General features: G+C 42.7%; 2 protein-coding genes across 4 annotated transcripts; one reads left to right on the top strand and one right to left on the bottom strand.

Moving 5' to 3' along the window:
- The first annotated feature begins 7,004 nt into the window (after positions 1 to 7,004).
- On the top strand, positions 7,005 to 348,738 carry Scfd2 (sec1 family domain containing 2). Of its 3 annotated transcripts, XM_005080782.4 has the most exons (9): positions 7,009 to 7,976; positions 22,033 to 22,201; positions 51,525 to 51,652; positions 84,855 to 85,030; positions 148,980 to 149,229; positions 315,331 to 315,476; positions 327,521 to 327,655; positions 340,012 to 340,131; positions 347,331 to 348,738. In XM_005080782.4, the coding sequence occupies exons 1-9, from the start codon at positions 7,139 to 7,141 to the stop codon at positions 347,421 to 347,423; spliced, it is 2,055 nt and encodes a 684-aa protein (XP_005080839.1). In that variant the 5' UTR covers positions 7,009 to 7,138; the 3' UTR covers positions 347,424 to 348,738. The 3 variants fall into 3 exon arrangements, with proteins under 3 accessions (XP_021089046.1, XP_040603139.1, XP_005080839.1); XM_040747205.1 differs by lacking the exon at positions 340,012 to 340,131 and having other exon boundaries at positions 7,007 to 7,976; XM_021233387.2 differs by lacking the exons at positions 315,331 to 315,476; positions 327,521 to 327,655; positions 340,012 to 340,131; positions 347,331 to 348,738 and adding an exon at positions 226,777 to 227,016 and having other exon boundaries at positions 7,005 to 7,976.
- Positions 348,739 to 354,967: 6,229 nt separating this feature from the next.
- Positions 354,968 to 359,307, bottom strand: Rasl11b (RAS like family 11 member B). The gene is made up of 4 exons (XM_005080784.4): positions 359,006 to 359,307; positions 358,427 to 358,483; positions 357,135 to 357,211; positions 354,968 to 356,355 (listed from the first exon to the last, which is right to left on the bottom strand). The coding sequence occupies exons 1-4, from the start codon at positions 359,142 to 359,144 to the stop codon at positions 355,885 to 355,887; spliced, it is 744 nt and encodes a 247-aa protein (XP_005080841.1). The 5' UTR covers positions 359,145 to 359,307; the 3' UTR covers positions 354,968 to 355,884.
- Positions 359,308 to 405,496: the final 46,189 nt, after the last annotated feature.

The raw sequence follows: 405,496 nt of genomic DNA, 5'->3' as shown, positions 1-405,496 counted from the left end.
CGGTTTCTCATTTAGTCATTCGTCGAAATTTTAACAAGCAACAAAAGAAAATTTAAAATATATAAAGAATGCGTTCTTTTTGTTTAAAAAAGTATTAGCACCGGGCATAGTGGTACACGCCTTTGATTCCAGAACTTGGTAGGCAGAGACAGGCAGATCTCTGAGTTCAAGGCCACCCTGACCTACATAGTGAGTTTCAGGATAGCCTGGGCTATATAGAGAGACCCTATAGCTGGATAGTTTAATGTCAACACAAGCAAGTCATCTGAGTGGAGGGAAACTCAGTTGAGAAAATGCCTCCATAAAATCGAGCTGTAGACAAACCTGTAAACATTTCTACTGCTCAGGTGACAGGCCTTTATTTTATCTTTCACTCTGATCTGTTACACAGTGCACAATATCTTTTTGGCCTTTGATAAAAGAAATGAAAGAAGGCTTGCTATCTGCTTGATAGTACCACAGGCAACCACTGTGATTGTATCTATTTTCATTGTTTTGTGCATCTAAAATAAAATTTGGTGGTTTCATGAGAGAGTCGCTTGTCTTTTTGCAGGGCAGACTGTTTTTCCTTCCAGCCTACAGGGAGTTTGCCTTTTAAAACATTGTTTAGACTAAACCAAAGAATTTATGAATGATGCTGGATGCATTAGAATTGCCTGTGTAGTGGAGGTAGTACTTAAGCTAAGATCTGAAATGACTTCTACAAGCAGAGAAGCCCATAAATCATTAATAACCATCCTTAACAGGCCTCTTCTCTTCCCCTCCCAAACAGAATTCCTTGTGTGGGTATGCTCAACAATTTGACTGTGGTTAAGGAGTCGTTATCTGTCCATTTGCCATGGGAAACTAAGTATATAAGTAGTAATTTGACTATTTTGTAGACTGCCTCTCACTTCCTATGCTATTACCTCAGCACACTACAATATTACACTTATCCTGAGTATATTTGTTTCCACTTCATTACTTATTGTGATTTATTCTTAGCAACAATAATAACAAGGATAATAGTAGTAAACCAAGCCTGGTAGTACACACTTGTCCTCCCGGGTATTCTGGAGACTGAGGCTGGAGGTTCACTCAGGCTCACAAGTTATCAGCATGGGCAGCATAGTAAGACTGCATCTCAAAATAATGCCAATAATAATGGTTTATTTTGATATGATATAGACTCCTGAGAAGTACTGAAATGGAGTATATAATTATAAAGAATAGACAATGAATTACCATTAAGATGATGCCAAGAGGCTAGGTATGGTGGCATATGCCTTTAAACCCAGCAATCAGGAGGCAAAACCAGGCAGATCTCTAAGTTTCAGGACAGCCAGGGCTATGTAGAGAAAGAACCCCATCTGAAAACAAACAAACAAGATGATGCCAAGAGTTAAAATCTAATTTAAAATATCAGGTCCAGTAACTAGTATGTGGAAATATCATGTTCATAAAGGTTTTTTAAATGGTTAGATTGTCTAGACTCTAGGTCGCTGTTCGTTGGTAATATATGAGATGTCACTTAATAAAATCTCAGTGTTCTTTAATTTACATATCAGTAAGTCCATACATTGATTGATGTTTCTTTACATCGACTGTTGAAAGAATAGCAGATAAAATGGAGGTGTCAAACTTGAAAACATTTGACTATGGGTTGGGGAGATGACTCAGCAGTTATAGTAATTGCCATGTGAGTGTGAAGACTAGAGTTCAGATGCCCAGAACCCACATAAATGCTGGATGAGCCTGTCAACCCACCTGTAATTCTATCCTCAGATGGGGTACCCCAAGAACAAGCTTGCTAGTAAGACTATCCATACTGTCAAGTTCAGGGTTTGATTGAGCAGCCCTAAATCAATGAATAATTAAGAACAAGTAAGAATAATGAAGAACAATTAAGGATGATTCCCAACATGGACCTCTGGCCTCCACATGAATACACACACACACACACACACACACACACACACACAGATATATATGTGCACCCACATACCTGTATATACACATGCATGATATACCTGCATGGAAAACAGATAAAGAAAACTTTTGACTAGATAGTGGCCAGCTGGTGTCCTGTATACTCAGCGTTTTCTCCTTTGACATGCCAGAGTATCTGTACCCATAGAGAAGTTTCCTTTTTAATACATTGGTCTGAAGAATTAAGCCCCAGCTGCTACACTAGTCTCTGTATCTTGGCATCTTTTGACAAGAAGTTTTACAGTGCTACTTGTCTCTGGAAAGTTGCATCATAGCCTATTCACTTCTCTGCTGCTGTGTGGAGTTCTTATACCTTTGAATGATAAGAACAAAACATTCTTATCTTTGATCTCTCCAGATCCTATCTCATAATGTCACTGTGTGGAAAACCCTCACTACATTTTCATATAAGCTCTGACCACACCTATAAAGAATGTAGACACGATTTTATAAGAAGGGAAACATAATGACTATTTCTATAGAGATATACACATTACAGCCTAATAAGGTAAACGTGATAGTCTTTTTTTCTATTTTGAATGTGATTTAGTGTTTTTTCCACAGGGAGTTTCAGGTACCCTGGAAACTAGAGTTAACAGACAGTTGAGAGCTGCCATATGGGTATTGAAAGTTGAACCAGGGTCCCCTGGAAGAGCAGTCAGTGCTCTTAATCACTAAGTCATCTTTCCAGCCCAATGATAGTTTTAAAGAGCTCATTTTTTAAAAATAAGAACTCCATTTCTACACCATAACATCTGAAAGAAAAGGTTTTTTACTCCAGCTTTTTTTGTTTACCTAGCAATTCCCTTGAGCAGCTAGTAGGTATTTCAATCCCATGGCCAAAGTAGAACTAATAAATTATCCTTTCAAACTTGTCAGTCCCTTCTCACACATCCCCAGGTTTGTATGCATCTCAGTTTTAGTAACCACATCCAAATAATAATATCAGCTCAAAACCTTCAAACCTCTGATTCTCCATTTCCTCTTAGCTATGCCTCTTATGAATCTACAAAATCCATTAACAACATCTGTTAGTACTTTCTACAAAATGTACCCCAAATCTGCCAACTTTTCTCTGTCCCCACTGTCACATAACAATTCAAGTCACACACAACATTTCAATGGCTCTTTCTTAATGTAAACAGAAATCTAAGCTTCTTTACTCATGTTACTCATGGTCTACCAGCAGCTACATGTACAGTGAGCATGGATCACTCGTGATTTATACTCATATATTTTAGAGTTTTAAAATACGTTGTTTCCACATATTACTGCTACAGAGTAGCTATGGCCCAAGCCCCCCACCCCCAACTTCTATGCTGAAATCTCACATTTACTATGTTATGGTATTTGAAAGAACTAGGTCCTTCTGAATGGAACAGAGATTACTGTCCTCATAAGAAGAGCTGTCTGTGGAGTCTGGAGATAATATTGTCAGTCTTTTGGCCCTCATAGACTACCATCAGAGCATTGTGGTTTCAGGTCCCTGTGAAAATTCTCCTCTTCTGAGTTCATACCACTCTCCTTAACCACTCTACCCTGCTTCTTCACTTCTCCATGTGCACAAAGGAGGTCAGGATTGAACATGGGATCAAGTAGTCTCCTCCCCACCACTCAGCATCACAATACATGGCTTGCATATCCTACTTGTTTTCTTTTATTTTTTACGTTCTGAAATCCACACAACCATCATCACCACTTACTTCACTCCAGCAGTCTACAGTCAAGACTATCCCATGGATTTTATCAAATTCTGAAAATTGTTCACCAAGAAAATTAGAGATCCAGTATTTTCTTTTCAAGGCTACTTATGGATTTTTATCAAATTCTGCAATTGTTCATCAGGAAAAGTAGAGGCCTACTACATTCTTTGACTTCAACCTTGCACTTGTTCAACTTTCTTCCTCATTCCTTTAACACCTTATTTCCTTCAACATCATAGAGATAGTTCCTAGGGTTCTTAGCCACCCCCATCTGCTATTCCATCTGTCTTGCTGTCCTGTATTCTTGCACAGGTTTAAATCCAATAGATTATTTGCACATTCCTCTTTACTGGCATTTCACTTCTCTGGCACTGGTCACCACTGGCCAATCTGTTCTTGAAGTGAACATCCCTTGTGATGTCAAACCCAGGCTTCTCATCTGAATCCTTCCTCCAAGGTTTCTCAGAACTTTCTTCATCATACCCTTATCTTCTAAATTCTCCATACTCTCTTAAATCAGCCTCAGTATGACTATGCTAATGATCGCCAAATTACCAGACTTGTCTCTTACAAGACAGAATCATATATCCAGCAACCTGGTAGTCATTTCTCCCATCCAAGTACTAACCAGGTCCAATCCTCCTTAGCTTCTGAGATCAGACCAGATGGGGTGCATTCAGAGTGGTATGGCCGTAGATCCTGGTAGTCATTTCTGACTGTATGTCTCCAAGTATTTTTACAACAATATACATATTTACAAGTTATATGGCTACTTTAAAGAGAATATATAAAATATTCAATAGGCTATAGAACTCTTGTGCATTGGCAGTGGGAATGTAAATGTTACACCTACTGTGAAGAACATAGGTTCCTCAGAAAATCTAAAAGTACTTACTATATGATTCAGCAATTTCAACCAAAGGAAGGAAAGCAAAATATGTAAGATATCTGTGCACCTATGTCTAGAGCAGTATTATTCATAAAGGCCCCAAAGTGGCAAAACTCAAATGTCTATTGATGGATAAATGAATAGACACAATGCACTCTATGCATACTACAGAATATTATTCAGCATAAAATGAAAACTACAAACAAAAACTGAGGCTGGAGAGATGTCTCAGTGATGTAGAGCTTTTGATGCTCTTGCAGTAGACCCGAGTTCAGGTCATAGCATTCGCATTTGGTGACTCATAATCCCTTATAATTACAACTCAAGGGGATTCACGAGGTGGCAGAGGCAGGCAGATCTTTATGAGTTTGCATTCAGCTTGGTCTCCAGAGTAAGTTCCAGGACAGTCAGAACTATATAGTGAGATCCTGTCTACACACACACACACACACACACACACACACACACACACACACACACGACTTAATTTTTTAAGACAGGGTTTCTCTGTGAAATAGTCCTGGCTGTCCTGGAACTCACTTTGTCGACCAGGTTGGCCTGGAACTCACAGAAATCTTCCTGCCTCTGTCTTCCAAGTGCTGGGATTAAAGGCGTGCACCACCACTGCCTGGCTAGTTAATTATCTTATGCATGCTTCCACAATTAAATAAAAATACAGGTCTCAGATGGAGATCAGTATACTTATTCCTCAACCTTATTCTCTTTCAGTTTGCTAAATCTCAGTAGTTGTAAAATGAACCAAAAAGTCTTTTGATTGTGTGTGGGTGTGCGTGTAAGATTTCAAATAAGTTTTCCACATGATAACCTGGAAAAAACCTACAGGCATACAAATTATTCTTATTCCTAAAACTGCAGTAAAAATTTCCAATACTTAGAAAAGAAAGTAAAGACTTGCCCTAGTCTTGTCTGTTTTTCTTTTCTAATTCTTGTTCATATTTCTTTGGAGAACTTTTATTTATACATCTCAGCTTTGAAAATTCAGGTTGGGTGATTCCAGTCCTCTGGTGTACACCCTAGTGATAAATATGTTAAGAAAAACAGCTATGTTAGAACTTCAGCACAGTAATGTGACAAGCATGTTTAGGAAACGGTTCGACTGAATGCTATATGTCTGTCAATTCTGACAAAAAGACTGGTAGAGGTGATGAGTTAGAAAATACCATAAACTGAAAGGTAGGATTGGAATTTGCTTTGAGAGAGTAAGATTTACTAGGTATAATTTTTTTTGTATGTAAGGAAGTGGTTTCAAGTGAACATTGGATCTTGAAGCTTAGCAAGCAGAAATGTTGGGTAAACGTTTGTTGTGCATATGAGTGAAGATGTTAGCTGGGGTGATAGCAAAGATGAAGAACTAGAAGATACAAATTTTGAAGCAGATCAAGATTTAGACGTAGGAGGAAAGATTGCGAAAAGAGAAAATTTTCCTTGTGTGTGTGTGTTGTGTTGGGGGGGGTTATGCGCTTGCCATAGTGAGCATGTGCAGATCGGAGGAATACAACTTTCCTGGAGTCAGCACAGAACACACCCAGACACCAAATTCTCAGTACATAGATTTTGTTACCCCCTCCTCCATGGGTGAGGCAAAACAGCAGCAGGTGTTTCTTCTGCAGGAATGGTTTTAAAATAAAAAAGGAGAAGTCTGTGTTAGGATGACACGTTAGTCAATGTAGTCAAATAATGAATTTTGATTGCTGGACCTTGGAATTTTAGTCAGGCATAAGGAAGTAGTCAAATAAGAGAATAGACCTTGTTGGCTAGCTTGAGGGTAAGCACTGTCAGCACCACGTTTTTCATTCTCTCTCTCTCTCTCCCTCTCTCCCTCTCTCTCCCCCTCTCCCTCTCCCTCTCCCTCTCCCTCTCCCTCTCCCTCTCCCTCTCCCTCTCCCTCTCCCTCTCCCTCTCCCTCTCCCTCTCCCTCTCCCTCTCCCTCTCCCTCTCCCTCTCCCTCTCTCTCTCATGAGTCCCATGAATCAAACTCAGGTCATCCGGCTTGTGTAGCAGGAGCTTTTACCCGCCAAGCCATCTTGCTGGTTCCAGTAGGTATTTCACGAGGGTTGTGTGCAATAATGCAGAAGATAGCTTATACACGACAAACTACGATGTTGCAGTAATTATCCCTGTTTTCTCTGGGTGCTCAAAGTTGAGCTGGGCAAGTGCCTGTGCTGAAAAGAGTAAACTTCGGGCTAGGTCTTATTATTCCTGAGAATCCTTAACTGGGGGGAAAAAGAGACGTGAGTTGACAGAGAGGGACAAACATAACCCACTTCAATTCCTTCTACGAAAGTATCCTACCCCAGCTTTGCTGAATGACTGAATCTCTAAGCACAGCGAGTACCCATTCCCAGCATAGAGGTTCCTCCCACCAGCCCGCGCGCCTGGCCAGCCAATCAGCGCCTTGGACGTCATCACCGCGCGCGCGCAGACTTGGAGCGTCAGCGACTGGCCCACGTGTACTGTGTTGACTGTCAAAGTCTCAAGGTACTCAGAGTATCCGGAAGCTCTGAGTTCTGGCTGAAGTTCTCTGCGTTGCCCCTGGCCCGCAGGCGAGCCCCCAACCATGAGCTCCGCGGGCGTCCTGTCTTTCGCCCAGCAAGGCTGGGAGCTGGTGCTGGCTAAAGTGAAGTGGTCCGTGGTCTATCTGGACGCCGCCTGCGCAGAAAGTCTGCACTGGAGCTGCGGGTCAAGCCGGCTGCTGGAGGCCGTGAAGGGCCCCGCCTGCAACCTGCGGGAATTTGAGCCCCAGGCAGTTGGCGGTGGAGCCCAGCAGCCCCGGGCGGTGTTCGTGTTGAGTTGCCTGCTGAAAGGCCGGACTGTAGACACTCTGCAAGACATCATTCGGCGCAGTCACTTTCAGTACTGTGTGGTGGTCACAGCCGTGAGCCACGCAGTCCACCTCACTGCCAACCACGTACCAGCGGCTGCAGCGGCCGAGCTAGAGGGGCAGCAGCCTGTGTTCGAGCAGTTGGAGGAGAAGCTATGTGAGTGGATGGGCAACATGAACTACACGGCCGAGGTGCTGCACGTCCCTTTGCTGCTCGCCCCTGCTGCCCCCCACCTTGCCTTTACTCCTGCCTTCGCTACCCTTTTCCCACTGCTACCTCGGGACGTACATCTCCTTAACAGTGCCAGGCCCGACAAGAGGAGACTGGGCAACGTGAGTGAAGTGGACGCCACTGCCCTGACCCCAGAGCTGCTGCTGCACATTAGATGCCTGGTGTCAGGCCTCAGTTCTCTGTGTGAGCATCTAGGGGTACGAGAGGAGTGTTTCGCTGTGGGTGCCCTCAGTCGGGTCATTGCTACAGATCTGGCAAATTATGCCCCTGCCAAGAACAGGAAGAAGACGGCTCCTGGCAGGGCTTCTGTGGTCTTTGTGGACCGAACTCTGGATCTCACAGGTAAGTGGGGGTTTCTAGGAGGCCTTCATCTGCACTCCCGGTTACAGGACCTTTTCATTGATTCAGCATTGTTGGTCTCGTATTGAGATTAATGATACAAGGATGAACTAAATGAATCAGCTCCTAATTTGACAGCATCCGGAGTTGTTTTTGTCTGGTGGGGGAGGGGTGGGGATAGACAAAGCACAGTATAACTTGCAAAGTGCTGTAACGGGCCAAATATGGCTTTAGTGTGTGTATTTTTTTAACAACTGCACTTACTTCAAGAGACTGGAAAAATGAGATGACATGGAGGGAATTGCCACCACCTGAGACTATTAGAACTGTCATAATACCAGTTGTCTTAGGGTTTCTAAGGTGCGATGAAGCACCTTGACCAGATACAACTTGGGGAGGAAAGGGTTCATTTAGCTTAAACTTCCACATCGTAGTTCATCAATGAAGGAGGTCAGGGCGGAATCTCAAAGAGGGCAGGAACCTGGAGGCAGGAGCTGATGCAGAGGCCATGGAGGGGTTGCTGCTTACTGGCTTGCCCCACATATCTTGCTTAACCTGCTTTCTATAGAACCACCAGTCCAGGGAATGACCTTAGTGTGTTCCCTGGGACCCACATGTTTGAGGGAGAGAACTGACTTCTTCCAGTTGTCTTTTGAACTTTACACGCACCCTGTGGCTTGCAGGGCCCCCCAGATGTAAACAAATGGATAAATGTAATTTTTTTGAAAGGGGAACTGGCTGAGTGATGGCGGCTCACACCTGTGATTCCAGCCTTTGGGCGGCAGAGGCAGGTGAATCTCTGTGAGTTTGAGGTCAGCGTGGTCTACATAGTCAGTTCCTGGACAGTCAAGGCTACATACATAGTGAAACCCTGTTTCAAACAAAACAAAACAGTGAAACTGACCTTCCACGTAAAAAGATGGAAAAAATGTAGAAAATATCTTCAAATGTGTATTGATTTATTCTTAGCTCTCATTCTGTGAAAGTTTGTATGACAGTCTCAAATTGTAGCAATGTATTATTTATATGTGCAAGAAATAACTCTTACCTTAAAATAGGTAAAAAATGCTTTCTGATACATGCTGTGAGCATTTATTTATTCATTTTGATGTGAGCACTTATTATCAGAGGTTATCTTTGCGTAGGATTAAGTAGATATCGTTCAATAGTAGTATGTGCTAGCCAATCCAGGTCAGTGAGAACAATCAGAAAACTGTTATTGTTAGGTATTCATTTACAGGTTAGAAAAAACCTGAGTGATGTTAGAAAAACCAATAAGAGGTATATTTGAAATTTTAACTTAATTAGATGGATTTTAAGATCATAAAATAGAGAGTAAACTAAATGGTAGTTCTGCAGGAATGCTAGTAGGATGAACCTATGGTAATCATAGATAATTTCAAGAGGGCAGTGGATGGCAGAATTCCACAAAACACTAGCCAGCAGAAGGCTTCCATACCTCCCTGTCATCAAATCTACTACACTCTCTGTACAGTTTTCTCTTTCCTTCTTATTAAAAAGGAACTTTCCTTCCCTCCTAACAATTTTACCCATGTGGACTAGCTCAGTGTTCTCTTTTATCACTTCTCATGGATTTACTTCTGCCGAGTACCACTAAGTTGATCTCCCGCCCCCCTCTCCCCTTTCCTAGTCTTTCATCTTTGGCATACAGGCAGAATGGAGCATATCCTTTCTTGACTCCTCATGATCATCCAACTCCAATTCTGTTTTATTGGGCTTCATTTTGTAGCAGGTTTGAGAGAGTTGTCTAGATTGTGGACACTTGCTGTTTCTATAGTCATCTATATCAGGTTTTACTCTTTACTTCTATTTCATTAAGTTTTTATTTTTCAAAGCTTCTCAGATAGTGGCTTTCCCAATGACTTCTGTGGTTCCATATCCATGGTTGAGTCATAGGACTCCCCCTCCCCATGAACCTCAGAATAGCATTTACTACAATAGAATAAAGCAAAGAGTAAAAGTGGGTGAAGTGCTTGCTACTTAAGCATGAGGACCTGACTTTGGATCCCAAGAACACATGTAAAAGCTGGATGCGATGACTTGGGTGTGAGAGCATGCATCTGTAACCTCGGTGCTGGTCAGCAGTGGTGGTGGTGGTGGTAACCTCAGTGCTAGGCAGCAGTGGTGATGTGGTTGTTTTTGTTGGTGATAACCTCAGTGCTGGTCTGTGGTGGTGGTGGTTGATATGGAGGGGCATATCTAACCAATTAGTGAGCTCTAGGATCAATCATAGAATGTCTCAAAAAAAAAAAAAGATGGAGAGCCATAGAAAAAGACATGTGTTTTCTAGCTCTGCCTTCTACAAGCACACACAAAGGTTAATATTTCAGCAAACATATGACCATACCCCAAGTTAAAAATAAAAGCTACAAAAGATAGAGAGATGAGCATTTGGTGATTTTACTATGTGATCTTATCAGCTATGAATCTGGCTTTCTGGTTTTTTTGCTATGTCCTCTCATCATAGTATTATGTATTCTAGTTTGCTTTTGGTGATAAACATCATGACCAAAAGCAACTTGGTGAGGAAAGGGTTCATTTGGCTTATATTTCCAGATAGTAGTTTATTGCTGAGGGAAGTCAGGGCAGGAACTCAGCAGAGCCCAGATCAGAGACCATCGAGTAATTCTGTTACTGAACTTGCTTTCTTATGCAACCCAGGACCACCTGCCCAGCGATGACACTGCCTACAGTGGACTGGGTCCTCCATACCAATCATCAATCAAGAAAATGCCCCACAGATGTGCCCAGAGGACAGTCTGATAGAGGCAATTCCTTAATTGTGGTTTCTTCTTCCCCATAACTATTGTTTGTGTCAAGCTGACATAGACTAACTAGCAGTGTTCAAGGTCACACATGGCTTCCCTGGCTTTCCTCTTCTCAAGCAGTACCACAAACAAGCTTGTCCCAGACATTGGAATGTTCACTCAGTTATCAATAGACTTTTCTCCTTCACTGCCCAGAGAGACCTTCTTTGACTACTTTCTTTAACCCTTATCCTGCCTTGTGCATCATAACTTTGACCACTACCAAGAACTAATAATTGGTTTCCTTTGGTCCTTTCTTTCCATGACAATAGAAGTGTGTGTGTGTGTGTGTGTGTGTGTATTCTACTTTATTATATATTTACTAGTGATTGGAAGAGTTACCTGAAAATAACCTGCAACCTGTAACCAATATTTATGTATATGTTAATTGATGGATTGTAGTGTTGGGTATTGAACTAAGGTCCTTTTGAATGCTAGGCAAATACTCTACTACTGAGCTGCATCTCCAGGCCTTTGTCTTTTGAGACAGGCTCTCACTAAGTGGCTTCCACTAAGTGGCTTTGAACTCACTATGTGGCCAAGGGTCATCTTGAATTCATTGCCTTTGCTTCTGGAGTGCTGGGATTATAGGCATGTGTCACTAGCCTGGACGTAAGCATTTATTGAATGACTGGGTTGGATCATTGGGTTAAAGGTTGCTGGGGACTAGACAGTCATTAAGTTTACCACACTTTTTCTAATTGTTTCTGAGGTTTAAGTTGCACTGTTGGTTATTGTAATACTCTAAGTATCGCATGCCTTAAAAATTGTGTAATTGGTACCACACAGAAAAAAATTATATCAATAAACCGTATTTATGCAAATATTTCATGAATAAAATCTACATTCACATTTATATTACCTTATTTAATCTTTTGATATGTTAGATGAGTCATTACTTTTAGAATAAAACTAAGGCTCACAATTTGTTCCTTACCAAAGCCCACACAAATGGTAAGTAGTTATACATATATGGTAGCATTGTATCAATATTTCCAACTTCCAGTATTTCATTAAGTTTCCAAGTGCATCTTCTGGTTTTTGAATTGTCCAGGAAAGCCTCATACTTGTGGTCTGCCTACCTTACTCTTGAGAGTGCTAGGATTAAAGGCCTACTTCTACCTAATACCTCTAAATATCTTAAGGACACTTCGATCATTTGACTTACTTCCATAGTGTCCTTTAAACACTATAAAACAGAGTATGGGGTGGGGACATTTAAGGACCTGAGAAAATGTTAAATGGGAACAAATATGTTTCTTGGTGTAAATTGATGGCAACAATGAAAAGAAAATTCCAGCCTTTTTTTCAAAGGCCTCTGAAAACTATGACAGTATGAATCCCAAGAGAATGATGAGACAGCAATGTGGTAATAAGTAACAACAGACTTCAAAAAGTTATTATTTCTCAAGTACACTCAGATTGTAAGGGCTCTGATCCTTTCTTTCTTACATGTTCAGTGGTAAGTATTTTGGAGGGGTGAGCAAGGCCAGTGTCCTAAAGTGGGGGAGGCATGGTCAGCATGCAGGCATGGGACTCTTAAGTGTAGATGTGTGGGTCATTGTAGAGTGTTTCCTTCCAAGTATAACACCCAATGTTTTCATCTGAGCAGCTGTGTTACTTGCCAGAGATCCCTAAGATGGTGGAGCTTGTTGACTGGTGATGTTCCTTCCTTGGAGGGGAAGGAGATTCTGGAATCTCCCGACCAGTTACATGTAAATCTGTCCTCACTGTAAGAGGTGCTAGGCTGTATAGAGTGTGGAAGGTTTACTGAAGGGGGTAAGCGCTACATCTATGTAGCTATGATAAAAATCATCTGTGCTGGAGTGAGAATTTTGGTGGTGGGTATTTTTGGTCGCTCAAGCTCCTGACATTAATCCCCGCTCACACTGTAACCCCAACAAACCCATTGGTTCCCCAGGTTGTACTTTGATGGATCATACTTTGGTTTGTCACTGATTCTCTTTAAGGAGGGAGTAGATGTTTACATCTCCTTAGGGAATGAGTCCCTGCACCTGTAGACGGTATCTCTCAAGTGGGATGGGGTTACATGTATGTGTTGGTAGGTGGCAATAGCAATAGCTTGGTGAGGTGATGAAGCCAGAGTAGGATAAATGATTGTTTTCTGGGACATCATGTGCTGGCCTATAGGGCCTCTGGTATGTGGCTCCAAGATTGATTTATATTCCTATCTGAAAATAATCACCTTTTGGCATAGTGTAAACCAAGAAATTTCTATACCCTGCAGAAGTAGATTCTCTACTTTAGCCACGAGAGTTCCAGGAAATGAAGTCAGATTGTTAGACTTGGTGGCAAGCACTGTTTTCCACTGAGCCATCTAGCTGTCCCATCTCTTTTCTATTTTAAAAGTTTGATATGCTCTCCTTTAGAAAAGATCAAATGGACTTTTCTAAAGGGTAAATTGTAATTTATATTGGTTTGTTTCTGAGCCCTAGTAACTTGTAAGTGTAAATGTTTTTATTGAGTGTCTTGTATATGAGCAACTTAAAGTTTAATTTGCTATGAAGATGTGTGAATATAGGGTTGTGATTCTATATCAGTAATATAGAGATCGTTTTCAGTACATAGAAGCTTGTATTGTAAGTTATATTGTTTAAATGTTAAAATGTTATGCACTACTGAATAGAAGGAAATTTCTACTTGATAAGGCTATAAGTTACTTAATATTGGGAAATGAGTGATAGCCCGTGGCTGTGTTAGTGTAGATGTAGTGGGTTCCACAAGTATTGAGAGTACTGAAATGAAGATGGTATGGTCTATTAATGTTATAGAAGTGCAGTGTTTGCCCACTGCTCCTGAGTGACCCTGAATTGATGAAGATGTGAGGAAGGTAGAATTGGAGGCATTATTAGCATGGGTCTGTTTGTATTTGGCCTAGGCTCTGGCATCCAGGGACATACTTAGTTACAGTGCTTAAACATTTTACTGATTTATCCTTCTGGATGCAAAAAACTTGGGGAACTGGGGAGGTCTTGTCTGTTGATGTAATGAAGTAATGGTTACCAGAATTTGTTGAGGTTTCCTAAATTAAATTGTGGGTTATAGACTGGGTTATAGCTACTGAGAGATTATGCTAAAAATTTCAAAAATTTGACCTGAGCAGAAACACTGGAGACCTGAGGACTGCACACAGTGGTCGGGATCCCAGCCCGATGGGATTCAGCCCACCCAGAGACTGCCAGCTTCCAAGTCCCAGTCTCCACCCACGGGACAGGCGAGGCGAGGGTCCAGCCTACCCAGAGTTTGCTAAGGTCCCGATACTGGGACAGCCTCCATTCATGCAAGAGGCAAACCACCAGGGTATTGGACCTGCTCCGACCCACTGGAAAGGAACCGTGGTCACCATACCCACCATACCTACCATACCCACCAGACTCCTTCTGCACCCACAGGAAGAAATGATGGGAAGGAGACAATATAAAAACATACCCACCAACAGAAAAACCAATATGACACCTCCAGAAACTAGAGAATCTATATCCGCAAGACCTGAACAGTCCATTGCAGAAGAAGCAGATGAGAAAGACCTTAAAAGCAGCTTCATGAAAATGATAGAGTCCCTCAAAGAAGATATGAGAAAATCCCTTAAAGACATGGAAGAAAAAAAACAAATAAAAAATGACAAGAAATGGAGGGAAAAAAACAATCCAAAAAAATGCAAGAATTGCAAGAAATGGAGGAAAAAACAATTCAAAAAATGCGAAAAAAATGCAAGAAATGGAAGAAAAGACAAACCAAAAACTTCAACAAATGCAAGAAAGAGAGGAAAAGACAAAGCAAAAATTACAAGAAACAATTCAAAAAGTACAAGGGTTGAAACCTGAAATAGAGACAATAAAAAAAAAAAAAACAGTCTGAAGGAATGCTGGAAATAGAAAAGCTGGGCAAACAGTCAGGTAATACAGATACAAGCATAACCAACAGAATACAAGAGATGGAAGACAGAATCTCAGGTGTTAAAGATACACTAGGGGAAAGAGATTCATCGACCAAAGACAATCTTAAGTCCAACAAATCCCTAACACAAAATATCCAGGAAATATGGGACACTGTGAAAAGACCAAACCTAAGAATAATAGGTATACAAGAAGGTGAAGAAATCCACTTCAAAGGGGCAAAAAACATATTCAACAAAATCACAGAAGAAAACTTTCCCAACTTAAAGAAAGACATGCTAATTAACATACAAGAAGCTTACAGAACACCAAATAGAGTGGACCACAAAAAAAAAAATTCCCCTCGCCACATAATAATCAAGACCCCAAATATACAGAATAAAGAACGAATATGAAGAGCAGCAAAGGAGAAAGGCCAAGTAACATACAAAGGCAAACATATCAGAATTACACCTGACTTCTCCATGGAAACTCTGAAAGTCAGAAGGTCCTGGATAGATATTCTACCAATACCAAGAGACCACGGATGTCAGCCCAAACTGCTATACCCAGCAAAGCTTTCAATCACTATAGATGGAGAAAACAAGATATTCTATGGCAAAACCAGATTTAAACTCTACATATCCACTAACCCAGCCCTACAGAAAGTTCTGGAAGGAAAACCCCAACCCAAGGGAGTTAACTATAACCAGAAAAACATAGGCAATAGATAATCCCACCTTACCCACTGTCAAATGAAAAGAGGTGGAAATCCACATATAATTACACCACCATCAACTATTCCAAAACAAACAAGAATGAGAAATCAATGGTCATTAATATCCCTCAATATTAATGGTCTTAACTTGCCCATAAGACAAGAGACACAGGCTAACAAAATGGATTTGAAGACAGAACCCATCCTTCTGCTGCATACAAGAAACACACCTCAGCCTCAAAGACAGACTTTACCTCAGAGTTAAGGGTTGGGAAAAGATTTTCCAATCAAATGGACCCAAGAAACAAGTGGGGGCAGCAATCCTAACATCTAACAAATTAGATTTTAAAATAAAATCAATCAAAAGAGATGAAGGAGGGCACTTCATACTCATCATAGGAGAAGTCCACCAAGATGAAGTTTTAATTTCGAACATCTATGCCCCAAATACAAAGGCACCCACGCTCATAAAAGAAACATTACTAAAACTCAAATCACATATAAAGCCCCACACACTTAGAGTGGGAGACTTCAACACCCCACTCTCACCTCTAGACAGGATTACCTGACACAAACTTAATAAAGAAGCAAAGGAACTAATAGAAGTTATGACCCAATTGGGATTAACAGACATCTATAGAACATTCCACCCAAATAAAAAACAATATCCCATCTTCTCAGCGCCACATGGAACCTTCTCAAAGATCGACCACATACTTGACAACTTATCAAATCTCAACAGGTACAAAAAATTGGAATAATTCCATGCACCTTATCAAACCACCATGCGTTAAAATTAGAATTCAACAACATAAATTGCAGAAACCCTACAAACTTATGGAAGTTGAATAATGCACAATTGTATCATTCCTGTGTCAAGGACAAAATAAAAAAAGAAATTAAAGACTTCCTAGAATTCAATGAGAATGAGGACACAACATACCCAAACTTATGGGACACGTTGAAAGCAGTGCTATGAGGGAACTTCATAGCACTAAGTGTTCACATGAGGAAACTGGAGAATAGTTACACTAGAACAGCACAACTGAAAGCTCTACCAGGCTTCAATAACCTTGATACCCAAGCCACACAAAGACACAACTAAGAAAGAGAACTTAAGACCAATATCCATCATGAACATTGATGCAAAAATACTCAATAAAATACCGGCAAATCTGATCCAAGAACACATTAGAAAACTCATCTACCATGATCAAGTAGGCTTCATCCAAGGCATGCAGGGTTGGTTCAACATTCAAAAATCCATCAATGTAATCCACCATATAGACAAGCTGAGAAACAAAAATCACATGATCATCTCACGGGATGCTGAAAAAGCCTTTGACAAAATCCAACACCCCTTCATTATAAAGGTCTTGGAGAGATCTGGGATAACAGGAACTTACCTCAACATAATAAAAGCCATATACAGCAAACCGACAGCCAACATCAAACTAAATGAACAGAAACTCAATGCAATTCCTCTAAGATCAGGAACAAGACAAGGCTGTACTTGAAGTTCTAGCTAGAGCAATACGACAGCAAAAGGAGATCAAAGGGATACAAATTGGAACGGAAGAGGTCAAACTTTCACTATTTGCAGATGATATGATAGTTTACACAAGTGACCTAAAACACTCTACCAGGGAACTCCTGCAGCTGATAAATACTTTTAGCAAAGTGGCAGGATACAAGATCAACTCAAGAAAATCATTAGCCCTACTATATACAGATGATAAAAGGGCTGAGAAAGAAATCAGAGAAACATTGCCCTTTACAATAGCCACAAACAACATAAAATACCTGGGGGTAATGCTAACCAAACAAGTGAAAGACCTGTATAGCAAGAACTTTGAGTCTTTAAACAAAGAAATCAAAGAAGACATCAGAAGGTGTCCATGCTCTTGGATAGGTAGGATCAACATAGTAAACATAGCAATCTTAACAAAAGCAATTTACAGGTTTAACGCAATCCCTATTAAAATCCCAGCACAATTCTTCACAGACCTTGAAAAAACAATAATCAACTTTATATAGAAAAACAAAAGACCCAGGATAGCCAAAACAACCTTATTCAACAAAGTAACATCTAGAGGCATCACCATCCCTGATTTCAAGCTCTATTATAGAGCTGTAGTCCTGAAAACAGCTTGGTATTGGCACAACAATGGACAGGTAGACCAATGGAATCTAATTGATCACCTTCATATTAACCCATACAAGCATGAACATCTGATTTTCGACAAAGAAGCTAAAAATATACAATGGAAAAAAGAAAGCATCTTTAACAAATGGTGCTGGCATAACTGGATTCTGGCATGTAGAAGAATGGGGATAGATCCATGTCTATTGCCATGCACAAAATTTAAGTCCAAATGGATCAAAGACCTCAACATAAATCCAGACACACTGAGCCTGTTAGAAGAGAAAGTGGGAGGTACACTTGAACGAATTGGTACAGGAGACCACTTCTGAACATAACACCAGTAGCACAGTAGATCGACAATTAATAAATGGGACCTCCTGAAACTGAGAAGCTTCTGTAAGGCAAAGGACACAGTCAGCAAGACAAAAAGGCAAAAGATATTCACTAACCCCACATCTGACTGAGGGCTGATCTCCAAAATTTACAAAGAACTCAAGAAGCAAGTCTCCAAAACACCAAAGGATCCAATTAAAAAGTGGGCTACAGAAATAAATAGAGAATTCTCAGTAGAGGAGACTAAAATGGATGAGAGATACTTGGGAAAGTGCTAAACATCCCTAGGCATCCGGGAAATGCAAATCAAAACAACTTTGAGATACCATCTCACTGATGTCAGAATGGCTAAAATCAAAAACTCCAAAGACAGTTTATGTTGGAGTGGATGTGGAGAAAGGGGAGCACTCCTCCACTGCTGGTGGGAGTGCCGACTTGTACAGCCACTTTGGAAATCAGTATGGAGATTCTTCAGGAAAATGGGAATCAGCTACCACAAGACCCAGCAATTCCACTCTTAGGCATATACCCAAAAGATGCACATTTATATAGCAAGGATGTCTGTTCCACTATGTTCATAGCAGCATTATTTGTAATAGCCAGAACCTGGAAGCAACCTAAATGCCCCTCAACTAAAGAGTGGATAGAGAAAATATGGTACATTTATACAATCAAATACTATTAAGCAGAAAAAAAAAACAATGCAATCTTGAAATTTGCAGGCAAATGGATGGCACCAGAAGAAACCATCCTGAGTGAGGTAACGCAGTCACAAAAAGAGAAACATGGTATGTACTCACTCATATATGGATTTTAGACATGAATCAAGGGAGTCCCAGCATACAATCCCACTGCCAAAGAGTCTAGGAAACAGAACCTTCATCCAGTGACAGACACCCACAGACAAACACTGAACTGAACTCCTGGAATCCAGTGTGAGAAATAGAGAACTGATGGACAAAGGAGTTAAGAGTGGGCTGGCTTAATCCACAGAAACACTTGACCTAAACAAGGGGGGAACTCTTGGATTCCAGATTGATGGCTATGAAAGCATGGGACTGATCCAGACCCCCTGAATGTGGGTGTCAGTGAGGAGGCCTAGGTAATCTATGGGGCCTTGGGTAGTATTTATCCCTGGCATACAAATAGACTTTGAGTGCCCATGCCACAATATGGGAGGCTCTTTCACCCAGAACTCTTAGGAGAGGGCCTAGGCCCTGTCCTGGATGAAATGACAGTTACTGGAGATCCGCCATGGAGGGCCTCACCCTACCTGGGGATTGGAGTAGAGATTGGGTGGGAGACTGGGGGACCTGCTGGGGAGGGTGGGGAGGAGGGTGGGGAGGAGTGTGGGGAGGAGGGGTGGGAGGAGGGGAGGGAGGATGGAAGGGAGAGGGAGCAGGAGGGGAGGGAGAGGGAGCTGGGATTGACATGTGAAACAAGATTGTTTCTAACCTAAATAAAATAATAATTAGATGATGATTCTAACAGTCATGCAGCAAAATTTTTTTTTCAAAAATTAAGAAGCAATTTGGAAATGATTAGAGTGACTTAAATGATTTGGATTTTAATTTTAATTTAAATTGCTCTAAAATGTATTAAATAGGTATCAAAAGTAAATTTAGTTGTTCATTTATATACAATTTATATGACACACTAGTAATTTTTTGGAGGTTATTCTTAATAATTTACCATTAGATGAATTATGTACTTATATGTGAAACAAGAAATTTCAAAATAGAATAGAAAAATTGTGTATTTTTTTTGAAATAGGGTCTCACATGGACTTTACTTGTTATGTAACTGAAGATGACTTTGAACACTGATCACCTGCTAATCTGAAAATCATGAGAAAAAGACCCATTCCACATTTTTTAAAGCAAATATGAAGCAAGCTTTAATTAAATACGGGTCAGGATGATGGAATCTGTCCAGGTCCATTTCTGGGTTCTGAGAAAATGGTCATGAGTCATATTATGCAGAGGCTTAAAAAGGCAAAACCATAGTACAGAGAAACCCTGTCTTGAAAAACCAAAAAAAAAAAAAAAAAAGGCAAAACCAAAAGGGCACCACATTTCCCATCAAGTCCAATCAGGGCAAGCATAAATCCTGACATATTTCCTGCCTATGTTCTTCCTGCCCACAACCAGTCAAATATTTCAGAGCAAACAAACTTGTTTAGGGGAGCAAAAATATGTTGCTTGTTAATTCCTGTGAACCTTAGCCCCCAACATTATAGGAAGTTATCTTTCCTTGAACAAATGGGGCTTTCAGGTTAACTATAGTTCTTATAGTTCCTGCCTCCATTTTCAGGGTCTGGGATTACTTATGTGTGTCACCATTCTTGGCCAAGTATTTGATAGTTAATATTTGTGTTTAAATATAGACAATTTTCTTATCATTTTGCCATCACCTTGTTGAAAACAGTATTACCTCAAATCTTTTCTAGTAAACCTTAATTGGATGTCCACTGTGTCAGCACTGTTCCTGGTGCTAGCAAGACAGTGATGACTAGATAGTTTCTTGCCCTTAAGAGGCAGTTAATAAGCTCCAAGGTTTAAAAAATATATAGAATTGTAGTTGTTTGAGAATTAATGTTCAAAAGACATCTTACTGGATCCTAAGCAGGTAATTTAAAATGGAATCTTTACTGTGTGAATAAGCATATTTGTTCGTACCTAAGGTTTGTTGTTATAATTAACTATAAATTATAAATTCACAGCATAGAATTTGGGATGTGATACATCACGAGCCCTGGGTAAGAAGGAGTTGCTGCAGTGAGTGAGGATGATTATAGTGATGGTTTCTCAGATTCTGGATTTGTCCTATTAATATGACATACCTAAACACAGAGAGACAGGGAAGCATTGGGAAGCAACATGTGAGCAGACTGGAATTGACTGAGACTTGTAGCTGTGCCAAGTCCCATCCATTGTTGGAGTGAGGCCTTCCAAGCAGTGATGGATTTTAGAGAGAATGTAATTTTATAGAAAGCATTGACTGTATCATTGTCTTCAGTTTTAGTATGTTTATCATTATAATTTTGATTATCACTATTCAGATAGGGTCTCGTGTAGTTTAGGCTGGTCTCAAAATCACTGTGTAGCTGAATCTGATTTTTTTGTTTTTGTTTTTTGAAGCAGGGTTTCTCTGTAGCTTTGGAGCCTGTCCTGGAACTCACTCTGTAGACCAGGCTGGCTTCAAACTCACAGAGATCTGTTTGTGTCTACCACCTGAGGAGTGCCGAGATTAAAAGCATGTACCACCACTGCCTGGCTGAATTTGATCTTGAATTTCTGAATGTTCTTCCTCCATTTCCTAAGTGCTAGAATTACAGGCATGGGCCATCACCACTCAATTTTATGTGGTACTGGAAACCTCCAGGCTTCATGCATGCTAGACAAACAATGTACCACTTAAGCTGCATCCTCAGCCCATTGTTCATCCATTATCTCTGGAGTTGATAGGTATAACAGCAGATCTTGGAGCAATGCTTGGTATACAGATACAAAAAGCATTCAATAAATGTTGGTGAAGGTTGTTTTGTTGGAGGCTGTTACTCTGTGTCCACTTACTCTTCTTCTTCAACAAATATTTAGTCAGAGCCTGCTGGTTGCCTTTCTGTGCTAGAGCTGGTGGATACCAGATAAAGTAGAGCAAGGGCATCTCTGTCATCACAGAGATAAGGTTGTAGTGGCAGGAAAATCTCTTTTTCCTACTTGATCCCCCAAGCTTTTCCTGGTCATTGTGTATTCATCATCAAAATAAAAATAGAATTCAGCTTCAGAATTTAAGGATAGCATCACTTATAACAATAGCTAACCAATTGACTACAAGTTGGTAATTTTCTTAGCAAATAGTTATGGATGCTGCTATGTTTGCTCACTATAGTAGGTGCTGGAGATAGAGCAGTAATCAAAGCAGATGAGAAGCCCATTTTCATGAACATTGCATTCAGTCCATGAGGCACACCTTGCCTAGGTCATTGAGAACATGACTTATATGACAAACAGCAAAATTCTAAGTTGGTGTTATTAATCATCAGTTGTTTTTTTGGGGAAGGGACGCTTTCAAGCATGCATCCAATCAATGTTTTTCTGTTTGCTTTGAGTTTACATATGCTTGTATGTTTAAACAGGAGCAGTTGGGCATCATGGAGACAACTTGGTAGAGAAGATCATTTCAGTGCTTCCACAGCTTCCAGGGCACACCAACGATGTGATGGTCAACATGGCAGAGCTCACTGCTGTCCAGACCGTGGAGGAAAACCAGAACGTGATTGCACCAGGTTGCCTTGCACAATCCAAGTAAGACATGTGACTTTGTTTTTCTCTCATTCTTCCTCCTCTCCTCCTTTTCTTATCTAATACTGAATATCTCTATAGAGAAGAAATGAACCTGTAATTCTAGCACTTGGAAGATGAAGGCAGCAGAGTCAGGAGTTCAAGATCACTTTTACCTAGTTAGCCAATTCCAGGTTATTCTGGACTACATTTGTTTTTAAAAGAAGAAAGCAAGAATGAGTGAATGAAACACTACTTGTAAAGGGGGACTTTCTCCATTTAGTCTGGGTCCTACTTGAGCTGGTTTCTCTCCATCCACTGGGTCCCTTCAGCCCTTATGAAATAACCCTCTGAGGCTCAGTGTTTATTTATAATTATTTGGCCATTGGCTTAGATTTTTTGCTGGCTAGCTCTCTCTTAATTATTAACCCATTTCTATTAATCTGTGTATCACTACGTAGCGTTGTCTTACTTAGGTGATGCCCTGGTATCCTGCCTCCCTGGTGGCTATATGGCATTTCTCTCCCTATGTTTTTTCTCCTGTCTCTTTGTTTGGAATTCCCATCTTGCTAAATTCTGTCTGTCCGTTGGCTGAAACAGCTTTATTCATCAACCAATAAGAAAAACACATAGTCACATCATACAGAGGACATCCCTCATTAACTAGTCAAGTAGGAAAATTCATAATGGGTAATATTTAGGACAAATACCACATTTAAATATATAAATAATCATACCCACTAAAGTAAGCCAAGAATATAGCATTTATGTAACTTAAGCTTTTTTTCAGCATTAGAGAATTGAGTCCACATATGGCTCTCCATTTGATAGATTTTTTTTTTAGTTTTTTTTTCAAGACAGGGTTTCTCTGTAGCTTTGGAGCCTGTCCTGGAAGTTGCTGTGTAGACCAGGCTGGCCTCGAACTCACAGAGATCCACCTATCTCTGCCTCCTGAGTGCTAGATAGATAGTTTTATAGGAATTAAGTCTGGGATTCCACAGTTTCTCTTCATACTTGACTTTCTCAGATGACTAAATGAAACCCACATTGTTGAGTCAGTGCCATATTTTGTATTTTAAATAATATGCTTTTGGGCACCACTGGATAATGTTTTCATTTGTAGGTATATTCTTTTCATACACTTTGAGAAATCAAACAAAGAACATGTACTTTAAGTCATGCAGTGTTTCAAAAACAAAAGAATTTTTCTGTAGACACGACAATAAAAGCATATGTAGTCACACATTTACACCATTTCAATTTTGTCCTTCATCTACAATTCTTAGAATTATTATTGGTTTTTTAGATTTATTTATGTGTTTAAGTGTTTTGCCTGAATGGATGCTTGTGCACCATGTCTGATACTCACGAGTCAGAGCTTCTGGAACTGGAGTTACAGATAGTTGTAAACTGCCAAGTGAGCCAGTTCTCCAGCCCCTACTATTGTTTTTTTTTTAATGTATTGGTAGTCAAATAAGAATATTTTTAAAATATAGTTTTTACGTTTAAAACAGGATGTTTTAGGTGACCTGAGCAACTGGGAGCTCATGGACTCCAGTCTGACAGCTGGGGAACCGGCATAGGACCAAACCTGGCCACCTGTACATGGATGTTAGTTAGGAGACCTGGGCAGTCTATGGGGCTTCTGGCAGTGGAACCAATATTTATCCCCAGTGTACAAATGGGCTTTGGGAGCCTGTTCCCTATGGAGGGATACTCTCTCAGCCTAGATACACAGGTCCTGTCCCAAATGATGTGACAGACTTTGATGATCCCCCATCAAAAGCCTCACCCTCCCTGGGAAGTGGATAGAGGGTTAGTGGAGGAATGGGAAGACAGGAGGGAGAGGGACCTGGGATTGGTATGTAATATAAATAAGATTGTTTTTAATTTAAATAAAAATTAATAAAAAACAGGATGTTTTGACATTATAGTTTCAAATCTAAACAGTAATAGATATATTTGGAATCTCTGGTCATTTTGGAATTAATTTGTAGCATCTGAAGTTTTCAGCTTTTCTTTTGGTGCCTAGCATTGGAAGAGAATGGAAAGTTTTGTTCTTTGTCTTCTCTCTGCTTATGAGGAGCTAGAGCAAGAGCTTGCTGCTCTTCCCAAGGTACATGTGACCCTGTTGGGGGGTGGGGATTCCTCAGAAGCTAACATTTAAGTACTTTTAAGTACTTTCCATGAGCTAAAATAAGCCAAAAGAAGATACAGCATCATTCCTGTCTTCATGGAACACTGTTTTTGTTGTGGTGGTGTCATGAGTTATGCTCAGGCACAGTAAGAAGAGCAGGGACATGACCTGATCTGAACTACCACTGGTGGCCATTCCTACAGGTAGCTGTCAGGTAAATTCAGTCAGGTTGACCTTATGGAAGAATGGGCCTTGAGTTGATTATGTCTGGCCCTCATGAAAAGGATGTAGAAAGATGTTCTGGGCCTGATGTGATGACCGTGAAGAAGAGAGACATCCTTTCAGGGCACCACTGTCATCAGCTCTGTTAACATTCTCCACAGTGTACTATTGTGTCAAGCTCATCCCAAGCATTTGTACTTGGGAAGTCACTTTAAGTTTTACAGTAAATAAATGAGATTTCCCCGTTTTTCAAGTAAGGAAATTGAGGTAACAAGACAGAAAATTACATAGATATGGAATTGGAAATGTGCTCAGAAAGTCTGATTTCAGCACCATTGTTCCTTCTGTGCCATCCATGTGGAGCCCAGAGGAGAGCCTAAAGTGATCAGACAAAGGGCAAGCAAGCTCCTAAGAAAGGGTAAAATGGGAGTGATTGAGTTGATTAGAGTACAAGAAAACATGGGAACTCTTACACATTGGACAGGACAGCTATAGGAATGAAAACAGTTTTGATTGTGGCTAGTGTATTTAGTTTCTCCAACATCATTCTACTTCAGGCTTACTTCAAGGCTTTACCTAGGCTCCTCCTAAAGTGTCATTTTCACTTGCCAGTGATTGTTTAAGAAATGGGCATGATATCTGAGACTATGTTGGAGTCTAAGGGCCTTGCTGCCACCAGGGTCATACTGATCTGGGTGACCTGTGCTGCCACTGGGGCCCTGGTGATATCTGGACCCCAAGCTGCTGCCTAGAGCCATGTTTGAGTCCATCTTCCTGCTGCAGCTGGGGTCTGTGATAATGTCTATGGCCTGTGGTAGCACAGAGGAGGGGGAGTCATAGGAGCCATGTGCATTGGAATCCAAGGGCCATGCTGAGCTGGTCCTGCCCCTCCCTGACCCCGGAATAGCTAACTGGTCCTGCACTGCCTCTCTGGACACTGCAGAGGAGAGCTACCCTGTAGGCAGACTTTTCTTTTTGGGTCACCAACTCACAAAAAGGACATGGAGGCTTATTATTAATTATGAAAGCTTGACCTTAGCTTAGGCTTGTTTCTAACTAGCTCTTATAATTTAAGTTAATCCATATTGTTTAATAATTTGTTTATTCTTTTAAATTTCGTTTTACATTCCGACCACAGTTCTCCCTCCCACCCTTGCCCCCAGCCCTCCTTTCCTCCCCCCAGAGCCCACTCCCATCCACTCCTCCTCACAGGTAAGGGCTCTCATAGGGAGTCAACAAAGTCTGACACAATAGGTTGGATCAGGGCCAAGCCCCTCTCCCATGCATTAAGCCTAGCATGGTATCCCACCACAGGGAATGAGCTCCAACAAGCTAGCTCATGTGCCAGGGGCCCCTCAGATAGTGCAAGCCTCACAACTGTCTCCCACGTAGAGCCTAATTCGGTCCCCTGGAGTCTCCACAGCTGTTGGTCTACATTTTTCCATGCTCTCCATACCTCATCTCCATTATGCCCATCCTGGTTATTTCACATCCGGCTGGCAACGCTGCCTTTCTTCTTCCCAGAGCTTTCCATGTTCAGAGGTCCTGCTTATACCTCCTGCCAGCTATTGGCCATTTAGCTTTTTATTAAACCAATCACAGTGACACATCTTCACACAGTGTAAAGGAATATTCCACATCATTGCCTTCTGACCCACCTGCACTTAGGATGTCCTACCCCTCATCACAGAAATGGGAGAGCTGGCTGTGATGTTACAAGCCAAGGAGAGATGGCTCTGCCCCTCACATGAGGAGGGTGGTCCCAGGGGTCTGGATCGACCAGCTCAGCTACCACCCAGGCCCACATCCTGGGCCTCTGGTTGATCCACCCTATCTATGACCTGCTGGAGCATGTGAAGACACTGGTCCTGCAGAATGATAGCTGCAGGATCTCCTTGACTATGAGCAACAGCAGGATATCTGAGAGGAGTTTCAGTGAGGGTCCAGTGATGATGGTGTGCCAGAGGCCATGAACCAGACTTTTGCAACTCTTTGCAATGAATATTTTGTAGGTGGGGTTGATTGGTCAAAAGGGTGTACTGCATGGCACACCGTAGCTCCCAGTGCCACTAGAATGAGTGAAGAGGTGTTGTAAGGATGGAGGAGGGAGGTGGTTTTTTTGTTTTTAATTAATCTTTTGGGGGACTCTCTTAGTGGGAGGTTGTGCTGTAGGGGTGAGTGATGGATATGAAGGGACTAGAAGGTGAGTGGGATTGGAGTGTATGATGTGAAATTCCCAAAGAATAAAGAATTATGTAGTTGGTTTTTTTCTACTCTTTTCTCTTTGGGGGCCCACCATGCAGCTCCTAAGTAAATACACTGAAACTTGTTCTTATTTATGCCCAGCCTTAGCTTGGCTTGATTCTAACCAACTTTTCTTAACTTAAATTATCTTGTCTACCTTTTGCCTCTGGGTCTTACCTTTCTCTATTCTATCTCTTTCTTCCCTTCTGACTCTTAGCTGGCTGTGCTGTGGGTGGCTGGCCCCTGGCGTCATCCTCTCCCTGTCCTCTCCTATTTATTCTCTCTGACTGCCTGGCAGCCCCACCTATCCCTCTCTCCCGCCTAGCTATTGGCCATTCAGTTCTTTGTTAGACCAGTCAGGTGTTTTTAGACAGCAAAGTAACACAGCTTCACAGAATTAAACAAATGCACCCAAAAAAATGTAACATTTAACAAATCTTCCACATTTCTTTGTGTCATTAAACAAATGTTCCACAGCATAAACAGATGTAACAAATCTTCAACTAATATTCCAAAACAGAATTATGTTTTTTTTTTTAAAAAGGAATGGGAATGAGGCAAGAGGGGATGTCTTCTTGCTCAGGTTTTTGTTTCATAAAAGTCACTCTAGTAAAACCCTTGCTCCTCTATTACTCTTCTCCCCTAACTCCTAGGGCTCCTCAAACTGTTGCAACAGAGAAGGTCAGTGACTAGGATTGTTGTAAAGAATCCAGTCCTTGGATCCCCATGCACTGTTTGAATCTCAAATTTTGTGGTAAAATATTTCATTGTTTTTTTTTTTTGGACAGGAAAATCAACTTTTATTGCTTCTATTGTTTTTTATACCATTTTATAACAGTTAATTTTTTATCATTTTTTATTTTAATTTTAAATAGCTTGTTTTACATGTCAATCCCAGGTCCCTCTCCCTCCCCTCCTCCTGCACTCCCCTTCCCCCCCACCCTCCCACCCTATTGCCAAATCCTTCCACATAGGGGATACCTAGAGTCTGTCATTTTACTCTGGGTAGGGTCCAGGCACTCCCCTAAGAGTCCAGGCTGAGAGAGCATCCCTCTTTGTGCTATAGGCACACGAAGACTGTTTGTATACCAGGGATAGACACTGATCCACAGCTCAGGGCCCCATAGGTTGCCCAGGCCTTCTCACTGACACTCACATTTGGGGGGTCCAGATCAGTCCCATGCTGGCCTCCCCACTGTCAGTCTGGGGTCCAAGAGCTCTCCCCTCTTCAGAACAGCTGTCTCTGCTGGTTTTGCCAGCCCATTCTTTGCCAATTTGCTCATCACTCCTCTCTCTTTGTCACTGGGTTCCTTGAGTTCAGTTCAGCGATTAATTGTGTGTTTGCCTCTGCTTCCATCAGTCACAGGATGAAGGCTCCCGGATGGTTATAGACATCAAGTTCATTATCAGGAATGGGCATTTGAGGTGGTCTCTCCACTATTGCTTAGCTTGCCAATTGGTGTTATCCCTTTAGATCACTCGAGGTCGCTCTGGTGCCTGATCTGTATTCGATCCTATGATTCCCTCTTCCCCCTATTCTACCCCCACCCCCTCAACTTCCCATTCCCCCATGACCAACTCTCTTCCTCTTCACCCCCTCTCTTCTTCCCAGTTCCCACTCCCCCCCACCCCTCGCCGTGTTCCCCATCCATTCAGGGGATCTTGTCTCCATCCTCTTCTCTTGGGTACTATGCATATATGCATATCTTTTAGGTTCTTTCCTGTTTCCCAGTCTCTCTATCAGTGGAAGTGCAGACTGGCACTATCCTGATCCATGTCTAAAATCCATATATGAGTGAGTACATACCATGTTTGTCTTTTTGCGACTGGGTTACCTCACTCAGGATGGTTTCTTCCAGTGCTATCCATTTCCCTGCGAATTTCAAGATTCCATTGTTTTTTTCTGCTGAGTAATACTCCATTGTGTAAATGTACCACATTTTCTCTATCCACTGTTCAGTTGAGGGGCATCTAGGTTGCTTCCAGGTTCTGGCTATTACAAATAATGCTGCTATGAACATAGTGGAGCAGATGCCCTTGTTGTATGAACTTGCCTCATTTGGATATATGCCTAAGAGTGGAATTGCTGGGTCTAGTGGTATATTAATTCCCATTTTCCTGAGGAATCTCCATACTGATTTCCAAAGAGGCTGTATGAGTCGGCATTCCCACCAGCAGTGGAGGAGTGTTCCTCTCTCTCCGCATCCTCTCCAACATAAATTGTCTTCGGTGTTTTTGATTTTAGCCATTCTGACAGGAGTAAGATGGTATCTCAGAGTTGTTTTGATTTGCATTTCCCTGATGGCTAAGGATGTTGAGCACTTTCTTAAGTGTCTCTTGGCCATTTTAGCCTCCTCTACTGAGAATTCTCTATTTAGCTCTGTACCCCACCTTTTAATTGGATCCTTTGGTGTTTTGGAGACTTGTTTCTTGAGTTCTTTGTCAATTTTGGAGATTAGCCCTCTGTCAGATGTAGGGTTAGTGAATATCTTTTCCCATTCTGTGGCCTGCCTTTTTGTCTTTTTGACTGTGTCCTTTGCCTTACAAAAGCTTTTTAGTTTCAGAAGGTCCCATTTGTTAATTGTCGATCTCAGTGCCTGTGCCACTGGTGTTATGTTTAGGAAGTGGTCTCCTGTACTAACTCATTGAAGAGTATCTCCCACTTTCTCTTCTAAAAGTTTCTGGTGGCTGGATTTATGTTGAGATCTTTGATCCATTTGGACTTAAGTTTTGTACAAGGCGATAAACATGGATCTATCTGCAGTCTTCTGCATACCAGTACCCAGTTATGTGAGCATCATTTGTTGAAGATGCTTTCTTTTTTCCATTGTACAATTTTAGCTTCTTTGTCAAAAATCAAGTGTTCATAGGTGTGTGGGTTAAAATTAGAGCGTTCGATTCGGTTCCATTGGTCTACCTGCCTATTTTTGTGCCAATACCAAGCTGTTTTCAAGACTATAGCTCTATAATAGAGCTTGAAGTCAGGTATGGTGATGCCTCCTGAAGTTCCTTTATTGTATAGGGATGTTTTAGCTATCCTGGGCCTTTTGTTTTTCCATATAAAGTTGATTAATGTTCTTTCCAGGTCCTTGAAGAATTGTGATGGAATTTTGATAGGGATTGCATTGAATCTGTAGACTGCTTTTGGCAAGATTGCCATTTTTATTATGTTGATCCTACCAATCCAAGAGCATGGGAGATCTTTCCATTTTCTGGTATCTTCTTTGATTTCTTTCTTTAAAGACACAAAGTTCTTGATATACAGGTCTTTAATTTCCTTGGTTAACATTATCCCCAGATATTTGATGCTGTTTATGGCTATTGTAAAGGGTGATGTTTCTCTGATTTCTTTCTCAGTCACTTCATCATCTGTATATAATAGGGCCACTGATTTTTTTGAGTTTACCTTGTAAACTGCCACATTGCTGAAGGTGTTTATCAGCTCTAGGAGTAACCTTGCAGAGTTTTTTGGGTCACTTATGTAAACTATCATATCATCTGCAAATAGTGACAGTTTGACTTCTTCTTTTCCTATTTGTATCCCCCTTTATCTCCTTTTGTTGTCTTATTGCTGTAGCTAGAACTTCAAGTACAATATTGAAGAGATATGGAGAGAGTGGACAGCCTTGTCTTGTTCCTGATTTTAGAGGAATTGCTTTGAGTTTCTCTCCATTTAGTTTGATGTTAGCTGTTGGTTTACTGTATATTGCTTTTATTATATTCAGGTACATTCCTGTTATCCCTGATCTCTCTAGGACCTTTATCATGAAGGGGTGCTGGATTTTGTCAAAGGCTTTTTCAGCATCTAGTGAGATGATCATGTGGTTTTTCTTTCGCAGTTTGTTTATATGGTGGATTACATTGATAGATTTTCTAATGTTGAACCATCCCTGCATTCCTGGGATGAAGCCTACTTGATCATGTTGGATGATTTTTCTGATGTGTTCTTGAATCCGGTTTTATTGAGTATTTTTGCATCAATGTTCATGAGGGAAATTGGTCTATAGTTCTCTTTCTTAGTTGTGTCTTTGTGTGGCTTGGGTATCAAGGTAATTGTAGCCTCGTAGAAAGAGTTTGGCAGTGAACCTCCTGCTTCTATTGTGTGGAATACTTTGAGGAGTATTGGAATTAGCTCTTCTTTGAATTTCTGGTAGAATTCTGCACTGAAGCCATCTGGGCCTGGGCTTTTTTTATTTGGGAGACTTTTGATGACTGCTTCTATTTCATTAGGGGTTATAGGTCTGTTTAGATTATTTATCTGTTCTTGATTTAGTTTTGGCAAGTGATATCTATCCAGGAAATTGTCCATTTCCTTTAAATTTTTAAATTTTGTGGAGTACAGATTTTCAAAGTATGCCCTGATGATTCTCTGGATTTCCTCAGAGTCTGTTGTTATGTCCCCTTTTTCATCCCTGATTTTGTTAATTAGCATGCTCTCCCTCTGTCTTTTGGTTAGTTTGGACAGAGGTTTATGTATTTTGTTGATTTTCTCAAAGAACCAACTCTTTGTTTCATTGATTCTTCTCAGTGTTTTTCTGGTTTCTACTTGATTGATTTCAGCCCTCAATTTGATTATTTCCTGGCATCTGCTCCTCCTGCGGGAGTTTGCTTCTTTTTGTTCTAGAACATTCAGCTGTGCTATTAATTCTCTAGTATGACTGTTCTCCAGTTTTTTCATGTGGGCGCTTAGTGCTATGAACTTTCCTCTCAGCACTGCTTTCAAAGTGTCCCATAAGTTTGTGTATGTTGTGTCTTCATTCTCATTGAAATCGAGGAAGTCTTTAATTTCTTTTTTTATTTGTTCCTTTACCCAGGGATGGTGCAATTGTGCATTGTTCAATCTCCATGAGTTTGTAGGGTTTTTGCGATTTGTGTTATTGTTGAATTCTAATGTTAATGCATGGTGGTCTGATAAGATGCAGGGGGTTATTCCAATTTTTTTGTATCTGTGGAGATTTGCTATGTTTCTTATTATGTGGTCAATTTTAGAGAAGGTTCCATGTGGTGCCGAGAAGAAGGTATATCCCTTTGTATTTGGGTGGAATGTTCTATAGATGTCTGTTAAACCCAGTTGGACCATAACTTCTATTAGTTCTTTTGTTTCTTTGTTAAGTTTCTGTCTGGAGGTCCTGTCTAGCGGTGAGAGCAGAGTGTTGAAGTCTCCTACTATAAGTGTGTGAGATTTTATGTGCATTTTGAGCTTTAGTAATGTTTCTTTCACGAATGTAGGTGCCTTTGTATTTGGGGCGTAGATGTTTAAAATTGAGGCTTCGTCTTGATGTATTTTTCCTTTGATGAATATTAAGTGTCCTTCTTCATCTCTTTTGATTGATTTTAATTTGAAGTCTAATTTGTTAGATATTAGGATTGCTACACCCGCTTGTTTCTTGGGACCGTTTGATTGGAAGATCTTTTCCCAACCCTTTACTTTGAGATAACGTCTGTCTTTGATGTTCAGATGTGTTTCTTGTATGCAGCAGAAGGAAGGGTTCTGTCTTCGTATCCATTCTGCTAATCTGTGTCTTTTTATAGGCAAGTTGAGGCCGTTGACATTGAGGGATATTAATGACCATTGATTTGTGATCCTTGTTTGTGCTTGAATTATTGGTAGTGAAGTTATTTTGTGTAGTTTCTCCTCCCTTTTTCTTTTGGTGTTTTGTAAAGTGTGATTATATATTGCCTGTGTCTTTGTGAATGTAGTTATCTTCCTTGGATCTAGGTTTTCCTTCTAGCATTTTCTGTAGAGCTGGATTCATGGATCCATATTGTTTAAATCTGGCTTTGTCATGGAATATTTTGTTTTCTCCATCTATGGTAATTGAGAGCTTTACTGGATATAGTAGTCTGGGCTGGCAACCTTTTTCCCTTAGTGTTTGTAGGACATCTGTCCAGGATCTTCTGGCTTTCATCGTTTCCACTGAGAAGTCAGGTGTAATTCGGATAGGTCTGCCTTTGTATGTTACTTGGCCTTTTTCTTTAGCTGCTCTTAATATTTTCTCTTTACTCTGTAGGGTTGATGTTTTGATTATTATATGGCGAGGTGACTTCTTTTTCTGGTCGAGCCTATTTGGTGTTCTGTAAGATTCTTGTACTTTCATAGGCATATCTTTCTTTAGGTTAGGGAAGTTTTCTTCTATGATTTTGTTGAATATGTTTTCTGTACCTTTAAGTTGAATTTCTTCACCTTCTTCTATACCTATTATTCTCAGGTTTGGCTTCTTCACGGTGTCCCATATTTCCTGGATATTTTGTGTTAAGGATTTGTTGGTTTTGAGATTTTCTTTGGTTGACGACTCTGTATCCTCTAATGAGTCTTCAACACCTGAGATTCTCTCTTCTATCTCTTGTATTCTATTGGTGATACTTGCATCTGTAGTTCCTGATCATTTACCCAGCTTTTCTATTTCCAGCATCCCTTCATTCTGTGTTTTCTTTATCGTTTCTATTTCAGCTTTCAATCCTTCAACTGTTTGAGTTGTTTCCTTCATTTTTTTGGTTGTTCTTTCTTGGTGCTCTTTACATTCTTTGAGAGATTTGTTTATTTCTTGAATTTTTCCCCCATTTCATGGATTTTTTTTGTTTGTTTTTTCTTCTATTTCTTTAAGGGATTTCCTCGTTTCTTCTTTGAGGGTCTCCATCATCTTCATGAAATAATTTTTAAGGTCTGTCTCCTCTTCTTCGTCTATGTGGTGCTTTTCAGGTCTTGCTGGTGTTGGATCCCTGGATTCTGGTGGGGTCGTGTTGGTGTTTCTATTGCTGAGTGATCTCTTATTCTGTCTTCTTCCCATCTCTTCTTCCAGTGGGTGCTGGTGGGGTCTTTCGGTCTCCACTGGTCTCCTTCCTTACTGCAGCTGAAGCTGGGGATGCTGACACGGAGTTTGGGTCCTGGTAGGGCTGATGTCTTTCCTGAAGCTGGTCTCACTGGGGTTGGGGTCTTGGAATTGTTGACTTCTTTGCTGTGTGGGTAGGTCTCCTGAAGCTGTACTCACTGGGGTTGGGGTCTTGGAAGGGCTGATGTCTTTCCTGAAGCTGTACTCGCTGGGGTTGGGGTCTTGGAAGGGCTGATGTATTTCCTGAAGCTGGACTCGCTGTGGTTGGGGTCTTGGAAGGGCTGATGTCTTTCCTGAAGCTGGACTCGCTGTGGTTGGGGTCTTGGAAGGGCTGATGTCTTTCCTGTGTGGGCGGGTCTTCTTGATGCCAGGAGAGGCCCAGAAGATCAAGGGGGATGGGGGATGGGTGGGCGGTCCCCGCCAGAGACCCAATCTCACCTGAAGCTGGACTTGCTCATATTTCATTGTTTAAGCTAAATTGAATCATTGGTTTCAGGCAATCACACCAAAACCATGTTGACACATTTTCTTTTTCTTCCTCCCTCTCTCCCCTCTTCCTACCTGTCCCTCCCTCCTTCCCTTCCTCCCCATCCCTACCTGTCCCTCTCTCCCTCCCTCCATCCCCCCCTTTTTGTTTCAAGACAGGATATCTCTGTAGCTTTGGAGCCTGTCTTGAAGCTCATTCTGTAGATCATGCTGGCCTCAAACTCACCTGTTTATGCCTCCCTACTACTGGGATTAAAGGCGTGTGCCACCACCGCTGCCGCCACCATCACTGCCCAGCTGGCCTATACCTTATTTCATCTATAAAGTGAGGGCATTTCTGTAGGTGATATCTAAGCCTCCTCTTGCATTTTAAACAAAAGTCATCCTACCCGAACTTTTGCTGTGACTGAGCTCCACCTCTGAGTGCATACTCAGGCTGTGTCCATTCATGTGGTCGTCGCCTTCATTGGCGCTCTTCTCGTTTGACCGTGCTCACATGTTACAGAAAATGAGTTTAAGTGCCATCCCAAATGTCAAAGATGAGTTGTGGAGGGGTCTGAGTAAAGCAGAAAGCTTTAGTGAGGGCAGTGCCAGAGAAATGATGCCAAGAAGTGCATTCTAAAAGACACAGATACATACTGAGAAAATTATAAGCAATAATTGGGAGAAAAAGGGTAGCTTTCTTTCAGTTGCTTGGACAAATGAAGGAGTTAGCATTGAATGATTTGTCCACAAAGAAGGAATTGAAGTAAATCCCAGTTTTCCTGGCTTACACCATATGTTCCTCACAATAGCAACAACCACTACTACCTCTGACAGTTCTTCAGAAGCTTCTCAATGAGAGGAGTGAGGATCAAATGCAGAACAGATGGGTACTTGGCAACAAATGTGCCTGCAATGGAATAGTATTTAAAAAGCAAGTTTCTAAGTATGATATAAGCTTTTATAATTAAAATTTATTGCTAATACAGTTTTCATAACAGGCTGTTTGCAATTACAGCCATTGAAGCTCCTGCCAATGCAAATGAGAAATTGAGAATATAAATATATTGCAGCATGGCGTGGCCATCCCTGTCCACCCTTCCCTGGATTAGGTGAAATATTTTTGGCATGAAGAAGGCAGAATCCTTTTTCTTATTGAATTGGGTTTCAGTTCTTGGCCCCAAGTCCCACTCTTTCTAATCTCTTAGACCTTAAACATCTCCAACCTATTCTCCAACTGCATGCACTCTGACTGGTTCTGGCCTACGGCTGCTGAATTTTTTGGTTACAGTGCCCATTTCTCTTGTTCTTTCTACATTCTTTCTTGTGAAAGTCAAGGACTTGCAGTGGATTCCAAGGCTGCGAGCCACCTGGCTTCTTAGGTCCTCCTTTTCTCACTTCCTCATCTGCCGCTTTCCAGTTATATTCCCTTGCTTTCTAGTCTTTGCATAGGCCCTGCCTGCAAAGTCATTCTCCCTCAAGTCATTGACTCCTAGTGGTCTCTGCTCCTGGATCCTCTCACAAACTTGTTCCAAGTTTTCCCTCCCTTTTCAGCAAGTCCTTTCCTGCCAGAGTGTAGATGAACCACGGGCTCCAAAATAAATGCACAGAGACTTAATATTAATTATAAATGCTTGGCAAATGGCTCAGGCTTGTTACTTTCTAACTCTTACATTTTAAATTAACTCATTTCTCTTTGCTGCCAGATGGCTCATCGCTTGCTTGCTACCTCATTTTGTATATGTCCTGCTTCCTCTGTGTCTCACTGGTAGAATCCTCTGACTCCTCCTCCTTCTTCCCAGCATTCTCTTTGCCCCACAAATCTTGCCTTGTTATCAGCCAATCAGCTTTTTATTAACAAGAGAGCAACACATTTTCACAATGTGCAGAAGGATTATTCCACAACACTGCAGTCCTGCCACAGCCTGGGTTCAGGTCCTGAGATGAGAAGAGGTATCGGAGTGAAAAAATGAATTGTCTGACCACCAGATGAGTTTCACACAAGTGGCTGGCCTGCATATCTTCACTTCTTTATCTACACATCTAAAACAATCATGTTTTTCCATACTAGCAGACTTATTTTTCCCATCCTCCAAAATTAAACTCTGGCAAAAACTAATATGTCAAATATGGTTTTTTTTTTCTAAACTGTTACATCAAAACATCTTTAAACCAAAAAGAACACTTATCATTTTGTTAGCTTGGCCAAATATCCAGCCAGGTACATCCTATATTTTCAAAACTAAAAGGTGATTGATTTAGACACACATTTTCAAGAACAGCAATGTCATTCAAAACTTAACAAAGCATATTTACCGAAATAGGGTGATCTGCCTTTGATCCTGTCAGCACTGAATCAGAAAAGCTCCCCAGGTCTGAAGGGACAGCTGGCATCCCCAGACAAGAAACCTGAGAAGCAAAAAATTTTAGAGGAAAGTATTCAAGAAAAAAAAATGGGGTTTCCAGAGATAATCACATATGTTCCATGCATGACTGGCAAAATGACACTAACACCTCCATGAGAGTCATTAATTTTCCACGAGAGAAGAGAGCATGCTGGCTGCTCCCCTATTCTCCCCTATCCCGAGGTCTACTGGTCCTTGCGGAGTGAGACTGTCCCCGTGGGCTTTGTTTCATCTAGAGACCGGTAGGACAAGCCCTCATACTGTTGTGAAACGAGGCTGCAGGCTCTCAACGCTTTCCTGTCCACCTTCGCACTTTGTATTTGCCATCTCACTTGCGTTTTCCCCCAGCACTGCTCTTTGTATTCCAGTTGTCTGTGCTCTATGTTGATCTCTTTCTCTACTAGAGACATGGAGAACACTCTCTGGTAGAGACGTGCATGATAGTAGAGATACTTGTCAGTTTTATCTGCCACTTTGTCACATACCTGGAATAGTACTTGAGACACTGAGTGAAAAACCAAATGAGTGAATGAGTGAATGGTGGTGGGTGCTCCTCTTATACCTCCAGAGCAGGATCTGGAGATGGGGTGGATTACGGACTTAGAGAAGGTTAAGGCAAACAACTGCTCAGACTTTCTAGATTATACTTGTTGAAGTTAAAAAAAAAAGAAGTCATTGTCTTAACAAAATATTGCAAAAAGGAGGGCCAGAGAGACAGAGAAAAAATAGGAAAGAGAGATGGGAAAGGTGCTCGCCACCGAGGCTGATCACTTGAGTTAGATCCCATATAGTGGAAGTAGAGAACAATTCCTGCAGGCTGAATGGTCTTTCGTGAGTGCCACAGTGCATGCGCATGTGTACACCAGATCGGTAGAATAAAAAATAAGGAATACAACCTAAAATAATAGAGTAAATTACAGTGTATACATTAAGCCATGACTGTAACCCTGAAGAATCAGGTATTATGTATAATTACATGCACTATATTTCCTGTAACTGTCAGTACAGTATGGGTGACTGAAACCTCACTGTGTGCTGTGTGATTGCCCTGTGTCTGTATCTGATTTGTTTCATAAAACCCCTGGATGAGACTGCTTGTTGTTTTGATGCTGAGGGTTGACCTGATTTGTGGTGTCTGCTAAGACTTGCCCATTGAGCTGTGTGTGTGTGTGTGTGTGTGTGTGTGTGTGTGTGTGTGTGTTGCTTTGTTGGGTTTTTGTTTGCTTGCTTCTATCAACTACTCTCCCTCCAAATGCGTTTCATTGACATGTTACTTTGAAAGGAAAAAAAGCATTTCATGTCAGAGTTTTGTTTTAAGATGTATTGTCACAATTTATCCAAAAGCAATTCTACAAGGCAGATATTTTTCTTGTGTTTATTTACTTAGAGAAGTTGAAAAATAAGACTCTGAGATCCTCTGGGCTTAGCTACAGTTTTAGAAAGCAGAATTTATGAATAATTTATGGATTCTTCTATGAAAAATAAAGAATAAAAGTGCCCACTATGAAGTATTGAAATAACTGAAAATAACAGAGCTATTATTGGCTGCTTTTTGTGATGGAGAATTGTGTTTAACATATATACTTTTCAGAATTCTGCTTGAATTGCATGTTAAGCAGAGGGACTTACAGGTAGATGCTCTTGTCTCTAATTGCTGACATACTGCCTCTTTGACATAAAGAATGCATATTCAACCAGTAAACCTCTTCCATATTGAAGAATGTAGAATGGCTTGTGCTCTGTGTTGTGAGGAAACTGAACTCTAAGTCATTGCAGCATTGGGATTCCTAATTTAAATAGAAACCATGGCTGCTTTAAACAAGGTAAAGGAATGCTCTGTAGTTAGGTACAGTGGAAAGATTGCAGTTGAACGACAAGTAAATGGTTGCTGTTCCTAATTGGACTGTGTTCACTGCCAAGAAAGAAATAGGTATCAACTCTGAAAATCTAACTTTTGGGGAGTTAACCTATTGCAGGCTGTATTGGGTTCCGTCTAAATTTCATGCTGTAGAGACGGGAGTTACTCAGCAGAAAGCCCAGATTGTCCTTCAGCTGCCTTTACAGTGCTTTCTCGTAGCACTTGCTGGCATTCTTGCTAGAAGTTCTTTTCCTGTATTTATAGTTATAGAGTTAATATAAAAATAGGTGTGTGGAGAGAGAGAGACATTTGTGGGTGGCTACAGCAGCCCACAGACTGTGTTCATCCTCTGGAGCTGGAAGTACTGGTGATTACTGGTGATTACTGGATGAGCAGCAAATGCTCTTAATTAGAGCGCCCCCTGGCTAGCCCTGAGGTTCTTTTGTTTTTGTTGGTTTTGAAAGTGCATATGAGAATGGACACAGATTCCTTAAACTAACTCTTTCAGATACTGAGCCTACATGAGAGGCTGTGCATGTTGCTATGAGTGGGGTTTTTGTTTGGTTTTGGTTGTGCTTTTTTCCACCTTCTGTTCTTGAGAAGCTTCTGTGGAGTTTTTGTCTTCTAAAGCAGAGTGTTTTATCAATCAAACCTTTATGACTTGACCAAGGGTTTGTTTTAGTGTTTTTTGAGACAAAGTTTGTCCTGGAACTCTCTACATAGACCAGGCTGGCCTTGAACTCAAAAGTCACAGAGATCCCTCAGCCTCTGTCTCCTGGGAGCTGGGATTAAAGGCATGTGCCACTACACCTGACTTGACCAAGATATTTTTGATCTATCATTAAAGAAGATATCAGAAAATGGAAAGATCTTCCATGCTCTTGGATAGGTAGGATCAACATAATAAAAATGACAATCCTACCAAAAGTAATCTACAGATTCAATGCAATCCCCATCAAAATCCCAGTACAGTTCTTCACAGACCTTGAAAGAACAATACTCATCTTCATATGGAAAAACAAGAAACCCAGGATAGCCAAAACAATCCTATGCAATAAAGGATCATCTGGAAGCATCATCATCTCTGACTTCAAGCTCTACTATAGAGCTATAGAAATGAAAACAGCTTGGTATTGGCATAAATACAGACAGGTGGACCAATGGAATTGAATTGAAGACCCTGATATCAGCCTACACACCTGTGAACACCTAACTTTTGACAAAGAAGCTAAAAATATAAAATGGAAAAAAGAAAACATATTCAACAAATGTTGCTGGTGTAAGTGTCTGTCAATATGTAGAAGAATGCAAACAGATCCGTAACTATCGCCATTCGCAAAACTCAAGTTCAAATTGATCTATCATAATGATGGTTTTCTTCTCTGTGAAGAAAGCAGAAGGAGATGACTTCTAGGATCCTAAGTCCCAAGAAGAGTGCCTGGTACATAATGGACTTTCAAAAATGTGTTGAATAAATAAAGCCCAAAATAAGAGCATTCAAAAGGAAGAAGGGAATACTCATTATTCTGTAATACTATTATACATGCTGACCAGTAAGCACATTTATCCTGTTGTGCCAAGTCTGAGTCCAGTGCCCTGGGAAGATCTCTCAGTGGCTCTCCTCTCCTTTGGGTAAACAGTTAATGTTGGAGTTTGAGCAAGACTGTGGATCTGCTCTGTCCTTACTGTTTGAGCTGTCTCTTCATCTTCCCCCTTCCTTTCCTCCCACAAGCTCATGCTGTTGACTGCAGCTGTGGTTAATGCCTTTCAGGTTCTCAGTGCGCAGGCCTTCCACCTGTGGCCTTCCTACATGTTGCTTTTTTCTTTGTGCCTCCTTTATATTTGCTTCTATGAAATAGTGCCTTTTGTTTTCCCTATTAGTTCAGACTGGATGACTTGTTTGTTTATTTATTTATTGAGACAGTCTCATTATGTAGATCAGACAGGCATGGAACTCACATTGACCAGCCTGCCTCCAGAGTGTTGGGGTTAAAGGCACATGCCCTCATTATTGGATGACTTCATAATCACTAGTTCATTGTCTTGTTTTCCTCTGACTGGACTTTAAATACTTGTGAGAGAAACACTGTGCCCAACGTTTTCATTCTTGTATGCCTTCAAACTGTAATGTAGACCCCATAAGGTGTTGGTGACTGATTATGACCACCCATGGAACCACGATGGTGACATTCAGTTAAAGCCAGTGTTCTCTATTCTTAATGCTTTATTGCTGTCTTTATTCCAAAACTTACTAAGATAACTTCCTGTTAGTGACAAGTATTATAAATATAAAATAGGAAGAGAATTTTGGAACAGGCTCACATTTGCTAGGGGTCCAGGAAGAAAACCATTTATCTGAACCTAGAACATTATATTGTAGGTTCTTTAGAAATATTCAAGTGAGGCCTAGTGATGGTATACTCTACTCCCAGATACTTATGAGGCTCAATTAAGAGGACTGTAAATTTTAAGACCTGCCTAAACTACCCAGTGAATTCAGGGCTAGCGCTTATGTAGCTTAGTGAGACCCTGTCTCAAAAAGTCAAAAGAGCCATAGGGATGTATCTCAGTGACATAGGGCAGCTTTCAACTTAGTCCTCAGGTCCATTTGGCACTGTAAATTCCACATGATCTTTCAACAATGCAATCAGTTGTTAAAGACCCTCTCTTGCCGTTAGAAGAAGCCAGCTGTCTCTGACTTGAGTCACCTGGAGTGGCAGGCGGGGGAGGGGGGCATACTGGACCAATTGGCTGCATCTACATTTCTTTCATCTCCTTGAAAGGATTGCTCAGGCTCATTGCCATAGCTACACTAACTCAATCTACTCTAATTCCATTTTGTCCCTCTACTTGCTCCCTGCATAGGTCCGTACCTGGACTACATCCTCAGCTTCCTTCTGACATTTACCCCTCACTTAGACCACTGTTTGTCCTCTGCAAGCTGTTGTTTGTGTCACCTGAAGGAACATGTGCTCTTTTGGTTTCTTTGGTAGATCTAACTCCAGAGGCTAGCATTGCTCTCTCCATGACCGGTCAGCTGCAGGAGGCACTGCATGATGAAGGAGAGACTGGTTTCCAGTTTCAAGGGTCTGCTTCCTGTCTCCTATATTGTAATTCTTTCATTTTTATTGAGATCAAGATTGAGGGGTATGTTTCTTAAAGCTGAAATGTTTAAAATAGCAGTCAAGAGGAAAGATGGCTGCTGAAGTCTGAGTTATTTATTTAGCTCATCAGGCTCACACAGATGGAAGCCATTACTCCTTCAAGTAACAAACTATGACTCAGCTTGCTCTATTTAAGACTAGTTAAAAATGATTGTTCAGTTTATCACTGCTGTTGTTATTGTGTTTCTGTTGGAACACTGAAACTGGTGACACAGATCCCGTGAGTAAGCTTAGTTTCCCTGCACACTACGAAGAAACCATCTCTCCAAGTTTAGTCATAAGATGACAGTGTGCATTCATAGTTCAGCTGCAGCCTCTTAATTACATGCCTTCTACTTGATTGAGTAGTACTGTGACTCAACATTCAAGCACCTTTTAAAAATTAATGCTGCCGTCTTTGGATTTTATTTGGTGGTGAATATTTCCTGTTTATTTCTAGTAGACTGAATCTGACATTTCATACTTGCCAAACTAAGTCAACTTCTGAAATTCCAATAAGAGCTGAGTAATTATGGTGAATAAAGAGCCTGAAATGAATGGAAAGAACCATATCTTCATGCAAGAAGTCTTTTGAAAGATTTTAAGATTGTATCTGTAGCAAGTTGTGATTGTTAGTGTGTAGTCTTCTAATGTGGTCATCTGTCAAAACAATGTTAGTTTTAGGGATACAAGATAGATTATAAAAACACACACATTTGTATGTAATTTGGCATTTTACACAGTTACTCATAATATATAAGCTAATTACAGTTCATAGCAACACAGTGGATCTTTTCATAAGACAAACATCTATTTTATCATATACTTCAAAGAATGAGTTGTAACAAATTTGTATTTTAGTAACCACAATGAATTAAAACTTATATCTGGAAAATATGACTTTAAAGGCAGAGGAGATGGTAGAAAAATGATTAATTCATATTCTACAAGTTTGTGGGATATCTTTTTGTTAATTCTTTTCTGTTACTGTCACTAGTTTTGTGAAAGGAAAAATACTTTTTTTTTTTTTTTGGTTTTTTTTTCGAGATAGGGTTTCTCTGTATTGTTTTGGAGGCTGGCCTCGAACTCACAGAGATCCGCCTGCCTCTGCCTCCCGAGTGCTGGGATTAAAGGCATGCGCCACCAATGCCCGGCCCGGAAAAATACTTTTAATAAAAGAAATAACAGCATGGACCAGTTACCTATCAGTTGGTGTACTTTGGAGAGTAAATCAAATTTGCATGTGACTCTGGAGGACCAAAATGTGGAGGAGATTTATCCTCAGATACTGGCATTCCAGCTGCTGTCGATGCTGCTTGCTGCTCCTGCTCCTCTTTTCTCCTCCTCCTCCTCCTCCTCCTCCTCCTCCTCCTCCTCCTCCTCCTCCTCCTCCTCCTCCTCCTCCTCCTCCTCCTCCTCCTCTTCCTTCTCCTTTTCCTCCTCCTCTTCCTCCTCCTCCTCCTCCTCCTCCTTTTCAGAGTTATATACAATCAAGTTTAATGTATGGACTTTAAAGGGATTCATGTTACAATGTATTGACTATATAACTTGGGCAAACTAACCCTTTTCCCCTGTGTTTTAAGCTTGAGGACAGTTTCAATAGACAAGCTGTCAGTCTCAGTAGCTGCTCAGAGGGGGAAGATGGCAGACGGGAAGGGGAAGGAAGCCATTGCATTTGAGCCTGGGGCATGGAAGTCAGCCTCATAACAGAAAAGCAGCCACATGGTGGGGAGGCCACAGTACCAGAAAAAGCATACCCAGGCTCTGGGCAGCATCCAAAAGGAAGAGAAAAGACAGAAAAAAAAAAAAGGAATAGTTATGCCTTTTGAGGCAGGGATCAGAGAGGCAGACAGTCCCAACAGAATCTTCTGGTGGCTTGGAGGGACTCCAATTAATCTTTCTAAAGAATCTGCTTCTTCAATTATGAAACGGGTTATGATACCCTGGAGAATTGTTATCAATGAGATAGTCATATTGCCTGTGACATAGTTCTCAATAAATGAAAATAGCATTATTCCTCTTAGAAATGTAACATCCCAGGGAGATAAAGTGAATTATTCAGAGACACAGATAGCTCATTGGTACTTGGAGTTTTAGAATTGTGTTCGAATGCTCCTTAAGCTATTTTTATTATACAAAGATATGATATATACAGGATATGGCTCAGTAGTAGAGTCCAGCTTTGCCTTCTAAGGTCAGAGGTTCCAATCCTCATCATTTAAAAATAATTACTAAAAACAGGATGTTAGATAAATGGTTTCACTTTGTCAGTTTTAGGAATCAGAAAATAACTAAAGGATACTTTTCCTGTATTTTTTAAGAATATAGCGAACATGTGATATTTTGTATTTTCATTTTAAAAATTATTATATATATGTAATTTGAAAATTCAGAAAGTTAAAAAATATTTCTCTGTATGTCATGTGTGAGAGTACAGTGCATATATCCATGGCATGCATGCAGAGATCAGAGGACAACACGAAGTGTCGGCCCTTACCTTCTACCTTGTGTTTGTCACTGTGTATACTAGGCTAGCTGGCCCACAGTCTTCTGTGGATTCTCTCGTCTCTACCTCCCACTGTGTGTGTGTGTGTGTGTGTGTGTGTGTGTGTGTGTGTGTGTGTGTGTGTGTGTGTATCTGGCTCCCATTCTTTTCATGGATTCACACTTTTGTGGCAGATGTTTACCTGGGATCAATCTCAATCTCCCCATCCTTAGAAAGTTGTTGGTTTTTTTTGGGGGGGTAGGGGGTGGGATGGGGGTATGTGTGCATTTACACAATAAAGTTGAAGTGGAAAATAATCAACAATGTGAAACAGCATGACTGTTAGTGACTAATGATGACTACAAGGGGAAATATGATATTATTTAAAACAAGCCAAAGAAAAATATAAAATCTTGAGACAGTTTTATTATCTTTATCTGTTTATGAAGCAATGGGAAGAAAAGAGTGTGAGAAGAGAGGAGTGGAATTCATTTGCCCTTCAAGCAAGGGATTTATTAGCCAGCAGACAGGCAGCACAGCACAGTGTAATGGGTCTGTGGCAGGGGAACTCCGGGGTCTCTGGGTAGGGGGCTGGTTTATGTGTGACACACATGTGACAGCAGTCAGACTGCCTCCTGCGTGGCGGTGGGGCATTTGGATATGTTCTTGTCTTACTCCCAGGCCTCTTTGCTCCGGGCCTGGTTACCTGGAGGGCCTGTGCTTTTTAAATGTCAGTCACTATGCATTCTTGTGTTCTGTCTTGTATGAAGCCCATGTGTCAATTTATTTTTATTTTTATTTTTATTTTTATTTTTTTTGGTTTGTCTCTCTTTGGAGGCTGTCCTGGAACTCACTTGGTAGTCCAGGCTGGTCTCGAACTCACAGAGATCCGCCTGCCTCTGCCTCCCGAGTGCTGGGATTAAAGGCGTGCGCCACCAACGCCCGGCCCATGTGTCAATTTAAAGGGGGACTAGTGGGTATTAAAGAAATTAAGGATTGGAATAAAACCCAACATAAACTATTGAGAATAACAAATGATCCTCTTTGATCAGTTGCTCACTGGTTTGTAAATTTGTTACCTGAACATGATCTCCACTTTTGCAGTTTCAGGCTGAGTGTACTTTAGTGACTTGGCTTCTCTGAGGCTCTTTAGATTGAGTTAGTGATCATGGCATTGAGCCTGAGGAAAGGCTCAAAGCAATATGTTTTATACATTCTTTATTTTTTTGTAGTTTAATGTATTTTAATATCAAACAGACAGGAACAGCACAGAAGACAGACAACATTAAAAACATGTACTTGCATGTAGGACAACTCAGTTAGAAAAGTATAGTGAATGGATGGAATCTACTGTATGATAAAAATGCTACAAACACCATTTAGTTGCCATCAACAAGAAATTTTTACTTATTTTTAAAAATTCTAAGTGGTGGTGTTGTCCAGAAAATTTTAACATGTTTATTTATAATTGTTATAAAGTTGAACTGTTGAAATGTGTTCACTGAAACATTTTGCTTGCATTAATGCTTTACATCTTGCATTTATATTACAAATTTACACACAAATGAAAATGGAAAAACTGCCAATACCTGATTTCTGTCCCCTATTTTTCCACTCGCAATCATATACTTAGGTACCTTCTGACCCCATGGAAAAAATATCTAACATTCAGAACTACTGGTAACAGGAAGAAGAGGAAAATTTTTTTTGAGAATGAAATGTTTCCCCTCATAGTTGGCTCTTAAGCACGTTCTCTGCGTATGCGGCGTGCTAGCTGGATATCTTTTGGCATAATTGTTACATGTTTGGCATGGATAGCACACAGGTTGGTATCTTCAAATAGGCCAACCAGATAGACCTCACTTGTCTCCTGCAAAGCACAACAACTGCACTCTGGAAGTGCAGATCTGTTTTGAAGTCCTGAGCAATTTCTCGCACCACATGCTAAAAGAAGAGCTTGCGAATCAGAAGTTCAGTGGATTTCTGATAGCGTCTGATTTCACAGAGTGCCACAGTACCAGGCCTGAAACGATGAGGTTTCTTCACCCCTCCAGTAGAGGGCGCACTCTTGCGAGCGGCTTTTGTAGCCAGTTGTTTCCCACCGGTGGATTTGCTGGCAGTTTACTTTGTATGAGTCATGGTATGGGCAACTCCTTACTTATCCCCCTTCTCCTTCTGCTCTAGCTCGGCAAGCAAGAGGCGGCGCTGGCGACGGCTGCGAACACAATTCTGTTTTATACATTCTAAAGTACTTTGAAAATAGACGGCTATGATAGTATCCGAAAATACCACTTTAAAGCTGTGTTTTATTTCTCTTTTAGAAATCCTTAAATTAAAGAGAGTTAAGTTTTAAAGTGTGTGTGTGTGTGTGTGTGTGTGTGTGTGTGTGTGTGTGTGTTAGGAGGTGCCCACAGAGGCTTTTGGGGCCTAGAGTTACAGACAGTTGTGAGCTGTCATTTAAGTGCTGGAACTAAACTTAGGGTCTTCTGTAAGAGCAACAAGTGCAATTAACTGATGAGCCATCTCTCCAGCTCCACAGAAATCTTACGTACTAATAGGGGTAAGAGCTGTTTCAGGATAGAGTTATTAAAAAGATGTTGATCAGCCATTCCTGTCCTTAAAAAAAAAAGACTGAGCAAGATCAAGTAGGTTTCAAAAGGACACAAAGGGCTTAGATTAGGTGTAAATAATGCCTACTAGCAATGTGCTTTATTTGAGATTGTAGTAGATCTCAAATGCTATGAGAATGTGCCTCAACTCTGTTGAGCACTACGCTAGAGATCATGTGTTACTTTCTGGCAATATTCTGTTTTCTTCCTGAAAAATCCGAGTGAGGTTGAGTTAAAAATTAATGAACACATGAGTTTTGGGGAGGATCTTTTAGGATAACCTAATGTCCAGGTCATATCATGGTTACTGTTGACTGTTCTTAGTTCTACAGCAAGAGACAACAACTGTGCAGCTTGTTGATGAAAGGAACTTGCATGAGTTTAAAGTTCTTAAGAAAGTGCAGAGAAAGCAGCTATAATTGTTAAAGACTCTTGCTAGTGGCCACTGTCTTATTTAGGGGTTCGATTCCTATGAAGAAACGCCATGACCATGACAGCTCTTATAAAGGAAAATGTTTAAATGGGGTGACTTACAGTTCAGAGGTTTAGTTGATTATCATAATGGTGGGACATGGTGGTGTGCAAGCAGACATGGTGTTAGAGGAGGAGCTGAGAGTTCTACACCTTGATACACAAGCAACAGGAAGTTAATTGGGCATAGCTAGAGCGTAGGAGACCTCAAAACCAACCCCCAGAGTGACACACTTCCTTCAAGAAAACCACACCTCCTAGGAATGCCACTCCCTATGAGCTTATGGGGACCAATAACATTCAAATTACTACATTCCACTCCCTGGCCCCCATAAGCTTGTAACAGTGTCATAATGAAAAATGCATTTAGTCCAACTTCAAAAGTCTCCATAGACTGTCCCAGTCTCAACAATGTTTAAAAGTTCAAAGTCTCTTGTGAGATTCAGGCAATCTCTTAACTGTAGTCCACTGTAAAATCAAAATAAAAAAGCAGATCACATACTTCCAACATATAATGACACAGGATATACACTACCTTTTCAAAACTTAGGGAAGGGAGTATAGTAAGGAAGGTCCAAAGCAAGACTGAAAACCGCTGGGCAAATACCAAACTCTGTATCTCCATATCTGATGAAAATGCTCTTCAGATTTCCAGTTACTTTCAGCTTTGTTAACTACAGCATACTTGTTTCTCTTGGTCTGGTTGCACTCCCTGTTAGGAGTTTTCCTCGGCAAGTATCCCACAATTCTGACAACTCCAGGATTTACCTTCACAGCTTCACTCAATGACCTCTCTAGACCTCCATTCAGGATACTTCTGACACATGCCTGGCTTTAGTCGTGGAGGGAGATTCATAACTTCTTTCTTCTATCCTTGACTCTAAAACCAGAGACCACGTAGCCCAAGTTGCCAAGTTCTACTACTTGCTGGGACTGGAACATGGCCCCCTTGTTCAATTACACTTTCTGTTTTTAATAGTTTTCTTCACTGCCTATGCTTGACTGTCCTGGAATTTACTCTGTAGACCAGACTGACCTCAAACTCAAGAGAACTGCCTGCCTCTGTTTCTGGAGTGCTGGGATTAAAGGCATGTACTACCACACCTGTCTCTTAAGTTTTTTTAAATTCCTTCTCACAAGTTGAAAACTTAACCTGGGTGGGATCTTGCCTGTGGTCACCACTCCCTTTATTACATTTCTTGATCTGTTTATCTTCTTGAACACAGGACTTTGCTTCATTCCACTTCCTGGTACTCCTTTTCTCCTCAAATTGTACATTTTGTATTTTTATTTGCTCAGCTTTATCCTCATTATATATATTCACTAGAGTGAACACTAATAACCATGTAATAGAGTCAGTACGAGGCTGTTTTAAGGTTTTCTCTGCCACTTGATGTCTATAACCATCCGGGAGCCTTCATCCAGTGACTGATGGAAGCAGAGGCAAACACCCACAGTTAAACACTGAACTGAACCCAAGGAACCCAGTGACACAGAGAGAGGAGCAATGAGCAAATTGGCAAAGAATGGGCTGGCAAAACCAGCAGAGACAGCTGATCTGAACAGGGGAGAGCTCTTGGACTCCAGACCAACAGCTGGGAGGCCAGCATGGGACTGATCGAGACCCCCTGAATGTGAGAGTCAGTGAGGAGGCCTGGGCAACCTATGGGGCCCTGGGCAGTGGATCAATGTTTATCCCTGGCATACAAACAGACATCGTGTGTCCATAACACAAACAGGGATACTCTCTCAGCCTGGACTCTTAGGGGAATGCCTGGACCCTGCCCTGAGTGAAATGACAGATTCTACATATCCTCTATGTGGAAGGAAATGGCGATAGGGTGGGAGGCTGGGGGGGGCATGGTGGAGGAGTGTGGGAGGAGGGGAGGGAGAGGGAACTGGGATTGACATGTAAAAGAAGATATTTAAAATTAAAATAATAATAATAATAATAATAATAAAAGATTTTTCTCTGCCAATGGAATTAATTCAGAACTCTTCACTTTATCCTCATGCAGACTTTTAGGATAACGGCAAAAAGGTGTCTCATTCTTCAAAATATCACATGACTGATCTCTGGGTCACATGCTAATACTCTTCTTCTCTGAAACCTCTTGAGCTCAAATCATATTCAGCACCACTGTCTTCCATGATCCTACTAGTATGACCCATTAAGCAGTACTTAAAGCATTCTACTGCTTTCCTATTCCAAAGTACCAAATTCCATATTACTCCAAACAAAAATGTGGTCTGGCCTAGCACAGCAATACCTAGTCTCTGGTACCAACTTCTGTCTATTGCTGTGAAGAGGCACTATAACTATGGCAACTATTAAAAAGGAAAACATTTTATTGGAGTACTACTCAGCAGGAAAAAAAACAATGGAATCTTGAAATTTGCAGATAAATGGATGGCACTAGAAGAAACCATCGCTAGTGAGGTAACCCAGTCACAAAAAGACAAACATGGTGTGTACTCACTCATATATGGATTTTAGACATGGATCAGGATAGTGCCAGTCTGCACTTCCATTGACAGAGAGTCTGGGAAACAGAAAAGAACCTAATAGAGATATGCATGGTACTCCAGAGAAGAGGAATGAGGCAAGATCTCCTGAACAGATTGGGAGCACAGCGAGAGGTGTGTGTGGGGGGAGTGGGAGCTGGGAAGAAGAGAGGGGGAGAAGAAGAAGATAGAGCAGATCATAGGGAAACAGGAAGGTTGAGTGGGGGTTAGAATAGGGGGAGAACAGGATGAGAAATACCATAATAGAGGGAATCATAGATTAGAAGAGAGATCTGGCACCACTGAGACCTCTAGTGATCTAAAGGGATGACACCAACTGGCAAGCTAAGCAATAGTAGAGAGACCACCTTAAATGCCCATTCCTGAACTGAACCCATGGAACCCAGTGACAGAGAGAGAGGAGCGACGAGCAAATTGGCAAAGAATGGGCTGGCAAAACCAGCAGAGACAGCTGATCTGAACAAGGGGGAGAGCTCTTGGACCCCAGACCGATATCTGGGAGGCCAGCATGGGACTGATCCAGACCCCCTGAGTGTGAGAGTCAGTGAGGAGGCCTAGATCAGTGTTTATCCCTGGCATACAAATAGACTTCATGTGTCCATAACACAAAGAGGGATACTCTCTCAGCCTGGACTCTTAAGGGAGTGCCTGGACCGTGCCCTGAGCGTAATGACAGACTCTGGATATCCCCTATGTGGAAGGAAGTGGGGATAGGGTGGGAAGCTGGGGGGGACAGTGGGGGGCGTGGGAGGAGGGGAGGGAGAGGGAACTGGGATTGACATGTGAAACAAGCTATTGAAAATTAAAGTAATAAAAAAAGTTAAAAAAAAAAGAGTCAAGTCCAGGCTCACAATGTCCCCTGTTCCTTCCATTTCTAGTTCCCAGAGCTCAAAATATTGGACATTATAGCCCACGTTGAGGTCAAGTCTTCCCTGCTCAGTTCACTGACCCTCTGGAAACATCCTCACAGATAATGAGAAATGTGCTTTCCTGCATTTCTATGTATCATTCAGTCCACCAAACTGTAGCCAAGATAACCATAAGAAGAATTATAGTTTTGAGTGTTTAAAGATGCTACTTCACTATGGAAAAGTTGTGATAATAAGAGTTCCTACTCTACTGAGAGGTTAGTGTCTGAGTTAGTGGGGCTTTAAGTGGAGAAAGGACAGAAGCCATCCTTGTTTCCTTTATATGGAGGCTTGAAGACGTTACTACAAATGTGTATACTTGGCTTTGTGGCAGTGGCCTTCCGGATAGAACACTGTGTTCATTTATAATGAGGACACAGCATGGCGGATGAGACAGAGAGCTACTGGGAAGTGAACCCAGATGATACCCTGCATAATGCAGGGCTTTGGGGCTGCTATCAACAGATAATTGTGAAGGCTTCCATAAGTACCATCCTTCCAACCAAAGGCCTGGAGTGGGATACTTCAGGGCCTGCTACTGAATGCAAGCCCTCATTCTTATTCAATAGGAACTCTGCCAATTAGGAAGTCTATTGAGAATCCAAAGAAGAAACCCCATTAAGGATTTCTCTGTGCTTCTCAGACAGTATGCTATCTCAAGTTGACACAGTGCTTGTAACTACTGATAAGTCATTTTTAGCTTTGCATTTAATTTTGGCTTATATGACATTCATGTTTGTTTAGCTAAAATTGCACTGTGAACCACTTTCAAGTGAAAAAAATCTTTAAAAAATATCTAGTATGTAATTTTCTCATATTTTCATGGAACAATGTAGCTTTTCTTCTCCCTAGGTCTTGGTTTTGTTGTCCCCTTAATTCCTCAATATTCTGCCTATTAAATGAATTACACGTCCTGTATTGAGTTAATACCAGTGGGAATGACTACATTAGTGCTTACAATGCGGGCGTTTTTCTTTTCCTCCAGTCCTTCCCATTTCCCAATAGGAATTTATTCTAAGCTGTTTTGTGCTTTCACTGTAGTGACACCTCAGCCAAGGCCCTCTGGGAAGCCTTACTGAACACCAAGCACAAAGAGGCGGTGATGGAAGTTCGGAGACATCTAGTGGAGGCAGCCAGCAGAGAAAACCTGCCCATCAGGATGAGCATGGGTAAGCCTCTCTGTCTACTCCTGGGGAGCCCAGGGCAGGAGACATCTAGTGGAAGCAGCCAGCCAGCAGAGAAACCCTGCCCATCAGGATGAGCATGGATAAGTCCCTCTGTCCACTCCTGGGGAGCCAGGGCAGGCTGAGGAAACTTCTCTAACCTTCTCCTGAAAGTTAGATAAAAGTATTGATTTTGCGCACTGTTGACAAAGAGAAGGAATTTGTGCACACTGTCCCCAGGCTCAGCGGTGACAGCTTCTCTAAATTTCAACTTGAAACTCCAGGAGAGTCTTTGAATACATGGACTGATTCTTTTCTTTCCTAGTTGACACAGAACTGTAAGAACTACTCTGAACCACTGTCAGCCTATTCTATTTTATACCTACTTTTCTTTTCCCTCTTATGATAGATGAACGTGCTCTCATCAATTTTGAATCAATGATTGAACTGTTAAACAAAATCAGCAATTGAATAGGCAGAGAGGCTATCCTGTCCCTCGTCCTGCTGATGGCTGAACCTTGTTCACCAAAGGAATACATTGCTCATTTTTTTTCTCATTTTGTCCCCCGTTCTGCTTTGATATTGGTCTTAGAAGAATATGGCTACCATCTTTTAATGATAGTTTCTCTCTTGTAGTGTGCTGCTCTCTGGCAGCTAGTAAGTATTAGTATGTTCTCAAGCATGAGAATGAGGGTTGGTCAGCTTGAGGGGATCCAGAGTCAACATGGAAACAGCCTCCAGCATGTCTATGAGGGAATCGCTAGGTTAAGGTCAATTTAATTGATGTGGGACAACCCATCCTAATGTTGGTGGTACCGTCCTGGGGCAGGAGGCCTAGAATGGATAGAAAGCAGCCTGAGGCTCAGCATTCACTGCTGTCTGTTTCCTGACTACAGAGTCACTGTGACCAGCCACTGTGGTGGATTGCACACTGAGACTGAGCCAAAATGATCCCTTCTTAAAATTATTTCTGTCAGGCATTTAGTGGTAGTGAATAAGGAACTAGCACAGTGCAAGAGTTGAAGTTTGTTCTTGATTAATTATTGTACAGACATTAAATTTCAAGATGAGATAGAACAAAAAAGTAGAAGAATAGAAGAATGTAAATGAAGCTAGGAAGAAACGAATTAGAGACCATGACATAAAAATACAATCATAACTTTTAGTGTGTTTGGTGACTGTAACTTCCAGAAATACAAGGATGACATGGAAAGTAAACGTAGTTGATGTTTACTGAGCACCTAAAAGATGTCTGGTCTTCTTAGCGTGTCATCCTATTGAATCATTACAGTACCTGTAGAAGTTAGCAAGCAATGGTTTTGTGTAACTATGGTTTTTCACACAAGGACCAAATATTCACCTTTAGTTTCTCCTTCTCTAAGAAGGAATAGGACTGGAATTCAGACTGGGATATCTGATGCAGAGAACATGCACTCTGTCCATAGGGTTCCCTAACTCCATGCAGACAATGCAGAACCTGTTTTGAGTAGAAGTTGCTGCTTTGAAACCATTCTAGTGTTCTTGCCTTCCTACCTTTCTGTCTTCCCTCTCCTCCCTGCTTCCTTTTATTCTCTCCCTTTTAACATATGTACTATGTGTGGTATGTATATGTGCATACATGGTTGGCTGTATATGAGTACATGTGTTTATAGATAGGTATGACCTGAAGTTGACATTGTTGGGTATCTTGCTCCATAAACTCCCACATTATTTACAAAGTCAGGTCATTCAGGAATCTCTTATCTCCACTTCTTGAGCATGGCAATTACCTGCCAGGTTTGATGTGGGTGCTAGGAATCCAAACTTGACTCTGTATGACTCCAATTCATCTAGTGGACACTCCCACCTGTCACCCCCAAATTGACTGGCCTTGAACAGAATCCATCTTCCTTAGCTTCCCCAGTGCTGGGATGCACCACCATACTGGACTCCTTGAATTGCTTTATATTTTTTATCAAGCCTGTTTGTGATACCAAGTGTGCTTTGTTTGGAATTCCTTACTCATAAGTATAGTGACACAAGAACTAATTCATATTGTGAACTAAGATGATCCAGAGTGCACAGACGATCTGATACTGTGTTTCAGTGATGAACCTGATGATATCAAAGAGCATAAATAAACTTTTAGAGTACAACACTGGACTCTTTAAAAATCAACAAACTTTACTGTTCTAAAGAGCTCTATGTTTGAAAAATAATCAAAGCCAGAAATTAAAAAAAAAACCCAAAACCCATGAGTAACTCCATGAAGAATTCAAATTTAAATGTTTGACTTTTTCCTATCAACTCCCCCCCACCCCTGAAAGATAAAATGCTTTTCTTTGTCCCAAAACTCCAGACAGTGGAGCAGGGGGTTGAGGGGAGAAAGAAACAGTCGATTGTTAGCAGGATCGGCTCATGCTTTATCCCCGTGCCAATTTCAGTCAGTTAAAGATAACACAGCATGGCTACCCACTTCTCCTGTGAGTCACTAGCCAGAATTTCTTGTGGGTCTCATTCCCATGTACAGATCCATAACCTCAAAAAGTAAGAAAAGAACTGGAAGTTTTAAATATTTGAAAACTGCCTGTCACCCAGCTTGTCACAAAACAGTCACATTCTGGTGTCTCAAATGGCTGGGATGTGGAAAGGAACAGTCAGGGCTTCAAAATGTACTCTAAACTCCTCAGGACCCCCCCGGCCCTCTGTTGTAAATTTAACTAAAGTCTGAATTTTCTGACTATAATCGAGGCTTCTGGTGCTTTCGAGACATTAAGCAGATTTTGATTCTAGACTGGAGATTCTCTTGTGTTTAAATTTATGAGGGTTTTCCTGCTGGAAACCTCAGATCTTCAATATGAAATCCCTCAGCACTCTGAGCGCCAATAGAAATAAACTTGGTTCTCTTAAATGATAAAAGTAATTGCTAAAACAAAGAAAAAACTCCATTTTACCATTGTATATCTAAACATCTGTCATCTTACTGAGAGTTCGTTATTAAATTGTCAGTTAAGTAGATACGTTCCAGAAAAGTAATTTTTAAAACACTGGAAAGGGAACTGTATTTTCCCACTGACTTTCATAAAAGGAAAAATGTATTCTGGAAGTAAAAAAAATAGCCCCCAAGAAATACATTATTTTCTACCCCAAAAGGCCAAGCAGAGGAGATAGGAATAGAAATCCCTAGCCCAGATTCTGCTCCATTCCCTGCGCACCTCTCTCTGGAGTTCCATTGAGCTGAGGGGCCTTCCCCGACTTGACCTTTTGCTCTCTGCAGAAGGGACATACTCTCTGGCGTTGGTCTGTGGCAGGAATACCCCATAAGAGCTGAAGTGAAACACTATTGGCCTTTCATTCAGCTAGGTATCTTGAAAGAGAGTTCTAGGCTTGAGACTTCTGTTTATTATTTCAGTGCTTTTTATTTTTAATAGAAGAAGGCACTTAGTTGGGAACTTGCTTGCAGTTTCAGAGGGTGAATCTATGATCATCATGGCTAGGCTCATGGAAGTAGACAGTCAGGCATATTTTAGTGTTTCTTCATCAAGTTCAGACTGGATCCTGATATCTTTGCACTGAAGTTTTCCTCAGACCACTAACTGTGAGGATGGTTTTCTCTGGCCTTATCCTTTGCAGCATCCCTTTCTGCTTTACGGACATCATGTTTTCTCTAACTTTAGTTTCTCCAGATTTTGAAGGTGAGTCACTCTTCTGTTGCCTTTAGCCCAATTTCAATTTACCCATAAAACTGGGGAAAAATGTCTGTTCTTGGAGTTTGAAAATGGAAGCTCTGAGCAGTGTGAGAGGACTCTGCTTCCTGGTTTTGGATTCCTTGGATTCACCATGGTTTGGCTGGGTACCAGCTGTGTTTTTGTTGCATTTATTACAAAGAATGTTGTAACTCTGTGTGTGTGTGTGTGTGTGTGTGTGTGAGAGAGAGAGAGAGAGAGAGATAGAGAAAGAGAAAGAGATAGAGAAATAGAGAGAGAGAGAGAGAGAGAGAGAAATAGAGAGAGAGAGAAAGAGAGAACGCTCAGGAGAATGGAAGAACAAAGGCCAAAAGGAAGAAAGAGAGGGTAGGCTAGTTTGTAAAAGGAGAAATTAAACACTAATTAAGACAAATACACTATGTAATATGACTAATTTACAAAAATATGAGAAAATCTAGGCATGCCCTAGGGCCACATATACTGATTAATTCTCACATTGTTTTTAGGTTTTACTTGTTCTAATTTTTGGAAAGAGCAGGAAAATTAACTTTTACTGAATAGCCATTGAATTTTTGCATAGTTTGGTTATGTAATGCTCTCAATAATCATGTGAATTTTCCATCCATTTTCACACCCATGTCACAGACCAGAAAAACTAAGACCTAGGAAGGTTGAGTTTCTTTTGCAGGATTCCTGTGCTGTTCTGTTATTGTCTCTCAGGTTAGGGCTGCTTTATGCTGCTGGTGCTGGGACTCTGCAGAGCACACTTCTCTTCTATCTGGCTCCCTGTCAGGCTATGTGAATAAGTGGTCCTGAGGGAGACTGTGGGACCAGCAGGCTTAGGAATGCTCCTTTCTCGGGGTGGGGGCAGGGTCTAAATTTCAACCCATGGGTCTCTTAAGCTTTGTTTTCTCCACCATGGTGTTGGCAACTGCATCTTCCTATTGCTACTCCCGTGATACCCTTAGGTTCCTCTTACTATTTTATTTAGCCAGTTAACAACTGTGTATGTTACATTTGTGTGTTTAAGTAGCTGATCTGCTTTCTGTCTACTGCAGCCTTCCTAATGCTATGACTTTTTAATATAGTCCCTCATTTGTGGTGATACCCAGCCATAAAATTATTTTCATTGCTACTTCATAACTGATTTTGCTACTGTTATGAATCATAATGTAAATATCTGAGATGCAACCCCTGTAAAAAGAGGGTCACGACCCATAGTTTGAGAACCATTGGTCTACTGGCTGGGCTGTGGCACTGTCACATAGAAAGCAAGTGAAGATACAAGCCTGGGCCTGCCTGACTTCCTGCTGAGTCTCTTTCTAGAGAGGAGTCCAGAGAGGGTATCATCCCTTCCACAGCAAAGCTCTCCAAGGATCCAGAGCCTTGAGAAGCTACCCAGACCTAAAGGTTACTATTCCTGAGCAGCTCTCTGCCTTCAGGTCCTGTGTGTACCCACATGCTTCCTGCTGTCTCCCTCTAGGCGCTGCCCTCAGTATGAGCGTTCTCTGAGGCCAGTTTCTGCTGTCTGCAGGTCATCTGACTGCGGCTCCTACTGCACCCATGTGCTCCCTGCTTTCTTCTGCTATCTGCCCTCCGGATGAGCCATCTGGGAGGCAGGTCTCTGCTGTCTGCTGTACTTTCTAGCCCTGCTTTCTCCCCTTGTCTGATTGCACCCTGGAGGCGGACCTCCATCCAGGGCTAGCTTCAGAGGCCCTCCTGCCTTTACCCTGTAGTCAGGTGCTACCTAGAGAGAGGTGTGTGCAGGTTAGAAAGTGAGGACACATAGAGTTAGGGTTGTTTGCCTGGCTTCTTTCTTGTCAGTGTGCAGTTCTTGTGTTCCTTCCCATTGTGGCTTTGACACCTCAGGGTTTTCTTTTCTTTCTTTTTTTTTGAGTTAACTATTTTTAAAAAAATTTAAATAGCTTGTTTTACATGCCAATCCCAGTTCCCTCTCCCTCCCCTCCTCCCGCACCCCCCCCACCTCCCCCCCATCCTCCCACCCTATTGCCAAATTCCTTCTGCATAGCAGATATCTAGAGTTTGTCATTTCTCTCAGGGTAGGGTCCAGGCACTTCCCTAAGAGTCCAGGCAGAGAGAGCAACCTTTTTGCGTTATGGACACACGATATCTGTTAGTATTCGAGGGATAAATACTGATCTATTGCTCAGGGCCCCATAGGTAGCCCAGGCCTCCTCATTGACTCTCACATTCAGGGGGTCTGGATCAGTCCCATGCTGGCCTCCCAGCTGTTGGTCTGGAGTCCAAGAGCTCTCCCCTGTTCAGATCAGCTGTCTCTGCTGGTTTTGCCAGCCCATTCTTTGCCAATTTGCTCTTCACTCCTCTCTCTCTGTTGCTGGGTTCCTTGGGTTCTGTTCAGTATTTAACTGTGGGTGTTTGCCTCTGCTTCCATCAGTCACTGGATGAAGGCTCCCAGATGGTTATAGACATCAAGTTCACTATCAGGAATGGGCATTCGAGGTGGTCTCTCCACTATTGCTTAGCTTTCCAATTGGTGTCATCCCTTTAGATCACTAGAGGTCACAATGGTGCCTGATCTGTCTTCTAACCTATGATTCCCTCTTCCCCCAATCTTACCCCCCCAGTCGACCTTCCTGTTCCTCCACGTCCTACTCTCTCATCTGCTTCTCCCCTTCTCTATTTCCCAGGTCCCCCCCCACCCCTTGCTGTGTTCCCCATCTGTTCAGAGGATCTTGCCTCATTTCTCTTCTCTTGGGTACCATGCATATCTTTTAGGTTCTTTCCTGTTTCCCAGTCTCTCTATCAGTGGAAGTGCAGACTGGCACTCTCCTGATCCATGTTTAAAATCCATATATGAGTGAGTACATACCATGTTTGTCTTTTTGTGACTGGGTTACCTCACTCAGGATGGTTTCTTCCAGTGCTATCCATTTACCTGCGAATTTCAAGATTCCATTGTTTGTTTCTGCTGAGTAATACTCCATTGTGTAAATGTACCACATTTTCTCTATCCACTGTTCAGTTGAGGGGCATCTAGGTTGCTTCCAGGTTCTGGCTATTACAAATAATGCTGCTATGAACATAGTGGAGCAGATGCCCTTGTTGTATGAATTTGCCTCCTTTGGATATATGCCTAAGAGTGGAATTGCTGGGTCTTGTGGTAGATTGATTCCCATTTTCCTGAGGAATCTCCATACTGCTTTCCAAAGTGGCTGTACGAGTTGGCACTCCCACCAGCAGTGGAGGAGTGTTCCCCTCTCTACATCCTCTCCAATATAAATTGTCTTCGGTGTTTTTGATTTTAGCCATTCTGACAGGAGTAAGATGGTATCTCAGAGTTGTTTTGATTTGCATTTCCCTGATGGCTAAAGATGTTGAGCACTTTCTTAAGTGTCTCTTGGCCATTTTAGCTTCCTCTATTGAGAATTCTCTGTTTAGTTCTGTACCCCACCTTTTGATTGGATCCTTTGGTGTTTTGGAGACTTGCTTCTTGAGTTCTTTGTAAATTTTGGAGATTAGCCCTCTGTCAGATGTGGGGTCAGTGAATATCTTTTCCCATTCTGTGGCCTGCCTTTCTGTCTTGTTGACTGTGTCCTTTGCCTTACAGAAGCTTTTTAGTTTCATGAGGTCCCATTTGTTAATTGTCGATCTCAGTGTCTGTGCCGCTGGTGTTATGTTCAAGAAGTGGTCTGTACCTACTCGTTGAAGAGTATCTCCCACTTTCTCTTCTAAAAATTCGAGTGTGGCTGTATTTATGTTGAGATCTTTGATCCATTTGGACTTAAGTTTTGTACAAGGTGATAAATATGGATCTATCTGCAGTCTTCTGCCTACCAGTACCCAGTTATGCCAGCACCATTTGTTGAAGATGTTTTCTTTTTGCCATTGTATAGTTTTAGCTACTTTGTCAAAAATCAGGTGTTCATAGGTGTGTGGGTTAAAATCAGGGTTTTCAAGTTCCTTTATTTTATAGGGTTGTTTTGGCTATCCTGGGCCTTTTGTTTTTCCATATAAAGTTGATTAATGTTCTTTCCAGGTCTGTGAAGAATTGTGCCAGAATTTTGATAGGGATTGCATTGAATCTGTAGACTGCTTTTGGCAAGATTTTTATTATGTTGATCCTACCAATCCAAGAACATGGGAGATCTTTCCATTTTCTGGTACCCTCTTTGATTTCTTTCTTTAAAGACTCAAAGTTCTTGATATACAGGTCTTTCACTTCCTTGGTTAACATTATCCCCAGATATTTGATGCTATTTATGGCTATTGTAAAGGGTGAGGTTTCTCTGATTTCTTACTCAGTCACTTCATCATCTGTATATAATAGGGCCACTGATTTTTTTTGAGTTTACCTTGTATCCTGCCACTTTGCTGAAGGTGTTTATCAGCTCTAGGGGGGTTCCCTTGCAGAGTTTTTTGGGTCACTTATGTAAACTATCATATCATCTGCAAATAGTGAAAGCTTGACTTCTTCTTTTCCTATTTGTGTCCCCTTTATCTCCTTTTGTTGTCTTATTGCTGTAGCTAGGACTTCAAGTACAATATTGAAGAGATATGGAGAGAGTGGACAGCCTTGTCTTGTTCCTGATTTTAGAGGAATTGCTTTGAGTTTCTCTCCATTTAGTTTGATGTTAACTGTTGGTTTACTGTATATTGCTTGTATTATATTCAGGTATGTTCCTGTTATCCCTGATCTCTCTAGGACCTTTATCATGAAGGGGTGCTGGATTTTGTCAAAGGCTTTTTCAGCATCTAGTGAGATGATCATGTGGTTTTTCTTTCTCAGTTTGTTTATATGGTGGATTACATTGATAGATTTTCTAATGTTGAACCATCCTTGCATTCCTGGGATGAAGCCTACTTGATCATGTTGGATGATTTTTCTGATGTGTTCTTGAATCCGGTTTGCTAGTATTTTATTGAGTATTTTTGCATCGATGTTCATGAGGGAAATTGGTCTGTAGTTTTCTTTCTTAGTTGTGTCTTTGTGTGGCTTGGGTATCAAGGTAATTGTAGCCTCGTAAAAAGAGTTTGGCAGTGAGCCTCCTGCTTCTATTGTGTGGAATACTTTGAGGAGTATTGGAGTTAACTCTTCTTTGAATTTCTGGTAGAATTCTACACTGAAGCCATCTGGGCCTGGGCTTTTTTTTGTTTGGGAGACTTTTGATGACTGCTTCTATTTCATTAAGGGTTATAGGTCTGTTTAGATTGTTTATCTGCTCTTGATATAGTTTTGGCAAGTGATATCTATCCAGGAAATTGTCCTTTTTCTTTAAATTTTCAAATTTTGTGGAGTACAGATTTTCTTTTTTTGTGTGTGTGTATTCATGTATTATTTTTTTTATTATTCTTTTTTTTAAAATTTAGATAAGAAACAAGGTTGCTTCACAAGTCAGTTCCAGGTCCCTCTCCCTTTCCCTCCCCTCCTCCCGTGCCCCCCCCGTTATCCCCCTCGTTCCCCCAGGGAGGGTGAGGCCCTCCATGGGGGTGTCCATAGTCTGTCATTTCATATAGGGGAGGGCCTAGACCCTTCCCCAAGAGTTCAGGGTGAGAGTGCACCTCACATTGTTCTATGGGAGTCCAAAGTCCGTGTGTATACTTGGGATGGGTACTGATCTGCTGCCCAAGGCTCAATAGATTACCTAGGCCTCCTCACTGACACCCAGATTCAGGGGGTCTTGATCAGTCCCATGCTGGATTCCCAGGCTGATGCCTGGGATTCAAGAATTAACCTTTGTCTGGTCAGCTGTTTCTGGGGGTTAAACCAGCCCAGTCTTAATCCCTTTGATCATCAGTCCTCCCTCTCTGATACTGGCATTCTTGAGTTCAGCTCAGTACTTAACCAGCCACTAAATGTAGTTTCTGTTTCCCAGACTGTCTGGCCATAGGATTGTAGGCTGGCACTCCCCAGATCTATGTCTAAAATCCATATATGAGAGAGTACATGCCATGTTTCTCTTTTTGTGACTGGGTTACCTCACTCAGGATGGTTTCTTCTAGTGTCATCCATTTGCCTGCGAATCTCATGATTCCATTATTTTTTTCTGCTGAATAGTACTCCATTGTGTAGATGTACCACATTTTCTCTATCCACTCTTCGGTTGAGGGACATCTAGGTTGCTTCCAAGTTCTGGATATTACAATACAGGTCTTTCACTTGTTTGGTTAGCGTTACCCCAAGGTATTTTATGTTGTTTGTGGCAATTGTAAAGGGTGATGTTTCTCTGATTTCTCTTTCAGCCCTTTTATCATCTGTATATAATAGGGCTACTGACTTTCTTGAGTTGATCTTGTAGCCTGCCACTTTGCTGAAGGTGTTAATCAGCTGTAAGAGTTCCCTGGTAGAGTTCTTTGGGTCATTGATGTAAACTATCATATCGTCTGCAAACAGTGAAAGTTTGACCTCTTCCTTCCCAATTTGTATCCCCTTGATCCCCCTTTGTTGTCGTATGGCAATAGCTAGAACTTCAAGTACCATGTTGAAAAGGTATGGAGAGAGTGGACAGCCTTGTTTTGTTCCTGATTTTAGAGGAATTGTGTTGAGTTTCTGTCCATTTAGTTTGATGTTGGCTGTTGGTTTACTGTATATGGCTTTTATTATGTTTAAGTATGTCCCTGTTATCCTAGATCTCTCCAAGACCTTTATCATGAAGGGGTGTTGGATTTTGTCAAAGGCTTTTTCAGCATCTAGTGAGATGATCATGTGATTTTTGTTTTTCAGCTTGTTTATATGGTGGATTACGTTGATGGATTTTCGTATGTTGAACCATCCCTGCATCCCTGGGATGAAACCTACTTGATCGTGGTGAATGATTGTTTTGATGTGTTCTTGGATCCGATTTGCCTGTATTTTATTGAGTATTTTTGCATCAATGTTCATGAGGGATATTGGTCTGAAGTTCTCTTTCTTGGTTGTATCTTTGTGTGGCTTCGGGATCAAGGTTATTGAAGCCTCATAGAAAGAGTTTGGCAAAGACCCTTCTGCTTCTATTGTGTGGAACACTTTGAGAAGAATTGGTATAAGCTGTTCTTTGAATTTGTGGTAGAATTCTGCACTGAGGCCATCTGGACCTGGACTTTTTTTGGTTGGGAGACTTTTGATGACAGCTTCTATTTCCATAGGGGTTATAGGTCTATTTAAATTGCTTATCTGTTCTTGATTTAGTTTTGGCAAATGATAGCTGTCCAGGAAGTCATCCATTTCCTTTAAATTTTCGAATTTTGTGGAGTACAGGTTTTCAAAGTATGACCTAATGATTCTCTGGATTTCCTCAGAGTCTGTTGTTATGTCCCCCTTTTCATTTCTGATTTTGTTAATTTGCATGTTCACTCTCTGCTGTTTGGTAAGTTTGGACAAAGGTTTGTCTATCTTGTTGATTTTCTCAAAGAACCAACTCTTCGTTGCATTGATTCTTTGTATTGTTTTCCTGGTTTCTACTTTGTTGATTTCAGCCCTCAATTTGATTATTTCCTGGCGTCTACTCCTCCTGGGGGAGTTTGCTTCTTTGTGTTCTAGAGCTTTTAGCTGTGATGTTAATTCTCTGGTATAACTGTTTTCCTGTTTCTTCATGTGAGCACTTAGTGCTATGAACTTCCCCCGTAGCACTGCTTTCAAAGTGTCCCATAGGTTAGGGTATGTTGTGTCTTCATTCTCATTGAATTCGAGGAAGTCTTTAATTTCTTTTTTTATTTCCTCTTTGACCCAGGGATGGTGCAGTTGAGCATTATTCAATTTCCATGAGTTTGTAGGTTTTCTGCAGTTTGTGTTGTTGTTGAATTCTAATTTTAAGGCATGGTGGTCTGATAAGATGCATGGAGTTATTCCAATTTTTTTGTAGCTGCTGAGGTTTGATATGTTGCCAAGTATGTGGTCGATTTTTGAGAAGGTTCCATGTGGTGGTGAGAAGAAGGTATATTCTTTTTTATGTGGGTGAAATGTTCTATAGATATCTGTTAATCCCAGTTGGGTCATTACTTCTATTAGACCCTTTGCTTCTTTGTTGAGTTTCTGTCTGGAGGTCCTGTCTAGCGGTGAGAGCGGAGTGTTGAAGTCTCCCACTATCAGTGTGTGCGATTTTATGTGCAATTTGAGCTTTAGTAATGTTTCTTTCACAAATGTAGGTGCCTTTGTATTTGGGGCGTAGATGTTTTAAATTGAGACTTCATCTTGGTGGGTTTCACCTGTGATGAGTATGTAATGACCTCCTTTATCTCTTTTGATTGATTTTATTTTAAAGTCTAGTTTGTTAGATATTAGGATTGCTACCCCTGCTTGTTTCTTGGGTCCATTTGATTGAAAAAATTTTTCCCAACCCTTTACCTCAGGTAATGTCTGTCTTTGATGTTGAGATGTGTTTCTTTTATGCAGCGGAAGGATGGGTTCTGTCTTCATATCCATTCTGCTAGTCTGTGTCTTTTTATAGGCAAGTTGAGGCCGTTGACATTGAGGGATATTAATGACCATTGATTGATGATTCTTGTTTGTGCTTAATTTATTGGTAGTGAAGTTATTTTGTGTAGTTTCTCCTACCTTTTTCTTTTGGTGTTATGTAAAGTGGGATTATATATTGCCTGTGTCTTTGTGAGTATAGTTATCTTCCTTGGATCTAAGTTTTCCTTCTAGCACTTTCTGTAGAGCTGGATTCATGGACACGTATTGTTTAAATCTGGCTTTGTCATGGAATATTTTGTTTTCTCCATCTATGGTAATTGAAAGCTTTGCTGGATATAGTAGTCTGGACTGTCTTCCTTGTTCCCTTAGCGTTTGTAGGACATCTGTCCAGGATCTTCTGGCTTTCATCGTTTCCATTGAGAAGTCAGGTGTAATTCGGATAGGTCTGCCTTTATATGTTACTTGGCCTTTTTCTTTAGCTGCTCTTAATATTTTCTCTTTATTCTGTAGATTTGATGATTATTATATGGCGAGGTGACTTCTTTTTCTGGTCGAGCCTATTTGGTGTTCTGTAAGATTCTTGTATTTTAATAGGCATATCCTTCTTTAGGTTAGGGAAGTTTTCTTCTATGATTTTGTTGAATATGTTTTCTGTACCTTTGAGCTGTATTTCTTCGCCCGGTTCTATACCTATTATTCTCAGGTTTGGCTTCTTCACGGTGTCCCATATTTCCTGGATATTTTGTGTTAGGGATTTATTGGTTTTGAGGTTTTCTTTGGTTGACGACTGTATATCCTCTAATGAGTCTTCAACACCTGAGATTCTCTCTTCTATCTCTTGTATTCTATTGGTGATACTTGCATCTGTAGTTCCTGATCGTTTACTCAGCTTTTCCATTTCCAGCATCCCCTCGTTCTGTGTTTTCTTTATTGTTTCTATTTCAGCTTTCAATCCTTCAACTGTTTGCGTTGTGTCCTTCATTTGTTTGTTTGTTTTTTCTTGGTACTCTTTACTTCCAGTACTCTTTGAGAGATTTATTTCTTGAAATTTTCCCCCATTTCATGTATTTTTTGTTTGTTTTTTCCTCTATTTCTTTAAGGGATTTCCTCGTTTCTTCTTTGAGGGTCTCTATCGAGGCTATATAAGGAAAACAAAATATTTATTTATCAGAGAGAGAGAGTCGCACATACCAGGAGTTAGAAGCTTGGCTAGCTTCCAGGAGAAAAGGGAGGTTCCTTCCTCTTTCACTTCCTTTTATATCTACCTGTGTCAGTGTAGATGTCTCCGCCCTCATGGGTGGATAGCTTTGTGGGGTTCACTCCTACAGGTCTCTATCATCTTCATAAAATGATTTTTAAGGTCTGTGTCCTCTGCTTCATCTATGTAGTGTTTTTCAGGTCTTGCTGGCATTGGTTCCCTAGATTCTGGTGGAGTCATGTTGGTCTTTTGACTGCTGAGTGAACTCTTATTTCTTCCCATTTCTTCTTCCAGTGGGTGCTGGTGGGTCTTTCTGTCTCCACTGGTCTCCTTCCTTCCTGAAGCTGACTGGGATCGCCGGAGTTTGGGGCCTGGAAAGGCTAGCTGGGATCGCAGGAGATTGGGGTCTGGAAGGGCTGATGTCTTTCCTGTGTGGGCGTGTCTTCTGGATGCCAGGAGCTGCCTGGAAGATCGAGGGGATGGGGGTCTGACGGAGGATGGGGAGAGTCCCCCCGGAGACCCAAGCTCACCTAGCTGGGATCGCCGGAGATTGGGGCCTGGAAGGGAAGGTTTTCTTAGCTTAGTAAAAAGTCCCTTTGTTAAGAGCCACACGTTTTCTCTGTTGTGTGTACCATCATCTTCCTGCCACAACCTTGACAATATACTCATTTTTCAACATACAGTTCCAAGCATGTGTGTACACAATCTCATATCTTTGTGTTTAATTGTAAAACCTGTGTTATTTTTAATTACCTAACATAGGTGTTGCTTTCTCTGCGGAGTTAATGAATAATTTACACCTTCCCCACCATTCACCCCTTCCTTGGTTGTAAGGAACCACCACTTGTTTCTTAGCATGTGCCAATGTGTAATATACAGTAATGTAGAACCTGTCCAGACAGTGTCTGTTTCTGTCTTCCTTGGCCATCTGAAGAACTTGTTCATGATATGTGGTGTAGTACTTAGCTTGGTGAGTGGGTTGCTTCTGACTGTGAGCGCGGTAGGAAGAAATGGCCAGCATTTCTCTTTTGTTTACAGACTTCCTTCCTTTCTGATGCTTTTGCTCCATGTAATGTCTCTGGGGCATCTGTCATGCCTTCTTCCTTGGAGTTTTCCCCTATTGTCCTCATATCATTCTGCTTTTCTGATACCCTTGTCTTTCTAATAGGTTCATACCTTCTGATCTTTACTTCCAGTTTACTACTGAATATATCTGTCATCTGTGGTTAAGCCTTGCAGTTGGAGTTAAGTTAACACGCTTTATGAACCTTAAAGTCTTAGCCTCTCATCCTATTTCCACTTCACTTTGCAAAACAAGGCCACATACTTCCTACACTTCAGTGCCCTGGGATTATTGAGGCTCTGTGCTGTGTTAGGTTTCTCTGGCATCTGGCGACTTGAGCTCAGGACTTCACTCTTTACTACAAGTGCTTTGCTCACTGAGCTGTCTCTCAGCTCTTCACTATGCTTTCTAGTTTCCCTCTTTGTCTTTTCTAGGTTCCTAACTCATCCTTACTTTTCCTGTTGCCCTGACTCTGGCAGAGTCACACGAAGGATGTTTCTGTTCTGCTACCTTACCACCTCTTCTCTGATTGGTCCTCAAGCTGCAATATGGTCAGTTGAGTAACATTTGCATCATGATCATTCTGGAATGAAGCTGACCACTTTATAATTTGGTGCCACTGTCTTTATTGGTGTTAAGGTTCCAACACTTTGACCACCATCATTTTTATGTCAAAAGTATAAATAGCACAGTAACAGAACTTCAATATTATCAACATAGTTTTGACTTTGCCTAAAAGTGTGTCAGGAACTTGGGTTTAAGGAACACCTTTGTTCAATCATTATTGAAAAGATTGCCATAGTCTATGGATTTGAAATTCGCACAATTCCTTAGATCAGTGAAGTCACTGTTAGATATCAAAAAGGAGACAGTCCTGTCTGGTCATCCAATCCCAAGTGGCCAGCCTCAAACACATGATCATATGAGCAACAGATGGACTCAGTAGTGTGTGTGTGTGTGTGTGTGTGTGTGTGTGTATGTGTGTGTGTGTGTACATGTAACCATGGTAACTAAAGATTAAAGAAGAGATCTTGAATTTGAAAGGGAGTGTGTGTCAGCAGAAGAGGTTGGGGTGGAAATAATAATAACATAGTGCTCATGCATGTAATTCTTGAAAAAGTAAAACACATTTAAAAAAAGAGTTAGAACTCATGGAAATTTTTCTAGAGACTATAAGCTGAGGCAGGAGGAGCAAGAGTTGGAGGATAGCCTAGGCTAAGTAGAGAGTTCCAAGCCAGGATGGGATACATAGCTTGACCTTGTTTCAGTTATTATGTGTATTTCTTATATATTAGGTTCTTGTAGGGTGTGGAGATCAGGCTGCAGACTATTCTAAATTATTCTATATCATATAAAATTTCTACTTTCAGGTTGCATTTTGAATGGCTGAATGTGTTTGTGTAAGCAAACAATCATTGTGTATCCAGCACAAACAATGAGCTATAGACTGATGAAAGAGTTATTTACACAAGTAAACCATTACCACCTGTGAACTCACCAAATTAAACCAATACCACACAGACACATGAGTTTCAAAATCATATATTAAAAAAAACAGGTTTGGGAACTTAATGAGCACAACATATCAATGAGTAATGCAGCCAATTCACCTGGGTCATATAAAAAGAGGGATACTGTTTTCAGACCATCTGGGGTAGGTAGACATCACAGGATAAAAGATGATGAACTCCTGACCCGGTGCTCTTTGGGTCTTGAGTTCAACACATGCCTCCTGCTTGACACAGCCTCTTTGCATTGATGTTCATACAGGCCCAGCTTTGTGTGGGTTCAAGCTTGCGCCTCCCCTTGAACAAGGTCTGTGTGCCTCAAAGAGTACCTGGGTTCTCTATCTCTCTTGCTCCGTGTTTGGTTCTATTTATAAGAAACCATCTTTGATTTTACTCTTTTCTGTGTGGGTTTTCTGGGTTTTTTTTGGTAGGGAGTCTTACTTTTGTTTTTATCTACATTGTTTTCTTCCTTATGCTAACTTAAGATTTATTCTTTTTTTCTAGTTCCTTGAGGTTCAACGTTAGACTAGGTGAGATCAATAAGTTTTTATTGGCATAAATGTTGCATCCCATAGATTTTTATTTTTGTCTTAAGAATTTTTTATTTTTATTGTATGTATATTACGGAGAGAGTGAGCGAGTGAGGGAGAGAGTCAGAGACACAGAGAGAGGTCGAGAGAGAGAGGGAGAGAAAGAGAGAGACAGAGAAGGATACACACTGGGAATGGTACCTGGGTTTGAAACCTCATCCCCATCCCCACCCCATGCTTTACTTCTCTAGCGAGGACACGCTTCCTAGACCTTCCCAGACAGCATTACCCCCTAAGTACCAAGTGTTAAATGTTAGAGCCTATAGGTGATATTTCTTATTCAAGCTGCTATAGTGTGTGTGTGTGTGTGTGTGTGTGTGTGTGTGTGTGTGTGTGTGTGTATGAGTGAGTGAGATAGAGGGTAAGAGGGAGGAGAGGGAGGGAGGATGAGAGAAGAAGAGACAGAGAGAGAGGAGAGACAGACATACAGAGAGAGAGAGAGAGAGAGAGCGAGCGAGCGAGAGAGAGAGCGAGCGAGCGAGCGAGAGAGAGAGAGAGAGAGAGAGAGAGAGGAGAGAGGAGAGAGGAGAGAGAGAGAGAGGAGAGAGAGAAACTATGACCATAAGTTCAGATGTTCATGGAGAGCAGAACAGATGTGTCACACCTCCCCAGAGCTAGAGTTACTGGAGGCTGTGAACTGAACTCAGGTCCTCTGCAAGATCAGTAAGTGCTCTTACTATCTCTCCAGCCATGTTTCCTTCTCTTTTTTTTTATTTTGTCTCAAAATCTCCTCGGGTTTATTTTATCTATTGGTTTCTCAGGAGAAGTGTGTTGCTTAATTCTGCATGTTAGTGAACTTTCTAAGATTCCTTCTGTTGTTGATTCTAACTTCGCACTGTTGTGATCGGAAAGCAGATACCAAACTATTTTAGTATTGAACTCATTAAGACTTGTTTTGTGATTTAATATTCCATCTCTCTTAGAGAGTGTTCCTTCCTACAGTGTTCCTTGTGTGTTAAAGAAGTACCCATACTTCACTACTACTGGGTGGATGGTTTCATACTTGTCTGTTAGGTCTGATTGGACTAAGTCGGGCACTGAAGTCTTCTGTTATTGAACTAGAGCTCAATTCTCTTTTTAGATGTATTAATATGTGTTTGGCCTATTTATTGCTTTGATATATATTCATATGTAAATTTTAAAGATTGATTTATTTTATGTGTATGAGTGTTTCGCCTACACGTATGCCTGGTACCCATAGAGTTCAGAAGATGGATCACCTTCAACTGGAGTTAGGATTGTTGTGAGCCCCGTGTGGGTGCTGGGAACCAAACCCAAATCCTCTCCAAGAACAGTAAGTGCCCTCAACCACTGAGCTATCCCTCATCTCCTTGACATATTTACAATATGTATATCCCTTTCTGGCACCAGTCTTGGCTTGAATACAGTTTTGTTTTGTAAAGTATAGACCATTGTTTGTTTTCTTTTGTCCAATGTGTGTATGAGCTATCTTTCTTCATCTTTTGCTTTCAGTCTATGTGTGTCTTTTAAGCTAAAAGGAGTCTCCTGTAGGTAGCATGCACTTAGATCTTGACTTTTCCACCCATTCTACCGTGTTGTGTCTTTTGGATGGCCACTTGAACTCTTTCTATTTCAGTTTTACTCGTCAGAACTCATTCCGCCCGTTTGGTTGCTTTCTGGTCGTTTATTTGTGACCCTTTGCTTGTTTATCTTTGTGCTGTGGTGTTTGTTCTGCAGTGTGAAGCTCTAATCCTGTCTGCTTCCTGTTTGTGCATCTGCTGTAGTTTCTGTTCTGTGCTCACCATGAAGACATATTGTTGCAATAGACTATTTTAAGCTCACAACAACTTTGATTACAAACAAATGCCTAGGCTTTTACCCTATTCCCCAAATGTATATTTTTGTGTTTACAATCAGCATATTGTTTGTATATTCCTTTAACTTACTATAGCTGCAGTTGTTTTTGAAAATTTTATCTTTTGGCTTTCATACTGGAGACTTAAAAGGTTTCCACACTGCCATTGCAGTAATGAAGTATTTTTAATTAGACTATGTATTCATCTCTACTAATGAGTTTTATAGTTTTTCAGACTTTCCTGATAGTAATTACCATCATTTCCTTTCAAAATGAAGACTTTTCTTGAGGAATTTCTAATGAGGGCTGGGGGCTGTAGCAGAGTTTGGTTCAGTCCCTAGCACTGCATAAAACTCTGCATGGTGTTTCACATTTGTAACCTCAGCCCTTAGTGTGCAGAGACCAGAAGTTCATATAGCCTGAACTATATAAGACCCTGACTCAAAAAAAAAAAAAAAGAATTTCTTATAAGACAGGCCAATTTGGAGATTGGATTGCCGTGATTTTGAGGCTAACCTGAGTTAGATAGTAAGCTTTAAACTAGTCTGGGCTATAGAGTCTTTCTGCATCTGGCTTATTTCACATAATGGCATGTTGTTTAGTTTTGTCCGTTTAACTGCCCATTGTTCGCCCCTTACCTGCCATGGCTTTAATTTTCTTTACAGATAAGTAAGACTCCATCGTGTGTTTGCACATTTTCTTTATCCATCTTCTATTGATAGATAGGTGGGCTTAGTTCCATTTCTCATACATTGCAAATATTGTAATAATAAGCATGGATGTGCTAGGATATCTGTGGTATGGTGATTTAGTGTTGTTTGGATACATCCAGGAATGGAATAGCTAGATCATATGGCAGTTCTATTTAATTTAAAATTTTTGTTATTTATTTATTGTGTATATGCCTGTGTATGTATGAATGTGTGTATAAGTGAGGGCTTGTGTGCAGGTCATGGGACAACTTCTTTTATTTTTTAAATTTTTTTCCCAAGACAGGGTTTTTCTGCTTAGCTCTGGCTATCCTGGAACTCTGTAGACCAAGCTGTCCTCATACTCCTAAGATTTGCCCGCCTCTACATGAGTGCTGGGATTAAGGTGTGTGCCACCACCACCCTGCTAACTTTTATGAGTCCATTTTTGCCTTCTGCATTATTTATGTAGTCTCTTGTTTCTTTCTTTTTTCTTTTTTTACGAGACAGGGTTTCTCTGTATTGTTTTGGAGGCTGTTGGACCAGCCCGGCCTCGAACTCACAGAGATCCGCCTGCCTCTGCCTCCAGAGTGCTGGAATTAGAGGCATGCACCACCACCATCCGGCGGTGGTCTCTTGTTTCTGCTGCTGCACCTTGTGTGTCAGGCTATCTGACCAGAGAACTTCTATGCTAATTACCCTGCCTCTGCCTCTCTTCTCTCAGTAACAGTGCTGAAATCATAGATATATGCCAATGCATCTCACCTTTTATATAGGTTCTGGTGATCAAATTGGTGTCATCATGCAAGAAGCACATTAACTCACTGATTCCTTTGAACCCCCTCACTTTGAGGACTTTTCACATTGATTTTCGTAGTGATTGTAGCAGTTTATATTCCTCCCAGAAGTTTATTAGGGTCCCCTTCTCCCCACAACCTTGTCAGCATTTATTTTCATGTTGGTAGCCATTCTGACCCAGGTGAGATCAGATCTCAGTGTAGTGTTAATTTGCAGTTCCTTGGTGGCTAAGGGTGCTGAACACTAATTCAAATATATCTTTTTCATTTGTAATTCTTTGATTAGCTTATTTGTTGATTGGAATTTCTTTGGTATTTATTATGAATTAACTTGTACAGGATAAGATAGAGATCTAGATTCTATATATCTGTGGATCTTAGTTTTCCCCAGTGCAAACCTCTTTTTTTCTAATATGTACTTTTGATGTTTTTGTTGAAAATTAAGTGAATTAAGGTTTATTTCTGGGTCTTCTACCCTATTCATTTGGTCTAGATGAATACTTTTTGTGCCAGTACAATGACTCTTATATTACTATGACTCTGTAGTTTATTTTGAAATCAGTTATTACAAAGCCTTGACAGAGTTGAATCTATTTATTCATATAGTTATTTTTCTTTTGCTAAGGTAAGTTCTTTTATATTTGAGGTTATTATTAAGTTAGTCACTGGCTTCTGTGATTTTACTGGTTGTTTTTATGCTTTGGTAAATTATCATTTGTTCTCCCCTTTATTAGGATTCAGGGTTTGGTGGCCTACTTTGTTGTGCATAATTGATTCCTCCAAGTTTCCCTTTTAAACATGTTCCCCCTGTGGAATTTATTCATTCCTGTTCTCTCATGTTCCAGACTGACTTTCTGCCTCCTTTTATACAGTGTTCCTGTAGGAGTCTTTTACAGTCTTGGTTGTTATGAAATGCCTTGTTTTGTGTTTGGCATGAAATGTTTTTCATTACTGTCAATTTTAAATGATAGCTTTCCTAAATATAATAGTCTTGGTCGATAGTTACTCAGTTTCATGACTTGAAATATACTGTTTCCTGCTCTCCTGGCATTTAGGATTGCTAATGAGATATCTCATGTTATTCTGATGTGTTTTTTTTGTAGGTAAGTTTATGCTTTTCTTTTACAGATTTTAATATTGTTTGTTTGCTTTATGTTGTGGTCATGGATACTTAAGTTTCTGAATGCCTCTTACTAGATTTGGGGAAATTTGTAATGTGATTTCACCTGCTATATTGCCTATACCTTTCATTTTTATTTAGTAAAGAGTAAAGTTTCTTTTACTTGAAAGTTAAGTATTTAGTACTCAAGAGTACGAGAGTATCCTGTGTACTCTTAAGGCTGGTTTCTAGATTGCTTCCAGAGTTGGTGGACATTGTGTTCATGCTTATCTTCTCTTTCTCCTTATTGTTTGAGTATTCCCTTGGCTTTTCCCTCCATTCCTGATTTTGTTTATTTATTTTATTTTTTGGTCGTACTTATTAGTTCTTCTTTCCACTGTATTTTCTGGTTGACTTAATAAGTCATTTGTCGCGTCTGCTGCACGGCCTGTGTCCGAGAATGTGCGGAGGGTGTCGGGGATTGACAACACAGAGACTTGTTCAACGATGTAAAGAAAACTTTAAACAGGCTCCAAAAAGGTTTAAGAAAACTTCCTAAGAAAGGCTCCCACCAGAGAAGCTTCTGCTCTCTCCTCTCCCCTGGCTGGTTCTGCTCTGACCCCAAAAACTGATCTGGGCATGGCAGAAGAGGTGGTTAGTCTTTGGACAAGGTCGAGTTAGGGTGGTTTCTGTGGGCAGGCCTTTTCCAGGAACTTATTGCCCCGGGCATTGTATTGTTTTTAGTAAACATGTTTTTAGTAAACATTGTCTTACAGCTGCCTACTCCCAGGCAGAAGGGGAAGTGGGTCTCTGCTCAAGGTCTGGTGTTCCCACAATTCACCCCTTTTTATTTTTAAATGAGGCACTCCTGGCTTAGGTCAAGTAGGGTCACCCTCCCTTTCCCGTCCTTGGGGGACCTTGAACCCCTGTCTTAGGCGGGAGGGGTCTTCCCCACAGGTTGCCCGTCAACAGAGCGCCCCAACTTTAAATCATCTGTAACCAACCTTCATGGCTATCAGGATTGCCATGGGCTAAGCTAAGCAATACTTGGTTATGGATCTCTTGCCTCTGGAACAAGGCACGTTTGAGCTCGGCATAAAGCCAGAATGCCTACCGCCACTGCCACCATTTCCAGGACCCCCATTGACATAGCGCCTCTCCATCACCGTACCCATCACCAGATCTGGGCCATAACATTCCACCAGCCTTCATCTGTTACAAGGGTAACATGCATGTGATTTACATTCTGTTACAAGGGTAACCCGCATGTGACTTAGATTTACAATTTGATAAAGTTACAATTGTTCCAAGATCTGCTCAGGAAAGCATTTAGAAAGTGCACTTGCACAGATATATTAGGTACAATCATTGATGTTACACATTATGAAAAATATGAACAATAGGCTTGTTGCACTATCCACAGAGCACCAATTTGTTCCTGTGGTGATGCAGTTTGTTGATTTAACGTCAGCTGATTATGCGACTTGAGTCAAAGTCTCCTTTTTGTCGCATTAGGACAAGTTGCATCTCTCTAGAAAAATACACTGGCCTAGTCGTGATTCCAGAAACAGGAACCATCAAGTCTGATATTTCAAGTGACCATGTCCTGTTCAATTACTGAAAAGAGGCTTTTGCCCCTCATCACAGTCCATACCAATGTCCAAATGTTTTAAATGGGTCCTTTTTTCTCTGTTGGCTTCACGATGAAAACGCATGGGTCCGGAAGGTTGATGCAGCAGGTCTGTTGAGAAACTGGAAATCTCGAACCGACTGTTTTCTTTCTTTCTTGGGCTGTAGATTCGATGACAGCAAGGGTCAGGAACACTGATTTAGGAGATCTCACTCAAACTGGCTTAGGTAGGCTCCCATGGTCTCAGGTCCAGTTTTTCTCTGCTCCATGCCGAAGCTTTTATTCTTTTCCTACAAGAAAACACAAACATGCCCTCGACCCCAAATTAGGGTCTTCTCCACTGTTTAGTGCATGGATGTCTCCATTTGACCTGAGCAATGGTTGCTCAAGTTCCATCATGCCAGAATCTGTCTGAAGCTCACTGGCATTCACATTATAAAATTTTTAAATGAGGAGTGTATTATTTGATGAGTTATGTGGGGACTGGGGACATTATTCCCCCTTTTTATTTTCTAAAAAAATTTTTTTTGAACTGTTGAAGCTGGACCATAACAGTAGAAGGATTTGTCTATCCTCCTTGGTTGACTATCTAGGTAAATTGGGATTACTACTTAGATTATTTGTAGATGCCCATTAAAAAGGACATATCCATTAAATATTTCCCAAAAACTTCTGAAAATCACTCAAAGATTGTAAACTATACTGTGTCCAAATAACTTTTGAAAATTATTTGAAGTCTGTGAGCAGTCTTTCCCAATCTAACCTGTAGAGCTCTCACTAGCTGACAAGGCCTCGTTTGCATCTTAAATTTTTCTGTTAAAACATTAACAGACTGGCTGGATGTTCCTTTTGTCTATATTTAAAGCAATCTAGGTAGCTTCTTAACTATTTTTGAAGGGATTTAAGTATCCTTTTAATCATATAAGCAGTTCATACTCACGCATTCACAATCACATTTCATACATACCGGTGTGGCCACACCATACTTTCAGAACATGCATCTTTCAATCATCCTTTTTCCCTAGGTCGTGATTAGTCTGTTGCAATGAAGCTTCCTTAATTGAAATCTATGTAAAAGAACAACTCCAGCCAATCCTTGAATTAAAAGGGTTAAAAAGTCCTGTATGTTCTTTATCATTCCTCCATTTGAGCTACAGTCATGGGGTACAGCCGTACCTACTCCTTGTAACTGTAGATGCAAGGTGGAGAGGCCAAGCTTTTTGGCCAAAAGTTTTTAGAGATGACTCACAAAATAGAACTTAAATGTAAACAAAATTTTCCATTGTATATACCTTTGTCTTTTTCTTTTTCTTTACTTAATACCAGTACCTCTTTACTGTTACAAAATTTTTTTTCACCCATTTTTTTTTCAACGATGTAAAGAAAACTTTAAACAGGCTCCAAAAAGGTTCAAGAAAACTTCCTAAGAAAGGCTCCCACCAGAGAAGCTTCTGCTCTCTCCTCTCCCCTGGCTGGTTCTGCTCTGACCCCAAAAACTGATCTGGGCGTGGCAGAAGAGGTGGTTAGTCTTTGGACAAGGTCGAGTCAGGGTGGTTTCTGTGGGCAGGCCTTTTCCAGGAACTTATTGCCCCGGGCATTGTATTGTTTTTAGTAAACATTGTCTTACAGCTGCCTACTCCCAGGCAGAAGGGAAAGTGGGTCTCTGCTCAAGGTCTGGTGTTCCCACAGTCATTTTCAAAATTTGTATTTTTTTTCCTCAAATCTCAATTTTATTACTGATTTTTCCCTCCACACTGGCAGTTTTTCACCCACTTTGCTAGCTCCTGCCACCCCGGGTTGTTGTGTTTTTCTTTTGTCTTCATGGTCAAGATCGGGTTCATTGGCTTGCTCGTGACCTCTTTGAGGAAGCTGATTATTTTTACTAGTAAACATCCAAATTCTCACACAGCATTTTGTCAGTACTTGGATAATTATGATATTTTAAAGAAATTCTGGGAGACACCATGTAGGCACCAGAGGAGTAAGAGGTCCGGACCCTTTTCTCTGGGTAAGAGAAATACTTAGACTAACAATTATGGGGTAAATACTTAAGTCAGAGATAGCTAGTAAGAAACCAAGCAAACGGCCAACAGCTTCATAATTAAAATAGCCTCCTGTGTGTTATTTGGGGGCTCAGATAGCGTGGCAGGATGCAGGCGACTGGCAAAGAAAAATATACTTTACATATGGTTGTCAGGAGTGGGATATGAATTTCCACGTAGAATGACAAAAGCTTAAAAGGAATTTTAGAAACAAAAGAACGGACAGAAGCACAGCTTCTTGGTAGCAGCATTTTTCTCAGGTGGGCTCTGTTTTGCTGGAAACAAGCAGAGACTCTCGCGGCTCTCTTAAGGGAGTCTTCCTGACTCAGCATAAGCAAAAACAAAACAAAACAAAACAAAACTGAAAGACCTGAAGTAATCAGGCTGAATACCCTGTGACCTCCAGAGCTCAATAACCAGACAGTTGGATGCAAACCGTAAGAGGTTTATTGTTTACACAGGTGTCTGTGAGTGATTCAGCAGCCTTAGCTAGCTGAGCGTGCTGGGCTTTAGAACAGTTTTCTTTTTATAGACATACTTTTGGCAAGCAAAGCAATAGGGGTATTGTAAGAACACGGGCATCCTTCCTGGAGAAACCACAAGGTCAAAATTAAACTTATCTCTACAGCCTGCCGGTTTTCACTGTCAGCACTCTGGACCAGATGTTCTTTTTAATCTGACCTTGTTCCCTGCCTAGGGGACCTTGGAGAATTTTCCACTGAGACGACCTTCTGAGTCTCAAAAAAAGGGGGGGAGGGTGTATTGAGGCTTTTCAAAAACAAAACAAAACAAAAACCCAGCAAGGTTCTTTAAGAGGCTCTGCTAACAATTGAATGGTGTGCACGAGCATCTGGCAGTGGCAGAGACCACATCTCCAAGCCAGCACCATGCTGCTGGATGTCAGCATAGACTGAGGTGGTGAGCTGGAGTCATTTATGCCAGCCATGTTGGAAAGCCAGCAACTGTTTCCATTTTAATTTTAGCAAAGTTCTTTAGCCTGTATTAAGACAGGTGACCAGAAAAACATAAAGTTTTACAGTAAAGTCAGATTCAGATGAAGAAAAATATAGGTAGACTTGGGAGAGTAAAAGAAACAAGATGTTAAAAAAATAAAAACAAAGTAGCTGGGTGTGGTGGCACACACCTTTAATCCCAGTACTCCAGAGGCAAAGGTGGGTAGATTTCCATAGAGATACCCTGTTTCAGAGAAAAATAAATAAATAAAAGTAAAAGAAATAGAGTAATATAAGCCACATAAAGATGGAAAATACACAGAGAGTCTGGATACTGTATGCTATTGTGTTTTTCAGTTTTTTTATTGCTAAAGAATAAACATTTGCTGAAGAACACTTGATAATAAATGCTGCTGAATTAATTCAACTTATATCTTTTGAAATTGCTTTGACTTCAAAATTTAAGTATAAGGATATGTTACTTTGGAAAAGATAGTTTATTTCTGTTTCCACAGAAAATGGAAAGCTGTGAATTCCTTCCAGGCTTCTGTAGTTTGATGAACCAAGACCCCTAGAAACAGTGTTCCAAGTGATTCAACATCTAAAACAGCTAAGATGATGCAACCTTATAAAAACAATGACTTAGCTAGGTTTCTGAGTTTTGTCATGATCCCCATGGTATGAACAGCGCCTTCTATCAGCAGGAAGCAATTCCCATATTGTTTATAAATCTTTGTTTTCATTTGGATGGGGTTGCTTATAATTGGTTAATGATCACAACCAATCTCTTTTTAAAGGTAAAAGGGGAATTATGGTATGGAAATGAATAGTTTGTATTGGTATGGTTTTTCATTTATTGATACAAATTCAAGGTAAGTTTTGTGATGTGTATATTCCTCCTCTTGATTAAGTTGTGTTTATACTGATCTTTTAAAACATAATGCATAATTAAGTATAGATTATAGATAGTTACTTATAATGGTCAGAACGTATAGTTAGGTTAGTTAAGTTTTCTAGATATACAGAGATATATTTAAGATAGTCTTCAAGCCTTTCAAAGACCTTCAGAAAATGACATTTAAAATGGTTTAGGGTTTTTCTTGACAATGAGAAATGTCTGCTCCTGGAACGCCAATTACTTCTGAGAGGAAGATGGGCATCGAAGAAACTTGTTATGGAGTTTGCTTTCAACATAGCAAGACTAGCCATTTGGGCAAGAAACTGCTCTTGCCTGGACTACTTGACTGTTGCTGTACAAACTGGATATGCAGGACCCATAGGAAAGTGACTGCTGAATTCAAACAGTCCTATAGGGTTCGTACTTCACAGAAGAGTCTGCCAGACTTTCTGCAGGACACTGAAAATGACTGACAGATTGCCAATGCAGTTGGACAGTTTGAAATTTCCTGCTTTGCTGAGAAGTTTTCCAGACACACTGTGGATGAAGTTGGATTCCCAAACGTTACAGAGGAACTTAGGATGACTGTCCAGGTAGCACGATGTCCTGGGAAAGTTTGAAAGTGAAATCAGAAGGGACAGGAGAGGTGTTCATCAATCAGAGCACTTACTGTTGATTCCCAGCACCCGCAGGTCTGTTTCTCCAGTTCCAGGGGGTCTGATGCCTCTACTCACCTCTGCAGGAATCAGCATACACATGGTACACATGCATGCATGCAGGCAAAATATATACATGAAATAAAATAAATCTAAAATATATTTTACCCCCCTCCAAATTAGATAAATGTGAGAAAGGGAATAAAAAAGATGCAAGTTTTATGTAAAAAAATAATAAAACAAGCCATAAGATAAAATCCAAATGCTATAGTAAATACAGAGTGGATACAAAAAGCTAGGAAGGGGATGGAAATACCAATAAAATGGGGGGGGGCAAAGGGGAGCAGAAAATAGTTGCGCAATGAAAAAAAAAACGATTAAACAAAATGGATGAATCTATCAAGAGGACCAGCTCGTGGCTGGGTCACATCTGCTTTGCTGGACTGGAACTGAGGGGGTTCCCAGGGCTCTCGGTTTGTATTTGTTTAGGTGCCAGGGGCAGGGTTTCACAGTTGGGCTTAGGCTCCAGGTAGCTGGGAGACAAAGAATGGGGGCTGTGGAGTACCTCTTAGGAGGTTTGTTGCCACAGGGTAATGAGCTGCAATAGCTTGTTGAGCCAGTGTAGTACAGAATGGCAGACCCTGGGAGATGAAGGGATGCTGTGGCTACTGATCTCTATCAGGTCCTTTAGTGGGGATGCACTCTGGAACTATTCCTTGTTTCAGCACAGCACACACAGTTGTAGGTAGCAACCTGCTGCACTGTGCAGTGGTGTGTGTCAGGACACACTGTGAGTTCTTTTTCTGGTGTCACAAGGTAAGTTCACTGTAGTCAGCTCAAGGGCTCTCCCTAGGCTGAGGTCAGGACCTGTGCCTGCCTGATTCTATAGAAGTGATTGATGCAGTGATGCTGGCCACTGCAGTCCTATATACTCCATTTCAGGGAGAAGTCCCTCCTGCGGATTTTGGTTTTAGGATTTATTTCATTTTTTATTATTTGTGTGTGTGTCCGTGTCTGTGTCCATGTCCTGGGAGAGGCCAGTATCTTCTGGACCTGTAGCTACAGGGAGTTGTGACCCACCTAATGTGGGCACTGGGAACTTAATGCAGGTTGTCTGTTAAATCATTAGGCACTTTAAACTGTTTCCTTCCTTCCTTCCTTCCTTCCTTCCTTCCTTCCTTCCTTCCTTCCTTCCTTCCTTCCTTCCTTCCTTCTGATTTTTGAGACAGGATTTTTCTGTGTAGCCCTGGCTGTTCTGGAACTCACTCTGTAGACCAGGCTGACCTCAAATTCACAAAGATCCTTTTGCCTCTGCCTCAGGATTGCTGGGATTAAAGGTGTGCCCAACCACCATCAAACACTCCTTTTTTTCCTTTTTTAATGGGACAGAAAGACTAGTAGTTTCCTTTGTTCTGCGTGGCCATCCTGAGTTTTTGATGTGGCACACTTCAGAGCTCTCCTTCCCTCACTTTCCCTCTTCTAAATGGAGTTGTCTATTGGAGAGCTCCTTTGTCTGGAGATGGAAGGTGGTGTGAGTGTTAGGCACCTGTAGTTAGCCATCTTGCTTATACAAAGGGATTCTGAATAGGAGAGTTTGGCCAGAGTTAGAAAACAAACAAACCTAAGAGCATGAAATGGCAACAAGGCTCCTGGCTCCTAGAGTAGGAGTGTCTTTATTCAGAGGTTGTTTTAAGAGCACAAGTTCTTTGCATCAGAGTGTACTCACCAAGGAACAGGTCCTCTGGCACCTGATATTATGTCCCTGGAGAACAGAGGAGTTTCCTTCTTGCTATCCACTGAGTTTGTAATTGCTGAGGCAGTGTTAGCCCTGGGAAGGCAGGGTTCATAGAAAGGCAAGCCATAACTGTTCCTGGTGGTTTTATATTTCATCCTTTTGTGTAACTTTAGTGAGAGCTGTTTGTTTTCTCTTTGAGACCTATGATTCTGTAATGGCTGTACTTTATTCCAGACCAGCCTCATAGAAGACCCTCTGGCAGTTTTCTTTGGACCCATTGAATTGATCTGCCTCATAGAATTAAATACTATTCTCACATTAGTTTCTTCTTCCACTCTGACTATATATACTATGACCACAGTGCCTAAATAATGTGTGTAACAAGAACACATACTATTAAGGCATTTTCCTCAAACCCTCTTGAGTATTTATGGTGTTATAAAGTGGACATCAGTCCACAGCTGTACTTTGTCCAAGCTTCACTGTACAGATGGCTGTTTATACTGCCCTTCACATCCCTGTGGAGGAAGATTTATGTGGTCTTCACTCTCTCTGTCTCTCCTTTTAATAATTTGTTTCTGTGGCTAATACTCATCATGACCAGGAAATGTTTTTCTCATGTGTGGCTTAAATCTTTCCACCTGCACCTTAACCATATTTCTTTATCCTTTGACCTCAGTTGAGGTGGGAAGCAGGCAGTTACTATTACTCCTCAATTTCTGTGGCTGTTGAAAGACAGAGCTTTACCCGTTGTACAAATCAGTGGTAGTAATAAAGTCAAATTTCCTGACGAAAAATAAACATCTGTCCGTTCTACATGAAACAGACATCACTTTGTTTCAGATTCAAGAGAACATTAAAAAAATAGATACTAGTACAAGCTTATGGGAAATTCAGATGCTCACATACATTAAGTAGAGCATTAGTGTATCATCTTCCATCCACCTACCTTTAATGTAACTTGTGACTAAGCTAATATAACTACAGTACATAACTGAGCTTGGGTATGAACAATTATATAGTTTATATTGTTGTAAACAGTGTTGACTTCTTTTGAGAATTTAGACATAACCTATTGAAAAAGCATGTAATACTAAAACTATGCATGTGAAATGAAATATAACTACCAATAAATTATGACCAGGCTAAAACAAAGGGACAGATGATTTGAAAGGCAGGGGACTGAGAAGTAAAAAGAAGAAAAAAGGACTTCATATATTTTTAAGACTTGAACAGTGTGATACCATTCATAGGTGACAACAGATTATACAGCTTAAGCATGTAATGCAAGTTATGATAAGCCACAGGTAGGGATAGTGAGTACTTTTTTCTTTTTGTAGACTATGTCACAATCTCTTTCTGTTGCTTTGCTTCATTCCTGGGATTCTCCTGAGAAACCCACATATTCAGGGAAGACATTCAGCCTTTTGTACATTATTTACAACATTGCTCAGCTATTCCTTTTTAAGATTGTATTAATCTTTCATATTTCCCCCATTATCCTCTCTTATCTCCCAGTTGAATCCCCTTTCCCAATAAGTCCCCTTTCTACATTATCTACTGCCAATATGTAACATTTTGGCTCTTCATGTTGGCTATTAAGTCAAGATTTTGTTTGTTCTAATAGTGCTGTCTGGTATGAATAACTAAATTTAGCAGAGTTGCCTCCATGGTCTATATGTTTTTTATCTGCATTATTGAAAACAAACCTTGTGTTTTGAAAAATCACTTTGGTATCAGGGCTCATTATGAAAGGAGAATTTACCTTCAGGAACAGCCTATTACACACACACACACACACACACACACACAAACACACACCCCTTGTAATCAGAGCATTAACAAAATAAAAATGTTAATAGAATACTGGTACAGTTAGAAAGACATTTAACTTCTTTCTTGTTTTTTTGGTTTTTCGAGACAGGGTTTCTCTGTATTGTTTTGGAGGCTGTCCTGGAACTTGGTCTGTAGACTAGGCTGGCCTCAAACTCACAGAGATTCACCTGCCTCTGCCTCCCAAGTGCTGGGATTAAAGGTGTGTGCCACCAATGCCTGACTAAGACATTTAATTTCTCCACATTAATATTACAGCAAATACAGGACTTGATATAAGCCCTTGATATAACGTGTTGTAGGTGACTCCTTGGGAAGTGGTAGAGAGGTGGAGGGGTTGTGTAGCTCTGGAGCAAGGCAAACACACTGAAGATGGTGATCATTGAAGAGGGTGCAAGCCAGGATAGGCATGGCCAGCAGAGCCGAGAGGCAGAGCTGATGATGGGCACAGTTGCATTAGCACTAAGCTCTGTCTGTAGCTTGTGCTATTCAGCACTGTCCATTTACTCTGTCCTCTCCCCCACTTGAGAGATAATTGTGTTTTAACAAGTTTGCCTTAATGTACTGAATTAGTAGTTTAAAGGCTTAAAAGTCACTTGTCCAGCATCAATGTGTCACTTGTCAAAAAGTTGCAGTATATTATTGTGGTCATGATATAAAGTAATCTTTTTTATGGTCCTTAAAATTGTCTTGCAAAGCCTCTGGGTTGACATTTTGAAATCACCATGTAAAATCTGCCTGACAGGTTATCCTTCTCTTTCATAAAGTGAAGTATGGCTGAATATTCTATTACCTCATCAATGCCTGGTTCTTATTCCTTGCTTATTCCCATGGTAGCATATTTTGGGGAGGGCGGGGTGGTGTTGGATGACTTTACTTGACATAATAACATTAGTATAAAACCACTTCTGAGCTGGTTGGTGGTGGTGCACGCCTTTAATACCAGCACTCGGGAGGCAGAGGCAGGTGAATCTCTGTGAGTTTGAGACCAGCCTAGTCTATAGAGCTAGTTCCAGGACAAACTCCAAAGATAAAGAGAAACCCTGTCTCGAAAAACTAAACCAAACCAAACAAAAACTACTTCTATCTAATTACTTGTAACTTTTATTACAAACACATGAAATACACAATATTTACAGCATTTTCATTTTGTAAATGCAATTCTTTAAAACACACAAAGCACTATAGTTAAAAACAGTTTACAGATACACTGTAGAGAAATGGGGGAAATCCTACCTATATCACAGCTCACTGATGGAGTCATCATGTGGGATCACCGAAGCATGATCATGGAAGCATTTTTTGTTAGTTAACTGGTTGATTTACTTTTTCTTTTTTTTATTAGGTTGTAGTTAAATTACAAATATGCCACAAGTTTATTTTAAAGCATCTATGTGGAACACTCTTCTCCAAATTTCTAGTTTGTATTTATTCCAGCTAGAAAAGTGGCCTGCTTTCATGGCATAGCCAATGGCACGTTGGCGGTGTGTATGGAAAAAGAAGATGGACTGTGGACCAGAGAAGTGATGCTTAGTGATTACTAGATCATGTTGTGGGGTTTGGCTGGCCTTTCTTGTTAAGACATATTTTGTTTCTTTAGGTCACATGCCTTATGTGGGAAGGAGGCATTACCTAGATATGGTAGCTAATTGGAAGTCTAAACAATGCTAACAGTAAAAACTGTCTTCTAACTGAAGGCACTCTATCTTTAAAATGCTCATATGCTGGAGGTATGATAGGCGTGAGTAATAGACCACTTGCCTAGAGTAGGTGAGGCAAAACTAGAACATAGAGTTATTACAGTCAAAATCTAAACAGATCATCTGGCAAATTCTTTGCTGATTCTCATTTCCTGCAGCCTCTCTAAAATAGAGTCACATAACACATAGAGCCTGTCACACCCACGTGCTGGTGTGGTGTACAGGAATGATCTATTGACTTACAGTTAGGTTTGTCTCAGTGCCTTCTTTTTGTCTGATGGGGAGAATTTGGTGTTTAGGAAGAAGCCTTGTGTAAAACATTGATGATATCAGCTATGGAATGTAACAAATTGGGGGGTAGGAGATGAATCCATCAGAGGACTCTGAAGTCGTGTATTGGTTCACTGTGTGCACGTGAGGACATTCACTAGCAATTTACCCTCATTGGCCATACACTTTTGTGCCATGAAACAGGCAGTCTTGAACCTCATGGAAACAGTTACGAAATCCCTGATACCACTGATAAAGGTTTTAGCCACGATTGTAACATGCTTTATATACACTCACACAATTAAAAAGATTCCCATTTGCCTTTTGGATACTTGTGTCATATATCATTCATAGATACTCTATGTTGAGATGAACAAACATTTGTGTCTTTATTTGAAAACTCTCCTCAGGATGTTAGGAAATTATAAATGAGTTCTGCTAGAAATATAGCTGTAGCCAGTTGACTTAATTCTTTCTTTCTTGCGAAAGCAGCAAGTAAGATCAGAGCTTTGCTGTTGTCCTTGTGTTGCTGGAAGTATAATAATAGTTTAGGAAAGATTTATCTGCTCTGGAGTTCTGTGCACATATAAAACAGTGTTTGTTTACAGCTTGCTTGTCATTATTTAGTAAAAATGAAGGGATTGCACTAATAAATTGTTATGTTTCTCTAGGGAGAGTCACACCAGGGCAGCTCATGTCCTATATTCAGCTGTTCAAGAACAACCTCAGAGCTCTTACAAATCACTGTGGGCTCCTACAGCTTGGGATGGCCACAGTTCAAACCCTGAAGCACCCACAGACTGCAAAGTGGGATAACTTCCTGGCTTTTGAAAGGCTCCTTCTACAGGTATGTTGCTAAACGAACTTGTTAATATTTTACTAATTGAAGTTTTGACTTCCAGGAAAACAGTTTGGTATCTACTATTATCTGAGCAATCATATTGTTGACCTGTGCAGCTGTGGTTTGAATGAGAATGTTCTACAGAGGGTCAGGTGTTGGCATACTTGGGCCCTGGTTGGTATGTCACAAGTTTATTTTAAAGCATCTATGTGGAACACTCTTCTCCAAATTTCTAGTTTGTATTTATTCCAGCTAGAAAAGTGGCCTGCTTTCATGGCATAGCCAATGGCACGTTGGCGGTGTGTATGGAAGAAGAAGATGGACTGTGGACCAGATGAGTGATGCTTAGTGATTACTAGATCATGTTGTTGGATAGGTTTAGGACATATGGCCTTGATAGAAGTGCTCTAATACTCTGTTCATGGATGTTGTGGCCCCCAATATCTGGCAAGATACCTTTTGATGCTTGTAACCCAAGTGGCTGCATCTGCCTCCCTTTCTTCCTCAGAACCTCCTTCTCAATACTAGATGTCCTCTTCACCACCATGTTTATGCACACCAACACCTTCCTCACCTTGCTCGGGGTCCAATACCCAGCACTGGGATGTTCCTGTTTCAGTCCTCCTTATAGATGTCCCTTCACCCAACTCCATGCTAGGCCTAACCCCTGTGCCCAGTTGATTTCTTACACACCAGTCACGTCTGCTAAGATTAGTCTCAGGCTTCAAAATGAATTGAAGTATCTCAAAATAAGATTTAGTAGAGGTTTTCTCCTCATGATAATAATCATCTGTCAACTCTCTACAGGCTCCCGAGGAAGCTTTAGAAAATATCTGTTTTACGTCATCCCATTCATAATGAACTATTTGAGTCCTTCATTGCGTATTAGGGTGTTAGATACTGAGGTGACATCAGTGTGCTTCTTCAATTGGAAAATGAACAAACAGACAGAGAAGAATAAAACGTTGAACTTATCAAAGCTCTACTTTGATTCTAGTTGTATATTGCTCTGGCTGGTGATACGTGCTCAGGGTTTTAGCCTGGGCAGATCTGTAAACTAGCCATTGTACTTGCTTTTTGTTTATGAACATTCGTATTTTATGTAGCATACACACACACATCCATTAGTGTAACAAGTCATAATATATGTTCAGTGTCTTTTTACAGACTTTGGTTAGAAAGTGGAGCATTTGAGTTTATCTTGAGCACAAGGGCAACATTTACTTTCCCCAAAGGTTTGAGAAGTCTCAGCTGGAGCTAAGAGTTGTTTACTTCTTTGAAGACATTTTTCCACCACTGCCTAGCAGGCCTCCGTCCCTGCAACCTCAGTGTTGACTTTATAGCCTAAGTCACAGAATAGAAAACCCCAAGGAGCAGAAAGACTCCCATCTTGGAAAAGGGGCACATGGCACTCACTCTCCCTACTTACTGAAATTGGAGTCTGCTGCGAAGATGTCATCTCAGGCTCTGGAATACAAATCTACTGAATCAGGCTTTTAATTAAGTAACAAACTCTCTGGGGGAAAAATCTCATATTTGCCAGCAGTAATTACATTTAAAAAAATTGGAATAAAGGTCTTCATAACTCTTTCTCTCCTTATCTACGGGGTCCACAGCAGGGTTTTATATATTGAGCTTATGTATGGTAATTGTCAAATAATTCTGTTTACAAACAGACAGCCGGACACACAGAGACTTGTGATGCTAATCATGGATGTGATCACAAAGCAGCTTCCTTTTCTTATCAAATTGTATTATTTTAATTTTTTTTTCAATTTACAACTGGGACATTGATTTTATAAAAATTACTTTATTATTATTATTATTATTATTATTATTATTATTTGTTTTTTCGAGACAGGGTTTCTCTGTATTGTTTTGGACCCTGTCCTGGACTCACTCAGTAAACCAGGCTGGTCTTGAACTCATAGAGATTCGCCTGCCTCTGCCTCCTGGGTGCTGGAATTAAAGGTGTGCACCACCAACGCCTGGCAAAATTACTTTATTATTTTATTTTCTATGTGTGGGTTTTTTTTTTCCCTTCATATATGTGCCCATGGAATCGAGAAGAGGGTGTCTGTCCCCTGGAGCTGATGTTATACATGGTTTGTTGGTGCTGCGAATCGAACCCTGGTCATGTGAAGGAGCAGCCAGTGCTCTTACCTGCTGAGCCACTTCTCCAGTACCCACACTGATTTTTTTTCATGTGTTAAATTTAGGTTTAACTGATGTATATTAGCCAAAAATTGTTCATATGCACAGAATAACATGATGTTTGACATGTGTACATTGTATAGTGTTCAGCTCAGATTAAATGTAGCTCTGACATTATTTTTCATGATAAAAACTTGGCAGGTCCTTTGACAGATTCTTTGACATGTGTGGTCCTCCTCTGCTGCTGCTGCTATTATTTAGAGCAACTATGCTGTGCAGCAGCAGCACACTAGGACTGTAGAGTTAGTCTCTTAAAGCAAAATCTAGATTTATTTAGCTTAGCATTAAGGATGTGGAATTTTCCATTTTTATAGTATAACCAGAAAGTTTAGATAAGAAAGTAACACTGAAATACAAATATAGTATCTTCTTCATGTTGTTTTAGGACTGAATGAGATTATTGGCACACATCACTAAGCTCAGTGCTGGGTATATAGCAAGTGCTCAACAAGTAGCAATCATTGTCATTTGTTATTTCAGATGAGCAAAACGTTCAAAATGTCAATTTAATTTTATGCAAGTAATGCCTTTAGCATATTCTCCCTTACACTTTGTTTTCTAAATTAAAATTTATTAAAGACAACTGAGTGCCACTTAGAAAAATTTGTATTTTAAAAGTTACTATTTGATAATACTCAGCAGTACTTTCTTTAAATCTGCAGTATATAGCTGATGTTTTTATGCTAATTGTCACCGGAAAAAGCTTTTATTGGGTGTAATATAATTTACGGTGGTTATAAAATGCTAGCAAGCTATGGAGTAGATGGAGCAGCTGTGTTTATGCTTCCTATAGCACACACTTTGTAGATAGAAATATGTACATGTATACGTATTATCCTTCTTTTGCTGTTGCTTTATATGAAACCATGTAACTTGGAAAATAGGTTTCAAATGAAGAACTAAATGAATTATAAATCAATTCAAGTTTATACAGGTATAATACTGCTGTAGTTTAAATTTTATCTGTCTTTGCAATCAAAGAAAAATAAGCATATGCGTTTTAAAGTTGCTAAAGTAGTTTTTAACATTAAGATTTGTTTTTTTAATCTATTAAATTTTAGATTACCTTTTTCAAAAAAATTACATTTAGTAAGCTAAATAGTAGTATGTCTGCTAGGCCTATAACATTGGTGGCTTTACCATCTGAATTTCCTGATGCTTGTATTTGCTTTCAAACCACAAGTCTTGTCTGGGAAATATAATGGTCATCATCGCACTGTTCCTGATTGGCTATCACCTTGGGAGGTCCTGTTTTATTATCCTTGTTTTCAGCCATTTATAATAATTAAGATTGAGTTTTTCTGGGAAGACAGTCCATCCGTCTGTTTCTCTTTGGCCAGTGGCCATGACAGTGGAGTGATTAGTACCATAGCACTGTTGCCATTTGCAAACTGAGATGATAATATTTGAATAAAGACTGAGCAAAGTAGAAAACAATGATCCCTTAACTCAGGCCTGGTGCTGTTGCAGAGAGGGTGGGATTCCTATAGGATTTTTTTTCTCAGGACAGTTAAGAGTATGCTTTTTACAAAAAGACACTGAAAAATAATCTCGTGGCTGGAGAGATGGCTCAGCAGGTAAGAACATGTAGCTACCCTTTCAGGGGACCCAGGTTCTAGCCCAGTGCCCACATGGCGGCTCACAACTGTCTGTATCTCCAGTCTTAGGGGATTTGATGCTCTCTTCTGACCCACACAGGCTTTGCATGCATGTGGTGTGCAGACATACATGCAGACAGAACACCCATACACGTAAAAATAGTACATAAGTAAAATGCTTTTAAAAAAGAAAGAAAATAATCCCAGAGATAAACAGTGAACATGCACCCCCCCATCCCCACGTGATCTCCTAGAGACAGTGATATTTCACCTCAGTGATAAATTTGGGTGACCCACTGGATTTAGCCCCACCTTTTCCTCTGGGAACAGCAGTGCTTCGTGATCCTCTCCAAGATGAGGATGGCTGGCTGCTTCTTCTCCTCTCTTCCATGGGGCCAGCTGTCTGTATTCAGCTGCTGTCTTGCCCTGTGCCTGTATTGGTTGCCTAAGTTCCTACTACCATAGTACCAACTGCACGGGGCTTCTAGCTTTAGCCTTCTGCCACCAAGTCTGGTCCTTAACTGTGTATTCATACAGTGTATACATGGGCCTTCATGCTACATGAAATTTACTTATTCAGACTGATGGTATTTAAGAAGTTTTCAAGGTCCTGATGAATACTGTTAGGAATTAGAGAGATCTAGGTAGCTTAACATATGGGATCCTCAGGTGCTCATATAATGATGCTCTGGATGATTATCATAACCTTTGACCTTTTATGTTTCCTTCCAGTTTAGAACACTTGGTTTGATGGGAGGCACTGTCTTGCTTATAAGTAGGAGAATTAATAAACTTTAAAGTCGACTAATTAAAAAATGTTAAGTACTGAGCTGAACCCAAGAAAGCCAGTATCAGAGAGGGAGGACTGATGATCAAAGGGATTAAGACTGGGCTGGTTTAACCCCCAGAAACAGCTGACCAGACAAAGGTTAACTCTTGAATCCCAGGCATCAGCCTGGGAATCCAGCATGGGACTGATCAAGACCCCCTGAATCTGGGTGTCAGTGAGGAGGCCTAGGTAATCTATTGAGCCTTGGGCAGCAGATCAGTACCCATCCCAAGTATACACACGGACTTTGGACTCCCATAGAACAATGTGAGGTGCACTCTCACCCTGAACTCTTGGGGAAGGGTCTAGGCCCTGCCCTATATGAAATGACAGACTATGGACACCCCCATGGAGGGCCTCACCCTCCCTGGGGGAACGAGGGGATAACGGGGGTGGGGGTGGGGGGAGGGCACGGGAGGAGGGGAGGGAAAGGGAGAGGGACCTGGAACTGACTTGTGAAGCAACCTTGTTTCTTATCTAAATAAAAAAAAAAAGAATAAAAAAATACTTTGGGCTTTAAATCTTCCAATAGAGAAATAGTGAAATTTAATTAACTTTAATAGAATTATTTGAAAATTACTCATATTGTAACATATCACTGTAGATTTTACTTTTCAACTTGGAACTCCAGAGAAATGTTTGAGATATTATTTTTCTGAAAAAAAAATGTCTTTTTTCCATCACTTTCTCATTTCTCCAGAGAAGCCCTTGACTTGTAGCTCTTTGCCAAGAGATGTGACGCTTCCAAATCATAGAAGGAAAAACCAACCTAAAAAGCTGCTCCCAAAAGAATTGTTTCATTCCATGTAATAACCATCTGTTGAGTAAATGCAGTTTGCAGACAGGAAATCTGTGAAACAGGAAGCCCATGTGACTTCTTTACTTTATACTCCTCACTCTGTAGCAGGCATTATACGTCAGTGTTAGCAGCACTGTGGTAGTATCTGTAGGGACACAGGCCTGAACAGGATTTCACAGGCTAGCTCTGTGTCTAGGCTAATAGTCCTCAGTAATAAAAACAAGTCCTAGTTTCCAGTCAACTCATTTTTAAATGAATTTAATGAACTGACATGAACTAATTGTGTGCTGAAGAGTGAATTACGTTATGACTGACCATGATCTCACTGCCAGTGCATATGGGAGCTAGGTTGCAAGCCAGTCTGTCTGATGGTAAAACCCTTCTTAACTATGTATTCCTGGAGCATTTGTACTGGGTAAGTATCAGAATGACTGTTGCTCCCTTTTCCTTGCCTCCTTCTATGCTCCTTCTCAGGTATGAGGAGAGGAAGTTGTCAGAATATGATGGTCTATGTAACCTGTTACTAAAATGATTATTTTATACAAGTTAGTAATTTTCTCTGTTAATATTAGGATCAGTAACCTCCAACATTTCTGACTAAGTTTCCTTTGATACTTGATGTATGGTGTGTGTGTGTGTGTGTGTGATGTGAAGGCCAGGCATCAACTTTGAGTGTTTTCCTCTATAAACCTCCACCTTACTTTTGGGAACTCTGTCACACTGAACCTGGAACTCACCATTTTGGCTAGGCTGGCTGTTTAGAGAGCCTGTTGGATCTACCTACCTCCGTCTTTCAGGCCCAGGTTACAGAACTGTGCCACCACTTCTGGCTTTACACAGGCTCTGGGATCTGAATCAAGTCCTTGTGATTGTATAGCAAGCACCTTACCCATGGAGACATCTCTTAACCTCCCTCACTTACACTTTTACTTTAGGTTTTATTCCTTAGCAAGCCTTTGATTGGACCTCATGAGACGTCGTAACACATTTGACCATCAGGATATTAACTATCTGAAATTCACCTGTTTTTACAGAATATTTTATTTCAATGCTCTTCTTTGCCAGCATATCAACTCATTAAGGCATTATAATTTTGAATAATGAGGGAAGAGGGAGGGGAGAGAGAAAAAATCTAAATAAGAAACAATGTCCATAAACCTCTTGTTCTTTGGTTGAGCTTGAAGGTATTGCCTGGTTAGGAGTGGGTGAATCTGTGCCAAGCTCATGATTAAAAAGGGACTCAGAATGTAGGTCATGTAAACTATTGCTCTTAAACTGGGCTTGTCTCTAAAGTGATGATATCATGTGTTATTTCAGCTGGAAGCCAGAGTTAGTAATCAGGCAAAGTTAATATAAGACTGACAATTTTGTTTCTTAGTGTGTTATGGGTCTACCAAAAATGTTGGAAATATAGTCTTTATGCCAGTAGTTGTAGGTGGGTCTTCATTTAGTGAAAAAGAAGAGCCGTATAGCCATCTTAGTTTGCTTGACCAGAAGAGGAAATAATTATGTGTGTCTCACTACACTGACCCTTTTGTCCTTAGTCTTTGCTCCTAGTGCCATGCTGGCTACACCAGAGATAGATAAGATTATTTTCTTTTTCATTGTTATACATCTATAAGGTTTTAGGAGTGTTATGAATCCAATTCATACTAGACAAGGACTTTACCACTGGGCCGCACTCTTAGCCCTAACATCTGAATGTCTAAGAATGAAAGTAAATAACACTGTGTGATGGAGCTTCTTTTGCCATTGTCTTCCCTTGGAGAAAATGTCTTGCTTATATCCATTTATAGAACATTTTAGATATAATTTACAGGCATGGTTTCATCCTTTAAATGTTATTTATCCTTTGAAAGTTCTATGTATTTATGCACTATATTGATCACATCATCCATGTTATCATTCTCTAATTGCTGTGAGTTGCCCTTACCCCATCTTTCTTTGAGAGTCATGTATTTTTTTTCTAGACAGGGTTATCTCTGTAGCTTTGGAACCTGTTCCTGAGGGAATAGAGTTGTTACCTGGCTGCACCAGTGCACCAACTGCTACTGGTTGCAGTTGAGGATTAGGACAGCAGTTGCTTAAGGGGCAGCAACTAAATTTAATGAAAAACAGCAGTTTAGAGTACCAGACAAATTGATTCTGTGGAACAGCTTCATATCTAATCAGAAAGCAGTTGGTTACTCCACAACTGCTGTGCCACTATTGTGACAATGGGCACATAAGGCCATACATCTTTTCTCTTCCAGCAGTCTGCATGACACATACTAGTATTATGTAAACTATCCAGTAAGGAGAAAGGCTGCTGGTCAGTTTGAAATTGACTTCTGGGATCTGCATCCAAAGTAAGTTGTGTCTTTAGCTATAGCGTCTTATCATCCAATTATGGTGGACAACCAAGAGCAATGACAATAGCTTTGTTGTTTTGACAGTCTCTGGGGCCTTGTAGGGAGATATCCTGTACTTAGTACTGAGATTTTCATTTAATAATTTATTCCTTCTGAGAGCAGCATTGTTTGCCCATTCAAGGAACTTCTGCACAACTCCCCTTTTTCAAAAAGTAGATATAGAACTACTCTATAACTCATAGTACACACACACAGACACAGACACATGCACACACACACACACACACACACACACACACACACACACACACACCCCTATACCTTAACAACTAGCTTTGGCTAACTCACCTTCCCAATTGCCGTGTCCTCACTTCAACTTTTAACGTCATGTATAACCCTGTGTCCTTTCATATCACCTGTGTGCTACTTTTCCCTCTTATAGTTTTCTTGGTTTGGAGGATCATAGACTTGCATGTAGCCTTTTCATGCAGAATTTATATTGGGCACACTTTGACCAGTACCTCGTTTCCCCTTTCTGCACCTCATCTGTGCTTGAACTTTCTATCCCCTTTCTTCCCTCTCTCTAGTTTGACTCACCTGCATTTTGTTATTCCTATCCCCTTACAGTCTCTACCCCTAGTGGCTCATTTCAGGTTCTATCTGTAGTTCAGGTTAAATGTACCCATGTATGAAAGAACATGTGTCATTTGTTTTTCTGGGCCTGGGTGACTTCACTCAGCATAATTTTGTTCAGTTCCATTCATTCACCTGAAAATTTCATTTTTCATTCCATTGTGTATATGTATTTGTACCACATATTTATCAGTTAATGAATATCTTGGTTGTTTTCCTAGCTATTATGACCTGAGCCACAGTGAACATGGATGTGCATGTATCTCTGTAGTAAGATATAAAGTGTGTGGTGGCTTGAAAGAAAATTGCCACCAAAGGGAATGTCAGTATTAGAAGGTATGGCCTTGTTGGAAGAAGTGTGTCACTGTGGAGGTGGGCTTTGACATGCCCAGGGAAACAGACCACTTCCTGTTGCCTGAACAAGATGCAGAACTCCCAGCTATGTCTCCAGTACCATGTCTACCTGCACACCACCATGTGCTACCAAGGTGATAATGAACTGAACCTCTGAACTATAAGTCACCCAATTAAATGTTTTCTTTATAAGAGTTGCCACGGTCATGGGGGTCTCTTCACATCAATAGAAAACTGACTAAGACAGTGTGTTTGGGTGTATGCCCAGGAGTGAAATAGCTGGATCATATAGTCGTTCTGCTTCTACTTTTTAAGAACCTCTAGATTGATTTCCAAAGTGGCTGAGGTAGTTTACACTCTCAGAAACTATGTATAAGGGTTCACCTTTCCCCACATCCTTCCCACCATTTGTCATCGTTTGTATTCCTGATCTTGGCCATTCTGACTGCAGTAGATGCAGTCTAAAGTAGTTTTAATCTGCATTTTCCTAATATCTAAGTAACCTGAACATGTCTAAAGTATTTTCTGGCTATTTTCACTTTTTGTCTTGAAAACTTTTCTTTTGGTCTCATAGCCCATTTTTAATTGGTTTGTTTGTTTTCTTGATGTATAGGTTTATATGTTCTTTGTGTATTCTAGATCCTAATCTCCTATCTAATGGACAGCTGGTAAAGATTCTGTCCTGTTTTATGGGCTAGCTCTTCATCCTATTGACTGTTTCCTTTGCTGTGCAAATACTTTGAATTTCATTGAATTGTTGGTTTTACTTCTTGTGTTGTGGGAATCATATTCAAAAGCCCATACTTGTGCTTTTAAGTTGAGGCATACTCCTACTTTTTCCTCTAGTTCTTTGATCCATTTGCAGTTGAGTTGTGTACATGAAAAGTGGTAAGAGTCTACTTTCATTTTTCTGCATGTTAGAATCAAGGTTTTCTAGCACCTTTTTTTGAAGGTGCTGTCTTTTCTTTAGTGTATATTTGTGGTATCTTTGTCAAACAATAGGAGGCTGTATTTTTTGGACGATCATCTGGGTCCTCTATTATGTCTAACTGTGTGTTTGTATTTGTGCCAGTACCATGCTGTTTATAAAACTATGGCTCTGTGGTACATTTTGAGATAAGGTAGGGTGATTCCTCATGTCTTCTGTTGTTGTCCTTCTTTTCTTCTTTGCTGCATGCACCACTATGCCATCATGCTTTTTATAAAAGTTTAATTGGATCTCATGTGTGTGGGTGAGTATTTTGCCTGTATGCAATGTTCCCATAGAGGCTAGAAGAGGCTGTCAGATCTCCTGGATTAGAGTTACAGATGATTGTGAGCCACTATGTGGTTGCTGGGTATCAAACCCTGGTTCCCGGCAGCCCACAGCATTCTTTATACTGAAAATTGTATTAGCTATCCTTGGTTGTTGCCTTTTTTTTTTTTTAGATTTAAGCATTTATTTTAGGTTTTTGAAGAGTTATTTTCATTAATTATCTATAAAAAGTACTGAGCATACCTTAAGAGGAAAATGAACAATGAAAACCCCAAATAGGAAAAATGTTAACTTCCTGAACTGGAATAAATGTAGAAGAAATAGAAACAATGTTGCTTTTTTTTAATCACCACATAAAATTTGAGGCTTTTTTTCTCTGTCTGTGAAAAATGGACCTGGAATTTTTATTTGGACTGCAGTGCACCATACGTACATTGTTTTTGGTAGGATGACCATTGTCACATTACTCATTCCTTCAACCAATTAGCACAGAAAGTCTATCTTCTAGTGTCTCCCTCATTTTCTTTCTTTGATGTCTTAAAACTTTTTGTTGTGGAGGTCTTTTGTTTCCTTTCACATGGTGTGTGTGTGTGTGTGTGTGTGTGTGTGTGTACATACATGTATTCGTTCCTGCATGTCTACTGTGATGAGGTTGTTCCCCTGATATCTTTTTCAGTGTATCTGCTATTGATATAGGAAAGGTATTGATGTTTACATGTTATTTGTATCCTGAAGGCATGTTTTCTGATGGGAGCTTATATTTCAACAGGCCGAATATCTAGAACATTCTGCCTTACCGATTCTGACAGTGTTGGAGGTTAGCTTAACATTGGATCTGAGACCAGCCTGTCAGATTGGACATCCATGTAGATTTCTCCTGTTTTCTATTTTTCCTATCCTCAAAAGATTGGAATTACAGGTGAGCTGCTCCACTTGCGCAGTATTCCCATGAGTTCTAGAGATCCAAACTCCTGCTTGCATCCTGAGCACTTTAACTGCTGAGCCCTGTACCAGGTCTTTTCTTTTAAGCCACCAACCAGCTCCCAAAATCATGATATGGAGACTTATTAGATATGAATGCTCGGTCTAGCTTAGGCTCATTTCTGGCTAACTTTTTTTTCTTTAAATTAATGTGTTTCTCTTTCTCTTCATCTATGTTTTCCCTTGGGGCTTTTTACATTTTCTCTCTCTATGTTCTACTTTTCTGTCTCCATGTCTGGCTGGTAGCTGCCTGGCTTCTGGCCCTGAGCATCTCCCTCATTCTCCTCTGTCCTCTTTTTCTCTTTTCTCTCTCATTCCTAGATTTCTCCTACTTATTCTCTCTGCTCACCAGCCCTGCCTTTTCTTTGTCTGCCTAGCTATTGGTTGTTCAACTCTTTATTAGACCAATCAGGTGCCTTAGGCAGGCAGGGTGAAACAAATGCAACACATCTTTACATAATTAAACACACATCCTTACATTGTTAACCAAATGTCAGCATAAACAAATGTAACACCTTTACACACTTAAAATAATAATCCACATCATTAACAAATATAACGTATCTTTGTCCACAACAAAGCTCTCTCCCCAAGTCTATTTTTTTTCAGTTAAGTGTAGTTATATTTTAGGTGCATAATCATAAATGAAATTTGCTTAAGGAGTAATGTGGTATTCATCATAGAGTCCCAGATATGTGAGCTGTCAGCAGAATTATATTAGAATATGAATATGTTGGTGAATTCAGGGCTAGTGAAGCAGCTTAAGGGTAGGGCACTTAACTAGCATATGCAAAACCCTGGGTTTGATCTATAGAATTAAGAAATGTATTGGTGGTTTTATTTGCAACAGTTCATTTTAAAATACATAATTTGGGGACTGAAGAGATATCTTAGCTGGTGAAGTGCTTGCTGTGAGCAAGAGGATCTGAGTTTGATCCTCAGAACCCACATAAAAATGCCAGACATGGAGGGGGTAGTCTTGTGATCCCAGTGCTGGGCACTAGAGACAGTATCTATGGGGCTTACTGGCCACCCTCCTGCCCCTAAATACACAGGCATGAGCATACACATACACTTACCCAAAGACAAATATTTATTTTTATGTCTGTGTCTGTGTGCATGTATGCTACATGTGTGCATGTACCTATGGAGGCCAGAAGAGGGTGTTATATTCCCTGGATCTGGAGTTACAGATACTCTACAGCTGGAGGTAAAGGCAGCTATGAGTCACCTGATATGGATGCTAGGAACTGAATTTAGATGCTCTGGAAGAGCATCAAGCACTCTCTCTCTCTCTTTTTTTTTTCCGAGACAGGATTTCTCTGTGGCTTTGGAGGCTGTCCTGGAACTAGCTCTTGTAGACCAGGCTGGTCTCGAACTCACAAAGATCTGCCTGTCTCTGCCTCCCAAGTGCTGGGGTTAAAGGCGTGTGCCACCAATTCCCGGTTACATCAAGCACTCTTAACCACTGGGCCATCTAGCCCATAAAGACATAATTTTGACTAGGTTATCCAAATGGCTTTCCATGGGCAACTGACATTTACATGATGTTTTGAGCGAAGAATAAGGGATTGGTGAGGATGGGAACTACATATCCAATAATGTAGGGCATATCATGGGGATCTTTTATTGGGATATTGGGTACACATTTGTGGAGAAAGGGGTGACACTTGGGGAGGAAGGATGACATTCAAGAGACGACCCAGACACAGAGTGCACAGACAGGCTTTGGTGACTAATTTGCTGTAACAGAGTTAAGAGCTAAGGTGAGCTGCTTTATTGTCCCAGCTAAAGCAGTCTCTTCTTGTTCCTAAGTCAGTTTCCTTTCTTTCAGTGTTGACATGAACTTTGTTTTAATTCAGACCAAGTAATGAACTACATATGGGTAAATTTCTTTTCAAAGTAAAATTTTCAAAATGAAAGATTTGTAGAAAGCAACTGACCAAGTCATATTTCTAGTTTTAAATAGTGATTTATGTATTTCTTCCCAAGAAAGTCAGCAGCACCAAGCATTTGTTAGTCATCTCAGCGTTACTCCTGCCTGCTGCTCTTATTAGCTCCATTCTTTTTGTCCCAGAGCAATCGTGTGCTTGTGCCACATGGGCTTCACATCTGGTGACCAGTCCGTGTTCTTTTGGGGGGTGGGACCCAAAACTCCCTTTGAGGAACAGCATAGATACATTCTACAAAATTCAGTACTGCCCTTGCCTGCAACTATTGGGCCCCAAACTAAATGCATATCACTGAAGCTGTATTCCTCTTCCGAGCTCACGGTAACTATACAAGACACAGTACAAATTAGGGCTTTAAACTATTGAGCCCAGTTTTCTCCCAGTACATTACTTTCGATGACATCTCTTTGATGTCTTGACATATCTCTGAAATCATGATTAAATATGGTAACCAGAACTAGTTCTTACTTGCGCTGGGAAAGTCATTTGGAATCAATACTAAAAGGGAAATGCTGCTTGGAATAGCTCTTTTAGCTTTAATGAATTTAAGTGGTGTTGAAGTTTCAAGTCTTTTTTTTTCTCACTGCCCCTAGAAGTGCCATTAGAAAAGTTATCATGATCTGTTATTAAGCTAAATATACACTTCAAATAAAACAGTAAATCCAAGATATTATTAGCAAATGTTTGTCACTCAATGTTTCTCAGATTTATCATAGACATCTACGGTCCCATTTGTAAAAATGACAAACTTTTTGGCAAGCACTCTTAATAGTCTGTTTTCAGTCATTTAAAAAGAATTTCTTCAAGTAAAGCCTCGAAGAACATCAGAGCACATACATGTTTCTTGGCAGGTGCTGAATATTGTCTTGGTGATTTAAATACAATTTGTTGTCCCAACACTGAGATTTTTATTCTTAACCTCAGTCATTGTTGCTTCTCTCGATGTTTTAGAATACAATTACAAATTGTGTCAGCAGTTTCTGTGTGAAAGACACAGAAAGAGTAAAGAGAATGACACAATCCAGATGATATGGCTGTGTTGGAACATACTTTTCAAATGTTACGTTTGTGAAAAGCTGCTTTAGCAATGAGCCTGATAGGAGAACAACATGGCCAGGGAACTCACTGCTATTAGAATTGACTCTTTCAAAGCAATGTCGGGCACATTGGGAACAAAAGGATGCAGTGCACGCAATCACTTCCACCTGTTGCTGAGCAGTTTTCCTTGTTATTCCTCTGATGCCTCTTCTGGGAGCCTCCCCAGTGTGTGATAGTATTTATGGTAGTATCTAAGGCCTGGAAATATCGCCAGCCTTCCTGCTCCTCATCTCATCCCCATCTACCAGCAAAATCAGTCTGTTCTTACTTTCAGCCTCTTTGCCTCCTGAAATGCATTGCAATCTTACCCTGATTGTTCTCTCCTAGTATAGAATGTCTTGATTTGAAATGTTTATCGGTAGTTGGGTGGGGACAGCAATCACTGCAATAGCAACAGAAACTTAACCTTAAGTCTGGAGAATAGTCATTGGATGGGATTCCAGTCGTGACCCACCTTTGGAGGAGTTAGAGGTGAGGAGACATTGCCGCCTAGATTGCAGTACCATTGCTGTGACCAGATTATTAGCAATTTTTCTAATTGATAACAATTGTGTTGAGAGTCTGGGGATATGAGTACATTGGTCCAGTTTCTGCCTTGCAAGCATGAAGTCCTGAGTTGGTAACCAGCACCCACTAAAAGCTCTGTATCTTCAGCACAGGTTGGGTAGAGAAGGCAGGTTGCTGGAGCTTTCTTAGCCAGCCTAGTCAGCTGCTGAGCTCCGGGTTCAATAGACAGGGACTTCGACAATCAACAGCTGGTGTGTGTGTGTGTGTGTGTGTGTGTGTGTGTGTGTGTGTGTGTGTGTGTGTGTGTCTGTGTCTGTGTGTCTGTCTGTCTGTCTGTCTGTCTGTCTGTCTGTCTGTCTGTCTGTCTGTGTCCACCTTCATTTTTGAGAGGGTGCCTTACTGAAACTGGAGCTATTATATTTACCTAGGCTAGCTGGTCAGTAAGCCCAGGAATCCATCTGTTTCTGTGTAATGTCGTACTTAGCTTTTTTGTTTTACATGTGTGCTAGAGATTTGAACTCTGCAAGTGCTTTACCAACTGAGACATCCCCAGCCTCTAGAAGTATATTTTCTTCAATTGTTAAATACTTTTATCTATAGTTTTTTCTTTAATGAAGTAAGATGTTGTTTTCTTTCCTTGTTCTCTTGAGGACAGTCTGAATGGTCCTGATTATCTCATTCATGCAACCCAGAGGAGAGCTGCTTGATCTTGAAAAACCATTCCCACTTGTGGAATCAAGGTTGCTTTGTGTGCTTTTAGGTGAGGTACCACATGCTGCTGCTTTTAGGTGCTTAAAGTAGAGATTTGATCATTGCAGTAACTTCTGTCTGTGTCGTTTCTCAGCTGCCTCCCACCTTCTTATTAGCCAGCATGTTAATAACACTAGACTTCTCTGTCATTGAAATGAGCACCTTGATACCATTGTAATGAGTTCCTACCAATCCCTTTACAGGAAACTGGTTTTTTTTTCTTTACTGGAAGGACAGATAAGGCATTTCATATACTCTGGCATGTAATTTAAACCAGGAATTTTCTCAGAGTGATTCCTATTCGTATTCCTTGGTAACAGAGTCAATCAGAACTGGCATCTTTGGGGTCCTCATCATGCATTTGAAGGCTTCCTTTTGGGCTCCAAACTGTTAATATATTAAATTATTGTCAGTGAGGTATTATTAATGTACAAAGTCTATAAGACCACATTTACATATGAATTTATATGATCCAAATAACACAAAACCTGTCCACATTCCATATAAGACTATTCCTTGAGTTTTTGATGAGTTATTAGAAAATTTTAACGCACGGACAGCCAGAAAAGCTCATGTCAATGATATTGAGCACGCACTGTGTGGCTGGTAATCATTGTCCCATGTGGTTGGGATATAGTAGTGTCACAGAGCTCCTGCCTTTTAGACATATGAATTGTGTCATAGGCATAAGGTCATATGGTAATTAGCTTAGAGGCTTCGTTGTTTGGTGCCTTGCTGTATTGGTCCCTATAGCACTTGATGCCATTGGTGAGGATTGTAATGATGGAAGGCAAATCTGGAAATAACAAGGAACAAGGGTTGGAAAAGCATCATATATATGACATTAGTCAAACATTTGACATGTTGACAAAATACTTGAGAAAGCAACTTTCAGGGAGGGAAGACTTGTTCTCAATTTCAGAGTCCGAAGTCCAGAGTCATTTGGCTCTCTCCACTTAGCGTAGGAACATGTGACAGAGAAGGCTCTTCATCTTGTGATGCGGAGGAAGGACAGGTGGGGGTGGGGGAGAGGGGAGGAGAGGGAGAGAGAGCCATAACCCAGATAAAGTCCCCAAGGATACTCAATAATGTACTTTCTCCAGCTAATGCCTAATCTCTAAAGTTCCCACAAATTCCCAAAATAATGTCACTATCTGGGGAAAAGCCTTTAATACATAATCTTTTTGAGGGACACTTTATATTCAGACTGTAATTTATGGTAGAATTTGGATGACATATTTCTGAATAAATGACCTTTGAGTGGAGATCTGAATTCAGTAAGGGAGGGGACATAAGAGCTCTAAGTAGAGGTATCAGAAGGGCAAGGGGTTGTAGTCAATAGGAGGCCCTCACTCTTATAGAGTACAGGACTGGAGGAGATGTGCCCAGCTGTGTGGTGGGGGGGTAGTTTGACAAATATGAGGACTTGTGGGTAGTGCTGGTTGTGGTTGCAGTGGTAAAAATCATTATTACTGTCACTTATGTTTTGTTCTTAGTGTATATAAAATAACAGTAAGCAGTGGAGATTATATGCATTCTTTAATGAGTAGGGAAGTCTGAAGAACTCTGGTCTAAAATCTCACCAAGACTCTTTATGATGTTTTCTGACTATACATCCTGATACTTTAGCCTGAATTAGTATGAAACTTTCCTGTATGGACTCAAGTTTTTCTATTTTTATTTTTCTGTTAGCAGGGGCCTGACTGAAAGCAGGTAGGGCTTTGGAGTCTGGTTTTAATTTCAAATCCCTCATTGTCAAATGCCACATTTCTGAAGGAGAATGAATTAGCTCTGAGGCATATTTTTTTCTCTATCCCAAAGAAGACTTTGGAGTTTTTATTTTGGCACTTTACTTCTCCAAGGGAATTTTTTTCTTATACACCTGCAGCAATAAAACATAAAAGCTAGTGATCGTGAGTTCTATCTTCACTAATCTCTTTCTGCTTATGCTTGAGACTGCCACATCCAGAGCTTTATGTGAAGTTGGGCTGTCTTTAGATGTCAACTCCGTAAAAGAAAAAGAGTGCGTCTTGCACAAAGCCTACTAAATAATTTTTGTGTAATCGCCATAGCTGGAAAGTTTTTATTGGGACCATATGTGTTTACACACACCTCATTTATCATTATTACTGTAGTGTTTCCATATTTTAATAACTAGAGAAGTCATGATGATATACAGAGACTGAGCACATGCCTCAGTCGCCTGTCGACCTGCACCACGTTAACTATTTAGTTTTCTCTGTGTGTAGAATTGTTTTGTTTTTTAATTTTTAGTCAGTTCTTCCTTCCTTCCTTCCTTCCTTCCTTCCTTCCTTCCTTCCTTCCTTCCTTCCTTCCTTCCTTCCTTCCTTCCTTCCTGCCTTCCTGCCTTCCTGCCTTCCTGCCTTCCTGCCTGCCTGCCTTCCTTCCTTCCTTCCTTCCTTCCTTCCTTCCTTCCTTCCTTCCTTCCTTCCTTCCTTCCTTCCTTCCTGCCTGCCTTCCTTTCTTCCTCCCCCCTCCTTCTATTTTTTTATGTGTACAGATGTTTTGCCTATGTGTGTATATGCGCACCATGTGTGTGCTTAGGCTCACAGAGGCCAGAAAAGGGTGTCAGATCCTTTAGAACTGGAGTTGTAGACAGTTACAAGATGCCATCTTAGTGCTGGGAATTGGGCCCAAAACCTCTGGAAAAGTAGCCAATGCTCCCAATTGCTGAGCCATCTCTCCAGCCCCTATTTTTGTTTGTTTTATTTTTGAGACGAGTGTCTCACCATATATCCCTGGATGGAGGGATAAAAGTTACTATGTAAAGGAGGCTCCCTCAAACTCACAGAAGTCCACCTGCCTTTGTGTTGAGAGTGATGAAAGTAAAGATATTCGTCACACCTGACTTCAATCTATTTTCTAACAAGACAGAACAAGTAAATATGCCTCCTGAAGATTACTGATATGTTTTTGTGAAGAGTTACGTTCACCTTGGAAGCAGAAGCTGATCCATTTGCCTTTTGTTTTAAAACTATAATCATGTCAACATAAAAGATGATTCCAGGTGATTGTTGAAAATAACTACCTTAAAACTCCGTTTATAATAAGAACAGTTCTTTCTACATTTTAATGTTAGTCATTGGTCTGTAATTCTAATCGATCTTTGCCTTCCTACTCCCTCCCCCAGCACTTTATTGTACCTTTTTCTCTTCGGGGGTCTTCTCTACTTACTGAACACTCTCCCTGTCCTGGACTGTGTTCTTCGTTTGGGATGTGAGATGTGCAAGTAATTACTATCAGTTAACTATTTTCATTGTGATTATAAGAGCCTGGGTGTGCTAGAGGTGACACCGAGGAATGGACCTCTGTCCTGTGCTGTTTGATCACACGTCTTTTCTGTGCCTTGATGGCTTGCCTCCTTCCTCAGTTAGCCCAACTTAAAATTGTGTCCTCTTACAGTCATTGCCATAACGCTTCTGGGAATTCCTTTATGAGGGATTTTCCTCTTGCATCTCTGCCCTTCACACCTTCATCTCTTTACCTGTTATATACTAGGTAAGTTCATTTCTAATCTGCATGCATTCGCTTTACAGTACGTTTGCCTTCGGTTGCACTCTCATGTTGCCACTTTCGATTTGATGCAGTCTTGCCTCTGTTGGCCTGTTTCCATTACCAGTTAGCCCTTTATTTTATTTCATTTAATTAATTAATCTTATTATTTATTGGGGCTACTGTTAATTATTAGTGTTAATTATGAACAGGCAATCTATTCAAATCTGAGTCTCCCAGAGTGCTTTTAGTCTTTAGAAGAGACAATTTCTAGGAAGTTGAAAGGCACTAACAGCAGTGGGGTGGGAGAAAAGCACATAAAGGGATCGGGGAACATAGTCAAATGCATTAGCTACTTTGTAAGGATACATGCTTGACTCTTGCAGGGTCATGATACATGGTTAACTTCACTGGCTTGGGGGAGGGAAAGGAACATTTGTTTTCAAGGGACAGAGGTTTCCTGACAGTGAATTCTGTTCAGTTTCGAACTAAAGTGCCTTGCTGACATCCTTTAAAGCCTAACTGCAGGAACTGCTGCTGGGAGGGCACAAGTACTATAAGACTACCGAAGAGGGCCAAGAAAGCAAACAGGGTGCCGCAAAAACAAAGCAAAGCAAAACAAAAACAAACAAACAAACAAAACACAGGGAGGGGGGAGGCATTGCCTTGTTCACCCTGACTTTCAGACTCCCTGACCATGCCTTTGGTCTTAACATGTATGGTCTAATCCTAGGAGTTACAATCATTTTCATCAAATTACTCTCTTGGATTCTTGAACATTTTCACTGATGTCAAGGAGGTTTTTGCTTTCATAGATTAGTAATGTAGTGATACTAGCCACCTTAGAAATTAAAACGGGTTGGAGAGATGGCTCAGCCGTTAAAGGCTAGGATCACAACCAAAATTATAGGAAATTAAAATAGAACATTTAAAAGTATTTACAAAGTATTAGCCGGGCGGTGGTGGCACATGCCTTTAATCCCAGCACTTGGGAGGCAGAGGCAGGCGATCTCTGTGAGTTCAAGGCCGGGGTGGACCGACAGCCTCCCAAACAATACAGAGAAACCCTGTCTCGTAAACACACACACACACACACAAAAACAAAACAAAACAAAACAAAAAACAAAAAGAAGAAGAAGAAGAAGACAGCTGCATTCCCCTGTACACTCCTGCATCCAGGCTGTTGTCAGGTCACACATCTCATGGCTTCTGGAAAACTTCATGGGGAGCTCCTGAGAGAACGAAAGTAGGAAAGGCAGATAATGTATTTATTTAATTATGAAGATACTTTTGACCTGATGGGCCCTCTGAAAAAGTCCTGGGAGAGTTCTCTGAGTGCAGAATGTTCTCTGAGTGTAGAGATGTTGGCCTAAACAAATCTCCAGAGTCACCCATTTTCATGCGCTTCCACACCATCTCCCCAGGTCAGCACCAGCTCCTCTCTCTCATTTGCTTTCCCAGACGCCCTGTCCTCTAGGGGATGGCATTTAAACATACGTCAAGTATGGTCCACGGGACAGGTGTCCATTTCGAGGTTCTTTCACTCTTGCCTGTAAGCAAGGATGAATTCAGAACAAGCAGGCTCACCTGCCATGCCGGAGCCTCATTAGGTTGCTCTAGTGCCAACAGGTCTGTTTCTCAGCTTTTCCATCAGCTGGGATTGCTGTTCTCTTTCTTCTGACAGCATTAATATGGATTCATGTGGTTTTAGTTTCATTTTTTTCTGTTGCATCCCTCTCCACTTCATATTCATAGAATAGCTTACTAAAAAATAAAGACTAAAACCTTGGTTTTGTTTTTGCTCTTCTTAGTATAGTTTGTGAGACATTATACTTAAATGCATATTCAATTTGCCACCACAAACCTGAATCCCTTTGATCTTTTAAAAATTGCCATAGTTATTTCATTGTCATCAAATACCACTTAACAGGCTATTTGACCACACTGACTCTAAGCTACTGGTAGTTGTAAATGATAGTAAAAGCTTTATTTGCTAGCAAATACTCAAAACCTTACTGGATTTTTAAAGTTCTGACATAGAGGGTGAATTGACAGGGTTTTGGTGAGTTATCAGTGGAAAAACTAAATATACTAAGGGCTGAGGGAGGTGAGCTCACTGAGCATCCGGGCATGTGGATGTGGCTTCCTTTGTTGTTTGGGGACTGTGTGACTGAATCTATTAGAAGCTATACAAGGCATAATTTAAATTAAATTCTTATTGTTAAGACAGAATGCACTTTTCATCTCCATTTTTCTTTCAATAATAAACATATAGTCAGGATTTGAAGACACTTAGCCTAAAGCAGACACTGCAAATGATGGAGGCAAACTCCTTAGGGCAGAGTGCTTGCCCTATCTTCTGCTTTTCCAAACAGGAAGCTGCAGACTTTTTTCCAGGAACAGATTATTGCTTTCTCTGTGAGTAGAGGAGCTCTGCTCTTAGTCATGGAGACAGTGTGTATGCTTTCATTCCAACACTGATTAAATCAGGGTGCCACAGTACATTTTCGTTTTCATTTGCAATCCACTTTAATAGCAATTTTCAGTTTCCTCCTTTAGCACTTCCTGTACTTGTTGGGTTTTTGTTAAGGGTGAGTTTAGAGGTTGCAAGACCAGAAGAGGACAGATATTGCTAAACAGAGAGTAAAGCCTGCACATATCACAAGGACCCTGGTTCACTGGCTTTCTAACAGTCCAGCATGAAACATTCAGGAACAGAATATCATCCATCCCCAGGAGGGAAGGTTAGCCCTCACTATGAGCAGAAGTTTTGATTTTGTTCAGTGATTACTATGCTGTGGTCTGACCTGTGTCCCACCCACCAAATCTAATGTGGTGAAGTTCTTGTGATAACATGAGGCCTTTGAGAGGTCATTAGTTTAGGTGAGATCATGACATGATTGGGTCCCTTATTGTGACAAGGTTAGTATTCCTATAAAGAGGTAGCACTTCTCCCTCTCTTCTCCATGTGGGAACATAAAAAAACTCAGTCACCTTGGGCACAGAACTCTCTCTCACCTGACTTTGCTAAAAAAATCTAGTTTTCCTGTCTCTAGAACTGTGTGAAAATATAGTTTGTGTTTTTCAAAGCCACCTGATCTACAGTATTTTTGGTGTGATAGCCAAAGGTGATTAATCTATTCAGATATTCTGTCATTGATAATTGGGAGGCAGTCTGGCTTCCAGCTATCCATTCTTTGGAAATGTATGTTAGGAATATTTTTTCACACTAGCCTAGGTTCTAGTTTTCTGGATACCAACTGCTGTTTCTAACTGGCCTTAGTGTCAGAGCTAACAATGTACAAGGGCTCGGTCCACAGAACTGTCCCCTTTTCAGATATCTGTTACAAGCCCTGTGCATTTTTTCTTTTTATTAGCTGGGCATAAAGCAATGGTCTCCAGATCACTGTCTTCATGTTCAGTAATTTGTTGTTATGACTCTTAGAAGATAAGAAAATATGTATGTTTATTAATTGTCGTAAAGAATGTACATCATACCCAGCCAAGAGAAGACAAAGCAAAGGGCAGAACATTTCCATGCCCTCTCCCAGTAGGTCACCTGTCCCAGAAAGTCTGTGTTCAATACTTAAAGGTTACAAAATCTTGCTCAAGAGCTCTACAGCCTAGTCTCCAGCTGCACATATTCTCATTAATTCGTGGATGGAAATGAGAGTTCTAGGACTTTAATAACTTGGTCTTTCTGGTGACTGACCTCATCATGATATCATCTAAGGATCCTACAGTAATTCCTGTATTAGTTTAAGCTTATGTGCATTCAAAGGGGGCTTGAAGGAGTGACTGAAGACACTTTAAAATCATTTGATTGATTGATTTTGTGTATGAATGTTTTCCTTGCATGTATGTATATATATCATGTATGTGCCTGGTGTCCATGAAGGTCATAAGAAGGCCTCACATCTCCTGGAGCTAGAGTTACAGATGGTTGTTGACTACTATGAATGCTTGCCACTGAACCTAGATCCTCTGCAAGGGCAACAAGTTCTCTTAACCACTAAGCCCTCTTGCCCCTGGGGATGCTTTTATTTCAGAAATCCTAAGGGCTTTTAGGAGCTCTTTGTTAGGAATCAGGTACAAAACCAAAATATATTTCGTACTATATCTTCTTGTTTCTAGTCATCTCCTCATTCGTCATGTGATGTGTAAAAAGGAAGAGAGATGAGAAAGTAAGCATCTGTGTAGTCTGCAAAGATTCCTTTTGATGGGGAAATAATAAGTAAAACATGCTCTTAGGAGAAACCACTCCCTTTTTTACATCTCAGAGCCATTATCAGGAGATGAAATAAGTACATGCTTTTAGAGGGGTAGAGTGCTTGCATCAGCTTGACTACAGAAGAACCTTGACCCCCCTCACCTGTCTCAAAACAGCCTTGGCAGTGATACTGTGTTTGGTGAGAAACTAATTAGAAGATGGGACTTTTTAGGTACTCTTCAAATGGCCCAGGGTTTCAAACAGATGTTTTAGGAAAATGCATACCTGGGGAAATGCTCTTCCCATTAGCCAATTACTTTGTTGCAACTGTCACAGACCTTTTTTTGCAATAATTATGAAGAATTATGTCCCATCTGGCAGCTCAAATGTTGAACTCAATTTGAAGGAAATTTAGTGGTAATTATAGGGCCAGTGTTTCTGTTAAGTCTTGAAAAAGAGCCTACCCAACTGCAAAAACTTTGGTGAAAAAGTATAGCACATATGGAGGGAGAGGTCTCATAGAAACGGTTAGCAAATGAGGTGCATTGCACACATACCCCTGGAAAATATAAACCAAAGGGTCCTCAAGATGTAAGAAGCCACAACATATAACAACTAAAACTTAACATCTATAGCATTTAAATACGATTCTATGGATTCTTGCTGGCTTAAGATGTTTCAACAATATCTTTGTATTATTAGAGTCTCTTTATACATTTTAAAACATTAGCTTAAATATCTCCATAGCTTTATTGTTTTTTCCCAAGTGGAATTATGAAATTATAAACTAATTTTTATCTAAATTCAACCTCATTTCTTAATGCAAGTGAAAAACAAACCATAAAATTGAAATTGAAAGCAAAGATAAGTAAAGGTTTGATTCTATTTTAATTATTTTTTTAAAAATTAAATTCTATGTCACACAGTGGAGGAGGAGTAGCTGGGATGGGGAAGAAGGAAAGAGGAATGAACTGGGAAGAGAAGAAGGAGGGAAAATTTTGACTTGTATGTAAAAATAAATAACTAAATAAATACATCTCTCTCTCTCTCTCTCTCTGTGAGTGTGTGTGTGTGTGTGTGTGTGTGTGTTAGTGTGTGTGTGTGAGTGTGTGTGTGTGCGTGTGTGTGTGAGTGTGTGTGTCTGTGTGTGTGTGTGTGTGTGTGAGTGTGTGTGTGTGTGTGTGTGTGTGTGTGTGTGGTCTACATGAGTTTATGTGTATCGCATGCTTGCAGTTACCTGAAAAGTCCAGAAGAGGGTATAATAACTGTCCCTGAAACTAGAATTACAGGTGGTTGTGGGATATCTGATGTGAATGCAGAGAAGTAAACTTGGGTCCTCTGAAAGAGCCGTAAGTACTCTTAACTACTGAGCCATCGTTACAGCCCCTTGACTTTCAAAAAAAAAGCCAAATAATGAATTGTTTTGTTTATTAACCTTTAGGTTTTCAAATATGAACTAAAAGTTTATGTAAGTTTGTAGTATTATATTGAGATATACTTGGAGTACCACTATGTAAGGTAAATAAAATTATTGTAATGTATGTACAAGTTTTATTCTTGGGACCTGGGAAAGGCTTTGCCACCTCTTCCTCCCACTCAAAACTCCAAAGCAGTGTAAGTATTGGAAAGCAAACATGCAGTACAAAGTGTCATCTCTATACTTCCTAGCAGGCCAGCCAAGAGCCATACCAGGCAGATGGGAAGAAAACGTTTATTTCTGGAAGATATGAAGACATTTTTGTACTTGTAAATATTTTCTTACCCCATATTTTAAAAGATTAACATCTAATTAGCATGGGTCACATTGATTTGTATTTTATAAACCTACCCTGCATTTCATTTTAGACGAAGAAATATTCATTCATTTTTTAAAAACCATCTCCCAGTGTGATATTACATTTACAGTAAAGAACATCTAGATATTTGCAATTGGAGAAGTCTTCTTGCTTTTGAAACACGACATTCAACAAATAGTTCTCCTTCAACTGTTGAACAGCAATCAGCCATGTCTCGGGTATTTGGGTAGATTTGGTTTTGTTATTAAAGCATTTGTTTTTGTATCACTTAAAACATCTTAATATGGTATGTAGGTGGTGAAAAGGAAGGTTGGACTACAAGGGAAAACTCTGAAATTTTGTAATAAATTAAGGCAATTATGCTAGGGTGGTTAAGCTTTAATGAAGAGTAATGGCCTTTTTTTTTTTTTTAGCTCCTTTGGTCTGACTTTGATTCTTTTCAAGAGAGAGCAAGATGGTGCAACACTGCCCCCTACAGTGAGATTTGGCCCTTCCCTTTGAAAAGAACCCCAAGAAGGGGAAAAAAGAAACCAACAGCTTAGGCACACGTCTATCTTATTGCATTTGATATTTTAAAAGCACATTCTGGAGAGTAGCCTAGGTTCCCTCAGTACAGAAACCCAGAACAATAGTATAATCCAGGCCTTTGTGTTCCAGTTTGCTTTCTTAAGTCAGGCCTGTTGCTAAGTTAAACAGATAAAACATTCTTTTCCCGAAGGATGGTACTGGAGGTTTTGTGAATGTGTTTTTGTTTCAATTAGTGGTTGTTTCAAGGAATGTTGCATCTTTGAAAAAAAGCACACAGGACATCTTTGAGGCTGGAAAGAACAGGGCTTTTGTCCATTTTCATGGTGGCTTTAGTGTTTTTGATAATAGGAGTAAACCTTGTCGTAAAGTGTGTCAGTTAACCAATCATGTCTTGGAGCTCATCCAGGCTTAACTGTCTATAAACAACTTTGTCTTATTTTGTGTAGCAGAGCCCTTAAATTCATGTGCATGAGTCTTCAGCTGGCATGAGTAGCATTTAGACTTGTATTTTGATGAAAAGTTGAATTCTTTTCCTTTTTTTTAAAATGGGTTTTACTTTAACAAAATTATTTTGATGACATGTCCTTTGTAAATGCTTGTTTTCTGACATTAAAAAACGAATCGAAAGCCACTTATCATATGAATCATTGTTAACATCAGCTGTAATCCACTGTGTAAAATCTCCCTATAAAGGCACACAGGCCAGGGGCTTAAACCTGGAGCACATTAAATTAGTTCCAGTCTCTGGTGAACGGGTTCTGCCTGCCCTGCTTAGGCAGGCAAAACGGAAACAGGCAGTTTATAACAAGAAGTCGGCTTTAGAAACCTTGGGGTCTATTGGAGGAAGATTTATAACCCCCACTTATATAAACATTACAAATGTAGACTCCAAGTGGGAGGGGAACTGCTATCGAAATCTACCGAAGAGCGTTTTCATTGTGAGTAAAGTGGACAGTGTTCACTGTTGTTTGAAGATATGCCAGCATTTCCACAGCCATCCCTTCCCTCCACTGCTTTGCCTGATTAAAATGTAGCATTGTGAAGACTAGCCAGACCACCTAATTCTAATTTGTTTTCACAGTGGGACTACATTGGCATCAAACGTGGAGCCAAAGAAAGTCTGTGCCAAGGGAGAAAATTGTCATTTTAGAGTTAAAGAAAAAGCAATATAATTATATGAAATCTGGGGGTAATGGAGTCTGGACATGAGTTTATACCATTGGCTGATTTTAAATGATTTTTACATATAAACGCTTTCCTAGATATCATGTTGTCTTTGAGATTCTAATAGAATCCAGATGATGCTTGAAATATTTGGTCCCATAAAATGAGGAAGGCTGAAAGGAGAGATTAGCATTTGAGATTAGAATAGCTATTTATTTGATGCTTCACATATGGTGAGCTGCACGTCCATGAGCTGCACGTCTGTTTTCTTCTCATTTGACTTTATCTCGTTTGTAATGTCTTGAAACTTTGCACAGAAATACACTTTCCTTTGCCACAAATATGTCTAACAGGGCACTAAAATCAAATCTGCTTTCTTCTTTTGGGCTTGTTAATAGTAGCTACTGTTTTATGGGTTCTAGTCCCAATCTAGGTGGTTCTGAATCCACTTTCCTTAGGATCATTCCAACCTTCCTAGGAGACAGCACATCTGTTTTTAGCATTTTTAGCTCAGTCCAAACATACGGTTATTTGAAATGCACCTTTAAATTAGGGGTTTCTTTAGGCAGTAATTGTCAAATATGACCCCCCAAAAGAGTGTGGAATTGGATGTGTTAGACTGTACAGCCCCTAGAAGGGTCCCCATGTTCTCTTTGTCCACTAGGTCTATTTGCTTGGTTTGATGGCAAGAAAAGCCAATCATTTGACTTCAGCAGGTGTGCAAAAATGAAAACTCTGGCTAGGGCTAGCATCAAAGAATAGATGAAGTCAAAGTTGAGCTTTCTGGCTTGTACCATAGTATTTACACTAATAATAATTCCTCTCTAATTATTTTTTAATTTTGAGAATTTCATACATACATGCAACATAGTTTGATCATATATGGGCCTCATATAGCAAGCATAGGTTTACATACACTATGTACCACACTAAGTGTTATATATATATATGTATATATATATATATATATATATATGTCTTTACTCTGCAGCAACTCCATTTTTGAAATGAAGAAGCTGAGATTAGAAGCTTGGGTACATGCTCAGGCCATTCCCCTGTTGGTGACAGTGTCTGCTGTGACCAGCTTTTCTGACTAAAGAGCCCAAGCTTTTTACCTGTTTAATTACTACACAATCCATGTTGAACTTTGCAGTTTTTAAGCCACTTGGGGTGTTTTTATCACAGCACAACCTGTAATCCCATCAGTGTCCAGCCTGCTCCAATGTGATCCACAGACTTTGCCTCAGCAGCTCTCTGCACCTACAGACAGAGACCTTGAGCACGAGGTGAACTCTTGTTATTTGCTGGGTTGGATGTGAATGGGATGCAGGGTGACTTGTGCAGAGGTCATCTAGGCACTGGTGAAGATGACCCTTGGGTCCTGGAGTTTGATCCTCAGTGCAGAAGGATTAAGAAGATGGGTGGTTCCTGTCGTCCTCAGATAGTTTATTGTATATCCCTTCATGTGATTGAGATGCCCTAAGTCTTTGTGATACTCCCTGCATTTTCCAGTACTACCGCTGTACTACCATGAAAAACCTCCATTTTCGAACATAAACTGAACTTGTGCTGAAGACAACAGAGTCTTAATCACTTATTACCACTACTGCCTTGATTAAGTGAAATTGAGTCATTTGAGAAATTTGATCCATGCCCATCTACATATGGGGAAAAGAAAATACACGTAGTTAACATGGATTTCAGAATGAATAATGGTCTCTAAAAGCAAGGCACCAAAGTACCACCAGCAGTAACGTGTAATTATAAGGTCTGAAGAGGTTGTGATTGATAACAGCGAGTTTCTTCTTCACTTAAATCATTGGGGTAAACATTGAACAGAACGGAAAAAAAATTCCAAAGGCATAAGCTGACCTCTTGGTGGAGGAACTGAGGAGGATGGAGAAAGAGAGGGAAGCACTCCCTCCTCTTGTATGTTCACCTGAGCTGAGGCATGCTCAAGGGGTAGCTGTAACTGAGTGTTTAAACTCATCAACAGTGAACTGAAAACTGTGACATAACTGTATTGTATGGTGATAAGAATGAGATTTAGACAAGCTCAACAGATTTAAAGGATGCTCAGGTTCTCCATTCTGTCATCAGGAATGTCTTGTCCTGCATATGCTTTTCTTTTCCTCTTGAGCAGAGAACTGAGGAACCAAGTCGAACGCAGCACGAACGTAACTGCTTCTGGATTTGTTTAGTCTTTAAAGTTCCCTTTGAGGGTAAGGTGAGGGTCTCCAGAAAAGACATCTTTCATAATCCACTTGGCTAATTATGCCAGCTTTTCTTGATGACTAAATAAATCTGACCGATGACCTATGGATCATTTTGATTAATCTTCAATCCCAGGTTACCGAGCTCTGTAGATTTAAATGATGGATGTAGCAGCACAATGCCTCAAGGACTTCTTAGATTATGTTTGTCTTTTTGTTTTGCTACCAGGATGTGCCGGAACCCTATAGGTCTGTTTCTTTGTAACAGATAAGCACACAGAAGCCTTGACTGTCTGGAATTTTAAAGCTGGTTAAGCACTTAGCAAAACCCTGTGAATTCTCTTTGGAAGTGGTGGTAATTCAGCTTACCACACACATTTTAGCATCACTTTCTCTTAGTTATCTGAAAACTGACTTTTGCTCATTTTTTTTTTCATTGTTGTTCCTAGACAGACTTTTTTGGTCATGTCTATTTTCCCCCAAAACCTATTTGGCTGAACTTCTTTGACCTTAAACTTATCTTTACTTCTTGGGAAATTCAGTCATCCCCAGTTCAGCACTGGCACGAGTTAGATGTTATTTATGTTCATGGTTTCTTTCAATAAAGAGATCATTTTCTTTTTTTCCCAATATATGTTTTTATCTAAATTAGAAACGTGAATGTTTCACATGTCAGTCCCAGCTCCCTCTCCCACCCCTCCTCCCTTGTCCCTCTACTAACCCCCCAACCCCCCACCCAATCCCAACATCATTCCCCAGGGAGGGTGAGACCCTCCTTGGGGGGGGGAAAGAGATCATTTTCACATGTATATTTTCTTCATTTTCTGGGTATGTAAACATAGACTTAGTTTGTTTTATGCTAGTAAACTGAATAATCAAATGTTCTTAATACATCAATCACCCTTAAATATTCTCATAAATTACTGTTTTTTAAAAACAAAGTTTTGTTATTGATTCTTTGGGAGTTTCACATCATGCACCCTAATTCTGCTCACTTCCCGGTCCCCCCCATATCTTCCCCTGACCCATGTAACCCTCCCCCAAAAAAGAGAATTAAAAACAAATCAAACCAAACCAAAACAAAGCAAGCAAGCAAACAAAAACAAGAACAAAAAATATAAACAAACAAAAACTCCCACCTTTTCATTTCTCCTTTTCACCTCCCCAACACCTCTTCATTTGTCCTGGTGGCATTGGGAGCGATGTGTCACACAGTATACCCTTATGTTCAGTCAGCTTTATTGACAAATGCTCATTGCAAATAGTCACTGGTCTGGTTCAAGGCCTCTGGTTTCTGGCACACCATCATCAATGGATCCTCACTGGCACTTTTCTGGGATATCCCTCAACCACCTGGAGTCATGGAGATTCTATGGGTATTATATTTGGGATCAGTCCCTTCTCAAGCTCCAGCAGGTCCTGGATGGTGTAGATGTTAGGGTGGGCCAACCCAAAGCCCTGCTGTGGGCCTGAGTGGTAGCTAAGCTGGTCATTCCTGGCCACTGGCACCACCCACCTCAGGTGAGGGGAGCCAGTTCCCTTACATCCATGCCATCAGGGTCAGTTGGTTCTCCCTCACCTGTGGTGAGGGGTAGGGCCATCTCTCCCAAGAGCAAGGGTCGGCTCTCCAGTGAGAGTCAGGGTCAACTTTCTTGCTGTGGTTTCCAGGGAGAAGCAGGGCCAACTTTCCCTGGGCCATCGAATGGCAGGGCTGGCTCAGAATGGTCCTCTGATTTCATCACACATGTGACACTGGCCACAGACATCAACACAGAGCCCAGCTGCAGCTGGGTCACAGACCCAGACATGGCCCTTGGCAGCAGCTTGGGCCTGGACGATATCCTGACTCTGGATGGAAGCACTAGCCACTTAGATTGGGATGGTGCTGGTGGCAGCATGGCCCTTGGAAACCATCAAGGCCTCAGATTGTGGCCCCAACCCTGGGGTTCTGTGTGAACTTTGGTAGCAATAGAGAACTTGGACTTCAGCCCAGCTGCATTAAGAACACAGACCCAGACATAGTCCTCAGCGGCACCACTGGGCTGGACAAAACCGTAGCCTTGAGTAGCAGCACAGGCCACTCAGATCTGCATGGCCTTCAGACTCCTGTGAATGACCTGACCCTGGGAATCCATACAGCCCTTGATGGCAACAGGAGCCACGTATGTACACCCAACCCTGACCACTTTGATAGCAGCCTGGGCCCAAGTGGCAGCACAGGCCACCCAGATCTATGTGGTCCCAGCTACAGCATGGCCCCCAGACTCCAACAAGGCCACAGGTTGCAGCCCAGACCTCAGGGTCCTAGTGGCCACCTGGGATACAGACGCCTAGCTGCAGCTGGGCCAACGACCCAGATATGGCCCTTGGCAACCTGAACCACACCAGGGCTTGGTTTTTCTATATCCCACAACCCAAGTATGCACTGCCTTCTGACTAGGATCTTACATGCCGTGAAGGTGGGCACCTAAGAGCAATAATAGCTTGTGTTGTTTTAAGAACTTTTGGTGGGGCTTTCTGATAAATAGCTCATAGGAAGATATCCCATGCCTGGCACTGAGAGTTTCATTTAATAACTCATGTCTTCTATGCCTTGTCCACCCAAGCAGGGAACCTCCACTCAAACTCCTCTTTAAAATTTTATCTATTTATTTATTTGTCTATTCAATTTAAACTTTGTTTATTCAATGTGTATGCATTTTGTCTGCATGTCTATCTGTGCATCACAGGCATGCAGTGTCCATGGAGGTACTGCAGTTATTGATAGTTTGTGAGTCACCATGTGGGTCCTGGAAATTTAACCTGAATTCTCTGGAATAGCAGCCATTGTTCTTAAAAGCTGAGACATCTTTCCAGCCCCAAACTCCTTTTTATAAATGTTATTATAGATTTAGTTTATAAACTGATGGATTTCCATCATGCTTCTTAAGACATCCTTAGGTTTGGTTAGCCCATTGTTTCTCCCACCTGTATGCTTGACAAAGCCTGGCTCTTCCAATGCTTTCTTTAAGCTGAGTATCCTACACTAGCCCATCCTTGTTTAAACCTTTAGCTCCAACATAACCCCTTCCTTCAGGCCACATGTGTTCTTATGCTCTTCCCCCAATAGGTCCCTCTCCAATAGACCCATTATAGCTTCCTGACTCCATCTAGCAGTCCAAGTTAAACATAACGAGAAAATTTAAATTCCAAAGCAAGCTCTAATATGAGAGAACATGCAGTGTTTGTCTTTCTGGGTGTGTGTTACCTCACTGTAATATTTTCCAGTTCAATCTATTTTCCTTCAAATTTCATTTTTCTTTACAGCCAGATAAATAAAATTGCATTGTGTATATGTACTATATTTTCATTATGCATTCATTAGTTGATGCACATCTAGACTGATTCCATTTCCTAGCTATTATGAATAAAGCAGCAAGGGATATGGATATTCCTTGTATATCTTTAGAAGAATATGGAGTGCTTTGGGCATATGACCAGGATTTGTATAGCTGTGTGATATATTTAGCTTTTGGAGAAACCTCCATACTGCTGTCTGTAGCACCAATGTGTACTTGTGCCAATAATGTACAAGCATTCTCCATTCCCCACATTCTCACCAACATTTGTTGTCACATTTTCTTAATGATAACCTTCCTGACTGGGTAAAGTGGGATCTCAGAGTAACTATAGTTTATATTTCCCTTATGATAACAATGTTGAACACTTTCTTAAGGGTTTACTAGCTGTCTGTTCATCTGTTTGTATGTCTCTTCCTCCTCTTGAGAACTCTGTTCACGGCCCCCTTTTTGATTGAGTTACTTGTTTTCTTGATGTTTCGTTTATTGAGTTCATTAAATTGTCCAGATACTTGTTCTCTATTGGGTTTATATCTGCTTCCCTTATTGTACAGAAACTTTTGAATGACATGAGATCCCAAGCAACTGGGGTCCTATTCAGAAAATCCTTACCTCTGCCTGTATCTTTTTTTTCTTTTCTTTTCTTTCTTTTTTTCTGTTTTGGTTTTTTGATACAGGGTTTCTCTGTATTGTTTTGGAGGCTGTCCTGGACCTCGCTCTGTAAGACCAGACTGGCCTCGAACTCAGAGATCCGCCTGCCTCTGCCTCCCGAGTACTGGGATTAAAGGTGTGCACCACCAACGCCCCGGCCCCTCTGCCTGTATCTTGAAGTACACTTCCTATTTTTTTCTTCAGCAAGTATCTTATTTCCCTTTCCTAAGTTTAACTGTATTTAACTTTACTAAAGAAACTTTTAATAGTCTGGCAGTGATGGTGCACGCCTTTAATCCTAGCACTCAGGAGGCAGAGGCAGGCAGCTCTTAGTGAGTTAAAGGCCAGCCTGTTCTACAAAGTAAGTTCTAGGACAGGCTCCAAAGCTATAGAGAAATCCTGTCTCGAAAAGAAAAAAAAAAAAAAAAAGAAACAAAAAGCTTTTAATAAACATTTATGGTATTTCAGGCAGGATATGGGACAGCAGTCATTAACAGTATATAAGATCTTCCAAACTGCCTTCTGTGTAGAATACCAAGATCAGAAAGCTGTGAACAGGGAATGTTTGGAATTGGGATCGATATAAACATGTTGTTGAACATCTTTTCACAAGCTGATTCCCCAAATGGCAGAATTATTATTCTGAAAATCCACTGCTACTCTTTTGAGGAAAACCATCTTAGTGATGTCACTGCCAAGTCCAAATTGTCCCACCTACTGGGGTCACCAGTGGTAGGGGGCCAGGTCCCAATAGGTCTTTGGTTTTAAGATAGTTAAGTGTTTTTTGATATTTTAGGGGGCAGAGGATGTAAAAATAAATTCCAGTTTTTCCCATATCACAAGAAATTTTGTGCTAAGGTGGCAACATGTGTCAATATCAGGTAATCCTTCCTGGGAGTCAAGAGGAGTCTTCCAAAGCTCAGGCATTTCTCCCATATTTATCCCGCTTGGGCAACATTTTGTTGGTGATACAAGTTCCATCCCTGCAAAACAATATAGTGTGTATGCTAACTGTATAGCTTTAAGAATGTCAAACAAAATCCAGTGTTTTCATGAAACTTGATTATTTCAAACTATACAGTCATCAAAAATGCAGACATTTCTCTTGGCATCTCCAGTATCTCCAGCGTCATCGGCCTGGTCTGTTTGGGCATCTCTGATCCTGCAGTGTTATCTCATCCTTGCTAGAATCAGCTTTTCCCTTGGTACCTTCTGTCCCTTCTTTGAAGGTCTTTTTAAAGCTTGGCTTCTGACTGTGGAGAAGCAGGTTAGCAGACAGCCTTGAGATCTTCTCCATGGCTTGTCCTTCACCTTGACTCTGTACAGTCCCCTCCATCTTTCTTTGGGGCATGGGGTGGGGATGCAGCGGTTCATGGTGTTGTTGGTCAGCAGAAGTTTTTGCCACCGATGCTGCTCGTCCTCCCCCTCTTCCTCCCCTCCCTCCTCCTCTCCATTTTACTGCTCTGCATATATTAACTGAATGATGTTCTATTCCAGCACTAAACGAGTCTTTGAGGTGAGCAATGATGTGTATGTACACATATATATATACATATATATATATATATATCCAACATTCTAGTGATGTGTGCCAATACAGTGAAGATCTGTTTGGAGGGCCATGACCCATATTTTATGTTGAAAGGCAGTTTTGGGACTTTTAATGGATTGGATGTTTAAGTTCCTATGTTGAATACCTACTTTTCCGTGTGATAGTATTGGGAGGAAATGAAGAGTTATAATTCGTAAGTAAACCAGAGGCCCTTGAGAGGTAATTACGTTTAGACTAGGTCATGAGGGTGAGAACCCCATACTGGGATTGATGTGTTTATAAAGAGAAACCAGGATGTCTCTCTTCTCTTCTTCCTCTTTCCCTCTCTATATATGCATGTATGATTTCACTTTACCTCTGTCTCTATTTCTTTCTCTATTTTATACAGATATGCATGTGTATCTGTACAAAATGGATACATCTATATCTGAGGACACAGTAAGTAAGCAGCAATGTCTTTAAGTCAGAAAGAGGGTTCAACTAAAACCTGTTTTGCTGGCACCTTAATCTCTGATTCCCCCAGACTCTTGAACTATGATAATACATGTCTATTGTTTAAGCCACCTAGACTGGAGTACTTTGTTATAGCAACCTGTTGTGACAAAGATAGGCAGCTCAGTAGGGAAAGGAGGCAGTCCTCTAGCCTCCAAACCCCCCAAATTTATTAATGCCTTTTGGTTTCCTGTGACAAAAGATTGCATCAACCAGGTGTTAATGGGTTCAATCATGGTTTAATTTGGCTTCTAGAAGTGGTTTGTCAGGAGTGTATTTCTTAGTCCACTCCCTTCTTTAGTGCTTTTCTTTAGGGACAGAGATTCTTTGCAAGTAGTGATGAAGGAGTCAATAGCGGTGTGAAGTCTGTATTGGACTCAGACTGAAAGAGCATGCTTCTTTCCCAAGAGCTAAAGGAAAAGTCAAAGGCTCCCGGTCCCTGTCTCCAGTGGGTTTGGTACAGACCATCTGCCTGATGTAGGTCCCCTCAAGGGAGGGGATTGCCTGCATTGCCATTGCTGGGCTACTTGTCAGTTATTAAAATTGGGAAATGAGGTGAAAACTTCTATAGGAACTGACAAATGATCAGTAGCCACCCAAGAAAAAACTGAGTTTCATTATGTAGAGGATGGGCAGTGGATAAGCAACTTAAACTGGTATTTATTTGACCCCTCCTTTATTTCAGATCTATTCTACTAGATAAAATTGATTCTTCAACTGGGTCTTCTCTCATTGGTTTAAAAATACAAGTCAGAGGCCGGGTGTTGATGGTGCATGCCTTTAATCCCAGCACTCGGGAGGCAGAGGCAGATGCAGGCCAATCTCTGTGAGTTTAAGGCCAGCCTGGCCTACAGAGCGAGTTCCAGGACAGCCTCCAAAACAATACAGAGAAACCCTGTCTCGAAAAACCAAAAAAAAAAAAAAATACAAATCAGTGGACTGCTCTCCACACTAATGCCCCAGCTCTCACTCCCTTTGCCTTTGGCCTTGGTAAGGATTGTCAGGAAGAATGAATGTACACAATAGTAGCACAGTACCCTGCTTGCTTCTTTACCAACTGGGAAGGGCAAGGCTGTATGTATCTGATTGCATATTGGCTTTGAAATTAGGCCTTTTTGATTATGAAGCTGGAAAGCCACAAAATGTGTTCACACACTGACATACACACTAGTGCATACACGCACACACATTCAGTATCATACAAACACATATATACATATACCCTCTTCCAAGGTTTTAGGCATGAACTAATTTTTTTCCTTTTGCTGTGACCAAGTATTTGTATTGAGAGCCAATGGATTTTCTTCAAATGTGCAGAAAGCAATGAGTTACAGCATAGATAAACACACTGGAAGTATTTCTACTAGGGTGACCATAGAGAACACTAAATCTCCCACAATTAATGTTTGTTTTTGTTTTTTCCTTTTTGCTGCTGAGTAAGCATGAGACTATGGCTTTAGTTTTATCCACAATTACTTAGTTTTCTTTTCTTTCTCTTGCCATCTGAGCATTAAGCATGAGATATTCCCTTAGCTGCTTTAGCATTTAGTTGAACTTTGTCACTGCCTGGTTTCTATGACTTCTATAGCCACTGGGAGCTCAGCATTATATTCTTTTCCTGAGGCGCATAGTACAGCCACCATCAAGGGCACATTTTATTGTCAGGACATCTGAATCTTTCCTTTGGAGAAAGATTGGAATGTTCTTAATTATAAAAATATGCTTATTATACAAAAATAAAGCATTGTAGCTTGCTAAAGTGACCTATAGTTTGAGTATTTAGAGATCCTGTTAGTATGTAGGCATGATTCTATTCAGATCATTATTGCACACACACATACAGGTCACTATTGTTTGAATGAAGACAGAACCAGTCAGCAATGCCCATCTGTAGTTTCCCTTTTTATTCATGCCATTATATGTCTTCTATACGATCATAGTTCTCATGATCACAGCCTTAAAGTACTGATTATTCTATTGAATCAGTAGATCATGCCCAGATTTTACCTTATATATAAGGCTGAAGCTTATGTCTTTGCACATATCAATAATTATTTCTCTAACATAAATACCTACTTTTCTTTTTTTACATGATGAGGCATTTTAAGGATTTCAGTATTGGCAAATGGTCAACAGCAATACACCAAATTAAGTGCTACACAAGGTTCCAGAAATTGCTGATTGCACTGTACCATCATTAGTCCTGCTGATTTAATAAGCAAAATAAAAAACCAAATCAGTCCTCTTTAACACACTGTAGCTACTTATGTCAGTGAGGAGGGTATTTTTCCTTGTCTGATTGTTCTAGTCGCCTACATTAACATGCTCTGAAATGCTAAACTCTGCTGTCTTTTGGGGGAAAGGGATCTTCCCTTTTTTCCTATTGAAGTTTTGCTCCAATTTGTGAATGATATTCTTGGTCATGTGCTAGCAATATATTTGATATTGTTTATTGATAGATGGTATATTTATGCAGCCAAATCTGTTTCTCCTTTCCTTGGTTTGTCTTTTGAAATTTCATGGAAGACATAATCACTTCCATCACTCATATATCCCTGCATCCATGTGCAGATGCTATTGTTTCCCCTCACATTGCAGGTGAGGAGACAGACTATTTCAATAGCAAGATGGGAGTTTGGGTCCTGAAGCCTCACTAGGAGCTGGCTGTCTCCAAATTAGTTCCGCTTGGTTTTGCCTTTGGTGTTACGTTGAAGTCATCTACCTCTCAAGATGATGCAAACATTTACCTGTCTTTTCTTTCAGTGTAATTGTGACTTAAGGCTTAGCTCATATTTATGTTTATACCATAGTTCCTGACATGGCTTTTGTTTTCTCATCTGCAGACACAGAATAATTGCTTGTTGCTTTTTATTCAAAACACTTCCTTGTTTTCAAATTTATTCCTAAATTCCTTTCTTCTTTTCCCCCACACTAATACTGTTAGTTCAACAAACTTTTGTTTGGCTTGTTCGTTGTGCCAAGAGTCTCTGCTAGGCACTGTAGGGATGCAAACATGAGTGAGATGAAGTCCATCTTTGGTGAGGTAATATAAAGAGAAACATGCAGAGGGAACATCCCATGAGCTGTGATGGCTATGGAAGAGCCACAGAGAATAGAGTGGGGAGGGAGGCAGAAAACAGAGTTGATGGGGAAGGCAAGAGTCATTAAGAAAGGATTTGTAGGGGAAGTGAAATTGAAAGACAGATTTTGAAGGAAGGAGAAACTCATCCTGTAAAGTGGGAATAATCATAGAGTCATCTCACAGGGCTCCAGTAAAGTTCAAATGAGTGTGTGTGTGTGTGTGTGTGTGTGTGTGTGTGTGTGTGTGTGTGTGTGTGTGTGTGTAACATGCCTGGCGTGTAGACAGGGCTAAGTTAAACACTTCTCATGAGCACTACTAGAGCAAAGGATGGGTAAATGCCAATCGTGGAGGAGTCCCACCTTGTGCACTATTTGCCTAGCAGAGTCTCCCTCTTGATGATTTTGTGTTAATAGCTGCTTTGCAGTTTTTTGTGCTTTTCCAGAGCTGTTCATGCTGTGCTTGAAGGAGGTCAGGATATCACAGAAAGAAAATAAACTTAATTAACTTGGAGCCAGTTTTATTGAATTTTATATGTAATGCTTTTATTTTGAAAATTGTTCATTTGTTGTTAATTAACCTTAGAAAGAAGATTAATTAAGAATGCTTAACATCTCAGTTATAGACGATAATCACAGTTAAATTGAAATAATTCAAATAGTGGTATGTGGGTGGGTGTGCGCATGCACACAAGTGTGCCTTTCGTTACTCTACATAGTGACTGAAAGAATATAGGAGGTAGTTCCATTGTATTTCAGACTGTGAGTGACAGTCCTTGATTCTTTGCCAATGCTGATTTGGGTAAGTGGAGGACTCCTCTGAGTGGAGACAGCCTCACTGCCCTTTCCTCCTGGACAGATATAGTCAGATATAGTCGGTGTTGTGGGTATGTGGAGGACTCTCCTGAGGAGACAGCTTCACCACCCTTTTTTCTTGGAAAGATGAAGTCAGTGTTTTGGACTACATAGTTCTTTTGCAAGATTGTGTTGGGCACTGAAGGACATTTAGTGCCGTGGACCCACCTTCTACCTCCAAGACTAATAATTGGTGTAAGATTCATCATTCTCTATGTCAGTCAGAACCACTTCCACTTCCTGATGCTCCCAAATGGTCAGTGACACCCAATAGAAAAGCACTACTTCAACATCCCAGTACCAATCTTTCCTTGAAGGTGCAGCATATAAAGGCTCATCCTTGAAGACCTGAGCTCCATATTACCTCCTCTCCAAAGACTTTTGGCTTCCATCTAGAATCCATTCCTTCCTCTGTGTCACCACACAGCACCCGTTAACAAGGACAGCGCATTACATTGTTGTTGCCTTTGAGAGCTGCCTCCTGTGTCTCTTCAACTGGATTTTGAACTCTTAACTAGAAGTGAGATATTCTTCATGGTTTCCACGTGATCTAATGCCCTCCCTGGATCTTTCCAGCAATGTTTTCTTCCCTCCTCCTGCAAAGTCAATTAATTTTAAACCTAAAAAGCTTACTTTAATTTGTTAAGGCATTCTGCACAAAGAAAGGCTGCTTGAAATTAAGTGCCTGACAGTATAGGTGACTATCATTACAGTAGTTGGGAGTTGTTTTGTCATGTGCATAATCTCTTAGTTTTCTGTTGAGGTCAGCAGCATTTTCGAGAATGCCAGGCTATTAGATATTATTCCATGTTGAAATTGTCATTATTGCTACCAAAAGCAATGAATAACATGAGATGACATACGAGTGATCCACCGACATCTAGAAAAGCCTCTGTACACAGCAGATGATGGTCGCTTGGCTTAGCATATCTCATAAAGTAGACTCAAGCAAGATGAGAATTCACTGTCTCTCATAGTTCAGTGCCCTTCTAGTAGTCTAGAGTGAGTAGCAATGTAGCTTCTTGGTGGTATCATCCTGGGTACTATTGTTTTAATATAAATATTATTAGCATTTTGGGTTTACATAACTGGTCTAGTTTGCAAGAATTTTCTTATTTCAGAGATCCAAAATAGGGACAGAGAAGAAATGGTGACTGTCACATATTCCATTAAGGTAATAACCCCCAATTGTACTTGCCACCAGAGCTGACTATTCCACTAACCAGACTTAATTTACATGGTCACACCAAGTTGCAAGGCAGGCTCAGAAGTGTAATCTTCCTTTTTTTCTGGGTGACTATGTGCAAGGATTAAGGAATTGTTATGTTCTAAAGTAAGAAAGATGAATGCTTGGACATGAGCAACAGCCTCCACTCAGTGGACCTTTCCCACTTTTTAGTTTGGAAACTCAGTAACATAAGTTGCAAATTTTGATGGTATTTCTTCAGAGTAAGTGTATTGGTTAATTTCTTGATCTATGACAAAGTGTCAGACAAGACATAGCCTAAGGATTATTTTGGCTCACACTGTATCCTGGGGAGAAAGACATAGCATTGGGGTGTTACTTGTTGCATTGTGACTGCAGTCAGGAAACAGAGACCTCTGACCCAAACTAGGATGGCATAGCCTGACCCTATAACTCTTTGCTGGCTTGTTCTCATGTGCAAAAGTTCATACAACCTACCAAACCTACAGCATCATCTGGAGATACGATGTGTAAATATCTGAGTCTGTTGGGGACATTTCACATGGAAACCCCATTAGCAGGTTGCCTTTTACATTTCACATTCCAGGAAAAGCAATTGTTACATTGGGCATGTTGGTGAAATTGACTAGATCAGTCCTTGATGAGGTGTTTATATTTCACACTAATGTTCTGGGCTGCATTGTTATGTAGACGTGAAGGGCAAGGCAGCTGCATAGTTTTAGACCACTTGTGGGTGCCCAGATGGATACTAGTACACCCTTGTTCTTAAAGGGGTTGTCAGATACCTACTAACTAGTCTCTGCCATCCTAACAGCCAGGATGCACAGAAGATGAACATTTAACAAGGGATAACAGTTCAGGCTTTATGTTTTTGTAATCATGCTAAATGGTAGTTTTCATTTCTCACATTTCAGAAAATATTTTGTTTGACTAGAAGCTAAAACTGTACAATGGAAAAAAGAAAGCATCTTCAACAAATGGTGCTGGCATAATTGGGTACTGGTATGCAGAAGACTGCAGATAGATCCATGTTTATCGCCTTGTACAAAACTTAAGTCCAAATGGATCAAAGATCTCAACATAAATCCAGCCACACTGAAACTTTTAGAAGAGAAAGTGGGAGATACTCTTCAACGAGTTGGTACAGGAGACCACTTCCTAAACATAACACCAGTGGCACAGGCACTGAGATCGACAATTAACAAATGGGACCTTCTGAAACTAAAAAGCTTCTGTAAGGCAAAGGACATAGTCAAAAAGACAAAAAGGCAGGCCACAGAATGGGAAAAGATATTCACTAACCCTACATCTGACAGAGGGCTAATCTCCAAAATTTACAAAGAACTCAAGAAACAAGTCTCCAAAACTCCAAAGGATCCAATTAAAAGGTGGGGTACAGAGCTAAATAGAGAATTCTCAGTAGAGGAGGCTAAAATGGCCAAGAGACACTTAAGAAAGTGCTCAACATCCTTAGCCATCAGGGAAATGCAAATCAAAACAGCTCTGAGATACCATCTTACTCCTGTCAGAATGGCTAAAATCAAAAACACCAAAGACAATTTATGCTGGAGAGGATGTGGAGAGAGAGGAACACTCCTCCACTGCTGGTGGGAATGCCGACTCATACAGCCTCTTTGGAAATCAGTATGGAGATTCCTCAGGAAAATGGGAATTAATATACCACTAGCAATTCCACTCTTAGGCATATATCCAAATGAGGCAAGTTCATACAACAAGGGCATCTGCTCCACTATGTTCATAGCAGCATTATTTGTAATAGCCAGAACCTGGAAGCAACCTAGATGCCCCTCAACTGAAGAGTGGATAGAGAAAATGTGGTACATTTACACAATGGAGTATTACTCAGCAGAAAAAAACAATGGAATCTTGAAATTCGCAGGGAAATGGATAGCACTGGAAGAAACCATCCTGAGTGAGGTAACCCAGTCGCAAAAAGACAAACATGGTATGTACTCACTCATATATGGATTTTAGACATGGATCAGGATAGTGCCAGTCTGCACTTCCACTGATAGAGAGACTGGGAAACAGGAAAGAACCTAAAAGATATGCATATATGCATAGTACCCAAGAGAAGAGGATGGAGACAAGATCCCCTGAATGGATGGGGAACACGGCAAGGGGTGGGGGGGAGTGGGAACTGGGAAGAAGAGAGGGGGTGAAGAGGAAGAGAGTTGGTCATGGGGGAACGGGAAGTTGAGGAGGTGGGGGTAGAATAGGGGGAAGAGGGAATCATAGGATCGAATACAGATCAGGCACCAGAGCGACCTCGAGTGATCTAAAGGGATAACACCAATTGGCAAGCTAAGCAATAGTGGAGAGACCACCTCGAATGCCCATTCCTGATAATGAACTTGATGTCTATAACCATCCGGGAGCCTTCATCCTGTGACTGATGGAAACAGAGGCAAACACACAATTAATCACTGAACTGAACCCAAGGAACCCAGTGACAGAGAGAGAGGAGTGATGAGCAAATTGGCAAAGAATGGGCTGGCAAAACCAGCAGAGACAGCTGATCTGAACAGGGGAGAGCTCTTGGACCCCAGACTGACAGTGGGGAGGCCAGCATGGGACTGATCTGGACCCCCCAAATGTGAGTGTCAGTGAGAAGGCCTGGGCAACCTATGGGGCCCTGAGCTGTGGATCAGTGTCTATCCCTGGTATACAAACAGTCTTCGTGTGCCTATAGCACAAAGAGGGATGCTCTCTCAGCCTGGACTCTTAGGGGAGTGCCTGGACCCTACCCAGAGTAAAATGACAGACTCTAGGTATCCCCTATGTGGAAGGATTTGGCAATAGGGTGGGAGGGTGGGGGGGAAGGGGAGTGCGGGAGGAGGGGAGGGAGAGGGAACTGGGTTTGACATGTAAAACAAGCTATTTAAAATTAAAATAAAAAATGATAAAAAGAAAAATTTGGTCCATCTTGTACCTCACTTTCAGTCTTCCTTTACCCAAGCTTCTGCATGGTTTCCACCAGGAGGCTTTCCTAACCTGGCATTCCAACCTGCATGGTTTGCCCCAAATTCTATGAATCTGGGAATGCCGTCTACTGTCTCTAGACAAATTTTCTGTTTTGTAACTGTTTATATGCCACTATCTGGCACTTGTCTCTTAGTTGTGAAAGGAGATGGACAGTGTTCATTCACCAGTTTATCCTCTCTGTCAAGACACAGTGACTGGATATACACTTGTGAAATAAACAAATGTGATAATTAATGGTTGTAGTTAAGGGAAGTTAAGCTATCCACAAGGACACAGGAAATCTGGGAGAGATTGCAAGGGCCAAAACTCATAACTGCTTGAGAAGGTGAGGCAGGAGGATTGCTGAAGCCTACTATTTCGAGGGATAACCCTGCAAGGCCTGTCCTAAAAAGAAAGCAGTGCTGGCTGGGACAAATGAAAGATAGAAGTCCATCTGAGTTCATTAAGTTGACCTGTTTATAATTCTGCCTGACCCACCCAAATGCAGAGCCTTCAGAATAGTGGTCTAGAATGCTTTGTCTCTCCAGTACCTATTTGCTTACCATGGCCATTCCTTCTGCGTTTTCTAGTCCCCACAAGCTTATGATAGGAAACATTGGTGACCAGGGTGTAGTGGATTTGACAGCAATTCTGTATGGCTAGCTAGCTGACTAAGATGACAGTTCCATTTCCTCCTCAACATGTCTCTTTAGTTCAGAAATGACTGAGGGAAAGAGAGGGGGTGAAGAGGATGGGAGAGGAAGACATGGGGGAGCAGGATAGTTGAGTAGGAGGAAGAATAGAATAGAGAAGGATGAGGGATACCATAATAGAAGGAGCCACTTATAGATTTGAAGAGAGATCTGGTACTAGTGAGATATCCAGAGGCCTACACCAGCTGGCAATCTAACCAATAGTGGAGAGGCTACCTTAAATGCCCTTCCCTGATAATGTGTTTGATGACTTCCTTGTATGCCACCCTAAAGCCAGTGACTGAAGGAAGCAGAGGCAGACACCCACAGCTAAACACTGAACTGAACTCCTGGAATCCAGTTGCAGAGAGGGAGGAGAGATGAGCAAAAGGGTTATGACTTGGCGGGGGAAACCCACAGAAACAGCTGACCTGAACAAGGGGGAGCTCATAGACCCCCAGACTGATAGCTGAGAGACCAGCAAGGGACTGATCCAGACCCTTGGAACATGGGTGTCAGTGAGGAGGCCTCAACATCCTTTGGGGCCTCAAGCAATATACCAGCATTTAGATCTGCCATCCAGATGGACTTTGGGAACCCATTCCATGTGGAGGTATGAGGTCTCCACCTGGACACATGGGGGAGGGCCTAGGCCCTGCACCAGATCATATGACAGACTTTCAAGATTCTCCATGAAGGGCCTCACCCTCCTTGGAGAGTGGAGTAGGGATTGGAGGAGGAATTGGGGGAGGGTTGAGAGGGAGTGGGAGAGAAGGAGAGGGAGAGGGAGCTGGGTTTGACATGTAAAGCAAACTTGTTTCTAATTTAAAAAAAAAAAAGAGATGACCTGGGAGAGCTCCAAGAGGCTTAAGGAGAGATTGAGCAATGCTTCAACTACATGCTATATTCTATCATTTCACAAAACATAATTTCCAGGATATTATCTGAACCTTTGAACATTACTAATTAGGAAAAATCCCCCAAAACAAAACAACTATCCAGGCCTGGCATGGTGGCTCACTTATTTAATTCCAGCACTCAGGAGGCAGAGGCAGAGAGAGGCAAATGGACCTCTGTGAGTTCAAGGCCAGCCTGAGCTATGTAGAGAGACCTTGTCTTAACATACAAGTAGACAACAGAAAACCTATCCAGTATTTCTAGACAAGGTGTATTCTGCTTATGCTTTAAGTTGTAAAATTTTGAAAGATGCTTATAAGTAAGCATGTTTTTATTTGACTTAAAGTATTAAATGGCACTTTTTAGATTTAGATTGATTCTTAATTATGTGTGTGCATGTGTGTCTCTGTGTGGATGTGTACCCATGTGTACAGGTCCTTAGGAAGTCAGAGTCAACCCTCAAGCTGGAGCTATAGGTGGGTGTGAGATATCCAGCATGGGTTCACATGGGGACTGAACGAGGGTCCTGTGAATGAATAGTATGTGTCCCTAACTTCTGAGTCATCTGTTCTGCCCCAAGATAACACATTTTTACTATGTTGTATTTAGTTATTATCTTCAGCACTGATGGTTCATTTCCAACTGAACAATCGTGCTCTCCAAATAAAGTGAAGTAGCATTTTGGTGGACAGACTCCAAAGTGGGGGGCTATGCTGTGTAGAGGTATGGGAGGCAGAGGACAACAGAAAAACAGCAGTGGCATAGTCCAGTTTCACTGTTAGATGCTTAATGACTAAAGAAAGAAGTCTCAGCCTAGAAGCTAGAGGAAACTCCATGTCTGCTGCAGGACTATAGAGCAAGAACTGGAGACCTTTAAATCCTCATGGGTAGTGAATAGATGAGAAAGCCTATGTGACAAATCCCAAGTCTCCTAAGTGGCAGCTATCTTACATGCTGCTTAAGTGCTTCCATAGACTGTAATTATGCCATTCATAGAGGCAAACTGAAAGATGGCATTATTCTGAATCAGTCAGTTGATCTCCTCTTTTCATGTGTTCTGAGAGGGAAGGAAAGACAAACATAGACAATCTCTGTGAATTCCATTCATGGCTCTTCTCAGTCAGCATAGGACTGATTTCTTAAAGAAAATGGAAATATTCATAAGTACCTAGTTGTACAAACTCACCAAATGACTCTAAAGTTAAAACACTGTTCATTCTTATTACATGTACAGGAGAAAGTAAATATGGTGTATTTTAATTGTATTTGAATAATTTGGAAAACATTACATTTTTTGTATTAAGTAGATTTGTACATCCAGTGTTTCATCTCTAAAGATAGGAAACTCAAAAGCTTGAAGCAAGCTATAATGTATTTTATTACATTGTTTAAGAAATACATTTCTTTTCTAGTAATATTTGTTCTTAAGTGAAAAGTTATTAATTCTAAATGCAATTTAAATATGTCTGTATGTTTTGGGAAGCTTATGAGTTTCTATATTTCAGTTCAAACTCCTGTGGAATCTTACAGAGATGACTAAAATATGCAGCCATTGTGGGGGGAGGTTTTATCTGCAGTTAGCAGAATATGAAACCCCAGAGTAAACTGAAATTGGAGCTAAGCCTGTCTGTAGTCAACATGGTCTGCGGCAAATATGCACAACGGTTGTGTGTACTGTGCTGCACTGGCAGAAATATTTGCATGACTGATAGGAATCTATATTATGCACAAAACTCTCCATGCTTACTTTACTGAATAAAAGGCATTTCTTTTGACTGGGGACATGGGGCGAGATGGGGTTGTGGGGACTCACTGTTTCATGTCAGCAGATGTTTCTAACTTTGTGGTGAGTTTACTGCATGCCCACATCTAAATCCCAGAGCTCTAACAAAATGAGGAAATAAACCAATTTCAGACTTCATTAATGTGAGTCTCATTTTATTCTTCCAAGTGTCTGATTTAATCGTATGATTGAAGTGGAGATGGAGAATACAGTTCATTCCACCAGCGTTTTCAGTATATGTTAGGGCTTACTTAGCTATATAGTAGAAGCTAAAGGCTTAAAGATAATAAGTGCTTGGACATTTTCCTTGGTCTCTCTCTCTTTCTGTCTCTGTCTCTGTCTCTCTCTCTTTCTGTGTGTGTGTGTGTGTGTGTGTGTGAGAGAGAGAGAGAGAGAGAGAGAGAGAGGGAGGGAGGGAGGGAGGGAGGGAGGGAGGGAAGCAGGGAGGGTGGGAGGGAGGGAGGGATGGAGAGATGCGTGCATGCACATATGTGGAAGTCAGAGGACAAGCTTGGGTGTTAGCCCTCACCTTCTACCTTGTTTGACCCAGGATCTCCCGTTGTTCACCATTACATACACCAAGATAGCCTGCTCATGTGCTGTCATGGATCTGCCTATGTCCATCAATCATGCTATAGGAATGAAGGATTACAGATACATACTACCACACCTGGCTTTACATGGGTTCTCGGGATCAGAGTGTTGGTCCTTAGACTTGCTCAGCAAATGCTTTATCCACTTAGCTGTCTTCCCAGCCCAGTGCTTTGGCTGTTGGTTCTACTGTGTCTGTCTGCTGTTGTTGAGATATTTGCAAACATTAGTATGCCAATTTCTTTGTGTGTGATTAATTTTTTCAAATTGCTATTTAGACTTTTGTAAGGTCCTTTCCTCCTCTCTTTATTTTTAATGTTTTTTAGTTTTATAATGTTTAATTCTGGATCTTTTAAAAAGTTTACCCTACTTGGTATATGTTGTACATCCTGTATCCGGTGTTTTATGCTTTTAACCAATCCTGGAAATTTGTATTTGTTGTTTTATCCAGTATGTTTTGTCTCTATTTTTTTTTAAATTCTGGAACTCCAATTATAATATATTTTAGGGTTGCTATGCTGACTCAGCTGGATAAGTCACTTAAAATGTCACAGAACTATCTGAATAAAATTTAAAAGATTGAAGTCACAGTGGCATAAAATCAGTAACAGAAGACATTTTGGAAAATTAACAAATATGTGGAAATTAGACAGTGTGCTCCTGAATAATGGATGGGTAAAAAAAATTTAGACCAATAAAGTTGAGCAAACACTATAATAAAATTTGTAAGATACAGCAAAAGTAGTTCTAAGTGAAAACTTTATAGCAATAAACACCAACAAATCAAATAGTTTTTGGGTCCTGGTATTCTTATTATGTAATTCAGATACTGTGGCCTTTCAGTATCTTTTTTTTTTCATTTTCATAGAAAATAGAGTCTATGGCAAAATGTATATGGACCGACTTTAAAGAAAATGCAGGCATAATCCTGATGTCACAAGACTGAGGGAAAAGGAAAGTCATAGAAGAAGGGAAACAGCAAATCTAAAGGTCTGCATGTCTGAACTTCCATTGTTGTACAAGGAACACTCCTAGTTGTTCAGCCATGAAGGAAATCTCAAGGATCTCTGTATACTGTTGCTGTTCCTGCCAGTTTACGGGGCAGAGGTTATATTGGGAATTTATCATCCAGATCATGCCTGTCCCCCCGTGTTCTCATTGCTTTTAAAGTTTGTCACAAGAAATGTTATCCACCCTTACTTGCAGCTGGATCCTCTGGTGTCTGTACATGGCCATGAAGAAAGCCAGAGGCTCCAGTTGGCTTGCAAGTAGGTGTTGGGCTTCTTGGTTTGTAATATGGTGGATGTTATACATCTGTGTCAAAGTTGTTCCCCAGGCAGCCTGAAACAGTTGGCCTTGCTGGGATGTGGCAGCTCAGCACCTCATTGGCTAAGGTATCCATTAACCAGTGACTAGGTCGTGGGGGATGTGTGCGTCAGGGGTGGAGGGTAGTGGGCAGGGAAGTCACCAGGGATGCGTAAATACATCCACTTCACCAGTCATCTCTAAATAGAAGCCTCTCTTTGGAGAGCAAGGTAATAAAATAGTAATAATGGTAGTGCAGAGGCAAGAACACACACTTTAAAGTTGAGGGCTCATTTATTTTCCACAAGAGCCTGGTGAGGTGTGGTATACTGTACAAAAACTTGAGACCCTGAGATTTAAATGCTTTGCAATAGCTTAAATTATAGCCTTTGTTACTGCTCTTGTCCAGAAATAGGAAATCTACCTTCTAAATTTACACCAGTACACTGTAAAACTAGGAGTACAATACTAAAAGCCCTTCAGTTAATTTCTGTAAAACCTAATATGAGGAAACCCAGAAATATTTTCTATGCCAAAATGCTTCCCAACCACCATTAAATCAAAAATTCAGCCACTGAGAAGTCATCATGCTTCCTCTCTGGTTGCCTCTTCTCTTTTTAAATGTACTTTTGTCTTGGAAGAGTTCGGCCTTCTACACATCCATGTCTTAGAGGAGAAATTGCTTGATTTGCCAACTCTAGGAAGAAGCTGGTGAGTTCTGAGTGCAGACTAGAAAGAGGCAAAGTAAGAATGGAGAGCAGAGATCTCAGGTAAACTGCTGACTTCATGGTTTACTTCTGGCCTCTGTCCCATCATTCAGTAGAGAATATTCCAAAACAACTTCTTAAGCTAAAGTAGTCGGCAGCACTGCTGACTGCACTGTTGCTAGAGGACACCACGGCCTCATCCTGCATGGAGCTGGAGGCCATGAATGTGAGGAGCAGCATTCTGTTACTGAAAATGCCTCTCAAGAGAGCCCAAGGCCTCGGCCACTGAAACAGTTCTCAAGGCAACAGCTTTCCCATTGCCCCCTCTCACCAGCCATTTTCCATCCTCCCCAAGCATTTGATCTTTCAGCTTTACCCCGAGAATCCTGGAAGTCAGATTCTACACAGGGTGAAGAATTCATTATCACATTCTTCATGGAGATAACCAACATTTATATTTTAATGTTTTCAAATATTTCCTAGGTTGTCAAAACTAAAGCTCCTATCATTTCTGCTGCTTGTTTGGAGTTATGGAATTGCTGCTTGACCAAATTAAAAAACAAGCAGGGGGAGGGAGAGATGACCCAGCAGTTAGGAGCATTGGCTGCTATTCTAAAGGACCTGAGTTTGATTCCCAGCACCTACATGGTGGCTCACAACCAATTCCAGTTCCAGGGCATCCAATGGCCTACTTCTGGCCTCTGGCACCACATATACGTGGTTTATAGAAATACATGCAAGCAAAACACCTATACGCATAATTTTTTAAGTTGAAAGGCAAGCCAGGAAAGAAGGAAATTAAACAGGTTTTAAGCTAATGTCCTCATACTGTGGGATATTTTGTAATTGGGACAGAATTCACCAGTAGTTCAAGCCATACATGGGCACACTGAGCTGGTACCAATTGCAGGAGTGGAATTTAGTTTTGCTTAGTGAGACTTGGGAAAGCCAGACACTGACCTATTTTTATTATTTACATTGATTCCCCTGGTGATAGACAAACAGGCCTAACCTGGGGCCAACAGGACCAGCAGAAAATTTAGGTCACAGATAGTTGCATTTTAAAAACCCCAGTTCTGAGAGCTGCTCCATCATGGTAACATGAAAACATGACACAGAGCTCTTAAATCATGAAAGGTGGCCAAATAGAGACAAATGGCTGGTGGTTTTGTTGGATGAACACTTTCCAGGTCCCTGTGGTGCTCTGTGCTGCTCTCAGAAGTCTCTTGTCCCTCATTTCATGCAACGTAAGGCTCTGCTGGCTTGTTTACAGAAACAGCTGCTTAACTGGACAGCGTCGTCTGCAGTGCAGAATCACATCATTTCCTAAGAGACAGAGAAAACGTTACAAAAACATATCTACCCCCACCCCCCAGATATCTGCATGTTTTAAACTCAACAGCTATTTGGTTGTTTTTTCCATCTTTCCCCAAACCAGGGCCTTTCCCTGTCCCTTTAGCTGAAGTGTCTGTCCCAGGGAGATTACTTGATGAAACCTGTAAACATTTTATGCTATCCTGCTCTTGCTTTGGATAAAAGATAATTTGTAATAAGAAGTCTACGTGGATGTCTCTGTTCTTCCCAGGATTCAGGAAGCATGGCCTAGTGTAAAGAAGGCATTTTAAAAACATATTGAGGTAAAATATAATATTGAAATGTACAGCTCGATGAATTTTTACTAAGCAAAGACAGCTTGTGTAATCACTATCCAAATTACCCTGGAAGATTATCAGCAGTCCTGGAAGACCTGACCTTCCTGCCCCTACCCACTGCTTCTTACCATGGGGCAGGGATTGCTAAAAAACAGATTACTTTTCCATGGTTTCTATAATTAACACAAAGGGGATAATACAATGTTATTTTTCTGACTTTTAATGCAATGCTATGTTTTGATATTTATCCTTGCTTTTGCTTTATAATATAGATCATGTGTTCTTACTGTGGTGTTGTATTCCAGTGTGTAACTATCTTAGATTTCCCTCAGGGGCAATTTTGGAGGCAAATTGTTTTATTTTTTGAGACAGGGTCTCACTATGCTTTCCTGGCTGGCCTAGAACTCACTATGTAGATCTGGCTAACCTCAAACTCACAGAGACCCTCCTGCATCTGCCTCTGTCTATAGCATGGGGATTAAAGGTGTATGCCAGCCACCATGCTCGTCTCTGGTTTTTTTTTTAATAGGAGTGAAAACTTGTGGAATCTGTTTTTACAACTACAAGGACATCACTGTTCTCAGTCCCTTAGACTTACCTGCTCTGCAGGCACAGAAAACCAATTAGTTCCAAATCCCCCAAATAGAGATTAAATTTAGGCAAACCTCATACTATGAGATCGCCCTCCCTATGTTTGCATCTGCTTTCCACTCTGTTGCATCTTCTGTGTGCTGTTCTTGACTTTCTGTTCATGCCATTATTTTTAACACTCTAGTTCTATACTAAAACATCTACCTTCCTAAACATTCTGCCTGTTCTTTCTGCCATTTTCTCTGAACCACCCCCTTCTATGGCCCTTTGTGTAAAAATTTGAAAATAGCTCTAAAACCTTTTCCATTATCAGCCCATTAGCACACTATGCTGCTGTGAATGTCAAGGTGCTTCCCAGTCCAATGGCACACTACACTACTACACTACCGTCAATGTTCCTGCCTTGGTGAGCCTCAGTGTTTCTCACTTGCATTGTTGAATTTACTCCTATCTTCCTGCTTTTACCCTATCTCTCCATGCTCTGTTCTCTTCCATACACCCCGGGGAATAATCTTTAAAACAGACCGGACTACAGCAATTCTCTGAGCAAAATCCCTGTGAATTGTATCTCAGAAGAAAAGCAAAAGTTCTAGTAACCAGCTGACTAAGCAGTCCTGAGGGATCTGCTCTTTCCCCTCATCTCTCACCATCCTTACACGTTCCTCCCTTAGAGCACTGAGCCTGTACAGGCAGCTTTTGCCTAGGACTCATCCTGGTTCTTAGACTCATGCCATAGTCCCAGTCTACCACATTTAAATGAGCTGCTTTTAGAGGCCATTGTTACCCTGTTGCCTGACTTCAGAATTGGGTTCGCTTGTGTGCATATCTCTTCAACACATTACATTCTTTTTCACATAGAGGTAAGCACACAGTGGACACTGCATTTATTCATTTATTTCTTTCATTTTGTTTATTTTGTGTGTGAGAGAGAGGTGGGGAAGGAGAGGGAGGAAGAGAGACAGTGTGTACCATGGCACACTTGTAGAAGACAGAACACAACTCGAAGGAGTCAGTTACCTCTTTTCACCATATGGATCCTGGGAATCAAATGGGGACCATTAGGCTTGGTGATAAGTCTTTCCATACTGAATTATCTCACTGACTTGACAGGTAGAACTCTGTGCTATTTATACAGACAAGTTGTATGATAGAATGTGGGACCAGTTCTATCTTCTCTGAGGTGCTTTTGAATGACTCCAACTGCCTGTAACTAGGGCTAGAGAACGAGATAAACTTGCCATAGTCACAGTCTACTTTAATGATTTTGGCTGGAACTACCTCGATTAAGATTCTACAGCTCGTCATGTACCTTGCCAAGGGCCTCTAAGGACCTGTAGGTCAGTATATCACCTCTGGTGGGTTGCATTCTTCTACTGCTGCTCTTATCTTTGTGACTTATCTATTTTCTCATTGTTGGACACTTTGACCATTTGTTTTAGCTCAAATCATCGGAACAACTTTCCTTTCCCAAGGGTCTTGATTCCCCTTTCCCACAAACTTTGCTGTCTCTCTGACTAGGAAACACTGAAGAAGAAATGTGTGCTGCACAGTGGTGGGCTAGATCCCAGTTCAGGACTAAGAGGATCCCTAGTCGGTAAACTGCTTGCTGCACAAGCATGAAGATCTGAGTTGGGATCTCTACGACCCATGTTCTAATTCCACTGTGGGGTAGGCAGAAGCAATAGCATCTAGACAGTCAGTCTGGCCAGTCAGCAAGCTCCAAGTTAAGTGAGAGACCCTGTTTCAAAAAAAAAAACTGGAGTGGGGGTATATTGTGACTGAAGAAGATACTGTCCACTTCTTGCCTCCAAGTACACATGCACCAGCACACAAATGCACACACATACAAATACGTACATGTGCCATATGCAAGTATACCGGCTCATCATTCACCACCTGACATCCTGAAAAAGTAACCCCTCAACCCGAATTTCTTCTGAAATAATAATGTCTATGATCTATGACCATTAGGAGTGAGGTAGTCTACAATTGTGTACTTATTTTATGTTTTTTTTTCTTAAAGGGGAACTGGAATTCAGGATAAAAAGAACTATGAAGACATACAAGCTTCTCTAGGATCGTAAATGAATACATTTAACTCAAAACCAGAGGTTAGAAAAGATAATATTTGAGTTGAAACTTGAAACCAAATGAGGGAAAGGGAAAAGTACATTTTATACAAAGAGATAAGCATGTGTAAACACGGAGAAGCAAGTGGAAATGGATCAGAGGGTTAAAACATAATCTGTGAAGAAAGATTCATGATGGATGGGGCTGAACAGTTAATTAGGGTCAAGAAGGTAAAAGGCATGCATGCCACTAAATAATTCTAAGAACTCATTGTTTTTATTCTAGGATGAGTCAGATCATGGCTGGAACTAATGATAGTTGCAACATAGGCAGTAGGAGAAGGAGTACAGGAGACAGGATGGATACGGTGAGTCATCAGGACTCACTGATTCCATGTGGCAGTACAGTCTACATTTCTAACTCGGTGAACTGGAGAATGATGGCACCACGCAGCAGCATAGGGTACAGAGCATGAAGAGCAGGTATGTAAGTCATTAAACTCAAAACTAGAGGTTAGAGAAGACTGTACTTGAGTTAGATCTTGAGATCAAGTGAAAAGAAGGGAAAAGTGCAATGTGTACAAAGAGATAAGCATGTGCAAACACAGGGCAAATAGAAATGGTTCAGAAGGTTAAAGAACAATGTATGAGGGAAAGACTTTGGCTGTACATCTATTGAACTAAATTTTCTGGTTACATGTGGAGAAGTTGAAGTTCAATAGGCTATTGACTGGGTTTGGAGCAGGGGGAGAAATTCAAGTAGAGCTGATACATTTGTCAATGTAGAGCTGATGCATTTGTCAGTTTCACTAGTTAGCAGTCAGTGGAAGAGTACGGAACTAAACGATCCATAAAGTGACTTGGGCAGGATGCTTTATTTCACTTTTGTGCTGCAGTCTAGGGAGATCTGAGTGCCCCATTCTAGATGCCACTCAAATAATGGGATCCCCGGATGAACAAATGACATTGAAATTAACCTGGAAACTTGTTAGAGAGACAGCCTTACCAGGCTCTGTCTCAGACCTGATGAGTTCAGCAGGAGTTCCAAGCTGTTTATATATACATTGCAGTTGAGAAACTCTGACCGGAAATCCATTTTCTTTTTATCTTATTGCTTGGTCCTCCTCTCTAAGAACATGGTGACAGCTGGCTTAGCATTTTAGTTATGTGGAAGGGAAAAGGAGAAAAGATGAATTTTCTTTAGGATGTTACTCAAGTCATTAAGTATAATATTTACTGTGTTAGTTGTTAAAACTGAAATTTTTAAAATTTCATTTTTTTGACCAGCCAGTAGTGATACATGCCTTTAGTCCTAGCACTTGAGAGGCCGAGGCAGTCAGATCTCTGTGAGTTGGAGGCCAGTCTGGTCTACACAGTTGTAGGACAGCTGTAACTACTTTTTTAAAAAAAGAATAAGTGAGAGTGTCATTAGTTTGTGTTATGTTTTAAAATTTTTAATCTATATCAATAGAAACCAGCTAGATACTTACACTTGTCCACTTGCTGGCTGCCAGATGCTGCTTTGGAGAGAGTGTAGGAATGGAGTCTTGGAAAAGGAATGTTTGACAGCTCTTCCTAATGCTTGTGGATTTTTTGATACCATATTTAAACTCTGCAAGTACTGATTTCTTGAAGTTGTAATGTAGAAACATTGTATGTGGAAATATATATCAATGAGCTCAACAGTTAAGAGCACTGACTGCTTTTCCAGAGACCCCAGGTTCAATTCCCAGCATCCACAGGGCAGCTCACAACTGTCTGGAACCATAGTTGCAGGGGGCCCGGCACCTCACAGAGGCATGAATTCAGGCAAAACACCAATGCACAGAAAATAAAATGAAATAAAATCTTAAAAAAATAAAACCACTGGCCTATATTTTGGATGGACTTTTCCCCCTATGTCTGTAAAGTTACAGACCTTACAAATGTTCATGAATTTTATTGTGCAATTTAAAAAACAAAATTCACATTTTAATGTTACTACTGATCAGAAAAATCTGTGAGGATAAGAATCTGGCAATAGCTGATAGATGTTTTCCAGGTTTTGCTTAGAAGTAAGATTCTTATCATTTGTTTTCCTTTTTTGTTGTGTTGTTGTTTCACCCCCTTGACTCAAGGTCTTGCTATATATAGCCCATGCTTGCCTGCGGCTTGCTGTGTATTGTAGGCCAGTCTTAGATTTTTCATTCCTTCATAGGTACTGGAATTATAGACTTCTGCCACCATACCGAGCACTTCAATTGATTGTTTGTTTGTCAAATGCCCCAGTTTTGATAGTTGCCATTTCTTTGTCATTATTTCAAGAACAGTGGTATTACATAGATAAGCATTAGTTCAGTTCCCTCTTCATACTTTGCAAAATGCCTCTCTTTTTTTTCTTTGAGATTTTTTATTTTATATTTAAATTAAAAGCAAGCTTGTTTCACATGTCAGTCCCAGCTCCCCTCCTCACCTGCCCCCATCACCCCCAGCTCCCCCAATCCACAGGGAGGGTAAGGCTCTCTATGGGGGAACCTCCAGAGTCCATCATTTCATTCAGGGCAGGGCCTAGGCCCTCTCCCAAGTGTCCAGGTTGTAAAATGTCTTTCCTAGAGGAATCTGTACAGAAGAAGGGCTGGCTTATGCATCATTTTCATTTTGTCAATACACTGTTAAAAATAGTTTTTTGTTTGTTTGTTTGTTTGTTTCTTCTTGTTTTTCGCGACAGGGTTTCTCTGTATTGTTTTGGAGCCTGTCCTGCAACTTACTTGGTAGACCAGGCTGGCCTTGAACTCACAGAGATCCACCTACCTCTGCCTCCCAAGTGCTGGGATTAAAGGCATGCACCACCACTGCCCAGCTAAAAATATGTCTTAAGTCTCCTTTCCTCTCCACTCCCCACTTCCTGCGCATCTCTCAAAGATTGATATTACAGATGTTTATTATCCAGCTCAAATTCATCCATTTTTAACTCTCTATACATGTATGCTGTTAGTGCCACTGCACCCAAAGGATGAATGCCTTGGTATTATATAAAAGTCCTTTTGAACTCCTGGTCCTCTTCAAGGAGTCTCTGTATTACACTTAGAAAGCCACTGCCCTGTATAATCATGTACTTGATGAATGTTGGCTTCCAAGATGTCATAATTCAGGATTGACTAATAACAGGCAAATTACACAGTGTGTTTGAATCCTGGTCACTTTATGCCTTCTCTTTCTATAATTTCCCTGAAGACCCTCACTGGTCCTCTGAGGATAGAGATGAAATAAATACCACTGTAGTATGTATTTATCCTGACTCTTGCCTATCCATCTAATTATTTGACAATTATTTTATTGGTTCCTATGTTTTAGTTCATTTTGTGCTAATACAATGGAATAATTAACTTTGGGTAGCATAATGAATAGAATTTGGTACAGGTTAAAAGTTATGGAGCCTGCAAAGTCTGGTACCAGGTATTAGCATCTGTGAATGGCCTTCTTGCTGCATCATGCCTTGATGGAAGTTACAAGAGCTGGGAGTGAGCCTTTTATAATGGCATTAGTCTCACTCCCGAGGGGCTGGCCTTACAATACAACCTCTTAAAGACCATGTCACCTAGTACTAATATACTCGAAATTAATTTCCAGCATGATTTTTTTAAGAGGACAAACATTTAAACTATCACATACTATTGCAAGCAAGTTTTTCAGTGAGAGATACATTCTGTAACGTGGAGTTTCTCATTTTCTTCCTCACAGATCTCTTACATTAATTCCCTATTGCTGCTGTAGCAAAGTCCTCAAACTTCAAAACACATGTTTATTAATTTGTAATTCTGGATATCTTACTGAATTAGCATTAAATGTTGTCAGAGATCAGTTCCTCTCCAGAGGTTGCAGCTGAGGATTTGTTTCCTCGTTCTTTCCAGTTTCCATGGGCCTCTGTACTTGTGGCTTGTGATTTCTCTCCTCCATCTTCAGGGACAGTATTGTTGCATCTGTGAATCATCTCATCTCTGGACATAGCTGGGAAAAGCCCCCACCTTAAGAAGTCCTGTGATTAGGTTGGCCCTACTCAAATAATGTAAGATTATTTATTCCTCATCTGAAGATCGATAGTGTTAGAGCTTGGCCTTTCAGTGCTCTCACAGGCTCTTGTTTTTCATGATGAGGCCTCAACTTGTAGTGCTCAAGTACTACAAGTAGGCTCGACTTGTTGTGGACCTTCTTGGAAGAGTTTGTAGATATAGGCTAGAGAAGCTCCAAGATGCTATAAAATTTTCTATTTTCTTTTGTTGAGATTTTCGTGTGTGTGATATATATATATATATATATATATATATGCATGAGTATGTGTCTGTGTGTTAATACCGGAGGAGGAGGAGGAGGAGGAGGAGGAGGAGGAGGAGGAGGAGGAGAGAGAGAGAGAGAGAGAGAGAGAGAGAGAGAGAGAGAGAGAGAGAAAGAGAGAAAGAGAGTTATATATATGCATGAGTATGTGTTTGTGCGTTAATACCTGAGGAGGCTGTAAGATGATAAGATGATAGCACATTCCTTAGGCCTGTAATTACTGATGGTTATGAACCATCTGATACAGATTCAGGAAACCAATTGCAGGTTCTCTGGAAAAGCAACAAGTGCTTTTAAACCACAGAGTCATCTCTCCAGGCCCTGAAAGCTTTTCTGATGGGCCCCCAGAAGACCAATAGAAATGCAGAATATAAAGATTCCTCATGAAGTTTCAGATGGGAATGTGGACCCTATTGGGATTTGGGCCTGCTGGCAAATAATCTGGATATATTTTGTCATGTCTGAAAATTTGAGTATGACCACATTAAAAAGATAATGAACTAATTAATTTGGCAGATAAAAATTTCAAAATGTAATATTCATGTGGGGTCATGGTTATTGTTTACTACTTTTTGTCTGGCTTATAGTGAGAGTTCAAAGCAAAAGCAGAATAGAAAGATTTGAAAACTATGACATCCAGAAAGCAAAAGAACATAAATATAATTGCAGTTGTAGGCAGGGCAGGCATAGGTAATGCAGCTGTAACTGTGAGGCTTTATTGCATTAGCTTGAAGTGCATATTTTGCACTGGGGAAGTAGGGAGTATTTCTTAAAGTCAAGACCTTACATATTGAAAGCCCCAGGCTGCTGAGTGCTTGTATATCTGGACTTTGGAAAATGTTTCTTTGGGAAGCCCTTTTCTTTTTCAAACCAGGCATAGAAGTTTATGGTTCTGCTGGAATACCCCCAACAGACACGCTTCATGTCTAGATCTTCAGTGTATGCCACCATTTGGAAGGCAGTGCAATTATTGTTAGCAGAAGTAGGTCACTAGGAGGTGGTTATACCTGCCCCTGGTCTAGCCCGAGTTCCTCCTTTCTGTCTGACACAATGTGAACAGCCTTTGCTTCAGGCTGCAGCCACGGGTTGAGCTGCTCCTGCTGTCATGTTTTCTCATACATCAAAATATCTCTGCAATTATAAGCTGTAATAACTGTCCTCTTTTATGCTGTTTCTGGATAGCATTTTGATTGCAGTGATGAAAGTAACTAGCACATAGCCTTCATCACATCTGGAAAGTCTCTGGCCACATGTGATCATAGTCACTGCCTATCCTACCTTCTTGATAGATGTACATGACATATTTATTGAAGGGAGGATACTATCCTATAATTCATTTCTTAGAGCTTTGTTCCTCCCTCATATTGGAGGCTGGCTCTTTAAAACCCATTTGGCATGTGCCTCTATCAGGATTTGGGTGTTTTCAAAACAAATGCAGATTCCTCTATTGAGAACTTTCTTATGGCATGGCTGTTTATTCCTCTTCCCACTCATCTGAGTCCCTTGTAGTCTGCTTCTCGCTTTGTTCTTTGTTATGTAAATGATTTTTACAATTAATTAAACAATGTATTCATTTGTTATGTGTATCTGTGTTCACAATGTGTTGATACTTGGGCATATCAACGAATTATTTTACATTTTTTACTTTCTGCCTGAGGTGTACAAAAAGAAATTCAGATTCCTTCAAAATTATCCCAAATAACAGATTGGTTTTAATTCTGGCAGGTACTGTTTAGAGACTGAGGTATTTGGGCACTTTTCAAAGATGTCCAATGTCATATCTCAGCAGGCTGCACACTCGGTATAGGATGCCCATTGTGATATCTCAGCAGTCTGCATACGCTGCCTGTGGATTGATGAAAGGAGTTCTCTGCTAGTGGCTCAGAGTTCCACTGAATGCCTGCAGGTTCTGCTCTCAGATGAGCAGGTGTTGGACTAGCCTGGACCAGTCTGCTGCCATATGGAATATGGTCCTCGCCAGAACAGAGACCAGCTCTTGACTTCACAGTCAGCTTTTCTAAGAACATGCCTTTAAAGAGGGCCTTTGTGTAGAGTTGCTGGGGACTGCTTCAAGAATAACAAGAGCCCAGACTGCAGAAATAGCAAAGTGCTTTGTCACCCGAGCCACAGCTCAGGTCCTCTCCCTCCCACTAGTAGTCTGCTCATGTAAAGGTGAGTGGGAAACCTAATCCCAGTTACTTTACAAAGAGGCCACTTTCTAAAACCCTTCACTCTGCTGGTGGTTTGCCGTGCTAGTCTCTTTCAATAGGGGCATGTAGTAACATTTAATTTTCTTTGGCTTTTCATTGGCTGTTGAAGTGAAGTCCCATGATAGGGTTTTTACACTTGGTGTTTGTAGGCTGCCCCTACCTCTTCTGAGACTGCCCTTTCCTAGACATATGCCATTTCAATGCCACCTTTCTGAATTAGTCCTTCTGGGTGGGAAGAGGAGATCATAGGGCACTGGGTAGTGGTAACAGAATATTATGTCATATGGCAGGTGCTGCTGTGTGACCTTTGTTATTAAGTTCACAGAACAACCTGGTGAAGTATGGCCATTAATGTGTTTTCCTAAATGATATCAAATGTGCTCTGCAAAGTTAGCTGTCAGAAAACAATGTTATGTTTGAGGCTGTATGAAGACTATCTTGTTGTGGCGGTTACTTCATTTTTAACAGAGTGGTTGAAGCAATTTGTGCCAGTGTTATATAAATGTATGCCTGTGTAATGGGGCTACCATTATTCAGGCATTTTAATTTCATAAATGTGGAAGTTGAGATGTGGAATGTTAGACAGTTTCCCCAAGGTCATAGAGTCTAAGGGACAGATCCTTTCAAATACCACTTTATTCACACATCGCTGTTGCTCCTGCTGAAATTATTTCTTTTGCTTTGAAAAGGCTTCAATCTGGGGAGAGTCTGATCTTTTCTTTCTTCTCATGATTAGAAGCAGACATCAGAAAATGACCAACAAGCTAGGAGAGATGGCCGGTGGTTAAGAGTGCTGGCTGCTTTTCTAGAGGAAAAGTTTTGTTTCTAGCACCTATGTCAGGTGGCTCAGTCACTCTAGCTTCAGGGAATCTACCATCCTCTTTAAACAGGTTCCAGGGATTGAACTGGGATCCCTGTATTTGCAAGGCAAGAACTTTATTGACTGAGTCATCCTTCTGGCTCTAGTTCCATCACAGTTATGTCAATATGAGCAGGTGGATATTTTTGTGTGTGTGTACTTTAGGTTATGTGAAAGTATTACCGTATGCAGCTGTTCTCAACTGGGAAGTCTTGCAATTGACTCTTGGGTCCTTTTGACATATCCCTCATCTATTTTGGGGTAGGGTACTATACTATCTTCCAGGCTCATCCTGTATTTTCCTTTCATATCCTTGGTGTCAGTCATCTCTTTGGATATCCCTGGTTAATTTTACCAAAGAAAAACATCAGTAACTAGGATCTAGTTGTGCTCATTGCCACTGAAATGTCACAGTTTTTTGTATCACCCCAGGGGACGGAGCTGAAATACATCAGGTGACCTATTTCACACACATAGTCATTGTTATTTCTGAACTTCTCTGTCTGTTTATAGAAAAGCTCCTTTTTTAACAGTCTATATTTTACTGAGTAGGTAACAGTATGAATATGACTTGCTGCCTTCTGCTGTTTGTAGTAAAGTAAATGGAGTAATGTGGCTTCCTGCTCTGCTGACCTCTAGTCCAGTAGTTCCCAACCTTCCTAATGCTGTGACTCTTTAATACACTTCATCATGTTCTGCTGAACCCCAACCACTAAATTTTTGTTGCTATTTCATAACTGTAATTTTGCTACTGTGGTGAATCATAATGTAGAGGTTTGCCAAAAGGGTCATGACCCATAAGTTGAGAATCACTGCTCTAGTCAGATCATATCATTTAGACTTGAAGAGATACTACAATGTTAAGGAACTACATAATGAAACAGTCAGAATTGCAATTAGGTTTTCAAAATGGGATATTTTTATTTTCCCATAATTCTCACATCCTTGTATCTGCCCATTCTGCTTGACTTTGTATTGAAGACAACTATTGACTTCTTGGGATGCTCAAAGCATATATTGAATGTAATTTTGCTGGTGTGAATAATAAAAGATGTGCTTGTGTCTCTAATGAAGAATTTTTCTCACTAGCATATATCATAGGCCAGAGATTTGAAAATGCAGATGCTATCAAGTACATTTTACAAGGTTGTCTCCTGCCCTGGCTCACTCTTTAGACTCATCTTTTAAAAGGCTTTCTTCGCCGGGCGTTGGTGGCGCACGCCTTTAATCCCAGCACTCGGGAGGCAGAGGCAGGCGGATCTCTGTGAGTTTGAGGCCAGGCTGGACCGACAGCCTCCAAAACAGAGAAATCCTGTCTCGTAAAACCAAAAAAAAAAAAAGGCTTTCTTCTCTGAGGGTATAGGGCTTTGGAGGGTAGGCACATCATGTATCCCCTTGACTGTTAAGAAATGGGATGGGAGGCAATGCAGGAATCTGCTTGTTATCATCCGAGAGGCTGGCAATGGAATAGGAAGCAAAGAGGCAAGCTGCAGCCTCTGTAACCCTCCCTGTGCAGGCCAACCAGATGGCTCCTCTCTTTAAATGACTCTTGGCACCTGGTGTAGCAGGGAACCCTTGAGGGGCTCCACCCTGAGCTGTACAACAGCTGTAGGGTTCCTCTAAACTTTTCTGTTCCTGGTACTTTGAGGAGTGAATATGCTTTTACTTGGTAAACCTCATCTTGTTACCATGTATATCTGTCCTTTCCATTCTTATCTTTTCCAATCCAAAGACTTAGCACTTTATTTTTGTGTAAGATGCCATAAACATACAATTATATTAGAAATACATGGTAAAGGCTCCTTGTATGTATAAAATAGAATTCTGAGTCTTATTTTGATGTGATCCATCTGAAATTGAGTGAAAGTGGCTAGAAAAGCTCTTTTGGTCTGGCCCTCTCCTTGACTGGAAGTGGCTAGAAGAGCTCTTTTGGGTGGCTCTCTTCCTGCAGTAGCCTTCAGCTGTTTGCATCTTTGCGTTTAAAGAAAGCATCTCTGCAGGGTTGTTCTGTCCCCGTGTCCTCTTGCTATGGCTTCTCCCATGTAAAGAGTGAGAAGGCCTGAAGTCCCATCTCCCTTTCCTGCCCCTTTTCCTCTGTAGTACTGACGACCATCTACTGCACCACAGCTTTTACTTTCTCAGTTTTTCAATGGTCTTTCCCCCTTTGCCATAAACCATGAGAGTAGAGAATGTGTCTGCCCCGTTTCTCAGGCCTAGAATAATGCAACATAGTAGGTGTTCAGGGAACACTTATGAATGAATGATGGAAATTCCACGTTCTGATAACTTCACCTTTAATTTGAATATGAAAACTAGTATCTATTTATCCAAAACGTCAAGATATATGCTGAAGATGTGTGTATTCCTTGACATAATAACTCCAGTGATACAGTGTTCTAGTCACCTGTAAATAGTTGGTATAAGAACTAAGACCATTATTTTAATTTGAGGTGGTAAACTGGAGAGATTGCTCAGTGGTTAGAGCACTGCCACTCTTCTAGAGGACCTAGGTTTGATTCCCATCACTCACATGGAAGCTAATAACCATCTGACACTCCAGTCCCTGGGGCGGAGTCAAGCGCCCTCTCTGGCCCCTGTGGGCACAGCATGCACAAGGTGCATACACATGTAGCACCATACAGTATAAAGACAGTTTGAGATGAATTACCTTCAAAAGAAATCTTGGACCCATTCTCAGTTTGAACCATTATTCTGTTTGTCAGAGTTTGCAGGAAATGGTCTTTGGTTGCTATAAGTATTCTGATCAATGTTTGCCAACATAGAACAAAGCAAAAAGGATATCCTGTAAGACAGTGATTCTTTTAAAGGAGTATTAGCACTCATTTGAATATGTAAATTCTAAGGAGTGTTAGCATTCATTTGAATATATAGATTCTGCTAAAGGAGCGTCAGCATTCATTTGAATAGATAATCTGCCAGGTTTGTTTTTCAAATTGTATTACTTTACATTTTTGTTTAAAATTTCAAGTTTTCAAAGTGTTTACATTTTCTTATAGAGCTGGGGAATCAAACTTGGGGCCTTGTGTGTGTGCTAGGTAAGCATTCTGCCACTGAGCTACATCCCCTGCCTGTTGAACCACTTACATTTTGTTTTCTAAAAAGTCGCCATCTTATTTGCTCAAGCCCCAGTAAGATCATTGTCAAGGGCCTGCAACTTCACTTGCCAATTAGGTTTTCAATTAGGTTTTCCTATGCCAGACTTCTGGCAGTGTTCTAGTCAGGATTAATAAACACAGATTTGGAAGGCAGTGTGGTCAATGAGTGCCGTAAAGATTTTGCAAGTACCTTCTTTGAACTAGTGTGGAACCCAAGTTATGTCTTTGTGGAAGGCTGACATATCTTCTTGTCCTTGCTCCTGTTTCAGAGCCTTGGGGATTCAACCATAGCAGTTGTGCTAAATCAGCTGCTACCTATGATTAAGTCCCCAAGCCAGAGAACCAGTGATGACTACAGTCCTGAGGAACTGCTCACCCTCCTCATATACATTTACTCTGTCGCTGGAGAGTTCACACTGGACAAAGACCTGAGAGAAGCTGAAGACAGGGTGAAGAAAGCATTGGCCCATGTCCTATCGGAGGAGTTGGAGTTGTCCCCTTTGCTACAGAAAATCACAGGTGAGTGTGGAGTACAGTACAGAACCCAAATCCTGAGACCACAGAAGCCAGGGTTCTGAGGAAAGACTGGAACAGGAGGAGGGGACCATGTCTAGCCACCTGCAGGGTCAGGCTGTCTTTCCATGGTTTTCCTTTTCTAGTAGTGGTAGTGGAATGGTCTGCTAAGAGCTTATCAGAATTCATGTTCGTTGGTGTCAGAGCCTTGGTCAAACAGAAAAATATTCAGAGAAAATTTGTTTTGTAAGGTGTTGCACAATGTCTTGGGATTAGAAATTGACATTTTCAGGAGTTTAATATTATTTTGAGACTGCTATACTTCATTTGAATTTTAATTAATTAGTACTATCCCAAATGATACCCTAGCCTCCCAGCAAAGTGGGCTGTACTAGTTTGGGAAGAATCTACAATTATCAGAGACTCTAATGACCCACCTCCAATAAGAACTGCACCATCACTCATGGAGGCATCCATATGTAGTCTTTTGACCCTTTCAATAGTTTATATTTGTGTAAAGTTAGTTTCAATGATATAAGTCATGCCTAGAAGTTATTGAAGTCTATACATAATGCATGACCACATTAAAAGCAGTCTCATTTCCTTTCAATAATTTGCACATGTGTGGGTATGTGTTTATATGTGTGTAGACATCCCTGCTCAGATAAGCTCAAGTGAGGCAGATTGTACTTACTCTACACCCCTGTGGGCCTCTTGGGGGCAAGTATGGAGATATCTCTGATCCAGACCACAGTGTTGGAGATCTTAGTGTCCCATGCATGTGGGTTTTATTTTGTGCCCACTTCTGACCTTTCCTGTGGCTGGTTATGGAGAGCAAAACCCTGATGAGATGGAAACTTCATTCAGTTTCCACAGACGGGAAGCATTTCCTTGCCTAGCATGGAACCTGCTTTCCAGTATATAATCTGCTTAATTAGAACGTGTGGAATTTGTTGCCATTTAGTTAAGTACAACACTATCTGCCATTACGTGTGTTTGTTTGGCTGGAAATAAATATTGACTTAGAATGCTTTAATATGGTTTATACAATGCTTAGAACAGAGCTTTGATTTAAAGTAAATTTGGATGCTAGGAGAATATTATTGGAAATTATGTTTAAACGAGCAATTCCCGAGTCAGACAGCAAAAGTAGTGTGCGTGATCTAATTACAGTTGTTTGGGTAGGCTTTATAACGTTTGTATGACAGCTTCTTGTTGAAACTGAAGTAATGCTCTAGGAATATTCCCTTAATATTCGCTCAAGGTGTTCACTGACCCTGCAGTTCATTTTTTATTAGTTTCTTGACACCTGCTCAGGATATTGCTTTTTCTTGCTTTGAAAACAACTTCTGTGAATTCATATTTGAGTAGGAAAAAATTGGTAGTTCATAATTTTTGAAGGTTTATTTATTTGTTTGTTTATTTATTTATTATGTGTACAGCATTCTGTGTCAATGTGTGCCTGCACATAGGAAGAGGGCACCAGATCTCATGATAGATGGCTGTGAGCCACCATGTGGTTGCTGGGACTTGAACTCAGGACCTCTGGAAGAACAGTCAGTGCTCTTAACCCCTGTGCCATCTCTCCTCCCCTGTTAGGTCATAATTTAAAAATTAGAAAATAAAAAGTTGTAGAACTTTTAAAGTTTTGCTTAAACCTTTTATAATATTACACATACATTTTTACCAGTATTAACTTTGGATATCTAGTGTAAGTGGTACAGAAGTGTTACTTTGGCGTGTGTGAATTAGTCACTGGAAAGCATACACATGGGTGCACACACACATTCTCTCTCTCTTAGCTTCTTTGTGTACCCAAAGGACTAATACTTTTGTTGTTGATTGATTTGGAATATCTTTATGACATATCTTTATTAATTACATTGAGAATTCAAATGTCCTTAAGAAAAAGGGTTTATATTCATAGATGCTGCTAAGGAAACTGACATTTGTGTATTGGGGTGAAAACTTAATCACATAGTATTGGAGTAATAGTGATTCAGTTTTGTTAGGAATGGATACTTCACCTGTATCCAAAACATGCATTGTCTTCCAGATATACATAGTATCTTGTACCAAGGTTAATGACTTTCCCAGGGCGCCTGTGGTCAGTACTGCACTTACAGCACTCCAAGGCGCAGGCTTGTTTTCTTCAGACTTAGTAGCAGACTGTATTTGATTCTTGATGGATATTCTGTGGTTGAGGAAAAATATTTTTTGAAATAATTTTGAAAATAAGTAATCAATAAAAGAATTCTGTGCCAAAATCTTACTGTCTTTACTGTTTACAGGATAACAAAATGCCCTGTTTTCACAGTTAAAAACTTTACCAAGCTGTCTTTTCTCAATTGCTAAGGGGGTTTTGTGGACATGAAGCCCACGTCTTTAGATATGAGGTACAAAACCTGCTTCAAGTTCATGTAACTGCTACATCCATTGCATGCTGTAGCTCAGGCTTTCTCACGCACATTGCATGTACTCAGTATCTGGAGAAAAAAACAATCTTATGGTTAATATTTTACATATTGCCTTTGCTTTCCATATGTCACTATTGTATCGTTGTACATGTTTGCCATATCCACCTATTTTTACACATGCATCCTGTTTTCTCTGCATTGTAATAAATTACAATATTATTTCTAGCTATAGAAATCTATTGGTGTCTGGTTTTCAGAAGCAAGGGTAACCAACTTTAATTCTGCTTATTTTAACAATATCTCTTGACAGTAATTGCCCACATTTAAAATTCATATTTTCTTTTATCTATTCATTGTGTAATTTATTTTTGACAGTTTCTTTCATGTCTCTTTTCTTCCTTTGTATAGGAAGGATAATAAAAACTGTGATTGGTAAAACAAAACAAAAACTGAACATGTTGGTCAATGGCAGCATGCTGTTTTCTTTGTAATCTGTACTCTTTTAAATAGATACTTCCCAGGGATGTTTCTAGAGTGGTGGGCAACTCTTTTCTATTTATTCAGAATAACTAGGGTTGGCTTTTGGGTGTTGGGGGTAGGAGCTGGAAAGAGAAAACTGGCCTGGCCTGCTTATGCTGGTTGGTGTTATGCTTCCTCAGTCCTGCTAAGTTCAAAGAGAATATGAGTTTCTCTGTAATTCAGTGTTCGCCTGCCAGCCACAAGAAAAATAAACCCATTTGAACTGTCTTCAGAGAATGAAATTTAATGCAGATTTTGAAGTGTACACTTGGAATGTTGTCCCACAGAGAGGTGTGCTGGACAAAGCAGGTCTGAATACAGAAATCTATAATTTAAAAATTCTGGCCCTGCCATTTCTTAGCAGTGTGGTGTTAGCTGGCAGCTCCCTGGCTTTGATTCTTGATATTGAACATCATTGCCTTTATTGATCACTTGTGATTTTGCTGAGCATGAAATGAAGTTCTGCATGAGAACTAGTTTTGAGTCCATTTGAAGTGGTAAATAAAGAATTATTTTTGCTAGTATGTGTCACATAGAGTTGAGCTCCTCAAACTTTTACAACTGATGCATATAGGCAGAGAGATGTTTGCATGGCTTGCTAGCTAGATTTTTATTAACTTGACACAAGCTAGAGTCATTTAGGAAGGAGGAGCCATAATTGAGAAAATTCCCCCACCAGATTGACCCGTAGAGTACTTTCTTGATTGATGATTGATGTAGGTGGGTTCATCCCACAGAGGGTGTTGTATCACCCCTGTGTAGATGGTATAAAATAGGTTGGGCAAACCATGAAGAGCAATCCAGTAAGCAGCATTCCTCCATGGCCTCTGCTTCAGTTCCTGCCTCCAGGGGCCTGCCTTGAGGACCTGCCCTGACTTCTCACTATGATGAACTATAACTGTAAGGTGAAATAAACCCTCTCCTCCCCAAGCTGTTTCTGCTTGGTATTTCATCACAGCAATAGATATCCTAAGACATAATGGTGCGCTGAGGTAAGTGGGCAGACTGTGGCTTAGAGCAATTGACCCGGGGGCATTAGCCACACTGCCCAGCAGCTGACCTGTGGACTGAGGTGAGGCAGTAGCTTGATATACCTGTTGCCTTCTGGGAGACATTGGTCAGAAAGCACTGAGTTAGGAAGGAAGAAAGAAAAACCTCCATATTCATTTAGAGCAAGCCACAGACTTATTGTGTATATTAATGAGTTTTATTGTGGTTTATGCCCACTCTACTTTGTATTCTCCTATACTACCCTAGACCTTTACCTTCCTCTACTTGATCTTGAATACCACATTTCCTCCATAATAATTCCTCTTCTATTTTCAGGTCTTTTTTTCTTTCTGTGCTTGGCTTAACACACTGTCCAGCACTTTCACTTATTTTCCTGCAAATGAACATATGGACTTTTATATATAAAACTAATTTGGATAAACTTTTTGGTTAGTTTTTGCTACTGCTCATTCATTTATTTTCCCTGGGTTTTCATGGTGCCTCTAAATACAAAGTCATAAGGGCACTGGGTCTGTTTAGTTCAGTTAATGAGAGAATGAATAGTTCTGAGTATCTCAAAATTCTGTGATTTAAGCTTGATGCATCATTAAACTGTAGAAAAAGTATAATTCACAGTTAAATTTATTTTACTCCCTTGTGATAAAATGGGATTATGGTTTACCTCAATGCCTCAGGATAAATTGCACTAGATGAACCTATCAGATGATGGTTTGCTTTTCTCAGAAAGATTAGAGATATTCTTCTTGAGTGTCCGGCAGCTGTACTTCTATCACTAAAGTCTGGAGGTAGAAGATTCTCCAGGGACCACCTGTCTAGGGTTTGGATAAGAAGGGAAGAAAGATAAAGGGAAAGGGCATTTATTGGTTGAGTCTGTACCCCACCATCATTTTTATTAGGGAAACAGTAATTTATGAAAGCTTTATCCAGAGACAAGAAAGTAAGTTCTGTTAGAAGAAGGAATATGGGAATGGGCAGTAGGTAGAACCTTGTATTTGCCACAGTTGTCACTGTAGCCATGCTTGGCAGGAACTTCTATACAAGATAATGTACTTTAAAGTTAAGTAATAACCCACATGTCCTCGTTTTACACTTAGAATATTGGAATTGTTCTCATTTCAAATGCTAAAATAATATATTGTCATGTGTTGGCAGCATTGGGCTTATATCACATTTTCAACTTATCAGTATTGATTAAACACATCTTTTTATTTAGCTTATTCTAAATTCTCCAAGCATAGAAACCCTGGGGCATCAATAGCATTAATTTTGAGGCTCTGAATTAGAATTTGGTGCAAATAGGTCTGGGTTCTGACTCTCAGTGATTGCAGATCATTTAATCTCACAGATTCTCATCTTCTTCATAAATAAAATGTATCCTCATAGTAGTAGTAGTCAAAACCCATGAGCTAATATGGCAAAAGTGCCTGACATAGAGCCTAATGCATAATGTGTCATCATAGTTATATCTCAACAATGAATTCCATCACTGAGTTGAGTCTGACCACAAAGGATTCCTTAGAGACAGAATTTTGGTGTTAGACCAGGCATTGACATCACTTTTAGGCCCGATAATCCTAGCTAATAAAACTGTAGTGTTAAAAGCACACTTCTATGTATCTCCCTGGAATAGCAAAGAATACACAAGCAAGAGTCTATAAACTTGCATCTAATAAACATACTACTGGCATCTCAGCTCTAATAAGGTACACCTGGAACACTAACTTCTTTCTGTGATAATATCTTCACAAATGCACTACTAGTTTTTTTAAACATATTTTGGAACAGAAGACAAAATTATATCTAAAACAAAAATAATAGCATTTCAGTTTTCACCATGTTTTCATTTTTCAGTAGCTATTGCTGTGGGGGTTTGAATGTGAATGTTCTCCAAAGGTTCCTGTGTAAGAACCCTTGGTCTCCACTTGGTGGTACTGTTTGGGAATGTCTAAAAGGTGTGGCCTTCCTGGAGGACATGCATATTGCCAGGGAAGGCCTTTGAGGTTTCAAAGCCTCATGGGGGCTCTCAGCATTCTGCTGCATCTGCCGTATCTACCTGCTGCCCTGCCTACCAGCTGTGTGGTGATGGACTCCTATCCCTCTGGAACTGTAAGCCCAAACAAACCCTTCGTTCTATAAGTTGCTTTGGTCATGGTGTTTTACCACAGAATGAAAAAGTAACGAATACAGTTGCATTCTCCCATAAATCCAGGCACACTCTTTGACGGTTTTGTAGTTGCTTAGATTTTTATGCCTAGGATTCACAAGGCACAGTATTACTATGCTTTGATAGTGGAACTGTGTTCTCAACAGTTGTGGCTGTGTACTTACTTTGCACACAAAGAAATCAAGACCTCTTATCGTCTGTATATAGTACGGCTAATTCCTTTCTTGAGTTAATCTTGTATCCTGCCACTTGGCTGAAGGTGTTAATCAGCTGTAAGAGTTCCCTGGTAGAGTTCTTTGGGTCACTTATGTAAACTATTATATCATCTGCAAATAGTGAAAGCTTTACCTTTTCCTTTCCAATTTGTATTCCCTTGATCTCCTTTTGTTGTCTTATTGCTCTAGCTAGAACTTCAAGTACAATATTGAAAAGGTATAGAGAGAGTGGACAGCCTTGTCTTGTTCCTGATTTTAGAGGAATTGCCTTGAGTTTCACTCCATTCAGTTTGATGTTGGCTGTTTGTTTGCTGTATATAGCTTTTATTATGTTCAAGTATGTTCCTGTTACCCCAGATCTCTCCAAGACCTTTATCATGAATGGGTGTTTGGTTTTGTCAAAGGCCTTTTCAGCATGTAATGAGATGATCATGTGATTTTTATTTCTCAGCTTGTTTATATGGTGCATTACATTGATAGATTTTCATATGTTGAACCATCCGCGCATCCCTGGAGTGAAGCCTACTTGATCATGGTGGATGAGTTTTCTGGTGTATTCTTGGATCCGATTTGCCAGTATTTTATTGAGTATTTTTGCATCGATGTTCATGAGGGAAATTGGTCTGACGTTCTCTTTCTTAGTTGTGTCTTTGTGTGGCTTGGGTATCATGTTACTGAAGCCTCATAAAAAGAGTATATACAGACAATAAGAGGGCTGAGAAAGAATCAGAGAAACATCACCCTTTACAATTGCCACACACAACATAACATACCTTGGAGTAATGCTAACCAAACAAGTGAAAGACCTGTATTGCAAGAACTTTGAATCTTTAAAGAAAAAAATTAAAGAAGACACTAGAAAATGGAAAGATCTCCCATGCTCTTGGATAGGTAGGATCAATGTAGTAAAAACGGCAATCCTGCCAAAAGCAATCTACAGACTCAATGCAATCCCCATCAAAATTCCAGCACAATTCTTCACAGACCTTGAAAGAACAATTCTCAACTTTATATGGAAAAACAAAAATCCAGGATAGCCAAGACAACTCTGCTCCACCAAGCAACATCTGGGGCATCACCATTTCTGACTTCAAGCACTATTATAGAGCTTTTTTTTTTAATTTTATTTTCCAGTTTAAATTTAGATAAGAATCAAGGTTGCTTCACAAGTCAGTTCCAGGTCCCTCTCCCATTCCCTCCCTTCCTCCCGTGCCCTCCCCTCCCCCCCCCCGTTATCCTCTCATTTCTCCAGGGAGGGTGAGGCCCTCCATCGGGGTGTCCATAGTGTGTCATTTCATATAGGGCAGGGCCTAGACCCTTTCCCAAGAGTTCTGGGTGAGAGTGCACCTCACATTGTTCTATTGGAGTCCAAAGTCCGTGTGTATACTTGGGATGGGTACTGATCTGCTGCCCAAGGCTCAATAGATTCCCTAGGCCTCTTCACTGACACCCAGATTCAGGGGGTCTTGATCAGTCCCATGCTGGCTTCCCAGGCAAATGCCTGGGATTCAAGAGTTAACCTTTGTCTGGTCAGCTGTTTCTGGGGGTTAAACCAGCCCAGTCTTAATCCCTTTGATCATCAGTCCTCCCTCTCTGTTACTGGCTTTCTTGAGTTCAGCTCAGTACTTAACCAAGGGAGTTAAGTACTGAGCCTCTTCTTCGATCAGCCACTAAATAAAGTTTCTGTTTCCCAGACTCTCTGGCCATAGGATTGTAGGCTGGCACTCCCCAGATCTATGTCTAAAATCCATATATGAGAGAGTACATGCCATGTTTCTCTTTTTGTGACTGGGTTACCTCACTCAGGATGGTTTCTTCTAGTGTCATCCATTTGCCTGCGAATCTCATGATTCCATTATTTTTTTCTGCTGAATAGTACTCCATTGTGTAGATGTACCACATTTTCTCTATCCACTCTTCAGGTGAGGGACATCTAGGTTGCTTCCACGTTCTGGCAATTACAAATAAAGCTGCTATGAACATAGTGGAACAGACCTCTTTGTTGTATGAATGGACATCTTTTGGATATATGCCTAAGAGTCGAGTTGCTGGGTCTTGTGGTAGGTTTATTCCCATTTTTCTGAGGAATCTCCATACTGATTTCCAAAGTGGCTGAACCAGTTGGCACTCCCACCAGCAATGGAGGAGTGTCCCCCTTTCACCACATCCTCTCCAGCATAAATTGTCATTGGTGTTTTTGATTTTAGCCATTCTGACAGGGGTGAGATGGTATCTGAGAGTTGTTTTGATTTGCATTTCCCGGATGGCTAAGGTTGTTGAGCACTTTCTCAAGTGCCTCTCAGCCATTTTAGACTCCTCTATTGAAAACTCTCTATTTAGTTCTGCAGCCCACTTTTTAATAGGGTCCTTTGGTGTTTTGGAGACTTGCTTCTTGAGTTCTTTGTAAATTTTGGAGATCAACCCTCTGTCAGATGTGGGATTAGTGAATATTTTTTCCCATTCTGTGGGCTGCCTTTTTGTCTTGCTGACTGTGTCCTTTGCCTTACAGAAGCTTCTCAGTTTCAGTAGGTCCCATTTATTAATTGTTGATCTTACTGCCTGTGCTACTGGTGTTATGTTCAGGAAGCTGTATTATAGAGCTTATAGTCCTGAAAACAGCTTGGTATTGGCACAAAAATAGACAGGTAGACCAATGGAATCAAATTGAACACTCTGAGATTAATTCACAAACCTATAAACAGCTGATTTGACAAAGAAGCTAACATTATACAATGGAAAAAAGATAGCATCTTCAACAAATGGTGCTGGAATAGCTGGATATTGGCATGTAGAGACTGCAGATAGATCCATGTCTATTGCCATGCACAAAACTTAAGTCCAACTGGATCAAAGATCTCAACATAAATCCAGCCACACTGAACCTGTTTGAAAAGCAAGTGGGAGGTACCCTTGAATGAACTGGTACAGGATACTGCTTCCTGATCGTAATACCAGTAGCACAAACACTGAGATCAACAATTTATAAATGGGACCTCCTGAAACTGAGAAGCTTCTGTAAGGAAACAGGGAGGTTCCTAAGAGATATATATCATGATACCCCAGAGAATTGGAATGAGGCAAGATCTCTTGAGCAGATGAAGGGATGCTCTCTCAGCCTGGACACATAGGGAAGGGCCTAGGTCCTGCCCTGGATGAAATGATAGACTCTGGAGATTCCCCCAAGGAGGGCCTCACCCTGCCTGGCAAATGATGTGGGGATGCTGGTGGAGGGACAAGGGAGGATGGGTGGGAGAAGGAGCTGGGATTGACATTTGAAGCATGCATGTTTCTAATTTAAATAAAAAACATAAAAAAAGAAATCAAGACAACCAATGATAACTGCCTTGTATCAACTCACCAACCAAATATCCTGTTGAGTGCAAAAACTGGGCTGCAGCCTGTCTCTGGATTTCCAGTCTAGAGTTCTTGTTAGGCTGGTGATTCTCAGCCTTGGTTTTATGTGTCCCTGCAGAAACACTGTTCTTACAGCTGATGTCCACCAGATAAGAGTACTTCAGGAATCATCTGGAAATAGGGTTACTCCTTGCATATGAACACACAAATATTTGCAGGTCTATTGTGATTTATTAAAGCTTTTCCTCAGGTTTGTGGAAGGTAATGCTTATAAAATGTGAAGCAATTTCAAACAGAATTATTAAGGAAAAATAAAAGAGGGGATAATATGAATTTCTCCTTTGGGATTTCTTTTACTGTCATGTCTGCATCCTTTTCTAATTTCATACGTTTCTCTTAGTAATACACCAAATTTCTGATGATGCATTTCTCTATATAATACTGTCCTATGGATACCATTTAACAAAAAAGCACTGCAAATCTTTCTCTTAAGCGTTCCTTCTGGTTTGGTAATAACAAAGGATTTCTATAGTAACCCTAAGAGTGTTTCTGTAAGCCCATCATTGGCCTTTGCATTGCTGGAATTTCTCATCCCACCAGGCCCTGCTGTGCTTCAGCTCCAAAACACACAGATGCTATATTAATTATAAATCTGTTGGCCGATGGCTTGGGCTTATTATTGGCTAGCTCTGTCTTAATTATTAACCCATTTCTGTAAATCTATGTATTTCCATGTGGCCTTGGCTTACCGGAGAATACCTGGACCTGTTACTCCTTTTGGTGGCTCCATGGCATCTCCTGTGACACCTCTTTGCTTTCCTTTCCCAGAATTCTCCTCGTCTCCTAGCCCCACTTATCTTCCTGCCTCTATTGGCCAGTGTTTTACTCATCAACCATTAAGAGAAACATATATATAGAAGGACATCCCCCATCACCTTTGTATTACATACACTTGAGTAAAAATGTTAGTCCATTATTATAGGTGATGGTGTATCAACCTATAACCACAAAGTCAACATACACAGTTAAAGGAATTCATTTGGGATTAATAGAAAAATCCATGTAAGGTTTCACCTCATCTATTGGTTCTAACCTGTGGATTCTCCTGGATTATGGCACGCAGGTACCAGACATTTCCACTAAAGGCTGTGTTTTCCTTTCTTGTCTCGGGTCTGCCAGAACAACAACAACTAAAAAGCATTGAGTTGTTTTCTACAGTGGCTTGCAACCCTGCTTCTCTACCTGGGTCCTTCCTTCTCTTGATTTCTGATTTCTGTTACAAACTCTGATGGAGAACATATGTCTGCTCTCCAATCACTCCCCCGAGAAATGTTAGAACTGTTACATTTGGTTTTACTACCCAACATACTAAAACAGTTAACCACAGCACATATTACTAAATAGCCATATCAAGTGAAGTTGAAAACGTTTACTACATATTTAAAATATGTCACAAGTTGTGCAGAAAGAAATGCAGAGCTGCCTATTGAGGTAGTTAACCAGCAAAGCAGTCTCACTAGCATAAGGGATCCCTACAAGTTATTTTTTAGGCACTTCATTTTTCCCTGGAGTATCATATAAAGCAATCATTATTAATTGTAACACTAGGACAGATCTTTGTGTGCTTATGTGTATGTGTGTATAAATGCATGGAGCATGCTGTCTATGTCACCAGTTTTTATATCTGCAAATAGTACAAACTGTAGTGCTGTCGTGCATCAAATAATGACATTTGAGTTAGCCATGGACAGTATATGTGATAGTGAGTTTGTAGAGAATCTCATGTTTACTGTCTCTTGATTGATGCAAGAAGCCATGTAGAGTGTAACCTACACCATCTAGATTTGTGTAGTCAACTCTGATGTTCACATTATGATGTAATCACCTTATGATGTATTTCTCAGAACATACTCCCATTATTAAACATCTAATGACTATAATTATGCATATGCTTTGACAAATAAGGTTTTTATTAGTTTTCATAAATAATAGATGTGGTATAAGTTTCCTAATAATAAAAGAATGTGTGATATACAAGGGCTGAAAACATAGCTATGGTTGGGTCCAGGTATTGCCAAAAATATCACAATGTGGAGAAAACCTGCTTCTCCAATGTACCCATTGGAATGCATCCTGAATTTCTCTAGGTCAGTGGTTCTAAGTCTTTGCAAATCTGTAATCCTTTAATACAGTTTCTTATGTAGTGGGAGCCCCAAACAGTAAAATTATTTCATTGCTACTTCATAACTATAATTTTTCTATTATTATGAATAGTAATATAAACATCTGATGTACAGGATATCTGACCCCATATGGGTCACAATCCACAGTTAAGAACTGCTGCTGTAGTGTCTTATAAAATAGCATCAGAGTAGGAGTCAGCTGAAATAATATCTGAAACTAAGGCCAGGCATGGTGACACAGGCTCTTGATCCTAGTATTCAGTGGCCTGAGGCAGAAGGATCATGAGTTCAGGGCTAGCCTGAACTACATAGCAAGTTCCAGGAATAGTCTCCTCAAAAAGAAGAGAAAGAGGAAGGACAAAAGACTAAAGCTTCTTGAGCCTTGTAATCGCTCCTCCATATTCAATTAGCTATAATTGTGATTGCCATGTAATTATTTATAATTCTTTTAATATAAGCTTTTGAAGGGCATGGATGTCATTTGGATAAAATTTCATCTCCACTCTGTTTACATTTCCTTAAGATGATTATAATTAGACTTTCTTGAATACAGAAGTGATACTCATTTTGCTCCCTAATTATTGCAATAGGACTTAAAAATCATTTGCAAACTAACTTTCAAAAGAAAGTGTCCTAACATTTTGGTAAGTACTTTTGCAAAATCAATCAGTAAATAGATATGTGATAAATTCCAGATGATGGTGTCAGACAGTATATTGTTTACATGTTTTGGTGTTGGTCTATTGTAGTCATAGTGCCTTGGATAAAATCACAAGTATATAGCATGATAAATGTATTAAAAAGTGATATTGTGAAAGAAGATCTTGGGAATGTTGGTGTCTTTTTTATAGTTGATTTTTTTATTTAGAAACAATCATTTTACATATCAATCCCCCTTCCCTCTCCTTCCCATCCTGCCATGCCCTCTACCAACCCCCCCCACTCCCCAAAGACTGTGAAGTCTTTCATGGGGGATCAGCAAACTCTGTCACATCATTTGGGGGAGGACCTAGGCCCTCCTCCATGTATCTAGGGTGAAATCACTCCATAGGGAATGGACTCCCAAAGTCCATTTGTGCACTAGGGATTAATATTGGTTCCACTGTTAGAGGTCCCATAGACTTCCCAGGCCTCCTAACTGGCACCCACATTCAGAGGGTTTGGTTCAGTCCAATGCTGGTTACCCAGCTTTACGACTGGCGTCCATGTGCTCTCAGTAGGTCAGGTCAGCTGGTTCTGTGGGTTTCTTCAACACATTCTTGACTCCTTTGCTCATCCCTCCTCCCTCTCTACAACTGGACTTCAGGAGTATGGCTCAGTGCTTAGCTGTGAGTGTCTGCTTCTGCTTCCATCTGCTACTGGATGAAGGCTCTAGGATGGCAATAAAGGTAGTCATCAATCTCATTATAGGGGAAGGGCATCAAAGGCAGCCTCTCCATTACTGCCTAGATTCTTAGTTGGGGTTATCATTGTGGATCTCTGTGCCAGATTTCTCTTTAAACCTATACTGACTCTCAATATTAAGGCATCCTTTTTCTTGCTCTCCTCTATTCTTCCCCTGACTCCGTCTTCCTGATCACTCATGTCCTCCTCCCCACCTCTTCTTCTCCCCTTCTCCTTTTCCTATCTCCCTCCTCTCTCCCGCTGTGCTCCCAATTTGCTCAGTAGTTCTTGTCCCTTTCTCCTTTTTCAGTGGACCATACATGTTTCTCTTAGGGTCTTCCTCATTTCCTAGTTTCTCTGGCGGTATGGATTGTAGGTTGGTAGTCCTTTGCTCTATGTCTAATATCCATTTATGAGTGAATACATACAATGCTTGTCTTTCTGTGACTGGGTTACCTTACTCAGAATGGTTTCTTCCAGTTCCATCCATTTGCCTGTGAATTTCAAGGTTCCATTGTTTTTTTTGTTGTTGTTGTTGTTGTTTTGTTTTTGCTGAGTAATATTCCATTGTGTAAATGTACCACATTTTCTTCATCCGTTCTTGGTTGAGGGGCATCTAGGTTGCTTCCAGGTTCTGGCTATTACAAACAACACTGCTATGAGCATATGTCCTAGTTGTATGAATGTACATCCTTTGGGTATGTGCCCAAGAGTCGAATTACTGGATCTTGAGGTCGACTGATTCCCATTTTCCTGAGAAACTGGCATACTGATTTCCAAAGTGGCCGCACTCCTACCAGCAAAGGAGGAGTTTTCCTCTTTCTCCACATCCTCTCCAGCATAGACTGTTATTGGTGTTTTTGATTGCAGCCATTCTGGCCAGTGTAAGATGGTATCTCAGAGTTGTCTTGATTTGCATTTCCCTGATGGCTAGGGATGTTGAACACTTTCTTAAATGTATTTCAGCCATATTAGATTCCTCTATTGAGAATTTTCTATTTAGTTCTGAATACCACTTTTTAATTGATTTGTTTAGTATTTTGGTGACTAGCTTCTTGAGTTCCTTGTATATTTTGGAAATCAGCCCTCTGTCAGATGTGGGATTGGTGAAGATCTTTTCCCATTCTGTGGGCTGCCATTTTGTCTTGTTTACTGTGTCCTTTGCCTTACAGAAGTTTCTCAATTTCAGGAAGTCTTATTTATTAATTGTCATCTTAGTGTCTGTGCTACTGGAGTTATGTTCAAGAAGCTGTCTCCTATACCAATTTGTTCAAGGGTACCTCCCATTTTCTCTTCTAAGAGGTTCAGTGCGGCTGGATATATGTTGAGGTCTTCGATCCACTTGGACTTAAGTTTTGTGCATGGTGTTAGATAAGGATTGATCTTCAGTCTTCTACATGTCAGCATCTAGTTATTCCATCACCCTTTGTTGAAGATGCTTTCCTTTTTCCATTGTATAATTTTAGCTTTGTCAAAAATCAGGTATTCATAGGTGTATGGGTTAATATCTGGATCTTCAGTTCTTTTCCATTGGTCTACCAGTCTATTTTTGTACCAATACCTAGCTGTTTTCTATTATAGCTCTATAATAGAATTTGAAGTCGAGAATGGGGGTGCCTCCGGGAGTTCCTTTATTGTACAGTGTTGTTTTGGCTGTCCTGTTTTTGTTCCATATAAAGTTGAGTTTTGTTCTTTCAAGGCCTGTGAAGAATTGTGTTGGGATTTTGATGGGGATTTCATTGAATCTGTAGATTGCTTTTGGCAAGATTGCCATTTTTACTGTGTTGCTCCTACCTATCTAAGAGCATGGGAGATTTTTTTCCATTTTCTGGTGTCTTCTTTAATTTCTTTCTTTAAAGACTCAAAGTTCTTGTTATATAGGTTTTTCACTTGTTTGGTTAGCATTGCCTCGAGATATTTTATGTCGTTTGTGGCAATTGTAAAGGGTGATGTTTCTCTGATTTCTTTCTCAGAACATTTATTGTCTGTATATAGTAGGGCTACTGATTTTTTTTTTAGTTAATCTTGTATCCTGTCAGTTAGCTGAAGGTATTTATCAGCTGTAGGAGTTCCCTGGTAGAGTTTTTTGGGTCACTTATGTAAACTATCATATCATCAGCAAATAGTGAAAGTTTGACTTCTTCCTTTCCAAATTGTATCCCCATGAACTCCTTTTGTTGTCTTATTGCTCTAGCTAGAACTTCAAGTACAGTATTCAAGAGATATGGAGAGAGTGGACAACCTTGTCCTGTTCCTGGTTTTAGAAGAATCACACTAAGTTTCTCTCCATTTAGTTTTGTTTGCTGTATATTGCTTTTATCATGTTTAGATATGTTCCTGTTATCCCTGATATTTATTGAGAGTGAAGAAAAACAGAGGTACAAACATTTCAGCCTAAAATTGTGGCAAAGATGGATGGATGATAGACAATTAGATAGGTAGATGATAGTTAGAGGCAAAGATGGATGGATGGATAGATGGATGGGTGGTTAGGTGGGTGGGTGAGTGGATGATGAATGGATGGGTGCATGATGGATGGGTTAGTGGAATGGGAGAAGGAAAGACTAACATGTTAGACACTGAAAGGGGCATGTATGCAAGGACTTGTGTTTGAAACATAACTATAAATCTAATTCTCATATAGGCTGATTGACTGTCTTCGTGTTTTGCCTGGTAACTCTGTCCTTAGCCCCTGATCTGAATTGGTCCCCAGTGGGGTGGTGATTTTCACTGAAGCATATATAAAATAGTCCCCTCCTTTTTCTTATTCCTTTCATTTTTTAATGCAAAACACATGCCTGCACCTCTTCCTCAGGCTCTTGATTTGTTGCCAGGCTGACAGAGAGCCAGCTGGAACAGGAAACTGATATGGTGCAGTGCTCATTAGCAATGTACATTTTCTAATGCAACAAAAGTTAGTGTGCTAGGTTTTAGAAGCTGTGGCTTTATCCAAACCATTCACTAAAATGAGTGGATTCTTTATTTCTTTATCTGTGTCATGCTGGTGCAGATAAATAGTTTAATCGGAACAAGTCTTTTCACATAGTGGTGTAGGATATCAACACCATGCAAGGAATCCAGTCACTGGTCAAGAAAGGCTTCTTCCTAATTAAATGTGTTTGGGTACTTTTTCTGGCTGGTAATTCACACCCTTTTTGTGAGTATGGCAACCAAACACTGGAATAACTATATTTACAGCTGCTCGTGTTCTTTCACCTGTGTTTTATAGGAAATGAAGCAGCGTCATTGTTCATATTTAATAAATGCAGAGCGCTTTACATTGTGTTCCCAGAAACTGGTTTCCATAGTATGTAATTGTGTTTTTCTTAATTTTTAAACTTTAATCTCTCTCCTACCATCACCTTCATCCTTTCCTCTCAGAGAGAAATCAGAGAGCAAGTACAGAGCACCTCAGTGACTGGGGGCTTAGGGAGTTAGCACACTTCTCTTGATTATTTCAAGTTGTTCTCCTAGGAAACAGGAATCCAGACAAGAATGACATAATCTGTCTCTTTAGAACCAAGGATATGTAATGGCTTTTGAGTAGGGGTGATTACAGCGTTTCAGAGAAGCAGCCCTGCTAGGTACAGGCTGGAGGTGTGGGAGCTGTTTTGGGTCTGGGAAGCCATCCTCAGCCTCCAGCAGAACAAAAGCCAGCCTGGGGTATGTGTGCTGGGGAGTTGTGGATGGTGCATGCAAAGGGGAAACTAGCGTTAGCTATTCTTACTGTTGTTATCTTGGCAGTTCCTGCTTGAGCCAAATCATGCCTAAGTTTATTTTAAACACATACTTAATATGTGAGAAAAATCAGGATAATATTTCTGAGGAATAGTTTCCCCTGTGTTTGCCTCTCTCAGTGTGGGGATTCAGCTCAGGGCCTTGATTGAACTAGGCGATATTCCAATGCACCAAACACAGTATTTTGGGTTTTTGATCAACTCTTATTTTTCTATTTGACAGTGGGGGAAAAAAAGCAACATTTTTCCTAAAATAATAGAACAGCAAACGTACACATGATCAGGCTGAAAAAAATCTGGGACATTATTCTCCAGGGTAGGGTGGAGCCCCAGTTACAAATAGTGTGCTACACCCAGGTCATCCTCTGTGTCTGCATTCAGCAACACACCCTCCATCCTGGGCCTTGCAGAGCAGTAAAGTATTGCTTTCCATGATAACCTCTCTCTGGGGGTCGCTTTCTTCTTTAATTCCTTTTGTTCCTACCACAAGTCTTATGCTTATACTCCCTCCATACTAAAGGTCCTCCAACTACTTCCCCAGGGCAGTATGGTTAACCCTTTAAGCTCTTATCCAAGCCACGGAGCCTGAGGCCAACCTCCCCCGACCCTCCAGATTGCTTCAGTGCACCCCATCCTACTGTGTGTTTTAAAGTGATCATGTTTTATTATGCAGTTGTGCAATAATTTCAGTAGTGTCTGGCCTTCCCTTCTGGACCACAAAGATGGGTTTTGCATACCCTGTAGCCTCAAAAGCTAATCTTCTCTACAGTACCATAGTAGGCTCTTACTGAGAATTAACTGAACAATAGATACTAACAAAGAAGGAAGCTGAGATTCTGTTTCAGACTTTCCTGAGACACTTTATAAGAGCACAGATGTGGGTACGTTCTGGAGGGCTTGTTTTGGACAAAAGAATGGTGCCCGAAGAGCATGGACCGCCAAGGAGAGTGGGAGTCCTGACATCTCACAGTGGGAAATACTGTCGTGAAAGCATTCTGTGCAGTGGGAACAGAGAATGGCAACCGTTGGTGCAAGTCCTGCTTTGCATTTTATTGTTTTCATACAGCAGACCTTTTACATTCTGGAGACTTTTTGTTTAGTTAGCTGTGTCTTCTCCCATTTCTCCCAATTTTTCTCATCTTTCTTGCCTTGCTGACCTTGCCTTTTGTCCCGTCATGTAGTTATCTTAGTCAGGCATGGAACACACGACCTAACACCTCCTATCAAAACATTATTAAGTCCATCTTTTAACCCCCTGGTCTTCTCCAGTCTGATGATTGTTGGAGTGAAATTGGAAGTGGTCAACAGATTGTGGGAAGGAACTTCTGTCGTGAGTGATGATAATGCTGGCAGAGAGTGGCCAATAGAGTACTCCATGGCAACTAAAGACTAACATCAAAATGGTGGACATGAATTAGAGAATATTGCAATGTTTCCATGGTTCAGAAATGTTTTAATTTATTTGAATGAATGAGATACATTTATAATATAAAAATGGGTGCAGCTACCGTTTATTAAGACCTTTCCTTGAATCCAGTCCTCACTGTTAACCCCTGACACAGGGGTTACTACCCAGTCTCACAGAGGAGAAGATAGGATTAACCAGGAAAACTAACTTATTGAAGACATTGTAAGTGGAGGATCTAGAAATCAAACACCATCCATGTGGGGCCAAAGCCAAGGCTCTCTGTCTACTGCAGTGTTACCTACTATTTGAACTGAGCTACTCCACTGTGTGTTCTGTTCATTTGCCAGTGTTGATTGTCACACATTTAGTGGCTGAAGTTCTTGGTAGGACAAGAACTCTTCCTTCCCTTTCACACAGAGTGGGCTCGTCAGGATTAGAGTCTGGAGCCCAGGATTTGTATCCTTTATTTCTTTCTCTTGGCACCAGAGTACATGGATCTTAGAAAATTGTTCCATGAGTGTGTCAGTGGATCTGCCACAGGTTTATATGAATACTTGAATACTATGATGTGCTGATGGGAGCTGAAATACTTAACCCAATTTGGAATTGAAGACAAGGATAGAAGAGTCATCTTGGTAGATACTTAGCTTAGTTGATACTGATTGACTAATGTTTGCTTTAAAATAATAGTCACTCTGTCAATGAAATAATCGGTGAACCAGCCACAACCAGTTAGAGATGTTTATGTCTTGTGAGACAGCATGCAGTCAAGTTGGCTGGAATGCCATATTCTCCCACCACAGGTGTTGAGATCACATTCTTTACAGCTTCTCCCCATCTCTTGTCTTTTCAGCACACTCCCTCTGAGTATAAACATGGCCCTCAGTTGGCTTCCCAGCAACTCATAGGGTCACTTCTATTAAAGCATTGGAAAGGACATGAAAGAACTGTGAATGACAGCATCTCCTGGTTCCACCCCTCCTTCCCTTGCCTATTAGAAGCAAACTGGATTGTAGACACACAGCCATAAAGCCTTCACTATTTAGTTTGACCTGCTCATTGTTTGTGAGAACTTTTGATCCAAAGCTAACTTGAAAAACAGACTTTACGTGAATAGACTGGTTGGTTGTTATTGTTTTCTCTTTGAAAAAATATATAAAATAAATGGTTAGAACTGAGTGGTGGCTGCTTCTTAGGGGCCTATGCTGCTCCGTAATCTGTTCCTTGCTTCATTCTGTAATATTACCTATGGTCCACTAATGCCATGGAACATGTGGCTTCTGCTATACCATCACTGTAGTGCTCCTGGCCACCTCCCTGTCAGTGGGATGACAGTAACAAGCAGGTGGAGTCTACTTGGAAGTGACCCACTTGTTCTGCCACATTATTGTACACAGGAACTCAAGGCATAAGTGTCCTCAGAGATCCAGAAATTCATCAAGAACAATAGGTGGCACGCGAGCCACTTGACAAACATTTGCTTACTGTATAAATCTACCACTGGAATCCTGAGTGTTAGGGGATCCGGGGTCATTGGCTTAGCTGGAAGATGACATGAAGAGTCACTTAGGATTATTAATTACAACTTTAAATACCTGCAGACTTTGGATGGTGACCAGCAATTTTCCATTTGCAGAAAATCTAGGGTTTTATTTTTTTATTTGTGAAAGGTTACCTTGGCTACTGTCTGTCAAAAGCCATTTGGGGAATATTGAACTTTGGTGACCTTACAAATTTCAATACACTTGCTTTTCATTCAAGAAAATGTCCTCTTGAATTTGATCAGGCCTGACCATCTCTCACCTAGTACTGTTTCTCTCATGTAGGCTGTGTCTGAGTTAACAAGGAGCAGTTGTTTTGTTAACACCCAGGCTCTGCCTTTCCAGAAAAAGTACAGGTTAGCCATCCTCTTACCACTGTCTTAGAAGCAGGATCCTCAAATCAAATGGCTTGGCTTTGCACACTGGTTGTGTTTATATCAGTGCTCCTGCACGATTTATGCCACCTTTTCAGGGTAGTTTTCTTAATTATAGTGCTTGAATTTTGACATTAACAATATGTGGTATGTGATATCCTCCACCAAATGATAGCTGATCCTCTAGTGGGGTAGTGATTGCAGCACTGAGGTCTGCCTTCATTTATAGAAATGAAGACACTGAGTTCATTTTTGAGAATTAGTTTTGTCTTCCTTTTTCTTAGCTTTAATGGGGTATAATTGGCAAGCTGAACTCTATGGGGTGTGTGTGTGTGTGTATGTATGTGTGTGTGTGTGTGTGTGTGTGTGTGTGTGTGTACTTAAGGTATCTTTTTTCTTAAAAGCATATATTGATATAAGAAATTCTAGCTCTTCTTACCACCAGATTGTAAAATACTCTATGTTTTTATTTATATATTTTTCCAGTACTGGTATTCAAACTAAGGTCCTTATTCAGATTAGGCAAGCACTCTACTACTGAGCAATAACCCCAGCCTACTTCATCTTTGCTCCTTTCATCTGTGATCAAGCTAGATATTTGTGTTGGATAGTATTATGTCAACTTGACACAAGTTAGAGGGATCAGAGAGGAGGGAACCTCAATTGAGAAAATGTGTCTATAAGATTGGGCTATAGGCAAACCTATGGGACATTTTGTTAATTGGTGATCGATGTGGGAGGTCCCAGCCCATTCTGAGTGGGGCCACCCCTGGCCTGGTGGCCTTGGTTTCTATAGGAAAGCAGGCTGAACAAGGCATGAACAACAAACCACTAAGCAGCATTTCTCCATGACCTCTGCATCAGCTCCTGCTCCAGGCTCCTGCCCTGTTTGAGTTCCTGCCCTGACTTCTTTCCATGATCAACTATGATGTAGACGTATAAGCTAAATAAAACCCTTTCTCATCAAGTTGTCTTTGGTCATGGTGCTTCATTACAACAATAATATCCCTAACTAGGACAGCATTGTAAAGCAACAACTTTTCAGTACATATTCACAGTGCCCATTTCCTTCCTGATTATGAAAGACAGAAGAGGCTTGAGGGACAGTGATTGTCTTCCCACTATGATTTCTTTAACAGTCTAGTGTTTTCTCATCCATGACTGCTGAAAGAAAATGAGGCACTGGCCTCTCAGAGCTCTTCATAGTAAGAGGCCAGCTTGGAATGTACTATGAGGTCACTATTGATCAGTGCAAAGTTATGGGTTTCCTCTTTGTGATTGAAGTAGCTCAGTGTATGTTTTCCCAGAGGATTATTCTCTCTCCTCAGGACTGGGACGTTCTAATAAGAAAGCATGCTTGAGGCATAAGCCATGCCTTTTCCAAACACTGCAGTCCAGGCAAGGTGAACCATGTATGCCAACCTTAAGGAATCTTGGTCTTTTTTGTAACCATCTAACATTTTTCTCTTGCCAACTTTCTTATACCTACCCCTTCTCTATCTTGTACCCTTTATGTATTTTAAGAAGAATCTGGAGATGTGGGTAATAATGTAATAAAAACATTTATGTTGGACTCCCTCTTTCCAGTTTCTTAGAGACCAACTACAGATTTCTCCCATGAAACAGTAGCCACTAAGAGTGGTTATCTGTCATGCCTCTGTACTCCTTCCAGTGTGCACACTACTGAAACATTAGCCTTCCAAGAAGGAATATTATGTGGGGTTTAAAAGGCAGAGGAGGGGATCATGGAGGGTTTCTGCTGCAGGAGGCCCAGCTAAGTGTACCCTTGCCAAGTCAGCCCTGTCACTATGGCAAGTTCTGACTTCTCAATTTAGTCATCTGTTGGTCAGGTGTGTGAGAAAGCCCTGTCTTCATGGAGTAGCAGGAGGATTGTGTTCCACCTGATCAGTCAGGAGCATACTGTCATCATTGCTGGAACTGTTAGCATGCCTTATTCTACATGGAAGACGATTCTACTTACTCCAGCTATGAGTAAGATCTGTGTTCTCAAAGCTCTTTCTAAGCATTTTTCCCTGATGGAAAAGTCTGGATGGACTGGCTGTGCTCATTATCTCATTTCAAATTGTATTGATCACCATAGTCCCTTGGTCTAATCAATAACTACTCATAGGTGGCATCTTAGTTGGAATTTCTATTGCTGTGATAAAACACCATGACCAAAAGCAGCTTGGGGAGGAAAGGGTGTCTTTTATTAATGTGAAATAGTAGTTTAAGATGTGTTACAGCATTCATTTATGCTGTGGAATATTCATTTAATGATGCAAAGATGTGTTGCATTTGTTTACCTCTGTCAAACTGTGTTATTTTGCTTGCCTAAAACACCTGATTGGTCTAATAAAGAGTTGAACAGCCAACAGCTAGGCTAGACAGGGAAATTGGTGGGGCTGATGGGCAGAGACAATAAATAGGAGGAAAAATCTAGGGAAGAGAGTGAGGAGTGAGAAAAAGAGAAGGAAAGGAAAGCGCCAGGGCCCAGACACCAAGCCACATAGCCAGCCACAGAATAAGAAGGAAAGAAAAAATATAGAATAAAGAAAGGTAAAAAGTTCAGAGGCAAAATGTAAAGACAAATGGGATAATTTAAGTTAAAAACAGCTGACATTCATAAGTAAAAATAAGTCTCCATTTATTTATTTGGGAGCTTGGTGGTGGCCCCGAAAGAGTGAAAATAATAATAATAAAAAAGCCAGCTGCATTTCATCTTATACTTTCAGGGAACAATCCATCACTGAGAGGATTAATGTCAGGAATTCAGGCAGGGTACGCACCTACAGGCACAAACTGAAGCAGAAGCTGGGCGTGGTGGCATGCACCTTTAATCTCAGCACTTAGGAGGCAGAGACAGGCAGGTTTCTGTGAGTTCTATAGAGTGAGTTCCAGGACAGCCAGGGTTACACAGACAAACCCTGTCTCAAAACGAAAACAAACAACAACAATAAACTAGTCTGCACAGCTGGCGAAATGTGCTCCTCATTGGGACTGGTATTATTAATTCTTATCTCCCAGGAGATCATGAACTTCTTGAAATGGTCGTTTCATCAGCTGCCTCTCATTATTAAACACCTCCTATGTGCCAGACAAGAGTAGGTTCTGGGAATGCTGTAGGTAAGCTACAAAAGGCCTGTGCCTTCAAAGAACTTATGCCTTAATGGTAACACCCTTTATTATCCATATATTTCTGTTCCTCTCAAGTGCCATAGTAACTGCTATGCAGTAAGTGCTTCAAGTGTGTTTGGTATCCACTGAGTATAACTGAGCTGAAATGGAAATCCAATGTGCTCTTAAAGGAAGAGGAATAATCTAAGCGTTTTCCACTCAAGGGTTCTCTTGTCTTGATGTTTTATTTGTTTATAGTCTTTTAATTATAAAAAGCATTGCTTCATTAAATTCCATCTTGATTAACCCTGAAGGAGAATGAGGACATGATCACTCCTAGGTACAGTTGAAGAGACAGTTTTTATTTTAGATATGAGGGAGAGAACAGCTAGCGGCCTCTGGAAGCATCCTAACTGAGCGTGGCCAGAATACATTGGGCCCGGAGAGGAGAGAGGGGAAGAGAGAGAGAAAGAAGAGAAAAGAGAAAGAAGAGGAGAGAAGGCAGAGATAGAACCGAGGACCGAGAGCACCAAGAGGCCAAGAGCAGAGCCAAGAGAGAGCGCATGGCCAAAATGGCTGAGTTGTCTGGGAAAGAGCCCCTGGGGAAGGAAAGCAAAGCTGGAGGGCTGGAGTGGTCTAGGGTAGGGGCTGGTGAGAAGTTCTGAGAGGAGTCAGGACTCCGCAACTGGTGCTTGTGATACTGAGAGCCTGGTGGGCTGGTGGCCAGTGTTTGCTTTGATATATTAATAGGCGCCTCAGTTAGCATTTGTTCCTTTACCAAAGTTCCTGCATAGTTATAGCCATCTGCTGTCCCATTAGTCACATGGTGAAGACTTTGTTTTAATTCTTACCAATACACCACAGTATTAAACTTATGAATTTTTGCCACTTTATTGGGTGATAAATGCTATTTTGGTATAAGATATCATTCCAGTTGGATTTTTTTCTTTTAACTTAGTGAAGTTGAACACAGTTTCACATTTTAATTTAACTTTTCATCTTTTGTGTGAATTATCTATGCATGCTTTTTGCTCACTTTTTAAAAATTGTTGTTTTTTATGTCTTTTTCATCAAATATTTAAAGTTGTTTATAAATTAGAAACATTAGTTCTCCATGATCTATCTGCATATGATTTATCATATGATTTTGTATATGGTATTTTGTTTCTTAATTTTCTTTAATTCTGAATCATTGATTTTCATTTTAAATTCTGCCTGAATTTTGAGTCATGATTACAAAGTCTTTTCTACCCTCAAATATACCTAGTCAAAAGGTAATTGTTGTCTTTATTGGATCAATTTGGAATTTCTGTTTGTAGCTGACATGAGGAATGAGTCAAACTTTCTCTTGACAAATTGCTATCTACCTGTCCAAGCATTGTCTGTTAAAAGGTCTGATTTGGGAGCCATTGAGATGGCTTAAATGGTAAAGACACCTGATGCCAACCCTGATGATCTTAGTTCAGTCCCTAGGACCAAAAGGAAGAGGAAGAGAATCAGCTTCATAAATTATCCTCTGACCCTAAGCCTCCAGAAATAAATGTGACAACTAGATAGATGATAGATAGGTAGGTAGGTGGATGGATGGATGGATGGATGGATGGATTTTAAGCTATATTTTTGGTCTCAGAGCTGTCACACCTGTTTCATGTATTAGAAATTTCCCCTTTGGTCAGGTCTCCTTGTGGGTTTGCTGTTTTGTTTCACTGGTCTGCATGTCTATTTGTGCTTCACGACACCATGTTCGCTATAGAGATTTAAAAGGTTTCCATATTTCTAGCCTGGCTATTCCTCTTCATAGTTCTACTTAGTCACTTGGTAGTCTTTGGTTACTTTTTCATGTGAAATTGAAAGTAGTGAAGTCAATTTGTCTATTTCCAGGAGAAAAATAATTTAAACTGTGATTTTAAAATTATTTATTGTCTTAATAAAAGAAACTATCTTTTAATGGCATGGAAATATCTTAAGAATTGAGACATTGCTCCATTGTTCACATCTGCATTTTTTTCTTTGTTTGTATATGTAGCTATTCCTTAAATTTGTATTCCTAAGAATTAACATCGTTTTCTATAGTTACTGCAAATGGAGGTTTCTTCATCACTGTAAGTTCTTAAAATTTTAGTTTAAATGTTGCTTAATACACTATTATGGTATTTTTATTTTTGTTTTATTTCGAACAACCATCACTGCATGCCTGCCTGGCCTATGTTCAAAGACCAAGGAAACTTCTTCCATGAGTAACTTCATCAGTATCAACAGATAAGTGTTAAGCCTGCTAATGATTTTTACCCAAAAGATGCCCATTCACACAACAAGGATGTCTGTTCCACTATGTTCATAGCAGCATTATATGTAATAGCTAGATCCTGGAAGCAACCTAGATGCCCCACAACTGAAAAATGGATAGAGAAAATGTGGTACATTTACACAATGGAGTACTATCCAGACTCCATGAATGTAGTGTCAGTGAGGAGGCCTCAGAAATCACTGGGGCCTTGGGTAGTAGATCAGTGTTTACCATGGTGTATGAATGATCTTTGGGAGCCCATTCTCCATGGAGGGATGCTCTCTCAGCCTGGTCACATGGGGAAGGGCCTAGGTCCTGCCCTGGATGAAATGACAAACTCTGGAGATTCCCCCAAGGAGGGTCTCACCCTCCCTGGCAAATGATGTGGGGGGGCTGGGGAGACTGGTGGAGGGACAAGGGAGGAGAGGTGGGAGAGGGAGCTGGGATTGACATGTGAATCATTCATGTTTCTAATTTAAATCAAAACAAAACAAACAAAAAAGGCCAATGATTGCCAAATGAGAATAACATGCCTTAGATCAGTGCAACAGGAATGTTGCAAGAAGGGTCAAAGTGAAGGAAGGGACTAAAGGAGGTCCCAGTGTCCTCATAATCACATCAGCACTTGGAAGCAGGGCTCTTTCTTCCACAGTACAGGAGTGACTGGTATGATCCCATAAGGCCACTGGTCCTGAGTTCCCATTATCCAGGATTTTTATAATGTACCAGAGGTGAGTGTGTTAAGTATGTTAGCAAACAGAAAGCACTGGTAGTTTCTTTCTGCCCATAGGAGCTGTGGTACTTCAATGTAATCTTTGTGTTTGACATTTTCTGTCTTCATTGAGGCATTTGAAGTTGTTCCAGAAATGGGACTTTTTCTCTTCTATACTTAATCTCACAGCTGTGGGTTTGCATGATTTATTCTGAAATATAGTTTAGAAGTAGTGATTACATATGTAAGAGTTATAAATGGTTGCATGGTCATGAAAATACTGAAACTTGCAATTATTTTCTTTATAATTACTTTCAACTTTGGTATATCTTACATGCACTTACAAAGATAAACACTAAAAACTACATTTTTAAAAAGTAAAATTTCAAGACCCAGAAATATGCTGGAGTAAACCCAGAAACTCATTCTTGATACCTGCTGAGTTTGGCCTGGTCATTTGAATCTGTTCACTCATTCCTCATCCAGATAATATTCTCTTGGGTGCTTTGCCAAAATGCCCATAAAACCGTCCTTTAAAGAATGGGGATATGTAATGTGATCCTAATAACTTTTCAACACTTAATTTAACAAAGGCTACCAAACATTGCTATCAAGCAAGGATGGAAAAAATGGTTTCATGAGTAAATGATCATTTTAAGAACCCATTCCTTAGGCATAGCAATGAGATAGTGTATATGTCACGAAAGCACGAGGACCCATATAAAAACCAGTCACAGTAGCACGCTTCAGCATGGAAGAACATGGGAAAGTTGGGGATAGGCAGGGAGGTCCCAGTATAGCTGAAAAGGTAAACTCTTAGTAGAGTAAGTGACTGCCTCAAACTGTGAGATGGACAGCAATGGAGGAAGATAATTGACATTGACCTCTGACCTCCATATGTGTATGCCCAAGCCAGCATGCCTGCACACAAACACACCATTTCTCTTCCAGCATTCATATTTGTGCACATTTATTTTTGTGTAATTTGCTTAATCTTTCATAACTATGATGATGATACTTCTGGTTCACTATAGAGCCATCACTAGGAATACTAATATTTTTAGATTAAAAAACACTAATAATTGTCTAATTCTGTACTGTGCATTATTTCAAAGGTGTTATTCTTAATAGAAGCTCTAGTAAACATTTGCAGTTTATTTACATTGAACAGATGAGAAAATGAGGAAGTTTGGACATATTGGGCATTTAGTTCCTGAATTCTTAATGATTGTAGAAGTGAAATCTGAGAGGCTTAAGGTACCAAAATGACCCACAGCAGAGTGATTCTATTAGAATTTAATCACCAGCTCTGGTCCCATCTTCTACTGGCATTTCTAGTACTTCTAAACTAGCTTTACCCTTATATTTCCAATGTCCACTGAGCTAGCATGAGGATCATCTCAATGTTTTATAAACATTCTACAGCTTTTATTCATGAACATATTTTAAAAATACTGGTTGCTTTTCTGCAATCTCTTTTTAGTCACTGTGACTAACATGGCCTGCCAGAAACTACTTAAGGGAGGAAAGAATTCTTTAATGTAGATCACAGTTTCAAAGTGCAGCCCACACTCCATTTGCCTGTGTGCTTGGTCAGGACGTGATGGCGAAGAAGCTTTGGGATTCCTTCACTTCATGCTGACCAGAAAGGAGAGGGAGTGGGGAGTAAATGCCCTTTGTTACTATAACCCCAATTACCTCTCCAGTGTCAGTGTCCTACCTCCTCCAGCTAGGCCCCGCCTCCCAAAGTTTCAAGGCATCCCCCTCCTCCACAATACCATCAACTGGTGAGCAAGCATTTAAAAACTGAGCCTTCAGGGGACATTTCAGATCAACTATAGCATTCCTCAAAAGACTAAACCGATTGGGGGATATCTAATGAGGATAGGACCAACAATTGTTTGTTTAGTGAGTGTAAGGTAAAAATAATATAATGGTAATGTATTTATTCCATTTGAACTTTCTGGCTTGTGAATTTTTGTGATCCCATGTGGAAAGAGAGCTTGTCAAAACAGTGCTATGTGATTTGACCTTAGTGATTTGGAGGGCTCGTAAAGACTTGTAATGCTCTCTCTCTCTCTCTCTCTCTCTCTCTCTCTCTCTCTCTCTCTCTCTCTCTCTCTCTCTCTCTCTCTCTCTCTCTCTCTCTCTCTCTCTCTCTCTCTCTCTCTGTCCCCCTTCCCTCTCCTCTCCCCCCAACCCTCCCACCCTACCTCTCCTTCCCCGTCTCCCCCTACTTGTGTATGTGAGTGTATTTGAGAAAAGGCCTTGCTGCAATTCCCTAGGTTATTCTTAAACTTGTTTTGTAGCCCAGTATGATGTTTAATGTTGATTGTCAGCTTGACTGGATTGAGGAATGCCTAGGAAATTAGTAAAGCTCTCTTCAGGTGTCTGTAAGCATGTTTCCAGAGATGATTGATGTATGGAAGTGTAAATGAAAAAGAAGGTGTTTAGCACCATCCAATAGTCTAGCAGAACAGATTGGATAAAAGTAGGAGAAGGAGAAGGCATGTCACATTCACTTTTTCTCACATCTCCCTCCTTCCTTCTCTCTCCACCTTACTCTTTCTCTTTTTCCCTCTGTCTCCTTTCTTTCTCCTCTTTCCTTCTCCTCCTTGTTTTTTCATGTATCTATAGTTTCTTTGGTGCCCTGTTTGTATCCTTTTTTCCTGCTGAATGATACTCTATGGTAAATATGCACAATTTATTTAACCTTTATTGTGGATTATTTGTGGATCTTGGCCACAACAAATAAAGCTGTTGTGAGCATTCATGTACAGGTTTTGTTTGGATGTAAATTTCAGTCCTCAGGGATACATACATGAAAGTGGAAATTCTGAGTGCTAAGACATGATTAACTTTCAGACAAATTGCAAGATTGTGGGAGCTCTTTGATGTCATCAATAATTTTGTGATGCAAATTCAGCAAAAATTGACACTGTGAGTTTTGTCTCTATATATTTTTGGAACACAGATCCTATTACAGCCTGCAGATATTGCTTACATGAAGCACAAGTGTGTTATAATTTTATAACATGTCATCTTCTAATTTTTAATTTAGCTTTTACTCAATGGGATTCTTCTTATAAATAGCATTGTGCTAATTTCAGTGTCTGCTTCCTGATCTGTTTCCCACTTATATAAGATCCTCCAGCGATTCTTGACCAAACTCTGGAAACCATCCCCTTTCCGTCCTTCTTTCTCCCCAACCCCCACTCTTTGCTTCCTTCCTGTACTGGGAGTTAAACCCAGAACCTCCTTCTTGCTGGACATTACTCTACACTTAGTTGTATCCTTAGCCCCTCACATTTCTGTACTTGTCAAATCATTACATCTTTTAAGAGTTTTTGTATCCCAGCACAATGTCAATTGAAAGAATTATTTTAAGAGAGGAAAAAAACTGCATTATAAGAAGCAAATGAGCATGACCAAAGTGTCTCAATGATGAGGCATTGCAAAGTTGGATTTGGTGCAAAACTCCATAATCCTGTACTTACTAGGGCATCCCACTTTAGGGAAATCCCCTTGGCAGCCTGTGAATATAGGTCATCAAAGTGGTTGCTATGAATCTTGTACTGCAGGACTCAGGAAGGGCTTCTTTATGTATTGAAAATTTGATCTGTTAAGAACTAAACCTAAGAGCTTGGAATTTTATGGAGCAGTAAGTGGTGGTCAAACTTTCTTAGCAATAATATTTATGTCAATCTTGGAAGATTGTGCAAATGCCTTACAAGGTATTTGCCAGAATCTGAATGAGGGGAAGGCATCATTGGCAACAATGAATATTCAGATAACTTTTTCAGTCTTTGTATTTTGAAACAATTACTTGGCATTGTCCCTGCCACCCAGTATTCCTCTTCTGTCTGCATTTTAATTACTCCTAGCTTGAAAATTTCCCTTCCATCTTAAAATGCTCATAGTCTGCTTCTGTTCCTTTATGAGCATCTGTTAAAACTGTTTCTCCTAATTTCCCTCCTTCCTGGGCAACAGTCACCAGAAGTACAAAGTTGCCTTTCTTGAGTCAGTGGATTTATGCTTCACATATCTAAGGACTTTCCTTCTCATCTATGATTGACAGGAATGGTATAATGCAGGACTAGATGGTATAACATGAATTTGCATAAATCATTGCCCCAAACTAAACAGTAAATCATAGTGATTATAAAAATATGGCCACATGATGAATTGGTGGAATCATACAGAAATAAGCTAAGAGGCTTAGTGCCTGGGCAGACTTGTGTTTGAGTCATTGATTCCTGGACCATGAATGTCTCTTCCTGAATTAAACTCATTTCTCTCCAGTCAGAGTCTTAGGGTTCTTTGCTATTCATGTATCTATGTAGCCAGCATTGAGGTACTTGGAGTGCAGAGTAAGCATACAGTCTGCCCTGAAAGAGCTTTTGTCTTCTGAGGGAAAATGGACCAGTTGCCCCTAATGAAGCCCCCGCTCTTCCTTCTCTGCTATATCTCAGCATGTTCAGTGAGTTGAGCCTGTGCATTTGCTAAAGCATCACCATGCTTGATTGATCCAACAGAAAGCTCAACTGTTTGTGGGAAGATGTTTGTTCTGAGTTCCTTATTTTTTGTTTGGCTGCCAAAATATTTTCACTTGTCATTTTTTTTGGACTGGCTTCCAGAAGAATTGCAGATACAAAGAAACAGATGGTGGGGGAGATGGTTTTGAAATGTCCCCTGGGCCCAGTGAAACCCCACTTGCCACCAGCCTTCAAAGCCCCCCTAGTTCGTTTTCCATTGCAAAACTATATGGCACTTGGAAATCACCATAACATATTTCATTATTACCATGGGGGAGTGCTGGCTGTTAGAGTGCTGTCTAAAAGAAGTAAACATATCAAGTATTTTGACATGGAAATCTGAAAATTAGTTTCATTTTAGTGGCTGAGCATGTTTTGAAATGCTCTGGAGCAAATATGTTTTTATATTTTCATAACTTTAGATGGCAACGAGTTTCTGGGGATTAGTACTAGTATTTAGTTCATATGTAGATTCTAAAATAATTTTTGAACAATTGTTTTATTTTATGTGTATGGATGTTTTGCTTGGCACCATGTTTGTGTCTGATTCAGGCCAGAAAAGGGCATCAGATCCCCTGAAATTGGAGTTAGAGGTGGTTGTGAGCTACCATGTGGGTAATGGGAATTGAATTAATGGAAGAGTAGCCAGTGCTCTTAACTGCTGAGCCATCTCTCCAGCCCCTCAAGAGAACATTTAAGTGTGGTAACTCTGTGAGCAGACAGGCTATCTAGAGACAGCTGTAACTTAAACTGGCTAGATTACTTCAGTGCTCTTTTAAGCAGTTTTCTCTGGAGTTGTTTGCAAAATATAAAAACTTCTTTTATACATACACCATGACAAAATGAACTTGTAGCTTCTGTGACATCTTTCACCCATCCACTTCATAGACCTGTCTCTTTGGTGACTTTAGAATTAAGAGAAAATTTGATTTCTGTGCCAGCAGAAGAATTATAGGCTGCTTTCTGATTTTGTTATTTGCCAAGTGAATAAAATAAAACAAGGAACCATAAAATGCATTTTCATTTTAGTTACTCTTATCATAATGGCAAATTTCATTGCAAAGTGTGTATTTTAAACACTCAGTTTGAGATCATCTAAGTAACATACTTTGCTTCAAAGGGCACTAAGAGCAACAACAAAAAAGACAAATCATATGTCTGATAATAGTCTAGTATTAAGTTTATATAATTGCTTATAAATCAAGTGAAAACCACCAATAAGGCTATCTAAATGTGAGGACATTATTTCACTATATCTTCGTCACGGTATCTTGAATTGCTAATACAAACTGCCATAGGTTGGGTGGCTTATAAATGAGAACTTTTTGTCTAAGTTCTGAAGGCTAGGATGTCTCAGATCCAGTGCCAGCAGATCCAGTGTCTGCTTGGGGCCTGCTTTAGTTCATAGATGGCGCCTTCTTGCCATGTCCTCACATAGCATAAGGTATGAGGTTGCCTTTTGGAGCTTTAGTCCTATTTCCCAACCTATTTGCCTACTGAAGCCTACCTCCTAATGACATCTCACTTCCTATTTACCTACCAAAGCCCACCTTCTAATGCCAACACACTATCTATTCACCTACTGAAGCCCACCTACTAAGTCCATCACACTGGTATTAAAATCTCACCTTTCAAATTTAGGGAATGTATGGATTCATACTGATGTCTTTATCAACTTGTTCTTTGGTCATTTCTGTAACTATCTCAGTTTTTTGAATAATGTGTAAGCTGAGGAGTTTGTACATGTTAGCGGTTGTTCTGTTTCCTTTTAGCTTAAAGTTGATCTAAAATTGCCCACCACTAAAACCTTCCTTCACTTTATGTCCTTCTTACATGCAAAAGTATTCATTGCATCCTAACTGTACCCCCAAAGTCATCATTCATTACTGCATCAAATTTGGAGCCATCTCAGTTATGGAGATCAATTTGGTTATTCTGGAGGCACCTACTCTCTGGTTCTAAACTTGGGAAACCATACAAAGTGTGTGCCTCTAAAACATAATAGTAGGATGCACATATAGTAGATGTTTCCTTTCCAAAAGGGAGAAAGGGGTAGCAGAGCCTACATGAATTCAAAATGTAAATTAAATTCCATGAGTTCTTGAGGTGTAAGAACATTTTCTTTGCTTTTATGGCCTTCTGCCTGTGCCCACTGGAGCAGGGGGCCTGTGTTCTAGGCCTACTGAGTTAATAAAACTTCTGCTTTGGCCGATTTGCCAGATGGAGCTTGAGTAAAAGATTTGAGGTGGGCTTGCTCCCATGGTTACAGGCTTTTGTTAGACTTTCCCTTATAATTCTGGATGGAAGTCATTAGGTTCTTGAAAATGAGATGATAACTATCCATCCTGCAATTTAGACTCAGCACTAAGAATTCTGAACCATCGTCAGTGTAATCAATCCTTCAGTTGTCCAAAACCTTCCCTCTTCCCCATGTGGTAGCAAGTGTCTAATGACCTTCCCAAAAGAAGGGTTGAACAGACCTTTCACTTCATTTCATTAACATGAATAGAATAAGAATTTTGTAATTCTTAATAGTCTATCTCCTTTTGTCTAAAAAAACTCCTCCTTTAGTATCCCTCTCATCTCTGGTTTTACTCTAAATTGTGAGAAATAATCAAAACTAACTTTTAGCATTTTGTTTTGAAATAATTTTAGGTAAACAGAAGCACTTAACAGGAGGTATAGGTTCAGGTCCAGACTAAATGAATATAGCAGAGAAGTGAGTGTGTGTGTGTGTGTGTGTGTGTGTGTGTGTGTGTGTGTATGTGTATGTGTGTCTGTGTGTCTGTGTGTCTGTGTGTGTGTGTTTCCCAGGGCTTACAAAATCTGTTTATTTTATATCTTACTCTATTAAATATCCAATAACACCAGCTCTCTTTTTTATTTTCAATGCACTCTTATTTACATATCAATCCCCCCATTCCCTTGCCCTCCCATGCTTTCCACTGAACCCCCAACCCATCCCTATTCACTCCCCAAGGATAGTGAGGCCCTACACGGAGGACCATCAAAGTCTGTCACATCATTTGGGAGAGGGCCTAGGCCCTCCTTCCTGTATCTGGGCTGGAATAGTATCCCTCCATAGGGAATGGACTCCCAACGTCCATTTGTGCTCTAGGGATAAACACTGGCTTCACTGTTAGAGGTCCCATAGACTGCCCTGGCCTCCTAACCTGTACCCACATTCAGAGGCCTGGTTCGGGTCAATGCTGGTTCCCCAACTTTGCTACTAGGGTCTGTCTGCCCTCACTAGGTCAGGTCAACTGTTTCTTCAGGTTTCTCCTGCATAGTCTGGCTCTGCTCGTCCCTCCTCCCTCTCCTCAAGTGGATTCCAGGAGTATGGCTCAGTGTTTAACTGTGGGTGCCTGTTTCTGCTTTGATCAGCTACTGGATGAAGGCTCTAGGAATGGTAATGAAGGTAGTCATCAGTCTCATTACAGGGGAATGGCACCAAAGGCAGCCTCTCTACCACCGCCTAGATTCTTAGTTGGGGTCATCCCTGTGGATCCCCTAACTTTTCCCCTGAGCCAGACCTCTCTCCAAACCTGTATCGGCTCCCTCAATCAAAGCATGTACTTGCCCTCCTCCATTCCTCCCCTGTCTCAGTCCTCCTGTACTCTCCTGTTCTCCCCTTCCCTTCCTGTCCCCTTCCTACCTCCCCCCACTCCCAGTTTGCTCAGGGGTTCTTGTCCCCCTCCCCTTTTTCTGGGGACCATGCGTTCTTCTCCTTGGGTCCTCCTTGTTTCCTAATTCCTTTGGTAACACCAGCTCTTTAACAATGTCTGTATCTTAATTAAGGAATAATTTATTGAAAATGCTAATGATCACCTGACCCTTTGCTTAGTAATAATCTTTACACTAGCATTGTCTGATTTCAGTGAAAGTGTCACTAATAGGAGTAGTGGTTGCTGAAGATTGAGGAGGCAAGGGGAACTTCTGAAATTTTTTTCTTTATTTTGTGAAAATTTCATGTACAAATTAAAATATGATCATAACTTAAAATATTAATGATGCTTGAAGCATCCATTGGCCCTTCCTTTCATGAAAGATTTCTCAGTATCATTAAGTGCTACTTGATAGTGTTTTGTACACAGTATAATTGTTTTCAAAACTGAAGTTGATCTTTTCAAACGTTACTCTAAACTCATTGCCATCATTCCAGCAATGATTGCAGCATCTTTAGGAACAGCAGATTCTGTCTCAAGGAGCCATTTTCTGTACTCATCATTGAAAAACAGCTCTGCCTCCATGAATGTTTTATATGTGGTTCCAGCAGTTAAGACATGTCTTCAGTCCACTGCTCATTCTAATGTTAATTCTTTTTGCTATTTCCAACACATCTGCATTTTAATTCCTTCACTGAAGTTTAGCATTCCTCAAAATCATCTTGGAATCTACTTCTCCAAATCACCTGTTAATGGTGATATATTTTGACATCCTCCTACGAATTTCCAGCATTTTTAATGGAGTTGAGAATGATGAATCTTTTCTAGAAGATTTTCAATGTACTCTGTCCCCAGTCCATCAAAAGAATCATTACCTGTGGTAGTTAAAGCCCTGTGAAGTGTGTGTCTTAAATAATAAGACTTGAAATCCCAAAGCTCTCCGTGATCCATAGGCTACACTGTGGAAACAATATGAATCTCACTGTATGTCTTCATTAAAGGTCCTGGGGGACCAGATGCATTGGCAAGATCAGTAATACTTTGAAAAGACACCCCCTCATAGTAGGAGCTTAAAATATCACGTAACCCATGTTGTGAGCAGATGTGCTACTGCCATGCAGGCTTTGTAGTACCATTCACAAAGCATGGAGTAAACTTAACATCTTTCTTAAGGACCCTAGGATTTTTACAAATGGAAAGAAGTACCCAATTCAGTATATTAGGTTCTAATAGCAGAATCATCAAAGTTTTGAATCCAAGCATTGACCTCTCTCTATGAAAGTATTAGATTGCATCCTCTGCAAGAATAATGATGATCGTGTGAAAAAATCTGTTTATTGGTGGAAAACTAGTTAATTGTGTTAGAAATACATCCAGGGTGGCATGGGAAGAGACTTGAGTTGGAGTATCTGGACATGGCAAAATGTGACTCTTGATCAAGATGATGCTCTGGGAAAAGGCAGCACAAGGCAGGAAGTGCACTTGGTTTTTATCTAACACAGGTGCTGGCTGGGTCTTTCCATCACTGGCTGGCATCCAACCTCTTAGTCTTTTGAGATTAGCTCATTTTCAAAGGGAGTGAAGGAAGGCAGGGATTGATATATTTGCATACCAGATGAGGAAGATTAAAAGATCTGAATTCCTTGTCATAAACCCAAAGTATAGCACTTGGGAAAGACTCATATGTAGCACACCCCACAGTTGAAGTGTCCACCTTCAGCCACTCTCACGCAGATCTAGGAACTTGGCTGCAGTGTCTTCTTTAGCTCTTTCCACCCCCCTGCACTCTCGTGAGTGGAGACAGCCTCTTTGTTTAAACCCCATGAGTCAACCTTCACAGGCTTTCAACTTCCTCACCTCTCTCATCCACTATTAGACATGAAGAGGGTCCGGGTCGTAATCTAGTAGGCGTTGGCTTGAGAGAAAGTAGTTTGGTCATCTCTTCAGATCACTGAGTTTTCTGTGTATCTTCTCATTCATGTGTTCACAGTGTTACCAGGGAAAGCATATTTTTCCTTTATTTTCCTTTTCTTTTTTTCTTTTGAGTAAGAGGATGGGTTCCAGAGAAAGAGTGAAAAGGTACAGAGTGTAAAGGACAGCATGCTGAGACATTTGTCTAATAACCAAAATTAAAATATGAAACAATAAAGAAAAAGGGAAAGCAATGATTTTTCTGACAGACGGGTTTCACCATAGTGGAAGGGTTGTAGTCAGCTGCACACAGGGACGGACTTCCGGGAAGTTTTAGTACATCACACTGTTAAGGGGATACTCAGTCCTCCTTTCTCCTTAGCATATCTTTGGATAAACTTTGTGAAAGGTTAGGTGGTGTGTGTGTGTGTGTGTGTGTGTGTGTGTGTGTGTGTGTGTGTGTGTGTGTATGTGTGTGTGTGGCCAGGTGACTGACAGTCCCAGCGGGATTAACTCATAAAAGGAAGAGACAATAGTACATTGTATTTCGGGAAGCTTAGGGTGGCAGATCACCCATAGCCAGGGATGAAACTTATATTGTACATTTTGGCCAAGAGAAAGTAGATTCACTTAGTGGGGTCAGCAAAGCCCAGAGAGCCCCGCCCTTTCACATGGTAATGTAAATCCTAAGGACAGGCTTTCTAGTGTTGCCAAAGAAATAGGAAGTGGCATCCAAAGTTGAAGGGAAGGGTCCAGCCTTGTGGCTTCCAAAACCTGTCTAGCTACCTTTAGGAGTAATACTTTCTTTTCCTTTAAGAACTTTTTTTTCCTTCATGATTTGGTAAGGTCTCTGACATAAGAGGCCCAGCTTTCAGCCTTTAGCATTTGACAAATCTTCTTTAGTATATTAATCACGTCTAATTTTTATTTAAAGGGAGAAACATTTAGAGGTCATTTTAGCTTAATTTCAAGAATTGTGTGTCTCAGAGAATAGAAAAATCTAAGAAGAGAAAAGAAAGTGACTAATTTGGTAGAACAGACAGAACACACAATTTATCAATAAAATGTTTCACTTTATATGGACATGGTCTGTGGCACCCCAAGACAATTATAAGAATAACATTAATGATCACTATACATATGTAATAATAATATAAAAATAAATATTATGAGAATGACCAAAATATAATCCAAAATAGGCACACATTGTTGGAAAAACAGCATTGAGAGATAGGCATGCTCAGTGAAAGCTTGCTATAAACCAGTTTGTGAATGAATGAAAGAGTAGTGGTGTCTGTGAAGTGCCATCTAGTGGAGTGCAGTCAGTGTGGGCATGCCTGCACATTGCTTCAAAGCTTCTGGCTATGAAGTTCATTGTCATTTTATAACAAAGATGACTTTCCTATAACGATCAGTAACATACTCACTTTAGTCTAATACCTACCCATCCATATTGCTACCAACATTCTGCACATGATCCCTTAGGTATTCTGTAAGAGTTTGGGCTTTTCTCCATGTTTCTTCTCTTCTGAGCCCTAGCCAAAGTCACTTTTCACATTTTGTTTACAACAATCTGAATTTTTCTAGTGCACACCTCAGATTTTTTTCCCAGTCTTCATCCTTTATCCAGTTCCAAAGCTGCTTCAATATTTTAGGCATTTGATAGGGTAATACCCCACTCTCATTTCAAAATCTATATTTGTCGGGGTTCTCCAGAAAAAATAGTACCAATTAGAGGTATGAGTTGAGAGATATAAAGACTTGTTACAAGTTTAGCTTATGTGTCTATAGAGGTTGGGAAACCATACAGTCTACTGTCTGAAAGCTGACAACTCAGGACAGCCAGTGGTGACTTCTCAAGACCACAAACCAGCAGCCTCATTGTCTGTAGACAGAAGATGGAAGTCCCAACTAAAGCAGAAAATGTATGTGGTATTACCCTGTCTTTTGTTCTGTTCAGGCCCACAGTGGATTGGTCTTTGTTACTCAGTCTGTCAACTGACCTGCTAATCTCTTCTGCAAGCAACCTTCACTCTCACATGCACAACACACAAGTAATGTTTAATGTTTACCTGCTATCACGGCCTCCCTTAGTTCAGTCAAGTTAACATATAAGATTAAGCCTTCATCTTCCAAAGAGGATAACCAGGAGATATGGTAGATGCTAAGCCTAATTAACTTTTGGATTTTATTGTGGTAAAGTGCCTTAATTTTTAAAAATCACCACAGGACAAACAAAATCAAAAGAGAAAAAAATACTTAGAAAAATGAAAACAAAGAAGAAAGAAAATTCAACACAGAAAACATGAAAATCAACTAACATACAGCCACCCAGATCTGACAGTTCTCTCTAGAGTTCTGACTCTCTAAGATAAAATGCTTAAGAATATGAATTACATATGACAAATCACATTCCTAAAATACTAAGAGGCAGTGCCACACCAAACACTCGCTGAGCTTCTGCTCAGATGTGCTCCAACATAGACTTCTCCATGTGCTGCGTTAATGGGGCAGTTGGAAGTAGATAACAATGTAGGACAAGTCACTGAAATAGTGTGCTAGGTAATCCGAGGCTGCAGCTTCACACGTGTGTCTCATCTACTCTAGGATACATGCTTGGGCTTGTTGTTTTATTAAAATCTTAGTGTATTTGGATGTGAATGAGTCTGAAGTGCAATGATAGTTATGTATTGCTTGTATTGTTTTAAATACTTTGTGGAGTAGTTAGCCTTGTCAGATTAACTTTGTAGTCCCTGAAGGGCCTTTTGTGTTCAATAGCACCACCAGTGCATACTGCTTAGCAGTGTGTTTATTTTAAGACTTTACAACTGATTGTTGATATATCTCCTAATTGCATAAAAATAGTTCTCAGGGGTTAATTAAAAGCTTCCCATACCCCCTTCCTGTCATTTTGTGTTGTGAACATGAAGAATGATGGCCTTTGGGCTTTTGGAATGGCTCAGTAAGCAAAGGCCATAAATTGTCTTTTGACCCCCATATATATTCTTTGTATAAATACTTAAGTTAAGGATGGTGTTCCTTCATTTTTTGTTGAGCAAAAAGAGAAAGACCAATGATGTCTCCCACCTGCAATGCAAAGAAAAAAACTGAGCCTTAATCAAGCCATACAAAATGTTGTTTCTTGTGGTTATGGTCTCATAGACTTGTAGTTCAGCACTTGAATGGCCAGAGGATTTGGCATTCAATAGCCCGGGTGGTATAAGAAACATAAAAAACTGTGTGTGTGTGTGTGTGTGTGGTGTGTGTGTGTGTGTGTGTGTGTGTGTGTTTCTCCATTCTCTTTTCACTAGAAATTTTGAGTTTAATAATTTTATTGATATAACATTGTAATAATACTAAAATAGCCTATAATGCAGTTAAGTTAAAAGTTTTGCCCATGACTTCTCTAAGGCATTTAAACCAGAAGTCTTAGGTTCTTGGCTAGAAACTAGAACTATATTATATTCATAGTTTTCAAAAATGTTTGTTTTACCCTCAAATACAGTCTAAACATGGCTATCACCATTGTCATGCTTCTTTAAATTCTGAAAATGGAATGAAAACTCAGCAAACTTATACCAAGGCAGAGCTTCATTGTCTTTAACTGAGTGTGCTAATCTTCACCATCTGTCCCACTCTTCCTGTGTAGAAAAAGGAATTTCTCCGTGTATATATTGAAGTGTATGTCCATACACGTAAGTTTTCTTATATTTTTGTTCTTGATATTATAGGTAAGCCATACAGTCACCAGAGATTCCCTAGGGATTTTTAGCATGGTGGTGATTTATAATAGGGAAAGCAATTTTCATTCTCTCTGCAGCCCTCTGATTTGAATTTAGATTTATCCAAGTGGCAAAGCACAATGTAAACAAAGCATGAGCAGCCAGCAAGAGCCTAGTAGTCACCGTGCTAGGAGCATGTAACATTAGTTACTGAATGCTTTGGATACCCCAACTTTTCAGTTTGGACTATTATTATTAGAAAGCATCAAAAAGATTACAAAACAGGATATGTTGATGGTGTAGGAGAGATTCATCACATACAATTTCTTTCATGGAACAGAAGCAGGCAGCACACTGAGGCACATTGAGGCTTCTGGAAACAAGCTGCTTTTCACATAGTGATCACAGCAGTTATAAGCATTAAGGGATGTTTGCTTGCAGTACTGAATTTGTTCACAGAGGGTGAGTGCTGTATCACACAATAACCTCAGGTATCACAGCCTCTGACTTCTGTAAGTTGCCTTTGAAAGAAGACACTAGCAAGGCACTAGGATGGCCACATGCATTTGGACAATTTCTTTGCCTGTTGCTCTCTTTTCAGGGTCAGTGACAAAGAGGTAAATAGACTCCAGTGCTACATTTACCTAGTTCCTTCTGTCTAGGACATAGCCTAGGATATTACATGTAGAGTAATTGCAGGACATCCCATGAAAACCTTTTTCAAATCCAAAAGAATGTTTGTTCTTCCTTAATTTACATGTTGACGGTTCTTCTTCAACCAGTGTAATAATTTATTTCATTTGTCAAATTGACTGAATGAAGGATGCCTAGAGAATTAACAAAGCATTTTTTATGTGTCAGTGAGGTTGTTTGCAGATTCAATGTCACGTATGACCCCTACACATGTGCATCCATTCACATCCACACTTACATACAGCATATACACAGACACATAAACACACACATTGTGTTATGCTGATAAAAATAAGAAAATAAAAACACAAATTTAGGTTAAAAGCAGCTCAATGAAGTAGAAAGAATTTGTGTTTGAGTTATATATAGTCCTGGTTTGAAATTCATTCCATCATTTACTACTTTCTGATTTCAGGCAGGTAGTTACTTCTTTTGAGCCTCACAGGTCCTGGTGTGTAATATGAGAGTAAACTAAAATTGACCTGTCCCAAACGATCCCTGTAATTTAACAGTGCTACTTCCTATTGACCGTGGAAAATATTTAGAAAATCAATACAAGCTGTGGGAAAATACTTCATATACAACTGTTGAGGATAAGCTTATTTTGACTCACATCTTCAGAGGTCTCAGGCCAATGTTGGTGAATCCATTGGCTTGGGCCTTGATTGAGAGAGAAGAGCTCAATACCAGGGGCTGGGCAGAAGCTGTGCATCTTATAACAGTTGTGAAATAGGGAAGAGCCAAGGACAGGGTGTACCATGCACCCAGTGCCCCATTTCCTCCAACCAGACCCTACCTCCTGCCTTCTACCACCTCCATTACCTAATTAGGGTACCATATTATGAATCTTGCATGGGATTAATGCATCTGTTAGATCAGAACCTTTGAGAGCTATTCAGGTCTCAGAAGCCCATCAGCTGTCAACCAAGTCCCTGCCACATTAGAATTTTTGAAGGGCACTTTATATCCAAACCACAACACATACATGGTTCTACTAGTCCTGGTCTTATGATGCTCTTCAAAAAGCTAGAACTTAAGAATGATAATGGCATCCAAGCTGTCCTGTAGAATTTTAGACTCAAGCAAGTCAGCTTATTGAAAAAAAAGGGCATATACATTTTCTATGTAAAAACCCAGCAAACTTGTAACAAAAGCTTTGTGTACTCATGTAAGCTAGCATTAAGTTTCCCATGTCTTGTCCTTAATTTGGGGGATTGACCAAGATGACCACATAAATGTTCATTTATATTTAGAAAGAAATGTTCACGAGTCCAGTAAAGATAGAATGACTTGTAATGCCATGGAGGCAATTGATTACCTATCAGAATAGGGTACTACTGATCTTTCCCATGATTTGTTGAAAAAGCTTATGGATATGAAAAGTAGAAACTAGATCCTAAAAGAGAGAGAGATGACCAGTCAAACACTTAATATAATTATTAATAAAGTTTGGAGAACATTGACCACGCCCCACTGAAACAGCTACATATGTAAAACTTCTACTTTTTTGTTATATTTCCTGATATATTCTGAGATTTTAAAATTAAACATGTTCACACATAGGCTGACCATCTATGTATGAATGCACTTATGTATATACATATGTATGTGTGTGTATGTATGTGTGTATATATGTATTTCTACTCTAAAGCTTGATTCTCTCAGAAGAGCAGAGAAAAGTCTTCTTTACAGGAAGAATTGGTATTAAGTTCTACAGTGATACTATTAGGTACTAAAGCAGTGATGCACCATCTAGTTGAGCTATTGTCCTGGAATTTTCTCAGCATACACGGATCAAGATACCAGGTGACTCTTGGTGCTTAATTTAGTGTGCTCTGCACTGCTGCTAAATGAAGAAATAACTTGTTTTCCAACATTGAAAGAAAGAAAGAGACAGAGAGAGAAAAGAAGGAAAGAAGGTCATTTTTTCTAAAGAAAAAGGCAGATAGGAAAAAGCATTGGATAGATCTAAATGTGACCAGACACTCTCCTGAGCCAATGTAGGAAAATGCTGCCAAGGAGTCCCCTCCCCTTGCTCATCACCATTTAAAGGTTCATTAAGTTTGATGGAGAGTCTTATTTAAATGTTCAGTGTTGGCAGGTCCTTTTTTTCCTCACAGCTTTTTAAATTCCTCCTTCTGCCACCGATTGGTGCATCCACCACATTTTCCTCTTCACATGTCACTAGCACCTCTGTTCCTGACAGCTCTGAGGACACAAGGCCAGGCAGATATCAGCACGCCCGCTTAGCCCAGCAGTGGCTTGGGAACGAGTCTGACAAGAGCCAGGGAGCAGAGACTTTTCATAAATAATGGTGTGTTCTTGTCAGCGGTTTTGGCCCTCGAAGGATGGTAACGTGTTTCCATACAGATGGGTCAGCTCTTGCCTGCCATTCTGTCTTTTGAATTTCCTGTTCAAGGGTATGGTTTTCATCAACCTTCATGCTGTAGAGAACACCTACTTTATAAGATAGGATTTTTTTTCAGCCAAAAGAAAATAACTAAAGGTTTTTGGATATAAAATTTCTTTAGAAAAGACTAGCAGGGAGTTGAGTAACCAGTCAGACATCCAAGTACAAAGCTGTTACTGTGATAGGTGCTTTCTCTTGTAATACATGGGAATGAAGGCTGAGGAGAGCAATACTTTCCAGGCCCAGAGGTCATTGAATGTCATTAGGAAACTACACCTTTTGCTAGAAAGATGCTTCTCTTGTACTTTTTGAAACAATCCCCCCACATAAATGTCATTTTGTCCACTTAACATCTACAAATCTTTTGGAAAAAAACAAAAAGTAAAGTCTTCTGCCTTTTTAGAATCTTGATCTTGTTTTCAGAAGGATCCAAATGCAGCCCTTGGGGTAACCAGGGCTTGAATGCTTGTCTGTTAGCCTCATTTAAGACTATGTACTGCAGGATACAAAACATGGCACAGTAAATCACAGAGACTCAGTCAACCTTATATCCACAGAGTTGACTTTATCCAAGAAAAATGAGGAACTTCCAAATGTTTGTGGCTTTCTAGTGAGGAAAGCAAAGCTTTTATTTTGAGGTTTGTAGATAGAGATTTGAAATTATCCTTTACATGAAAAAAATCAATAGATGGAAGTATGATCCCAGAAGTCTAACACTAGTAGTTGTTTTTTTTTTAATTGTGGCTTTAAAGCACTATAAGGGTTCATACCCAGTATTAACTTTGCCATTTAGCTTATGTAACTGGTTTTGAGTTTTATATAGCTGATATTTTCTATTATAAAACCATTATGAGATCATTAAATGTAATACATTTAACTATTCCCCTTCAGTCCTTCCCCAAATGTCCAATATTTCTGTAATAATCAATGTATCCTTGTATATTATCATCTGAATATTGATATGCCTATATAGGTTTTGATGTTTGATTTGATTTAATTTTCAAAATTTGTGTTACTCATCTTTCACTTATGTGTGCAATATCAGGACACTTTCTAGAAAATTGGCATACCTCGAACTCATTGTTAAAAGAAGCTTCAGTATTTGATTTTGAGAAAATTATTTTCTATTGTGAGATATAATGTTATAATATAGCTGTACACTGGAAGTTCTATATCTAACCCCAACCCAAATAAAACAAATTCAAGGCAGAAAATAGCTTCATTAGATTCAGTTGTCTATGTATTGATATAGGTTTCAGTTTTCTAACAAAGGTTTGTGCTAGTACAGAAACTTTTCAAGTAACAGTTCAGGTAACTGAATTCAAAGGTTGTATTTCCAGTGTATTAGACACTCTGGTTCTTTCCAGTTCACTGTTCTACTTTTTCTGGCATATTAATCCATCCTCATGGGCTAGGATACCACAGTCACATCACATCCAAGCAAATGGGAAGGGACCACAGCAGGTGCAGGGGAGGCATGACTGCATTTCCACTCTAGCCAGTCAGAAGTTACAAACATGTCCTTCATTCTCCTATGTCCTCATGCCTTAGAATGACATTCAGGCTATTTCTAGTCTTTCCCCCACTATAAATTATGCCATATTAATATTTTTATACTATTGTTTCTTTAGGCTAGATCCCCAAGTGAATTATCACACATAAAACACTTGAAGCCCTTGAGAAGTTTGATATCATAGTTAGATTCCATTTTTAGATGGTAAAGACATTTAGCTACTTTCTTGGTTCCTTTCCTGTTTCTATGATAACACAACCTGACAACTGAAGGGAGGAAAGGTGTATTTCAGCTCACAGTTCAGTTCTTTCATGAGGTGTATACAGTTGTCTTCCTTGCATGTTTTAGGAAGGATTTTTTTAAGTGGAGCATACCTGTGCATGTACTATAGTTACAGGAAGTGAAAGAACATGAAGTTTGAGTTACAGTTTTCACTCCCTTTTTCCTTTTGGGCATAGGAGATGTCTTAAGCTTCAAGATTTTATTTGTTTATGTTTACTATATAGGTTATTGAGAAGATCACAAAGACTAATGAACATAAAAATTAATTGTGAAGTGTAAATATTAAGTACTTATCATTATACCCTCTATATTTATAATGTAATCGTATCAATTTGAGACCTATAGCATTGATATAATGCTAACATATCAATCAATACCAGGTTTAGCTATGAGAACAGAATAGCTGTGTAACTGTGGCATAACAAGGGTAATTTCATTGCCTTCTTGAACATTTAAGTGACACAGAGAAGCCCTTCAGAACAATTATGGCAGTTTCTCAGTTACCAGGGGACCAGGCTCCTGCTTTGTTATTTTATTTTATAGGATTTCTTTCTCATATTGCAAGTTAGCTCAAGATCCAAGTTTCCTGTCTACTTGCAACTCACCAATAAAGGTGAAGGAGAGAAAGTCATAGGCCATACCGCCTAGCTTTGAGAATATGTCCTGTCTGGAGATCATCTCAATATGCAAAATAAGCCAGCACCAGAAACGCAAATATTATGCATCTCACATGTGGAAGAGATCTACATTAAAAACAACAACACCAACAGGAAAGTAAACAAGGGATTATTTGTGATGAGGAAGGAACCAGATGAAGTGTGGGAAGGAGAGATAAGAGAGGGTAACCTGGATGTGAAGTAACCAAAGCAGGTTGAGATGAGGTAATGGCAGATAGGTACCTACAGTGACTGTTGATCAGTGTCTCCTTCATCAGCTTCTGTTCCAAGAAGCAACACAATCCAGCATCACCATTGCAGAGATCACTGGAACTGGTGGTGGGCAATACTGCTTCCTCCCTGGAACTGGAGCTGTGTGGAGCTAATGACAAGTTCTATCACAAGTTGGATCACACTGCTGGATTTGTACGATGGATGGTGGCTGCCACATCCTTGCCACGGACCAGCAGCCAAACCTGGAGAGGATGAGGACGTGTTCCAAATGGAGAAATAAGAGATATCACAAGAAGCCTGGGACCAGAGGCAAAACACAGCCCACTCCTTCATGGAATCAGCAAACTAGGCCCATACAATGCAGAGCAGTAGGCATAGCAAGAGGCCAAGGGTACCCAGAGTCTCAATGAGAAGGCTCCAGTCAGTCAGCCAGTGCCATTTCTAGATACAGCTGCTGTGAGTTATAGGCACCCAGACAGTAACTTGCCATAGTACTGTTATGAATATGCGACTCATGGACTGCAAGTGCTAATTACTTCTTTGAATACCAGACCAAGTAGAGTGTCTTTGTCAGTTGCTGCTGTGGGGAGGACTAAGGTGGGTGGAGTGTGAAGGAAAAGGGGTGTTTCTCTTCTCTAGCCCTGGTGCAGACCCTCATTGCCCCTCTGCCTATACATCTGTGGTCCACTTCCTCTGATCCCATATTAATTTTATTCACCCTCTGAATCCATGAATTAAATTAATAAGAAACAAGCAAAATATGATAAAAGTGCATTATATACATGCATGAAAATGGCATAATGAAACTCAATATTTTGTATAGTAGGCAAAGCCTGTTTCCTGGAGCTTGAACACGGTAGTTATATTTGTTGTCCTATTGACCAAAATTCGCCCACATGACTCATCTAACTAAAAGAACTAGAACTATGTAGTCTTTATTCTAAGTATTTAGTAACTAAACAGGAAGGGAGAATATTATGAGAGAATCATCAGTGTTTATAACAATATGAATAAGTATTTTTGCATAAAGAAGGAATCTGCAACTTTCATCAGGATAGAGACATACAATATATAAACATTTAAAAAGCATCTCACTGCTCCAAAGCTTTGTTGTTATCATTATGGAAACCTATGGATTCCAAGTATCTTTCTAGTCATTCCTACCTGTGTTGTGAAATATGACTAGCCAGTCACAGAGCAGATTATGTCCTGTCATTTGATAGTGACTGTTTACACATCAGAAACCAATAGCCTCTCTATCATGCACTCTTATAATGTGAAAAGATTCTCAAACAAGCTAGTTTACACCCTTTTCTTTCATCATTTTGGATTCTATTAAGATTCTTTTTGAAGATTAATTAACTTTAGCTTTTCATAATTTAATTTCTAATTCACAGAGTCTAGTAAACAGCTTTCTTGGTTTAATTCAATTTTTGCCTTTAATGTTTTTGCTTTGTACAAATCATCCGAGCTTTTTATTTTCACATTTTAAATAACACATGTTGAGCAACACATAAAATGTCAAAAATTATAATTTAATTGAGTTTGAGAGTAAACAACTGATAAAGCCAACCCTAAAAAAGCAAACTGTTCTGTAGACATTTTAATGTTTTTTTCTGTTTTTATTGTGCATACTCTCTGTGCTGATTCTTGACTTTGTAGCTATAAATGGTTAGGTTATTAATGCCTACTAAGAAGTCTCCCCCTTGCAAAAGAAGCCATGTGTCAACATTGAAACACATCATTCCAATGGTCTTACTAATTTAATTGTCAAAGTAAAATTATGTCAAGACTTTAAAAATATTAAAAAATACTTAATTATCCAGCTGTAAAAACAGTATGAATCAACACAAATATATATATATATATATATATATATATACACACCAAATAGAGAGGTTACACAGCAAGTGTGCCTAAAGTGTCTGCAAATATTTATGTACCAAGGAGAAGTTACACTCTAATACTAAACATCACCTATCAAACTATTTAATAACACCTCACTTTGGATCATGAGATTAATAGAAATTTTTTACTTTTGAGAGTTTCTTTCCTATAGTCCATAGATTTTTTTAATATTCTGTTTTATTATTTCTATTACCAGGAGGCAGGGTGATGGGCCAAAGAGTGGAATATGGCTATTAGTGAGCTATTTCCATTTTGGAGAAAAATTAAGTTACCAGAAAATTAATTAGCAAACTAGCCATGCCCACCCCCACCCCAGCTTTAGTCTTCAGACATAGCCACTTAGGATGTCATATTGTGTCCTTGTGACTGATGTTTGTGAATCTGAAGCAACGTGGCTGAGAATGTGACTGATGGTGTGTCTGTTGATGATACGCCCTTGATTTGCCTGTAGTCGGCCGAATTGCAATTACTGCGCTGAATTGCAGTAAGATGTGGAAGATATAATAAATCAATGTGGATTTGGAAATTCAGTCTCTTGAGCATCCTTCCCATCAGAATGGAGGATTCAGTGTTAATAGAGATGTGTGTGTGCGTTACTTATCCTAAGGTGTGAGATTGGCAGACGACTGTGGAGCAGATCAGTAAAGCTTTTGTGCACCATGAAAGCAGAATAAACCAGCTATTTTTGCTCAAGCCCAGGCAGTCCCCTTTGCTGGATTCCCTGTGAATCTTTCATCTGAATTTGAGCCTTAAAAAATAAAGCCACTTTCTGTGCTTCTCTGTGCCTGCTGAGAATCCTGCCAAAGCCTTCTATGAGGTATCTGTGAACTTACCCTGGGAGAACACCACATAGTGTCCCTGGCTTCCTGTTCTAAATGACCCACTCCAATGACACACTGTAATACTACTCAAGGTAGGGAGAATGAGCTGCCAAAACCTATTTATCACTTTGCTGCCCTTGGACCATACACATCCGTCCTCAGTTAAATAAGGGTCATAGGCAGAGCTGTGCTCCCTCCCCAGCAACACTAGGATCTTGTGTGAAGATTAAAATAAATTGTCTAGTGTTTCCCAGCATTCATTTTCCCACTCTACAAAGTACTGTTCCTTAAGGATGCATTAAAGAATGAATTGGGGGAGAAGATACTTGCAGTTTCACAAATAAATATTGGTTGTCCAAAAATAAGAGATATCCATGAAGTAGATTGGTTTTTATAAATGCTATATTATTCTACATCTAAAAGCATTTGTGGAGAATATTTAATAAGGTACAAAGTTGGCTATGATATTCCATTACTTGGAAACTTTCCAACTATTTAACCAAAATAGTATATACACTATTGTCTCAGATATGTTTTTTAATGTAAAATATGTATACAAAGGAAAAATATACTCCAACACACTTTTCGTAGTTAACTTTCAATAAAGTATTACATGTGAATTTACCATTTTTCTTTTCCTCTCTCCTCTACCAATATTTATTATATTTTCTGATTTTGAAAAATTAAAATTGGAATCCTTTAAAATAATTAGCATTGAAACTTCACTAAACTAGGAAATTTTTCAGTTGATTGGAAGCTAAGGGGATGGATTTCAGAACACTTCTTTCTCGAGTTATATTTACACCTTCTGGAGGATGCTGTGAACCTTGAGGATTTGACTTTTCTGTCTGCCTAAACCAGCTCTAAAATAGTGTGTGTGAAAGTTTCTAAAGATCCTCTACATGCAGTTATGCTGCTTAGCCAGGCTTTATTTTCTCTACATCAGATGAAACATGTCCTTGAGATTTAAGAAGCAGTGTTTGTGAGTGGACACTCTGGCCGTCATCTAGTAAGAAGTACTCACTGAGCACTCTGGAAACTTATGCCACCAGGGGTCCTGCCTCCTCCAGGTCTCTTGAGCCCAGACCCCACAAGCCTCATCCCCCTCTTGAGCCTGTGTTGGAGAGGACCCTGGTTCTCAGAGACCTCCATGTGTTCTGTGCACATGCTCCTGAAAGGCTGTCACAGTGCCATGAGGACCACTTTTCTGATTATGCCTCTGTACACAAAGGACCCTTATCGGAAGGTGACTATAAATCCTAACCACGTTGTCCCCAAGCAAGGTGTGAGGTCCAGGGCGCTGAAGCATGTGAGCTAAGTGCAAAAGCTCTCGGGGAAAACTGCCGGACTGAGGTCTCCATGGCAGCCTTCATGCCTCACACCACTCATGTTCCCTGCAGCAGGAGGCTGTAGGGAAAAGAAGGATGGAGGGCAGAATGCTCAGTAAGATCAGTGGATGGTGTATGTCCTGACATATATTCTTAACCATTATTATTGTCTAGTAGCAGCCAGTAACCAGTTAACCAATTAACTATCATTACTCCAGTAACTGGGTAACCAATTAACTATCATTATTCAGTCTTACTCATTTTTTTCTTTCATCTTTTCCTAAACACAACTTAAACGTGCATATTTGCTCTCATATCGGGTACTATTATGATAGGAATAAACATCCTAAGTCCTTGCCCTCAGAAACTTACAGACTAATGGCAGAGAACTGATCAAGTAATGACACACAGTAATATAAAAATGCAGCTGCACTAGGACTATGTGAGAAACATACGCAAACAATAGAGAGACTTTGAAACTGGCAGCCAGGAAAGATTTCCCAAGAAAACGACACTTCGGCTAAGCGCTGAAGGACAATTTGGCATGAGCTGGGGAGAAAGAAACCTTTCTAGAAAGAGGAACAGCATGTGCTGCAGCTCTCCCTGACACCGATGCAGGAATGACTGCTCCCAAATCATCACGGTTAAGCTCCAGTTTTTAATATTGCAACCCCTAAAGCCCCACAGGACACACTCAGGTAAAAGGGAACACTTTTGTGAACCAATTATATTTGCTTTCAATGTTTTCTCCCCACTGGCTATAGGATTTGTTTTTACAGCTGTACTCTGGTGCAGAATTTGAACACATATCATAAAGCAATCAGGAGGAAAGAACACACACGGTGGATGTTCTGATCCTGTTTACTAAATTCCTACTGTCACTCAGCAGTTATTTCATCACCCGGATAACTGTAAAAGAAGGACAAAAGGTCAAACACTTAAATTTAGGCTGTCTTAATGACATGCTCTTATATACCTTCTCATTTTGCTTAAGGTTCCTGCTTTGATCTTTAGATATACATCCCACAGGATTGGGTCTTGCCCACAGTTGTTTTCTTTGTAACTTTTTGATAAGGTAAAGAGTTTTGTCAAGCACTGTTTTGAATGCTTGAACTTCGAGTACTTCAAAGACAATTAGTCCTGGTCAGAGCATTCATCTGTGATTATTTTCATGGTGAAATGCTAGTATTAAATCTCCTGAGGGTAAGGGAATGATTTTACTTCAAAGCACAATTCCAGAATATTCTGTCTGGTCTTGCCACAAGCTAATGTTCCTTTAAGTTTTATTCTTGTTTATTCATTGACTACAGTAGCAAGAAAACGAATAGAAAACATATGGTGTGCTAGTCAAGGATTAAGCTAATAATTTTCTTTTTAAAACTTCACTCATTGATCATATTCACTTCTCCATGATATAGAATCATGCTGTGCATGAGTGGATATGGTTGGAAAATGATAAGTGACTGTATGGTAGTACAAGAGCAATAGGAAGTGTTAGTGTATTTAATTTTAAGTTTAAAATGTTTGATATGTGTGAAAATAGAAACCAAAATAGAAAGTTATTATGATTTTTTTCTTTTAATATAAAACTTCTTGGGAGTAGAATAATAATGCATGTTGAATAATGTTGACCTAAAATATACTATGACAACTTTGAAGTATGATATTGTTAATGTAAAAACAGGGTGGTATTTGTCTTTTAAAAATGACAGTATTTTAAGAACTATAACAAATGTTATCAAACGAACCAGAAAACAGAGTGGCATTTGTCTTTTAAAAACGACTGTAGCTTAAGATGTATAATAAATGTTATCAAACGAACCAGACTGTTACTGACATCCTGCTATGACAGCCTCAGCAGGATTGCAGAGGTCACCATGCTTTCTCCCAATCAGACGGCTCACTTTGTATTTTGAGTGCTCTTACAACAGAAGTATCCATTTCTTTCCTGATTTCCTTCCAAATTTATACCCACACCTGTGTCCTTTCCCAGGCTCGTCCTTGGTCTATACCTTTGAAGTAATTTGCATATGGTAGAAATATCTTTCACATTTTGTGTTTACTTCACTGATGTGTCTTGGTGGCCCGTGACTGCTGCTAGGTAAATGTCTGCCATTCCTGTAGCAGTTTTCTACTGAGAGGAGCTCCTCATAAAAGTACCCCTGACATCCTTGAGATACTTTCTGCATTTTCAATAATTAAAGTTGTCCTTATGTCCTTTTGTAGCTGTTGGAAAAAAACTAACTGGCTTTTTTTTCTAAAACCAAGTATGCTTTTCCACAATATACGCTTCTATAAGTATGCTATTGGGAAATTAGGAATGTCCCTAAAGAAAATACTAAGAGCATTGTTATTGTAAATTGTGATTGAGTCCCTTTTGTGTGCCAGTACTCAACTGAGTCCTTCCTGTGAGCTCTCGTTGAACCACCTGACAGCGATGGCTTTGTCTGTGCCTATGCTTTCAGATAAGGAAGTACAAGTCAGTGAAGAAATATATTAGAAGGTAAATGCTATGTTTTGGGTAAGCTACAGTCATTTACATTAATTATGCTGTTTTCATATCACGGTTTATCTATTAAATGCTGTGAGTTCCATGTAATAACAACAGCTTTGTTACAAAAGAGACTAAATCCCAGGAAGCTACATAGAATCAAATTGCAGGTGTGATGTGCTCCTCTTTCACTTGAAGTGAAAATATATTAGTTTTCTGTCTGCCACCAAGAGATCGTAATTGTGTCCCAACATTATATTTATATCATGATTGGATAAGTTGTCAATTTGAGTACATTGTTAAAAACTTAGTAGGAGAGGTCCAGTTTGGTCTCTTATTCTTGAGTTCCTCAGCTGATGAGAACCCATGTTCTTGCCTGTAGGTATGTGTGCCATGATACTTTGTGCATTAGTTGCTTTTCTCATTGTTGTGACAAAATAACTGGCAGAAATGACTTAAGAGCAAAAAAAGCCTAGGGCTTGGAGAGATGAAGATGCCCTCCAAAGGACCTGAGCTGGATTTCCAGCATGCACACTGGGCTTCAAGGGATCTGTGACCTCTGGCCTCCAGCCACCTGCACAGTGCCTCTGCCTTCTGTCTTCCTTGGAGGTCATTCTGAAACATTTAATCAGTACCCCATTTCTGCTGCATTATCAGCAGGATAAAATGTGCCTTTATGATCTTGCTTCTCTGAACTGAGCATGTCACTCAATGGTAGAGCACTTGTATAATGTGTGCACATAACCTGCCTCCTTCCACACATAATTAAAAATTAAATATTTTTTAAAGCAAGGAAAGAAAGAAGGAGGTTTATTTTGTCTCTCAGTTTGAGGGCATACTAGCATCATGGCAGGGAAGGCATGGCAACAAGAGCATGAGGGGCTGCCACTGGTATCTAAGATCAGGAGCCCAAGAGACGTGAATATTAATTTGTTTTAGAGTTTCCCTTGTATTCCATCCAGGGCTCCAACCCATGGCATGGGTCTACCACATTCAAGACAGATCTTCTCTCCCCAGTTAAAGCTCTTTCTAGCCACTTTTATAAAAGAGTGTGTGTTCCAAGTGATTTTAAATCCAGCCAATTTGACAGTGAAGATTAACCATCACAAACAACACATACATATAAACACCTGTGATTCCTTGTTTGTTTCTCTGGTAATGAGGATCTGAATTTTAGCAGAAATGCAGAGGAAAATGTCCCAGTCAGCTGCTGTCCACAAGGGTGCAGGAGGCCTGCTGGGAGCAGATATAGGTCTTCCACAGCAATGACAGTTGCTATGATTTCTTCCATTACAGTGCTGCCTATCTTGTAACTGTAATGATTGTGGGATGTGTATTTCATATCACTGAAAAGCTTGTTGCTCCATCTCTGGACTAAAGGCTGGTGCCGTATATGACTAAAACAACATTCTCACCCTGTTGTACCAACATATATACTGGTGCCCTGCTTCTTTATAGGCTGAGGGAGGAGGATTGAGTCAGCAGCCGCATTTACATAATGAAAGGAGGGGACATATTGCCTTTATGAGAATTTCATGCAACATACTTCCCCCGGGGAAAAATCCTTTAAAACTGCCATCTGATTGCCTAGCCCCGAAGCATTTCACACATAGGGTGTTATTTTCCAAATGAACAGATAACACAGGGACAGAAGCAGAACTCCGCCCTGAAGGAACATACTGTAAAAGGAACAGAAGGCAGATCCAGGACCTCATTCACATTCTGGGCATCTTTAAAGCCTGCCTGATTTGTACGCCTCCTCCTCATCTTCACTTTCCGAGTCTTCTACTCTGGCAAATAGAAGAGGAGGGTTCTGAGGGCTAGGGAGCACTGGATGAGGGTTAGCTGTCCACTGCATGGTTTGGAGTGGAGGGCCTGAAGTCAGACTGCTGGGGATCAAATCCAGGCTTTCCCACGCACCAACATACCTTCCTACCTTGAAAGTCTAGTTGAAGTTGCCTGGGTCTCAGTTGAAGAGCTTAGTGGGGAGCAGTGGGGAACCTGAGAAATAGCCCTGGTGTAGAGACGATCTCAGTAAGTATTCACCAGGTGGACTGATAATGGCAAAACAACAGTTAATTTTGTTTTTCATTAGTAACAGAAGTAGAAAATTCAAGAAAAATTTGATTTTCAGGATTTTTTTTGTTTTGTTTTTTGAGACAAAATCTTTAGGCTGTTCTGGACCTCACTTTGTAGACCAGCCTGGCTTCAAACTTACAGAGATCTGCTGGCATCTGTCTCCTGAGTGCTGGGATTAAATGCATATGCCACTACCACCTGGTTTGATTTTTAAGAAATTCTTGGCATATTCTAAATAAAGAAATACACAGATTCATAAAAATATGGTATATTTTCTATTATTTATATTATATACTTTTAAAATAAAGGTTCATGGTTAATACCTTTAACCAAAAATATAGTGCAGCACATTTTCTAGGAATCATTACAAGATGAATTCTGAATCCACAATCCCTTGTGAGTATTATGACCCAATACAATGGCAGTCCTTAGATATGAGGAACAGGGCTTTCTTAAACTCTTATAAAGAATGAGAACCTGCAGAGGCTTTTGTCTATATGGGTCTTAGCTGTTGCTTTTTGTCAATTATAATTTAAGCCTGAAAACAATAAACTCATTACATGGTAATATAGTAATATGTCATTAGTTTTTAAAACTTCTATTTTCAACAGTGATAAAACATACATATTTATATTGCCTGTTAGTAGAATGAGTTTCTATTCTGCCAGGTCCCACAGCCACATTAGCACCAAATACACACACTGAGACTTACATTAATTAGAAACTGCTGGCTGATGGCTTAGGCTTCTTACTGGCTAGCTCTCTCCTAATTATGAACCTGTTTCTATTAAACTATGTATTGCCACAAGGCTTGTCTTACCCGTAATCCAGCATTTTACTCCTTCAGCAGCTCCATGGCCTCTCCCTGCAGTTTCTCTCTGCCTCTTCTTCCCCAGAATTCTCCTCTGGTAGCCTCTCCTATACTTTCTTCCTGACTACCGGTCAATCAGTGTTTTATCCATCAACCAATAAGAGAAACATATATACAGAAGGACATCCCCCATCACCTGTTGCTTTTAACTTTAACAGTTCCTTGTATCTCTTGCTCAATAGAACACAGGTAGATCCTTTTCTCCTTTTGACTCAGTGAACTGCAGTAGTGTCACACCTAAGTTAACCATGGTGTTCAGATACGTTGGTGAGAAGAAAAGAGGCCGACAGTATACAGTCATGCCTCACTGACTGTGAAGACACATTCTGAAAATGTGTCCTTAGGAAGTTATGTCATAGTGTGAACATCAAAGTGTATTCCTTAGCCCAGGGCTGTCTCTTCACTTGACCTTCAAGAGTCTCTGAAACATGGGCTGTATGTAGCTGCTGCCAGTGCAGCGTGGCATGCTGAATTTCTTTTTAAGTTTGTGCTACAGTAATAGAAACTGTGCTGTAGTTATTTGTTCTCACCATCAACTGTGATGCCCTATACTTTTAAAGACTGGCAGTGCAGATGTGTGTGCAGCAGCAGGATTTTTACAGGCATGAGAACTGTACTGCACATCACCAGGCAAGAACACAGGAGGACACATCTGTGGCTGGTCACATGTAAACCTCATGGGTATCATGCCACAAACTTACATCATGGTCATGTGTCAGAGGCCTGTGTAATATAACCCTTATCCCCGTGATGTCCTTCCAAGTAATATGGAGGACGGTTTTTTCCAGAGGAAGTGAGATTAACAAGGTTTCTCATTTCTTAGCACCTTGGATCTAATTGTACATCTTTTCTTCTCCCCTCCACTTCTTCCCTTTCTGTTCTTCATTCATTCCACGTACCATGAGCATATTATCTTTATCTAAGTATTATGGAAAATGTTCTCCTCATGTGAGTGTGTGGTTGTTTGAATTAAAATGTTTCCCATAGGTTCATGTATTTGAACACTTGGTCTTCATTTGGTGGTGCTGTTTGGAGAGGTGTGGGAAGTGTGGCCTTGCAGGAAGAAGTTTATCACTGGGGGTGGACTTTGAGGTTTCAAAGTGTCATTACATTTCCAGTATGTCCTTGGCATCCTGCTTCAGTTGCCATGCCTGCTGTGACGGTGATGGGCTCTGTGCCTCTGGAGCCGTGAGCCCCAGCACACTCTTTCTTCTATACATCGCCTTGGCCATGGTGTTTTGTCACAGCAACAGAACAGCAACTAATGCAGAAGAGATCATTTTCCTAAACCTTAGTGTTTCCATTAGTAAACAAGTGAGAAAATTGGACTAGTGGGCCTAAGAATTCTTTCAGTACAAGATATTCTTCTTCCCGGTAAAAGTGGAAAAGATATCGTTTAAAAGAAAGAAGACAGTTGAATCTGGTGGTTCATGCCTATAATCCCAACATTGAAGAGGTTAAGTTGGGAGGATTTCTCTGAGTCTGAGGCTAACCTGGCTACAACGTAAGACCCTGGCTACAAAAAGAAAAGGGAAGGAGGGAGGAAGGGAGGGAGGATAAACTTGTGTCTATTTAATTATTAGAGCTTTTAGACATTTCTTATTGCACTAGCTTCAGATTTTGAAATTCCAAGGAGCAAAAGTCTGCTCTGAGTGTTACTAAAGTCTATCTCAGACACACTTCTGCCAAAGTAAAGGGTCTTGGATGAGCAAAATTGTACTGAATTTACTTTTAAATTTGCCAATTATGGAAGAAGGAGTCTACAGACTATACCTTCCCAGCTATGGTTATGAAAAGGGAGAGAAAGATTTTACCTAAAGGTATTTGCAATGCAAAGTTACTAAACCAGGCTGCATTAGTTAGGGTTCTCTAGAGGAACAGAACTTACAGAATGAACATGCACACACACTTGGGATTTAATAGAATGGCTTACAGGTTGTGCTCCTACTAGTCCAATAATGGCTGCTTACCAACAGAAAGTTCAGGAATATAGTAGTTGAAGTCCAGGAATCCAGTTGTTGTTCAATCTATGAGGTTGGATGTCTCAGCCCGTCTTTAGTACAGGCTGGAATCCCAAAGAAGTAGCTCTAATGCCAGTGAAGCAGGAGCAAGATCGAGCAGGCAAAGACAGCAAGCTTCCTTCTTCCCTGTCCTTTACATAGGCTGCCAGCAGGTGGGTCTTCCCACCTAATGAGATCCAGATTAAAGGCTTATCTTCCAGCTTCAAGTGGTTTAATTAATATAACTTTCCTCATTTGTGTACCCAACCTCTTGGGTTTTAGTTAATTCCAGATGTAGTCAAGTTGACAACCAAGAATAAGCATCATACAGGCCCTCCTTTGGGTTTTGTTAGTGTTTAAAGGCTTAGTCTCAGAGGCTAGACACAGCCAGTCTCTGTCCCCAGTTCTGCCACTTGGTGAATATAGGAATGTAGACACGTGCTAGCTCTAACCCTGTTTCCTTGTCACTGAAATGGCGCTTAAAATATTTCTTACGGTCACCGTATATGTTGAGTGAGAAAAGGCAATGCCATACTGGGCCCATGAAATTCTGAATGCAGGCCCTGCCCTTTCCCCAGCTTTCTTCCTGTAAATGGACTCTCCTGTGTTCTCTTTGACAGTGGTGGGAGGTCTCAATAGCACAGGTGGCTGGCTGGAATGGAGAAGAAATCTAGCATTCTAAACTGCTCCTCAGACAACCTCCACCCCAGTCCACATGCTGGCCACAGCCCTGACTGCTGGGCACTTATGGGACACTGTGGGGGTTGTGTTTAATGTTTTTCTCTGCTGTGACTCCCATGCCACCCATCTGTGTGCTCTCCATCTTCTAGTATCCTCTTTCTCTTGAGTTAATTTGTGACCTGTCCCGTGTGCTCTGTCCTTGTGGGTTTGGTCCTCATTTACCATCTTCCTGCCCATTCTGGAAGTTGGAGTAAACACACTGAGCTCCCACACAAAGCTAAAGTTTCTACCATGTTTCTTAAACAATTGATAAAAGCTCCAGATTCTGAGATGCAAACGCAGACATTCTGGTAAGGAAGCTGGTCGGGGCCATATTGCTTTCCCAAGCTTTCCCCTTTGACTACAAATTGGAACCATTGGAGAGCTGCATGGTGTTAGTCCAGGTTCCCCCTCCAGGGATGCTGATGTCATTGGCCATAAGTTGACCTGGTGCTAGTGGGTTTTGTGTTAACTTCATGGATGTGTCAGGACTACACTAGTACATCACTGTAAAGACTTTGGCTCTAAAATTTTGCATCTTTTTTGAAACAGCCAACTTTGCCAGGACACTATGTATATTTGAACTAAAGGTAGTCAAAATTCTCTATGAAGTTATCTGACAGGTATATTAAGATTTATTATTTTAGTCATGATAAATTTAACATTAATTTATATTTTGATATGAATGAATCTTCTATTGTGCTCCCACAGTTATTTGTGAATGTATTGATAAAGTGTTACTTAGAAATGAAGTAAGATTCTTGTTCAAATAGTCTCTATAATAGCATGAAGTGCTGAGATTTATTACCTCTCTCACAAGTCCATTATGTAAGAAATAGTGTCAAAAATCTAATCACATTTATAATGAATTCAATTGCCTATTACATGATGAAGTTTAATCTGATCACATTGCTTATCTGGGGAATTACTTGCTGAAGGAGGGATGCCCTTCCATGGAATTTCTGAGATGGTTCGTGTTGTATGCTTTTCTACCTGTAAGTAATCTCCCTTCTGCAAACTGACATCAACTTCTGGCTAGTCTTTGCCCTGACCTGTGGCTGCTCAGCGGTAGTGTAGGTGACTTTGCTTTCTGGATGCTGTCACATTTGAGAAGTTAGCTAAGGTCTCTAGTGTTCCTGCCTCCAAACCTCGAATAACACATCAGGCTGGCCCGCTGTAATGAGCAAGCACCGTCATTGATGTTGCAGGTTAGCTGACTCAGCGTTCCTCTGCCCTTCAGTATTTCCTTCCTATCCTCCCCACTCTTCTCTGTCTTTTATAGTTTGCTCACTCAGTGCCCTTTCTTCTCCCCCTTTCATAACAGGGTTATAGTATATAAAATCTTAAAACCATGGGAGATGGAGGAAAAGATGGGCAAGCCCAAGTCTTGGTAACCAATAGGGGTTTGTTTCTTTATGAAGGAAGCTGAACAGTACACAATGTATAATGGAATACCTAGTTTCTAGGTTCTAGCATGACAGTACACACTAATAACAAATCACCCAACATGCTTAATTCTGCTATCTAATCACATAACACTTAGAAACATACAGATGTCAACCCGTTCTTTGAGGATAAAACAGCATTAGCATTTCTGTGCAAAATATACCCTATGTGCAAGAGCTGTCTTTGAAAAGAAAAAAAACGCATTTCATTAACATTGTAGAGATGTCAATGGGGCCCAGTTTTAAACTGTGCCTGAAATAGAAGTGTAGGAATTTGCTATAAGAATGGACAGCTCTGGGTCCTCACCTGAGGTCATTAAATTGATTTAATTAGGTCCACTGGCTGTATTTTAGCTGTATAAGTACAAGGGCCCATTGTTATAGCACAGGCAATGCATTGTTAATTTTTAGGCCTGTCAATGTAAAAAAAAAATGTGTCTGTTTGCCTTCCCTTATGATCTGGAAAAACGTCAGCTACATTACAGAGTGCCAGGACATGCTAGAAATGTTAGTTTTGGAAGGAACCTTGAGGAGTGGCATAAAAGTGTCTAGCCACATACTTTGGCTCTAGTGCCAGGGATGCACATGTTCTTTGCGGTGCTGCAGGACTCCTCCTTCCCAGGAAAGTGCCAGGCCTGGAGGAACCACATGAAGCATCTCGAGGGTTGGTGGGTATATCCAGGGTGGTCTGCTCTGGGCAAAGTAGTGACTGTTGCTGAAGCCAGTGGAGGAGATGCCAATGCCAAAACCTTAGGAAGCCACTAAACATACAGTGCTGTAAGATTGCTCAAAATAAGCCAGAGACATATGATATGCAGGGCGTTTACTAGCTTAACATGTTTGTTGAGGGTCTCTGTAGGAACTGTGTGTCTGTCAAAAGGCTGGTGAGACTGGCACCCTCCCTCCCTCCCTCCCTCCCTCCCTCCCTTCCTCCCTCTCCTCCTCTTCCCCTTGCTCTCTAAGAGGTTGGTAGCTGGTTTAGCTATTTTTTCAGTCTTTTAGTCTGTGGGTTCAGAGTGCTTCTACTCATTTTAGTAGGTATGAGACAAATACCTTACAGGAAATCACCACAGCCACCACACAGCACCATATGTGTCTTGTAATAGGCCTGTCTGGGTCTGGTTTTCAAACCCCTGGCACACACAGCTCCTCTTTTCCCAGAACAGCTCCCTAGCAGCTGTGAAATTGAAATGTTGAAGGTAGACACAGAGAGGCAATCCCAGAGTAGTTTTCTGCCTGTCACCCACCATGTTGTAAGTTTCCAAGGAGTTCCTTTGGAATTTTGTTGGTCCCAGTCTCACTGCCTCAGATTCTGGAGTCTCCTAGGCCTAGGTTAGAGTCTGAGGGCACTGTGGCTGGTCATGATCCTGCTGCTTCAGGCTCTGGAGTCTCACAGACCCAGCTGGGAACTTGAATACTGGCATGTCCTGTGGGTGAGACCTTATCATGGTATGCTTTTGGAACATCAGTTTCCCCATATATAATACAAGGGATAATCATAGTCCCTCAGTGAGTAACTGTGAAGATAAAGTTGGATAATGGCTCCGGATTGCCTCAGACATAGGAAGTGCTGAATAAATGTAGCCAGTATTCTTAACCATTAAGCCCTTTGTCGATCAGTCTAGGACATTCGTTTTTTGAGGTCTTACTTTGTCTGTATTTGGCTTCTTATGCTCCAAAGCAGTTAAGTTTCTGTATGATAGACATGCATTAAAATGTCCTCTTGTTACCTAATATATGCTTTACTGTGGGATTTTTCAAGCACAGCAAATATCATGGGTACTATGCAAGGCACTAAGTTAATCTTGTATTAAACTAACTGCTGGATATTACATTCTGTTCTCAAAAAACTTTTAGTCTAGTAGGTAAGAAGGCACATTAAGTCACTAAAATCACCAAATGCTATTTGTCACACAGATTGTGTGAATGATGAAAATACCCAGGGATGAAAGGGAGGCATTACTACAGGGGCAAAGGTCACTGCTCCCTGGTGCTGTAGTGCCCCCTAAAATCTAGTCCCCAGCCTGTGACACTAGTAAGGCAGAAGTAGGAAGGTTTCATAGGGACCAAGAAGGGGCATCCCAGTTAAAGGAATGAAAGAAAGCATGCTTAAAGCCCAGAAAGCAGAAAGGACAAAGTCAGATGACCCAGGGTCTGCTGGGCCACAGAAATAAAAGAGCTAGGGTAAAAATGTATTGAGGTTTGTCCGCTCAGCCAGGACACAGTTGTCCCTGTGTTTTATAAACGCCCAACTTGAAGGTGAAGAGTAGAGAGAGAAGCCATGCAGCTTCTCCCTGAGTTCTGTCTTCCCCCATGCCCTCCCAGCATTATGTGCAGAGCCCTCGGGCTCCAGTGGACTGGTGTCTTTTCAGTTCCAGAGATCCTATCTATGTTGTTGAAGTAGAATTTTAAAAAATCCAGTTATGAGTTCTTTGTCATCTTGAAGTATTCCTTATGGCCTCTCTACTATCTGCCTTGATTCAGCTAATCACATCAGCTTGTTAGCCAGACTCCTGGAAAAGTAGGGCTGCCACTTCATGTAGAGCTAATAGGACACCGTGCCCCTGCCTTCCTCTTATGTCATTCTGAAAATATTTAATCAGTACCCCATTTCTCCTACATTATCAGAGGGGATAAAATGTCTCCTCTATGATCGTGCTTCTCAGGGCTGGGCATGTCACCCAATGGTAGAGCACTTATATAATGTATGCAAGACTGTGTGTCTAATTGCCTTCACTGAAAAAGAAAGTCAAGATTCTTCTCAGTACACAGGACTTTGATGAACTATGTTCTTATTTCAGAAGTGTTCATGGAAACAATACTAAACACAGATTTAGAAAGAGAACCAATGGCTTCCCTCCATTATACAGCTGTTTCTAAAAAGAGTGTTTGTGTACCTAGGTACATGTGTCTGAGTAGTTCCTAAATTTTCCTTTCTGTCCACTATAAGCTATAGAAGAAGTAAATAAATATTTGCTGAGTGAATGAATGTCCAAGAGAATTCACATCAACCGAAGAATAATTTTTGAAAATTTAAAATCCTAAAGGAAAATTGTAAATGAGCTAGAAGAAAATGTGGCACTGAAGTAACAATAACCCCACCACTAGACAGTGCATTTGAGCCATGAATTACTTTGAACAGACCATATTGCATGCTATTTTGTCTCATCCCCCCCACTCCTGCTGATTGCCTTCCTCTGCCCTCCTACTTTCTTGTATTTTCTTTTTTTGACATAATTGAATTTAATTAGAGTTGCTTGCGTAAGCACAGGCAGGGAGTTATGTGCTGGATCGTGGAAAACCTACCAGTGGCTACACCACTGAAGAAAAGAAACCCCTCCCCCCTGGAAAAACATTAGCTGCCAATACAGGGAGGGCCCTCTCAAGCCCCTACCTGACCCATAGTAGAAAGACTCAGTCTTGGGAAGGGTTTGTGTAGGTACACACAGCTGTATGCGTTCCTGTTCCAGCTATGCAGAATACATAGCAGTGTGTGGCACATCGTATGAGCATGTGTATGTATGTTTGTCATCATCGTTATTATTGTTACTGCTGATAACGTATGCCCAGGATCACTGAGCGTTCCTTCTCAGCCACCCACCTGAATGCCTGAGTGTGCCTGCCAGGATTCTGCTGTGCGCACTTAGAGTGACAACACTGGATAGAACATAGCATCATATACATGCATTGTCCTAACTAACAAGTCAGGCTCATGGGTTTTTGTTTCCCAGAAGAAAATGCCTTTCCACGTGGAAATAAATTCATGACACTTTTGTGTTCAATTAAGCAGGCTTGGCTTAAGGTCAGGCACACCATTCTGTTATACTTAGTCTATTGTACATACTTTCTGATTTCCAGGTTTTATCTTATTTACTATCTAAACTAAAAAATAATCTTGCTAAGAAGGGAAGGGATGGTCAGGCTTCTTTCCACCCATCTGCTGAGGGAGCCAACTTTTCTCTTGTTCCTTACTGTTAAGCCCTGTTCCCTTAGAAAAGGATGGACCCTTTGTCTTGAAGCTTTGTAATAAAGTCAATTCCAGTCAGGATTAGGCCCATTTCCTTCTTTATAGGCCTAGAAGCCTTCTTGAAGTCACAGTGGCCAGGAGCCCTCTGGTGTACAGGACAGCTGGTGGATTTAGCTGTCAGGCTGGGTGGTTCTATTTTCTTGGTGTCTGAGAACCTTCTTTACCTTCCCTACAGAGTTCTGCAGAGGTATCTGACATTATGTACTACTGTTTCCTTGTGTTGTATACTCTGTTCCTATTTGTTTTTAATCAGAATGCCTGTTTGGGAGTAGAACGTATTTAGTCTATTAGATTTGCGCTGCTGGATTTTTTTTTAATGTATAATCTTGACTAGCTGTCTTATTGTTTATCCTGTGAGATTAGTCTATCAATTAAAATTTGATAATTAAAATAATAATAATCTCCAAGATTAATGTCATTTTATTGAAAATTTTCAGACAGTATATTCTGATCATGTCTTCCCCTCTCCCATTTCCATGTAGATCCTTCTTACCTATTCAACTTTGTGTTCTTTTTCTCTCTTAAAAAAAGAAACATGCACACAAAAATCCCACAAAAGCAAAACTCAAAATAAATATGCAAAATACAAATAAGATAAAAAAATCAGATTTTTTAAAGTTCTTTATATATTTTAGATACTACCCTTCTATCAGGTGTAGGATCTTTTCCCATTCTGTAGACTACTGCTTTATCTGAATGATGGTGTCCTTTGTCTTACAGAAACTTTTCGGTTTCATTTATTAATTATTGTTCTTAGTGTTTGTGCTATTAGTGCCTTGTCCATAAAGTCCTTTCCTGTGCTGAAGAGTTAAAGACTGTTCCCCACTTTCTTTTGGGTCTTACATTGAGGGCCTTGATCTATTTGGAGTTGAGTTTTGTGCAGGATGAGAAATATTAATCTATTTGCATTGTTCTATATGCAGCCATCCAGTTTGACCAGCACCACGTGCTCCTCATGACATTATGAGGCCTGAGGAGCACAAGAGTCAGAGACAGCCCCTGTTCCCGCTGTTAGGAGTCCCACAAGAGTACCAAGTTATACAACTGTAACATACATGCAGAGGGCCTAGGTCAGTTCTATGCAGACTCCCTGGTTTTCAGTTCAGTTTCTGTGAGCTCTGGTGAACCCAGTTTAGTTGTTTCTGTGGCTTTTCTTGTGGTGTAATACCTCTGGCTCCTTACAAAGCTTTCTCCCCTTATGCAGGATTCTCCAAATTCCACCTAATGTTTGACTATGGGTTTCCATCAGTTACTGGATGAAGCCTGTCTGATGACAATTGAGCTAGCCACTGAACTATGAGTATAACAGGATATCATTAGGCATCATTACATTGACATGTTTTTCTCTAGTCTTGTTTGATTCTATAGTAGGTCTCTGGGTCATCTAGCCTGCAGGTCCTGATGTTCCAGGTAGTATCAGGGCTGGGTTTATTCTCATGGCATGGATCTCAGGCTGGACCAGTCATTGGTTAGCCACTCCCTCAATCTCTCGGCCTCCCTTATCTCAGCACATCCAATAGTCAGGACAGACTGTAGGTTGAAGGTTACGTGACTGGGTTGGTATTCCAATCCCTCCACTTGAAGTCTTGCCTGATTACAGGAGATGGCTAGTTCAGACTACATATCTGTTATTGCTAGGAGTCTTATCTGGGGTCATCCTTGTAGAGTCCTGGGAGATTCCCTTGTGTCAGGTTTTCATCTGACCCTTTAATGCCTCTCTTTCCAGTAGTCTCTTTCAGTACTCTCCCCCTCTGTCCCCACAACCTGATTGCTAATGCTTTCATCCCCACATGCCCGCAATCCGCTCATGGAAATCTCTTCTATTTCCCCTTCCCAGAAGATCCCAGCATCCCCCCATGAATACCCCTTGTTACCTAGTCTCTGTGGGTCTGTGAATTGTAACATAGTTATCCTTTATTTTATAGCTAATATCCACTTATGAGTGATTACATACCATCTTTGTCTTTCTGGATCTGGGGTACCTCACTCAGAATGATTTCTTCTAGTTCCATCCATTTGCCTGCAAATTCCATGATGTCATTATTTTTAACAGCTGAGTAGTGCTCCATTGTATAAATATACCACATTTTCTTTATTCATTCCTTGGTTGAGGGGATTCTAGGTTGTTTCCAGGTTATGACTATTACAAATAAAGCTGCTATGACCATGGCTGGGTGAGTGTCCTTATCATCTGATTGAGCATCATTGGGTATGCTAAAACTATTTTAAGTGAAGATCCTTGGCCTCTTTATAGAAGACAAGTACAAACTGAAGTGGAAATCTAGGACCTTACTTATCCTCCTAATGGCTGGATGTGACCTTCGGATTTGGGTGTGACATTTTTGCTCATGTTTAAAACATAGAGCTTCACTAAATGACCTCTGAGAGACACTCCAACTCTCAACAATTGTGACTTTTTTTTACATCCCATGGATAGTAAACATTTGCATTTTAAGAAGTTAGATAACTATGAGAACATCTCAGAACATATTAACATCTTTCTTAGTTGATGGAACTTAAGTTAGATAGATGCAAACTAGTATGACCATCTAAGTTCAGTAAAAAAAGTATAATCCATTAATTTGTGTGATCATCCAGCAAGCATTTGGAACATTCACTATATATATGTGCTGTGCACACATAAAAATGGCTTGTTTGGCAGAATATAAGAAGCCAACTACTTTTATAAAAATTTTAGAAATAATATAATTCTGTGTGTTTCATCATATAGAAAGTGAGAAATATATTCTGAATACATAGTAATGCTACAAACCATCAAAATGGCACTTTTAAGATTTATTATTTATTTCTGCATACTTGTGTACATATAACAAGTTCATGTGTTTGTGTGATGTGTAGGTGTACACATGAAACATGTGTCAAGGTCAGCGAATAATTTGTTGAGTCAGTTCTTTCATTCCATCTATATATGGCCCCAGCAATCAAATTAAAATTGTCAGGATTGCCCAAGTGCTTTACACGCAGAACAATCTTGCCATCCCCAAATTATGTCTTTAAAGCTGAATTTCATGTCTGTTAAGAAACATATTATCTGTCACATGATGGTAAATTACAAGTAACAAAATAAAAATTGCATTGATAAGTAACATGTCCTTCCCCACAAGATCCCATGGGCTAGAAAAGCAAATACCATTACTGTATTTCATTGAATGTCAATAAATAAAGGTTACACTATAAAATCAAAGGTAAGGAAGTCCAGTGGAGGAGGTGCTATCAAAGCAATGGTAGCGGAAGACTCAGTACAGGGAGTATTTGTGTGCTCATGCTCCTTCTGTGAAATGTTGTTGAGTTTTCACACTGCTGCAAGAGCACAGACTACCATCCTGCTGTTGTCCACTCGGGCAGATAACAGGTATATTAGTTGAACTCTTATTACAGTAGCATTGCTTATTTGTAGCCTATTACTGGTAAAATATTTGGGGCTTATTGGCTGTAAGTAATGGGATACCAGGTTTACCACAGACCCAAGGTAAGTCTTGTTCTTCGGGAAGCAGAGGTGGTATTAGGGTGAGGAATCGGGTGAATACAGCTTATGGGCTATCGAAAAGGACAGAATGGCAGTAAGAAATGCTCTGGATTCCTAACAGACTCACTGGGCAACCAGACTTGTGGCATATACGACAGTACCTTGTAATGTAATTCTAGCTGTGCAGAATCACTGAGGGTCCTTTGTGAAAGCTGGAAAAGATGTTCAAGAAGGGAGAGGAAGACATAAGACTCTCCACTGCCAGTTCTATGAGGGAATTTGATCAATAACTTCCAGGGTGGAGGTCTCATCAGAGGAAGAAGAGTGCTTGTGGCATGTGTAGACACCCAAGACCTTTTTCTGTGTTATTTGGGTCCCTAGGGAGCAGTACTGGGACAGAATTGGAAGGTCAACAGCTTCCTTGATGGTAAAGGGGATGAGACCCTTCTCCTATGATATCATCTGACCCCTGGGACAGGACAGAGCAAAACCAAGATTGGGATGAAGGGAGAGCTCCGTGCTGATAGCTCTGAGCAAGGCACAGTGAAGGAGGGAGAGATGCCTGCTGGGGAGACTGGGTTCAGAGGAAAAGGACAGGACTAGCACTCTTACTGGCTGGTACTCTGGGGACTGTGGCCAGGACTCAGAAGCTGAGGATGGTGCAGTGGCTTGTTCCCTTAGGGCTGTCCACTAAATGCTCTTCAAAGGAGTTTGGACAGTGAACCACAGGGCTGCAACTGTCTGTAATCAATTATGACATATTTTCTTATCAAATGCAGTACATGTAATCAGCATGTTAGTGTCCAAAAATAAGAGACATTCTGTGCTTTACAAATTTTTTTGGAAATTTTTATCATTTTGGAATATTTCTTCCTTTTTAAAAAGTATTTTCAAAGGAAATTCAAGTTTTAAAAGCATAAATGATGTAAAAAGACCCAAATGAGTCCTTTTTACTCCAAGTTACCACTGAATTCTTGGGTGTGTGCCCCAATAAAGCCTTTATTTTTTGTATTTTATTTTGCATGTATATAACGTATGTAATATTCAACCATGAACAAATACTGAAAATAATGGTGGTGTTCTCATTGCTTTTTATATATTCAGTACAATAAGGCTCAGCACAGTGACATCCTTTTCCTGCCCCGGTCCTCATGTTCCCTTGTAATTAGCTAGACATTTTGTCCCAGATGCTTATTACAGTTTCATTTCTGTTTGACTTAATTTTTATTTACACAGGCATGGAGTTCCACAGCAATCATTTAGAGTTGTGCATGGCTGGGTTCTTCTCTCAACGCTGAGTCCCCCTGATGCATGAATATTTGCTAGTTGACAGCCACCTGAGATCTCCAGCCTAATCATGACACTTTAATCTGGCTGCCATCTGCTTCCTGAGTTCCTTTGGCTGGAAGCCATCCCTCTGACGTCACTCTTCACTGACGGGGACTTGGTTTGATGGCTCCTCGTGGAGCCTTCCTCTGTTCCATCTGATCGGCGCTGCCGCCAGTATTTTGAAGTAACTAACATCTTACTGAGGCAGTTCCCTAACCGCCTTCCCTTACTTAACAAGAAGTCACTTGGCTAGTGCATGATGTCATCGTGTTTGTTGATAGTCATATGCTGCCTTGGTTACAAATGGTGAAGTGACGGTTTCTTTCAGAAAGGGTTCCTGTGACCACACAACTGTTCTAACTTAGGATGTCCAGGTGACCAAAAGCTGAAGAGAGCCTCTATCCCTCCAGTTGTGACAAACCAGGGACCTCATTTTGATAGCAAGCATTGAATTCTAGGTAGCTGCTCAGAGAAAGGAGGCTAGTGGAGTGATCGGAGGCCCCTGTTGGCCCCTGTTTGGAGGAACATAACATTTGCATGAGTAAAGTAGGATAAAAGCATAGCATTCTGCTAGGGAAAATGGACAGGGACAAAATAAAGGTGAAACTGCCTTAATAAATGAAGGTCTTCCGAGAGGGCATTTATCCAAAGCCAGACCGCTTCTATGTATGTTTTCCTGGATATATTTGTTTATTTAGATCTTGCCTTAAAATTCCAGTTTCAGAGAAGTCTAGTGTTCATTTCTCTCGTCCCGCTTGATTCAAGACAGCATAAGAGTATGGCTTATTGGACCAAGCTGAGTCAAACACAAGATCCTGCCTGGATGCTGAGTTTAGCCATGGAAATGAAGTCCCCAGATTGTCAGAGGATGTGATTTGACTTTTTAAGGAGAAGCCGTGTGTTACCCACTTGGAAATGAATTCGGTGGTACTGTATTCATGAGGCCAAAGCAGCAATTTCGTGCACTTCCAGATTTGGGCTGGGGAATTAGGGCTTCCATAATAGAGTGAGATGAAAATCTTCTAGGCCTCCCCATCAAGAATGGCTTTGTCAGCCCAGCAGATCATGGATATGTTTCATTCTAATCTATGAGACTAGCTCTTGACTCCTGAGTGTACCAGAGACATGCTTTATCTCTATGACAGAGCCTTTTTGTCCCTCCAAGTCTTAACAAAGTGGAATCTGCCACATTATTATACTTAAAAGGAGGACAAATATAAAAATAAAATTCATAGGGATAGCAAATAATAAAAATGAAGGACCTGTAAGCCCTGGAATATAGGACTGAATAAAGAGCAAACTCTTAGCACCCACAGTGATGAATAAGCATTTGAATCAACCATTATAATCCCCCCCCCGAACATCAAACTAGCCCTAATCCACATGCACAAAGGCAGCAACAATGCGTTCCATTTGTTGCCTTTGTCCTCACCCAATGCTTTTATTACAATATGCTCAACTTCGGCACTTGGATGTACAATATGCTGTCTTGGTGGTTCACACCATATAGTTCATCTCCTGATTTAAATGTTGTGTCTATACATATAGCAAGGTAGTGATATAACTTGCAGAGACTGTTATAGAAATTTGATCATTAAAACTAAGTCTACCAAATCATGCAATGATTGAAAATCCCTGTCAAGCCTAAAACATATTGTGAACCCAGCAGATTTGCTACCCACTTTCCCCCAGTACCTACAATGGTAATTTCTCAGGCACCCATAAATCTATAGGAGGCAATGTAGGGTGTAGCCACATGAGGGTCTAGAAATAAGCCTTTGCCATTGGGGGTCTCACAGATGGTTGCATAAGCCCTTTTAGTTAGCATATTACTGACTCAATAATCACTTCTTCTGAGATGTGTTTTATATTCCAGTCCACCCATCTGGCATGGATATGCTGCTTAAGGAGCACATAATAAAAGTCTTTATGAAAATACGCACAGCATATGTCTGGTAGCCAATTTATAGATTAAATAGTCCGCATGGTTTTCTGCACCCCCATTTCCCAAATAGGAAAGCAAGGAAACAGCTAAAACCTGTGCAGTTGTCTCATTCAACAAGGGCTCTGTCTAGGTCACAAAAGATTTTATATCAGCAACTTTAGAAATTTTCAACCATCCTCCAGGTCAGGTCTTATTTCATTGCTGGTAGAGCTGTCCTCAAAATTATTAAGATTTCAAACTAAACAAGGACACTCACTGACAGTGTTGGGGGGCTATGAACCTACCACTTCCAGGAGGTGGGAGGTAAACAGGGAAGATAGGAGACCCGAAGAACAGACGTCTTTATCATCCTGCAGCTGCAAACCCTCACAGACATTTCCAGCCAGATCCTGGGCTAAAGCAGCTAGTATATGTCTGTGTTGCACGCATTAATATACTTCTCAAGAGCTAACAAAACTCTCATAATGAAACTGTAGTCACAGATCATTTTGTTCCAGCTTTTACTGCTTTTATTGCATTATAGGAAATGAAGTTGGTTTGAAGGAACCCCTTCTTATAAAGTTGAGGTAATGGAGTTGTATAGCAGGAAAAATAGTTGAATTTCAAAGTACAATGAGAATTAGCATTAAAATGATGTGTGTGGGTGCATATGTACATGTGAGGGAATGTTTGTGTGTGTGTGGTTACATGTGCACATGTGGGAGGGTTCATGTGGGATGTGTGTGTGTGGTTGCATGTGTACATTTGGGGGAATGCTTGGGTGTGTGGAGGTGTTCATGTGCACATGTGTGGGAGAATGGATGGGGAGATGTGTGTTGGGTGTATGTGCACACATGTGTGATGAGGTTGTGTGTGCATGCAAGTGAATGTGTATATGTGTATGGTGTGCGGGCATATGTATGTGTGCGTGTGCATGCATGCATGTGTATTTGGTATTTCCTGTTGTTAGCATCCTCACCCAATACTCTTACAGTTACACTTGTAACATACAGTAAGTGTGTTTATTTTTGTGTATTCTCCTCCTGTCCTATTGTACATATAGTGAATTCCTAATGGGAAGGTTCACGGACATCAGAGAGAGGGTAGATTGCTATGCAAAACTCTCCTTGCAAATCTACTTTTCATCCAAACCAGACTATTACATTGAGAGTTATTGAAAATGAGCCCTTCTGAGAACATTTGAACATCTGTAAAGTAATATACAGGAGCCCAATTATCAATCTGAAAAATATCTGAGAAAATGTTATTGCCTTCACAGTTGAGGCTGAGCCAAGGTAAGGCAAGTCCTCTACAGAGATGGCTGCTCTGTGTAACCCACTTCATTTCATGAAAGGGTTTGCCTGTGGTACAGATAGACTCTAGTGGGCGCCAGTAAATAACTTAGTAAATCAGAAAATACCGCTTTTCTAGACTTGTACTCATTCTTTTCTTTTCAGAACTATCTCCACATATTGTTCTTATTAAGGAAAATTCTGGGAACCATGTGGCTCTTCTAGAGTCAATTTATGTTTCCAATTAATTTTCAAAAAGTATTACATTTACAGCCTAATGTTGGCCAGCACTCTTTCAGAAATCCATGACAAAAATCATTTCATTTTCACTGAATACAGTCTTCATAAAATTTCTATATTCTGGCTCACCTTAAGGTGTAATATTCCAAGAAAATATCCAAGATCTTTATTTCCCAGGGTTTGCATGGATTGTGGCATTCTCCTGCTGGACTGCTGTCATGTTTATCACAGGTCTTTCCCCGTAGCCTACCTTGGATAGGATGTGTTCTCTGGCCTTCAGGGGATGGATATGTATGCTTTACAACAAGTAGACATGTTTCTATGAAAAGACGGCCTTAGGTCTGAGGGACAAGGCTGCAGCTTCTAGAGGCTGAGGCTTTGTGTGAACCATGCTTCCAGATGTGTGAACCATGTTTCCAGGTGTGTCTCACACCAGTTTGCATTTTTCATTTGTTGTACAGAACGTCCTTGTATACTTTTAGTTTCCAGTCTCTCACTACATTGGTAAGATTTACTGATGTCAAATACATTAAACTTTTCATAGATGACTTTTAATGGTTAATGTGGTTTTTAATGAATTATATCTTCTTTACTGTTATAATTCCACATTTGATTTGCTCTGAAATAAAAATTATCTTGTGTAGGAGTCAATGCCACAAAGCTACCTGCCCAACAGGGCGGGGTCAAGGTAGAGATAAAAGGAAGTGAAAGGAAAAGGGGCTCCCCTTTTTTCTGCTGGAAGCCAGCCACGCTTCTGACTCCCAGCTTGTGCGACTCTCTCTCTCTCTCTGGTAAATAAATATATTGTTTTCCCTATAGAGTATCGAGTATCGCTATAATCTTGTTTTCATTAATTAACTTTCTTTTAATCTACATATAAGGATTCTTGTATAAAATGTGCCATTATTACACTGGTACTAGAAGAACATTCTCTTAAACTTGGCAAGCACTTATTCATTGGCAACCTCAGATGCCTTTATAATGTGCTGCTGGACTGGGCTTCATAAATGACATGCAAATGCAGCTTATAAGGGGACACTCCCAGTCTCACTTTGGAATCTGACCATAAACTCAAAGTCAGGCTTCCATGTCAAATTATTGCTAAAACCCATTTTTAAGTGCCTAGCATGAAATCATTGTCTTTTAGTTTGGCATGTGTTACATCATACTTTTTGTTATGAAAGAAATTTGGACTTCATTATGATTTTAGATAGATAAATCATAAAAATTAAAGTCCCTATCATCTGACTTCTTAGAAAAAAAATCTCTTTCTATTGTGTGATATATTCCTCCATATTTTTCCTGCATTGTTATTAATACATATGCCCACATATTTGTGTGTGTGCAGAAGTGCACATGTACATATTCATGCATCCTTACGGTGATCAGAAGACAACCTCAGATGCCATTCTTTTTTTTTATTTTATATATGTATTATTAAGTATACAGTGTTCTGCCTGAAAACCAGAAGAGGGCACCAGATGGTTGTGAGCTACCATGTGGTTGCTGGGAATTGAACTCAGGACCTCTGGAAGAGTAGTCAGTGCTCTTAACCTCTGAGCCATTCTCCAGCCCTCAGATGCCATTCTTTATCCCTTATCCACCTTTACTGGTTTATTGGTTAAGACAGGACCTCTTACAAAACGTGCCAGATATCTCCTAAGTGTCTGTGCCCATCTGTGTGATGGTCCGAGTTCTGAATATCTTACCAGCATCTAACATCATCAGGGTCTTTCACTTTGTTTTTTTTTTAACATCCCTATAGTTGTCTAGTAGTATCTCATTATTGTTTTAGTATGTGTTTCCATAGTAACGGATGGTGTTGAGTTTCTTTTCGATATTTCTTTGCACTAGCACATATTTTAAACTAACATGTATATTAAAGTCTTATCTCATTTCCTTTTTCTGTTGTTCTCTTATCACTGAGTCTTGAGAATTATTTGTAATATGTTTTGAGAATTATTTCTAATTTGTGGATACCAATACTTTATCTGGCATTGCTTTTCAAATGTTTTCTTTCAGACTGTGTTTGTCATTTTGTTCTTTCAATTTTTTTCCAGTCAAAAGTTTTAAACTTTGATGGTAACATTGTTATTTTTAGACAAAATATGAATTTGATGTCATATCTAAGATATGTTTGCCTAACATAAAGGCTCAAATTTTTTTCTTGTGGTTACTTCTTTAAGATTCAGTTTTAACTTTTATACTCAAATCTATTTCCCATTTAGTTAATTTTCATGCAAGTTATCAATTAAGATTTATTTCCTTCTGCTTACTCACTTCCAATCATATCAGCACCATTCCTTGCAAAGCTTATTATTTCTCCACTGACCTGCCTTTGTATACCTGTCACCATCATATATACACGTACACATTTCACCTCAGTATGTTCCTAGGTTTTGCATTGTAAAGACCTATCATGGTACTGAGGTTTTCCAAGAACAGCTACTGAATTCCATGTATATGATGTTGTTAGTGAATTAATGAAGTCAGAATGAATACCTTTCATTGTTGAGGAGTAAGTCTGTAAAGTGGAGCACAGGCATAAGATATTCCAAAGGGGCAGGAAAGAAAATCTCAGGGGGTCTTTCTGTTCTCTGAACTCTGGTGACATTAACTGCCTTAGGGCAGTTGAATAGGTTGTGGTACACTCCAGGGTTGGGCAGAGCGAGAAGAGTAAAGTTAATGAAACACAATGTGTGCACTCTTGGGTTTAAATACTTTTGGTAGGATTTTTCCAAAGATGAAAATTGGTGTTAAACTTTTCCAGATTCTTCCTAATAGGGAAAGTGTGAAATTACAGAATGATTTTTCCTTTAAACACATGTGTGTGCGCGCGCACACACACACACACACACACACACACACACACCACATCAAAAGGAAAATTTTATAGCTCAAAAATATTTGATATTGGTTTAAGCCAAAAATAATGGGGTTCTTTTTTGTTACTAAGAACTTTCCTTTCTTCTTGTATTAGAACCAAGTATTGTAAACTACTGCCTTAAAAAAAAACTCAACCCAAAGGATCTCAAAGTAAGTGTACAACATGTGTAGCACACAGTTATCAATGAGGCAGTTCAGGAAATAACCTACCTTCTTACCCGTGTTTCCCTTACTATTTGCCACCTTACTATACCCTGGACTTGCCTAACTCTCCAGACCCTGGAGACACTTGGTGAGTAACTCAATCATAGAAGAATTCAGAAAAAAGTCTTTCCTCCAATCTAAAAACAGCCATGCAGTCACCTCCCCCTGTATAATAACTCATAAAATGCCTGACCAGGAAGAGAGGCAGAAGATGTGGGTGGAGTTTCCCCTTGTGGCTTTCATCCTTCTGTCTCTCCTCTGCTCCCTTCTTTTCGTCTCCCATGGTCAGTCAGTATTATGTAGATGGAGACTAGTAGGGACGGAAGGGAAACGACATTAGTCCCTCTTTGTTAGGCAGAGAACACCTACCATTCAGACATAAATAATATTATAGTATGATTCACATCATACTTTACTGGGGTGGACTTAAAAAAAATAGCACATAATAGTTTTTTCTGATTTGCCAAAAATGCTAGTGCATAAAAATTTTAAGCATTTCTCTCCTACATCTTTCTGGAAAGTTTAATACTTGCCAGGTATGGTGACACATACCTTTAATCCCAGTACTAGAGAGGCAGAGGCGACTCCTCCAGAGTTTGAGGCTAGCCTGATCTACATGGTGAATTCTAGGACAACACTGTTTTTTTTTAAGTACTTTAATACTTGCTATTACTAATCTGAGCCAGAAAGTAGAAAATAATGAAATTTGTATTAACATAGAAATGTATTTATATTTCTCTCTCTGTCTGTCTGTCTCTCTCTCTGTGTGTGTGAGTGTGTGTGTGTGTGTGTGTGTGTGTGTGTGTGTGTGTGTGTGTAAATTTTTCCTACTCATCTGCAAATCACCACCAGACTTTCAGGAAAGGAATTCGACTTGTCACAGTGACAAATGGTAAGATATATGAATTATAGACAATGGGGTAGGGGGACCTCTTTAATCACCCTGTCTGTGCCTGTCATGAAAGCAAGGACACTGCCCAGGGCACTTCAGAGCTAGACCATTTTCCCAGGCCTTCGTCCCAGCTTTCTGAGACAGGATCTTACCGTGTACCGCAGGCTGACCTCACCTTCAGAGCTAGACCATTTTCCCGGGCCTTCCTCCCAGCTTTCTGAGACAGGGTCTTACCGTGTACCGCAGGCTGACCTCACCTTCAGAGCTAGACCATTTTCCCGGGCCTTCCTCCCAGCTTTCTGAGACAGGGTCTTACCGTGTACCGCAGGCTGACCTCACCTTCAGGTGTGCTATCACTCGGAGGTCAGGACCAGCCCTTTTGTGTAGTACAAAGAAGATGCATGTGTGGGACTGGGTAAACGAGAAAGCAACGATGAGCAAAGCAGAGGGCCCAGAGGCGGGGAAGAGGTGAGCAGCTCCGAGGATGCGTGTACATGTACAAAGCTCTTGAGTTTCCAGCAACTGGGGAAACAAGGTCTTCTCCGTTAGACACAGGTCCTTCTCTTAGTACAGCCAGCTGGGAACTGAAGGAATCCATTCTAGCAGTGTAGAATCGGTCAGATTTTTAGGTTGATGGCTAACTCACTGCTGTTTCTAACAGAACATGCTCGGCTCACTTGACCAAACAGAACCTGCCATTCTCCAGTCCTTGCTTGTACTTGCCTGTACCCCCAGTGGTTTAAGTTGGAAAGTTTGCGTCTTATTGGATGCCTTCTAACTTCCTGCCACACACCTGGAAGGAGTAGCAGTTATCACTGCTCTTGGCATCTGAAAGTAATGGAGTAGTTCAGGCATCTAGAAGGTTCTGGCTCCGACTCTGGTTGGTAGAGGCAGATGTACCTTCAGTAGCAGTGTGATGGAAATCTAATGGAGGTTCGTAGCATTCTCACCATCCTTTTAGTTAGTTCAGGGGTGAATGGAAATGGGTCCTGATTCCCTGATTCACCATTCAGTTCATCACTGCAAAACTGCCTTGCTGCCTTCCACCGTGCTACAGAAGGCCAGGTCTGCAACCCAGCCACATTTCAAGTTCATGATAAGCTGTTTGCTTATTCAACAGACATTCACTGATGTCTTTTGTGTACCAGGCACTGTGCTAGTTTCCGCCCTGGTAGAGCTCCAGTTGTCTCTATCTGAGCAGCTCTTACTTTACCTTTTGAAGAAAAGCCCTTCCAACTGGCATGTTCTCTTCCTGAAAGCTAGAAGGTGCCTGGGATCTCAGAGAAAACCTAGGGCAGACAAGCCATATGGGGTGTGGGGGGGGGTCATCAGTAGTTTTAAGAGAAGGATTTTTTTTCCTCCTAATAATGTTAGCTTACTTGGGGAGGAAAATGTTAATGGAATTTTCCCACGTGGGGTCATCCTATGGATGAATGAGGCATGGTCCTCGTGTTTAGGGAACGCAGTGTGGTAGTTGTCGTGCATGAATTGGGTGGCTTTTTGTTTCATTTTTTATCTTATTTATTAGCATTTCTAATGGAAATACTTTGCTCTCTAACAATGAAGGCCATTCTCATGGAATACACTGAGAAGACGTCAAGGTAAAAATTGCTGTGTTGGCACTGAGACGTGCTCTCGCTGATACAATGATGACTGGGAAAGAGCTTCTGCCCACGGTGAGCTTGTTCCTCCAGCTGTGCTTACTAGACACTCCAGCAGCAGAGTATGTTCACTTCTTTGATGTGTTCTTGGTTTGGAAGTATCTGTGTTATTTGGTATCAATTAAAGTAAAAATGTTTTTATGGACTAGCAGAAATGTTTACTTTAGTGTTGACTTTCTCATTTTGTTATAAAATGGATGTCCCCATCTGTGCTTCATCCACACTTGGAAATAAAGATATTTTTAAGTGCACAAATATGATTTGAGAATTTGGCAACTTAGTGTGGTATTTATATGAGCAAGTATAGTTTTCCACTTAAGAGGTGGCCACCCAGAAGGGCTCTACCACCTTCCCCTTCTCTTCTGTTCCCTTCTTTTCCTCGTTCCACTCCTTTTATTCCTGTAATAATAGAAGCTTCCCAAAGAGCCACGTAGCAGGCCTGGGGAGGAGCTCACAGCTTGGATTAATCACATTGCCACATTCATAAGATTCAGTGGAACCTGTGGGCCACATGAAATGGAATTACAGAGTCAAGCTGATATTCTTGAGGGTGGGGGATGTGACTTAGAAGCTGCCACTGTTGCCAAGTTATGAAGGACTTCCTCCTAACTGCCTCTGCCTTGCAGCTTTCTAGACCAAAGTGTGGTTATTGAAATGAGGACAGAATTAAAGTAACAATAAACCTCTCATGGTAATGCCATCATAGGTGATAACCTCTTCTGGAGGGGCTGAACCCAACGGAAACCTCTAGAGGTCTTAAGACAGCCTTCAACAAACCTACCCCCCATGATTGCTACAGACTTACATAGGCTATTTTAGTTTAAAGAGTTCGAAAACAGTATAGGTCCCAACTCAGTATATACAGCAGTCTTCAAAACAGGTCAAACCAAAACATCTGCTAAGAGCTAGTGGTGCCCTGGCCTCCCACTCAGGCATGCCATGCAGCTCTGCATTCATCTTATATGTAATAGCCTCCTTCCTGTTGCTGCCCCCAGCCTTCATCCTCGCCCCAAGTTGTCTTAAGCATCTTATCCCAAGTCAGTCGGACTGTGTTTTAAAGAGGACTTCAAATCTTGTTTCTGTGAACAAGTTAGAGGGACGCGGGGTGGAGAGTGCTGAGGCTGAAGCACATCCCTGTGCTGGTTACTTGTTTCATTTCCCAACAGAGAAAGGGCTTATGTTACCTTGTAATTTAAGGACACACAGTTCATGATGGCATGCCAGGCATCGTGGGAGGAGGTAGAAGCAGCTGATTACATTAAATCCACACTCAGGAAGCAAAAAGAGATAATTACACCGGGCAGTGGTGGCGCACGCCTTTAATCCCAGCACTCAGGAGGCAGAGGCAAGCGGATCTCTGTGAGTTCGAGGCCAGCCTGGTCTACAGAGAGAGTTCCAGGACAGCCTCCAAAACAATACAGAGAAACCCTGTCTCGAAAAACCAAAAATAAAAAATAAATAAAGATAATTGCTGGTGCTCAACTCAGTTTCTCATTTTGTTCAGTCTGGACCCCAGCCCCTGGCATTTATTCACAATGGCAAATAATTGGAATCCATCTATTGTCCATCAATAAATAGTATGGGTAATGAAAATTTGGTATATGTATGAATACTTTATAGCTCTAAAGAAAATTGTAATCACAAAAATTGCAAATGTATAGAACGTATTAGAATGTATAATATTAAGTGAGGTCATACAATCTCAGGAAGGAAAAAAACCTGCATGACCTCCCTTATATGCAAAACAAAACAGATAATGTATGTGTATTTGTAAACAAATGTCCAATGGAGTACAATAAATATAACATGTAGGAAAGGAACAAAATGCTCTAAATATTAGAGGATGAGGAAGGACTTAGTGTTGGCAATTGACAAGTTAAGATGAAGCAAAGATAGTTGTTCCTCTGTCTCTAGCTCTGTCGTGGATTTTTCATTTTTGGTGGCAGATGATAGCAATGATGCATTAGAATATATTTGATGGTAAGCATGTAAAATCCAATGTGAAGCTCCACAGATTCAGGATGGATGTTCTAACCATATAGAAGTTCATTGAGATGTATAGATTTTGGATCTGGATAATTTTTTGTATGTGATTTTTTTACTTGCAAGCTTTCTATAATAAGGTTTAAAATAAAAATTTTAAAAGGATATGAAGATAAGGGGTTAAGGAGGGGAGAGTGGATCTGAGGAATCTTAAAATAAGGAGTGGGGATTGATATGATCAAAGTCCATTATACGGAATTCTCAAAGAATTAATAAAATATTTTTAAAAGAATTCCATCATGAAACGGCAGTAAAATATTAAATTAATAATTGTAAATCCCATTTCTAAACTACATGTATGAAGACTAAATTAGAGTGCAAATTTTTGAATATTTCTTTTTTTTTGAGATTTCAGATTTTATTTTATTTTTTCAGTTTGCAAATCATTTTCACTTTCACCATTTCATTTTCTCCCCCAAACAATACTGCAAACCATTTCTTTTAAACTAAAATGTATTTTCCAAAGCTCATGGCAATTAAGGGATTTGACCAAAGTACAGTGTAACTAGGAAGTAGCAAAGCTTAGATCTGAAATAAGATTTTTTAAAATTTATTTTTCAGTTTAAATTTAGATAAGAAACAAGGTTGCTTCACAAGTCAGTTCCAGGTCCCTCTCCCTTTCCCTCCCCTCCTTCCATGCCCTCCCCCCACAACCCCCCCATTTTCCCCTCATTTCCCCAGGGAAGGTGAGGCCCTCCATGGGGGTGTCCATAGTCTGTCATTTCATCCAGGGCAGGGCCTAAACCCTTCCCCAAGAGTTCAGGGTGAGAGTGCACCGCACATTGTTGGATGGGAGTCCAAAGTCCGTGTGTATACTTGGGATGGGTACTGATCTACTGCCCAAGGCTCAATAGATTACCTAGGCCTCCTCACTGACACCCCCATTTAGGGGGTCTTGACTCTGTAACTACCTGCAAAAACTTGTGAAATGTTGGTCCTTCCATATCATCTCCCTTGTTTTACTCTTCTCTCACTTCTCCTATGAGGAGTTTGGCAGGAATGCATTCCCTCCAGAGGCATGAAGAAAAGCTTTAAACCTGCCAAAGTTTCTTCAGAGCCAAGACTCAGAGCCAGGTCTCCTATCCCAGTGCTTAACCTCGTCTCTATTACATTGCTCTCCCGGCTATGCATGTCCGCTCCCCTCGCCTTCAATTTGCTGTTTGGAAACTTCCAGCGGCTTTTGTGACACTGTAGATGCACGTTGCTGACTTCTTATCACAAGCTAGTTAAAGGTGGAAAGGTTTGCTTGGGATCCCAGGAAGACATGGCCGCTGGGGCTGTGTTATCCCCAACGGTGGGAGTGTAAGGAGATAGCACTTCCCATGGGGGTGGTAGGAAAGCAGAGGCTAGGATATAACCCAAGGTAGCAAATCTCTCTTCAGGGCCTATCCCTGGCATCCCAGGTCCCCTGTCTTAAATGTCCCCTAGCCTCCTCAAACAGTGCCACCAACTAGGAACCAAGTATTCAAACATGGAAGCCTGTGCAAGGAATTTTACACAGATTTTAAAGTTAGGGAGGAATAATCTAAAAGAGGGATGGTTTTGGTTTTTGGTTTTTTTGTTCTTACACATACACACACCTGATTTAATGTTGGCTTCACAGAGTCCCAGAGGACCTGAACTTACAGCTCTGGACATATTTTCAGGGTTGGATTCTAGCTACAGAACAGAACACCCTGTTCTCAATCCTTCTCACTAACAACTGTGATACATTCTGATCACTCAGAAAAGAATACTGGATTTTCTCCGTTTCTTCCATTTCGGACATAGCTCTCAATAGCTAGCTTCCTCTTGCTATCCTTTTGTAGGCCACCACTGTTTCCAAACCTAAGATAATATTTTTTTCTCACTCTCAGTAATAGAAGGGTTTCTGAAAACCATACAGATCACTTGACAACATCCCCAGTGGCATTAGCCATCATGTTCCGTGACATGTAGACCTGTGACCTGCTCCTCATTTTTCATAGGGATCCAGACATTGGGGTAGACATTTCTCAGTGATGTTTTCCATCTGCTGGCTTGGCCCAAGTCATCATAGAGTATCACCTGGATTTTGTCTTCAAGGTCTCCAGGGCCAAGGTGAAGGCTCCACAGGAAGACTACTGTATTCATCTGTCTGCACAATTTACCTTTTTGTAAACAAAACAAGATTTTACTGTATAAGAGAAATTTACTAGGAAAATTTTCTGGTCAAAAAGTTCCAAGAGGCTTTTCCTACCACCTCTCTCTTCCTTCCTTCCCTCTCTCCAACATCTTCAAATCCTGACAAATCTCAAATGTCACTTCTCTAAGGAGCATTTCCCGACACTTTGTGTTTTCAGGACGACCCTAAGAGCCCACTTCATAAGGCAGTGTGTTGCTATTATTCCTTTGAGTCCCTCGCCCACTGAACAATTAACTCTTCAAAGGACAGACGGTATTGTATCTCTTAAAGTTCATAACATACAGTGTGTTTCCCTTCAGGAAATGATTTGTAAGTTTAGAGAACATTAATAACTCTGTTGTAAACTAAACCTTACAGGACTCAAACACACTGGAAGTTGCTGTTGTTAAAATTGGCACCTCTTTTTATAAAAAGTTAGGAATGGAAAGCTCAGTGTTTGGGAGACTCATGTCTTTTCTAAGAAAAAACAAACAATTTAATTTCTTTGTGTTGAATTTGACAGATATTTTAAACTATTCAATATCATTTAAAACTGACCTCAGACATTAATTGCTGAGGTTCATCATTAAATGTCTTAAGTTCATGCTTATCCTAAAAATAATTTCTGTTAATTGAAAGTCTCATGTTATCTCATGTTATTTGTGCATCATCATCTAAGATACATATATACATATATATTAGACTTTTTAAAAACTCTATCATGGGACTGGAGATATGGTTTAGTTGTTAAGAGAATACATTGCTCTTCAGAAGGATCTGACTTTGGTTTCCAGAATTCGCTCCAGGAACTGTGGGTCCAGCGGATACCTCTGGCCTCCAGGGTACCTGTGCACATGGGCAGATAGCCACTCAGAAGCACACACATACACATGCTTTTAGTTATTTCTTTTATGTGTACAAGTATTTTGTCTGTATATCTGTCTGTGTGCCATATATGTGCCTGTTGCCTGTAAAAGCCAGAAAAGGCTGTCAGCTACCCTGGGACTGGACAGCTGTAAACTGCCAGGTGGACCTGGGAATTGAACTGGGATCTCTGGAAGAGTAGTCAGTGCTCTTAACTGACTCTCCAGCCCATACATACAATTTTTAATTTTATTTCCCCCCTTTTCTTTCCTCCTTCCAACCCCACAGTGTGTGTGTGGCTTCCTAGAAGCCTTCCCACAAGAAAAAGAATGTGGAGAAAAGAAGAAATTAAGATTAGTTAATAAGAATATGGGCCGAAGGGAATGGAGAAGGGACTCATGTCATCACACCATGCCCACTCAAACGGCACCCTCAAAGTAGGGCCTGAGCTTTCCAGGCTCTTGTTGTCTCCTGAAAGTGTCGCAGTATCTTCAGGGTCCACATCTGTTCATTATTCCTTTTCCTGAAGCATGCTGGGAACCAGTGGCCTTCACTTGCCTGTGTATAGTGTTGGAGTCAAGGACTCGTTGAATTGGGCTGAGGATATAGCTCAGTGATAGGGTACTTGTCTAGCATGCACAAGATGGCAGGTTCAATCCTCAGTATCCCCAGGAGGTCAAAAGTTTTTCTCCCTGCTGAGTGCATTTAGTGTATACATGTAACTTCACCTGTATACATGTAACTTCAGGACGGACCTCTTGGTATTGCATAACCATGTAGGTTCTCATCCCTTGGGAAGACTGTCCTATTCTTAGCAGTCTCTAGTTGCCTATAGTTCTTTGTGTACGTCTGGGTGGGGCCTTACCCCATGAGATTTTTTCACCCTTCGTGTTTGCATGTCTCTTGGTGTTACACTTGTTCGGGTCTTGCTTAGGCAGCCGTATTATTGAGGATCATGAGTAAAGCTTCCCTCTTGTTTCTAGAAGTCACAAACTCACAGCCTCTGTCTTTTACAGTGTTTCTATCCCCCCTTCCATAATGTTTCCTGAGACTTAGATGCAGGAGGTAAGTTCTTCTCTGTACTTCAACCAGTTGTGGTTTTCTGCAACCGTCTCTGTTACCAAGAGAAATGTCTTATATGAGGAATGAAAGCTACACTTATCTCTAGGTAAAAGAATACAGACTTAGAATTAAGTTAGGACTTGTGATGGTTTAGTAAAGTGACTAGGGTAATGTTCTCCTCTAGTTCCCTGACCTCACTAGCCCTGGATATTTGACTAGGTTTCTAGTACCAGACATGATTGCCTCCTGTTGAGTTGGCATTAAAGCCATTAAGATAGCTATTGGTTACCTCCATGATATGAGTGACTTTGGGATGCTGACAGAAGTGCCTTGCCATCCTGGTTACTGTCGTGGGTCATGGCAGCCACAGTCGGAGAGGACTTTTGGTTGCTCTCCCCCTGCTCGAAGGCATTCATAGCACCTTCTGGCACTATTAAAGCAAGTCTTCAAGAAAGAAGCTCTCAGATCCATCCAGATTAGATCCTACATCCGAAGGGCATGGTGTCTTCTGCAACATAGCTTACCTTCAACTACTGGGAGGCAACCAAAAGTAACAACAGTAGCCTCTATTGATTTGAGAGTCTCTTGGACTCCCTTGATGAATAACTCAAAGGGGAGTTTCTTGTGCCTGGTGCTACATACATTAAGGATGTCAGGGTTGGGGGGGGAGCTATAAGGAATCCTATTACTTTTTATTCACCTCAAATAACATCTAATACATATAAGTGTTTGGGTGTACATGTACATATACAGTGGAAACAAAGTCATCCCACTTGGACCGGCATGTTCTCCACAAGAGCTGTAGATTAGTTAACACGATTTTTAAAAAAGAAACTCTATTTAAAAAGAAGTCGGTCATGGGGGAACAGGAAGTTGAGGGGGTGGGGGTAGAATAGGGGGAAGAGGGAATCATAGGATCGAATACAGATCAGGCACCAGAGCGTCCTTGAGTGATCTAAAGGGATAACACCAACTGGCAAGCTAAGCAATAGTCGAGAGACCACCTCGAATGCCCATTCCTGATAATGAACTTGATGTCTATAACCATCTGGGAGCCTTCATCCTGTGACTGATGGAAGCAGAGGCAAACACACAATTAATCACTGAACTGAACCCAAGGAACCCAGTGACAGAGAGAGAGGAGTGATGAGCAAATTGGCAAAGAATGGGCTGGCAAAACCAGCAGAGACAGCTGATCTGAACAGGGGAGAGCTCTTGGACCCCAGACTGACAGTGGGGAGGCCAGCATGGGACTGATCTGGACCCCCCCCCCCAAATGTGAGTGTCAGCGAGAAGGCCTGGGCAACCTATGGGGCCCTGAGCTGTGGATCAGTGTCTATCCCTGGTATACAAACAGTCTTCGTGTGCCTATAGCACAAAGAGGGATGCTCTCTCAGCCTGGACTCTTAGGGGAATGCCTGGACCCTACCCAGAGTGAAATGACAGACTCTAGATATCCCCTATGTGGAAGGATTTGGCAATAGGGTGGGAGGGTGGGGGGGGAAGGGGAGTGCGGGAGGAGGGGAGGGAGAGGGAACTGGGATTGACATGTAAAACAAGCTATTTAAAATTAAAATAAAAAATGATAAAAAAAAGAAGTCTGTCCCTTTGAGACAGTTTAGGGACAAATGGCTATGTGACACAGCAACAGTCCCAGAATGAGGAATAATGGGAAATTTTTGACTTCCTTTCTTGGCATTAAAACTCGCCACATTATGTTTTCCTCAAAGAACAGTTTTCACACTGACTCACAACCAAGCATATCTTACCCAGACTCTTATTTTAATGATGGTTCCTGCCTCCCAATGGGGAGTCTGGAATACATGGTCTCTTCAGGGCTCAGAAGAAAGAGGACATTAGCACTCTGGTGAACAGCTATCTGGTTTCCAGAGATCTGGAAGTGTCTCCCAGAAAGCCTCGATTCAGTACTGGAGCTATGGTAATGTACTGAAAGACATACACAGAGTCACTTAGACTTTGTTTTTGTTTTCTTTTTTTTTTAGTGCTAGGATTTGAGTCCTGGTCCTTGAACACACTAGCAAACACTTTACCCACACCCCCAACCTGCCAAGGGTATTGGAACCAGCAAATATAGTAGCTTATAGATGGGAATTAAAAAGACAGGGCAGTACTGACAGTTTCCTAACTTTTCCCTGCATCTGAAGACATTTCTAAAATGTGACTGAGCAAGACTTGAAATGGTTTGCCTGTGGTCTGAAACAGTGACCTGTTAAGACACCAGATGTGTATAAACTGGCTTCCACATCCACTCCAGGCCTTATGACTTTCAGGGGATCACAGTCTGATTTCAAAGAGGGTATCATCTAATTAATGTGAATTAGCACTAACAAGCACGGTACTGTTACAGATACATAAAAGGCCTTTACAGTACAGAAAAGTCATGAAATGACATGCTAATTTAGTGTGTGGGCACCGGAAGAGCCATTACCTATTCAAAACAGAGTTGTAAAGGAGTCAAGCAGGGGGGAGCTGGTTGCTAATGGTTTTAGTGTGGGAAGAGAAGGCTACACTGCAATTCTTGGCTCTTGGGTAGGGTCAGCAAGATCAGTAGCCCAGCATTGACCTCTGTGTTTGGAGCCTCTCTGTTGACTCACCAGACTTTCAGAGCTGAGTGAGCCAAATAACAGAAATACAGACAGAGCTCTCTGTGCTGAGCCCTCTGAGTAGTTTGTTCCTTATGGCAGTCATGAGCATAGCCACATGGATACCTACCGTATTCATCTAGAGTAAATTGGAATGACCAGAAAACCCACTGGGAAAACGGGCTGGTGCCTGGTGGCACAATTGGGTACTAATGTATATTCTTTAAGGATGACTTTTGACAGAAACTCTATGCCTCATACAGAATTGTAGTGACATTGATACAGTTGCACATTTATCACACAGCAAAGTTATCCAACCCCTTTGAATCCAAATGGGATTTTGAGCCCTGATCTGCTGATGCTGTGATATTTCCATTTATAGCCAAACCAACACAACCCTTCCATATTAAGGAATACCTATTTATGGTAGAAAATTATAAAGATAAAACTTCTAACTTTAACTTTTTAATTCCATCACCCAAAGATAATCACTATAAATATTTTAGTAAGAATTTATAAAAAATACATACACGCACTTACACATGTATGGCTTCAAATACAAATTAACCTTTATATCAGGGATTTGCTTACAAAAATGTAATATATGAATTATATTCTAAGACTTACTACTATTTGTTTAGGCATTTTTCTATTTTTGTTCATTTAGTTGCTTCCAGATTTTGAACATCCTTGTTCATAAATCTTTGTCCTTATCTTTGATTACTTCCTTAGGATAAAGTCCTAGAAATGGAATCACTAGGTCAAAGGTTATAATCACTCTTTAGGCTCCTGATGACTTTGGGTCATACCATACCCACAGGAAATTTGCTGCAGTTTTTTCCCACCAATCAGGAAAGAGGGCCTACCTCACCAAAGTCATCCTAGCCTTGGGCATTGCTCTTCACTCACCAAACAGAAATAGGATGTGCCTTGGCCTTTATAGCTTTATGCCCTGCTCGCTTAATACCTGGTCACCCCAAATACATTTACAACAAAGCTCCTTGTGGCTGTCCTCGAATAAAGGCTAATGAGAAAAGACACGGCTACTTAAGACTTGACCCATAGGAGCGCGTACTGACATTGTTCCTCATAAACAAGACTGCTCTGGCGTGAGCCTTCTTGGATTTGTGTGTCCTCAGCATCCTTTGGGAAGATTGTATTTGGTCTCCAGGGTCGGTATGCTGGGTCTCTTTCCCATAATTGTCCAACAGTGAATGCAACCCCAAGCGTGAAAACTGCACTTCACAGGCCCACTGGAGTTGTCCTGCTGACAGAAAACTGATTGACTGAATCTAAATCGCCATGACTTGTGTGATTCTGCCCACTCAGGATGAATAGGGAGAAATCACCAGAAGGAAATTGGCCTCTGAAGTGTGAAAGCATTGGATTATTGCCGTCAGGGCCAATGCCTGTCAGGATACAGCATCTCTGTCTGACTTGGGGTTGCTCTAAGGTTTCTCTGGGCATGCATGTGCCACTTCTTTCTTTTTCTAATTTAGCCAGCCATTGGCAAGGGCATACTATTTATATTTATAATGCTTAGTTTGTTCGGCAACAATACCAAACTTTCTCCAACTATTTCTTAAATGATTAACAACAGAGAAATGATTCAGAACATTGAATACATTGGAGTGCCTACACCTGTCAAATGCCCCAGGTTGACTGAAGTAGTGCACAAAACTAAGACAGCCCCACCATTGTGGAGCTTACAATATAGTGTGGACGTCAGGGAACAAATAGGTGATCTCACCGAGGTTGATCATAGCTTTGGAGAATGGGGTGGGGTGGGGGTAGGGAGAGTATAGTATGGTTTGCAGATGTGCTGCTTTGTATGGCAAGACTGGAGAGAGGCTCTTCAGAGGAGATTTTGAACAGATGTGAATGGAGCCAAGCTGTGTCTTTGGACACGAGAGAGGACCCACCAGCCACATGTAATACCAAGGCTAAGGCCCTGGTGTTGTGGCTTGCTGAATCTCTTCCCAGATCACAGCCAGGAGAGCCAGAGGGAGCAAAGGAAACTGGCTGGTAAAGAACAGGGAGGATCTCAATGACTCCAGTAGGGACTTTGTGGCATTGTTTCATGTTGATTTGGGTTGGCATCAGAGGCACCGTGTCCCTCGACATGGAGGAAAGGTGTACATTGGCACAGAGGCAGAGAGGAGAGGTGAGAAAGTGGGAAAACTCCACCTGATGGCTTCTGCCAGGCAGCCAGGACTAAAGAGAGGGTAATCAATGCAGGAGAGCAGGAGGCTGGGGGGACCAGAGAAGTGCAGCAGAGGAAGAATCTACGTGGTTGTGAACTCTGTGATTCCACGAGGAAGGGGCTAGTGGCATGGAGCTTACCCTTGAAATCCTCTAAGGCACCAGGCAGGGCTCTGCAGCCTTTCACCTGCAGCCATGGGTGAGAATGAGGTCTTTTCAGTACTGGAACAGTGTAACTCTAAGAGTTTAGTTGTAACGACAAAGTCCCGAGCTGATGGAGCCACAAACCATCTGCCTTTCCCCTTCAGTTTACGGGTGAGTCTGACTCCTGCCCAAGAGACACGGTGCCCTCCCCACTGCATAGTCCCTGGCTATAGAGCGGTTCTAAGTGAGGTCTCCTCACTGCTAATCCCATGCCCTTTGTTCCTTATGTTTTCCCCAAAATTGATTTTGAAATAACTTATCATTCCTACCATTGGATATTTTTAAGCCTCACATTTTGATGAAATCCAAATGGTTTTCATTTAAAAGATACAACTAGCAACACTTTTTATATGATTTTAGGGAGCAGGCCTAGTAGTGCATGCCTATAATCTCAGCACTTGGGAGGTAGATGCAGAAGGATGTCAGGTTCAAGGCCAGCCTGGCCTACATATTAAGCATTTGTCTCGAAACATTATGCACTTATTCACCTTTACTCGTGTGTAAAGCTTCATGGACTTTCTAGCCTTCATGATGAATTGACAGAGTAGCTCACATCAGCATCATTGGAAGTTTGGGCAAGCTATGTCACTCCCATGGCGTGTTTCTGTTTAACTTGTTTGTCTTCATCCTCTCCCCTCTCTCCCTCTCTGTCTCTCGCCCTCTCCTCCCCCCCCCCATCCCTGCTTTTCATGTGATTGAAATGTTTTCCACATTTATTTCTGGTGGGTGTTATGTGGTCCGTGTGGTGCTCTTGCACAACCGTCCCCAGCACTCGATGAGTTTTGCCCTTATTTTTAGGAAGCTGAAAATAGTCCATTGTATTATAATTAGCCAATGTGCCCACCCAAATATGATTATTATGGCTAGCACTGTTGCTTCGTCTTTCTTTTAGGGGCAAGGATGTGGGTGGGAGGAAAAAGCTGGATAATATTTTGAGCATTCTTTAACACCATTAAATACTTAAGAAGCCTTAGGAAATACTTGAGTTTTCAGGTCCGCTAGGAGACCTTTGAAAAATACTTTCACATCTAGTTTCAAATTAAGCATTCTGAACTCTGGGAAGCTAAGTCTCTTTCACTTTTATCCTAATTAGAGCCACTTACAATTGTCTAGTACAAAGAAAATGAGAAACCTGTTCATGGCCAGTGAGTTCTAGAGTGGTCTGGATCAGTGGAGATTTTACTTCCAAAATTCTGCATAAGTATTTAGAAGATTTTTTAGAATTCATATTATAACAGTTTTGTCCAGTTTTTCTAATTCTCACTAAGCGCTGAAAAGAACATACTATCACAGGAAAGATACCATTTGCTTGGCGGCTTTTGCCTCTGAATAATCCAGGAGGGGTAACCTAAAAGATGTCTGTGATGGTAGATTACTTCCCATGGCAACTGACTGTAATGTTACAAACATGCAACTCTGGCCAGTTCCTCCTGAAGGTTAATGTTTGAATAGGGTCATTCAAAGCGAGGCCAAGGGTGACATTATCAGAGCTGTTTCCAGCATGTGTCCTTTCAAAGAGATGTTCTCATCATCCCCAGGGCTTCATTTTAGCTTGTAAGGGTTTCTTTTGTCTGTTGTTGTTGTTGTTTAATGTCTTGTTTGTCTTTTCATTTCCCCACCAGGTGACCCCCTGAGAAAGCAGTTATTTTTAGCTTTAGAAACCTCTGTAAGAAACAGCCTCTGCCTTCAAACCATACTTTGTAAGAAACATTTATTTTAGAACTTAGGTCACAAACATCTGTACTCTGTGGTGGACAAACATCTGTCTTCCTGGAACAGTTGTTGGCTTTCTGATGCTGGATAAGCCTTAGAGCCCCTCACAGATTGGTACACACTTATTTGTTAGTCCATAGTGCCTCCTGGTGGCCTGACTAGGTTACTACAGAAAGAAAACGAAGCATCCTCACCTCCCCGAGTTTAGCAAGTTCTTAAAGACAGAGGCTGTTTTAATAGAGGAACAGCTTGAGGATATAGTCTGAACAAGCTATAGGGAGCACCAGAGCGGGGCCACTAGAACATGGCCGTGGCTGGAGGCCTCCACTGAACTGCTGCACTAATGGTGATGGGAGGCACATTCTGACCAATTTTCAGTCTTTTCTCAACTGCCCATGATTAACAGCATCCATCCGAGAGTTGATGCTTCTGGCAAAATTGTAGCTGGGACTTCTGTCAGTCACGTTCTGCATTCCCTACTGCCAATTCCTTCAGAGGAGAGCTGTCGTCTCCCCACCTCTATGTCCCAGACACACAGCCCAAAGCCTAGATCCCTGCTGGGTGAATGGGAAATGTCCAAGGACCAATTGTGATGAATCTGAGACAAAAATCCATAATTGTGGCCTTCCCCTAACCATTCAGGCATATTCTTAGTTTTTATTACTGTGTTTCTCTGTACTTAGTCTTGTTAAATTGCCTTAAGTATAGTGATCTTTGCTTAATGAGAAACTGAGGTAGAAAATAGCAGACCCGAAATGAAGCATTTGAGCACCATCCCTCTGCTTCTCCCTTATGGCTTTATAACTTTTAGTTATCTGCTAAATCATTACCTTGCAATGTCATTTTCTTATTCAAAACATCTGCCAGCAGTACTTCCTCGGTAACATTTTCTAGTGAATACTAGCTTAGAGTAAACGTCGTCCTCTATTCCCTAGCAGCAGGGAATGCTGAATTAATGCAGCTTTCACAAACTAGGGGTCCCTAACTATGCCTGATTCTCCACTAACCAATTGTATCAGGATGTGCTATGTGGGATTTTTTTTAAGTATATTAACTATGTTTGAGAATTGAACTGTATCCCACTGAACTCATGGATTTGCTCAACAGCTGTTTATTGATTTCCTACCATATTCTTGATGTTGTGTGAAGTATGGACATAGACAAGTGTGCCTTCCCCCAACCTTGTGAGGAGCAGGAGGCATCCTGATGTAGTGTGCCCTGGGCTGTCATGGAATTATGCACATCCAGCTGGCTAAGGCAGCACAGTGGCATGTTTGCAAACGAGGTGCACACTAATGATGCCTGGATTAAACCTGGGGCCTTCTCAGGGTAAGTGGGTCACCTATGTGTACTGTCTAGTCAGTGTGGGAATAGTAAGAATAGCTACCAAATAACACAGCATTCCACACATACGATGTTCACTTGGGCAAGGCAGGAAGGAACGTGTGGATTGTAGGTGTGGTGGGTAAAAACAGACCCTGTAATCCCTCTGATTCCTGCCTCCAGTGTGTTTGCTGATGTAGAATTTACAGAACTCTGAAACTTGTATCAGGTCTTAATGCAAGGCATTCTTCATGCCTGTAACATCACAGCCACTGTTTCCAGATCTGCCCTCCTTTCATCCTGCAGGAAGCCTATTCTTCCCAATAGCCTGCACATCCTTCTTCCAGTGCCTACCACACAATGTGTCCCCATCTCCTTTATGCATAGGAAGAGTGGCGTGTCCATTTTTCATCAGTAGCTAGCTAACCCTTAATAAAGATGCATTGATAAAATCAGATAATTAATTCCTTATGGCTGTCTGGTGTCACATCTCTGTATGGAACTTCAGGGTCCCAGATATTTGTGAGTTTACCCTTTTTATTTGTTGCTAAAATGAGAGGCATACAAAAGTCTTCCCTATATAAAATTCAAATAATCATGTACTTTCTATGAAAGGAAACATGGGAGGACCATAAAGGACTCTGAGAGACCTTGGAACACTTGTCCCTAAATAGGATGTCTCTATCAAGTATCTCCCCTCAGGCTTCAGGGAGCCCTGTGGAAGTAGAGGTGGAAAAGTATATGAGCCAGAGGGGATGGAGGACACCAAGAGAAAAAGAACTTCCAATTCAATGCTATGAACGTTCATATGATCTCACAGACACTGAAGCAGCACACACAAGGCCTGCCAGGGTCTAACCCAGGTCCTCTGCATATACATTATACCTTCCAGTCTAATGTTTTTATGGGATTACTGAATGTGTGAATGAGTGGGTCTCTGACTCTTGTGCCTTCTCTTAGGCTCTTTTCCTTCTCTTTGTTCAGTTCTGGTATGTTAGTTTTTGTTTTATTATTAAAAATAAGAATTATTATTTTTATTACCACATTTATTTATTTTGTATGTATGTAAGTGCATACATGCATGTTTGGAGATCAGTAAACAACTCTGTGGAGTGAGTTCACTCCTTTCTTCATGTGGGTTCCAGGAATCAAACTCAGGTTGTCAGGATTGGTAGCAAGTGCCTTTGCCTGCTAAGCTACTTTGCTGTCCCCAAGAAGTATGTTCTTGAGAAGAAAATAAAAAGAAGGTGTGTAATCTAGGGTCTACTCTTAAACCTATGCCCTCATCAGCACATTGAAGGCAGGTCTAATATTGTAGACATTTGCTGTGACAATCATTGTTCTTGGAAACTCCGACTTAACTAATATAAATGTATCATATTACTGCCAAGATCCCACACAGTATGAATGAGACTTCTGTATAGTCCCTGTGAGTGATCTAGAAGAAAAAGTGCTGACTGTCTCCCAAATAGATTTTTGCATGAAAGAGCTAAGTGACTTCTGTTGTTTATATAAAAGAATGAAAATTGTAAAAAGCAACTAAAAAGATTCAAATAGTAGAAAGAGAATGTTCTCCCTGATGTTGGACTTTTCAAGAAGGAAGTGGTAATTGTCTCCAAGGACATGTGTGGACATTATCTGTTGAAAATGAGTTACTTAAACATTACACAAAGATCCATGACTACAGTAAAATGCACGTCTATGGCAATATTAAGGCCATGAATGTAGCATAGCTTTATTTTCGGCCAATACTGGATAAATGTCAAAGACTGGTAATTTGATGCAGCAATACCGTTTGAAGGTTTAGTAATGAGACATCCTGGGAAGATGCTAGGTGGCGTGAAGAAATGATGGTTCTTTCTACGTGGATTTTCTTCCCTTGGCTAAGGTGGTTCTTTTTGGAGCTGCCGCCAGCTTGTGAACATGGGCGTGTTCTGGGCTTGCTGGTGGGATTAGTGAGGGACAGTGCAGCTAGCCCCTCGTCTCTGCTCTTATGTGAGTGTGACACAGTTAGTCCAGTGGGGCCATTCCTGTCATAAATAAGAATCCTTTCATTTCACTTGTACACTGTGCTACTCTTCAGAGTAATGAGTTTCCAGTGTGCCTTTGAGCACACAAACATGGTTTTCATTAGCTTTCTCTCTCCCTTAAAAAACAAAGTGGCTAGAAGAGAGAATCTGAGCAAAATTAGTAAGACGTCAGTTAGTCCCATAAATGCATTTTTGCTCAGTGGGCTACAACAGACTTGTGAGCGGTGCTGGAAAGGCAGGAACTTACAGCTTCTGAAAAGCAGGAAGGACTAGGTGGGGAGAGATGTGGGTCTTACTCTATGTGGTCCAAGGAATGAAAGAGAGCAGGAGCTCTCCTCAAATCTTATTTTCAAGGCAATTGCATCAAAAAGCCCATGTGTGCCTTCCTGACCAAGTGAGAAGCCAGGGTGCTTCTGGAACTGTGGGGGACATCACAGGGCAGCATCAACAGCCTTTTCCGGTCACACATGTGCCCACACTCCTGCAGTCCATAAGGCAGGCAGTACAGGAGCCTGGCTGTGGAATTTCCTCTACAGTTTGGAGTTCTCGCTATGGAGTGACTTGTGATAACAGAGCTGGGTTCCTTGTCAATGTCAAAACCATATCCTTTGCTGAAAGCTTCTTATGATACACTTATCCTGCCTAGGCCTTCTTGTTAGCCTTTGCTGTTGTTGTTTGGTTTGGGGTTTTTGCTTGTTCGGGTTTTTTAAACTACATTTCTGGGTATGAAAAGATGGACTTTATTCAAATTACTCAAAGAAAGTCTCTTTTTCTCTACAGATAACATGCAAATTTTTCCAAAATCATTCTTTCTGTCCCTCAAATAGGTGTCCACTTCAGGCTCTAATTCATAGCATATTTGTGTGCTTATTTATATTTCTAAAGAGAGAAAAATAGCAATATTTGAAAGCATCAAAGAATTAAATTCCAGGATGTCCCTGACAATTCAGTGTGGGCCAAACTTAGAACCCCAAGAAAGAAGCTTGGAGTGTGACCGGATGGCATCTTCTTTGACCTCCTAGATATGTATCCTTGCTACAGTGTGGAAGGACAGATGGTTTTCATTTGAAGCGAGGATGGAGTCTTTTAAGGCGCCTGCACCTCTGCTAGGTGCAGCCTGCTTCCCCGAAATGTGCACACCACCCAACAGCAAACTAAAAACAAACTTTCATTTCACATAGCTGCACAACAGGAAATTGTTTCTGTCTTGTTTTTGTTGTGAACAGAGCAACTAATGCATATTAAAAATCCCCTGTCGTTTAATATTTGCTTGGTAATGTGCTGGACCCTAATCAAGTCCTTCTTCTCACTAAATCATGTCAACTCTGGCACTGTTTTGATTGGAAGCATGAATTGTAACACTGAAAATCTCCCAGGACATAGTCTCTGCAGCTGTGGAAGACTGGAACGATTTGCTTCTATGGGGAATGGAACCTGAGTGACTTCTTGGGGAAAGCTAAGATGGAGTGAAATTCATAAGGTGCGCAGAGATTTCAGATGGGGTTTTATTGTAGACGCAGACGAGTAACAGTATCCTCATTGAAGCAGATACAGAATAATAACAATTGCTCCATGAATTGGCAGACAGCATTCTGCTGTCTTTTTGCCTGTTTTTCTAGGTGGAAAATCAAGTCCAAATGTAAAGTATGAAATCAGCCATCTCTAGCCCTGCAAGTGTTTGAACTGAGTGTTTTCTCAAGATGCACTGTATAAATCTTCATTTCTTGAGTGCATTATACAGGGTTTCTCATTAATGTCATATGACATTAATTATTCTTGGAACAAAAGAGGTGAAAAAGTTGTGAATTTTCATTTTTCTAAGGCTGACTAGACTACCCCCTGCTGTGTTTGTGCTGGAGGAATATCTGCAGAGCATAAAAACACGTGTGGGAAGGGCTGGATCCCAAAACATGGAAAACAAGCTCTGAGAACTAAAACTATGCTTGCGAGCCAAGCCTGCCCCTACAATAGTTTATTTCCATGCTGTCTCTTTGTTCTCTTGTTCATTCCTCCATTCAATCAATAGTCCATTAAAACATGTTTACTGAGCATCTACTGAGCCCAGCGTGCTGTTCCAGGTACTGGGGGGTCTAGTTTAAAGGCAGCTTGCCCACGAGGACAAGGACTACAGCCAAGAATGTTCCGTCCTCATTGCTGTAGTGGAAGGAGCATCTGGACTCCCCAGTCAGCCTTGACACTCAGCAGAAGTCAGAGTGTCTGCATCTACAAGCACAAACCTATTTGTACCGAACTTTTCTTTTCACTGTCATCAACTTCGCTATTGCACAAAAGCCATCCTCTGCCTTAGAGGCAATCTTCTAATTGGACGTAAATCTCTGTGACATCTTACAAAGTGGTACTGGGCCCCAAACCAGTATGTAGAGAATGATTTTTAAATAACCTAAATTTAAAACATATAAATTTGAAGTAAGTCTAAAGACAACTGTCAGATATAAACATCAAGATATTGCAAAGGTTGCAGAAATGTGGCAAATATATTCTCCTGGAGGCCAGGGCACGATAATAATCGGGGAAGAAACCTCTAAAATATCAACTTGGCCAAGCAAGAGTAAGACTTTCGAAAAGTCCTAATCACAGTGGAGACTGTGGACCCCGTGGGAGATACAGGACTGGAGAAGATTGTATCTAGCCTAAGCCAGGAGAGGAAATGAACATAAGCCCTGGACTTAGAAGATGATACGCTCCAAGCTCTCAACACAACCCCAAAATGAAGTGAGCAGTGAGGTCCTGCATGCCAGAGACTGGGAAAGGTAGTTCACAAACATAGCTGTCCTGTGTCCCACCCAGAGTGTGCATGCTGTTCCTGGCCTAATTTCTCAAGAAAAATGGCTTGGAATTGTTATATGTTAGATCTGAAATGTCCCCCTGAGGCTCATATGTTTAAACATCTGATCCCCAGATGGTGATGGTGTTTGGGGTGCCTTTTTTAGTGTAGATGTCAGAAGTGGGTCACTGGGAGCTTTGAGTGTTTGTACCCTGTTTCCAGTCTGATCTCTCTGCTTCCTGATATGAAAAGCCCTGCCACGCCCTCCCACCAGCATGAAGCTGAACTGCCAGGATGAATTTAAGTCCCTACAAACCATGAGATGAAATAAACCCTTTCATTACATCGTTCTGTCAATATTTTCTCACAATGACCAGGAAACTCACTAGCAAAGTACAGAAATGAAGTCAGATACAATGCTGAGAAGTAATATATTGGTTGGGACCCTTCAGCTTGTAGAAATGGATGGAAAGGAAATTTATATCTATTAAAAAGATTATATGAGAGGTCAGCATTAAATTTCAATTTTATAGCTTAGGAAAAGCCATAATCAGGTATGAAGCCTGGAGGAAGACATTGCACTTCTTTAGACCTCAGTACCCAACAGTGCCCCTATCCTACAAGTTGCTTATTGCAAAAAGATGTTTTCCACCCATGAGTTTAAAAATTTCTGCATAGCATGTTTTCTTCAGGACACTCACTGTTCACATTTAATAGCAAAGATTCTCTAAATGTCATCCTTAAGGACAATTAGTTAATCTGTGCAACTAGGGTTTCCCTGGGTTATCCAGCCATGGAATTCTTTGTTCATTTAGTTCCTTTGGGGATTTTGGACATTTCTCAGGGAAGACTGGACTCGATCTTTTTAAGGTCTCTGGAAGAAAGTTAGTCCAAGAGAGAAAAAGTGCTGCCTGACAGCTATGAAATCTGTTGCTTCTAGAGCCAGTGCTGGAGAAAAATAAGTTTCCAAGGAGTAGAAGCTTCCAGCCATTTGTGACTGATGATAGGGAGGTGGGAGGACAAGATGACAGTCCAGAGGTCCACAAAGTGGTTTGGGGTATATTACTCTATCGGGATCATGTATCTCTTTTCTCCACCAAGAGGGAAGTACACAGAGGACACTTGTTCAACTTTTGGCAACATCTGTAAACAGCTCTGCATGAGTATTCAGTATGGAGCTGAAACGTATTCTCTTGGTCTTTGAAATCAGTCGTATTCCATTGAGTTCATGCCCCTTACAATTTCAGCTATTTTCTATATCTTGTCCCCCAAAACTTGGCTAGACATTCAAGTTCAGCATTTTTGTAGACTTGCCTTAACCCTCACATCTAGACAGCTTTCATTATTTTGGAAAAAATGTTTTATATGAGCAGCCGTTAATTCACTTTGTCATCCTTCCCTCCCTTGCCCCCCCCCAGTGTCCTTTGCAAAGCTACAGTGTCCTTCCACCACTCTCCAGTGTCTTCAGCTTTGTACAGTGTCTGGTGTTCGTTAGAATTTAGGGAGAGCAAATAGCTTGTCTAGCAACATTCCGTGAGCCAACACATATTTTGTCTGTTCTTTTCGCTTCCACTTTTTTCCTTGTTCCTTGTCCCTTCTTACTCTTTCCATTGTGCTGGTGTAGAGAAGAGTATGGACAGGAGAAAGGCTGGCATCCTGTGTGCACTGCACACATGCTCTCCCTGGTCCTGTGACTTCTGCCCCACTGTAGATTGTTGTAGAGAATGAGGCCACCATTTCCACTGAACTTCTTTGTGTTTTAGATACTTCTTCATTGTCTATTCAGACAGAACCCTGGTCTGTGACTAGTCCTGGAGTACCAGACCTCCACTTGTTAGTTTCTATTTACCCTGGCCACATCTTTATAAGCAGGAGTACCTCCCCATTAAACTCTCTTCAAATTAACCAGTATGTATGTCATCTGTTTCCTGCCCAAACTTTGACATTGACTCACATTCTCATAACCTTCTCTGTCCTTTTACCCCTTGGCCAATAGTGTCATCCAATAGAGGGTAGCTCAAGTTCATCTTAAGGAAGTCTGCTTTCTACATGGATCTGTTCTGGAGACTCCCCACTCCTACCCTCTGCCCCTCCTAGTTCTACTCAAAAATGTCCTTGTGTAGTGACTTAAGAGCACTGAGCTCAGTGCTCTGTACTCAGAGTGATTTCTTAAGGCAAGCTTGCTGGAGTCAGCCTGACTTATAGCAAATAGGTGGCTCTTACCAGACTTTTGTGGAATGCCTCCCATTACTGGCAAGCAAAGTGTAGACTTGAGAATGGGAACTCGTCTCCATTTTGCAGGTGCAGATTCAGACAACGGAGATATTAGGCGGATTGGCCTGGGATACAGCTGTAGGAAGCACCAGAGTAAGGGTTTGAAGCTAGACAATCTAGTTCCAAAAGCCATATTCCCAGCACAGTATGAAGTCACTAGTCACCATCTTTTCAGCTATCTTTAAGAATTTTTATTTTATTCAAAGTCCTCAATTTTAGCATCTGCTGGGGAACTATGGAAATATGCTACTGGCACCCATTGATCCTGGCAACCATTGGCCAAATGTGAATGGCAACTGGCCTGTTCTAGTGTGGTATGTGCACTCCATGTCTAAGAGCCTCCACCAGCCTGTCCTTGTCCCTGTGTCTATGCACCTTCCTAAATGCCCGTCAACAAGTTTGGGGCTGGTGCATGAGTATGGTTGTTGTGTGAGGGCTTTTGTATATAATTACATGTCCTTAGTCATTTAATTTCATGAGCTCAAGTCCAAGTTGTAAACTTACCTCAATAGCCACAGCAGAGTTGCTTATCCTAGATGAGACAGTGTTCTTGCAAAAGCAACTCTTTGTGTTTCTGAATGTAACTGCACCCAGACATAAACTGCATCCTTGTTCTTGGGCTGTGCTTTATTCTTTTAAACAGTTTCTAAAGCCCCTATCTACAATCTGGGAGTTTCCTTGAAACTTCTGGCAACATCACTGCTAATGAAAACTGTCTCCTTCCTCCAGTCTCAGGGGGTAGGAGATTTGGGAGAGAGAACACAGCCATTGTAGGAGTAAGAGAGCAGAGGCCCTGCTTTTTTGTGGCATATGAAAATGCAAAGGATATCAGAGAAATTGAGAACAAAGAGGCTGCAGCAGACATGAATCTCAGAAGGCACAGAGATCTGGTGAGCTGAGCTAGGAGCAAACAGAGCCAGAGCTGGTATGTCGAGAGCAGAAGTGATGAGAAATGACCAGGAGCCTTGAGTGGCAGGTGTGCAAAAGGCAGGCCATAGGCTGTGTCAGGCTAGGCCTGGCAGTGTTCCGGCCAATGCACTGGAGAAGAGATGGGGCTAGGGAGTTTAGCCAGAAACAGGCAGAACTCTGGTCCCTTCCTGTCTTCACTTGGAGTGCAGGGCACAGTGCCAAGCATACTGTAGTGTGTGTTCCAAGACAGGTGCTGAGGTTCTTTCTATGAGGTGAATAGCAGAATGCTGTCATGATGAATGATGCTCGACACTGGTGAATACGCGCCACATAGATGGTTTCAGTAGAATCTGGAAGTTTCTGTAATCACAACTGGAAGGCTTGCTTCATCCCAGTTAAGTGCACACACAGCCTCTTTGTAAGCATGATGTTCTTTTGGTTTCTGGCTGAATGTTTTCTTGTTTATCTTATTATACCTTGACCTTTACAGAAACAAAGGACTCCAGGGTATAGATAAAAGTAAGAAAATGAATCATTTTCCCTAACATAATCCTGCAGGTGAAGAGCCCACTGATGCTTCATGAATGAGGAGGAGGAGATCTCCCAAACACCTCTTTAGGAAAGACACAGTAACTGTGGGTACAGAGCTGTCCAATCTGTGGGTCCTTGTTGAGTAGGGTCAGATGCTTGACCTCCAGCAAGCCAGCCAGGGGCTTTCCCATCATCAGATATCAGCACTTGTGGGCAACTGATGTTCATTCCCCATAGAATTTTGGAAAAGTACAGAATTTGCAGATCTCTTCAACTTGTTTTGCCCTAGACAGGAGTAAAAATCCCCATCTTACTCAAGACTACATCGGTTGGTCAGGGAGGGAGAGACTTAACCCTGGCATACCCTCCAGCTATTAGTGGGCTCTTTGGCTCCCTCCCTTCCAGTGGTACAAGGCCTGTCTGCAGAGGCTTGTCCTGAGGGGATTGCCCTGGAGAGCTTCCAGGATGCCTCCTCTGACAGTACATGTGAAGGTTGAGTCCTGCTACCACCCGGCCATCCTTTGGTCCCTCTGTCCCATTCTAACTGGCTCCTTCCTGCTTAACTTTGTGACCTGCAGCAAGTTACCCTCCGCAATAGTTTTCTCCTTTGTCAGAAGGAACCAGAATGCAACCTAACATGTAGGGTAGCATATAAGTGACAGGTATGGTATGTATTCTGATGACAGTGACATCCACCTACCAGGTCATCTTTATGCAACATGATTACCCTTCCCCCCCCCCGTTTCCCTGGTCAGCAGACACTGGCCCCTGATGTCTCCTGCCCCGGTTTCCCCGAAACACTTGTTTATGTCTCCACTGTACACTCTCTGACCTTCCAGCAGATTGGACTGCTTGGGACAAGAGCTATTCTGAATCAGACTCCAACGGTCTCCCTTATTGACTGCATAATGTGTGTATGTTGTTATTCAGTTTCCTTCTGTGGTTGAGGAAGGGACACCTAAGTACTGCTTCTTTTTATAGCCAGCTCTGACGAGCATGTTTGTTGATTAGAAGGCAGGCCTCCTGGAACATTCATTTTGAAGGGCATAGTGATACTTAGGAACCAGGGCCATTTCAGACATCTATTGCAAACTCTTTATTTTCTAAAATAAGGGCATGCTTCTTGTTTACTTCCTGCTAATGAGAATTCCCCAGGGTTGTAAGATGCTCTTGTGTACCTTTCTGGAAGTGTGTTCACTTTTCAGGTTATCCATGCAGAAGATCTGAATGGAGCTCTCACTAAGTTGTCATTAACTTTGAGAAGGGTCTTTTCCTGCTCTTAGGCTGAATCAGGCTTTCTCTACCAGCCAACCTCACAACTTTTAATCTCACTTCAAATCTTCCAATAGAACTGCTGGGGCATTGCAAATTGTATTCATATATAATACAAACACAATATAAATACATAGAAAATAGAAATTAGACTCTCTGCTGTGAATTGATAGAATGCCTGTCTTCCAGAGACTCACACACCAGAGCAAGGGGCCATCAAATGCTCTGGAGTCCTGCAGTACCCCTTCCCCTTACAGTCAGTGGTGCTGTCTGGGTGAGCAGGCTTGTGGAACGAATACAGTTTTTCAGGTGAGCAAAAATGGAGATATCAGAATGTAGCACATTTGCACTACCTGTCTACAAGCTGCTGAGTTGGGGAGAGAGAAGGCAGGGAAGAAGAAAGAAAGAAAGAGAGAGAGGGGGGAGGGAGGGAAGAAGAAAGAAAAAGAAAGGAAGGAAGGAAGGAGGATATGTTAGAGGTAGCAAGCATGTACTCGGAAGGTTGGTTTGGGTCAATTGTGAAAGACCTTATCTCTCAAATCAAGTACTTGATCTGGAAGCAGTGTGGATCTGCAGATGGTTTCCCACTAGAGGAGTATTCTAACCAGATCCTGGGGACTAGCAGGCAGCACAGCTCTTCTTCCTAACATTCTTGTACTTTAATTTTTAAGAGTGTTCAATCTTGCAACTCAAGGAGAAACATTGTCTCCTAAGATATAGGACCTTTAATTTTCTTTCCCCCTATGAGTTATTGCTCTTGTACAGCATCTCTCTTGTAAATCAAGTCAGTGATATATACATAGTTTTGTTCATTTTAGTATACAAGGAAATAGTTATTAGCCACCAATCATATGGGTGTTTTGATTTGTGAGATAGGGCCTCACGATGTACCCAAGGCTGACCTCCTGCCTCTGCTCTTGGAGTGTCAGGGTTCCAAGTGCACAGCGCCATGCCATGTCCCAGAAACATATGTGAAGGCTTCAGGTGGCCAGAACTGAGCCTAGAGACAGGCCAAGACTCCGAAAGCTGATGCATCACTTTGTTCTGAGACCTGGGAGACTCAGGACTCAAACTGGAATAGCTCTGACTCCTCTGTCCAAAGTGTGGCTGGATTTCTACCCTGTGTTGCAGTGGATCAGGATAATTCACAGGGCTGGTAGTATAAGTGCAAAAGGTAGATGATAAGAGACCAAATAACCTCTAAAGGAGCAATTGATATTCCAGTCAGTGCCAAGTTGGAATGCAGACCTAAGGCTGCAAGATGGGATTTTTTTTTCAAGAGATGCTAAATATCTGTTCCTGTGTGAAATTTTCTTGATGTTTAGACATTGGGGGGAATCAATGTGGAGGCTCTGACAGAGCTTAGCTGTGTGCTTCACCAGACTACCTCTAAGCCTTCTCAGTGTAAGAGTGTCTGGGCTTCCCCTGAGCTTTCTGCTGCCTGATGACCAAAGGGAACCACCTATGCAAGCACATGGCTTCAAGGACTGTCATCCTCCACCTGCCATGGACACTTACTGTGCATCTGTGCTCAGTACACTCCAATTTCTGTGCATAGTGCCGAAGAATGCAGCCCCAGCCAGCCCCAAGCACCCAGCCCTAGCTCAGTGCAATCCAGAAGGGCTCAAAGAGAATAAGGCGGATGTCCTCTTCAACACTTCTTGAATCTCCACAGGAACCGGAAGGGCCTTATCAGGTGACTTCAGAGAAAAACCTGAATATAAACCTAAAAGTCAAAATGACACAAATATGGCATGAAGACTTCCAGATTTGGATAACAGTGAAAGAAATTGGATGACATCTTTGTATACCTGCTGCCTCAGGGGAAAAGATCTTCCCCCTCCTATGTATATAGCGTGTAGAGGAGAAAACACCACTGTGGCATTATTACCTCAAGGCCTCCCCAATCACCTAAGAGTCAGACTCTTCAGAACATGTCTTCTGGAGTCTTTGGTTTGCACAGGTGGACACCAGATTGAGCAGAGCAGGCCTGATGGCCCACATGAAGCATGTAACTCACTGAACTGGCCACAAACAGCGAAGCATGCTGTGTAGAGATAAGAGGGCAGTTTACTTTGCAGACGTCCAAGGGTGCCAATCTGAAAAATAGGCCTTCTGCATTTTGTTGGTTTGTACTCCCTGAGGAGCATCAGTGTGTGTGGTTCTGGGAACATCCCTGACCCGTCTCAGGCCTTCTCTAGCAAGATCAAACTCCAGGACACATGGTGGGGAAGGCTCACTGCTAAAACTGCTGTTGCTTTGTCTGATACATGTAGGAAAAGTACAAACTGTGGTTAAGACTTTTTCCATGGGCTCAGCTAAGTTCAAAATTCAGCACAGCTAACCCTCATGGGAGGCTTCCTGGAGAAAATGGTACTGAAGGTTGAGCCCAGTAGGTAAGGAGGAGTTAGCAAGATGGGGATAAGGAAAAGAATGTTCTAGGTAGTGGAAATAGCTCATTCAAAGGCTTCAGAAGTACCCCAGCTGCAGTGTACAGGTCAGAGTCGGGGTGAAGCTGGGTGGGTGACAAGTCTCACAATGATACTCTGGTCTTGCCCAGTCTCCTTGTCACCAGGACACACTACACTTAACAGATACTGGCAAGGAAGCAAGTCCCATCATACTTTATAGCATGGTGTCCACAGAGAGAGAGAGAGAGAGAGAGAGAGAGAGAGAGAGAGAGAGAGAGAGAGAGAGAGGGAGGGAGGGAGGGAGGGAGGGAGGGAGGGAGGGAGGGAGGGAGGGAGGGAGGGAGGGAGAGAGAGGGAGAGGGAGAGGGAGAGGGAGAGGGAGAGGGAGAGGGAGAGGGAGAGGGAGAGGGAGAGGGAGAGGGAGAGGGAGAGGGAGAGAGGTCCCAGTTTTCCAGAGGGAAAGCTGTCTTCTTATTGTCAGACACATATCAATATCAGCTGCTTGGTATGAACTGTTTTCATCTGTTTGGCTGTTGTTTGGTTTTCACAAATTTTTCAAGTGAGAAACCAAAACAAAAATAATATCCCCATTCATGTAGTTATGGCCCACAATTCCTTCAGGTTGCTGTCTCCTCTGGCTGCCATTTTATTTTTGCATAAGGAATACAAACACATCCTGGGCAGTCTGGTGAGAAAGCAGTCCGTGAGCACTGCTCACCGTTAGGATGTGGTAGTTCTTGCTCTCGGTGTGGATCTATCTTCATGATACCTTTCTGTCACCCTATTGTGACTAAAACACTGAGCTGGGTCAGAGCACCCACAAGACGGGTCATTGACCCATCTCCACTGAGTGGTTCTGCCACACACAAGCCTTTAAGGCTCTTCTTAAGCTCTATTCCCAGGCAGCACAAGGACTTCTTTCTCCAGGCACAACCCTATGCTCTTTGACCTTCTGAGACAGGATCTCACTGGTAGCCCAGGATGGTCTTGAACATCTTCTTGCCTCAGCTTGCTGTGTGCTGGAGTTAAAGGCATACACCACCACACCCAGCTAACTTGTCCTTTTGGGTGTTTTATACTCCTAAGGCCCACAACAACTGAAAAACCATCTCCCAGTTTCTGAGGGCTGAACCAGTACTTGCTTGGCACACACAGCAGACCTCCCAAACCCAGTTCTATTCTGAAGTAGGCCTCCCATAAGCAGGACTCTCTGCACCTCCCCCTAGGGAGGACAAGAGAACCACACGAAAAGTTTTTTGCCTCTTATTCATACCACAGAAAGAAAGCCTTAATGACCGCGGCCACCTGTGTTTTCCCAAGAGCTCTTTTAAGCCCTTGATCCACGCTAGAGGGCCTCTCTTTGGATGGCTGAGGGAGAGGAAAGCATCCTGGAGCTCCCTTCAAAAGCTACCCGTGGAGCCAACAATAACAGCTCACTGCACACAGGCAGGGGCCTGTGAGGGGATAAGACTCATACAATCCTCATGGTTCCAGTCTGCAGTCCAGGGAGGGACCTTGGGTTTGGGGCAAGCAGGTCAAGTTTTCTGGAAGCAAATCTAGTGTGTAGCTTGTGTAAAGTTGTACATGCCCCCAAAGCAAAATGAAAATGTAACATTGGAAAGCTACTTGATACTGCTACCATTTTGAGCATCTTAAACTTTTGGGTACATTCGAGCACACGTCTTAGGTGTTGAGACAAGATTAGCTGGGGTTCCAGTGAATAGTTTCAAGAAAGGCCTGGAGTGCAGTCTTCCCTGTTTCCTCTCTCTGGCTGGCCTTGCTTCTTCACCACATGAGGTTGTTTGCTGGGCTGGGGGGAGCACTAGTCGCAGACCACACATGTATGGCTGTGAGGCAGAGTCATAAGCAGGCCAGCTCTGCTTTTCTGAGATGTGATGGGCTAAGCAGGGTAGTTTCATGCTCATTTCCGTTTTCTATAAACTCCTATAGCTGCACATACTGAAGTCAAAATATTCCTTCCATCTCTCAGAAGGGAAGGGGGGGAGAGCTCTGGCCATGGGATCCACTGCGATGGTGTGTGAAGATGCTGGGATGCAGAATCAGGAACATCTTGAAAGCTGAATGAAACATATAAAGAACATTTTAAAGGGAGAAATGACTCCAGTGTGTTTCCCTATGCACCGCATAGGAAACAGGAGCAGGGTTCCAGTGAGGCTCAGGCATACATCCTAGCCGCACACCCACCACATCTCCAAGTCCTTGTTGCAGCCAGGAAACGGTGGTCCCTAATGGATAGAGAGGCTTGGAATGTCATCATGACTCTCCTTCAGTATTTAAAATTTCAAGTAACGCTTGTTCTTTTCTGACTTGAGGTAGGAATGTGGTACCTAGTACTCGCATTTGTGCCCTGTTCTCTTTTAAACTAGGTATGGAGTGGGGGTGATTCAAAAGACAGCTGCAATATTTCAGTCATTGGTTCCATGCTATTTAGACACAGTGTCGACACCCTGGCTGGATTTGGCATTAAGAGTGAGCCCTACTCGATATGTTCATTGCCTCACATGCAAGAGTGAGCAGGTAACCACTGAGGTCATGGAGAAAATACAGTAGAAGGCATGTGGAATTCCACAATGGTCCATTTGCAACTCCTGCCACCTGGTGGAGACTTTTCTCATCCCTTTCCCTCTCTTCTTTCCCCTTGCTGCTTTCCTTGGAGTGGTTTTGAGAAGTGTTGTCATCAAAATCAAACAGCCCAACAATAAATAGCATCTTTCAACAGAAAGTGAGAACAGAGATTGACAGCTTTGAGGTTATGAATTAGTTACTTTTCTCAACACTGATCAGAGGCCTGGCAAGGGAGAAAGATTCCTTTAGGCTCATAGTTTAAGAGGAGACAGTCCATCCTGTCAGGGAAGGTGTGACAGCTGGGGCTCTGTCTGTCATGGCCTTTTTGCATAGCTCCAACCAGAAAGCAGAGGCAGGGGACCCAGAAGCAAGGCTTCACTATAACCTTCAGGGCCTGTCCCCAGCAATACACTTCCACCAACTGGCCCTACCTCCTAAAAGTTTCAGAACTTCCTAAGACTGTCACCAGCTAGAGACCAGATTTTCAAACACAAGAGTGGGTTGGGGGGGCATTTCAACTTGAAACCATTCTAAATCATCTTTAAACTCTACTTCCCCCTCACTATGTCACCTGGACCAGACATGATGCTAACTCCTGGCCAATCAGAAACCATCTATCCTTGTTCCTAAGTAGCCAAGTCTATAGGAGGAGGAAGATGCAAGGATTTGCTCTCTGTTAGCTGTGTGCATTCTCTTGCAGAGGTTGTCATTTACAGCTAAATTAACTCCTCCAGCAGCAAGCATGGTGTCATCCTCACAGTAGGATTTGTGACGTTTTTGATGATGATGATGAATGCATTTCATGGTATTACACAAGTGTAAGTGCTCATTCTTTCCCATTATTTTGCATTAGTTTCTTTGTATTGTAAACAGAGATAGCAGAACACTCTCAGTTGACATGTCTCAGTGAACAGGAGTTCTTCCACAGTCTGGCACACATGGAAAGCAGGGTGGAGGAAAAGCAAGAGCTCTGGAATTCAAGTGTAGCTCCACCCACGCCCAGAAGACAAAGGAACTTGTGGTGTTTGCTCATCTCTAAAGGTGATCCTTGGAGGCAGTGAGCCAGATTCGCTCGGATTCTTAGCACTGTGGCTTGTAGTCTGCCTTGCACCTTGACAGAGGACTGAGGCCAGAAAGCTGAAGTACAGGAGAGCCAGGAGTAAGATCCATCTCAGAGTGGTGAGAGGCAGCATAGGATGATGGAGAAATGAGCCTTTTCAGAGCAGTAAGGAAGAAAAGGATGAGAGGAAGCATGCAGACAATCCTCTAAGTTTGGCCATGGTCTGTGAAGAATTAATTGGTCTAAAATAGCTGGGCATCCCTTCTGTGCTGGGCATCCCTTCTGTGCTGGGCATCCCTTCTGTGCTGGGCATCCCTTCTGTGCTGGGCATCCCTTCTGTGATTGTTAGCCCTTGCGATGTTCACTCCCGTTGGCCTAGGGGTGCCCTGGGTTGGCCCTCAGAACCACCTCTGGTACTGTCCTGTCCCAGCTGTAGTTGTCTGTTACCAGCCTCAGGAGGGTGTCTGGGGCCAGGTAAATTGCCTCTGCACTCTATGGTACTGCCACTAAGACCTGCGCTTCAGCAGACCCCCGAACCTATCATTTGTTTGACACCCCTAACTTTCTTCTATACTTCCCCTGTCTCCAGCTCTTTTCTCCTGAGGCTAAGAATCTGGGTCTCAGGAAGAAAGCACCTGTCCATCTGAGAGCTGCACAGACTGCCGTTAGGCCTGTGATTGTTTTTCTCATCTCAGTTTGGAAGGGTGGAGCAGAACTCTAGTGATGCTGTCAACTTTCCCCTGGCACCCATAAGTGGCATTTGTTTCCACCACAGGCTCTGTGTGTGCCAGCGCCTTGCCTCTGTCTGTCCCTTTCATCTTCCTTAAGTAGTCATTTGGAGGAGAGAAATGGCACATGTAAAAAATTACATAGAGCCTCCAAATTCTGAAGGCCAAAACATGGAACTGCCATGTTCATGTTTCCCATGGAGCCACAGAAGGCATGCGGACAACTCGTCTCAACCCATAAACACAGCATCCAGTTAACAAAAACAGACTTTGTCAGGCTGTCTAGGGGAAATAATCTATTTTACAGATATGTTTTACGTTTGTACCTCACCTCATTCCAAAAGTACCTGGGATAGCTTTGGGAGAAATATTGGCAGATAGGACAATCAGAGCTCAAAATTGTACTGTCAGAATGGCTTTCTGCCTGCCCAGTGTCCTGCCCTGTCCTGAGGTTCCAGAATCAATACTTTTCTTAGGGTTAAAGGTATTTCTCCTTGCTCAGCAGTGGATAAACAGCTAGAGGCTGTTTGACACAGAGGAAATTCTAGAGGGAACTCTAGGATGCAGCCTGCCTCTGGGGTCACCTCCTTACCCCAGCCTCACCCCTGAGTCAGTCTTGCTCCCAAACCTGAGCCCATCTTCAAAACATGTTTCTCCGCTCCTCCAGGCTCTGTGACCTTCTATCTTCACCCGGGTCCTCTTGATAGCAAGGAGCTTTCCACTCTTAATTCCTCCTCCTACAGTAGAAGGACAAAATGGACATTCTGAGCTCAGTAGATCTGGCGTGTCTGCCTTTTACCATCCTTGAAAACAGAAAGCTTGACAACTTACTTAGCTGCTGTTTCCTTGTCTTTAAATGGGAGCTGTAGCTGTATTGGCTACAGATCCACGTGCGTAAGTGTGGAATGATGTAGTGCTTCAGATGGAATTCAGCACACAAACCCTGCAAGCTTACCATCTTCTGTGAACAGTACTCTCCTGGAGCACACTGGACACCAACCATTCAGCTCCCAGAACGGTAAACAAGCTGTCCTTCAGGCCAGCTGTGCAGTCTTCTACCCCAGGAACTCTCCAGTGCTGCTCACCAGACCTGTCCACCCACCCGGCCTCCTTCCTGCTGTCTCCTCCCTCCCACCCACTCTCAGATTCCTGTGTATCTGCCTCGACTTACCTGCTCCTCCCTCAGCCCTGATTCTGACAGAAGTGAACTTGAAAGTAAGACTGAAGAGCTGTAGCAATATCTTTCCTTAAGATTGCCATATTTCTCTTCATTGGGCAGTGGCGGGGGACAGGGAGAATCAGTCCTTCAGGTGTATGATGACTATTCTTAGTTGTCTACTTGCCTATACCTGGAATTAGCTAAAACACAAGCAACTGGATACACCTGTGATCATTTTTCCTTGATTAAATCATTGGAAGTGAGATATTTGGAGGTGGAAATCCACCTTTAATCTTGGCTACACATTTTGGTGGCAGCCTGTGGACATGGAAGAAGGAGGCACTTGCTATATCCCTGTTTGCCCTTGCTCTCACTCCTGCTTCTTCAGGAGTCTCACGTATAGTGAAGACCAGCTGAGACATCCAGCCTTGTGGACTGAACAACTACTAGATTCTTGGGTTTTCCATTGAGAGACAGCCATTGTTGGAATAGTTGGACCATAACCTGTAAACACTTTACTAAATTCCATTTAGATAGGTAGGTAGGTAGGCAGACAGACAGACAGATAGAGATAGATACAGAGAGAGTGAGATGATAGAAAGACAGACAGATCATTCTATCAATTCAGTTTCTCTCCAGGGAGTCCTGAATAAAACAAGATGCTTCATGACTCTTTTGTCATCTATTCTAAAACTATTTTATTTTGTCATTCATTCTAAACTACTACTGACAATAAGGACAAACCAGATAGACATGTTTAAGATGGACTGAGATAGTCCTGCTAATTGCTTGCTTTAAAAGGGGAGAGTTTGGGGGCTAGATAAATTGCTCATCCATTAAAGGCTAGGCTCACAGCCAAAAATAAAAGGAGAATTTTGTTCTGTGTGATAGATTATACATTTGTCATCATCATTGGCTTGAAATTCCCTAGTTGAGCTTCACAATCTATATGACTCTTCCGTATAACTCATGTATGTCTCTGTAACTCATCTCTGCCTCATTTTAGCATCTGAAAAATGGGAATACAGTTAATTCTATCTGTGGAGTGGTGGACAACCTCCCTTTCCACCTCGTCTGAACTCCATGGTACAATACACAAGTTGGACAGTCATATGAAAAGCCTTCAATAAGGCAATTAACCATAAATGGATCAGTAGGGGCATTCAGGGGCAGCACGCTGGTAGTGTGCAGTGGCAAGTAACAGAAAACAAGGCTAATGAAAATGCACTGGGCACGATGACACTAATAGTGTTCAGGGCTTACAGAGTTTTGTGGTGCATTGTCTCATTAAACACACATGTGCAATCTAATTTTGCATGTAAGAAGACAGCTTTCTTCCGAGGGTTAGTTCACCCTTCATGAGCCACTAAATCATGTAAGCTGTCACTTCCTTTTGACCCTGCTTCTGCACTTCTAAGAGGATAATAAATGAGCATGTTAAATTTGCCCGCTGACATTAACTACTGTCCGTATGATGCCACGGTAGATTATCTGAGAACATTTGGATGAATGATAGATCACCTCCAGCCTACTTAGACTTTCAGTGGGGTTGAGTAGGGGAAGGAGGCTTGAGGAATGAGAGGGAGAGAGTCAGGGAGCTGAGGTCAGAACGTGGCACGTAAAAGCAGGGGAAGGAAGGCCAGCTTGGAGATGTGTGGAGGAAGCAAAAGAGAATGGAGAGAAACGGTCCAGCAAGAGAGCAGATGTCATTACCCAACAGAGTAGGTGAGATTTAAACAAAACAAAATGGTCAGGCAGATTGAAAAGAATTTTTTCTTCATTTTAAGAAAGAAGGTATAGAAAATTTAAAACCAAATTACATCATAAGATTATGTTTAACAAAAAAACAAATTGGCCTGAGCAGAAATTCCTGTGCTCTTCTAGAGGCATTACTGGAAGTGCACTCTGGCAATTTTATCCATTATCCACATTGTATTTAAGCCAAACAAACCAGGGAAACTAGCACTGTCCTTACTGCACATTGAAGTCCTAAAAAAGAACAGTTCATGCTAAAATACTATAGTATGATATCATGTTGTATTGTGTTATACATGATATATGTTATATAGGAAATTTTAGCATGGATAGAGGCAAAACTCAAATTATGCTCTGAAACATAACATTTCTTTAAGTCACCTCCCAATGATTTACCTATATAAATTATTTTATCTATTGTGATCACTTTATGATCAATAAATGGGTGTTTATTTCTCCAAAGGGCATTCAAAGTACAATTATATGCCGCTTATAAAACTAGGAGCACCACCAAAGTTTCCTGTTTATTTGAATAATTTTCCCCTCTGTTCACCATAGGAAACAAACAGGTACCCAGGTTAGAAGAGAGCTTCCTCCCACGTTAACCAATTAATCAGGACCACCAACTGGGCTTCTCAGAGGCTTAAGTTTCTCACATAGAAGGCATACATGCTGTGTTTGCCAGTATGGCCTGCTGCAGTCCAAGGGAAAGGTGTGGCTAATGCCTCCTCTCTACCCCTCATGTGTGGGCCCTCTTCCATACAGCTGAGACCCTCTGTAATTAAAGAGGGTCTCAAGAGGATTGTCAGGGTTCATCTCTGCCACCTGTCATATGTTGATGTCTCACTCCCTGGTCTCAGCAGGTCCTTCAACCTGGATCTTCCCCTGTTGTACCTTGGAGGGGTCTTAGGAGCCACCCCTCCCCCAGCTGGTGATTTGTCTCTTGCTGTTCCTCTGCTATAGGGATGTTATTCTATCTCTCCCAGGCATCATGAGTACCACAGCTTGGAGTCAGTTCAGTGATGTGTTTCTTAGTTACTCTGACTCTTGAGGATATATGATGATGGTGACAGGCAGTTCTCCCTTTCAGGCTTTCTGTAAATGCTGTTTAAAGAGAAACTAGCTAGGACCCTGCCTCTAGAGACTCCAAGGAAAGAATAGGACAAGGAACCAGAACCTAGAAAAACACTTTCTGCTCCATGGCTCAGAGCTATTGTGTGCATGGAGAAACACCCTGAAAAGAAATACTTGTAGAAAAGAGGCAAACAGAAAGAGTTTGTTCAACTTTTTTTTAATGCAAACCTCAGTAAGTGGGAGGAGACCAACCCAGCGACTGCTCGTTTCAAATCCTCTCCTACCACACCTGGCTTTCTACAGAAAATCACCAAGTATGTGTCCAGAGACCTGTCTTCTCACAAAGGGTTGGGTAACTTTCCCACATGACATTTCCAATAGAAACGTTAAAAACTGGTCATGTGGTTTAGACTTTCATTTTCTCTTCTCATGACAAACTCTTCCTTGAAGTCTAGGAATTTTAAATTTTGAGTTAGTTCTCTCAGTGCATCCAGATAGATCCTGATTTTGTGGGTGAGGCATGTGTGCACCCCACCACACGCAGAGCACAGTAGCTGCTTGAGATACAAATCCCTTACCTCTTAAAAGCACAGGGCTGGAATTTGACCCTTCATCATCAGCTACAAGTTTGCAGAATAAGATTCTCTCTGACACACAAAGCCTTACACATGATCAACAGCTTTAAGAAAACCTAGTAGGATTTCCCTTTCTAATCACCCAGGGTCAGGAGGCAAGAGAGGGTGCACTTCAGCCCCTGACATCTACCAAACTCAAGAGGCTGGAAGAACAAGATTAGATTGCTTGTGACTCTCCACCCCTCTCACAGGGGAGACAAAACAAAAGCACAGTTTGCAAAGAATGGCCTGCCACCTCTGTCCCTTCAGTGTCACAGAAGGTATTTCTTGGCACTTGCACCACTTGTCAATAGCCCCAACTTCTCTGGCTGTTTTCCTTATCTGAGGACATTTACCCGGTGTATTGAGGGAGTCTTTCTAGAATCAGTGAGCATAACTGGGATTGCAGTATCATCTGTTGCATATTTGGAAAAACACTCTTCAGCCTGTCTTTGACCCGGAATTCCAGACAGATATTGCATCTTCTAAAAATCATAGGCATCCAGTATTTGTGTTTCTAAGCTATTTTTTTAAAGAAATAAAAATTCTCATCCAGCATTCTGAGATCTTCTCAAGGAAGTTTTGCAGACACCTTTGGGGTGTGACTTATTAATAAAACTTACATTGTTTTGTAAGGTAGTTCTGTATGGCACTAGACACTGATCCAGTATCAGGACTCAAATACCCAAAGTCCCCAAGGTGATATTAGTTAGCATGCCACTGAAAATGCTTCTGGGATCCTGAGGAACTTGAAAGGCTTCTATTTTAGGATTTTGGATGGAACATAAGGCTAATTAATAAAACATGCCACAAAAGTCTGGGCCAAATGAAATAAATATTTATTGGAAATAATCAAAATGGCTTTGCTGAAGTAGGAAGGCTCTCTCCAGACCCTATGAAGAATGCTGAGTATGCTCATGTGTTTTCACTAACACATGCTGAAGGTTCTGCCCAGCTTTCTGGAGCTCCAGCAGCTTGGCAAGGATTGCACCTTTGCCAGGGAGCAGTCATGCAGTTAGACAATGTTAAATAAGCGTGTTATGATCAATACTCTCTAAGACCCAAGAGAAACTGGAAAGCATGCATTGTCTGAGCCTTAGCTATGTGGATCCTAGTTCTGTGTTTAATGCCCATGCCTTGCTCAAAACTCTCCATAGCTTTTTGGTTGTTGTTTGTTTGTTTAGTCCTTTAAAAATGTGCTCTAGGCTTCAGAATTCTGCTTACTAGGTTTCAGAAGGTTTTGTACTGGTTCACACATGGGTTTATAAGATGTGGGCAGGTAAGCCCCATCTCCTTTATTGGAGAAGGTACAGGACCCTGCTACTATCTTCCAGCTGTTTGGGAAAACTGAAGACAGCCCACAAAGCCCTGAGGGCACAAAATAAATACTTAGAACCTGCAGTTAAGCATTGCATATGGACTGGGCATGTGTGCCCCTCTCTGACTCAACAAGAACTACTGTGTCCTGCTTAGGAATCCCATTTTATAAACTGTTTGCCGTTCATTCTGTCACATTTCAAAAACTTTCAGGTCATGTATACTCACCCACCTACCCAAAGGACCTGATCTCAGAGAAACTTAAATTTATGAGCTCTTCTCCAAGTGCATTCCTACTGGGAAGTATTTGATGCCAGTGTTCCTTACCTTGGGACACTTTTTGTTTCCCCCAATAAAGAATTAAGGAGCAACTTGGACTTTTTTTCCTTCTTTCTTTCTTTCTTTCTTTCTTCCTTCCTTCCTTCCTTCCTTCTTTTTTTGTTTGTTTTTGTTGTTTGTTTTGTTTTTTGAGACAGGGTTTCTCCATGTAACAGTTCTGGCTGTCCTGGAACTCACTTTGCAGACCAGACTGGCCTCGAACTCACTGAGATTCTCCTGCCTCTGCCACCCAAGTTCTAGGATTAAAGGAATGTGCCACCATTGCTGGACTGTAACTTGGGTATTCAGAGCAGTGTTCACAGAGCACCTGTCTGTGTTAGCTTCCTGGCCCAGTATTGAAGTAGATATTTAAGAGATCAGTAGAAAAGATTACTTTTAAATGTATACCTGTGCTCAATTTCCTCAACCTTTTATTAGTGATTTTAACTCTGTTACATGTTTCTTCCTTTTGTTTCAATGTGAATATATCTGACACAAAGTACCTTGGGATGAGTCCCTTACTGGGCTCAGTGGCATCGGTGACTTCCTGTCTGAGACATGTTCACCCATGTCTTCTCTCCTGGCATTGTGTGGTATGAAGGCATACATAGTAACTGTGGGTATTATATGTTCAGATCCAAGGCTGCAGTGAAGTTGCTTAACAATGTAACAAAGGCAAGCACTGTAGAAACACCCACGACCTTGGATTTTGAATTAGTTTTTGCTTCTTGCTCATTCAGAACCCATTTGCTGTTGCCAGCTTTCCTACAGCCCACACCTTCAGTCTCAGGCTGCAACTCTCAGTTTAAAGGCTGGGCTTTCCAGATGATGAGAACATTCCCTGTTTGTGACTAGCTTCCCTCGGTCTGCAGAGGTCACCATTATCATCATCGGAATGGGTCTCTAGTCGTAAATATAGGAACTGATGGGTTCCATAAATTAAATCCCACAAATTATTGATGGGATCAGGAAAACTGACCCTTGGGCTGCCAAAACTGAGAAGAGACCCTCTATGGGTCACGTGATTGGACACACAAACAACAGTTGTCAAGACAATACTTGAAACATTTAGTTACATATTGGGATTTGAGATGAGTGCTCACTTAAAGTAAATGCACCTTCTTTGACTACATGCTCAGCTACAATCATAAAATTATTTTGTCTGCTTTAAAGTGTGCCTCCTCTCCTTTACATATAGCAGAAAGACATTGCAGATGCTACTTGTTACAAAGCACTGCAATGAGGTAGTTTGGGTGTATTCATTATGGAAGCCAAGTCCATAGGCACTGGCACTGAGGGGGGGAAATTACTGAAGCTTGTGAATTTGGTTGGGAATCTGCTGTCCTTATCATGTATGTCTGCCCCTTTATTCATTGGCTTTTGAAGACACTTGTCTGTCAGCATACAGGTTGCATGGTGAAGCTATATACCTTGTGTAAGCTGAACTATGCAATTGTTAAAAGCCATCACAGTAAAGTAAGGGACCCAGTAGTCCACAGTGGAACCCAATTTAAACAGGCTCCAAGGGAGAATAAGGAATGGTAATCATAAATTATGCCCCCAAGTAAACCTTGACAATGACTTTTCTTTAATTGTTTATTTCCCTGTGTGGATGGTTATTTTAACTATGTCTGTCGTGTCTATCGTCCTGAAATAAATGTGACTGAAACTGAGACAGAGACCATCAAGCCTACTGCTTCCCAGTGCTTGCTATGCTGCAGATGTAGCTGACTACTGACTCATCTTGAACAGCAGAGAGCAGTAGAGGAGTATGAGAGCACACTGCCCAGCTAAAGTCAAGAGCTCAGGGGAAAAAATCAAGATGAGCTTTGTTCACTCAAGATGACACTGCCCACTAGAAGCAAAAGAGGCTTTCTCCTGGGGTAACTGCATCCATCTAAGGCACAAATAACATCCAGATACAAAGTGCTCTGGGACGGATGCTGTTACTGACACTGATAAGCTATGCATTTATTTATTCTGAGTTAAAGCTCTCTACTTTGGAAGAATGGAAACATTCAATAACAATTTTGTGACAGTGCTCCCCCAAAGCAGGCCTCCATGGAGTTACAGAGACAGCCATCAAAACCAATGTCACATCAGTGAATGTCAATCTGTAGTCAGCATTCATGACATTTGAACCAGTTTACCAATAAATGTGTCAAGCAAACCAGTGTTTGCCTACAGTGTAAGCAAACCAGCTCTAATACAAACATTGTCATTCTGTTCTGCTTCTGTTGGTCCTGGTGACTCTCTATGTTAATAGTAAGAGGACACTAATAATGGCAGTCATGCCTTCTTAATGCCATTGTAACGCCATGGCTCCTGCACTCTTCCTGTTTCTAGTCTCACAGGGCTGTCTGAAGACAGCTTGTTGGTTCCTTGTACTCACATCATGCTATCTATAAATAATACCACCACCTGCACAGAACTCATCTGTGAGTCTTCCTTACCCCCAAGTCCTTACTGTCAAATCTTCATGATTCCAATGCTGGGATATATGCAGGTTTAAGTATGATGGCACATGCTTGTAATCCCAGCTCTTGAGGTAGATGCAGGAAGATGAGGAATTTCGGGTCATCTGCAGCTACATAGCAAGTTCAAGTTCAGCCTGGGCTAAACGAGTGGGTGGTGGTGGAAAGATGGTTCTGTCGTTAAGAGCACTTGTTAGTCTTGCTAGGATAGGGATTTGATTCCCAGCACCTGCATCCTCTCCCCACACATCACTCCAGTTCCAGGAGATCCGGTACCCTCTTCTGAACCCCATGAGTTCTGCACACATGTGGTATACATGCATACACACAGGCAAGACACTCATACACATAAAATAAATTATTAAATTTAAAAATTTTGGAAGCCTAAAAAAAAAGGAAAGGTAAATCTGAAACCCATGGCTTCTTTCCAGGCCCCTGCACTGCCACCAGGGGCCCCGTGCTCTTCAGCCTTCACTTATGAGCCTTCTTCACTTGCTGTGAGCCTCACTTGCTGTGAGCCTTCTTCACTTGCTGTGAGCCTTCTTCACTTGCTGTGAGCCTTCTTCACTTGCTGTGAGCCTTCTTCACTTGCTGTGAGCCTCACTTGCTGTGAGCCTTCTTCACTTGCTGTGAGCCTCACTTGCTGTCCTCCTCCCATCGCCTGTGGTGTTTGTGTCCTTAAACATAGATCAGAATGGAGCGCTTCCCTGTGTGACACCCTTTGCTGCTTCCTTCTCAGGATGCTGCTGCAGACTCTGATGGTGGTCCCCCAAGCCTGAGCATGTAGCTGCCTCAGCCTGTTCCTGCTTCACGTGCTTGCTGACTCAGGGCCTACCCTCATGCTGATGCCTCATGTGAGGGCAATGTGATTTGATGTTGTTGAACCTTCTGTATCTTATATTTTCCCTGTGTACTTCAGGAAGTGAGTGTCTTTCTGGCTATGGCCTTCTTGTTTCCTTTGGAAAGACAGTGGATCTCTTGGATTTTTCTTCCAATAAATCTCTACCTGAGCTGATCCTGAAATAACATGAGAGGTTAGTCACAGGCTCACTGGAAAATATTTCCTAGGATAGGAATATGCAAGCCTTGAAATGAGATGTATATGCTAACAGCAATGGTCTCAATTAATGTAGGAAGTTCTGTACTTTGTGAGGTGCCTTAGAGCAGTGGTTCTCAACCTGTGGGCAAGACCCCTTTGGAGGTCAAATGACCCTTTCTTTCACAGGGGTCTGCATGTGCATAGCAGATATTTACATTATGATTCATATCAGTAGTGAAATTATGAAGCAGCGGTGAAAGTAATGTCACCACAACATAAGGAACTGCAGCATTAGGAAGGTTAAAAACCACTGGAACACTTCTCATCCCCACAGGAGATGGTGTACCTCACAGAACGTGAGCTCAATGATCCCTTAGCAGTTTTTAATCTGAATGCACTGCTTTTTTGTTTTGTTTTGTTTTTGGGTTTGCATCTGCATTGGAATTCTAAACTCTTTTATAATAAAGTGTGGTGCTGTTCTCACCAGCCAGGCAGTGGTTCCAAGTTTCCAGTTAGACTGCCAGGCACCCAAAGCAAAATTCTTCCATTGCCTGCTAGATGCTCTTAAACCAATGTGCTGCAGAAAATGGAGGCGAAGCTTTAAACTATGTTTACTTATATACTGAGCCAACTCCTCGTCAATTCAGTTCATTTTCTGCATACTTCCCTAAGTACCTTCTGGGTACCAAGCAGCATTCCAAGGCTAGGAACTGAGGAGTGGACCCCGAGCCAAGCTTGCAAAGGGCCTGCGGTGCAGCACAGAGACCATATGTAGAAAGATGTCAGAAACTGGGTGAAGTAATGGTGGAATGTGATGTGAACTCAGGGTAACAAGGGTGTCCATTGTCATGAGGGATCAAACAACGCAGGATGGTGAATGGCATCTGCCTGTCCAAGAACAGGAATCAGGTGTGCAGAGAGACGGGCAGTACATCACATGGTCCTCTGGGTGTAGCTGGGATTCAGGAGCCGTGAGCACAGCATGGAGGGCCAGGTGTGCTCCTCATAAGCTCAGTCCCGAGGGACACAACCACACAAGCTGCTTTGTTGCAGCCCCGCCACAGGAAACCCCCGCGTGGTAGCCCCTCCCTGAGCACTGCTCAGATATGTTGTATCTCTGAAAAAAGAGGAAGATAGAAATTGTGTGGCCTTGGCTAATGGCTCATTACTGCTGAGCCTCATCAACTATGAAACAGGAAGGATCATAGCTAACACTTGAGGCTGGGACCTGTCATCCTCAATATCACCACTGTGATCAGAGCTCTTGGTTTAAGAAATAGAATAGTGTAACCATATTGCATTTGAAAAGGTAGTGGAGGGGGTGGAGAGGGCTGGAGACAGGCTGTGCTCCACCTCCAGAAGACAATCTACCTTAGGTAGTCAGTTTAAATGGGGTCCTGAAACCTAGGCCTTGCACAGCTCTGGGTAGAACATAACAAGAATTAATGTAGAATTTATAAAAAACCTAGAGGGGAAGCATGGAACAAGGATGGGGAAGGATGCTGGGGAACCAAGTGAGTGGGGAAGGATAATAGGAGAGGAGGTTTCTGATTGGTGGGTGTGCCGGGGTGATGTGTGGTATGGCAATGAACGCATATGATTGGGTATCTTGGAAAGTGTGTCTCCAACTTCCTTCCAAAAGGAAAACATGTTTTATAGTCACAAGTTTCTGCTAAGTAATGTGTCTCTTCCTCTTGAGTGTAAATAATTGGAATTGGCCATTTCCCAATGACAAGGTTCAGTTCCAGGAGAAATGCCAGAACCCTGTTTGGGTTCTCACTGTAGGGGCCTTCTGTCTGGAAGGGCTGACCTTGTTATCTCAGGATTGATGGTCGTAATTCCTTAAGGCACCTTTCAAGTGAAAGGAAATGGGGTCCATGCAAATGAAGTCTCCGATTGACTTGGGAAATGTCTTCACTGTCAGTGTGCATTTGAAATGATGTATAGAGAACTTCATGTAAGTGTGAACTTCTAATGACACACAAGAAAATTTGGCCTGAGTGTGTATCCTTTTTTTGTGAAATTAAGCCCAGAACATCCTGGAAACAGTAGAGACAGGGAGCAAAGGCTGGGCCATTGCCCAAGCCCTGGAAAGCCTATGCAGCTGGACATTTGTCACATCCATCTTCTTCAAAGAAGTCCCTTTCACCCAGGAAGAGATAAGCAGAACGTTGGATTTCTTTTCTTTTCTGTTTTCTTTTTTGTTTTGTTTTGTTTTTTTTGAGACAGGGTTTCACTGTATAGCTTTGGAGCCTGTTCTAGTACTTGCTCTGTAGAGTAGGCTGGCCTCGAACTCACAGAGATCCGCCTGCCTCTGCCTCCCAAGTGCTGGAATTAAAGGCACACCAACACCTGGCAACATTGGACTTCTTTAGCACTTTTAAATTCAGTAATACATTTTCTGTACATCTTACTTTTAACTACTCTGCCAAGAATTGAGTTCATTCCCTGTGTGATGCTTATCGATGTTCCTTCTCTCTTGAGGGTCAGAGGCAGAGATCTCTGGTGCTTACTCGTACTCTAGTGCCTGCTCTTCAAGCACACTCTACTGAGGTTCAGGCTCTGTCCATGTTTACCCAGGGCTGCTGCCTCCTCCAGTTTGTTCCCCGCTTTTAGAGCAGAATATGTCCTGGTAAGTATCCAGGACTAATCGTCATAAGCACCCAATAACTAGAAAAACAACCCACAAACAAACTTTAAAGAAATAAACCACCCCCGCAATGGATACCTTCAAAACATAGCTACTGTTTACTGAGCGCTGTTTACTGTTTACTGTTTACTGAGCGCTGGTCATATGCCAGTGTTAGGCTGTCTCTGTTTCCTGTGTTTCGTTTGTTCCAACAAGTTCTCTCTGTGGAGTCCAGTCTGGCTCAGAACCCTTTGTGACACAGACTGGCCTCAAACTCACAATCCCCCTGCTCTAGTACTCCCCTAGCCCGAGTGCTAGGATTATAGACAAGACCTATCACATCCAGTCCATCCTTGCATTTAATCTTCACAGCCACCCTGAGATATTTAGTGTTTCCATTTTCCACACGGGAAGGTTGGGCTCAAATGTACAGATGTGGGGCATCTCCCCAGTCCTGATGGCGGTTCCTTGACTCTTTCTGAACACTGGATCCAGTGTCAGGGAGAACAGTGGCAAAGCTCTGCAGAATCATGTCTGGCATGTTAGGATACACTCTTGCTCCAGGGTACTCCGTTGTTGCTCAGTTATGACTCTTGAAGCTTCTGGACCACCCCCTTGCACTGGCCTGGTGGTCGCAAGCACCTGATGCCTTTCCTCTCCACTCAAGATGGCTGTTTGCTTTCCCCACAACACTTCTGCCAGTCCTTCATCCAGCCTTTCCATGAGGAACTATTGGGCATTTTCTGCACCTAACTACTGCTCTAAGGACAACATAGTAGTGAACGAAAGCATACATTATGAAGAGATCATTTTTCTCCTCCACTATTGGGTGCATACTGATTATAGGTAAATACCACCCTGAATCTTATCTTGAAATTTAAGCCCCCTTCTTTTTCTTTCCTTCTTTTTTAATGGTTCGGTTCTCTTTTTAACATAAATAAATTTGTTTATTTATTTTATATCCAGGCCAAAGTTTCCCCTCCCTTCTCTATTCCCAGTCCCTCCCCCAATTCACTGTCTCCTGTGCCAGTGTGTTGGAGATATATTTCCCACTTTCTCTTCTATCATGTTCAGTGTATCTGCATTTATGTTGGCATCTTTATCACTTGGACTTGGTTAGGATTAGGGTTAGGGTTAGGGTTAGATATGGATCTATTTGTATTCTTCTATATGCTGACAGCCAGTTAGACCAGCACCATTTGTTGAAGATACTTTCTATTTCCACACTGTATAATTCTGGCTTCTTTGTCAAAAATCAGGTGTCCATAGGTGTGTGGGTTTACATCGGGTCTTTGATTCAATTCCTTTGATCCCCCTGTCTGTTTTTATATCAATACCATTCGATTTTTATTACTATAGCTCTGTGGTAGAGCTTGAGATCAGGTATAGTGGTACCTCCAGAAGTGCTTTTATTGTACAGGGTTTCTTTAACTATCCTAAGTTTTTGTTTTTCCATATGAAGTTGAGTATTATTTCTTTCAAGGCCTGTAAAAATTGTGTTGGGGACTGAGGAGTAGTGGCGCATGCCTTTAATCCCAGCACTCGGGAGGCAGAGGCAGGTGAATCTCTGTGAGCTCAAGGCTGGCCTGGTCTACAGAGCAAGTTCCAGGACAGGCTCCAAAGCTACATAGAGAAACCCTATCTCTATGGGGTTTTAATGGGGATTGCATTGAATCTGTAGATTGTTTTTGGAGAGATGGTCATTTTACTCCGTTAATCCTACTGATCCATGAGCATGGGAGATCTTTCCACTTTCTGATACCTTTTTCAATTTCTTTCTTCAGAGACTTGAAGTTCTTGTCATACAGGTCTTTCACTTTAAGCACCTTCCAATGTCCTCTAGGATTCTAGCCTTCTCCACCATAGGGTACAGTATGATGGACACTTAACACTGCTAGGAAGGGTGTCCCAAGCACTTAGCAAATACTCTATTTCATAAATGGTGCTACAGTTTGTCTCATGGAGACTAGTCAGGTGTGAGGAACACTTTCAGACCCTCGGTGATACTCTGACTCACTGAATATAGAGGCTGAGTGTCTCTCAGTAGTCATCAGCTTCATGAAACCGTTCCAAGACTCCACACCCCACCCTTACCTTGGGGGAGCTAAGGGATTTGGGAAGAATGAGAACAGTCATGGAGGTGGCTCCATGGAAAGAGCTTTTTACCTCAGACTACTCATGGGAGATCATCCTTGTTGCTGTCACTCCCTTCTTTCCAATGAGAAAATGAAAACACATCATAGCTTGCTGATGTCACCCAGTAGGTGACATCAAATCAGCTGTCTTAAGAAACCTGTCAGGCCAATTGTACTGCTTGGTCTATTTGTGGGACCCCTGGCAGTGGGGTCAAGGCCTGTCCCTAATGCTTGAGCTGGATTTGGGGAACATATTCCCCACACTGGGTTGCCTTACCCAGCCTTAATACAAAGGGGCTTGGTCCTGCCTCAACTTGATAGTTCATGCTTTGCTGACACCCATGGGAAGCCTGCCTCTTTCTGAACAGAAACAGAGGAGGTGTTAATGGGGGCAGGGGAGGTAATAGAGGAGAGGAGGCAAGGGAAACTGTGATCGGGATGTAACATAAATGAAAAAATTTAATTAATAAAAAAAAAAAAAGAAACCTGTCAAGCCTCACTCACTGCATTCCTGACTGTAGCCAGCAGAGGGCTCTGCTCACCATAGTCTCTCTTAGACTCTAGAGGTCAGGCAGGGCAGACCATCTGAAATTGCTGCAGCTGGGCGAGAGCCACAAATTACAGAGTAGCTGTTAAATGCTCTTCCTGGAAGGAGTGCTTGTGACCTCAGCTTGCTTTCCCCCAGCCAGAGGCAGTCAGACCACAAGCCAAGTGCAGGGGAGTGGAGTTATACATACACACAGTATCTGTGTGCCTGAAAGACAAGATGGAATATTTGAGAGTGGCCTATATAACTCCAAAAATCTATCATAACCTATAATTCACCAAGCCATTCTCCTGCTCTTGGATAGAAGCCGTAAGCTATGGGATTTTAGAACTTATATTTGAATAGGTTTTCTGACATCATCCGCAAGTAACAGTTGGCTGTCTGAACATGAGACACCTAGTGTGCACAGTCCCCCACCTCGCTCTTACACAGATGTGCACGTACACACCCACACACAGTCTGCTGCCAGTCCCGACAGCTGCTCCTCCTCCTCACACTGTCCAATTCTGTCTTACAGTGAAGGGACTGTGAATCAGGGGCCTTGTCACATCACTCTAAGTCCTGACCACCTCTGTGCAAGCTTCCTGTTTCCCTGGGAAGAATTTATAAGAGCATCTGTCTTCTAAGGCAGCCAACTGCACCTGCACACATGCTAAACACACACACACACACACACACACACACACACACACACACACACACACACGCTAAACACACACACGCACATTGGATCACCTGTTTGCCCCACAGAAGCCATGGAAGATCAGAAGCTAAACCCCAGCTGTGTGACACGAGCAGAGGCACCTGTGTGTTTGGATTTGCTACTTTTCAGTTGAGACTGTCATCCCAAGCACCTGTCTCCTCCCTACTGCAGCCATCGACTCTTTGCCTTTCACTAAGAATGCCTTGTTGCACCCAACCCCTGAAACATCAACAGTTACCTTTGCACAGTCACATGACAGCACCCACACCACTGTGCCTGGCACACAGTAGCCCAGGTGCAACTGAGAACAGAGATGACTTCGGAAGCGAAGAGGGCACACTGACATTTGTGCTGCTCTTGTAGTGGTGGCATCTCCCAACTCTAAAGCTTCTTCTATTAATGCAAGTCAGAGGACTATGGTAGTTGGGACATTGAATTATTGTGTACTTCAACCTTCCAAGTAAAATGGTACTGGGATCTGAAAGCCTGTTACGATAACTCTTCCTGCCAGCCTGGTCCCACAACCATATCAGTCCCAAATGAACACTCAGAGACTTATATTAATTATGAAACTGTTGGCCGCTAGCTAAGGCTTCTTATTGGCTAGCTCTTTCTTAATTGCTAACCCATTCCCATTAATCTAAGTATTTCCACGTGGTCTTCTCTTATTTGAGAAAGGTCTGGGGACTTGTTACTTCTCTGGCATCCTACATGGTGACTGCCCTCTGCCTGCACCTCCCAGAATCCTCATCTCCTAGACCAGCCCATCTTGCTGCCCTATTGGCCACAGTGTTTTATTCATCGACCAATAAGAAAAGCATATTTACAGAATGACATCCCCCATCAAAAGCCACCTGAGCTGTCTTGGATAATTATGTTTAACTAAAACATTTAGGACTGAGAATCCAAGAGGAAATAGCTACAACTGTAGTTCAGTGAATGAATGTGTTTATTTGTGGGTGTATTAAGAATACAGAGAACTGAACAGCTACCCCATGGAAAGAGAGCCAGGACAGGCAGGAGTTGAAAGACACCACAGGATGTTTGGGACTGCTGGGGCTCTAATTCCGGGACTGCCTTGTGCTAACTGAATTCCCTGGAAGCCACTGTGCCTCCCTGTGCTGTGCTGCTCTGTAAAGAGGAATCACATAAGCTAGTCCCTACCTCCAGGAAGTCATGAAGTTAAATGAGATTTGTAAAATCGCTCAGGACAAGGACTACCTTACTTTGTGTTTTTAATTGTCTCCTAGGGGGTCTTAGATTTCATGTGCTGAGGGTTTGGGGTGGGGAAAGTCTCAGGACTAGAACAGGCTGGGCTGAGAATAACTGGGAAGTGGAGAGTCCATGAAGAGGAAGAATGAAGCATGTGAGCTCTTTCCTGTGCAAGCTGCCTGGGATGCTGGCTGTGGACAACACAGGGAGCCTTGAACACTATGCCGATCACAAAAGGACAAAATACTGCATTATTGCACTTACACCAGGTATTCACAGTATTCAGAACCATAGAGACAGAAATTAAAGCACTGATTGATGGGAGCTTGGAGTAGGAGGACTGGGGAATTCTTGTTTTTGCAAATTGTCTCTGTAGAGACAGTGGTAATGGATGCATAGGAGTGAGATGTACTTACTGCAGCGAGCCACACCTGGTTCTTCTCCCTGCACTGGGATTTAATACAAGACCTCCACATGCTAGATAAGCCCTCAACAATTGAGCTACCCCCAATCCCTAAACTAAAGAATTTTCAGATGGTTACTTTTAGTTTTTAAAAGGAAAATTTTTTGTGGTTTTTCGAGACAGGGTTTCTCTGTGGCTTTGGAGGCTGTCCTGGAACTCGCTTGGTAGTCCAGGCTGGTCTTGAACTCACAGAGATCCACCTGCCTCTGCCTCCCGAGTGCTGGGATTAAAGGCGTGCGCCACCAACGCCCGGCTGAAAGGAAATTTTTTAAAAGCCGTGTAGTAACAATGTACCACATTGATGTCAGATATGAACAGTAGGGGAAACTGCATATAGAAATATATGAGAAATCTCTGTAACATCTTCATACTTTAAAAATATACTAATTCCTGACAAATAACAATTATATTTATAGTGGGCAACATGGTGCTGCTCTGTTTGTAGTGTGTGTGCTTATGAAGTGATTATATCAGACTGGCATATCCATTAGCTTCTCTTGGATGTAATTTGGAATCAATGCTAGCAGCAATCTCCAAGTGTGCAGTACTTTGTTATTAACTGTAGTCTCTATCTTTTACAGTGATCTCTTTATTCCTCCTGCCCATGTGTCTATATTGTACTTCGACCAGCTCTTGGAATCCTCCCATTCACAATATTCCTCTATTAGGTACAGGAAGTGAGAAGAACCGGGTAGAATAAGGACTGGTTTGAATTGCCGGAGAGACCATTGTCAGCCTGAAAGCAGGTTCCAAGAGTGGTCTGGGACAGTAACGTGGGAGGGAAGAGAAGGACTTAGACACTTAGATGCCTCGTCACAGTGATGGGTGCATGGTGTTCGTTGGCCCCGGCTGGAAAAGGCCAGATCACCCAGTGAGTGTGTGCCCATTGTTCTCGCTCCGTACCTGTGTAGCAGAAAGCCCCAAGAACAGACACACAAGTCAGTCATGTGCCCCATAGTCCCGATGGGAGGGCTATGAAGCCCGCAGCCTTGCACACTTTCTAGAACAAAGCAGAGCACTGACAGTGAGCGATGAACAGAATGGCGCAGAGCAGATCATGAGGCGGAGGCTGCAGGCTAGGTGGTCCGGTGCAGACCCAAACATGTCAGGGCTCAGCTGCCAAGTATTGATAAAGCGAGCCAACCAGCTGTCAGTTTTATAGGACTGTGCATCTTAAATATTATCTTCTTATCCCTAAAAGTCCTTAGAAAGAAAGTCTTTGTGAAGCAGATTCAAATACAACACTTTTGTACCTCCCAAGATATCATGGTTTGGGTATATTTGCATGTTGTTTTAACTCTTTCAATAATTAATATTATTGCCACGGTATCATAAATAGAAAATCAAGTCACATGAGTAAAGTGACGGCAGAAGGAATCAAGCTGCGATCTTTCTGTCATAACCATGGGAAGATGAACCGTGAAGTTTTAAGCTCCTCGTATAACAGCTGTTAAACCAGATGGAATCACATCACACAGGACTGGGCCAAGTGTATGGTGGTGAGGTGGCTACCTGTGGCCTGGACCAGCAGGGCATGCTATTTACAGCAGAAGGTGCTAAAGGAAGCACGGGGAGCCAAGGTGGACACAGCCAGCCTTACCATGTCTGCTTGTTACTGCTGGGTGCTGTTTAGAATATCTTCATAGTATTATAATGAGTCACATATAGATTCTGACCAGTTAACACTGACGAGGGTAAGGAAGCTATGGTGATACAGGAACACATGACAATGGGGACAGAGTGGCTATTCGTGTGGCAGGGGCATGACTAAGGAAACACATACTCGGCAGCTAGAGGAAAGTGAGTGTCAGGGTGGGATAGCTCAGGGGCAATGTGACCTGGGCTGCATCAGGAGATCAATGAACAGTGTCTGTACTCTGAAGGTGAGCAGTCATATGCTGAGAAAGATAGCAGTACTAGACTCCTCACATGTGTGAACCTCCAGAACCTACTTCATCTCCTATAGCACTTTCAATACGGCACCGTTACAAAAGGAAAAATTATATACTAGGATATAAATAAGGGGAGATTGATATTCCTCAGCTTAGTTTCTACCAAATGATGGTTGTAGCACATAGGTGTTCAATGTGTGTTTTAGAATAAAGGATTGCATCATGGAATAAATACTCATACATCTGTGTGTCCATATCCATGTATGTTTGTCTCTATGTGTGACTGTGGGCCACTGTGCCTGTGTATGTGTGTGTTTTGCTTTAGGTATTATGTAAACCTTTGTTTCTCTGTATCTGTCACACATTCTGCTTTGAGTCAATAATTAACATCATTTTTGTAACTCTTCACAGCTTCTGTGAGGCTTTTCCATTGTGGGATGACCTAAAGTATAGTACGGTTTTCTAAATTGCATGGCTGTCTTAGACCATCTTGTTACAAGTATTCTAGCAAAAGATGAGCAATCACTGCATTGGCTGGGAGTTTGTGATTAGGATCCAGGATCCCTTCTGACTCTGAGTCCATTTACTTGTAACCTCCAGTTCACTTGGCAGTTGATGTGGATTACAGGAACTGAGTGTGTTGTCTCACATTGAGAGCCAATTTTGTTTAGTCTGAGCTATTCATTGAGTAAAGTGAAAACTCGAGCCAGTTAGCTTATAGCTCTAATAAAGCATGCCTAAGCATGTGGATGGAGACACAGTTTTTTCAGGGGCCCAGGGGCCACTAAAGAAAACACTGGTTTCCTTTCATACTATAAGTAAATGTCTTCCTTTCCTAAAATTGGACATTTTGGACATGTCGGTTAAAGCAGTTAGCAGTTACTACTAACTTAAGAGTGGTCCGGATCCAATCTGTCTTCGCCTTCTGCTCTGTTCCTGTACCCTCAACCAGTGCTGGACTTACCTAGTGGGCAGAAGAGGACTTGACCTAACTTTTGAATCCTTACCTGATGCATAGATAAAAAGAATTTCTCTGTACTAGTTAATTTAAAGTCTTGCAACATAACTGCTTGGAGGCTTACCATCTCTAAAGTTGGTATACAGATCATTAGAAAGTAGCTGCTGGTTTTCATTAATCTACTGTTGAGCTTTTCAAGGGAAATAATTCAATACAGTCTCTGTGTTATTCTCAAATAGTCACAACAGATTAACTCAGTGCAGGAAGGACAGCTGTGTGCCTAATCCTTCGTGTCCTGGTCCAGTTTTTCTTAAGCATCTCTCGATTTTCCTGTGTTTATTTAGCCACTTACAAAGCAACTCTGTGGGACTCTAAAGTCCCATAGTTAATGCACCTTGCCTTGATCTACTGATGGTGGTGGTAGAAAGCTTCCTCCTGCCCCCACCTCTTGCTTGTTGATGGTGTGGCTTGTGATGGGAAAACTGAGGCGGAGAGAGCCATGGAGTCTAGTTGTGGCTAGAAGAGAGAGGGAAAGGTAACTGAATTTATTTGATGGGAAGCTTTTCTTCTTATGTTGCTGAAGATTAAACCTAGAATCTTGAATATACAAAACAAGGGCTTGACACCAACTGTATTCCCTCAGGCCCTCGGAAAGTCTTTAAAAGATGGTTGAGTTTATAACTATGCCTCAAGACACTTATATTTTTGATAACTAACATGAAGGAGGATATTTTTTAATGTCAACAAGAACATAGCTTCTCTCAGAAAGTTAGACTGCCTTTGAACCTAGCTCTGAGGAATAAAAAAGTGAAGTCAATGGGAAATTTTTAATGCAAAAGAATGTAAACATTGTCTCAAACTGCCTCAGAAAAAAACAGTGAGTAAACTAATTTTTTCAATAAAAACTAGAAGAACCCAGATAGTCCTAGTAATAATATCATTTGTGTGTCATTGTTACTGTTTTTGCTTAATTAATGACCAGACTATTTCTGATAACAATTTGCAAACTTAGGAAGTTACATTTGTTCCTTTTAATGGAGGGTAATTAAAATGCCTTACTGGTAATAGAGTACTTCTGGAGACATCAGCTTTCAAAAACTCTGTTTGTTTAGGAACTTCTTGAGTTAAACAAAGCCAGTGTTTGTGTGTTGGGCTGGGGGAGGAGAAAGAGGCCGTCCATGAACTGTACATAAACAAGTGTCTTTTGTGTGGTTTTCAGGCAGTGACCATTCTTTCTATTCTGTCCCTTTGGACTCTCAGCCAAGCACAGAGTTTTAGCTGTGTCATCCATGGAGATAAGTAATGTGGAAAAGAAAGATTTAGAATGGCCATGATAGTAAAATACTGGATAAGCTGTCCTGGCCAAAGGGATTAGACTTCTCAGAGCCAAATCCTGCCAGGAGAGCCTGGGGTGAGGCTGATTTCCTACACTGCTGGTGGGGTGCAGCTGAGACACTATGGTAATTTGTCTCGTGGGCTCGCTGCTTCTCCTAAACTGTTTTCATCATAGCATCAGAACAACTATCGCTTGACATGTTGTTAAAGAAAATGACCTCCGCCATACTTTCCAGGCCAGCTATGCCATCTTCAAGAGGAAATGCTATAACCTGTAGATTTAGTTCATTGGGGAAAACTACTTCACCCCTGCAAAAGGGAATCTGCTACGTTAGCACTGCCAGAGGACACCGCTGATGACATTAGGAGTTGTGAAGTGTTGGGGATGAATAGTGTTCAGCTGAAAGGAAGCATTAGGAAAGGTCATTTCTGCCATAGGTTGACCTTCTTAGCTCCCTTAGTAATGTGAGTTTTCTTGTGCTCCGATCTTTGCAAACTGACCTTCCCCTGAGCCAGAGAGCTCTAGAACTGGACAGAAGCTCAAGGTCCAGTCCAACCTTCTACCCACTCCTTCAGAAGTCTCAGGGAAAATCCATCCCCTTCCACACCTCATTTCCACCCATGGAGCCATCATCCTCTTCGTTCTGAGCTACAGACACTGGACATCATCTGCCTTCTACTGCATTCCTTACATCTGTTCATCAACACGGTGTCAGCTCTTTGTATCCATCATTCCCAGCTCCCTTCCTCTCTTTCACCAGGACCCCAGCCTGTCATCAACCACTTGAATATGGCTGTTTTTCAGTCCATGCTGTACACAATCCCAGCTCCTTCCTGCTCTCAATGCAGAAGCTTCTTCAGGTGGAGAGAAACTCATAGTTGTCTTGTTCAGCCTTCCACCCCTGGAGCTCCTACTCTCCCATCTGTACTTTTTTCTTAAAAGCTGCCAGTGGTTTCTCCTGCTTATTAGCTACAAACAGCTACTTCTCAGCTCTACATTCATTGCTGTCCCTGCCGGAGGCTGACCCCATCTCACCTAACCTCTAGCAACACCAGCAGATGTGTCTGGTTTCCCCACTATTTTATGAACACCCTCACAGAGTTTTCACCTCCAAATTACAAATAGCTCTAAGAAGCCCAATTTATCTCAATAAAATAAACTAAAATGACTGGCTCGTATTAAATGAAGGACTAGGGTCAGATCTCATTTCCTTTGTCTCCATCCTCAGGAGTCTGGCTTTGCCCTGGTTCTACTTTCCTTTGCTGCCTTCACCCTCAGTTTCCCCTGCCCATGGGGTAGCAAACACAGCCATCATAGCACCAGTGCTAGCCTCAGCTCTCCCCATCCATGAGGTAGCAAGAACAGCCACTGTGGTACCAGTGCTATGGTCTGAGCATGGAACTCCAGCAAAAGGAGAGCTTCCTTTGAAAATTGCTCCAACAATCTGGTTAGATTGTTTTAGATCCATGTCCAAGTGAACAATGGCTCAAAAGAAATGAAAATGAAGATACCGTTGTCCCCTCTACCTAGATGCCTGGACAGTTCTCAGCCTCTCCTCCAAGGCCTGGGTTGCATCTACTTCCCCGAGGATGCCATTTGTTTTTCAGACCACTTGCTGTGGCTACACATTATTTTTTACTGTCCTACAGGACTTCTGGTCTCTAAACCCAGAGATGCTAACGTCTACACCTTTCCAACTTACATCTTACATCTTTGTTTTCCTTTGAACATCTGGGATAGTGCTTTACATAACCAATACTTAGTGAGTCTTTGTTGGTGAATGTGGGTGTGTGTGTGTGTGTGTGTGTGTGTGTGTGTGTGTGTGTGTGTAAAGGGAATGTGAATTGGAGGAGATTCATACCTTTATGGAGACATGTCTGCAAACAGTCCCTAGCCTGGAGACTGAATGATGTTGCCAACATCTGGCCATCTTGATAAACTAGGTGAAGGCCTCGAGTAAGGAGATATTGTTTGTTTGATTTTTTTACTTACTGTCCAGAATGCAGGTTGTTTTGTCACTCTGACTTCAGTTTCAGCAAGAAGGAACAAAAGTCAGTGAGTTAAAACGAAGAAATAAAGACAAAGTGGCATTTTTAAAGGAAAGAGATGGCATACATTAAGAGGAACACGCCTTTAATCCCAACACTCGGGAGGCAGGGGCAGGCAGATATATGTGAGTTCGAGGCCATCCTGGTCTACAAGGTGAGTTCCAGGACAGCCTCCAAAACAATACAGAGAAACCCTGTCTCTAAACCCCCCCAAAAGAGTAAAATTCAAGTCAAGACGGTGGCCAAGGGTGATGAGGCCTGCTTGTTCTGAATGGAAATAAGCCTGTTTGCTCTCCTATTTTTGAAAAACTAAGTTCTTGCTGTTTTCTCCTGAGCACGTGTCAGCTAGGAGTCACCTCTGTCCCCTATGTGCTGTATGTTCTCTGATCTAATGACCTCTCCTTAGTAACTAGTTCCATGTGCCTGTTCACTTTTATTTGTTAAACAGCTTTAAGAAAATCCTTTAGCCAAGGTCATGTCATCTTGCTTTGGCACTCTTTCCAAATGGCAGGAATTTGTTTGGAATCTGGTTTAGAGAACGAAGCATCTGCCTGTCATATACAAAGCAAGATTATGATGTTGGGTAAGGCTGATCTAAAAAGAAGGTATTTGGGATTTTTAAAGTTAACTTTGGATCCAGTGAAAGAGAAAACCTTGCATTCCTGAAGTGTTTCTTACTGAAGAAAGCCATGGGCCATTCTGAGAGCCCCATGAGACTTAGGAATCATGCATGTTGGTGCCTCAGAGTTAAACACACTGAAGAATCGGCCTGGGTCCTTGTTAACAGATCAGCTTCTGGTTCTTGTCCCCAGGGATTTGGATTTGGTAGATCTGGAATGGTGCCCAGAGAGTTACACAGAGTGATTCTGCTGAGAGACTTCACTCAGCATCCCTGAGGACACTCACCCACTGCTACATACAAAGAATCTGCGTTTGGTAACTGGGAAGGGACCTGTAGAAATTCACGCAGCCTTTAGACTGAAGCAGTGTCCTGACCCTGTCCACAGTCTTGTTCCTGTACCTCTCCTAGAAGAGGTTTGCAAACAATGGTAAGAGTCAGCCCATTCAGCGCCAGCTGTCCACCTCCAGAGTGAGGCCTCACATGAGGGTAATTCACCTCGTTAAGCCTTAGGTTCTTAGTAAAGTTGAACTAAACATGTAACCTGCTGTTGGGAAGTGTAGAGAGGACTCCATATGCTAATACATGTAAACCACTTCAGCCTATGAAAATGAGTTTAGGCTCGTAACTTAAGTATGATATCAGCTTGTGGTTGTCATTTATGGTAAATTAGCTCTCAGGTTAAACTGTTCCTTCCCATAGAATTTTCTAGAAGGTGCAGATGTCTTTGGGAGCATGAGTCCTCCAAAGTTGTGTCAAGACCATTGTTTCCTTAGCCCTGAGGTGAAATCCCTCCTGACATCCTGACAGCCTGTCAGTGATGGGTGAGACTCAAATGCCCCCTGCTGGGAACTTTTCTCTGTTCCTGGTGCCTATGCTGGGTTGAGTAAATCAGTCTGTTTGTGGACACCGGGATATCAGATTATGGTAAACAGACTAAAGGCAGCTTTGGGGGTTAGAGGAGGGAACCACAAGGGAAGGTCAACAGTCAGATTCCTGCATGGTGTAAAAAACATCATTGTGTGGAGAACATTAGTGCTGGAAGGAACCTAAAGTCATCCAGCCCAGCACCCTTCCTCCCTCCCTCCCACCATTAAGAAGTGAGAAAAGGATGGAGACAGGGCTGGGATAAGAGCCCAGTTAATTCCCTTCCTGGCCAGAAATAAACAAACATGCTGAGGCTGCCTTACAGTATTAACAAAGGGCCTCACAGCCCAGGTGGATTTTAATGTGTAAGCCCAAGTTCATGACCTTGTAATAAAGAGGAGGATCAAGTGTGTACACATAGGTGGACTTCATAATTGGACTTAAAATGTCTTTATTTTTCCTCCCACCTTGGGGAGTAAACATAGCCCTGCCTAGACTGAAGGAACAATTTGGATGCAATCAGAGAACACAAGCCCTGTTTCTTTGTGTCTAACTTGATTCCTCATATACAATGAGCCTGTGTTCCAGGGGGGCCTGGAGATGGCCACTGGCTTGTAATCACCTCGACTGTTGAACTAGCTGCACAAGGAGACTCAATGTCAAGTTTAATGGAACTCCCTTTAAAACAGCACCTACTGACTTGTTAATTAAAAACAGCCATTGCAGAGTGGTGCTGGTTTAGGTTTATACTAACAAATGAAAACATGAGTATAGCATGATCTGCTGTAAACATACTTCTGCCAGGTGAGGACAGTGGCCCAGCACGTACAACTATAGGTGCTGTGGATAGAATCAAATGGAGACTGAATAGGAGAAAGTGGACACAGAACAGCCGTTTTGCTGACAGGTCTCTCCAGGGGCGGCCTCCCCATTCTCTTTCTCTGGTTTTGGAGTCCAGTGTGTGCGTGCCCATTGTAAGGCTGTGGACGGAATGGAAACAAAGCCTTGCAAATGTGCATGGTGAGGGATGGCTGCTGGAGCCCTGTGGTATTCAGGGGCTTTGTGAGGGGTCACCCGGGATTTGGAAGAGCCCATAAAGTGCCATGTCAGGAAGAACCACTGCTAGTCTCGGCAGCCAATGGCTGCCTGCAACTGCCAGTGGCTTTTGTTGTTGTTTGTTTTTAAACTGAGACCACAGTGCTCCTCTCCTGCTGTTTCTTGAAACAACCTCTCAGAGTGGCAGACAGTGACAGTTCTCCAGAGGTTGCCACTTTCATGTTTTTCTGGTATGCCAGTGTTATTGGTGTAAATTGCACAGTGCTCGCCTCCTCTGCTGTATCTGTCCTCCTTCTGAAAATCCTCATAGAAAGCCATTCTCCTCACACCTTAGTAGATTTTAGTGGGGATTGTCAATCACAGTACCCCACCTTTTTGGCCACGCCTTTGTGGATTTCTTGTCTAGGCTTTTACTAACAAGTAAAAGGAACGGGTGTGTATTACTTCTTAACCGTAAGGATGGAATGACATGCTCATGGCTGACATGTTTATGTTGCACAGGAGACACCAGTCTGCAAGAAAGTTACGCTGTTCTGTGTTCCAGGTTGGCTAGGTTTCATGAACCAACACATTCCCCTCTTGGCCTTTGGGTTACCTGAGCCAGATTTCTGTAACTCATGACAAGTCCCCATGACCTCAGCCCTGTCTCTACTTTGAAGCCATGCCACTCTCCTCTGGTCCTTCAGCCACACACCACATCCTGGTCCCCTAGGGGAAGGAGGATTTCCTTTCAGTGGTCATGAGTGACATTCCAGTGCTATAGAGAGCAATTCCAGGGTATTTCATTCAACTTGTAACAAGTGGTCATGCTGTAGAGAACTTGACTCAAGGACCCTTGTGTGACCTCTCAGAGACCCTGAAACTGGGAAGAAGATGGGCACTCATCACGGCCTTCACCTACCAAGGCTCAGGTCCCCAAAGTAAAGTCTCTATAGCATCACAGCCCACAACTGTCAGTCTTAGAGAGCGGGTTGTGGGCCCCAGGTGGATTTAACCACCCCTTCCTGCTCTGGGAAATGTTTCCATAGCCACACAGCTGCTTTTCTTTGAATGGCAGCTCTCTGCCACCACCAGCACTCAGGGTTGTTTTCTCACCCTCCAGGTGTTCCATTGACCACTGGCCACTGCTTTCATCCTGCAGTAACCCTGTGTGGGAGAGCATGTTTTCTCTATTTCTTTGTATGAACATATTGGATTATTTTTCCTGTTTCTAATTACTGAGGTAGAATGTGCTCACAGAGTCTTTTTATGGGTGTCCTGCAATGTTGTGGAAACTGGGATGGGGGGTGGTGTTACAGGAAGGCTAAGTGCCAGAGCTCTAGATCTCCCTGCTGGGCTGGACTTCTAGTTTTGTTGTCAACCAAAGCCATCCCCTGAAATAGGTCCTGAAGCCCCTCCATGCTGCAGAGCCAGATATATTGTATGTGGATAATAACAGTACCTGTTTCATGGAGCTAGTATGAAGAGTGAAAAGTAGAAAATTCATAGAGGCCTTAGCACAGTTCTATCATGCTAATGGCCCTTCAATAACTATTGACAATAAGTAATTGTTCCACATGGGCCTGGTTTCCTATAATAGGGCCATTAGGTTTTCTTCTGGGAAATGAGACTTACTCAAGTTGACATGACGAAGAACAGTGGAATGCAGGATGGAAGGGGTCCCAGTGTGGTTCCTTCTCATAGTCGGAAGCAGAGCGCAGTGCTGAGTACCCACTGCGCTACACCCTACCTCACCTAAGGCTGGAAGAGCAGGAAACAGCCACCCCCTGGGGAAGTCAGGGCACCGAAGGTGACACTCAGAGGCGAGAGGAGCATTGCTGCCAAATGGAGCAAGGACAGGCTGAGTAGGCCCTGGTGTGAGAGGAGGCCTGGCCTGGGAGGGCAGGGTGGGCAAGGAGCCAGGGAAAAGCCCCGGATGACAGAGGGCTGTGCAGCCCTGCTGATAAGAGCTGGTCCCTGGAGCGGGTGGCCCCAAAGACAACCCCCTCTTCCCACCTCCAGCCAGATGCTGGGTGACTGTTGGGTTTGCAGGCCAATCCTGGACTCGGTTTGTGTCCTCTGGTGTGGGCGCAGCTGTAGAAGCCGTGATTACTTTGTTCTTCCGGCTCTTTTGGGTCTTGCTCTACCACTTGTTCCTCCTACTTACGCATCTCTGAGCGTGTTTGAGTTGAAATATTTGAATTCTCTGATTTTCAGTCATTTCTAATGTACCCAGACAGCAATTTCATGTTGTTCAACTATTTCCAGGTTCAGATACTAAAGAGAAATTCTCGAGCGATGGGACCATAGTCACTTGCTGAGTTGTAAGCTGAGGGCCACAGAAATCTGGCAGTTAGGAAGAAGACTAGCTGAGAAAGTGCCAGAAACACATGGCTCAAGTCCTGAGAGGGGTGATAGAATGGAGGTAGCAGGTAAGAGCTGCATAGACTCAGGACCAGACTTGGGTTCAGATGTCTAGCAGGCTGGGTGGAGAGCACCAGATGGCAGGGAAGCAAGGATGCCCCCCTTTCCCTGTCAGCCCCTGGTCTCCCTTCCTTGCCATCACCCTGCTGCAAATGGGTCCATGGTGAGCAGAGAGTGGCACACACCAATTTGGGATCTCTTTAGGAACAATCTCAGGCAGCTGCTCTCTTCTCCACCACCCAGGCAGTCTGCTCAAAGGGGCGTAAAATCTAAGACCTGGCCTTGGAAAAGCTGACAAGTCCTCAGAGAAACAAAGTTAAACATGGCCGCTTTAGTTTTATTTTAGAACAGAGTTCACCAATACTAAACATAGACTCTAAAGGCATTTCATTATTACTGCAATGACTTGCTAGAAATCTGGTTTGAAATGGGCAGCAAGCCCATTGTAGGCCACATCTATGTGACCTAGAGGCTTTCCAGTCTCCAATTAGCAAGCACTCCTCTGCCCTAGGCCACTGCTGTTACTGCTGAACTATACCTCTTCCAGGCCACAGCAGTCTGTACCTGCCTCTCCCTGCCTTTACTACCTAGATAAACTTGTACAATTTGAGGACAGGAGACTGGAGTTTCTCGTCTTGACTTGTTGTAATACTGACTGTCCTCAGAAGAGGACCTGCTGTCTGCGAAGTCCCAGAGGAGCACAAGCAAGGAAGGAGACAGGGAGGAAGCAATGGAGGACAGATAGTTCAGGGCCACCGCTGGGGCAGGTGAGTCATAGCTCGAGTCATCTGGTAGAGACTTTTGCCATCATAGTGGACCCCAACCTCAGGACAAAGATTCATGGATATAACACATTGTGATGGTCAGCCTTGTTGCTGGAACAAAATACCCAAATAGAAGCAGTAAGGGGGAGATTGGTTTGCACTCATGTGTCCACTTGGCCCATCAACTTCTTCTCAGCAGAGGGGCTGCTGCTTGCTAAGTCTGAGAGGAACACAGCAGGGAAGGACAGAGAGAGAAGGGGAGTGGAGGCCAGGCACAGCATCATGGCAGACAGGCACAGCAGAGGAAAGCTGCTTGCCTGGTAGAAACAAGGAAGCAGAGGAGGGCAGGAAGAGATGGGGCCGGTTATACCCTCCAGGGGCACACCCCAGGACCTGCTTCCTCACCCATGCTCCACCTCCTAGCTGTCTATCCATCTATGAATTCCAAAATGTACTGACGCACTGTTGAGTTAGCGCCCCCATGCTCCAGTCACCTCCTGAGGCCACGCCTCTGAAGCCTTGAAGACCAAGCCTTCAGTTCACCAGTCAGACGTTCCACATCCAGACCACAATTCAACTACCATTTCAGAAATACGTCTCTGCCTCTCTCTCTCTCTCTCTCTCTCTCTCTCTCTCTCTCTCTCTCTCTCTCTCTCTCTCTCTCTCATACACACACACACACACACACACACACACACACACACAAATTCTGAGTCAGGGAACTAAGGGAGCTATACACTTTTGTTCTGCAGTCCCTGAAACACCTTTTGTCCTGCTGTCCTCCACTCTCAAACCCACAGGGTCCTGACAGGTAGTCTTGGTTCTTATTTGGAAGGCATTGTCATGGAGCTGGTATGAAGAGTGAAACACACTCTCTCTCTCTCTCTCTCTCTCTCTCTCTCTCTGTGTGTGTGTGTGTGTGTGTGTGTGTGTGTGTGTGTGTGTGTGTGTGTGTGTTGTTTTCAAACCCCGCTAGGCTCTGTAGTCCTAAAGCAAAAGGAGCTCAGAGTCCTTGGGATCTGTGCCAGGTCTTACTAACCATTCTGGGCCACAGGCAGCCATGACCACCCTGTAATATGATCTGTTACATGGTACAAACATTTCTTCTCAGTTATTGGTTTTCTTGGGCCCCATTCAAGGTGAAGCAAGCAAAAAACATAGAACCCCTTTGTTCTATACATCTACATACTTCTGATGGGTATACACACACACACACATACACACACACACACATTCACAAATAGCTTTTCTGTAGATGATAGGAAGCAGACTTGCCCTTTTTTAGAGGTTTGCTGACAGTTTTCCTCTCACCTGAACAGTGCCTAGTACTACACCACCCATCATCCAGGGACTTTTCTCTGGTCAGGTCTTACCTCTGTCAATCCTCCCTATTTTCTCAGGACCCAAACTTGAACAGTTCATCCTAACAAGGAGATGGGTTGTAAAGTCGAAAGAAATGTGACTCAATACATGTATGTGCTCTCCATTTGTGTTTTAGAATATTATCCTGCTTGGGTTCTAAAGATGGCTCAGTGGTTAAGATCACTGGCTATCACTTCAGAAGACCTGGTTTCAAATCCCAGCACCACACAGTAGATCATACTATGCCCAAGGAGATCTATGCCCTCTTCTGACCTTTACAAACACTGTACACAGACTTATACATGCAAGCAAACACATAAAAATAAAGGATTTTTAATTATTTAAAATAAAATAAAATGTTATCCTACCATGCTGCTTGCACTCTCACGCTAACCTTCTTTTGTCCCCAGATTTAAACTATGGGCAGCACCATCGAGCATGATTTCTGCCACTAATGTGTACAGACAGTTCTGATGGGTATTCAGATCTGGTTGTGGTGCCACCCCCAATCTGCTCTGCCCAGAGCAGACCCATAGCAGCTTTACCTGCACAGTCAACATATGTACTGCAATACTAGCTTTCTGTGCCCTGCATGGGACTCCATGCCCAGGAGCAATGTCTCTCTAAGCTCTTTGTTTCTGCATCAAGGGGCAAAAGTGCTTGGCCCATTCCATTGTCTCATTGGTATAATCATGACCTTTTCCTCTGTCAAAGAATAAATGCTTTGGACTGTCATAATTTCTGTGGAGCACTCATGCCTGGCCACACTCTGGTTCTCCCAGTAACTATGCATTTTCAATGAAGTGGAGCAGGGGACAGCTTCAGGGTGGGCACCACAGACTCCAGTTGTGAGTGGAGCCTTTGGCCAAGGGCTCTGATCCGTCCCTCTCTGCTGGGAACCTCAAGGGAAGACAGCTGGTGTAGAACAGAGCTGCTGAGGGAACACCTGTTGGATGAGTCAAAACTCAAAGTGATGAAGCTGACATCAAAGGGGATGTAGCTGCCTTCAGAGACAGCTGCAGCTGGAAACAGGACTGAAACGAATGAATATCATGTGCGCACCAAGAGGCTGGGAACTTGCCCTGAGCTCTGAACTCATGAACTGTGTGCTAGAAAAGATCTGTCATTGAGGGATGAGCGTAGAAGTGTGTGTAGGAAACACGTTTCTAGGGCCATTTTATTATCCCTTAGGAACTTATGCTGAGGATATCCATGTGACTTTGCCTGAGCCCCACAAAGAGAAGGTGACCCATCTTCTGACTGTCCATCCTGTTTTTCTTCTCCAATAACCTTCATGCTGAGAACAGTAACTCATCTGATGAGCTGCGCACGAGTCCTTTCAGTCTGTCTCTTTAGATGCCTACTTCTTCTAATCAGTATTTAAAGTGCCTGTGGAGGGAGAGGAAAATAGAAAGCAGGATGTGGGAGATAGAGGATATATATTACAGCCCTAGAAACAGATACAGAAAAAGACTCAGCCCACCCGTTGATTTCCATGCAGCCTGTCCACCCCCCACCCCCGCCCCCTGGCAAGGGAAAGAGAGGCTCTGCCTGTTCCTTTGGGAACTTATGCTGGTGTCACAGCATACTCTGAGGTTCGCACTTCTCACTGGGAGGTAGGAGTTCGAACTTAGGTACTTCCGTACGAGAACCATCACTTGCAGGGAAGAGACTTTGCAAGCTGTCACTAGGAACTGAACACATGCACCAACTTGATTTGGGCAGGACTACACTTTGCCAGCACACTCTCACCAGCTCATGGGCCCTGTTCCTCTCTGTCTTTGTGGAAACAGAGATTCAGAGTTCACAGACCTATCTAAATCCCTGCGGTTAGTACACACAGGTCCTCAGACTCCAAACGGTATGTCTTCCTGTGGCACACAATCACATCACTGATGCCTGAGTCTTGTGAGGGTGACAGGTCTTAGTGGAAGTACTGGAACCCCAGTGACCCTGCTAATAAAAACCATGCACCAGGGAGACATAGGATGGAGGCCATTGCACTTGCTACATTCCTGGCTCCTCTTGTTTTGTTCCAGTTTTGTTTACAAGGCTGCACCATGTATGTTACCTGCTGAGTCTCTGGTGGGAGGGGTTAGGTGTATCTCATTTCTAAATGTGCACCCTTCTCATTTCCATGATTCTGGTCAAAGTCCCTTCCTGCTTGTCTTGTTTACTGGAGTCCTTCTCTGATTTCTGTGTTCGTATTCTATGCCTAGTTTTCACCTTAGATGTTTGACATTTTCCTATTGATTTTTCTCACCGATTCCTTCACTGCTAGCTAATCTTTTGCTGATTCTTTTGTTACAAATGTCATATAGAAGGTTGTCTATTCACATTATTTTTTTAAAAATCTTTCAAAGAGTTGGATGTTTTCACATATTTGGTTAATACACCTGGACACCCCCCATATACTTTGTAATATGAGGGTGGGTAAAATTTTGTATTGGTTTTGTAAATACCACTTATTACATACTTCACACTTTCCCGTGGATTTCAGTGCCATCTCAATCCCATAATATATATATATATATGTATATATATATATATATACATATATATATATGGCTGGAATTGTTAAGACTGTGCTTGTCTTTATGAATCTATTTTTCTGTCTCTATGTCAGTCCCACACTGTCTTAATTACTCCATAGGCACAGTAAGTCTGCTCATCTTCAAGTTTTCCTTGACTGTTCTTAGCCCTGTGCTTGCCTATAGACATGTTAGGATTGTTTATATTGCACACAAACAGCACTTTGTGATTTCTGTTGAGATTGTACTGAGTTGGAGAGACCTGATGTCACCCTGATGAACTTGAGTTCCATATGCCATGGGGATATGAAGGTCAAGGCTCAATCTCAGTCATGAGTGTGAAAAGTCAGCAGCTTCATTCTGGCAACTTCTTTGGAATGGAAGGTCTCTCAATGGACATCCCTGACTGAACCTTGGGTTCATTACAGCAGATGGTTCTCAATGGTGAGCTGAAGAGGGAAATGATTACTGTAGTGTGATTTGCCAAGATGTTTTTCTAGCCGAGTGATCAAATACATGTAATTAGGGAGAAGAAAGCCTGCAAGAACCGTGCAAAGGCCAAGGCAGCTCCGCCAGCTGGAACCCTAGGGTGGCGAGGGTACGAGCACTCAGGGAGTAGTGTCTGTGGATGGGAGCCGCAGCGAGCAAGAGTCAAAAGACAGCAGTGTGTTCTAGCTGTTGCGTTCCACAGGGCCAGCCAACTCCATTCTCAAGGTCATTACCCTTTTCTTCCGATGTGTACTGGTCTGTTCCAGTTTTCCTACCATAAATACCTAAAAGTCAAAGAAAAACAGTCCCTAGATTCCAAATGGTAATTAATAACACTCATTCTCTATTCAGACAGACCTGGATGCTGAGAAATGGGAGTGTATAAAAAGTTAGGGCCTACTTCTTTTGCCTCTTACAGTTTTCTGGAATTTAAAATATATCGCTGTATTACAGAAATGTAAATGATACTTTCAGCTGGAGAGATTAAAAACTTTAGTGATTGTTCATGGACTTAATCACAACCATTGTCGTAGTAAAATCATTCCTACCTCCAACTATAGAAGACCCATGAAAAGTATAATATTTGTCTTTGTTCAAGAAGGAATAATGAATTTATTTGAACTGGACACATCAAAAGATGATTTTTAGAAATAAAGATAGCCCATCTTAACTGGAATGTAACTTTCCCATTTGCCTTTGTTTCTCTTCTGTTGCTATGGTAAGCTACCCTGGCAAAAGCAACTAAATGTAGAAAGGGCTTTGTCTCTCAGTTCCAGGTTACAATTCATCATGGCAATGAGCTCATAGCTGTGGGGCTTAAGGAGCTGGTCACATTGTATATGCAGTCAAGAAGCAGAAAGCAATGAATACAGTATACTTGCCAGTAATGCTCAGCTTGCTTTCTATAGTTTGTCCAGGCTAGAATCCCCTGCCCAGGGAAGAGTCCCACCCACAGTTAGGATGAGTCTTCCCACATCAATCAATACAGTTTGAGGTAATCTCCAAAAAGCATGTCCAAAGGTCCATTGACTAGAAGATTCTAGATCCTATCAAGAGGACAGTACCAACATCCATCACACCATCCTTCCAGAAGAACTGGATGGGATGTGTTTTTAAGTATAAACTTTTAAAATTCTTTATTGTCAGATTGTGGGGATATTTTTGACCTTCTAAGATAAGCCTACATAGACCATGGCTTACAATCAAACTTTGGAAGATGACTTTACACAAAGGAAGTAACATGACAGATAAGACATCACACCAACTATGTACACCCTCCCAGAGACTCTGTCTTTTTACTTAGGACACTTTTCTGTACTTTTGAATCAAGCATCTTATTTTATCTATTTTTTTACTGGTAACTTATTTCATTTTAGCACCATTATGAATCATTCCAAGTCTGCAAGCTTTTATTTTTCTCCTCAAACTATAAGAGCAAGACAACAATTTTAAATGGTTATGGTCTGCCTTTAAAAATTAGCTAATATAAAAATAGAAGAATAAGAACACCCATGAGGTTTGCCATACAAATCTCACATTTAGTTTTCTTAAACTGGGAGCTGCAGTTTTCATGGGTGCTTTCAAAACTGAAAGGATGGAGAACAGGCTGAAACGAACAACAGCAACAACAAAAACCCTTAATTTGAGGTCAATAAAAGAAGCTAGGCAAATGAGACTGGTCTATAATCCAATTTCTTGAGATGCAAAGACAGTAGGATCATGAGTTTTAGGCTGGCCTTTAGATAAATATTGAGCCCTTATCTAAAAAAATCAAAAAAACAAAATAAAAACAATGTTTAAAATACAGTTTTTAAAAAGCTAAAACAGTACAGCTATGAGTACTTTTGTCCTTGGCTCTCTCCCTCTGATGCTTAACCCCCCTGGTCAGGGTTCTCCTCTCAAGTCCCAGGCATCTGGGCACAGGAAGGAGCTGAATATTTCTAATCTATGATGTTAGGAAAGCTATATTCCCAATGTCCTTCCCAAGCCACAGACCTCTGTAACATTCCCAATGTCCTTCCAAGTCACAGACCTGTGTAACATTCCCAATTTCCTTCCCAGTCACAGGCCTATGTAACATTCCCTGGTCATAGACCTGTGTAGCATTCCCAAGTCACAGACCTGTGTAACATTCCTGGTACCCTTTCTATTGTTATAGGCCTATGTAATTTTGCTACAGCATGGAAATGTTTTTTTTTTAAGTAATATGTTATTTGTAGGAACAAAGAAAACAAAGAATTCTCACTCTTGTTCTACATTGACCTTAATGTATTAGTTGTATTAATCACAACTAAATAAGACAGATGGGCTCAAAATTACATTCATTGTCTACTATTCAATAAAGCCCACAGGGAATATTTTTAGTGCTTATTATTCTTGTCCATGGCTAAGGGCTTATCTGCTGTGCCATTGACATTTGGACATTTGGGTATTTTGGGGTGCTAGGCTTTCATTTCATTAGTTTGTTTGATAAATGAAATGTTCTCAGTGAGCTAAAAATAAAAGTATCCCATGTGTCCAAGTGCTACCCTCCCACATTGTTCTATTTTAGACCCATTGGAGGGTTGGGAGGAAAACAAGGAAGCAGATATGGGTCACACAGAGCCACTGCACCACGTCGCAGGCCTGGGGGGTTTGTTTCCACACTGCCATGGGTAGATGAACGTGCCCCTACACTGTCGTGGGTAGATTGAACGTGCCCCTCCAAACCGCCGCTCTTGCCAGTAGAGCACATTAAGAGCCAGGTTCTCAAAGAGAGAACATAGAAGGCCATAAGGCCTTTTCTCTCATGAACTAGGACTAAGGTCCTTATAAAGGGGCCTGATGGGGTCAATTAGTTCTGTCTGCAAGAACATAGCAAGAAGGCTCATACCAGATGCTGGCCTGTTGATCTTGGGCTTCCAACCTCCAGAATGGTAAGGGAAGAAGTTTCTGGCCTTCATAAATAACACTCCCAGCTATTAAAGCTGTGACCACTAAAGCTGTACAGAATGAACTGAGCCACACAGTTGGCTATTGCATGATCTTTTCCTGGGGACATATTGTTCATATGTCAATTCACCCCCAAATATAGCACGATGACAAACCAAAGTGAGAATCCACTGATGTCCAACTTGACAAGCCAGTGACTTTATTGCTTGGTGAATGAATAATTTTATTGGGGTCATTTGTAGTTATCATAGGAGCCTGAGTGTGCTGGCTAATTGTATGTCAATTTGATACAGGCTAGCATCATCTGAGAGGAGGGCACCACAGCTGAATAAATGCTTATATAAGATCGGGCTATAGGCAAGCCTGTAGAGCATTTTCTTAATTAGTGATTGGTGTGGGAGTACCCAGCCTATTATAAGCAGGGCCATGCCTGTGTTTGTGGTCCTGTAGTTCTATAAGAAAGCAGACTGAACAAGTCATGGGGAGCAAGTCAGTAGCAGCACCTCTCCATGGCCCCTGTATCAGCTCCTGCTTCCAGGTTTCTGCCCTGTCTGAGCTCCTGTTCTGACTTCATTAGTGATGGACTGTGATGCGGAAGCATAAGCCAAATAAAACCTTTTTTCCCCAAATTGCTTTCGGCCATGGTGTTTCATCATAGCAATAGTAACCCAGCTAAGACACTGAGGAACTCCCAAGCAACTGTGCCACTCACAGTCCCACACCATCAGGGATGAGGACTTCTTGGAAGCTGCATCACAGACTCCTTCCAATTAATCTTCTACTTCCTGTGCATTCTGGCATGTTTAAGGGAGTATGGTAGAGAATAATAGCTGGATATGGAGACCTTCTCCTCCTCCTTCTACTAGGGAGTGTCAGCAGTTCCATCAACATTAGACCTGGTTACCAGAGTGTTTTTGTGCTTGTTAGTTGCCATGAATACCTACTCAAGTTCATCTCTAGTCCAGGGTAGCATCATACCATGCCCAGAGGCAAAAAGTAAACAGACAAACAAACAAAACACAACCCTAATGTCTGAGGCTTTTGTTTCAAACCAAGTGCTTCCTTAACATGAACTGTATATATGGTGTTACCAAAGGCTCAGGTTTGTCACCAGTACAAAGGAGTGGGGGTGGCCAGCCTCCTGCACCAGCCACACACATTGACTCATTGAAATACTCACACATCTTTTAATTATTTTGTACCATTTTAGAAGATTTCTTTAGTCTACTTAGATAATGCCAAATTCCCTTCTGCTTTTTCCCTCCCCTTTCTCTTGTATAGTGGCTATATAAATTGGGTCATTTCCTTAGCTGTCAATAAAGTTTGGTGATATAGACAAGTCCCACTTAGTGAAGAATGTTCTCATATCAAGATGCTCAACATAGCTAACACAATTCCAAGATTAGCCCTCTACCCCATTGTTTTGAATTACATTTATTATAGTGAAGTGGTCTCTCCTAGGCCTTCAGTCTCCCACTCTGTTCTTCTAACCTGAGGTATGGCCCTGGCAGTTACCTAAAGGTAACTCTGTGCACTAAGGAAGAATGTTATCTTGTTCACAGTTATAACTCTTAGAAACTGTACCTGGGACATAGTTGAGACTCAATTAATACGTTTTAGTTCAGCCAGAAGAAAGCTTTTTTGAGAAGGGTGCATTAGTCAATTTTCCTATGCTGTAACAAAATACTGGATACTGAATGATGTACAGAGAAATGAGTTTTATTTAGCTCACAGTTCTGGGCATGCCAGAACTTTCAGCCCCACTTCTGCTTAGATATGATGAGAACTTCGTAGCAGATGTTGTTACAATCACAGGCACACAACAGCAGTCACAAGGCAAGACTGGAAGCCATGTATGTGCTGCTTTTTGAAACAACTTGATTGTGAATAGCCAGCTCACTCCATACATTGGCATTTATCCCTTCAGAAGGCAATGCCCCCAGTGTCCTAATTACCCACTAGACCCCACCTCTTAAAGGTCCCACCACCTACCAGGATTGATGAATTAGGAACCAAACCCCTCCCACATGACCCTTTGGTACATGATGCCATGTCCAACCCATAGGAAGGAGAGTGAGGTTGCCCCTGCCTCTAAAGGAGAGCTCCAGGATCTAGTAATATCCTCCATGTGCTTGGGGAGAGGAGCTGAGCACCAAGGCTACAAAGCTCTCATCCAGGGCCTGGGGGACTGAAGGAGATTTCATGGGGAAAGTGACATCTGAGCTGGGATGACAAGGAAAAGGAGCATTTCCAAGTACAGGAGCTGAGAGCTGCTCTTGACCACTGCCTCCAACGAGCATGCCTGCAGAGTGCTGTGGACTCTTCCCACGACTGCGGTGCCCTTCTGTCCTTTAGGAAGCCCATCTTCCCAGTGCTGTAGCACTAACCACATCCTGTCTGAGTCCTCCGCTTAGGGACTCTGGGCATCCCTTCTGAAATCAGGGCTCTAGAGCAATGCTTCCTGATTCGTGTCATTTCAGCTGTGTCTTTTTAGCTGCAATTGGGGACTCTAGATCATGAGAGCCCTTCTAGGCCATCCTCAGATCCACTTGACGCTTCCCCATGTCTACAGTGTGATCATCAAACGCATGGCACACAGGGCTTGGACCTTTAATATAAGACTGCTTTCCCTGTCAAGATTCCTAGATAGGGGCCTTGTAGCCCCTGCCCTGAGACACTGTCACTCCAGAAAGCTACCTATTTCTGGCAGACTGGGGGGCACATTCACATGGAGGCCAGAGGTTGGTGTTGGGCATCTATCTTCCTTTACAGTTCCTCGCCTTATTTTGGAGGACACAGCAAGATCAGCTGAACGCTCCTGGCGCTACCTTCTGAGCACTGGGATTACAGATGTACACCGCTGCACCCAGGTTCCCATGCTGTGTGGCAAGCGCTTCACCAGCTAGCCACCTCACTAGCCCCAGAGGCACCCATTGCTTAGTCTTCGAGGATTCAGGGTGTATGGCTGAGTGTAAGGAGAATAAGCAGGAGCCATGCTGGAGTCCACTGCTGGGCTCATCAGCTGAATCAGTGCTGAACAGCCTTCCAACCCCCTTCCACACTGTGCTAGCCCCGCCGCTGTCCTCTCTGCCCTGTGACCGTCCTCAGCAGGGAAAACCAATTCACTCTTAGGCTGGAATGTGCTGCCTGCTTGAGTTTCAATTCCTGGGCCAGCTGGTCTAGGGGCTGCTGTTACAGGAGGGTGGAGTGACCTCGTTTTTTTTTTTTTTTTTTTTTTTTTTTTGCTTCTGGGGGTGGCTTTGATGCCATCTGCCAACGGCAGCATGCATTGATGACTGTGTGCGCCAGGCTGAGACATGGCATATTCTTACCAAATGTGTGCAGATCTGGACAGGAAGGGAAGCCCGTCATGGGCACCTCCTTACTTGGTCATTCTTCCTTGCTGCTTTCTCAGCCTCCCCTTCTGGGTCCTACTTTCTTTCTTCCACGCCTTTGAGTGGACTCCTGAGTCCTGCTCCACCCCTGCCCTAGCTGGAAACTCTATCCATGCAGTATTAGAACTGCCACTTTGGATGGCTGTCGCCTTCATCAACTGTAGCCCATCACCAGAACGTTCCATCCTGGGATGCCTGTTTGGCCTATAGAGTAATCTAACTATACATGCTTTTTACAGACTCATCATATAACCACAAGACCTAGAAACTCCTCCCGCCTGTTAGCTTTCTTACTTATAGTCTCCTTTCCTCTCTGACCTCAGTTTCCATGTGTATAAATTGGAGATCGTACCTATTTTAGGGTTACCAAGACTAGGTATAAATAACGTAAATACCTAAGGTCCAGTGATGGCCAGTGCGGTCATTTCCTCTCTAGTTTACCTCTTCTTTCTCCTCCTCCTCCTCCTCTTCCTCCTCCTCCTCCTCCTCCTCCTCCTCCTCCTCCTTCTTCTCCTTCTCGTTCTACTTCTCCTTCTTCTCCTTCTTCTTCTTCTCCCCCTCCTTCTCCTCCTCCTCCTCCTAAAAGTTGGAGGGTTGATGTTTGAATCAGTTAGGTGAAGTGAATAACCCAGTATTTTCTACAATATTTTCTATCCATGGTTGGTTGAATCCATGGGTGTAGGGGCTTGATAGCAATGTACAACAATGATGATTAGTGTCTGGGCTGTGTCCCCTCAGGTATGTGGGCCTCTGGCCAGGCAACCATGGCCTCCAAGCCTCCATGATCACAGAGGCAGGTACAAGGGAAGTGTTAACTGGCATGCTGGCTTCTAAAGGCTTCCACTTTATTATCCAATCCTATGGTCCCACCTCTCTCGGGGATGCATGGAATCTGGCACATGTCAGAAAGAAGGGCTTGGGTGCTGTCAATCACCTGTGACTACCCAGTGATGCTGACAATGAGGCCTAGAAGGGAGTTCTCTTGCTTACAATGGAATCTTACTAATTAAGACACGGTCACCTGAACTGTGAGTAAAGAGAGTTGAGCGGAAGAGTCAAGCCAATAAAGTAGTATCTCCAAGATCCTCCCTATACTATAAGGATGCTAAGTGCTGGGGATGAGCCCCTGGCCCTCGCAGCAATCCTGTCTTAACTGTGCCTGGCAGCAGGCAGCAGAGACCAGCCTGGTTAGTGTCTCACAGATTAGCCCCCATCAGTGTGTGCCTGCAGGTAATAAAAAACGGTAATACTTTCCAAATAGCCCATCATTTAGGCTTGCCACAGCTTAGACGGATCTTCCTCCCGCTGCTTGTGTAAATTCCAACTGTTTCACCGTGTTTATGCCGTGCTCGTTATCATAGCCCTTCACAGGCTCACTGGCTGCCTATTTGAACACACTGTTTGAGAGTCTGGGCTTTGGGTCTAGACAGCCTACCTTAAACTGATGGTTCTGCCATTAATGACTGTGTGACCTTGGGAGAGTCACTTGGCTCCTCTGAGGATGGCAGCCCTGCTGCCTGCAACAGTTCTGAGGTGTAAGTGGATCCCTTTGGGGAATGTCTAGTGGTGCCTGGTGTACAATGGGTGCTCCGTGAAGCCGGCTTAGGCATGGAGGGCTGCACAGAGAAGTTCACGCACATGGCAATGTCTGACTGTCTTGGTTTTGTTGTTTTTCTCAGAGCTATGCCCCAGGGCAAGGGCTGAGTAAATATTTCACCTCCTGAAATTTCACCAACAGCTTAATCCTTAATTCTTCTCCTGATGTAATAAGAACCCATCCTTCCCAAACAGTTGACCAACCTTGAATTCTCAGTATCTAAGAGTGGAAGTCAGCCTGTTGATCTCAGTGTGTGGGGGGGCGGTGGTGGGGAGGCGGTTCATGACCCCTCTCCTTACTGGCACTTTTAGGAGCCTGACTTCTGCTCTCCCTTCAGTTGGTGACTCTGGCATAGCAGAACAGGGCTCAGAAGAGGCTGGTGGCAACACAGCCATGCTAACATGCCAGCTTCCCTCTATGGTTTTGGATGATCAGGGCTTCTGCTTCTCTGTGTCTCACTGTGTTTCTAATGTCAGGAAGGGGCCAGAGACTGAGAGATGCCAAAAATATGTGAAAGTCAGAGCTGTTCAGCAACCTGTCTGGGTGAACAGCTGCCTTCCAGCCCACACATTCCAGGGCCCTCCGCTCGTTGGCACAGGCAGCCCTGGGCTGTGGAGTTTTCCTCCCTTGTGGTGCTTTCCTCTTGGCTTTCACCCTCCTCTGGGGACTCTGTTGCAGACCCCCAAAGTGCTGGGCCCTAGCCGCCTGTCCCTCTGAGCCAGCCCTGGAACCCCCAAGCCTCGTCTTACCTTTATACTTGCTGCCTGTCTGCCTGGAAGCTTTCTTCCTGGGTATGTGCAGTGTGTGCCTACTAACGTCAACAAAGATCTCTCCTTCCAGCATGCACTTGGAGGCCTCACTTCCACTGTCTTCTGTCTCTACCTACTTCTAGGTGCAATCTTCCCGTGGCCTATCCTGATTCAGTTGTCTAATTATGCCTGTTTTCCCTCCCCAGTAGTAGAGTCCACAGGAGTACAGAAACTATGTCTTCAGTGCCTAGAACAGTTTGTACTCCATAAATATGTACTGGAAAGAAGGGGTCAACTTACAACCACTGTGTCCAGCTTTCAGGGCAAGAGTCCACTGAAGCTGTAGGAAAGAAAGTGAAAGGGGAGCAGTGACACTCTGGACACAGATGTAGCTGGCAGCGCCTGTGAGCTGAATGAGGAGAGCAGCTCGGAAGAGGGTGTAGCCCGTGCGTGTAGAAGAAGAGCACAGAGGGTGAGAGGCAGGGAGCTTCGGGCAGGTGGGCAGGCTGCAGGGTAGGAAGCACTGTGCAGAAGTGCAGGCTGCAGGTTAGGAAGCACTGCAGAAGTACAGGCTGCAGGTTAGGAAGCACTGTGCAGAAGTGCAGGATGCAGGTTAGGAAGCACTGCAGAAGTGCAGGATGCAGGTTAGGAAGCACTGTGCAGAAGTGCAGGCTGCAGGTTAGGAAGCACTGTGCAGAAGTGCAGGCTGCAGGTTAGGAAGCACTGTGCAGAAGTGCAGGCTGCAGGTTAGGAAGCACTGTGCAGAAGTGCAGGCTGCAGGTTAGGAAGCACTGTGCAGAAGTGCAGGCTGCAGGTTAGGAAGCACTACAGAAGTACAGGCTGCAGGTTAGGAAGCACTACAGAAGTACAGGCTGCAGGTTAGGAAGCACTGCAGAAGTGCAGGCTGCAGGTTAGGAAGCACTGCAGAAGTACAGGATGCAGGTTAGGAAGCACTGCAGAAGTGCAGGCTGCAGGTTAAGCACTGTGCAGAAGTGCAGGCTGCAGGTTAGGAAGCACTGCAGAAGTGCAGACAGAAGAGAAGAGGGTTTCCAGTTCACTTCCTGGAGTGACCAGCCAGAGCTGTGGCTCACAGACTTTAAGAGATGGAAACACCATCTCCTCTGGAACATTCTGTGCTGCTGCCCTCATGAGAGCCATGGAAACCCTGAGTCCACACTGAAGAATAAAAAGTGAAGTTTTTGCTGTGACTTCTGCCAGGAACTAGGGGCAGGGTGGTATAAGGCTTGTAAGTGGTCTGCAGCATCCAGAAGTGTGCTGGCAGAGGGTCAACCCAGGAATAAACCTGCCCCAGATCATCCCTCCCCCTTCAGCCAGACAGAAGACAACTTTGGGCAGACATGGGAGATGTTAGGAGGGGTGCTGGAAAGGACACAAAGTGGTACAATAATGTCTGAAAGCCTCAAGTACTTTGAAAAGAATGAGACTGATGTGTTGCTTTTCAAAACTGGACTATAAGGGGCTGAGGGACGTCATTTTCACTAACTGTTTAAACTATGTTTATGAAAACAGTTCTGATGGTTGACTATCAGAAATGGTGTCACTATGACAGAGTCCTCAAGTAGAAGTCTCCCATAATTACAGAAAAATATCCTGGATAGGTAATTGTCTATTTCATACAACTACACACTGAACACCTACATGTGCTCAGCACAGACACTGTGGTAGGACATCCAAATATGTCACTCATTAAAACGGGCCTTGGTCCTCCCACACCATGCCCTGTACTGCTATGTGACACTAGCCACAGATTCCTCAGCCACCGTGGAAGCATTAAGGAGCTTAGTGGCCACACTTAGCTGGTAGCTGTTGTGAGGCATTAGATCCAGGCCTTCTATCCCTGTAGAATGTCCTATTCAACAGTGACATTCCAGAGCAGAGGTTCTCACCCTTCCTAATGCTACGACCCTTTAATACAGTTCCTCCTGTTGTGTTGACCTCCAACCAAAACATTACTTCATTACTACTTCATAACTAATTTTGCTGCTGTTATGACTTGTACTGTGGCCCCAAAGGGGTCGTAACCCACAGGTTGAGAACCACTGTTCTAGAGAAATAATGATTGCTAGCAGTTTGTGCCATGGCTCCCATACTTATATACACGTATACCTCTATATGCTATACATAGACTTTTTAGTAGAGCTACTGTGTATCCTGAAAACTACTCTTGTCACTTACTCCAGCATGGACATCTCTTATTAATCAGTAACAGACAAACATATTCATTCTGTCCTAGCGATGGATATTAGGCTGATTCTGAAGTCTGACTATCATGTGACTGTCCTTGCCACTTACTTCTGGATCCCCAGCCTCTCTGATCAGTGGTATGATGTCCAGGGAGGCGATACCAGCATGCCAGGCAGTTAGTACTTAGTAGTTTCTTACCAGCTCATGGGGCGTCACAGATGTCCTGGAGGTATGTGTCCAGTTGTTCTGAAGCTTCTTTCAACACCTACAGGAGGCATTTGGAAAAGTAGAACCCCAAAGCCACAATCATCCACTCTAAGGAGGGTTGTTTCAGAATTGTTTGTTTCTGCCATCCCCCCAAATAAACACACGTCCACTCACACATGTGTGCACACACACGTATGCATACACACAAACAGCCTGTTTTGTATCCAGGCTCATGATAATTTTATTGGTCACTTCCTGGATACCTGGCTTTCAGAAGGCACCATGTCTAGTTTTATGAGTGCACAATGGAACCCTTGTGGCTTGGGAGGAGGGGCAAGGGACACACGGGTGTCATTAAACCTGGTCCCCAGCTCTGGAAATGGCATTTTCCTGGGAAGGAGGCAGGGAGTCTGTAGAAATGAAGGTAGTTGTGCTCTGGTGTGTGAAGAGAATTCAAGTGTTATCAATCTGGCCCATCAGGACTGATTGTTTTTCCCTCCGTAATGGAGGCCCAAAAGGAATTCTAATCATTCTGGTGTCTTTATTTCTAAACTGTCTCAGTCCTCTCCTTCAGGTCCCTACAACCCTTTTCATCCTGCAGGACACATCTCTATCTCTGATTCCCCATCTTGATTGGTCCCCATCTTGCAAAAAGGAGGAGCTCTGAGTCGCTTCCTTCACTTAGTCACTCTCCATGACAGCAGGGACAGAGGGGAATTCTGAAGACAGCTGCTGGCTTAAAAATGACCCTGCTCAGAAGCGACTGAAAGACTAGACTCTCTGAGTCTCTGTAATCATTTACTTTTGCTGGCAGAGTTTAAGGCACATTCTAGGCATTGCTATTCATCTTCAAGTTCTCTACCAGGGGGTGAAAGGAGTGGTGAGAAGCTGTGTAGGAGCCCAAGCCAGAACAGGCTTGAACAAGGTGAGGTGAATCTAGAAGGCTGCACTCACCCGCCAGTGCCACCCCAGCTGCACCCTGGAGCATCTGTATCCTGCCCCTTCTACGTCCCAGCTCCCTTTGGAGCAAGACCTGAGTGTGCTTGGAACCTAGACTTGTGGACTTTGGAGGCAGAAGTTTGCTGGATTCCTCTGCCTCCACAGTCACCGCACCCCTGCATCACAAAAAGGGACGAGGAACAGGGTGCTATTTTTACCCTTCTCTCTCTTGCCCCAGGCCCATTAGCAGCTTTTCTGGCCCACATCCCATCTCTGAATCAGGCATGACCAACCCACACATGAATCCACACTGCCTCCAGAATAAAGTACAGAAAAGCAATAGATAAGGGGCCTCATTTAGTAGAAGCTTAAATTTCAAGCATAGTGATGCTGGCTCAGGTCAATGGAGATTTACAGCAGCAGGTGCAGGGGACCTCAGGGGGAGGGGCAGAGAGTGATTTGTGTGCACGCTGGGGGAGGGCAGAGGCCTGGGCACATTTGATCTGTCTGCTACTGGAAGAAAAATAAACTCCATTTGTGCTTCTGTTCTTAAAAGAAACAAAGGAGTTGAAAGAAACTTTAAGCCAACCAGCTTCCCATCTATTCTTCCGCTTCTCTCAAATAGATTAGAAGATGATTCCAGGTTATTACCTACCTTTTCTTGCCCCAAAATATGGTGTGGGGGACATTAATACCCCGGCCACCCCACACTCCACCCGGTGCTCACAGAATCTTCTGTTAGTCAGCTCAGTGACTCTGGAGCTCAAGAAACACAATGGAAACGAACATTTCAAAGCAATCTTCTAAGTGGCTGTGAGAACAAGAGGCTGAAGGGCCAGACAGTCTTTGAAAGGCTTTTAAATCTGTCTCATTTTGAACAGCTGATTTCATCTTTTCTACAAATGAACAGTTAGTTGTAATGCAGGGTTATATAACTATTGGACAGTCATTACGCTCAGACAAGTACATATTCAATGGAACCTGGATAAGAACATGATCCCAGGGGCACCTCCCAGCTAGAAAGGACACTCTACCAGTCCCTCATCCCCCCCCCAACTCTTATTTAATTGCCATTTCTAAAATAAGTACAACCTTATCTGCTGGAGGGAAAAAAATCAGAGCTTTGTTGAAACCAGCAAACAGATTGGGCCCAGGCTGAGGTTTAGAACGGAGTGCTGCCTGGGCGTGTTCTTCCAAAGCTTGTTATGGCCACAACTCCAGGAGGCCTTTTGGATTGTCTTCCTGGTGAGGGAATCCTTGCATCACTTCTGTGGAGTCGGACCCATCAAGCCCCGCACTCCCCTCCATGTGATAGAGGGCAGGGAGGAATGGGATATGGAGAGAAACATGGTTCAGGACCCATCAAGGAAAATGGCTGATAGGGCACCCCATCCCTGGGGAGGGCATGTGGGTTCCCCCATGCAGCAAGCCAGGGAGGGAACCATTTGTGGAGAGAGCCTCTGGCCTTCTCTTTCTCGCCCTCCGACTCTCTGGCCTGGAACACTGGTTCTGAAATGCTGCACTGAGAGCATTCTCCTTCTGAAATCCAACAATGGCAAGCTCTTTTCAACTCAAGGAAGAGCATGCAGGCACGTCCCATCCACAGGTTCACATCATGCTGTGTTACTTTACTGATCAGTTCTATACACATCCTGCCTCACCCATCCCACCCCACCCCCAGAAACCCTAAAAAGTAAGCAAACTAATGACAAGCTACCAGCTGTGCTTCATTCATGGGCGGGTTGTATCGCGTCTTGCTGGCCTCAGTTCCTTATAGTAGTACACAAAGTAAAACCAACAGAATTGTCATAGTGTTCACAAACAAGGTGCAGCCTCACCCCCAGTTCCCTCCACCTGACATCTCCAAGTCAGCTCTGAGAGGTAGCAAACCATTTGGTGCTATTCAGAGCCACCAGAAATGTCCACACAGTTTGAAAGGGGCCTTGGTAGAGTGTAAATGGCAAGTTTGTAATTCAATAGAATTAACTCAGCATAATAAAAACAAGAGACCTCTTAGGACGGCTTACAGTGAGACCTGCCAATATGAATCCTTGGCTGTGATTACTGGTGGGAGCCCGTGTGCCAGCTGCCTGTGGGGAGGTAAAAGTTGGTGAACATGAACTCTGGGGTAAGCAAATGTGTTGGCATTTTACCACTTACAGAAAATTTTTGTGACAGTGAAAGGGGCAAGTCAACATGATATAAAAGCGATTTGGCTTTGCCATGGTGCCAGCATGACAGATGATACCTGTGACTAGAAGCTTGATGCCCACCTTCCTAGACACATGGGCTCAAACATTGCCGTGTTGCACTCACTTTGAGTGGAGAACTCCAGATCGCTTTGCTGTGCTTTAGCTGATTTAACAGACAGTGTAACAACCAACATGTGAGACTGTGTTGTTGCCATTCTATCACATGGTCTGTGGGGTTCTCAATGCTTCCCTTATTCAGCTACATAAAATCTCAGTAACTGGCTTGGTACAGTTAGGGCTTCTGTAGCGCCACTCTAGAGAGGGTCCTCAGAGCATCTTGGAGGCATTATTTAGATAGAGCTGGGGCTACTCCACTGTTCTTGTGATAGTCTAGAATTGTCTGTTTGGCTCCAGCCTAGATATTTCCTGAAGCATTACGGAAGTCAGGGCTGGGGGCTGCCAATCCCTCTGCCTACATGGGACAGGAGTTATGCTTTCTGGGCCTCTCTGGCGATTTGACTCTGTGCTCTACCAGGAGAAGTTGTCTCTAAAAGGTCAGGGCTGGGGCAATGGCTTATTTGCTGAAGTACTTGATGTGTGAGTCTGAGGACCTGCTATTTAGATCCCCAAATGAAAGTGCCTTGTGCCTGGGCCCCCAGGGGTGGATGGGTAGGACCATGCTGATACTGGGGGCTCTCCAGGTACAGAGTGTACACAGTACAAGGTCAGTGAGAGGCCCTGTCTCAAAAATCTAAAGTGGAGCATGATAGCAGTGCCCAGTATCGACTGTGCACACATGAGAGAATACACCACGGGCGCCCACACACATGCGCACGCGCACACGCGCACACGCATGCACACACATGCTAAAATTTTTTTAAATATGCAAGTTCTGCAAAATATTGCTGCTGTCCATCCTTCACTTACGTATGGTAAAAGTCTCAGAACTGGGGTTACAATTCTGGGCAGCTATGTTCCATATTCTCATCTGAATATACAAGTCTTCCCTTGTCTGCCAGCAACCCAGACCTGCCCAATAATAACAGATTTCAGCTGTTATTCATTTCTTTAATCAGCTATTTTCAAAAGCTGAATTTGCTGGAGGCTTTGAAAGTAGTCAAACTGGTTTTGTTATACTTTAAAGATGATGGTACATATAAATGCTTACATTACTATACATATAATATGGGGGATATACAAATCAACTTAGAAAACATAATTAAATAGTAAGTACTCATGGCCCCCATCCTTCTGTCCTGTTCCTTTGCTCACTACCTGCCTCCTCACCTCACCCTCTCCAGAGGGAACCCGTTCTCTGAGATCTGTATTTATCCTTCTCTTTTCTTCTTAAAACACTTTTGTCAGATCTCTGTATATACTTAAAGGGAGTGTGGTTTAGTTTTTCGTGTTGCACAGACAAACGGAATTTCTCCACCAATTGAACTTGCTCTTCTGCAGTAGCTTTTATGGGAGTTGCTCCTCCTCCCTTGGTAGCCTGCAATTGCTCAGAACCAGCCTGGAGATCTTTGTTTGAAATTTCCTGCAGGGACGATTTATCATCCACCCAAGAAAATCAGTGCTGTTGCTTTATGGCAAGTTTTGTCTGATTCAAAACTTTCCCCACTAGTCTCTGTTTTCCACATGCATTTATTCAAGAGGTGTTTGTCTTCCTTAAGCCAGGCACTATGCTAGACCAGCAGAAATGAAAAGACAGCCCAGCATCCCTGCTCCCATGGGAGCTTTTCTCCCACCCTCTTGTCTCTTGCCCTCCACTGTCACTTGAGTACCAATAATGGTCTAAGAGATTGAGGACAATGGACAAGGTTCAACAAGGTTCAGTGGTAGAGGAACTTTGGGTTGGTATACATCAGAGCCAGAGGGAAGGGTTACAGAAGGCCTTCTAGAAGGCTAGCCTTGTAGGTGTCTAATTATACTCTGGGTCCCTTGTGACCTTGACATTTGTATTTCTGCCTTGAACTTTATTAGGCAGCCTTATTTGCTCATACAAACATGCTATTATTGCCACCACACTTATGCAGGGGCCCCTGCCATATGTGTAGCTCCAGGACTTGGCAATAAAGGAGAAAAGTGGCCCTGTAAAGCCTAAAGCCTGGTAGCCCAGATTACAATTTCATATATAGGAACTTTAAAATCATCCTAGATCATTAAACATGAGATTGATGACACAGATAAAGATCCTGAGTAGTGTAAATGCAGGACCTCAGAAATATATATGTATTATAAATATGTGCATAACTTTGTGTGTATACATATATTTCTCACATTCTTAACCAGCCTCCACATGACCCCATCACTAGAATGACTAACATTCTTTAATCCCTATATAAAATATAATGGAAGCCGAGACTCCAACCCCACCCCCTTTTCTAAAGCCTCGTCCAGTCCATGTGTCTGCACAGGGCTGCTGTTGATGGGGGAGCTGTGTCCTTCTGGACACACTATGCGTGTCCTCAAGCCCGTTTCTGCCATTTGTACTTGTTACTAAATTGAAATACTTAATTAAATGTTTTCACATACTGATGAAATATAAATTAAAAACAGTCCTCAGTGACAAACCTAATTTAATGCTTTCAAAAGTCTCTAAAGATGAGTCACTCTTAAATAGTGCTTTTGAAGCTTGAATAATGCAACTGCAAAAGGTTTGGGGAGGGGAGTAAGACATTAAAATCCACAAGAATTCTGACCTCTGACTGTGCTGTGGGCTCTTTAACTTATGGGCCTCTTAAGTAGACTACATGGTAGTCAGAAACACTAGCAAGACATAATGATTTGTGAGGAAAGAACTCTACAGCAGACAGTGTCCAAAGAAAGGACTTTGAAATATTAGTGAATGCACGCAACTGAATTCTAATTTAAGACAAAATTGTATTTGTATGTATGAGGGTAGGTAAACATGGATATAAATACCTGAGTATATGTATTTGGGGATGGATATGGATATGTATACATATACACTTGTATTGGGTGGGTAGTTGTGGGTATATGTGTGTATATATTTGTATTTGGATGGATGGGTGTGGATATGTGTGTGTATATGTTTGTATTGGGGACATGGATGGGTGGGTGGATAGATGAATGGCTACTGATATATGTGTGAGAAATCAGGTTGCATGATTCCCATTTCAAACAATTTCCCATTCTCCTGTCCATCCCAAGCAGGCTTGGAGAGGAGACTCGGGCTGTCCTTTGCCTTGCCTGCTCAGGTGGGACCTCCCTCCTCGGGGGTTGTTTTATTCAGTTCAAATTTAGAAGATTTCAGATGTCATGTCACTTTCAAAGTTTATTTGGTTTTCATTTTGTTAAGTTTTGTTTTCATTTACCAAGAATTATAGTGAGAGCCCCAAGAAAAGACTCTTGTGTTATAAAGCAATCATTTCAAAAGAAAGAAAAGGGAATGACAGCCTGCTGGATGGATGAGGGAGGTCATGACCTCTCAGTGCTATGACCTCTTTGGCCATGTCAGACCTGAGATGACCTTTCCTCTAACTACCTCATGGAGGCAAGCCCCTGCTGTTTAGAGCCTGCTGAGAGCCCAAGCTCTAAATGCAACAACAAAGTGGACTGGGTGTTCAAGACTCCCAGGCAGTACAAGGAGGAGGATACCAGATTAGACCTGAAAGAGAACTGTCTTTTGCTCAGGGTTAACCTATGTTTTTTACTCCAATATTTCCCAGATAGATTTCAAGGGCCTGCAGGAGTTCTTAGATGTTTAAGGAGAATAGTATCAGTAAATAGGGAGCAGTTTCCAATCCAGTTCCAGCCACTCCCCTTCTCCTGAGCATAGCCAAGGGCACAAGTACCCATGCTGTGTGTTTGATCAGCACAGGTGCGTGTGCACACAGGTGCGCAGGGTCTGTTGAAAGGCTCCTGTAAGGGCCACTTCAACTCCTGTCTGAGGTGCTTCACTTTCTTGAATGCTTGAGGAATAAGGACGAACGTAAACAGCCAGTATCTTCTGATGAACCAGGGAGCTCCAAGCATGGTCCCTGGGAAAACCAGAGAGAATCCAGCTCCCCCAGGGGGGGAGGCATTTCAGCCATCCTGGGAGATTACTAACATATCCAAGCCTCCTTGCATGTGAACAGTTTTGTGGCTGGAAAGGCTTTCACTCCAGGGTTCAGGGCTATGGAAACCACTGTTCTCCCACTGCTGAAGTACAGAGCTTTGAGTAAATGAGAAGGCTGAGAGGAGAGCAGAGGGAGGGGTGGCAGCACAGGGGCTTTGTGTAGTTCCTCTGAGGGTAACTAGACACTGCCCAAGAGACCCCAAGCCCAACATAGGGACATGAGTCATCCCCACATTTTAGAAGAACTCATTGGTGCCCTAGGGTTTGGGAGCCTCCCTGATCAAGAGGTAAGCCTCTGAAGTGCACAGACCGTGCTCAACTAAAGACTGGCATCCACCTCTGCTCTATTTCTATTCAACTAAGGGGCTTAAGTGAGAATTGCCTAGAAGCATACACTTGAGTTGCCTAAAACAAAACAAAACAAAATCACCGTTATCGAGTGAGCTGGCTTAATGGACCAGACTGTTCAGGGAGTGTAAGAAGTAACTGAATATGGCATGTGACAGAGCACAGATTCAAAGGAGGCTGTGCAGTTAGCCTGAGAAAGCTTACACCTTGTAGGGCCAAAAAGGAAGGACCTGGGTCTAGCTGCAAACCATCCCATAATGTCTACTCCTGGGACAGGGCCAGTTCTTCCCAATAAGAAAGGCATTTACCACTCCATTGTAAAAGAATTTCTTCAATGTAAAATGAGCTAAGTGTATTTCTAATTTTTCATTTATTCACATGCTCTTACCACATATGGAATCATGCCGTGGCAAGTAAGCCACTGCTGGAGTGAGACGGAAAGAGCTTAACTCTTAACTTTGCCACCGATTGCTTAGGGTGGCCTTGTGTTACTTTTCAGTGGCTAACTTGCTCTATCTGCAGTGGGAATGGTAATAATGTCTACCATGTTACCACCCTGGCTTTCTGTGGAGATTAGATATGCTAGTGTACATAAACTTCTTAGTGTAGTTCTCAACCTGTGGGTCCCGCCACCTTTAGTGGTTGAACATCCGTTTCACAGAGATTACCTAAGACCATTGGAAAACACGTATCTTTGTGTTATGATTCACAACAGTAGCAAAATTACAGTTATGAAGTAGCAAAGAAAATAATTTTTTTTGGTTTTTCAAGACAGTATTTCTCTGTGTAACCCTAGCTGTCCTGGAGCTAGATCTTGTAGACCAGGCTGGCCTCAAACTCACAGAGATCCACCTGCCTCTGCCTCGTGAATTCTGGGATTTAAGGCATGCGCCACCATGGCCCCGCTAAGAAAATAATTTTAGGAAGGTTGAGAACCACTGAACTAGAGTGAACATAAGAGAACATAGAGATTGCTAATAATGAAGTAAGCTGCTCGTCCCATGCTGTAGCTTTTGTGTCCACGTCCCCTCTTTTCTATTAACTGCAGTACAAACATGGAATAAACAGCTTCCCCAGATGTGCCTTTGGATGGTGGGAATCCTGATGTCTACAGGACTGCTAGTTTGCAATAGAAGAGGGACATTAATGGAGGATCTTGTATTAGTTGCTGATATTTCTGACCCATATTTCTTTTTCTGTTGCTTTATAATGTTTTGTATGGGTTTTTGAGACAGAATGTTGCTATGTAGCTCAAGCTGGTCTTGAACTTGCAACTCTCCTGCCTTAGTCATTAAAGGCATAAATTACCACCACACTTAGCAATAAACCTTTATTTGGAAAGTTACTTTTTTACTTGAAATAAAATGTTTATATAATATGTTATGATTAGTTTTCTCTTCCCCAGCTCCTCCAAGATCCTTCCCTCTTCCCCACCCACAAAAATTCACACCATTTCCTTTTCTCTCTCTTTACAATATAACCAAATCTAAAAATAATGATGAGGATGAGGATGATAAAATAAGATAAAACTCTCCTTTTTTCTGTTTGTCGATTTTGTCCCATTTTGGTTTGTTTGTTTGTTTGTGTTACCACTTTTTGAAAGATTTTATGTATGCAACTTTAGTAAGTGTAAAGCAGTAAAATTTAAGTAAATTATGAAAAATGGTTAAAGACTGATTAGAAGTGAATCCCCTTCAACTACTGTCCCCAGAACACATGCATCCGAGGACACTGGTTTTGAAGAAAACATGAAAGTTGGGGAGAGTCAGCAGTTTGAACAGAAGTTACTCCGTATGGGAGGTTTAAACAGTAGACTATTTAAAAGAAGGTCTTTATTGGCACAGTTTGGACTTTGTCTTCCTTCCAACAGTTTCTGTTGTTCACTTGGTTCATTTAAGTTCAGTTTAACAGTAACCCATACACACCTCTATTAAATAGCCTGCTCGGTGGTTGACCTTAACCCATATGAGTTCATACTTTGGCCTTAACTTTGATGTATAATGTACAAGCTCCCCAAATAGTCTAGACTTTTCAGTAAATTATCTTCAGTCTAGTAGATGACTTCATACCAAACTCTGCCTAATGGATAAATAATTTCCTCTGTACTCTTCCCCAAAATTAAAATGGGCCATGTGAAAATTGAATGACTTTTTCAGTTCTATAGAAAATGAATTATTTTACCTAAAATATTAGTCTACTAGCCAGTCCTTTAGAGGAATTAAAAACAAATTGTATGGTATTAGAACTCGGAATGCTTCTTTCTCCTTGTCTTCATGATGATTGATAAATGATTGCTAGATGATTGGTAGGTAGATGATATGTAGATTGATAGTTGATAGTCAGATTTACTCACATGAGTTTATAGAAGAACCCTCATTAGTGAATGAAGAGCCACACCCTTGGCCTTCCTTCTTTTGTTGATAATAAGACACAAGCTGTGTGGTCTCAGGTTGAGCTTCAGTGCGAATAGCAGCCAGGTTGTGAGACTATTCCACACTCTGGCCTTTTGTAGTGCAGCTATTCGTAGCTTTGAATCTTTTCAGGATTCAGGAAGAAGTTATAAGCATACATTTCAGAAAACTACAGGTTTCCCCTATCCACAAGGTTGGCATGGAATTGTTCCAAGGATTTGTGTGAATGCTTGGAGACTTTCCATTGACTTCCTCCTGCATCCCCACTGGAGTCCTCCACGTACACAAAGTCAACTAAACACAGAGTTTTCTCACATTTGTCTTCACCTCTGCACGGGTTAGGTGTGGGTTGTCACCAAAGGTTCCTGTGCTGGAAGATCAACCCCCAGGGTGCTGAGTTTGACAGGTGGTAGAACATGACAAAGTGAGACAGGGCAAGGTCAGCAGGTCACTGACACTCCCTCTGGAGTCACTTCTGGTTCTGCAAAAACAGTTCCTGAAAGAGTGAGTTATGAGTAGAATAGGCTGGCCTCTCTCTGCCCTTGCTTCTTATCTTACCATGTGATCTGTTCCCCTCACACATTCTGTCATCATAATGCCATACTGTGACAAGGCTAAGTAGATCTTGGCTTTTTACCCTCTAAGATTATAATGGAAACTTTTTATCTTTATAAGGTACCCAGCCTCTAGTATTTTATTGTAACAAAACTAGTGTATATATATACACACACACACATACATACATATATATATGTTAATTTTCTGCTGCTGTGATGAAACACCATGACCAAAATCAACTCAGGGGGGAAGGGGTTTGTTTTGGGTTATGGTTACAAAGGGATAGAGTTTATGGCAGGAAGAGTATGACAGCCGGCAGGCATGGTGGCAGGAATAGGAAGCTAGCTGATCACATTTTATCAAGACAGCTCCCCCTCCCCCGGTGACATGCTTCCTCCAGCAAGTTCCATCTCTCCCTCAAGCAGTGCCACCGATGGAAGGCCAAATATTCAAATATTTGTGCCTATGAGGAACATTTCTCATTCAAACCACTGTATCACAGTCCCATTTTTTAAATGACAAGTCAGACATTTGTAGAAACCAGGAAGCAAATATTTATTAGGGAATTTTGCCTACCCTTAAGAGTTACTATACACAGTGTCACATACTAATTAAGAGTATGGGCTTAGCCACTCACATGCCACCTCTCTGTACGGATGCAGCTGGGGTCCTTTGGATGCTTCTATGTATGCTAGATGCATCCCCTTTTAGTTTAAGCTTGTTTGACCCTACCTCTTCCTTCCCAAAGCGATTTTCTTGATTATCAAACTTAACAAGTATCCCCTTATAGGCATTTGGATAGCTATGGTCAAGAAAATAGATATTAGTAATAGATATTAGAAGAATTTGACAAGGACATAGAGAAGCTGAAACCATATTAGAGTGTTGGTGGGAATGTAAAGTAGCTAGTTATTTGGGAAACAGTGTGGATCCGGCATTCTTCAAAAGATTAACACAGAGTTGCCATCAAGTCCACACAGGAGAAATGGAAGTGCATGTCCACATAAAAGCTTGTCCATGAAAAACTCCCAGCATTGTCTTGACAACTGAGACACAGAGACAACCCAAGTGCCTGCCAGCTGAGAAACTTTATTTTCTTTCTAAAGTTTCCACCTTGGGTATTCTGGGCACCTGAGTAGATACATGAAATGTATTATGGACTTACTGGCAACTCTGGGTTAATCTTTTGAAGAATGCCTAAAAACAAGACAACTTCAGGAAGCCAGCTGCAAAATGTCATGTATTCTATGGTCTATTTGTATGAAATGTCCTGTCAGTGAATCCATAGAGGAAGGAAGATGGTGTTAATGAACAAGTTCTTGAGGGGCAGCTGGGTTCAGGCATGCTGAGGCCCCTCAGAATGACAGTGGAGGCCATCACTCAGAATTATCCCCATGAATGAATATGTAGCACCCAACCCTTCTAGCCTGCCCACATGCAGGGCCCACAAGCTGGTACAACCAAAGAAAACCCACACAGGAAGAGAGAGGAAGAGACAGACAGAAAGGCAGGCAGGTGGTCCAGATGGATAGCAGAGCACACAGGCACTATGGACCCTGCGGGTGAGACCTGTGTGACTGTGAACATGGCAAGGCTGTGGCAGTACCTATTCACAAGAGTTTCTAAACCTGCATTTCAATGTCCTCATGCTCGAAAGGGGAGACACCATCCCTGTGACCTCACAGGGGTCACATGAGAGGTGGTGAGTTCACCTGTTGGTGTATCTATGAATTGAGGATGAGAGCTCTCAATGCATCCATGTGTGTGTGAACGTCTGTCTTATCCTTGATTATTTCTCTTCTGGGTAGACGGCTAACAGAACAGTAGTCTATCAGTGAGAGTGATTGCTACCTTTGTGTTTTTATTAGCTTAGACTGCTACCCTTTAAGTAGTCCTGGCACCTGCCCATCCCAGCTAGTTCTACTCTTGGTGTGGCTCTGTTCTCTTTCTCCATCCTGCTGTCAGACCTTCTGGAACTGTCAGTGGAGTTCAGGCAAAGGTTGCATCGCAGTGCTCACTCTCATTTTCATTGTGTTCCTCTTGGTTTTCCAAGGCAGTGTCTGAGAATCAAAGCCCCTAGAGAGCTTGTTGTCAGTGAGCCCTGGCAGTCTAGTGACTGAGTCAATGGCTGTGGTGCCAGGCAATTCTGTGTCAAAAGCATTCACACTCATAATGTTCCATTACTCATGGATGACTGAAACAGCCCTGTTAGTGAGCAGCCAGGAAAAAAAAGTAGGGTTAAAGGAATCCCAGACTCTCACATTGAGCTCAAGCTGTTATGAGGAAAACTTAAGGATCTGTTCACTTATGAAAATATCTCTGGACTGTTTCAGGCTGTGAGTCTGCAATTAACCTGACATTTCCCAAATCGCAACTTGCTATGAATGATGTATTCACGTCTCTCCAAGAGATTGCTGGAGCTAGGACTCTCATGAGACAGTTTAAGTCTGTCTATGTTCCTGGAAATCATACCCATCAGGTGAGTGCACATGACTTCAATACCTGTCTGCTGTTGTGTTTTAGGACTCAGAGACCATGGCCACAAGGGAGTTTCCCCTCAGCCTCTTAAGAATATGGACTTCATTCTAGGTAGACTCCAGGTTCACTTTTAATGGACCATTTGTGGCTCCACTAAGTCTGAAAGCCTCTCAATCCATTTGTGCCCCAGATTTAATGTAACTGGTGAAAACTGGGTTGGAAATCACCCCTGTTTATAGCCTTGGGTCTGTCCCAGCTGTAGACTATAGCCTTTCTTTTGGGTCCAACTATTGTTGTTTCCAAGTGAGGGACTGGCTTTACATTATACCAGTTTTCTATCTCTAGCAGGTCATCAACATTGTAAATAATCAGAATAAAGAAAGTACTTAACTGACCATGGAAAGGAAAAAGGAACAAGGAGTCAAGACACCTGGTGCTCTGGAGCCTGGGAGGTCTTCATGGCCACTATAGAGTCAAATCTTAGGATGCTGGTGGCAAACAAGAACTTCCATGGAAGAATAAGTATTTCTGATGGGAAAGATCATTAAGTATGGCTGTGGGGATCTTCTCCACTTCCCCATGATGTCTCTGGTAAAACTACTTATCTATTGAGGATTCTTGGTGAGTTTAATGTGCCATAGTAGGTGTTGTAATTTTTAAAAAGTGGCTTGAGAGAAAGACGCCATGCAACAGAGTTCAAGTAGAGGGTTTCTTTTATCAGTTAGGGAAAAGGATCATAAAAAGGGGAAAGGGGAGGGTGGAGACCAGCTTCTGGAGACAGGAGCAGCAGGTGAGAAGAAAGAAAGGGGAAAGGTGGGCAGGGCTCTTTTAAAAGGGAACATAGTGAGTGTGCACAGGTGGTGCTCTTAGTGGCTGCAGCTGAGGGAGTATCCTGTCAGAACCCCGAGGGCAGGCCAGGACAGATGCTTGAATACTAGCAGTAGGGAGCTGTGACAGTGATGAATTCATCACATGGTGATGACTGTTTAAATGCATGTAGAGATAAGCTAATGTTCCCCCACAACAATCCAGCAGAATCTGACTTCTGCGTCCTGTGAGTTCCTACAGTAGCTGACACTTTATGACCACTCCTGGCCTTGGTCTCCTCTTTGTTTCTGCAGCAAGGTGGCCAGAGAAACACTGGCCTGAGTTCCAAAGGGGAGTAATGTGCCACATTTATACAGTAGCCAAGGACAGGTGGCAGTCTTTGCAGCCAACACTATGTACCTTGGTTCTCAGAGAGATCTGGAAGTATTAATTAGAGGTGCTGATAGCCATTCAAAACCATCCACCAAGATACCAAGACCATAGAGTTTGGCATTCATAGAGTTTCTCCTCTTTTTTTTTTTTTTAATCTGAGAACACTACCACCACAGAATATAGGTCACATCACTCAGATCACCAAACACATGTAATTTTATCATTTCAAAAAATCAACGATTCTAAATACTGTGTTGTGGACTAGTTCCAAAAGACATGCTGAAACTGATGGTATATGATGAAATTTAAACCAGAGAATGTCAGAAGGGAAATGGCTACAATAGTTGGCAGAGAAAATAAACCACAAAATTAATGAGGTCTTTTCCATTTTATGACCATCACGGGGCACTGATTTGGCCAACTTCACATAAACATACATTAGCTATGAATCATGGGTGTGATAAGGACAGTAATGAACTAGCCAGATTCTGTCTCCCCACTACCAATGCTGTAATTTCTGCAGGCCTTGGGACTCTGTTCTGCAGTCGTGACTTTCGGGAAATGAAGTTTTCCATGTTGCATATACTTCCCCTCGTAGTAAGCCCATGACATCAACACATGCAACACAGCTCCTCAATATTGCAAGCAACAAATGGGGATGCACTGGGTAATGAGCGCACACTGTGAAGGTTAAATTGATAGTAATGTAAACGCAGTGAAATGCTCCACAGCATGGAAAGAGAAATAGGTGAAACAGAGGCAGGTTTGCTGCACACAGCTGCTTTTGAATCCTTGCCTCTGGCTCTGCTTCTTGGAGAGTTCCAGCTTCGGGGGAGAAAAAACATGATGAATTTCTGTGAAACATTATTCAAATGTTGTAAAAGATATAAAACAAAAGGCATATAGAAGTTTTTGTTTAGTAAATCTTTAGTGAGAGGTAGGAAGAGAATGAAGGACAGGAAGCAAGATATGACTCCTACTGTGTGACGTTGAGCAAGTCACTTCACCTCTCTGAGACCAGATCCTCCTCTGGTTACCCAGAGCAAACCCTTTAGACAGGGTTACCGACCATTTTCACCAGTTTTTTGGTTTCTAAGTTGCTAATCTAAAGAATTTTAAAGTTACAACTGTTGAATCCCATGGGAGCAAGGGATTCTGGTGTATTTTGTCCACTGTATCATCCTCAGGCACTAAAGGCAGCTTATACATAGGGGGAAGTGCTCACTAAACATCTGTGGAGTCCATCTTCCGTGTAATGCACATCTCTATTCAGGTAACATCTGTGGAGTCCATCTTCAGTGTAGTGCACAGTCTCTATTCAGGTAACATTTGTGGAGTCCATCTTCCGTGTAATGCACAGTCTCTATTCAGGTAACATTTGTGGAGTCCATCTTCCGTGTAATGCACAGTCTCTATTCAGGCCAGAGACTGTATCTGAATACAAGATAGGGAAGTAGGAAAGTACAGGTATAGACTAGAGTTTGAAGTGAGCCATGCTGCCTTTGAAGACAGGACTTGGTGAGGTTTCTGGTTGGGCCTTCAATGTCCATAAATGCACTTGTGCTGTAGACTTGGTCCTCACCTGATGGTACCAATGAGAGGTGAGGACTTTAGGAGGGGAGGCCTCATTGAAGGCAACAGGTCATTGGGAATGTAGCCCTGAAAGATGTGTCAAAACCATGCAATTGCACCTTATTTTCTGGCCACCAAAATGTAAGCATCTCTGCCACCACACACATCTGCCATAATGAGCCACCTCACCACAAGCCAGAGAACAGCCACGATCCCGAGAAACTGTGTTCCAAACCCTCTCCCCTGTGGGTTGCCTTTTCTCGGGTTCTTTTCACAGCAGCAGGAAGCTATGAACCACACTAGGCAGATTTCTGCTTGTCGCTTCTTCCAATTGGGTCTTTGGTCCCATAGCTTCAGAGAAAGTGTATGCTTTCCACCAGGAACATGTTATCACCACACAGAATCTAGTTGTGATGCCCCAACACACCTAGGACAGGACGAACCCTGGTCTTGTCCTGAATTCCTGTCCCCATCTTCCCTGCACTGTGTTCTGGCCTCTGCCCTGAGTCTTGGGGTCCTGCCGCATCAGGCTCCTTCCTCGTGCTTCTCCCCGGCTCAGATACACGCATGCTCACTCTCTGAGTCACTCCTTTCCCCGCTGGCACTAGAGGCACCTTTTATTTCATCTTTATCAACTTCCCTTAGGTTGGCTGTGATTCGTATGCAAAGTGCAGGTAGTACTCCACTCATTTGAAGGTGAACATGATTTATGAAAGAAATTATCCAGTCAGAGGAGGATCCATACTGCACATCCAGAGTGATCCCGTGAGGACAGTGAGGGAATGGGGACAAGGAGGCTCTTGCTGAAGGTCCTGACTGGAAGAACGTAGCACGTGACTTTATCTCTATGAGGTCAATTCCTTCTCTGAAGAACACTCTCTCCCAAAGATGCTCTAAGAATTTGGAGAATTAATGCCAGTCCAACCCTTGTGATAGCATCATACACATAAACACGACTAATTGTGTAAGTGTAGTACAACACGAAAAATAAAGAGCCACCCAGAAAAGGCACCATTTTTAGGTCAAAACATGACTTTGAGCTGTAAGTTCTTTTTTTCCTCCTGTTGAAAAAAACAAACACTAAGGCCTTTTTCATGGGTCTCTAAAAGTAACATCAACCTATGATACTATCCGTCTGCCACCTAAAGGATACACTGGCTCTCTAGTTGCAGACCACCACCAACAGCCTGCCCAGGACAGGATGATAGCCCTCCATGAGGACAGTCACTACTGACATTCGCTTGTGTGATAAGGTTGAGTTTAGGGATTGTCCCTGTAGACCAGAGGCCTAAGCCCCTCCCCCACAAGGTACCTGAGCCAGGGTCTTCATACCCCCACTCCATTTCTCATTGTATATTCCCCAGGTTCCTTCCCCTATGGAGTGTTTGATGTGCCATATGCCTCATCAGGGGGATATTAGCAATGTCTCAGAGGCACAGAGCTCATAGGCCTTTCCAGTTAAATGTTGTCTGGCTCCAGAATGATGACAGTTGTTGGTACATAAGTCTTCAAGACAGAGGTGCTGGAGCCAATGGAGCACAGATGTGGCCTTTCTTCCATGCCCCTGGCAGCTGAACAAGAAAGTCTAAAGCCTCAGTGCCCAAGGAGGCTTGATTCATCTCATCCCCAGGGAAATAAGGCTCTCTGAGCAGTCGTTGGGATCCATCTCTTTTGTCAACGCTCCCCAGCTTTGGCCAACAGCTGTCCATATCCTAAGCCAACCTCTGTTCTCCCTCCTACTTGCATTAGTATCTACCCAAGACCAAGCCTGCTAAACTACCTTTTGTGGGGGGGAAATTGGCACCAAACAGAACTAAACTAAGGACCAGGAAGCCTGACATTGTCCTGAAGACACTTGTAACTGGAGTATGAATTCAAGGAAATTCTTTAGTAAGCTTGGCTTTCATTTCTTCATATTGAAATGGAAAAGGCCGCATTCAGTGTTTTAAGGAACAGTTTGCTTCAATGTGGAAGGAAGGAAGGAAGGAAGGAAGGAAGGAAGGAAGGAAGGAAGGAAGGAAGGAAGGAAGGAAGGAAGGAAGGAAGATGAATAGACAAATTGAAATACTGTATCTTCAAACAGACCATTTCCTTTAAAAAGATGAAAGGAGAAAAAAGATCATAGTCTCAGAAAAAGCAAGATAAATAAGCATGAAATTGCCTCAGAAAGCCACCAGCATTTCAGAACAGATGTTTCCCTATTTTTGCATGTTGGGTTGAAACAAGCTGGACACCCTCCATAAGGCCAGTTTTCCTAAGATGCTGGTGCATGGAATCATGTGTAGTAAAGAGAGAAGTGTGCTTCTTCAGAAGCAGGACCAAGGGCTTCCAGCTGCCCCAGCACCAGCCAGCACAGCAAAATCAGCAGCCTCCTGGATGAGTTGGGACTGGGTACCAGTTCAGGTCTCCTTGGCAACAGATACCTAAGTCCAAAGACACTGGAGTTAGACTATAATATTTAATGTTAGAAATCACTGTGTACCTGATCCCTTCCTCAGGAGCTCGGCTCAGACTTCCAGACACAACCACTCCTTATTTCTACCACAGAACTAACAAGAGACACACAGAAATATTTTGGTTTTTCATACTTTCTTTGAGTACAATATTTTTTAGCCCAATTTGTTCTTGAAAACAAACTGCAATGGACACAAAGTCCCACCCCAATTGATACCTGCTGGGAGAGGGGAAAGCAGTTTTCCCCCAATGAAAAACTAATTCCAATTTTTATACTTTTTATTATATTATATAATTTTCATTTTCATATATTTATATTTTATTCTAAGTGTATTTATAGTTATCCCCCAATCAGTGAGTTGGTATAAAGACAAATATACTAATATTTCAAACCAAAACTGACCTCAACATTCTTTTTCCCATCTGATATTTTTATAAATGAAGGCATCTTCATAAGCCCCTAATCCTAACTCAAGGTTTGTGTATTCTGGGCCTAACAACAATCTCTGTGGTCACAGCCCCTCTGGTGCCAGCCTGCCCAGAACAAGAAAATAGTTACAGGTGCAGTGGTCATTTTACTACCTTGGGAGAGTCCCTGTGAGCACCATGAGGTGCAGTGTAGTCCATATACTGATCTGGGAACTGTTTGACTTGGTGCTGAGGTTTCCCTTGGTTTGGAAACCTCATATCCCGTAGGGGCTAATTTCTCAGCCACAACTCCATAGCTCCAGCATTCCTCAAAGAGACATTCCCAGTTATTATTCAAGAGCCATTTGACTTGGAGAAGCCCAAAGCTCTTGCCGTCTACCAAATATTTGTAGTTCCCCCAGTCTACAGCAGCGCACGATGCAAGGGTCATTTCTGCCATTAGTAGCCTTGCCTGTCTCCTAGTTTGACATTCTTTCTTTATCAGGTTGCCAGGGAAACAGAGCTGGAAAGTTAAGCAGAAGTCAGATTCCTATTCAGTGGGCACAAAGAGTCTAATAATCCTCTGCCCACACAGACAAGTAAGGAAAGAGTAAAATTACTGCTTCATCTCCTCCATAATGTGTCCATGGCTGAGACAATGCTGTGTGTTCTTGAACCCCATTTCCTTTTCCTCCTGGGAACGAGCAAGACCACATTTTCTAGATTCCCTCATACGTCAATGTGGACCTGTGACCAGCTCTGGTCAGTGAACTATGGGTAGCAGTGGTACATCCTCATGCCAGGCCTGTAACATCTTTCTATGCATCCTGCCCCTTTCTCTTTGACCTGCCACAGATGATGATACAGTCTCCACTCACATGTGGCACCACAGGTGAGTGGATTGCAAAACACAGAGGCCACCACACCCCCAGAGCGCCCAGTAGTTGGGACAGAAGCAAAAAGGTAGTGACAAGTGAAGACCCGCTTCACACTAAAGCAGACCACACGCCGCTCTACCCTCTGTAACTCTTTGTAACCTCTGAAAAGAAGGGCGTGGCACTCCAGAGATGCCCGCCTGCCGCCTTCTGCTGGTCCTTGACTGAGGAGTGTATGGTACTTCACAAAGGGGAAAGTTCCACGACAGTCAGGGAGTGGGGGCGTGAATGGCCTGAATGGCTGGGAGGGAGGGGCAGGGTCTCATCAGCAGAGACTTGAACTGGACTTTCCAGACAGGTGAAGGACAAGTACCACTTTCTGCCCAAAAGCAGTCCTCCGAAAAGTGTGCTCTTTACACATGCAAGCCTTAGTTCTTTGTACCCTATTGTTTTAATAGACAGTTGGGGAATTTTTCTGTCTGTTATTTATGTGGCAAAGCTTATGAACTTATTTTTTAAAAATAATTAGCACTTCTGTTATTTACTATGCTTTGGCTGCAAGAAAAAATGGGAAAAAAGAGCACTATAAATGGCTTATACTGGAAAGGTAATTTGTTGGATCCACAACAAAAGTCTGGAAGTCAGCCTAAAGATGAATGAAAGCTACTAGCATTAGCCCCAAGGTGGAGCAGGGAACCTTCTGTCAACCCTGTAGCAGGGTCAGACTCAGCTGGCAAAGCACAAGTGTGGCTGGCAGTCACAGGCCAGCCTTACACAACTACATATAGAAGGAAGGGCTCATAGCGCAGTAACTGTCACATCTCTAAAGAGACACATGGAGACCAGAGCATTGTCATAGGAGAATAGAATTGAGAAGTTGCAGCCAAAAAAGAAAAACTGTAAGAGATTCATGTCATGAGTGTGTCAGACTATAGAGAAAGGTGTATATGTGGCTCTACTGAATTTGTGTGATGTCTTAGCTATCTTGTACTTTTAATTATGGTTTATTTCCACATTCTAAATAATTGCCCATTCATTACCTTAAATAAATAAGACAGATTTTGACCTTCCCCAGTAATAAATGGGTATCACAAAGACTCAAGAATGAAGGTAGTGCCTTCAAACCTCTGCTCCCAGGGAGTCCAGCCCAGCTGGCAAGCACAGCTAGCACTTAGTCTCCCAGTAAAAAGGAGACCAAGGTGTGAAAAGGGATGGAGGGCAATCCATCCACAAGTGTCCTTGCTTTCCCTAAACCTTCTATGCTTCCTACTACCCTCCCATCCATGCTAGCATCTTTAGAGTACTAAGAACAGCCCATCTCCCCTAGCATGCCCTGCCTGGGAGACAGGGACCCAGTGCAGTGCTTCTGCTTGGGGTCAGAGTCAGGGTCTGAACTCTACCCCCAACCGCTGTTCTTTCTTCTGTAGTAGGCAGACCCCATGGATGGCAACAACCTTACTTCATTTTGTATAGGTCATGGAGTATACCCCCCTTCTCTCTCTCTCTCTCTCTCTCTCTCTCTCTCTCTCTCTCTCTCTCTCTCTCTCTCTCTCTCTCTCTCTCTCTCTCTCTCTCTCCTCACTCTCTGCTGTCTCTCTGTTGTTTTTTTGAGACAGAATTTCTCTATATATCCCTGGCTGTCCTAGAACTCTGTAGACCTTGAACTCAGAGATCCACCTGCCTTTGCCTGCTGACTGCTGGGATTAAAAGTGTGTACCACCACAGCTCAGCTTCTCTCTCTTCATGCGGTAGCCTGTATGTATTTCTCTGTTGTTCTGGTTGAAGTTGCTTTATATATCCAGCTTTATATAAACCAAGCAAACAAACAGCTATTAGCTCTTCAAAGGAAGGAATTGTCTTTTCTGTCTTTTATTCCCGTCACACTTTGTATCAGTATTTCATTCAGTTGCAAGTAACAGTGATCTGGAGACTAGTCTCTTAGACATATGAGGTTTATTTCTCACATGAAGTGGTCCTTGCTAGACTCTGTCGTGATTATAGCAGCCCGGTAGGTCATCACCACAGTTTTTCTTGTTTCTGCTGTGCAGCCTTAGGAGTATTCCTGTGCTCCATGCAGCAGGTCAGAGAAATGGAAGACAGGGATATGTTTCCATTTTAAAAGACTTGTTTCTGAAAGCCCCACGGGATCCTTCTGCTTCTGGCTCTTTGCCCAGAAACTGGAAATATAGACACCACCAGCTATAGAGCAAGCTGGAGGATGGCTTTTTAGTCAGTTGATAAAGTACCTGACTGAAAACTGAGTCTGTTGTTGTAATGATGAAGAAAATATGACAGACAATTTGATTGGATTAGTAGGCTTTGGGACATTGGGGAGGCACATCTCTGGGTGTGTCTGTGAGAACTTTTCCGGGGAAAATTAGCGAAGGAAATAGAAAAGACCCACTGGATGTGGGTGGCACAATCCTGCAGACTAAGATCCCAGGTGGAATAAAAGGAAAGGGGACAGCCATCCGGGTGCCTCCAGTAGACTCTGTTTCTGACCGTCTCCTGCTCACGGGCCTCCCTGCCACGGTACCCTGGGTCCCCTGAGCTGGAGGCAGAGTGGCCTCACCAACCAGGAGTGCCACCAACCAGGAGTGCCTTCTCAGCTCTTCCTTCAGACACAGCAAGAAAACAGCAATTGGCTTACCAAGGAGAAGCCACATGCTTTTGGATGACAGCGCTGATGTAGTAGCCGAGTACTCCCCGAGGACTGTCCTGAGCGAGGGACTTTACAGGTTGAGCGACTGGGAGAATAAGGGCTCTCATGGCAGGCTAGCTCACCCCACATTGTCCACTTGAGGAGGGGAGGGTTGATGGAACCAAAGGCCTGTTTGTTTGGGGTTTTACTTAAAATTTTTATTGGATTATTATTATACAGATCCATAAGTAAATATAGAAAATGTAGAAAGAAAACAGATCCCTGCTACTTCCTGAGCACAGGATTAACATTTTAGTGTGCCTCATCCCAATCTCGTTCCCTGCATGAATAATCTATTAGCTTTTAACAAGAAAAAAGGGGCCTGTTTGTACTGATGGTTTGCTTTAGAAAAACAAAAAGCACACAACACAAAGTCTCCCTCTGTACCTGGCACCCACCCTTCAATCACTGCTGGAAGAAGATGTTTCCATCACAACATTTTCTTTTCCATATTCAGCAGCTACAAGTGGTCACACTCTCCCTGCCACTTTGTATAATTGCTGTCCCGTCACACATGTGCTCATCACTTGGCATTTCCATTCACAGGCCTTAACCCTGTCACCACAGGCCCTCCCTTGTCATGTTCTCAGTGCTCCTCCCTATAGACATTCCTCACTTATTAAACAGCTCCCTGCTGTCGGGCTCTTGAGTGCCTGTGGTGGCTTGGATAGGAACAGCCCCCATAGGGGTGAACCAACGGCTCATAGATTTGAATGCTTGGCCATTAAGGAGTAGTACTATACTCCCTAATGACAGGGATTAGGAGGTGTGGCTTTGTTGGTGGAAGTGTGTCTCTGGAAGTGGGCTTTGGGGTTTCAAATGTTCACATGAGGACCAGTGTGTCTCTCTTCCTGCTGCTTGTGGATCTGGATGTAGAACTCTCAGCTGCCATGTCTGGCCATGAGCTGCCATGCTTCCCGCATCGTGATAATGGACTAAGCTTCTGAACCTGTAAGCCAGCCCCAATTAAATACCTTTTTTTTAGTCATTGTCATGGTCTTGGTGTCTCTTTACAACAACCGAACAGTGCATAAGACAGTGACTTCTAATCTTTCCTTACTCCAAATAATAAATGGCAGTTTCTGAATGCATTGCTATGCATTAACATAGCCAAAAAATAAATTGCTAAGAGTGGATTTCTGTGTCAGATGTAGTTTTGATTTGATAGGTACTACCAAATTACATGCTGTGTTGATTTAAAAAGTTTCTTCTCCAACCAGCCTGAGAATGTCTGATACCCTACTTTTAGGTTTTTTTCCATCTGAGTCTTTCAGAATTTATGTTGGTCAGATGACTCACAAATGCCTGTAACTCCAAGGACTCATACACCCCCCACCCTGACCCCCTGAATACATGTACACATAAATAAAATAAACCTTTATAAGAAAACCTGTCTTGGTATAACTTTAATCTGACTTCCTCTAGTTATAAGCAAGGTTAGCCAGTAGCTTTATCTCTGCCAAGTGCTCACTCAACATGATTGTTAATCCCAGAATTTCTCAGTGTACAGTAGTCCCACTGACTAGTTAGTATCACAACACTGGGATCTTCCACTGAGTAAATACTAGCCCTCCCAAAAGTATGGCGAGACTTGGTGTTGCTAGTCTAACACTGCTTCATTTCTGAGATATTTTAGGAGACTTAGAATATAGGAAAAATAACTTAGCATTCCTATAAGAAAAGCAAGAAAAAACTAGAGACACTGCAGTACGCTGCATATCTGTAACCATGGTTACGGCACCTCGTGTTTGCCACATGTAAAGAGCTACACAGAGCTCAAGACAGGCTGCCTTCATCAGTGCCCTGTAGAAGCTGGCCTTCCTGGAGTGAGTGTGGATCAGAAAGTGTGGGGAGGGGAGACACCACTTGTGCCTTTGTGCTAACACCCCAGATATGCTGCCAGATGAGTATGGGACAGCAGGGACAGCAGTGGGATTGGAGGAAGGGGGCTTGATCTGTGAGAAAAGAAGACTCCCTTGGGAAGAACTTTCCAGCAAGTCAGGAAAGAGGTCAGTGAGACAGCTGCCTCCAGGCAGCACTAAATATGGGTCTGCAGGGTATTTAGGTTGCAGAAAAGGAAAGTGCTCAGTACCATCCCTCAAAGCAGAGATGCTGCAATCTAGCATCGCCCTTGTCCTACAGAGATTCCTGTGGTGCTCTGTGACCCGGTTCCACCCCGACTTCAGTCAGATTCCATCTGTCTGTCATCTCAGCTCCTTTGTCTGACATAGTTCTACACAGAGTTGGGCGCTGTGGGGGAGGGAGGGTTAGCTTGGATGTTGACAGCCATTGCAAATAAACAGTCACATTCCAAGCAGAGGAGATGAGTCTAAGAATGTTTAGAGACCATCTTCATGTTTATATCAAGCAACAAGACTTTCTACCATACTTCCTACATAAAATTGTCTCTTTAAATCTAGATTGAGCATTTGGTCCTACTATGACTAGCTCTGTTGAGGGACATTTAGTTACAGAAGAGACTAAAGAGGCATGGCAGTACTAGAGAACTGCATGAACACAAGTTGGAATCCCTATGGTATTAAATTAATAATTAAAAAAAGACACAAAAGTTACAGGGTAGAAAGAGGAGGACAGATCTGGAAGAAATAAAAGGTAGAGTTGGAGTAAATATGATCCAAATACATTGTATAAAATTCTCAAAAGTTATTAAAATATTTTTAAAGACTCAAGGTTTTATAACCTTTCACACACAAAATTACAGCCATTGCTTAGTATCAAACTAATCTTGCTTTACTTCCTGTGATGCAGATTAAACTGTCTCCAGGCACAGCAAACAAGGGCTTTTGCTCACAGCACAGTGTTCTGTCTTTCCAGGCATCCTATAAACCACTGTTGAAGCAGGTTGTGGAGGAAATATTCAGTCCTGAGAGGCCAGATCCCGTTGACATTGAGCATACATCCTCAGGCCTCACTGATCTCCTTAAAACTGGATTCAGCATGTTCATGAAGGTAAGTAACCATGAAGGGAACATCCTCAGTGTCACAATGTCCCCTTTGCTGAGCATGGGAATGCAGGCATACAGTGCCAGGGAGAGAATGGCCTTCTACAATCCTCATCGACCATTTGGTGGTGTACAGTATGAACTTCTTTGAACCTGAGTCCTGTCATCTCTCCTCAGCCACACATATACCCATGTTATCCTCAAGAGCACCACTGGTCAGCTTTTACCCTCATGATCTATTTGTTACCGACATGAGCACATGTGCTACCATTCACTGGGTTTAGTGGTATCCTTTGCTCTTAGTTCTAGAACTTACTCTGCAGGATAATGAGCAACTCTGCATGCACCTATGACTAACATCAACCCAGACTCATTAGAGATGGTATTTGTTATGGTCCAGCAGACTCCTTGAACCGCTCTGGCTCATCTCTGGGGTGGGTCAGAATGACGGAGCAACCCTTGGAGTAGGGATGAAAGACGGGAAAAGTACACAAATGGGATCTATTTTTAAGTCACTGTAAAGTTTCTAAATTTAAAAGGATCTAAACAAGATTGCAGACTGACCTCCCAGGCTATGCCCGTATTTCAGCAGTAATAAATAACTCCTGGAAATAACAGAATGTTTTGCCAGCTTCAAAGAGTCTTTGAAATCATGAATTAATCTGCATTAAAAAATCCAGCCTTTTGGAGTTCAATAAAAGAATATTCCAGGAAAACCGGCCCATTCCAAAACCCAGAGAGGACAGGAGCCAGCCATTGGACTGGAAACCAGCGGTAAATTGGCTGGAGTGGCCTTCCACCCTTTGTTCTGCTCCTCCCAAGTCCCAGCGGCTTCTGATGCAATGCCTGGTTGCTCATTTTCTTTTTCCATACTAAAGCAACACAGCTCAACTTCTTATAAGTGTCTAGAGCTCCTGTGCTGGGTCTAAACCAGAGTTGTTGGGGTATTCTCTGCTCCTCTGGCCTTAGTAGCTCTTCCCGGTGGCCATTTGCTTTAAAAAAAATTTAGGGAAAGAAGTAAAAAAAGGAGGGAGGGAGGGAGGGAGGGAGGGAGGGAGGGAGGGAGGGAGGGAGGGAGGGAAAATTAAAAACAGCAGTAACTTCTGGTATAGGCATGGTTTCTAACCCTCTGCACTTAAGTGCTTCCTCTACAAGTTTGGACATCCAAACTGTGTCCTGATGTTAGTTGTGAGTTGATTCCCCAAGCGCATTTTCTGTCACTGTCCCATGGATCAAGAGCTGTCACATTTGAGTTGCCCCTGTGAGTTCTGTGGAGTGTTCTCCCTCCTGTCCTGTGCTCAGCCATTCCACCATCCTATCTGGCATTGCCTAGGGAGTTTGGGACCCTGATGCATCAGCAAGGTAAGTGGGGTACTCTGCCCTGTTGTTGGAGCTCCAAAGAAAGGCTTCAGCAGCCAGCTAACCTCAGAGAGAAGGCTCCTGGGTGTAGATTAAGGAGAAGAATTTAGTTCTCACAGCTGCTATAACTTCTCGAAGAAACATGTTGAGAAGGAAGCAAAACTAGACAGAAGGATTTCCATTCTACCCCAATGCCTGTTGAGAGGGAAGGAGGTGGGATGCAGATAGACTCACAGATGGTGCGAACAGTGCCCACCCACAGCTATAATGACAGTCCATGTGGACCAGTGAGCCCGAGTGTGTCTGTCCACCCTCCTGTCCATCCTCATGGCAACCTTAGCAGGTAGGTCCTATCCTTATCCCACTTTTGTCCAGTGAAGAAACTGAGGCCACACATGCCTACGCAGTGAATGCAAATTTCCCAAAATCTGGGATTTCATCTCATTCTCTCTTGTCTCATGTGATTTCCAAAGAGCACATGGTAAATGGCAACTCCAGGGTGTGTCCTCTAGCCCCTCCCCCCTCTCCGGAACACTTGCCTGTCCACAGCATTCCACAGCCCCCTAGTGCTGCCAGGCGTAGTCTCTGAAGGTAAGTATTCTATGTTGTTAATTCTAGTTCTCTTTGGGGTTACTCAGCTGCCTTCCCTTTCCTGGGTCAGTACAGCAGAACAATCCAGTCCCTGCCTGGATTGGTCACGGGGCCACTGGTGTGAGTGAGATCCCTCAGGACTCGGGCACCTGCCGTTCCACAGACTGCTTTTCTGGGACTTGAGCCCAGGGCTCATGGGAAGAATGAATCCCAGGCATGACAGATGTGCCACCCTACACATTGCATCTTCATTCTGAACCTCAGGCAGTTACTGTTCCTCTCTGGTCACTCACGGCCCTGTTCTGTGCCTCTGGAATGTGTTCCCTACTTTCTCACTCAGGACTTGCAGTGCTGAGCCAGAAAGAAACAAGGAGGCAGAACTTGATGAAATAAAGTCATTCATGGGAAGTCCTTCCCTGCATGGCTCCTGTTGTACAAACGAGAACATTCGCAAATGAACTGGAGCTGGAAAGGAGACCCGGGTCTGTCCCTGGTCAGGCCTCCCTCTGCACTCAAGGACACTTCCCTGACTAGGGGTAACCAAAGACAGTCTACCCACGATGTAGAAAATGGAAGATGAGAATAGAGACAAGAAATGCATGGAGAGACAGGGCCCACAGTCACACCACAGGAAGCATGGCACAAGTCTCACATAGGGTGTAGCAGAAGGAATATGGAAAAGGGTGGTCCTAGCCCTACATATCTCCCTTGCAGTTCTGTATCTTTTGTGCATACTCTGTGGCTGTATGTATAAATTGTTTTATATGTCTCTTGGTTGTCTCCCTCCAGTCTGATATGTTTCAGAGAAGTGTTTTTCTAAATACACAACACAGCCCATTGTGCATCAGCAGGTCAAGACAGTTGGAATGACTGTAATAGGGGAATAGACTACATAGGGGAATAGACTAGGCCAAACTCACTATGTCTAGCTGGGTAAGACAGCCCAGCCTAGCCTCACACCTCTACACAAGCATGACTTGAACATGTTCCTTCATTCAGTTCTGACTGTAAAGAGTGTGAAAGCTATGACTAGAGCCCGGAGGGGGGAGCTAGGGCTTTATCTTCTGGATCCTCAGCGCTGGGCATTCTGCACAGTCGGTACTCACTGGTCTGGAGGGGTGCGGTCAGAGAAGATGGATTACAAAGCTCATACAGCACAGTTTGATGCCACTGGTTTCTCTTTCCAACTACACCAGTTTCACTAAGTGTGGAATACCTTCCAAGACTCCCAGTGGAGACCTGAAACCACAGGCATAAGGCCTGTGAACACGCAAACAGGGTGCTTTATTCGCTAAGCAGATGGCATGTGTTGTGGTCATAGGGTGTGCAGTTTGAAGGTGTGAGAGTGAACCTAGAATTTTGTTTTTCTTTTTCCTTCTTCACACTTCCAGTGGTTGGAGACTTGTTCTTAACAGGCATCTTAGCAGCCTCCACAGACAATTATGTGTTTCCTCATCAAGTCAAGAACTTTCATCTTCCCACTTAAGCACTTTACAGCTTTTCTTTGGCTTATCAGATTTGCCAGCACCCTGCTTTTGGAGCATAATTTGCACTTTGGGGCCATAATCAGGTAAATCAAGGGGTGCTTGAACAAAATGCTTTGATGCTGCCGAGGTTGGTTGATAACCCAGGTGGCTTTTCAGTAGTGACTGAAGAGGGGGTGCATTGCAGTATGGGTACATCTGGACAAAAGAATGTCTCCTGGTGACTAAGGAGGTGGTGCATGTGCAGTGTGGGCACTCTGGATAAAGGAATATCTCTCAGGGACTAAGGAGGTGGTGCATGTGCAGTGTGGACACTCTGACAGAGGGAAGCTTTGTATCCAGGCTGGAGAGAGTAGGGCAAGATTTCATCATGCTTCTCAGAACCATTTGCAACTTAAAATGTAAGAGGTTGGTTTCTCTAAGCTTCTTTTCATACTATAAATACCTGAAACTGTGGAACACAAAACCTAACCTGAAGTTTCATGCAAAATCTGCACAAGTAAGTGGCACTATTGGACAACTCTAGTGAGTCTAATCAGCTGCCCTCATCCTCCTGTCCAACGGCTGCTGAGCAAGGCAGCCCCAACCAAGCACCCACTTCACAGAGAGGCAAGTCCTCGGCTCCTCACCTCCATTCCCACCACAGTGCTGAGGTCGGTTTCTCCCAGTGCTCTGCGCCTTGAACAATAGAATAGAACAAGACACTGATGTTACAGACTGGAGGAGCTCTGCCAGCAGGGTGGGAGATAGCAGAGCAGATGCTGGGGAGGCCCGGGGGTCTCTTCTCCATGTCACATTTATTCTGTAGTTTGATTTGTTGAATAGCAGGTGGCTCTCTTCATCTGTAAAGCCTCACCCCCATGTAGTCTATGCTCTGTAAACTTCCTTCTGGGGTCTGTCTGCAGTGGAGGTGGGAGAGCCCAGAGCCACACGCCTGCAGTCAGACTGTGGGAGAACCACTCAGCCTCTCTGTGCCTCCATTTTCTCATATGTAAAATGGGATGGCAGTGGGGCTGTTGTGACATACGTAATGGCATGCTGGGCACTCAGCACCAGGACTGTGTGTAGTCAGGGCTCCTTATTAGCACTCTGTGGTCCCTGCCAGACTGTAGCTTTTAAGACAGAGCCACGTTGGGTATCTTTATACCCTATACATAGCCAGTGTTTGGGTGCACATCCAGGTAAGACAGAAAGATTATGAGTTTGAGGCTATCCTGAGCTACCAGCAAGAGCCTCTTTGAGAAAGAGGAGGAAGGAAGAAGTCGGGTATAGTGGCATATGCCTATAATCCTAGCATTCAGGAGATAAAGGTGGGAGGATTGTGAGTTCAAAGTCAACCTGGGCCACATAGTGAGCTTCAGGCCAGACTGGGCTGCATAGTAAGACCCTGTCTCAAAAATTAAAATAGCAAAAGAAAGTAAAAGGAAAAAAGAAGAAAGGATAGAAAACCTGTTTTTAAGGTAAAGACAAAGAGAGACTGCACAAACTAACTGCAGAAATTCACACATTACAAATCCCTAGCGGTTCCCACTGGCCAGAAGACAGACAGTTGGATGACCTTCTGGCCTGTCGCTGGAGCCATGTTCATGGGCTGTAGTGTTCTTTTCCAGGCCGTCTCTTTCCACTGTGAGCCCGATTCATTGATCTCCATAGTCTTAGTGACATAAACTTGTCTCTGTGAGTACACTGTGGGGAGTATGCCTTGGTCACCCTGAACATGGATGCTAAACCCAGAATGGCTCAGGTCCTGACTGTCCTGGAGCCCATCTGCACCATCACCACACTCTGGGAGACAGAGGTCTCTGTGAAGATCTGCTGCTGCCTCGGTGCTGTGGCTAATGCTAGCCCCCCTGCAGACACTTGGATGTGGGCCCCCTAACTCCATTTTACTTGTGTTTATACATTTCTGTAGGCCAAAACAGTTAAGCAAAACGTGGTGTGCATCTGTCTAATATTCTCTGCCAGACAAACTCTCCATGGCTAGGGAAGTCCTGGCAGCAGGGTCTGCCTCCCTGGAGTGTCATAGTATGGGCAGTTAAAGCACCTTCTTTACATGGCTCCGCTCTGTAAGTCAGGGACCACAGAAATCTTCCATTTCCACAGGTTTTGGTTATCGAGTGCCAAATAATCAGTCATCTTGAACCCCACGCTCATAATAATACAACCATTCATTCTGCTCAGCAGGTTGCACTCTGAGCAAGCTCCACTCTGCCTCCCAGGAGGCTCTTCCTCACAGTCCATGAGCCAGTGCTGAGCATCTCCTGGGAACTTGGAGGGCCTGTGGACTAGGACCTTAGCTCCTCTGCACGGTGTCAATGCTCTAAAGGGAACACCTAGGGGAAAGACATTGGGGGTTCTGGCCTGAAAGTCAACTAACAACACTTGCACAGCACTCCACATGTCAAGGCAGTCCGCTTTAAGGAAATAAAACATGCACTCTTCCTCTTGAAAAGGAATCAAGAGCCAGAGGGACAGGAAGCATCATCATGGCCACTTTTGAAAAATACAGTCTGTATGTGGGTAAGTCTACATCGCCTGGCTGCCCAGGGCAGTAAGGGCAGTGCTTACTTATCCTACGTGTGCTTCCCTCTTGCAAGACATTGAAATCATTCACACCAGACATGACTTCAAAATCAGTGGTACCAGAGTGGCTGTACTGAAATAAATACCGATTGCTTTGTCCATTTTTAATGTCTATTAAAAAAGCAACTTCCTGGATGAGAAGCTGAGGATAGCAAGCATGCCCTGCTAGCTGAGGAAGACTTTGACATCAGCTTGGTCACTTCTCAGCCAGAGGAAGGACTGGTGACGAGTCACAAGGCTGTCCTCCTCCAGAGATGTACAACCCAGTGAGGGTGCTCGCTGGGAGGACCACGTGGACCGAGGCTGGCATGGAAACCCAGTTCCCTAATAGCCTCCCATACAGAGCACCCTGAGGCCCTGTGAGTAAAGGTTGATCCTGACCTAATGAATCAATCAAAACATGCTTTCCCCTCTCACTGGAATGGGATTTTAATTCAAGACTAGCATGTCTAATAGGCAGCACTTTGAAAGTGCATTTCTGAAATCTGTGGCTTGGATTTCAGTCTCCTGAGAGTAATATACTTTATATCTGCTCCATGTGTTTGAACCTCGGTTTGTTTTGACTAAAGGACATGATCTGTCAAGATGTTTTCTCTGCTGGAATTGGCGTGAAGAGGGTAGGCTTTACCTAATGAAATGGCACGGGGCCCTTCCCCTCTTTCTCTGTGCTTTAAACATTTTTGTTGCTGTAGTCGTTCCATTTCTTATGTGGCCATGCTTAATTAGAAAAAGATTCGTGACAAAGATTCAAGCCCCAGTGGGCCCTGTGTCTGAGTTGATGTGACAGCTTCATGGCCTGGAAATAGGAAAAGGCCCACATGAAGGAATGGCGCTCACATGGGCCATAAAAGCAGTCAAAATTGTGCTGTCGGATACCAACCAATCACAGCAACTTAATCAAAGGAAGGCTAATTTACTTTAAGGACCAAAGGATAACCAGGGACCCCCAAAGACAGCAATGCAGAAGGATCAGACCAAGAACTGGGGAGCTCATCTGGAAGATAAACAGTACTCCAGACTGACTCACCGTGCTCTGCAGAGAGGCTAAATGATGCCCAATGTATTGTAGGTGTGCAACTGATATTAGTTGAACACATGGATGAGGTCCAGCTGTAGCTTTTGGTTCACCTTGATAGCCAAGTGTTTGCAGAGCCTCGCCTGTCTTAGAATGACTGAATTATAAGTAGCCCAGTTGGGCTCAGGACCTCATTCCATGCCCAGAAAATCATGTTTGGACAGCAAGGACACTCTATAACCATGTGGCTTCTAGCAGCCCTCTCTGAGCTGAGAGCAGATTATTGGATTATAGATAGGACAGTCACCCAAACAATACCTTATGACAGGGCTGTGGGCAAGTACTGTGCTTCTTGTGAGGGTCCTTCCTGCCCTGACTTCCTTGAGTGATGACTGATCAGGGCTTCTAAGCCACATAAACCGTTTCCTCCCCAATTTGGTTCTGCTCAGTGATTTATCACAGCAACAAACAGCAAATTAGAACAGTACCATTGAGTGATGTTTGGGAATATGTAACAAATTCCTATGTGTTCTATAAGGCTTGCCCTGGCAGCAGTGAGAGAGGGGAAACCAGGGTGAACTTGGGACTAGGTGAAGCAAGAAACAGAAAAGATGGAGCTCTGAACTTAGGTAGGGCTGAAGAAATGGGGGCCTGGAAGAGTAGCTGTGGCCTCCATGGGATGGGTATTGGTTGTACACACCAGTAAGAAGTTGTCCAGGGCCTTTTGTGTGTTCTGAGTACCTAGGTGAATGGTTTGAGGTTATCCTGATTGGGCAGCAGAAATGGAGAAAAGGGTGACTTGCTTTGGGGGCTTAAGTTTAAGGGATTGTGAGATACCTGTGTAGCCCAGCAGCCTGGGCCAACAGTACAAGCCAGAGCCATAGGCTCTGGAATGTAGGAAGGATAGGGTCACCAGGAAAACATCAAGAGAAGAGAAAGGTCCAGGGCAGAGGATTCAGGAACACTGAAAGTAATGGAACAAGACAACCATAGAAGAAGAACCTGGGCAGAAAGCAAAGATAGAAGGTTTAAAAAGGAAAAGGCATGGAGAAGTTTGAGGAAAGAGGAGGCTGTGTCTGCCAAGATACAGCATGGGTTCTCAACCATAGGAGGCTAGCTGCCCAGCAACCTTGCACAATGTGGCAGAGTCCTATGAGGACCATGCTGTTCTAAAGGACAGCATGAAGTTTTAAGAGATGAGAGTAAAGATGCTTTAGTTGGAAGTACTCCTTTATAGATGGCAGTGTGCAGATTACAAGGCAGCTTGCCTCCCTCCAGCTCCTCAGCAAGGCAGACCCAGAGTACAGACTTAACCCCAGTGCAGTGCTTAGACCCGAGCGATGTCATTGAGCCTCTGCAAATGGGCTCCTTACCTATTCAGAGGTTCCAGGCAGGGCCCAGAACAATGCTTGGCCCCTCTACTGCTTACCTGTCCTCTACACCTTCCCCACTCCCTCCCTCCCTCCTCCTCTTTTTCTCTCCTCTCCATCTCTTCCTTCTCTCCCCCCACCCCTTCCTTTCCTTTCCCCTGGGCTCTCCACCGTCTGCACTTGACAATTTGCTTTCCTGTATCCCTTCCCTCTACACACTCATTAATATACAGGCTGTATGGTGTGCAGCAAGGACTCTCCTCTGCTCTGTGTACTGCTAAGCCTGGTACCTTCAGCAGTGTCTCCCAGGCCCCATAGCAGTTGTTCAATAAATACTTGTTGAATGGATGGCTAGAAAAATAAACAGCACTGTGTTAGAGAAGAGTTTGGTGGCAATGGCAGTGCTGTTAATGGCCTGGTCTCTTTTTAAAGCTCGAGTCTCTCTCACTGCCTCTGTAGGACACTGATGGCCAATGGAGAACGGGGAACTTGATCACACCCGTTCTGAGGCTAAGTGAGTCACAGACGGAGGGAGACTGAGGAAAGCAGCAATATGCTGGGAGGACTCAGCGGCACGATTCCCAGATTCCTGAAAAGCCCAACACTGGAAGTGGCAGGGTCCTCCCCTGACACCGCTGTCATGGAAGTCAATCCAGACACCAGAGTACCCCCAGAACCCACACTGCAGAGGCCCCATAGCCTGCACTGAAAAACTGGGTGTGGTGGGGGCAGAGAAGCCATCTTCTCTTACCAGAGCTGATGTCCTCAAATCCCAGCCCTCGGCAGCTCATCAAGTGACAGAGAGCAGAGATTCCACCTGCTTTATTACACCCTACATGTGCAGTAACAGACGATGTGTCCAACTGTCATCTTCAGATTGTCACCCCACGAACTAACACAGACGGGACTCAGTCGTGTGTGGCTGCTTATGAGGAATGTGAGATGGGATGGGAACGGCTCCACTTCCTAGCAGCCTGCTGGCCTGACACGCTCTGAGGAGAAAGTCTGGTATCAACACACAAATCTAAACTGAAACCAAATAGCAAACACCAATGGGGTAATTGGACCCATGTATTTGTGCCTGGACCAACATTCCCTCTGCTCCTTAGCCTCAGGGAATTGCTCTCTGTTGTTGCTGTGTGTTTCATTTTCTTGCCCCTTTTCATCTTCTACTCTGCCCTTCCAAGATTCTCAGCATGTGCTTCGGATTCCAAACTCTTATGGAAAGCATATGTTTTGAGGAACATACTGTGCCATGAGTTCCAGAGCCAGTTGTATTTCTGTCCCAGGATTAAGTGAGAAACAACAGTTGTTTGTGGGGCTGGGAGGCTTTTCAGGGTCTGGTTACTCAGAAACCAATACAGAGCACAGAGTGGTTCTGAGTCGTGGCTAAGCAGAGACCATTACAAAAAACTACAACCCCTCAAGATGTAGAGAACAAGTGACCATACAGTGCCCCACCCAGCTGATGTGTCTACAACACAACTCCTCCTCCTAGAACTCAGAGAGCACAAGGTAGAAAGATTGTAAGAGCCAAGGAACAAGAAGTCAGAAATGTCAGAGAAGCTACACTCATGAAGTCTCATCAGCATGCCTGACTCGGCAGGATGGCACTGTCGTTGTCATGCTGTATTGCTGTGGAGGGACACCATTGACCACAACAAGTCTCATAAAGGAAAATGTTTAATGGAGACTCACAGTTTCAGAGGTTTAGTCCACTATCATCATGGTAGAACATAGGAGCGTGCAGGCATACATGGTTCTGAAGAAGGAGCTGAGAGCTCTCCATCCTGATTCACACACAGCAGGAGACTGTATCACACTGGGCATAGCTTGAACAAAAGAGACCTCAAAGCCCGCCCCCACAGTGACACACTTCTTCCCACTTCCTAATAGTGCTTCTTCCTATGGACCAAGCTTTCAAACCACTGGTCTATGGGAGCCATACTGTTCAAACCACCACAGGCACCAATACATATGCTAACATAAAAGGGGGAAATCTCATGAGGTCCTAACCCTAGGCAAAGAACTACAGGCAACTAAGAATGGGAGCGACATCCAGGGGAGAATAGACACAACTTGATCTAGATCAGTGGTTTTCAGCCTGTGGGTCATGACCTCTTTGTTTTCTGTATGCCAAATATTTACATTATAATTCATAACAGCAACAAAATTACAGTTATGAAGTAGCAATAAGATCATTATATGGTTGGGGTCACAACATGAGGAACTGTATTGAAGAATGGCAGCTTTAGGAAGGTTGAGAACCGCCAATGTAGAGGATGAAAGAGGCAGTGGAGGTTAACAGGACTCTGGTGTGTGACTCGGGCAATTGTGCTTCAATAGGACAGAAGTAAAGGAACATGGAGCTCATTGAGTCAGGGGGCCTCGGGGTGTCCAGGAGGTGATATCCAGAGAGCTCAGTGTGGGAAATATGGACAGATGAGAAGTTCCTTCAGGGACAGTGGATTGAGTGAGAAGAGCAAGGGGCCATGGGCAGAGGTATCTGTATTTAAAGGGGCAAACCAGGAGCAAGAACTGATGAAGATCTCTGAGAATAAATGACAAAAGTGGAGGAACAACCAACAGAAAGTCATCACAGTCAACACAGTGGGGTGTTATCAACTGACAGTTGCCATAAAAACATCCTGTTAGATAAATATCAAAAAGTGCCCATGACTCCTAACACTATAATAGCCATTAGTGGCTTATGCAAGTGACCCCAGCAATTTCAGGAGATCATGGGCTAGCAGCAAGGTTGCTGAAAGCGTGTGTGGATTACAGGAGAACAATGAAGAAACACAGTGGAGAGCAGTGGAAGGCCTCCTGAGCTTTGCAACTTATCTAGTATTCACCAGTACTTACCGTGGAGACCCTTAGTGTTTCCTCCTTCCTTCTTCCTTCCTTCTCTCCCTTTCTCTGTCACCTATTCTCTCCTTCCACCTCCTCCATCCTTCTAGGCCTCCTTATGGCTCACTAGCCTAGCCTGCTGCTTTTTGGAATAACCCAAGGCCCTTAGATGGCTTATGCATCCATGGTTGGAAACAGTCACTTTCTTATTGCCCTGTCTTGCTGGAGGGGAAGTCTTAGGTGGCCATTCAGACGGCTGACAGCACCTTCCTGGGCAATGCCATGTGTGCTTGTTTAGTCCTGGCTGGGTCTTGACCTGCTCCGTATGGCTGCTTACTACTCATCTGTAGATCTTGGCCCATGTCACTTGTCCTGGTCACTCCTCCGGAAAACAGCTGACTGACACATACTACCTCAGGAGCCCTCTCTTATTCTCTTAATGTCTTCATCACTGGATCAGTTTGTGGGTTGTTTTACATCTCCCAAGAGTGCTTGTCATTCTAGTACATAATAAGATTTTGTCTTAAGGGTAAAGTTGCAAAAACCAGGAAGAAAGACTCTCTAGCAGTTAATGTGGCATTCATACAGAGCATGCCAGACTGTGATGTTCGTGAGGGTGGCCTATACATCTGTCTACCTGTATCTCTGTAAACCCCTACCCCCTCCTCCTGAACTGACTCAGTCCTTCCTGCAGACAATGATAGAACACCGATTCTGTGCTTTAAAACAGTAAATCAAACAGTCAACAGAGATCTAGGCAGGCATGGTACAGTCTACCTTAGTAGAGTAGATGCAAGAAAGAAACACATAGAGGCCATAATGGCAGCCGTGGCAGTGCTGTGGAACAAAGAAGGACAAGTGTGCCCTTGAACAGAGCAACAAGGTGTCCCTCAGCCCTTCTCTGATTTGATGGTGCCAGCACCCTTAACTCTCCTTTCCATGAAGTCTCTATATAGGATGTACTAAGAGTTTCCCTAGCCAGCGGGGTCATGAAGCATTAGCACATCTGGTTGCTGATAAACCATTGTCTCTCCAAGGTTCCTCTGTGCCACCCGCAGAGAAAATCAGTAGCTATTGCTGCTGTCTGATGTGATGTTGTTCTGTTTTGCAGGTGAGCCGGCCCCATCCCAGTGACCATCCCCTCTTGATCCTCTTTGTGGTGGGTGGCATCACAGTCTCTGAAGCCAAAATGGTCAAAGACCTTGTAGCATCTCTGAAACCAGGAACCCAGGTACTGAGTCATGGGTGACATGAGCAGGAGTCCAGGGGCAGCAATGGGAGGGGTGACAAGGGCTTCATTGTGCCTCTTCTGGCTTGCTCTCTTCTCCACTTGCTCCTTCTCCCCACATCCTAGTACCTATCATGTTATCCTTCCCCAAAGTCATCCTCCTTGCCAGACCAACCCCACCCACACCTCCCTGAGAGGGTTTTTTTTTCCTTATGGTTAAGGACCTACCACTTTGGCAAAGTCCATCATAACTGGCTAAATTCTCACACCAAGCAAAGGGATCCATGTTGTTTACTGAGTAAATGGTGCCAACCAGTAAGTAAAGGAAGTATGGGTCCAGAAGCAAGGCAAGGCTGTAATCCTCAAAATCCTGTAACCTCCAGTCCCCAGCATCCTCCAACCCACAGAATCCCATGTCCTCCAGCTAGCCCCACCTGCTAAACATTCTGAAACTTCCCAAAAGAGCCTCCAGAACCCTGAGGGACTCCAGAGATTCCATCGCATCTGTGGTAGTCACAGGAAAAGAGTGCTGCTAAGAGCTTCAAGACTCCACCAAGACACTAACTAATGCTAATGCTAAAGACTGTCCGCACAGTACATAAAACAGCTGGGTGGGATGGTAGCATTCTAGTTCAGGCCTAACTACCTGGGTGGTGATGTGGCTCCTCCTGATTCCACACGCTGTCTGTGTCCACACAGCCAGCATTCTCCTTCTGTGACATCCTGTAGTTGCTCCAAATGCTTCCTGAGTCTGTGCTAGCATCCCAACCCATGCTATGCAGCAAAGCTCTTGCCTGTTGACTGACTGCTCCGTATTTGCCAGCATAGTCTCTGCCACCCTCCTTGAGGACAAAGGCTGGTCTAGGCTTGAGCATGTAGCAGGAGCTCAGCAAGCCTGGGTTTGGGTAGGTATCTTGAATTTGTTAGAAACAGTCTGTGGTGGTGAGCCTACTTGTGAAATCAAGAAGACCCAATATCTCTTTATATCCCTACCCACAACTAGGAGAGGGAAGCTGGATATTCAGGGAACAGGCTCAGGTCTGGGAATGGCCAGTCATTGTCTGCGACCCTTTCTGCTGTTATCACCATTATCATCAGAGCTGGTGCAATTTCTGGAAAACTAATCATTCTAGCCTCCTTTTATTACCTATGCCAGCAGAGGTCTGCTGAGATTTTTTTAAATAAGTAAGCACCTTCTTGCTGTTCCTAACATGGGAACCTCATCCTAATTCCTTAGAACAACCGTGCATTGGGACAGCCTACCAGACACTGTAATCCCTTCTCTAAAAGGATGGAGTGCAGATGCTTTCAAAGTCTGGGGACAGTATGCCGGCAAAGGCCAGAGTAAGCAATGGCTTTGCCAGTCTGGTTCTGTGCCCACTGTCTGCAGACAGAGCATCTCAGAGTGCTGGAGGCTTAAAGAGGAGGCTTGACCACTCCTTGTCCTTTGTGTAAAAACTCCCCGAGGCGTCATCAGGCCCTAAGAGGATTCTCACAGCACAGGGAAAGGCCTGAATGACTACTTACCCAGAGCCTTTTGTCCCTCAGCTTATGAAAGCAGGCAGTGCTGCTGGAGTGACATTCTCTGAGGCCCACAGCCCTCCCCTTCACCTGGAGGGTAGCTAGCTACTCTAGCTAACAGAAAGCTCAGTCTCGCAATTTTACAAGCACTCTGGAAATCAGGCCTTGCTGCATCTACAATGGTATGTGCATCAACTATGCTCACACTGCTGTTGGGAGTGTGTGAACCCTGCTGAAGGAGCAGATTCCAGAGGAGCAGTGTATCAGGAGGCAGTAAGAGGCACAGCTGACCTGACTGTGTGTGAGCAGTGCCCATATGCACAGTGAAAGTCTTCACTGTTCCAACCAGGCTTGACTATGGAGAAAAACTCTCCCAACCCACCCTAAACAGGCACAAGACCAAGTCAGGAGTCTCCTTAGGGTTCTTTCCTCAAGCGCTTGTGCCAGGTGCCAGCCTTGTCCCCTGTGTGGCATGGGGCCCTGTGGCCAGATACTCTGCCAGCTGAGCTCTATGGCTGCTGAATGGTGACCACGAGGCCCACAGAAGCCTGCGATTGTGAGAAGATACTAGCAGGGAGGTATCCTCACAGGAAACAGCCAGGTCAGGAAAAGAAAGAGAGGCCAAGCATGGGAACTACCCAGCTGTCAAGTGCTTTCCCCAACGGGTGTGGACGCCACGCCTCCACAAACTACCACACATCTGAAGCGCAGTGTTCAGTGGGAATCCCAAGCATTTAAAAACAAAACCTAAATCCAGAAATCTGGCTATACACAATTCTGCACACATTTGGGGATTCAGGGTAACCTAGGTACTGGCTTGCTCCAAATCACTGTAAAATTGACAGGGAACCACAGCAAGGCTGAGACCTGTGATATTAACAAAAACACCCACACAGAAGGGATGAAACACAGGGGTGATCTGGACTATCATGGTGCAGGCTCTGAAGGAGAGCTGACCCCCAGCCCTGACATCCCGACCAGGTGGACAGCAGGCCCAATGGGTCACAGGACTCCTGAAAAGAATAGCTGTTGCCCTGGGTTAACCACTGACCATTTTATGTTCCGGCACCAGTGGGTGGATGTGTACGGTATAGCATGGGTACAAGCAGGGTTGAACTCCACTCCCATGTCTGTGTGTAAAGCCATAGCTGCTGATGGATGGATGAAGGGCCATGTGGGCACCTGTGCTGTGTGCTCACTTTGAGGGAGACAATCAGGGTTAGAAGAAAGGGAAAGAAAAAAATGCTGTCTGCTCTTTCCATTCTTGCTGTTGGAAACCCAAATCCTCGATTTTACTGCCACGTCTGCATTCAGCAGAAACAGAACAGATGGTGCTGGCACCTGCAAATCCCAGTGTGGCCGGAGAAGAGGAATGCCAGCCAGCAGGCCTCCCAGGGATAGGCCTCCCCAGCCGAGTGCAGAGCATGCCAAGCAGAAGTCTGCTGGAAGGCCTTGGCACCTTGGCTCTGGGGACGCTAAGGTCATCCGTGCTGTCTCATTGTTGGCTGGCATGGGAGTAAGCTCCATCTTTGGACAGACCGTGGCAGACCCTCCACCATTAGCCATGCTTATTAATGCCGGATCACAGTTGCCTGTGGCTCTGCTGTGGCTCGGGCTCTTCATAGACCAGTGCTTTGTCTCTGCTAAGTGCTGTTCCTCTGGTAGACTGTGAGACCTGTGGACAGTCGGCAGAGTCTCTCTCTGAGTGGGTGGTCCTTGTAGTAGGTGTTCTGCTCAGTGGCAGTCTACAATGCAGGTGGGGTGTCCTAGGCTGCACCTTGTGTCCTGGTGAAGAAGTTCTTACTTCTGGGTGCCACACATGGCAGGTGACAGAGGAAGATGGGGCAGTCGGGATCTGAGGAGTCATGGTAAAACGCTGTTCAAATTTGAATGGTGCCGGGCCTGAGCTGAGAGAGGAAAAGGCAACAGCATTCAAAAGAAGAATTAAGAGGAGAAAAGAGAGCTGAAGAGGAGAGGAAGGGAAGCTGCAGGTAGGGGGAGAGAGACCAGAAAAGCAGAGAACAAGGACCCTTCGTGGGCAAGGAGCGAGTCGTCCTGGAGTTTGTCTGTTGCTCAGGTCTGCTGTGAAAGCTAGCTCTCTGGAAGGTATTCGCCAACATCAAATCAACCTCCATACTGGCTGTATTTAAAGCATTTACATTTCATCCGATAGACCAGTTTCAAGGCCTTCTCTCTCTTTTTCCTCCCATTTGTAGCCAAGTTTTCAGAATGACCGTTTTAGCCAAATAATGCAGACACAGTCTTGCGTGAATTAACTTGAAGAAAAACAGAAAATACTCTAAAGCAGTCTAATTGCTAAAAATGCCAAGTTTGTAAAAATGCTGATGATGGGCTAGAAAGATGACCAGTTAAGAGCACTTGCTGTTGCAGAAAACGCCAATTCAGTTCCCAGCACTCACATGGCAGCTCACAACCATTTATAACTCCAGCTCAGGGGATCTGACACTCTCTTCTGGCCTCCAAGAACAACAGGTGTACCTCTCTGTCTCTCTCTCTCCCTCTCTTCTTTCCTCCCTCCCTCCCTCCCTCCCTCCCTCCCTCCCTCCCTCTCTCCTTCTCTCTCTTGCATGCACGCGCACACACATGCATGCATGCACACACGTGCAGACAAAGCACTCATACATGTGAAATGAAAAAACGTTTTAGATGCTTAAGGATAGCAACATGGTAGGTTGTAACCCTGGCCATGTGACCTGATCCAGTTGTAAACAGCAGCCTCAGACAGTAGGGCCTCACTGAATTGATACAGCTTAAATGTAGGCAGTCTTTTGACCGAGATGAAAAGCTTCCCACTGTCCAGGGCTGAATCCCTTGCCTCCTTCACTGTGTGCCTACTCTGCCCATGCGGTTCTTTTGCTCAGTTATTTATGAACTCACTGCTGTAAGCCCTGCTCTGTACCAGGCACTGTGCTAAAGAAGCAATGGAAAATGGCAATAAGACAAAAAGCCACAGGGCACACTCAGGCTGGACGCAGGGACATCTTAGCAGACTGAAAGACCACAGAAAGAGTAGGGGATTCTGTCCAGATAAAGGAACACCCCCAAAGAGCTGGTTGTGAAGCTGCAGATACTTGAGGGTAGCTGACACGTGCGACTGACCATAAAGAGCTGTGGAGGAGAGAGACGTTGAGAATCCAGCAGGAAGCAGGCTCTGAGGCCTGGGGGCTGGGCTTATCAAGCAGCGGTGAGGAGAGAGTGCGGGTTTGAATCCTATGAGTAACAGGTCTACACCGAAAGAGCACACCCAGGCAACTTCACCTCCCCCTATCACTTAAGGGCTCAGCCAGCTGCAAGGAGGAAAGGCATAGAGGGAGCTAATGACAGCAGCCACCACCAGAAGCCCCCCTGGAGCCTGCATTGCGCGAAGTGTTCTGCAGGGGTCATTGGGGCAGACAGTGTTAGCCATTCCCTCCAGGTGAGGAAGTGGACACTGTGTGATTAAGCAACTGCTGCAGGGTAGGCAGCCTTAGCTGGGGGCCACTCTAGCTGGACACGCCTGAGCCTTGCTCCATCACAGAGCAGCGCTAGCGAAGAGTCCTTGGACTCAGCCCTGCTTTCTTTCTCCCTTCCTCTCAGGCCCCCTCACCTCCTTCACAGACTGCTTCTGTTTCCTATTGTTTGTCTCCACCTGACGCAGAGCAGGCCCCAGATGCCCTGCTTGTTTGGATGAGAAAGGTCTGATCTTGGTGTTGCACTCAGAGAAAACCAATCCAGACTCTGCCAGCCATGGCTGTGAGCCCAGCGCAGGGCCTGAGCGGGACAGGTTCTTTAGGCTCCAGTTGCTGCTCTCAGTGTTGACATCAACTGAATTTGTACCCATCCCCTCCCCCAAGTTCTTCAAACCTGGCAGCAAGACTTGATCATCTTTGGAGACACACTCCGTCCTCACTCCTGCCCTTAACCTCAGCTGGAGAGGAATCCACTAGCTTTAGATGGCGCTGACGGCCATGGAGGCTGGCAGTATGGCAGGGACTGGCTAGTCATGGGAATGGAGTTTATTAGCAGCTACTGGTCTCTTCTGCTTCATGGGGTCTGCATCCAGAGGCCACGCACGTGCGTGCACGTGTGTGTGTGTGTGTGTGTGTGTGTGTGCGCGCGCGTGCGTGCGTGCGTGCGTGTGCATGTGTGCGTGTATAGGCATATAGAAACCATAGGACAAACTCAACTGTCATCCCTCAGCACCTGTCTACCTTATTTATCAAGACAAGCTCTCTCCACTATACTGGAGCTCAGCAAGTAGGCCCCCTGGCCAGGGAACCCCCAAGAACCTGTCTGCCTCTGCTTTCCCAGCCCCAGGATTACAGACACACACCACCACACCCAGCTTTCTCCTGCAGACTCTGGGAGTGGCACACCGGTCCTCATGCTTGCCCAGCATTGCCCGCTGAACCATCTCCTCGGCCCCACATATACATTTTTAAGTGGTTTGCAAAATCCCGTAAGGCTCCCCAAAAACTATATGAATCTGTAGGTGTTTTTCTAGAAAATTCTGTGCTTTCAGATGATTCTGAAGGAGACCTGCAAACCCACCACTAAATCTCAGTAGCTGAGCACATGCTGGGCTCTCAGTAGAGGAGCTTACATAACCCTGGTTACAGTGCTGCAAGCTCTTCTCTTCTCTCTGGGACTGATGAGGTGGGAGAGTGAGGTTCCAAGTAAAGTGGCTATCCATAGGGAATCTAGCCAACCAGCGCGGAGCTGAGCTCCCCAGCCTCCACTGGCAGCTCTGGCCTGGCAGCCTTCTTGCCACACGCTTGCTTGGTTTGGTGCAGCACACATGCTGGGACCCACATGCTCAGGTGGCAAGGACATGCTGATCTACACCCCTGTTTCACACCCTGTCTGCATAGATCTCAAGGGGAATGAGAAGTTCAGGCTTCAGTGCTTTATTTTTTTTCTACTGAAAATACCTTGGGTCGGTTGGCATTAGCCATGTATTTCTTGAGATAGCTTTCTTCCAAGAACAAGTGCTTCGAAGGCAATTCTCTGAGAAAAGATGGGACTCTTCAACAAGGTCACTAAAAAGTTATTTTCCAGAAGAAAAACAAACTTCTAAATGTTTCTCTTCTACTCCCTTCCTTGACCGTGACCTGCCCTGCTCTGACCCTGCCCTGCTCTGCCTTGAGTTGGAATGTGGCCTCTGTTTTGCACCAATGAACTAGTTGAATTTGGAGTCGATTACTTCACTGATTTCATTACACCTGGGATAACTTTGGGGGCAGTCAAGAGGACAGGGAGGTGTCCTCCCTGCACCTGTCCAATGTCGCACGGCCGGGTGCAGCGCAGTCATGCCACACTGTGGTGCTGGCCTGTGGAATTCCTTCTGAATCACCTCCCCAGTTTCCCAAAGGCAGTTCCTTATGGAGGGGTGCTAGTGCCTGCTTGGGCAGACCCTCACCTGGCCTTTACAAAGCATACCATGCCCTCAGGCAAGTTCTGGAACGAGCTCTCTTGGTGTTCCCTAGAGAGCATCAGCCAGGTGGGTCCAAAGAGGCCACATGGACTGGGTGAGCAAAGCATGAGCCACGCTTGGCACCCAGGTTGTAGGTGAGGGACCCTGTGCCCTGTCTGTTTCCTTCATGCTGCTCACCCTGTGCCTCCTTCCAGAGACCTTTCTTAGCCCCAAACTGACTGTGCTATGCTTGTCCCTCCTGTCATAGGTGATGGTGCTGTCCACAAGACTCCTGAAGCCACTTAACATTCCTGAGCTGCTCTTTGCCACTGACCGGCTACACCCAGACATTGGCGTCTGACATCTAAGAGACGATAAGACCTGTATGAGCTGGAAATACCAATACCCATCTGTCACCATTCCAGATATGCTTCCAAAGCCAGTGTCCCCATTACTAATTATAGGTATGACTTAACACTACCAGAGCAGGCTTCAAACCTTGCAGAAGGCAGTGTTCGGACTGCCCCTGTTCTTCAAAAGTGAAATAAAGACTTACGTGTTCGTTCTTTTTCTAAAGGTGTCAAGCTGTCTTTAGGAGACTTCACCTACAGGCCCTCATTTAACCTCTCCCCTATTGTAATCTTTCTGGAACTGCCTGCAAGCACCTTAGCTCTGGGTAGAAACCTGCCATCAAGTGGTAGTAAAGATAAGCATTATGGTTTGGAGTTAGTCAAGGGAAGTTAAATGTGCTTACAATTCCCTGCTTAAGGAAACAAGACTGTCCTTGTGATTATTAAGCAACAAAGGGATGTCACAGACAGAGCTTGAGACTGTGTTTCTCTCCAAATCCAAGACATTTCTGAAAGGCAAGGAAAGTAGGGACTAGCCTGGTGGCCTCCATGAGTGGTAAATCACCCCAGGAGCAACAAAGGGCTGCTTTGTCCCAGCTGGCTCAAGGAGCAGGGCAGCCCTACTTGGAATGGCAGTGGGAGGGACAGAGCCAGGGGACTCCATGTTCCAGAGGAAGCCCAATGCAAAAGAGATTCCCTCCCAGGAAGTCTAGACTGGAACCCCAACCCCCAAACAGCCTTTGTGATTTCCAATTCCTACTGAAATAGAAAGCCTTGGTCTGAGACCTTACATTTTCTTTCTGGTCATAACAGAAAAACCCAGACGCATCTAGTGAAATTATATGAGAACTCTAGGGAAAAAGAAAGAAAGAACTGCTTGGAATCCAGACATCACTTATAGGTACATAGCCAGTAGGAGTTCCTGGCATGAGTAATGGATGTCTGAAATGAGACAAAGCCAAAAACAGCTTCTGGTATAGATTAAGCAGGAAGACAAAATAAAATGTAAACCAAGGCATGGTTATGTGTCTTTCTTCTCTATTAAATGCTGTCATTTTAGGGAAGTAGAAAAAAAGAACTGTGAATTTAGAATCATTTTGAGATGAATGAAGCTGATTTTTATGAAACAATATAATCATTTTCACTCCCAAATGTGTTTTCTATCTTTGCCATTTCTTTGATGGTGCTGAACTATAAGGCAACTCTTTTTTAAATCCCATTAAGGTAAAAGTCTTACATTTGAATGAGAAGAAAATGGCATTAGCCTCAAAGAAATTATATGTATGGAGAGATAAGTACTTTGTAAAATAAAGGAATTTAAAGTAAGCTACCATGTGACTCAAAACTATTCATTGATCCATTTATTCTCAAATGTTGGATGGGAACCTGCAGAGAACATTCCAGATACTCTGAGAAGTTCTGAGCCAGGCTCATCACAAATCAGATACCACCTTGACTCCATTGTGTTCAGGGATGAGCAGACACTACCCTGACTCCATGGCATTCATGGATTATCAGCTAATGATGTGTCCCATGCCTGGGTTCCCTGTGGGTTTCTTCTCAAGGTTAAGTTGCACACCATATGTCTACATGTGAAGAGAATCTGGAAATAGCAAACCAACTGCTAACCAATGATTATGTCTGGAAGACACATCAAGGGGAAGGCTAGCAAAGGGGGAGTTACCCCCATTATTTCTGTACTGTGTCAGTGTTTTACATCAAATGTGAGTTTAATAGCTTATCTTGTCAAGTTGTTTCTCACCTAGTAAAAGAATGTTCAGACTAGGATAACATCGCTAGTCATGTTAGCATTCTAGAATGCTCTAGCACTGAAGGAAATATGGCCATGGCTAGTGTTGGGGTGAGTAGGAGAAGTGTGAAAGGTTTACTTTGTAATCGTCTTCTTCCATCTCGATGGCTGCTGGTTGGAAGAACTGGGCCAAGCAGACAATCAGTGATGGAGGCTTTGGAGGCAAGCAAGCTGGGAAAGGTCGGTGATAACTGGAGTCTTGTTTGAATAAGAAGACCAGAGAAACAGGAGAGAATCCTGATCCTCGATACTAAACAACAGGAGCATAATACAAGTTTGGTTGTTGTCCTGCAAATGGTTGTGAACAAATAAGAGAAAGAGGGTGACTTGAGCAATGGAGCACTGCCTGTGGCAGTGTCTTTGGACACTGAATCTGTGCTCATTTCCTAGATGAGGGAGGGATTAAGGAAGATGCTAAGCATATTCCACTGGTGTGAAAGAGCCCGTGGGTCAAGGCTCTGGGGTCCTCTCTGACTTTATGTCCCAATGCTATCTCTCAGAGCATCATGGTTATCCAAGCCTTCAACAACATCAATGAAATGGGTGATAATGGAGCCTCCTTTGCTAGGGAGCCACCTCTAATACAATGACTGGTACATGGCTCTAAGAAGTGTGGGCATTAGACATCGATGAGTTACTTCACAAAATGACAAAGCATCAGCAGGATAATGGTAGTAAATGAATAGAGTTCAAAGGCCTTTCTGGGGAGAGGAAAAATTAAGAGAAATAAAGTCTTAGTCCAGCCAAGGCCATCTAGCCAAGAGGTAGGTCAGGGGCACATTTTCCACATCTGGTAATTCATCTGACCCAGTCTTGGTTGAGCATGAAATTAGATGCCAGTGGACCATACTACACTGGGCTTTAGTGCAAATTGAAAGAATTCTACTTAGAACATGGCTCAGGGTAAGCTGTTCATCCCATATTAGCCAACTCTCTGTCACTATGAAAAAAATCTGAGAAAATCAACTTGCAGGAGAAAAATTGTCATTTTGGATCATAGTCCACAGTCACTTGGTTCTGATGTTTCTGTGCCCATGATGAGGCAGAGCATCATACATGATGAAAACTATGTAGGACTTAGGATAACCAGGGAATGGTGGAGGGGCTAGGGGCAGGGACAAAGTACATACTCTCAGAACACAGCCCAGTGACCAGCTTCCTCTGGAGAGTCCAATCCTCTAAAGTTCCACCTACCTGCCTGTGTTGCTATAAGGCATGAATCTCTCAAAACTATTCATTGATCCATTCATTCTCAAATGTTGGATGGGAACCTGCAGACACTAGTGAGATCTTCACAGATCTACAAGAATGACACCAACTGGCATTAAGGCTTCCTTAAATGCCCTCCAATGATAATGAGAATAATGACTACCTTATATGCCATCCAGTGGCTGATGAAGGCAGAGGCAGACACCCACAGCTGTGAACTGAATTGAACTCCTGGAACCCAGTAGGAAAGAGGAGTGTTGACCAAAGGAATCAAGATCGGGCTGGCGAAACCCACAGAGTCAACTGACCTAAAAAAGGGGAACACATGGACCCCAGACTGATGACTGAGGGGCCAGCATGGGACTGATCCAGACATCCCTCCCACCGAACCTTGGTGACAGAGAGGAGGCTTTGACAATCTGTGGGACCTTAGAGAGTAGAGCAGTATTTATTCCTGGCATACAGAGAGACTCTGGGAACCCATACCACATGGAGGGATGCTCTCTCAGCCTGGTCACATGGAGAAGAACCTAGGCCCTTCCCAGGATGATGTGACAGACTCTGAAGATCCCTAATCCCCTGGACTCCCTGGGGAGGGGAGCAGAGGGGGGATGCAGTGGGGGTGAGGGGTTGGGAGGATTGGGGCGGAGGAGGAGGGGAAGGAGAGGGAACTGAAAGTGACATGCGTAAAAAGTTAAATAAAAAATATGGAAAAAAACGAAGAAAAAAGAGAAATTAAAAAAAAATGGCCCCTGTAAGGGAATGACACTATTAGGAAGTATGACTTTTTTGTAGTAAGTGTGACCTTGTTGGAGGAAGTGTGTTGCTGTGGGGGCGGGCTTTGAGGTCTCTTTTGCTCAAGCTTCACTGAGTGTGAAAGTCTACTTCCTGTTGCCTGCATAGCCACATACAGCAGCTCCTTCTCCAGCACCATGTCTGCCTGCACGCTGCCATGCTCCACTTCATGATGATAATGGACTAAACCTCTGAAACCATAAGCCACCACTTCAATTAAATGTTTTCTTTTATAAGAGTTGCCGTGTTATGGTGTCTCTACACAGCAATAAAAACCCTAAGACACTACTAGTTGGATGATTGCCTCTGCAGAGCCATGTTTCAATAGAAACTTTTCCATCACTGAAAGCAGCTATATGTAGTCTGGGGTTGGAAGCCTCATTTACCGTTTCCATATTATCCAGATGTATGAATTTAAAGGGACCTCCCCACAAACAGCCCAACTGAGGAGCTGAGTGGGAGTGACTCTCATGCCTGGGTATGTTTACCACCTGAACCATGCTGGCCAAAGCAGGCATACACAGGCCAATCTCCTACCAAGGGCCTTGCAGTCACTTCTTACAGAAACAAATTAAAATCCCAGTAGATGCTTTGTGACAGCTTAGGTCTGCTCTTTTTGGAACCCTGTCCCACAAGCAAAGTGTTTGGAAGTACTCCATGCAGAGGACTCAGGCCCTATGCAGATATCTGTTTGTACCAGTTACCAGTGTCTCTACAGTTACACTGATATTTCCATAACAAATAATTCCATACCCCCACCACCACCACTATTGTTTCCTCTTACCCTGGTTACCAGAAACAGCATGTCAACAACAAACAATCCAATATTACAAATGTTGACTGTTGGCTTGCCCAAGGAACATCAAAAACTCCATCTCTGCTTTGAAAGGAACTTCAGAAAACCAGATGGTGGAGGGCTTGCAGACCATTTCAGAAGGAGAGGAAGAGGGGCGGGGTCTCCCCACTCTAGCTAATAACACTAATCCTCTTCTCTCCGATTCAGAAACTGATGGAGACAGTAAGAACCTGCTGAAACCTTCCCTCTGGACTTCCAGAGGGGTACCCAGCTTTTTGGGTTCTTTATTGTAAGCAGACAAGTACCTCCCTGCTGGGCTGTTTCCAAGAGGTTCTGGGAGCTCTCCACAGCTGGGTGTTTGCCATCCCCACTCTGCTAAGCAAGATCATAGTGTGCCAGCTGCCCCATTGTGGGGATCGGCTCACAACTTGTTCCCTTGCCCAGAAAATAGATTTGTTTTTTCCCTCCTAGGGTAAAAGATCAATGCTGAAATCCCATTTATTTCATAAATAAAGGGGCTCCTATAAACATAGCCATAGCCCCTAAAGCTCAGGGTTCCGAGCTGCCAGACTGGTAAACCTCCTGGAGTTGGATGAGAACGGAAGGCAGTTTCGCAGCCTCTCTCCCAACTTCCCCTGCTCTGAACGGCAGGGCCAGGCCCATCCTGGGGCTGCAAATGGTTTTGATTTGAGGCTGGGAGGAAACTAGAAAGCCAGACATCATGACAGACGAGGGTTGGGCTCTGAGACAGACCGACTTGAGACCCCTCCAACCTGGACGTCTTTATTACTGAGGGGGCTGGAGGCCAAAGCAGCCAGAAGCCTCTGGCTAATGGCAACAGCAGATGTGATCCAATTGCCAGGAGTCCTGGGGCCAGACAGTAACCCAGCCAGTAGCAGAAGGGAGGTGGAGGAAGATGGGGAAATGGGACCAGGAAGGTAGGCTGGTCAGGAGAAAGCTCAGAGCAGCAACTGGGGGTGGGGGCAACAACAGTAAACTTTGGCATCAGAGTGGCTTAGGTTAGGACCCGGGACCAGCTTCTTGAGAGCCAGTTGCTTCCTCCCCTGTATAGGATGCTAGAGAGAGATGGTGGAGTTAGTGTGTAGAATATCCTTGTTTCAGACATCTGTTGTTGGTGCCCAGACAGTCAGTAAATAAACTAGAGTGCCCTAAGCTAACAGAATCTCTAGGCCTTCATTTCCTCATCTTAAAATAGGAGTGATATAGCCTCCCTCCGGAGTCCCCCAAAGATTAAAGAGCGTGTGTAATAATAAACCCTCACCCTCTCCTCCTCTGCTCCAGACTCACATCTACCCCTGCCTGGTGAGAGACGAGCCTGTTTCTCAGCCAGCATTTGTAGACCTCAAGTAGGGGAGGGTGAGTGGAGAGATACTAGTATTGCGACAGATGAGATTAGTGAAACATTGTGCCAAACGTGGGCTGAGAACAAGGTTGTTCTAGAATGGTGAAAAGCTGTCCACCTGAGACAGTGGCTCCCGTCAGTGACGTATTCTTATTCTCGTAGTCTCCCTCTCCCGTCTCCACTTCATCCTTCCGTAGTCAAAGACCTCCCTAGGTGAAGTGAGAGAGGCAGTGTGCAGGGGTAAGGAGGTGAGGGGCAGTCACTAGTGACAAGGGCAGGAGATGAGAAGGTGCCGGCTGCGAGGAGAGTGACCAAAGCCCTACAGAGGTGCCCATGAATGCGCCGTGAGGAAGAGGAGACAGGTGGCAGGAAGAGACAGGAGGCTAGCTCCACTCAACACTTGTGTTACAAAAATCTACCCCCCACAAAGCTCCTTGTCTCCCATTTCAGAGGATGGGTGAGCCCAGGGCAGTGTGCACAGATGAACTGTTTGCTCACTGGGCATTGCTAACAGTCACACAAGAGGAAGACAGAAAAATATCTCTGCCCGTGTACTGTCTCCATCTTCTGTGAGCACCATTCCCCACCCTGCTGCCAACACACCCTTCCCAGAGGTGAGGTGAGGCTAGGTTCGAAGAGTTTTTTTAGAAATAAGTTCTATATATAACAAAACATAAATGTCAGAATGTCTCTCTGAAGAGCAGTCAGATGCTCCCCTGGGAAAATGAGCTTAAATAGCCCAGTCCTGTGTCTTAGCAGACTCCCTACACATCCCACTACTACACCTCTGTGCCAGTATGCATATATATATATGAAGCATGCTAAAGAAATGTCAGTGAATACTCAGAAGACACTGCACTCTTCTATGTGAGCTTGAGGACATCACTCATTTGTGAAATCGTGCTGGCCCCTCCTCACGGGGTTATCTGGAGGGTTAACCAAGAACACTATGGAGCGTGCTGCCCAGACGGAAGGACAATGCCCTGCCCACTGAGATAAGATGAGTTTGCATGAAAGGCCTTCCAGGCTTAAATGGCAGGCAGCAGAAGAGAGGCCTGGCAGCTGTGGTACACATGTGTGACAATAGCTCCATGGGAGCAGCTCCTGAATAGCTCCCATCAATGGTTGTAAGCTCTCAATGTGACACTGAAGTGTAGTTTGGGGACACAGCATGCCCCCAAAAGAGCTTCACTAAGTGCATCACACATGAAGCAGCACTGATTTGTGGCGAAGCATGTTTGCCCTCGGTGGCTCTGTTGAGATGCTCGCACAGACAGCTGTCTTAGGTCTACCCAGAGGACCGTGAAGCAAGTGAGACGGAGACATACAACTCTGGAACAGAAAGGCCAAATCACAGTCCACAGTGCTTGTAGGTGGTAGCCCTCAGTTATTGAACTTGTTCTGCAAGCATGTTTTGTAATGTGCAAAATATGGATAATAAAATATACCTCACTGGTCACATGTTGTGAGGCATAAGAGATTGAACCTGGAAGACACATTCCCTTGACTCAACATGCTTAATTATCAGGAACTTTCTGGAAGACAGAAGGTAAACATTTCAATAAAGCCCCAGTCAGCAGGCTGCTCTTACCAAAGAGAGATTTATTGTACATAAAATAAATTAATTACAGTTTGAGCCAAAGCATGAATGGCTCCTTAAAGTGCATTTGTGTAGGGGATTTGGCAGCTAGGCCTGCATCTGGTCACTCTATAAGACAGCATTTCATTATCTCAGCCAACCATAGCCACAACTCAGCCAGGTCTAAGAAGCAACCCAACGTCATTGCCATGAGTCATTTACACAAACCACACCACCATCAATTAACACTTTTTCTGTACCTGATGCCAGTTTAAAAAAAAAAAAAAAAGCAAACAAACAACTGTACACTGTCGCAGTCGGGCGTCCGGAGCCGAGGTTTTCACGGTTACTCAACATGTGTAGCCCTCCTGCACCAGGAGAGCCAGCACCTTCGTGTAGACCACAGCTCAAGACTGTCTGTATACAGACTATTTTGCCCTAGAATTTGACCTTTATGGGGTGGGGAGGGTCCCTCCTTGTTCTTAAAGAAATCTGGGTATCCTTCAAGTCAGAAAGGCACCCTGTAAAGATAGCATGTTGGAGACACTGAGAAGAGCAAACCTGCCTGTGGGAAGAAAAAACAATGGAGACGGGAGAGAAAGCCTGTGAATGCTTCCTCGCTTCTTCAGGGACACCCTAATTCACATCAGTGTGTTCAGTGAAACTCACCACCATTTCCAAGGCAGTGAGAAACAAAATCATGCCCCATCCCCACGTTAGAGGACCAGGGGAAAAGTCGCATATCTGTCCATCTGTTCTCGGGCTCCAAATACTTCGTATTTGCAGAATTCCACAGGCCCCTTAGGCCCTTCTGCCGCAGCCCTTTCCAGAACCATGAACTGCCACCAGCCTGCAATGGTCCTGCTTAAGAACCTCAGGCCCTCTGCCCAGAAGACCAAACCCCCTCCAGGAGTCACGCTTCACACAGACGTGACAGTCCTCACTTTGGCAGAGAGAGCTTGCTTAAACCTCCGTTTCAGGTCCTGCATGTTCGGTGACTTGGGTCTGGGAATGAGGGAGGTCCTGCGCTTCTCGGGTGTGCCGCTGGGCTGCTGTCTGTGGCTCACTTCTTTGCAAAGGACGTGGAAGGCGTTGTAGACGTCGTTGTAGTTTTCGCTGACAGATACTTCATAGAAGGAGCAACCCAGCATGCCGGCTAGTTGCAGTCCAAGCTGAGGGTCCACCTGCTTGATGTGCAACAGGTCAGCTTTGTTGGCCACAACCACCACAGGTAGCCGAGTGCCCGGGTGAAGCTGCTGGACATGCTGATGGAGCTGGCCAATGAGTTCATAGCTTTTGTGGTCGGTGATGGAGAAAACAATGACGACAGCATCTGCCCAGCGAATGCAGCGATTCAGCTGCTCGTTGCAGCTCAAGCCATTCTCGTGCACCTGAGGAGACAGGGAGAGCAAGGTGAACAGTGAGCGAGGGCTGCACGGAGCTGCGGCTCAGTCAGACCCTGAATTCAAAAGAACCCTGCGCAGCGATGACGGCGGTTACGGATCATCAACAAGTTCTATCCCCACACACCAGCCTTCTTGACAATGTGTTGATCCAGCTGCTCGGGGCTGGAATAAATAACAGGGCAGCTTCACCACACTCAAGTGGAAAATGGACCTGCAGAGAACTCCACGCAGAGAGACTTTGTAGTTGCACAAAATGGGAAATTAACTGGCTAGACAGTAAGTCTGGGGAAGTAAAGATAGGAGCTGGAAGCATTTAAACCTGGATAACTGCCCAGTGTAGGACGGGGAAGGAGAAAAAAAAAATACTAGCAGAGCTCTTTTGTCTACAGAGAAACTTTCTGCAACATAAAAGTGATTCTGGGTGTTGGAGACTGGACCCACATATTTGGTTTTTAACGCCAAAGGCGCACACATAAAAACAGAAGGAAGGAAACACTGCCAATTCTAAGTGTTGGTTTGCTGCCCCCCATCCCTCCCACCCTCCACTGAGGTGACCCCTCCTACAGGAGGGGCTCTGCCCCTCCCCCAATCTCCCAAGCTTAGCCAGGCCAAGGCTGACCAGCAGCCAGATACTATTAAACCGTCAAACAACACGTAAAAGTCTAGACCACACTCCCCATAGCATGTCTTCCAATTGACGAACTAGAGAACAATACCACAGCCACTGGTCTCCCCTTGGCCCACTCAGCAGCACAGTGTCTCACCTGGACACCTGGAGTGTCCTGGACTTGGATTGCCAGGGTTTCTCCCTCTATCTGGACTTGTCTGGTATACAGATTACCTATGAAGGCAAAGAAAAAAATATCATGTTCCTCCTTCATGTGCAGCCTTATGAAACGTGGGTTGTTTTTAATGCAATACAGCCTGCACACACACACACACACACACACTCACACACTCACACACACACACACTCACACACACTCACAGATGTAGTTCACTTCCATTTAAATGGTTTACTTCAGATCTTGTTTAAAGGCCAGCTGCAATTTTAACCCTGTGCTAGTAGATTTATCAAAAGTGGGTCAAAGTTTGTGGGTTTTTTGAAACTTACTGGTCTAATTTTAAACTGGGTTTCCACATTTAGAATATTTCCTTGAAGCAAATTTTCTGGCTCAGTCTGTGCAGGGTTTCTGTTTTTATCTTAGTGCATTATCATTCTCTAAATAGTCATATTTTGTCCACTGGATATAATAGATTCATAGGCAACTATGGTTAATAAATGCACAATTAATATCCCTGGCATAAAAATGTGACCTGATGATGATCAACTCTTTATAAAAAGCAGAAGGCTGCCATATCTTATCTCAGGATGGCTTATGGTTCATTTCACTTAATCCCCAACAGGTACTCCCTACAGTCTACTTAGTTAAGCAATTTGCTAGCAGGTCACAGAAAGTACCAAAGCATCCTAGGACAGTGGCATTTTCAATCACTGAGAGTGAAATATTTGTCTTCTCATTATTCAGGAGCTCTCCGCTCTAAAATCCTCAGCTAGTTATTTCTCTTTGTTAAGGAAAAGAACTTTAGGGTTACAACTACCCTCCTTTGGCCTTTGCTTTTAAAGGTCACCCCTGAGAGGCGACCAGCAGAGGGAGAGGGTGGGGGAGGAGCTGGGCAGCGGGTGTTTTTTGTTTTTTTTAGTTTTGTTAGGTTGTTTGGTTGTTTATTTTTGTTTTTGATGGCTTTTGCAGGCATGCTTTAAAGGAAAAGACCCCGAATTATATATAAAAGGGTGCTTGCAACTAGGGTCCCTATAGTCAAAGCATACCACTGGGAATACTTTCGGGCACTTGATAAAATGATGAATGGGCCTGGAATGGAATGAGGCCAGATGGCAGCTGGGGGTGGGGGGGTGGGGGGGGTGGCGTGCAGAATTGGAAGTGGCAGAACCCTGATGCTCACCCACACTGTCACTCAGAAGGAAGTGTCCTTGAAGGCACTGAGAAATGAGAGCAGCAATCCCAACAGGCTTTTTCTCAGTGTCTTTCCTCACCTGCATTTCGTTCATAGTCTCCGATGAATCGTTTAGTGAGGAACCGGACCACCAAAGCTGTGGCGGAGAAACGAGAACAAGTTAACCCACTAAGTTAGATGCGTCTCCGCCCCGCCCCCATCTGGAACCCAACTCTTCCAAAGAAAGTCACAGCCGGCCACCAAGGGAAATTCCTACCCCGTAGCTCCTTGACCCCTCTGCCAGACACCAGGGGGGTAGAAGCCGGGTGAATTACGGCTGTGCCAGCGGGGAGGGTCTTGTGGCCCAGCCCTTCCTTGGAGCCCAGCTGGGCCACACAAGCCTTCCAGCAGGCGAACGTCTTCCTAACCTTACGGAACTCCATGAGAGATTACAGTCACTAACTCTGCGTTCTGCCCCAGACAACCGCCAGAGACTCAAAACCCTGGAGTTCCACTCCGGCCCGAAAGTCGGCGGATCACTGTGGACCCCAGTGGCCCTCTTACGTTGAAGCAGGGGCATGAAGAAGGCGCAGACGATTCCGCTGCAACACCCTCCCGGCGCGGGGCGGGGGGGCTCCCGCGTCCCTTCCCACCAAGTGGATCCCTCGCTTGGACTCACCGGTCTTGCCCACGCCGCTGGCCCCCACCACGGCGATCTTGACGAGCCGGCGGCCCGCAGCCCCCAGGCAGTAGTCGGCAGCGGCGCTGCCCGGGGCGGGGTACTCGGCGATGGTGCACATGTTCTGGATGAGGCGCATCGCCGCTGCGGCCGGGCTGCACCACGCGGGGAAGCAAGTGAGGACAGGAGCGGCTCGCGCGGAGAGGGTGACCCGGTCCGAAGCCGCGCGCGCAAGACAGATAGAGAAAGTAACAGAGGAAAGACGGGTCTCGGCGGTTCCGGCTCGCAGCTGGGGTGGCAGGCGACCCGGCGCCGGTTTTCTCTGGCTCAGGCCCCGCCCCCTCCCCGGGCGGCCAATCCCCGGGCGTCCTGCTCGAGGCCACGCCTTCAGACGGCACAGAGAAGCTGCGCCCCCACAGGAGCCGAGAGCGAGTGCGGGGCCCCGTGATACCGGAGGAAAGCAGGGCGGCGGGCGCGAGGGCGGCAACGTGCGGGATCCAGCCGGCTCCCGCTGCGCTAGCACGCGGCCCCAGCTGTGGCTGAGGGGTCACGGGGTCCCAGATCCGCGTGGGAGGATCTGTCCGTCTCTGCCGAGTCTTAGATCCGCGTGAGAGACCTGTCCGTGTCTTCTGGGTCTCAAGTCCGGGTGGGGAATCTGTCTGTGCCTACAAGGTCTCGGATGCTCGTAGGAAACCTGTCATATCTGCCGGGTCTCAGATCCGCGGTGGGTATAGGGGCACCCATCCTTGTCTGTCCATCTCGCCGCCGGGTCTTCCTAGGGCATTCCCTGGATTGGGTCCCCTAAACCTCGCTGACCAGTGCCAGCATCTAACTGGTTTCTCCACCTCTGAGGCTAAGGAACCTGCCTGTGAATCCGACCCGGTCTTTGGCCACTACCCAGTTAGGCTTGGTGCTCAGCTCATGCGCTGGGGACTTTGCTTTCTCTTACTTGGCTGCATCCAAAGTATTGTCCTGGATTATACATTTTCCCATCATTGTATCCATAAACAAGAGGACACCCACCCCGCCATAAAACGTAGCATTTGTCTTTGGGGCAAAATACTCATTTTGCTTTAGTTCTTGCGGACAGTGCAAGCACACTAGAACACACTCTGCAGAAAGCAAGCGCTGTACCCCCAGAGGCAAAATCAAGCCAGATGTCGCTAGAATAAGCTTCTACCCCTCATCCAGTCACATCTCTTCCCCGAGCTGTGAAATGGTAAGAAAACAGTCATTGTAGCTGTGGGTGGGGCTCACTGGGAGGCAGAAGGGCCCCACGTTTAGTCTGGTCCTAAGGCAAGGGTTAGTTTAAAGTGGCTTGATGCCAAGGAAATTGTGGGGCCCAGCGCTCATAAAATGCCTAGCACCCCAGTGTTGTCATCAGAGAAAAGCATCGTCAAAGAATGGCCAAACCCCAACTTCAGCAACCTTCTAGACCTTGTCAACACCACCCCCCCTTACAACCCTCGGGCCCTTTTATCTTAGTGCCTAAGACAGCAAAGCCTGTGACTTTTGTAGACCCCTTATTAAAGGTAGAAATGTCAAAGAGGTTGATGCCAGTATCTCCACCGTTTCCTATCGAATCGCCTTCCATTCTGGGCTTTATTCACCAGGTATTTGAGTGGAATTTGCCACCTTCCTCTGGGCAGACTGCGATGAACTGCCTATTAACAGTTTGAAAGGCTGAAGGAATTGGAAGGAAATAGAAAGATATCGTTGAACTGCCTTGATAAGTCTTCTAGGACAAACAGCATATCCAATGGGGCACACAGGCTAAGCAGTCTCTGTAAAAGGCTGTCTTCTAGGCTGAAGACTGAAGGTCAGCCCTCTGAGTCAGGGAGAAGAGGGCATGTCCAATTTGCATCATGTCTTTCTGTGTGGCTTAAATTAAACTTGAGTTTTGCCAGTCTATAAAATCAAACTTAGCAAAGCTGTAATTACAGGTAGCATGTACCTTTCAACCCTCGGCCCCCCTAGCCTGCAATTCTATAGTGTTTACATAGGAAGTAATTACGTAGTCTACAGCATTTGTTAGGCTGCTTTTAGCACACATACAGACATGATAAAAGTTCTCAAAGGGAATTTTGCTTGGAATCATTTTAACTTCAAATATTTCATTTTCCTTACCATGAGACTAACCAAACCTGTGATTTTTCTGTCTGCATCGTGGAGGCTGAATTTAGTATTCTTACTTTAAGTCAAAATGAACTGGCTGTACTTACAACACACCCAGAGAAAAGAAAGTTGAGGAAAATGACAAAAAGAAAGGTGTGTGAGTTAAGAGACGTCTCCCCAGTAGCCCTCACCAGTACCTGGTTAACCTCAGATAATAGCGTTTAGTTATCACTTCTTGGAAATCCAAATGGGAGGGGGGCCGAGAGCCAGAGCAGGAGACATGATACTATTGAGGATTGACTGTATTCCAGACTATAGGAATTACCTCTAATTTTAGCAAAGGAAGTGACCATACCTGTAATTCCATCACTCCTGAAGCTTGAAGGAAACAGGAGGATCCTGCGCCATTAACATGAGGCAGATGTGATCCTTACTTCCAAGAACCATACCCACTGCTGCCCCATAAGTCACCCCAAACCCATTCACCGTGCTTGCCCAGACACACTGCACGGTTCTTTCCCAGAGTCTCTCACGGTGACACCATCTGACAGCAGGCAAGTGGGTATCCTGGGCATCCAGGATGGCTTCTTCATTCACAGGTCTGCATTTCATCTAGAATGGGGAGCCAGGCGGGGGAGAGCTGGGCATAGCTCAGGCTGCCTCAGAACACATGATTTCTCATAAGCGAGCACTCGTAAGACAGGAAACGGAAGCCAATCCCTTAAAACTTCTTTATGGAACTGCCTAAGCATTGCTCTGCTGCTAATGGTGGAGCACACAGAACCCACCCAAACCAAAGTGGGAGAGGACGAGCTTCGCTTGCACCTGTAGATGGAAATAGTGCCAAAGAATCTGTGTCCGTCTTCCTGTAAAAGCCAGAGAACAGAGCTTCACATACATCTTCACAATGATCACACAGCCCATAGTAGGCAGTTCCACAAGTCTGCAGGCGATCACTGCTATTTAAAACCAACTAAATGAGGGCTAGGGAGGTTGGTCCCTTGGTAAAGTGTTTTGTGAGCAAGCATGAAGGCCAGAGTTCAGTCCCCAGCACCATGTAAAAACAAAAACAAAAGCAAAGCCCAGGCACCATGGCACACACCTATAATCCAGGCCTGGAAATGAAGACTGGAAGACCTCCATCTTGGGGCTTGCTGGCCAGACAGTCTATCAGAATCAGCTCTATGTTTCATGCAAAATTATGTCTTGAAAAATGAGATGGTGAATGATTGAGATAGACACACCACATAGACTTCTGATCTCCACGGGGTCGCTCAAACACATGTGTGCACCCAGCCACATACATCCGCACGTAAATACATGTCACAAATAGCCAGAAGATAGTATGTTGCCAAGTAATGTGCTCACACTCTCTCCCTCTCTCTCCATCTCTCTCTGACTCCCTGTCTCTGTCTCCTTCTCTCTGCCCCCTCTCTCTTTCTTAAATAAAGATAAGAGGATAGGAGATTAAAATATGAGGATTCGGGGGAGTAAAGACAGAAATATTTCACTGAGCATCTGGAGTTCTTCTTTGATCTTTAAAGTCAATCTTTGATCTGAGAGCTTCCAGAGATAATTTGGTGTCTGGAAGTCCTTAGGATCCCAGAATGTAAATTTAATAAATATTTACTTAACATCTGGCCTGTGAGTATAGCAGGCACTGTGCTGAGGTTGGGGCCTACTCTGGTGACTTCAGTTACATTAAGCATTGGAAAGTGAGATGTGGCCAAGTAATTCTAATACAATGTGAGAAAATGCCTTGATAGAAGAAACTCATGTGTTATAGGAGCACATAGTAGGACTAAGGACCTAGACTAGGAATAGGTTCTAGTTAAGGAATATTAAGGCTGGATAGTTGCACATCTGTGTGTTGCATGTGTGCATGTATGCATATGTATGTGTAAGGATGGGGGAGCTAGTTTGAAAGCAGCGTTTGCCCCTAGACAGAGGAAGCTGGTAAATATCAGTGGGCTGCAGAATGAAGGAACAGAAGCATAAGACAAAGTGCTCACTCCAGTGAGGAAAACTAACCATGGATGGAGACTCGGGAGACAGAGAAGGATTCCAGGGCACACACATTGTTAGAATCAGAAAACCGATGTGGACCCTTCTTCCGGGAGAACATGTCCATGGGAGCCAGATGAGTACTCCTCTGCCCATATCCCCAAGGGTTGCTTCCTAATTGATGTGTGTCAAAGTACATGGGCTTTTGCCAAGTTGTGTTTTTATTTAATTTGTTTTGAGGCTTATTTCAACCCCACCGTCTGTGGTGACCCAGCAAATAGACACACCTTAGGCTATTGTGAGCAAAACGTGATTTAATAAACGAGAGAGGTAGGGCCACAGTTAGGCACTCAGGGGCTGACCCTACAGTATCTTTCCTCTCTTCCTAGCTTGCTCCCCCCTCCTCCTCTGTCTCTCTTCCTCTCTTAATGTAAATCTAAAACTACTTAAAAAAAAAAAAAGGAAATCTAGGGAGGTGAACACAGTAAAGGAATCTGTGAATGAAAATGCCTGGAAGGTGGGGGGGCTGGAGAGATGGCTTAGTGGTTAGGAGCACTGGCTGCTCTTCCAAAAGTCCAGGGTTCAATTCTTAGCACCCACATGGCAGCTCACAATTGCTCACAATTGTCTGTAACTACACTTCCAGGGGATCTGATGCCCTTAAACAGACATACCTGCAGGCAAAACACCAAAGCACATAAAATAAAAATAAACAAAATATTTCTTAAAAAGAAAATACCCTAATGAACAATATCACTGTGTACAGTGGAGTATAGTCAATAAAAAATAAATGAAAAGTAAAGCCATCACAAAGGAACCCAGAAAGTCTATTTTTCCTTTGCCCACTGTATGATTCCCCTTAAAGAAATTTTCCAAATGAATCTCTAGAGTTCTAAATCTTCCAACACCCACAGTGGCATGCCCACACTGACCTGCTGGTACCTTCTCTCCTGTGGCCTCCTTCTAGAAAGACAGACTTTGGCATGCTCACCAACTTTCCAAATGACTGGCCAGTTTGGGCTTTCATTGCCACATTATTTGTGAAATACTGCAACCCAGGAATGGCGACTGTCTGCTACATGGAACCCTGAAGAAGCAGCAGGTGTGTCTCCAGCACTAGGGTTGAGACAGCGTGCTTTGGAATCAGCTTATATATTCAAACGTTTTAACTAAAGCGCACCATGACTCAGAAACAGCCCCTGGCTTAAGGAGGTCAGAAAAGGTCAGAAAGTCTATTCTGCCACATTGGAGCTTCTGGGGGATGTTTGGGTAAGCAAATAGGGACAGGACAGACAATAAAGCAAGACAGGGAGCTTTCACCAGTGATGCCACAAAGTGTGTGCAGGTGCATACAAGACTGTGCAGTCCACCCTGAAGAGCTACGCTGGAACACAGTGAGGTATCAATGGGGATTTTCCCCTTTAAAACCCTCACCTTCCTTTTGATTTAATCACAACTGAAAGACAGCCAGAATCCCTAGAGTGAAAAAACAAAGTCGAGACAAAGGCGAAGGGAAGTTTGGTTAAATAAAAGGAGATACTACCCTGCGTGCATGCACATGCACACACATGTGCATCTTGTCTCATAAAACTGTAACTTTGAAAAAAACTCAAGTCCTAAATTCTAGGCAGTAGGGCTGGCCTCAAGGAGGCTCTTCCCTCCCCTCATACCTTGGTTGGTTTCTATGGCAGCAGAATGAGCCGCATTTTCCTCTTTGAGTAGTGTTCTGTGATTCCAGTCTGTGGATACACTGTCAGATTTTGTGTCTCTTCTGGGAGATCCCCCCCCTCAATGCAATGCACAAATGCAAGGGAGAAGTAATCCTTTTCATTTCTGAGTTCTGAAATTTCAGTTTCCATGACTTCTGCCACCACAGCCCAAGTCATTTTTTTTTTTCTGGGAACAGGCAACATCCATTTGACAAGCAACTGATGATAACAGTTGAAAATAAACTCAAGCTTCAACGTTGCTTGGGACAGTGAGTTCCCAGAGTGCTTTCCCCGCAAGAGAGAGGAGCTCCAAGGCTGTAGGAGTATTGAGTATTGGGAACTGGCATGGCTGCGTTATTAACAGGGCCGTTTTTAGGAGTTCCTCCAGTGAATGAGAAGCCTGATGGCATAGCACATGAAAGTGACAATGGCTTTTAGACCCCTTTCTTCCCTTCTCTGGCAGGAAGAGCGGGTCCATCCACCCTCTCTCACTGACACAGCCGTGGCTCCTCCGGAACAGCAAGACACTCAACAGGATTTTACGATCAGAAGATACACACAGGCAGAAAACTCAGAAAGACCCAGACAATTGAGGTGATTTTTTAACATATTCCATTGGCTTCAAACTCCTAAGTCGATTGGACATACATAATATTCACCCTCTCCTTCTGCCCCTGGGAGTGCAGGGCCACCTGAGGCTATTTTGGGGACCCTTGGTGTCTTTGCACAGGAGCCAATGACCTCTCAGCAAACCCTGAGCTTCTGAGCATGAGCATACTAAGCTAAAAGGAAATGGAAGTGTTTTGTATCGGCCTGTAAACTAAAGAGATGGCATCATGCATCCCATTCCTAATGTTACCTGGAGAAAGAACTATTAAACTGTGTCTGGGGCCCAAGACACTGACTCTCACTGCATTATCAGGATTACGGTACCATCAAATACTACCCAATCCCGCATTCAGGCCACTACCTCAGTCCATTCCAATGTACCTGAACTCTCACAAGTATGAAGTTGTGTATGAGCTGATATCCAAATTAATAGGGACACAGAAACTGCTTAGTTGGTAACAATGCAAATAAAGATGTAATGAGTTTAAAACAAACAAACAAAAAACTTGGTAGCCAGGCAGTGATGGCACATGCCTTTAATCCCAGCACTCTGGAGGTAGAGGTAGGCAGATCTCAAGACCAGCCTGGTCTACAAGAGCTAGTTCCAGGACAGCCTCCAAAGTCACAGAGAAACCCTGTCTTGAAAAACCAAGGAAAAAAAACTTGGCTTGGAATTCAGTCACCACAGGAGACATTTTCCTTCTACCTAGGCCATGAACATTTAGGCTTTTCACCAAGATGTTCTCACTATTAATTCATTTTTCTCCTGATTGCAAAAGAAAATGGATAGCAGATGAGAAGAATGTGATGGGATGGCTTTTAGGAAATGTACGAATGACTCATGTTCTTGATTTAACAAAGGCACTGGCTTCTATATAAAGAAACAACTTAGATCCAAGATAGAAGCTTGCTCGGCAGAATGGAGGTGGTAGAAGAGCCGTACATTCCACGGAGTGTAAAGGGTGATGCATTGGGTCATCTCTGCCGGGAACGTGGTGTGCAGTTCACTATTAGTTATTATTAATATGCTGGGAATGCAAAGCTATCTACCCTAGACCTTAAGTACTACCAGGTAGGAAAACTGCAGGATTGGTCAAGCTGATTCTTAACTGAGCCTTGAAGCATGCAACAACAAAATACTTGTTTCCCAATGAAGGTGTAACTCTACAAGCTCATTGGAAGATGTATTTGTAACTCAGTGGTAAACAGGGGTAGCTGATGTATCACAACAGCATGTTGAATATTTAGTAAGACCCATTGTATACAAGGGACTGACAGGGCTAGAGAGATGGCTCAGAGGTTAAGACCCAGGTTCAATTCCCAACACCCACATGGCAGCTCACAACTGCATGTAACCCCAGTTCCAGGGAATCTGACACCCTCACACAGGAATATGTGTAGGCAAAATACCAATGCACATAAAATAAGTATAAATAAATTTAAAGGAACTATACAAGTTTAGCATTTTTGTTTTTGTTTTAACGTTTTGTTTTTTTATAATGAGAGTGAAACAGGCAGCAATTTCTCAACCCTACCTTGTCCTCTTATCAGCCGTTGAGAGGTAGTTATTTGTAACTTGTCAGAGTCTCTCACTGATTCCTCATTACCTGCACTTAGATGAGGAGATAGAAGGAAGGTCCGTCCGTATTCATTGGCCAAGGCTGCAGTGCAGCCAGGAGTCGAGACATTTCCTCTGTCCTCTGTCCCCAAGCAAAAGATGGGGTGATTGCCTTGGAGTAGTTATTATATCTAACTGTCAAGCAGACCCTTTGTGAGTTTAGGGCTGGCTTCTTGCAGATACAGCACATGCCAGCCCCAGAACACCAGGGAGAACAATATACATATTGTTATACAGTTCAGCAGGGACACTAGAAGTTTCTCAACAGCTTGTTCCAGCACAGGAACCCTCAGCAGCTTCTCCCTCACACAAAGAAGAAGCTTAAACCACAAGTGGCCCCTATTCAAGGCGCGACTTACTTTCCTCCATCCTTTGTCTGCAGCCCAGTTCCAGGCCCGGCCCCACTTAGATTCATGGTCCAAGCTTCTTGTCTCTCTGGCCATCCACACCTGCCATGCCAGGACACCCCATAGATTCCCCAATGCTTTAGGCACTCAAGTGTCTCTTGGGAATTGGTGCAGAATTTGCATAAAAGCTGCATGTTTCTTCTCACAGACTTTCAGTCATCTCTAGATTACTTAGAATCCATAAAAGAATATAACTGCAGTGTGAGTAGTTGCTTAGCTGTGTTATTATTTAGGCAGTTGTGACCAAATAAATAAATAAATAAATAAATAAATAAATAAATAAATAAATAAATAAATAAGCCTGCATATCTTCAGTACAGGCATTTTTCCCCTGGGTATTTTCAACTCTTGGCTACTTGGCCCCTCAGCTTCGAAGGATTCCACTCAGCTATTCACCATGTACCAAGTTCTGTTCGGTTGCTTATCCTCAGCTCTCAGCTCCACACTAGAAACCCGGTGAGTTCACTGCTCTGTCCCCAAAACCTAGGGACATGCTTGCCACAGAGCCCAGAGCCCATGCTATCAAATAACGTGTGTGTGCATGAGTGGGTGATGAATGGGTATCTGCATCTTGAGTGCAATGAGGAGACGGGACATCAGATAGAGTGAGGAAGTCAGTCTGGTAGGGATGGGTGACACAGAAGGAGGGGGAAGGTTGAGAGACAGGTAGAGACGGGACATCAGATAGAGTCGGAGGAAGTCAGTCTGGTAGGGATGGGTCAGTCTGGTGGGGATGGGTGACACGGAAGGAAGGGGAAGGTTGAGGGACAGGTAGAGACTGGCTTTGACAGTGAGTCAGGCAGACCCCCAGGCTACTCTAGTCACTTACTCAGCCTTGGCTCACTCTAACCTGATTCCAGAAGGAGGAAGAGGGTGTTTTGAAGAGTGTAGAGATTGCAAAAGATTGAGAAGATCCTGATGAGGGCCAGCTTGGGTCTCGGGGAGGAGACTCGAGGTCATTGGCGAAGAATAGGAGATAAAGGAAGGGAATGGCAGGGCAGTTGGTGACAAGTGAAACAGTGTCTGCTATTAGCACTGCAGCAAACACCAAAGGAGCACTGCGAGGGAGGCAATGGGTGCCCGAGCCCACTGTGGAAAAAGAGAAGCTCAGAGAGCCGGGGGGTGAGTTGGCCTAGGATTTGAGAGCATGGGTAATATGGAAGTGAAGTAAGTGGTGAGCCAAGAACGCCCATTAGGAGCCTGCTCTAGAGCCACAGTAGAACCGAGAGCCTTCCTACAAGCCAGGCCTCTGACCTGCAGAAGAGCATCTCATGCAAAGGGAGGCTAGAAGCAGACCTTCCTGCTAGACTGCCAGCTCACAGAACAGGGATTAATTATGCTGGGCTTTTCACATCGGTATTCTCCACTCCTAGCATCTGACTGATACCAGTCCTTGAATCAACAACAGCTGGTAAAAAGTGCTATTCCCTTTATGGCTTTCTGGCCTGTACTTCCTCGTGGGTGTCTTGTCCTGAACCTGTGCAGGACTTACCCACCCCTACCTGCAGAAGTAACTGACCACCAGCTAACCACAGGCCACAGGCCAGCACCGCTCCACGGACTCCAGGTGGATTGACTCACGACACCGTCACAACAAAACCCACACGACAAGGTCAATGCTGATGAGATGTTCTCCCTATTAACAGATGTGAGATCTAGAGCAGAAGAGTTAGACAGTCTACCCAAGGTGACACAGTGAGGACACAGGAAAGGCTCCAGCTTGCAAGTGCAGACAGTCTGGCTCCAGAAGCACAACTCAGAACGCATAGTCCACCTCTCAATAGACTCCACTGTCTGGCTTCCCAGGGCAAAGTGCCCTTTATCCTCAGCCTTTATCTCCCCTTTTAATCTTTGCTTCAGCTCGGGGGCTGGAGGAGGTATGTATTTGGAATGGAATGTGTGAAATGCAAGGAAGAAAAGAGAGCAGGTTAGGGAAAAAGCTGGAGACTTTGTGTGTGTGTGTGTGTGTGTGTGTGTGTGTGTGTGTGTGTGTGTTCGTCCAAAATAGAGTATTGGGCCATGCTACTGTTTCTATTGTCCAAGGCTCATGGTATACACACTTTAGCATAGGTTGGAGCTGGGGAGATGGAGCTACAGTCAACGAATATTTCCCTGCAGAAGGGAAGGTCTGTCTAGAGAACCTGGGAGTTTCAGGCCAGTGAGGGACCCTGCCACAAACAAGATGGACAAGTGCTCCTGAGGAATGACACCAGAATTGACCTTTCACCTCCACACACATATGTTAACGTGCACACAAACACACATACCCAAAGGCTAGCTAGGCTTCATAAAGAATATAATCTCTTGAATGTAACTTAAGTGTTTGTTTGGTTCTTCCTTTTGCGCTGAAATCCCAAGGTCTGAAAAGGCAGCCAGGCATACAGAGCTGAATCTGAGGAATGGAATTCAATTTAATCCAAGTCCTAGCCAGGCACTCAACAAGGTGCTTAAAAAGGGAAAGGTGGCATTAATCTATTTCTTGTTTTGCTTTTTTGCACCGTCTGTCCTGTTACATAATGCCAACCCCATTCAGAGTGGAAATAAGGCTTCACAATGGGGCTGGTGCCCAATGACGTGGAGCGCATTTGCTGAACACCAGTGGCTATTGACAAATGCCACAGCTCCGCTTGAATGTTTAATCATCAACAGAACCTTTGACGGCTTCATATGTCCTGCCCATGTGACAAGCATGTATAGGCAACAGGCTCCAGGAGGTGTGGAAGGCAGAATTCTATTTCTATTTCTATTCCTTAACAAGCCAGTTTTATTCTACTGTTTGGGGCAGAGAGTTCATTCCTGGGCAAACACGTTTTTCCTGCAAGTGTCCTAGTCAATGCAATCTTCCAAAGTTGAAAGGTTACTGATTCTTTTCAAGAATTAAAAAAAATCAATTTACCAGAAATACTATGTATATAACTGTGATGTAGAACCAGTAAAGCTTTTGTATGTAAATCACCATGTGCATGGTATGCCCAATATTCAGGTCACTGAAAAACAAACAAACAAACAAACAAACTTGATAGGCTGTCTGTCTCTGGGGAAGTTACAGTCTGAGGAAGGCATGACTTCCATAACAAAGAATCAGTGATACACAGTATGATTTGTAAAACATCAAACTTCAGGAGAGAGATAGTGGTCAGTAATGGGAGTGGCCATAGGATGTTTCTCCGAGGAGCTAGAACATGAAATGAGGGCTGGAAAGACGGCTCAGTGGTCCAGAGCATGGACTACCCTTCCAGGGATCCAAGTTTGGTTCCCAGTACTGTGTCAGAGAGCTCACAGTCACGTATAACTACATCTCAGGGGTCGGACACTCTCCACAGACACCTGAACACGTGTGGCGTACATTCACACAGGCACACATTCACATAGGCATAAGCAGAAATAAAGCTTCTTCAAAATAAATTGAACTGGCCCCTGAAGGGTTGCTAAGGTTTGGATAGAAGGATGTGTTTGCAAGGTGAGTGGGTGAGGCATTTTGGTAATATGTGACAGAGACTGCACAGACAGAGGAATTGTGTTAAATGGAGTGGGAACTTGGACCTGATACCTGTGATGTTCCCAGTTCTGGAAGGACCTAGAGGCAGGCAGCTCAGAATTGAGCGCTGGTGCCTCCTAAGTACCCAGACACAGTTGGAAATCCCAAGATTCCAACACATGGGTGGGAGAGGCCTCAGCCATCTGGAGCCAATGGGAAAGGCAGATTCATTTTAGAATCTGCTGGAAGTACTAGGCATGGTGGCACACGCCTTTAATCTTAGTACTCAGAAGACAGAGGTAGGCTGATCTCTACAGGTTCAAAGCCAACCTGATCTACATAATGAGTTATAGGCCAGCCAAAACTACATAGTCAGACCCTGACTCAAAAATCAAAAACAAAAGATGTCTGCTAGAAGTAGAAAATGTGAAGAGCCAAATACAGTCAGAAAGAAACACTGCGGCCTTGACTAGATTTGTGTTCCTAGAGAGACATAAAATAACATTTATTCATCGCAGATAGGGCACCAATGACAGACCAAAGAAATGGTGCTACCCAAGTCTAACTGAGAAGTTTAAGGGCGTGGCGTAGCATGTTGCAGGAGCCTCAGGCTGAATCATAACATGGCAGAAAAACAGAGAGTCAAGCAGACGTGTGCAAAAGAGTCAAAAGAAGAGTGCAGGCTCACTCTGTGACAACCTGCTGTCAGCCTTCCTAATGATCCAATGAGACAGACACTGTCTTGCTTGGGCTTTTATTGCTGTGAAGAGACACCATGACTATGACAACTCATAAACTTTTAACTGGGATGGCTTACAGTTTCAGAGGGTTAGTCCACTGTCAACTTGGTAGGACATAGCGACTACAGGCAGACATGGTGCTGGGGAAGGAGCTGAGAGTTTTACATCTTGATCTGTAGGCAACAGAAGTGAGCGTCTACCACCCTGAGCATAGGAGACCTCAAAGCCCACCCCCACAGTGGCACACTTCCTCCAACAAAGCCACACCTCCAAACAGCACCACTCTCTTTGGGGGCCAGTTTCTTTCAAATAACACACTTTGAGTCTATGGGGATCATTTTTATTTAGGCTACCACAGATACCCATCCCTTATTACTATCAGTTTCTCTCTTCAAGTTTCCACCTCTCCCAAGTTCTTGATGCCATCACACTTAGAACACAATCAACAAGAGCTTCCAAAGGCGCAAAGCACAGCAATGTTCCAGAAACAGAAGTCCCATGTGTGATCCAGCAGGTCCAAGGAGAGATGGAGTGAGAAGGGCAAAACCTAGGTGACCACAAATCTGAAGGAAGGGGAGGAGAGGAGGAACTCTAAAGAACGGTTTGTTTCAACCGACTGTATCCACAAGCTAAAGTAAGTGTAAAAAGTGTTCAGATATGAAGTAGACGTGGGAATAGAATGAATCCAGGGGCCAGTACAAGTTCAGGCAATATCTGTGGAGTGTGAGCCATGTGCTATATTTACGTTAGGAAAAGACAGGCTGGAACAGACAGCTCATGGGAAGGGACAGATCTGAATTACGTGGAAAGACAGCACATTCATTCAGGCTCTCCTTGATTGATCATTCATTCCATCTTTCATTCTTTTATGTGCTCACCTACTCATAAAATCACCAAAATGCCCAAACCCAGGTGCCCTCACTCATACTGTTTTCTATAAAAAGAACAGCTCTGGTGCATCATGTAGACTAGACATGAACAGAACTTTTGGAGCTGTGTTTCAGAATGGTCCAGAGTGCATACCATATGCTCCAGGTGCTGTTATGATACAATTGAATATAGGGTCAGTTTAGTCCAAGGCTAAGAGACAGCCAACAGATGAAGTTGGGAGATAGAAGAGCATAGAAAAAACAAAGAATAAGCGGAACATGCGCAAGGTCCCCAAAATTGGCAGCCACCAGGGACCTGGCCGGCACTTGAATGTATCCCTCAACTCAGAACAGACATGATGAAAACTGTTTTCATATTGGCAGAGAGCTAGAAACTGAATTTCAGTGAGAGGCGGAGAGTGGGTTCGCAAAGCACTTTCTATAAGCTCCTGGGTGGGTAGGTTCCCATCCATGAGAGAAGTTTGTCCCTTTTGGAGACATCTTAAGTGGCTGAGATTCAGAACCTTGCTTGGGTGCAGGAATATGTAAATAGGTTGCTGTGCTTCCTCTAGAAGGCTGGAAGTGGAGAATGATTTCAAAACCTCGATGACACCTTCCTCATGACCTCATCCGACACCTGCTTAAGTGAGAGGGTGAAGTCAGTAAAAACTCATAGACTGCCTTGTCCCAGTTTCTGCACTGTTTTGACTTCTCTGTCTTGTTGTGTGCATGGTATATGGACCATGATCTAACAGTGACAACCCTGACACCCAGTGAGCACGGGATGCTTTGGGGAAGTCAACATTGATGTCATGTCCGTGGCTTTCTGGCATCAAGCTGTCCATAATGTTGCAGCAGCTATCTAATTGTTTAAGAACATGAATAGAAGTTTCCATGGAAAGGCTGACTCAGTGACCCTCTGCTCACTGCTGTCTCTCACTCCGACTTAAGTCCCTAGATCCTAGGTCATTGTTGGAGACAGTGCCGGCCTTTGATGTCAGACACTAAAGCATGGTGCCATTAGCTAAGTGAGAAGGCTGACTGGAGCCATTTTTCTTTTACCAAGTAGACAAATGGATTTCTAGGCAAGACAGGAACAGGATTTCTTTTCGAATGAAATTCGATACTTCTGAGGGTGGGTAGGAGTGACAGAAGCCTAATTAGAGGTGACTTAGGGACCAAGATGATGAGGTCTGTGGGCTTGTTTAAAGAGGAAAAGTTAAACATGGATTTGTTGGATTCAGACATGGCTGGGTCTACAGACCACAGTGGCATCCACATGTCCAGAGGCCTTGGGCCTCTTCATTTCTTATCCAGCTTTTTCTCTGGTCACATTAATTTCCCTGGGAGCTCAAGGATTGTATCAGCCTTAGAGGTTGCAATCCCCAGCCCAAAGAGAAAGCAAGCCCCCTTTCCCAGTCTCTCCACCAGAAGTTCCTGAATAGAGTCTGATTAGGCCTGCTTGGGTGGTATGCACATTCCCAAACAGCCAATTCTCTCAGCCAAAAGGATAGACACATTCTATTGGCTGGGCCTAGGTCACATGCCTGGTCTTGGAATGAGGACCACTCTACTGATGCCCTTGAAGTAAGAATGGATGCTAGACAAGTAAAACAGTGCATCTCCAACGTGTGTCCTCCCCCCCCCCAATGTCAGTCAAGTAAAACAGTGCATCTCCAACATGTACACACACACACACACACACACAATGAATGCTATGGTTCAAATGTAAAATGTCCTCTGTAGGATCCTGTACTTTAACACATGATCCCCCAAAGATGGAGTCTCACAAGAAGAAGTAGGCCACTGGGGGATGGCCTTGAGCTTTATAGTCCAGACCGATATCCTTCTGGTCTTTGCTTCTTGTTCCCAGAGATGTGAGGAGACAACGAGTCTAAACTCCAGCACGCTTCTTCCACCATGATAGTCTGTATCCCCTAAAACAGTGAACACAGATAAATCCTTCCTTGGGTAACTTGAAACAGTTAGCAGTCTCTTTGGGATGGATGGGGCTGGGCTCAGAATGTTGAAATACAGCAGGATACGCAGTCCTGGAGGATTTAGGGGACCTTTAGGGGAAATGGAGTCTAGCAGGCACTCCATTGCAAGGGCTGCACGCGACACTTCCTGGAGAGGTGGAGTCGGGTGGAGATGGCTGTGACCTCAGGGCTCAGCTACACCCCTACCACTTGCTTCTCGTGTGGTCTTACATCGGCTCATTTTCCTGAGAGCCTGCTTCCGCCCTGGAGAGATAGAAGTGCACTAGGTCTCCTGCATCTGTGGATGCTGAGGCTGTGACTACTTGGAATGAGGAGAAAGACTTGATGGGTTATCAGCAGGAATAATTATAGCTATAATTTACTAAATGGGGTGATATCTTGCTTGTACAAACACAGCCTGACTGAAGGTCAGAGAATGGAGCTTGCCACTAGCTAAGCATCTGGAGCTCTGCACGGACAGACAGGAAGTGAGATGCCTGGGCAGAAACCGGAAGTGAGATGGCTGGGCAGAGAGAGGATATAAGAAGGAAGAAACTGTGGCCTGCCTTTCTGTCTTGCTGACTGTGTTCTTTGCCTTACAGAAGCTTTTTAGTTTCAGGAGGTCCCATTTGTTAATTATCGATCTCAGTGTTTGTGCCACTGGTGTTATGTTTAGGAAGTGAGTGGTCTTCTATACCAACTCGTTGAAGAATATCTCCCACTTTCTCTTCTAAAAGTTTCAGTGTGGCTGGATTTATGTTGAGATCTTTGATCCATTTGGACTTAAGTTTTGTACAAGGCAATAAACATGGATCTATCTGCAGTCTTCTGCACACCAGCACCCAGTTATGCCAGCACCATTTGTTGAAGATGCTTTATTTTTTCCATTGTATAGTTTTAGCTTCTTTGTCAAAAATCAAGTGTTCATAGGTGTGTGGGTTAAAATCAGAGTTTTCAATTCGGTTCCATTGGTCTACCTGCCTATTTTTGTGCCAATACCAAGCTGTTTTCAGGACTATAGCTCTATAATAGAGCTTGAAGTCAGGTATGGTGATGCCTCCTGAAGTCCCTTTATTGTATAGGGTTGTTTTGGCTATCCTGGGCCTTTTGTTTTTCCATATAAAGTTGATTAATGTTCTTTCCAGGTCCTTGAAGAATTGTGATGGAATTTTGATAGGGATTGCATTGAATCTGTAGACTGCTTTTGGCAAGATTGCCATTTTTATTATGTTGATCCTACCAATCCAAGAGCATGGGAGATATTTCCATTTTCTGATATCCTCTTTGATTTCTTTCTTTAAAGACTCAAAGTTCTTGATATACAAGTCTTTCACTTCCTTGGTTAACATTATCCCCAGATATTTGATGCTGTTTATGGCTATTGTAAAGGGTGATGTTTCTCTGATTTCTTTCTCAGTCACTTCATCCTCTGTATATAATAGGGCCACATTGCTGAAGGTGTTTATCAGCTCTAGGAGTTCCCTTGCGGAGTTTTTTGGGTCACTTATGTAAACTATCATATCATCTGCAAATATTCTTTTCCTATTTGTATCCCCTTTATCACCTTTTGTTGTCTTATTTCTGTAGCTAGAACTTGAAGTACAATATTGAAGAGATACAGAGAGTGGACAGCCTTGTCTTGTTCCTGATTTTAGAGGAATTGCTTTGAGTTTCTCTCCATTTAGTTTGATGTTAGCTGTTGGTTTACTGTATATTGCTTTTATTATATTCAGGTATGTTCCTGTTATCCCTGATCTCTCTAGGACCTTTATCATGAAGGGGTGCTGGATTTTGTCAGGCTTTTTCAGCATCTAGTGAGATGATCATGTGGATTTTCTTTCGCAGTTTGTTTATATGGTAGATTACATTGATAGATTTTCTAATGTTGAACCATCCCTGCATTCCTGGGATGAAGCCTACTTGATCATGGTGGATGATTTTTCTGATGTGTTCTTGAATCCGGTTTGCTAGTATTTTATTGAGTATTTTTGCATCGATGTCCATAGAATGGGAAAAGATATTCATTAACCCCACATCTGACAGAGGGCTAATCTCCAAAATTTACAAAGAACTCAAGAAGCAAGTCTCCAAAACACCAAAGGATCCAATTAAAAGGTGGGGGTACAGAACTAAATAGAGAATTCTCAATAGAAGAGGCTAAAATGGCCAAGAGACACTTAAGAAAGTGCTCAACATCCTTAGCCATCAGGGAAATGCAAATCAAAACAACTCTGAGATGCCATCTTACTCCTGTCAGAATGGCTAAAATCAAAAACACAGAAGACAATTTATGCTGGAGAAGATGTGGAGAAAGGGGAACATTCCTCCACTGCTGGTGGGAGTGCCAACTCATACAGCCACTTTGGAAATCAGAATGGAGATTCCTCAGGAAAATAGCAATTAATCTACCACAAGAACCAGCAATTCCACTCTTAGGCATATATCCAAATGAGGCAAATTCATACAACAAGTGCATCTGCTCCACTATGTTCATAGCAGCATTATTTGTAATAGTCAGAACCTGGATGCAACCTAGATGCCCCTCAACTGAAGAGTGGATAGAGAAAATGTGGTACATTTACACAATGGAGTACTACTCAGCAGAAAAAAACGATGGAATCTTGAAATGCGCAGGTAAATGGATAGCACTGGAAGAAACCATCCTGAGTGAGGTAGCCCAGTCACAAAAAGACAAACATGGTATGTACTCACTCATATATGGATTTTAGACATGGATCAGGATAGTGCCAGTCTGCACTTCCACTGATAGAGAGTCTGGGAAACAGGAAAGAACCTAAAAGATATGCATAGTATCCAAGAGAAGAGGAATGAGGCAAGATCCTCTGAACAGATGGGGAACACGGCAAGGGGTGGGGGGGAGTGGGAGCTGGGAAGAAGAGAGGGGAAGAAGAGGAAGAAAGAGTAGGTCATGGGGGAACAGGAAGGTTGAGTGTGGGGGGTAGAATAGGGGGAAGAGGGAATCATAGGTTAGAAGACAGATCAGGCGCCAGAGTGACCCCTAGTGATCCAAAGGGATGACACCAATTGGCAAGCTAAGCAATAGTGGAGAGACCACCTTGAATGCCCATTCCTGATAATGAACTTTATGTCTATAACCATCCGGGAGCCTTCATCCAATGACTGATGGAAGCAGAGGCAAACACACACAATTAAGCACTGAACTGAACCCAAGGAACCTACTGACAGAGAGAGAGGAGTGATGAGCAAATTGGTAAAGAATGGGCTGGCAAACCCAGCAGAGACAGCTGATCTGAACAGGGAAGAGCTCTTGGACCCCAGACTGACAGCGGGGAGGCCAGCATGAGACTGATCTGGACAACCCCCCCCCAATGTGAGTGTCAGTGAGAAGGCCTGGGCAACCTATGGGGCCCTGAGCAGTGGATCAGTGTTTATCCCTGGAATACAAACAGACATCGTGTGTCCATAGCACAAAGAGGGATGCTCTCTCAGCCTGGACTCTTAGGGGAGTGCCTGGACCCTGCCCTGAGTGAAATGACAGACTCTAGATATCCCCTATGTGGAAGGAATTGGCAATAGGAGGGAAGGCTGGGGGGGATGGGGGAGTGAGGGAGGATGGGAGGGAGAGGGAACTGGGATTGACATGTAAAACAAGCTATTTAAAATTAAAATTAAAAATTAAAAAAAAAGAAGGAAGAAACAGGAACTTGCTCTCTCGTCTGCTGAGACACTAGCAGATAAGGTGTGGCAGTGGCTTGTTCCTTCTTCTCTCTGATCTCAACATTTTCCTCTATACCTGACCCTGTGTTTTTATTATTGAGACCAATTAAGAATTTCCTTTACAACTAAGCCCCTCCTGTGAGTTGGGTGACACATACATGGTTTATATTACTCGGGTTTTAGTGTTGAGAAACGCAGGTCCAAGAGAAGCCAAGGAACCTGCCACAGTCGTCTTGCCGGAAAGAAGAAGAGCTAGGATTTGGACTCAGATCTTTTTGGCTTGAGTGTATGGCCTCCCCATTCTTGGTAGGAGTTGTTTTCCAATGCTGGTTAAAAAGCTCTTGTAGCTGCCACTGTTTTTACCAGCACCGCCTTGGTCTGTGGTTTGCCTAAAGAATGGCCTCTGCACCCATAAAAGCCTGAATTTCTGATTCCAACATCTTTCTTCAAGAAAAAAAAAATCCTTATTTTTATTTTTATTTATGTGTTTGCCTGTATGAATTGATATACACCATGGGTATGCCTGGTGCCCAAGAAGGCAAAAGAGGGCATCAGATTCCCCTGAAAGTAGAGTTAAAGACTGTTGTGAGTCTCTGTGTGGGTCTTAGGAATCGAACCCAGGTCCTCTGAAAGAACAGCAAGTGTTCTTAATCTTTGATCCATCTCTCCACTCCTCTTCAAATACAACTTAAAAGTAATGTTTACAGTTGCCACCTCCATCATTCTCATTCCAGTCACCTCCACTACCGTGTCTCATCTTTGCCACAGCTGCCACCAAAACGACCATAACTACTAAAACATTTGCCAGTTGCCAAGGTGGATACCATTGACCAAATCTCATCCTCCACCAAAGAGCCCACATTGGGCTGGATGATGTAGTGGCCAATCCTGAGTTCTACAATGCTCCCTCACTCATCATTCAATGGCTATGGCCCCAGTTATGAGGAACAGTTGTATCCACAGAGGCCTCATCACTGAAGGTCACCAAACTATGTCTCTCTCAAGACCTGCATCTTTGTGAGCCTTTCTGGATGCTCAAAGTAACCTCTTGGCTATTTGTGGTGTGTTTCTTAGCCAACACTGTTGGGGAAGTCTTATGCTAATAAAGCACTGTCTGGCCAATAGGAATCTAGATAGGTGGGGCTAGGAATCCAGGAGAACTCTGGGAAGGAGAAACACAAGAGAGTTGACATGTAACGCCGGGTAGGAGCCCGGAAACTTCTCTGGTAAGAGACATACTTAGATTAATAATTATGAGGTAACTACATAAGTCAGAGCTAGCCAGTAAGAGACAAGCAAGGCCAACAGCTTCATAATTAATACAGCGTCTTGTGTGTTATTTGGGAACTACAATGTGGCAGAGCCCAGGCGACTGGCGGGTGATATACCAAAGCGGCTAGCAAAGAAAAAGCTTCTCTTAACACAAGACCTATGCTCAGTTCAGTTTATCTTTGATACGGCCCTCTATGGAGGGCCTTCATCATCTCACTCAGAGGCAGCAGTTCTCAACATGTGGGTCTCGACCCCTTTGAGCTATGTTAGAATGAATGAGGCTATTTGTGATAGACACTATTACCTGCCTGATCCAACAGCCAATTGGTTTGCTAGTCTTGATGCACAACATCTCAAGGGAGTTCTCACTTCCCAAGAAGTGGCTGAAAATGCTTTTCTAGCTAACAAAACAGAGCAAGTAAACATGTGTTAAAGAAAGGTTTGGGTGACTGTTGCCAGTGCTGCCCTACTAAGAGAGGAGGTCCGTGTAGGTGCACTCAGGCAAGGAGGAGAGTGGGCATGGTGAGAAGCATTCCTCACCCAATTGCTTTGCTCACTCAGTGCAGCAGATGAGCTGGGGCCACGAAAGAGTATTAGGGACATACCCTGAGATCATGAGACTATTCACAACTGAGTTGAGAGTGGGAGTCCAGAGCAAGATGAGGCTGGCCACGGGCCTTCATGAGCCTGCAGGCATGTGTAGACTGGGACAGATAACTTTGTGTTCTCCCTGGAAAGCATTGTAAGTAGAGGACAGATAGGACGTGGATGCTCTTCTCGAAGAGATTCTAGACTTGGCTTGTGGTCCTTGAAGTGACAGGGTTGGGTCAGAAGGAACACTAGTCCTGATGGCTTTTTCCCACCAGGCCTGAAGGATGACTTGACTTGAGCTACTAAAAGCTATGAGTTGAGAAAGCCTGAAGGTGCTAGTGTGGGGGAGGAGGTGTGAAGCTGAGTCTAAGTTGGGATGCAGATGTTGGCTGTGATTATGATATGGATTATCACAATGATTATCAGATTATGAAAAGACTACAAAGGCCCAGTAGACAATGGGGACCAAAGAGTATGCTACTTAAGCTGAGATAGCAGACCTAATGCCAGAACCGCCAACACTGTATCCTCCACAGCCTGAGCACCTAAGCCTCACAGCTCATCATCTTCCTTATCCCTAAGGGCACACTCCTTGCCGGAAGTCTCAAGGAAACCGGAGAAACCAGACAAGTGAGGCAAAAGAGTCATGTGAAATGGTGACCTTGTCGCTGAAAAGACAGAAGCTTAGTAATGTGACCAGCCGTTCTCTGGCTCTGGGGGACTGTCATCTGGGACTGAACTCCTACAGTCCCTTCCCTTTGCTTTGCCTCCGGTGGAGGTAAAAAGAGACAACTTCAAAGGTGACAGGGCCAAGGTTTGAGAGCCCTGCAAGATGCTATGGCAATAGTCAAGACTTCACGCTGCCCAGACAGGGCTGGCAGACCATTCATTAGTGTTAGACACAGCTTCACACAAAGGAATCCTGATGTGGATGTCTGAGGCTGTGGTCAGGGTAGACGCCACAGTGTTGTTCAGACCTGGCCCCACTTACATGTCATGTAGCAGCCCTAAGTGTGGCTGCTCTTCTACTAAAGCTATCTGGCACACGCTTAACCTTAGCTGAGTTTGTTCACACCTGTAACGACAGTAATCAGAAAGCTGAGGCAGGAGGATGGTGAGTTCTAGAGCAGACTGGCTATGCAGAAAGATCCTGTCACAAACAAAACACAATTAAAAATGTGTCTAACTTTTTGGGGTTCAGTTTCCTGGTTTGAAGAAGGGGGTGATTACGACATTTATTTCATAATGCAAACGAGACGATGAACTGATAAACGTCTCGTGTGGTATACCGATGTGATGATCTTCAGCGGCTGTTGTTTGACTTGTTCAGGAAGAGAACAATGCTAGGTGTAAGGCAGGATCTCAAGAAACAGTTGTCAAATTAACGTTAATTATCATCAGGCTAAGGACACTAAATAGACACAGTAGGTGTTGTATTAAGAAAGGGAGAGAACACGAAGTTGGGAGGAAAAGCATGAGGAGATAGACGCAGAATCGGATGGCAGTGAACGGAGGTGAGTTGGATCTGAGTACATTATATCCAGGTGTAAATACTAAATAAAATGCCTTATAAAGGTGGAAAGTCAAGACAGCACCCTGAGGTTGTCCTCTGACCTCCACATGTGTGCTTTGGCACGTACGTGCACATGCATACACGTGCACACACGCACGTACATACCTAAGTGTAATTCAATAAATTATCGTTATTGTTGCAGCTCCAAGGTGTACCCAGATTCCATGGAAAGCCCACTCTGTTTGTGCAACACCTAGAAAGAACTGGTTTGTCTGACCCATCTTTGTTTCTGGGCAGCTGAATTGGAGTAGACTTGTTGAAGGGCAGCAATGGAAGGAGCAGTCCACACTGGCTTACCAGAGCCTGTGGACTACAAATGCTACCACCCACACCAGACCAGACGCTGCTAATGGCTTTTGTTCATCTGCCAATTTTTTCTGCCTGCCTGTCCTCCTTTGGGAAGAGAGCTCAGACATGACGGAGTCCTCTGGAAGCCAGAACATACCAGAAGCTGGAAGCCTCGGAAGGCAAGCAAGAAGGTGGCTACCAGAGGGACAGTTCTGGGGGATCCCACACAGCCCCAGAGGTATTTTGATTTCTTTGTACCCCAGTTGTCTCTGCAATTACAGCCCTAGCCTTCAGATTGCCTGCACTTCCTTTCCTCCAGAGGAATTGTTACAGAGAAAGCTCACAGGAGTCAAAACAAGCCTGGTGATATGAAAACCATATGTAAACTTGGCAGCGTTGCCTCCTAGCCTAATGGGCCTCCCAGACATCGCCGGCCTACAGACACTGGCCTTTTGTGAGGCTGGAGACCTGGCTCCCTCCCTCCCATTCTGTGAAGACAAAATGAAAAGGAAAAAAGACAAGGAAGGTAGCCAGCTCTTTTCCCGTCAGCCGTGTGTTTTCACGGGCTCAGGACACTGTGAGGGGTACGTATGCACTGGGCTTCTGCTGCCAGCCTTGTTCCCAGGGCCATCATTCCTTGGTTCTTATGACACACCTTACCCCCATTTCAGAGGTGACGTCACTGAGGCTGATGGAGGCCAAGCAGCCTATGTGGCACTGTTTATAACTGGTATTTCTAGTGAGACTGCAAATGCAAGAGAATATAAATGAATGTCTTGATCTTTATTTTTACAAAGCTGCCTCCCAGTTGACCTTTGGATCATTTCAAACAAATTTAGCAACATTCAAAACTTTGCCTGCAGGCTTAGTTCCCCATTATAGAGAGAAATTGAGACATAACTCTCTCTTTGTGACATTGCTGGAATGTGGATAATATTGTAGCATGCCATTGTTGTTTCTACCTGAAATTACTATAGGTCAAGGCCTGTTGGGCATGGAAGATGACTATATTCGAGAATGATCATCACTGTGGTGCTAAAAGTTTAAGAATTAATATTTTTATAGAGTAGCTTTCAAAAAACAAAAAGAGGCTGGGTGTAGTAGTAACAAGTGCCTTTAATCCCTGAACTTGGGAGGCAGAGGCAGGTAGATTTCTGTGAGTTCAAGGTCAGCCTTGAACTGGTCTACAGAGTGAGCTGCAGGACAGCCAGAGCTACAAAGTGAAACCCTGTCTTGAAAAATGAAAAGTAATAATAATAAGAAAAAGAATAGAGAAAAATAAAAACCCAAATAAATGATATATACAGCCTTGCATTTATAATGGTTTACCCTGTGTGTTTCTAGAAACACCAGAAAAAAAAACCTAGAAAAATCATGCTCAATAGGCAAATGCATCTACAAACTAGCCTGTGTCTGTAATCCGTGGTTTGAAACTTGACTTCTTGGAATGGCTTCCAGAAATGCCCAAGGATATGAATGGCATATGCAAACTCAATAAGCTTTAGTGCCATCCCATGGGCTCAAGTGTGCTGACATGGACTCCTCTCTCGTGGGCTTCAGGGAGCCTGTCTGGACTCAGTCTGCTAGAACATGCTTCCTGGGTTGCTTCAGAGCTGTGACGAGCTGTCTGCTGATGAGTCTCGAGAGGCCGGCTCTCCCGCCTGCAGGTGCTGCGTGAAAACTTAGTGTGCTATAGACAAGAGAAAAGCGTGAGGGAAGGCAGCCCATGGGGCAGGGAGCAAAGTCCCCTCATAGACTGTGGCAAGAGTCAATGAGTCACTTGGTAACCACATCTAATGGCTCTAAGAAAAATTGTGTCCACAGGGATTGGTGAGGCACAACTTTTTCATTGTGTCTTGGTTTATAGTAGATCCTGTCAGTGTGGACCGGTGTGCTATAGTCATCCCTTATGTGGGAAATACATTTACAGACCACGGGCTAGTACTAGACCCGATATTTACTATGTTTTCCTATATATGTGTGTCCAGATAAAGTCTAATTTATAGACTGTGCATAGCAAACGATTAATGTCAACAGCTAAAACTGTTATAACATGCTATGATGAATGTGGCAAAAATGTACGAATTATTTATTTGGGGGACATTTTTTCACTTACTATTATGAGACTGAAGTTGACCATGGGGAACAGAAAATGTGGAAATCAACTGTACATGTGCATGCACTAGTCTTTCAAAGAATAGGCTATCATTTAGACAGGCTGGCTCTGTTCTGAATGATGCCTTGTGAGGGTGGGCTACAGAACATGAGCGAGAGAGGTAGGGATGGAAAGACCTCTGTAACCAGTGTCCAGACTCCACAACTCCCCTGACAGCCTTTGAGTACCATTATTTTGGTGCTCACCATAAAACAGACAAATTAACATTTTCTTTAAACCTCTCTGGTATGACTTTGAAACCCATGATAGATGTAGCCAAGCACAGCCAAGCAATAATTGCTCCCATCTCCAATAGATGGCTGAAATATAAACATTGCCACCCAATTATCCACAGCAGATTAAGGCAGCACATTGTGTTGTATAAATGGTGTCCTCTCCAAAGTCACCAGACCCATAAATGGAGGTGGGGGTGGGCTCTTTCCATGCAAAGCAGTGCTGATTGCCCTGTGAAGCCAGAGCTCCTCTGGGGAGAATGGAATTTAAGCGGAGGACCATCCAAAAGGGATTTTAAGAGAATCGAGTTGATCCAGGAGCTGATAGCATTTCCAGAGCCAGGTCTCAGAAGGACCGCAGAGCAAACAGAACATTTCAATGGCATCGGCGGAGGATGTGACTTGTCAGGGCAGATTTGCTAACAGGAAAGGGAGCCGAGGCCCTTCTTGTCTAGACGTCTGATTAGTGGGGAACTGCAGGATTAGGAGAGTGTGGAGTTTTCTGGCTGCCACTCTAAGGAGGCTGGGCTTTCTGCGAAGAGGGCTAGATGAGAGTAACATTTGTTTCCATTGAAAAACACTGACTGGTCCTGATCCTGCTTGGACGGCACACAACATGCCAGACCCAGGAACTAAACCCCACTGTGCCGCCGTTTTGGCATATGTGAGTGACTTTGGATCTGCTTCATTTAGGGTGTGATGTTTTTACTCATTTGCAAGGTTTTTAATAATAAAGTTTACTTAATTTTTCTTAATTTCTTTTTTTTTTTTTTAGAAATTTAATGATTCATGGAGCCTGAGGGTCTTGACCTCAGGCTAGAAGAGTCCCTGGGGAATAAGGGCTCTGGAACCGCCCTTTCTTTCTCGGCTCCTCCCATTTCTGCCCCGGCTTGCTAGTGAGCATTCTGATGCACATGCCCCGGCTTGGAAAATCTGCTTTACTGTTGAACAGTTCACCTGTGTCTCCTCCAGACGCCACAACACTTCAGGGATGGAAGCTATGACTGGGGTAGGGACGGGAGCCTTGCTAGGATGGCCCTGAAGGGAGGTATGGAGTATGCAGTAGGAGACTCCTGGGGTAGGGACGGGAGCCTTGCTAGGATGGCCCTGAAGGGAGGTATGGAGTATGGAGTAGGAGACTCCGGGGGCTCTGGTAATGGGTAGGATGACAAGCCGTGGCTGAAAGGAAATGAGCTCAGAATCTGAAACATGAGGGTCTTGGAGAAAGTCCTCCCTCAAAGCTCTCGTGTCTCTACACCTTGTGGTTCCTGCTCTCAGCCTCTGCTGCCTGCAGCCTTAGGTTGCATATTTTTGCCATGACCTAAGACAGGGAACAGCCAGACACTGTCTGTTCGGAAGTCACAGCCCAGCTCAGGCACAGGAACGGGCCACCAGCAAAGGCAGTGGTCGGGGCTTGAAAATGACAGGGTGATTACAGCCATCCAAGGCTAACTAGGGGAAACCCAGTACACCATATTCAAAACAAGCACAACCTGGAACAGGCCATAGCAGAAACAGCCACTGCCCAGAGGCTGAAGAAACAAAGGAGGGAGTGATCCAACCAGGCATCAGGCCATCCCATGCTGGGAACATCGGGAACACACTGGCCTGAGCTTTTCTCCCTTTGCCCTGCTATCCAACCATCGCCCCACCCTCAAGTGGCCTGTCAATGGCTCCCATAGGTTGTACCAAGTGACTGCTCCAAGAACCCAAGGAGCTGGGGGGTCTGTCTGTCTGCCTGCCTGGACAAGCTGGGGCAAGTAAGTCAGAGAGACCAGCCCACATGTTCCACAGAGCATTCCCTTGGCACCCCATGCTCATCCCTTAGCAACAACAGGAGTCACACCTCAGGGTGCAATCTTCTTCACATGACTATGTATTTAACGGCTCTTTGGAGGTCCCCAATTATCCCGTCAGCCCTGAAAAATCTAGGTTCCATGAGGACAGGAGTGTAGTCTGCTTGATTTATTGATGCTTCTTTAGAGAAGTTTGTTTAAAGGACTGGGCACGGAACTCAGGGGTAAGGCAAAGCCCTGGGTTCCATCTGCAGCATGGTGCAAAATGAACAAAAGTAAAGAATGTCTATATAGGTAGAAATATTTGTTGAAAATAATTGAATAGGGGGACCAGGATGGTTCAGTGGGCAAAACCCTGACTGTGCAAGCTTGAGGACCCGAGTTTGAACTCCCAGTACCTACATAAAAATCCAGGAGTGGTCACACATGTATCTGTAATTCTAATGCTACCGGTGTTTGGAGCCTGGGCCAGGTGTTTCCAGTCTCTTAGCCTCTTCTTCAAGGAATTGAGACAAAGGCTCACACAGATTTGCAAAAGTAGCAAAGGCACAATTCAAAGAAGAGCTATATGCCAGAGTATGCTGCAAGGAGACAGCGGATCACATGGTTGAAGATACCCAAGCTTCCCAATTATTTATGGAGTTTAAGAGAAGGAGTTTGGTTACTAGGGACATAGTGACAATGTTGTCTGTGTTGATTGATAGATTATATATTATATGATCCTTTTCTACTATGTACATTCTTCCCCATAATGCATCTGACTTTAATCAGATGCATACCTAATTTTGCATAAGATAATAAATAGGGGAGTCTCCCTAAAAGTACACTTGAGTATATGATTTCCCCTTACTGACCATGCACCCAAAACCAGTTCAGACAAGATCAGCTCTCCTACCCTCTGACAAGGATGTATTGAGAATTCGTTTGAATAGAAATCACCCAAGTGTGATTGACCTTAAGAGGAACAGAAATGTATTCCCCTGTGTAGAAGGGAATGTGGGTGCAGCCTGATGCAGCAGAAGTTCTAGGTTGCTAGGTGCGTTGTTCTGAAAGCGCTGTGTGCATAGCCCAAGCCAAGTGGTGTCCCAAGTTGCTAAACTATTCCCTATGTTTACCTGCCTCATCCACTTTATGGAACTAGAAGCAGGAGGATTGCTGGGGTCCTCTAGCTCTGCTGACCAAACTCCTGGTTCATTGAGATGCCCTTAAGGTGAGATGTCCACCTTAATGGAAAAAGGTGGAGAGTGATAGAGCAGGTCACCTGACCTTATCCTCTGGCCTCCACAGGCATGCGCATGAGTACTTATACTCACATACTTACATGTATGTACACAACAGACACAGAAAAAAAAAACTGAATAGCTGTGTACTTCACTTCTTGTAAGCAACTGATTCTTAGAGTGCGACATGGAATTTAGATTTAGGGACAATAAGAGGTCTTCTACAAGCTATCTTTCATGCAGCCTCAGTAGCATCTTAGAACTTAAACAGATTTGACCTGACGACCAGGGCAGGAATCTGCCACTTGAAAAACTATGGAACTATTTTGTCAACTACAAAATGATGCATTAATGTTAGAGAGTATGGCAGTGATTATGCTACTTTGCTCAGATGAGCTCATCTTCTGTGTCTTGGGGTTCCCTCCTTTCCATGACCTGTTTATATCTGGGCACAGGTAAATTTTTCCCCACAACAGTGTAAGCTGTTGAATCACAGGAAGAAAAAATGAAGATGACGAAGAGTCACTCAGAAGGGAGAAGAGACATCATAAAACAGCCGATGAGTCCTCAGAGGGAGCAGAAGAAGGGGACAGGCCAGACGGGAGCAGAATGGGGACAGCTGATTAGGAGCCAGCAAATGGCCGTTGAAACTCACCCGCCCGGTGAGTTTTGTGAGCAACTAGCAAGTTAATAAATGTAGTAGACCACCTCAGCAGTTTAGTATCTGCTTCTTGCTTATGATGGGAAGTGTCTAGCCAAGACAACCCTGTAAAAGCAGACCATATTGTTTTGTTTTCTATTTTAGTTGCAGAAAACTAGTAGATCTCTGTTAAGGGAAAGCTTTTTCTTTTGCTAGCTGCTTTGGTTTATCCCCCACCAGTCGCCTGGGCTCTGCCGCATTGTAGTCCCCAAATAAACACACAAGACGCTGTATTAATTATGAAGCTGTTGGCCTTGCTTGTCTCTTACTGGCTAGCTCTGCTTTAAGTAATTACCCCATAATTGTTAATCTAAGTATGTCTCTTACCAGAGAATAGTTCCGGGTTTCCTACCCCATGGCGGTTACATGTCGACTCTTTGTGTTTCTCCTTCCCAGAATCCTCCTGGACTCCTAGTCCCACCTATCTAGATTCCTATTGGCCAACAGTGCTTTATTAACACATGTACAGGACTTCCCCCATCAGATCTCTCTACACACACACACACACACACACACACACACACACACACACATACACACTGGGGGCATAAGATAGTGATGACTTAGAAAACAAAAATAAGTTGAGGAGTTAGGGGTAAGTATCATAAAAGCAAAGGCAGTGTTCACCCACCCTCCTTTGGACCACTCATCCTGAGGAGCAAGCTGTTCCCTACAAGAAACCCATGCAGAAGCTGAGTGAGGCTCTGGCTGAGAGTCAGCAGCAACATGCCAGCCACGTGGGAAAGCTTTAAAGTATACTCCCCTGGAGAGGATGAAGGAGAAGATGAAGCAGCGAGGAGCCCAGTCAAGCCTGCAGGTGACTTTAGCTACAGTGAGTAGCATGTGACCTCACAGGTGACTCACCCAGAATTGGTCAGCCAAGCTGTCCATGTCCCTGAGCCATGGAAGCCATCAGACAAGAATTTCCTTTCTTCTTGGGAGACTAAGTTTTGGGGTATTTCATTATAGAGAACTACCAGGAGTTACTTTTCTTCTCTTAGCTGGCTGGGAAACATGTGACCTGAGCAGAGCCAATCAAAGTGAGAATGCACAGGCTTGTCCATGCCAGATGTGACTCCACATATGCTGAAGCCGCTACACTGCTCTGTTCTCAGTGAGGACTGTTACCTGCTTGCTTTGCCTAGTGTTCCTGGATCACAAGAAGTGGAAAAGCACCATCCATTCTTCAGGAAGTTTCCTGGTTCCCCGTGCTTCAGCGAATCCATGATCGAGTAGCCTTGTGGTCCTGGGCAAGTCGCTAAAGGTGCCTGTCCCCTTCTTTACTCTATGGAAGTGTGTGTAACTTGGCAGGTTGTGTGATGTCATATCCATCAAGTCCTTCCAGAGAAGTTGAGTTCTTGACATCTAAAGAGCAGTATTAAGAGTTGGCTATTATTGAGTGGCGGCCTATGTGCAGAGGAGAAGTTTGGGGATCTGTTCTCTCCCTCCATTGTGGGTTCCGGTGGTGGAGCTCATTACAAGCTTATGCAGCAGGTATGTCTACATGAGCCATCTCCCCATTCCTCAATAATCCACAAAGTTTGGACTTTGTCTGTGTACAGCCTGACCCCACATCTCCACTCCTGGATGAGGGTGGTCCAACCCTGCTGGAGGCAGCGCTATGGTACACAATAAACCTTGGGCAAAGCTAGCCTTGAGTGTGAGTCAGGCAATAGCTCTCTTTTTGCTTCATTAGGATACAACTGAGAAAAATGGACTTTCCCTGCCTATGGCCGTCCCTGTCTCTACCGTATACTCTGATCTCAGCACCAACTGGGGAGAGCAGCCTCCTGATGCATTCCACCCCTTACTCTTCCTCGTTTGCATGTGGTGCCTGAATAAAGACAGAGTCCGCTGCTCATCTTGCCACTCCGCTGAGCAAAGAAGCTGACCTTTTGTGTTCCCCTATCTTTCAGACTCTGGACTGTGTGCAGAAGGAAATATGATTTCCCAGCAAGACAGTACTTCTGAGTCGGGGCAATTCTCCAATGAAGTGCGTCGTTCAGCGGGTATGGACAGCAGACAGTCACAGAAATTGGAGTGGACACCCTGCCTGAAAAATGATCTAGAAAGGTCACCAGCCACGTCTTCCTTGGGAGGAAGTGGCATAGAGTGCTGATGGAAAGTGACGTTTTGGTTAGAGTGGCCAAGGAGACCTCACTGGGACTGTAGCTCTTCAGAAATCATGGGCAAAGGGGTTTACTGTGTGACTGTGTCACACTGCGGCTTCCATGATGAGATTTTTAAAAATGTTCCCCCTTTTTTATTCCTTTTGTTCTCTTAAATTCTGTTCTATTTTGGGGGTTTGCAGGGGCAGAAGGTGGTTACGAAGGGATGGGGAAATGAAAGAGATCAAGGTACTTAATGTAAAAGACACACGGGATAAATAAAAAGAAAGGGGGAAGAGGGAAGCATGTGAGGGAATGGAGGGGCTGCTGGGGTGACTAAGGGAGGGAGAGAACACAAGGGTGGGTGAGGGGTGGACATGGCAGGTGCGGAATCTCAGCCAGGCTGGGGAGATGGCTCAGTGGTTAGGACCTTGCTTGTATTGCAAAGGACCAGCCAGGGTCAGTGCCCAGTACCTACATGGCAGCTCACAACTACATCTGTAACTCCACTTGTAGAGTGTCTGATGCCCTCTTCTGATATATGTGGACACCAAGCACACACAGAATGCATATAAATACATGCAAACAAAAACATACATGCGTGCAAAACAAATGTGCATATATATATTGGTTTTGCGAGACAAGGTTTCTCTGTGGCTTTGGAGGCTGTCCTGGAACTAGCTCTTTGTAGACCAGGCTGGTCTTGAACTCACAGAGATCCGCCTGCCTCTGCCTTCTGAGTGCTGGGATTAAAGGCGTGCACCACCAACGCCCAGCCAAAATAAACATTTTTAATCTTGGGAAAATAAGAGAGCAAAGAGGCTGGTGTGGGCAGGTTAGGTTGTAGAGTTTTCCAGGAGACAGAAGATAAAATAAGCAATGTAATGGGAGGGAATGGTGTAAATCACATAAACGCTTGTAACCAGAACTGTAAGAAGCCTCTGGACTGGAGGGTTCTGAGCAGAGAACTGACATAATCCCGCTTTGATTTAGCGTGTTTGTTTATTCTGGCTGCTGTGTCATTGTAGACCAACATGGTCTTGTAGTCTAAGAGTGGATGTGAGAGATTAGCGCCATGTCAAAGAATGATCCGGATCAAGGAGCGGTCCCATACTGGATGGGACTCGAGTCCACTGGATTTCCTGAGTGTCTAATGTTGAGTATGAGACAAAGAAGTCATGGGTGGCTCTCCTGAGGGTGAGAAGGATGGCGACAAGAGAACTAGAGGTTTGGGGGTGCTTAGACAGTCAAGTTGGACTTGGTAAACTCTGCACACCACTTGAGCATCCAGTTGGAGATGGCGAGGGGCATCTGAGCGTAAGGGTGAGATAAGTGGACAGGTGCCACTTGAGGATCTGAGAATATGCAGTGAGTGGGTAGACATGATACAAAGAGGGAAACAGAGGATCCAGTGGAGCGGAGCTGGGTCTGGACCAACCCGCGAGCCATGGAGTCATCTTCCTATTGGCCCGTCCAGACCCTCCTCTGTTTCCCCAGAGTCCTCAGTCCTCTATCATGCGTACGTAGAAAACAGCCCCAACCTGGGGACATCAGGTGATATTTCAGGATCAAAAAATACATATTCACATTTGAGCAAGAGCTGTATAAGAACATTTGCAAGGATGAGGCAGGGGTGGGTGTCAGCAGGGTTTGGGAATGAGTCTCCAGCGACTTGTCATGATCTCGGCTTCATATATACTGCTCTCTGGCTTTTCATCGGGACCCAGTAGAAGACTCAGCCTTCTATCATTGTGCCTGCTGCTTAAAATGTATCTGTCCCCAGGTTTAATCACCCAGAAGTCCTCTTCTCACATTCCCCCAGAGGTGTCTCCCTGCCCTGGAAAGAGATGGAGATGGCAGCCCAGCTGGGAGAGAGGGAGGGAGGGATGGAGGGATGGATGGAGGGAGGGAGGAGGAAGGGAGGGAGGTCAACCTCCTCTGCTCCTGGGACTTCATGCCCCAACGATGTATATGACTTCAGTCTCTCACTTGGATTCTTTTCCTCTCTGATCACATGCAGAAGGGAGGTGACTCTCCCAGAAAGACACCAGTGACAAGGCATGTCCTTTCAAAGGGATTTGGATGTGGATAGCTTTTCTGGAATACTTGGGCTCTGATGGAAAATGTAATGGACTAAATAAGGGGCCTTCTCCACCTGAGTGCTGCCATGAACCTGCAGTGACTTTGGACATGTGTTTAACCTGTGTGTGCCTCAGTCTCATCGCTTATAAAACAGGGGTTGGAATGGTCCATGAGGTTGCTCTGGGGGAGAAAGAGCTGGAGTGTGTGAGCTACAGAGAATGTCCGTCACAAAGCAAGCTTCTTTTGCAGGAGGGAAACAGTGTTTCTTCGCTGCTACTGTTGCGGCTGTCACAGAGTGCCCTCTGTGCTGGCTGGCCTCAGGACCTCAGAGTCGGTGGCTCCTGCCCTCTGAGGTTGCTTCAGTCAAACCACATTGGGTGAAGAGGGTGCCCTCTCTTCCTCTGCCTCCAAGATGGGGCCCAGTTCTTCAGAGTGCCTTCAGGAGGCCACAGCCATTGACAGCAAACAAGCTCACACAACGGGAGGCAGGACGACACGGTCAGAAGAAGAGCGGTCAGAAGTAGAGCGTTGGCAGTGGGAGTTGGCCTCTGCTTCTGCCCCGTGTTCTCTCCAAGGAAGAGCTATACCCAGACCCTAGGAGAGCTGTACAGAGCACTCCAAACACCCTATGCTGCTGGCATATGTATGTATAATTTCAAGAAAAACATCACGTTTCATTAACTTATTCCAGGAAGAGGCTCCAGACAAAAGCCCACACTTCTGAGAAGGAGTGTCTGTGAACCCAGCACCAGCAGGGTCTTGCTTAGCTTTCAATTCCCTGTACCAGGTGACGTTTGGGCAGGACTGGGTACATCTTGTCAACATAGGAGGTACGTGTTCATGAGCAGCTCGCAGGGGACACTGAGTGTCCCGGCTGTGTTAACGTGGAAAGAGGGAAGCGGAAAAAAGGGAGAGAGGCAAGAGTCCTGGGCTAGGGGCCAGGAGTGGATCCCACTGTGGCATGTAGGACCCCAGGCAAGCTACTCATTTGGCCCTTGAGTTGGGTTATGTGTAGCTGCTAGTACAAGAATTCTACCTGTGGTACCTTCAATAGGAGGTCTACTCGCTCAACTCTCTCCAAATCATTTAGAGTATCTCCGTAAATTCATCAGGGAACTAAGCTCCTTTTAGTTCTCTGTTCTGCAATCTTAATTTACTTCTTTTAGCTCCCAAAGTTGCCTCATGAACCAACATGGCTGTCAGGAGCTCTGCCTACTACATTCCACTCCAGGAAAAATGAAAGTGATGCAAAGAAAATGCAAAAGAGAGTCACGCCTTTTATCCGATATAGAGTTTTGTAAGAATCCTACATTTGTATGACAACACACGGCTACATCTATTTACAGAGATGGCTGGGCGAGCACAGATCTGAGGGAGGGGAGGGAATGGGGCATATCAGGAGCAGATGGGCTCCATGTTACTGTCCTGAACAAGTCTGTTCTGATCCTAAACCTTCGTGCCCTCTAGAAAAAAAGAAATGCCTTGTACAGCCGTGTTTATTACCTTCTTTACTCAGATGTTCCCACAGAATGTCAAAAATCTCCCCTCATTTTCTTCAACTGGAGGTTGCCCATGTTCTTCTAGATATGCCCTCACCAATGTTCAAGCAAATAATCCTAATTAAACTCAGCACGCCACAAACAGAAGAAAAGAAAAAAAGACACGAAAGTGGGAGATGGCTTGTTGGGGAAAAGTGGAGTTTCATCCAAAATGAGAGGGGATAAAAGAGGGTAATGGAGCGTGAATATGATCAAATATATCTCCCACAGTGGTGGACCATAGTCCCCTTAGCGGGGGCATTCTGGCAAAGTGCATGCTGGCACGTTTCCAAGTGTGTGCTACCATCACAGCAGAATCTGAAGTCTCCTAAAGCCTGGTGGCCTGAACACTTCCTGTCTGAGCCACTCACATTGGCCTCTGACTCAAAGACCTAGGATCTATCCTTACAGTGACACTGTCTGCCAGATCCTTTGTTCATTCAACAAGAACTGAATGTCCCCACATCTGGCCTGCCCAATGCAAGGCTCACTCATCATCCCAAGGACTAAACCAAGCCCACCAAATCTAGTAGAGATGATAGGAATTGCATATGCGCGTTGGTGGGGGGTGAGAATGGGCCAAACCTTCAGTAGTTCATTGGCAGGTCTTTGACCTCTAAATGGAGAGCTGAAGGTCAAGTGGAAGTTATTCAGCTGTGAGTAATGAAGAAAGCCAAGATCATTCTGGCTCCAGTAGCCAGCATGTGCTGTAGATGGAGGTTGGGGGAGGAGGGCCTGAAGGCAGAGGGGTTCATAAGGAAGCTTTTGCTTTCCCCAGGAGAGCAGATGGTAGTTTGGATGGGGAGAAGGAAATGCACACAGGGTTAACACAGAGATCACAAGGGAACTTGGTGACTGAGTAGTAAAGATGAAAGATCCCAGCACAGAGAGGAATCAGGCAGGAGAACAGGCCAAACCCTGAGACTTTGGCACTAAGAGAGGCCAGTTAGTTCAAAGCCAAACCCTCTAGCTGAGTCACAGAGAGCCTGGAACAGGGCCCTCCACCTGCACAGGGCCTACACAAGGACCTCTGCAGTGTGGTGGCAGTGTCCTATAAAGGCTTTATGGACATAGTAGAGGCGTGGAATTCTGGGTCACTGGACATCATAGGCATTGGAGGAGTTGCCACTATGGGAAGGGCCAGAATTCAAAGAAATAGGAATGGGGATCTCCAGTTACCCCGACCAGGGTAGGCCCCCAGATCTAAGAGTAGCGCTATCGGACAGGACATGTATGGCCTGAGACCCTCTTCTGGGGCTTGGAAAGATGAGTGACACCAGAGAGCTCAGCAAGGGTAAAGTAGGCTGATGTGGCAGGCTCCTTCCTGCTCCAGAACTCTCTGTACCATGAACTCCTCGGCGTCACCACAGGGCACTCAGCTGGTGCACCACGTGGCAGCGAAGCCTATGGAAGGCTAACCCAAAGACCCAGCCTAGCCCAAGTGCCGAAGTCTTGTAATCAGTTTAGTTACAGGACGAAATCCAGATCAGAGAGAGGATTAGGATATGTGGCTTGTGAACCAGCGCTTTGAAGTTCACTATGGAAGCCCCTCCCCAAGCGAACAAAGAAGGCCCGAGGTGTTCACCGAGACACAAACCCAAGGCAAGGAGACCCTCAGCCGGCTGGGTGATCAGTTGGCATCCCAAATTGCGTCCCTGTGGCGTTCCGCTCAGGCCTCCCAGGGGAGAAATGGACCATGTCCGCAGCCTGCTGCTCCCGGAATGGCAAGCATCTGAGAGACTGCCCCCACTCAGCGGTCCCCAGGATTCAGAAGACCGCAAGAGAGGCGAAGTTCCCCCCCTTGTGCTCCCTCTCACCATGTTAGAGAGGGCTGGGGGAGTAGCCCCTGCCTGGCCCGTGTGCAGCTTGGGTTATTGTTCCCAGATGGGGACTGTCAACCCCTGTCAGCCTCAGATATGCGCTGAGAGCACTACATCCGCATTCCTGGGATGCGTGGTGGCCTAGAGTTCACCTTCTGCTCCAGGATTCAATAACATGTCAAATCCCCTCAGTCTCACCCAGAGCTGAAACTCTCTCAAGCCACTTGCTGCCTCTGCACACATGCCTTGCTCCTGTCCAAATATTGAAGCCGGGCCGAGTGTCGCCTTGAGCAGTCTGGGCCAACTCGGACCCACCTGCCAATGCCAGCTCCATGGTGAGAGCCAAGAGCCCTTGAATGTATGCAGTGGGCGTTGGGACTTCTCCAGACTACTGTCCTGAGGTGTGGTAACTTGGGGAGCTGAGAAAAAAAATCGGGCAATTGGTCAGGCTGTTCTTAAATCTGTCTATAGATTAGCTATTGGCAATGTCAGGTTCTGCCTATAACTCCGGTGCTGAGGGGCTAAGGCAGGAAGGTACTGGACTATATAGTGAATTCAAAGTTAGCCTGGCTACTTACCCAAATGTTTTTCTTCCAAAGCAAAGCATGCAAAAAAAGTCTTTCTAGGGACTTCTCTCATACAGCTCCTCCTGGCAAGCCCCTAAAAAGTGCCTCTCAGAGTAGGAAGGGTACTCTCAATCCAACTAACACTTTCCACCTACTCAGTATTCCAGAGACTAATAGATGGGAGCAGCATTGAACCTGCAGGTCATGAAGTTTCCTGTTGGGACAGTGGAAGGGACCTGGAGCCCAGTGTTGTTAAATAGGTGGTTGGAGGTCACACAACATCAGTGAAACACTTGGATATTCGATTCCAGAAAATTTTTTACCATTTTTTAAAAATAGATTTTATTATATAGCCCAAGACAGCCTGGAACTTGCTCTGAAGGCCAGACTGTCCTCAAACTCACAGAGATCTGCCTGCCTCTACCTCGACAGTGCTGGGATTAAAGATATGTGCCATCATGCCTAGCCGATTCAAAAATTTTTACTCGCTAATTATTGTGTTTGGTTGATTCTCCTTCCAAAATACAACCAAGTCCTACCTCTAACGCTTCCTAACCTGACCTGTAGCTGCAGTCACTTGGCTATAGTGATGCTGATATGAGGTCAGCAGGGTGGACCCAGGTGCAGAAAGGCTAGTGTCTTTACAAGACCAGGAGCATGCAGGGACAGATCGCCACAGCCAAGGACCACCCGGATAAAGGCACTACCTTCTGAAGGTGGCTAGAAAACATTCTCACTTCAAGTCCTTGGTGGGACCTGCCAATGCCTGGACTTCACATTTCTGCCCTCTAGAGCCAAGAGAAGTTTCTGTCGTTTGATGCCACCTATATTGTGTGTCCATGATTCTTGGAAGCTCATATGCTACCCAGTAATGTTCCTGATAAGATCCTGGGTGGAAGTGATAAAAAATGTTGTCTGGAAGCCGGGTGTTGGTGGCACATGCCTTTAATCCCAGCACTCGGGAGGCAGAGGCAGGAGGATCTCTGTGAGTACGAGGCCAGCCTGGTCTACTGAGCGAGTTCCAGGACAGCCTCCAAAACAATACAGAGAAACCCTGTCTCGAAAAAAACAAAAAAAATGTTGTCTGGACAGTGATGAGAGGCAACCTGGGGATTCAGGGCTTCATCCCAGACCCTGGTTCGTATACAAGTCACCTCTAAAAGGGACCCTGAGGAAAACCCTCTCCCAATGACATGGGCTTCTTATCAAGTTTTATACTTTAATTTGTAGGCTAATAGAAACCAGGAGCGTTTCCACTTTATCCTTCTTTAGGTGGCCCCCAGGCTTGCATGGAGGTGGCCTTCTCAGTCAGTGAGGCTCCACAGCATTGAAATCCTACTACCCTTCTGAGTGGCCTCCGAAGTTAGGAATTCCTGGTTAACATTTGCCCTGTGACCTCATCCTGTTGCAATGACTCCATTAAACTGAGTCATTTAGTCCTGTGGACTCAGTTCAGTTGATAAGAGCTGGCATAGAAAACACCCGCTCAAGCTCTGGGCCGACTGTGGGCTGTGGGTTTAGGCAAATGGGTGCTTTGCGATTGACCTCAATGTTTATCCTGGTTCTCAAAAGACAGAGATTATGCGCTGGCAATTTTCTGAGAATTCCATTAACCAACTCCTGAGTGTGTGATGGTGTTTCTTACAAGGCCATTAGGTGGTTTTACATCTAGAAATAGCCGTGCTTGTGCCCTAACACCCAGCAAGGCCAGTCCACGGGACAAATGCCTCCACTACCATCATTGCAGGCAAGCATACATGAGCTCATGCAGACACACACACACATGCACACACACATACACTATCTCTCACACATGTACACACATACACTATATCTCACACATACACACACATATACTATCTCTCACACACATACTCACACTCTCTCTCACACACATATACACACACAAGCACATGCACACACATTCTCTCTCACACACACACATGCACACACACATTCTATCTCTCTCTCTCACACACACACACACACAAGAGCATGTACACACACATTCTATCTCTCTCTCGCACACACACACACACACACACACACACACACACGCATGCACGCACACAAATGTGCCTGTTTCTTCTGTCAGCCTCACACACACATCAGTGGAGGTTGGATTCCAAAACCCATGTCTCTTGCTTGCATAACTCTGGGAATAACTGTCCCTGTAACCATGTTCCACTCTTTCTTACCTCACAACTCTTCACTAAAGCTTCTTGTTTACTGTGAAAAGGCCGAGCGTGTAAGCATGTGGAGGGACAGCTCTTCATGTCCCCGATCTCAGCATGAGCTGAACTAAATAGAACCATACCTTAGCTGTCTTTCCAAACCAACCACCCAAACACAGGGAACCAATTTACATTCTTTGTGATGGCGCAAATGTGTGTGCAGAAGTTTCCCTGCACGTCTTCATGTTCCTACCATGCAGGATACACTGTTCTTGCCTGTGTTCTACAGGCTGTGCACTCAAAGGGCAGTAGATCTAAACAACTGGCCATTGCTGATCCCATACAATGCACCCTATGTAGTCTCAGAATGTCATGTTTGAGAAGCAGATTTCACAACACAGGAAACTGTTTATGGTCTGCTATTCAATGAGTGGTGGTGGTGGCGTGGTTGGGGGAGAGGGGCTGCTTGCAAAACTGAGTGCACCATATGAAAACAATTATGTAAAAATTATGTACATATCCATAGAAAATCTGGAAGGCTTTTCTCCAAAATGTAAACACTGAGAGAATGAACCCCCAGGGGCTTGAGCATACAGTGCTCACTCTGTGCACAGAACATGGGCATCCACTGGAGAAAAGAGTAGTGGCGGGCGTCTTGGCACAGGCTGCTTTCCAGAAATGAGTCTTTGTTTCTTCTATTTATTAAATGGCACCATATAGCATGACGATAGCCCCAACAATTGTGGCTGGGGGCTTTCCTGCATTTTCCAAAGGGTTTGTACTATGTTTGTGTCAGTTTTTAAAGGACTTATAAAATAATCGATTTTCAAAAAATAAAGTTCTAGAACATTGGGTAGGGCTGAATCTTTGATGATTTTAGGGAATTGGTTTTATTTTGAAGTGTGCTAATGGTCTTGTGGTTATGTTTTTAAGTCATTAGCATCTGGGGATGCACACTGAAATGTGTCTGGGTGAGATGGTGGAACGTCTAGGGTTGTCTTAAAAATAATACAGGAGGCAATTAAGTGGGAAGACACGTATCATAAAAATTCAAGTTCATAGGTTAATTATCATTGAAGCCAAGGGCTTAGAATGTGAGGATTTATATTACTTTGTCTGTTCCAGTATCACTTACAAATTGCCATTTACAAATTCTTAAAAAACAAAATTAGTTTATATCATTGTAATTGTCAAGATTTTCCAGAGGAACAAAAATATACATATAGCAGACTCCCTTATCCATGACTCTATTACCCTTCCAAAGACTGAGTTACCCATAAGTCAACTGTGGTACAAAGAATTAAATGGAAAATTCCAGAGATAAATAATTCATAAGCTTAAAGTTGTATGCTGCCTGAAATCCCATGCCATTGCTCTTTACCTAACCCACAGTCTGGCATATCCGTGTTGTATATGCTCTCCACCTGCCAGCTACCTCACATTAGCCATCTTGGTAATCAGAGCAATTGTCACAGTGCTGCAGTCAAGTCATTCAAGCGATGTCTGTGTGCTAGCCTACTGCTTCTCACGATGTCTCCATCCTTCACCTCGCTCTATCTCACAGGGCAGGTGCTATATCATCTCACATCGTCATCAGAAGGAAAAGGTGACCAAACTACAGAAAAAGGCCATATTCATATAACTGTTATTATGGTTTCCTGTAATTGTGCTGTTTAATTGTTATGTTAATATCTTACTGTGCTTTATACATAAGCACATACACACGTGCGCATGCATGCACGCACGCACGCACAACCATCTGGCATTCTTTTTTTCCCCAAGTCAGCTCTTTATATTAACAAGTCCCATATTCAACTGGAGATTTTAAATATTTGGGGGGAAATTATGTTTGTAGTGAACATATGTAAGCTTTTTTCTTGTAGCTATTTACTAATAGCATAGCATAATAACTATTCACACAGGATTTACTCTGAGCATGATAAGTAATTTAGAGGTGATTTAAACTACAAGAAGATGTGCATAGGTTGTACGTTAATGGCATCATTTTATACAAAGGGGACAGAATCTGCGGGGTTTGGTGTCTATGAGGGTCCTGGAAGGAATCAGCTGGGGATGCTGAGGCATGCAAATATACATAACGCTCAGTACTTTCCAGGGTTCCATGCCTCCACTGGGGGTGTTGGAATGCATCCCCATTGGGTAAAGGGTTTGGAATTATAATGTATGTGTGGGAGGGGCAGGTTGAGAGATGTTGAGGAATTACAGAGGTGGGACATTCCCAATCTACAGGATGGACCAGCAAGCTGGACGGCCAGGAAGAAACCAGACATGCAGCTCAAGTTTGAAGACCACTGGATAGAGAACTCCCTCCTGTGTGATAGGAAGCGATCTTTTATGCAGGTTTTCAAGTGATTGGGTGAGGCCCACAGGATGGAGTGCCAAGCACTTTATCAAAAGTCCACTGGCAAATCTAAGCCCAGAACACCCACACAGAAACTTCCAGAGTAATATTTACCCACATTATCTAGGCACAGTTGTTGTGGCTAAGGTGACTGTGTTTCTGCCTTTGCTTCTGGGGGAGTTGTGCAATGCTACAAGCTGCCTGTGTGTCCCCTATGTGGGGGTGTGCTAACTAGTGGAACATGGTTGATGTTCTGCTCAGAGAGGTAAATGGGAGCCACAGAGGTGGGCAGATCCCTGTGAGTTCCAGGCCAGCCATAGAGACACAGAGAAACTGTGTGTGTGTGTGTGTGTGTGTGTGTGTGTGTGTGTGTGTGTGTGTGTGGTCTGTGTGTCTGTGTATGTATGTATACATGTACACATGTATATATAGAGAGACTATATATATGCATATATATCAGTAAATAAAAATTCAAATAGCAAGACACATGCTACCTGTCCACTTCTTCCAGTGACAACTGCTGCTAAGTCTTCTTCTTAGCACCTGGAGTCCACACAAAACCGCCAGGGCTTGGTAAGGGACAGCAACATTACTACCATTACAGCTGAAGACCAGCAAACATGCCCATAAGATGGAGAGTGAATAGCTAAAGTTTGACAAGAGCCACTAATTACACATTTGTAGCAGGAAGAATAGGAAAATTCAGATAGTGAGGAACTCAAATACAGAGTTACTGCATTGCCTAGGAATACCTCAAGCTATGAGTGATTTTAGGATCTAGCATCCCCTAGCTGGGCACTGGTAGCTCACACCTTTAATCCCAGCACTCAGGAAGCAGATGCAGGCAGGTCTCTGTGAGTCTGAGGCCAACCTGGTCTACAGAGTGAATTCCAGGACAGCCAAAGCTACACAGTAAAACCCAGTCTCAAAAAAAAAAAAAAAAAAAAAAAAAAAACGAAAAAATCTAGTATCCACCACTCCTGCCTTTGATGGTATGTACATCCTGCTGTTGCTTTCACTGATGTCCTTGCAGACATGAGATTCCAGCCTGTTCAGCCTTCAAATATGAACTGAAGACCAGAAATCCTCTAGGGCTTCAGTCACAGGCTTGGACTGGCTGAGGTACCCAGTTTCACGAGCTGAGCAACTACCAGATTCTCAGCCTCTCCAATGTGCAGTCATTGTATATTATACAAGTCAATCCAACATTATATATAATATGTATACATATATATGTACAAGCCTATCCAACATTATAATATATATATACATTTATACATATCAGTCTCTGAGGGTGATGGTACAAGTCTTTAATCCCAGCACTTGGGAAGCAGAAGCAGGTGGATCTCTACTGAGTTTGAGGCCAGCCTGGTGTACATAGTGAATTTCAGGCCAGTTAAGACTACCCGGTGAGTCCCAGTCTCAAACAAACAAATCTAACAATAATTTAAGCCATAGCAATCCAAAACTAAGTTAAATTTTATCATAATACCATTTGTAATAATTGGACACATGCATTAGGTATAATATGGTATTTCAGCATGTATGTGCATCAAACCAGGGACTTAGCATTTCCCTTTGTTAGCATCTCTTTAGGGTTGGAGGCTTTGATGTCTTTTCTTCAGGAGCATCACAATTATATGTTTATAGGCTTACTATTTAAATAATACATGAGTTAGGTTATTTTGAACTATGCTCACCCCCACCATATTGCAGGATGCAGAGTTTACTCTCTCAAACTGTTTTGGTATCTGTTGTCCCATACCGTGGAACCTCACTCATGACTCCTAATCTTCAAGACCTGCTCTAACCTCCTCCTCCTCTAATCACCCCCATCTCATCCTTCCTAGCCTCTGGTGCTCTCTACACCCTAGGCAGACAAACTTTTAAGAAAGCCTCATGTACATTGCTGGTTAGTTGACAACAGAGGACTCGTGGGGATCTTGGTGCTAGTTTGACCCCAAGGACGACATCCAGAAACCACCTTTGCTCCCCTGTTTTCCAAGTAGGGGATTCAAACCAGTTTTCACAAATCGGGAACAGAGCCATTTATGTTTGCAGCTGAAATGCTTGTGTCCATGCACCCAGTTTTCAGGTGAGATGGACACTGAAGGTTCACAGACCTGCTCAAGCTAGGAAAAGAGCAACTGCAATTCACACTCAAAATCGCTTAAAAAAACGGAGGTCCAGCTCACGGCATCAGGCCCAACTCGACATTGTGCCCTATGAAATGAGGAAAGTTAGTTAATTAGTGAGGAATGGCTGAGCTGGGTAGGGAGAGGGTCTGCTACGTCCTATGTTAGATATGTAGCAGAAGCCCAATAATACTGCTCAGACTGTAAGTTCCACAAGCCCTGATCCACCCTGAGAGGCCCTGCAAATCTGGTCACTTCCTCTTGTCCTCCCTTCTGTACTTCTGTGTCCTGGGCCCCTCCTGCTCCTGCTCCTGCTCCAGCCATGCCAGCCTCTGTCACACACCATTCCTCTTACAGGAACACATGCCACTGCTTGCCCCCTAAGACGTGGCCCAGTGATCACTGCTATGTGAGGCCTGCTGGTCTACCTCAGTTTCCTGAGGTTGCAGAGAAAACAAACCAAACAACAAACACCTCAAACGTGTGCTTGAAAATGACAGACATTCGTTCCTTAGCAATTTGGGAGGTGAAAACCGGAAGTCAAGGCAGAGGGGCTACAGGCCTCCCTGCTGAGCAGCATGACCTCCCCCCAGGCCCTAGGGAATGAATGATTCTTCCTGACCTTTTCTGGCTTTGGTGGCTCAGGCTCTCCTTGGCTTGAAGCTTCGGGACTCCAGCTCCTGCCCGTCTTTCTACCTGGATCTGTATGTCTCAAATCTCCCTCTGCCTTCTCTCTCAGGAGGACACTTGTCATTGGGTGTAAAGATGTTTGGATGATTCAGGACAATCTCTTTTTCAGAACTTTGATTGTGTCTGCCAGGACCCTACTTCCGAATAAGGTCATCTGTATAGGTTCCAGGAGTCAAGACTGGGGCATATCTTTTTATGGCAGGGGGAAGAAAGGGGGCAGTTACACGCACACACACACACACACACACACACCCCTCCAATATCCCCTACCCTGTTCCAGTCAGTTATGATTCCCTTAGCGCTTGGTATGATAAATACACTCTACTTGGCTTCTCATGAGGATCTATTGTTAGTTTTTCCTTCCATTAGAAAGTAAGCTTTGTTTTGTTCTTGGCCACAACACAAGAATCTGTACACATAGAACAATGGTAGGTTCATAATAGATGGTCACTAAGTTCTTGATAAATGGATAAATGTCATGCGTTTCAGGGGTTCAGGAACCCAAATGGCTCCTGACACAGGACAGAAGAAGGTATGGGGTGATCAAATGAGATTAACGAATTGAGAGCACAGCTGTGAGAGCTCCCCATCGGGGATAGTTATCCCCCCCAGACACCTCCAGGTTTATTCTCTCTCTGTCTCTGTATCTCTCTGTCTCTGTCTCTCTCTCTGTCTCTCTCTCTCTCTCTCTGTCTGTCTCCTTCCCTTATTAGATTTCCACATCCTGAGATATACTGCTGACTGATTCAAACAGTTCCTAAGCTAACAAGGATAACAATTTCTTCCTTCAAATTAGAAATACTGGCTCTCCCATAGACTTCAAACTGACCCCTTAATAAGGTTTAATTAATGTCAGCTCAAAACAACCTTCAAAGAGCAGCTTACTGCTCACAGCTATCCACCAGAGTGCAGTGAGTCTAAGATGCTGCAGGTACTGACACTGATGGCCCAAGTCGAGTAAGCCAGCATGGGATCCCTGACTGCCAGACAGCTGCCAACCCCTGCCGCAGCCTCTGTGGTGCTTTACAAGTTCATTTGCCCAGCCAAAGCTTGGGGTACAGGGTTTCTTACCTCTTCTCCTCTCCCCCTACCCTTAAAATTTCAGGATTGAAAAAAATGCCCAGCTGGGGTGGTTTAAACCTGTAATCCCAACACTTAGGGGGCTGAGACAGGGAAAACACTATGAGCTTGAGGACAGTTTGACCTGCGAGTGAGCTCAAAATAAAAAAACAACTAGAAAAAAAGTAGCTGGAGGACAGGAATTCTATAGCTCCAACAAACATCGCCCAGGACGCCCCCTTGTTTGATTTCACAGCCTGGACTGTCCCACTACCACCCCCTCCAAATAAAAGGATGGAGAAGCTGGTGAAGTGTAATTTTAAAGTTGTATTTGTTTCATTTTATCTGAAAGACATTTTTCTGTATGTATCGGATATACTGCCAAGCCGTATGGACACATGGTGGAATGGTGAACACGCCACCTCTCCTGCCTCTCTCTTCCCTGCTTGATGCTTCTTGTAAGAACGTAGTAAGATCTATGTTTGCCATTTTGGAATGTGCAGTGGGTATGGTTACCTACTGTCACTGTGCTGTGTGCTCTGTCTCTGAAACTCACTTCTCCATCTCACCCAGCCTGAACCATTGGCTCTCTCTTTATCAGTCACCTCCCCAGCCCCCATAACCCGACAGGTCCACTCTGCTGCTGGGAATTTGATTCTTTTAGGTTCCGCACATGTTTCTCTTCCTGGACCTGGCTGATCTTGCTCAGCACAAATGTCCTCTGGGCTCATCCATAATGTTCAAAATCACAGAGACCTCTTCCCCTGGACAACCATCCAGTACTCATCAGAATGGACCTACACATTTCTTTATTACCCTTGCCTATCAATGCACACAAGTTACAGTGTTTCCACACTTTAGTTCCCATTAATTCTTTCACAATGGACATAGGAAGCAGACAT

Source organism: Mesocricetus auratus, unplaced genomic scaffold, assembly GCF_017639785.1.
Source record: "Mesocricetus auratus isolate SY011 unplaced genomic scaffold, BCM_Maur_2.0 Super-Scaffold_100006, whole genome shotgun sequence".
In the NCBI taxonomy this organism is placed as follows: domain Eukaryota; kingdom Metazoa; phylum Chordata; class Mammalia; order Rodentia; family Cricetidae; genus Mesocricetus; species Mesocricetus auratus.
The sequence above is the reverse complement of the archived record's forward strand: the minus strand, read 5'-3'. Positions and strand labels throughout refer to the sequence as shown.

What these genes read in the sequence shown, in the direction of transcription:
- Scfd2 (XM_005080782.4), top strand. Translation starts at nt 7,139, where the DNA reads ATGAGCTCCGCGGGCGTCCTGTCTTTCGCCCAGCAAGGCTGGGAGCTG. An exon ending in CCGAACTCTGGATCTCACAG is followed by an intron (nt 7,977 to 22,032) that starts GTAAGTGGGGGT and finishes ATGTTTAAACAG; the next exon opens with GAGCAGTTGGGCATCATGGA. An exon ending in TTGAAAGGCTCCTTCTACAG is followed by an intron (nt 85,031 to 148,979) that starts GTATGTTGCTAA and finishes CTCCTGTTTCAG; the next exon opens with AGCCTTGGGGATTCAACCAT.
- Rasl11b (XM_005080784.4), bottom strand. Translation starts at nt 359,144, where the DNA reads ATGCGCCTCATCCAGAACATGTGCACCATCGCCGAGTACCCCGCCCCG. An exon ending in CAGCGGCGTGGGCAAGACCG is followed by an intron (nt 358,484 to 359,005) that starts GTGAGTCCAAGC and finishes TCTCCGCCACAG; the next exon opens with CTTTGGTGGTCCGGTTCCTC. An exon ending in AGGACACTCCAGGTGTCCAG is followed by an intron (nt 356,356 to 357,134) that starts GTGAGACACTGT and finishes CTGTCTCCTCAG; the next exon opens with GTGCACGAGAATGGCTTGAG.